At 36.9% G+C, this 463721-nt stretch overlaps 12 protein-coding genes and 1 long non-coding RNA gene across 16 annotated transcripts; 7 read left to right on the top strand and 6 right to left on the bottom strand.

Moving 5' to 3' along the window:
* Positions 1-13253: 13253 nt before the first annotated feature.
* Positions 13254-36116, top strand: LOC129759196 (netrin-A-like). Its single transcript, XM_055756606.1, has 4 exons — positions 13254-13374; positions 14031-14096; positions 34187-34508; positions 34742-36116. The coding sequence occupies exons 1-4, from the start codon at positions 13254-13256 to the stop codon at positions 34884-34886; spliced, it is 654 nt and encodes a 217-aa protein (XP_055612581.1). The 3' UTR covers positions 34887-36116.
* A 4745-nt stretch (positions 36117-40861) lies between these two features.
* LOC129738497 (NCK-interacting protein with SH3 domain) lies at positions 40862-48461 on the top strand. The gene is made up of 8 exons (XM_055729716.1): positions 40862-41489; positions 41623-41807; positions 42240-42389; positions 42639-42759; positions 44627-45790; positions 45858-46079; positions 46139-46311; positions 47005-48461. Exons 1-8 carry the CDS (start codon positions 41462-41464, stop codon positions 47194-47196), a joined length of 2235 nt encoding a protein of 744 aa, XP_055585691.1. The 5' UTR covers positions 40862-41461; the 3' UTR covers positions 47197-48461.
* Positions 48462-49757: 1296 nt separating this feature from the next.
* On the bottom strand, positions 49758-50335 carry LOC129757629 (histone H3.3A-like). The gene has a single exon (XM_055754903.1). It carries the CDS (start codon positions 50292-50294, stop codon positions 49884-49886), a length of 411 nt encoding a protein of 136 aa, XP_055610878.1. The 5' UTR covers positions 50295-50335; the 3' UTR covers positions 49758-49883.
* Positions 50336-51134: 799 nt separating this feature from the next.
* LOC129751906 (nudC domain-containing protein 1) lies at positions 51135-52975 on the top strand. Its single transcript, XM_055747680.1, has one exon. The coding sequence runs from the start codon at positions 51226-51228 to the stop codon at positions 52933-52935; it is 1710 nt and encodes a 569-aa protein (XP_055603655.1). The 5' UTR covers positions 51135-51225; the 3' UTR covers positions 52936-52975.
* On the bottom strand, positions 52960-54256 carry LOC129751915 (epimerase family protein SDR39U1). The gene is made up of 3 exons (XM_055747693.1): positions 54071-54256; positions 53332-54008; positions 52960-53269 (listed from the first exon to the last, which is right to left on the bottom strand). The coding sequence occupies exons 1-3, from the start codon at positions 54093-54095 to the stop codon at positions 53066-53068; spliced, it is 906 nt and encodes a 301-aa protein (XP_055603668.1). The 5' UTR covers positions 54096-54256; the 3' UTR covers positions 52960-53065.
* A 4598-nt stretch (positions 54257-58854) lies between these two features.
* Positions 58855-349125, bottom strand: LOC129740732 (chaoptin). Of its 2 annotated transcripts, none has more exons than XM_055732525.1 (9): positions 348692-349125; positions 74581-75701; positions 73723-74524; positions 61588-61662; positions 60847-61521; positions 60427-60785; positions 60248-60365; positions 59653-60194; positions 58855-59592 (listed from the first exon to the last, which is right to left on the bottom strand). In XM_055732525.1, the coding sequence occupies exons 1-9, from the start codon at positions 348698-348700 to the stop codon at positions 59286-59288; spliced, it is 4008 nt and encodes a 1335-aa protein (XP_055588500.1). In that variant the 5' UTR covers positions 348701-349125; the 3' UTR covers positions 58855-59285. The 2 variants fall into 2 exon arrangements, with proteins under 2 accessions (XP_055588500.1, XP_055588501.1); XM_055732526.1 differs by having other exon boundaries at positions 60251-60365.
* On the top strand, positions 62404-63586 carry LOC129740733 (probable rRNA-processing protein EBP2 homolog). Its single transcript, XM_055732527.1, has 2 exons — positions 62404-62580; positions 62638-63586. The coding sequence occupies exons 1-2, from the start codon at positions 62512-62514 to the stop codon at positions 63541-63543; spliced, it is 975 nt and encodes a 324-aa protein (XP_055588502.1). The 5' UTR covers positions 62404-62511; the 3' UTR covers positions 63544-63586.
* On the top strand, positions 197642-327349 carry LOC129740734 (uncharacterized). Of its 2 annotated transcripts, none has more exons than XR_008736356.1 (4): positions 197642-198834; positions 249991-250028; positions 280097-280625; positions 326345-327349. It is a non-coding gene; the product is annotated as an uncharacterized LOC129740734 (long non-coding RNA). The 2 variants fall into 2 exon arrangements; XR_008736357.1 differs by lacking the exon at positions 326345-327349 and adding an exon at positions 302583-303454.
* Positions 349126-364612: 15487 nt separating the features above from the next.
* Positions 364613-381180, bottom strand: LOC129753207 (TBC domain-containing protein kinase-like protein). The gene is made up of 5 exons (XM_055749009.1): positions 380478-381180; positions 379945-380413; positions 378883-379688; positions 378551-378822; positions 364613-365175 (listed from the first exon to the last, which is right to left on the bottom strand). The coding sequence occupies exons 1-5, from the start codon at positions 381058-381060 to the stop codon at positions 364714-364716; spliced, it is 2592 nt and encodes an 863-aa protein (XP_055604984.1). The 5' UTR covers positions 381061-381180; the 3' UTR covers positions 364613-364713.
* Positions 381181-383737: 2557 nt separating this feature from the next.
* On the top strand, positions 383738-386538 carry LOC129738832 (protein zwilch). Its single transcript, XM_055730136.1, has 4 exons — positions 383738-384487; positions 385004-385413; positions 385474-385547; positions 385611-386538. Exons 1-4 carry the CDS (start codon positions 383853-383855, stop codon positions 386370-386372), a joined length of 1881 nt encoding a protein of 626 aa, XP_055586111.1. The 5' UTR covers positions 383738-383852; the 3' UTR covers positions 386373-386538.
* Positions 386539-388365: 1827 nt separating this feature from the next.
* Positions 388366-392631, top strand: LOC129759185 (uncharacterized protein K02A2.6-like). Its single transcript, XM_055756597.1, has one exon. It carries the CDS (start codon positions 388366-388368, stop codon positions 392629-392631), a length of 4266 nt encoding a protein of 1421 aa, XP_055612572.1.
* Positions 392632-407264: 14633 nt separating this feature from the next.
* On the bottom strand, positions 407265-423262 carry LOC129739674 (probable 2-oxoglutarate dehydrogenase E1 component DHKTD1 homolog, mitochondrial). The gene is made up of 5 exons (XM_055731160.1): positions 422921-423262; positions 421918-422601; positions 408241-409488; positions 407578-408179; positions 407265-407506 (listed from the first exon to the last, which is right to left on the bottom strand). The coding sequence occupies exons 1-5, from the start codon at positions 423000-423002 to the stop codon at positions 407405-407407; spliced, it is 2718 nt and encodes a 905-aa protein (XP_055587135.1). The 5' UTR covers positions 423003-423262; the 3' UTR covers positions 407265-407404.
* An 8898-nt stretch (positions 423263-432160) lies between these two features.
* Positions 432161-447242, bottom strand: LOC129739716 (protein mesh). Of its 2 annotated transcripts, XM_055731221.1 has the most exons (11): positions 446651-447242; positions 436200-436807; positions 436002-436139; positions 435352-435941; positions 435117-435293; positions 434030-435056; positions 433838-433967; positions 433491-433779; positions 433245-433432; positions 432797-433144; positions 432161-432730 (listed from the first exon to the last, which is right to left on the bottom strand). In XM_055731221.1, exons 1-11 carry the CDS (start codon positions 447003-447005, stop codon positions 432402-432404), a joined length of 4179 nt encoding a protein of 1392 aa, XP_055587196.1. In that variant the 5' UTR covers positions 447006-447242; the 3' UTR covers positions 432161-432401. The 2 variants fall into 2 exon arrangements, with proteins under 2 accessions (XP_055587196.1, XP_055587195.1); XM_055731220.1 differs by having other exon boundaries at positions 432161-433144.
* Between the last annotated feature and the right edge of the window lie 16479 nt (positions 447243-463721).

Genomic DNA, 463721 nt, shown 5'->3' with positions numbered 1-463721 from the left:
AAGTCCATGGCAACACCCGAAAATCAACATGGAAATCATCATGTTTCCGGCAAACATTCAGGGGCATTCTTTGATAGTATAAATTCCAGGGGCATTTGGGTAGAGCTATAGCAACCAAGAAATGTTTTGCTTTGCTAGCAAAAAAGTGACCCATGATTGTGTGAAATTTGGTAGATGCTGTAACAATTATGGGTCAATTTTATTTTGCAAATATTATTTAAATTTCGCATTTTATTCGCTCTGTTTCTTTTGTAAAATGTTAACTCGTCCTTTGTGCTTATGTGAGACCTATTTATTTTGTTGGAATTTTTTAAATACCCGCATAAGGGGCTTAACGGTTCAAGATGTCAACCTTATAACATTTGAAATTTGTGCGATAGTTCAACAGGTAATAGTTAACGTATGATAAAAACTATTCAAACAGCGATTTTCTGTTATCAAGCGCACACATAATATTTTTAATGCATTTTGATGATACTATCGGTAAATTAAAAAAATATTATATGAAATAATTTCATTCAGTTCAGCAGCAATCAGCTGTTCAAATGCTCGGTGACTAATGATTGTGTGTGACCCATGATTGTGGGGGGACTGTATTTTTCAATGCTACATTTTTTGATTTTTGTTACCCTTTTAATAAGTTTACATTTATCATAATTTGACTGGGAGATTTCGTCATAAAGAAATGATACCATTTTAAAAATTTTATTATTTAAAAGCCTAACATTCGTTTAATAATAAGCTTTTAGACCTTTTACAAAACTTCATGAATACATGATGGACTTAAATTTGAGATCTTGAAACTTAGTAATACCATATGAAGGCTTCTAAGCCATTCTAAACTTTTTTTTTCCTCTCATTAATTTCACCGTTTGAGGTTACCGGATCAAATTCGTTCAACAATGATGCACAAAAAACGTGACCATTGTTACTCGGCCCATATCGAACCTTGTCATCTGCTAACATAACTTGGTTTTTACCTTCTCCGAGCAAGACAAGATCACTTCCCAGAAATAGTTTACCCAGAAAGTTTAAAACTGGTCCGTTAAACCTTTCCCTACATGAATCACACGTGCCCGACTGGCGGATGGATTCGGATATGGATGGTGCGAAACTAACTTTCCTCCCAAGTAAGTCAGTGTCTAGCGTCTAGCTCCGGCAGCTCAGAATTTATAGGCCACCATCATCAACATATTAGTACTAGATAATCGTGAAGCGATTATAAAAGTCCCCGTTCTTCGTAATTCAACTCACTTCTCCAGTGATTTTCTTCCTGGTTGCCTTCCCTGCCTCCCACAAACCATTTTCACCAGGCGGAAGTTTTATGGGAAAAGTCAGCTCCAAAAAACTTGTTTCATTATCTCAAACTATGCCGGCCCAGGCTAGGAATGTGCACGTACTTATACTGGAACGCTCCCTACGATGGTGGAGAAAGACGATGACTGCAACTCAGTCCCGAAATCTTTGGCCGTGCTCGTAGCAGGAAAAAAAACACCTTCAACTTCTGCAACGTCATCCACGTGGGCCCTGTGGAACCCAGGCTGTTTCTCATCCTATTTCTACTTTTAGCAGGAGCCAACTACTTGCTAGCATAGTAATGTATATCGAAATACAAAAAAAAATACTGTTATTCTGTGTAAAGCTCCGTGAATCAAGAGAGCCATGTTAAATCTTGAACGTTGGATCTTGTAAAACCGAAATGGATTCATTTTCGGGCAGCTATGGCGGTGACATATCAGGACGCGGAACACGCGGAACAACTTGAGCGAGGATTAAAGTCTTGCTTATCGAAAATGCAAGACTTCATGATTTATATTTTTTCATATTAATAAAATTGTTTTGTTTTTTTTTTTTTTTTTTTCATTGTATGAAAACCATGTTTTATCTAGGCACAATATGTAAATTTCTTGATTTCCTAAAAAAAATAATTTTAGAGATTTTTTTCAGACTATTTTCATAATTTTTCTGTAAAATGCATATCTTTCATCTCCCGATTTGCTTATCATAAGGACCGCGAAGAAATCCAAGCCGAGAAATATCTATACCGTCAACTGGGGCATCATGCAACACTTTTCAACATTAATGGCTTCTAAAAACTAAATATCCACAGCTAATCATACCGCATGTATGTACATCAAAAGTTTTGTGGTGATATCAAATTGACGTAGTCAGAAAAATTATTGATTTCACCAGTTGTTTTGAAATTTACAAAAACATGCGATTTTCATCCTACCAAGAAAAGGTGTAAGACGCATTGCAAAAAACTTTGTTTTTAAAGAAAAATCGAATGAAAAGGTTTTTTTTTCTATTACAAACACACACATATAGGATCTCAGTGAAACTTCATGTTTCTTTGAAGAGATCTAATTTACTTAACTCTAAGACGTACATCTTTCAAGGCTAGCATCTTACAAATGCTAAAACCACCACAAGAAGTGTACTAAGTATGCCATGACCGGGATTTGATCTCATGACCGTTGGCTTAGAAGACTTGATGGCTATCCTCTACGCCACGGGCTGCGGCTGCGAAAACTTATAGTTTTTTTTATATATTCGTGATGCCAAAATGCATAAAGAACTAATTGCAGTATTTTTTCTTTTGTTCAAATTAAATTTCACATTTTTTCTTTCAAAAAGTTTTTAAAGAAGAGGATGCTGCATACATTTAGGGGTAAAAATACAACAAACTATTTCACTAGCTGAAGTAATAAAAAAAATTAACCCTTCAATTCATGATTTTTTATTTCTCCTTAAAAACTATTTTTAACAGTTGGAAATGATGAGTACATCGAGAAAAAAAATTTAAATAAAATACGATTTTTCACTTTTTCCATTCATTAATTGTTGCACATTTGTTACTTTATGAAACGAAGAGTTAATGTTAGGGTGAATGAAATTTTAAAATAAACAAACGCGTGATGCAAAACAATCATATTCCAGCATTTGGAAACGAAATTTAAAAGGTGAATCTTCGATTTGCATTTTGATGCATCTAAACCCAGATTGGTAACTGAATTATAAAAACTTTTATTAAAAGAATTTGGTGATTTTCTGGAATATATTTTTACATCAACAGTGTTGATAAAGGACAGGATCGTAGGACGAACTGCCTCATGGAGGGGGTTTCGGTTAAAAAATTTCCCCTATAGCATTCTTTCTTGAAGAATGCATGTATAAAGAATAGTGAAAAATATTTGATACTTAGAGTATCACATTATTCGGTTTAAGGTTCTTTTATATCAATAGCTATTGATTTAAATTAATTATGTACTTTCGAAATAAGTCCTAAAAGTTTCCAGTCTTTTTTAAGCTTTAAAAAATAAATGAGGGATCTTGAATGTTTCATTTGAAAGAAAAACTTTGGTGAAAATGTATCAAATATTATAAAATAAAAGTAAAAGAATAAGTTTGGGGTTCAAATTAGATTTATTATCAACTCTTGTAAACTCGATATATTCAGATTTCAATTTAGATCTTTGGTTTTGAAATATTTACTATATAAAAAATGTTAAACAACAAACCAATAAAATATATTTCCAGCTGAATTACAAGCTCAAGTACAAATTGTTTAATCAGAATAAAACCATCATTAAAAAATTATTTCATTTAAACAATTCTGTGAAAAAAGATTTACTTTAAAATTAGATTTTTTTAAGAACTTGAATTGAAAATGAATTCAGATCTTATTTTCTAATAGTGTTTTTCACAGTTTTTTTTCTGGTCAATTAGAATTTGAATTCCGAATCTGAATTCTGTGCTTTGAATATGAATAAAAATTCTGAATTGCTTATATGAAATCGATTTCTGAATCTAAATTTGAAAAAAAAAATCTCAATAGTTTTGAACAGAAAAAGGCATTTTATTGCAGAGTCCTAAACCAAAAATCTCTCAATTGAATTTTGTATCTTTAATTTTCTATATAAGTTCTTTCTTTAATTATTTATTCGTAATTCAACTAGTGAATCTGAATGAAAATTCCGAATGATGAGACTCTGATATATATATTCCACACCATGGTGATGAAACTTTATAAAGTTTCAATTCTGCAAAAGAATTAAGAGTCAGAATTTCAAAGCCAAATATTAAAAATGGTTTGTAATTTTAAATGTTTTCTGTACAAAATCCGAAATGATGAGTATCGAACATGGAAAAAAATCTTATTTTAGTTTCAAATGCAAAACAAAGATTCTAACCAGGATTTTGTCCTAATAATGAACCGAACTGATAATCAAGAATCATAAACTGGATACAGATCCCACAATGCAATCACAGGAAACAAATTAAAGGGTGATACGGTAAAAATTTGGTCGATATCAACTTGACGTATTTCTTTCAATTTAGCATTTAAAAAAACTGAACACCCCTCATTTTGAAGGTATGTTTGTTTGTGTGTGTGTGTGTGTGTGTGTGTGTGTGTGTGTGTGTGTGTGTGTGTGTGTGTGTGTGTGTGTGTGTGTGTGTGTGTGTGTGTGTGTGTGTGTGTGTGTGTGTGTGTGTGTGTGTGTGTGTGTGTGTGTGTGTGTGTGTGTGTGTGTGTGTGTGTTTTTTTTTATTAGTTGATCACCCAGGTGGTAAATCCTTTTTACGGATTGCATTCCAAGGCACGGCGAGCGACCGAGTCCCCCCAGTATGCTACTCTGGGTCCATGGGTGCAATTGGACGACTCATGATACTATGTACCCCTACGCCATAAAGTCCACCTGGGGCCTCTGGCCATAATTCCCATCCGGACCTGCAACGAAGGCTGTACCCAAGATGGGAGACCAAGTCCGCGCTTAAGCGCTCTTCGGCAAACTCCAGTTCGAGTCAAACTCCAGCATATATACCCTGCCTCTTATTACGATTCAAGACTAAGGACCTCGCCTCTAACGACTTGAGATCCGGCCTTTACTCGCAAATCGAGACTAGCTTGGTTCCCACGAAAAACGTGCGCTCCGCCTCTCTTCGAGACCACTGCAAGAGACCAACGACCTCGCCTCTAACGACTTGAGGTCTTGGCTCCGCCTGGCTTGGCTCGAGGCCCTCTCCTCTTTGCCCGTCCGTGTGCCGAATCGAGAGCAGCTTATCCTGGACTCGCGCCTGTCACAGCACACGTCCGGGGCTTTACGAAAACTACTCGGATGATTCCCGGCGAAGAATTCATCCTACACCGACTCAGGTGACTCACCCGCCGACGACGTGAATCACCCTACCCGAGAGTATTTCGCGGCGTAAATACTCTTCCCCCTACGAGTTCGACTGCGAAGAAGGTATAGTCTTATCCCCGCAGCTTCCCTCGTAGGGAGCGCGTTCTACTCAGATACTCCGCGGCGATGGAGGTATCCTACACAACGATCGCGACGTGCCTAAACAGCTCGGCATACGCAGAAGGTATAGTCTTATCTTTGTATGCTTTACTGCTAGGATCGGACGCACACTACTCGAATGCCCCCCGCCGAAAGGACATTCTACTCCGACCGTGGTCCGGTCTTCCTCCTCCCTTTTTGGCTGGCAACCCTAGGGTTTTTGCCCGCCGTGTGCCGAATCGAGAGCAGCTTATCCTGGACTCGCGCCTGTCACAGCACACGTACGGGTCTTAGACGCTTACGACTCAGATGAATCCCGACGGTGATGTCATCCTACCCGACTCGAGTGGCTCATCCGGCGGCGACGTGAGACCACTCTACCCGAGAGTATTCCGCGACGTGAATACTCTTCCCCCTACGAATTCGACTGCGAAGAAGGTATAGTCTTATCCCCACAGCCTCCGTCGTAGAGGGCGCGTTCGACTCGGATACTCCGCGACGATAACGTTGGAGGTATCCTACACACAGACGCGCGACGTACCTAGCAGCTCGGCATACGCAGAAGGTATAGTCTTATCTTTGTATGCTTTACTGCCAGGGTCGGACGCACACTACTCAGGTGCTCCCCGACGAAGGAGTCACCCTACACCGATCGCGGACTGGTGCTGGTTCCAACTCCTCTGCAGGGCAGTCATGATCCGGGTGAACCCATCGCTGACCACGCGCCAAGTGTTGGCGTCTTCGCACATCCTCTGCACTATGTTGTCGGCTGTCGTGTCTGGTCCGCAGGCGGCAAGCATGTTAGCACGTACCTCCTCGAACCTTGGACAGCTGAACACTACGTGTTCTGGCGTCTCAATTATGTCTCCGCAGGTTAGACAGGATGGCGAATCCACGTGTCCAAACCGATGGTGGTACTGCATGAAACATCCATGGCCAGTCAGGAACTGTGTCATGCAAAAGTCCACCTCACCATGTCTTCGATCCATCCAGGATCCGATATTAGGGATCAAGCGATGGGTCCACCGGCCACGTTCCGAGCTGTCCCACTGGTGCTGCCAGTTGGACAGCGAGTTCTCTCTGGCATGTTTCCGCACGTCGGGCACGTGCCTGTTCTCGTAGCAGAAGGCATCTTCCTCTAGCAAGACCGAGATGGGCATGACCCCCGCCACAACATCAGCAGCTACCAAGGACACCGTTCGGTATGCGCTGATTACACGCAGGTTCATCAGCCGCTGCACCCTGCAGAGCTGTTGCAGATTACACTGCCTACTCAAGGCTGCCTTCCAGGCTGCCACTCCGTAACGCAGAATGGACGAGGTCACGTTCGCCAGGACCCTCCTTCTGCTGCAGCGGATCGCCGAGTTGTTCGACATGGCCCGTGAGAGGGCTGCTGTCGCCATTGCCGCTCTTTTGCAGGCATAGTCGACGTGGGCCGTAAAGCTCAGCCGGTCGTCGATCATCACCCCCAGGTATTTCACCGCACGTTTGGACTCGATTGCACACGGTCCAACTGCGATCGTCCCGGATTGTGCCGAAATCAAGTTAGTGATCAGCACCATCTCGGTCTTGTGGTGTGCTAGGCGTAGGCTCTTAGAGCGCATCCAGTTTTCCACCTTCTCGATAGCTACTGTGGCAAGTAGCTGTACTTCCTCCGTGGACGGGCCCGTTGCCAGGAGAACTACGTCGTCGGCGAATCCCACGAGTCTCACTCCAGTGGGGAGACGCAGTCTCAGCAGTTCGTCGTAGACGATGTTCCACAATACCGGGCCAAGTATCGATCCTTGTGGAACCCCTGCCGAGACTCTCACTGTTTCCAGTCCCTCGCTGGTCATATACTGTAGTTGGCGGTCACGGAAGTAACACTCCACCATCCTACAGATATATGCCGGAATCCTCATGTTGATGAGCGACGACGCAATCGCTGCCCAACTGACGCTGTTAAACGCGTTCTTAACGTCGAGAGTGACCACTGCGCAAAACCGATCTCCTCTCCGTTTCCTCAACCTGGCTTCATCTGCCCTTTCGATGACCAGTCGAATGGCATCCACCGTGCTACGACCTTTCCGGAAACCGAACTGTTCGTCGGATAGGCCGTTCGCTCCTTCGGTGTAGAGCTGGATCCTTCTCTGCAGCACCTTTTCTAGAACCTTGCCAGCGGTGTCCAGCAGACATATCGGTCGATACGCTGAAGGTTCACCAGGTGGCTTGCCCGGTTTTGGCAGGAGCACCAATCGCTGCCGCTTCCACTCATCTGGGAAGACCCTATCATCCACGTACTGTTGCAGTGAAGACCGGAACATTTCGGGATGTTCCATGAGTGCGGCCTTCACTGCAACGTTAGGGATGCCATCCGGACCCGGAGCTTTGTTCAGCTGAAGGGACTTAGCGATGTCGCGCAGTTCCTCCAGTGAAATCCTCTCCTCGTCGCTCGTATCCCAGTCGTATGGGACCCTCGGCCATGTCACTACCGCATGCTGTGGGAACAGCTCGTTGACGATCTCACGCAGTTTTATCGGACACGATTCCTGTGGCGCACCTCCACTCCGCGTTTTGGCCATGACAATCCTGTAAGCGTCGCCCCAGGGGTTGTCGTTGGCGTCCTCGCAGAGTTGCCTGAATCGTGCCTTTTTGCTCGCCTTAATTGCCCTGCAGAGGGCAGACCTCGCCACTGCGTAGGGTACTCTCCGCTCCGCTCTCGCTGACGGGGACCTCGCTCTCTGCATATGTCGCCTAGCCCGAAGGCAGCTAGTACGCAGGTCTGCGATTTCCGCCGTCCACCAGTAGACGGGTTGTCGAGTGTCCTTCCGCTTCGCCCTTCTCGTCATCGCAGCGTCGCATGCACGTGCGAGTACCCTCGCTAGATTTTCCGCGGACAGGTTTTCCAAGGTCCGCTCCCAGTTTAACACCTCGACAAAGACGTTCCGGTCGAATTGTGTTGTCTTCCAGAGACGTGCTCCTGTTGTCGTACCTCTTCTACCTGCCCGCGAACTTGTGCCCACACGATAACGGATCGCGAAGTGATCGCTATCGGTGAACACGTCGCTTACCCTCCAGTCGCTCGTCCAGCCCGGACTGCTGAAGGTGACGTCGATGATGGACTCGCTCCCATTCCTGTGGTAGGTCCTCGTGTTGCCTACATTCCCCAGGTCAACGTCCAGCCTCGCCAGGGCTTCCAGCAGAAGCTGTCCCCTGGGGTTTGTAAGGCGACTACCCCATTCTACGGCCCACGCGTTGAAGTCCCCGCCTATGACAACGGGGCTCCTACCCGTGAGACCTTCGACGATTCTGTCCATCATGACGCCGAATCTCTCCAGAGACCACCGCGGGGGGGCGTAGCAGCTACAGACGAAGATCCCGTTGACCTTGGCTATAACGAAGCCTTCCTCACCAGCGGAAACCACCTCTTGTATGGGGTATCTTCCTGTAACCCATATCGCGGCCAGTTTGGCTCTATCGGTTACCCAATTGCTGCCATCCGTGGTCCTGCGATACGGGTCTGCCACTAACGCCAGGTCCAACTTTTCCTCAAATGCCAACTGCCGCAACAGCTGGTGTGCTGATTGGCAGTGGTTGAGGTTGAGCTGAACCGCTTCTATCCCCGCGAAGGTGCAGCCGACGCCTTTTGAAAGGCGGGGCACCTAGGGTTGCCAGCCCTGTGTCCTCCACCGCAGTGGAGACACTTCGCGTCTTTGGTGCAGCTAGCCGCCTGATGGCCAGCTTCGCCACACCGCCAACATAACCCGCTTCTATCAGCGCCCTTGCACGCAAAAGATTTGTGCCCATATTCCACACATCTGAAGCATCTTTCCGGCTGCTGGGGGATGGCTATCTGGCAGATAGACCAACCCACCTTTAGCCGCCCACACTTGAGTGCGGCGTTTGCTGCTGCAACCGGAAGCTTCACAAAGGCCACCTGTGTCCCGGATTTGGGAGGGCCGTCGCGCATCCTGACCGAGATCTGGTCAGTCCCGATATTACAGAGATCCCTCAGCGCGTTCTGCACCTCAACATCCGTGGCTATCTCGTCAAGGTTTTTCACCCTGACGGTAACCGTGGTGCTGAGGGCACGGATTTCTGCAGCACCCCCCACAATCTCTTGCGTGAGGGCGCTGTATTCCGAGCTCTTGATCTGGGAGCCACGTCGGAGCTCGAGGATCATCTCGCCGGAACGAGTTCGGCGGATTCTCCTCACATCCCCTCCCAGGCCCACCAGCCTATCGCTCGTCCTCATTTGACGGAGGACGTCAGCGTAGGTGCCTTCGGGGGCCTTTACCACCAAGGCCTCCCCCTTGTCCCTGACCCGTTTGGGCTTGGGCTTGGGTTTGGGTTTGGCCTTGGTGGTCCTTTTCCTCTTACGCCCAACTGTCAGCCACCCAGTTGGCGCATCAGGAACTTGGCCGCCCACGTCTCCAACACTCTCGTTATCATCGCCCGGATCCTGCCGGACCGTAGGATCCCGGGCCCGCTTTTTTGGGGCTCCTGGCCTCGTCTCGCCTGGTGACCCCCTTTTCCTCTTGCCGTTTCCGGCTACCTCTGTATTGCCATCCGTTTGTACACAGACGCTGACCTTCTTCGGGCGGGTTGTATCTGCCCGAAGGGGAGTCGCAGCGTCTTCGCGTGCCCTCGTCCGGCATTCCGGAGCTGTGAGCAAACTCACCACCGCCCTGTTTGCTTTCACAAACAGGGCCATCACATTTGCGAGCTTCTCTCGCACCTCTTTGTGGATGTTAGATTTTTTCCTAACGCAGTCCACGAGGTCTTCCATCCCGGCCATCGCTACGGCCAGTTCAGCAGGGGTCTCAGGGTCCTGAAGCTCCGGAGAGCTTAGGAGTTCCTCGACTGCCTGCTGAACCTCTGCAAGGGGGTCACCGCCCTCACCACTTTCGACCGGCGTCCTCACCGGCTCGGCGGGTTGCCTAACCGGCGAGCGCCTTAGCCCGCTTCTACCAAACGGATTTGGACAGGTGTCCCTCTCCGCCTCATTCACATCCATCCGCGTTCTATTGTTTCGATTATTATTATTTGTTGTCATGTTGATCCCACGAGTCGCGAGGTAAGTATACGGTCCACTGCGCCAGTGACCTGCTTAGCGCAGTAAGGACTGGAATACTGTGGGGTGTGTCCCGGTGCCCCACAGGCTACCGTTAGAGACTGGCGTGATTTAGCGACCCGCCAGCCTTCCAGGTACGTCGGCACGGTTCAGCATAACACCTTCACCAAATGGAGTCGGTTTCCGATAGTTTTTCCATTTTCGATTTCCGTGGTCGTTGCGTGGGTCTTCATAAGGGGGGGTGGGGTTGTAGTTCTCTCGGCCGTACATCTGCATAAAGCAGACACGTTTCCACTCTGCACCACGAGGAGGTGGAACTACTTCGCAGAGCAGTGTGTGTGTGTGTGTGTGTGTGTGTGTGTGTGTGTGTGTGTGTGTGTGTGTGTGTGTGTGTGTGTGTGTGTGTGTGTGTGTGTGTGTGTGTGTGTGTGTGTGTGTGTGTGTGTGTGTGTGTGTGTGTGTGTGTGTGTGTGTGTGTGTGTGTGTGTGTGTGTGTGTGTGTGTGTGTGTGTGTGTGTGTGTGTGTGTGTGTGTGTGTGTGTGTGTGTGTGTGTGTGTGTGTGTGTGTGTGTGTGTAGAATGTTGCTGCTATTTTGATTTTGGAATTCACTCTTCAGTTGTCGAAATGCCGTCCAAGGAAGAAGAGCAGCGTATCAAAATTTTGCTCGCGCATCGCAAAAATCCGAGCTACTCGCACGCAAAGCTGGCAAAACCGGTAAAAGTTGCCAAATCAGCCATTACAGACGTAACTAAAGTGTTTGGGGAACGTTTGTCGACAGCCAGGAAGTCTGGATCGGGGGGAAATCGAAAACGGGAAGTCGCTGAGACAACAAAGAGAGTTGCCGGTAGTTTCAAGCGAAACCCTAACCTCTCTCTCCGAGATGCCGCAAATAAGCTGGGTGTATCGTCTACAACCGTGCATCGAGCCAAAAAACGAGCCAGACTATCGACTCACAAGAAGGTAGTGACTCCAAATCGCTATGATAAACAAAATACGACGGCCAAAGCGCGATCCTGGAGGCTTTACACGACGATGCTGACGAAGTTTGACTGCTTGGTAATGGACGACGAAACCTACGTCAAAGCCGACTACAAGCAGCTTCCGGGACAGGAGTTTTATACGGCAAAAGGAAAGGAAAAGGTAGCAGATATTTTCAAGCACATGAAACTGTCAAAGTTCGCGAAGAAATATCTGGTTTGGCAAGCCATCTGTACCTGTGGCTTGAAAAGCAGCATTTTCATAGCTTCCGGGACTGTCAACCAAGAAATTTATGTGAAAGAGTTTTTGAATAAACATCTGCTGCCTTTCCTGAAGAAACACGGTTGTTCCGTATTGTTTTGGCCGGATTTGGCATCTTGCCATTACGGTAAAAAGGCCATGGAGTGGTACGCCGCCAACAACGTGCAGGTGGTTCCCAAATACAAGAACCCTCCCAACACGCCAGAGCTCCGCCCAATTGAGAAATACTTGCTATTTTTAAGCGGAACCTAAAGAAGACCAAAAAACTGCTAAGGACGAGTTCAAGGCAAACTGGCTTTCTGCGGCGAAGAAGGTGGACAAGGTGGCTGTACAAAATCTAATGGCAGGGATTAAGCGTAAGGCCCGGCAATTCGGATTTGGAAAAGCGGAAGCCTAGTTAGCTGAATATTTTTCCTGAATTTTATACTAATTAAACTTGAAAAAGAAATTTAATTTGATTTTTTAAATAAACGATTTAACCGATTTACACGCGTTTTTCCTTGACCAAATTTTGACCGTATCACCCTTTATTTCATATGGGACAGACATGACTTGGTATTTTTTTCATATATGTTGAGAACAAAGTTATGAAAGTTTTTAGTCTAAATTGAAGAACTAACTGTATTTGAACGATTTTTGAGATAAACTGAAAAATGACGAAAATGCATATGGGACAGTCTTGCAAATAGCGGCAGTACACACAAAAAAATAGGGCTACCAGATATTTGGAGTCGAAGCCAATTTCAAAGCCAGGATACCTCATTCTCATTTTAAAAATTTACAAAAAAATTCTCGTGCGTTTGGACCAAATAGAAATACAAGGATGCAAAATAAAATAGAATATCTCTAAAACAACCACTTTTTTGTCCTTTTTTAACTTTAAGTTTTTTTTCCATTTTGTACGATTCAATTGACAGTTATAGACTAAGTAGTTAACACATAAGAGTTATTGCTAAATGGTAGTTTTTCGGTACGAAGTTTGGTTTGTCGAAAAGTGCTATTTTTCGACACTGTTTTGATATGGAAGGAAAAAAAACTACATACTATTTATCAGGTTGAAAAATTTGATTCCAGGGGGTATTTCTGACTTAAGCTGAAAAAATCCACTTTTTGCAACTTGTTGCATAATTAACATAATCAATACTTTTCGATACTGTTTGATTTCGAAGAATAACTTAAACCGTTATCTGCAGGTATGAGAACTTGATTTTCACAAGGGTTTTATTCAGCATTGTTAACTCAAATAAAGTAATAAATTATTTGTTATACATAATTCCTCAGTTGGTTATTCACTAGTTTTAACGAGATAAAATGATTTGGATACATTTCGACCAAATGTCCTTCGATTTAAGTGCATTTATCTCCTGCTGAAAAACCTAATATGCACGGAAGCTATTAGTGCCGTTGTTTTGACTGTCGAAATGCACGTTGTTCTATGGGAACAAAAAAATAATCATTCAGGACCACCATAGGACAAGGGCACGTGTTCGGGCTGGCATTCGGAGAATCAGAAAAAAGAAGGCTCTTACCGTTCCTCAACCATGTTTGGGTGCATGTGAAGACGTGAAGCTAGCAACACCAAAGTGTAATAAAATTCTCAGCATCCATTGCTGCATCGAGTGCAGGAAGTTTATCGTGAGGAAAAGCGCACAGAACTTTTCCTAGACATCCAAACATGAGGGCAGGTGGTGTGGGAGTGTGGAAATTTATTGTTGCACTTTTGAGCAGAAACTTTTCCATGGAAGGTTTTCCAGAACCCGCGAGAATCAACCACGTGATGAAGACAACAGATTCGGGTAATGGACGAAATGTTTAAACCGAAAACTTTCTCCGGGTAGCAGAGAGCTGTTTTTGAACGAGTTTTCTAAGAATTCATGTTAAATGAGCTGTCTTAATCTTTGACTAGATTTTTGTTTACTTCTCCTTGGAGTGAGCTCTAATAAAGTCTTAATATTGTGATTCAATCTCAAATGTTGTTACATCCATCCGCCTTTGGCAGCAGAAATCTACCAAGTCGATGTTTCCTGTTTGTTGAACATCATTCCATTTTTCCCTGAAGATTCTGCCCTGGCATTTCAAAAGTGCGTTCGATCAAAGTCGTAAAAAGATAATTCAAAGTACCAATAAAACAAATCCTAATTACTCCGGTCGATTCTTCAATATCCCAATCTCGGCACTTAATCATCTGATCCGAAACCGATACACAAACTGCCCAGCTTAGCTTTGATCCCACCATAAAACTCCATAAAGCGAAAAGGAAACTGTTGTTATTCTTGTTTTATTCGCATTTTTTTTCTCGTACCTTTTCCTCATTTACCTATACCAATCACTTAGGCTAAAACATGTAAAACCCGCAAAAAATAAACTTAATCGGTCATATTCCGCTGCCTCATCCTTTTCAATAACCGTGTACCAATATTTATGTCTACCTTTTTTTATTATTCCTTTACAGAGTGCGGAAAGTGCAAAATCGGCACCAAGCGGCTAAATCTAAACAAGTTCTGCAAAAGAGATTACGGTGAGTACTTCTACGTAACCCACAGCTTAGGAGGGGAAAATAGGGAAGTTGCATCCATCTTCTTCTGGTGCATTGATCTTGGGTTCGAAACACGCGTCACAAAAAAGGTCTTATCCTTTGATCTAAACTTTGAAGTAACATATGGCAAATCTAGTAACAGTAATTTCACAGTTGGGTTATGTCTTTTTTTTTAATTTATGTCAAACAAACGTATTATCTAAAAAATTGCCACATTATCGTAGAGACTCTCCCATATACGACATACTTCTCACAAAAAAGCATCGGAGAGTTATTTATTTATTTAAAGATCCAAACATAGAATTTGCTTTGGCTATCACTTGCTCTAAATATGTGCTTCGTGAAATTCAGTTCTCTGTCTATCCCCACTTCAAGATCTTTTACCGTCGTCTTCCTAGTAATGATCAAGCTGTCTTCGAGGCGTTAATTTCCAATCCATTGTTTTTGCAACAATCCGATAATCGGTACAATGCATTTTGCAGAATCAAACAATCTTAAAGTGACGAACAGGAAGAAATCTCGCGTGAGCTTTCATTTCGTCGTATGATACAAAATGGAAACAAATAGTTTAATTAAGGAAAAATACCAGAACTGGCATAACATAGTCGCAACTTCTTTCCATTTAGAATATTTGTAGCCTGGACAACATATTCTATATGTCAGATACAAATTTAAAAGTTGTTTTTTTATCAAAACAACTTTTAAATTTGCAGCAGTTTTCTGTGAATTCTTGAGATGTTTTAAACGACTTAATGAAAGCTCACGCGAGAAATATTTTTCGATCATTTGCGTATATCAGTACAAATACGTCGTCCAGAACTCCGGGAACTCGTTCATAAATAACAGTGATGAAACGAAGGGGTTCCAAGTGACTCCCTTGTGGTACACTCCTGTTAATCAAGAAAGCACCAGATCTGACATTTCCCAGCCTCTTCCAATTAAGTATGAATGTAAATGGCTTGTCGAGAAACTCGAGAAAAGACAAATCTAACCGGGATGGCCAGATATTATTAGAAGTTTTTTTGGATTTTACCCGGGTTTTTTCAGATGATTTGCAAAATCAAATAAATACTCAATTTTTTCTCTGAAAATTTTTAAATTCAGAAACCATTTGATAGTGTTACCTAATTTAAATATAAACATAAATTTTTCTTTAACCCTTAGATACGATTTTAACACTGCTGCTGTGATTCGATAAAAACCTTAAATTTTAAGTAATTTACTTTTTTTTTCTTGTATGTTTGAGAATGATGCCTAGATTCTGTTGAGATATGCTCGGGAAATCAGTTTCTTCCTGAGCCAATGTCCTTAAGTGTAAACAAAGATTATGATGAAAGTTAATTTACTAATTCAAACAGAAAAAGTGTGATCCTTCTATTTGCATTTCTTTTTTAATCAAACAATTCATATTTTTTCCTAAGGATTATATAGAGGTTTTTTACAGCCAATCCATATATTATTGAAACTAATGGGTGTTTTTATAAGGACAAACCCTTTTATTTTTTTACAGCCAATTTTTATCTAAATAAAACTAACCAATGTCATTTGATAATTCAGCTTTTAGGAATTGCTTTGTAGAATTCTAGAACACCCGTAAAAAGAATATGATAAAAGGTTTTTGAGCTTTCTTGAAGAGCATTTGTTTAGGATGTTTGTTGAAATGCTCGGAGCTAAATTATTTATTTATTTTCATAGTACACCGACACACCACATAACTTGACAACATTTCTTCCATTTATTTGGTCCATGGCAATCGTTCTCCAATTCATCGGGCGTTCCACATTCGCCAGATCAAGCTCCACTTGTTCTAACCACCTCGCTCGTTGCACCCTTGCTAGTCTCGTTCCTAGAGTTTCAACAATACGTAATGTGACGAATCATCGCCACTGGCGTTCGCATTTTATGCCAATGACGTTGAAATATTGAGAGCTCATAATTGGAGAAAAGGCTGCATTTTGGGTGTACAAATCCAATAAAGAGTTTAAATTGTTGATTGGACCTTTCTATATTATTTACTTACTTAAAGGTCCAGCGTCTATTCTCCAGCACAGAGGGCCGTTGCAAAAGACCTTCACTGTTGACAACCCGTAGCCAGCGACTTCACATGGTCCTTGTTAAGATTCTCGTCGACACTTCGGATTTCGGTGGCTAGCCTTCTTAGCCACGATTTTCTGGGTCTATCTCTTCTTCGATTTCCCTCTGGATTGAATTCAAGCGCCTTTCTGCAAATCTCGTTCTCATATTTTCGCAGCGTGTGCCCAATCCATCTCCACTTACGTTCCCGAATCTCGGTTTCTAGCGCCCTTTGATGACGCGGCGATATAGTTTTTTATTTGAGACCCTTTCTAAATAGGTGTAGCCAACGACGAAGAGGAGCCACTCCCAACGATGAGTGAAGTTAAGGAAGCCATTCGCCAGTTGAATAGAAACAAGTCGGCTGGGAAGGATGGCATCGCAGCTGAACTCATCAAAATGGGCCCGGAGAAGTTGGCCGATTGTCTACACCGGTTGATAGTGCGGATCTGGGACATAGAACAGCTACCGGAGGAGTGGAAGGAGGGGGTAATATGCCCCATCTACAAGAAGGGCGACAAATTGGACTGTGAGAACTACCGAGCGATCACTATCCTCAATGTCGCCTACAAAGTGTTGTGCCGAATCCTACTCCGCCGCCTAACGCCGCAAGCAAACAGATTCGTGGGAAGTCATCAGGCCGGCTTCATGGAGGGACGGTCTACGACGGACCAGATATTCACATTACGGTAAATCCTCCAAAAATGCCGGGAACACCAAGTCCCTACGCACCATCTATTCATCGACTTCAAAGCCGCATACGACACGATCGACCGTAACGAGCTATGGAAAATCATGGACGAGAACGGCTTTTCCGGGAAGCTGATTAGACTGATCAAGGCGACGATGGATGGAACGCAGTGCTGTGTGCGGATTTCGGGTGAATTGTCGAGTTCATTCGAATCGCGCAGGGGGCTTCGACAAGGTGATGGTCTATCCTGCATGATGTTCAACGTGGCGCTAGAAGGTGTTATTCGACGAGCGGTGGGCGAAATGCGGGGCACGATTTTCAACAGATCCAGTCAACTTATCTGCTTTGCCGATGACATTGATATAGTCGGCAGATCATCTGCGGCGGTGGGGGAGATCTACCGCAAACTGAAACGCGAAGCAGGAAGGATTGGGTTGATGATTAATACGTCCATGACGAAGTACATGCTGGCCTGCGGATCCGAGACCAACCGAACCCGCTTGTCCAGTAATAATAAGGTCACGATCGACGGCGACGAGCTGGAGATAGTCGAAGACTTTGTCTATCTCGGCTCACTGGTGACCGCAGACAATGACACCAGCCGTGAGATCCGGAGGCGAATTATCAGCGGAAGTCGTGCCTACTATGGACTCCACAAGCAACTGCGGTCGAGAAGACTTAGCCCTCGTACGAAGTGTAACCTGTATACGACGCTCATTAGACCGGTTGTTCTCTACGGGCACGAGACATGGATATTGCTCGAGGAGGACCTGCGTACACTCGGAGTATTTGAGCGACGAGTGTTAAGAACCATCTTTGGAGGCGTTCAGGAGAACGGAGTGTGGAGGAGAAGGATGAACCACGAGCTCGCGCGACTCTTCGGCGAACCCAGTATCCAGAAGGTGGTGAAGGCTGGTCGGATACGCTGGGCGGGACATGCCGGACGACTGTCCTGCAAAACAGGTGTTCGCAACGAATCCGGTAGGAACAAGACGAGCGGGGGCGCAACGAGCGAGATGGTTAGACCAAGTGGAGCGTGATCTGGCGAACGTGGGATGCCCGAGAAACTGGAGAACGGTTGCCATGGACCGAGTGAATTTTAGGAATTATGTTCGTCAAGTTATGTCGTAAGACGGAATACTATGTAAATACTATGTAAATAAAATAATCTATATAGGTGATACTAATTACCGTTGTAAAAATGTGAAAATCAGTTGACATTTATCAAAATAGCTACCATTCTTAGCTAACTACTTAATGAACTTGTTTTGAGAACCGACATGTCAAAGGATAACTCAATAACGACTTAATTCAAGTTGAAAGCAAATAACAAGCTTAAGTTCATGTCAATACCGTCGAAATAAAGCTCGTTATATCAACAAAAAATGATCCCATTTTGATCTATAACTAAATATGATTTGTCATTCAACAAACCAAAATATCGTCGGATTCAATTTGTTCTACAAATATTTGAAATTACTCAATACTTTCCACTTTTCAACTTCTTCGACCTTTCGCCTTGATCAAAGCTTTAACTTTTCTTGCAAATTTCGATAAAGTTTGTCGTGAATACACAAAGTGCTCGGGAGCCTCTTTATTATACCGAAGCCCCACTTAGCATGAATGAACGATTGGGCAAAACCCCACCGCGAAGAAGTCAGACTCCTGGCCTTCACTCTCGTTCCAAATGAATGATGATGGTGATGGACGATGATGGACTGGGCCATATCGCAACAAATGTTCACAATTTTTTCCTTTATTCATGTTTTCATTCATACAAAGGTACCTAGGCTATTCCCGGGTGAGCTGACGTTGACCGCCAGTCCGCTCAAAGAAGGAACGAAGGGAGGAAGGAGGTCGGTTAAAGTGAAGCGCGAAATTGATGCAAAAATTGCTCCATCTCTTCCCAGTTTCCGCCACAACTGTTGAGCTCCACTCGAGGAAGGTCTCCCAAAGCTCCTACTTCCTTCCGGGTTTTGGACCAATATATGCCGTAGCATTTCTGTTTCGATCCCGACCGAGCCGCTCGCTCCGAGCTTTCATATTCGTAGTTTACAAAAGTGAAATTAATTTTTGATGTAGCCCCGCGGGCTCTCTCTCAGCTCAACGACCCGGCAACGGTAGAAACGCGGACGGAAGAAAGCAAAGGGCAGGAAGTGGCTCTGCCAACGAATCTGGGTCCATCAAAGTGCCGTACTGGCTTGGAACCGGAAAATGTTGATCGATCCCCACGGACGGATGCGATGGGGACAAACAACGATGGCAGTGTAGGCTTTGACAAGTTTGCTTCCCTGGTCCTGGCCTAGCACAGCAAAGGAAAAGAGGAAGAAACCGGAATAAGTGAGTCCTTCTGTAAGGTTGTTAAAATTCCAGACAGGCCAAGAGACGGAAGAACAGGGAAATGCGAGGACTAGCCTCAGGTCGTTTGTTAAAGTTAGGCAACATATGAGAGTGAAATGAAAAATGGAGTTTATGAACAAGTTTTTTTTATGGTTGTGCTGAAACAAGTCCTATTTGATCAGTGGGAAATTTTATGATGGATTTCAAGTTGAAATTTTCAACTGTACACCATTGATTTGATATATTTATTACAAATCCAATTAAGATAATTGAAAAAATATGAAAAATAAGAAAGAAACAGTTCCTGATGGGTTTTTGAAATTCGAAAAATGATTACCTGCCAATTCGCACACTTGAATAATTCAAATTGAGGTTTATCACCACCAAAAAGGCATCATCATTTTTCAGCCCCGAAGCATGTACCTGTCATTAATTCCACAATGTTTGGTACCGTGACAAAAAAAGCTTGACAACGACGACAATGAGATATATTTTCTAGAAAACTGGTAGATTTCTTGATATGAAACTTGAGACGAGCCTTTTCAAGAATTTACAAATTATAATCCTGACCCATTTTTAAAATGGATGGAATAATGCTCAGTAGTATGCGGGCGTCTATGAATAAGATTTTATTTTCCACTTTTTCTAGGATCCGAGACATCTCGCGTTGGAATATCTCAGGGACTGCATTGACCCGAACATCAATCGCTTGAAACAAAACATACCCGTTTACACGTCGTTAAGTCTCTAGAGTTCTCATGAAGCGCCAAATGATAGAAAACATTCGAAATATCCAATTTAGATAAATATCGAGCTCCATGTAGCTTAATTCTCATTACGTCCAAGAGAGGCATGTGATAATACTCTCGCTTGATCGCGCATGTTCACGACCAAGCGAAAATCGTGTCTTCCTTTGGGTATCGCTGACATCCCACTTATCCAATCGGGAGCGGTCGTCACTCGTTCTTTAATACTGTTGTTTTTCATTTCTTGGAGTCTTGATTTAGCACTTTCTCTAAAAGCAGCAGGGGCGTTAAAATAAGCGTTTTTCGTGGGCGGTACAGATTTTTACACGCTAAATCTTATAAGAACACCCTGCACTTTAGGAAACCTTCCGAATTGTTGAGCAGTTTCACAGGAGCTAGGGAACATCCATAAATGACGTAGCATTTAATTTTGAGTTTTTATACCCCCCTCCCCCCTCGTAGCATTTCGTCACAAAGTCATAGAATCCCCCTAGATAATAACGTAGCTTTAATAAACCCCCCCCCCCCCCCCCCATTTTTAAAAATCGGTTTTTAATTTTTACTTTTACCTCTAAAATCAAAAAACAGGATAGCTAGTAAGTATTCAATCAGTTGCGTCGGTTCAAATTATCTCCATTCTGGATTCCAATGAAATCGTTGGGCAGCTTTCCTCCATCGTCTGTTCGGCTGGAATAATTGCATCTGCGATGTCAGCTCCCTCCACTCACTCTCTATCGTCCTCCGGAGTGATGACCAGCGTCCTTCGTGTCCTCTTTTGCCTACAACCCGCTTTGGACGAATCTTTCTATCCGAGGCTGGGGCCTTGTGGATTTTGCAATGTTCCTTTCGGAGAACATTTGAAGCAAAATATAAATTGCATTTCTTGCATGTACTACGCTCCTTGATACGCTTGAAAACAGTCGGGCAGTAGGAGTCAAAAGCTACATGTTCAGACTGGATTGAATAAGGCATAATATAGCTCAAATCCATAGGATTGGGGATTGGGGACCTTCAACCCAAAATCTGTTTGTACAGTGGCAGTTTTGGTGGCAGGAACCGGTTCGGTAAAACAGTTAAAAGGTAAAACAGGCTGCTACGAAAAGATTTGCAGCATTTTTGGTTTGTGCATTTCACGAGTTGCAGCAAATGCTGACGTGAGCTACAAACCAATCAGCAGCTTTTTCGATCAAATCCGCCATCTCCGCGTGATCCGACTCAATATATTCGGCATGAATTTAGTCATCGAACCGAACTTCACTCCACAAGGAAGCGAGCGTTTGTCCTGCATGACCGAAATTCTTCCTTTCAAGTTCAGGATCGATAGTCCTCATCTGGCTGTCCAAATGTGAACCCTAAAACTGATTTTTTTTTTCGATATTTAAATAAAGCTACGTAGCTTTACTTGAACCCCACCCCCCCCCCCTCTCGTCACACATCGTCACACAAAGTCAAACCCCCTCCCCCCCCCCCAAATGCTACGTCATTTATGGATGTTCCCTTAACGGAAATTCCTACTTAATAATTTCAGATCTCCTGCTGTGTCTCGTCCATACAATGAACGGCGCCTTGCATCAGCCACGAGGAAATCAGCTTCTTCGGAAGGTTTGCTGTGCCTTACAACTTCTACCCTAGCTTTGAAGCTACATCGGACAGCAATAGGGCACTAGATGCATACACGGAGAAAAAAATACAGATTTATCAGTTACTTTACGAGTCTACGTGAACATAAATATGGTTGTTTGGTTCTGACCCGAAAAAACGATCAAAACAACAATCAGATGATACTTTGTCACGAAAGGATAAATGGTTGATTAAGCGATCGCATCGATGCTAAGAATCCAACAGGAATTTTCATTCAATCGTTAGTATGGCTGTTTCTACTGTACATGCTGCTCCCCGTGAACGTGGGAAATCGTTGATTCAAAATATTCATAAAATTAATTTGAACAGATAAAATGCATTGTTTTTCTTTTTAAAATGAAACAATTTTATTTTATTTTTCATTTTAATTATACGATCAATGGCATGAATTTTAAATTCATTGTTTTTTTTTGCTTCTGCTGGGGGAGCCGCCGCCATGGCCCTGAAACAAAATGCTGTTATTGTTTTTTTTCGGTGGAAGTTGAACTGCCGGCGCCCTGAAATAAAATAAAAGCTGTTATGAAAATATGGTAGTGATAAATAAAAAAAACTATGTAACTTACGTGATATGATCTTATTCATCGCTGTTTATTATTTCACCTTCCGGATAGGCCCTCGAGGGTCAAAATGCACCCACACATCTCTATCTGAAAACATTTAAAAAAAATTGAAAACAAAATCAACTGAAAAAAAATAAATCATATTTACCTTTCCGCTTCGTGTTGGTTGATTTCTTCCACGAGAAATAACTACTGGCTTTTTTTTCCCTCTAAGTCGGACAATTTACTTTACAAACTCAAGCTCAGTCAAGCATCAGTGATATTTAAAAAAAAATAACTATCTGATATTATAATGTAGACTAGGAAAATATAGCCAAATCTACAAGCTGTTGAATTATTTTAGCGATATGCGGTTAAGAAATCCTCTACAGCCAAATCAACTTTACATAAACGCTAGTTTGTTTGTAGTTATCGATGTTGATTAAGCAATATTATGGGTTCAACAAAAAATATGTGATATAGATGAGCCAACCATACGAATTTTGATAACAACCTATAGAGTTTTTTATCCGTGTACGATCGCAGATCTGTGCATGTGTCCAATTCAATTAGCTTTGCAATTAGAAAAGCCATTTCAGCGTGAAATTCGCTTTTAAGACGTCGCCAATTATCACCACCGATGATGTTGACGTCGACTCCACAGTCTATGAGGGGGAATTGGACTCCTCGAACCAAGGCGACAATCGACGATGGCGTCTGACAAGGTCAAGATATTCAGCTCTTGGGCATGCTGTATCGGTGGGAGTAGCTTCTGGAGGTAAAGCTTCTTCACGGGTGGCCAACTGTACTATCTTGGTGGAACTGTTCTCGAAAATACTTGATTCCTTCGCGAGTGTTCGACTTCGCATCCCTTTTAACAATTTCGTCCGAACGAAGCGGTCCTGGTCACTGCTGCTGTGTTCACAGAGACGAACTTTCTCCATGAGTCAAGCGGGGAAGGTCATCGTTGGTTCATCTCGTTCCTTTCTCATTGTAGAGAATCACTCATATTCCGCCGTGATGTCAATCATCGACCGCAAGTAATCTTCGATATTTCTGATAAATATGCGGTAGCAATTCGGTTTGAGGAGGTTTGGGCGAAGTCTGGCCTTTTTTTGAAGTTTTTCTCCCATTGCGAGGAACAGTACTTTCGTTGAGGCTTTTGAATTATTTGCCGAATATTTTCGCAGCATTTACATCGCAAACGATTTGGTGGCAGAACTAGAATTGCAAGTCCCGGCAGAGGTTATGCCAGAATTGAGCGTATCGACAACGGATGTTCGGCAGAAAATTTCTCAGCTCGATGAATCCAAAGGAAGTGGACCTGATAGTATTCCAAATTCATTTCTTAAAAAGTGCGTGGGCGCTATTGAAAAGCCTCTACATTTGCTCTTCTCAGCTTCCATTCGTGATGGTTTGTTTAGCAAACTATGGAAAAACTCACACATCTTGCCGATTCACAAGAATGGTTCAAAACTGCCCGCTGAAAACTATCGAGGGGTAGCAATTCTTTCTGCTATACCAAAAATGTTCGAGAGCATAATTTACGACCAGATGTACCCATGGCTAGAGAGAAAGATGGCTGATGTTCGGCATGGATTTTTTAAAAGGCGATCTACTGTGACGAATTTAGCAGAATTTGTTTCCCGAACTTCTCAATGGATGACGCAGGGTTCGCAAGTTGATGTCATATATACCGACATGTCTAAAGCCTTTTACGTTATCAATATTAAAGCTCTTCTGTCAGTGCTGCGCAAAAATGGAATCACTGGTGTTAGTCTACAATGGATACGTTCGTACCTGATGGAAAGAGTACAGTTTGTAAAACTTGGGAACGCGAGATCCAGCGTATTCATGGTCAACAGTGGCGTACCTCAAGCGAGTCACTTGGGACCCCTACTTTTTATAACTGTATTGAACGAGTTCCCCGAAGTGCTGCGTGACGTGTTTGTGCTGACCTACGCGGATGATTTGAAAATGTTCCTTCCTGTTCGGTATCCCACGGATTAGGGTAAGTGAGTCTTAACTTGGCATGCTCCTTATCTTGGCATGCCAAAATGCATTTTGGTGATTTTCATGTCAAACATACGCCTAAAAATGAAAAAAAAAATCAAACATAAAAGAAAATTGCATATGGCAACATTCTGCATAGCATTTGTCCACAATTGAATCCAAATGACTGCGTAATAATTTTTTTTCGCATGACAAACTGCAAATAAAATGATGATCTTCGGAAAAAAATTAAAATGAACCTACCTTGCTAGTGCATCTGTCATCTTCAGATTGATTTTCAAAACACACTTCATTATGGAAAAATCACTAAAAATTATCGTTGGTTACAGCAAAACATGGCAAAAAATATAAAATTATAACTTACTTCAAACAACGTACATTTTCTATCTAGAATTGAAGAAAATATAAAAAAATGTTTCGCCTTATCTTGGCATGCAATTCCACAAATAGAAGTATGCATGTATGCGTGAAAACGACATCAAAAGGCAGTCGGCAGCCGGCGGTCGTTCGTCGGCCGTTAGTGCACAGTGGTTTGGAAATTGAAAAGCCGGTCAAAAGTAAAATGAATGATTGAAATAACTTAAAAATATCATGAATGTATTTTGGACTATAATCAATTTATCTATCTCTCAAGGAGACTCAAGCGTATTTGGCATCTTAGTTGGAATTATAATGCTACAATTTGAGCTGCTTTTTTATGGTAAATTTTGAGAACTTCTTCTTCTTCTCAATAAAAATTACCTCTCAATAAATTAATTTACCGGTTCCGGATCTGCACTGATATCTTGGATCTCAATGTTGTTACTATATCCATACCCAAAAATTCAACATTTGGAAATAAGGTTTAACGTATTTTGATTTCATTTGATTTGTACTGAAGATGAACATTTGCTGCATATGTGTCGCTTTGAAAGGAATTGTTATAAAGTTCAAATTATGACACTCTAAATATTATGTTTATTCAAAAAAAATAATTGCACTGCAACCTTGAATTACTATGTTGTAACGAGCTTGAATTTTTATTGTTTTCAATTTCATGTGAAATCAAAAATAATATTTTGACCAAGTTTGGTTTTTATCATACATCACTGTGCATCAGCAGAAGGTGATGACGTTTGTTCTCTGTAGGAATGGAATATGCGAAGGAAGCGCTGCCTAGTTCGGGTAATGATTTTGCATGAGTGCAAGTGGGATGCAGCACTTATTTTACCCAGCTTTTGAATTTGCTGTTCGTTTCCATTGCCTATAGTTCAAAAACGAACGAGTGAGATGCAATCTACAGTGAGCGAAATAAGAATAGCACCACTATGTGTTTTGCTTGTTAAAATATGAATGATTGAAAATTACGAAAATTTTCTTCCACAGTTTGTTCTGAATTGCTTAACGAATAAATCAAGCATAAGTTTACTTTTTTTGGACGTAGCAATTGGCGTTGAGGACCAAAAATGTGAAAAAAGGGTGCGAAATAAGAATAGAACCACTTGAGTTTTCCAACAAAAACACGGTTATTTTTCAAAATTTACTGTGTAAAAGTGAATAATAATGCTTCTACGAGTTATTTGAATAGATAACTGCATTTTAAGGAGTTTTCAAGAATTCCAAAGGTTTTCAAAGGTTTTAAAAGGAGGTTTTAGGAGATGCTCCTTTAGCGTTAAGGAATGTGATATTTGAGCTGTAATTCTTCACCAAACAACTTACTTTCTTCATTAAAATGACGTGAAATGATGAAACAAACATTCGGGATTAATTTTGAATCAGAAAAAATAGGTTGGAAATCAAAAACTTTGATTTTGTTCAGTAAACCACACTTTTTTTCCAGTTTCAAGTCGTAGATGGCAGCACTATCTTGCAGTTAAAACCAAATTTAGTCTCAATATTGATTTTACAGGTTTATTTAGGCCCATATTCATCATTTTGAGGTATTTTCGCATCACATGTTTGTGAAAGTTTACGCTGCAGAAAGCTTTTCTGGATTTGCAAAAGAATCACCAGCACAAAACTGTACAACCGCCAAAATTCCTGCTCATCTCAACTTACGATTCAATTGCAAATCATACCAATAATACTGCTAGCTGTCAGGTTCATCAAGCTCCATCGCAAAGTATAACTTTATTCTGATAATCGGTCCAAAAAAATCACTTTTAGTGACCTTGATGCAATTCTATTTTTTTTTTATTTAGTGACCTTAGAATTTCCAAAGCGTTCACACGGTACATGTATTTATTTCTTAACCAAAATCATCCAGCACTCCCAAATTAATCAAGGATATTTGAAGATGGGCATGAATTTGGTTAAATGGCAAGAAAGTGCTGCCATCTATGACCTAAATCTAGAGAAATAGTGATTGACTATTAAAAAACATTAGTATTTTTGAATTCCAACCTGCTTTTTGGATTCAAACTCAGCCTCAAATCTATGTTTCATCATTTTGCATCATATTTATGTATGTTAATGAAGAAATCAAGCATCTTGATAAAATTTTATAGCTCAAATATCAAATTCCTTAACGCTAGAGGAGCATCTCTCTAACCCCCTTTTTAATACCTTTGAAAACCTTTGGAGTTCTGGAAAACTCCTTAAAATGCAGTTGTTTATTCAAATAATTCGTAGAAGCATTATTATTCACTTTTACTCAGTGTATTTTTAAAAATAATCTTGTTTTTGTTGAAAAACTCAAGTGGTTCTATTCTTATTTCGCACCCTTTTTTCACATTTTTGGTCCTCAACGCCAATTGCTACGTCCGAAAAAAGTAAACTTATGCTTGATTTATTCGTTAAGCAATTCAGAACAAACTGTGGAAGAAAATTTTCGTAATTTTCAATCATTCATATTTTTACAAGCAAAACACATAGTGGTGCTATTCTTATTTCGCTCACTGTATTTCTATCAGGCTGGCTGGAGCAAAAGTTTGTCTTGTTCTGCTATCCGAGTTTACGCATAGGTACGATTGCTAGAAAATTCTTAAGGGCGACATTTTAAACATTTATGATTAAAAGAATCGTTCGCTTACTTTAGTTTGCTTCTTGCCTCGGTCATAACGGTTTTTAAAATGTCGGTCCCCCTTTTCTCCTTTTAAGGAAGTGGAATGAAAAAGAAATATGAACTTTTAATATCTTCTGTTAACTTCAATGGAAACAGATCTATCGTGATTGCATGTTAAGAATTGAGCGAACGATTTGTTTGCTTCATTAATAAACATATTTATGTTAACCAGGGCAATAATTATGAATCTATTTGTTTTAAATTATCATTCTTATAATAGAAATTTTAAAAACACAAAAACTGAAATAAACAAGTCAAACTTTTTTACGTAAGATTATCATTCTACATGCAAATATCACTTCTAAAAGTTGATTGACATTTCGTTCTTCCGACTTTTTGAAAACAATACAGAGCATTGTTGTGTTTCCTTCCGGGATATTTTCGATGAATTCGTGGGGGCTGTTGTTGTATTAGTGAGGCATGTTTCTTCTAGAGACGGCCAATTTAAGGAACTCATAAAGGGCCAAAATTCGCCGCGGGGGCTAAAATAAGGAGCATTTCAATCAATAGTTTGATCAGGTTTATCTCAAATTATCAACCGCTTTCAAGCAAGGACATATTTTTACTACCATTCAGGCTAGTAAGCAATCATATTTGTCGAAGAACTTTTGAAGGTACACATTACAGGAAGACTACAATCATGGGAAATCTAGTCAACCATGCCGTAGGGGCCAAGATTGGGTACATTTACCCTATATGGTTCTACAGAATGCGCTTAACAAATTTTCTGAGTGTTGCAGCCATTTTGGTTTGAAAATCAATGCCTCTAAATGCAGCGTGATCACCTTTTCAAGGAAAATGAGCAACATAGTGCACGATTATTGTCTTGAAAACAACTGTTCCGTAACAAGAAAATCATCAGTGAAAGATCTAGGCGTAGAGTTGGATGCAAAACTTAGTTTTTCGAAACATATCGAACCATGCAGTCGTTGCCAAAGCCAATTCCATGTACAGTATGGTTAGCAGGATTTGTCACGAGTTGGACAATCCTTATACTATCGTCTCGATTTATGTTGGTCTTATCCGAACCACTATCGAATATGCCAGTATTGTGTGGCAGCCATACTACAATGTTCATAAGAATAGAATCGAAAGAGTTCAAAAACGATTTCTAAGGCACGCCTTGAGAAACCTTGGCTGGCAAGAAGATATGCCAGAATATCGAGCTTTGTGTATGCTGGTTGGCTTGGACTCACTAGAAATCGCAGAAAATCAATCGACATGTTGCTTTTAAAGGATTTGACCTGTGAAAACTATTTTTCACCGTATTTGATGTCACAGATTTCTCCTAACGAAGGACGTAGCAGTCTACGCAGCATAGGACCGTTCCAGCTCCCTAACCGAATTCAAAACTACGCTTGCAATGAACCAATATACAGAATGATGGCGCTCTACAATGCACATGCTAACGTAATAAAACTGAATATGTCCAGAGAACAAATCAAAAATAGACTTAAGTTAGTTTTTTCATAAATATATTGTAAACACCATTAAAGGTAAAAGGCTGTAGCCTAGGATCTATCAATAGTAAATAAACAGGAGTTAAGATCGTTGGACCGAATCGTTAGCGTTGTAAAGGGACGCCGCGATTTCAAAACGATCGATGAACCGTATCCACTGTTCCCACATTTTGTTTGTGGGGAGATCGATTGGGAACGGTTGGATACTCTCCCAACGAATGAAGTTGGTGCTTTTAGTTGAACTATTTGCGACATTCCAACTGCGTTCAACATCGCTTGGGGAAATATGAATAGGGTTTTGGTGATTTATCGAGCTGCAAGCTTTTTCCAGCCTACACAACTCTTCTCCAAAACCGATAATCATTTTGTTGAATTCGTGATCGTCGTGGGGCATCGTTTCTCTTTCGTTTGCGGCGTTGGTCTCGCGTGGCGATGAGCCACCCACACTAGTGCAGCTAGGAGAAATGTTGTCAAGGTCAAGATTGGCGAAGTTTTCGCGAGCAGGTCCCTCTGACTTGAAATCGAGAGCCAGCACGTGTTTCCCTCCGGTGTACATTTTCATGAGTTTTAGTTAACCTGTGAGAAAAAAAACTGCTTTACTCAACAGATCAATGAAATTATGGGTACATAAACAAGATGTTTGTATGTTAGCTTTCTGCATCATTTATCGGTATCAAATGCAGGCTAGTGAGGCGAACGGCTTAGATAACCAATTTTCCCAAAATAAGGTTAGATAATTTTGCAATTTCGAATACTTATCGAACCCTATCGTTGTGGTCGCCCTCGACCCGCTGTTTATACAGCGGTATCTTCATTCCGCACATCGTCTTTAGGATCGTGTTTTGCGGGAGCGGTTGTCCACAATCCGCTCTTCGTCGTTACGGTCCGCGATCCGCAAGCCGTCTTTACGGTCGTCCTCGATCCGTATTTCGCTAGAGTGGTTGTCCACAATCCGCGATTCACTATTACTGTTTTCTGCGATCTGCATTTCACTGTTCAAGCCGCCCACAATCCGCTATTCGGCGTTACGGTCGTCCACGATCCGCAATTCTAACTTAAAATAAACCGTTCTCAAACAATTTAGTAGGTATTTAATTTTCAACATTGACTTTGCAAGGCACACTCAGAATCAAAACAACCCAAAAATGACTTTGCCAGGGCACCAAACTTAAGTTCAGCTGTCTTTCTTCATTTTGGGGTGTTCTCAATACACCAAAGTTAAAGTTCGGAGCTCGAACTTATCACCCCAAAAAAATTTCCCTTTTCTCCCGCATTTTGTAACCAAAAAAAAAAAAACAGTTGTACCGAAAACAAAGTATGGTAAAAAGCGTTTAATTTAATATGATTCTATTATTCTAAATTCATTCTATTTTACAGCTTTCCAGAACACGTTAGTTTATCGAGTGTCGATGCAGAAATCGTATTCTAGAACGACTAGAATATCATTTGCATCACCCAGCGAATTTTCAGATGGTAGAAAAACCATTAGGAAACCGGAGGAAGTGGATGGCGATCTGGAACAATCGTAGCATTAGCCATTCACGGCCTACTGAAAACGATAACTCCCGATAGCACCAGGTGGCCTCAAGCTTGTGCTGAAACGCGCTGTTCCTATATGCTGCCCATCGCCGGAGAAGTTTTTGACAAGGCATGATTTCGGTTGTTCCGCAAATTAATTGTATGCACTGGATAGTCATCAATTCCAGTGACGATTTTAGTCTGGTTTTCCTTCTTCCGGTGCTAGTGAATAGTGAAAAAAACATTTTGTAAAATAAAATGTGAATTATGAACAAACACATTGTGTTTATTTAATATGTATAATCCCTTTTGATAATTGGTTCATGAAATGAAAAATCCCATAAAAATCCCTGCCGCATGACATGCCCCAAAATTAAGTTGCAAAAAGGACGTTTATTCTCATGTTTGGGAAAACCTACTCGAACTTAAAATAGTCGGGAGCCAGTTTCATCCGATTTTGCGGCATAACAACTTGGTTTTGGGTTGTCGCGGCTTAGAGTGCAGTTTCAATTGTCATCGCAGTCGGCCATGTTGGGCAGGTATCTTTATTTTTTCATTTTCACTGAAGGTAGCCGAAATCGCCGTCAGGTTCGGCCATTTTGGATAGGTACCTATCTATAATTTGTTCACGATGGCTAAAGGTAACCGTCTTTTATTTTTTAGTTCAATGTTTACGGGAAATTATTAAACTAGCAGGATCGCCATTGAGGAGGCATGCCTAGGCGACCGGCCTCGGGAATTGTCCACTCGAGCTTATGAGAGGAAATGCGTTACCTTGAGTTTGGCGTAGATCCGAGAAAGCTTTCGTAGTTAGCGGTGGTGTTGGCTGGACTGACGAGGCTTGGGCCATGACGTGGCAGCCCGTGTTGCCAAGAATAATTATACCACCACACAAAAAGCAAAAGCAACCTTTTCCTCATTTGATTTACTTGAATCGGAGAAAACCCAACAAAGAAATATAAAAAATACGTTGCTTTTTAATATTCAAATAATTTATTTTCTTTTGAAAACCATCAAAAGATTCGACCGATCTGAAAAGAAATTTTCACATCCTTGACGGAAGTGACTATTTCTTTCCGAAAGGCATAGAAGTCAGGAATCGTGACCGTTATTGATGGAACCTTTTCATTTTTAAGAGTATAAGAAGGAGAAAGTTTAATTACTCTTATCAGAATTAAATATGAATATTTATTATCACCGATGCTATGAAGGACATCACATGAATTGGAAACTTCAACTTTTTATGACGATGGACTTGAATCAGGTGTTCGGCTATTCTTTTTCTTCCGGCTTTTGCACCTGCCAATGACTTCCCCATGCTGTTGAAAGAAAAGTGAAAAATATTAACAAAATTTTCCAGCGGGTTATTAAAAATGTTATTGAGATAAAATCCTGGAGATTCTGGCTTCCATTTTCGCTGGAATTATCGGAGAAACATTGTAGCTTTTAAGATTACTAAACTCTCAGATTTATGTACCACCCTGAAATTTTCCTTCAGCGTGGACGAAACCACTAAAACAACTTTAACTAAAAACTAACTAAAAATCTCGTTAGGTAGAGATAAGTGCCTCAAGTTGGCGATCTCTATAGTTTATTTTAAAATAAGCAGTTTTGATTAGCGATTGCTAACTTTGATAAGAAAGTTAGAGCTTAAATTAGTGCCGCTATCTTCTCAGTTAGCGGTGCCGAATTCTGTAGGTACAGAAACAGAAATCTCACCACACAAAACCCAGGTACAGGAAACCAATCAATCTAAGGCAGGTCTATAAAAATAATTCAAAGATCTGATTGATGAATCAATATCGTCTTAAAGTCTGGAAATGAATTGGCCATAAATTAGTTGGTAAAGCCGCCAACTTTAAGTCATTCGCCGTTTCGGTCAGTTTGGTTGTTGGCGATTTGCCGGATACCGGACAGGGTCGTAAATTGATTAAGATCGAGCGTGTGCAATAAATTTCGCACACACATGGTGCAAAAATCAACTTACTTAGGTCTGGGATAAATATTCGTTTGAACCTTACTGGGAATTGGTCTGTTGCATTTGAATGCTGAGTGGTGCAGCAATAATATTTTTTCCGTTTGCTCTCCTCTTGTTGCTTGCCTACAATATCGAGAAATGAAAAGTTGCTTATTTATTCGATTAAGCCGCTTAGGAAAATGGTCTGTGACTAATTTGAGTAAATGTTTATTTTGCTCAGTCGTAGTTCCAGCCGCAGTGCAGCCTGGACTAGGATTGAGTTTTTTTCCTACGATTCCCATTGAGAAGTTGCGCATTTCTAATGACCGGGGATTACATTGTGGCAATAAGGTGTGAATCGATGCTCAAGATTGATTTTAGTGAGGCTCAGATTACACAGATTGGATGTACTGGAATCATGTGCTCTCAAATAAATCTCGAGTCGAATTGGCCCATGAAGTGAAAAATTGGAACTTATTATTAGTAGGGTAATTTTCTGCAATGCCAAGGACCCAGACAAAGTTCGAAAGTTAAATGACGAGACATCGAGTTAATAGCATTAAACTATTAAACGTTGAAGCAAAAGTCTTGCCACTCGACACTGGTTCGAATCTAAAAATACCGCTGGATTGTGTGATACGATACGGTAGAAGAATTTTCTTCCGGTACCTACTTTCCTGTGCTGTGACACGTCTGGGAAAACTTTCCTTCGACAGTTTTTGGGTGGGCAGAGACCAAAAGTTGATGGCGGCTTCTCGTAATAGGATTACGGAGCTGAAGTCGACTAAATAGCAAACTATAAATACTTGGTAATTAAGTGTTGTTTTAATTTTATCGAAACTCATTGCACGAAACCCGTTTGATTTTTGTCCCAAATGTTTTTATACTTGAAGGTTGAAATCCAAACATTAATTTTTATTATTTTAGCTAGTAGAATTTCTTTGTAGTATTTTTTTACCCCTAAATGTATGCAATATTGTTATGGTTTTTCTTTAAAAACATTTATGGAAGAAAATATGTTAAATTTAATTGGAACAAAACCAAAACTTACTGCAAGTGGTGCTTAATGCGTCATGACATCACAAATATATCAAAAACTATAAATTTTCAAACGTTTTCATATGATTTTTCATCGAAAACGAAGTTTGTTGCAACCTGCCCCTTTTTCTTATAAGGTTGAAAATCGAATCATTATTTGATAAGTTTTTTGATTAGTTCTCGAGTTATGAAAAAAATTGTAAAAGAGCCCCCTTTTCCACTTCCTATCTCTTCTCTGGAGAAAGGAGGGGTACTATCATAGAAACATTCCACGTACCGAAACACACTCCCATGTCAAATTTGGTTCCATTTGCATGATCAATTCTCGAGTCAAGAAGACTTGTTACTTTCAGTTGAGAGTTACAAGCTGTTAGAGTGTGGCGGACCGACTTTTTTTCGACCTTAAGTGAAAATGATATACTCTTTTATTTAAGGAGCACTTCCACGGAGCGAAAATTTTGAAAATCCAAGAGTACAGCAACTAGGAAAAGATCAAAATTTTTATAGCAATCCTAGAGTTTGCGGGTATTTTGTAACGGTTTTTGGCGCTTGTGGGGTGCACCCCAAATTTTTTTTTTAATAAACTATTTATGTAATTGGATCTTGCATGCCTAATTGTGTATCTGCAAAAAGTTAGTCCGTGAACGGATCAGTAAGTCAACAAGTCGAGATAGGGCGTCCAACGCCCTCTAGTGTCAGAACAGTTTGCATCAGGAAACACTCATGGTCATAGTTTTTTTTTTTCAACGAATCCCGCTGTTTTTCCTCCATGTATTATTGGAATTTGAAAGTATTCAGTTCAGGCATCTATTTCAGTGGTCTTATGGACGTGCGAAATGTGTTTCTCCCTTCTGATGTTTCTTCTGGAAGGAAAAATATAATACCTCGAATTTGCTGAGACGGTATACATTTAGGCGCATTTTAACAAGGAACAATAATCAATTAACATCGTTTGAATCATAAATTTTGATCTAAACTTATTTAAATTATTTCAATCCTTGTTTTTGTTCCAGTAATCATGGCGAAAGTAATAGCGAGGGACACGAACACCGCCAGCGAAAGCACAAAAAGCAACACAAACACAAACAACCCGTACGGCAGCAGCAGCAGCAACAACAACAACAACAACAACAGCATCAGAAAAAGCAACAGCAACAGCAACAACAACAACGAGGTGGCAAAGTTCACACTAAGCATCCAAAAGGTGTTCAAAAGGAGCCCCAACCAAAGCAGCCCCCTGGCGGTGGCCCTGAGAAGATCGTCGCAACAGCACGTGGCACTGGTCGTCGGGGTTCGGGATCTCGAATGTCGGTGCCCAAAGGTCAAAGTCAATAGGTAAGGGGCAATTCTTTGTTTACCTACTAATTTTAGGATAATTGAAATTACCTAGCTTTTCCTAAAAAAAATTATCTAAATTTTAAATCGCTAGGGAGACATTTTGGGTGGATTTCCACATTCGATCGTCGAATTAAGTCAGCGAAAGGTCAACTACAAATTGAATTTTTGAACCTTTCCCAGGCCGAGCTGCTGTTGAGAAGCCTAACCCCTTTTGCCAATTTATTTTCCAGGTCATATCTGATCCTCGGTCGCGACACGGAGGGACCACCGGGAGCGCTCGGAATCGGGCCCAGATCGATCGTCATCGAATGGCGTGACGAATGGCATCGACGGTTGAGGAAATTTCAACGACAGGCAGCGGAAACCTGTCAGTAACGACCAGATCATCAACAACAACAACAACAAACATCAACGAGAGTAACGAGAGATTAATTTATTTGGAATGGACCAGTGAGCAACAGCAGAAAAAATCGCCATAGGTTAAGGTTTCGAATCTAAAATGCTCCATGGGATCTTCGCAATCTTCGAGAGAGATCCCAAAACAATAGTCGATTAAGATAGGGCTTCGGTTAAAAAGCGAAATTGGTTAAAAGTCATGTGTGTAGATCACCCAGCTGAATTATGTAAGAAATTTCTACTCCATTGATCTCCAACGAAAGGCTTCTCTGGAAGCTGTTTCAAGATTTGACCGAAAACAAGCAAAACATCACTAATTTGAACTGCTTTCTCGAGCAAGATTTATGACCTAGCCATTATCCCGCTCATCATAGATTCCACAAAAGGTGAACCGATAAAAACAAAAACCATACCCCAATCTCTACTGTAAATTACTTTTGAAACTAGCATCTCCACTTAACCATTTGAAACAGTTATTCGTTACTTTTACCACTACCTAGTTGTAAATCGTAGGGTTCGCTTATTGATTACGTAAAAACCAGCCAAATAATCTATTGATATGACTAAATATTTATGTAATTTGTTGGTCGTTGAAGTTTCTTCCCTAGGAAATCAATAAATTAAAGCTACAACACACAGACAAAAAAATCAAATAACTACTCGTGTATAACCTTAGATGCCAATTCGTAGCTCCCAAAACAAAATTCAAACAGAGAAAAAAAACAATAGAAAAACTCAAATTTGAAAAAGTGTCGCCATATCAAACCGCTTTATCAAACGAAGAACAGAAACAAAAAACAAACAATGAAAAAAGAAACATCCAGTATTTTTAAACATCTAAGCAATTTGTGTGATCTACCTAATGTATAACTTAAAATAAAACTAAAGACTAACTAACAAACAGAAGAAAACAAACGAACGAACAAAATAAAAACCTGTGTTTAAACAAAACGAGCTGAGGAAGCGAGCAATGTTACCTATATAAACAAACTCAAACGAACACAATCTCAATAAAAACTACAACAATAAAAGAAAACTTTCAACTACTCATAAAAAAAATTAATCAGTTTCTCTTCATTGATTAATTTTTTGGGAATTTACTCACAACTCTATATCAGCGGAAGGAATTCTACTAAACATTCATGAGACGTTTAATCAGCTTGTGACATTGAGTTGGTGAATTAAAACAAAAATTAACTTGTCTAATGAGCTTTTGATTTTTTTTTTCAGAATATCACGGTCATACAGATTTCAGATTCAGATTTGAGATTTCAGATTCAGATTTCTGATTTCAGATTCAGATTTCAAATTCAGATTTCAGATTCAGATTTTAGATTTCAGATTCATATTTCAGATTCAGATTTCAGATTCAGATTTCAGATTCAGATTTCAGATTCAGATTTCAGATTCAGATTTCAGATTCAGATTTCAGATTCAGATTTCAGATTCAGATTTCAGATTCAGATTTCAGATTCAGATTTCAGATTCAGATTTCAGATTCAGATTTCAGATTCAGATTTCAGATTCAGATTTCAGATTCAGATTTCAGATTCAGATTTCAGATTCAGATTTCAGATTCAGATTTCAGATTCAGATTTCAGATTCAGATTTCAGATTCAGATTTCAGATTCAGATTTCAGATTCAGATTTCAGATTCAGATTTCAGATTCAGATTTCAGATTCAGATTTCAGATTCAGATTTTAGATTCAGATTTCAGATTCAGATTTCAGATTCAGATTTCAGATTCAGATTTCAGATTCAGATTTCAGATTCAAATTTCAGATTCAGATTTCAGATTCAGATTTCAGATTCAGATTTCAGATTCAGATTTCAGATTCAGATTTCAGAATCAGATTTCAGATTCAGATTTCAGATTGAGATTTCAGATTCAGAATTCAGATTCAGATTTCAGATTCAGATTTCAGATTCAGATTTCAGATTCAGATTTCAGATTCAGATTTCAGATTCAGATTTCAGATTCAGATTTCAGATTCAGATTTCAGATTCAGATTTCAGATTCAGATTTCAGATTCAGATTTCAGATTCAGATTTCAGATTCAGATTTCAGATTCAGATTTCAGATTCAGATTTCAGATTCAGATTTCAGATTCAGATTTCAGATTCAGATTTCAGATTCAGATTTCAGATTCAGATTTCAGATTCAGATTTCAGATTCAGATTTCAGATTCAGATTTCAGATTCAGATTTCAGATTCAGATTTCAGATTCAGATTTCAGATTCAGATTTCAGATTCAGATTTCAGATTCAGATTTCAGATTCAGATTTCAGATTCAGATTTCAGATTCAGATTTCAGATTCAGATTTCAGATTCAGATTTCAGATTCAGATTTCAGATTCAGATTTCAGATTCAGATTTCAGATTCAGATTTCAGATTCAGATTTCAGATTCAGATTTCAGATTCAGATTTCAGATTCAGATTTCAGATTCAGATTTCAGATTCAGATTTCAGATTCAGATTTCAGATTCAGATTTCAGATTCAGATTTCAGATTCAGATTTCAGATTCAGATTTCAGATTCAGATTTCAGATTCAGATTTCAGATTTCAGATTCAGATTTCAGATTCAGATTTCAGATTCAGATTTCAGATTCAGATTTCAGATTCAGATTTCAGATTCAGATTTCAGATTCAGATTTCAGATTCAGATTTCAGATTCAGATTTCAGATTCAGATTTCAGATTCAGATTTCAGATTCAGATTTCAGATTCAGATTTCAGATTCAGATTTCAGATTCAGATTTCAGATTCAGATTTCAGATTCAGATTTCAGATTCAGATTTCAGATTCAGATTTCAGATTCAGATTTCAGATTCAGATTTCAGATTCAGATTTCAGATTCAGATTTCAGATTCAGATTTCAGATTCAGATTTCAGATTCAGATTTCAGATTCAGATTTCAGATTCAGATTTCAGATTCAGATTTCAGATTCAGATTTCAGATTCAGATTTCAGATTCAGATTTCAGATTCAGATTTCAGATTCAGATTTCAGATTCAGATTTCAGATTCAGATTTCAGATTCAGATTTCAGATTCAGATTTCAGATTCAGATTTCAGATTCAGATTTCAGATTCAGATTTCAGATTCAGATTTCAGATTCAGATTTCAGATTCAGATTTCAGATTCAGATTTCAGATTCAGATTTCAGATTCAGATTTCAGATTCAGCTTTCAGATTCAGATTTCAGATTCAGATTTCAGATTTCAGATTCAGATTTCAGATTTCAGATTCAGATTTCAGATTCAGATTTCAGATTCAGATTTCAGATTCAGATTTCAGATTGAGATTTCAGATTCAGATTTCAGATTCAGATTCAGATTCAGATTTCAGATTCAGATTTCAGATTCAGATTTCAGATTCAGATTTCAGATTCAGATTTCAGATTTCAGATTTCAGATTTCAGATTTCAGATTTCAGATTCAGATTTCAGATTCAGATTTCAGATTCAGATTTCAGATTCAGATTTCAGATTCAGATTTCAGATTCAGATTTCAGATTCAGATTTCAGATTCAGATTTCAGATTCAGATTTCAGATTCAGATTTCAGATTCAGATTTCAGATTTCAGATTTCAGATTCAGATTCAGATTTCAGATTCACATTTCAGATTCATATTTCAGATTCAGATTTCAGATTACAGATTTCAGATTTCAGATTTCAGATTTCAGATTTCAGATTCAGATTCAGATTTCAGATTTCAGATTTCAGATTCAGATTTCAGATTCATATTTTAGATTCAGTTTTCAGATTCAGATTTCAGATTCAGAATTCAGATTCAGATTTCAGATTCAGATTTCAGATTCAGATTTCAGATTCAGATTTCAGATTCAGATTTCAGATTCAGATTTCAGATTCAGATTTCAGATTCAGATTTCAGATTCAGATTTCAGATTCAGATTTCAGATTCAGATTTCAGATTCAGATTTCAGATTCAGATTTCAGATTCAGATTTCAGATTCAGATTTCAGATTCAGATTTCAGATTCAGATTTCAGATTCAGATTTCAGATTCAGATTTCAGATTCAGATTTCAGATTCAGATTTCAGATTCAGATTTCAGATTCAGATTTCAGATTCAGATTTCAGATTCAGATTTCAGATTCAGATTTCAGATTCAGATTTCAGATTCAGATTTCAGATTCAGATTTCAGATTCAGATTTCAGATTCAGATTTCAGATTCAGATTCAGATTTCAGATTCAGATTTCAGATTCAGATTTCAGATTCAGATTTCAGATTCAGATTTCAGATTCAGATTTCAGATTCAGATTTCAGATTCAGATTTCAGATTCAGATTTCAGATTCAGATTTCAGATTCAGATTTCAGATTCAGATTTCAGATTCAGATTTCAGATTCAGATTTCAGATTCAGATTTCAGATTCAGATTTCAGATTCAGATTTCAGATTCAGATTTCAGATTCAGATTTCAGATTCAGATTTCAGATTCAGATTTCAGATTCAGATTTCAGATTCAGATTTCAGATTCAGATTTCAGATTCAGATTTCAGATTCAGATTTCAGATTCAGATTTCAGATTCAGATTTCAGATTTAGATTCCTGATTGAGATTTCCGATTCAGATTTCAGATTCAAATTCAGATTTCAGTTTCATATTCCAGATTTAAATTTCTGATGGTTATTCCGCATCATAAAAAGGGCGTTTTTTGAAAATATTTTTTTGCCTGTAGGTTTAATACTTTTTTCCTTGTTCTGTTGTTGCAGATTTTATTTTTTCTGCCTTTTTTAAAATAAAAAATGTATTTGGTGTATGAATTTAGGGGTTAGTTAGAAGTAAGAAGTATCGACAATCATTTCGATAATTGCGTCAAGGTTCTAGACAAATTTCATGGGTTTTATCTTCAGGAAACAAATGGGTTAAACATAACATTACATTTTGTACACGTTTTCCATATTTCTTCGTTTTTTCGCCATTTTACTGTATAAATTGAATGCATTCGATAATTTCAAAAAGGTAACTGTCGTTTTGAAAAATTGTTTGACAGTTGCAACTTCCCAATGCTAGATGATGCTGTCGTCGGCAGAAGGGCGAGAAAATAATTTGCCCGTCACCTTTTTCAAGCCAGCACCGAATGGCTGCGCGCAACGAAATTCGGAAAAATGCGGAGGAGAAATGATTTGTTACGAAACGACGCAATAAAAGCAAATTCGCGTGATGCCATTGACATTTGACTTTGTGCTGGCTGTTCGCTGTTCTCCCGCATCGCAGCGCACTCGCTAACTTTCAGCTACTCAGTTCAGAGTGACGGTTACTCAGTTGTCGCCAAAACCGCACCTACTCAGTTCTGACTAAACGGCCTTTACTCAGAACTGACTAACAGCCCTTTTCGCGACAACTGAGTCATGGTTACTCAGAATGCGCGAATAATTCTGAAGCGGTTTTGGCCGCTTTTTTCATGCTAAAATACTTAAAACCTGTATTATTATTCAGACAAATGATGGATTGGTTGATTTCATGAATAACAAAAGTCAAAATATTGTTCAAACATCTTTATTTTTGAAAAAAAAAATCGAAAAACTTAATGAATTTTATTTTCGTCCGTCGGGTTTCGTCTTCCGCGCCGGGACCTATTATGCCGTACCAGATTTAGCTATGGACCATTATCACTCCGTCATAGAACCCTGTAATATGAAGAAAATCAGATTAATATTTAGAAATTACCTTTAAAATTAATATTCACCATGTAAATTCTGCTGCACGAAAACAAACCAAGTTAGACCGCCTCGCACAAACTGATCAACATTTACTCAGTTGTCGCCTTCATGCGCTCGAGTTCTCTGAGTGCCGAATTTTCTGACGTCTGAGTAATTTTTCCGCTGATATGTGAGTTCATTAAGATCAGCCGTCGGCTGTTTCATACATGTGGCGACGTCTGAGTAAAAGGTAGTCGGGCTCTGAGTATTTCAAATTTAGCGAGAGTTCCGCGACCGGCTGATGGCCTTTTTCGAAAATCAAACGTGAATTCGCGCTCCGATTCGGAGTTTTCTCTCCCGCTTAGCGCGCGTGTTGTTGATATTCTCGTTTTTCAGTAGTGAAAATAAACAGAGATGCTTCCTCTGTCCTCAGCAAGCACAGCATCCAAAAGGGGAGCACGTGGACCACCGTTGGGTGGGAAGAGGTGGCACATCATAATAACAGAGCGCTGAGCTGAGAGCAAGCGAATGCTGACGGAGGATGTTTGTTTCCTCATCGACACAGCAAAGGTCTCTGGCATTTTCTTCACAATGTGGACGGGACATCCGTGGAATACGGACGGACGAAATTTGCTGCGCTTCTGCCTTGTAGAGTCGTCGATTGCTATAATGGAAGAAGAGGGTGTGTGAGAATTTTCCTCGCAGTGCTACTCCCATTCGTTGGATTTTTGCTCCCTTCTTTTGCCACAGATAGTGGGGGAGGGGGGGGAGAAAGAAAATTTTGTGTCGAAAACTTTTTCTGCTACCCTTTCGCGGTCTGATAGATGTGAATTTTTCGGGTGCTTCCAAGGTCGAGTTTGATAAACGGAACGCGTCCCGGACACCATGGGTGACAGTATTTTGAGCGAAGCAGGTAAGTTTTTCCGGATGTGGTCTCGCGGCGGAAGCATTTTGCAGCGGATGTGAATCCCGTTTGGGCGGAAGGAAAAATCAATTATTTCAATGCCCCTTCCTTTTCTTCTGCTGTCTATTCAACGCCACGGCAGAGAGCTTCGAGATGTTGAAGGCTCTTTATGACTTCACGGCGGTATATCCGAAGACGATTAGCTTTGATGAGGGCGAGTACTTCATCCTGCATCAGACCAGCGCCCGTCAGCGAAACTGGTGGCAAGTGGTCAGCATGAAGGGAAACATTGGATTCGTGCCTTCGAATTATGTCATGAAACTAAAGGTAAAGGAAAGAAGCAGAAAAAAAGGCTCCAACATGGTCGGGGTGCAAGGGCCACAAGGATGAGTCTCAAGCATAGTGTGAACACACGAAAGAAAAATCAATAATTCATTGCATTTTAAATCAGCTTCCAGCTGCCGCACGATAAGTGAATGTGCTTCAGTCACGATCAGGCTTTCCTCCCATGGTCAAACTTAGGTGTTTTTTTCTTCCCTGTTTGCTCTCATGTTGTTTTCCACCTACCTACATCTCCCGGGAAACATTCCATAAATATTTATTCATCTCATCTGACAGGCACATTAATCCTTTTTCCCCACGCCCTGGCAACAAACTTACTCCTTGTGACCTTCGTGTACCCCGTCCATGATTATATTGCGTTACACCGCCGAAAAACCTGCCCTAAACATCAACGTCTCTCGATAATTATTCCCACAGGTGGATCCCAACTTTCTGAACGGCTTCCTCGAGTCCAGCATCGAATCCTTACGTCTTTCGACCGACAAGGAAATCAACGGCATAATCCACCGGGATGAGCTCATCGATCGGCTGCTGGAACGGAAACGGAAGCTGGAAAAGATGCTTAAGGTGAGCCACGTCGTCGTTAAAACTATGCCAATAAGTTTCGCCCCAACAACGACGGCATTATGCAGGTGTTGTCCCGAATTTGGGTCAACGACCGACCTGATGGTACAGTTTTTCGGGGGTTTAAATAAACATGGCTAACATTGCAGGGGCATCATGCATCTATACCTATCTATGCGCATGCAAATAGTACCGTTTTGTATTTATGTTATTTGATATTCCTCTCATTTTTTTCACCCCTTCCACTTACAGAGTGACAGCTCCGACAGTGAAACGGATCCACCGCCGCCACCACCCTCCCAGAAGCCGATGGGAAATGGAAGCGTGAAGCACCTGGTGGATGAGCATCCCTCCTGCAACAACAATTGTACAGGTAGGTTAAATTTATTTTTTTTATTTTTTTCAAACAGCAAAATTCAAGATTCTATATTATTTACTAACTATTAATCTGTTACTGGTTACATTTGAATACAAACTTGTTAAAAATTGGTACATTTATGTTACAAAACAACAACAACATGACGACTTTGTTTGCTTTCGTTTACATAACAAAGAATACCAAGGAAGGATTAATGATTATGTTCTTTCTTCTAAGTCCGTTGAAGATAATTTTTTTTTAATTTACTTTATTTGAAACGGCTCATACCTTTGAGTTTTAAGGAGCCAAACTCGTTTTGTGTTTATAACAATTGATTACTTAGGTCTAGCACTTTTTGTTTCAAGAGGAGAAAAAGATAGAAAGGGAAATAGGAAATTGAAAAGAATTATAAACGGAGATCGACAGCTTTTAGAAAAAGATAAATTTCGAACATGTAGTCCAAATCTAGCGCAGCTAACACATCCCTCACTGGAACATAGGGTGGTTTTCCTCGGGCCCTAAGGGAGTCTATAAAATTCGTTCTAGCGACAAGATGGACCTCGCACGACCAAACACATTGAAGATAATAAAAAGTATACTTATCAAATCATTCGTTTACTTCGCGCAAAGCTGCTTGCGCAGTGATTTTGAAGGGAAAACATTGCACCACGGAAGGTTGTTCTACCATCCGCTAGATGTCACTTGTTATTTTTGTGTTAAAATTGCCGTATTTAACGGTGTATAGGACGCAACTGCATTTTTGAACAAAATTGTTTGAAAACAGTAGGAAATGTTCTTTAAATTTGGGGCCGTTGTATAATAGGACGCACCATGATTTCTAGCCAAAAAATTTCAACAAAAAAAAAACTGCGTGTAATACACCATTAAAAACCTTAACCTTCCAAAGCCGTTCGCAAAATATCCGTTTCGGGAAAATTTAAGTTGTAGTTTGATTTCGTTCTCCTGGCTGTAAATGTTAACCGATTTTGATGGTTTTACATTCATTGGGTAGGTAATTTAGTCTTATTACTCAACATTTCAAAACAAAGTCGATAAGTATAACCAGGTTATCAGAAACTGGTTCAGAAAGTAAAAAGTCCGAAATAACAATTTTATTTTTTAAATACTCATAACTTCTAACAGCTTCTCCGTATTTGAGTGTTTTATTGATGTTTGAAATCGTCAAGAATCCATTTATCCGACAATGTAAAGATATGTTGGGGTTCAATGAAAGTTTTGACCGCTATCTCAGATCTTCCGGTAGAAAAAAATCTTACTTTCAAAAAACGACATCCAGTTTTGTCTTTGCTTAGCTGTTTTTCATTCACCAATGAACCGATTTTCAAAACTCAAATTTTAGTTTTTTGTCGTTAATTTGATCATCATTTTCATAGAACATACTTGGTCTGTCAAAATTCCCAGTTCTTCAGTATGTTGGAATGATGATAAAGAGGTTTGAAATGTGCGCTTCGGGTCATATTGACCCGAACAGCTTTGGAGGGTTAAAAACGGCAACAAAGCACGTCAGTGGCAGAATTGATGGATGGCCCCACTCCACAGCATATTTGGAGGCGAACTTCGACAATTTCTTCTTGTTGCTTAACATTGACTTTCATATACGTTTCGTCGTCCATCACACAGCAGCCATCTTTTGTCAGCATCTTCTCGTAGAGCTCCCGTGCTCGAGTTTTAGCCGTCGATTGTTGCCGCTCATCGCGGTTTGGGAAGCTCTGTACCTTGTATGTATGTAGTCCAGCTCTCTTCTTTGCATTCTGGACTTAGCTCTGTGACATGCCGTTCTTTTTTTCCAAATCACGGCTTGAGTTATTGTCCAATACTTCTATAACTACTTATTCTTTGTTAACCTTTAATCTATCCTCAGATTCTAATCCCGGCCGTGGAAAAAATGACTACCATTCGCCGGTATCATCGAAGCACGAAAAGCTTACCAAAAAGTCCCAATCTAGTCCGGCCGTTGGAGCCGCTGCAGCCATTCCTCAGTTCGTTCAGGAAAGCCCCAGTATGAGCGTGCTCTCGTCCAAGCTGAACCCAGACGAACCGTTGACACCCACGGCTCAGGAAAACAGTGCCATGTCCGAGGTATCCGAAACGGAGGCTACCAATACGGCCACCACAACTACTACCACTACAACTAGTGATGAAATCACGGCCATTTCTCGTGGAGACGAAGAGATCCCCAAAACCGAACCGGAATCGGCCGAGCCGGAAGTTCAAACCGATCTGGAGATGGAACTGGAAACGACCAACAACGAAGACATTACTGCCAGTGAGAATGAACCGCAACCTATCGTGGAAGCTCCGAATGGTCCCAAAGAATCGACAAGCGATCCGGATACGATCGCCGAAAGCCAACATTTGAACGATCTTCCTCTTGCGAAAATTGAACCTCAAGATGTTTACCAAGTAGTTGACGCAATACGCACTAATACTAATCTTAGCCACGAGATGGCTTGCGTAGCGCTGCGTGTTGTTCTCAGTGAACTCGAGCCGCTGCTACCGTGTCCGGTGGTTCGACATCTGGAACCCATCGCCATACACCTGACGGCACCCCTGGACGTGCCCGATCCAGTCCTTGCTCAAACCCATGACGCTCGTCGGCTCCGCATTATATTCAGCGGACTATCCGACTGCAAGAACGACTCCGAGCAGCGCACCTGGATGCTTCATGAGGACGAAGCCGACATCAGTCGCTACCTGAGTGAACTGATTGGCATCCTCACCGATGCGGATCCCAAAATTTGCCGCAATGAAATGGCAGTCGATCACTACCAGAGCGTCATCAATCTGGTGCTGTACTACCAGATGGAAACCCGCTGGTCCATCAGAAAGCTGCTACTCAAAGCGTTCAAAGCCATGTGCCATTTGGACTACACTACGGTTGACATTTTACTAGGATCGGTTCTGCCGTTGGAAATCGTTCAGGATATGATATCGAATGCTCGGGATGTCGAGAAATTGTTGGAACTGGCCAATATGTTGATCATTGTATTTTCCATCGGTCGACGAATGCCCATCAATCAGCAAGGTTCGTGTGAAATGAATATTTCTATCGTTGAAATGGTTAATCTAACTTGGTTTTGTTCTTCTTTCAGAACATCTTCGCGCTGACTTCGTCATATTCCTGCTGAATCTGATCGAAAACCCGCCGGAAACGGACATCCACATGGCCCTGTCCGAAACAATGATCAGCTTGATTCTGTCGTTCAATCTGCAGTTCGACAACTTTACCGACAACGTGGTGCTGGAGGCGATGGAACAGATCCAGACGGCCAAAACGTTTACCGAGAAGATACTGGTGATGATCAATCGGGAGGGTGAGAGGATTATTTTTTAACGGAAATGAGATTTTATAAACCTTGATCGCAATTTGCAGAAGACCCGGTGCATACCCTGAAGCACACACCAGCGCACACGAACCCGGTGCTGAAAATGTTGGTCGATCTGTTCAGCCGACCGGAAACGGCCTCCATATTCTATACCAATGATCAGAGCGTATTGATCGATATTCTGGTGCGGCAGCTGTCGGATCTCTCGGCCGGTGAACCGGTAAGTTAGGGCAAAGTGAACACTACGAGAAGATATTCAAGCGTGAATATATTATTCTTGCAAAATGATGTGAGAATTTGCCATTTTTATTTAAGAAATGTTTGGAACTCGTAGTTGAAACATCGAAAAATGAATTGTTCTACTTACCGCTAGATGTCACTCCGGAATATGTGTTAATTTAGCTAGGACACTGAAACTGTAGTGACATCTCGCGGGTACTAGAAGATACTTGATTTTTGCTTTGCTTCAATGAATGCGCATAACAGGAAGCTTCACGATGTTGAATCAAGCCGATAATAGAACAAACTAGAAAATTAATTGTCAATTTGTTATGATTGGAAGTTCAAGTTTTAGGTACATATTAAAAAGTTTACTTCCGGTTGTCCTTGATTTTTTCGTATATAATTTTAAAGAAGGTTCACGTTTTCCAAACTCAAGCAACTTAATGTGCTATGCAATTTTTGGAACTATTCTTAACAATGTGTCTCTGCTGTCGTGTTCCAACCGATGTTAGAAGGGATACAAAAGGAATATTGTAAAAAATCTATAGGTATTTCAAATCGGCAAACATCAACGGTTTAAATTCTGCGAAATTATAATCTCTTCTCTTATTTTCAAACTATATTTCATGGACAAATAAACTGTTCGACAAATCAAAATTCCTGCAAATACTTCATCCAACTTTTCTTCCAGATTCGCAAATGGTACCTGGAGCTGTGCCGCAAGATTGTCCGCAACACCAGCTACGCCGATCACCAACATCGGAAGCAGGATCTGATGAAAATATTTACCCGCATTTTCTGCGAGGAGACCGAATGCAGCGCCGGGGATCAGCAGATCGTCCGGGAGATAGCCAACGAATTTCCGCAAATATTCAAAGCGTGAAGGCACCGTGACGGTATCACCTTTTCAAACGGGAAAGCTTCATTAGCAATAAACTGGAGCCGGGGATGTTAGCCCTAGGCGGATTCCAGGTTCAAGGAACTTTAACACGGTTTTATAAGGCTCGAGCTTAGACTCCGCATTTATGTTCTTATTCCCAAGTATGCATTTCCGCATAATTTATTTTACCAAAGTGAGAGCCTGTTGTTGACTCCCATCCCATGACTCCAGCGTGAAACGAAACAAAACTTTTTAAAAGTGAACTGGAAAAGTTCCGACATTAATCGCCATAGTCAGTAATTTTTAAAATTAATAACCTTAAAGCAGTTTCAGAAAAAAAAACACAAAACAGAAACATTTTTAAACACAGTTTTTCATACCACTTCTAAAGCAGAAATTTTAGATAGTCTCAAAAACATAACAGAAAGCGTTTAATTAACAGCAGCATACAAAATGTCGGTCTTCATTAGAATTAAATTGTTAAACTTTCAAGCAAAATTTCCCTCAAGGTATACGACGCTAGTCGAAAAACTCTTCACAAAGACAAAACTTCCAACTATGTGAAGCTTTTAAAATACAGCGATTTAGGAAAGAAGAAAAATGAAACACAAATTTACAAGAGAACAGTGTAACCGTCAATTTGTCTATCCAGTTGATCAATCGAAAACGTCTGAAGCATAGCTTTTTATCTAATTTTACATGTACAGAAAGATATTTTTAAGTCTAAAAGTATTCATATAACTTACTTGTTGAAATTTAATCGATAAATTATCTTTCAATTTTGGGCGCTAATTTTAGGATCGAGTTTAAAACAACAAGAAACAAACAAAAAAGGTAAAGTTATTGAGTGTTACTAGTTTCAACTGTTAAGTCATAAGGCATACGAAGTTCGCACACGCATGTTGGAAACGATCTTGTCGGCGGATGTTATTCACTTTTTATATTATAGTCCCACAAATGCCAAAATGAAACACAAAACGAGGAAAAAACATAATAATATTACCTACTTTTAGTCATATGTGTCTCATATTCGAAAACCAAAAAAACCAAAATCAATAAATATTAGAAAACACACCCTTCAGAGCATAAAATACATTTCCTTAGAACCAACCAAATACTAATCCAAAACAATTGAGAACTTTATTTCAAATCCAGAAAGTTACAGAAACTTCGTTGAGTGAAACGAAGCCAAGTTCTAAAAAAGCATAATCCGCGTGGTTTTCCTCGAAACCCCAGAGTAGCAATCAAAAAAGTAAGAAATGAGAATTGTTTGTTTGTTTGTTTTATTGAGTTTATAGAGGCATTAAATTTACAATTCATTCGCCTCTTAAATGAGAATTAAAAAAAAAACCGTTACAAATGATGATGGTACCACACAATTCATAGATCGGCGATGTATGTCGCTAAAGTATCAAAATAAACGACAACAAAAAAAAAAGACACAAAACCACAGAAATTAAGAAACGATATTAATCTAGTTATATTTTGAGTAGTTAAAACAGTCATTTGAAAGTTTATAGATCAGATAACCGATGGGCAGCAGATTAAAGGAGGTCACCTACTATAACGGAGAGAAGAAAAATATTTGTAGCCATTAGAGTGTTGAAGCATTTGAAGAGAATGGAGCCGTATTATAGGGGAGTGCTAAGTTTAGGGTAACGAAAATTAGAAGGATATTAATCGCATGGGCGCGGAAAATAGAAATACAAGGTTTTGTCGAAAACACGTGCTCAAATTTTAATTTTCTGGAATTTCATCAGTTGAAGGTTGCTTAAAAATCTGTTTAAAAAACCGTTAGCGACATCTTGCTGATAGTAGAAAAATAAAATTTTCCCATGGGATTTTTATAGCAACAAAAGGCCTTTCCGTAAACCAATAGTGACACCTGGGTTATAATAGAAAAACCTTCAGATTTATAGCAAAACAGCGGGCGAATTCTAAAGTGATTGACAAAAAATATTGAGTTCTCTTTCCTAATTAAGAAATTTAAATTGAGGTTTTAATTTAAATTATTATTGAACTCGTGGTGGATATTTCCTCAAACTTTCACAACTTGTGCGTCTATTTTCTTTGCCCAAACTTTCCTGATCGGTTTGAAGTGAAACCAATAAAAATAAAACAAGTGGTTGAAAAAAAAAATACTTACCAAAATGTTTTTTTACTGTCGTGAAAGAAATAGAAATTGACCGTTAATTAATTGCTTAGTATTTTAAAATTACCTCTGAAACTAGTAGTGACATCTAATGAATACTAGAAAGTTTTTATGGCAAAATTCAAAATTGAATTTATAGCTAACATCGTTATTAAAAATCTTTATTTGTATGTAATACAAATAATAAATAAATCAATAAATTTTATTGATAACATTCTTTTGGAAAAAGTAAAACAAAATTAGGGAATGGGATGAATCATCCAATAGGATGAAAATCCCAGAAAAAAAGTAAAGTAAAACCAATATTTAAAGAATAAATAAACTGATCATAAAATTTGCGACTCTCATGATGGAAACCAACCCAAGCCCAAAACGCCCGCCATTTTGACATAACCTCATTAGCTACGCGTTTCTTTCAAGAAGGCATTCACTAGGAAAAGTTCATGAAATACTCTTTCGAAAAACCAATTTGTGGTCCTGAAAAGGACCGTTTGATTTGGGTGTGATTACAATCAATCACAAAAATAGCGCATTGCGCTTAAGCACGCTCTCCACGGATGCGCCGAGCCAGCTGGATGTCCTTGGGCATAATGGTGACGCGCTTGGCGTGGATGGCGCACAGGTTGGTATCTTCAAACAGCCCCACCAGATAGGCTTCGCTGGCTTCCTGCAGCGCCGCAACGGCAGCACTCTGGAAGCGCAGATCCGTCTTGAAATCCTGCGCAATTTCACGAACCAGCCGTTGGAACGGAAGCTTACGGATCAGCAGCTCTGTCGATTTCTGGTAGCGACGGATCTCCCGCAGGGCAACCGTTCCGGGACGGTAGCGATGCGGCTTCTTTACGCCTCCGGTGGATGGGGCACTCTTCCGGGCGGCCTTGGTAGCCAACTGCTTCCGCGGGGCCTTTCCTCCAGTGGACTTCCGGGCGGTTTGCTTGGTACGAGCCATTTTACTTGAGACGATTTAACGAAGAACGACTTACGCGGGTTAAACGAAGACTGAGAATGCGTAACGCCAGGACCACCCGTAATATTTATAACCAGTTATGTTTCTACCTACTGTTGCACGACGATTTGGCGCGACAATTAAATATTACCTGTGCAACACGTTACTCTTTTCAGGTGCACGAATTTTTCAAATTTTCGGGGCGTTACTGCTCGAATCTATGAAGGACTTTCGCACGATCAGATCTGTTCAACCAATTGAGGCTTTCTTGAATCACTATTTGAGATCTTTAATGATTGTTTATCAACTCAACTCTGATGAATAAAAACCCAAAGCTTGATTCTATCGAAAATTATCAAACTTCTGATAGAATCAAACATTGATTTCAAATTTTTCATAATTGAGATGGTAAACAAACATTCCATTCAAATCAAATCCAATGTTCTGAATTCGGCTTGGTATACATCTTCGTACTTGAAAATTATCCAATTGTCAATAGGTGATGGAAAGAATTAGATAAACATGTTCAACACGTTCACCGTGGTGTAATTGGCTAACGCACCTTGTACTGAAGCGGAAATTATAAGTGACTGTTCCGTCGGTGAGCCGTTCTTTGATATCTCATGTTTCTATAATATACTTTCACCTTTAAAAATTCAAATTCAAGATATCAAAAAAAAAAAGAAAGCTTCCATTGATTGAAAACAATCATTCGTGTACAAATCCAAATCCTACAAAAATTCGAGCAGAGCAGTATAAATGTTCCGCCTTTGGCCGATGAGACAGTACAAAAAAGGAAAACGTAAATAAACATTAAACAAAAAAGTGCTGTTTTCAAACGTTTCGCAAACCAATGCGGCGTTCGCAATTCTTTTTCAAACAATTTTGTAATTTTTTGTAATTTTGCCATTTAAGTCAAATTCCCGTATACAAAATGAAAGTAATCGAACTACGTCCGGATCGCTCGCTGTTGCGGTCCAATTTTGACGGGTACAAACTTTCGCTGGAACCGGTACCGTTGCTGCGGCAGGAACTGTCGGACCAATGCTGTCCGGATCGAGTGAAGCCAACCGGGGACGATAACTACTCTTGTTTGCACGCGCAACTGTTCGGGCTGCAGAACCACCTGGTACGGGATCCCTGGACCTCGGGGAGTTGTTACTACGTGGATCGAAGTTGCACCGTTCGGCGGGTGCAGTACTGTGACGACGAAGGCCGCCTGAAGCCGGTAAGTTCGGTTTTTAAAATTGTTAGAAAGCGGGAACGAGTCGATGGGGATTATAACTGTTCGTTGGTGTTTATTTCGGAGCGACTGGCTTTGGTAGGGGATGGTCAGAGTGGATTGCGGATAGTTGAAACTGGGGACCGGAAGCGAGGGGATGAATGGAAGGGGAAGTTTGGGTACGAGTGTGAGGAGCTGCCTGAAGGTGGTATGATCCTGTTGGATGGTCGCTTTGAGGTTGTGGTCGGTGGTGAGCGACAGATTCATGCGGTTTGTGCTTCTATCAGGCGGGATGAGAGCTGTTTTAGGACGGTTCTGAGGTGGTTCAAGATTGTGCAATCAGATGCTTCCAACGAGTGGAAGTATCATTCCTTAAGGGTTCTGGAAGGCAGAGGATTTCCTTGGTATTGCAGCTTAGAAGTCAAAAGCACCGGTTTGGTGATGATCAGCGATAAACCCTTTAGTTTTGTGTCGGATTCTGAGACCCCTTTCGAGCGTAAGGAAGCAGAACAAAACGGAACTAAACCGCAGGAGAATGAAACTACTGAGACAATCCTATTTACTTGGTCGCAAACCGTAGGAGATTTGACTATCAAAATTCCCAAAGAGGAAGGGTTTAGCTACCGGATAACGAACGACAATATGATTCTAAAAGTCGTAAGAAATGAGACGGTGGTTTTGGATGGAGAATCTTTCTACGCAAAAGTCGATCCAGAATTGACCTCTTGGACGAATGAAACTAACGAGCTCCAGATAACGCTTTTTAAAGCTAACAACTCGTTTTGGCCGTTTCTTTTTCCCGGTAGTCCCGAAGAGTCAGACCCACAACGAACAGAACAGGACGAAGAACAACTTCCGGTATCGAACATTACCTCTCAGTTGGAGGATTGCGATTTTGGGATTGGCGGGGAGGAGAAAGAATACGTTTTGGAACGGCTAGATCTAGCGACTCATGAAGCCACCCACAAAGCACTCCTAGGCAGTAACGCCCCTTTATTCAATGTCACATTGCGTTCCGGATTTCCGGCTGCGGTCGCTCTCAGAAACGACGTCGATGCGTGCGTTTGGCTGCAGCAACCTGGAGCCACCGATTGGTCTTTACGGCACGAAGGAACCCTCCATGCTTTCGGATACGTCCAGGCCTCAAAGCAGCAGCGAAAATTTCTAGCATGTGCACCGGATATGTCCTACGGCATAATTTGTGAACCGGAACGTCACGTTTTTATCTACAAATCGAGCTACGGGATTGGTGCCAGTGGCTTGCGCAATCGATCCGGACCCCAAGTCACCATCGGCCAGCAGAAACTGATCACCCTGCCCGAAGGAACCGGCGAAATTCTCGGAACGTCAATCGAAAACGAATACACAATCCTGCTAACGGAAAGTCACGTGTTGTTGCTCCAGTTGTGCATCGAAGAGTAACATAGCTAATAAAACGAAAAACACTTTATTTCATAAATTAGTCTTGGTCTATATTTTTCTGACGATTGAGAAAAGTGAGATGTACGACATAATCTGGATGCGAGAAGCTTCCGGGGATTTTCTGTTTTGTCTATTTAACAAACAGATGTGCCACGTCTTTACATGCGGACTTAATATCCGGATATTGGTACTGGAATCCTAGCTGAACCGGTTTCTCCGGAACCACTTTAGCACCCTGGGTCAGCAGAACTGCTCGCTCCTTTCCGAATATGAGATTAAGTACAAACTCCGGCAGCGGAAACAGAGCCGGTCGAATCAGCGCCGAGGCGAAGGCCTTAAATTAATAACATTAAATTTATGAATTGAAACATTCAAAATGCCCTTATCCGAACTAACCTTGGTAAAATCCTTGTTTGTAATAAGTTGTGGCGCAACACCATTCAGGATACCCGAAACTTTATCATTCTCAATGGCAAATTTAATCAGCTGGCACAGATCGTGTATGTGAATCCAGGGCAAATCGTGACTTCCGTCACCAATCGGCCCTCCAAGCCCGAACCAAAACGGCAAAATCAGCGACTGAATCATTCCTCCCTCACGGCCGATGACAACTCCGCTGCGAACTTTCACCCCCCGACAGATCGAGTTTTCCGAAAGGTTTGCCGCCTTTTCCCACTCCACACACAGCTTGGACATGAAGTCGAACTCGACCGTTTTAGCTTCCTCGGTATTGGGTTTCGGTCCAGCCGGATAATGACTAACCCCCGAAATACTGACAAACACCCGCGGTTTCACCGTAGCCTTTTCGATGGCCCGGGCGCAAGCCGCCGTCGTATTGATCCGGCTGTTCCAAACGTTTTGCTTGAAACCGGAAGTCCATCGGCGGCTCGGATCCAGCACGTTCTGTCCCGCCAAGTTAACCACCGCCGACGTTCCATCCGGGAGCCCGTCTTTTTCCAAATCGTGCCAGGTCATGTGTTTGATGGCCGGCATCCGGGAAATGGTCGTCACTTCGTACCCATCCGCCTGCAAGATTTTCACCAACCGTTTGCCCACGAATCCGGTTCCACCGCCTACAAAAATTAGAAAATGTTCGTTATATAATTTAAAAAAAATTACTTTTTTGTGAACTTACCGATAACGACATGTTTAAGCGACATGTCTCTTATTTATTCTTTTAAAAATTTTAAATATTTGAATTAGATATTATACAGGAATTGCGCCTGTTGCCAATCACCAATAAACTTGTGTCGGCCCCTAAATCCGCCGGCTGCACAGCTAGAGCAGCAGCAGCAGCAGCAATATCGATTGTTTACAAATAAAACAAAAGTTTTGCTGATCTGTTTTGTTTTCGTTTTGCGATGCCTCATCGGCCGCATTGTTTTGAAAATGTCTTATCCCCGTTGCTTGTTTACAGTGTTGTGCAAAAAAAAACATACAAACAATTTTATTTTTCAAACTCAATTTTGCGAATTTTTGGCCAGCTTTCAACGTTTTGTTTTTCTTTAATTTAACACTCTTCCTTACCCGTTTTTTAACCATTGAAATTCTAGGAGCATCAATTTGATCTTTTCTTAGGTGATGGAAAGAGTTAGAGAAACATGAGGTATCAAAGAACTAAAGAACATAAGCCGTAAATATCATGAATTTTTCGAAAAAGGTCACCTGCGAAAATGTGATTATTTTCAGGTACAAAGATGTACCAAGCGATTTCATAACATCAGTATTTTTATCAATTTGCGCGCAAGACTGCACGCTTCTCTTTAAAACTCGAAATTAAGTAGTTTCGGTTCAAAACAGCACTTCAGTGGCAGCCCTTAACTTTGAGTTCGACTGGGCAATCGCAAAACTAAGTTCTGATAGGCATACTCAATACTAAGTTCGGCAGCCGAACTCAAATTTATCCTCTTTATTCGAGGGTAGCTTATTTTCAGGGAATTAAAGGATGATTAAAATTTGTTGTACCCGGATGTTGCTGTTCCGGTACATTGCATTGCAATTACAGAGCGGTGGAAAGTTTTGACATTCCCGGTCAAAGAAAACTTCCGGATGTTACTTCCCTCGGGAAGTAAACAACATCCGGAAGTTTCCGGACATTCCAAGCCGCTCACCATATGATGAAAATGGCGGACAGAATTTTACGCTGACACGATGAACATGCATTCCATTATGAAGTTCCTTCATATCTTCCGGTAATTGTTCCGGAACGACAAAATTTTGCGACGTGTTCGTTGGTTGCTGCTCTGGTTCGGACTGAACTCGCTAAGTGTTTTCAGTCCAACAAAGGAGGTTCAATTTTTAGTTCATAAGGTCGAACTCAGCTTTGATCCCTCGCCGAAGGAAAAAAAAAGGGATCAATTTTGAGTTCGCAGTTCGAACTCCATTTTGGTCCATCGCAAGGAGGAAAATGGGTACTTAACTTTAAGTTCATAGAATCGAACTATGTTTTGAACCTCGGTCATACTTAATTTTGAGTTAAAAAAAAGAGCGTGCGGTTAATTTTTGCTTTAACTTAAGCTAGCTTACATTAGATCTACTCACGGGCCCGTTTTCCTACCGTAACATCAAAACGCACTACAATCACAGCTTGGACGACACAGGTGTATCAAAGCTTTCTTTCTTAGTACACGCAGCCAAAAGGTTTTTTATTTCAAAGGAAAGTGCCGGAAAAACAAAGGATTTTTTCCTTTGGTTTTGGGATAAATAAAAATTCCTCTGGTTCAAAAGCATTTTCGTTTGTTTCAAAAATTTTTTCTTTTGAAAAATCTTTGAATCAAAATCTTAATAATTTGAAACAAAAAACAGTTTCATTTGATACAAAGTTGTTTTCGTTCGCCACAATGTAATTTAGATTTAGATTTAAAAAGATTGGTTCATTGAACCATTTTCCATTTATTCCAATTGGAAGACATATTTCCTGTTGTTTTGAAATTCCTATCAGGAATTTCAAAACTAAAAAGAAAGAAATTGATATGTTAAATTTATTTTTATTTACAAAAGATGAAACACTTGGCCACAAACTAGTTCACTAAAATCGATCCGGTCCAAATTTTCGTCGACCTGACCGCTGGATTTGGAGCGGTGTCATCGTGCGCAGCTTTCATCTCGGTTGAGGCATCCAGGGAAACCATCCTTCGGCCACTCTTCGGCTCTGGTTCTGTAAAAACGCACTCACTTATAGAAAATCTTTGATATTCACTCTTTAATTAACATACTTACCAAAACTTCATAAAACAAATATAGCTAACTCTGACCTACATTTTCACACGACCGACCAAAGTTGATTCGATTTTTCGGTTTTGTATTCTTCTTGCAATGCAAATCAAAATATCTTTTAAATCAAAGGCTGAAGTTTTTATTTAAAGGAATCATTTCTTCAAGTTTGAAACATTTTCCTTTGGTCCACAAAAAGTTTACTTTGTTTTGAAAGAAATAAGCTCAATAAACATTTATTTAGAATCAAAGTATTTGCTTAAAATCAAAATCCAAAAATATTTAGTTCAAAGAATTAATTCTTTGTTTCAAAAAATATTTTTTTGAATCAAAAACAAAAGTTTTTGGTTCAAATATAACAGGAGTTAGGTTCGAAAAAATGAATGTTTTGAAACAAAATCATTTTTGTTTTGTTTCAAAAGCCTAGTTTTCTCTGCGTGTATCACAGAATCTGCTGGCAGCCCTTCCAGGCTGCACTGCTCCACGGGTGCATGACAATGACCCGGAGCACCGCCGACGTCTGCTTTTGGCTGGATCTTTTCGACCTTGTCATGCGACGGCTGATCGGCTTGCAAAAAAAAAAACGATTCCAAATTCCTAACAACGACACTCGACCAACAACGATTGAGCCCAAAAAATAAACGACCCTGTCGATCATCAAGCGCGGCATAATGATCGGTTCGTGCAGTATTACAAACAATAACTCACCCAATGGGGTCGTTGATTTCGATCCGGTTTTCTTGCCACCGGCTATTTCACGGATCTCGGCGAAGCTGCGTCTCTATGCTGGTTCCTACAAATCCAAAGTCATGACGAAGCCCATTATGAAGGGAAGGTCTGATTGGTTTCACTCACTTTTGATGTTTTCTTTTGTCGTCTTCTTCAATTTATTTCGTCTACCGGTCATTGTCATGAGCCTTCCGCATCAGGGAGATGGCATCCCTATCCTTTGTCATTGAATTTGACAACCATCAAAATTACGGGCCCACGATTTTGTGGGCCCATAACAAACCTGACATTTTGCTGTCAAGGACCCGAACTAAATGTCAAATGCTAGAGAAGTATGGTTGATAGCACACTAACACATCAATCATTCTGATTCCTCATTGGTTGAAATTTTGACTTTTGAGACTTCGTACTGCTTTGAGAGGAAAACACCATAAACGTCTCTCCCGATGGATAGAAAAAAGAAAAAGATTCTAGTTCGAAAGAAGAACTAGATTGCCACCTCCCTGTTCCGCATCCAATAAGCCGGGTTTATATCAGCGTGTTCGTAAATCGATTTTTTTTCTTTCGAAGGGATTTTTTGTATCGATGCGTTTGTAAATTATAAACAAACGTACGAAAACGCATTGGAAAGTGATTTGACATCTACCAAAAAAAAATGATGCACCACCAAAAAAAAATCAATTTACGAACGCGCCGTATGACGCCGTGCATTCTCCTACGTACCAGTGTTCTGCCTTCAGGGAGTACCTAACTTGTTTATTTTGTCCGTGTACATGTTGTATGTTTTATCTCACCTGCCAGAAGCCTCCAAAATCTGCTGCTGCTCCGAATCAGCTGGAGAAGAACGTCTGGTACATCAACGGAATGACGTATTTCGTTTGCCACTCTATATGTTGTTGTCTTGCTGTGTTTTTTTACGTTGTTACGCGTATTTTTGTTTGACATCTTACATACTAAACTATGAATACTCGAGTTTGGCTCGATTTAACCCAATCACTTCACGCGCAAAATTAAACAATCACAAATTCATTCTGGTCCATTCTTGGGTCTAATTTATACAAGAATTGAATCAACGAAATAAGATCCAATCCAGTGAAAAAACGGGCAACCCCACTCGTGTTGCATTAACTGTCAAACGGTTTAGAACTGCGTAAAATTGGATCCAAATTTCATCAATTTTGGAGCAATCCTTATACCAGTTCTAAAAAAATGTGAGATGAAACTGGTATAATGGAACACGGATGCGGTTGCTTGGGTCGGAATTTGGGTCTAAACCGGCTGTTTGGACCACGGATACAGGTGCCCTAACGCTACATTCTTCTCAAAAAATCATTAAGCACTGTTAGAAGCCGCATATAGATTCCACTCTACCCTTCCGAAATTTTGTATGCAATGCTTATCAGCTATTCTCCAGCTTGTCAAACGAACAGCTGATTTCTCATTGTTTACAATTTTTATCTTTGACATACATAGAGTTAGCACTTATCGGCATTGAGATTCTGCAACCTCTTCCTTGGGTGTATAGAACTTAGCTTAGCTTGATTGAATACTCACATCCACCTTGAATCATTGAACCCGAAATACTCCTTAAGATGTCTGAATAAAGAACTTATAAGTATTCTTGTACAACATTCGGATTCCGAGATCGCAGGCGTGGCTCAGTAGAACAAGTTCCACAAGACCAACGGTTGCTACTCCACGATTGACCGAGGCCATCAATTTTGTTCAGAGGTCAAATAAAAGGAATCTGGGATTGGCTACACATTCACAATGCACAAAACTGATGATACTCTTTTTTTAAACATCAATAACGACGCCGTCTTTTTTGGGTGTATGGAACTGTTTAAAAGGTTTTAGTATAAGACCTACAGGGAGCCTAATGATGTACAATCAAAAATTTTATGAAGGGTTAAAAGTTTTTCATATCATCAATTAATAATATGATCACACGGAATAAAAACTCAACAGACAAGTTCATTTTTGTTCGATAAAAATGTATTTCTTAATCAATATTGGCACATTGAGTTCACATAAAATTCGCAAAAGTACTAAACGTTTCCATAAAAAAGCTATGCGCCTAAGGAATATAATCGTGTGTCCCTACATCTTTGTTTTAGTCAACGGAAATAAGCTTCACTTCAGCAGTACTTGTCCCTAACGCGAAATGTAACGAACTAATCAGAGCGTGCGAAAACCGAAAAAAACAAAATCTAACAGTCAGGCAATTCAACTTTCAACATTCGAATTTACAATTCGTCCAGCTCCATATCGAATTCGCTTCCGTAGCCGCAGGTATCGTCTACGTAGGAAACCTTGGCGGCCACACCATTGGACACCCCCCGATCGCTGTACAATTGCTCCAGGTAGTCATAGAATTCGCTATACATCTTAAACAGATACCGGATAAGTCACATCATCAACACCACGAACACCGACACGAAGGCTATCGCCGGTACGACTCCGAGACGGGGTGCCGCACTTCCCCAGCCACATTCCAGATCTTTTTTCAGGACGTCCAGCAGACTTTCGTCCTTTTTATTGCTGCAGGTGGCCTCTCGCAAGTCATCTGCGGATTGTTCGCAGTCTTGATTGTTACCGGACATCATCACCGACGACAGCTGGTGCTTGAAGTAGCTGTTGAAGCTGCTATTCTCGGTCCACGGTTGGGCTGGGCACATGTATTGACGGCGTTTGCGCTGCCAGAATTCGACCCATCTGCGGGAAAAAAGGGAATTTTGTTAGAAAAGTTCCATTTAGTATAGGGTATAGACTTACCCAAGTTCACAATCACATGCTAGCGTATTTCCAGAGATTCGTAGATTTGTTAAGAAAACGTATTCTGGTAGATGTAGAAAATGTGCAGAGTTTGGATTGGGTACCGATTGAAGTAGATCGTTACTATACTCCAGATCCAGGGAAATGTTCCGAACTGCTTTTCCAATGTTTTTGAAGAAATTGCTTGGTAAGCTGGCCAGCGATGTGTTGTAGAAGGTGATCTCAAGATTGGCGGCTTGAACACCCTTCAACACGCTGTCAGCCAGTTTGTTGAAGCCTTGACCTCCGAAAGTGATACTCTTCAGCTTTTTCGGAAGCAGACCTTCCATTTCACGCCGAAGATCACTGGATGAGGCCGAAACCGGTTTCGAAGTTTTTGCGCTGCTCGACGATCCATCCGAAGACGTTTTGAGGGCTTCGATCCACAGTTCCCTGAGGTTGGCAGCGTTTTCCAAAATTCGAGGAATGTTGAAATGTTGAATACTTGGGTACGATGAAATTCGAAGGGTTCTCAGGAAGTTCAACTTGTTGAGAATGCCGTTCTAGGGAAGGAGAAATAAAATGTAAGTTTTGAACGTGTTGTAGTGGCTACTACTACCTCAATGCCGTTAAGGTTGAGATTCGCAATGTCTAGGTATTCGAGGGTATCTGCAGCTCCCAGAAGACTGGTGTTGGTCATAATTGTGATGGGATTTCCAGCCAGAGATAAAGATCTGAAAAATAATTGAACGTTCAGAATTTGTTGGGTATTTCTTAACAATCGTTCGTACTAACTTCAAATTCGGTAAAGAATGAGTGATCAATGGCACGTGGGTGAGGTCATTCTCTGACAGATCCAACTCCCGTAGCGACGACATGTTAGCCGCCAGCTCCGGCGGGATGGTTGGTAGATTGTTGTGAGAAATTTTCAGAATTCGAAGCGTGGGATTGGCCAATTCGGGAACAGAACTCAGCGAAATATTCGATAGACGCAGCTCGATGAGACTGTTTTCGAGACCGACAAAGGCCTTACCCATTACCTCGAGTTCATCGTTGTGGGATAGATCCAGCAACGATAAACGAGGCAGAGTGGCGAATGCTGCATCCTCCAGGCGTACCAAGCGATTGTGAGACAGGTCCAATACGGAGAGGCTCTGAAAAGTAGTGATTATTTGAGGAAATATTTTTCCAATATGTCTGAAAAATTTTACGTACCCTAAACTTATTTGACAGATCAATGCTGTGAATGGCGCCTATGTGGTTGTGACTCAAGTCCAGTTCGCATAATGCCAGAGCCGCAAGATTTGACAACGAACTCACGGGAATCTTTGTAAACTGGTTGTGGGACAGATCCAAGCGTTCCAAACCCTCTTCAAGAATCAAACTATCGGGAAGATATTTCAAATTGTTGAATGCAAGTTCCAAAATCCTCAATCCCTTGACATTGCGGAACAAATCCGTCGGAATTTCCGATATCATGTTATTCGACATCTTCAAAACCTGTAACTTCCTCGTGTATCTAAAAGTGTCAAAATCTACATCGTTGATGGCATTGTTCTCCAAATTCAACCACTGCAAATGGGGCATGTTTCCAAACACCTCCCGACTCGTATTGGTCAGTTTGTTTCCGGCCAGCGATAACCTCATGATGGACAGCTCCAACGGCTTGAAATAGCCTCCGACAATCTTGGAAATATTGTTATTCGACAAATCCAGTGCCTTGATGTTGGTATGCGCCACCACGTGGTCGTTTCGTCCGTTGCTAATCGACGTATGGGTAGCAAACATCGGTGAAGATTCGTTACTGTTTCCGTTCTGATCGAAAGATTCTCCCAGCACCTTGATGCGATTGTGGCTAGCGTCCACTTCCAGTGATGTTAAAGAACCGACCTGAGAAAAGATAGGTAGTTATTTAGACTTTTTCTGCTTAGAAATTAAGTATTAGTTACTGGTTACCTGGTCGAAGAAATCGAAGTCAAACACCGTGAGAAGGTTGTAAGCGAGGTCCAGCTTCTCCAGTTCGGGAAGGTTCTGTAAAACGTAGAAATTGAGTTAGTTCTATTAAATCCTTCCAAATGGTTGCTTAATTTGATTACATTTTTGAATTCGTAAATTATTGATATTAACTTCTAACTTCTCTGCCTAAGCTGCAGATATCAAGACGCAATTTGACATGATTTTTCAATGAAATTACTGAAAAAAGCATTACATAAAAACATCACAGAATTGTTGGGTAAAATCACAGAAAGTCAGATTTTATTTTCGTCAAAACACATATTTTTTTCGGCTTTCTTGCTATTGAGTCCCGTGGTATGGCAAAATATTTCAACAAATACAAAAAATAACTTTAAAATTGACAAAAAACGATGTTTTCGTCCATTTTACCATCGCTGTGATTTTTTTTTAAATTTTTCCACTTTTCCTGATTTTGTCGTTTTGGTTTTTGACATTATTTCAGATTGCCATTTTTGTCTTTCAAATTTATCATATTTGTCTATTTTGTCATTTTTATCATTTTTTTGTAATTTAGGATACTTTTTTCATTTTCTTCGAGAGACACTGAAACCGTCTCAGGTTTCCAACAACAACGTCTTATAACAAAAACTGAACTTTGCAATCATATCGCGCATATACGCGAGAACCACGTGGTCTGCCTCATCGTCCAATCAATATATATATGTGCGCGCTACCCGATGAAAACCTACAAATGCACAACTCCCGACCAATTTCTTCGTCTTCTTCTTTTTTACTGCGCGCCGACCCGAAAAGTGACAGTTCCGATTCAAAACAGCACCGGTCGGCTTTCGGAGCACATGTGTTTTTGTTTGGTACAGTGGCGAATTCATTCCGAGTGCGTTTAATTTAATTATAAAGGAAAAAATGCCTGAATTCGACGTTTCCGGCGATGAATCGGACTCCAGCTACGTGAGCTACGATGAGGATGACGAGGTAGGTTTAAAATTTAATAGTTTGAGTCGATTCATAACTAATTGTGTCGGTTTTTAGCTGCGGGAAGCATTGGCAAAAGGTCTGCTGAAACCAGGTCTAAACGTGATTCCCAAAGACAAACAGGAACCCGTAAATAACGTGCCGAAACTAAAATCTGCCCTGGAAACGCTAATCCTGAAAGCACCCTGGGTAGAACGACTGGATTTGGTTAACGATTTGGCCCCTCTAACTCCGGAGCTAGCCATCCAGATCGAAAAGCACGAGCAAAAACGGGAAAATCAATTCAAGGGTAACAAAAAGATTCCATATGTGGCACCGCAATCGGACCCGGTGCTAAATGACTTCAAGCGGGAAATCCTCTTCCACCGGCAAGCTCAGGCCGCAGTCGTCGAGGGAATTAAGCGATTGCACGAGTTGAACATCGTTACTAAACGGCCAGACGATTATTTTGCCGAAATGGCCAAAACCGACGAGCACATGCAACGCATTCGGAAAGTGTTACTTGCCAAACAGGAAGGTATCGCCAAATCGGAACGTGCCAGGCAGCTGCGAGAACAACGACGCATCGGCAAACTTATCCAGCGACAGGCCACCGAGAAACGGGACGAAGAACGACGAAAGATGTTGAACGATATCAAAAAGTTCCGCAAGGGTAAATTGTCTAATTTGGACTTTTTGGATGACGATGAAGAGGGCGGTGCCGGTGGCGCAGGTAGGAAAAAGAAGAATGCCGGTCGAGGATCGGCCAATAAGAAACAACCGAATGCCAAGCGAAAGGCCAAGAATGCCAAGTTTGGATTCGGTGGCAAGAAGAAGGGTACGAAGCGGAATAATAAAGAATCGTTCCTTAATGATGGACCGAAGAAAAAGGCTGGAATGAAGAAGGGTGGAGGAGGTGGTGGCGCTGGGGGAAAACGACTTGGCAAAAATCGACGGGCACAGATGAAATCTCGAGGAAAGTGAGATATAGAGTTTGTGCGAAGATAATACCTACCTAATGTTAAAATATATCGATATATTCCCCACTAAACAATAGGTTGTTCACTTTTATAATTTGAGATATCACTAACCTTCTAATGTTCTATCAAAATGAAAGCCCTTATAGCTCAAGAGTTGAGATGTTTAAGATAAAATCAACGCTTTAAAGTTAGAACAGTGGGAGAAAAATCATTTGAAAATCACATAAAAGGAATCAACGGATTTAAAGCTTTTAATATTCAAATAACTTTATAAGTAAAATGCCTTAATAAAAGCATTTGTGAATTAAAAAAAAATTAAAAAAAAACATTGAAATCTGGAATATAATTTCACCTACAAGATCTAATTTAAGAAACATAATGTATAAATGCAATTCTGTAGATTTTAGACACATACTTTGAACTTATGAATTTGAAAAAAAAACACCTCTATGGTCTTATATTGAGGCTTTTTGTACTTTAGTCATTCGAAGGTTCTAAGAGATTTAGATTAATGCAAAAAAAAAATAGGTCCAGAATAACTCAGTCGTCCATTTTGATTTAAATTCAAGTTGTAAGTTTCATATCATAATGGTTTTTTTTATTTATCGTACGCGTTTGCGCCGGAGGGTATCAGATTTTCCCCAAAATTTCGTCAAAGCTCAAAATGCGGTTATCTCAAAAAGCCCCACTTATTCTTATGGTGTTTTTTTATGTTCAGCGTAAAATTTTACACACGGAAAACAATAAAAAGGTAAAATTTACCGAGATAGCAAGGTGAACGCTCGTGGAAGCCGAAATGGTAGCTTCTACCTTTTCGAGATGAAACTCACCTCACAGTGAGGTAAAGTTTACTTGAATCGTGCAGACAAAAAAGGTACAATTCATCGAGAAAAAGGTGAATCCAAAAAAATAATACCTCGTAGCGAGGTGAAGTTTACCTGAATTGAGCTGAATAAAAAATTACAATTCACCTAGAAAAAAAGTAACTATTTGCCGAACCCGTGGGACAGCCAATATGTCTATCTATAAAGTTGAGCTGGGACGGCCAACATTTAAGTCTGTAAAGATGAGACGACCAACCTTTTGCAGTAAAGTTGAGCTGGGACGGCCAACATGTCTAGTATTTAAGTTGAGCTGGAACGTTCAACGTGTGATTTTATTCCATTGAGCAGGGAAGGCTAACATTATAAAGTCTGTAAAGGTGAGTTGGGACAGCCAACATGTCTATCTATAAAGTTGAGCTGGCGCGGCCAGCATGCGAATCTGAAAAGTTGAGCTGGGACGGCCAACGTGTGATGTATTGCAGTTTAGCTGGGGCGGACAACATTTAAGTCTGTAAAGATGAGGCGACCAACGTTTGCAGTAAAGTTGAGTTGGGACAGCCAACATGTCTATCTATTAGGTTGAGCTGGTACGGACAACTTGCGAGTCTGAAAAGTTGAGCTGGGACGGCCAACGTGTTAAGTTAGTCAGTGGAGCTGAGACGGCCAACATTTAAGTCTGTAAAATCGAGATGAGACGTCCAACATTTGAAGTAAAGTTGAGCTGGGACAACCAATATGTCTATTATTAAAATTGAGCTGGGACTTCCAACGTGTGATATTATTCAGTTTAGCTGGGGAACATAACATTGAAGTCTTTAAAGTTGAGCTGAGACGACCAACGTTTGAAAATGAAGTTGAGGTTGGGACAGCCACCATGTCTATCTGTCAGGTTTAGCTGGACGGCTAACATGCGAGTCTGAAAAATTGAGCTGGGACAGCCAACATGTGAAGTTAGTCAGTTGAACTGGGACGGCCAACATTTAAGTCTGTAAAATCGAGATGAGACGACCAACATTTGAATTAAAGTGGAGCTGGGATAGCCGACATATCCATTATTATTGTTGAGCTGGGACAACCACAATGTGAGTCTGTTTCGTTGAACCGGGACGTCCGATGTTGAATGTTAAGTTGAGCTGGGACAGCCAACATGTGAGTCTGATAAGTTGAGCTGAAATGAAAGTTTTTCAGATAAGCTGAGATGATTAACATTTAAGTTCATAAAGTTTAGCTGGGACGGTAAATGTTTGAAGTAAAGTTGAGCTGGGACGGCAAACATGTAGGTCTGTTAATAGCGCTACCACGGCCTACAAAACGCAAAACAACACTCTCATAAGAACTCCCTGACCGTATACTATCAGAATGCAGGTGGCATGAGGACTAAAACTAACGAGTTCTTGCTTGGTTTGTCTTCATCTGATTACGACATCGTTATGATAACCGAAACTTGGTTAAAAGATGACATAGCCAACTCTGAAATAGCCATTAACTACAGTGTTTACCGCAACGACAGGAACTCGAACACAAGCCAGTTAAGACGAGGTGGTGTTGTAGTTCCCCAAGTAACAATTTAAGTTTTATTCCAACCTTAACAGTTTGCTTAAGACTATTTCCTAAAGCTTATTTACAAGCCAAAGCGTAATCTACGCTTTAGCACAACCACTTTAAAGCTAACATATGGACTAGTTGGCCCTATTTTGTTAACGTCTTTAAAGCTAACTCTATAAGCAATAATAAAACATCCAACAGAATAGTTTTATTCGACCTTATAGACGTAGATTTAAGAAACCCTCCAGAGCCCTCTTAAGACTATCCACAGCTCTTTTAAAACTACGTCATGGATTCTGATAAGAATTTTACTGTGGGAGCCGTGGAATCTGATAGGAATTTTACTGTGGCAGCTGTAGAATCTGATAGAAATTATACTGTGGAAGCATTCTGTCCGTGTTTTTTTTTCTCGTGTTATGACTTTCTCTCCCAAGCATTTGGTGATTGGTAAAGATTCCATTTAAAATAATTTAAAGATATTCTCATTTTTATTTTTAAGATATCTTAGCATGAAACTTACTGCAACCTCGGATTTCTGGTGAAATATATACGAAATAGCGTCAAAATATAAGCGCGCCTCATAGAAAATCAAGGTTGACCGCATTTTAAGCTTTTTTTTAGTTAAAAAATCATATTTTAAGGAAAATACAAATTTGCTCAAATGATGCAATTTTTACTTTGCATTGAAATTCATTAGCTCTACAACAAATAGTACCGCCAACATTGTCAAATTTGTTGAAAATGTCTAGTTTTTAGTATTATAGTATTATTTCCAGCAAGATGGCGTCAGTAATTTCGATTCAATTTCACAGTCAACATGGCGTTCAGTAAGTTAATATTGAAAATCTTAAGGCAGTTGTAAAACAGTTGTTAAATGGTTTTGTGACGGTTAGGAAAAAGTTGTAATAAAACATTTTTAATAAACAGTTTTGAAATGGTTTTAAGAGACCTTGAATCACAGCTTCGACTGACGTTTCTCTAAATGGAATACACGCTCATGATAGATTTATACATTTTTGAGAAAGAGAAGTTTTTTGCAATAAATGAGAACATTTCGATTTGTTGCTTGGCAAAAGGCATACATGCAACTTTTTGTTTTGTTTCCTTTTGACTCTGATTAGAGGATGGCCAATTATCTTTAAATAATAAGTACACTGTAAATTTTTGCCTCGATTTCCAGCAAAAAAAATTGCTGGAAACGTTCAGCAATCCAAATTTTTGCTGGAAACCAGCAAACGGTTTTCGAATTGCTGGATTTTTCAGCATTCGGTTATGTGCTTGTCATTTTTGCTGAAAAATCAGCAATCGGTTTTCAAATTGCTGGACTTTCCAGCAATTGATCCAGTTTGCTGGAAAATCAGCAATCGAGTTGTCAATTTGGAGTTTGTTTTTGTTTCGTACGCTGAAGTAAAGTGAGATTTTATTTTACGAATTAAGGTTAAATTAATATAATTATTTAATTTTCCTCTATATTCTAGCAACCAGGCATCAAGTCAAGGGTAAGTTTTTATTGTACAGGTGGATATTCCATATAGAAGATACTAATCAAAACTATTTTTACAGGTGGCGGATTATCAACATTTTGGCACAAAGCGGCCACGCCAGAGCCGGTGTAAAAAAGTTGTGAAAAAAAAAAGTTTTTTCTTGGAAAATAAATTAATCCCTTATTGAAAATGGAAGAAAATAATTGTTTTTATTGCTTATTATATGCACAGCCAATGTTGAACTTTAATTTTGAATTGAAATATAAATTTCATACTAAATACTGCCAGTTTTGTTGAAAGAAATAGCTGGTTTCCAGCAATCTGGATTGCTGATTTTCCAGCAATTTGAATTGCTGGAAACCAGCATTAACGTTTGCTGTTTTTCCAGCAATTGAAATTGCTGGAAATTTTGCTGGAAAGTCAGCGGGACAAAAACCAGCAAAATTTTGCTGGTTTCCAGCAAAAAAAAAATTTGCTGTGTAAGTATTGTTATCAAATAATCTCAGACTGTTTTTGAATAGATCATTTCCTGTCATAAAAAAACTGGCCTCAAAGCTAAAAAAAACCCGCATAAATGAGAATTATAACCAAATGACTTCTTAAATCGTCAAACGATGATTTGAGGAAGCGTAATAAAACGTTTAACAAACGATCATATAAATTGTAAAATACATTGCCTTAATCGTGAATTCCGAAATGATTGTACTATGAATATGTAATAAGGTTATGTAACTGTTAAAAACTGTTAAAATAGTTGTATGGGAAAACTTTTCTGCAAACAGTAGGCTAACGATCTAGGAAACGATTTTATTAATAATATGCGACATATCAAACTATGAAGGTTATTGTTGCAATTGGAAGCGATAAAACGATTCTATAAAACGTGCTTCGGATGTTTTGCTTACGATAATCAGATAATCAGTAATTTTCAATGATCGGCCAATGCTAGTGGTTTTCCTTCTGAATATATCATCTGAAACTTGTTGAGACTGATGAAAGCATAGAATGAGTATTTTCGCTTGTGATGAAGCCTTATTTCTCCGCATTTGCTGAGGAGAAGCCGGTGGATGCAGTCTTCTAGACATGTTCAAGGGCGGTTTATCCGGAAATAATTTTGTTAACTCTGGATTGGATGACGTAAATATAGATTGACTTCGCATTGAGAGATAAATAAAACAAGTTATATTTTCGGCGTACTTGTAAATTAATTGTCTATTATATTTATTCTTATCAAATCACAAAAACGTTTATTCACAGTGTGCTTTTATCCGAACCCTAAGAATTAAGCGACTAATGATGTAATTGTATTTAAATTTGAATGCGGATGCAACAAAGTTGATTTTATTTATCACCTGAATTTGGCTGTGTTAATTTATATCATTTTTATAGCCCGTTTTTCTCAATTTTGAGTGATAATCCTTTCAAAACAGGTTATGCTATCTCAAAAAGAGGTAAAAAAGTTTAAGCGTGTAAATGTTCGTCTCGATTGTCAAATCATCTGTCACTTAGTTTTATTATGCCTACATTCACTGTGCCAATAAAACAGTTTTTCAACTTGGCTTGAACGCTAGTTTTAAAAGCGCATTGAGCGCATTTTTAAAACTGATACCAAAGCCCTAATAAAAACAGGAAAGTATGTGTTTTATTGATGCTTTAGCAATACTTTTGCAACTTTTTAACAACACTCTTAAGATAGTGTTTTATTCGGGTTTTAGCAAAACTTTCAGGGCTCTTTTAAAACACACAATAAATGAAGCATTTCCTATGTTACAATAAACCCGTTTTAAAAATTGCATGCCAAAGAAAAGTCTTCATAAAACAATATTAAAACTCAAAAAAGCCAATTGGCTCAATCTGTGTTACTTGGGTCCTGAATGTGATCATCTAGAACAAACGGTAGTGCGAATCAAGGATCAATGTCGCTACGTCTGTTTGTGCTGCGTTTATTCCAGGCCTAATAGCGAAGCTTCGATGTAGGTATTTGTCTCATATGTCCGCAATCGATCATCTTACGAAAATCGCATCCAGTCAGGACATCATCGTCGTAGCCGGGGATTACAACCTACCGAATCTAATCTGGGATTTTGACGAAGATGCAAATGGATTTCTGCCAGTAAACGCTTCAACGGAACAGGAACTGGCTGTTATCGAAGCAACAATAGCATCCGGCTTCTCACAGATGTGCTCTCTCCCGAATGTCAATGGGAGAATTCTCGACTTAGTTTTTGTAAACAGACCTGATATCGCCGAAATTGTACACCCGCCACATGGCATCTTAAAAATCGACCGACATCATTGTCCATCTCTTTGGTTACTAGTTCAGATGACCTAATAGACGCAGCTCACACTCGTGGACAGAACTTAGACTTCGGGCACTGTGATATCGATCGTGTGGCAGAACTGTTGACGAAAAACAACAGCCTTCAGCATTTGAAAATTCGACAATCGACGATGCACTTTCTGCCTTCCATGACCATCTTTAGGGAATATTACATCAGCACACTCCTCCTAGACGATTACACCTTCACAAGTCGTTCAAACTCCGTTGGTGGAATCCTGAGCTACGTAGAAGTCGTAATGCAGTACGAAAAGCCCGAAAACGTTACTTCAAAGAGAAATTAGATGAGAAAAAATCTATTTTATCTAGATCGGAGATCGAGTACGCTGCTTTACGAGACTCTGTATTTATACGATACATTTCGAACATTCAGCGAGAAGTTAAACAAAATTCATCGACGTTTTCGAAATTTATCAACAGCCGACGCCATTCGAATACTATTCCATTGTCTGTATCATTCAAAGGACGCACGTCAAGTTGTATCAAAGAATCAGCCGATTTATTTGCCGAACTCTCCAGCAGCGTATATAGCTCGATAACTCCAGACTGCTCCGATTCCTATTTTCGAACTCTGTCCAACTATGACATTAGGTTTCCGCAACCGCTTTTCACTGAACAGGAAGTTACAAGTGTTTTGGGTACTCTCGATCCATCAAAAGGGCCGGATGGAATTCCTCCGTCATTGATCTCGAGAATTGCAGTTTCTCTCGCCAAGCCGCTTTGTCTGTTATTTAACCGATCAATCTCAGAAGGAGCTTTTCCGAGCCTCTGGAAAACCGCGTCAATTGCACCGATTCATAAGGCTGGAAATACCGCCCGATTTCAATTCTCTGCTGTTTTTCCAAAGTGCTAGAAGTCCTAATGTACGAAAGGTTTTATGCGGCAGCTGCTCCGTTGGTAACTGAGGTACAGCACGGTTTTATTAGGAAAAGATCAACGTTGACCAACTTGATGTGCTATGCCAGTGATTAACATGCCGCAAAAAATGCAAGTAGTTTCTATATACATCGATTTTGCCAAAGCCTTCGACAAAGTTCCTCACATTCTTGTGCAAGAAAAATTGAGGCGCTTTGGATTTCCAGAGTGGGCAACTAAATGGTTATCTATTATCTATTAAATCGTCAAGGCTATATAAATATTCGTGGCACACACTCCACTGTGATCGAAATACCGTCCGGAGTTCCACAAGGCAGTCACTTAGGACCTCTAATCTTCGTGCTCTTCATAAACGACCTGGCTACTTTCCTTCAATCGCCTAAAATAAAGTTTGCAGATGACTTAAAAATCTATCGAACCATCGACTCCAGAATGGATTGCGCAGCGCTTCAAGAAGACATGGATAGAGTAATCGCATGGTGTGAGAAACACGGAATGGAAGTTAACGCTGAAAAAAGCAAATGTATCAGCTTCCTTGCCATGTTAGTTGAAGTTATCAAACTAAGCCGCGTATCGCGAAGCCGAACTGCCACGAGCCTGGCGAAGAAAGAATTTGCCTCAACAATTAAGTCTATTTATCTCAAATAAATATCAATTTTAGAATACATTTTGTTTTTGTTTTATTTTTCTCAAAAAAACCAATCAAACCAACTAGCATTTCCCTTTTAAATCACGGAATGGGAAAACGGCATTATTAACCATTTTTCTAGGTGAATGCAAAAAAGGTAAAATTTACCTTTTTGCTAGGTGAAAAAAAGGTAAAATTAACCGAGCAAGATGAGTAGAAAAAAATTACCTCGCTTCTCGGTTAATTTTGCCTTTTTTTAAATTTCCGTGCATAAGAATCACTCATTCAGTCATACACGCCGTTCCGGAGATATTCAAATTCAACTAAGATGAAAAGTTCGAGAAACTAAACCGTTTTTAGGGGAGAACTGTAAAAAAACGCACCAGCCAATGCCGATCAATAGGATCAATAGAATCTGCGTGAAACTTGTAATTTCAACAGTCTGATAAAATTGCTGCTTTTGTTTGTTTGTTTGTTTATTTATAACAGTAGAGTAAGAATACAATATTCTTTTAATTTACTACTTTCGACGTTCACATGAGTAAATATCATTCACTATGAGTTTCCTTAACTATTTACCTTTATCTACTATTTAAATCTATCCTACATAAACCAGTCGTATCGAAACGAAGAAACTTGAAGAAGTGCTAAATTTGATGCTGTTTCCAGAAATTCAAACATTCTCTTTTGAAAATTGCTTCCGATTGAATACGCTGCAGGTCAGGCGGTAAAGAATTGTAGTTGACAATACCTCTTACAAAGAGAGAGCTTGCATACAAAGCTGTTCTGTTAACAGGTACGACATAATTCTGCAAACGGCTTCCTTGAGCTCTTGTTAGTTTTTCGAACAGAACGGGGGGGTAACGGGTTGAGCTGAGTTTCCTCACGAACAAGCAGGATCTAAAAGCGTACAGGTTTTTCAAAGGACAACCTATCAGGTTGCTCTGCAGATGACTCACTCTTTCGTAACGGTTTAGGTTGTAGATATACCGCACACAGCAATTTAACGCAACATTCAATTTTTGCAACGCTCCTGCACTGGGGCGAACATGAAGTACATCGCCAAACAGAAAATGGGGAAGAATCAATGCTTTGAACAGATTAATTTTAGTCTCGGTTGATGCAAAATATGTACTGCTGTAGAGCGTGCGTAGGCAGCCGTAAATTTTACCACATTGTTGCCTGATCATATCATCCCACATCAAATTTTCTTGAAATACGTATCCAAGGTTGTTCGCAGAAGATTTCCAAAGGATTCGCTCGCAATCCATGAGTACACTGGAAAGAGAGGCTATAGAAGTCTGCCGCCTGGACTTGGTGATGTACAACGCTTTGCTTTTGCTATGATTTACCAACAGTTTATTTTCAAAGCACCATGTAACAACCCTTGAAACATCTTCATTTACCCGTCTGACAAGTTCATATGAATTCCGGGTTCTATCAACAGCGTACAGCTGGACGTCGTCTGCGTATAATTGTATTGAACAATGTTTCAGTACCGAAGGCAAATCGTTGATATAGCAAGTAAACAGCTTTCTGTTTTTTCACTCTAAATATTTTAATATATTTCACTAACTTCCCACAAATTTTAACTTAAAACAATCATTTCAAAATAAGGGCAGAATGCACGCAAAACCACGTGTTTTACGCACTAATTTTTAATGCTGTTAACTTTTGAGAAAAACCGATTACCAAAACTTAATGTTTTGGTCCTTGTTCAAGTTTAAAAAGTGTCCTATTTGCCGCTGGTAGTATTCGTGATATTATGCTGGTTATTTCACCAACACTTTTCAGTTTTGAGAAAATTAACCTAAAAAACGACCATGTTTGTCGACCGACTGTTCGTTTTTTGTACCGAAAGTACAGAGAACAGACGTACAAGCTAACCCACGAAATCGCTGTTGAAGTTTCGTAATACGTTCATCATGTTGCATGAAAAAAATAATCATAAAAGTTATTATCTTTTTTCTTCAAATTTGTTAGAAATTCAAAGAAATACTAAAGTGATATGTGAAAGTAACCCGCTTTGAGATGCCTAGAATCAGTACTGCTGGGTGAGACTGATCGTCAAGAATGTTCTTGTATTTGACTGGACATAGGTGATGCATTTTCTAACATAAATTACTGTTCAAGAAGTGTGAAAACTTATACCAAAGCTAGTTATCTTAACTGTCTTAGTAGTGATGATTTTTTGATGATTTTTTGTTAGAGCTTGTACGTCTGTTCTCTGTGGTATTATATTCCGTACAATCGTTATTCCGTTTCTGATTATCTTTTCGGTATGGTGCTAATGTTAGGCTCTTTAAAACCTGGAAATTTCTTAAATTTGCAAGACTTGACTACATTGCCCCAAAAGGTTTCTGACCCCTGTCAAAAGTATGAACAAATGTTTTTGGGGACTTTATCCAATTTTCCTAGCTTCCGATCGCATTGTTTGAATCCTTATTTTGGATCACGCTTGTTACAAGTACCACATTTCATCGCTCACCTGAAAAGCTTCCTCAGCAATACGGTTCAACCGGTTCCCCCTAAGATTCAGGTGCTTCAAATTGTCCAGATTCATAAACGCGCGCTTGTCGATCGACTCAATTCGATTGTCATCCAGATAGAGCGCACTCAGCTCTTCCAAATCGACAAACGAATGGGACGGAATCTGCTTCAGGTTGTTGTAGCGCAGCGAGATCATGGCCAGTTTGTTGTGGATGTCGCCCTGGAACGTTCCTTTTTGAAGGACGTCAATCTGGTTATCGTGCAGTTCCACACTCACGAGGTTCCGCATGAAGTGGAAGCTGTTTTCGTTGAGCGATTTGAGCTTGTTGTTGCTGAGGTCTAGCGCTTCGACGGCTGTCAGCTGACGGAACGCTTCGTGCGGAACTTGGAGCATTTGTTGGCCTAGTCCGTGAGATATTCTTAGGGATACTAGCGAGTGACCGATTTCGGTGAAGGCGTTCGGTTCGATGCTATCGATTCGGTTTTCACTGAGGTCCAGCCGTTTGAGACCTCGTAGATGGGTGAAGCAGCGATTTTTGAGCGATTTAAGGCCGGCTCGGGTGATGCGAAGCTCTTCCAGCTCCGGGCTGAAGTTGGCGAAGTCTTCCGGACTGAGAGTGAGCGCGGTGAGATGGGATGTGGCGAGTGATCGTAGGTTTTTCATGGCCGAAAGCTCCTTCAGGGTGAAGGGTTGATTGTCGTTACCGGTGCTGTCCAGCTTGAACAAATTGAGCCCAGCGAAGGGAGACATGTTGAGGTGGTCCATCTGTTTGACCAAGTTATCCTTGAGGTTGAGGAATCTGTTGAAAGAAAACATTAGAAACTGTATAAATGGAAGTTTATTTTGTTAACTGACCTAAGATTATCGAACCCCCGGAACAGATCGTCGGCAAGGTGAGTTATGTTGTTTCCGGAAAGGTCCAGTACTTGCAGCGATGTCTCCAGGCCGTCGAAAGCTTCAGGTGAAATGAAATCTAGACCACAGTGTCGGATGTAGAGCTCTCGAATCTTAGCCTGCCGGAAGGCATTATCGAAAATGTGATTGATCGGATTGCCATCAAGGAAGGTCGAGTTGATCGTGTCAAAATAGCTGAAAGACATGGCCGGTATTTCTTCGATGGAGTTGTACTGCAACAGAAGCACGTCCAGGTTGAACTTGAATGTAACCTTGGCGTCGTCATCATCGGGGACGAGTGTACGGAGTAGGTTGTTGGACAGGTCTAGGGTTCGTAGTTGTCGCAAAGGTTGTAGTGCACCATATGGAATATGCGTCAGTAGGTTATCTGCTAGGTAAACCTTGGATAGCTTGGTTAGTCCATCTTTAAAAGCAGCGGGGTCTATCCGGGCCAGGTTATTCCCACTGAGATCAATGCTATCCAGATTCGGCAGACCACTGACACTGGCTGGAAGAATTTGTGTGATGGAGTTGTCGGCAAGGACCAGAGATTGTAAAGACTTCTCCAGCCCTCGGAAGGCACCAGGTTCAACGAGCGATATGTCGTTTCCTCTCAGGTTGAGCATTCGAAGTTTCTTGAGGTCTCGTATAGCTCGCGAAGGAACTTCTATAAGGCGATTGTTTTCCAGGGTCAGCTCCCAGAGTGATCTCTCTAGACCACAGAATGCTTCATCGGGAACTTCGGTAATCGGATTGTTGGAAATATCCAACCGATACAACCCAGTAGTTTGGAAGAAGTAAGGTTCTATTTCTCGCAAACCCGTATTGTCCATGTGCAGCATGAACAATTTGGAGCTGTTGATGACCATCGGAATGGCTGGGAACAGCACATCTCGACAGTCCACGACACCGAGATCAGGTGCCGATTTTGAACAGGTACAAAGTGCGTTGAACGAACAGGGCGGGTGCTGAGAGATGTCGATTTCTCGCGCCCGGGCTAGCGATGCCCAGATCATGATGCCCACGGTTACGAACACCAGTGTGTAGCCCAGCTTCATCACGTACTCGAGACCACCGTTGCCCTGAAAAAGGGTGAAAAATGCGAACAATTTATTACAAAAAAATAGTTTAAAGTTTGCATACGGTTTAAATATGATGTCTTTGAAATGTAAATGTTTCTGTGTCTTGATTCAAGAATTAAATCAATACAAAATCCTCTCTTAGAAATAGTTATTGTTGATTTTTCAGATTCTTGAAATAAGAGGCTGTTACCTCGTTTGCCATTTTGCCAGTTGAAATTTTGTGAAAAATTTCTTTCAGACCTGTCCTCAAACATACATAATCCTTGGATAACATACTTTTTTTTAAAATGAACTTTCATGAAGAAATCCAAAATAATTTGTAATGTAACCTAAAGGCGAACTTTTGGACTATGATGAACTAACTCTCTGGAGCCACCAAAAATTTTAAAAAATAATTCTAAGTGATAGATTTTTAATTTTACTTAAAAGTGGATATATTGTATCAAGCAACCATATGATAGACAGCCAATTACCGGACAAGTCATTTATCAAACGTTTAATGGGAAACCGAACTATCTTTACGGCTGTCCACCCAGAACCATCACCCCGCAGGCCATCACTCTCCTGCGACCCTCCATGTCAAACACGATTTGCTAGGCTAAACTACAGCGCGATAGCAAAAACAAAAAAAAAGAGTAAGACGGAAGAAAACTAAAACCGAGAAGTAAAAACGATCAGTAAATTGGTGCTATCACTAGGTCGCTCCCATTTTTTCCAAACTAAGGCGTGTCCAAACCGTTTCCATCCCCGGACGTTCGTCCTTGTTGTTGGGGCGATTCTGAAACTGACTACCAGTGGTTTTCAACTTTGGAGTTATCTTGCTAAAATTCACATAGGTATATTAAGTTAATTATAAGTCCGGATCTTTACAATATTCTCATTTTAAAACGCTCATTTGAGATTAGTTTTTATACTTTTTTATACCTTTTTTTTTTCAAATTTCTACCTCACATTTTAAGATTTTATTCTGATTTCTTATTTATCATTTGACGTCTGAATCTGAGTAGAGCACATTATATGTTTTGAGTAAATCTCGATTCTTTTTGTTAAATTTAAGCGTAGAAATTTGATGCAGTTGAAATTTTCAACTTACACGTTTAATGTGTTCATTCTTACAAACGAGAATCAAATTTGGAAGCCTTTTGAAAAATAAAAAATATTTCGTTAAGTCAAATGCTGTTTCTAAAGCCCAGCTAAATGAGTGTATGATTATTTTGTGAATAACTTCCTAACTATATTAAAATAGTGAGTTTCGATTCGTCGGGTATGTTGTCTAATATTTGAAACTTTATAAGTAAAAGAAATGTAGAGTTTAGAGTACAGAGCTCACTGTTCAATTCAATCATCGATGCTTCAAGGATGAACCCTCTCTCTGTCTGGGCACCACTGGGGACTTAATTTGATCGCGCGATGACATAAAACTGGAACCCTCCCCGGCGCGGCAAGCACCAAAAAGAAGCCGGGGGGTCGGCAATTCCACAACCGACGACGCCGGACGTTTATCGTCGAATGCAACCCCCGAAGGTGCGGTTATGGGCCCAGCAGCTATTCCTATCCTTCCGGCAAACAAACTTATACAATAACTAATGCCGGCCCAATAGGAAGATAGCACAGTTCATGGTGGGTGTGGCGGAAGACAAACTGAGGAGCGGTAAACGGTTCCATCCGGATAGTGCCGGTTTTCCGTTCGATTATCCACCCATAGTGTCCATAATTGGGTATACCTTATCGTGCTGGGTGCCGCCGTCGTTTGCGCGCCGATATGGGCCGAAAAAAAATTAATTCCAACGACGGCGACGAAGAGGACACTCCGAGCAAGAGAAAATGTGTCCTTCTGCTGGATATCTCTTTGCTTAGCGGTGTGGCGCCCTTCTGTTGCCAACGACGGATGTTTGAACTGTTGTTTCGCCTTTCAAATAATTAAATTAATATCGAACTGTGACGGCAGCATCGCCGATAAGACAAGCAAGGGAACGATTTCTTTTAGGGGAACTTTATGTTGCTCTTCAATATCACAAATTACTGTGAGTTTGGAAGAACATCCAAAGAAGGATAGATAGCGTCTTATAATTTATATGGAAATGCTTCATTGCTTGTTTGTTAACTCTATAAAAATATTTTCATTTTTAAAGTCGGACATGGAAATAGGATTCTTGGAGGAGGAATCTGTAAACATTCTAAAAATTATGTGATCTTTGTCATAGATTATTTGAAGATTTGTTTCTCTAAATTCTGTGATTGTTTGAAATAAAGCATAGTTCATCTTAAATCACAGCGCTCCTAGTGGTCGGATCTGGAATAATTTGACAGTACTTTGTTTTGGAATGCTTCCTCTATCAGTAAAAATTTATTACCGACCACCGCGCTTTTGCATGTTTCTCATCACTATAAAGAATCATCAGGAGGATCGTCCTGATGTTGCTGTTTTGGGTCCGGAACATCATTAGGACGTTGTTGCATTTCGCACGCCGCCTCTGACATGGAAAACAGACGCGTACGAAGCCCCCTATCTCAGTTAGCATGCCACCAAAGCATCCACCAGGGCTGGGTACACGATCTCCGCTAATCATTTTTTCAATATGTTCATGAAAGTTCAAAACAAAATAAGGAACAAGTTATACAAATTGCTGATTTAAGATTCAACGAGTCGGAAAAAAACATATTTTTTCTTTGAAAGGTGTGTACAAAATTTGGAGGCTAAAGGGTGTCCACGATGAAATTGCCACACACAAATCTGATTCGCAAAATTCGAGTTTTCATCCCTTTGCCATCAAATTTTCAGGGATTGAAAAATAACTATTAAAATTTATTTACCATTTTTCTTGTATTTTATTTACAGCCCATACGCAAATGCCCGCATCTTGGTCTTAACAACCTGTGAATCAACCGTTTTTTGCATGTAAACCCATACTTTCTTCAGTATCTCGACTGTCTCCACTACCTTAGGTCGTTTAAGAAGGTGCTGCTTCATAATCGCCCAGTACTTCTCGATGGGGCGGAGCTCCGGAGTGTTGGCAGGGTTGAACATTTTTGGCACGAAATTGACTTTATTGTCCGCATACCACTTCAGCACGCCCTTGGAGTAGTGGCATGAGGAAAAATATTTCCAGAAGATTGTTGGGGCGTTGTGGGCCTTCAGGAGAGGAAGCAGCCGCTTCTGGAGGCACTCTTTCATGTACAAACAACTGCCCGTTCATCGTGTTCTGGGTCACGAAAGGTGCACTCCGCTTCCCGCACGTGCAGATGGCTTGTCAAACCAGGAATTTATTCGCAAATTTGGACATCTTCTGAGTGCGGACATGCTTCGAAATGTTGGACTTATCCTTGGCCGTCAAAAACAGGTTTGCCGGGGATCTGTTTGAAGTCGGCCTTCACATATGTTTCGTCTTCCATGATGCAGCATTCAACATTCATGAGGTACAACTTCCTGGCACGGGTTTTGGCTGACTTTGTTCTGCTTCTCGTCGCGATTAGGGGCCTCTTGTACCTTGAACGTTCGAAACCCAGCCTTAGTTTTGGCCTTATGGACAAAACTTCGGCTTAGGTGCAGTTTAGTACAATTTAGTAATTCATGTTTTTAGATGAGTTTGTGTGATAACTTAAATGAACGAATATTTGGGACTAGGAAACAAATTAGACTTTCTTGTTACATATAAGCCCAAAATTATCCACCTGGATAAAAAATCAAAATACCTTAGTTGAAAATCTTTCATCATTTTTTGATGATTTTTGACTGTTCACAGTTAATCGATTGTTCAATCTTAGACACGGTTATCACAAGGTACCATAAGGTACCAGCACTGACCATACTGACTGGACACTCGATTTCGTTTTCTGGATAATTTTTCCAGAAACAAAACAAAAAAAAATATTTTTTTCCAACAGTTCGCAATGTCGATTCCAGAGTGCGCATCGATCGATTTGAAGAAATGCTATCCCAGTTAGGAAATGCCACCCAACTTTAAAAATAAAACACGCAATTTCTACGATAAAATCGGGCTAAACTCTAGACCATTTTTCCTACAGGGCATTTTTTGTCAAATTTTTCAGGTTCGCCACCTGCCGTCGGTATTGCGAACCTCTAAAATCTGATAACAAAAAATTAGACAGAAAATGGTTGAATTTGTGTTCTAAGTGTCAAGTCAGTGTGGTCAGTGGTACCAGTGTCATCACCCAAAAAAAAAACATTTGGTTCATGTTTGACTGCACAAGTAAGCGTTTTAAGAGGCGTTCGCGTATTTAAAAATTTGGCCAAATTTGAGTTTACATACATTTTAGGTAAAAACTTAAAATGGTTCGTTATTGTCAAAAGTGAACAAACTGAACCAAATGTTTGGCATTAATTTCTTATATCAAAAGGAAAAAGAAGATTACAAAATCTTAACATCAACTTTGTTTTCAACAATTTTTAGTGATTAATACAATTTTCTTAAAATATTTTATCAATTCACTTTTAGTTGGTTAACTGGGCTTTAATTCATCGGATCTTTTTTCGAGTTTGTAATTAGGTTTTCTCTAATATTACAATTGTTCAAATTGACAAAAATATTTGTCTTTAAGATTTCCTAGATGAAATTAAAAAAACGCGGGTTTTTATCTGGTAGTATTCTATATCGAACACTGTAAACATTTGTCTGTGGATTTTTGCATTTTTGGTTATCTTTGGAATGTTCTTCTCTTATTTTCATGCAAACAAAAATTGACAAAAATCTAATGCCAGACACTTGAAAAAATAATGTTTCTGCATTCTTCCTTGACTGATTGCTTTTGGTGGAGTTTGTTTATCAGTTAGTACAAACATTTGGGGAAAAAATAAGTTAAGGTACACCGGGGTAAGTGTGGACGGTTTTTCGTATAGTTCAACTTTAAAAAATCATTAAAAAATCAGTAGTGGAATTTGTTTTTATAAAATTACGTTCAATGTGATGCAGAACATGTTGTTTACAAATGCTGAAGAGATGAGCTCGATAGAAGGGAAGCGAGAAAAGTTATCACGTAAATTGTAATGGACTGCTGGTGTTTTCACTTACCCCGCTTTATGGGGTAAGTGTGGACGGTAGATTTTCCATTTGATTTCTCAGGAAATTTTGAAAAAATTTGTGTTTTCTTGGTTGAATACGCTACTTTATTGCTCGAACCATCCAAAATTTGAAAAAAATTCATGATACTATTAGTGAGGCATCTTTTAATAATTATTGTGTGTAATTTATGTTGCAACACACGAGATCCGATTTCATCAACAAACACACAGAACAAACAAGTACTTTACCCAACTTTTCATAATCCGAATGCTAAATATAGCTAAATAATACAATTCATGAAGGATGAAAGACAGAAAATTGAAAAAAAATGTGTAAACATCAAGTCTTTTTAAAACCGTCCACACTTACCCCAGATATGGGTTGGAATCAAAATTTTAGTATTTTGTAAATAAACTACTTTTTCTTCATTTTTAACCGCCGTTTCTTTTCCCAACTGGTTGTTTGGAATGTAAGGATTGTTTCAATGTAGAGTTTTTCATCGAGACCCAACTAGTTTACGAGAAATTTTGCAATTGAAAAAGATGCACATCAACTCGACATCGTAGCTGAAAATAGAAAATTCCAAAAAAGTTGCTTTAAACATCCGTTACTGTCTGAATCGTAGCTTTTTCACAGTTATTGGATAGATTACAAGTAAATTGAACATTCTGCATTAAAAGTTTGAAAAAATAGTGCACAGTATTGTTTTAATAGCCATCGTCCACACTTACCCCGGTCTACCTTAAAACGAAAATTATTTAACAAAAACGGAGCAGAAAAATTAGCGATTAGCGTTTTAATGGCGAACACTGGAATTTATCATTCCCCGAGTGCAAGCATTGCCCGGTTTTTAGATATCCTTGAAATCATTGGCTGAGTGAAATTGACGCAGATAAAATTGACAACACCTTTTGTGGAGATTTTAATATGAATTTTAATAAGGAGACAGAGTGCAGAGCTTTGAAAAGTGTCATGACTCATGAACGCAAATTGCTTTCAGCAAATCATATCTGGAGACACAAGGATAACAGTTGCCAGCAGTTCCAGAATAGATTTAGGCTTCACAAATGTGGACAATGTAGAAGCGAATATTCTTGAAGATTTCCGCGGGTCACACCATGAGACAATTTGTATTAATGTTGGACTTGGGAATAGCAAAGCCGTACGTGAGGGCTATCACATTGTGAACGACTGGAGTCAGTATAATGCCAATGCATTGCGTCAACTGCTTGAGTCAGGTATGCTAACCTTGAGATGCGCAGACTTTAATGAGTTGATAAGACGTTTAGATCTATTTATATTAAAAGATAGTGTTAATGCTTTTGTGGAGCCGAGAAGTGTTCGTAAAAAACTGGTACTAAATGGTACAGGTACGAGTACTTAATTGTACTCCAGAAATCTTAGATAAATGAAAAGGCGAAGAGACAAACTGTATGAACTATTTTAAAGAACAAAGTTGGAAGAAGTTGGCGTAAATACACGGTAGTGAAAAATGAATACTCCCGTGAAATTAAAGCAGCAAAATATCAATCTTTTCAAGAGGAATTAGAGAAAAACAAATCCAACTATAGGTAGTCAAGAGTTCTATAAAATAGTGAACAATATGAAACTCACGGCGAGTATCGACAATGTTTCTATCAAAGCTTTTAAAGATTTTTTATCTGTACTAGCAATTCCATTGAGAGATGTCATAAACACAAGTCTTCGAACAGGGATAGATACCTGATGTTCAACAACAAATCCTATTGAAAAATAGAAAAACGCTCGAGAGGCTTTATAATATCGACCTATAGGGGAGAATGAGGATACTTGATCCCTGGGGATACTTGATTCCTTAGTTATATCTCGAAACTGGAATGTCTTACAAAGATCAAATGTTCTAGAAAAATGTGCCACAATGAGCAAAATAACAATGCTTGTAGTTTAAATTTTTTTAACAAAATAATTGTTTGAGTGATTGAACTTTGTTGGAAAAATTTCACAAAATGTAACTTGAAGATCTTTTTTCATCACTTTAAAATGTTGCTTACATGGGAAAATTATGAAAAAAATATTTGTTCCAATGTATCAATCGTTCGAGTGTAAAATGAACTTCATAATGTCATATTTTCAAAGCAATGGAAAATTCTCAACTTTTTTCAGAATTTTTTTTTTCTAAAATGTTGATTATGGGTACAATTGATCCCCCAGAGTTGGGTACAATTGATCCCCCTTCCAAACGGCATATTCTTCGTCTAAATTGATCGTTATGATTGCTGATTACGAAATCACTAATATTTATCCAAAAACTAATATTTATCGAACAATTGTCTGAAGAAAAGAGCAAAAATAATTAATTTTCTCTTTATTATAAAAAATAGCGCCTTTAAGTATGCAATGTCATTAGCGTTGAGACAAAGTTATAGAATTTTCTTCTTATGTCTGCTATAAATTGTGAAATGAGAACAAACATGACCAAAATAGTCAATTAACATTCTATCTTGAGTTTTGTATGATTTTCATACAAGGATTAGGGCTTCCTGAATAAAAGATCAAGTCTCCTTCAATAGGGGATCAAGTCTCCCCTAACTTCAGAAAAATCGCAATTTTTTTACTCCCACGAAAATGCTTCTAGGTCATCAAGGGGTTCAAGTATCGTTCTAATTTTTGGAGCATAGAAACTTGAAGTTACAAGCTGTCAGAAAATGTCAAAGACGGCGAGTTGCTAAACTTTTCCAAAAAGGTATGGTGAAAATAAGAAAAGGGGATCAAGTATCCCCACTCTCCCCTACATTTGTTGGAAATCCAAGAAAAGGTCTTGGAAGTAGCAGTGAAAAGCAATTCTTACGCTTTATTGAGCGTGAAGACATTTTGATTACTAAGCAGTCAGGAATTAGGAAGCAGCATTCTACTGAATCTGCTGTAGACCTAATACGTCGTAATTTAAAAAAAATGGGATGAATAAGCCATAAGGACACTTCAAATCCCTCGAGAAAAAAAAGTAATTTGAAAATCAATATTGAAGACGGAAAATACATAGTGGCTGTGTTTCTAGAGGTCAAGAGATCATTCGAGACAATTGATCGATTACAACTCGTAAAAATGTTGGTGAAATATGGTATAAATGGTACGGTTTTAAACTGGTTTAAGAATTACTTGAATAGCAGAATGCAACGAACAAAATATGGTTCATCTTACTGGCAATTCAGAGATAACAGTCTAGGGGTTCCCCAAGGAAGTGTTTTGGGTCCCTTGTTATTTATACTCGACACCAAGGACATGAAAAATTGCTTACACCATGGTAGCCTCAATCTATTCGCGGATAATTCCGTCTTCTACTGGAGTGGTAAAGACTTAGAGTTCGCCATGTTAGAGGCAAATTATGATTTGAATAACATTGCAGAGTTTTTAAAGCATTGAAAACTGTGCCTTAATTTGAATAAAACCAACTGGATGATTATTGGAAATCGAAAGATTGCCATCGAATTGGATTGATTAAATTTGGTGTACCTATTTTTTCGGATAAATAGAGGTTAAATCTATTATTATGCTACACTTTGATTATTGCGCTACAATATTGCTTCATGCATCAGAAACACAAACAAGACGGCTGCAAAGAATACAAAACAAAATAATGCGAGTAGTTATACGATTCAACCGATATACTCCTAGTGCTTTATTTAATGCTGGAATGATTGTCAGTTAAGCAGAGAATTGCGTATAACAGTTTGATTTTTATCTGCAAAATGATTAAAGGATTGCTTCTAGCTTATCTATCGGGTGGTCTGCAGTACGGAGTTTATGTACTATATGTTCTATAACGGACTGAAAATGTATAACAACCTACAGCGAAGCATCAAAGACAGTTCAAACACTGACCATACTTACTGGACACTCGATTTCGTTTTCTGGATAATTTTTCCAACAGTACGCAATATCGATTCCAGAGTGCACATCGATCGATTTGAAGAAATGCTATCCCAGTTAGGAAATACCACCCAACTTTAAAAATAAAACACGCAATTTCTACGATAAAATCGGGCTAAACAAGGCATTTTTTGTCAATTTTTTCTGGTTCGCCACCTGCCGTCGGTATTGCAAACCTGCAAAATCTGACAACATAAAATTAGACAGAAAATGGTTGAATTTTTGTTCTAAGTGTCATGTCAGTGTGGTCAGTGGTTCAAACTTAAAAACTTTAAGAACATGGCAAAAAATTACGTGACACAGACCATTCAAGAAAAGCACTAAATAATCCTAAAAAGTATAATAATGATGTAAGTAATAGTGAGTATAAGTAAAATAGTGATGAAGATCAGACGAAGGATCAGATAGAAATTATATGGTGATAGACATACGCGGGAGAAAGACGAATAAGTCGTACAAATTTTTTTTTTTGTTTCGATTATAGTCGTTTTACCATCTTTATGGCATTCGCGACTTTATCAACGTTGCAGTCGGCGGATCGTTATTGAAAAACTATCCGGTGCAACTGTGTTCGATGTTTACTATTGGGCTCGAACTCGCGGACATCGGCTCAGGAGACAACAGACTTGCCAACTGAGCTATATCACAAGCCCGGTATGGATCAAAAAAAGTTAAAAAAAACACATATTATCCTAGAGATAAACAGTCCCTTCCACTTCTAAAGATGCGTCTGGGGTGGAGAATGCACAGTTATGGGTATAATTTGGTCTTTGAAAAAACCATTAAAAAGGTTTAAAAAAATGTTGTTGGATTATTCAAAATAAGAGCTCAAATGAAAGGAGATAGTCTCAGCTTTCGAATGATGTAAAAATTAATGATGCTAATTTTCGATAAATAAAATTGTTATATCAGAGAAACCGTGAATCAATACAAGCTAACCGCAATAAAGTGCAGAGTCCATGCAACGATTTTGTCAACATGCGGTCCTGGCATTTCTTTAAATTTTCCTTTTGAAACATTCATGATTGTCAATCAATAACAAACATGATCGATGTATCAACAAGTATATCAATCAATTACCTCTGATTGACCAGGTTAGGACTAGCAGAGGGAGCAAATGATGCCGCTCGATTGATTTTTTTTTGTATCTAGGTAGTAGGTAAGTGTTAATTTTTGAAAAACGTACAACCTTAACCTCAACCACGTACGCATCGCAGTAGTCAATAAAGACATTTTCTAACTGTAAACTAATCCTGATTGCTTTTCTTGAACGATTTCCGGAACATTGATTTGAGTTATCAAATTCATTAACGAGTTCAAGGTTTTGTGATTCGCGGACGGTTGTAAATCACTCATGAGCGGTAATATGTGTGGAATGTGTCATAAGTAATTTATGAGTTTAGTTAACCCTCCAAAGCTGTTCGGGTCAATATGACCCGAAGCGCACATTTTAAACATCTTTAGCATCATTCCAATATACTGATGAACTGGTAATTTTAACAGACCAAGTATGTTCTATGAAAATAATGATCAAACTAACGCCAAAAAACTAAAATATGAGAATTGAAAATCGGTTGATTGGGAAATGAAATACAGCTGAGCAAAGCCAAAATTGGATGTCGTTTTTTTTAAGTAAGAATTTTTCTACCGAAAGATTTGTCATGACGGTCAAAACTTCCATTGGACTCCAACATATCATATATTGTCGGATAGATGGATTCTTAACAATTTCAAATATCAATAAAACAGTTAAATACAGAAAAACTGTCAGAAGTTATGAGTATTTTAAAAATAAAATTGATTTTTCGGACTTTTTACTTTCTGAATCAGTTTCTGAAAGCCTGGTAATACATATCGACTTTATTTTGAAAGGTTGAGTAATAAGAATAAATTACCTACACAATGAATATAATAATATAATATCATCAAAATCGGTTAAGATTTACAGCCAGGAGAACGAAATCAAACTAGAACTCAAATTTCCCCGAAATGGATTTTTAGCGAACGGCTTTGGAAGGTTAAGAAATATGAAAATCTGACTCTAGAATTAAATCCAAATGAGGTCAATCTCGAAAGGGAACCCTCTGTCAATCGTAGAAACGCGTCTAATAATACCTCGATTTGTCACAAATCACCCGTGAGCATTCGAGAAAGATGAATGTGATTTGATTCTTTGCCCTAAAAATGACGCCGAACAAAAGGTCTTCATCATCAAAATCACACTCGATACCGCGCGAGCAAACATTAGATTGTGGGCCAGCGAACGGGAAAAACAAATAAACGTCCCAATTTCCATCATCTCCGGTTTGCAATGATGGGCTTATACACTGGGGTTGTTGGGTGGGTGTGTTTTTTTCTTTCGTCCTTTTGCTCGGGTAATTCAATCCGGAAGACATTTCACCACGTGTGGCTTCTGCCCCGGGAAGGAGAACGAGGATGATGATGTTGATGGCACACATGCCTTCCATGGCCACAAATCCTGTGGCAAATGTCCCGCGAATTGATGGCGCCATTCATTAAACCGAATCCTTCCTCGCGCTTTCCGCCCCCAGGATCAATTCCGCGCCGCGCTCCTACATGTCTATTATATTTTATTGGCAGTTTGACATTTCGCCACTTCGACACACAAACTCACACATGCATACATGCTCATCCTGTTTCAATCGGCTCGGGAAAAACTCTCAAATGTCATCCACATCCCTCAGGGATTACCTACTGGCCACATCTCACCCTTGGGGAGGTGTAATAATGATATGCACCGATGCCGATGATGATGCTCGCGTCGAATGGTTCGGAACCAGTTGATTGGGGTGTTCTTTGATGCACCCAAACCATAGCCATATGATGTGTTCTTACATAGGAAAAGAGTTCGTCATATTAGAATGCGCGTTTTTTTCTTTCCTATGCAGCGCGCTACCCCGCTTTTCTTCTCCGTTTTAGGGATTCACGGGACATTTGATTGTTTAACAAGGTGTTGGATGTTTGCCGATATGGTTTTATGTTCTTGGACAAACATAAAACTATGACGTTCTTGTTTGACTTGGGATGGATCATTACCGGGCGCTTAGCTGGTTAGTTTTTATTGGCGCTAAACAAGGTGTGTTTTGTTGTTGAGGGTGGGGAAAGTTCGTTATTTGTGAGTGAATTTTATTTCTATGGTACAATAAATAAGTATTTGAAGATATCAAATGGAAAACATATCAACGATGATTTTATTATTGTATTTTAAAAAAAAGTTCTAGAGAAAATTTGAGCTTCTCAACCAAAACAGGGCCTGAAAAGTCTGCGACACATCGTTAAACCTATCAGTAGGGGAGATGAGGGCATAACGAGCACCCGAGGCATAATGAGAACTACGCTTTTCTACGAAAGTGCGTATTTTCTTAAATAAATTTTCATGAGGATTTGTTTCGTACTTCCTATAGTATTAATTTTTCACAAAAAAAGGAATCTCCTTATCATCTTTACAGAGATATTTAAAAAAAACTAGCTTTGTTCTCAAGTTACGAAAATATTATAATTTTTGAGCACCACGAAATAAGCTCTTATGATCTTAAAATAACCTTGATCTATAAGGTACGCACTGCAACATGATGTACACATTGTTTCTCAATTTTTACCATAAATTTTTTTTTGATTTTTCACTTTTATCAATTTTAAAACACGTTTTTACTTAAATTTGTTGACTAGGGGCATATAGAGCACCATATTATCGATGCATAATGAGCATTTTCTGCCGTAGAATCTAGCAGCGAATTAAAATTGATTTATAGCGCCACACCTTGACTAGTTTTCATCCGACAATTTAGCCTATTGGTAAGGTGTCGGAGAGGTAATCAAAAGACTAGAGTTAGATTTCTGTTCGAGGTGTTTTTTTTCCATTCACAATTCATGATCTATTTTTTTATTGTTACATTATACGGCTAGTAGCATCATCCTCCGAACAAAGCACTTAATGTATGAGCGTGCGTGAATTGTTTGTATTCTACAAAAAGACCTAGATTATTTTGTTATTGCTTTGTTTGATGAATCTACGACTCACCTGACTTCATCGAATTGTATTCGCTGCTAGATTCCCCGGCAAAAACGCACATCTTGCTCTGATTAATGGTGCTCATACTGCCTCAGGGGGGGTTCTCATTATGCCTCCACAGTGGCTGGTTTTCAGCTTTTGGCAATTTTTTTAAAAATGCATTTTTTAACGTTTTCATCTAGTTTTTCACGTTTCAGCCCGTTAGGGAATAGGCTTTTCAAGTGTCTGAACACGAAACAATAATGTAACCTCCATATTATAGCTATTTTCTATGGTTAAATAACCGTTTTCCTTAAGGTGGCCATTATGCCCCCATCTCCCCTATGTTTTACCTTTTCCGCATAGTATTTAGATGTCAAAAAATATTTCAAGACTTTCTGAGAGGAAAGGAATAAAAATTTGAGTGTCTAGGAATTTAGTTTTATTGAAAAATCAAACGAGATCATAAAAGAAAAAAAAATCACAAAAAAGTGAAAGAAACAGATTCTAACGCATATAAGAACGTAAAATAAATCATACAGAGAAATTTTATGAGCTCGGCAGCCACTGAATTACAATAAAGGTACATAAAAGTTAGTCATTTTCAAGTTGATCAGAGTGTCGTTTGGGAATTCGGTTTCAATTTACAATTGTTAACTTATTTTTTAGTAAATATAGTAAATATAGATGAACAATAGAGTCTGATGTAAATTTTCTATAGTGTGTAGTGGAGTGTATTCGGGAAGATAAGGGCATAATGGCTACCTTAAACTATATTTCCTAACGGGTAAAACTTGAAAAGAAGATGAAAACATTTAAAAATGTATTTTAAATTTTTTTTTTGCCAAAAGCCGAAAACCAGTCACTGTAGGGGCATAATGAGAACCCCCAATGGGGCAGTATAAGCACGATGAGTATTTTCTGCCCTAGAACCGAACAGCGAATTTAACTCGTTAAAAAAACTGTGTTATAGAGCTACAGCTAGAATCTGACGATTTGACCTATTGGTTAGGTGTCGAAGAGGTGATCAGTAGATTCGAGTTCGATTCTTGGTCGAGGCGATTTTTTTTTCATTTACGATCATGAGTTGATGCATTTTGCACTAAACGGTAAGTCGTAGGTCCATCAAACAAAGCAATAACAGAAAAATGTATACATATCTGTTTGTAGAATACAAACACTTCACACACACTCATACATTATGTTTCTGGTGCTTTGTTTGGCGGATGATGCTACTATCCGTATAATGCAACAATCAAAATAATCGATCATGAATGGTAAATGAAAAAAAAAACACCTCGGCCAGGAATGGAATTCGAATATTTTGATTGCCTCTCTGACACCTATTTAACCAATAGGCTAAATTGTTAGATGTAAAAAAGTCAAGCTGGGGCTCTATAATTCAGTTGACTTCATTGAGTTGAATTCGCTGCTAGATGCTACGGCAGAAAATGCTCATCGTTCCCCGATCATTTGGGTTCTATACGCCCCGAGTACACAAGTTAAAGAAAATAGACTTTTTAAAATTGATTATAGTGAAAAATCAAAATTCAATTATGGTGAAAATTTAGGAACAATGTTTTGATTGATAAAGATGATTTAACGATATTAAGAGCTTATTTTCCGGTGCTCAGAAATTATAATATTTTAGTCGCTTGAGAACCTTGTTGGTTTTTTTTGTTAGATGTCTGGTAAACATGAAATGTTATCAGTGGTGTCGCCGTCGATGATGATGACGAAAACTCCGGTTTGGGGATTCAGCGACAATATTAAGGTTCATGTTTTTACTGCTTGTGAATTTTTGATGCGTTTACTGCAGCTGGCTCATTACCTATGTATGCTCGTTTAAAGCCTATCAACAAAAAATTAGAAATTTATATCCGGACTATATCAGATCTTTTTTTTATTAGTTGAAGTTAAAGCTAAGTTTATCATCATTCTTATTTTGATTACTGTAAAATGGGGTGAATAGAAACAAAAATGGGAAAACCATTATGATTATGAGACCCGAATGACCCGGGTTATGATTCGAGTATCAAGAAGTATCTGGAAGTATCTAAAGTATTTGAAAATTCAGGAAAAAAATTAAATTTCTTGGACTATTTTTGCCCTTAGATTTAAGGAGTGTATTCGAAAAAAATGTTACACTATGTTTTGTAAATAACTTAAGAATGCATGAATGTAAATTGCTGAAATTTTCAGCGAAGTTTCTCGGTATTGTAATGTTTACATATGGAAATGTTTGTGATGTTCTGTCAAGAGGTTTTAGAGATAGCGTCCAATGAAAAAATTTTTTGCTTTTTATTTTTGGGCAACACGTGCGCCATCTAGAATGCATACTATGAACAACCTTTTTTTCCAAATCAAAGCTATTTTTTATTACGTTTGCTGTTTCCTAAAGCTTTACCTTCAAAATTACTCAAAATTTTGAATTTTGTCGAAGTTTTAACAAATTTAGCCGATTGTCCTCCCTCGGCACAAAAACATCATATTTCACTTTTTATCACTTCACCACCGTTTTTGCGTAATGGCACGATTCCAGATCCAACTTTAACAGAGTATATACCTGATGGGACCTATTGAAGTGCTTTGCAGAGAAAACAGTTACATTTGGAGGCAGTCTTTTTTGTGTTTTTAGCCATTCATCGTGTCAATCGTGAAATACTGAGTAATTTGCAGTTTCCACAGATCGTTGACCTCCTCAAGTACTAGGCACAATTTTTTCATTTTTTCTTCTTGTTTATCTTCGGTAAATACCTACTGGTGAGACTTGTCAACGAAAAGTTTCCGGTTGAAAACCTGCCAAGTGACCGCTAAAGAGTTCGTTTTGCTGTCCATTACGAAATTTTTCAAAATATCTCCCCACAAGCAGTCGAAATGTTTTGCGCACGATTTGACCACCGTATTTTGTATATTTTACCGGCGGTGAACAGATTTTATACCTTGTAGAAATAAAGTCAGGACTATATTTTCGGATTGAGCCTGAAAAAACCTCTCACATTTCTTTCACTTCATGGAATAAATGATTTTCACTGTACTTTAAATTTGAGGTCACTATTGGGCCCTCCAGGACTTCTTAAACGATTTATCTTGTGAACTTTGGTCGAATAGTTGATTTCCAGCTGTTTCTGAGCCTCCCACTGGGACTTTTCCTGATCCTGCCCAAAAATTTTTTTCATGAACTTTAGTATTGAACGCTATCTCAAAAAACACTTACCAGATTGTCACTAAATTTTGTACACGTACACATTACATTACTAGGTAGCTTCGCTGAAAATTTCATTAATTTCCATCCATGCATTCAAAAATTATTCACAAAATAAAGTGTTGCATTTTTTCGAGTACGCTCCTTAGACACCTCCGATAACAATCCTTTGAAAATAAGAGCGAGTGATGAAAAAGGCAACTGAAAAAAACTGTAGGTAAAGTGAAAAATGAAGCACTGATTTACGTTAACACGTACGTCGCCACGCTCATTTTGATAGTTTCACAAGCCGGGCCTGAAGAAATTCTCGGAGCGAGAAAGAAAAGAGGGAGAATCCCAGATCTGCAACGTGTGGCTAAACGACAAACTTGAGTAAGAGAGCGTACACGTTTTTGATGCGACGGGACCTCCCAGGAAATACACCCGTCACACGACTATGGGTCCCATGGCGATGAACGTGTTAAAATGATGGAGTTTTCAATGAACGCATGTTTGTTGTTTTGCGGTTTTTAAATTTCCCAACTAACTAACTCACTATATTTAAATACCCCCCGCCCCCTCCCACTGTTTTAAAATTGATGGTTAAAAATCCTTATCCTTTTTTTACACAATTTTAATGTAAATCGTTGGCTTAAGGAGCTGAAATTGACAGGAATATTATAAAAATAGTGCGAAAATAGATCCGAGTTTTTTTCACCAAAATTTGTTTAAGATACGATTGACGCGAAAGTGTTAAAATGTCTCCAAATAAACCAAAAAAACTCGTTGCACAGAACAGAATCACAAAAGTACCTTAATTCAGATTGGATTGACTTTCAGTAAAATTTTGTTGAAAGTGTTAACGATATATTTAAATTTACCGTAACCTAGAATGTTTTATATAACTTTTAATTGAAGCATCTTAAATAATTAGGTGCCTCCCAAACAAAACTGTCTATCATGTTGAATAAAGTATTTTCATTGATAACTTGAAAAAACTAAAATTAGCATTGAATGGTCATCTCAAAACCATTTTATTTCATTCCTTTAGTTTTTATATTTCCAATATCAGAAAAAGAGTATTCCATTGGATTAATTTCCTAAGAAGGTGAATCAAAACACATACAAAGTAGCTGTCCACCCAAATTTCTTAGATTTGGAGCCACACGGAACTAAAAACACCTTAATGTTCATTTGAAAGCACTTGAGCAAGATGACATATCTCAAATTGACAGCTGTTAGATTTGGCAAAGATGATTAAACTAACCTATTTTTACTTCGAATTCATCTTTCGAAACGAAGGTTAAATTCTAAATTTCAGTGTGAAGAGATTTTGAAAACATGCATCTATGATTCGAATTTGCTTATGCAACTCTATTTCAAGTAAACGAATCCCAGGTGAAATAAGGGGGCATTCATTTATAACGTAACGCTCCTAGGGGGAGGAGGGAGTAAGCTTGAGCTTTACGAATTGTGACATAGAGGACGCAGGGAGATATGCTCATCGCTACGTTACGATATTTTCTTTCGAAAATTTTTATTTTTATATCAGTTATTTTGATGTCATCCCATTTTCCACGGAATGCTAACGATTTTTGTAAGCTTCAATTTGATTCTATTGGGTTTTTATCTTTTCTTTTTCTTCTTCTTTTTCGAAAATCAACATGGCCAAAACTTGTAGGCATCTTGGAAAATGATAAACTTTCGTTCCTCAATTTTTCGTTTCAACGAAGTAGATATCTGATACTTAGAACATGCATTGCAGATACTACTACGGCCAGGCCAACCATGTGATGTAAAACGCAAAAGATACAGGAACAAGAGGGAGTAATGTAGCGTTGAGTTCTTTGCCAAACGCTTCAAATGATTGTATAAAATTCTGGTTTGAAGTAATAATGCTCAATTTGCAAAGTTGAAAACTAAAAAAAATAATACAAATAATGGATCGATCTTACTCGAAACTTTAACAGTTTGAGGCTTGTTCCACAGGTAATTCAATCGCCACCTCTTAGTGCTTCTCTTCTTAGCCACCTTTTAGTGCTTCTCAGTTAATGTTTCACAATTTTCACTGACTCTCAACAAAAGCTCTCGTTCCTTCAAACATGATTTTTTTCTTTATCTTCATGATGATGTAGAACATTTTCGGGAACGACTGTCGAACACATCTTCGAACGATCGATGCTTACTTAGATCCCTCTGGTTTGTATCTTTTCTTATCATAAAGATTCTGAGAGAGACTTTTCAAGATCTGTATTGAATATCCATGAAATAAACGTTGGAAAACCGTAGATGAGACCTCCAAGGTTTTGACATGCAGAGTTTAATAGTTCCTACGAATATTACTAAGTGAAGTATATTTCAAAAAAGTGCATTTTTGCGTTACGTAATTAATGGATGCCGCCTAAAGGAAATTTAAAGGACAATGACGAAATTATTGCGACACCGAAAATGTCACGCCAATTTTTTTCTAATGTTAAGAATCAAACCTAAATTTAAGGGCAGTTTTATACATATATTAACTTCAAATATCAAAAGAAAAGTTAATCGATGGACCTTGAGTGTAAAAAATGAACGCATTTTCGCTTGATGCCCTCCATCAAAATCTTTACAGTGTCATCCAGTACCAGTTTCTCAGTTTTTTCTCCCATTTTCTTAACATGTCCTTCTCGTCTTTGACTGTCTTCTTGTTCTACTCCGGACAGTTTGGCTGGTTTATGTGCTTTGGATCAAAATGGACAAAATTGGCCTCATACCATTCCCGGACACTTTTAGAATAGTGGTATGAGGCCAAATCTGACCTAAATTGCGGAGTTTCGTCGTGCTGCTGCAAGAACGACAAAAGGCGCTTCTCGAGGCTGTAGATCTCGCCATTTACTGTGCCCTATGTCACGAAAGGCTCACTCCTCAGTCCGCAAGAGAAGATGGCCTTCCAAACGAGATATTTAGAGGCGAACTTCGACATTTTCTTCTTCTTAAATTTGTCGTCCACATCGAACCTGCTCTTGCCGGTGAAAAACTCGAACGCCGGAATGAGCTTAAAATCGGCTTTTATCTACGTTTCGTCGTCCATCACACAGCAGCCATATTTTGTCAGCATCTTCTCGTAGAGCTTCCGTGCTTGAGTTTTAGACGTCAATTCTTGTCGCTCATCGTGATTTGGGAAGTTCTGTACCTTGTTCGTATGTAGTCCAGCTCTCTTCTTTGCATTCTGGGCGAAGCTCTGCGACATGTCGATCTTTTTAGCCAAATCAGGGCTTGGGACGTTGGGATTTGCTTTAATAATCCGCTTCACCTTTCCCTCCGTCTTTTTTCTCCGGTCCCGGCTTTCTTAAGCTCCTTTGCCGGGGTCCATCAGACCCGAATGACCTCTCAAGGTTAGAAGGTCTCTAATAATTATTATTATTATTATTTGCCGTGGTCCAACTGGTCCAACGTCAATCGTCAATCAATGTCAGAATCCTTGAGTTTATGATATTTCGGCAGAAGTGCAGATTTGTTGTCATTTTAGGTTCTGGGATAGCACCAATAGACGCAGAAAATTTAGAACCTTTCCCATCTGGAATGTTGTAAGCGCCTTTAGATTGGCTGAATAAGCTTTCAAAAACTTGTTTTACCGATTAATCGACTATTGAACTTTTGATGTTCGTTTAGAAGCCATTAAATTTCTCAACTCTTAGTTTTGTGCCATATTTATAATATTGTTAGATTCAAAATCAAGTAAATAAGCACCTCTTTGTGTACAATTCGATCCTATTGTATCATTTGGGACCGTCTATCTGTGTTCTCATCAGAACTACTAACAACGTTGATGGAAATGCAGCGAATTTCCGCCCCAAACGGATATTGCCTTGCTAGCATCCGATTCCGTTCGAAGGGATTGGACTTTTCGAATAGGCAATAGTTACCACGCGATGATTATAAGCCGGCTAAATGCTTGCTACATTTTATTGTGCGCGTTTTCCAAGAATTCGAATATCGACTCGGTTAGAAATGTTTATTTTTAACGATCGGACACTGCACCGTCCGATACGACTTTGGATGGCTGCGAATCTGGCCGCGGCGAAAAATGACATTTTGAACGGTCATCGGCCCGCCATTTCCAAATAAAACTATTCCAGTTACAGTATTTTAACAGTGAATGGAGCGGGGTGCAGTCGGTAAATTTGATGAGGTGATAAATTAGTTTTGTCAGGGCCCCCCGAAGATGGACTAATAACTGACTGAGTAGAAGACGTCGTTGCTGTTGTTTGGATTGACGTGTTGTTGGGTGACGAACCCGGCCCGGAATGACAGAACTTTTAGCAGTAGATAGTGTAGCAACAAACCGGTAATGGTTAGGAAATGATGAATTTCTTTCGAATAACCATTATTGACTTGGTATTTCCCCATTATGGGTTGGAATGATTTATCAGATTTTTCTGATAAAAACACTTTCATTTCGACTGGTGCGATATTTCTTGGTAGTTTAGAACGTGACGTTAAAACGGAAACGAACATAATAACGGTTGGATGTTTTCTATCACGAATTTATCGTTACAAAGTTTGAAATCATATATTTTATTCGGATCTCGCAGGGCCTTTGGTCACGAGATTTTTGAGTCCCGGGAAACCTGTATTTGGAAACAGAACTCATAGTTTTATTAGTATAATAAAGAAATAATCTCTGAAAGTCTAATAATCTAGAATGAATGGTCAAAATCAATCAATAAATTAATTTTAAAGTTGATAACATTTTACTCTCACACACTTCTCTTTAAATAGAAAAAAAGGGATTTGGGATAAGCAATATTTTCGATAAAAGCTTGTATTCAGGCTCCTATCTCATATCAAACTTAGTTCATTTTTTGTGTAGAAATGTAAAGAGCGGAATATGACCATATGAATTATTGGAAGGGCTATAATTTTGTGAGATTAAACTGGAAACCGCACCAAACATGTCAAAAAAAATATTTTGAAGACTTGTTTATGGGGTTGTCGACCTGCTCTACTCATCGAAATTTGAAACAAGAGCCGGTATCAAGTTTTTATTTCGTTTATTTATACCGCTAGTGAAAGATGATAAGAATCTTCCCAAATTCAAAATTTAAAAAATAAAATATATTTTTTATTATTTTTTTTTGACAATTCCATACATTTTCTCCACTTCTCAATCTCTGAAACATAAAGTTTTGCAACTGGGTGATCAACTTTTTGACGGACCAATTCAAATTTGAAATCAAGTCGGCTGGATGGCCGCACTTAAAGTTACTTTTTTTTTATTTATAATTAGCAGAGTTTTGTGTCAATTTTTATAACTACAAAAGGTGATATCAAATCTGAAATATAAATATACATAAATTCAACACGACTTTCGAAATGCCTGATATTGAAAAGGTACATCACAAAATCATTGTCGTTTTTAAATTCGCTCAAATTTTTAATATTTGATCTTGGCGCACATTCGTTCTTACAACATTCTTATTAAAACCGATGGTACTATTCGTCATCACTTCCTAATCACTAACCACAGTGATAACACTTCCATCTGTACCGTTGAGCCGTCAACACGTACGTCGGAGCATCGTATCGTTGCTGTGTACCTGCAGGAACATTTTACATTATTTATTTTTTCCTTACCTGTATTTCAATCAGCACTTTCCAGTGCTAAAATTATTTTCATTTTCTTTTATTCATATTTTATCTTTTCTTTCCAGCATGGGGAAGTCTTCGGCCGGCTCAAGGGCCGGAAGAAAACGGATTGCTGAACCTAATCCAGGGCCATCTCACTAATCACTAATCACTAATCGTACATCCATAGCCAGAACTTATGTCTGAGTCCCAAAGAATAGTAAAAGTGTTTTATTATTCTTCTTGTCTTTCTTCATGTTTTCAATTATTTTAACATAAAAACATTAAAATAATCGAAAACATAAACTGGTTGGGCCTACCATGGAGCAGAGAACGCAGAGACATCTGAAACACAGGAACAGGAAGAAACGTGGACCACCAGTACCATACGTTTCAAAGGGGCAGTATCGTTGGAAGCATGCTAAGAAAAATGCTACTTGATGAAGAAACCGTACTTAATGTCAATTAAATTCAACAATCACAGGGACCATTCCTTAGCGGCTGGAAATGATTTATTTTGTACACAGAAATCACAAAACCTGAACAGAAGCATTTTGACAAATTGGATGAATTATAGAAAATGATTAAAATATTCTAAGATTTAAGTTTTCTAAGATGAACTGTTTTGGATTTCAGTGCACAATCATTTCTGGTCATCGACCAAGGATAAAGCGCCTTTACTCGCTCTTGAAATTAAAAAGAGAATCGAAAAATATTAGTAGAACAGAAAACCTTTCGAGGTCTGTTAAAAACTCGAAAGGTTTTTTTTAATTACTCTAATGATTTCTATCATTGAATAATGAGATCACGTTTAAAGTTTTCCAACAACTATATTTTAGCTTTTTAACACATGAAAATTATAATCTATAATGTATTGCTTCGCTTATGCATATAAGATTATTTATTCATTTAAAGAGGAAATATAAGTTTCGATATAACAAAATTTGTTTTTCAAGAATAATCTTTTTAAAACTGTAAGTCTTGATTAATTTAGAAAATAACCTTTTAAAAGACTTCACTGCACGAGTTAAAAAAAAAAATCGGATACTTATCTTTGCGCAGCAGGTCAGCGTTGCTTCCACAAGAGTGTTAAAAAACTGTGACACACTTCATATGCATCTCGAGCACATGGAATCATGACCGTCAGCTCTTCGGCGATTTTATAGCCAATTCTTCATTTTCCAGGAACTCAATTAGGCAACAACTCAAGAAATGTCATAGCAAGCCAGAAATCAGCAAAGTTTACAACCAAAAAACATGCATGGGGAAATCACATTACATGCAGCAGGAACGACAAAATTTTACTCTCTTATGGCAACATGAATCAGCTTTGGAATTTGCACTAAATTATGTTCAATTTCATTTTAAAACGTGCCCTCATGATCTATTTAGCAACTGCTTTTTTAAACTTTTACACCGAAAAAGAACGCCAGCCAGCTACACTTCAGTTGTGACCTTTTAGTTTTTTTCGATTCCTGAAAGTTCGACGCGGAATTTCAAATCTGCCCTCATCAAAAACTTTAATTGGACTAGCACAGATCAAAACAAACTTTATATTTTTCAAAATGATTGAAAATATTTGCTCTTCTAAACGCCGAATCGCCATTCTTTATTCCGTCAGAAGATTGAAAAACCATCCATGGAACTGCACAAAACAGCACAGTTACACTACTCAGGGTATGAGAAAGAACTATTCCTAATACAACACATATTCAGGCACTCTGATAAAAGTGTTTTGTCAAGATTCTTCGATAATTTTCACTTTAAAAATTAACAAATTATAAAATTTCCACGGACGAAAAAAAAAAAACGCGTGCGCTGCCATCCAGTCAACGCCTACTCTCCGCTGAACCTAATCCAGGGCCATCTGCCAAAAAAGTGGAAATTTCCAATTCATTCGACGTCCTTCATAACATCGGTGATGAGGAAATATTCATATTTAATTTTGATAAGAGTACTAAGAAACCTTCTTCTTCTTCTTTTCTTTTCAGATCGGTCGAAGGGGAACTGCTCGTATATTGGCGGAATCTTTTAATGATTTTCAAAAAATTTTAAATTATTTGAATAATAAAAAACACCAATTTTTTACGTACGACACTAGAGGTGATCGTCCTTTTAAAGTTGTACTTCGTGGTCTCACCGGCGATCAGACACCGGATGAGATCACAAATGAATTAAATTCTTTGTTAGGTTTTTCTCCAATTCAAGTAATTCAAATGAGGAAAAGAACCAACACGAATAATACCAGTAGTGTTGGTTTTGCTCCTGAACTTTATTTGATCCATTTTAAAAATGATCAGGTTAATAATTTGAAAATTTTGGAAAAGGCTCGTCTTATGTTTCATTGTCGAGTAAAATTTGAACCTTTTCGTAAATCCCATACCAATTTTTTACAAAATATTACGCAATGTCGTCGTTGTCAAGCTTTTTGTCATGTCACTAAAAATTGTAGAATGAATGCCAGATGCATGTTTTGCGGCTCATTCGATCATGAAAAATCTAAATGCCTTTTTGGTGGTGATAAGCCAAAAACAGAATTTTTTAAGTGTGCGAATTGCGCAGGTAATCATTCCTCGAATTCTCTAGATTGTCCCGTTAGGGCAAAATTTGTTGCTTCTAGGGAAAATCCCAAAGTTTCCAGAAAAGTTTCTTCTCCTCCTTCCTCTTTTTCGTCTACACACGTCAGACCGGCAAACAACCTGCCTGTTCGCAGTCAGCCTCGGCCTACATTGGAATCACGGCTGGGTAATACCCGAAGTGATTTTAATGTTACCTGGGCTGATTCTGCGCCACAGACTCGTTGTTTATCGTTCTCAGAGGTGGTTGAAAATGGGTTGCCCTCTTCAGGTTTAACTAATAAAAATGGGAAAAGACCAAGTCTCAACGTTCATGCGAAGGCTTGGGAAAATCCCCGAAATTCAAATACTTTTTCTTCTCCTTCCTCTTCTGATTCTAACAATTTTGTTGATTTGGGTGAGATTACTGAGGAAAAATTAAAATTTTTGCATCAAAATTTAATGGAAATGATGCAATTTATGTTGAAAGCAAATTCAATGTTTGAAGCTTTCCAAACTTCTTTTAATTATGCTAACAAAATTATTATGACTTTACGATTCCCTCATGGATCCAAATAGATGTTTAAATATTATGAATTGGAACGCTAGATCTTTGCTGGCTAACCAAGACGAATTCTTTTTATTTTTGAAAACTCAAAACATACATATTGCTGCCATCACTGAAACTTTTTTAAAGCCAGACAATAACTTGAAAAGCAATGCTTTCTTTAAAATTTTACGAAATGATAGACTTGATCGACAAGGTGGGGGTGTAGCTATTGTCATCAATAGTCGTCTCAAATTTAGACTTCTTCCTTCTTTCAATACAAAAGTCTTAGAAACAATTGGAATTGAATTAGAAACTTCTATGGGGAAAATTATAATTGTTGCCGCATATTTGCCTTTCCAATGCAGCGGTGAACAGAAAAATTTTTTGAAGGGAGATTTACAAAAACTCACCGGAAATAAATCTAAATTTTTTATTATTGGTGACTTGAATGCAAAACACCGATCTTGGAATAATATTTCATCAAATTCAAATGGGAATATTTTGTTTAATGACTGCTCTGCAGGTTATTATATCCTTATGAATATCCTAATGGGCATACTTGTTTTACTTCAATAAGAAATCCCTCCACAATTGATTTGGTTCTAACGGATTTAGGCGAGCATTGTAGTCAATTAGTTACTCATGCGGACCTCGATTCAGACCACCTTCCAGTAACATTTTCTTTATCCCAAAGTCCCATTGAAAACCCTTTAAAATCAACTTTTAATTTTCAAAAGGCTAATTGGGAGCGATATATGAATTTTATTGAACGTAATTTAGATGTAAACGTTCCATTGAATTCAATAGAAGATATTGATTTGGCTGTAGAAAATTTGACAACTTCAATAGTCAATGCTAGAGCCGCTTCAATACCTAAAGTTAAACATAAATTTAATCAACCTTTAATTGATGATGATCTTCAGTTTTTGATACGACTGAAAAACATTCGTCGACGCCAATTTCAACGAACTAGGGACCCTTATTTGAAATTGATTTATTGCGACCTTCAAAAAGAGATCAAACGTCGTTTAAATTTCATTCGTAATGAAAATTTTGCTAAAGCAGTAGAGGACATAAAACCCTACTCAAAGCCATTTTGGAAATTAACTAAAATTCTAAAAAAGCCCCAGAAGCCAATTCCTACTTTGAAAGATGGGGATAAACTTCTTTAAACTAATTCAGAAAAAGCTCAAAAATTAGCCCAACAATTTGAGTCTGCTCATGATTTTAATTTAAACGTTGTAAGTCCAATTGATGCTCAAATTTCCCTAGAATTTGATGATATCCTTTCTAAGCAAATTGTGTTTGAAAGTTGTTGTGAGACAAATATTGATGAACTTAAATTGATTTTCAAAAAATTTAAAAATATGAAAGCCCCGGGGGAAGATGGGATTTTCTATATTCTTATTAAAAAGTTGCCTGAAAGCACTTTAAATTTTTTAGTTAAAATCTTCAATGAATGTTTTCACTTGGCTTATTTTCCCAATAAATGGAAAAATGCCAAAGTAACTCCAATTTTGAAACCTGGAAAAAGTGCTTCAGAGCCTTCAAGTTATCGACCAATTAGTTTGCTTCCTTCTTTAAGTAAACTATTTGAGAGAGTTATTTTGAATAGAATGATGATTCACATTAATCAGAATTCTATTTTCCCTGATGAACAATTTGGTTTTCGTCATGGACATTCTACTACACATCAACTTTTGAGTGTAACTAATATGATTAACGCTAGCAAATCTGAGGGTTATTCAACTGGTGTTGCTCTTCTTGATATTGAAAAAGCTTTTGACAGTGTTTGGCACAAAGGTTTAGTAGCTAAATTAGCTCGATTTGATTTTCCTGTATATCTCACCAAAATTATTCAAAATTATTTGACTAGCCGAACTTTGCAAGTAAGCTATCAAAATTCATGCTCTGAAAGGATACCCATTAGAGCTGGTGTCCCTCAGGGTAGTATACTTGGGCCTATTTTATACAATATTTTTACTTCTGATCTTCCTGATGTCCCAGAAGGAAAAGGTAGAAGATTATTTGCTGACGATACTTTGCTTTCAGCCAAAGGTCGAAATTTACGGGTGGTACGCAGTAGATTGCAACAAAATTTAAATTCCTTTTTGAATTACTTGAAAATGTGGAAAATTTCTCCTAACGCTTCCAAAACTCAACTTATTTTATTTCCCCATAAGCCAAGAGCAAATTTTTTAAAACCTAATGAAAATCATTCCATAACTTTTAATGGGGTTTCTTTAGAATGGTCTGATCACGTGAAGTACTTGGGACTCACACTTGATCGGAATCTTTCTTTTAAAAATCACATTGAAGATATTCAATCTAAATGTAATAAATACACTAAATCTCTTTATTCTCTCATCAACAGGAAATCCCGACTTTGCCTGAAGAATAAGATGCTTATTACAAGCAAGTCTTCCGACCAGCGATAATGTATGCAGTTCCGATTTGGTCTAGCTGCTGCGCGACGAGGAAGAAAGCCATCCAGAGGATTCAGAACAAGGTTCTGAAAATGATTTTGCGGCTTCCACCTTGGCACAGCACCGAAGATCTTCATCGGATTGCAGGCATTGAATCTATCGAAGAGATGGCCAACAAAATCATCTCCAACTTCAGAGGCAAATCGATGCAGTCTTCCATCGCAGAGATTCGCTCTCTCTACAATTAGTTTAATTTTAGGATAGCTTTAGTTTTTAGTTTAAAATATTTTTTTTTTCACTACAGGATGTTCTCCTTTATAAAAATGCTTGATTGTGCTCAGCAAATTTAAGTCGAATAAATAAATTTTAGTGATTATTAAACTATAGGGCTCTGAAAGTTCATTATTGAACTGAACACCTAATTTAATGTATTAATGTAATATAAATGTAATGATGAATTGGTACTAATAAAGATATATTTAATAAAAAAAAAACCCCAGTGATAACTAAGAGTGTGAAATATATATATCAAAGAAATCACCGTCTTCTTAGCATTGGACGTTGAATAACTAATTGACTTTCTGTGACTCTTTTCCACAATTAAAATTTGTCCTCAAAGCCTTGATTTTTTTCCTACAATCGTTTGAAACCCCGTTTTTTAAATTGAAGTTCTGTATTGGATCAATACATCAACATGGTGGTCGAAATCACAGTATAATGTTCAATTCCACATATTTTTAAGAACTCTCTTTAAAACTACATTGTTGATTCTAGAATTTTTATTCAGATTTTTATAATTTTTTTTCTTATAAAGATATTAGTGAGATGTGATTTCAATAGATATATTATGAACTTGGTAATGTGAAATGCGAATAATAAGTGAAATAACTCAATTTATCAATCTTTGTTATCAATTTTTTATCAAATTTCTGAAAAAAGCATCACAGATAATCCTCAAAGACCTTTAAGGTCGAATCACACAACTTCAAATATCTATTGTTTTTATCAAGAACTAATAATCTTTGTCGGTAACTGTGATGCCAGCTGATTCATGTTGATAAAAAGTTTCAAATCGTTCACCCAGGCTTTATTATTAAGCTTTCTTAATTTTCGTCAATATACAGAAATAAAAAATATTTCACAAGGTTTTGGTTTGGATTTTTTGCCAGTATTTGAATGCTTACAGAACAAGCCTTTTTGCCGAATTGTATAGAATAATTAAAAAAAAAAAATCATCTTGCTTTGATCATGTGTCGCTTCTGATTTTTCGAGGCTGGTGATATAGCTCAGTTGGCAAGTCAGATGCTTCCTGAGCCGATGTCCGTGAGTTCGAGCCCAACAGTAAACATCGATCACAGTTGTACCGGATAAGTTTTTCAATGACTGTTCGTCAACTGCATCGTTGATATAAGCCACGAATGATATGAAGACGTTAAAACGACTTTAATCGAAACAAAAAAAAATGGTTAGCATCTTCAAATGAAAAAAAATCATCAACTCACGGAAAGTAATAGAACAACATGATGAGTGTTTTTTTTCATTATGGAAGCTGTTTTCCGCTAACCGAATAAATTCTTTTGAATTAAAGATTCAAAACACAAAATGTAGATTTCAGTTAATAAACATAATCACAAATGTTATGTACCTAATATCAAAACTGCATTTTGAGAATAAATTGGAAATAAAAATTTAAAATTTCTCATAATTTGGAGTTAAGGGGGAAATTTTCGTTTAAAAACACGAATCAAAGTTAAGAAGAAAAGATTTCTAAATTCAAAGAAATATTAAATTAGAAAGCGATATTGCATCTTTTCAGGAGTTGTTTGCCAATTGAGAATATTTTCTAAAATTTAAAATTGGTATTCCTTATTTATTCTCTTCGTGACGCAAAATTATCTTTTTTTGCAAGCCGTCTTGCTTTGTAATGCTATAATTGGTGAATTTTCTGATCCGATGTGTTTTTCAATCGGTCCCAGACCCTCTTTAAATCTTCCCTGATAATCTTTTTTTAGATTTTCAAATCTGATCCTGATTTCTGGCTTGAAAATTTTGTTTTTGATTCTTTTGCTGAGAATGAAATATGATTCTTTATTATGTAAGGTAGCAAAGTTCTCATTTTTTTAAAATATAATCAAAGCCGGATTAAGGAAGGGGGGAAAATCTATGAAAATAAATCAAAACTAGAAAATCGGAATGTAAACTTGGAATATATAACAACTTACTATGCCGTCTGGTGTTCCGCAAGGTAGTCACTTAGGATCACTTATTTTCGTGATTTTCATAAACGACTTAGCAACCGTCCTTCAATCGCCAAAACTACTGTTCGCAGATGATTTGAAAATCTACCGGATCGTTGACTCAAGAGTGGACTGCGCTGCCCTCCAAGAAGACATTAACAGACTTCTCGCATGGTGTGGAAAACATGGAATGGAAGTAAACGCTGATAAGTGCAAGTGCATCAGCTTTTTTAGAACCAGAAATTCTTTGGTCTTCGATTACGCTTTTGGTGACACTCCGCTCGAAAGAGTTGGGGATTTTTTTTTATTATCTGACAATTTGCGCCGGGGGTCTTCAGATTTTTCCCAAAATTGAAAATTTGGTTCATTTTTGCGACTTAAAAACAGATGTATTTTTTCAGATTTCTAACATTTTTATTTTTTGAATTAGCTTTGGTTAGATTTTTTTGTCAATAAAAAATAACCATTTTCCAAAGCTACATAACTCTGTTATTTTTCAACAGAAATTATAAAATAGCACATCAAAATGCATTGAAATTTTATCAGCTTTCCAAATAAAATAGTTTTAAAAAAATAAATAAAGACCTTCAATATGAAAAGTTGTAAATAAACTTCAAATGGCGTCTAAACGTACCGTCTGCACCACCGAATATTTTGCAAAAAATACCATTGAATAGCTCAATTTATGATGCAACTTTCATCTGAAGACACCAAAGTGGGCCATCAACTCCTTGAAGAGTTATGAAAGAAATAATGACAACAAATCCCTTTTTTGCATCGGAAACAAACAATGGTCGAACAGCTGCACTCACATATGGAGGTAGCGCGCACTTCTAACAACATGGAAACAAAAGAACTTACCAAAGCAGGTAAAAAACACTACTTTTTCGTGCTTTGTAGAGTGTTTTCAGCATAACTGACTTTAAATTTTAACAAAAATTCTTAGTATCGTATTGTTTATGTGATATAACAAATAATGGAAATGTTGCTTTTACAACCTGGTCATACGCTATTTAACTTATTAACTTTTCGATCAAAGATCATTGTGAAGCATAATCAATGCCAATAGTAAAAGGTTCAGTCCCTGTGTTTGGGATCACAAAAATGTGATTAAAAAATGAAATATAGACGTGCTTTGCATAGTTTTTATATCGGGAGCTAAGCACTGGACACCAAAATCCTTTCCCATTGATCAAAAACAAAGGGTGTGACACAAATGTAGAAATAATCGAAGAGCTCAGTATGGCCAGCCCAGGCTGTAAAAAGCATCATTCCCATTGTAGCTAATATGACATTGAAAATATGATACTTTTACCGTATTCATTTTCTCCATTCGCCCAGTTTTGAGGTTTTCCATACTAGAACGAACATAATTCGTCGTCAGTGTTTTGCTACCACGATCGCTCACAAACGAGTCTTCAGTGTTCCACCGTCCATTTTAAATCAAATCTGGAGAATTATGGATGCAAAACTGAGCGCATAAACTTCTAAAAATGACAGCAAAATTTGCAAAAATTGTTGTGACCTGGTGCAAAACTGGGTATAAACAAATACGTTATTAGATTTTTGGATATAACATGAAGTCAGTTTAGCTGCAACACTCTACCGCCCCTACTTTAATAACAGTCCCATATGCAAAAACAAGCAAGCGAGAAAATCAGTTTTTCCTGTTTTGGAATACATTCTTAAATTGTGATCACCACTTTCAGCATAAACGAAAATCGTTTCTAGGTTGTCATAATAAATCGTAAGACCTTAAATTTTCGAAATTGGGTTATTGGTAAGGTCGAGAGCACTTTTTTTATTCATTATGGGACTGTTAATCGACCATATTTGAAACCTTTTTCAAATCTACTCGCATAACAGTCCCATACAGAATATTTTTTCTCACCAAGCTACTTTCTAAGACTTAAATTTGATCATTTTTGAACTTCTAAATGCAATTTTCAGATAAAGAAACATACTTTTGGAAAAATATCGAAAATTACACATTGCAAGTTGAATCTTTTTACGATTTTTGATTGCATCCGATAGTTTTTCGCTCAGGAAGTCATTCTTAAGGAAGTCAGACCTGCCTTCGAAAACTCGTGTGCATCATTCAACATGAAGTGAGTTAAATTTTTTTAAATGAATCAAAGCAATAAATCAAAGACTATTTCGCCGAAAGAAGCATTTGAAAGTTACCAAATCCGTGGTATTTCACATATGGAACTGTTATTCGGGTATATTTCATATAGGACAGCAACAAATTGATATTTTTTTTCCGAAATTTGTAGAACAAAACCTCTTTTTTAGTGTTTTATTTTGAATCCCTATGTTGACTTAAAATGACGAAAATTCATATGGGACTGTTACGCGAGTAGGGGCAGTCTACAAAGCACAAAAAAAAAAGTTTTTTACCTGCTTTGGTAAGTTCTATTGATGTTGTTAGAAGTGCTTGCTATCTCCATATGTGAGTGCAGTTGTTCAACCATTGCTTGTTTCCGATGCAAAAAAAGAGATTTGTTGTCATTATTTCTTTCATAACTCTTCAAGGAGTTGATGGCCCACTTTGGTGTCTTCAGATGAAAGTTGCATCATAAATTGAGCTATTCAATGGTATTTTTTGCAAAATATTCGGTGGTGCAGACGGTACGTTTAGACGCCATTTGAAGTGTATTTACAACTTTTCATGTTGAAGGTCTTTATTTATTTTTTTAAGACTATTTTATTTGGAAAGCTGATAAAATTTCAATGCATTTTGATGTGCTATTTTATAATTTCTGTTGAAAAATAACAGAGTTATGTAGCTTTGAAAAATGGTTATTTTTTATTGACGAAAAAATCTAACCGAAGCTAACTCAAAAAATAAAAATGTTAGAAATTTGAAAAAATACATGTGTTTTTAAGTCGCAAAAATGAACCAAATTTTCAATTTTGGGGAAAATCTGAAGACCCCCGGCGCAAACCCGTCAGATAATAAAAAAAAATCCCCAGTTGTCACAATTAAGGATCTTGGAGTAACCTTTGATCAGAAACTCTCGTTTAATCAGCATATCGCAACAACAACAGCTAAAGCCTTCGCTCTGTTTGGATTCCTGCGACGAAATACTTTGAGCTTTGAGGACCCATACGCTCTCAAGACAGTGTTCTGCTCTTTGGTGCGAAGTGTCTTGGAGTATGCGGCACCAGTTTGGGCACCCTACCACTCTGTCCATATCGAACGAATCGAACGAATTCAGAGAAAATTTCTTCGTTATGCGTTGCGTCAACTGCCATGGAGAGACCCTGTAAGGCTACCACCCTACCCACAAAGGTGTGCTCTTTTGTCTATACCGTCCCTAGGCCAAAGAAGAACATATTTGCAGCGAATGTTTGTATACGACATCCTGACAAACGCTATAGACTGTTCACAATTGCTCCAAAGCTTGAGTTTGCACGCCCCAGCCCGCCGTTTGCGTAATCAAACCACCCTTTGGCTACCTAGAAACAGAACAGTTTTTGGACAAAACCACCCGCTGAATCGATGTTGTCAAGTCTTCAACGATGTTTCACACTTGTTTGACTTCAATGTATCCAAATCAACATCTCCTCAATTTCAACAAAATCATTAAAAAAAACTGTAGTTGCTTTAGTTGGACCAATCGACAGTACACAGTTTCTTTATTGAATTTCCATCCCAATTTCTGTGTTAGACTTGAAATTCGTATTGAAACATTTTCAACTAATTTAATCAAAATTTTATTATCTACTGGAGTAAATATCCTGAATTAAGCAAATCATTTTCCAAATGATCATTCTCAAATAATCATAAAAACGATCTCATAGTTGAGTTGCTGAGAGATATTCTTAACATGAATATTTCTATGTTTTTAATCTTATCTTATTCCAGATTCAATTCATTGAGGTTTTCATGTTTTGTGTTGTTTCTTTAGTTTCTGAAGTTCAGATTCATATTTTTTTGTACTTTAAAAACTCAGCATCTTTGTTTAACCCTTTCCTTCCCACGAGGTTTTTCATGTTTTAAAAATAGAAATATTGATTAACAACTTAAGTTCTAGAACAAAAGATGCATTATTTTAGTCTACTTTTATGATCCAGTTGATAAATTTGAGTTTTGAGGTGGATCATATATGCTCCATTGGGAAGATAACAACACAGAGGGTGCAAATGAAGAATAAGAAATAGCGGCCAAAATACAGGGAATTTCATCACCTTTTTGATCACAAACTAAAACGATCCTATTTTGAGAAATATTTCTTGGGTATATCCAGCTCTCAAAAGTCAAACTATTGAAATTTTTGAAATTTTCAGTTTTGCTTTGAACAATGGCCGCCATGACACTTTTTACCAGAGGAACAAAACATGCCGTTTTTCGAAAAAAATCACGAGCTTTTGCAAATATTTTGAGACATGTGGTCATTTCAGTAGATGAAATAGCTATCCTGAAGAGAAAAAACTTTTGACGGAATGATTTTCATGAGTATTGATAAAAAACTTAGCAAGATGAAAAGTACCTTTTGTTCCCAGTGTATCACCTGTGATCCACTTTACTTATTCGAAAATTTATATGTTTTAGTGGAAATCTAAGCAAACCATCATTTGATTTTACTTACACAAGCAATTTTCTGCACGTCAGTATTTTTATTTGAGAATAATTATGAAAACTTGTGAAGTTATGGAACATCAAATGATGACTTGATTTAAATTTCAAAAAAATCCAACTTTTGCGCAGCTTTTGATCTGCCGAGCAAAAACTAGTGAATCGATTTTCTTCAAATTTTGTGCAATGATTCTTCATTCATACTTGCACGTTCGATGAGAAAATGGTGTTGATCCAAAGCGCCCAGATCAAATGCGAACTATGCGAAGTTGTGGGTCACCTGTGCTACCGTGGGAAGGAAAGGGTTAAGGTCCTTAACTCATGTGTTTAAATGTTTAATCTCTATTCTGAATTTTTTTTTAACCAATCATTTCTGCACTTGGCTATAACCTTGGCTTTGAGGGCATAAAGCTTAGTTCTTTTAGAAATGGGACACTTTCTTTTGCTAATAGCTCGTTTACTAGTATTCGGACACTTAAAATTTTGACAGCATTTTGTTGCCTGTGAAAATTATCAACCGACCTATTTTTTTCAAAATTTAAAATTCATGCATTTTTGAGATATTTACGATGCAATAGAAAAAGAAAAAAAAAATATCTCAGTTTCCTTCAAAAACCATCATTATCAAACGGATAGCTGACAAAATCGTTGATTATTCAAAGAATTAGTGTTTGTGAGTAGTGGAAAAGTATGAAAACACTGTCAAAAATGTCCACAAAGTTCAAATCAAGCATTGTAGTGATGCACATGATCGGTAACTACAGTTAAGGGTTATCAGGGAAGACACGTCTCAGACCAGAATTTTTAAATTTGGATAAACGAAAAACTAAGTGTAGATAGGTGAAATGTCTAACAATTTTTCTCTGATAAGCTGACAGTGTTGCCTAGTTATGAGTCATTCAAACCCTACTTCAAACAACAAATTTTTGCTAGTTCCAGAGCTCGTGAGATGTAAAGCTGGTACCGAGGCAATGAGACAGGTGATTTCTGAAGGACGACAAAACTTGTGAAAAACCCTATATCAACAGTTTGAATCCCATAACATGTCTGCTCGTGGTAAGGTCCCGAGCATATTTAAGTATTTATTTGCTGGTTGTTTTGTATAAAATATAATATAATTTGCCAAGATTCTGCTCCTATGGAAAAAAAATAGCAATTTTCAAAACAAAAACATTGATTTTTGCTGTTTTTAAAAGCCTAAAAAGAGTAATCTTGTGTGTACCCTTCGCAACCTACGATCTATACTGACGATTATACTTTAAAATTACTCTTTTGATGATTTTAACTCGTTTTTGTCAGATTTTGTAAGCAGAAATTCCATTGAAAACTCATTTTAGTGGCTCGAAAATGATCAAGTTTTGTTAGTTTTGAAACAGTTTTATCCACTAAATTGCCCTTAGTTTCTTTTAAAAGAGAAGTATTGGACCAAAAAGTAGTAAAATTTGAAGGAGGAGGATGCAGCCACCTAGAATACAGATTGGACGAAGTAAATGTTGAAAAAACTGAACAATATCATGACTGAAAAAAGTGTGCGCCGGCCGATAGGAGGTACAAAGAATAAAGTAGAGATTTTTCTTACAAAAAACAATAAATAATTTTTTTCAAATTTTTTCAAGAATTATCATAAGATTACCTTCATTTCCTCCATAGAAAGTATTTTGATCAAACGAATGGTTTTTGAGATACACGCATTCGTAACTGTCCCATTTCTAAAAGAAGTAAGCTTTAGTATGAAACTTTTGTCACATTCAGAATAACAATTTGATAACAACTTTTTTTTTATCAGATGAGAATTACATTCATAAACATCTCATGAAATGGTTTTTTTTTGTGTTTCAGAGATATAAAATTGAAATTCACATTTGGTGCAATTTCTGCTTTGATTCTGATTGTAACTTTGAATCTCTTTTTTTATATTTAATTCATATTTTGTTTCTCAAAACTTGATTTGAAATTACGATTAAGATTTGAGACACTGAGTTGTGGTTCTGAATATAACCTGATTTAAAGTTTTGAATTCTCAAACTCTTATATCTTTTTTTTAAATTTTCTGTTCTATGTTCAAATCTTGATGATATTCCCCAATTTTCATTAGGTAATTTTTTCCCGATGAAGCACAAGCCTGACGATGAACGATGAAATGAAAATCATTTAAAATATCGATACGGTCATTTTTCTAAATCAGAGAATTTAAGTTGGTGATTAGGGTATTAAAAAAATGAGAATTAAATTCTGCATTTTGCAGCTCATATCAAAGCTTTCATTTTTGAGAAATTTCTCAATTCGGCCGCAATGTTTGCACGTGATTAATTAGCATTTTTTATTTGAAGATACCAGAAACTATTTTCTATGCAGACAACATGACTTTTTGTAGACAGCATACTGAACTCATCTCCAATTATTTTACACGTTTAAAAGGTCTTGTATTCTCTAGGATATGATTTGAAAAAAAAAAATCGATTCATAGAGGCCCCCGAGAAAAATTGGCTTAATTCGGCCCTGGATATAACGCATTGACGAGCTGACTGAACTTATTTGAGGATGCTAAATCTAAATCTATATTCAACTTTTTTTTCTATAGACTCTTATCTTTTAAATTTTGAAAATAGTCTCTTAAGGACTTTCCCCTTTATTCTGCGCCGCCCGTAAGGTGACGATAGTCGAATCACCCTAGTCACCCGATTCCAGTAGTCGCTTTAGGTGAGAAACGTCTTTTAGAATGAACTTTAGAAGTTTTTATCCTAATCTAGTAGTCAGCTAGGCATGAACCTCTGTCACATCGGCTTCGGGAATAAGGTGACAAGACACATGTGACTCCGACTCGACTCGACTATCGTCACCTCACGCGCGGCGCAGAATAAGGGGGTTTTTCTTTGGCAAGTCCATAAAAAAATTCGAAGGTATTGAAAATAGGTTTCATATTAGGCATTCCAGAATTTTTCCAGTACGTATCCGGACTGGGCAATTCAGGGCTTTTAAACCTGGCAAAAAACCGGACCTTTAATTATAAATTTTCCAATACAAAAACCGGCTAATCTAACTAAAATTCATTCATTATTCGAACAAAATCAAAAGAAAGATGCGGGAGAAAATCATTTGAAACTTAAAATTAAAATCAACTACGCTTTATTGAATGGACAAAAATAAACAGATTGAAACTTAGTTTTTGTTTATAAATTTTTTGTTTTCATTTTGTTTTTTTTTGTGTTTTTTTAACATTTTTTTTCAATATTACTGTTCCTGTTTGATATTATTTAAGTTTTTGCCCAGAGTTCTACTAAGCCTCTAAAATGATTCTAAGCCTTGCTAAAATTATCAAAAAATCTGAAACGCCTCTTTGTCTTGTAAAAATAATTCAGGTTAGGAAGGGTTCCAATTATTTTTCGTTAGAGTTTCGGCCATCACCCTTCCAGAGCCGGCGCTATCGGGGCGCCCAGGATGTTCGTTCGTCCAATTTTATGGTTCCCGTGGATGGTAAACTAATTAAATTAATTGCTTTATATTGGTCCCGAATTAGGGACCACATCCGCTGCCCTCGCGGAACTGGTCGAGCTCCTCAGAATTACATTAAGATTAGCCGTTTTTTTTTTCCTGCCGTTGGAACTATGGAACGAACCATGCTTTATGACATCACACGGGCCAGGAATCAGTATGTATGAATCGAACAAACCCTTGATTCATCGTGAGAAAAAAAATGAAACTAAAAGTTACTGATACCTTCTATTTTGTTAATATTTCACTAAAAAAGTGAATTTTTTTTTTGAAAAATGTATAGCAAATTTCAAATATTCATTTTATGTCTGATGAATCAAAAAGGAGTTTTTTTAAACGGAAGGAAGCGAAGGGATAGAAATTTCGCTGTCCGATACCGAGGAAAGCAGTGAAAGTCACGATGGGATCGCGTGTTGTAATCATTTTAACCATATTGACCATCGCGTTCTTTATGGCAAAAGATAGGCACTGTAGCAGGGAGGGAGGAAAAAAAACCACAGGAAATTTATCATGAAAAAGGCACTCCTTCGGACGTTGGCTGTTCGTCTTATGTTTCAACTTTATATGGATAGTATAAAATTTCTTACCCATAAAATGTTTTAGTGATAGAACATACATCCTTCAAAAAAAAATGAAGCAAAATGACTTAAGAAAATTACATTGTCAAATTTGTATGCTAGTGGTGATCAATATTTTAATTGTGGATGTCAATAGAAAAGTCTCCTGCACTACTAGGTAGAAGTTCATTCCAATATTACGTTACTATACGTGTGTACTTTTAACAACCGACAGTTTTGATTAACAAAAACATATTAAAGGGTTCCCATTTCGTGCAAAGGAAAAGATAAATCCAACAGTTCTGTTATGAACTGGTCTGAAGCACGAAGCTGATAAACATTTTTCGTCCACGGATGGATATGATAGCGTTTCGTTTTGGATCATATAAAGTTACATTTCGTTTCTATCTCCTGCAACTGTTAACATTTCACGCCGAGGCCTTTTCCAGAGGTGCCATCTAAGTGGAACAGAGGCTTGGCCCTACCCAGCTTTTGCTGATGGACGGCTCGGGGTGTAACCTATCTGATATACAGAGGAAAAAAGAAGTTCGCCTTCCCCGGAACACTCGCAAAAAGGTAAACACGGAGGGGTTGTTGGTGAAGTTGAAGGAAAGCTAAACCATTAGCAAATTCTAAGGTGTGGTCCGCCATTTTCCGGAGCCGGGAGCTTAGCTACCCGAGTTTACTAGTCAACCTACATAGGCAAGCTAACAAAGACCATTCGCGAACATCATTGTTGGCATAATTCGATTTCGCCCTATCTAAATATCTCCACCCGGTGAGTTTGTGTGTGGGCATTGCAACGATATGTTATCCACACTTCATCATCATCATCATCGTCGCGGGCGCCGATTATGTGGATACGGATGGGTAGCGACGTCTTTTCAAAATGTCATACCAGCCAGCGAGCGTCTAAACGCATTCAATCATCGTCAAAATAATTGCACGCCTGGCTCTATCGAGATCAGGCCGAAATGTCACTACTTCCAACTAGGGATAATTTGATTAAAAATGAGGAATGTAATGGCACGGCACGCTACCCTCCCCCGAAACTTGCAAAGCTATTTTTATCCACGGAATTTTGTTCCGTATAAACAAAGTGACTTAAAATGAGAAACACTGATTAATGTAAAAATAGGCCCAATTTTGTAGTCTCACTATAAACAGGTTATGTCGAAGATTTGTTGACTGACACATGTTTCTTATGTAAAAACGGGTGCTGAATCCGAGATTTAAAAAAATGCCAGTGAAGCTCTCATGTGAAGAAACTAACTATGATAAAAATTTAGTGCAATATATTTAGTGTACGGACTTAAACAAAATTTGTTAAAAATTGATTAATTTACTTGATTTATGGGAGAGCTAGACAAGGTGATCAAAATTAAGTCCGTCACCCTATAAGAAAAAAAGTAGGTAGGACTAGTAAGTATATAAATTGAAATATCTCGGGTTTCATAACATACATTTTAAAAAACATCTCAAATTAAAGAAGAATAAATTTTCTTTCGATTGTCTGAACTACCCCAACATACGAATAACAGTATAGGGTAAGGTTGCCAGATGTCCCGGTTTTATCGGGGTTTGTCCTGATATTGAATATAAAATTTGTTAAAGTCCGGTCCGGCACAGTTGCCCGGATTTCATTGGAAAAGCCCGGATTTTGCCCGGGTTTACTCTCATTCTCATTCTCAAATCAAACTTTAAAAAACAAACTTTGTTTTATTTTTTTTTTAGTTATGCGTCCAAGGAGAAATTTTTTGAGCAAGTTTCATAAAAATAATCATGAAAAGGTTTTTGAAAGCCTAATATACAATGTAAAATCTGCTAATAAATTTTGACGAAATTGTCTTTGTTAAATTTTTTTTCTTATTTTTTTATGAGTAATTTATAGGTCATTCCTAGGTGACCAAATCATGACCCGCGGGCCAGATGAGGCTCGCGACCAACTTTTTGTGGCCCGCGATGCTCTTTTTGGAAAACAATGTTTTAAAAATTGAACGTTTTTCTTGGTATACAAAGATATAACATTTGAATGAATATATCTGAATCTACACTAACTAAATTCAAAACGAATGTCTGAAAATCTCTTTGAATTGATATAAGTTAAAGGGAATAAAACGATTAAAAACTCATTCGATAAAACACGGTTTAAAATAGTTATGTTTGGCCATTTTCCATACATTATTCGAACATTTGCGATTTTCTTTTGAACGTAGAAGTATGCGAATATAATTTAATAAATCTGGAAAAATCATCACATAAATTTGAAATGTGGAGAATCGCTTGGCATTAGATATTTACTCAAAATCGAACATTTTTGAACTTCTACCCCTTTGGGCCTCATATCATTCTACAAAAAAGGTTACCGTCGATAAATAAAAAAAACAATTACAATTACAATTTTTATTTTTCCAAATTATACGGTATTTGATACATTATCTGTAAATTTCATCACACATTTTTCAATGTTTGCCGATTGAGTTTTTGTGACTCATATCATTGGTTTGGTTTGGTTTTAATAATGAGGAGTTTGGATAGCCTAAGAAAAAAAGTAAGATGGAATCAAAATCGTTTAAAAATCGTATAAAAATCACCGAATTATATCAACATTCCAATTGAAATCATTCTTTTACAACAATTTCAACCATTTGGAACTTAAATTCTATTTCTACAACTTTGTTCTTCCATCAACAATTAAAAACTTTAATAAGTTATGTAAGATATCGAAAGTTTGCTCTGTAATTTTTTCCAATTTTTTATTTTTGTTTTACTAAGCTTCAACAGAAAAGGGTATGTTTATGAAAATTAAACCAAATCCAAATTTATTAATTGGCAACGTGCTTTGTATTTGAGTTCGTCAATAATGGAAAGCGCTAGACAGAATTTACAGTTGCGTATGATAATTTAACTAGAACCGGTTTTGTACTGATAAATCTCGCAGAAGAACTACTTTTTTTAGCACAATTTATACTTTATAAAGGTGCAATGATTATAAAACGATCAAACTCGTATTCATCATGTTTATAGAAGGCATTCCCAATACACTTGTCGAATCGAGATACTGGAAAATTTGAATAGAGTTTGATTGAGTTGAGGTTGAGGTCCGTACTTAAAAAAAATCAATGGTATTACTGTTATATCAGTTTGTTAAAAAAAATCTTTTAAATGTGAAAAAAAAAACGTTACTGTTTTCAACAGTTCTTTTCTGCGGTTTTCTTAAATTTGTTTATCATTTTTTTCTAAGGAGAACGGTTCACTTGAAAACTTAAGAAAGTTGGCAGTATTTTTTTTATATTTGGAGACCATAAAATTGTTTTAATTTCCATTGTATTCACGCGATTTAAAATTTATGGGATGAATAAACTGAGGAGGTTTTAAATCCCTTGAAGTTGGGAAGAATAATTCATTTCGTACTGCGTAATATTTCTACTATTTTTTAAATTTGTAAATTGTAAAAATATGCAATAAACAAAAATGATTTATTGAAATAAAACTATACTCGATGTGATCTAGGCAAACGTTTTCAAAAATTTGTTAACATTTTTTTCATTTTTTGGCCCGCCAGCCAATCTCATTTCTGAAATTTGGCCCTCCTGTTGAAAATGTTGGCCACCTATGTCCTAGGTTTTAAAGGTTTAAAATCAAACGCCCGGATTTTGCCGGGTTTTGAGATAAAAAAAAACCTAGATTTGTTCGGCCCGGATACGTACTGAAAAAATTGTGGCAACCGTAGTATAGGTGGCAAGTTCACATTACTCCCATGTGGCGCGCCATTCGCGTTTACAAAAAACTGTAACATTTTAAGTCTGTGAACTGCCGTTCTAAGCAAAATTGTCCCATGTGAAATAAACGTGCAAACGAGAAAAACGCGATTGAAATTTTAGCTATATTTCAACTTTTCTCTTAAACTAAAAATTCCCCAACAATGTTTTCGTAAACAGTTCAAATTAATCATTTTTTTTCTGCAAAAAAAAATTACATTTCCTAAATTAAACGGAAAATAAGTGCCAAAAATGCTTCGTGTGACTTTTTTGCGTAGAATCAGAACGCACACAGGTGCTAAATAGTTCCACGAAAAACTGTCACACTGCTACACTTTTTCTATCATTTTAAAAGCTCGTATTGGTTCTATTTTTCCCAAAGAATAATTTGAACCGTAATTTGAAAAATACGTTTCTCTTTGCTTATGAAAATGTATAGTAATGTATCGATCCTGTAAGTAGTGCCTACCGAAAAGTGTTGATGAAAATTTCTCTAAGTAAACCATTCAAGGCTCCTCGCTCATTTCCCGCTCTTTATTTTGATGTTCTTTTCGGTGAATAACATTATATTTAACGGTTCAATCTCAACTTCAGAGAATTTTTAGATAAAATTTGCATTTTCTAATGTGACATTCTTACTTAGAAATATCAACATATAAAGACAGTTTTTATTCGAATGTTAACACTAAAAGAAGCCGTTTCCAACAAAAAAGTAAAAATGATCCAAAAGTTACATGGGACAGTTTTGCCTGTATAGGCAGTAAAATACTACCAATTTTATTTAGTTCTAGAATTTACCATGGCTTTTTACTTAAAAGGCCCCAGTGTTGTGAAAATTTCACAAATCAGTTTTTTTTTGATAATTTTGATGTATGTACAGACACTTTCAATAAGGTGTTACCAAGCGAAGAAAAAGGAATTAGACAATATTTTGTGATATGGGAGAATTTAAACTATGATTTTACGTTAGAAAAATCAACTAAGCTCGTTAAAATATGCTTTTATGGATATCTTTTATCACTGTCCGTCCATGCGCTCGATACAACGGGCCATCCATAAAATGCTGAAAATAGCAATATTTTTCAAAACGGTCAATTTTTGCCGAAATAAATCAACTTTGATTCTTATTTTTATTTCGTTTAGTCCATTCTGATTATTCTGTCCAGTCATTAAGTCTTTTAGTATCAGAGTGTTTTCGGTCTTCGGTTATTTTAGGGTGTGTTCGGCTCTATGGCGCGTATTGAATACACATCGGCGCAAATTCGCAACAAAGTTCAGTTATTTGGCTTTTGATAAGGTTGTTAAAAATTTAGATTTTGAAATAATAAAATGAATTTAGGTAACGAAAAATTATTGGCATTTGTAGAAAACACTTTTCTTCAACAAATTCACTCGATTTTCACTGGAAATGTTTATGGAACAGGGGAACATGCTCTATTATGCCCAACCAAAGCAAATCGCTAATTTTCTATGTAATCTGCGTACATTTTGTGTGAATTTAGATTTTGCCACAGATCAAGTTCATCTCATACTTTATATCATCACTATATTCCTTCTCACCTCCATTTTCAGTAATACGTGTAAAACTATTAAACGGCGATTTTTTTTCATTATCGGAGTCAAACATCCAAAAAATTGCAGCAAAAATCAAATCCTAGAATATGCGATTTTTCAGCCATTCATCTTACTACCATAAAGGTAATGATTGAAAAACAATCGGAACAGCCTTGACAAATGTCGCTTATTACCCGTAGAAACAAACAAAAAGTAGCAGAAGCCTGAAGAATCTGAGCGTTCTAAGCCAATCCGTCTTTTTCCAGCGGGAGGCCAAATTAAAACACACAATCACCAGAATTAGCCCAGAAAATCTACGCTTCCTAAGCCAGTCCGTCTTTTTCCACCGGAACCCCAAAACAAACAAACAGCAGCAGCAGCCTTGGAAATCTGCGCTTCCTAAACCAATCCGGCTTTTTCCGCCGGGAGGCCAAATCAAAACCAACAAACAGCAGCGAAAGCCTTGAGAATCTGTGCTTTCTAAGTCAATCCGTCTATTTACACCAGAAGGCCAAATCAAAAAAGGAGCAGCAGCAGCAGTTTTGAAAATCTGCGCATCCCAAGCCAACCCGTCTACTCCATTGGAAGGCCAAATCAAAACAAATAAACAGCAACAGCAGCCTTGAAAATTTGCGCTTCCTGAGCTAATTCGTCTTTTTCACTGGAAGTCCAAATCAAAACAAATAAACAGCAGCAACCTTAAAAATTTGCGTCTTTTTTATACCGGAAAACCAAATCAAAACAAACAAACAGCAGTAGCAGCCTTGAAAATTTGCGCTTTCTAAGCCAATCCGTCTTATTCCACCGAAAGGCCAAATCAAAACATCAATCAGCAGCAGCAGACTCTGTAGCAAGCTTCAGTAAAATAAACAGCTAGCTTCCTAATTTTCATGAAATGTGATCTGTAGAATTTATGCAAAGATAGATGACAAATTCAGCCTTTTGAAACACAACTCCTCATTTGCGTAAAATTCGTACAATTGCTTCAAAGGATATGCGTCAGTTCGGCGTATAAACGTTTGTTTTGAGTTGAAGATTTTCCGTCGGAGTGACATTTATCCTTAGTCTTGTTGGGCAATTGGAACAAATTTCGTTCTTCTGTTAAAATGGCCAGTGTGTTGGATCTTCTTATATTGTATTCGAGTGAGAAAGAAAATTTGAGTGATGCCATCGGAGAAACTTCTCAAAGTATGTATTTCTTTGTACATTGAAAACAAAAACCGGTCGTTAACAAAATTCGAGTTTACAGCTTTAAAAATAAATAATACTGTTGATTTCACTACACAAACAAATTTATTTGAAATAAGAAACAACGTAAAATTTATGAAAAAAAAGTTTTATTGTACAAATTTTCAATAATTTCTCAAGTTTTTAAATTAATGTAGATGTTGATATTTGCTTTCAAATTTTATTGGTACACAGCCTCGACAACTTTTTTCATTGAGACTTCTTTTCTGAGAAAGGAAGGAAGGAAAGAAGGAAGAGGGGAGGGGGGGGGGGGCGGGGTGGGGGGGGAAGAGGAATTCTCTTTTTTATTTTAAACAGATTGTCATGTTAAAATACGATTTTATTCCAAATCTGAGGAATGTCGCTTGAAAATTATACGGGTGGATATTTGGATATGCGTCACTTAGACGTATAAACAGCACTTTTGGCGATTCGTTTTTCTCGATTTTCTCAAAAACTGTTTGGTATTATCTAGATTTGTTGAAAACATTTGAAAGCTCATAGAAAAACGCACAAAATAGCGTCAAAAAGTCAAAATAAAAAAAAGATATGGGTCACTTCGTCATATCACGGCAGTAAAGCTCCGATCAGTGATCTTATATTGAAAACTTAAACCTAATGTGTTAGTATGGCTAGAAATAAAGTACTGATTGAAGATGAAGAATTGGTATTATTTATATTTATTTATTTGGATCCTAGGCTTTAGCCTTTTATCTGAGTTAAAACTTAAATTAACACTCACTTCTTATTTTAATTTGTTGTAAAACATCTTCTAACACTTGTTTTAATTCGGTCTCTGGACATGCTCAAGTTGATATCTTCGACATATGCGTTGTAGAGTGCCATCATTCTATACATAGGTTCGTTTCGCGCGTAATTCTGGATCCTATTTGTAAGCTGAAATGGCCTTACGCTGCGCAAACTGCTGCGTCCTTCGTTGGGCGATATCTGGGGAAGCATATACGGCGAATAATACCTTCCACTTGCTAAATCCTTGAGAAACAATACATCGATTGATTTTCTACAATTTTCGAGCGAATCTAATCCAACCAACATGCACAAAGCACGGTAATCCGGCAGTGTCTCTTGCCATCCAAGGTTTCTCAGTGCGTATTTGAGGAATTTCTTTTGTACTCTTTCTAATCTTTTAATGTGGACGTTGTAATACGGTTGCCAAACAATACTTGCGTACTCAATTGTTGTACGAACTAAACCAACATAGATTTTCACGATAGTATATGGGTCATTCAACTCATGACAAATTCTGCTGATCATTCCAAACATAGAGTTTGCTTTGGCTACCACTTGTTCTATATGTTTCGTGAAATTTAGTTCTTTGTCCAATTCGACTCCGAGATCCTCTACCGATGTCTTCCTAGTAATTATCAAGCTGTTTTCCAAGCGATACTCGTACATAATGTTCGTTATTTTGCGAGAAAATGATATAACGTTGCACTTGGATACGTTAATTTTCGTTAATGGCTTTTACAACATTCTGAAAATCGGTATAGCGCATTTTGCAAAATTAAGCAATCCTTCGGAGAACGAACGGGAAGGAATATTTTAAGATCGTCTGCATATATCAGCACAAACACGTCCTGTAGAACCTCGGGAAACTCATTCATAACAGTGATGAAAAGAAGGGGTCCCAAGTGACTCCCTTGTGGTACACCACTGTTAATCAAGAACGTACCGGAGTCAAAGTCATTAGTCTCCGAAAACTTTTTGGATTGTGGATTTTTGAACACGGAAAGAAAAGGTCGTCGCTGTGAAAATTCTGGCAAAACGAAAGTTTAACGGAAATGGAAGTTGGACGGATTTGGACTCGACCAACAGGGCAGCTGGGACCAGGTAAAACAATTCGCGCTTTCCAAGCCAATCCGTTTTTCCCATCGAAAGACCCAATCAAAACAAACAAACATTAGTAGCAGCCTTGAAAGCCTGCGCTTCCTAAGCCAATCCATGTTTTTCCAGCGGAAGGCCACATCAAAACAAACAAACAGCAGCTTCTGCCATAAATCTGCGCTTCCTTATCCAATCTGTCCTTTTTCACCGGAGGGCCGATTAAGAAACAAGCCATCAGCAACATCTTTAACGTTTAGCAATCTGCACTTTTTCAGTCGCTCCATCTTATTTACCGGAGTAACAAGCAATCAACGCAGCAGTCTTAACAATCTGCGCTTTCTAGTCTCTCCGCCATATTTACCGGAGGATCATACAATCATAGCAGCAGCCTTTAAAATCTGCGCTTTCCCGTCTTATTTACCGGAAGACAGAGAATCACAGGAGCAGCTTTAGAAAGCTGTGCTTTCTCGTCTTTCCCGTCGGAACCATTTCCATCTGAGCATCAGCTTTGCAAATCTGTGCTCATCTGACCAACTACGCCATTGTCGTGATTTCACGATACTAATGAATCTCAATTAAGGGATTCACTTAGACACGTCTGTCGCTCACAAGAATAGATCGAAGACTGATTTGTGTTTTTGTTTACGCTTCGTAGCTTCTCGTTCAGTGTTGCCACATATTTGTTTTATTTATTTTCATTGTTCATCTCAGCTCTACACTGCCATTGCTAGACGCCAAAACTAACCACAATAATAACTGACATTGAGTTAGTCTGTATTATTTTACGAATGTGAAAAAGCTCAAACCAAGCCGAATCGGACTTCTTCTAAATTATGTTTTAAGAACAAATCTGATGTGCTTAAGATAACTGTATCTATGTAAAATATCTACCTATTGTTTTTTGTTTGAAAAAGAAATTTCAATTCTGTTTTTATTTGAATAAATTTTTTAATATAATTTTAATTATTTGAACAAATTGCTTTTTCTTTTAAATATCAGTGTGTCACAATTGTACTGTACACAGCAAGAAAAATTCGTGTAATTTTAGACCGAAAACGATGCACGAAAACGGAACATCGATTTTGATGTAAAATTCTATCACGATGTATTTTTTTCAAGAATGTAATTTTTGAGGCGCGTAAATTTAGATCGAAAACAATGCACGAAATCGGACGACGAAAGCCGTCGTGTAAAAATAGACGGGGATGTATATTTTAAGATTTATTCTCGTAAATATTAGAAACCTTTGCTAAATATTCAGGTTTTGCTGTTGTCTATGAATGAATACGCTGCTTTTAAAATTTTAATTTCGCATATATTTCCAAAAAAAACCTAAAAGATATACACCATCACGCACAGCGTCAGCCTGGTATTTTTGTTTCATCCGATAATTCCCAGCACGGCGATGTTGAACAGATGGCCGTCACCAGGATCCTCGATTCGTCCCAGAACACCATTATTTTTCGGTCCGCGTCACCTGCGCCTGACGGAAATTTCTCCGAAAAATCACTGCCACTGCGAAAAATCTGATCTTGCTGCAATGGAGAGAAAATTGATTAATTCCAACAGCATTCTTTTTTCAATATGACATTATTTTGAACCTACCAGCTTTTGAAGGATTATGGAAATGCTAGAGCTACGCCTACGACTCGTTTTCGAATAACTTTCTTACTTGTTTACTTTGTATCCTACGCGCGCCACACAAGTTGCACATTTTCATTTAATTTTAAATCAAACATACAATTTTACACTGTTTGTGATATAAAATTCATTGACCGCTTGATTTTTACATCACGGAATGTAAAATTATAGCAAAACAATGTATTTCTATTCACTTTTTGAAAAAAGACTAAAATTACATCAAAAGGAGTTGAAAATTACATCGTCTTCGATTTACACTTGTAAAAAATTAGACTACTCGTATTTTAGATTCCGTATACTTTTAGAAATTTTTTGCTGTGTACTAACATCTGTTCTGTCAGAATTTTTCACTGCATGTCAAACATGTGGTTCTGAAAGAATACATAAAAAAAGGTGATCCATCTTTGACAAACAGAATTTTCCCTGTTCACATGAGGAAACAGGGTGGAATGGGAGAATTTGTTTTATTCCAATCCCTGTTTCTGTTTTTTCTCTATGTTTCTGTTCTGCCCCTACTTTCATAACAGTCCCATATGCAAAAACAAGCAAGCGAGAAAATCAGATTTTTCTGTTTTGGAATAAATTTTCGAATTGTGACCACAACGTACAGTATAAACGAAAATTGTTTGATGTATGGTGTTCTAGGTTGTCATAATAAATCGTAAGACCTGAAATTTTCGAAATTGGGACATTGATAAGGTCGGGAGCACCATTTTCATTCGTTGTGGGACTGTTATACGAGCATATTTGAGACCTTTTTCAAATCTACTCGCATAACAGTCCCATACAGAATATGTTTTGCTTACCAAGCTACTTTCTAAGACTTAAATTTGATCATTTTTGAACTTCTACACGCAGTTATCAGAAAAACTATCATAATTTTGGAAAAATTTCGTGACTTGTTTAATGCAAGTTCAATCTTTTACGATTTTGATTGTATCTGATAGTTTTTCGCTGAGGAAGACATATCTTCCATCTTACTGGTCTGCCTTAAAAACTAGTGTGCGAAATTTCTAGAACAAAATCTCTTTTTTATAGTTTTATATTGAAGCCCTATGTTCAAAATGACGAACTGTCAGGTTAGATGAAAAATGACGAAAATTCATATGGGACTGTTATGCGAGTAGGGGCAGTGTTTCTTTGGCCCATTGTTATGAGATATATAGAAGCCTTTATATAAGTTTTTATGTATGATGTTTTGTAGGTAATTTCTAAATATTTTAATCGATATGGTTGATTTTTTACTGATGTTAGTATAAGTATAAAATTGATCTTCCTGGTTGATTGTTTTGACTATTAAAAGTTGAAATGATCTTTGTCTAGAACTGAGCTGAAAACTACTTATGACAACACTGACGGACACCTTCGCTCCCATGACAAACAAGTCCATCACCGCCGATTTGATCAACTACCATCCGTTCGCTAGGCTCACATACTCCCCACTATTATTAAAAGTGGAAAAAGGGTGAAAGTCGCTCCTTTCTTTTATAACTATAATAGTTAGGTCCACACTAAGGCTTGTGCTTAGAGTTCCCAAATTTTAGTTTTTTAATTATTTGGTCATTCAAATCAATCCTTCCTATGACGTCTAGAATCTACCATTTGAAGAAAAAGCCAAAAAGTATCGAATGAAAGAAGTCCTATTATGATAGTAACCCTCCAGGGGCACCTATTAGTTTCAGGATGATTATAATAGAAGAACGCAGGGAACAACTTACACAAACACCCGTTTTCGTTTGCACAACAAATTGATTGCCGTCAAATGTTAATGGTGTATGATGATTTGGCACGTTGCTGTCCCGAGTCGAAGACTCACCCCTTCCAGAGCGTGTGCAGCCCTAAGCTTTGGTAAACTGGGGGTTGAAATTTACGCGCCATTTTCCAAGCTCAACTGAATATTAGAAGGCCGGCAGCTGTAAAGTCCGCATTTCCTAATCGTTGTTTATCCACCCTAAGGACGAGTCGATGTGGATGTACTGGCGCTGGCAGGGAGATGTTGGGTGTGGTTCAGCAAAATTTTTAATTCCTTCTTTATTAATTTAGACATTTTATTGATTTGTTCTTAAATATTTTGAAAAGTCATTTCTGGATTTTTTTTTTAAATTTATGAATAAGGTAGTAATTTTCCTAATAAACTCACCTGACGTTTTTTATAAGTTCAAAGTTCATCCAATTTTTTAAATTTTTTTAGATTATTTGCATGATTTGAAAATGCCCTCTTTTCACCGGACCACGGGTATCTCCCGGGCGGAAAGTTGGAGGGTTGTCCCTCTGCGTGACAGCAACAGGAGCGTGCGGCCGACCATCCACCACAGAGAGGAGAACGAGAACCCATCACGGTCAACTCAGACGTAAGAATTTAATTGAAATAATGAACTCGGGGCTTGGCCTTTTCTCTACCACTTTTGCTGCCCGTGGGGACTGTCGATGGGACCCGAAAGGAAGTAAGAATGGAGTTTCCCACTAAACATCGGTACGATGGTGTGTTTGCTTTTTGACCGATAAAATTGTCACATAAAAATGGCAAACATCCCGTGTGGATTATGGAGGGTGAAAAATAGTGTGACGAGATACCGTTCTGGGTGAATTTTCACGGCATTTTTATCCAATGGAACACTCTCAGTCTCTCTCTCCCTTAATATGAGATCATTTCGTTAGTGGTGGAACATTTTTGAGATTTGCCCGATCCGTGGAGGTTTTATGGCTTCATTAAGGATTGCCATCCTGAAATTGGATAACGAGGACAAACTCAGGAAAAGTTTACTTTAAGCTCCGCAATGTGAAACCAACCTTTTATAATCAAGCATAAAACAATCCTGCTTTGACTTTGGATGAGGATGGCTGGGTACATCCTACATTTTTCTAACATCAAATTGGACGATTATGACATACACACAAGTTTGATTGAACAGATGGCATATTGCATTCATGTTGACAAACGCACTGTCATCATTATAATTGACGAATGCATAGTCGTTGTCAATGAAAATGACACTAACGAGCGGTTCTCGTAGGTTTCTAGATCGAATTGATTACATCAATGTGTACAAACATTCTTTCTTATATTCAGTTTCTCTATCTAATTTTCTATAAGCAAAAAAATATCCATTTTGAACTTAAAAGAATTTATTAAAAGCACATAGAAGATTGAATTGTATTTGACGATATTCAATTTTTATTCAAGAGTGCCAGTGATCAAAGTCAGAGATAATGTTTTTTTTATATATGAATAAACAATGCAATAACAAACAATAAAAAAAAATCAGAGTTTATAAATTTTTAAGTGCATTTGATTTTTGATTTTTTTAATACCTTAAATTCAAATTATTTAAAACTTCTTCAAAAATTAGTTCATAATCTATTATTTCACAGAATTGAGAGAATTAAACAAATAGAAAATTTTTATAACTTTTTCGCAGATGTCAAAACTTCTTGGGGTCTCATAAAAAAAAAATGAAAAAATCCTTTATTTTATAATTTTTTGTTTTAAGCTTTTATCAGAAAAGTGCAGTTTTCTTTTTTTTTTACCTATTTTTAAAAGTGTTTGGGCTCTAAAAACTCTTAAATTCTTTGCACCTCAGAAAATTGTGAATTTTGTGACCTTGTGTAATTTATCAAAAACCTTTCGAATGTGGAGTTGATGAACATGAAGCACCAAATAAAATTGAGGCTGAAATTGGTTTCTTGAAGGATATTTCGTATCTGCATAAAATAGTAATAATAATTCACGATTTTTTTTTTAAATATGAAAGTGAAAAGTATTAAAATAATGGATGAACTTGTTTAGATACACTTCTTAATAAAAACCAATTTTAAAGACGAGGTAGGGTTTTTGCGTGTCAGGTTAAGAGTTTCAGTACAAAATGACAATTAAAAATTGGTTTCAACTCGTGAACGTCATATAGTGTCGAAGAATGAAATGTCTTGGGCCTAGCGTGATTTAGAACTAACTGCCGCCAAAGGAGAGCCAATTTTCTAACATGTTTGTCAACACTTGTTCTTAAACACCTTTTGGGATTAAGTTATTTAACTTTCCTGCGGTAAATTCATTGTTGAACTGAAAACTTAACAGGATAAATCTGCAACTTTTTCAGACCTAAGGACCTAAAAAATAAAAAAAAAGACTCAAAATTGACTTCGTCCAACATGGCATGCAAGTTTTGAATGAAATAAGTATTTGATAATAAGAAAACTTTAGTATATTTTCAAAACATTCAAAATTTAAGTTGATTTTAGAATGGAATTGAGAATAATAAATTTAAGAAATTCGAAATACTTTCAAATATTTAAATATAATTTTAATTTTAATGGCATGTGCGGCGGAATGAATATGGAAATATAAGAATTTCAGATTTTTACGAGTATGATAATCGCCACTAGCGGAAAACACTATCTTCAAGAGTGAAATTTATGAAGCGTAAATATATAACTGACTTTAAAAAACCTGTTAAAAAAATGTTTCAACACATTTCGTGTCCTAGAAAAAAAATGTTTTTCTACTCTCTTGTAGAAAACTCCACATTTGAATGCTTTAAGCTCGTAAGCCTTCATTTCAAATCCGAGAAAAAGGTTACCTATTTCAGCATAAAAACTTTAACAAAGCTTGACTTCACTTTTTGATAAATTTAAAAATGGTTATGCTTATGCTTGTGATACATACACAACCTGATCTTGTCAGCCTCCCGGTGAGTTGTTTTCCAAAAAACCAAGAACAGCATTTGATTCTTTAGACTTTTATCTCTCTTCTACAAAATTACGAAGATAATCGATCGACATATTCGATAGCAGTAGTAAAATGCCTAACTTCTATCTGAACGTACTCTTACCCCACCTCTGGGGCAAAAGTTCGAATGATGTGGGTTAAAAGTACGACCTTTCAAAATTCCACAATTCTGCATGAAGTCAACAGGAAAATTATTTTATATTAATCTCTGCTTATAGCAGCAGCTTCTTTGTTCGCTTCTGATACAAATCCTATACATGGGCAAATAACCTGCGCGAATTTGGAGTTCTCCACTAACTGTCCATATTCAGCAGGTTTTCGAAATCCAGTTCTCATCGTATTTGAGCAATTTTTCGTGCGAGCAAGTCTTGTAGAAACAGAAATATGCGCTGATGTTTCCAGAGCATTTAAAAAAGAACTTAAAATTTTCCATTCAGATTTACTTCAGTAGACCCTTCGTACTTTTGCTCCATTTGCAGTTCGTACTTTCGCCCCTTCAAGGTTTCTTATGATTCACAGTTTATTGTGCAGAACAGAGACATAATAATTAAATTCTTTCTTCGGCATTTGATAGTGATTAGGTAAAAACAACTAAAAACACACATTAAAACTTTCATTGATAACCAGACTTTTGATTGCACAAACATGTTTGCCGTTATTTGAAATATTATGTGATATTACATCATTCAAGCAAAAAAGCTACATTACCTCATTATTCGGGGTATTTTCAATTTCTACGAAAAAAAGGCTTATTGTTGGCAGTCCAAATCACAATCAATCCACGTCAGAGTTTTGAATTTTACTGTTCTCGGTTTGTGATAATCTCAAAACGTACCTTTACATTTACCTTTACCTAAACGTACCGACTCGTACTTTTACCCCACCCTACTCTACTGTGCTCCTTGATGGTGGCTCTGGAGAGTTCGTCCTTCTGTGGATGGAAATGAGGTTTTTTTTTTGTACAGAAACCCAAGACATTAGGTGTAAATTGAATGAATTTATAAATTGTAATCCGGTATCGAATTTTAAATACGGCAAATGCTCCAACAACACTGTTTCGAAAAAAACGCGTTCGAAGTTTGGCAGCTCCGTAAACTCCCAGCCAAAATTTTATTTTGTTTTCTTTATTTCTCGAAATCAAATATCCTTCAGTTAACGCTGTACAATCAAAATGTACGTTTCCGAACGTAATTTATTTCCCAGCTGCTAACTCCATTTGTTTACATTTGACGCATTCACTCTATTTAAAATTCACTACCGAATTGTATCATATTTAAAAAAAAAAACGTTTAATCAAACCACATGTTACGGATTTTTGTGCACCATCTTCTCTGGTCATTGACCTTGGATATATCGCTTATACTTGCTCTTGAAAATAAACACTGGAAGACAGAGAAAAAATTAGTTCCATCACAAAATCTTTCGGTAGCAACCCTTCCAAAAGATTTTGCGGAAGAGAGTTTTGAACATTGATATAACCAATCAACAGTTTGTAAAACTTTAACCACATATCCATGACTGACACAGTAACCCGAACAATTCAAATGTGGCATTCGAATCATATCGAAGAAAAAAAATCCATATTTTCCATAAATTCACCTCAGATTTACCTTCAGCAAAGAAACCTTTGGTGATTATCGCAAATTTTAAACCTGGAACATGATTTATAAAACGAGTATATTGAACAAACAAGTAGTTTTCAAGGCACAACATATTTTGAAGAATCCTTTTATTTGTACGATGATTTTATAAAAATTCTCATGCTCATCTCTAATTTTGAGAATTGTCAGGTAGAAACTCTCGGATTGGAACATAAGTTCAGAATATATGAATAAGAAGGATCATGGAACGAACTCACCAATTGTTGAACTAGGAAGTGTGGAATCGGGTCGGGCACATACAATGCAACATGCAATTATTGATCACTATACTTTATCCACCAATCCCAAGAAAAAATCACATTTTTACAATGACACACTATTTAAACTTCAAAAATTTTATTTTCACCGCGATGAGCGATTTTTTTTTCTATTTTATAGGAATTTAACCCATTAAGGTCATTCTTAATCGCGGGACGAGCGATAAAAAACACGTGCAATACTAACTAGCCAGTGCCTACTTCCCCCACTTTATAATAAATTTAAAAATTAAAGAAAACTGAAACTTAAACACTAAATACGACCGTTTTTACGCAGATATTTCGTAGAAAAAAAATGGCAAAAACATGTTTTTGAAGTGAAAATGTAGTCGTTTATTATTTAAAAAAGTAAGATTAGTGACAAAATTTGAAAAAAGTGACTGGTGAGTGATCAGCTAAAAAAAGTGACAAAGTTATTAAAAAGTGACCAACTTCTAGATCTGATTTTGCGGATAGAAACAGTGTTTTGTTGCGGAAATATCCGGATTTTGGAAAGGACGTTCCACTGTCCACCAACTTACCAGAGTCACTGATGTTATCAGACAAAAAAAGCAGTCTATTATGGCATTGGTGGACGTTGAAAAGGCTTTCGATAACTTCTAGCACGAAAGCCTAATAAAGAAGTTGCACAGATTCAATTTTCCAATCGTCCTGGTGAAAATCATTAAAAATTGTATCTCAAACATATCATTCTAAGTGTCTCTTTACAACATCAGCTCTGACACGTTTCACATTTGCGCCGGAGTTCCCCTAGGAAGTATCCTTGGTCCCATCCTGTTCAACATATTTACATCAGGATCCCTCAACTTCCTGGTGAGGGGGAATTGGTACTGTTAGCTACTGATACTGCCATTATTTACAAAGGTCGTATAATCCGATCGATCGTTAACAAACTGCAACATGGACTATACGTTCTGGCGGAATACTTCAAAGATTGGAAAATCTGTATCATCTTCTTATCAGAAAACGCATTTTAAAGTTGTGATCCCAAATTAAGCTCAGAATCGCCGAAAAACGCTTCTAAAAGCCAGAGATCGTATTTTAAAGTTGTGAAAGTTCTGAATCACTTAAAATGTAAATCAAATGTATTGACATAACAACTGGAAATAAATTTAAATTTAACTTGATAAAAAACTATACCTATAGATTACAATTTTTGCTCTACAGTTGAAACCCATTTTGTCCATCTCAAGGATGTTTTCAGGCAAGAATGAACAGACCTCAGACCCCAAGAATGCAAGATAACGAATTCTCATGACACGAGAAAAAATCTGTATTGAATCAATTTTCTCCAATAGTAGGAGAATTTTACTTTACAAAATTATTATGCCTGATTGCTTAACTAATTAAGCTATATTAATTTACTCTTAAAATCCTCAAAAATTCTAAAAATGTAATCGTTGTTTTTAATCTTTTTCATGCATCAAGATGATTTTTTAATTTTTTAATTTAGCAATCTTGGAATTTAAGAAAAAATACTACTAGGTATACAAAAACCTACCATTTCCTTTCCTTTGCGTCAGTTTTTAATATGATGATGAGTGGAAATAAAATTCTTGTTCCATAAAAGATCATCAGTTACTTTAAATGTAACAACATTCAATTAAAATCATAATCATTATTTAATTTTCCATAAAGAAAATGGCGATTCATCCTGAATTCTACATTTGTTTGAGGAAATCAATTACAAAACAAGCTTTTCTAGAAAAATTTCACGCGCTATTTCATGAGCCATGAAAGACCGGAAGAACGAAAAATGAAGTAATTTATTCACAAAACAGTTAGTGGGTAGTCAAAAACTGAAATGTCTTTGACGAGTGCTAAAATTTTTCAATCAATTTTGTTTCTTCATCTCCGAAACCCATTCTTCAATTTGATTATTTGTAGGCTAACCAGCTGGATAAAACCCAACAAACCAAGGGTAATCGGAATAAAATTAGAGAGCCTGCATAATATCCTCCATTTGGCGACAACTTTCCGGAAAATATGCGTAACTGGCTGGGTGCGAAATGTTATATGAACGCGTTTTCCGGAAAAGTCGCGACGCATCGTCCTCTGTAAATATGGAAGCGGGTATGTTTGTGTCTGTCTGAATGTTCGTTCGTTCATGTACCTACATTCAAATTTCGTAGTACACCCCAACCGATTATTGCCTGCCTGCCAGTCTGACTGGCTAGCTAGGATAGTCGACAAGGATCTGGTTTTGAGAATCCACAAGTTGTTGAATGGAGTTTGCGACAGACGGGCCCCTTTTGCTTGTCAGCCTTGTTGCTCAATGATGTGGTAATGGAGGAGATTTCATTAGAGTTATCAAATAATCAGATAGAAAAAGTCGTCTAGACTGACAAATTTAAAATGTTTTTTAGACACAAATTCTGAAAAACTGTGTCAATTGACAAAATATTATGTGAATAAACAAGTTTCCTTGCAAAAAATTCAACTAGATATTATTACAGTAGGAAACGATTTCTGGTAACATTCAAACAGTATCTCCCGAAAGCTGAACCCGACCCGACGCCAGTATTCCTGATGAAGCACTGCTGCGTCGCGACGATGATGACGAGGTTTGCCTACTATGGGATGAGTAATTATGATGAGGAGGATGGGCGGACATTCGAAGATGAGTGTTTTGAAAGTTGACAAACAGAAATACACACAAAAAAGACCGACAAATCCTGCGTTCGTACTTGGAAATTGAGCAAATTGTAATATTTACAGATGGATGAATGACAACTGACAACAGATTCGCTGAATTGGGTCGTTGAATAACTGTGTTGATTCAAAATTACTTACATCATTTGAAAGGGGAATACATATATTTTGAAGTTATGGATGAATCTAAATTATACAGCAAACAGCAATTTTCTGTGCAACAAAGAAAATCACTGAACAATTTGCAAAGGTAATTAGTGACAGTAATTATTACTCAAATCCAACCGTATTTACTGAACAAACTGTTCAAAAGTTATCATTTCGGTGTTTTTTATTATCGAACTTTAGGTAACTTTTTCACCGAAAATTGGGTTATTTTAGTCGAATAACTAAATGTTTTTACTGATAACATCTTATAATTTTTACCGAACAAACTGCAAGGCTCGGTAAATAACTGAAGCAAAAGAAAATCAACGAAATCAGTTGTTTCTAACATAATTTGAAACATGCATTAATGAGCTTGACAAAAATGATGCAAAGTGGATAGGGGAGAATGAGGATACTTGATCCCTGGGGATACTTGATTCCTTAGCTATATCTCGAAACTGGAATGTCTTACAAAGATCAAATGTTCTAGAAAAATGTGCCAAAATGAGCAAAATAACATTGTTTATAGTTTAAATTTTTTAATAAAATAATTGTTTGAGTAATTGAACTTTGTTTGAAAAATTTCACAAAATGTAACTTGAAGATCTTTTTTCATCACTTTAAAATGTGTTTTACTTGGAAAAATTATTAAAAAAATATTTGTTTCAATGTATCACTCGCTCGAGCGTAAAATGATCTTCATAATGTCATATTTTCAAAGTAATGGAAAACTCCCAACTTTTTTCAGAAAAAGTTTTCTAAAATGTTGATTATGGGTACAATTGATCCCCTAGAGTTGGGTACAATTGATCCCCCTTCCAAACGGCATATTCTTCTTCTGAATTGATCGTTATGATGGCTGATTACGAAATTACTAATATTTATCCAAAAACTAATATTTATCGAACAATTGTCTGAAGGAAAAAGCAAAAATAATTAATTTTCTCTTAATTATATAAAATAGCGCCTTTAAGTATGCAATGTTATTAGCGTTGAGACAAAGTTATAGAATTTTCTTCATATGTCTGCTATTTATTGTGAAATGAAAACAAACATGGCCAAAATAGTCAATTAACATTCTATCTTGGGGTTTTGTTTGATTTTCATACAAGGATTAGGGCTTCCTGAATGAAAGGTCAAGTCTACTTCAATAGGGGATCGAGTCTCCCCTAACTTCAGAAAAATCGCAATTTTTTCACTCCCTCGAAAATGCTTCTAGTTCATCAACGGGTTCAAGTATCGTTCTAATTTTTGGAGCATAGAAACTTGAAGTTACAAGCTGTCAGAAAATGTCAAAGACCGAGTTGCTAAATTTTTCCAAAAAGATATGGTAAAAATAAGAAAAAAGGATCAAGTATCCCCACTCTTCCCTATTATTTTTGCGACAAAAAAGGTTCACTAAACAATCTGTGAAACACCCTAATATTAACTGAACAAACTATACAAAAGTTATCACTTCGGCGTTTTTATTACCGAGGGTTCTGTATTTTTTACAGAATGTTCGGTAATTTTACGGCCCGGTTCGGTAAAGGTTATTAGTTTTAGTTTTTAGACTTTAAAGTAAGCTTGACTTGTTCTCATTTCTCGTGAAAACATTTTCAAGAATAATATACTTTCCCTGTGAAAATACCGTTTTATTTTTAGAACTGTATTTTGACGTTTAAAAAGTCACTATTTCAAAAAATGAATAACATCAATTGATAGACTTTAACAAAACCTTCACAACACATTTTTTTTATTCAAATAGTTTATTGAAGGCCATTTACTTTTACAAGTTTGATAGGACCGGGGGTCACTTATACAAAATAAAAGTGGGGGGAGGATCGACGGATTTTGGTTTGATTTTCCAGTCCGAAGATATTGTATTTGAAAATGATGATTTTTTCGAAATTTTGAAAATTAGAAGGGAGGGTCCTGAAACGAAGGATGGGCGGATCATTCTCAAAAATTGAGGATATGTTTTGTAGGCCTCAGAAGGTCTTTGGGCAAAGTTTGGCGAATTTTTGATAAGATCCAATAATGGATGCGGCACTACTTCATGGAGTGCCTAGTGTTATAACTAACTGGATTAGCGCAATGCTAAGTAACAGGAATCTTCATTCGTCTTTAAGACAGGCTTCAATAACAAAAGTTAGCACACATGGTTGCCCACAGGGAGGTGTACTATCACCTCTTTTGTGGAACCTAGTTGCAGACGGTTTGTTGAGAAAACTCAATGACCGTGGAATACCAACCTATGGATTCGCAGATGATTATCTTCTGCTGGTAAGAGGTTTGTGCATAAGCACATTATTTGATATAATGCAACAAGCTCTGCGCTCTATTGAACGATGGTGTTCTCATGTAGAACTTTCAGTTAATCCTCTAAAAACTTACATTGTTTTATTTACTAAAAAACGTATCACCCGCGGGGTGCGCCCTCTGCTGTTTTATGGTTCCGAAATCACCGTGTCTAATCAAGTTAAATATTTGGGTGTCATTCTTGACTCCAAATTAAACTGGTCTGATCACATCGAATTCAGAATCAAAAAAGCATGCATGGCCTTCGGACAATGCCGACGTGCAATCGGAAAAAACTGGGGACTCAAACCTAAACATATTCACTGGATTTATTCCACAATAGTAAGACCAATTCTGGCCTATGGGTGTCTAGTGTGGTGGCAGAAAGGAGAAGTTGCAACAGTTCGGACTAAACTAAATCACCTTCAAAGAATGTGTCTTTTGGGGATGTCCGGATCGTTCACTACAACTCCTACTGCAGCACTAGAGGCTCTGTTTTCTATCAAACCTCTACACTTGTTCCTAAAACAGGAAGCCTTCTCATGTGCTTTTCGTCTACAGGCAGTTGGTTTCTGGCTGTCAGTAAATATCGAAAGATCATCGAGTCATACAAATGTGTGGCCTGAATTAGTTAGATTAAACAAGTTTAATCTAGCGCCAAACGATTTAACACTCTCGAGTAGTTTTCCCTACATGGGGTTTAAAGTCAAATTTCCTTCTCCTCAAGAATGGTTATCAGGTTTCGTAGAGGACCAAATGTCCTCTCATATTGTATTCTATACTGACGGTTCATTATCAAACGGCCGTGCAGGTGCAGGAATTTACTGTCACGAGTTGAACATAGAATATGCTCAACCTCTAGGAAAATATTGTACAGTCTTTCAGGCTGAGCTATATGCTATTATGTATGGAGTGCAAATTGCACTTCAAAAGAAGATTATGTTCAGAACAATTTATTTCTGTTCAGATAGCCAAGCAGCTATCAAATCACTCAGTGCTTCCAGTTCTAGATCAAAACTGGTAATCGCATGCCGGAAAGCAATCGAAGAACTTGCTGAAGGCAATGGATTAAACCTTCTATGGGTACCCGGACATAAGGGAATTTTTGGAAACGAATGCGCCGACGAACTCGCTAGAGCTGGGTCGGAAAAGGAATTTTACGGACCAGAGCCGGCTGTCCCAATATCACCATGCTGGTTCAGAAACCAAATTCAAACTTGGTCCTCTAACCAGCATGAACGATACTGGGAAGAGTTGGACACTTGTCGTCAAACTAAATTATTTTTAGAAAAACCATCTCCAATCATATCGAGTTACTTATTAACTTTAAATAAATCTCATTGCAGCATCTTGATCAGAGCACTCTCCGGTCATTGTAAACTCAACTATCACATGCACAACATTCAGCGTGCTGAATCTCCAGTATGTGGTAGTTGTGAATCAGATGTGGAAAATCCCTTCCATCTTATATGTAACTCCCCCATTTGCCAGACTACGTTTTCGTACTCTGGGATCTTACGCTTTAAGCGAATCTGAGTTTAAGAAATTAAACTTAAAAAACATTCTATCATTCCTTACCGAATGTAGAAAAGAGCTTTAATGCTAATAATCCCTAGTGGAAAGGCTTTATGCCATCTTAAATAGATTGAATTTATTTCTTCCTTTTATAGGTTTTTCAGGTTTCTCAGGTAAATGATGAAATCTTGGATAAAAAAAAGGCTAGGCACAATTTTCCCGTATGTTTGGATAACGTGCCGCTATTAAGCCTACCCCCATTCTGATACCTGATACCCGATACTTGACATGGAATGATCCAATAGATTCAATTATAATAGTATAATTGATTTAACTGTAAATATGATAGATTGAACTTCAATTGTATGATTGATTCAACGCATTCAACTTTAAATATAATAGATTTAACTACAAACTGCTGATTGACCTTCTGCAATCAATCAAAAATATGGTAGATTCAACTATAATGGTATAATTGATTCAACTATATATTTTATAGATTCAACTACAATTGTATGATTGATTTGAGGCATTCAACTATAAATATAATAGACATATGATTGAATGTAAGTAGATTGAATGTAAGTAGACAGTTATTCGGAAAAGTTAGATCTGATATTGAAATGGAGAATTTCTGCAGTATGCTCAGTATGTTCCAACTAAAATTAATAAAATTTAACTTCTATCAATATTGAAAAGTTCTCCCTCTTACTTACACAACAAAAGTGGAATGAATACACGGCCCACAAAAAAAATTGAGTTGAAGGACTTACTAAATCATTTTGAATAAATAAAACTGCAAATCTAACAGCGAATAAGAAGTAGGAATCACATGAAAGTTAAATTCGGGTACCAATTTCATATTATTATATTTAATTCTGATTCAACAATTAGTTTTTTGACAAACATGACAGTGACGTTGTATTACAAACCCAGATATTTTATCGAAAATCCTGTTTCTCACATTTTCGACAATAAAGTTTCCAATTATTCAATAAATGTGATTTATGCTGCAGAAACGCTCGAATGTGAAACAGCACTTCGGAACCCCTCATTCTGGCAGATACGGACTTCTCTCAGATAAGCAGCTGCAACAGTCGTGTTCTCTGACGGATGGTCGAAATCGATGCCGCCGCCATCATCCATCGAGGCACAAAATCGTTAGGCGTCGCGCCAGCCAAATCCGTAACGGTCGCTGGCCAAGAAGAATGGAGCTTGCTGATTTCTCCAGTTTCGCGCCAGTCGATGCGTTCCTAGTTATGTGGAAAAGGCCTTTGGCATTCATTCTCGATTCATTCCGAAGAGACCCAGATTTGAATTTAGTACTTTTTTTTTGCTTTCGAAGTTGTTTTTCAGCTCAACTTGCACTACTGCCTTTACTGCTGGAACGACCAACCTCAATCGGTCTTGGGTTTGGGATCGAGTTGTTGATTTGAGAGTGCCGTGGCGTGGCATACCGGCCTTTGAACGGGCAATACCCCAGTTAGTTTGGCGAACCAGAACACAGTCAACCGGATTGATGCAATCGTAAATCATTGCCACCCCGCCTTGTGGGACCTCCGCTCGGTGGAAATTATCGGAAGAATTCGCTTGACGACGCGACGGGTTCACAACTGCGGTTTATGGCTGCAGTTGAATGATTGTGTTGGTAGGAACGGTTTGAAGACAAAGGTTATCAAGTTTTTAACATCTCAGTGTACATTTTTATTTAAACCCTACTATCAAATCAACACTAAATAAAAATTCAACACAAATTAGATGTTAAAGCACTAATCACTAATAACTAATCGTACTTTCACAGCCAGAACTTAAATATGTCCTGAAGAATATTAAAATCATGTTGTAGTCCTTCTTGTTTTTAATAAAACATTTCAAAAACACTAAATTGTGGAGCAAACAATGCAGAGACGACAGGAACAAAGAAAGAGAGAAAGCATGGACCACCAGCCTACCATACGCTTAGAGAGGCGATGCGTTGGAAGCACGCAAAAATTGATCCTTTTCGATAAATGAAATATGACTCGGACCATCCTTCAGCGGCTGAAAATGAGTTATTTTGTATACAGAAATCACAAAACATAAAGATCAAATTGTCAACATAAAGAAAAGCAGCACATCAATTATTTACAGCAAATCATAATATTATTTTGTTATTACTTCATTTTATCGGCATTTTCGGTAAAAAGTGATGTCATTTTTAGTAAGGACATCTTAAGAATATGAAATTTTAATAGAAGGACGGGAAGTTAGAAGAAATGAAAGATGGTGAAAATGAGCGGGTAGAATTTTATTTAGAAGCATTATCATCACATACCAAACTTTTGTTCAACACGGGCCTACTACTAAGAAGTAGTAGATACAGAAAGAGTTGCATCTACCACCACATATTAGTAGGCCAAGCGTGGTTTGCCCCACAATCGGAAACTTGCAATGCGAACGAAACACTTTCGCACTGTAAAGTGGGAGAACTTTGATTTCTTTGGTCATTCTTTATTGAATATTTTTGAAAGGCTTGCTTTTTTGTCACACCTTAAATTTTCAAAACACTGACTGAGGAAAGGAGTATAAAGTATGATTATTGCTTGCAGAATATTTAAACGACATTATTAACTAAATACAAACTAGAACATATCAGCAGCAACATGAGAAAAGGGTCTATGTTGATTTATGACGTTTCGAGAAAAACGCGTTTGAAAATTTTGCAATCTTTTTTAATTCGCTAATTGAAATTCACGAGGAATCTCCCAAGTCTTTATGGTCAAAACGGTGCGAAGGATCATTTTAAATATGTTTTTATCGATACGACGGTGTTATCATGAAAAAATAGCCCGCAATTGTTTATAGACCCTAGCTGGAGTATGAAATTCGTCTAAATGTTTTATACACCCTTCGCTTTGTACTGTATGTCTCATATGTGTGAGTGAGATGGAGATAAAATTTCCCCTATTTTTTGACAAAGGCTTATGGTTCCCGCTATAGGAGTGAGTGAATAGCTTCCGCATTCTTCCCCTTTTAATGTTTTGCATCTAGACCGTTTGCTTTGTTGTGGAGTAAAGGGTGTATAAAACAATCTGTGTGAGGATAATGTCATTTTATGGCGCTAAATTTTTTAGATCCTTTACTCAAACTGCATTATAAATCTTACGAAAACTGAAAAACTAAAAACGGGTTTTGTGTTAAGTAGAGCTTATATTGGGCTATTAGAATCCACTGAAAACCGGTTTTGTTTACTTTGTCTTTTAGACCCTTTTCACATGTTTCTGCTGATATATTTCGGGGTAACTTTGATCAGCATGGTTTTTTATATCTAAACATCTTCAAAACAAAGAAGGTATAAAAACATCAATTACCATAACTTTTTGTTAAGACCAAACTGCTTTTTTACGTTTTCTTTCGAAAACATTTATGTTCGAAAGATGGACAATAATTCTGCATTCATTTAAGAGCAAAAATTATAAAATATGTATTAGCTACAAAATAAATGAAATTTTACTTACATACAATTTGTCAAGCTTTTGAATAAATGGGTAGAAACAAATGGACTCCTTTCAGATACTCAATTTGATGCAGTCTCAATAGAGGTTTTGATAGACAAGACTCCCGTGGACTGCCACCTCTATTGAACAACATCTGTTACAGCTTGCTTTGTGAGAAATATATGAGCTTTGCTCACGGAGATACTACTGATAAATTGATGTAACTCCCTAAGCAACCGAAAGAAATTCTAGCGTCATCTAGCTCATCCTTCCCGAACCGTAGGCTCCTGTGTGCGCATTTTCTATTCCACTAGCGCCGTCACTATCAACGGTATAATCACTAACTATTAAGATGATGGTTGATGAAAAGGGAGCCCAGTGTTACATCAGTTTATCAGTGGAGATACTGCGATTACAAGAAATTCTTACATGTGCCTCCCGTAAGGGTCATGTTTGAGACCACTTTTGTAAAACTTTTACGTAAGTGACATTGACAACTTGCAGATGACAGCGTAGTGTCACAGGATCTACTGAATCTCATCTGCACAGACCTTTACAAGATATTTTAGACAGATTGTCATCCTGGGCTTTTGGTCTTGGGGTTAAGTTCTCTCCATAGTAAACGAAGATTGTTGTTTTCTCTAACAAAACATAGACCTGCTCAACCCAAGCTTCAACTTCTAGGCAGAACAATTGCTCAATCAAGGTGTCTGGTTTTGTTTGGGTTTGGCTTGATTCTAAGTGTACCTGGAGATCCCATATTGAGTATGTGAAAGGAAAATGCCAACAAAGAATGAATTTTCTCCTATCAATTAATACGGCACATGGTGGGGAGCCCATCCAAAAGATCTTATAAAACTGTACCGAACAACTAATCTTCCAGAAAAGGAATATGGTAGCTTCTGTTTCCAATCATCTGCCAAAATTCGCCTCCACATCGCTTTGGGTTGTATGCTCTCAACGGGACTGAACATAAACGCTTCCAAATCTACTGTGAGAGCATTTACTTATAGACGAAAATTTACACTGAAACCTTCAACATTAGATGGGGAAGTGCTAAACTTCTATTCACAGGTGCAATATTAAGGCACCTTGGTCGTCCAGATCGTGCCTTATCTTCGGTGTCTCCGGTCTCTAGGTATCGATTTATGATCTGGTACACGAATTTCCGGTTGATTACGAGCGGTTTTAGGTGTTTGAATATGTTGAATATGTGTCCGGGTTTGTACCCTCTCACATATTCAGCGATAACAGCTGCTCTCAACTCAGCCACTCACAACTTAATGTACACAAACTGCACAGAAACGAAACTCTACCACTGTGGGCAGCAAAGTTAGCCCTTTCATTTGACATATAGATGGCACCAGAGAGATGCAACGTATAGGCTACAGGCGACCCCAAAAAAAAGTGTGACAGGACTTTTTTGTCACCCTGTAGTAAGAACCAAAATCTCTTATGCCTCCTTATGCCTCTAAACGCACTACTAGATATTCTACCACTACACCAGTTCATTGAATTAGAAGCAGAACGTAGTGCCTTGAGATTATCCAACAACAAAAATCTCTATGAGGGGGATCTTACAGGACATCTGAAAATCTTGAAGAAATTCAAAATAAACTTACTCACTCAAATAAACATACTCATCGCATCTTTTCATTTACTGCAGCGCCCCTAGTGGTTACATCGCGAATCTATTGACAGCGTTTTGATCCGGATGGTTTGTTTACTTAGTGGTTAAAATTTCATCAAGATTGAAGCAGTCAGTCAAAAGTTATCGACGATGGAACGCGAAAGGCGAGAGAAAATTCTGCACAATCACGTAGAGAAACCGACGTGGTCAGGGGTAAAGATCGCGAAATTCCTGAAATATCCAAAATCGACTGTATATTCGGTGCTGCAACGTTACCGGGAGACCCTTACGGTGGATCGAGCAAAACAAACCAGGCGTAAAAGTGGAATATATGACCGGAAGCTGCGAGCAAACGTAATTCGATCAGTTCACAATAATCCTGGAATCTCCTTGCGTGATTTGGCGAAAAAGTTCAAGACGAACCACAGTACCTACAGCTAGACGAATTTGTTTGCGAGAAGGCTTGCGGTAGTATCATGCAAGCAAACACCCCAACAGGACGCTGAAACAAAACCTGGTTGCCAAAACCAGGGCAAGGAAGTTGTACGAGAAAGTGTTGACCAAGTACAACGGATGCATTTTGATGGACGACGAAACTTACGTCAAAATGGATTTAGAACAAATACCCGGTAACAAATCTTACCTTGCGAAGCGTAAAGGGAATGTTGCGGGTAGATTCAAGTTTATTTTCGCAGATAAATTTGCTCGTAAGTTGATGATTTGGAAAGGGATCTGTAGTTGTGGGAAGAAGACTAATATTTTCATCACTGAGGACACAATGAATGGAAATGTTTACAAAGAAGAATGTCTCCAGAAGAGGGTTTTGCCATTCATTCGGTCCCACAAAGGTCCGGTAAAGTTCTGGCCGGACCTGGCAAGCTGCCACTACAGCCGGGATGTCGTTAAGTGGTATAAGGAGAACAAGATCGATTTTGTTGAAAAAAGTATCAATCCACCAAACTGTCCGGATTTTCGTCCCATCGAGAAATATTGGGCAATAGTTAAGGGCAAACTCAAGAAATGTGGCAGAACCATGAAAAACCCGCTCAAATGGAGAGTGGTTAGAACAAGATGGCGAATGAGGTTACCAGCAGTACTGTGCAGAAAATGATGGGTGGTATCATAAAAAAAAGTTCGAAAATTCATCCGAAAAGCTGACGAATGATTTTTATGTATTCTTTCCTTAAAGTGCAATAAAAACCCTACAAAATGACATTTTGACTTTTGTTGTACGTTATTTCTTTGCAGAAAAATGATCAATTTTACCCGACCAGATTCTATGTGAAACAGACTTTAAACATACCATACAATGTAACTATCAACGATAGGGACGTGTGGGAGTCAGGTGGGCCTGCTGTTCCTCCTGGATCGATCCTATTCTTTACTGATGCGTCTAAAATGGGTAATAGAACTAGGGCAGAGGTGTCCGGACCTAGACTCGGGATCTCAATTCCTATGGGAAACTGGCCAAACGTACTCCAAGCAGAAGTTCAAGCAATTCTAGAATGCACTTTAGCCTGTTTGAAAAGAGGATACATGTACGCTAGTATCTACATACATGTTCTCTGACAGCAAAGCCGCTCTTCGAGCAATTAGAACATTCATATGTTACTCCAAACTAGTATAGGCGTGTATTGTTGTACTAAGAAACCTGGTCATAAGGAATATAGTATTTTTATTCTGGGTAGTAGGCCACTGCGGTATCCTAAAGAACGAAGAAGCAGACCAACTAGCAAGGGAAGTGTCTCAGGGCCTGTTAATTGGACCTGAACCATTCTGCACAGTATGGAGGAGTGCCTTGAATATGGAACTCAAGAACTATTGTCTCCAATTGGAGAACAGCAGAGGGAGCAGCTCAGGCGAAAAGATTCATTGAACCAAGCGCACGACATAGTGCAGGTGAGCCTGATAGCATATATTAATGCAGGGTAATTACCACAACAGATCAATTTCTGGTCGCAGTGGGCTCTCCCCTACAAGGAAAAAACAGAGTTCAGATACACCAACTTGAGACTTAGTTATGGATGATTATGTGGAAAAAATCCTTGTTTATTACAGTTACCCCGGTGGACAAAGTAAAGCATGGATCATCATAAATCTGGACGCACTGTTTATTATACCATAGCGCTCCTGGTTGACGGATCTGGAATGTTTTGACAGTACTTTGTTCGGAAATGTTTCCTCTATCAGTGCTGAAAATTTCATTACGATTCGTTTAGTTCCAAAAAAGTTACACGTGATGGAAGCCGCGAGACGAAAATTTATTTTGGACACCCACGTCAAAAACCCGACGTGATCGGGTTCGAAAATCGCAAAATCTGTAAAGATGGTCAAATCGACCGTGTGCAGCGTTCTTAAACGTTTCCGTGAGATGCATACTATCGATCGGCAGGTTCATATCAAGCGTTATAGTGGATCTAAGGATCGGAAACTACATTTGAAGGTGTTGAGAACGATCAAGGCAAACCCAGGGCAGTCGGACTATGACATCGCCAAGAAATTCAATGCCGACCAGTGCACCGCCAGAAGGATTCATCTTCGCGAAGGAATACGATCTTATCGGGCCAGTAAGCAACCGAACCGGACATTGAAAAAGAATGTAGAAGCCAAAGGACGGGCCCGGAAGTTATATAACAAGGTTCTAACGAAGTACGACGGATGCATCCTCATGGATGACGAAACGTACGTGAAGATGGATTTTGGGCGGCTTCCTGGCAAAAAAAAAATTACAAAGCCACATAATGACCGCTGAGGTCAGCGAATAGGGTGTCCAAACTATGATGAGTGGTACTCGACGAAAAGTTAGAAATTTCATTAAAACAACAATATTGTTTTAAATTTCTCCTTCAAAGTGCAATACAAACCCTACATTTTGAGTACAAAACATTTTTATTTCGTTTTTAAGGCTCCGAGATAGACCCTTTTTAATGCGCCCAGATTTAACGTGATCCATGCTTTAACCCTAGTTTACGGTACCAAAATTTTAAAGAATTATACCCAATAATCTGAATGGCATAGTGATTTTTTTTGCTCAGAAATAATTCTATTTTCCTTCAATTTATTATATGAACTTTGGCAGAATGTTTATTCTTCATTGTCATTGAAAAAAATGAATATTTTCCTCAAAACGCATTGTCCTTGTCAAAAGATGTCATAATGCAATGCTGACAAACCCTCTCGTTTGCTTACAATTATTTTTCTGTTATGCACCAAATGGATCAACACCATTCAATCAATAAAACAGCCGTAGAGAATCGCATTAATCTATAGCCCTCCATCGTCATTCTAAATATGACTCATTATGCATTAGAATGGAATCCATATTTCAACAAGCAACACCCATTCATGTGCTGCTCATGGATCGACCCCCGCCCGCGAACGAATGAATGGGTGCGGAAAATGTGTTTGTAATTTTCGATTTTTATGATGCTTAATTAATGGCACTCTTTATAATTGACTCTGGCTGGCTTCTAGCGGACTGGGTGTTCACTAAATGGGCGCACAATATCAGGAGCTCCCCATTATAAATATTTTCTAAGCGCTAGTAGCTTGAACCAACAACCAACACACAACAACAACAGTGAAAAAGATGAATTGCAATTCTGAAAGCCGCGACTGATGGTGATCGTATACTGGAGATGGCTGGTTTTTAGCATGGGTATAGGGAATTCTAGGAGCAAGGGGCTATACTAGAATCAATAAGACCTCACTAATGACTGAATCGACTTCATTTGAGATCAATTTTGCTAGCTGAATAAGCTTTTGTTTTTAAATTCAAGTTTTTGTAACAATAGATAAAAGTTGTTTAAAAATTTCGAGGTAGAAGTGTTAAAAAAATTGTCTTCGCTTGAAATTAGACATAAATTGCGTAGAAGAGATGTTTGAAAAAAAAAAAAATAGAAAAAATCGTTTACGTTTGCAGTGCAAAAAACGGCAACATTGACCTACGATACCGTGAATTAGAGGCTATTAATTTCAATCAATGGACTGTAGCCATTAGTGAGTTTCGCAATTCACCAAGGTAGAAGAAAGAGTTTTTGTAATCGTAGATTGACTTGAGAAAAATGAAACTATGTATCCAGTTACAAAAAATAACATATTTTTATAACTTAGCCATAATATTCAATTAATAATAACTCTTCTACAATTTGTTTCAAAATTTTTAATGGTTTAATAAAGCATATGTACATTTTTTCAAATGATCTAACTAGAATTGAAGATCAATATTATGCAAAAAAGAAGCGAATAAAAAGCACCACTTTTACATTTCTACAAAATCAAATTTTTTCTTAAAATTTACTTTGAGTAGGTATATAATTGAATAATAATACTTCTACTAACTACAAATCAAAATTGAAAGGTGTTTTTACAAGTCTTCCTTTAGAACTCACAAATTTCATATTCAAGCTTTAATGCTTTATCAAATTAAATTTTTTCAACGTTAACATGATGTAAAATGATGAAATAAAGGTTCTGGTTTGGATTTGAATCCGAAATACAAGGTTGATTTCCCAAATTTTCAAAAATTTGTCAATGAAAAGGATCGTAATTATACGGTGGAAAAACGTTTCTATTGAGGGAGTGAATGAAGGGAGGGATTTACAATATTTGCTGCACACTGCTCGTCCATCCCTTTCAATTGACCATAATCACAGGTTTTTTTTTTGGAAAATATGAAATTAGAAAAGAATAGTGAAAAATTTTAACATATTTTCTCAATATACTGTATTAGATACATCTTTTATCCAACAATCTGTGAATCTTTAAGATTCACTGCGAGAAAATGCAGATAAGATGTTAGTTTTCGTAATTTGTTTATCTGGTAGTTAAAAGTTTTCTCTATATGATCTCTCGTTACAAATGTCATTTCACAAATGAAAACAATAGACACAGTTTTGGAGATAAAATGTTAAAATAAATCTTCAACTTATCTATTTACTTTATATTTCCTGAGCTTCTTCGTATCAGCGCTAGCTTCACAACAAAATTTTAACGTTTCACATTTAGCAACTAAATATACGTTAAAAAAACATTTGAGAAAAGTGTTTAAAAGCTCATAACATTAATTTACAACATTTATAAACTCAGTAAATTGAAGATCGATCATCTGAACTTTTGCGTATGATCAAAAGTATTGTTGATATTAGTGACTCTTTGATAGAAAAAATTATAAAAAAAATTCAGAAAAAACTTTGTTTCAGCGAAAGTTTCAGTCTAGATGGCAACATTAAATAAATCTGATTTTCTATTGCTCCGAAATGTCAATTCAAAACAAAGATTTTCAATGGTCATTTATTGAAATCGGTTGAAAATTGAGGAAGTTATGTTTACTTTACCATAATAGGTAGTAATTTTTGAATTTTCGAATAAATTAACGAACCGCAGTGTACTAATCATAGTGTACTAATATTTACAACACTCTTGACCATACGCAAAAATGAAGTTCAGATGGTCGATGGAAAATTTATTCACCGTCAATGTGCAAAAAAGAAATTTCCAATTAATTTCATATTTGGAGCATAACTCAAGAATTATTCTACTGAGATTTTTTGAATCTCATTTTCGGATTCAGCGCCCGATTGTGCATTAAAAAATAGGTCGGTCAATAAAGCTCCCGATTTTTTTAAAATTTGGTTAACAAGTGTTATTTCTAGGAACTAGGATATTTTATTATTTCCTGAACATATATATCTAAATATTACTGAATTGTGGTTCGAAAATATAACTATTTTTGAACTGGAATTAATGAAATTGTACAAATTTGAAAGAAGTGTATTATATTATCTTTATAAACATATTATTTCCATTTTTTATTTAATATTTAAATATAATAAAAATAAGAAACAAAAAATTATTTACTGATAGTGAGTACTTTTCTCTAATGGAGAGTCTTAATCAATTGTAATTGAAATAACCAAATTTTCAGATTCAGAGTAGATTGTCTACTTAAAATCTGAAACTTGATTTTTTTTTGTGTGGATGGAAAAATTAAAACATCGGCACATTTTTAGAGCCTATGTTCTAAAATCTGATTTAGGAATGTTTTGCGTCTTAATCTCAATTTCTTGACAGTTTTTTGTTTTTCATCTCTAGTTTTGGAGATATGGCGTTTATTTAGAAGTTTTAAAATTAATCAGTTGAGAGTCAAATCAATCATTGACAACTGAGGAAGTGAATAACCTTAATGGAAAAAAAATAATTTGAATCTATTTTATATCCTCCATTCGTTCAACGATACAAATTGTAGGGAAAAATGCACAAAGCGATAAATTCCCGAAAAATAAACAATACATATTTAGCCCAGTTTTTCTTGTTTCAGATATACAACGTTTTTAAAAGTTAAATTTTAGATTTTTAGAAAAATGAAATGATATGATGTTTTGTTCAGTTAAGTTTTTTACACTGAAGATTTAAATCTACTAAACAACTTAACTTTATTAATAATCTATATACATAAAAATGAATTTCTGTCTGTCTGTCTGTTCCCTATAGACTCGAAAACTACTGCACCGATTTGCGTGAAACTTGGCAGGTGGGGGTATTGGAGGCAGGGGAAGGTTTCTATTATGGTTTGAGACCCCTCCCTCTCTCATGAAGGGGGGGAGGGGCCTCCCAAACAAAAGACAAATGTTTGCATAACTCGAGTACCGATCAAGCAAATTGTACCAAACTTGGCATGGGAGGGCATTTGGATACGAGAAATGTTTTTATGATTATTTGAAACCCCTTCCTCCCTCCAGTGGAGAGATAGCATAACTCGAGAACTAATGAAGCTAATGAAACCAAATTTTGCATGGGAAGGAATTGGAATACGAGCAATGATTTTAAGACTATGTCAGACCCCTCCTTTTTTCCAGTGGTGTGTAGGAAGGGAGGAGGGGGGCTTCTATACCGTTTTTATTTCATAACTTGAAAACTATTCGAGCAAACGGGCCCTAATTTGGCTTGGTGAAGTATTTGGGTACGAGAAATGGTTCTGTGAATTTTTGGGGTCCCTCTCTCCTTCCATTGAAGAGAGATAGAAAGGAAGAAGGGGGCTCCTTAACAATTTTAGGCATTACTGGAAAACTAATCAAGCAAATGAAACTAAATTTGGTATGGGGAGGTGTTTTACTACGAGAAATGTTACTATAATATTTTGAGAATCCTCTAATCTTCCAGTTGGATAATTTTAATGGGAGAGGATGCTCCCACACAATTTTTTACATTACTAGAGAACTTATCCAGCAAGTGGAACCAAAAAAAACAATAACAATATAGTTTAACAGTGGGACCAAATTTGGCTTGAGAAGGTATTTGAGTGCGAGGAATATTTCTTTAAATATTTAGTACTACTGCTTCCTTCCAGTGGGATGATAGGATGTAGAGGGTAGTCCTTCACAATTTTTCTCATAACTTTTCAGCTTATCGAGGAAATGGATCAAAATTTGGCATGAGAGAGCATTTGAATACGAAAAAAGGTTGTATGCTTATTTGAGACTCCTTTCTCCTTTATAATAAAGTTAGGTAAAGTTAGGGAAGAGGGGAGTTCCCATACAATTGTTTTTCATAAACAAAGAACTTATCAAACAAATGGAACCAAATATGACATGGGAAATCATTTGGGTACGAGAAATGGTTCTATAATTATTTGAAACACCACTCCAGGGAGTACACAAGCAGAGGGCTCCAATACAATTTTGTTGGTATAACTGAAGAAGTTTTTGAATCAAATTTGACATGGTATTTTAATACGAGACATGGGGTTGTGTTGCTTAAGATCTTATCAACCAAATGGAACCAAATTTGATATGCTATGGATTACGAAAAAAATGGGATCTCTACCTCTTTTCAGCAGTTGTAGATAGGCTTTCATACAACTTTTTGGCATAATAGAATACTTATCAAACAGTAGAAACCATAATATGAGAGAGTTTGTTTGCGTAAGGATAATTTGAGATCCTCACTATAATCTCGAAAACTTATCAGAGAAATGGAACGTTATGTTAGGTTATTTAGAAACTAAAAATGTGTCTACAGTAGATCGTGAACCCTTTCTGCATTGGAAAAGGGAAAGGGTGAGGAATCCATACCAGCAAAAAATACATTTTGGCACAATTTAAAAATTAACTTAAAGCTTATAAAAAACAGAACAAACATTGCAGAACATTGAAAACTAATTTAGAGATCAAGTTTCAGAAAATAAGATTTAATCTTTTTTGTAGTGCATTTCGATACTCCTCAAAAATCTTCGAAATTGGAAAAGTTGATATTTTAAAACGGTTGCCTCTGAATTATGTTGAAATCTCATTGAAAATGATTTCAACGAAAAAAAAACCAATTTTCAACAGTTTCCTAAAAAAATCATTTATTTGTGGAAGGTGTAGCAAAGCACACCGGGTCAGATAGTCGTATATAAAAACGGTGATAAAGTTTCGTTCATACTTAACCCTCCAAAGCCGTTCGGGTCAATATGACCCGAAGCGCACATTTCAAACATCTTTATCATCATTCCAATATACTGATGAACTGGGAAATTTGACAGACCAAGTATGTTCTATGAAAATAATGATCAAATTAACGCCAAAAAACTAAAATTTGAGTTTTTAAAATCGGTTCATTGAGAAATGAAATACAGCCAAGCAAAGCCAAAACTGGATGTCGTTTTTTTAAAGTAAGACTTTTTTCTACCGGAAGATCTGCCATAGCGGTACAAACTTTCATTGGACCCCAACATATCTATTCATTGTTGGATAGATGGATTCTTGACAATTTCAAACATCAATGAAATAATTAAATACATAAAAGCTGTCAGAAGTTATGAGTATTTTAAAAATAAAATTGATTTTTCGGACTTTTAACTTTCTGAACCAGTTTCTGAAAACCTGGTTATACATATCGACTTTAATTTGAAATGTTGAGTAATTAGAATAAATTACCTACACAATGAATATAATATCATCAAAATCGGTTAACATTTACAGCCAGGAGAACGAAATCAAATTACAACTCATATTTCCCCGAAACGGATATTTAGCGAACGGCTTTGGAAGGTTAACCGCAAAGACTGCAAAGCATTTTGACTTAAGCTTTTCAAAATATCCAAGATTCATTTTGGTTTAAAATTATTCAAAAATTCTTGTTATGGGAATAAATAACATAATAAATACTTCTATAACCTTTACACAGAAGTGAAAATTACTCTCGGTTTTCGGGAAAATTGATCATTGATTTTATTTTTAATCAACTTTTGCCAAAAAAGTGAACATATTTATTTTATGAATTTTTACCTATTTTCAAAAGATATTCACAAAATTTTCTTTGAAGACAATCTTCATTAGAACTTTAGCTAAAGTTTGATTATTTTCTGTTAATCCCAAGTCCAAAATTCTGCTACACTTTTTCAAAATTTTCTCACTTGTTCATCGACATTGAGGTCTGAATGGTCTAAACTCAGATTAAGCCTGAACTACAGAATTTAATAAATAGATTCATGAATGAGGGCTAAGATTCGAAAATCATATCTTTTCGGATACAGATTGAAAGCGCAATTTTTGAATTCTGGTTCAGAATTCAGAATGAGAATGTAAATTCAAAATTCAGAAAAAGGTTTAACTTGTAAGTAAATTTAACAATCAATATAAATTGTTGAGTATTTCAAGAGATCATGACATTGCGGGTCAAATTCGAGATATCTCGTAAATTAAAAATGCTTTATTTTAATAATTTAGTCCAGGGGGTTCTGTGATATAAAATGCCGAATTTCGGTGTTTCCCTTCATAGATTTCTTCGCGGTCCTTAATGTGTAAAGATTGCTTGTCAATTCAATTTCCAGATTTTAATTTTTCAATACAATTCAATTCAAAATCACAAATAAAAAGTAGAATTTGGGTTCTTTGTTCCATCGGAAAAACCCAAATATGATATTTAAAAATCATCCACAGGATTTTTATTATGGAATTGATTCTTTATGAAAAAATCTTGCTGTTAAAAAAACATCTTCACCTAAAAAATCTGCACAAAACTTTATTTTTTCCCCAGTTTATTGTTTATCATTACTTACACATTAAGGACACTAAAATTCTCCATTTTATGTTTCAGAATTCAACAAACAAAATTCAGCCAATTTAATATAGATATTTGATTAACAAGAGGTGTTGTGTAAACTTTTGTAGATTGGGGTTTCATTATTAGATTCATAAGGTTTGAATAATGCTTTTTCATGGAGCATACTAGCGGCAAGCGAAAAAACGAGATATCTCGTATTTGGTCCGCAGTGTGTTTATATTGAAGTTTTTTAAAGCCAAATTTTACACTTAAATCACTTATTTGGTTCAAGTTGGCAAGATTGGGCTTGTTTAATTTGAGTAGAGAATAACATTTTTTTTACGAAAAGGAAGACTCTCCTAACAAAAGCTTATTTTATGCCCAAATAAACTAAGTTTGATCTACCAGACTCTTGAACAAATTCAAAGATTTTAATCATCGATAAAAGCGAATTTAGTACACCTTTAGTTAGGTTTAGGTCCAATATTCCAAAGTTACGATTTAGTACGAAAACTTTTAATGTCAAAGTACTTAAAAATTAATAATTATACAGTTACAGACATAATTTGTTTTAATTTTTTTTTAATTTGGCGGATTTAAGTGAATAACAAACACTCCCACAGAGTGGAAAATATTGAAAATACTAGGAAAGTTCTATTTATTCATAGAAATTACAGCATATGCGAATATTTTGTAGCAGGGTTTTGACGCTTTGTGGGGGCAGATGCAATTTTCGATTTTTTTTTAAATGAAATGAATGAATGAAATAAAATGAATCATTGAAAAAAATCGAAAATTGAATTTCATTAATACTTGAAAAATGAACTCCGCCTTTGAAAGGGGTTGATCAAAATCAGCATGAAACCTAAGCCAATCATTATTTTATCTAACTTAATGCGCAAATTGTTTCAAATGTGGTAATCTAACAGTTTATACTAAAAAAAACATGTTGACCTGCAGTCGTCAAAAGATACACCTGAGAAAAGCTTTAAGCATGAGAAAACTTGAAATGGACCAATTTTTCGAAAATTTATCATTTTGTAGCGTCATAAATCCTTGATTCATATGTTTTTTGATCTAAAATACCATTGACAGTTAGGTCAGTAGAAAGCATCTGCCCCCACCAAGCGTCAAAAACCCGTTACAAAATATTCGCATATGCTGAAATTTCTATGAATAAATAGAACTTTCCTAGTATTTTCAATATTTTCCACTCTGTGGGAGTGTTTGTTAAATAAAATAGTTTGTTATTCACTTAAATCCGTCAAATTCAATCAGCTGAAACTGAGTAAAAGCTGATGACCTAAAATCGAACGGTTTTTTGGAACGACATTGTCTTAAAGTTTATGTTTTTACAGGATCAATATAATTTAGACTAAAACCTTTAATACGTTTTAACTTTCTTAAATAGTGATAGAAAAACAAAATTACAAAATTACAAAATAAAAAAACAAAAAAAAATTTAAAAATATTTTGTACTCAAAAACTTTAAAAATTTCATATAATCAAAAATAAAGTTCAAACAAAACACTTAAAATAACAAAAAATGACTTAAAAACGATAAAAAATGAAAAACATAGCGAATATGACAAAAAAAGAAATAAATATTATAAACAAAACATGATGTAATGCATCAAAATCATGATATAAAAAATACAAAACGATTAAAAATGGTCTAACCTTGACTAAAAATTACGTTTATGGTGATAAAGACAGCTTTTTTGTAGTGAAAAATTGAAAAAAACAAGTTGAGAAAAAAACCGTTCGATTTTGGCAACACAAAATGTACGGACGTGTTGCCAAAAACGAACGGGGTCTGTAATATATTTCAATTATAATTTTTTTATATACTTCCCAAGTAACAATTTTAGCTTTATTATGGTTAGCAAAATACCAATTGGTCTTGGAAATTTTAATAGGGACTCCCGATTTTGACAGAAACCATCTCAAAAGCCCATTATTTTTCTAAGTAAAAGATAATTGATCTTACTAATAAATTTCAATTAAGAACGTGCATTTTAATTTTAGAATCACACGAGTAAGAAGTTTAAAAATTTCCACAACTCAACACACGTCTTAGCTCACGTTCGATTTCTTCTACCCAAAGAGCGCTAGCTTTCAACTTTTCTCCAATTAATACCGTCAAACGGGACATCATGCAACTGCGGGGTTAGATGCAACATTTATATAACACCACACTGAATCAATTTTTAATTGCAATTTTTAATTGATTGTATTGTAATAAAGATATCTTTTAATGATTACAAAATTATGATGATGATGATGACATAATTTCTCGCATCTTAAGGTAGTTTTATTTTTTTGTTTTTTATTCTGATATAAAATTTGAAAAATCGAGCAATACATGTACAAATTTTACCATTTTTCGATGCCGTAAAAAACTTTACCCAGTATGACGGATTGGCTTGATAATATTACCTACAAATTTTTTTCTGGTTTCCTCATGTTAAACCAACATTGTTGGTGTGAAAATATTGTTCGAACTATCACTCAATTTTTTTAAATAAATATTTTTATAATTCAGTTAAGTGTCTGGGGTAAAATGCAACAAAATACAAATCATAGAAACACCTTTTAAATCTCGTTTCCATGTGCTGAAATATGAATGTTTTGTATCAAGCGTTTGTAAACATTGAAATTTCTTTCATCCAAACATGTATTTTTATGATTTCAGCTTGTAGAATTTTTCGTTGTATTATTTAACCCCTAAATGTATGCAGCATTCTTATCTTCAGAAAAAAAAATGTGAAAAATAAGTTTTTACAGATCAAAAAATTTCTACAATTGGTGTTTTCTTGCGTAATGGTCTTTAAGGCATCGCAAATATACTAAAAACTATAAATTTTCATACATGTTCATAAGATTTTTCATTAAAAACAAAGTTTGTTGCAAAGGGTGAAAATCGCAAGTTTTTAGAAAATTAAAAATAACTAAAGAAACCATTAATTTTTCTAACTACGCCAATTTGATGTCCCATCATCCTTAAAAATTTTGATGCATAAGGGGTATGATAAACTGTGAACATAAGTTTTTTAGAAGCCATTGAAGTTGAAAATTGTTGCATGTTGCCCCAGTTGACAGTATCCATTAGTAGACTTAGACTTTGGCATATGAACAAATAAGTTTTTAAACTTGCCTTTACATTTCGTTATGAAGCTCGATTGAATAAAAGATAAATGATCAGAAAATTCAAACTCAAGGGGAGGGGGGGGGGGGGGGGGTTCATAGGATAGGATAGCGCATGCATCTACGACTTGAAACGTAGATGGAAAAAATAGGCAGTTTAAAAAAGTGTTAAAGCTGAAATACCAAATTCTCAAGTACTAGAAGAAAATCTAGTAAAACCTATAAAATCCTGATGTAATTCTAGAAGTCGATTAAAAATTAAGCTATCTATACAAATAGCTCATAGAAACATAATCATATATTTATGTTTAGTAACTTTCGAAGAAATTATCATAATTTCGCACCATGTTTTTTTTTCATTTTTTTTAGGCCTGAATGCTTGTCAGTTCATCGCAAAAAGTAAACTCATACTTGATTAGCCGTTCAAAAATTAAAAACAAATTGTAGAAAAAAAATTGACAATCATAGCCAATCATTATTTCTCAAATAATAAAAAAAACTGATGCTAATTTTTTTTCGCTTAGACTATCTGAAATTTAAACATCAATAAATACATCATTGAATCTTTAATTTAGGAAAGCCAATAACCATTTTTTCATGTATTAGTCATGGGCCTATTTTATATTTCAAAATAATACTTGTTAATAAATCTACAGTTATTTTTCAAATTGTTTAAAAAAAATCTAAGTACACACAATTTACGGCTTGCAATAGCCAACAGGACCAGTTTGGCAGATGGAACAACCGGGAGAAAAAAAAATCATTGCACTTTTTATGTACACATATATTTGTTGCTCGGAGCCCGGGTGCAGACAGGAAAATCGTGCCTCGAAACTTGTTTTCCTTTGGCATTACGACGACGACGACTTGCTGCTCAAATGCATTGTTACTTTTAGGGAGAGCAAGAATGATGATGGAGTAAAAAGCTGCTGCTGCTGCTAAAAAAATCCCTTCCGCGCGAGATGTGGGTGAACTTGCAAAGGGTTTCCTCTTTTTTTTCGTTGAACGAACTGGAAAGAACATGAACAGAGCAAGGGAGCAGAAATAAAGCAGAAAACTACAAAAATCACCAGTAAAAGCAATCCGAGCACGAAGTACGATTTATTTTCTGTGTATCTAGCCTTTCGGATGCAGTTCAGTTTTCATGCTTTCTTCATGTTTTATTTCGGATTTTATTTGCTCCGATACGAGAGACATAACCCAACCAACAACAGCTGATTTTGTGAGAGGTTTCCAATGCAATCAAATGTGGGAGGGGTCAAGACGGCGCGGGGTGGTCCAACGTTAACCCCATCGCCCTCACTCGAGGGAGATGGGCTTGAAGAACCGGTTTTTCGAAATCCCTTCCCTACCGCGAACCTGAATTGGGATTTAGGATGGATATGAATTAATCCGATTGTATTAAGCGAATTGAATTGGGAACAAAAGTAATTAGATCAAACATCAATTCATCGTCTTGATGGCAAACAAGAGCCTGAGCTCCAACTGAATTGCACTACTTTTGCCGTTTTCAAGTTGAGTACCCGATGTTAACCTTTACTTCTGACTGCAGAATCGTGGCTTGTCTATTTAGACCCTCTCGAAAGACCTACCTACAACAACAAACCTCACAGAATGGATCCAGCAAAAAAAAAAAAACCAACAAGAAGAAAGGTCTTGCTCGAAGCATCAGTGAATGGTAAAGTTCAATCACGGCATGAATTTGATACCCGTACTTGGTTGAGCGCAAATTCTCGCTGGTTGTTGGAAGATTTTCGTGACCCGCTCACTGCCGACATTGATATTGAAGAAGGAATGCTTCAGTTAAGCATTAAGCTAGGGTGATTAAGTCCTCTGGATTAAGATGACGCCCTAGGCTCGAAAACTTTAACAGTCAGTTGTCATAACTTTCAAATCATTCCTCGAAACTAAATTTATAAGTTTCTTCGGAAGCAGTTTTGAGTGCCGAGTTCCTTAAGATTTATTTACATTTACCTTAAGGTCTTATTTCCAAGAGGAAAAAATGAATTTACAATCTCAGAAAATGTGATGTTTTTTCAACCGAGGATGGTGTTTTAATTTCCTTCACTTTATTTTCAAGGCTCTTATCCTTTTCCTTATAATTTCTCAGCAACTTCCAGACACACCCACATCAGCCGGAGCAGCTGAACTGAAATTAAAGTTTAATTTATGACCCGAACTTTATGTTACCAGCTAACACCCGTAAAGATCGCATTTTTAGCACAGCTTGGGACTAAATCCAGCTCCTGTTTGGTGTTACTCTCTAACTGCTGTTGAGTGTTCCAGTTTTAGGATGGACTCAGTTTGGACATGCTCGACCAGAGCTCGATAGATGCAATTCAAACCCTCTCAATCGTACACGTGAAAAGTTCGGTAACATTTTTCGACAAAAAAAAAACACATAAAACGGTCAAATTCAATTCAACAATCTTCAGAATTGGCTGGCATAAAAGTGAAAATTACCCCAAATGGAGAGGTCAGTTTTTAACCGAATCACATCGTTTTGAAGTAAGTGTTCTGTTTGGTGGATTAAAACCCGCGGATACGAACTTCTTTCACCACGTACGAATTTCATGGTCCAAATGTCTACAGTTAAAGTGTATTCAGTTGTTAAAAAATGTTGAAGGCTGTGAGTTAAGAGTATCGATGATATTTCGATTCGAAACCAAATTTTTTAAGCTTTACGCACATCCCGGCAATGTTATTCAAACCGTATGGAGCACATCTCTCAGATTTCCCCTTTTTTTGACAGATTTAAGCTTTTTTCCTCAGATTTAAGCTTTCATCTCCCATGCTCTCAAGGAAAAAAAAGCTTAAATCTGAGGAAGAAAAGCTTAAAAACGAGATTCAAGAGCACATATTTAAAAGATGTTGGTCACACCATACATAGACAAATCGTGTAACGTTGCAGGGATCTGGCTTTACGTGACATCTCTATACAAACAAATCAGACTCTACTCCTACAATGAACTTCCTTGGAGGTGGAATTATCGGTATAAGATTCCATGCCAGACCGGAATTTTTTCTGGGACCTCTAACGAATTCAAAAACAAAAATTGTGTTATATCTTTGGTTTTTCTTATAAAAACACGTCAACTCTTGAGAGCAGTGATGTCAATGTGTATGATTTTTCGAGATTCGCCTGAATTTTCGAGACTAAGCCTGACAACTTGATAAGCCATTAAATTTCCCCGATTTTTGAAAAAAATAAACCTTATTTTTGTGATGAAACATGGATAGCACGGAGCTGCATTTGATAGAAAGAAATTTGAAAGAATATCCTCAAATTTTTAAAAGTTTGTTCTTAAAAAAATTACAAGTTCCAAAAATTACACAATACATTTATATTGTATCATACTCATATTTATATTTTACATTTTTGTAACTTCTTTATACTTAAATCACCAACCTTCAAAAATAGTCGTTACTAAAATTTTGAACAGCTGTAACTTGCCAACCACTGACCTGAATTTCACAAACACGTTCTTGTTGAATTACTTGAAGCATCTAGTAAAGTGCCCAAAACGACCCGACTTTTGAAAAAGTTGTGTGCTGCAGGCTAATATTGATCCCGTGCCAAATTTGGCCAGATCGGACCACGGGAAGGGGTCGCTTAGTGAGGCTGAAGTTTGTACGGGATTTTGCGACATTTCGTTCGGGAGGAACATGAAAAACCAGTTGTTCTTCAAAAAAAAATTAATGCCCTTCGGCCGATTTCATATAAATAAAGCTTTTTGAAAGCTTAAAATATGACCAATTTATTCATCCGAACATCGCATATCGATTTGAGCTAAGATAAAAAAAAGTAGTAAAGTTTCAAAAAGGGTCTTACCTTTTTTTTTCAAATTGCATGACCGCAGGGGCTAAGGGACATGCATGATCTTCAGTACTTTTTCGGTTGTAGTTTTAACACACTTTAACCATTTTTTTTTTTCACAAGAACGATGTAGAAATGTAGCTTTGAGTGAGCTCTTAAGTGTTTTAAAATTAAGGAAAAATTCAGTGCTAAAAACTACAACCGTCCAAGTAATAAAAGTTAAGTTTCATAGCACCCGTGGTTATGAAATAAAAAAAAAAACTTGCCAAAGTATTCTATTCAAAGAAAGCGTTTTTCGTCGAACAAAAGTTGTTTATAATCATAAAATTAAACTTTTGTGAAACCATCCCCATCAATCCAAAACGAAATATTTGAAAAATCTAAAAATGTTGCAATCCAACGCAACAAAAATTGATGAAATCGGTCATTATTTGACAAAATGGCACGCATTTCAAATTGAGTGTTCCGGTCGGGGCGGTCGAACATTTTGACGCCTCATTGACAGTGATGAATATCGTCCTTAAAAATGTTGGCTCATTTTTGAAGCTTAATAACTTTTTTATCTTAACTCTAGCCGAAATGCGGTCTTCGAATGAAACATTGTTCATTATTTAACTTTTAAGAAAAACCGTATTCAAATAAAATCGGCAGAATGGGATCAAAGTTATTGATGAAAATCTGGTTTTTCATGTTCCTTCCGAACAAATTGCCTAAAACTTACTTACAAACTTTAGGCTCGGTGAGCGACCACTTCCCGTGATCCGATTTGTCTCGAATTTTGTATGGGACCTTGTACTAAGCCAGTATTCGGCAACCTTTTGAGTCAGAAGAGATAAAAACTTGAATTGTTTCCAAAATCCAAAAGTATAAGGTTAAATTCAATTGAAATTGATGTAGCCGATAATTTTAATCTCCAAAAATTATGTTCCTGATAACTGGTTACAATATGTCATTTCAAATTTAGAATTTTCAAACAAAATTCATGCCATCAACATGGCTTCAGATTTTTATGCATCTGGCAAATTCAAAAATCTCATTTTATATCACATGTGATTCTTCAGTATTGTGAGTTCGATTGGATGATGGATGAAATTCAATACATTGTAGATCATTCATTAATGCTTGCAAAAGCTTAGATTATTGGGAAAAAATCTGTAGTTTAACTAGAATAAATCTGTAATAATGTAATTTTGTAGCGTTCATTGAAAATGCGTGACAATTAATAAAGAAACAGTAGGGGAGGATGGGGAGACTTTATCACCTTTTCTGATTTTCATCACATGTTTTTGGGAAAATTTAGCAACTCGCCATCTTTTGCATTTTCTGACAGCGTGCAATTTCAAGTCAATATGCTCTAAAAATTAGAACGCAATATGAACTCGTAGATGAAGCATTTTCGTGAGATTAAAAGAAATTGTGATGTTTTTAAGTAACAGGAGACTTGATCCTTTACTAAAGGAGACTTGATCCATAATTCAGGTTGCTCTAACCCTAGGCGAAAATCTAGTAAAATCTGAAGATAAAAGGTCCGTTGACTATTTCTTGCCATACTAGTTCTCATTTCACATTTTGTAAGTATCAGGAAAAGAGAATTATAAAAGTTTGTCTTCTTCCCCTAAACTCATTGCATACTTTAAGGCGCAATTTTGCTAGCTTTTATATAAATTCAGTACTTTAGCCCTTTCTAACACATAGTTACTCGATAAACATTAGTTATGGCTCAGATATCAGTTATTTCATGATAACCAGTGATCACGATCCATTCAGATGAAAAATACATCCTTTTGGACTCTAGGGATCAATTATACCCGTAGCACTGCAAGTTTTGCGGTGGGAACCACGCAAGACCAACTATTGTTTTGTTGGACTCAACCCTATCCGATTCTAACATTTCAAAATAGTTGATCCGTGCTTGAACAAAAGTTAAGAATGTGGTGAAAATGCTTCTTAAACATTTCTATCCGCTTATTTTCAATTTCAACACCTTTAATTTTCTTCTTATCTTCTCTATACATCTATAATCTTCAAATCTTGAAATGTTCTCACTTTGGGAACATAACATTCTCCGATAAGGCTGTAAAAATTTATTTCAAACAAAATTCACGGTGATTAATCTTAATTAACAAAAGTTAGTAAAAATATATCAACGGTAATTAATATTTATTCAAAATTAAAAAAAAAGCATGTCCGTTACTGAAACTTAGTTCTAAATGTGTGTGCTTTTGGTAAATTTTTTTCCGCAGGTATCACTCTTGAAATTTTAAACGTATAGTAAGACTCAAAGGTTAACTTTTTTTGAAAAATACATAGGGGAGAATTCGAATACTTGATTTCTGGGGATACTTGATTCCTCAGCTTTATCTCGAAACTGAAATGTCTCACATAGGGGTTTCACAATTGCTTACGATTTCTTACTAGGGGGGTAGGGGGGGTTTCCAAAAATCTTACGTAAGAAATGTTAAATTAAAAATTCATCACAGCCACAGCCATACGAACCATATTACTCGGGTTTTTTTACTCACTATCTATTTGTTGGTTAATTTTGATGTTATGTTATTTATCTTTGAATTAATAAAAAAATTGCAGGTTCTATAAAACTTATAGAGAACCAATTTTAACCATCATGCCATCAAAAACACTAAACCACATTATTAAAAAAGATCGTTGCTTTTCGCTTTCCATTATAACGATCTTTTCAATTGAAAAATTTATAGAAACTAAAAAGAAAAATGGCGCGTTGTGACGCCACGATTTGAATTCATCATATTCCGAAAATGACAATCCAGAAAAAAATCTATAAAAATCAATATAAGGCGCTTTAAATAATGAATTTCTGGACAGTTTTTTCAGTGATACACACTACCAACTCTAAATTTTACAAACGATTTACCAAAAATAATCCCAAAACTTTATCGCTTACCGCTGAATGAGTCTGAGCTTTTAGATTAGTTGACAACGTGATTGTTGTTCAACATTTTTGCCCCAATTCTAGTAGTATCGAATGATATTTTTTTAAAGAATTTTATGATTTTCAGGTAAAAAACATAACAATTTTTTATGGTACCTTGTGCTAACCTGATCTCTCTTTTTTTAATCGGAATTTAGATTTTATATTGTTTATTCGATTGTGGAAATGTATTGAAAATTATTGTTATCCCAAACATGCTACGTCTTGAATAATGTTTTCTTTGATTGTTTATGACATTTCATCTGTTGTTTTGTATAGATTGTGCTTTTCAAATACAGTTTTTTAATTTTACTTAAAAGTGATTTGCTTTGAAGCATGTATGTCACATTTCTAATATTTTCAAGCTTTTCTTGAAAAAAAACGTGTCATTTTCTCAAAGAATAAAAAATGTAAGATCTTACTAGGGGGGAGGGAGGGTTTTGGAAAATATTACTTTGTCTTACCAGGGGGGAGGGAGGGTTGAAAATTTCCAAAATCGTGCTTACGTAATTAGTGAACGGCCCCTTGGGACTAGCAACTCATTCACACTGGACAAAACCGATGCTCTCTCTTTGAACATCAATAACGGCGCCGGCCACGTCTTAGTAGTCAATGGATAGATTGGAAGAAAGAGAAAGGGATGAAAGAAATCCTTACCGCCTATGAAAAAACTTTGCTGCGCTTCATTCAAAGCTAAATGTACTGCGCTTGCAAAAAAAAAACCTAATAAATATGTGAATTATTGCGTGCTGTGATTCTGCGTTTATATGCAACCTTTTGGCGAATTGAATGTGCTGCACCAAAATAAGACTGTAAGCTACGTCTAGATGCGCGTTGATTGTGCTGTACCGTAATGGGAGCTGAAAGTACTGTACTTACGAGCAAACGCTCATCAATACGAGCTTAACATGTTGGTTTTATCTAAAGAGACTACATACAAAGAGGCGCAGTCTGATCCCTTTTGAAATAATAAGCTTGCAGCCCTGCTGTAGGGTGGCCTTTAAGATTGCTTGGTTTTACTCGATTGGAATGACACTGACAGAAAATCGAAAATTCCAATCGAGACATTTCGTCTCTTTGTTTACTATAGGCTCGTTAGTTTTAGCAAAAAATAAACTATACTGCGTTACAATGGCGGATAGCTGTTGAATTCCAGAACGAGCCATAGTTGGAAATGAAAATCATGTGTTTTCATTGGCTTAATAAGAGAGTTCCATAAGTTCAAGGAAAATCAACCTGCTCACGTTAATGAGAGCACGAGAGAGATCTGCAGTGCAGGGCAGATTAATCGAATGAAGGATCATGATGCAGTGTTTCAATTTAATAGTCTATGGATGAGATTTTACTTTGAGCAAGAAAAACAGTTCATTCATAGTAGGATGAAGTTGAGAAAGACAACAGCTGATAACATTTTTTTTCTATTTTTTTTCTTCTGAAAAAAGGGTGAATGTGTGGGCCAGGCCCAACAAGAGGAACGTCATGCGTAAGGTTGCCAGAATTTTTTCCACTCCCATCCGGGCCTAGCAATTCCGGGCATTTTTTCAAAAAAACCTGGCAAAATCCGGGCATGGATTTCAACTTTTCAAATCCAAAAACCGGGCAAAAACCGGGCAAAATTTAGATGTTATTATATATAAAAGCAAAGAAAAAATGCAAAAAAGTCGAAATTAATATTTTATTAATGTAATTACAGACTTCCAACAATTTTTTGGAACACTTATATATTTAAAGGTTTATAAAAGTAAATCAGCGAAATTATTTGAAACAACCGTTGAAAATTTCCATACCGATAATCGATTTTGCTAAAACTTACTCAAAAACTTTGGTTTTTTTTTGGTTTCTTTGTGAAATTTGTGGAAAAATCCGGGCAATATCCGGACTTTTTCACGATATCCGGGCAACCGGGCCGGACCGGACTTTCTTGAAATTTTGCATCAAATATCCGGGCAAACCCGGATAAAACCGGGCAATCTGGCAAGCTTAGTCATGCGAATATAGCATGGTATATCAATGCACTGTAGCTCATATTGATGCTGTCTATCACCTACGCTCACTGTCGATGTTGTGCATCGCTGATGCAACAGAACTTTCCTGTACCTACCTATCGATGTAGTAATGGCTGGACCACTTTGGCATTTATGTGGTTTCCACAGCTACCACATTTGTTCGGTAATCCAATGATTTCCGATACATTTTTCTCAAAAATTTAACGTGAAAACTTCTAATGTATGATATTTTAATGACTGAACTTTAAAAATAATTATTATTGCGATTGCAATTTATTTTTAATCAACCTTACGTCATAAAACATATTTTGTTTCTTGATTGTCAGAGTACCGTAAAACGAGGTAACATTGATCACCGGGGTAAATTTGACCAACAATAAACTTTTACACATTATCATCAGTAACTCAGTCTATTGATTGAATTTTTGAAAATTCTTTTCTACGTTTGAAAGCCTATCAATTGAGTATCAAATAGACATAATTTGGTTTGTATTGGGTTTTTTTTCTGTTAGTAAAAATTCAAATTTCAAAATCATAAAATATATATTTTTCCAAGGCTCGCAAACAAACAGATGATACCAAAAAGCATTTAGAAGCAAAAGGGTTGTTCAATGTGAAAGAACAACTTATTTTCTTTGTATATGAACAGTTATAGTGCTATTTTTATAGTCATGCAATGATAAATTTTTGATTTAAAAAAAATAAGGACATTTTTCAAGAGTAAGCCCGTATTGGACAAATGGATAGGAATCCTATCAAACCGTAAAACTTTGAAGAAAAAATGAAAATGGAAATAGTGGGAGGGCCAAGGAGAATGTGTGAAGGTAAAATTTCATTTGTATTTTGAAGCTCAAACTTTTTAGAAATTATAATTATTTTTGCCCCTAAATGTAGGCAACATCATAGTTCTTTTTTCGATTATAAATATTTTTAAAATAAAACGATAAAAATCAAGATTAAATTGATAAACTAGCATTTGTAAATATTAAAAAGGTGTTTTGTATCCTTTATGATCAAGAAAACTCGTTAAAACCGTCAGAATAGAGACAGATCAATGTCACCCCAAAGCATCAAATTCTGAACAGAGACGAAAACGATTTTTAAATCAAATTTAAAGAGGTCTTATAAATTTCTGCATCCATGTTTTACGTTCATAGGAGTCAAGTACTAGTTTTAAAAATATAAAACAAGCCACATTCTTTTTAACAGAAAAAATAATCGAAATATATTGAAAAAAGTGATCAATTTTACCCCGGATTACGGTACTAAGTTATTCGCATTCTGAACACTGTCATACTACCAAAAATTCAAATTCTTGCTAAGCTTTTAAAAATATAAAGTCAAGAAAACCCCTTCATGTGTTAAACTAGTGCAATACATTCTCCGATCGTTACCCTGTCAATGAGCTGTTTAAATTTGCATTTCTGATTTTGAATTTAAAGGCTATGTTCTAAGGACAGTGTGTTTATCGTGACCTGATAACTAATTGAATTAAACCAAAAACAAGTCTTTGCGATCCTTTATGAAATCAGTAGCTTAATGTTGCCATACTCTCGAATCAAATTGTATGTTTTGTTAAAAAAATATGAAAGTTCATGAGGTAAACTAATCTGACTATTGACTATTTATTCTTTTATCAAGCTAGCTTTTTCAATTATTAAAATAAAGCTTTAATGACTTCTATTGGGAATTGATAGCTTTTCGCTCTCCTGACTGAAAATGGCGTTATTTTCATAAAACGATAAAGAAATAAAAATATAAATTTATTTTAAGATAGGACTCATTGAAAAAAAACCGTTCAAAACCAGTTATTATCCCGACAATAAGGTGTAACAGCTCAAAAGTTAACTGAAATATTCCTATATAATTGGGAGAAGAAATTCAAGATCTAGTTTAAATAAAAAAGTTCTTTAAGGCAAAGCATGTAAATAAGCTAAGTTTTGTTGAATCATTTAACATGAAAGTTCCTTAATCTTGTTATAATGCCCATCAAATGGGAACAACATTGTCTAAACTGATCACATGTTTATTAATTTTTCTCAGTTATACTTTGTTTGAAAAACCCAACAAAATGTGACTTAAAGATTTATTTAATTACTTTAAAATGTTTTACACAATATATAAAAATAGGACTCAAAAACGTGCTTTTATCTAAAAATTAGAGAATTGTGCCTTTAAGTATGCAATGAAAATAAGGTAGTAAACAATTTTAGAATTCTTTTTGTCTGACACTTATAAACTGTGAAATTAAAAATAATTTGGCTAAAAAGGTCAATTGAACCTTTATCTTTAGATTTTGCATGATTTTTGCCATGAGTGAATGCCTCGATCTAACTTTTGCAGCATATAAACATAAAATTTATCGCTGTCAGAAAATGAAAAAGACGACGATCTGCCAAATTTTTCCAAAAAGGTATGATGAAAATAAATGAGATGAAGTACATTCTTGAAGAATCAATGTTGCATGCAAAACTCAATCTAGTGGGATTTAGTGATATGTGAAGACGAATCATATTCTTTAACCAAACTTTTAATGTGACTCGTATTGCAAAATAAAAAAAAACGTAGAAATTATAAATAAAAGAGAAAGCAGGCATCTTATTTGTGTAATGTTAAGTTTGGATACAGCAAATTAAATCAGGACGTGTCCCGCTTTTGCGGGATGGATAGTGTGTGGATGGATTAAACACGCACTTGGTCTTACGCTACGAGCGTGCACATCAGTCAGCGAGTCCGTCGGTCGACGAGCAGCGGGCAGTCAAGCAGTGTGTGATTCTTCCGGCAGCTTGTGATCTGGTGGCTCACCGGTACTACTCCAAGCTTAGGAGCTCCGGACCGGTCTGCACATTTGGCGACCGTGGCAGGTATTTGTATCATCATGATCTTTAAAGATCGAAAATGCAAAAAAATAAGGAACCAAAAGGAGGAAAAACACAACCTACGGCAACTTACACGATGAGAAAAAAAGTACCCAACAAGTGTTAAAATTTAAATAGATTTACCCATTGGGTGCTAGTAAATGAGTAATTTTCAAATTGTGAGTAAAGTTCATTGGTGCGAGAAGCAAGGCTGGTCGAGAAATCTTTCCCAGCAAACATTTTTGTAGGTACATTTCTCAACAAACTTTGCTATACGCTTCATATACATTATAAAATCATCCTATATAACTCGAAAAAACAGCATTTACGTACTAAAGTGGAGGCAATATACATACATATTTTTAACTTCTGGCTTATGCGATAAGGGTTGTAAAAATTGGACGATATACAACACCTTTTACCGTACATCCTGACAGTATGCAAGAGAGCGCAAGTTTTGCTCTCAATGCATGCAAACCGTTGCCAGCGACAATATTTGCTGCTTCTCTCATTGGACAGTTTAACCAAATGGACCCTCTGATTTTTAGAAATCTAGTTGCGCTGCTAATCGCAGAGAGAACAACAAGGTTGTTTTCTCACTTGAATCCCGCACGCGGGAGACAAATTTGCAAACATGGCGCAATTTTGTTATATACGAGTCGGTAGACTTTAACTAACCATTTTTACGATCATTTACTTGGTTTGGTAGGAATTACGATTCGCATTAACATTGTTAACGAGTTGAGCTGACAATTCTAATGCGATGTGCATGCTTGTCCAACACCTCGCAAACAGAACAGAGCAGAGAACGAATTACACTTTTATCATTTCGGTTCCCGAGTGCACTGCTCAGCCGATCAACGTTCACTTATCTTTTTGCCGAGTGCGCCCGATTGCGGTTGCTCTGACGGTCGGGTGGACGTCGCTCGCTCTAAAGAAAAGAGAAGGAGCTGGCAAGAAAATTGTGCTCTAGCGACGCTGCTGTGCCGCTCAGTGTATCAAGCCAGAAAGATTTCAATGCAGGAATGTTTTCTTCAAAAAAGCCGTTATGCAGTGCGGAACAGTGCATCAGTTGAAGAGGTCCAATGTAGGTTTATGTATGAACTATTTTTGTACGTAGCCGGGCCGGGCACTTCCTGGCAAATTATTTGAAAAACATGGTGAAAACCGGGCAAATTATCTGAAATTCTCCATTCCATAAACCGAGCAATATCCGGCCAAATCTGAGGAAATTCCAGACATTCATCTAGTGAAGAAAAACGACTTACATTTTTTTTGTCGCAACACATCAGCAGTGTCAAATTTATGTTTAAAGCATACGAAGTAAAGTTTTGGTTTGATGTTTGATGAAAAAAACTTTCACAAATCCAATTTTTGACAAATAATTTTAAACTGAATTCGATTTTCTTGTTTCATTTTCCAAATAATGTGGATGAAACTGGGCAAAATCCAAGTAGTTTTTTCACAATATCCGGGCATCCGCAAATTGCTGTTTACTTAGGTTTATGTGCTCTTGATATCGTACGTGGGAAGCATTAATTTACAAAAGCAGCAATTCGAAAAGTAACATTTACTCAAATTACCCAAAATTTTTGCCTTTTAAACAAACCGTGAACATTACGCAAGAATCTGGGACAAATTTAAGTAATAAAACTTCAAAACTTTCACAAATAGTAAAATTTAGGATTTATCTTCCTTAACCGCTACGCTTTTGATATTTTTCGACCGAAGAAAGCTATCGTAGCTAATCATTTGTCCTGGTGCAGAACATCAATCTAGAGGAACTCGCTTAGGAATGAAAAGATAGGTGTTTTGGACAAAGTTGTTAATTTGCATATTTTGATATAAAATTTAAAGGCAAGAGATTTAAAAATAGCGCGATAATAACAATAACTTTTTGTAGTGCATTTTTCAAGTATTTTTTTTATTCAACCGTATCTTCTTGGGTTAAGATTGTAGAACATTGATATGTTAAGCAAAGTTGTGTATTTTGTTGAGATAAATAACTTTGTAGAAGAAACTTAAGCTCTAATATGCTAAACAAGAAAGTTATGATTTATATCTCGCTATTGGTGGACTTCTAAACTTTATATTTCATATAAAAATATGCGCTTTATTATACAGAACAATGTTGTCGAAAACACCAGCATTCTATCTTAACTACCTTTGGCGTTATTAATTTAGTTCCGTTAGATTTATGTTCTGCATTGTAAATTCTGACGCACTTCCAAACATCGATCCAGACGCAACCGATGAAGACAAACCGAGTTTTCTGTAAAGCTTCTCTATCGCCCGAGTGCGAACGAATTTATCTGCACCGGGACGCACTTCATCAGTTTGCTTGCTTCTCTTGCCCACACTTGAGTGGACGCTTGGTCGCTCTGGAGGTAACGGAGCATTTTTTTAAAGATTCTCCGTTTGGGAGAGCACAGCGAAAAAAATACACGCTCTTACTCTGAACGGGCAAATCTGAGGAGCGATGCCAAGCATGATGTTATGTTTGCTGGGTTGGTTTAAGTTTTAATACAAAATCGAAGGAAAGCGTAAAAAGGTTGTGGTATTAGGTAATTATATCAAAACAGAGAATTGTTATGTTGCGTTGGCACTATTTTTAATTATCTTATCAAATTGAAAAATCAAGCGAGTTGAGAGGACAGCTTGGATAAGATTCTACTATGAAGCGAGTCGAGAGGACAGCTTCAAATTTGAAAAAGCGGGCCGAGAGGACAGCTAAGATATCTTATCAATTGAAATTCAAGCGGGTTGAGAGGACAGCTTGAGATAAGATTAAACTTTAAAGCGCGTGAGAGAACGGCTTAATTATCTTATCAATTGAAAATCAAGCGGGTTGAGAGGACAGCTTGGATAAGATTCTACTATGAAGCGAGTCGAGAGGACAGCTTCAAATATGGAAAAAGCGGGCCGAGAGGACAGCTTAAATATCTTATCAATTGAGAATCAAGCGAGTTGAGAGGACAGCTTGAGATAAGATTTAACTATGAGGCGAGTCGAGAGGACAGCTTGAAATGTGGAAAAAAGCGTGTCGAGAGGACGGCTTAAATATCTTATCAATTGAGAATCAAGCGAGTTGAGAGGACAGCTTGAGATAAGATTTAACTATGAAGCGAGTCGAGAGGACAGCTTGAAATATGGAAAAAAGCGGGTCGAGAGGACAGCTTAAATATTTTATTAGTTGAGAATCAAGCGAGTTGAGAGGACAGCTTGAGATAAGATTTAATTATGAGGCGAGTCGAGAGGACAGCTTGGAATTCGAAAAAGCGAGTCAAGAGGACAGCTTTAAATATGGAAAAAAGCGGGTCGAGAGAACAGCTTAGTTATCCTATCAATTGAAAATCAAGCGGGTTGAAAGGACAGCTTGAGATAAGGTTTAAATATGAAGCGTGTCGAGAGGACAGCTTGGAATTCGGAAAAGCGAGTCAAGAGGACAGCTTTAATAAGGAAAAAACGGGTCGGGAGGACAAGTAAAATATCTTATCAGTTGAAATTCAAGCGCGTTAAAAGGACAGGGTGAAATTAAACTGAACTTTGAAGCGTGTCGAAAGAACGGCTCAAAAGATGGTTCAGACCTAATGCGAGTATAAAAAAACTTAGGATTATGGGAAAAAAATCGAAAATTGGAAAGGACTGTTTTCCTATTGAGGAAGAGTGAAGAATAGGATAAGGAATCATGTAGATTGAAAGATCTGTTTATGTTAATAACGAAACATGAAGTGGGCAACTCGAATGAATTGTTTAAATTGCAAGTGAGTGGACTACTTGACAATGTGTTTAAAAGACAGCCTTGGTATCTGATCAAATTTATGACAAAACGATTTGAAGAGGCATCTTTTGAAAGAATAGAGCAATGACGCATGAGAAGGACAGCTTTAACAAATTGTTTCAATTTCAATTGCTTTGAGAATTTGACAAATTGAGAAAATAAAGTGAACAGTGACGCAAGACGAGGAACTGCTTGGATGAATTGTTTCAAATTCAAAATTTAAAGGACAGCTAAAAAAAAAATGAAAAACTTAAACGCGAAAAGCTCACCATAGCATCAACCAAGCCAAAAGTCATCATTTACACCAAGTGAGCAGCTTAAGTTAGTACGGCAAGTTTGATAAATAAAAACCTTGAAGTTGAAGAGGATTAAATAGTAATAATCATAAAGATTCAAGAAAACACCTTTGAAATTCAAATAGAAACGAGATGATGGCTAGCAGTTTAAAATATAAGTGAGATTGACCATGAAATAGAATGAGAAAAAGCGGGAACATTTTTGTTGAAATTTTTGATCTATTGAAAAGCCAGCTTAAAAATGAATGATCAAGGGAAGTATGATAGAAAAAATGCGTGAAAACATAATTATTTGGTTAGTTGACAATCAATGAGATTAAAAAAAAAAACAAATGACTGAGTGTGGATGAGATCGTCTCTGTAGCGAGTCAATTTTTTTTTTTTTTTGTTTCGATTATAGTCGTTTTACCATCTTTATGGCATTCGCGACTTTATCAACGTTACAGTTGGCGGATCGTTATTGAAAAACTTATCCGGTACAACTGTGTTCGATGTTTACTCTTGGGCTCGAACTCGTGGACATCGGCTCAGGAGACAATAGACTTGCCAACTGAGCTATATCACAAGCCCAGCGAGTCAATGAATGTGGGTGATTCAATCTAAAAGTTCGATTCCGTGGTGGTTTGCAACTTTCTGAACTTATTCTTTTGCAACCAATTCGATCACTAGTGATAATGATAACTTGTCTATCTTTTGCATGAATAATAACGATAGAAATGTGAAAGTGATAACTGATTTGACAATTCCAGTAACGATCATTTTTTTTGTGCCGGGTATTTATTCCACTTTTGTTGTGTTAGTAAGAGGGGGAGCCGTAATCGTCGCAACGACTAAACTGTTAGAGTTTATTATATTTTTGAGGAAATGAAGAGGATTGTGTAATGGTTCAATCTCGATGGTATCTTTCCGCTAGGGATCAGGGATCGCTTCCTGTAGCGTGGTGTTGTTAGCTACTGCAGGTATTGTCTTCCTGGCTAGCCTTCTTTCCGGTGTTATCGAACAGATCGAACGAAAGGTTGTTCTAATTAAAAACGGTCCAGATAACTAACTAAATATTGTTTCCTGTCCACGAGTTCGAATTCCTCCAAAAATGGAACAAACGAGAGATCCTTAACATTGGGATCAAAATGAACCTTATGCGGATGATAAAACATTGTATTATTGTTTTTATCGTTTCAAATATTGGTTTTCTCAAAGCGAATAAGTAATGGTTGAATTACAACACCGTTTCATAGATTATGTTAGCAGTGTATTAAATTTGTGGTGAGTAAACAAAACACAAACAAACGATGGACGACTAGGCATAAAACCACTGCAATCCATCCTGTCTACATAGTGTAACTTTTTTATCTGATCATGTTAATTTATCTTTTGCTTGGGGATAATATTTATAAATGAGTAATATCAAGGATATTTTATTCCAAATAGCTATATAAAAATCGTTTATTTGAAATTGTAGGGGAGAGTGGGGTATCGTGGGCCATGGGGAAACGTGGGCCACTTTTAATATCTCAGATGTGTGTTGAGATAAAAATCTCAAACCAACTGCAATCGGCGTCGCTTTGCGTGAGCATATATTTCTATATGTTGTTAACTGAAATACACATCATAGGCTTCTTTTATTTAACAAGCTAAAAAAAGTTAGAAAAATTTACTTACATAATTAAAAAAACGCCCGCTAATTTCATCGATGGGGAACCTAAAGTGCACAACAAAAATATGCTCATACGCTTATGATCTTAGTTTTGTCATGATCTTTCACGTGAAAAAGGAATTTTTGATGAAACATCAATAAGTCACTCAAACGCAACCAATTTGCAAATCATAGCTTGTGGGGAATCGTGGGCCACACATTTTGAATCACCTATATATTCATGTTTTTATACACATTCAGAACTTAAAATACGTTTTTCCTATCTGTAAAGTTTTCTTATGCCAAATGAAGAGTTATGAAAAATATTTTGTCCATCCTATATAAGAAATTTTGCCAAAACGTTCGCGAGCCAGGTTTTGGAATCTATGCGATCATACACAGCTCTCTTTTTTATTTCATCATCTGAAATTGCTTTAAAATAACGAAATGAATTATGAAATCACAGTTTTGGGTCAACTCATAAACTTTGCATGTTATTTGGTCAATTTGGATTTGGTGGCCCACGATTCCCCACCATTTTTCAAAATCCAAAAAATATTGCTTTTTTTCAAACAGTCAGAATTTGGGGGAAAAACTTACTAAAAATTATAAAAAAAATACCTTATGATACATTGAAAATGTAGAAAACCATACCATTTTTTATTTTCATTTTATCTTTAATAATAAAGAAGTTATGGAACAACGAAAAAAAGTGGCCCATGATTCCCCACTCTCCCATACTATTGTTTTTTTTTTCGGGATAGGAAGGGGATGTGTGAATGGATTAAACACACACTTGGTCTTACGCTACGAGCGTGCACATCAGTCAGCGAGTCCGTCGGTCGACGAGCAGCGGGCAGTCAAGCAGTGTGTGATTCTTCCGGCAGCTTGTGATCTGGTGGCTCACCGGTACTACTCCAACCTTAGGAGCTCCGGACCGGTCTGCACAGATAGCAACCCTAGGATAAACGATAGTCGAAGTAAAAAGCGATACTTATCAGCACTCCAACAGGATCTTCAGTGAAAGATACACGGATACACCAAAGATGTTTTGCAGAAACCTTAAGTTTTTGGTGGTTTTGTAGCTTTCCCAACTTTATTTTTGGGTTTTTTTTAATATAAACTTTCAAACATCATTTGAAATCGGAAATAAGAAATATTCGGCCTATTTGACCGAATACTTAGTTCACCTATTCGGCGATCCGAATAGTCGGCTTAACGGTTTTTGGGTGGTATTTGGCGCCGAATATTCGGTACATCTTTAATTACCCAAACTTTTAACTATCTTAATGTTACTTTACTGACATTTACGGCTGAAATTTCTATAAAAATGGAAAAATTAAACTTAGATAATCATCACAGTCTATTATATCAGACCAGCTGATCGGACGCCAAACAAGTTCTGATACTATAATTTATCAAATGAGTGTCATGACTCTAGTGTTGAAAGAGCAATTCACTTCAAAGCAAAATGCAGTTTAAGATTATTAAATCCATTGATAGTAAGCAGATTTTCTTCGATAAAAAATCCATCAAACTGACATTTATTAACCCCGAGGGTAAATGAGCAGTAATCTGAATCAATGATGATCAATATTTGGAAAATTTAAGCGTCGATGTCTTGTTGTGATACAAATTACTCTAGGCTTACCAGCCATACCTTTCGACCTGGGGGCCCTTCCTTAAGCAGCAAAACTTTGAAGGATTGGTGAAACCCATGAAATCTCAATGTTCACCTATTAAATTAAATCACGCCAAACAACATCACCAATAAAAATGACTCACGGCCCTCCCCCATTACTGGATAGCGGGGATAGCGATGCAGTCAGGTCGGGTACTTGGCTGGCAAGGGTCAATTCCAAACCGGTTGACCCACATTGGCTTGGCTTGGCTTGGCGGAACGTATCGCTGATTCCAACTCTTCCGGATCGTTGCAACTTTGCATGCCGACTTTGCCTCCGACACCCACCCACTTCTTGCCCTTGCGTGCAGTGAATGGATCAGATGAACCCCTCACTCCAACCTTCTGCAAAATCCATACTTCCACCTTCTTTCAAAAAAAAAAGGAAAAATACTGGCATGCAAATCGAAATTTAAACAAACACACACCATCCATAGAGTAGAAACACTCAGCATCGAGGCCGGTCTTGGGTGAACTGAATTTTCACGTGCAGATTATCTTCGAGCTGGCGTTCGTTGCTGTTTGATCGACGTTCGTTGGCAGACCCTCAGACCTTCCTCCCCCCTTTGGATTCAAGTGAACCAAATCCATGACCCCAACCCGGCTCCTTCAGGCCATTGAAGAAATTGAACTTGCCGCCATTCCACGCTTGACGAATAGGTGGCGGCATCACGCACATGTCCGGACTTATTCCAGCACTTTAAGACAAACCTTCGGGGACATGCATCGAAATCCTAGAATCAGCTTAAATCGCTTTCGGAGAAAATCTTACCCGCTCGATTTGCCACGAGTCAGCAGTTTTCTTTCCGTGTTTACAGAACAAACGCTGCGGGCAAATCTTGGGTCTCCCATTTCAAGAGGCTCGCTGTTTTGGCACACTCCAGGAACCATGTACAACAGCACCACGCCAGACATCTTAGGTGGGGATCGCTCGGGAATGGGTAAACGCCTGTAATTATTTGTTTATTTTACCCCCACATGCCCCGCCGTCCAAGGAACTCCCACACTGATTGGTCCAAGTTCCTGTGAACGTCGGCTTTCACCCGATCCAATCCAAACCGAACAGCTAGCGCTCCATCATTTGTTTGAATGTGGAGCAATTGCTGAGTAATTTGTTGCTAGATAAGTTCCAAGGATCCGGAGCGATGTTTGCTATTAAATGGAATAAATTTACATATCACTTCCAATGCATTGGGCGGCCGACTGACTGCTATGTTGGTCGGCAATCGAGCAGCTATCGGATATGGAAATTTTTATTTTGAATTTTATGGTTAAATAGAAGAAAAATGCAAACATTACAAATTAGTGTTGCACACTACTAAAAGTCTTCGAAGAAAAAAATATTTTCATTCATGTTTATCTTGTGTCACTACTGTAAAACTCATTATTCAACCGACACGGATACAACTAATTAAAAATCCAATGCTGAATATCGATCCATGACTAGATTGAAGTTTTGGTATAAAAAAAATACAAAATGTGGTATTGACATTTTTTTTTAATTTTAAAATCTACGTACAATTAGATCTGGTTTTACGCGTGGAATACGTGCCGCGCAAAAAAAAACCGCGTAAATAAACCGCGTTTGATCCGAAAAAAAAACTTTTAATTTTTACATATCGCGTAAAAACCCGCATTTATTCCAAAAAACCGCTTAAAAAGAACCTTAGTGTACTTTTACAACTAATTATTCCATGATATCCCAAAACACGTGATTGAGCAGCAAATAAGAAATTCAAAACTTTGCTTCGTGTAAAGTTGACATTCTGGAAACCTAAACCACCATTATCTTAAAATTCTTTAAAATCTTGAAATCTGCTTTTCAGTTACTCAAATGAATGATTTTTATAGGTAGGTAACCCGATTACAAAAGAATAACAAAATTTTATCAAGATAAGATACATTGATATTCAAATTTTCCGGTCAAAATGGGATATAATTTAGCACACGTAGGGTGTTAAAATAACTCAAATTATATCAAAAAGTCCATGTAAGAATTACTTGCTTATATCTCCCTTTGGTAGCATTAAAAAAAGATTTTTACTCAAACAGTTAGGATGTTGACCATCAAAAAATGCAAAAAAAAAAATCTCTACGCTAAACCTGAAAATGATAGTAATATATCGTTCAAATGAGTTTGAGTTTTATATTTGATATACCGTCAACTGGGGCAACATGCAACAATTTTCAACTTCAATGGCTTCTAAAAAACTTATGTTCACAATTAATCCTACCCCTTATGCATTATAAGTTTTAAGGATGCTGGGGTATCAAATTGGCGTAGTTAGAAAAATTATAGGTTTCTTCAGTTTTTTTTTAATTTTCTAAAAACATGCGATTTTCACCCTCCTTAGAAAATGGGGTAACTTGCAACAAACTTTGTTTTCAATGAAAAATCTTATGAACACGTACGAAAATTTATAGTTTTTAATATATTAGCGATTCCTAAAAGATCATTACGCATGACAACACCAATTGCAGTAGTTTTTGGGTCTGTAATAACTAATTTTCACATTTTTCTGAAAATGAAGATGCTGCATACATTTGGGGGTTCAATAATACTACGAAAAATTCTAAAAGCTGAAATCATTAAAATAAATGTTTGGATGAATGAAATTCCAATGTTTACAAACGCGTGATGCAAAACATTCATATCCCAACACATGGAAACGAGATTTACAAGGTATTTCTTTGATTTGCATTTTGTTGCATTTAACCCCAGACACCAATCGGAATTTTAAAAATATTTATTTAAAAAAATTGGGTGATTGTTCGAAAAATATTTTTACACCAACAATGTTGGTATAACATGAGGAAACCAGTAAAAAGTTTGTAGGTAATATTATCAAGCCGATCCGTCATACTGGGTAAAGTTTTTCCGGCATAAAAAAATGTTCAAATTTGTACATTTATTGCTCGATTTTTCAAATTTCACATAAAAATAAAAAACTTAAGAAAACTAGCTTAAGATGTGAGAAATTATGTCATCATCATTTTGTGATCATTCAAAGATAACTTTATTACAGTACATAAAATAAAAAATTGATTTAATGTAGTGTTATATAAATGTTGCATCGAACCCCGCTGTTGCATGATGCCCCGTTTGACGGTACTCTTCTGATCGGGACAGGCTATCTATTTTTCATCAAATTCAATTTTTAAACAAATTGGAAAAAAACATGACGCTATTCAATGACGTTTACAAACATACATACCTGCAAAAGACCAAAAGAGTTATCGTTACCAGGTTATGGCACACATACCTGTAAAAAAAATCAAACATTAAAAATCACGAATTATTCAGATATGTAAAATTGGCTATGAATTCAATAAATAAAACAAATGACAAAAATGACAAAAATGACAAAAATTACAAAAATGACAAAAATGACAAAAATGACAAAAATGACAAAAATGACAAAAATGACAAAAATGACAAAAATGACAAAAATGACAAAAATGACAAAAATGACAAAAATGACAAAAATGACAAAAATGACAAAAATGACAAAAATGACAAAAATGACAAAAATGACAAAAATGACAAAAATGACAAAAATGACAAAAATGACAAAAATGACAAAAATGACAAAAATGACAAAAATGACAAAAATGACAAAAATGACAAAAATGACAAAAATGACAAAAATGACAAAAATGACAAAAAATGACAAAAAATGACAAAAATGACAAAAATGACAAAAATGACAAAAATGACAAAAATGACAAAAATGACAAAAATGACAAAAATGACAAAAATGACAAAAATGACAAAAATGACAATAATGACAAAAATGACAAAAATGACAAAAATGACAAAAATGACAAAAATGACAAAAATGACAAAAATGACAAAAATGACAAAAATGACAAAAATGACAAAATGACAAAAAATGAAAACACAAAACTTACGAGGATTACAAAATATGCTGGGTTGTTTTTATGATTTTTTTTTTTGTCATTTATATAATGCTATTTTCTTGTTATGCTTTTCTCTATATTTTAAAGACAAGGCTTGTTAAAATAAATGAACTAACATCACTTGTCAAAAATGTAGTAAAAGATAACTTCTGCACATTCATTTAAATGAGTGATAACTGTGTGGAGTGAGTCCCGAGTTATAGATAGAGATAAGGTTGAAAATTATTTTCCAGAAAAATACGGTTTTCAAAAGTGTTAAGGTTTCACAAAAACTAGCAAAAGTTACATAGATTCTGTAACGAAGAATAATCTGTGAAATTATCAAGTTTTTTGTGTTAACAAAACCCCACAACCGAAGGTGCCTCCTACAGATTGATTTTTTATGTCGAACAATAAGTGACGAAATGATCATATACTCTTAAGAACAAAGTAAGAAGTGTTTGTGTTGGAGTGTTGGAGATTTTGCAAAGATGGTCATTTTCATGAGCTGTGATTGAATCAATTTAGACCTTTTTCTATTTCTTATTTCTTAACCTATGCCATTTCCAAAATAAGTAGTAACTCTGTGCTCAGCTCGTCAGCAAATGTTCGAAATCAAGGGTCATAGAAAATGTATATAAAATGTATATAAGAGTGTATATAAAATTATTTCGAGAAAACACACTAAACAACCATTTAGTGTTTGGCCATTTCTCATACATTTCTCGAACATTTAAGATTTTCTTTCGAACGTAAAAGTATGTGAATATAATTTAAAAAATCTGAAAAAATCCACAAATGTAATTTGAAACACGTAGAATCGTTCGCCATTATTTACTCAAAAGCGATCATTTTTGCACTTATTACCCTTTGGCTCTGAGGGCCTCATATAATTTTACAAAAAAATGTTACCGTCACTGAATAAAAAAAAAACAATTACATTAAGAATTTTTTAGATTATCAAAATTGTACGGTTTTTTACACATTATCTGTAAACTCCATCACACATTTTTCAGTGTTTTCTAATTGGAGCATTCAAGAGGACTCTAGTTTAAATATTGAAGAGTTTGGATAGCCTCAGATCTTTCTGATCGATCTTTAAGATCGTATCAAAATCGTTTAAAAATCGTCAAAAAGTCACCGAATCATATCACCATCTCAATCAAAATTATACTTTTACAACAACTTCAACCAAAATTTAGGAACAACATTAACTCATAGCAATTGACGAAATAGCAATTTAGTGACGACGATATACACTGGATTTTGGGACAGTGTATCTTTGCTTGAACAAATTAATGACTTCATGAAAATTGAAAAAAAAGCTGTCCTATCCAGGGTACAATTGTTGTGGATAATCCCCCTTCATCAGTTGAATTATTGCTTCTGGGCTAGGGTGAGGTACATATACTGTCACATTTTCACCTCCCAGTAAGTAAGTTCGGATAGTTAGTTTAGTTTAGTTAGAACCGAGTGTAGTTAAAAATGTACTGTATTTGTCGTTCGTTTTCCCTCCCTCCGATTAGCGGGGAGGCAAAAACATTTCCACCTCACAATGTTATCTGGTTCCAGCGATCGCGTTCAGTCTGCTCTAGTCAGCGTTGTTCCGTATGGTCAATTTCTCGTCCTCTAACTTCCCCAGGGGGTTGTGGTTCCTCGAACATTTCAACAAACTCATTGGATAGGAGACTGAGTACGGCCAGCCGCCCCGGATGAGTGCCAAGCAGACAGCAATCCGATAGAAAAAGAAACTTTGTCCGCCGATGCCCTACCCGGTTTTTTGCTCTGCTCGATTTATGTGGCCCACCATCATCGGCGACCTTTTCCCGAAGTAGGTATACGCAAGACGTTCAATCACATTCGGTACCTCCGCCGAGTTGCATCAAGTCGGGGGAAAAGTCAATGGGACGAGTTTCTTGGATTAAGAAAAAGAATTTGAACAATCACTTTTAGTTGAAAATATAGTAGTTCTATCTAAATCCGTAATTTTCATACAAAACTTTGAAATTTAAATTCAAGTCTTTGTCCTAGTCCTTGTCCTAGTTTTTGTCCTAGTCCTTGTCCTAGTTTTTGTCCTAGTCCTTGTCCTAGTCCCTGTCCTAGTCTTTGTCCTAGTCTTTGTCCTAGTCCTTGTCCTAGTCCTTGTCCTAGTCCTTGTCCTAGTCCTTGTCCTAGTCCTTGTCCTAGTCCTTGTCCTAGTCCTTGTCCTAGTCCTTGTCCTAGTCCTTGTCCTAGTCCTAGTCCTAGTCCTAGTCCTTGTCCAAGTCTTTGTCATAGTCCTTATCCTTGTCCTTGTCCTTGTCCTTGTCCTTGTCCTTGTCCTTGTCCTTGTCCTTGTCATTGTCCTTGTCCTAGTCCTAGTCCTTGTCCTTGTCCTAGTTCTAGTCCTTGTCCTAGTCCTAGTCCTTGTCCTTGTCCTTGTCCTAGTCTTTGTCCTAGTCCTTGTTCTAGTCTTTGTCCTAATCTTGGTCGTATATGTTATCGTTATTAATTTCAGATTTTCCCATCCTTTAAAAATTTGTCATAAAAATGAACTTTGGACACGTCCCATTCATCAGAAAAAGGCTTTGTTAGTATTCAAAGTTTCTTTCCTAGATATGCAAGTCTCTTTTTAAGCAGCAGCATAGGTTGTTGGTGGATATTTTCAGCTAGACTACTGCTGCCGGCTGAGAACCAACCGATTAGGTTAAGCCCTTGCTTGCTGTGCCCATTTTCTCTTGTCTCGAATGTAGCTGGGTTCCGACTTATATGTAGCAGTTTACCCCACCATTAACCTACGGTGTTGTTGGGGCTGAAGTTTAGTCTAAACAATTGCAAAAGGGAGAAAAAACTGCGGCTGATTGATGAAGGATGAGTACTTGGGAGTGTACAATAGGTTTTGGCTGTTGATTGAAAATAATTATGTCGCTTGGTAATAAAATGATCGACTGTAACAGCTTAAATTTAATAAGGTTTGCACTAGCATTTTATTGTTTTTTGGAAATTTAAACCTACTTCCAAAATGAATTATGGAAATGATCATTTACGACTGTACTCTTTAATAAACACTTTAATAAACACTATTTAGTTATTTTTAGATAACTGAGTTCAAATACATAATTGCAATACTACTCATAATTCCATTGAAATTCGAGCTAATGATACAGCAGATTGTACTTCAAATTGCTATTGCGTTTTGACGATTATGACAATTTTGAAAATTTCGACAATTTTGATAATTTTGACAATTTTGACATTTTTGACAATGTTGACAATTTGGACAATTTTGACAATTTTGACAATTTTGACAATTTTGACAATTTTGACAATTTTGACAATTTTGACAATTTTGACAATTTTGACAATTTTGACAATTTTGACAATTTTGACAATTTTGACAATTTTGACAATTTTGACAATTTTGACAATTTTGACAATTTGGACAATTTTGACAATTTTGACAATTTTGACAATTTTGACAATTTTGACAATTTTGACAATTTTGACAATTTTGACAATTTTGACAATTTTGACAGTTTTGACAATTTTGACAATTTTGACAACTTTGTTAATTTTGACAATTTTGACAATTTTGACAATTTTGACAATTTTGACAGTTTTGACAATTTTGACAATTTTGACAATTTTGACAATTTTGACAATTTTGAAAATTTTGACAATTTTGACAATTTTGACAATTTTGACAATTTTGACAATTTTGACAATTTTGACAATTTTGACAATTTTGACAATTTTGATTATTTTGACAATTTTGATAATTTTGACAATTTTGACAATTTTGGCAATTTTGACAATTTTGACAATTTTGACAATTTTGACAATTTTGACAATTTTGACAATTTTGACAATTTTGACAATTTTGAAAATTTTGACAATTTTGACAATTTTGACAATTTTGACAATTTTGACAATTTTGACAATTTTGACAATTTTGACAATTTTGACAATTTTGACAATTTTAACAATTTTGACAATTTTGACAATTTTGACAATTTCGACAATTTTGACAATTTTGACAATTTTGACAATTTTGACAATTTTGACAATTTTGACAATTTTGACAATTTTGACAATTTTGACAATTTTGACAATTTTGACAATTTTGACAATTTTGACAATTTTGACAATTTTGACAATTTTGACAATTTTGACAATTTTGACAATTTTGACAATTTTGACAATTTTGACAATTTTGACAATTTTGACAATTTTGACAATTTTGACAATTTTGACAATTTTGACAATTTTGACAATTTTGACAATTTTGACAATTTTGACAATTTTGACAATTTTGACAATTTTGACAATTTTGACAATTTTGACAATTTTGACAATTTTGACAATTTTGACAATTTTGACAATTTTGACAATTTTGACAATTTTGACAATTTTGACAATTTTGACAATTTTGACAATTTTGACAATTTTGACAATTTTGACAATTTTGACAATTTTGACAATTTTGGTAATTTTGATAATTTTGACAATTTTGACAATTTTGACAATTTTGACAATTTTGACAATTTTGACAATTTTGACAATTTTGACAATTTTGACAATTTTGAAAGTTTTGACAATTTTGACAATTTTGACACTTTTGACGATTTTGACAATTTGACAATTTTGACGATTTTGACAATTTTGACAATTTTGACGATTTTGAAAGTTTTGACAATTTTGACAATATTCGCAATTTTGACAATTTTGACAATTTTGACAATTTTGACAATATTCGCAATTTTGACAATTTTGACAATTTTGACAATTTTGACAATTTTGACAATTTTGACAATTTTGACAATTTTGACAATTTTGACAATTTTGACAATTTTGACAATTTTGACAATTTTGACAATTTTGACAATTTTGACAATTTTGACAATTTTGACAATTTTGACAATTTTGACAATTTTGACAATTTTGACAATTTTGACAATTTTGACAATTTTGACAATTTTGACCATTTTGACAAATCTCTCAATTTTGACAATTTTGACAATTTTGAAAATTTTGACAATTTTGACAATTTCGACAATTCTGACAATTTCGTCAATTTTGACAATTTTGACAATTTTGACAATTTTGACAATTTGGCAATTTTCACAATTTTCACAATTTTGACAATTTTGACAATTTTGACAATTTTGACAATTTTGACAATTTGGACAATTGTGACAATTTTGACAATTTTGACAATTTTGACGATTTTGGCAATTTTGACAATTTTGACAATTTTGACAATTTTGACAATTTTGACAATTTTGACAATTTTGACAATTTTGACAATTTTGACAATTTTGACAATTTTGACAATTTTGACAATTTTGACAATTTTGACAATTTTGACAATTTTGACAATTTTGACAATTTTGACAATTTTGACAATTTTGACAATTTTGACAATTTTGACAATTTTGACAATTTTGACAATTTTGACAATTTTGACAATTTTGACAATTTCTACAATTTTGACAATTTTGACAATTTTGACAATTTTGACAATTTTGACAATTTTGACAATTTTGACAATTTTGACAATTTTGACAATTTTGACAATTTTGACAATTTTGACAATTTTGACAATTATGACTTTTTTCATTATTTGAACATTGTGTCAATTTTGTCAATTTTGACAATTTTGTCAATTTTGTCAATTTTGTCAATTCTGTCAATTTTGTCAATTTTGGCAATTTTGTCAATTTTGTCAATTTTGTCAATTTCGTCAATTTTGTCAATTTTGTCAATTTTGTCAATTTTGTCAATTTTGTTAATTTTGTAAATTTTGTTAATTTTGTCAATTTTGTCAATTTTGTCAATTTTGTCAATTTTGTCAATTTTGTCAATTTTGTCAATTTTGTCAATTTTGTCAATTTTGTCAATTTTGTCAATTTTGTCAATTTTGTCAATTTTGTCAATTTTGTCAATTTTGTTAATCTTGTCAATTTTGTCAATTTATTCAATTTTGTCAATTTTGTCAATTTTGTCAATTTGGTCAATTTGGTCAATTTTGTCAATTTTGTCAATTTTGTCAATTTTGTCAATTTTGTCAATTTTGTCAATTTTGTCAATTTTGTCAATTTTGTCAATTTTGTCAATTTTGTCAATTTTGTCAATTTTGTCAATTTTGTCAATTTTATCAATTTTGTCAATTTTGTCAATTTTGTCAATTTTGTCAATTTTGTCAATTTTGTCAATTTTGTCAATTTTGTCAATTTTGTCAATTTTGTCAATTTTGTCAATTTTGTCAATTTTGTCAATTTTGTCGATTTTGTCAATTTTGTCAATTTTGTCAATTTTGTCAATTTTGTCAATTTTGTCAATTTTGTCAATTTTGTCAATTTTGTCAATTTTGTCAATTTTGTCAATTTTGTCAATTTTGTCAATTTTGTCAATTTTGTCAATTTTGTCAATTTTGTCAATTTTGTCAATTTTGTCAATTTTGTCAATTTTGTCAATTTTGTCAATTTTGTCAATTTTGTCAATTTTGTCAATTTTGTCAATTTTGTCAATTTTGTCAATTTTGTCAATTTTGTATTTTTTGTCAATTTTGTCAATTTTGTCAATTTTGTCAATTTTGTCAATTTTGTCAATTTTGTCAATTTTGTCAATTTTGTCAATTTTGTCAATTTTGTCAATTTTGTCAATTTTGTCAATTTTGTCAATTTTGTCAATTTTGTCAATTTTGTCAATTTTGTCAATTTTGTAAATTTTGTCAATTTTGTCAATTTTGTCAATTTCGTCAATTTTGTCAATTTTGTCAATTTTGTCAATTTCGTCAATTTTGTCAATTTTGTCAATTTTGTCAATTTTGTCAATTTTGTCAATTTTTTCAATTTTGTCAATTTTGTCAATTTTGTCAATTTTGTCAATTTTGTCAATTTTGTCAATTTTGTCAATTTTGTCAATTTTGTCAATTTTGTCAATTTTGTCAATTTTGTCAATTTTGTCAATTTTGTCAATTTTGTCAATTTTGTCAATTTTGTCAATTTTGTCAATTTTGTGAATTTTGTCAATTTTGTCAATTTTGTCAATTTTGTCAATTTTGTCAATTTTGTCAATTTTGTCAATTTTGTCAATTTTATCAATTTTGTCTTTTTTCAATTTTGTCAATTTTGTCAATTTTGTGAATTTTGTCAATTTAGTCAATTTTGACAATTTCGAGAATTTTGACAATTTTGAAAATTCTAACAATTTCAACAATTGTAACAATTTTGAAAATCTGAAAATGTAGACCATTTCAAATATTTTCACAATTTTGACAAATTTCATAATTGACAGCAAATATTTGCTCTTTACTGATGCTGAAATATAACTGATTTCTTGATTTTTTTTCGGAGCTAACTTGTGTTGTGATATTTTCTGATTATTATTCTCTAGACAGAAATTATTAACAATTTTTAGAGACAAAATTCTGATTGGAAATCCAAAAATTCAAGATAATTATACGGATCAGGATGAAGAACCGGGAAACGGAATTCAGACTCGGAAGTCCAGAACAAAATTAAGAGCTCATGCGATTTAATAAATGAATGAATGAATCTCATAGTAAAAAGATTCCATTTTTTTGTTTTAAACTTCGAATACAATGTTTTTTCAATTGAAATTGAGATTGAGCATACAGGCAAATGCAAACCAAACTTCACAATATGAATCTGATCCAAATTCAGACTTTAAAGTAACTGAACAAAATAAATAAACAATTCTAGATAAAAGTTCGCAATTTTTACCAAAAAAATAAAATTATATGTAGGTATTAACAATTCGAAATCATTTTAAATTTCTACCGCTAACAATCTTGCATTTGCAAAGTAAAAATGGCTAAACCAACATAAAAACTTAAAAAACTTCATTCATTTAGAGTGTTGAAATACAAAGTAGAATTTGAAAACTTAATTTTTCTACAAATTTCAAACAATTAAAGCTTCTGAATTGCAGATTCAGCATTTGAAATTCATATTTCAATTCAGATTTGGATTTCAATACAAATAAAAAATAAATGACTTGAATATTTAGTGAATTTAGATTAAACCTGAACTACAGAATATTCATTCATGATTGAGGGCTCTAAAACTTGGCTCATGGAATTCTGATCTAAAATTAAAATTCGAAAATCTTATTTTTTATACATTCAAACCTAAATTTTTCAATTCAAGTTCAGAATTCCGACTCAGTATGCAAATTCAAAATTCAGAAAAAGATTAAGCTTGAAATAAATTTTACTATCAACATGAATTGTTGAGGAATTCAAAAGATCATGAAGAATGAAGATTGCTTGTCAATTAAATTTCCAGATTTCAAATTTTTTATCAATATTAGTTTGTACAAACAATTCAGCTGAAAATCACAAATAAAATCTAGAATTTCAGTTAATTCTCTAAGTTTTGTAAGTTATGCAAAAAACCCTAATTTAATTTTTTTAAATCATCCACAGGATTATCATTATAGAATTGATTGTTTATGAAAAATATTTGCTGTCAAAGTTTCTGATCTTTACCTAAAAATTCTGCACAAAAATTTTTATTTTCCGATTTATTGTTTAACATTATTAACACATTAAGGGCCGCGAGAAAATCTAAGCCGTCAGACACCATAATTCGGCATTTTATATTTTAAAAATCCAATAGACAAAATTCTGCTAGTTTAATATGTTTGAGTTGGTAATTTGTGCTAAGTTTTTTAGAATTAGGTTTCATTGTTAAATTCATAAAATTTGAATTATGCTTTTTAATAAAGCATACTAGCGGCTAGCGAAAAGTGAGATATTTTGCATTTGATCCGCATTTTGTTAATATTCCTTTTTTGAATCCCAAATTTCTAACTAAAATCTTTAATTTGATTCAAGTTTGCATCAAGCAAATTAGATCCGAAAAATTTGTATCGCTTTTTTTTGTTGAAAATTTAATTTATTTTCATCTTAGTTTAAAACCTTTGAATTTGCAAAAGAGTTTTGATGATTAGATTTGTTGGATTTAAATAAAGAATTATCAAATCAACTCAGTTTGATCTACCAAACTCTGAAACAAATTCAAAGATTTTAACCGTCGAAGAAAGCCAAAACTTTTGATGTGAAAGTACATAAAAATGAACTTTTTTTTGTATTCGTGCATTGTTGGGCAAAAAATCATAGGTGGAAATCAGTCACCAACCCCCCCCCCCCCCCCTCCCCTCATGAGTCGGGTCTTCCTACGGCCCTGATTTGGACTGTCAATCTTGTCAAAAATTCCTTCTTAAAGTTTATGACATTTCTCATGATTACAAACTCCAGAGTTAACTTATGAACGACAGCTCATTTGAGCTTCTCTGGAAGATTTTTTGCACACTCTCTGAGGAAAAATCTATTATCAAGGAGGTTTAAAAGCTTATTAAAATTTATGTATCTGTATCGCTGAGGTCTTACAAAAATTCTTTCAAAAACTCATAGATTCTCAAAGTGATTCAGTTTGTTATGTTACGGATCATTGAAAAGCCAACAAACAATTTGTTTTTCACTCTCTTGCTGTCTCTACCATACGCAATTCCCCAACTTGTTCGTTTATTATGCAGCGGCAATAAATGTGTTGCCTCAAACTTGGTTACAGCTGCCTTCTACAGTGTATTCCGCAAAGTCCGACAAAATTCTTCCTCTTCCAGTGCCTCCCTCCTCTTTTCGTATGCGAAAACGGAAAGTATTCGCAAAGCTATGAGTCATGCTGCGTTTATGCTCCAAATTTTCATAAAACCATTCCTATTAAGTTTCGAACGCAATGTTCTCATCTCGATTCGGTCGGATCCACTTGTAGATTTACTCCATTCAGTGAGGGCAGATTCACCATATGTCTCATTAACAGGATTGAAGATTTTAATCAAACTTCTGAATTGTTGAGAAATATAGTAAAGAAGTTCAACTGAAAACTGTTTGGTTTTATTTAAAAAATAAAATAATTCCTGAAATAATTTTTGATATTCCAGATTTGATTTTAAAATTGGTTACACTAGTTGAAGCTCATCGAACAATTTTCTCTGCATTTCAGGAGTGGATTCGACACGAGAAAATAAAGCTCAAATCATTTTCTCGGAGCAATTGCTCCAACTCTCCTGCGCTGGGAGCTGCTCCCTGTTGCATCATCGAAACACCCCATACCACACACTGTTTGAAATTTGGATCAGGCAGGAAAGCGTTCGACTTGGTTGTTGTTTGGATAAGTCACACTGGAGTAAATTTCGTCTCATGAAATCTCATGAAGAGTGGGAATGGAAAGAAGGCAGCAAGCAACACCAAAACATTCAATCCAATGACCCAAAGAGTGCGCACGATTTACACTCAAAGAAGGAACCCCGAAGGGTCGCCGCAGCTGAACCAATATATGCCTTCTCTTTATTTTAAAAATAGGCCCCTTGACTTTTCTTATTCGATTCCATAACTGGTGTTACTTTTTGATGGTGGTTTACAGCTGGGAAGGATTCATTGAATTTGGATTTTTGTGTATGTACAAATTAGAAGCTAAGAAGTCTTATTTTTTCAGGGTACAGTGAAACTTTTATGGATGATTGCCGGAATAATAAAAAAAAATAGTTTGTAATTCTGTCTGAGTTCAGGCATAATTCTGAACTATGATTGAATTCAACGTACTGAATTAATTTAAGTATCAATTGATTTGCTCAATTTATGTCCAATCACCACAAATTTGGTACTCATTTAGATAAAATCAATCTACGGATCATCGCTAATATAAACTCAGATTAGTATCACATTTCGGGACGTCCCTGTTTAAAATTGGACGGATCAGACTGGGGACGCCATACATCACGCGCTGACTAACCGTTGAAAATGTTGAACTATAAAATGGCATTGTATTCGGCACGAATGATTGAGGCTGTTTGTAGGTACCTACATTGTAAATATTGAACCGCACATACAGCCGAATGACAGCCACATGTGTCGGTTTGCTAATTTCCATTCAGTTTAGGCCATCATCCGATACCCATTTTTCTTCTTTATTGCATTACGATCGGGACTGACGTTGCCTGGTCCCATCAGTGGATTTTATTCATATACCTCTAAATATATGAATACAATTTTTTTTTCGCAGCGCGCGATCTTGCTCTTTTTCATACACTTTTGGAGATCGCACCCGCGTCACCATCATCAGCTTCCTCAGTGTGGAACAGAAAGATCATTCCGCGCGGTGTGTAAAACGAGAAGTTGCAGTTTGCCGCCACCGACCGGCCACCGTCCTCGATTGACGACGGCGACGGCGACGCCGGCCCTGAGTGGGTGGATCTGGGCGGCACGCGCGGCTTTATGCGGGTGGATGTGCTCTGCATTGGAAACACTGTGAACGAATCTGCCAGTTGGTTTGAATTACCTACCAACACGTGAGCGACGCTCAGAGATATAGATTTCTTTCATGCTCTCTGGAGCTGCAAATTTAAATGTGCAGAGATGCCAGGATTTTAAAAATTCCTAGATATTCTTAATATCATGATATGAATAAAAGTCTGAGAACAAATTTATATGCAGCATATGCTCTCTTATAAGTTACAATAAACCTAGCAGAATTGAGGTTAGAATATTAATAGTCATTTGAAACGTTCAGAGTAGAGGGCGTGTAGGTATTCGGTTTTAATATTTTTTTATTAAAAAAAATATTGCTCATGTAGGGGAAAAATGTACAAGACACACCAACGGGATAAGATGGCCCATGCCATTATTTAAAAGAAAAAAATACGCCATCTTATGCCTACGAATGATGTTTTTCTTCATTTTTGTTGCGGCAAACAAGCTTCTCTATCATTTCGTTGGTGAAAATTTCATTAAAACTACTTAAATTCTTAGGAACAGATGGATAAATTGACTCTGCGTAAAACTTGTAATTTCTGGATGACTATTAATTTGTTTTTATATTTCATTTAATTTTCCCAAATTATAACGCCAGACGCCAGACCACGTGTTTTAACCGTGAAAAACCGAATATCAATGCGAAATGTCATTCTTCTTATTTTTTTATCCTTCAAACGTTTATTAAAGACTATAACAAACAGGCTCTATCATTCTTTTTATTTGCTGACTTCCAAATTATGATAAGAATGCATATTTATATCAAATTTCGTCCTTCTTCAGGTGAAGAAGGTGCACCAATATTTTATTCGAAAAAATCATCTGCCGCCATATTTGCCGCGATATCAGCCAAAAAATTGAATTTTGTTGCCTACTTGAAGGGGTTTTACCTATAAGGATATCAAAAAAAGGATTCAAAAAGCGAAATTTCCGAGACGTTTAGCAAAAACAAATGAGTTTTTGCCAAATAATACTTGGTTTACAAAAAAGGGATGAACATGTTACTAGACATTTGATGTAACAATCATTAGATATATTCATTTGATGTAACAATCATTATATTCCATATAATGATTATTCTATTTCTGACCACCCTTCCTTTCTACTGGTTTCGGCGTTCTACCCCACGTTGTGTTCTCTAGCTGGTTGAAGTTTTATCAAAAATATCATCAAAATTGAGTTTATATTGTTATTTCCTTTCTAGTAAGACTTAAAATAAATCCTTGAATCGTCTAAAACGTTAAATTCGGATCTCACATGATTTTTAGCGTTGTAAATAGTTTTCGCGAATCGTTCAGCAGCTAAAAAGAAAAACTCATTTGAAAACATGATCTACGTGGAAATGCAGCTATCCGCCTAGCATAGGCTGTTTTAGATCTAATTATTTGGTTTCCAGGTAATCTATGCTGGCTACTTTATAGACAACCGGATATGCAGAGCAAACTCATCTATCTCACCGAAAGCTCCAAGGCAGCAGGTCTTGTCGAAGAGGCTTAGTTGATGCAAATCCCTCCAATTTGATGGTAGCTGGCCAACAGGTTGATAAAGGGGAGTGCTTTCACTATCTTGGCAGCCAGATAAAGCCCGAAGGAGGTACCAAGAAACACTTTGAAACCCGGATCAGATAAGCCTGATTTGCATTTGCGAGTCTCCGAAACATCTGGCGCTAACGTCAGATATATCTTCAAACGAAAATCCAAATCTTCAACTCGAACGTCAAATTAGATCACAATTAGACAATTAGATTTCAAACGTGGAACTACATAGCCGGTGTCATCAAAAGGCCCCAAAAATCGAGATTCGGGAAGGTAAGTGGAGATGGATTTGGGCACACGCTGCGGAGGGATGAAAACTATTATTGCAATTTTGGGTCTTTTGTAATCTTTTTTTAACAAAAAGGGGAAAGAGTTCCTAAATGCGCCTAGCGAGTGAAATGCACCTACTCCATACACCCAGAGTTCAGGATTCACTTAAAACATGACATGTTGGTTCTTGTACGTAATTGGCATAGGATCGCTAATATTGCTTATGTCTGGAAGAAGACAAGTCGGCAACCTCGGGCCTTGATATTTGTAACCTCTTCGCTGATACATTCCGTGGTATTTTTGATTCTGGTTCAATATCCACGGACCAGTTGACTATTGCGGCTTGTAACGTCCCACGTCAGAGTTCTTCAGAGTCATCATAATCGATGACGATACCTTCTTGAAGGTAACTGCTATGCTGAAATCCAGTGTTTCTGCAGGTTCGGATAGCATTCCAGAGCCTTTCCTAAGACGATATATACCACATATGCTGACTTCTATCAAAATGAATGTTCCAAGCATCGCTCACGGAATCCACGTTCCTTTCCATTTGGAAAGAGGCTTACATGTTTCCGGTCTACAAAAAAGGTGACAGGAAGAATGTTATCAATTATTCGGTATTTCTGCCTTATGTGCAATTACCAAACTGTTTGAGCTGGTTGTATTAGATCCATTGATCTCGTATTGCAAATTTTATTTCTCTAACGAACAACGTGGATTCATGCCTAAGCGCTCTACGACAATAAACTTGTTGACGTTCACATCTTCCGTGCAAGACAACTTTGCCAGAGGATCTCAAACCGACGTAATCTACACCGACCTGACCGCAGCTTTTGACAACGTAAACCACAAAATAGCCATAGCCAAACTAGATCGTATCGGTATTGGCGGCTCTTTACTGGAATGGTTCTATTGCTACCTGGTAGGAGGAAAACTTATTGTACGATCAGGTGAATCATTTTCCAATCAATTCCCTGCCTCTTCTGGAGTACCTCAAGGGAGCCACCTAGGACCCATAATATTCCTGATCTACTTCAACGACGTGCTGCTGCTCCTCGATGGACCAAAACTGACGTATGCCGACCCCTGTTGATGGGTTGTCAATTAAGATGTCAACGTCTTGCAGAGCCAGTTTAACATCTTTGTCACCTAGTGTGATGTCAATTGCCTTCCCTTGAATCGCAACAAATGCACGGTAATTTTGTTTTCACGCAAGCGGCTCCCAGTTGCAAGAGTTGAGCATGTGAAAGACCTTGGGAAAACCGGCTGGATTTCAAGATCCACACAAACTACATCGTCGATAAAGCTTCCAGATGCCTGGGTCTTTTATTCCGCATGACAAAAGACTTTGAGGATATTTATTGTCTCAAGAGACTCTGCTGCAGCTTGGTTCGATCGTCTCTCGAATATATTTACCTCGGCTCGGAGAGTATTGAGGCCATCCAGAGGCATTTTTTGGGTTTCGCTCTCCGGGATCGGAACTGGCAAGACCCGTTCCGACTTCCTTGCTATGAAAACCGCTGCCGAATCAAATGTATGTAAGCCGGAAAAAACTTCGGAGCAACACAAAAAAACATTTCCTTATTTCAAACAACCGGCAAACAACCCCCTACCAAGCTACCATGCTGTAAGCAAGAATAAGTTCGAATGAATAGACCGAAGCGTTGCGTGTGTGGTTGTAAGCCAGCAAGATTCCATCTTAGACAGGCCTTAGGAACCTTTTAAAAGCCGTGTGAAGAACATCTCTCAGAATTAAGCTTTTTTTTTCTCAGATTTGAGCTTTCATCTCCAATGCTTTCAAGGCTGAAAATCCTTAATCTGAGAAAAAAAAGCTTAAAAACGAGATTCACTAACACTTAGCCAATAGATGTAAGCCATACGTTTTATAGAGTAAACATGTAACGTGTAATGTTTCAGACTCCTGATTTAAGATTGTCAGTTTGTTTGCGTTTATATTTGTTTATTTATTTATTTATTTATTTATTATTATTAATTCATCGAACAATTGTGTTTAAATGAATAACTTCACGATCACAAAGAATGAAACGATCTTGATTGGTGTAACCGACGAACAAAACGACTTGATGGCTCTCCGAACTGATGTAAGTGCTCAACATCCTGGAATATGCGCATCATTGCGCTGATTGCTTCATTGTAACCGTAGGATGTCCTATGAGTTCGACTCGACAGCAGCGAATGAGATCGTGACATTCTCGACGGAGCCCTAAAGCTGATCATCCTAAGCAGGTTTGGTGATTGTACTTCTCCGTTCAAAATTTTAGCGACAAACGTGGCCCGTTGAGTTTTTCGACGACATTCGAGAGAATCTAGTCCTAAAAGCTGGCACCGATGAGGATAAGGGGGAAAAAAAAATTGAGCAGCAAAAACACATTTATATCATTTCCAAGATAGGTCAAAGGAGGATGAAAAAACACAATCTGCCAAGCGCCGGGCAGCAAGTGTCAAAAATCGAAAGAATCGATTTCGGGTGCTGTATTTTTTTTTGGTAGGATTGAATCTTTAGTTGGTCGTGACCGAAAGACTATGACAATTTACCTTCGTCCTCCAACTGGCCCAGGTAAAGTGGTGCAACTACACTCACAGAAGAGGTTGCAAAACTTCAATGCCGCTCGGCGCTAACACTATGCCAGAAATGCTCTGAAACAGGCATCGTACCAGAAACGATAGGTTAGAAAAGCACTTCTTCCCCCCAAACTTTTTATGGGATTTTTATCCTATTAAATGACTCATCCCAGAAACAAGAAAATATAAAAAAAGTACCGATTGGAGGTGAGAATTGAACACAGAATTCTATTTTTATATCGTCTTGCCAATCTCATTTTAACTAGTGTACACGCAGAGAAAGTGTAGATTTTGAAACAAAACAAAACTGACTTTGATTCAAAACATTAATTTCTTGGAATCAAACTTCTATTTTCTTTGAATCAATGTATCATGGTTTTGATTCAAATGAATATTTAAAAAAAAAGAATTAATTATTTAGACTGAATAATTTTGGACTTTTAATTGAATTCTTTGATTCAAAGGAAATGTTTTTAGTATAATATTTCTATTAAAACAAAGTTTTTTTTTAACCAAAAAAGAATTCCAAACGGAAAGGAATGATTACTTTAATTGAAAACTTCCAACTCCAAAGATATCTTGGATTTCACAATAAGAATTTGTGGGCATCATTTTAAATCAAATTACAACATATTTCAAAAGCAACTGCTGAGAACTGCAGCTTGACTTTCGAATTGCAATACAATGATACCCATTTTTTCGTACATAAAAACTCTCTGATATCAAATTTAGTTGAATAAGTTTTTTAACTTTACAAGAAAATGTATATGGAACATCTCCCTCTCCTCCCCTTTTCAAGCTGCATGGCGGAAGGTTCTAAAAAAATCGTAGAAATATATCTTGTACCCAAATATGTAACTTTAACCTTTCCAAGCCATACTTGCTTCCATTTGTTTGCTTTGTTAGCATAAATTGAGAGCTTATGCTAACAATATTGTATTGGGCCCTCTTTTCTCTTTCCTATGTACCTACTCACTGAAAGGCGGGTGATTTCTCAAATACTCATAGAACCATGCCCAAATTATTTCACTTGTGAAGTATTGTCCATTTGATAGATAAATTCTCGGGTTTAGAAAAAAGTATGGAAGTCCTATTCCTCCCTTCCTATATTCCCAATCCCAGCCTCCCACTCAAGAAAGGAATTGTTTCAAATAATCATACAAATATTTTTCGTATTAAAATACCGTCCCATGCAAACAATTGGTTCCATTTGTTTGATAAGAGCACGAGTTGAGAGAAAATTTGTAAGGAAGTCCCATACCAGCAAACATGAAATCGCATCTGAAATGATAACTCAAATCGATTTAAATGGTGTTGCGAATCGCAAATCCAACTGCATAATGAAAAGATCGTTTAAAATGTCGTCTGATGTCAGTTAAAATCGTATATGAAAATAAGTCTGCCATGGGAAAGTAATGTAGAAGTAGAAAGAAATGATTTTATTGCATGTATGTTGCCCCCACTTTGGTAGGTAAATGCTGTTTTTTCAACTTTTATACGATCATTCTTTAATGTGTATGGAAGGTATATCTAAACAGTATGAGAATAAAACTTCAAAAACGTTTGTTTGGGAGATTTCCTATCTTCCCATTGGAAGGAGGGAGAAGTACCTAATTTTCAAAAAAAAAAAACTCTCGTACTCAAATACCTTTCCTTGCCAAATTTGGTTTCATTTTTCAATTAGTTCTCTAGATATGTGGAAAATTTTAAACCCCCTTCCCCCTTTATATCAACCCGCTGGAAGAAAGGTGGACCTCAAATAATCATTGATTCATTTCTCGTATTTAAAAAGCCTTCCATGACAACTTTTGTTCCATTTTCTTGATCAGTTCTTGAATTATGTTAAAAATCTTAAGAGAGCCCCCCTCCTACTCCTATCTCCCAACTGAAAGAATATCCATAGAATCATTTCTAGTATTGGAATCAGGGGAGTGGGCACAAGAGAGATGCCTGTGTATTCTCGCGTGTCATGATGGTTAGCCGTCCCGACGGATTGTAAGGCGTTCCGACGGATTGTAAGGCGTCCCGACGTATTGTAAGGCGTCCCGATGGATTGTGAGGCTGAACAATAACTGTTGTGTGGGGCTACAGTCTGAACTTTGGGAGCATTTCTCAAACCCTGGGTTCGTAAAAGCTTTGTATTGGTTCAAAACTCATCCATGGTTTTTTGCAGAATTTTAAAGTTACGTTTACATGAGTAAATTTGAGCTTTTACTGAACCCTGAACAATTTGAACAATATTGTAAGTTCGACGGTGCACGAAATGTGCGAAATGTTCGATACCGTCGCGACGACATCATTGCCACGGGCGTCTCTCTTGTCCTCACCCCCCTGATTGGAATATTCTCCCATGCCTCATTTGGTTTCATTTGTTTCATTATTTCTCGAGATGTTCAATCATGTTTTGGGAATATTTCGGAGAGGTCTTGGACTATTACAGGGTTTTGTGTCAAAAGTGAACAGAACAGGGTTGGGAAAACTCCAGACTTCTTTCATAATAGAATTTAGAAGCTATCCGCAAAAAGTTCTGAAGTGGAAAACGCCCTCACAAAATATTTAAGAAATGTCTATTGAATCGGTATTCAGCTAACCAAAGCTGCACTATTTATTAATACAGAATACAAAGTATTTGGACGATAACTTTATAACCCTTAAGAATTAATTTGAAATTCTATATGTACTCGAAAAAGTAATTGCAAATAATTCACAACAGAAACTCAAATTTTACAGTTACTTTAGTACAAGAACGAAATGCATTAAAAAATCATAATCGTATGAATTCTTAAATTATATTGTTAAAAAAAAATCAAATCAATTTTGCATTAGTATTACGGAAAGAAGTCGCTATCTTTGTTACCCATTTTTTCCTGTATAATGTTATTTCTAGGCAGAAAATGAAGTTTGAAATCTTCGATGGAACTCAATATAAATTTTGAAGAACATTATATGAATAATGAAGCTTCAATATCTTAAAAATTCTCTAAAGTATGGATTTATTTCTGTAAAAATGTGTAAGATAATTAATTGACGAGGTTAAGATTGATTGGCTTCTCCATAATTTTCATTTATTGACACTGGAAAATTAATTCCTGGCAATTCTGCAGCTCTTCTGTTGGAGCAAGAGCAACGAAACACAGAAGAAAATGAGAGGGAGCCAAAAAGAGCGCACATGACATTCTCCCCCTGACTGACTGGAGCACGAGTTGATGGAGCAGTAGAGAGCCAATCTCTCGTGCTCCCCATGAACCAGTTGTTACATGCTGTACTGTATGTAGCTGGAAGATAGAGACACCGCCACTCTGTTGAGAAGAATATAACCGCGCTGCAGACGGATGGCGGCAAACGGGCCGTGCATGGCCGTCCCCGAGTCGGTAACGTTTTCGTGAATGTGCGCGGGGGAGTCCCAAAACGTGAACTCATTGCGCGGGATGGCTGTTTGCATGTCTGTGTTGTCGTTGTAGTTGCTGTTCGGTTGGGCTGATGGGTGGGTGGAATGGGTTTGGGTTTGAGATTGGATTGGAACGGCGGCGGCTTGTACACAAGTATAGTATAGTGTAGAACACAAGCAAGACGCAGAAGATGGAGAACAAGAAGTAGCAGTCTTGTCGACTGTCACCGCCAACTGGTCGCAGTCGGTTACGATCCGTGTTCCGTTCCGGTCGTGTTTTTTGGTGGATCCACTGGCCCCGACAGGCCAAGTTTGGGTCATCACCGTCAGCCAGCCGCTTTGTCTTGGGACAGTTCTTACGCTCAGCTTGAGACTTCTGAACTTTGGAGTGTTAGAGTGTTGGGTCCTTCGAACCGGATCATGACACCTTAGTCTGAGGCGTCGTTCCGTGCTGGCTCGTAAATAGTTTAGGGACTTCGGTTCGTTTTTCCTCATATTTTATTTTCCGAGAGCTGCTTCCTTTCGATTTCCTTGGTGCGGCGAGTGTTCCAAAATACATTCGTGAACAAAGCGTGGAAAAAGTAAACGCACCGAAAGTAACTAGAAGAAACGGTTTTTTTTCTCTCTCCTTGGTTGGTCGTCGACGGTCTAACTTTGTGGCCGCTGAGTTGGCGCGAAGGGAAGTCGGACGCAAAGGAAGAAACCGAACCGCACAAGTCAGTCAGTGTTTTTGGAGCATCCAGTGTGAGTGGGGGCGGGAAATTGGAGAGTTCTCGCGTGGTTCTTCGAGTTTGCCGCAGCAGAATGTGTGTTGGCGTACCAAACAACAACCAAACGACGAAGCTGGCCAAAACTTTACAAGACGGTCTCGCGCGATCTGAAAACGGATCCGGTGTGAGGCGGGGATTTTTATTTTCCTTTGTTTGGGAACCGAAAGCCAAACGCAAAAAAAAAAGAAAGACTCCTCCTGCCCGCTGCGGAAGAACGGCGGAACGTAGTCGAAGACGTAGAAGGCCCTCAGGTCAGAGGGAAGCGCAACAGTAGTGACACAGAATTTCTGGACACGGACGAAATCGAGTGTGACCTCGCAACTGTGTCCTGCCTCGATCCGAAAGCGCGTTCGGTCGAAAAGCCTTTCTAACAAAGACTCCAACTGCGGAGAGTTTCGTGGAGAAAAAGAGAAGAACTTCGCAACAGCAAACAGAAAAAAAAAAAAATCGAACCAAGTGAAAGTTTTTGTGCATCTTTGCTTACACAACACCCCCTTCTCCAGAAAACGAAGGCGAAAACAACGACGTAGGTGTAGAGTAGAACTTCCACGTGTTGTTCCCCCATCCAGAGATTTCGTTTTGCGGTTTTTCGTCGTCGTCGTCAGGCGAGAGGCGCGTAATCGCGTTTCCATCCAGCCAGTACAACCCTCCAAACTACTGGGAAATCGGCCATGTGAAAGGTAATGATCATCATCGTATTCATAATAATGCAAATAACGCCAGAAGTAAAAAAAACTAGGTTCAGCTCATGTTAGTCACCAATTAGGACATTTTTGTGAAAATTGACTAGTTCACACTTAATGGTTAGCGAACTCTGACGATGATATCGGTGATCGTTTTGTTGATTGGGGAAAACCAATTGAAATGTCAATCGGTCGATTCAGGGAAATTTGTACTGCAATTTTTAGTGAATTACTATTGCATACAATTTTTGTTTAGTTCAATCGCAATAGGTTTTTGCCGAATTAATCTATTTTTTAAGTTGAAGTCTCTCTAAGTGATCGTTTTTCCGTAACAGATTCAGCTAAATTTTGAGTTGAGAGTACCCGGGCCGGACAAATCCGGGCTATTTTATTTGACCAAAAGTCCTGCAATATTCGTCAAGTTTGGTCAAAATCGAGGAATTACTCAACACAAATCAAGAAAAAAAAAACTAGAAAACATATTTTTTCATCAGTTGTTTTACAATCGTATGTTAGATTTTCATGAATCCTTGCATAATTATTTTTATAAAACTTGCTCGAAAAATTTCGTTTTGGGTGCATAAATATTTTTTTTTGTTTGATCTGGTAAACAAATTCTGGCAATCTGATTTCGGCAATCTGGCAACCTTATTTCATACTCATTGAATATTTTTGACATTTTCGGTCTTTTGAGTATATCAAACAACTTTGTTTTAAAATACCCGACGTTGCGACCAGTTTTGGTCGTCTTTTTCAAGGAAATTAGAAGTATGTCGTTCTTGTCAATGTCGTTTTCATCCAACGATAAGGAGTCCAGAATTCGCTGCTCGTATTTTTGAACGGATAAAAAAGAATAATTATCATCAATTTTCCTACGTTTCACTGTACCTGAACGTTACAATTTTGATATTAATGAAATGATTATAATTATTCCTTTTAACCCATTCAAAAATACGAGCAAAGAATTCGGGACTCCTTATCGTTGGATTAAAACGGCGTTGACAAGAACAATATACTGCTTATTTCCATGAAAAAGACCACCAGAACTTGTCGAAACGTCGGATATTTCGAAACAAAGTTGTTTGATATACTTAATAGACCGAAAAAGCCTAAAATTTTAAAGAACAACATCCGGTTGTATCCTAAAACCTTAAGTTATTTCATACTTCTGTGAATAACACAAGGCAATAAAATCCACATTTTTCCGAAGAACAGAGAATATAAGAGCTAATTCGGACAAATTTCAGGGAACTCATTTCAAATATTCATTTAGTTTATTTTGAAAGCAAAGGCTTCAACTCATTGCTCAACCGTGAGAAATTTTGAATTTTAAGAGAAAGTCATTGAAGATTTCTCTTCGTGAATTTTTCTCAATTCAGCAAATGAGGATTTTCAATTACATTGAATCTTTGACATTTTTCAAATCATTAGTCAAATCGTCTTGCGTCTTGTCGTCATTTCAAATACGCAAACACTGATTTTAAATACTCAAAAAATAATGTCAGAAAGAGGTGTAATCTCATCTAGCAAAATTACTAAAAATTGTAGAATTTTTTTATAGTATTGTATATCGGGAAAAAGAATATCTAGACAAAATCTGAATCCTTGATTGGATGGAGGATAATATATTGATTTAAAATTAGCTTTTAGCTTTCATGTTGGTTTATCAGTTTATCAGTAATCAAAGATTGGTTTTACCCCAGGTCTGGAATACAGAAAAAAGATAAAACAGCACTCAAATGTCAAATTGGTCTGATTCAATCACCGTCCAGTTAGCAGGTATCAAATTTTGTTTCATTAAAATGATCATTATTAAAACTTTTTTTTAAGTTTTTGAGAGAGTTTTGCATTGAACAGGTTAACAATTTTCACTAAACTGAGCATGCTTCATCTATAAAACAATAGTTTTGTTGATTTTGTTTGGATACGGCACGAGTTTTTATCATAAATGATAACAGCTCTTTTCAAAAAGTGCTCAGTTTTATGTTGAAAAGTCTCGCGTGATCTTTCATTACGTCTTATGAAACATCTCAAGAAATCACAGAAAACTGCTGCAAAAGTTATCAAAATATGTTTAAAATTTGTATCTCTCATATAGAATATGTTGTCCAAGCTACAAATAAACTAAATTGAATGAAGTTGCGACTAGTTTATGTAAATTTTTGTATATTTTCGTAATAAAACTCTTTGTGCACATTTTGTTTCATACGACGTAATGAAAGCTCACGCGAGACGTAAAAAAAATGGTGCAGCGTATTTCTGTTTGCCTGACCTAGGTTTTACACTAAACGGGTCAGTTTTAAAATTTCCACACGTAATATCACCAATACTAGTAGTCTTAAAAATAAACTCTGATAAATGTTTTGAATTAAGAAAAACTAAATCTTCCTTAATCAGTTATTGAAACATAGGCACCAAAAATGCTGTTTTTTTTCTTTTGAACGATTTTATTGTTATATTTATTCGGATTTAAGAACCGATAGTAAAAAATGTTAAATTGTAGTGAAATTTTTTACACTTTTATTTAGTTTGATTTTCTTAGGATACGCACAAATCTCGAGTGTATGTGAAAAGGTTTTAGAAAATGAGATTTCAAGTACACTTTTCATGAAAATCGTATTTATTATGTTAAAATAACATGGAATTTTTTATTTTAAAGCAATATTACTCAAATGTTTTCAAAGTTGAATATAACTTTTTATTAAGGTTTTTTATAATAAGAGAATTCTTTTAGAGGATTTGTTAGATGTTGGAACTAATCAAAGTACAGAACTTATAATTTCATACTCTGAATGCGGGGCCCAAATATTCAGAGGTGTTTAAATTTAAGTTTACACTTGAGAATGAATTCGATATTATTTTAAACTTTTTGAATTCTTGTTTGGATATTTTTTCCTTTTTTTCTGAGAATTTCATTTTCCTTAGATAACTCATCGTTGCCACTGTGGTCCAAAAGGGCAAAAAGTGGAACTTTTTTCGTAGCGCCTCTGTCTTTCATTTTATCTCTTAAGTGTCTTCAGAACATTTGCTTCTTCAAACATGCTTCATAATATGAAAGTATTAAAAGTTAGTCAAAGTACACTATAAAAAAATTGAAAATTCTAACTTTTTTATTTCAATAGATAGAGCTTTACTTGATAGTACGTAAAAATATAAAACTTTGTTGAATACATCAAAACTCTATATCTTTTCAGAGCAGAGTTATAAAAGTTTTGCTTTGGAAGTTATTTAAAAGTTAGTTTTTAAACTTAACTATAGTTAGATGAGGATTTAAATAAATAAGATTTTCTGAACATTTGTTGAGGCACTCAAATCACACGTTTTGCACAAGATTTCAACTTTCTACGACGTTTCCTAGCCAACTTATTGCAACTTTAAGTTTTATTTTTACTCAACTTCACGAGCGTTTATTGCAAAAACGTGCAAGTGCATTTTTAAAACTAATAAACCACATTAAAGGTTGAGTTAAGTGCAACAAATAGGTGTTGTTGTCATTTGTCTCCACGCTCATATATTTGACCACAACAAGCATATATTTGATGTGTTTTACGTGTTTCTATACAAAAAATGGAAAAATTGATTTCCAGGCTACGCAGATGCTACGCAAAACGAAGGCAGAAGGCAGTTGAAAATAATTTTTGTATAGAAACACGCAAAACACATCAAACGTATGCTTGTCGTGTTCAAATATAAGCGCGAGGAGACAAATGGCGTCAACACCTATTTGTTGCACTTAACTCAAGCTTCAATGTGGTTTATTAGTTTTAAAAATCCACTTACACGTTTTTGCAATAAACGCTCGTGAAGTTGAGTAAAAATAAAACTTAAAGTTGCAATAAGTTGGCTAGGAAACGTCGTAGAAAGTTGAAATCTTGTGCAAAACGTGTGATTTGAGTGCCTCAACAAATGTTCAGAACATCTTATTCATGTAAATCTTCATCTAACTATAGTTAAGTTTAAAAAACTAACTTTTAAATAACTTTCAAAATAAAAATTTTATAACTCTGCTCTGAAAAGATATAGAGTTTTGATGTATTCAACGAAGTTTTATATTTTCACGTATTCTACAACTTTGTAATATCAAGTAAAGCTCTATCTATTGAAATAAAAAAGTCTATCTATTGAAATAAAAATTTTTTTTTATAGTGTACTTTGACTAACTTTTGATACTTTCATATTATGAAGCATGTTTGAAGAAGCAAATGTTCTGAAGACACTTAAGAGATAAGATGAAAGACAGAGGCGCTACGAAAAAAGTTCCACTTTTAGCCTTTTCGGACCACTGTGTGGTCTCAAATTTGACCCCATTTTTTACCGAAGTTTTATTTTGACGTAAAAACATTTATAAATAAACGAAATATTTTTAAGCCGATTTTTAGATTTTGAGTGTCATATCCACAAAAGCGAAAGCTAAAAAATACGCAAAAAAGTGTTCGTTCACGTTTAAAACGTTTAAACTCATTGGAAAAATTTTGGAACAATTTAAAAACTACGCTAATTATATGATAGTTTTAAAAATTTTCAAGAAAAATTTGATGAAAAATTCCTAGATTTTGCCAGGGTTTTCAAAATCAAGCAGAATTACCCAAATCTCACTATGAGACAGTTCCATGAGGAGGCAAAAAGTATTTTTTGAACTCTTGTAAATTTTGAAAATTTTGTATAGAAATTACTATTTCAACTAACTCTATTCAAGGGGATTTGTGGGGGGTTGGACAGGGCATTGAACGATCGGAAAACTGATATACAATGGATTGTGGGTTCAAGCCAGCCGGAGTATTTCGGCAAATTTGGAATTCTGATAAGCACCTTTTTAGAAATCTTTATTTGTTCGAACAGTTGGAAGGGAGTAAGATGAGCTAAACCTGTCCCAAACCAGTGGTAACGGACCCCTTGGTAGTGCTGCAATTATTGTTAATGAGTTAAGCATAAACAATATTTGAATGTGCGATCGAGACTTCCCGTACCGCCTCGGGTCGAAAGACCTATCAGCCACTGGTGGGTTCAACTACATACATACATACATATATACAAATTACTATTTCAACTTATTTAGGATGAATTCATACACAAATTACTTAAGAACAACATAAAAAGTAAAATTATTGGTGTCATTTTCAACCCTTCTTTTTATTTCTTTTGAAGCCGATTATTGGATTAATTGATAATTTATTGATAAATATTATCAAAACATTTCATGCAACTGAAAAGCAAAATGTGTGAATAATCAGCAACAACTTTGTTGAATTTATACTCATTAATGGGTGAAAATTACCCATTTGCGTGACATTTTCAGTTTATCTGACTATAACTATAAAAACGGTGCTTCAGTGTGCCTGGATACATTTTTATTTTAATTAAGGACCTTAAACTAAGTCTTGAAAGTGAAAAGAGTATGGGGCAATGTGGGGCTTTTTTTGACAAAGCTTTAAATTTTTTGACTTTTGAAAAAATTGTTTACTTACTCATTTTTGTCAAAGATCAATTTGGTGTGTGAAAATTTTGAACGGTTCAAATGAAGGCTTTTAATATAAGCTTTCATAGGGTGTACTTTAAAGTTAAGAAAAATTGTTTTCCAAAGAAATATGTTTAATTCAATTTTTTTCTTCTTCATATAAATTTTTAAATTTTTCAACTGATGTGATGGCGAATACTGGAAGAAAAAGTCCACTGTGGAATATACATATGTTTAAGTAAAAAAGCGATCCGATAAACTTCAGTTTTCGACTTTTTGTTGCCTCAAACCCCAAGTGGATTGGGATTGTTCGATCATGACGAAAAGATCGATTTCAAAGATCGATTCGGATGGATGGTCGTAGGATCGATCACAGAAGAACCTATAATTCCCCAGAATTTTGAGCAAATTTCAAAACATCAAATTTTCGAAATATGTAGTCACTTTTTTCAAAGATTTTTAAAGTTTTGAAGGTTTTATCAAAATTATAGTTTTTTTCTGTTTATAAAAATTTTAGATTTCCAACTTTAAACAGGAAAAATATAATAAGATTATTAATATGAATTGATTTTTCTGAAGCAAAATGTAAAAAAAACACCCAATATTTCATGGCTTTTCAATGAAATTAATGGAAATTGTGTCTTAGAAAACCATCATTTTTTGGGTAAAATCACAGAAAACAGCTTTAACTCAGGTACTCAATTTACTAAACTCTGATGAAAAAATCGAAAAAAGCTAATTTAATTTTTATTTATTTATTTATTTTGAGTAGGCTATCGTGAACTGATCAAAAGTCTGAACCATAATTCAGAATCACGCTATAACACGTCCGACTTTCATAAGATAAGAGCAAAAACTGATTTTTGTTTTTGCTTACATTTTGCAGCTTCTATTTCTATGTTGCACATATTTGTTTTATTGATTTTTAATATTTTTATTTTTATTCTGTACTTTCTACTCTCCACATTCCTTCTCACCTCTAATCTCCAATTAAAATTGTTATTTCGATAAACAATTTTCAAAACGGATTCATTTTCAATTTGGGTTTTCTTTATTTTTCTAAACTTTATTTTATTTTTCTATTAAAAATTCAAACCACATTCGTTTTAAAAGTTTTCTATTAGCTTAACTTCTATTTCGGAACCAAATCACTCCCACACAAACAAAGCAGCAGCCTTTCTGATCTGCGCTTCTTCAGTCTGTCTTGATCACCGAAACTGGCATCATTTAAAAAAACAGCAGCCTTTCTAATCTGCGCTTCTTTAGTCCGTCTTATTTTCTGGAACTGGCATCTTTTCAAAATAAACAAATCAGCAGCCTTCCCAATCTGCGCTTTATCTGTCCTATCATAATTAAAAAAAAGCATTAGTCTTTCAAATCTGCGCTTCTAGAGTCCGTCGTGTTTACTGGAACTGACATAAGTTTCAAACAAACAAAGCCGCAGCTTTTGAAATCTGCGCTTCTTGAGTCCGTCTTATTTTCTGGAACTGGCATCCTTTCAAAACAAACAAAATAGCAGTCTTCCAAATCTGCGCTTCTTCAGTTTGTAATTTTTACCGGAACTGGCATCATCTCAAGGCATCTAAGGCAGCAGCCTTTAAAATCTGAGCATCTTCAGTCCGTCTTATTAACTGGATCTGGCATCTTTTCAAAATAAACATTCTGCTGGTGCCATTCCAATCTGCGCTTTTTCAGTCCTCATGCAGTCATCTAATTTACCGGAACTCTCATGATTTTAAAACAAACAAAGCAACAGCCTTTCCAATCCGCGCTTCTTGAGTCCGTCTTATTTACTGGAACTGGCATAGTTTTCAAACAAACAAAGCAGCAACCTTTCAAATCTGCGCTTCTTGAGTTCGTCTTATTTACCGGAACTGGTATAAATTACAAACAAACAAAGCAGCAGCCTTTCCAATCTGCGCTCAACTTTCCAATCTGAACCAATTCAGAATCCCGTTCGTCTTTCACAAGAAAAGTCCAATAACTGATTTGTGTTTTTGTTTACATTTTGAAGTTTATGTTCCAGTGTTGCCACATATTTGTTTTATTTATTTTAAAAACTTTTATTTTTATTCTGTACTTTCTCCATCTCATCTCCAAAGTATCGATATTCAATAAATGTCCTACAGATGGAACTTATTAACATTAAATCGGTAATTTAAATTTGGATCTCAATATTTCGGCTAAGTGCAAAAGGGTTACGAAAGATGGAACTGACAATAGACCGATCAAATTGGATTTTTTTTAGCATGCCATCAGGAGCGATCTAAGAAAAACTTAGTTGAAAAGGTTGATCTTTCATAACCAAGATTTACCAATCCTAGTCCAGATAAGTGTAGCAAATGGATTTCTTACTAGAACTACATTATGATTGTAATTGACAATTCATATAATGGAAATCTGAATTTCTAAGACGACGTCTCTAATTCCAAAACTTGAATTGAATTTTTTATAAGTCATTTCGCTTACCTCAAAAGCAGAAAGAAACTGTAACTTTAGTTATATTTCCAGTAAAAATTATGTTTCATTAAGTTTTTCAAAGAATAATAATCATGAAACCCAATTTTAAGTAAATGTTTACTAAGTCTGGAAGTTAAATTTACAATTACTCAATAAGTTTCACATTCTCAGCATTTGCCAATTGTTCTTCGTTATTAAAAAAAATGTTGTGGTTTTTTATATTAGAAATTAATACTTCTGAGTTTTGATAATTAAATTTGAAGTATATTGCCATAATGAATTATGAAATATCTGTAAGCTCTAAGAGCAAGTCCACTGGTGTTGAGAAAAAGTGGTAGAAATTTTGACATTTTGAAAATTTTACCATGAAAAACTTTCAAGATCTTTGGGCGTTGTATTTTTTCACAGCACTGTTTCTATTTCAGCCGTATGTGATAGAAATCGAGCTATTTTTGCATCATAGCATGCGAAAATAGAACACGTGTTGTAAAAAAAAACTAGAAGGCCGCAGATCTAGAAAATGTTTTTGCTTCGCAAAATTTTCAAAATGTGCAAAATGTGACAAAATTTCTACCACTTTTTCCCAAAACCAGTTAACTTGCTCTAAGCTGTGGGATAAATTTTCTGAAATCGTGATTCAAATTCAAAATTCAATATACACCTACAATTTCTCATAGTTCAAAAATTGATAAATAATGGCTTGCATTATTGTTCATCTCAGTATTATTTCCTAATCAATAACGTTTTGAATGCCATTACATCACAGAACCAGAAAATTCCAATCCCATCAAAAAAAAAAATCCTGCCCAGATAGGAACTGTCCCAAATCGCGAGTCCAACTCCAACTCCGAATAGGTATAACTTTTCTGCCAACGTTCGCAATTCGATTTGACTTTACGCTAAACCCTTTTGGGAATCTTGGTACCATCATCCATCCGTCAGGCTCATCTCTCCAATCGCTTTTTCTCGACCGACATCTCCCCATCCCCACAAGGCCTTCCTCTTCCTGTTCTTGCTACTTCTGATCCTCCAACTTCCAAATCAGCATCCTTTCAAAATTATTTCCTGCACCAATTCGGGCAGGCAAGCCTCCAGAAGAAAGCAACCGAGAAAAAAAATACACAGATGAAACTTAAATTCCGGAAAAAAGAAACACAAGCGAAATCGCTTCGCGGAAAGACACATCTGTCAGATTTTATTTGGAGCGATTGTTTCCTACAGCCACCCTCTGCTCTTTCTTCTTCCCCTCAATCCGCCTCAATTGTTGGTTGCCCAATTTTCTTCGTCTGCTCCCCCTAAAATTGGACGTGTCTTTCTCACTTGTTGGTTGGTTTGGAACAACTTGGTTGGTGTTATTTTTTCGGTTCTCGCGTTTTGCTTCAGTTTTTTTTGCCTGCTAGATCCCTCCTTCTTCTCCATTCATGCCACCCACTGCCAGGGCTGTGGATTTGTCAATTCGATTGGCTTTTGGGTCCTGGTGCCTGAACCTTTTTTGTTGTTTTTTTTTTATATTTTCTTTTCGAGGCTCCACTCGAGGGACTCTTTTTGATTGTTTGGGACTTTACTTTTTGGCGGCGGCCGGTTGGGAACAATTGGAAGTGTTACGTTCGCTGTTTTAAGGTGTTGTGACGTTTGGTTCGAGGATGTTGGAATCTCTCAATACTTCTTTAACTGGCATAGTAAAATACAGAAATTTCTACTCATGATATTCCAGTTTTTTTGCAATAACTGGATCTTACCTTTTTTCAAATCATGTTCATATCTTCAATTCAAAATGTGGATAAATTATATTTTTTTAAATAATTTCATTGGAAAAGTATCAATGATTCAAACATAAGTTCCACAATCGTTGTAAAGTTATTTTTAGACGATTTTGGAATTAAAATTTTATTTCGCGCAGATTAGACTGTTTAGACATCAGAACTCATTGTATCGCTTAAAAAGCTCCATACATAAGGTTGCCAGATTGCCCGGTTACTTAATACAAAATTTGGGAAAAGTCCGATCCGGCCCGGTTGCCCGTTGTTATACCTTAGTTTTGAACAAATTAGCCCGGATATTGCCCGAATTTTTTACCGATAATTTCGAAACAAATGCCCGGATTTTGCCAGGTTTTTAGATAAAATTGCCAGAATTTATCCGGCCCGTGTAGGTGCTGAAAAAATTCTGGCAACTTTATCCATACACTTCAACAGTAAGACCAACCTAAAAAAAACATCAAAAGTATAAAATCTTGTCTGGACCGGAAAAATTCGGTTATTTTGTCTTAAAACTAACATACAAAGGGCATTTGAGTTCAAAAATTTTGTCCAAAAATCCGGGATATATCCGGGCAAATTTGTTCTAAACCTAGGACAAAAACAATGATTTTTTTTTATCAAAAACTATCAGCAGGTTTCTAATTGTGGTTTAGTTTTTCAAAAAAACATTCATGATTAGGTATTTTTATAAACTTACTCGAAAACTTCCGCTGTGGACACATAGAAAAAAACAATTAATAACACAATTTGTTATTTTTTCGTTTTATGTTTCAAATAAAGTAAAAAAAAATCCTGGCTTTTACAATGAAATCTGGGCCACCGTACCGGCAATGAATTTTTTCAAATTTTGGGTTAAATATCCGGGTACATCCAGATAAAACCGGGCAATCTGGCAGATAGTGTATGGTGACTGAGGAGAACGTCTAATAAAATTGATTGTCTGCAACCTTCAGCAATAAAAAAACACAACTAATCTGCTACAGATTCGAATTAAAAATAACGAAAGATTCATTTACTAATCTATATATATAAAAAGCAATTTCTGTTTGTTTGTTTGTTTGTTTGTTTGTCCTCTATAGACTCAGCCGTCTTAAGAGCTAGAGGTCTGAAATTTGGCATGGATGCTCATTGGGACTAGGAAAGATGAAAAATGTTTTTAGATTTTCGGATGACCCCTTCTGAAGGGGGTCGTCTATAGAAGACAAATATTGTTTTCGCGATATTGACGTTACTTTTTGTCGGATCGTGTTGAAAATTTGCACATGAGTGTTTTGAAAGACGAGAAATCGATTTCAGGTGTTGAATTTTGTGTAAGGGGTCAGCCAAAGGGGTCGTCCATATTATCTGTTCGCTATTTTTGCGATATTGACGTTATTATACATCGTATTCATATGAAAATTGGTACATGATAGTTTTGCGTGACGTGCAATCGATTTGAGGCATCAAATTCAGTGTAAGGGGCCGGCAAAAGGGGTCGTCCATATTAAGTTTACAGTATCTTAGTGATATTGACGTTTTTATACATAAGATTGGGATGAAAATTTGCACATAAGAGTTATTAGCGACAAACAACTGATTTCACTTATCCAAACTAAAATCAGGGGTCGGCCAAAGGGGTCGTCCATATTAACTATTCACTGTTGATGCGATATTGTCGTTATTATACATCGGATTCAGACGAAAATTGGTACACGAGAGTTTTGAGAGATGAGCAATGGATTTCAGGTATTAAATTCAGTGTAAGGGGCCGGCAAAAGGGGTCGTCCATATAAACCTTTCAATATTTTTGCAATATCGTCGTTATTATACATCGGATTGGGATGAAAATTTGCACACGGTAGTTTTCTGGAACGGGATATCGATTTCAGATGTCAAATGTTTGGCCAGGGGCATTGACATTATTATACAATGGATTGCTTTGAAAATTTGCACACGGGAGTTTTGAGGGAAGGGCAATCGATTTCAGATATCAAAGATTATATAAGAGCGACCTTAAGGGTTTTAGCTTTTTGGCAATAATTAAGTTGTTATGCAATGATTCAGTCGAAATTTATACACGTGGTTTTTTGGCACGGTCAATTGATTACTGATTTCAAATTTAGTAGCAGATGACAGACAAAGTGACTATCCAATATGTTTGTAATTATTACTTAACAATGTATTCAGAAGTGCATCTGGAAAATGCTTGGCAATTGACTTTCATACAAACTGTTCATGACATATTCCAAGTTGGAAGCGAAACGGAGTTCGCATGGGATCAGCTAGTTAGAAATAAATATACGTCATTGGCATATGCATTTTTTCGCTTCTTAACAATAAAATGAGTATAATTTCAAGAAATTTTTCGAAATTGCAAAAATTTTTGTGTGCCACTTGTTGCAAGGGTCGATTTTTTCATCACTTGTTGTAATTATCCAACTCGGCATATCGAGTAGGGAAGTAGCACTTTTCGACACTGTTTTGTAAATTGCATCGGAAAGTACTATACTACTTTTCGACGCTGCTTTCGGTACAAAAAGCAGGCTTTTTCAATACCAAATTTCGTAAAGAAAAGCAAACATTTACACTGCCGGTCAAAGGTTTGGGATTACTCCCTCCAAAACACGAAAATTTTGATCGGCTTTATCTCAGCCATCTTATCACTTATTGGAATCCTTTTTTTTTTACACGAGAGACACGTTATGCAATTTTTGAAGAAATTTTTTTCCTTAGCGACTTCAGTGAATTTTTCAGAAAAAATGGGTTTGAGAGAGTTCAAAACAAGAATTTTTAATTAGAATTCAGAACTCAGATTTAAAATTCAGATTCTGAATTCAAAACAATTTGGGATACATATTCGGAATTCAAATTCATAGATCAAATTTACAATTCATCATTTTTTTCAGAATTCATATTATTAAATTAAGTCCGTCATGAGCACGGTGGAAGCAAAGCTTAACTAGGCGTCGATAAAGAATACAAATTAAGAATTTTTTTATAACCTCTTAGTTTTAAGTACCGAAATTGAGGTATAAATTTCAGATTCAGATTTTTTCCCAGATCTTTTTTTGTTAAATGACTTCATAACCTGAGCTTCTATTTGAATTGAGGATTCGAAACTAAAAAAAAAACAGTTTTATAAAATTTCAAAGTTGATGGAAGCTTTCGGATTCAGAGCCCAGTTTAGATTTTGTTTGAATTTAAAAAAAAAATGAAAATTCAAAATTCAGAATTTGGATTCAAATTCAGAATTTAAATCGTAATCCAGAATTTGGTTTTGCATTCACCTTAAGAATTCAGATAAGAATAAAGATTCGGAGTTCAAGTTCGGACATCAAATAATAAATTCACATTTGATGTGAAATTCAGGTTCAGTTTAGCTAAAACTCTCAGTTAAGATTTTGAATATCTGTTCGGAATTCAGATCAGGATTCCAAAATCAGATTCACATCCAGAACATTGCTTACAGGTTGAACAAATGCAGTTTGCGGAAATTCCCAAGAAGAAGTATGTTAAACTATGAACTTTTTATAGCTTTTAAATGCTGCACATTATCTTGAAGGTTTGAGTTTGAAAATAATTTTGCGACTGCTTCATACTCCCCCTTATTCTGCGCCGCGCGTGAGGTGACGATAGACGAGTCGAGTCGAAGTCACGTGAGTCTTGTCATCTTATTTCCGAAGCCGAAGTGACAGAGCATACGATTTGTCACTCACGGTGACTACTAGATTAGGATAAGAACTCAAAAAGTTCATTGTAAAAGACGTTTCTCACCTTTAGCGACTACTGGAATCGGGTGACTCGACTATCGTCACCTCACGCGCGGCGCAGAATAAGGGGGACTGTTTATTTTTACATTCAGTTTAATGAGAATAATAATTTTTGAAGAAGAAAAAAGACATTTTCAAACATGGGAAGTAAGAAATCTAGTTTGAGCTTTTCAATTTCCTAAAAGTATAACTTAGCAGTAAAACATTCATATTTTTTTTTTAAATTTAGGCCGGAACAAACTTGAAATTATTTTTTGTCACTTTGATTTGTAACGTCACGAAGGGAGGATTGTAAAAAATAATCCAAATTTTCAATAAGTTGGAACAAATTGGATAAAAGCTTGCATGCAACAAACTTGCGTCCAATATACATTGCACAAAATCGATAAATCCTAAAGTACTCGATTTGAACTCGAACACATGATTAAATCTCGATCTATTTCAAATGTTTGAATTTTTCGAAGAGTTTTTTTTTTAATTTTTCGATAAAATACCTTAAACTTTATCAATTCCCCCTTCGGAACTATTGAAAAAATCGAAGGAGTGGAGGGGTTGACATGAGAATAAATTTATATTTGTTCTGGCCTTATAATTTAACTGTGATTAAAAAATCACAATATAAAAGTTTTTGCACACGATCCGTTAATAAAAATAAGGGTATTATATTGTACCTAATAACCTTAGAAAGGTTATTTTACAAGTCAATGCTTTGTATTGTTCAAATTTTTCAAGTGCTCAAATTTTGAACAGCAATTTTCCATTTGAAAACTTTGAATCAGCCATAGGCAACTTGAAAGCATGCATTTTAATGGGTGTGGATTGCTTTAGTATAAGTGTTATAATGTTCGATGATTGGTTTTGAAAAAAACTTAATAGAAAATTGTTAATTATTTTAGCCCATTCAGATGTCAATAGGAAAATTTGTCTAAATTGATAACAAAAACAAGGGAATGTGTCAGTTTGGGTTTTCATCAGTTTTTGAATTTGAACACCGATTTAATTAGATTTTCACACCTAAATTGGGGCTTAGTTTTGCACTTATTCGTAACTCGACTTTTTATTAGAAAAAGTGCTACCGCGGTTGCATATATTCTGGGGTAAAAATCAAGTATTTTTTGTTAAATTTCTTTAGGATTCCCACAATCATTGGAAGTCATAATCTTCTGGATTCAACCAAAACTTCATTTTCTTCCATTTGATTTCATTTGCTTTGGTTGTAGAAGCCTTTCAACATGTTATTGAATATGATTTAATTCACCATATAATGAGTGTAAAAAAATACATTCTGTTAAAATTCACCATCGTTTGAAGCAGTTTGAATTAAATCACAGAGAAGAGATGCACAAACTTGAACAAAAAAATCTTCAGAAAAGTGTGTTAAATTTCAAATGCTATTATCAAAAAAATACGTTAAAAGATATTTTTTTCAAAACCGTAAATGACTGTGTTACGAATGCTTCTCCGAATGCAGCTTAAAGATAAATAATTGTATAAGTATGTTTTTTGTGTTGTTTTGTGTTTTTTTGAAACAGTTTTTCAAGCTGTTCCTGAAGCTGTACGCTAGAATTTTGATTCCATTTGAACAATTCGATCATTTTGATAAGTTGATTTTAAAACATCCAAAAATCAACTCAACCCTGCCAAGTGACCACCAACTCTGTTCGGCAGCAGTGGCAAACTTTCAACCATGAATTTTATTTTATTTGGGTCCGGGACGGGAGGCCATATGCAACATTTAGCGGCCACCCGGAGGAGTAAACGGTTTTGCATTTTGGGGTTTATTTTTTGTTCAACGCCGTGTGGCCATATCTGTATCTGTTTTTGTAGTATATGTGGGGTTAAAAAGGAGCATCATCAATATTTTGGCGCGCGGCAGCTCAGCCGGCCACAAAACCTTGCCGCGAGTTAAGTTAGTTAGCGGGATCTAAAAAGGGGGATGGAGTTTTGAGGGAAGATCGTAACGGAGAAGATTTGGGGCTCCCTTTTTCGATTCTTTTTACAGTGTGGTTTTTTTTGTGCTGTTGTTTTCTTGATTGGTTACGACACGGCATTTGGTCCTAAAACGATCGCGAAAGTTTATTTTTGACCCCCTTGCGAGTGTCAAACTTTGCCTGGGATTGGATTGTTTATGCAGAAGGGTTAAGTGTTTGAAAGTTTTGGATTACGGACTTTTTTCTACCGTTTTGCTATCCTTTTCTGCGGTTCACTGGATAGGGTGAAGGTTGAATAAATAATATAAAATACATGCCAAAGGATGTTTGATTCATCGTTTAGAATGATGAAAAGTTTTTGAGTCAATGTGACATGCTTATAAAATAAATTCTAGTTTTATCAAGGTACCAGAAATTTGAATAAAATTTAAAAATCTAAAATATCTTTGACAATCCTGAGTAAAAAAGGCATTTTCTGGAATTAAAGCTTAAAATTGAATTTTGTGACGGCGAGTAGAAAACGTGATGAATGACGAATGTTGCAGTTGCGCAATCATTTTCGTTTAGCTAAAAAAATCCACAACGAGCACACCTACGCAGAGAATGCAAATTCGTGCTGCATCTTAAGTACTCTACAACTACGTGTCTATACGATCAAGTGTTGTTTATTGCTTCTGAAGGTGCATCGAAAAAAAAAACAAAAATATTTACAGGATGGTAAAATATAAAAATATATTTAAGTACCTATAATTACCAATTCAAATTTAAAAAAATATGATATAGAATTGTGTCAACTGGACTGACGTTATCTCAAATTTGATATAAACCTTATTTCCCAATCCTATTGATTCCTGTAATCAATAGTCTTAATTTATCAGTAGTTTATTGAATGAAAAGATCAACTACGAATATCTACCTAGTTACATTTGATGCAATGAGAAATCTTCAAGTGAAACGTGCTGAAACATCCAAAACGTGATAATTCCCATGCTAAGCGAGGCAAAAGATTCGAATTCAATAGTACTCCGAAACCCACTCATACGGATTGTTTTCAATTCACGCGGTCACGAGACATTTTTCCGAGTAAAAATTCTGAGGGGCATGGAACAGAAAAAAATGGGTTACAAACTGAAACATTCTTTCGTTCTCGTCAACATTGATAACAATCAGCATACACACACAAATTTCGAGGAAAGGCAACGGGTTGAATGAATTTTATCCAATGCTGATGGTGAAAGGGGATAGGCAATGTGGGTGAATTGCATCATCCATCGTCTTCTGGCGGAGTGGTTCCAGAATTCACCATACACTCAATCACCCCAGACGGGAGACAGATTGCAAAACCAACTTCGATGGTGGTGCGGTTCGAAAGCACGGAAAGTTGGAAATTGGTAAAAATAATTGAAACACATTACAATCACATTTCAATATGTTCAAACAAACAAGTTTTTCTTCAAAAGTTTACTAGTTGTTCTATGCGGTTATCTTCTTTTGATAGACTGGTGACTCTTTACTTCTGGAAATCCAAAAACCAATTTTTGCAATTGAACATTTTATTTAATTATCAATTCAATCTTTAGACCCTGAAACCAATAACTTTAACTATAGTTCAATATTTCTGAACATTGAATTACTAGCTTCTGGAAATCTGACAGTGTTGCTAGATTCTTTCATAGAAAATCGCTATGTTTGCGTCGTCATAGCTTTTTTCCTTTACTTCTACCGCTTTGTAGCCAGAGAATTTTCCAGTATGCTCTATAGATTAGAACATATTTATTTGAGAAAAACCAAAAAAAAAGTTACAACTTCCGAACAATTTTTTGCGTTTCTGGGTCCGATTTTTTTCTAAAAAGCTTCCCCCGAGGAAACACGCTATGAAGATTTCGCGTTACGCGATTTTCCATTCATTTTTTTTTAATTTGTAATTTAAGATCGAACATAAAATAGTAAATATAATAATAAATAATGTAAATAAATAAATTTGTAAATAAAATTAGGAAAAGCTGAAAATTTATATTATTTATTTACCCCTTTGACTCTGAAAGCTTCTTTTTTTTCTCAATCCATTCGTAAACACATTGAAAAGTTTTTTTTTGCAAAACTACACTAAAAAATTAACATTCTACTGTGGTCCAAAATCTGTTTTGATTACAATAATAGATTAAAACTTTCTTCTACAAAGTTACAGTCAATGCATTTGAAAAAAAACTTTATCGAAAACATTAAATTGTTTTGACGTTTGCGAAATGCGCTAAGATATTTTCAATGTTTAAATGTTTTTCAGCTCTAACTTTATTGTAAGTGATGTCTTCAAAGCAATTTTATCTGATTGAAATGCGCACCCCTTTGTCTTATATAAGGCTTTTTTTTATCAAAAAGACGTATTTTTCAAACTGCTTTATCTCAGATTGGGGCAAACAAAAAAGCTAAAAAAGAAAGCGTTGTGTAGTTCGAATATCAATCTATTATTTCTGAAATTATCTCACATACGTTATTTCTTAAACTCGAGAAAAAAAAATCCAAAGTTTGTTAATTTTGAATAAAAGAAATAACACATAAGACAGACCCTTCAAAGAAGAGTCCTCTCATTTTTCGTGGAAAAGTTGCATTTTCATTCTACAATTAATAGCTAAATGCATTAAAAAGTAAAATAAGCCCCTATTGTTACAATTTTGGTCAAATATATACAAATATTGTTAAATTTAATTTCATAAAAGGTTATTTGCCTTGGAAATACATTTCAACCATGTTTATAACAGTGTACACTGAAAGTGTTGCCTCAAATTAGACTTCAACTGCCTGTGACTATACAATAGTTGATAGAGCTCAAGTCTGCTATGCTAAAAAAATCTCAAAACGCTTTGGTGAACTCTTAACACAAAGTTCCTGAATACAAGCTGAAAATCTTGAATTATTTATGTTTCTTCTTGTTTTTTTTTTATTTACAAGTATATGTAGCGGGTGTGTGTAATAAAGTACGCTGATCTCGTTAGCAGTTTTGCACAGCTTCAAGCTGCAATTGTATTTAGATTTTGGTTGGATGTTTTAGGTTTTTAAATTATAACTTTAACTTTCATATTCAGAGTGCAGCTTTTTTTTAAACACTCGAACTTGTTTCGGGAAAATTTAGGTTAAGTTCAACGTGTGTGCTGTAATTTCAGATTTAGTTTAGGGAGTATTTCTATTTATAACTCTAGAGTAAACAATACCACTTTGATAATGGCTTATTTCTTCTGAATCTACGAAATTACCATGGTTTTCTTTATTCCACCACCAAACTATAGTATCTTTTGCACAGTATTTGAATTCGACTCCTTTTGCAAAATACGGCTACTGACCAGATTCAAGCTTTCTTGATTTTTAATAACGGAATTATAATTTTGGATGATGTCCTGAAAATAGTCATCAACTCGCGTGCTGCCAAAAAGGTGTTACCGAATATCGAATTCCCGATTCAGCCATTTTGGCTATTTAGGCTATGCAACTGCGGAACTCATGGAGTTTGTTTACATAAAAAATCACAGAAAATCTGAGCAAATAATCTTATGTTTGTAAACAAACTAATTGAGAGCCCCGATCACTTCTCGCCTACTAACAGTAAAAGTCGGAGAACCTCGTGTTTCAAAAAACCTTACTGCCAAAGAAGTGAAGCAATGACGTATAATCTAAAACGGTTTTCATCAGCCACTGAACTGAAATTGTCAGCGGCCTGTCAGAAAGCGATTAGGCAGAGATGCCAGTTTCCAACAGTATTATTGGAAAACTTGCACTTTGTTTTGTTAACTTTTCCATTTCTCAAACTGATCAAAAATTTCAATTTTGGAGAATAACATCATATATTGAAATTCAATCTTCAATATATGATATGCTTCCAGATTTGAATTGTCAATCCTAATTCAAAATATTTAAGGGATCTGACACTGGTCGCTGAACACATTTTTAACTCTACGCAATTCATACATTTTTTTTTACTTAAATCGCATGATAGAGTCCAAAAGGTCTTGGGTGGCGAGCGTCAAAAATTTCTTTTATGTCCGATGGTTTATAATGAACTAAAGATAATGTGCATGATCAACTATTAGAGTGTTCAATGTACCGATTACCGACATTTTTCAAAACTCCGGAATCCGCCACAGCCCGTGGCGTAGAGAATAGCCTTCAAGTCTTCTAAGTCAACGGTCATGAGATCGAATCCCGATCTTGGCATACATAGTATACTTCCTGTGGGTTTGTGGTTTTAGCATTTGTAAGATGCTGGCCATGATATCCTTTCTAAAGTTGTACGCTTAGAGATAAGTGAAAATGGAATCTCAAGATTGAGATTGAGATTGAGATCCTGCGTGAGTTTCTGTTCGTAAAAAAATGAAGTATTTGAGAACTCAGAAACAATTATGGAATACAGGTAGGACTCGATTCGGCTAATAATCGAGTCTGAAAATTTAACCCACGAAAACTTTTTTTTTATTTTTCCTGAATGTGAAAATAGGTATAACATGCTTGTTAAAAGAACACCTACAGTACCGTGCATAAATCTATAGGAATTAAATACATGCGCACTTTAACTTCAACTATTTTTCGTAAAATTTTACTCTTATAATATTTTTCGTTCACATTTTCTTCAAATGATGGATTGCCCAACAAAAAATTATCTCACTAAATTTGACATTTCTAAACTATTAGAGATCTGTATGAGATACAGAGGTTTCTCAAACATTAAACTATCATGAGTAAAATTTTTGAAGTGCTCGATCAGTTGGGTCCAAAATTACACCCGGTACAATATTTCAGGATGGAATGAAAAAAAAAATCCCCTAGAATTGTTTCTACGGCGATCAGAGGGTGACAAATATCAATTTTACAAAAGTTGATGGAGCATAGAAAGTTCAAGGCGAGGACATTCAGATTGATGAGTTGAATAGTAAAAAAATTGTGAAAAGTGTTTCAAACTCATTATAATTCCTTATTCTATGATGGCGATGATACATTTTCGAAAAAAGCGATTGCTACGTGCATTGTGTACAATCACTCTGACAGAACAAAATAGTTTGCCAATATAGAAACAATTCAGGTAGTGGAATTTGCGTGGAAATATTATATAGAAAATCTTGAACTTTTGGAATAATAATGCTAAAATTTATTATTATGTTGGAAAACTTTTATCCTTTAGATGCAATAACATTCATTTTAAAAATTATTAATTTTCAAAATAGAAAGATTGATAACAAAATATTAGAACGTATTAGGCTGGAACAAATATCAATTTCTTTTTTTTGTAACCTCCCCCCCAACCCCCTTCGAAATTTCTGAAACACCCGAAGGGGAGAATAAATAAAGTTAAAAGTATTTTTTGTAATTTTCGAGAAAAACCAAAATTCCCATTAAACAAGTACAAAAAAGCTTACTAAGCCCTGTGGGAATCCACTATGAGATTGCTTAATATAATAAGACTGTCTGCTGATAGGCCTCTTCGGCGAATGGGTATCTGATCGGCCCGTTACATTAGCGATTGATACCGCTCTGGTGAGCTAGGGGATGGGAACTCATTATGAGCGCTCGCGTCTAGAGGTGTCATATTAAATCTACACCGCAATGCTGAGCATGACCCACACAAGCCCCATCATTGATATGAAGTACGTTCTATGAAGCTCAAATTTTTAGTTCTCAATGATACTTTCAAGTTTCAAAACAAGTTCTCTTGACCTTCTATTCAGCCTCCAGCGACCTTTTTATTCAGCTTCAAAAAATCGTAAAATGAGCAAAAAAAATTCTCTCTATCTCAATTGCATCGGTTCATATCACCTTCTCTTGATTATTTACTATGTTCAATGCATGGTTCCGCCATGATGCCACGCACCGGATTTCGAAGTTTGCCGAGATTTGTTCAATTTGCTGCTCAATTGCTTCTTTTCTACATTTCCTTCATATATCGCATCAGAATGGTCACTCAAGTATCAAATTACTTATTGAGAAAAATCTTGCCCGGCTTGGGGATCGAACCCCAACCTTCGTGGTGAAAATCAAACACGCTACCACAAGACCACGCCTATATATTGTTCTAACTGAAACTAAAACTCAAAGTGGTGATATGATTTTGTAGCATACCTGCATGCGCACTACCTGAAAGTCAGCCAGCCAGGAAGAAAGCACCTCAATGCTCTTTTTGTGACTTAGTAAATCCCGTTTTGTGCACTTTTGTGCCCTTTATGTGACTTAAGTCGCATATAACGTGTTAATCACTTTTGCAGCTTTCAAGTTCATTAATGAGTACATATAGTTCACTCATGGGAATTGAGCAAAAGAAGTCACATACAACGTACATATTAATCTCTTTTGCAACGTTCAAGTTCATTGATGAGTACATGAAGGAAGGGAGTACTTAAGGGAATTGGGCAATTGATTCTTTTTTTAAACCAATATGTAACTTTCAAAGCCTTTATTCAAGTAAATTTGTGACTTGTGGTTGCTTTGGCATATTCGGGTGACGGGTGTAATTCCTGGAAGGCCCCGTTCCATAAAAATGGGTAACTCTCTCATACTCAAGTTAACCGCTCAGTTTAGGCACACGTTGCAAAGCTTTGAGTTCTCCCGCTTTTCTTTCTTGCTCTGAGTATTTATTTGGGCCTGGCTAGTAAAACTACCAAAATGAGCGTGGCGATGAACGGGTTAAAAAAAGTCCAATAAGAGAAGCAGTAAATATTGCCGGTGGCATGGAAACGGTTCGCATGCGTACACCCAAAATTCAGCCTCTGTGCCAATGGCGTGTAGTCAATTTCATAGCATCATTGGTACAAGAAGATAACGCGACCGGCACTGATTCGATTTGCGCCCACTGGCATTAACCTCCCAGTGCAACCGAATTGCGTATGTCTGAATGAAACAAAATAAAAACGTTTTCGCGTCCCTCCCCATCGCATCACAAGCCGAAGAAGGATGGAAATAAATACCGGCCAACACCAGGCAGCCAGCGAACCGAGCACTGTGCGTGTGAATGTAGCAAAAGCAACAACAAAAACATCCTTCTAATTCAATCGACCGGCAAACACGGCTAAGCTGTGCGTGTGTATGTAGCAAAAGCAACAAGAAAAACATTCCTTCAATTCACCGGCAAACAACACCGGCCAAGCTGCCCGGCTTCAGCAGCTGTGTATATGAAGCGTGTGTATGTAATAGCAGGCAGTAAGCAAAGCACAGTTCTCATTCAATGGGTTTCCCGTTCCTTCACTCCCGTTCCCTTTCCCGTTTCCATCTTAAGACAAAGGAATGCATTGAAAGGAGGCCAAACGCCGGGAAGCCGCCGTTGTACGTTTTTTTTGTGATTGATCGGTAACAGAAAGCCTATGACAAATATACCTCGTCCTGCATGAAGCTCGAATAGTATACTGGTTAGGATGTCGGACTGGCAAGACGATACAATTGGTGATTGGAGTTCGATTCTCTCCACAGTGCTGTGGTTTTAATTTTTATTTTCTTGTTTCTGGGATGAATTATCCAATAGGAAGGAAATCCCATAAAATGTTTTTCTTGTTTCGCTTGAATGTAGTGGTCATCATTTTGGTTGGGAGCCGAGTCCTTATGCCAGTTACGGTTTTTCAAACATACCGTCTTCGGCACAGTGCACATTTCAGCGCATTATCGGCACAGAGATTTGCTAAATAGGCATAGGATTTTTGCAACCTCTTCTATGGGTGTATAGAGCAAAAACATGAAGAGAATTCTTTCATTTTGTACAATTAAAGTGTCGAATATCGTCAAATCCGTATAAATCAAAATAATCATTTACGGTTTTCTGGAAATCTATAATACGATTGAAATCTGCTGATGTGTTTCGATGAAAAAAATTGTTTCAAACTTTTTTTCTTGATTTTCGGAAATAAAAATCTTTAGTTTAAGTTTAAAATTTTTAAATCAAATGGCTGGATTTGGCCAGGTTTTAAAATAAAATAGCGTGGCTTTGCTCGACCCGCCTACAGGCGGGAAAAATTCTGGCATCCATTATTTACACTCAGAAAAATACTATTATGTATGCCATAAGATTTTCTTATGAACTGGCGTCAGAAGAAAAATTAATGAAATTCATAAGATCATCTTCTGGATGAACAACTTTTTGAAAGAGAAAGTGTTGTTTTCAATAGATAATCTTATGAATTTGTCAAAACAATTGAAGTTTCAAAAAATTTGTTCAAACAAAACAGGAAGTGTCACAAAAATATAGATTTTTCCCGAGACATTGATAATTTGAGTCCCATGTCTTGAAGTTTATCACTATTAATAGATATTCTATTGACAGTCGTAACCATCAGCAGCAATTTCGTTCCGGTTGAACCGGAAAAAAATAAAGGTTGTCAAAAAAAACAAAGTTTAAAAAGATTCCGGCCTTTCGCTTTCGGTCAGCCAGCGTGGACAAAAATTTCGAAAATTCAAAGTCTATGAATATTTCCAACATATTTTTGACATTCACAAAAATTATAGAATTTGCTAAATAAATCTAGCATTGAGAAGATCAATGTCACGATTACTTTAAATGTATAATTTTTTTCTGTATTGCTTCTGACGATAAACATTCTTGTGCGTTTTTTCTTGCCGTGTAGAATGAATGTGTTCATTCACACAGCAGTTTCTTCCGTTTTTCAAAAGAATTTCTTATGAAAAACCTCTTATGAAAGAAATTCATAAGACTCTCATGAACATTTTATTTAGACTCAAAAGAGTGGTTTATAAGACGTATCTTTAGAAATTCAGAATTGAATTTCGTCTGAGTGTAGAATATCAAATAATGAAGAGATTCGAGTTTGATGGAAGAAAAATTAATGTTGTTATTGAGATTGATTTTCTAATTTTAATCCATTACCGCTTTCTGGCTCTTCTCAGGTTTGAGGATGGACTTAGAATGCCCCAAATAATGACTTTTGAAAAAGTCATGCACTGCAGGCTAAAATTGATTCTAGGCCTAGTACAAGATCTCGTGCCAAATTTGGGCCAGATCGGATCACAGGAAGTGGTCGCTCAACGAGCCTGAAGTTTGTATGGGATTTTGAGACATTTTGTTCGGGAGGAACATGAAAATCCAGTTTTTCATCAATAACTTTGGTCCCCGATTTTGGCCGAATATAGTTTTTCAATAAAGTCTAAATTTTTAAATATTTCATCCGACGACTGCATTCACATTTGAGTTAAGGTGAAAATATTATGAAAAAGTCAAAATCCCATACAAACTTTAGGCTAGTTGAGCAACCCCTACCCGTTATCCGATCTGGCCCAAATTTGGCACGAGATCTTGTACTAGGCCTAGAATCAATTTTAACCTGCAGCGCATAACATTTCACAATTTTTAAATTCTCCATCCAAATTTGGGGCATTCTAAGGACATAGTATTGTTTATTTGATTGATGTTGAGAAAATCCATTGCGGTAAATAATTGATATATTTGAGATGTCATACAAGCACTCCGCCAATCGAACGTTCCTATGACAGAAAGATATTAGGTATGCATTTCTAATGCCTGTTCGAATCTCGTTCTGGATAAAATTATCGGCATAATAAAGCCAATTGCCTCGTTTGCCCATATCGATCAACGAATAAATGCGTGAGACCACTTAAAAATAACGATTCGAATTTTTAATTTTTTCGGAATATTAGTAACAATGTTGAATTTTGAAAATTCTGCTAAGCCTATTATAAAAATTGAAAATGTCTTAGTTTCCTCGAAAATTGATTTCAACACTTTTCGTCCTTAAATTCAAAGTTTAAGATTCGAAAGCGTTTTGCGCTTTTTTTTGCAATTGTATCCAATACATTACCACTTTTTTTTTGCTCCGCGCTGGATACGTAACATATCAATCGCTTATGATGGAGCATAACGTTGAACCTCCCTTTTTCATAAATGTTTCACCATCGCCTCTTTGTTTATTCGTTTCGGCTTTTCCCCCTTTTTTGGATCCACATGTTTTACCGAACATATGTGCTCCCATAAAGCTAAGCAAATAGAACAAGCCAGTGCAATGGTCAGTTCTAGCTCGCTGACATATGGTTTAGTTTTGTACGCTGCTTTTTATCGCCTTACAGTGACTAATTCTAGTTTCTGGAATATTTACGTGTTTATGTTATTCACATGTTCAGTTTTGAAATAAGAGGTTTGACTTTTTTGAAAATTATTGTTCAGCTATGTTTTTAATGAATTTTTTGGATGATGCTGACTCTATAATTCTGAAATTGGATCTTGGAACATAAACAAACTTTTCTCTAGCAACGTTTTACAAAGTTTGCTGTGAAATCCAAAACCCAGCTCAACGTCTCGCTGAGCGTCGAGAGAAGTCGAAAAATATCTGCAGTCGGTCGGTTAGTTACCAAGTAGTAATTTGCTTCCACATCGTAACTCTCATTTCTCACAGCAGCAGCGTCAAACCGAATGATTCCGGAACAACCGCAAAATGACTTTAATTGTATCATATGTCACGCTGATGCTGCTGTTGGGACGCCAAGAGTAAGAACCAACCGGAGAGATCGACGGCCCTGTCATTGCATGGAGTCGACCTAGAATGGAGGCCGCCAGAGCCAGACAGAACCACCAGCCGAGTTTGTTTGAATTCTCATCAGCTGCATCAGAAATCAACTCATCAGCAATAAACTGTTCCAAGTATTGCTCACTCATTCTCGTTGCCCTTACTCTGCCCATATTCGAAGTATGGGGGGATGTTTGTTGGCTTTAGTTCAGTCTATCTGGAGCATCACAACGAAAACATTTGCAGCCGGTGCCGATCCGATCATGAGCACATGGGCACACGGAAAGCTGGGAAGTCGCAAAAAATCTGGAATATTTCTTTAACACTTGCGATAAAAATCATCCCCCCATTATCTATGCAGTTTGCAGGAAATTTTTCCGTGTTGATCTTATTATTAAGGTACATATTCATATCTAGAAAATATTTAAACTTATAATCTTTAAATTTTAACCATTTATTTGAATTTAGACATTTCAGTATTAAACTAAAAATAAATCATGGTTGATTTTACTATTTACATATATTGGAAACCATTCTTTTGCTTGAATCGGATTAATTTCTAATACCATTTACAAACCTCTAATCAATTTCCACATTGTTGTTGTTCATATCTCCCCATCAATTTTATCGAAGCGTTCCACAAAATCCTAATTCAATCGACAGAATTGTTGTCAAATAGATAGACATCGATTCATACCTGAGGACATTCGATTCTAGCATAATACATCATAAAACCAGCATACGTTTCACAAATTCGGTCATCTTTTCGACACAGTGTTATTTTCAAACGAATGATTTTGAATTGTACTATGGAATATTGTCCAAAATTGTCCAGTATAATAAGAGAATTTGACTTTCAATAGATTTTTTTCTCCATTTGGATGTATTGAACATTTTTGCTTTAAGTCTAACAGCACCAAGACAGATTTCGTTCTCGTTTAAGGCGCGTTCGAATGGAAAAAGAAAATAAACTGCTGAGCGTCAAAATGTGAAAAAAAAACGCTTCAGAGCTTCAGAAAAGATGGAAAAACCCGAAGAAAAACAACATCAAAACCAAAAGCCAAGAACGGTTCCTTCTCTTTAAATCGAACCTAAATATGAAAGAAGAAAAAAAAACGCCAAAACACATATTTCCTCATTTGGTTCAATCTCCGCTTTGGCGTCGCTATTGCCGCTATTCTCCGGGCCGGCTGGAGGAAGTTTACGGCTTCAATCATCCGGTACGGCCCAGAGACTGCGGCAGAATCAACCAACCCTGTCGTTTTCCCGCCTTCCCTCTTCCTGCTGTTCGACATACAAACACACTTCCAGCCCCCAATACCTAGCTAGCTAGCTAGCAGCTTCAAAGCGTGGACCGATCAAAACCAATCAATCCCCAATTTCCCGGTCGCATCCGTTCTCAGCGCCTACATCATTACGCCGTACACCCTCCCCAATACATACACAGCGATGGGTTGCGTGAATTTCACGAAAGCAATGCGAGGTTGAAGCGTAATTTAATTTATTGTTTTAGAATTTGAGGTTATGTTTGAAAATCTCTAAAATTTAAATCTTCTTGAATCTTTGAATGTAGCTTCGCGGTTTTTTTTTTAATTTTATTATTTTTAAATTCTAAGCAAAACTATTTTAAACCATTTTAAAAAATCAATGCGATTTTCAAGTATTTCATCCGTTACGCACAGTAAGGACCGCATGGGGCACAATATAAACATCCTTAAATCGTGTGTTTTTTATGTTAAGGTTTGGTTTTGAACTTGGGATTAATTATCTCTTCTAGAAATAGGGTGAGTCGTTTAGCAAATCGATTCGAATTTCAAAAATCTTGTAGCCTAAAAAGCGGTTGGCGTAGCGAGAAAATACTTATAACGCCCCAAACAGAGCAATCTTTTTTTCATAAAAAAAACTAGCAACACTGACAGATTTTCCGTCCAATTTTCAGAAATATTATTTTAACAAAAAAGTTATCAATTTCAGAGCGTTGAAATGTTCTGATGGAATGATATCCAATGCTCTAAGATGAAAAACTTTCTTGTTATAAAAATATTTTTGAAAATTTGACGGAACATCTGTAATTGTTGCTAGTTTTTTTTTTCAGTTTAGCTCTAAGATCAAAAACTTTCTTGTTTTATTGCTATTTTTGAAAATTAGACAGAGAATCTGTAATTGTTGCTTGTTTTTATTCATTAAAAACAGAATGCTAAGTTTGAGGCGTTATGACTATTTGCTTGATACTGCTACCACTTTGCCGTCTTCGGAAAAGTTGTAGCTGAAAAATTTCTCTATAAGGAATTTCATTTGCATTATGTGGGAACAAAATATTAAAGCAAAACCGAAAAAAGTGACATTTCCCGAACAAATTTTCGCGTTTTTTTTTATACAGAATTTAAAATCAAAAGCAGGGTAGCTAAATCTTCTCTGAAAAATCTGCAAAAATGTCGTTCATTTTGACCAAAATGTAATCTTTTTTGACTACAGGGGTTTTGAAATTCGAAGAAGTTGCAAAACGACGCATCCTATTCTATTTCTGTATCAAAAAATAACCAGCAACTGATTTTTTTTTGTAAAGCCTGAGAATGTTAAATAAATTACAAAGCGATTGATGGAAAACATAAATTTTTGAAATTTTAAAAACATAGGGAAAATTTGAACTTTCCATAGAAAATCTTGGAATTTATGCAAGCTAAAAATGCTGTAGTTTCTTAACCCTCATTCGTCCATGAAATTTTTACCCGTTACAGTAGACTGAGTCGATTTGGGGTCATGTTTGAATTTCTCAAACCCGGGGTCTAAGAAGCTTTGTCTTGGTCCAAAACTCATCCATGATTTTTTGCAGTATTTTTAGTCAAAAAAGTTATTAGCTATTTAACAGGGGTATGTCTTTTCGCCTTGATGAACGAGAAATTCAATTGAAATCACTGCTGAAGCCTTGTGAAGTACTGCATGAGAAGTAGTCATGCAATACCTTGCGAGGCATCCAGCAGTGATGTCAATTGAATTTATTGGTCATCGTTGCGAAAAGACATACCCCTGTTAAACAGCTATTAACTTTATTGCCTAGTAAGATACGAAGATACGTTCTTCAACAAAGTTGGTCAGCGGAAAATTCCCTTTAGAAAATTTATAAATTGACACAGAAATCATCAACTGGCTCGGTTCCACAGAAGAAGCAAAAATTATGTTGATTTTTCAGTACAAAACTTTTAATCTTCCCATACAAACCAAAATGTTCAAATTTACTCATGTAAACGTTACTAATAATTTCTGAAAAAAATCGTAAATGAGTTTTGAACCAAGACGAAGCTTTTTAGACCCCAGGATTTGAGAATTTCAAAAATTACCCCAAATCGACTTAGTCTACCTTTACAGTCCTTGGAGTGCCAATTTCACTCTCCTGACTAGAACCAATACATCTCTTTTGTTACTAGTATTTGGGTCTTTCAAATACTGTAGCTGAATTCAAAGGAATCTTCGACTACTTTGAAATCACCGAATAACATGCTTCGGAAAAAAGACTGTAGATCAACTATAGAGTGCTAAAAAAATGTCTCTTAGTGTTTAAGAAAGCTGAAGTTAAAAGCTATACGTTGCTCATAAAGATATATATTTTTTTAATTAAAAAAAGAATGCTAATAAAGGGGTGTGAAAACCGTACTTTTAAATCAATAAATCCTCAATATTGCTTAAGTCACACCAGGTAAATTTTGAAAAAGGGATTAGAAAGTTGACGTAATTTTGCACATTTTTAAAATTTTTAGTTTTTCAAAATACGAAACACCGGATTTTTTGACGAATTTTCAAAGGTAGCTGTTTTCGAACGTTTTATCAATTTGCCACTTTTCAGATTTTCTGAGATTGGAATTCAACTTTGCACTGGATTTTGAGTATATCAACGCGAAATTTTTGCAATAAATTTATATTCACTCAAAAAGCAAATTTATACCAATTCTAGTGGTCCCAGTGAACATTTTGGTCTGTATATTTCAGTTGTTTCTGAGATATACACACTTTTGTACAATCTAAAAAAGTTGTATAGAATATTCTATATGAGCCTGTAAGGACCAAAGTGGAGGAAATATACGGACCAAATTTTGCTCACCTTGAAAATATAAAACTTTGTATTGCGTTTTGAACAATTGGATAGCAACTTTGCTTTGCACAAAATCTTAGGATTGTACAACTTACTACTTTCTATTGCCTGTCTTACAATTTGATTACAATTCCCTTTTGCAGGTATCCTGAGGTTTGTACAACTTTCTTCACCATTTAATACAATTTATTGTTACTGTATCCCAAAGAAATTATATTTTTTCCATTTTACTATTTTATTATGAATCGTCGTGAACATAAATACAATAGAATTTAATGTTTACTGCGGGTAAAATTTAACCATATACAACTTTATGTGTCTTTGATTAAATTGATGAACCTTGTTATAAAAATACTGAATGCCAATTTCCAAATACTGCGTATGCATATTGTCATCTTATGAACGTCCTTAACTCTAACTGTTGGTTTAATAATGAAAATGTTGTTGATCAATCTTCCCTCAGTCTCGAACTCACAACGTTCCGATCCTTGTCCTTCGGTACTTCCTCGGCGCCATTTCATGTTGATACAAACAAGCAAATTTGTTCATGAACAGTTGAGAGTTCCGTTTAAAAATCAGTTGATCGTATAACTGACTCCATCATTTCGGACTCCAAATCTATTTATAGATGCTGTTTTCTGATATACAACTTTAACCGATTTCATAGACGATTCTATTACAATCAATAATAGTATTCAGCGCTGCGCGATTTTAGCTAGCTATTTACTGTACTGTTAAACGATTAGACAATCTGAAATACATAAGATGTTGTCAGTGTTGTCAGTTTATTTGCAAGACGTGTCGTCTTTTGCAATGCATTGTTGACATAAGATGATTACGATATTCCTTAGCATAGGATTTGCATTATTAACAAGTAATTACCGATTAAATTTATCTCAATAAGTGACTTTGAATGACAAGTACGAATAGATTGTTTAAATTCCATTTTACGATGTTCTCACAATTAATGTACTACCTTTCATGGAAATAATATGTCATCATAGATCGCAAGCATGAAAGATTGTACAGTGTAATTGTACAGTGGGATTAAATATTGAGCTTTACACAATCCTACTGCGATTCAAAACAACTTTATTGATCTTTCTATACGATTAACAAAATGTTATCGTATATAATGAACTATATAAACCATAAACGATAAAATATAACTTGGTTTAACTTAGGGCTACCAGATCTCACAACACCAAAAAGAGTACATTGAGATCATTTACCCAAAAAGTCAGGAGAAATGATATAACTTCGGTTTTCTGAGCTCCCAGCCATCAAGATCCATTTGATTATCGAGCTTTGCTTCCGGATGGTATGTAACACATAATGAAAAGGATGTACATTTACGAGATATTTCCATTCAATCAAACTTTGTCAATTTGTCAATTAAGTTATCTAAAAGTTGGATTATTCGGAAAGATAGCAGTATTTAGATGTATGCTGACAAACCACAAAAAACATTATAAAACAATCCATTTCAAAAGAGCTTTTTTTATTGACGAGTATGTTACTTTACAGTAGTTATTTGAGATTAAACACAAATTTCATAACGCTGTTAAGTGTCAAAAATAAAACCAAAAAAAAAAAATGAAATATTGATTTCTGATTGCGTACTCAAAGGCGCTTATCGCGCTGACTTTTTTGCGACTAAAATGCATGTTAATGAAAACAAGATGTTAAAGTTTCGTAGTATTAGCATAAGGTGTGAAACAATCTCATAAAATGGAAGAAGTACGTAAGTTTTTCAGATCAAATATCTTTCAACAAAAAAAGAGTACATTTGGCAAAATTTCACAAACAGAAGAGTACGCCCATTTCTCGACTGAAAAAGAGTACATGTACTCTTAAAAGAGAACGTATGGTAACCCTAGTTTAGCTACAACATGATGTTTATACAATTCCAATCTAAACTACTTTAAATTTTTTTCATGCTTTATATTAGCATTCATATTGACTCAATAGCCAATCAAATACATAAATGCTAGTATTATGTTTTACATTATTCTTGATTCATTAAAAATAATAAAAAAAAAATCAAAAAGTGACACAGACACATAAAGTGATTTACGTAAATTTGTTGGTGATTTAAGAAAATCTAACGATTTCTCCCAGAGTGACGTTTTTAGGTTATTTTGACGTTTCTTTTTATTTCAGTGTGCAATTTTAAGTTGGGGTTGAAAAAAATTCTTTTAATTTTTTTTCAGTTCCTAGTTTTATTCGTAGTGAAAATAGGTGAATTTTAAGGTTATTTTGACGTTCCTTTTCTTCAGTGTGCAATTAAACTTGGGATTGGAAAAAATTCTTTATAATTCTTATCAGTTCCTAGTTTAATTTGAATTATCTTTTCCACTTGTTTCAATTAGAAATTTTATCATTGGGTATTGTTTTATTTTTTTTTGTCAAGAAGTAAGATTATATGCAGATTATAAGAAAATATGGTCATAAACAATTGCTCATTGATCTTTTCAACACGTCATTTATTTTTCTGTTCGTCTATTATTCTTAAAAACTTAAGCAAGTTTGCTACTCGATTTCATCTCTCAGCGATAGAAGACGTAATATAAAAAGATTTATTATATAATATTTTCAATAATTTGAGGATAAAAACATTTACTTATGATAATATTTTTTTTTCTTTTCCAGGTAATACAATCATCTGTTCCAAGTTAGTAACCTCACTTTTGGAATGAATTTGGAATGATTGACACTCGGATGATCTCGATGGTTTGAGTAAGTCGTAAACATCAATTGGCTGTAACTTCATCGATAAGATTGTTTCGTAATAAAATAAACAAATAAACTTTTCGATAGCGAAACCAACAACTGAGGTCATCACCCGGATTGAGGCCATCAGTGTTTTTTTTTTGTTTTTATATGACATCTCCAGCCTTGTTTGAAAAGCTTTCAAGCTTATCAAAAAAAAATAAATTAAGTGAAAAAAAATCCTTCAACTTTCAAATTTCCTCTAATTTTTATTAAATTTTATCGTAGAAAACTTTGAAATTGTATGAAAGCTTTGTAACTGCTAGTATTTAAATTTTGTAACAGCTTGCAAGTAAATGTCACAAAGATTTAAAGGTAAAATCGACTTAAAATTCACGCATTGACATAAACTTCAGCTGTGATGCTTAGCTTTTTTATTTTGAATTTTCCACGAAATGTAAATGTAAATAACATTATCGTAAAAATTGACATGTAATTTGAAATTAAGGTTCTAAGGCGTGGTGTTCCAAAATATTCATTTATTCTTTTCAATTTTTGGTTAAAATTTAAAAAAAAGAAGATATTTCATGCAGTATTTTTCTTTACTTTGTTTTCTATAATTTAATGGTTACATTGATGAGAAAAGTATTTGTGAGATTATTCGAAAAATACTGAAAATATCAATAAATACCAATCAATCGAACTGGATTTTTTTTTTGTTTGAGAGCTAAATTTGAAGATGATAACTAAAGCCAGCCCAATTTGTAATATGTGATGTAATCTAGAAATTTGGGAATAACTCCAACCAAAATTAGAGTTGAGTTATGCGGGCTTTTTTAAACCTGTTGTTGTAGTGTTAAATCAGTTAAATGCTTATAACAAGTAGAAAACCGTCGATGAAATTGATTTTTTTTTTCTTAAAAAAAGCGTTTGTATAGTTTTTTCGATCAGTATCCTGAACAGGGATATTTTTGTACATGCAATTTTTTTTCTCTTAGCGAAATTTCGAAATTTGAGCAAAACTCAAAAACTTTTTTGATGAGATATTTTTCAATTTAATTTTTGGATTTTGAGTCCGATTTAGTATATAAGAAATATGGATCAATGAATAAAGTTGATTTTTTTTCTTGTAAACAAGTGTTACTTATTAATTTAATGCAACATAATTGCAATGAATTTGTGATTCTCAAAATTGTAAAAATCAGGTTTCAGATGCAGATTCAGAATTAAGATGTTGTTTATCTATTACTATTAGAGGAAGGCTTTGAAGTCAACTTAAAATTAAAATCGCATTTTAGTTTTGACTCTCCCACCTCTAATTATCTTTAAACGTTTAGTTTAACGAAAAGGCCATTCGTCTTAATCCGACAATGACGGACGCCAAGATTCCGTCATCGGGCGTTTCCGATGAATTGACTTCGGGCCAAAACAAAGGCTTCTGCTTTATGACCGAATAATCGCGCGAGTTTCGACTGCCGTTGACTGCCAGGGAGGAGAAAAAAAAACATCACAACCTTTGTTAACAGCTTAAACCGTTTACTTTCCCATTTTTTATTTTCGAAGGGCACGTAACAAACAATCGTCCCTCACATAGGCACAAACTTTGTTCCAGTCGGTACGTGTAGGTACTTGTCGTGTACGGTGTAGGTACACAATGGAGCAAACCTAAATGAAGAGAGAGCCAGAAAAAAAAAATCCAAAATCATAATATGGAAGGCGTGGGTGTCGTGGGTGGATGGGTGACTGGATGCAGCCCATTCAAAAGATCGTGTCAAACGAGCAATCCAAAACTGTAACCTACTTGAATGAAATGAAGAGAAAGAGCCAGATAAAAAAAATTGTAAACGCCGTGCTGCCCAAATCGAAAATAAAAACCCTTTGCTCGTTTTGATGAAAAGCTTTTGTGTGTGCTACCAGTTGAAAAAGGTTAGCATAAAGAAAGGAAAAAAAAAATATGCCAACATTTCCCAATTCAAATAAGACATAAACGTGCAGTGCTGATGGCAAAAAGAAAAAGCCCAACTATTTTCGATTCAAACGCCTGCACACAAACAAAGGGCCATCTCGCCGTAGATACCTAAATACGTTCCTAAAACGATGATGATGATGTTGTATCAGATCAGCTCCAGCAGTGTTGTGCAGTGGGTGAGTTTTGAATGAAGAAGTTATAACACAATCGTTAGGGAAATTATCGTTAGGAGAGAGAAACAGAAAATAACCAGGCGAGGAAACGTAGTTCGACCTAGTTTTGGCTCAATCAATCTATCTCTTTTGAACTACAGTTGAAACATTCAAAACATCAGATAGATGCAATACACTATTTGTGACAAAAAGTGCAGTCCTATTTGCGATGCCTATTTTAGTCAAAAAAGTAAAAAAGAAAAAAAAAATTAGTCAAAAATGCAGTTAGATGCAAGAATTTGGTTTGAGATTGAAAAACTGAAAAGGAGGTTGATTAAATCTAAATGTTGTTTTCTTCTTGAATTATGTTTATTTCGTCAATACGGTTCGACAAAGGCAACAGGTAAACGTTGTAACCATGACAATTCGTGACGTCAGCTGCATTTTCAAATAACCTACTATCATCGCTGTACCAGCGTAAACTAGAGAAAAAAATCATTGCCAACAGCTGTTTAGGATTCTCGCCTAGGATACATAAATATCCTGGAAAGTGACGTAGGCGTTGATTACTTTTTTACTTTTTAAATAACGAGTTCTGGAATAGTGTGCGTGTTTGTTCGTCACCTTTCTTTGTACCTCATTGGTAAAGGAAGATTTACCAAATCTCTTATATGAGAAACGAAACATTGATGCGTACATAAACAACGAAACCTCAGTCAGGCGAAATACACTCAGTTTTTACTATTATTCTGGCTACCTATCTGTTGTTTGTGAAATTTGAACTTAGCTGTCAGTATCTTAATCTTAGAAAAAATGGGAAAATGATTGACTAATTCCAAATTCTGATTCTCAGAAGAATAAATTCCACATCTCTTTGTGATTAACCGAAACTATCAATTCTATGCAGAGGTCAAAAGAATGATGCTTGGAACTAACAGCAATCTCAATGCACAAAACTGATTCTCTCTCTTTATACATCAATAACAACGCCGGCCACGTCCTAGTAGTCAATCGAAAGATAAGTAAAATATACAAAGGGTTTTAAAATACATTAATTTTTTGTTTGTTTGGAAGAGTGGGTTCAGGGATATCATCTGAAAACACTTTTGACAAGTGTATTGATCTGACTGTTCGACCTATACATATAATTTCTTACACTGCTGCCTTGTAAAATTCCTAGGAATCAATAGTCATAATATTTATTTTTAATCACATTAAATGAAGCAGAAATGGATTTTAAATGTATAGATGAACCTTCATAGCTTTTTTTTTATTTATTTTGTAAGCAACTTAAGTTGTTCTTAATGAACAAGTTTTGAATTTTTGTTTATAAACTCTCATATGTGCAAAAACGTTTAGGAATTATCTTCGTCAAGTTATGTCGTGAGACGGAATACTACGAAAATAAAAATAATGTGCAAAAACGAATGCATTATATATTCAATTATTATCAAACCGAATTTTTTTTTTATCAACCTGTATTTTTCCTAAGTTGAGAAAAAAAAATTAGTCCAATTTAACTTTTGATTTTTATTTCATACAGTGCAAACCAATTATAAATAGACTGAAGATTGAAATGTCTAGTGAAGAAAATTGACTGAACCTTGTTTTAAGTCAAGCTCATCATAAGAATGAGCCATTTGTCAAAAAAAAAGTAAATGAAACTTTAATAATTGTAGTGAATCATTGGCACTATACAATTTCCTGTACACAAAGCTTACTCGGCTATAAAATTTGGGGCAAAAACTTTCAAACAAGATGAAAAAAAAAATATTAAAAGGTGTATGATACCGTTTTTCTTCAATGTTGGCATTGAATCGATTTGCTTAGAACGAAACTTTGTGGAAACTTTCATTATATTGACATTTGAGCTTTTATGTTAGGAATTATTTCACAATAATGATAACTCATTCACAAAAGAGAAACTTTTGATAAACATTTGAAAAAAAAAATATTAAAGAATGTATACGTATCTCGAACAATTTATTTATTTTATTTATATAGTATTCCGTCTCACGACATAACTTGACGAACATAATTCCTAAAATTCACTCGGTCCATGGCAACCGTTCTCAAATTTCTCGGGCACCCCACGTTCGCCAGATCACGCTCCACTTGATCTAACCACCTCGCGCCCCCGCTCGTCTTGTTCCTACCGGATTCGTAGCGAACACCTGTTTTGCAGGACAGTCGTCCGGCATTCTCGCAACATGTCCCGCCCAGCGTATCCGGCCAGCTTTCACCACCTTCTGGATACTGGGTTCGCCGTAGAGTCGCGCGAGCTCGTGGTTCATCCTTCGCCTCCACACTCCGTTCTCCTGTACGCCGCCAAAGATGGTTCTTAACACTCGTCGCTCGAATACTCCGAGTGTACGCAGGTCCTCCTCGAGCTATATCCATGTCTCGTGCCCGTAGAGAACAACCGGTCTAATGAGCGTCATATACAGGTTACACTTCGTGCGAGGGCTAAGTCTTCTCGACCGCAGCTGCTTGTGGAGTCCATAGAAAGCACGACTTCCGCTGATAATTCGCCTCCGGATCTCACGGCTGCAGCCGGCTGGTGTCACCAGTGAGCCGAGATAGACAATGTCTTCGACTATCTCCAGCTCGTCGCCGTCGATCGTGACCTTGTTATTACTGGACAAGCGGGTTCGGTCGGTCTCGGATCCGCTGGCCAGCATGTACTTCGTCTTGGACGTATTAATCATCAACCGAATCCTTCCTGCTTCGCGTTTCAGTTTGCGGTAGATGTCTTCCACCGCCCCAGATGATCTGCCGACTATATCAATGCCATCGGCAAAGCAGATAAGTTGACTGGATCTGTTGAAAATCGTGCCCCGCATTTCGCCCACCGCTCGTCGAATAACACCTTCTAGCGCCACGTTGATCATCATGCAGGATAGACCATCACCTTGTCGAAGCCCCCTGCGCGATTCGAATGAACTCGACAATTCACCCGAGATCCGCACACAGCACTGCGTTCCATCCATCGTCGCCTTGATCAGTCTGATCAGCTTCCCGGAAAAGCCGTTCTCGTCCATGATTTTCCATAGCTCGTTACGGTCGATCGTGTCGTATGCGGCTTTGAAGTCGATGAACAGATGGTGCGTAGGGACTTGGTGTTCCCGGCATTTTTGGAGGATTTGCCGTAATGTGAATATCTGGTCCGGCGTTTGCCGTCCCTCCATGAAGCTGGCCTGATGATTTCCCACTAATCTGTTTGCTTGTGGCGTTAGGCGGCGGAGTAGGATTCGGGACAGCACTTTGTAGGCGGCATTGAGGACAGTGATCGCTAGGTAGTTCTCACAGTCCAATTTGTCGCCCTTCTTGTAGATGGGGCATATTACCCCCTCCTTCCACTCCTCCGGTAGCTGTTCTATGTCCCAGATCCGGACTATCAACCGGTGTAGGCGATCGGCCAACTTGTCCGGGCCCATTTTAATGAGTTCAGCTGCGATGCCATCCTTCCCAGCCGACTTGTTTCTATTCAGCTGGCGAATGGCTTCCTTAACTTCACTCATCGTTGGGAGTGGCTCCTCTACGTCGTTGGCTACGCCGGCGATGTACCTTCCCCCACCGTCTTGATCTCCTGCATGTGCGCCGTTCGAAGTGCTGCTTCCACCTTTTGATCACCTCACGATTGTCCATCATGATGCCTCCGTCCTTATCCCGGCACATTTCGGCTTGCGGCACGAAGCCTTTGCGGGATGCGTTGAGTTTCTGATAGAACTTTCGTGTTTCTTGGGAACGATGCAGCTGCTCCAGCTCCTCGAGCTTCTCCTCCTCCTCCAGGCGGCGCTTTTTCTCGTGGAAAATTCGGACTCGCTGCCTCTTCCGCTGTTGGTGATTTTTCACATTTCGACGGGAGCCTCTTTGCACTACTGCCCCCCGCGCGGCATTCTCTTCGTCCATCACCCTCCTACACTCCTCGTCGAACCAGTCGTTCCGTTGAGTTCGCTCCACATAACCGATGACGTTCTCCGCAGCACTGTTGATGGCTGTCTTGATGGTATCCCAACAGTCCTCGAGAGGGGCTTCGTCAAGCTCGCCCTCTGCCGGCAGCGCTGCTTCGACCAATTGCGCGTAGTCTGCCGCGACCTCAAGTATCTCGAACAAGAAAACCCTAAAAAAAGCTTACTAACACCAGATAAAAATATAGCACGTTCCAAATCTTTAATAATAAGAAAAGCTAGCATATTTTCTTAACTTGGATTTATTCATAAAGTTAAATAACATGGAATGATCTCACACCCAGCATAGGTCCTTTAGCAACCTGCTCTAGGTTAGCAGACAGGATTATCTTTTTTTGACTGAATATCCTCCTATTTCTTTCCAATGACCGTTTGATGTCCATACTACGTGTTTGAATATCACCGATTATCGAAAAAAATGTACTGTTTGAGCTTGCATTTCAGAGCTCTTAAAAATTTTCCTCACAAAAAAAAAAAAACACTTCCGTCATTGACGGTCACAGCTAACCGATTCTCGAGTCCTAGATATTCTAAAAACTACTTCTTAAAAATAAGTTAATAAATTTTTTTTTGCTATTTTTCTTAATAAAATTTACAAGTATATAAGTGCATAAAAGCTTTCGAAAGAAAAAAAACCCTTAAACTTCGGTGTGTTCCAATTAATTCGTTAACAAATCATTTGGTACAATTTTTGTTACAAAAACAACGTTTATTGAGGTGACACATGCTTTTTATTTTTGCACATATAGATACCCCTTGGCTCCAAAAACATGCACTTATACCACTTTACCTCCAAATAAATTCACTTATACCCCTTTGCCACCAACAAAGTTTCATATTCAGGTGATTCGGCCTTGTTGATATGATAAAGATTTAAATAGGTAAAAGTCAAATAATGTGTGAACATTTTAATTTATTGCTGTTTTGATGAGAATGTATTCTGGTATAGTTGGTCAAGAATTGCATGTCTAAAGGTCGACCTGTTCTTGTCAGGTTGAAGTCAATCTCTTCGTACAACAATTTTCATCAGAACAGTTATTTAAATAATTTGTGGAAGGCATTTTCATAATAGTTTTCAATCATTGCATGTTTCGTTTGCCTTTTTCTGATTATTTGGACATTGGAAATGAACTTCTACTTATTATGAGTAGATGTTTTTTGTAAATTAACGAATACCGCGTCAACTTGAACCAAATCATCTCATACTGTTGATACTTACGATTTCGTTGGAGCACATTGCTGCCGATTGCAGCAGAACCAAAACATTGTTTGCTTTGGTTCCTCTTGCTGTTTCCAATTCGCAATCGAGAACAATAGATCGATGATTGCTGATGACAGGTGATGATGGTAAACACGGTACAAATGTTTACATTATCACATGGTTAGGCGAGAATACTCAAATTGGGTTTGTGGTAACACAACAGTGTTGGCAGATATTCTGGGGGAGAATATCAAAGTACTCATATCCCGGTTAGGGGATATAAGAAGTGGAAAGTGACAATTAGCTATCGCTAATTAATATAGTTGTATTCTACTGACTTCACAGACGAAACATGAATAAAGATAACTCTATTCCACCACTGAAACCTGCGTTTTCAACACATACAAATAAATATCGAACTTAACCCCAATATAGTGGAAAATAGTGAAAAAAAAACTATAAATAAATTAGCGTATGATGTTTGGCAGTCAAGGATTCTTTTAGGTGGTTATCTCGTTTTTTTTTATTTTGTCAATTTTTGGCCTTTGGCTCCGATGGTATCATATTTTACACGATGAATTTAGTAATATAAGAAAAGTAAACTTTGATTTATTTTATTTACAAAGCAAAAACGAGGAAACGTTGCATGTTGTGACTTCAAAATTTCAATCAGCCATGTTTAGAAAATTAGGGGAGTTAATGATATGTTGGCCACACGAGCCAAGATTGACACTTTCAGTTTTAGTAGAACTGTGCATTACTTTTTGAAATTTCTGAATTTTATTCCTTAGCCTCGGGTAAGTTTAAGGTGCTCGCCATGCCTTTACTTACTCTAAAACTTCGCTGGCTCTCTATTATCTTGAGAAAAACGATTATACTTTTATCGAAGCTATGTCTAATATCTCACTTGAATAATGTTTAGTTTTATCAAACTAATCTTCATTTGACAACACAAAAAATTTCAGTTCAATCTGCTAGGATAAATCAAAGATAATAATTTGTTTGATTTTTGCTTAATTTTGCAATAAATTGGGGTTATTTGCAAAACTTTCACGTAAAACTGGATAACAATTTTGCAGTTAAAAGCATATCAAATAAAGTTTGGTACTAATTTTTTGTTAACATGCGCTCTAGGAGATTTAGTATAAAGTGATTTGATAGTTTTAAAGAATGTCCCAAAGCGGAAAAAAATAAAATTACTTATTCTATACATAAATTTTGTGTCAGAGACCAACATTTTGTTAGATATAACTGCTTTAGATTTTTTCATGAAATGTAACTTTTAATATCTTTGGGAAGTGTGCTTAATAAATATGTTTACAAAATAAATAGTTAAAAAAGTAATAATAGTAAAAACGTCACGCTTATTTAAATAAGAATTTTTTGTGTTCTTGAATTATTGTAAGCTACCTTATTCAATCTTTATAAACATTCAAAAATCATTCAATAGTTTGATTAGCTATTTGACGTACTTATTGTAAGAAGTGTATATGGAGCTTTTGAAAAACCAATATTTCACTGCTCCCACTCCCTAACATTGGTTCTTTTACAAAAATTACAAACTGTGTCAAATTCACTTTAATTGGACAACTCTAAGGCAACTATTAAATGCCATGAAGTTGAAAAATTTATGAATAAAAGTTAAAAATTTTCAATATAAAGGTCATGATTAACTCTGGCAACACTTTTAAAACATGATTTTTTGAAAAATTCTGTTGTAATTCTGAGTAATATTTTGTACCTTGCAGCACTATGGGACTGTAATTTTAATGAAAAATGGTAAACCAATATTACAAAATTAAAAAAAAAAACATTTAAGATACCAAACAATTGAGAAAAGTGGCTTATGTTATTTCGATGATATTATCAAATACTTTTTAAAGAAAATATTATTCAATGCTTACGATTCCATTTTAAAAACTATTTTATTAAAATTGCGAATAGTAAAAAATATCATAAGTTAAAAACTTTTAATTTTTCACAAACAACATCCAAAATTACTTATTTTCTAAAAAGTAAAGTAAAGAAGTAAAATGTGTATCAAAAATACACAATTGGAAAAAGTCAGAAACCAATTCGCAGTTCATTTCAATTTGTTCAGCTTTGAATTATTCAAATTTACCTTCTCAGTTCATACATCTAACTCGAAAATAAACAGTTTTATTGGCAGTGCTCAAAGTTACGAAAGATTTTTAACCTCAAATTGATCGCATTAAGCTTTGTTTAACTTTAACCTAGTAACGAGAATCCTCGTGCCGAAAAAAAAGACCCTGCGCTTCTCTGAGGGTTGGAGGATAGAATTCAACAATCGTATTAGAAAGTTAGTAGAATGAGGAGAGCTGAAAAAACAGCTTGGGCGCGATGATGATAGAAAGAGGCGCGCTTAGTGCGTTCCAGCACCCAGAAAGTTAACCACCCATGACGCGCCGAACGCAGCCGTGCCTCTTTTTCACATATTTAGCACTCAACTTTCCGGAGAAGACGAGAAAAAAACGCACTTCACCATCATTATTTGGGCCCGAAAATTCGAAAACCATGCCCTCGTTGCTGTTCCGAATTTTCTTTGTGTCTATACGCCCGAAAGTATCCAAAAGCGTTGGCGAAATATTTTCATTCATTATCCAAAACGACGCGTTGGCTTTCCACGCGTTTGAGACGCAAAAAGCTAGCCCTCGCATTTCGCTAGTCATACGTATGGATCCGGATGGAAGTGTCTAAGGCACAGCAGAATGATGAAGCTTCAGGGTAATGTGGATATTTTTCTTCTCTTCAAGAAAGAAGAAAGAACAGCTGACGGGGGGACAGATGAGATGAGCTAACCCCCAGTCAGCAGCTGCGAGGGCAAGTAGGATGTGCTGCATGTCAAAACACCCGAACAAAGAGATGATAATCGTATCATAAAATAATCTGATTCTAAGAGGGTGTTTTTGATGGGTTTTCGTCTTGGATCAGGATGAAGAGGGGAAGGGAAATTTTTCCGGGGACTGCTGATGTGATGATGAAGGAAAGGAAAAGTTTGGCCACCACCCGGAGCCGAAGTCGACGAAAGTTTCCGGGCCAAAATTTTATTACTGACAAGCTTTCATAAATCTTGCCAGGGATGTTCGGGGAGTAAATTAGCACCTAAAAGACGACTTGACGAACTCGGTGCTGCTCTTAGTTGGTCGAAGAGGAACAAAGTGAAGAATGGGGGGATGATCTCCGCTTAGTGGGGCATCATTAATCGTAATGGACATAATTTGGGACCAGGAAAGTGAGAGTTTCTTGTGAATCTTAGAAAATGATGGATCGACTATTGATTAAGACATGGGGCTTCTGGTTTGTAAAGCAATTAAAATTAACAATTCCTGCGGGGGGTCATTCACGTATCTTTTAGTTGGTGATCTTCTTCAAACTTTTCTAAGCTGAACCCAATCATTTTTGTGAGTCCCTGAAGGTAGGTATCTGTTTAATACTTTCGGTGTAAATTTTAATCTTCGATAACAACACATAAAATTAAGGGTGTACTCTGGAGCCAACTTCATCAATTTGATAAAATCTTTAAATATTTAGAAATAAGAAAATCTGTGATTATTTTTATCAAAATCTGCAAAACTTTTTAATAATCATCTAGGTTGATGCAAACCTTAAATAACTTTGGTCAAATATAAAAAACTTTTTTAAGTTCTAAAAACAATGTTGTAAAGTCTTTTTAATCTCAGAAATCGTTTTGAGTTTTTATATTTATTCCTGAGGTTCAGAGCTTCAGGTCTTTTTTCAGATTTTTTAGTCTTCTAACGGTTTGTGTCTGTTGAATCTTGTGAGTTTTTTAAGTCCTGCGAGCCTTCGAAGACATTTATAGTTTCTTCTAAGTCTTCAAACTAATGTATGTCTAACTGAAAAAAAGAGGAGAGTGAGGATACTTGGTCCCTGGGGATACTTGATTCCTTCTCTTTATCTTGAAACAGGAATGACTTACAAATATCAATTGTTCTTGAAAAATGTGCCAATTAGAACAAAACAAGAATACTTTTATTTCAACAAATGTTAATAATTGTATTTTTCGAGTTATTGAACTTTGTCTGAAAAATTTAACAAAATGTGATTTGAAGATCTTTTTTATCACGTTCAAATGTTTCTGACACGAGAAAATTATAATAACAATATTTATTCCAAAATGTCAATCGTTAGAGTATAATTTGAACTTCATTATGCCATATTTTCAAAGCAATAAGAAACTCTCAATTTTTTTAAAAAGAAGTTTTCCAAAATATATGTTATAGGTTTAATTAATCCCTAGAGTCCAAAAGGTAAATTTTTCTTAGGAATGGATCGTGATCATTGGTAATCATAAAATTACTATTATTTGTCCAATAACAAATGTTATCCAGTAATTCTCTGGTAAAAAAGGACTAAAAATACTGCAATGACTCTAGGGTAGTAGACAAACATTTAGAATTATCTTTGTCTGAAACTTACAAGCTGTGAAATGAGATCTAATATGGAAAAAATAGTTGACGGACCTTTTATTTTCGAATTTTACTGAATTATTGCCCAGGGTCAGGGCACCCTGCATTAAGGATCAAGTTTCCTTAAGTAAAGGATCAAGTCTCCTGTAACTTAAAAAATATAATTTTTTTTAGTCTCACCAAAATGCTTCTAGTTTATCTACGTGTTCATATATCGTTCAAACTTTTGGAGCAAATAAATTTGAAACTAAACGCTGTCAGTGAATGCAAAAGACGGCAAGTTGCAAAATTTTCCTAAAAAGATATGATTAAAATAAGAAAGGGGGATACTATTCTTCCCTATCGTTGCGCGATGAAAACTTTACCTTTTTTGAGTTTTCAAAGACCTCGATAATTAAATTTTTTTAAGTCTTGAAAATTTCTTCAGATCTTTTGAGGCTCTTCGCCCATTCTATTGAATGAACTATGAATTCATTGAAAAAAAATTCTGTCAATGGAGATAAATTTATTTACCTCTAACTAAGCAATTTATGCCAAAAAACAAAATTGATTTTCCAATAGCTTTAATTGTTTAAAATGTGTGAACAATAAGATAATTATTGTAAAAATATTTTTAAGGTCCTACTCAATGAATTTTGATGCATTGAAATTGTTTGAAATCTTTATCAGTATTAAATTAAGCTGAAAAATGTAAAAAAAATCTGTGAATATGGGCTTGTTTGTAAAAGAGGGGTAATATTTTTCTTTCAGTCTTAAATTATTTAAGGCTTTGATTAATTTCGACATTTAGATTAAATGAATTAGTTTTTTTTTAATTACAAAGTCTTTTAGAATTTTGAATCTGTTTTGAATATCTTTCAAGTATTTGAATCTATCGTTGTTGAGGTCTTTTGAGTCATCTGGAACTCTTAAGTCTCTTTCAGCAATTTTAATGTCCATTTTTCAATTACTTTCATATTTTTTAAAGTGTCTTTTCAGTATCTTTTTTAGTTGAGTGTTTTCAAAGTCTCTTTCCTGTTTCTTTTTATTTCTTCTGATACTCTGGTTAGTTTCTTTTCGGTTTTTTTTCAGGTCTAAAAGAGTTTTCTTCAAATCTCTCCTGAGTCCCTTTCGAGTCGAGTTAATTCGGTGTTTTTTTCTGACTTATTTTTTAAATATAAACAGAAAAAATTCGCGAATAAATAGGTACAAATTATTAAAATCCCTGGATGTCGATGAGAATTCGATATTTGCGACAAGAGATTTTGTTGAATATATTGAAAGAGACTCTCGAGGAACTTAAAATCAATCCACAGCTGGCTAACAATTCGGGAAAACCGATAAAACTAGGAATTAGAAGTGGAACCGGAAAAAAACAGGGAAAACCCTAGAATCTCGAATCAAAACTGGGGAAATTCTTTAGAAATCTTTTTTCTCATTTATGAACCTATCGAATTCTAAACTTCATTAATTTCACCTAGACTAAATTTTTTCTCACAAGCATCACATTTCTTAGTACTTTATTTAAGGTAAGCCAACGATTCAGAAAAAAACTAGAAAGTATCGGAAAAAACGTGTTCAAAAAAAAAATTGAAGTTTTGTGCTCAACGTATACATGTTCAGTGTTCTAGTTTCCAAAATATTTTAAACGTTTTTTAAAATAACGAAACGTAGCAAAAACATGTCCTATGAGCAAACTATTTCCTAACTCACGGATATTGTAAAGTGAATATTTGAAAAAAGTGTTATAAATGAATAAAATAACCATCACATAAGGTGAAGCATAGATTAGGGTTGCCAGAGGTTTTTCAGGTTTGCACCTGACAAAATCCAGGCATTTGATTTCAAAAGTGACGACTATAAATCCGGGCAATATTCTGGCGAATTTTCTGAAATCCCAGAAATTAAATAACAAAAATCAAGAAAAAAAATTTAAAAAAAATATTTTTCTACAAAACTCATCGACTGATTTTGAATTTTATTTTCGGCTTCCAAAAAACCTATCATGAATACTTTTATACAACTTGCTCAAAACATTTCGTTTTGGAGGCGTTCGTTGTTTATTTTTATTTATTTGCCAAATTAAGTGAAGAAATCCGGACATTTTTTAAATAAATTCCGGGCAACGGGGCAGGGCCAGACTGTTGCTAAATTTTGAACTAAATATCCGGGAAAACCCGGATTAAACCGGGCAATCTGGCAACCTTAGCTTAGATGTTTTTGTTAAGTAACTAACTCAGGAAAAATTAGATACAAGTTAAAAGAGTTTTAAATTTTGATAACATTGTGACTTTTTAGTAGCGATGTGATTTCTTTTTTTTTAATAAATTGAACACATGGATGTTGATATGATTTTTTGGTTTGAAATGACTTTACGAAAGTACACGTTTGTATAATAACCATACTCCCAGTTTCATTTGATTAATAAAATTGGAAAAAATTAAATAATAATAAAATTCTTGTTTATGTTCCTTGTAAATTTTGCACGTTTATTTACTCCATTTGATAAGAAACGTAAATAATTACATATCTTATGTGTTAGAGCTTCGTAATCATATTCATTAACTTTTTATTACATAAAAAATATGAATTTCAAAATCGAATTTCATCGTAAACATGGGTTCGAAAATTTGGATTTAGATAACAATTTAGAATTTGCATTAATATATATTTTTTAACGCTTGACTGACAATTCTCAGAATTTAGATTTTTTTTTTATTTGAGCAGGGAAAAGCTTAAAGTTTAAAGATCAATATATCAAAATCAGAATCCAGCATACGTAGGTAATTCAGGCTCTAAAAACGCATTTTAAAAAACACTTTAAAAGACACCCAAAAAAAAACCATATTCGGTATTCAAGACGAGAATCGAAATAAAACTTCAGAATGCTTTAAAAAAAGATTCCGCGTAATCTTTTCTCAAAACTGCGTAGGAAAATTTCAATTAAAATATCAATCAGTAGCAATGAATATCTATCTTTAGCTATGCAAAAAAATTATTCAAATTTCAGTTTGAAATCGAATTATGAAACGAAATTCAAAATTAAGTTTTAATTTATGGATCAGTAATTCAATCTGAAATTTACTGTTCATGATCATATTTCTAATTTCAGCAGCCATAGTACGAAGTTGTAATCAAAGACTAAGGAGAAGGCGACAATTTTTGAAGAAGTTTAGCAGGATACAGTTAAAATTAAACAATTTTTTTTTTGCAACCTGCTAGTATTTTATTTTCTGTAAAAATTCCAACAAAATTTCATATAAATTTCTTCTTTTTTAGCAAAAAATACTGTTAAAATTTTTATTCAAGTAACTTTACACCGGGAAAATCAAAATTATCAATCGGGATAATCGAAAAAAAAAACGAGAATGGGAAAATGAAAACTCGCTGGCCACCCTGGTCTAGTAAACTGTCTAAAGTAACTTTTGATTCCACTTTGAGCCCTCTGAACCTCTTTCAAATCTCTTAGAGTTTATTCAGAGTCTTCTTAGAGCTTATTCCAAGTATCTTCGGAGTTACTTATGATTTTATTTTAGACCCTTTGGAGTTACTCTGGAATTTTTAAATTCTCTTTTGTATCTCTTTTGAGTTTTTCATCTCTTAAGGTAAAGTTGCCAGATTGCCCGGATATTTAAAACAAAATTTGACTAAATTCCAATCCGGCCCGGATTTCATTGAAAAAAGCCCGGATTTATTCACTTTTTCAGCCAAAATAAACCAAAAGTAACAAGTTGTATTGTAATTTTTTTTTTATTTATGCGTCGATTTTCGATCAACATTTTGAAATCAAATGCCTGAATTTTGCTAGGTTTCTAGATAAAATAGCCTGGATTTGTCCGGCCCGAGTACGTACTGAAAAAACCGAGAAACTTTATCTTAAGGTTATTTTAGGCTATTTTGAAGTTACTTCAAAGAATGTTTTGAATATTTCAAGTCTTGTTTCTTAGGCTCTTTTCATTATGCAAAGCTTGTGATTTATTTTATATGTATATATCTTTAAATTTCTTTTTCAGTTTCTTTGAGAATCTAATGAGTTTCTTTTGAAGTTATTTTGAGCCTCTATTAAGCAGATTTTGTGTCTTTTTTTTTGGTTTTTCTGAAGTTTGATTTAAGTTTTTTCGAGATATTCTAAAGGCACTCCTATGAATCTTTTTAGTCACTAACAAGTCTCTTTCGAGTATCTTTTGAGTTTCGTTCGAGTAATTTTGGAATCTTTTTTTATTTTTTTGTAAAACTGTTTCATATGAGATTTTTGTAGATCTTTTTTGAGTATTTTTTTTTAAATTTCTTTCCATTCTATATTCTATTTTTAAAGACTCTTGAGCTCTTGACAAATTACTTTCAACTCTCCCTCGAGTTTCTTTTATGTATATTTTGAGTTTTTATTTCGAGTCTCATTTGAGACCATTTAGTTAGGGTATCTTTCGATTCGAAGAAGAATCTTTATTTAGTCTCTTGTAAAACTCTATTGAGCCTCTATTTTTTTGTCTCATTCGAGTTTCTTTTAGATCTCTTTTGAATCTCTTTAAAAATTTTATCTGTTCTATTTTCAAAGTCTCTTTGAATTCTTATTTAAGTCAATTGGGAGCCTTCGTCAGGTTACTTTCAGTCCTCCCTCAAGGTTTTTTGATTGCATCTTTTAAGTATCTTTCGAGTCTTTTTTAAGACCCTTTTGAATCTATTTCGAGTATCTTTCAAGTCACTTTGAATTTTTTCAAAATCTGTTATGAAACTCCTTTGAGCCACTTTATGTTCTCATATGAGCTTCTTCAAGATCCAATTTTTAGTGTCTTTTAACTGTTTATTCCATTTCTAAAGCCTCTTCGAAATCTTGTTTTAGTCTCTTTTGGGTCATTTGAAGTTACTCTTTGAAATCAACTGGGTCTGTTTTGATCGCTTTAAAACCTCTTTTGAGTCTTTTTTTTCAATCTCTGTAAGGTCTCTTTTGAATTATTTGAGCTGTACTAAAATTACTTTTATATGAAATAAGAGTCTGTTTTCGGTGTTTTTAGACTCTTTTAAGCTGTCGATTTGTTTTAGTCGATTTGTTTTAGTCTCTTTGAAAATCGTTTCTTTTTTCGTTTTCTTAAAATCATTTTTGATTTTAATTATAATTATTTGCGCTATTTTTAAGTCACCTTCAATTTTTTCTTTTTTTTCAATTTTTTTTCTTCCAAATTTGTTAAGCCTTTTTTAGGGTCTATGTTGTTTCTGTTATATATTCTTATAGAGTTTCTTTGGAGATAAAATTGAGTGTTACCGTCAACTGGGGTAACATGCAACACTTTTCAACTTCAATGGCTTCTAAAATCTTAATGCTTACAGATAATCATACCACTTGTACATCAAAAGTTTTAAGGTTGATGGGACACCAAACTGACGTAGTCAGAAAATTTATTGGTTTTACCAGTTGTTTTTAAATTTACAATAACATGCGATTTTCTCCCTACTAAGAAAAAGGGGTAAGTTGCAACAAACTCTGTAATTAATGGAAAATCAAATGAAAACGTTTGAAATTGCAGTAATTTTTGGTTTTGTTCGAATTAAATTATACATTTTTTCCGTCAAAAATGTTTTTAAGAAAAAGGTGTTAATCTGCTGCATACATTTAGGGGTAAAAAATACTACAAAATATTCTATTATCTTAAATCATGTAAATAATTCTTAGGATGGTTGAAATTTTAATGTTAACAAACGCATAAAGCAAAACAATCATATCCCAGCATGTGGAAACGCGATTTATGAGATTAAGTTCTGATTTGCATTTTGTTGCATTTTGCCCCAGTCAGCTAACTGAATTATAAAAATATTTATTTAAAAAAAATTTGGTGATTGTTCGATAAATATTTGTACACCAACTGTGTTGGTATTGGATAATGAAAGCAATATAAAGTTTGTAGGTGATATCATAAAGCCAATCCGTCATACGAGGTAAAGTTTTTTAAGGCATCGAAAAATGTAAAAATTTGTACATCTATTGCTTGATTTTTTAAATTTTTTATAAGAATCAAAAACTTTAAAAAAAACTCTTTCACGATGTTAAAAACTATGTCATCATCAATTTGTTATCATTCAATGATAACTTTATTACAGTATATTGAAATAAAAATTGAATGAGTGTTGTGGTATACAAATGTTGCATCTAACCCTGCTTTCGCATGATGCCCCGTTTGACGGTATAGAGATTTTCAAGTCCCTTTCAAACTTTTTCAAGACTTTCTCGAATTTATTGAAAAAAAAATTGAGTCACTTATGAGTGCCTTTGGAATTTTTCTAATTTGGAGACAAACTCCATGAATCTATTTGAGCATCTTTTGGGTCTCTTTATATTTTCGTTTAAGTCTCTTTTGGAACATTTTCTAAACATTCTTTTTCAAAGCTTTATATACTCTATCGTGTCTCTTTCAGGCCTTTGAGTCATATTTCATTTTATTGTTATCCCTTTTATGTAACTTTGGTGTCGTTTCTGAGGCTTCGGAGTTGATTAAATGGCTCTTTTGAGTTAATTTTAAATCTTTATGAAATGTCGTGTATTTTATTTTGTTTTATTTTTATGAATCTTATTTAGCCACTCTTTAGTCATCGTAAATCTATCTCAAAACCGTTTTGAGTTTTTGTTTTTGTTTTTTTTTAATTTTTGAGTATTGTAATAATTTTGATTTTCTCTTAAGTCTTGTGATCCCGAGTTCTTTAGAGCCTTTAGCAGTCTTTTAGTAGAGTCTTTAGTAGTTTATTTAGTAGACAAAGTCTAACTAATATTTTTTCTATTTGACTTTTCAGAAAAGACTATTCCTGAACCGAAGGAAAATCTTGCCACGGTAAGTAAAAACTCAAATCCAACCAAACAAACCCTTACGGTGTTTCAACAAAACATTGATTCAAATGAATCCAACTCTCCCGCTAGGCCGGCTGTTCGGTTTCAAAAGTTCTCCAGCATTATAAATTTGCATCTATTTTTAGTTTCCAGTCCAGTCCAGTTCAGTTGTGTCCAAAACCACACATATTTACCCGGATGGTTTCGCTTCAAGCGAATAGAAAAGTTAACCTTCGGATAGGGGAAGTGGGTATCATTTCGACCAAGCCGAAATGGTGGGGAAGATTCAAGTTCTGCTGAAATTCTGTTTCAGCATTCACAACTTTTAGATTACCTTCAAACTAGTTTCACGACGTTGAAACTGAATGGAAAAAAGAAGGTTTAAAATAGGGAACAAAGTATATGTACGAATGCAAAGCTACAACTCCCCGTTGGCTCCCCGGAAGAATTATGGCTTACAATTTACGTTCCACGGTAGCCTTGTTGAGTGCCATTACCTTACTTTACACGTTTTACGTTCACGTTCGGAATAGTTTCAACCCAAGCCAAGTACGTGCGGATTAATTTTAGAATGTGATAGATATGTTCAAGGGCCGGAACACCCCCAAAGCGATTTAAAGTAGATTATGACTGAAGCAAACTGCGGTCTCCTTGTACGATTCAGAGAATCAGAATTGGACCTTGAATGAAACGTTCCGCTCAAGGACTTAGTAGCGGTTTCGCGTCTCTAATCAAAGCTTAAGAACGGACTGTCTCGAAGATTACCTTCTTCTAATTCGACCGAAAGTCAACAAATTCCAAGGGTGGAGAAAATCATCCTCAGTTTTGCCTCCAAGTCCGACCGACAAACTCGACTCGAAGTTGAAAAGTAATTTAACCCGCTCATTGGAGGGAAACATTCATCCCCCCTTTCCTCTTGGAAACCGAGCGCGAGAGAGAATGAGACGGAAGTGGGGAGCAAATTTTCTCATCCTTTACCTTTTTCGTCTCTCACTTCCTCGAGCCGAGAAAGTTGCCGGTATTCTGGCACCATTCTCAACGGTGTATCTGTCAGTGTGTTTGTGACTGTATCTTGCAATATACCCACCAAGAAGCAGAAGCAGTCCCAAGTAGAGTCACTGCTGCTGCTGCTAATCCAATTATTCACCATTTTATGAGTTTGCTTCCAGCTGATGCGGATTTACACCGGGAGTTTTTTTTTTATTTTGTTTCTGTGTTTAAATACTTTACCCGGTAGCAAGGTTTTTCCGACAACAGGCCAAAGGTGACCTTTTTGCCTGCCGGCAGCTGCTGCAGGGATTGAGGACTACTTTTGATTGCTTAAAGAAGGGAAAGCGTTTTTTTTTTTCAATAAGAAAGTAGAAGTAGTCGTAAAAAGGCAGTCAAAATCAAATTTTGATGAATTAGTTGTTACAAATTTTTCTTTCTTCCATTAGCAAAAATTAAAAATTAATTTTTTGGGTTGAGGAATTTTTTTTAAAGGTTAAGATATCTCTGGTGTTAATTAAAAAAATGTTCATGGACTTTAACAAAAATATATTGATTTGTAATTTTTTTAATATTTCATACAAACGTGCAAACTTGTAGTTCTAGAATTTAAAAATTTAACGTTGTAGTGTTTATTGGTCCATATATGGCGTATGGAAGTTTTTATTACATTCAATAGCTTCAAAATGCTCAAACTTTTTTTTAAATCATCAAAAATACTGAGGGTCATATAGCTTTTATTTATCCCAAAATTTATTGCTCCAAAAAAATTTACACTTAAATGGCGCAATATTAAAATCAGTTCACCAAAAAAAAAATATTTTTTTTAGTCTTCATAAATGAAAAAGGGAAACTCGGGTAAAACGGACACCCTAAGGTAGAACCACAATTGAAAATCAATAAGGCTAGAACAAATATCAATTTCTTCTTTTGTCAACCCCCCCCCCCCCCCCCTCCCCTTCGGAACTTCCAAAATCCCGATGGGGGGAATAAATAAAGTTTGAAGTATTTTAAGTGAATTTTAAATGAACATTTAAATATCTGAAAGATTACAAGACCAAGAACCAAACTTTGGTAGATGGAATTTATTTCACATTTTGTATTCTTGATTTTATTGAATTTTCCGATAAAAAAAAACTTGATTTATACGTTTTATGCTATAATATAGTATGCAATTTGATTGCATACAAGCTTTCGTGCAATTTATTTGTTTTTTTTTTGCATTATTTTTTTATTGCCCCCCCCCCCCCCCCCTCACGATGTTCAGACTCCGAGTGACAAAAGAAGGATTGGAAATTTGTTCCGGCCTAATATTGCTTTTTTCGTCTAAGTCTTCATGCGGATGAGAGTTTAGGATGTTTACTATCGCATTTATCATTGGCGTTCGTAAATTTCCTTCAGCAAAACTGTTTTTATAGCCATCTAGGACATGCTTGCAAATTACACTTTTTGAAAATAGTCGGGTGAAACGGACACGGCGTAGAAAAGATAGATATTGCTAGAAAAATTACTGGACGAGTATATATTTTTGTGAATGAAGCTTTTGATAAGGTTTTTAACCAAAATGAATCGATTGGTCCAAATCCATTAGCGAAACAACGAGGATTTCGGAATTCCGTATTTTATAGACGCTTTTTTCACCTATACAGTTAACAGATAAAATTTTAACAATTTCTATGACTTGTTTGAGATTTTGAATGCTTTTCGACGGACAATTGTTCTTGCCAAGGTCTTTTGAAGGCCTGCAATGCCTGGAGAAACTTATGTGTTCGTTTTACCCGACCTTGAAGAAAGCGTCTTACTCGACCTAGCAACTTCTTTTTTTTTCAAACGTTTGTTGTTAAAGCTCATAGACCAAAATTCGCTGGTTTTCCTCCAGGTTGTCAATGAGAAGCCTAATCAATATTCCACCGATGAAAATGGTTGAAGTTTCCGAAAATGTTGCGAATTGTGGACTATTTTCAAAGAAGACAATCACATCGATTTACATCAAATTCTGCATTCTTGCTTGCTGTAAATCAACTAAGGTTCTCTAAAGTGTTTATACACATAGACAAACATACATATTCCCATCATTAGATTTGTGGCAAACATTGTTTTTTCCGAAATATTGGAAGTGTCCGTTTTACCCCACTTTCCCTAGTAGACGATAAAGGATCTGAATCCAAGCAACCGAAAGTTCGGATAACATTCCTCTATCAGGTTTAATCAGCTCAATCAATCATGTAATACGACTTCTTTTCAGTTCAATTTTTAAATAGGATGAGTGCCCCTACTATCGACCTAGAACCTAATAGCAAAAAATGTAAATAATTCATTTCACTGGCATGTATTTGAGATATTTTTATGCAAACAATGAAATGTCAAACTTCCTACATGCTATCATAATGCTATTTGCCATAAAAATAATAAAATCCTCGACGATTTTAAAATGTATTGTTTCTTCAGTAGTAAAACAGACACTTTGTCCAACTTTCTAACCCAAAATTTCAAGGGAAGCCACTATCGCTGTGATGAATATGAGCTTTTCTACATATTTTTCCAAAAATGAAGGCAAATCTTTGAAAAATTCGGAAAATTTGAATAGGGTCCAAAAATAGGAAACTTTTGACCGTCCTGTTCCACTTTTAGAACCAACGTTGTCAAATCATCTGTTTCAATACCAACCAATTAATTAGGGTACGAATATTCATAAGAGCATCGTTAACCTATGGTGAGCATTTTAAAAAAAAATTTCAACCTTTAGTAAATAAAGTACAAGTGAGCACGGAAAATTTCTCATTGATGTGCTGCTGATAATACTGACTGGGGGTGAAAATATTAGAAATATTCATAACGAACATTTAAGTATTTAATTTAATCGTTATCAAGCTGAAAACTTTTTTCTTATAACATTTTATGAGAAAGGAATATTTAAACTATTTTTCAACATTTTTTTTTCAAAAATCGAAATTTTTTTCATCTGGGTCCAATAACGGATATCAGTCCATTACTGAAGCTGGTACAGTGGGTTCAAATTTTGAAATTTTAGTCATCTATATCCTTGTATATATATCAAAAACGGCGAAACCAAAGTTTCAAATTATCATTTAAACTTGCAGATGAGATTTATTGCTATAAATAGATTTGCTGAAAAAACACAAAACTCCCTTCCATTTGTGAGAAAAAATGAATAATAAAAATCCCTGCTTAAAGGGTAAAAAGTAACCCTAGATAAACGAACTTTCATGTTGACAAGAAGTTCACATAAACTACTAAACAACTTCAAACCAGCTTCGAAAACCACTTTTATAATGAATTAAAGCAATCGAAAAATTCCCTTTATTTTAACCACGGTATAAGAAAAGTTCAGATACCGTTATATCGATAGCATCTTACTATCTTCTTCAGTGAGTGAGTTTCTAACGAAATACCGGTATCTGAACTTTTCCATTACCGTGGTTGAATTGAAGGGAATCTTTTAATTGCTTTGATTCAGTAGAACTATTCAACCAAGTAGGCACACAACACTTATTAGAGCACTTTTATTAGAATCACCTAGAATCACAAAATTTTGAAAAAATACTGTTTTGCTTCTTCATAATATACTATGAATTTCTCAAGCATATTGGTTACTAACTCACATTGAAATAACATGTCCTTACCAAGCCTCGAACCCGAGTTCACCGCTTGAAAATCGAACTACGTACTTGCTGTTCATCATGAGTAGGCAACGATTTTACTTTACTATAATACACGATTGAGAAGAATTAACCTAATAGAAAATAGAAGAATGTTATCCTAACTTTTGGTTGCTGGGGTAGCTTACCACAGTCGTTTTCTTCATACAACAAAAAGGAGACAGCATCAGCATCCTTTAGAGGACAAAATGGAAGCACTAATTCGAGAAAATTCTTGTAACTTGTGATAGCCTGTGAGAGCGTATATTTCAGACACGACATAGTCAGGTATGCCACTTATAATAAATATATTTTTTTTTTCATTTTTATTCCATGAAAGTTTGATAAACTCGAATTAAACTTAATCAAAACAGCCTGTTTGTTCCCTAATATATTTAAATTTGAAAGGTTTATGTGTTGGTAAGAAATATATACAAAAAACACTGTTCTAATTGAGAAGAAAAAAATCTGAAAAAATATGTATGTACTGATGCATTTTAAGGTAACAAATATTGTTTGGCTTTTCATTAAGCCATTTATGGGGATTTCGATGATTTTAATCAAAATATGATGTTGTTTATTTCTTGAGCTCTGTTTTTTTTATTTAACTCTGGAAATTTCAAAACAAATAGGCTTATCATAATCAAAATGTGAGGGTTGTTAGACCATTTATGAACGCTCTACATGTCATACATAAAAGAAGATTATACACAGCTTGTATCAAACATGGAGGGAGAACGGCAAAAATCTCATTTTAATTTTCAGTTTGAAAAACCTGTTTCGGGTTTCAAAAATCTATGCTTTCAAATGGTTCTCGAAAATAACAACAGAAGGCTAACAATTCTACATTAATGAGGCAAATCTACACCACATTTTATTAAGGGCATAAGCAAGTTTTCAAGTGAGATCAATCACAATAAACTTGGGAAATATAACTTGAATGTGGATTTGAGAAACTTCAAACATTAATTTTTTCGAATAACTTGAAAGGCTGATGCGAATTTTTGATTGGATGGAGATTAAGATAAATAAAATATTTTTTTTTTTTTGCAAAAAGGTTCTATGAATTAAAAAAAAGACTAATACATCTCAATCGAGCATAACTCAACATAAACCCTTCCTCTATTATCGTATCATAAAATAGAATAAAAGCGATTCTGACTTATGCCAATTTTACTAAAACATAAATCCATCGATTACCATTGTTTGTGTCTTATTTTAAATAAACTGTGCTGAATGAATATGTGCCATTATAGATTTTCGTTTGATCAACTATTTTTATTATTGTACGCAAACTAAAGAAAAAAAGTGATGAAAATTCATCCGAACGGCATCTCTGATCAAAACTGTTTGCGATTGTCCAACAGAGGTGCCAGGTGGTATTTTTTAACATCAAAATTTGATTTATTTTTAAGGACATCACTAGACTGCATAAATAAACCATAAACAGATGATTTGAACGCCTTGATATTATTACTTTGATTTATTTTTACTTCTACTCGACTTCGATCTCAGGAACAAGAGACCCCTCGAGCTGGGTCTGAGGGTCTGCCTGCTACTGGGTAACTGTGAGGACGTCGCGGACTTTCAAAGGTTCACCTTACTGAGTTGGGCTATTGTAATTAATCAAAACTTTGAATTGAGGAAATTAAGTAAATTTATTGAAGGAAATGAAAAAACCAAAACTATTTCAAATTAAAGGTGTTTATTGTAAAGTGTATGTGTGTGGGGTGTGTTTGCGCAAACTTTTCTTGGTACGTACCGCTGCTCCTGACGACAACGATGACTCTGCTTCGTCCAAAATGGCGAGCTCGTCAGCTCCTATGCCACTCTGATGTGCACCGACGGAAATCAATGCACCGGAACGATGGGTGGGAATGACTAGTCCGGTTTAACTTTAGGATCTGATCGCGTGGAGTTCTGGCTTCGCTAGGCGCTTCTCTCATGGACTTTATCGACTGACCCAGGCTGGCCCGATTGGTCAAGCCGAGAGAGGCCCTCCTTGGAAATTAGGATCCTTTTCGGTCCGAGGGAATCCTCCTTAGTTGTTATGGCCCGCAGACCAGAGGATATCAACGATCCTTTACGGGTTAGACGTAACGAACGGGAAGTTCGTTAGGCTGTAGGAGCGTGACGGGTGAGTTTGGATTTTAAATAAGAACAAAAAGGTCCTGGATAGCTTCGACAGCCTGCTACTTCCAAAAGATTTCCACCTTCAAACAACTTTTTACAATAAACTCACAACTCCACTCTAACGTATAGTCACGCTCGCCGCCTAGATTTCAATGGCCGAATCTGGCCAGGGAAAACCGCCAATTTTTAAATTCAAAATGGGGTGTTGATGAAGCAGGGTTGAATAGTTCCCACACCCATGTTCCACACCTATTTCCTTACTCCGTCATTTTTCCTAAGTCCCACTTATGTTTTGTGTACAGTGTGTTGACAATTTTACAGTGCGTGACGATTATTTAAAATTACAATTCCCAAACTAAACTAATAACAATATTGACATTCTAACTAACAAATTTTAGCAATATGAACGTTCACTCAATTATTTAAACGGCACCAACAAAAAAAAACATAAAGATTTTGTAACGAATGGTTACAATATTTATATGCAACAATAGTGGGCATTTTCTTGGCTGAACTGCAGTTTATATCGAAAAACACCATTAAAATATCATCTGAACTAAGGATTACCAGATTTTTATTGAAAATTAGGACAATTGAAGACATTTTTAAGACCATTTTTCAAAAACTTAATAATGTTTCTGAAAAATCAGGACACCTGTATCTCTGACCACAACTCCGAAAAAAAATCACAGTGTAATACTTACATTTCTGTCGCCAGATAGCGCTATTGGAGTTTCCTGTTTTCTCGTTGAGTGGTAGATATCGGTTAAAGTATATCTGTATTGGGGTTGCATTTCATTCGACTTGAATAGATTAGGTATGTATGTATAGAATCAATGATTTTGCGATCTCTTCTGTGCAGCATACATTTTTCATTCTCAAAATGCTTCAAATTCATGCGAATTTCGATTTTACAATGTTCTAACACTGACCATACTGACTGGACACTCGATTTCGTTTGTTGGATAAATTTTCCAACAGTACGCAATATCGATTCCAGAGTGCGCATCGATCGATTTGAAGAAATGCTATCCCAGTTAGAAGGTGCCTCCCAACTTTAAAAAATATAGGCATTTTCTACGAATCGGGCTGAACAGGTACATTTTTCTACAAGGCATTTGTAACAGAAAAATGTCAGGTTCGCCATCTACCGTCGGTATTGCGAACCAGCAAAATTTGACAAAAAAAATTAGCCAGAAAATGGTCAAATGTTTGCTATGAGTGTCATGTTAGTGTGATCAGTGGTTCTAAGATGATATTGATAATAAAATCGATCTTTTTAAAGTTTGGCCAGGTACTAGAATGTACTTACTACTTTTTTACATTATCTCTCCATATTTTTAGATATACACGTGAAATTTGACAAAGTTACAGCTAACTTCGTTAGGAAATCTAAATTTTCCCTACTTTTACTCAAATAGCTGTATCTCTCTTCTAATTGAATTAAAAGTTTTTAAGTTAATCTTGATTGTGTGAAACTTTCATGAACAAATATCAACTGTGAGAGAAATGGCTGTCTATCAAATTCGGAAGTTTGTGAGCTGCTCTGCGCGATTTCATTCTTTTTTGAGCGCAACTGTAAAAAATCGAGGCAAAAATATGTGCGAACACGAACTACTCTTGCGGGGATCATCCGTAATTATTATTGTCGATTCTTTAAATTTTTTACGTCGATTTTTTTTTCAACCACCTTAAAACCTTTTCTACTCAGATGCTAAAATTAACCGGAGCTTAGAATTTGAAAGGGTTAGTTATATAGAATTTTTACTTATAATTAAATCCAACTCTCTGTTTTATATGTCAGAAACAAGGATTGTATTAAAAAACTTCAAAAATTCAAAGATTAAAATAATCAGAAATCCTAAAACTAAGAAACATCTAACACTAGATACAAAAACCAAGAAGAAAATTTCGTACCCGATACACCATATCTTTGAAACAATTTATTGAGCACTTGAAATTTCAATAATACAAACTCTCGAATGTAAACATTCAGATCCAAGGATCAAGATAAACATAGAAAATTTTAGAAACATACTCAAAATCAAATTCAAGATCACATTTAAAATCAAAATTTTAAATCATCCTTCTAATAAAGCAACAATTTCTGATTCATGATGAACTGACTTTGTATAACAATATAATTCAGAATAAAAATTTTCAATCTAAGCTAAAATTTCTCCTTATGTACGATAATCAAATCAGAATTTTTTGTTTGCCTAATATTCCTTCTCGAAGTATTCAAATAGATTTGCTTGCATTCCGGCCTTTATGAGCTAAGAGAAAAATATTTGAAAAAAATAAAACATAGAAACAATGAATTAAAACTAAGCATTAAATTTAAAATTGCATGGATCGAATTCAAAACGGATTTCAAAGATCAAATTAAAAATTATTGAAATCTGCAAGAAATAGAGCTTTGAAAATGAAATTTTGGCTTTAAATCTACTTACTGAATAGAAAAAAAACAGTTTAAGAATACAAATTTAAAATTTAATTTTTCTATTCGTTTATTTCCGCGGTTTATTGAACCATGACATAAATCATCAATAACAAACAACAATCCTGATATTATTACTGATGCAGAAGTATCCAATAACGATTGCTTTCATCTATCAATACTTAGAAATAGTTCTTGATTATCAAATGAAGGCAAAAAAAATTGCCGGGCCAGCTAGATCAATGTAACAAATCCGCTTATACCAAAGTTGATTTAAAAATGGTAGCTGGCTAGCGTGTTCAATAATTTTATGGATTTTTTTTTTCAGAGGTTTATGTCCAAACAAACTTTTTAAAAATTCAATGAAGCTATTTGTGATTGATTCTACGACTAACCAGCTTTCAAATCAACTGTCAAAGACGCTTAAAAACTAAAAATATCTATAAAAGTATATTGTCTCACATTGATTATCATTTTAACGGTACAAATTACGTTTTTGGTTAGTATTCTTGAAAGTTATTTTAAGAACAAACGAATATTTAGCATACACAACTATATGGAACTTTCAGTAAATCTTTTGAATGACATACCCAACCCTACTCAATCTTTCAATATAATGTCCAATGTTTGAACGACCAAAAATTTACTTTGGTTAAAAATTTCAGAATTTTCAATTTCCTAATTTGTTTTATTTTTTAGTTTTCGGTGACTTTTTAAACTCTTCTCACGTTCTCAAATCTGAAATTTATGATGACATCATTTACCTAAATCTTCAACTACCTAGTTCTAATTTAAAAATGCCCCCTTCAGTTGGAAGATTAATGACTCTAAGCTGCTGAGTGTAGGAGTAGCTATATTTCTCACGGTAGGAGGATCAATCGATCAGAACCGATCGTTATCTTTCCGTAACGGCTTCCAAACCATTTCAACAACTTCAACAAAGTGCAGTTCATTAAGTCGATGATCGAGAGCTCCACCAGCTGACTAACCAGCCATAGATTGCTCTTAGCTTGGCCCCATTCATATTGTACCTAAACAACTACCTACAACCCACGTGGTTATTTAGTGGAGGAGGGTGCATGAATTACAGTTTTTTTTTATTTAAAAAAAAATAAAAGCTGCTTATTTGCATCTTGCATTTGGTTGCCTTAAAAGGGTGTGAAAACCGTATCGCAGAACTGCAGCGGCTGTAAAAACAAATAAATAAACAAAACAACATCATCATGATTATCACCATGATCAGCAACATGAGCTCGTCATCGTCATCATCATCATCATCACCACGGTCATCTCCTGCTGATTGCAATCCCATGCACCACCCACATCTGGTTTTAAAATCTCGAGATGTGTTTTTCTCCTTTATTTTGCTATATGAATTATTCATTGCCGATGCAACTCTCGGATGACTCAGCCAGTAGTTGCAGTATTCTTGGGTGTTGTAACCTCATTAAGTTCCATCTATGGATGCACAAGAATATTTCATGTAGATTGAGCTACGTAATGTATCCAGAATAATCACTTTTTGCTAGTCCAACTGAAAACTATCAGGGACATATTACCTAATATTGTAGAAGATTCGATTACTGTTAGAAATCATATATATTTTTTTTTGCCTGAAGGATTTTGTGTAGATATCATATACTAAATACCAAACTTACTTTTGCTCAGAGCTTTATTTTGTTCATAGCTTGTTTTTTTAACGAACTTACCTGAAAAAAAGAAAAAAAAAATATTAAAAAATTATTGACAAAAAAAAAATCAAAAACTACTTTAAGAAAAAAACAGATTTGAAATTTTCTAAAAACTAAATTAAGTGAGAGAAATAAAATCAAATTAAATAAAGCATTTGAAACAACTGAATGTTAATTCCAAAACAAATCCTATCAAAACACCATACATGTGTAATTCGATACCCCTTTTAATTATACGTCTGTGATAGTTTTGTTTGTGCTAAGCTACAAATTACTGGGTAGAGTCTAAACAAAGCTTCAGCTAAGCTCAAACTCAAGAAGAGGACTACCATCAGAACACTAAAATTACTATCCCAAAATAACTGTTCGTATTCCGAAATTCCAATTCCGCTCTCATTCCGGATGGAAAGTTTTGCTCGCCAGCAAACGTTTTTCTCATTTCCTCTTTTTCTGCTGCAACAGGAGGAGCGAAAACGGGAAAACTTTGCTGACGCCTCGGCGGAAAATTTGCTATGTAGATACTCATTTGCACGCAAACTTATCACAACATCGACTAGGGAAAAAAAACTATTGCAACCTGCCACTAGGTTCCCAGAAAAGCGAGTTTCTTATTCGTCTTCTTGAAGTGAAGGTTCAGGAAGAAGCTATCGGGTAATCCGGTGCCGAAGTTTTCACGTAAGTTCACCTTCTTTTTGGGTAGCTGGCATGGATGGGTAAGTCTGGTTCCTTCTGATGAAATCCGTCGAAGTGATCGCAATTATTTGCTCATCCTACTTAAAGGTGGAAATAGGAAAAAAAACCCAAATGAATGGAAGTCTCCAGAATGTCGTTGCACATCAAGAAGCACACTTTATATTGAATGTTTCTAGAAGGAACTAGAAAATCTGAATTTAAATTGGAAATATCTGACCTTCAGAAAACTTTCTGTTCATCTGTTTGTGTATTTTGCTTTGAGAGCACAATTGAGGCGCTCAGGCTTAAAGGAGTGTGAACACCAAAATCATCAATTTTGAGTTAAATCTACCTGACGATTTTGCATGTTTCAATATATACATCTGATGCAAAACATTTTTTTTATAATTTTTTGAACACTTTTCTATTGAATTAAAACTGCTCGAATTAAAAAAATATATATTTGAAAAATTGAGCACCTTCACAACGTTGAAGCTCGCTTTTTTGCGTTCTTCTTTTAGAGACTTGCACCTCGCTGATCACAAGCGTCTCTAAATTGATTTCAACTTGAAAGTATTTCTATGAAATAGTGTCTGAATTGTGTAATTTTTATTTCTGTAAAAAAAATCGGTTCACCATAATTTATTAATGTAGGAATATTTTTCTTGAAAGTAAACAATATATAGGTTTATTCATAATCCAAAAAAAAATGTTACCTAGACTTTATCGCTATACTATGTACCTATATTTTATTTATACAATTTTTGAATAAAAGTTACATATGTAAGAACATCGGTAACATATATAAAAAGAATCTGATCAATAGGTAATTGTGAATGAACACTCAGCGTTTAAAAGGTCATTAATAAAATAAAAAAAAAAATAAAAATAGGTAATTGTGATTTTCATACCGTAAAATGTGGTGGATTGGGACACAAATAGGAAAAATTGTTGTGATCCAAACATCAAGCAATCTATACACTGATTTTGGTTCTTTGGGTACCTTCCTTTATTTATTGCGTTAAAGGAAATAGAAATTGAATTAACTTTATGTTGCTTAAATAAGTTTAAAAAATTACTATTTGAAGCTTTAAAAATCGCAAAATTCCATACAATGACAACTGTTATTTGGCATCACTTAACATATTGATGTTATATGTCTACAAGTTTGATATATGGTGGAAAATTATTTCAACATGGTTCCCAGAGGAAAAACAAATGATTCAGACAGCTTCGAACAGTAACACATTTTAACAAAACATTCTTTGGCCCACTTATCATGGGGTTATTGGGGACATGTCGATAAATGTGTTTGAAATCGCATTTTGCGGAATGAGAATATCTAAATTTTGGTATTTAATTTCAAAATTTTCAACCCATAATCTGGACAAAAACAATGTGAATCAAAGATATCATTATTCGAATAAAAAATAAGGAAGGAAATGAGGAAAATCACCTCAAATTTAAATTTTTGTTTATCGAAACATGCCAGTCATTAAATTCAGTACAGAACACGTAGAATAAAGAAAAACATCTCCTCGTTTTCATTACATACAAACGTTTAGCACAATAATAATCTTTATCAATACGATAACAACAGAGAAGCTCTAAATCTATTGTTCAGGACCATTCTGACAATTCGTTAGTCCTTATGATTTCTTGGGTTAAACTTTTATATTTTTTGCCAGAAATTTTATAAATAAGCAATTTATGAATGTATTCTCGTTTATTCAATTAAACTGATTAAATTAAAGTCTTTATGATAAGTATTTCAGAATTTCACCCGGGCAATATCCAGGTTAATACTGGGTATTATTATAACTTTTTTGTTTTCAATCATTATTATTGAAATTTCCGTTGCTTTATACTTTCTAAACGTTTTTCTCTCAGTCTTAGATTTGAAATTCGAATTGAAACATTTTCATCTGATTTAACCAAAATTTTATCCTCTATTAAAGTTAATATCCTGAATTCAGCATATCATTTTCCAAATGGTCATTCTCAAATTATTTTTATCCATAAAACGAATTCGTAGTTTAGTTGCCAATATCATAGAGTAATTCTCCTAACATTAAACTTTCTATATTTTCAAACTTATCTTTTTCCAGATTCAATTCATTGAAATTTTCAAGTCTTGTGTTGGTTCTTCAGTTACTGAAGTTCAGTTTCATGGTTTTTCTGAATATTGAGAACTCAGGATCTTTGTTTAAGATACTGAACTCATTTGGATTCCTTGCCTGACTTTTTTAAATGATAACTGATGCTGTGTTTTAAACATTTAATCTCTATTCTGATTTTTTTTTCAATCGATCATTTTTGCACTTATACCAATTTGACTTTGAGGGCATTTTATGAAACTTTTGTCATATTTAGAATAACAATTTGATAACAATACTTTTTATCTGATAAGAATTATATTCATGAACATATCATAAATACGTTGCTTGTGTTTCAAAGATATTAAATTGAAATACACATTTGATGCAATACCTGCTTTGGCTCTGATTGTAACTTTGAATCTCATATTTTTTTTATTTAATTTGAATGTTGTTTCTCAAAACTAGATTTGAAATTATGATTTGGATTTGACACACTGAATTGTGGTTCTGAATGTAACCTGATTTCAAGTTTTGAATTCTTAAACTCCTATATCTGTATCTCCATGTAGTTTAAATTTAATTGAATATTTTGACTAATTTTTTGAATCAAATCTACATGGTACTTTATAAATGTCATTAGGTAAATATTTCTCGATGAAGCACAAACCAGACGATCAATGATGAAATGAAAAACATATAAAATATCTATCCGGTCATGTTTCAAAATCAGAGAATATTAGTTGATAATAAGGGAATTAAAAAAACTGAGAGTTTAATTTTGCATTTTGAAGCCCAAATCACAGCTTTCATATTTGAGAAATTTCTGAAGTCTTCCGCAATTTTTGCACATGATAAATTACCAATTTTTATCTGAAGATACCAGAAACCATCTTCTACGCAGACAACATGGCTATTTGAAGACAATATACTGAACTCATTTCCAGTTCTTTTACACATTTAAAATGTTTTGTACTCTCTGGGATAGCATTTGAAAAAAAAAATCGAATCATAGGGGCACTCCGAGAAAAAATTGCCCCGAGCTTAATCCGGACCTAGTATATTGGGAATTGGGAAAATCCAAAAAAATATCTGCAAAGCGAAAAACTTTACACTGATTTGCGTTTTAAGTTATGGAAGGTAAAATTGTCGCATTTTTTTTTAAGTTTCTAGGTACACGAGTTTCTCACAAAAATGAAGTTTTAAAATTAATGGTAAAAAACATTTCAATCTAATTTATTCTGTTTAATTATTTTTGGTTTAAGTATATGAAACAAATCTGGAGTTACATGAGCAGCATTTGACAGAAATTTTTGCCCATGTAATTTATCGAAAATTCTTTCTATACGCTCAGTACTGCCCCTTCTGAGAGAAGTAATCATAACAGGCGGCTAAAATAGCTGGACCAGGTTATTCAGGTTGTCTATTAAAAGGGACAGCAACGCATAAATGTTTAAAATTGATCCAAAAAAGGAAATGAAATCGAACCAAATCTTCATAAACTGTGTATTTGGTGGAAAAAATGAACCTAAACATAGCAAAAATGTATCGATTCGAGTTCTACCATATAAGTTTTTATATTAAACTATAAAGATTTATCAGAGCTCACTTTTGATAATTATTATTTAGTTTTCTTTGTAACTTGACACCATCACTTTAATTCGAAAACATGAATTTCTTCAATTTTCTTAGTCCCACCAGGAAAATAACTCTTACTTATTGTGGAAACCACATAAATGCCAAATTGGTCCAGCCATTACTACATCGATGGGTAGGTACAGGGAAGGTCTGTTGCATCAGCGATGCACAATAACGACGGTGAGCGTAGGTGATAGACAGCATTAATATGAGCTACAGTGCATTGATATATCATGCTATATTCGCATGACGTTCCTCTTGTTGGGCCTTGCCCACACATTCACCCTTCTTTCAGAAGAAAAAAATTAGAAAAAAAATGTCATCAGCTGTTGTCTTTCTCAACTTCATCCTACTATGAATGAATTGTTTTTCTTGCTCAAAGTAAAATCTCATCCATAGACTACTAAATTGAAACACTGCATCATGATCCTTCATTCTTTTAATCTGCACTGCACTGCAGATCTCTCTCGTGCTCTCATTTACGTGAGCAGGTTGATTTTCCTTTAACTTATGGAACTCTTTTATTAAGCCAATGGTAACACATGATTTCCATTTCCAACTATGGCTCTTTCTGGAATTCAACAGCTATCCGCCACCGGTCCCAGACTCAGATTTGTTTTGCGCTGCGTACGGCCATTCCGCCTTTCAGAATTCTGGATTCACTCGTTTAATATACATTTCGACTTTAAAATAAATCCATTTAGCATCGAATTTATTTTCAGTATGCAGACTCTCAGGTAGAGAAATGGAATTTCCTATGGAGCAGGCAGCAAATCTGCTTCGCACGTTACGGTGCCCAGTTAGCTCGCATTCGGTTGCAACATTGTAACGCAGTATAGTTTAATTTTTTTCATAGATAAAACTCACGAGCCCTACAGCAGGGTTCTCTTTAGATAACACCAACAAGTTTAGCTCGTATTAATGTGCAATTTGACTCGCTACTAGTCGCAGAACATTTATCTCAAATTGAAACGCAGTACCGTTTGCTCGTAAATGCAGCACTTTCAGCTCCCATTACGGTACAGCACAATCAGCGCGTATCTAGACGTAGCTTCCAGTTCGCAATTTGGTGCAGCACATTCAGTTCGCATAAGGTTGCATATAAACGCAGACTCACAGCACACAATCATTCACATATTTACTAAGTTTGTTCGTAGGCGCAGCACATCCAGCTCGCATTTCAGAGCAGCCCCTCACATCACGTCTACCTTAGCGCAAGTTTTCAGCTCGCAATCCAGCACAGCACAGATGGCTCGCGGGCGCAGCACACTCGGCTCGCAGTTCAGCGCAGCACACTCGGATCGCAATTCGGCGCAGCTTTCCAGCTCGCAGTTCAGCGCAGCTCACTTAGCTCACAATTCGGCGCAGCTTTTCAACTCACAATTCAGCGCAGCACAGATGGCTCGCAGGCGCAGCACACTCGGCTCGCAGTTTAGCGCAGCACGCTTGGCTCGCAGTTCAGCGCAGCACTGAAGGCTCGCAGGCGCAGCACAGATGGCTCGAAGTCCAGTGCATCACACTTGGCTCGCAATTCGGCGCAGCATTTAGCTCGCAATTCAGCGCAGCACACTTGGCTCGCAATTCGGCGCAGCATTCAGCTCGCAATTTAGCGCAGCACAGATGGCTCGCAGGCGCAGCACGCTCGGCTTGCAATTCGGCGCAGCATTCAGCTCGCGATTCAGCGCAGCACACTTGGCTCGCAATTCGGCGCAGCTTTCCAGCTCGCAATTCGGCGGCAATGCCAACCTCCGATTCCACGTAGCATTGCTAGATCGCAATTCGATGCTCGCGAAATTCTCTTTTCAATATTTTCCAACATTTCAATTATATTGATTCCCGATTTCAATTTTCTTTTTTCAAATCTCTGTTTGGCCAAAAATTGGATCCTGGAAGGATCGCCAATGTGGAAACCACATAAATGCCAAATTGGTCCAGCCATTACTACATCGACGGGTAGGTACAGGGAAGGTCTGTTGCATCAGCGATGCACAATAACGACGGTGAGCGTAGGTGATAGACAGCATTAATATGAGCTACAGTGCATTGATATATCATGCTATATTCGCATGACGTTCCTCTTGTTGGGCCTTGCCCACACACTTATGAAGGCTTTAGACTCCACCTGAAAGAGGTTTTGTGCTATAAAAAGCATGAAACCTGACAGTTTCTCTTACTTTTAGAGATTTGTTTTACCCAACCAGTTCTCGCTCATTTTTTAAATTGTGTAAAGATTCCCAAAATATATCACTTTCGATTTTTTTTCCTGACTCTGATTCATGAAAATATGAAAACAAGGTAATGTAAATTGATTTTTTCGTATTAAAACTTGAAGTAGTTTTCAATTTGTTGATGTTTACATGATTTCCCAATGAACTTCATAGGAATAGCGTCACCGAAAACCGTCACAGAATGTTAGGTTCAAATCACAGAAATCGAGAATTCTTTTTGTCAAAAAATTAAAAAAAAATTTCGACTACCTTGGTTTGGGTGCGTGAAAATTGGACTTTTTTAAATTATAAAATTATATTAATTTATTTAAACTAGAAAATTCATTTTTATCAAAACTAATGTATGAGTTTTTGCTAACTTTTAAACTGACATGCGATGCAAACGAAATTCAGATTAATGAAGTTTATTAGAAAATTCTCAGACTACAACTTTGCTCAAGATAAAAGACAGAGTAGTTTCTTCCCCCATTTCATTTTACATTTAATTGCAAGACAGTCTTTACTCGTAACCAAAATTCAAAGAGATGAGTCTGTTTGTCCATTAAAGCCAAAAATACAATTCAAATTGGCTGGTCATGAGATATACCTACTTCAGTTGGCAAACCAGTGTCATCCTCAGCCGATGTCCATGACTTCGAGCCCAAGAGTAGACATCGAACACAGTTGTACAGGATAAGATCTTTCTATCGAGCTTGTTTGAAAATCAATATTTCAGGAATATCTTAATTAAACACAAAAAAAAATTCAAAACATCATAGCTCAGAATACCAGTCCACACTGTCGTATTGTTAATTTATAATAAGTAGTAGGTACATTTTAATTAAATTTCATTCTCTTTATTATCGAATGAAGGGTTGTTTAACTTCAGAAAAGCTGATCAGAAATAAAGAATTACAAGTTTCGTCGTGAACATTTCAAGCAAAATTATAAGAGTACGATAGTTTTTTCGAAAAATTGACCTCAGCCATAACGTCAAATTTTGATTTCCTGGCGGCTTCACCAGTGATGCTTGGTGCGTTACAAAAATCAGTAATCGTTTGCTTTAAACTAATTATAATATTTCTGAATTGATTAAATTTTTTAACTTTGAACCACTAAACGTTTGAATTCATTACGGGGCATCCCTAAAAGGGTGAAGATAAGTCATTCGTTTGCTAATGAATTTGCAAGGTTAATTTAAAAAGTTTGAAATATTTTTAATGTACTGCTTGGAAGATTAAAAAAGAGTTGTTTCTAACTTAAAAACGGATGCAAAATCATTCACTGTTACAAACAAGTAAATTATGTGGACTTTGCAAAAAATCACCTACATGCTCTGATTGTTTTAAACATATCCACATAATTCGCTACATCGTTTAGGGTAAAACTGTACAAAACGCACCAGCGGGGTAAGATGGCCGATGCCATTATTTCTCAAATATACACTAAACAACGGCTTCAAATGATGTTTTTCTTCATTTATATTGTAGCAAACAAGCTTTTTCATCATTCAAGAGATGAAAAGTTCACAGAAACTACTTCAGTTTTTAGAAACAGAAGAATTAATGGAATCAGCGTGAAACTTGTTATTTTTCATAAGTAACATATAAGGTTTTATGGTAAAACAGCCTGCACAATCTTATAAAACTACAGCTTATCGTTTATCCACTCATGCGCACTTTCGGAAGACCATAAAATTTTTGTTGTATTTTATTAACTTCCTACAAAATTTTATCAAAAATCGTTCAGATGAAAATTGGGGCAGAATGCTCACAAGACCACGTATTTTACGCTCAAATTTTGAATGCTGTTAACTTTTGAGAAAACACGAATATCAAAACAAAATGACATTCTTTTTATTTGCTGACTTCCAAATTACGATAACAATGCATAATTATAACACATTTCGTCCTTGTTCGAGTTAAAACGGTGCACCAATATTCGACTCGAAAAAAATTATTGGCCGCCATGTTTGCTACGATATCACCATATCAGTCAAAAAAATTGAATTTCGTTGCCTACTTGAAGGCGTTTTATATATAAGGATATTAAAAAGTGTATTTTGAAAAGCGAAATTTTCGTAGAGTTTAGCAACACTAAATGATTTTTAGCCAAAGGATGGTTAGTTTACAAAAATACGATGAACATGTAATCAAACATTTGATGTTTCAATAATTACATTCCGTATAATCGTTGTTCCATTTCTTACCACCCTTCATGTTTGATGCGTTCTGTCCACTAGCTTTGGCGTTTTACCCCACGGTTTGTTTTCTGGCTGTTTTAGTTTTTTACAAAAATATAGTTTAAAACGTGTTTTTATCATATTTTTTCTTTCCGATAATACGTAAATCTGATCCCTGAATCGTCGTCAACTTTCAATTTGGTTCTTAAATGATTGGTATCGCTGTAAATAGCAATTATGCTTAGCTGGTGCGTCTTGTACAGTTTTCCCCTAAGTGTGCGATACAGACAGTTGTTATTTCGTTTAGATAAATGATGCTCCTAATTTCACATTCGAATAGAAATCTATGGGAAAGTTGCAAGTGCTCAGTACTCATGAAAAGGTGTTTTAATAACAATGCAATTAAAAATATTTAATCATTTTCCAAATATCAATTCACTTGGCACCCCTGAACACCCAAACAAAAATCAAAACACGAACATCTGTGTATCGCTTTTCCACAGGGCGAATCTGTAGATATTAGCACTGGAAAATCGCGATTATCGTGCGCCCTTCTCAAAAATCGATTCTGTTCTCCATTGGTTTAAGGTTAGGGCTGAGGCCTCCTGCTAAGGTACATATATACGTATATTATACGTATATAACATAATACGTATAGAACTGTCAATATATCCTAATAGGGGAGAATGACGATACTTGATTCCTTGATGAAATGCTGCATCTCGGAACTGGAATGTCTTACATAGGTCAAATGTTCTAGAAAAATTTTCCAAATAGAACAAAACAACAAAATTGATAACTCAAAAAATTAAAAAAATTTTTTTTTGAGTTATTGCACTGTTTGAAAAATCCAACAAAATGTGACGATCTTTTTTATCATTTTAAAATGTTTAGCACACAAAAAATTTACAGTCCATGTACAGTAGTACAGGGCCGTAGGAAGAACCGACTCATGGAGGGGAGGGGGGGGGGGGTTTGGTGACTAATTTTTACTAATGATTTTTTGCTCAACAACACACGAATAGAAAAAAATTAATACAAATTATGTTTGTAGCTATACGATTATTCATTTTTAAGAACTCATTAAGAGTTTTCGTATGATATGTAGCGCTGATGTGGTCTAGTGGATAGGCTGGCGCGAGTCTGGTAACCCAGGCGTACTGGGTTCGATTCCCGGTATCGGCAAGAAAAACTTTTGGGTTCGAATCCCATAAGGTGCCGACAGGTAAGATGTGTTTCATTGTATAAATAATTATATATTTCAGAGGGAATGCATCTGGGGTTAATCTGAAGAGACTATTGCAAGCGGCACGGGTAGCCGGCCATTGTAGGTTTCTGAGGGTTGGATGCCTTCCTTCGACGAACCATCGGACCGTGGAAGCCCTAGAAGAAATTCGCCACACAGCCATAGACAGGACCTTGCTACCGATGGGGGAACCATACATACATACATACATACATTAAGAGTTTTCGTATGAAATCGAAGTCACGAATGCCACAAGTATGGTAAAGTGTCATTAATAAAACCTTTAAAAAAAAGTAACTTTAGAACAATGGTCCTTAGCTCAAAGGGTGAGCTAAATTTTTAAATGAAACCTCATATGAAATTTACTTTCATCGATGGTTAAAACTTTTTAATTTGTTTGAAAGTCTGGTAGATTAAAGTTATTAGATTTGATCATATAATAAGTTCTTTTAAGGTAGCCTTCAATTTAAAAAAAAACTTATTCTATACTCAAATCAAACAAGCCCAATCTTCTCAACTCTTTTTCAAATTCCAACATTCTAACATTTGATGAAAATAAATAAAATTTTCCAAAAAAACAGTAAGACATAAAAAAAATTTCAGATCAAACTTGCTTGATGCAAACTTAAACTAAATTTATGATTTTAGTTTGAAATTTGGCTTTGAAAAATCTGCAATATTACTTATGTTAAACAGTACACCGATAAAATAAAAAACTTTGTGCAGATTTTTTAGGTGAAGATCAGGTACACCTTTCTTTAACACGAAATAATTTTCATAAAGATTCATTTCCATAATAAAAATCCTGTGGATGATTTTTTTTAATATAATTTGGGATATTTTGTATGAATCAAAACTTTGAATATTAACTCAAGTTCTAATTTATATTTGTGATTTTCAGCTGAATTGTGTGTACATACTAATTCTGGTTAATAAATTTGAAATCTGGAAATTGAATATACAAACAAATTTTTAAGTTCATGTTCTCTTGAATTTCTCATAATATAATGTTGATTGAAAAACTCATTCATAAACCATATTTTTTTCTGATTTTTAAATCTGAATTCAAAATCAATGTTCAAAAATTGAACAGAATACTATTTCTGAAATATACAAAAAAATACAATTTCCGAATCTTAATTCCAGATTAGAATTTTATGAGCCAAGTCTTAGAGCCCTCATTCATAAATCTATTATTTGTATTCTGTAGTGCTGGTTTAATTTTAATTCATTATTTTAATTATTTCTTTTAAATATGTTTGGTGAATCTGATTTAAAATGTGAATTTCAATTGATTAAGAACTTCAAATTTTGAATATAAAACAAAACTCTTCCTTTTTCATATTCGGAAATTTTTTATCAAAATATTGAAAACGCATGTGATTTTCAACAAACATGATTTAAATGTGATGTGAATTGAAAAACCGAATTTCAACCAGGATTTCAAAGCAGCTTTTCATGCCTAATTTCTTATGATTATTCGAACTGAAAATCAAGAATTCTAAACTTTATACAGAATCAGAAATTCGAAAATATGTCGGAATACAATTTTGGTTATGGGAATATGGATCCTCCAGAATGGGTTTAATTAAAAATTTAATATTCAGACCTGAATTTCAATGATTATGTTGCCAGAGAGCCCGGTTTTGATCGGATCGGCCAGGATACTTAATATAAAATTTAGTAAAAGTCCGGTCCGACCCGTTCGTCCCGATTTCGTTGGAGAAGCCCGTATCAAAAACAAAAATTATCATGAAGGACTTTTTTTAAGTTTTTTTTTTCTAGATTTTTGATGAGCAATTCCTAGGTTTTGACCAAAATAGTCCGGTATCCGGCCTTTATTTTGCTTGACAATTTTGAAATCAAATACCTACCTAGATTTTGCCAGGTTTTTATATTAAACAGCCCGGATTTGTCCGGCCCCGATACGTGCTGAAAAAAATCTGACAACCTTATTCTATGAACAAGTAAGAAAATTTTGAAAAACTTTAGCAGAATTTTGAGCTTGGGATAGGTTTTTGCATTGTTTTTATTCCAGATAATTACTTTGCTCTATTATCATAATTTGAATATGAATTTAAAATTTAAAAAATGAACACTCATGGGGGGGGTTTAAACCTTCAAAATCTAGGTGAGGTCCTGTAAAGGACGAAAAATGCAAACAATTCTTGCTTGTTACGAATAAATATTCAAAGAGTTTCAAAGAGTGATAAAATATTGAATTCCGATGCGAGTCAATTTTCTGACATGTTTGTTGATTCTTATTATGAAGTACCTTTCTGGTTTCAGAAACTTTCTACTTTTAAACTGAAAATTTGCAGTGATGCAATCCGCATTTTAAAATTGTTTATGCATGGGATGAAATAAGCGTTTTCCTCGAGGTGCCCATCATTCCTTTATCTACTCTTTTTAAAATATATTTAATAAATCTGATTCCGAGTTATTTTTCTGAACCAGTTGGATGAATACGAAAAGAAAATTCATGGCTTCCATTTCTATCGATCACAGCTCATAAATATCAAACTTATGAGTTTCTTCTCACTCTTACATTTGAACTGTTAAAGTTATGTGGGTAGGTAAATATTCCGAGAGCAGGTCAAAGAAATTGAAAATCATGCCATGTTCTAGGCATTGATGTACCGCCGTACCCCTTTCGATGTTCCCTCCCTTTTCCATTGCAGTCCTGCATCTAATAACCACCATCTCGTGAAAACCTTCCTACGGGTTTCTTCCTGTAAAGCAACGAACCCTGCACTAGATGCACCCGGGCAGATAAGTAAACACAAACTAGGTTATCTGTTCCGGGCAGTTCCGGTTTTTCCCCCAATGCATGGTTGCAGAACCCTTCTCTTCCTGTAGGGGAGAGCCCACTGCGACCAGTAGTTGATCTATTGTGGTGTTTACCCCGCGTTACTATATGCTGTCAGGTTCACCTGCACTATTGATTGGAGTGACAGTTGATTGCTGACTAAGCATTTTATCCCAATCGGGTATGATATCAAAGATGTATGATATAACCTTCTTAGGGCTGATATGCAACCATATGTCTTGTGCGCTAATTAACTTTGCCCCAAGTACACGCTCTCTCCTATTTAGGAGGGCGCAGCAGTTGCATAGAAGATGCTCTGCAGTTTCTTTTTCGAACCCGCAGAACCGACAGTCATCGTTCAGAATTATGTTTATCCTTTTGAGATGCTGTTTTGTTGGACAATGTCCGGTCAAGAGACCTGTGTAAGTACTTAATTCGTGCTTACTTAAGTTCAACATGTTTTTTGAGAGTCGTGCGCTTGGTTCAATGAATCTTTTTGCCTGGGTTGCTCCCTCCGCTGTTTTCCAGTTGGAAACAATAGTGGTGCTTTCCCAGTTCTTGAGCTCCATAGTCAAGGCACTTCTCGATACTCCGCAGAAAGGTTCAGGTCCAATCAACAGTCCCTGAGATCCTTCCCTAGCTAGTTGGTCTGCTTCTTCGTTCCCTAGGATACCGCAGTGGCCTGGTACCCAGAATAAAGATACTCTGTTCCTTATGGCCAGGTTTCTTAGTGCAACTATACACTCCCAAACTAGTTTGGAGTAACATGTGAACGTACTTAGTGCTCGGAGAGCAGCCTGGCTGTCAGAGAACATGCAGATACTTGTGTACCTGTATCCCCTTTTCAAACAGGCTAAAGTGCATTCTAGAATGGCTTGAATTTCAGCTTGGAATACTGTTGGCCAGTTTCCCATAGGAATTGAGATCCTGAGTCTAGGTCCGAAAACCCCTGCCCCAGTTCTTTTATCCATTTTTGACCCATCAGTGAAGAATAGGATCGATCTGGGAGGAACCGCAGGTCCACCTGACTCCCACACGTCCCTATCATTGATAGTTACATTGTATGGTATGTCTAGGTTGAAAATGGGCTCCATCCAGTCATCATTTTTCACAATAAGTGAGTTTAATTTAAATTTCTTTAGGATTTTGAGGTGTCCTGTAAGATCTCCTTCATAGAGAGTTTTGTATTTGGAGAGTCTCAAGGCACTACGTTCCGCCTCTAACTCAATGAATTGATGTAGAGGCAGAATATTTAGTAGTGCATTTAGAGCCTCATTCGGTGTGCTTCGCTTTGCGCCAGTTATAGCTAGCGTTGCAAGTCTTTGGAGCTTCGCTAGTTTTTTCTGGGCCGTAATTTGCATAGTTTTGGTCCACCATACTAAGGAGGCATAAGAGATTTTGGGTCTTATAATAGCTGCAAATATCCAGTAGATAATTTTCGGCTGTAGTCCCCATTTTTTCCCTACTCCTTTGAGGCAGACCCATAGAGCTGTTGTAGCCTTAGCGATTACATGCTCTATCTGTGGGTTCCATGATAGCTTTGAGTCTAGTACTATGCCTAAATATTTCACTTGTGATTCGAGGTTTAACACTTCCCCATCTAATGTTAGAGGTTTTAGTGTAATTTTTCGTCTCCTAGTGAAGGCTATCACAGTAGTTTTGGAAGGGTTTATATTTAGTCCCTCTTCCCTGCACCAAAATAGTGCGTAGTTGAGTGCAGTTTGCATTCTATTAGACAGCACATTCTCATGTTTTCCCCGAACTATAATAACTACGTCGTCTGCAAAGCCAATAACTTCGAATCCCATGGATACAAGTTTGTTTAGGAGGTCGTCCACTATCAAGGACCACAACAACGGTGATAGAACCCCGCCTTGGGGACATCCCTTCGTTGGTGTGGCTTTGATTGTAAGTCCTCCCAAGCTTGCATAAATGGTTCTGTTTATTAGCATCGCACTAGTCCAGTTAACAATTGCCGAGTGGCACCCTCGTCTTTTCATAGCTGTTTCGATTGAAGTGTGAGATGCGTTGTCGAATGCCCCTTCAATGTCTAAAAAAGAAGCGAGTGCTATTTCTTTTGCCTCTACAGTCTTTTCTAGTTTTTGTGTAAGGGTATGTAAGGCCGTAACCGTGGACATACCTTTTTTGTAAGCGAACTGGAAGTTGTTTAGCTTACTTAAGCTAAGATACTGCGATTTAATGTACTCGTCAAGTATCTTCTCCATTATTTTCAAAATAATGGACGTTAGACTAATAGGTCTGAATGCCTTAGGTTGTGTTTTATCTTTTTTCCCTGGTTTCGGGATAAAGATCACGCGCACCTTCTTCCACTGAGTTGGAATATGACAGAGGGTCATACTGGCGACGAACATCTCTACCAAGGCAGGTGTTACCATTTGTTTAGCTTGCTGTATTTGAATTGGTAAAATTCCATCTTCACCAGCTGCTTTGAATGGTTCGAATGTACTTATTGCCCAGTCAACCATTGAAGGTGTAAAGATTGTGCGTGATTTGCGAAGTGCTTCATCACGTCTGACATTTCGAGTGAGTCTTTCAATCGGAGTGTCATTAATCTCTATTCCTTCAATGGATTCTGGGAAATGCGTACTTAGTAGTAATTGAAGCGTTTCATTTGGGTTTGTAGTGAACTCCCCGTTCTTTTTCTTCAATTGACCCAGTCCATTTGAATGTTCTTTTGATAGAACTTTCTGGAGTCTGGCAGCTTCGGGTGTAGTTTGCACGGTTTCACACATGTGCTTCCAACTACTCCTCTTAGCTTTTCGAATGTTTTTATTGTACTCTGTTAGGGATTTACGATAATTATCCCAGCTTGAGTCAGCTTTTGCTTTGTTGAAAAGTTTTCTTGTTTTTTTCCTCAACTTTTCTAGTTGTCTGTTCCACCAAGGAACTTTCCTGTTTGAAACACGTTCCTTGAGTGGGCAGCTGGCTTCGAAAGCGTATATAATTTTATTTGTGAACCTGTTTGAAGCTTCCTCTAATTGTTTTGTTGTTCGTATTTTCGTTTCCAACAAAGGATTGCAAGCTTCAAGTGTGTGTTTATAAAGACTCCAGTTGGTTTTCCTGGGATCTCTATAAACGTCCTTGATTATAACCCCTCCCACTATGTCGAATGAGATATGTCTGTGATCAGACAGTGATTCTTCATCCGATACCTCCCAGTTTTTAATTTTATCTAGAAGTAGTGGTGTGCATAGAGTTAAGTCGAGGACTTCTTGTCTATTTCTCGTTATAAACGTTGGTTTGTTTCCCTCATTGCAAATTTCGATATTATTTTGTGAAAGAAACTCTAGTAAGGACTCACCTCTAGCGTTGATGTCGGTACTTCCCCACAGCGTGTGATGTGCGTTGGCGTCGCAGCATACGAGGAATTGCTGGTTCTGAGCCCGGCACTTTCTCATATATTCTACAACCATCGGTGGGGGTATATCGGTGCTATCTCCGGGGAAATACGCTGACGCTACACTTACCGTGTGCTTACCTTTCGGTGTTGGTATTTCGACCCTTATAGCTGCAATGTCTCCGCTGATGAATTCTGTAAAGGGAGTAAATTTAATTCTATTGTTTACTAGTAAAGCAGCCCTTGGGTGAGAACTGCTTTCATCGTATAGAATCTTACCATTCGGCGTGTATAGCCCTTTAACTTTACCCTTGTTAATCCAAGGTTCCTGGATAAAGGCAAGGTCCAGGTCTTCGGCGGCGAATCTTCTGAGTAGTGTGCACGAGGCTCCTACGGCATGGTGAAGATTCACCTGGACACATTTTAAGGTGTTTATTTTGGTAGTGCTTTGCCCGTGGATGTGGGGCAATGCACCGGCTTTTTGCCATTTGCACATGTTTGCTTATCCTTTTTCGGTTTGCTCCATGTGCTCGGTTTTTTCGGAGCCGTTTTATCGGTCTTCGGTTTTGTGTTAACAGGTTTATTGGAGGTTAAAATGCCCCCAACGCTGCTCATCCCGCTCGGTCCTGGTTTCTGTTGATTAAGTTCCAAAATACGGCCCTTATACAACTTACCAGTTCCTTCTGGTGAGCAATCGGCATTGGATCCACTGTGGCTTTCCTCGTTGTTCTTGTTAGTCCCGGGGTCTTGTCCCTGGTCCATAGGTTGGCCCTGGTTCATAGACTCCAGTTCATTGAGATCTGATGAGGCCTCAGTGGTACCTTTGCCAATCGTCTCTCCTTCTGCGGATCGGACTTGGTCTATCGCCGACTGGTCCTTTACAAGGCCCGGTTTAGGCAGCCCAGGTCCTTGAGCAGCTTTGACGGTGTTTTCCCCTCGGTCAACGCTGTCTGTTGGATTCTTTCGGTTTATCTTCCAGATCTTACTGGAACCAAATCCGTAGTAGATAACGAATTTCCTTTTCTCTAACTCCCTCAAAGAATTTTCGTCCACGGTAAAGACTACTTCGAGAGCCTCGTTCCTTTTTTGGATATTATAGAACCTCCAGCTTTCGGTGCTCAGCTCTTCATTCTGGCTTTCTATAGTAGCCTGAACAGTTTCGATGTCGTCTTCAGCAGCTCCAGGTAGGTGAGCCTTTAAAATCTCCGATCTGGGAATTTGGTTTTCCCCAACGGCGATGAGCTCTGCATCTACCCATGGTTTGAGCACTGGTGTGACTTGTTGTAGCCAGTCCGCTGTGGCCTGATCAAGACATGTCACTACCATGAACCCAGATTTATAACAACACTGCGCAAATTTCGGTTTTAGTTTCTCCAACCGTTGGCCGAGAACTGCCCGTTTTATCGCTTGTTGAATCAGTTTAAGTTGCTCTGTCGTCAGCTGTGTGCTTGGGTAGTTTTTGGCGAGTATGCCTACCCTAACAGAGCTAGCAACCTCTTTGTAAGAGGGCTTTTGGTTGCCATTTTTTCGGCCTTTTGTTTTCTCGAACGGTCTTCCTGGGCGATTGGCACCATTTGACCTCCCACTCGTTGTTTTTTGTTGTGGTCGAGACTTTGTTGGTTCTTTGGGATCCGGTTTTGTCGTAAGGGCTGAAGGTCCCTTTGCCTTCTTGGCATTTGACTTTTCCGCGCTGCTCGAACCACTGTTATCTCCACTGCGAGCCCGTTTTGCATTTTTAGCAGGGGGTGTACATTTTGCAGTGGAAATTAGGCGCATGGCCTCTTCGTACGGTACATTTTGAGCGAGATACTTCTTCAGTCGCTTCCGTCCCGCACCACTTAGTTGCCGAGTATCTAAGTTTTTCTCTTTGATTGGCGTGTCGATCTTTTTGATGGTGACATTAACCCCATCATCGATGCTCTCGTCTTCCGCGGGGGAGTCCAAGGCGGAAAAGGAAATGGATGGCACTCCCGTGAACGACTCGATAGAGAGCTGTCTCTCGAGCTCACCTTCTGTGGCTTCCATAGGTTCCGGCTGAGACAAGCAGTCGGCACTCGCTATATTTTTATTTTGATTTGGTGTGTTCATTATTTGAATCCCACGAGTAGCTAGGGAAGAAATGGTCCGCTGTGTCAGTGCCCTGCTTTAACACAGTAAGGGATATATACTGTGGGGTGCACCCTGGTTCCCCACAGGCTCCGTTAGAGGGCAGGATTAAACCCCCCTGCCCATTCATCCTTCGGCACGGTTGCTCGCGTAACACCTTGGAATTAGGGGTTTGCCCCCGTCTCGGTTTGCATGCGACCATAGCATCCACCGGGGTTGGGTACCCGATCTCCGCTAAAGTTGCTCGCACCCCAGCTAGCACCACGGGGAGGTTGAGAATCGGAGTTGTAAGACAAGAGGTGATATGACCACTACCCGAAGGTTGGGTGTATGGGGTCTCGAGTTGCACATTGTCTACCATTAGCTAACTTTGCAGAACCCTTCCAATGACTTGGGGGGATGTGCAGGAACTTGCAGCAATAACTAGAAGGGTGTGAATCCGCACCGGGCTTAGTCAGTCAGTCTGCGGCAGGATTGAGATTTATTATCCCTCCTGTTCAAAGTTACGGTGCACCAACTAGCCAAACGACTGGATTCTTCAGAATTGGAACAACTCTACCTTCCTCGAAACAGAATGGAGAGTCATATGGGTGTTGGGAACTTCATGTTTGCTGTAACTATGTAATACATATGCATAGTAATAATGAGCAGCTTTCCTATGGTTGCATTTTGACTAGCTCGACGTTTTCTGAAGTAGGACGAGAGCAATTTTCACAATTCAAGCAACATCTATTTATACTTACAATGAAAGTATTTTTCTGAAATTTTGACGTTTATAAATCAACTTAAAAAATATCAAAACTGAAAATGCTTATAATAATCCCAATTCCATATCTGTTTCTTTCCAGGAATCCATCAAAAGGTGGCCATCAGTCAGCAAAAGTTACCAGCTCCAGCAATCATATTTATCCCAGATGTGTTCCTGGGGGATGACTCCATCGCATCACCCCACGCGTGGCCACGTGTTAGGAAAACCCTCAGAGGGGGTGATCCCTCCACAAAACGAATCCATATGTTTGTGTACTCCCCGAAAAAGGCGACGCCAAGGCGCGTCGCTCCACGTCACTTTTGCGGATGCTGCTGGCTGGCCGTCTTGTGTGTTCGCGCGCTGAACGCCCACGTCTCAATTGGACGGGGCGAAGCAAGCACGTGTTGACAGATGCTTGGTTGGTTAGAGAGCTAAAATCCGGCAAAACTGCGGCAGCTGGCTTGGCCACCACCCTGAGGGAATTCAAGATCAGCCGGTCGGCTGCTGCCCCTTTTTTTAATTTTACTGCCAAATGGTCGGTCATGGTCCGGCCGGTCCTCCATGGATGAAGGAACAGTAACGTTTTCAACAAATTTTGCACGGACCATCGAGCTGCCAAATGGTCAATGGTGAGAGATTTTAAATTATCCATTAAACGTTTAGTGAACAGTAGGTTGGAACCTAAGCACATCTGGTTTCGTTGGGATTGAGAATTGGGTTTACAAATTTGTTAACTGAAAATAGTGCTCGATTTGAGTTTCAAATTTTCTGGGAAAAACATTCAATTTTATAAAGGTTCTTACAATTTTTCAATGAAAGTTGAAGCAAAAAATAAAAACTGTAAATGAAAATCTTATCTGAAAAATTCTTATAAGGTGCCATCAAAAATCAATTCGGACATCTTCCAAATATAGGTACAACAATGCTAGAGATGCACAAGTGTAGTCAAAATTAACTTTTTACTTTGCATCTGCTCAAAACGACTATTTTGTTATGTGTTCATTTTAACTTAATCATCCCAGAAAAGGTATCAAATTTCAGCTAAATTCAGTGCTTCCAGCCTACATTATGTTTAGAGTAAGGTTGCCAGAATTTATCCCACACGTATCCGGGCCATGAAAATCTGAGCTGTTTATTTTATCTACAAATCTGGTATAATCCGGACATATAATTTCAAAACCATCCACCTAAAATCCGGGCAAATCTGACCAAAACACAAAAATTTTCATTTTATTTCATTTAACTAAAATCAAGAAAAAACTAACATGCAAATTTTTTTTCATCGAACATATCATCCGATTTTAAATCGAATTTTAGTTTTCCAAGAAACCGTTAAGACATAAACTTCGGATTTAGTCCCAAAAATCATAAATTATAATAAATTCGGGTAAAATCAGTGAATATATCAACGAACACCGGGCAACCGGTCTAGACTTTTCCCTAATTTTGAATCAAATATCTGAGTTTAAAGCAGGGGTGAGCAACCTTTTGAACCAACGGGCCAATTTGAATTACAAAATTTTTTCGGTGGGTCGCACTCGAAATCGCTGTTAAGCACTTCTTTGCCAAGTGGGTCATTGATTAATTATTTGTGGAAGTTTATGGATTGTTATCATAACAACAGAGATGTTTCAATGAAATATCAACCTTTTATTACTACACATTTACTGCAAACAAAAAACTCAAAAAGGAAATAAAATACAAATTCCTGTATTATTTGTTTGAAATCTTTAAAGAGAAATTGAATTACGTTTTAAATTCAAGTCGGACAATACCAGTCAAAATCAATTAATAAAAAAAAACATGTTTCCACAAATAATAATTTAGTTTTTTATTGACATCGCTGTTTTATCAAAAGCTCAAATTTTTTGAAAGCTTTTTACTACTCATAAAAGTCGGGTTTACCATTTGAAAGTGTAGTGATAACTTTTAGCAGTTAGCGAAACTTTTTTTTGGAATAGCTGTTCTCTCAGCATTCGATGATGAATTTTTATCAAAAATGGTTGATTTCATTTTCTCTGTTCAGTGCATTTTTTTTGGGAAGATTTTTAATAATTTAAATTGGTACTAGAAACTTTGATTATTTTTCCTACAACCGGTGCATAAACTCCATAGTTTTAGATTATTGCATTGGAATGTTGTGTAAAGTATGAAATTTCAATAATTATAAGGATTTTCAAGGAAAAGAGAATGGGCCATTTGGTTTTCGGATGTACACGGATGTGCACATCATGCCTTGACGAGACTGGAAAAAGTTTGTATGGGGTTAAAAAAATCTACCCGTGGAAGAAAAAAGTAATGAATTGAAGAAGTTGTATTTTATTAAGGAAAAAGATGGCAAAGATTTACAGCTAACGTGCAAGTTTCCAAATCCCGATGATTTTATTCCGAAAACAACTTCTTTGCTTCATAACTTTTTTTCTCTCACTGTAGATTTTTTTTGGTCACAAAGTGACTATTTCTTGTCTCGTCAAGATCTTTTGAATATTTTATTTTTATTTATGTTATTGTCTTTGATAATCACCATACAGACATATCTTAAATTAAAAACAACTTATGTTCTAAGATTACAAATAATATTTTTAACGACATCTTTGGACTGGTTAAAATTAAAAACGTTTGACACTTCATTAAAAACACGACATCAATTATAAAAGGGATTGTTTTGTGCAAAAACGGTGCGGCTAAGTGGTATCCACAAAAAAATCTGTTGTCGAAGTCGTCTCGTTGGTGCGTGAATGTTGATGTTTTGTAGCAGTTGTGGGCAGTCTATGTTATTCATTAACAGGTCAAAGACAAACATTCTTTGAATGTATGTCCGCCTGCAACGAAGGGTTTCGAGGGATAATAAAGTGCATCGCTCTACGTACGGTGGTAGTCTAACGGCATCATTCCATGGCAGTCGTCGGAGTGCATATCTTAAAAACTTCTTTTGAACCCTTTCAATCCTTTCGATTTGTACTTCCTGATAAGATGTCCAGACTATCACGGCGTATTCCAATACACTACGAACCAAGGCACAGAAAATCGCTTTTAGGCCGTAAATATCTTCAAAATCAGCGGTGCATTCTCCGGATGAAACCAAAGATGGCAAAAGCTTTTGCGGTGGTGGCGGCTATTTGTTCCGTAAAAGTCAGTTTGTGATCAAACACTACGCCCAAATCTTTGATGGAAGTCACTCTCTCCATTTCTTCTGTGTCCATGGTATAAGCAAAGGGGATGTGCTCTCTTGATCTATGGAAAGTTATACATTTACACTTATTCGAGTTAGCTATCATCCCATGTGACCTGCACCAGTCCAAGAGTATCAAGATGTCTGCTTGAGGTGCTGCACAATCCACAAGTGATCCAATAATTCGGTATATTTTAAGGTCGTCGGCGTACATCAACTTCGAAGATTCGAGTATCCAAGCAAGGTCATTCACGAAGAGTATAAAAATTAGTGGGCCTAAGTGACTTCCCTGAGGGACGCCGGACGGAACGTCGAATAGTTGAGATCTGATTCCTCGTAAGTTCACAAATGCTTGGCGTTTCGTCAGGTAAGATAACCGCCACAATGTGGACCACGACGGGAAGCCAAAGCGTGCGATTTTTTTAATTGCGCGCTCGTGCGGTACTTTGTCGAATGCTTTCGAAAAGTCCACGTAAATAGCGTCAACTTGTTGTTTTTGGTGATAGCCGAAAGCAGTGTATTAGAATAGCACAACAAGGTGGAAACAGTTGATCTTTTCTGCACAAACCCGTGTTGATATTCTGATATTATCGGTTTAGCGGCGTTGTACAGTCTTTCATACATAATTGTTCCAAAAACCTTTGATAAACAGCAGAGTATTGAGATCAGTCTATAATTTGTCACATCATTGTAAATCATTGTAAGGTGATACCTATATGAAAATCTCGTGATATGTTCCATTATCCATTCCTAAAATGAGTCAATCTATCTATGTTTGGCATGACTTTTCGGAACAAAAAACCGGTTTTGATTTTTTAATTTATTTAAAGCTGAATTTTAATTTATTTGGTAACAAATCAACGGATCACATGTTGATCCCAATGATTAAATGGATACAAAACAAAATAATTAAAATTATGAAAAAAAGTTTACACAAACTACCTTGACCTAAACGCCATTAAAATTTTTCTTCTGAAGGAATCCCTTGATGTACCGAAATCAAAATGTTCAGAGTAACGGTTGAACGTCTTGATCACGCCGATCAATGCACTATTTGCCCCGTAGTTGTTTTGACGAAGGGGAGTGTAGAGCTGTAAATTCCGGTTCCGTAGTCCTTGAGGTCTGACACTAAGGTTGATTGATTCCAATAGCGAAGGGCAGTCAATTTTCGATGTCAGGATATCGGAGACAAACAAGGCCCGTGTGACAGCTCGACGGGCTTGTAGCGTGTCTAGGCTAATGAGGTTGCAGCGGTTCTCGTAGCTTGGGAGATGGAACGGGTCAGACCAGTTCAAATGGCGTAGAGCATATCGTATAAACCGTCGTTGTAGAGCTTCGATCCGATCAGCGCCATTCTGATAGAAAGGGCTCCAAACTGCCGATGCATATTCCAGGATGGAGCGAACGAGGCTGCAGTAGAGGCTTTTCAAGCAGTATACGTCTCTGAAGTCCTTCGTCACGCGGAAAATAAAGCCTAAACATCGAGAAGCTTTATCCACTATATAGTTTGTATGTGTCTTGAAGTCAAGTTTTTGATCAAGAATCACACCTAAATCTTTGATATGGTTCACACGGGCAATTAAGTGGTCCGAAAGGAAATAATCGGCGAAAATGGGATGCCTTTTGCGCGAAAATGTTATGACGGAACATTTATTGCGGTTCAACGCCAGGCAATTGTTGTTGCACCAGGTAGCGAAAAGGTCGAATTGCCTTTGTAGTGAAGCAGTGTCTTCGGGGCCTTTGATTACGTTGAACAATTTCAGATCATCAGCATAGGCGAGTTTGGGTCCGTCGAGCAGCAGAAGAGCGTCATTAAAATAAATAAGGAACACAATCGGTCCTAGATGGCTCCCTTGTGGAACCCCGGAAGTAGCAGGAAATTGTCGGGAATACGAATCCTTAGTTCGAACGGTCAGTTTTCTTCCGATCAGGTAGCTACGAAACCAATTCAATAGACAACCGCAGATTCCAAGACGTTCGAGTTTTGCAATAGCAAGTTCATGAGTAACCTTGTCAATATTTTTGCGCAAACGAATCTAAAAATGAAGTAAGTCTTAAAAAAAAACTAAAAACTGAACTAAATTTACAAAAATCAATTAACGGTTGTTAACTTATCTAAAAAAAAAACTAATCTTTTGAAAATATTTACCACACGTGATACGACATTATTTTGGCTTGGGGCTTAAATATAATCACTTTGCCTGCTTCTGGACATAGTGATGCTTGTGTTCATCTGTAGCTTGAAAGCTGGCATTCTAGTTTGTCCAGTTTATTACCGGATACTCAGGAAAGGTCCAATCAGCCCTAAACCTCCGAATTTTGTGGAAACCGGTCTGAATTTTTTCCGCATTTAGTCACATTAGTCACAAAATTTAGCAAAATGCTTATTAAGGTATGATAAATTTAGATGCAAAAATCAATTTTTAGGATTTTTTTCTCCAAAATGAGCTTTGGATTTTTTTTTGACGCTTTGTAAAACGATTCGATGAGTTTCGATGAAAATTTTAAATTTGAATGATTTTTTTATCTTTCTCTGAATTTTTTTCGAATACATTATACTTAAATTTTACTCTGATTTGCTCAGTTTTTAGTTAGGAAAGTTGTAAATTCAACGTCCGATTTTTGCCAGGATTTTCAAAACAAAATCGACCGGATGTGCCTGGGCCAGGTACGTACCTTGAAAAAATCTGAATGCTTATTTTATTTGAAATTAAAAAAACACAATAAATGTTTAAAATACCTACTAGAAATAAGGTCGTCTATTTGAATGACTTGTATATCATGAAAAAAAAAAAACAATCTATCGTAGGAAAAGTCGAGAAATCGAATTCAATTTGAAAAACGCTTCGTCTGCTGCCCATGAGTGTGCCGAGGGCTACGCGTTGATTATCCTTGGTTTAGAGCATGGGTGCCGTTCCTGAAATTTGTACCCTTTACAGTCGCTGGAGTGTGAATTTGATACTCCTGATTTCCAGACTAAAACATGTGTTAAGTATTGCAGCGTTTATATAATTACACCACTAAAATCGGTATGAAATTTCCTTTCTGGTGAATAAAAATTTATAGCGAAAATCATGCGTATTATACTCTTCGACAAATCGACAAAAAGATCAAAATACAGCTACCTTTACAAATTCATCAAAAATTCCGTGTTTCGTATTTTGAAAATTTAAAGATGCAAAAATGTGCCAAATTACGTCAGTTTTTCAAACCTTTTATAAAAATTTATCTTGAATGACTCAAACCATTTTGACGGCTCAATAAACTTTTGTCGGAGTAATAAAACTAGCATTAAATTCACAGTTGAATTTATCTAAACTCTAGATGATTTCATATTACTCTAACCTGATACTGATTCAGTACCGTCATATGTAAGAAATCAATAGGTTTTATATAAAAGCGACAGATGGCAGATTTGTACCTCTCTAGCAGAAAACTGCGCAGGAGGTGGTTAAATTGATCAATTGGAAACATCAACTTTGTATCAGAAAAAAAAATTGAAAGCTTTCTTCTCATTCTAAAATTATTAAACTGAAAATTACTTTTATGAAGAACTGCTTTCAATGTTTGAGTAAACTTGATTTTTTTTTAAATTTAATGCTATAAAAAGCTTGAAACGAAATCTAAGAAATACGTAGCTTAATGCATTAGTTTTAAATCCCTTGAAAAAAAACTTAGCTTAAAAGTTGTTCACTTACTTAAGTACATCTTGGTTGAAACCTAGAGTTTTTTTTACGGTCGCCATGCAAGCGGGAATTTCGGAGTCAAGTCCCGTAGGTGAGCCGTTGTTTTTTTCTCAAAATATTCATGATATTTTCGGCGCATGTTCTTTTTTCTTTGATATCTCATGCTTCTCTTATACGTTCCATCACATTTGACAAATGCCCAATTTTTGCTGTGCTAAAAATTGTTGAATATTCCTCAGATTTTCAGGAAAAAATAATCAACTTTCACAAAGTATTAGTATGTATGCGAACCACAAAATCAAAATTTTCAAGAAAACATGTCGTTCAATTCAGGTACGAAAAATTCGGAAAACATGCGTTTTCTAATGAAAAGCTTGTTTTCGAGCACAATATCATAAATGACCGAAAAAAATTGAATACCTACTTACTTGGCATCAACATGTATTGATAAAATTATGTTTTGTTATCTATTGAGTTTAGATTTTTTCCAGTTTTATAAATTGATTATTCGAAGATGAGTTCATAGGATGGAATAAATTTGGAAGATATTGCAAATATTAGAAGCATTTCAAATTTCGGAATCGTATTTTTTAAATGACTTTTGTAAATTTTCTTTGATGAATGTATTTTAGTCGATGTTTACAACATCATAGAAAGAAATTTCAATTTCTGCTTAAAAAAAACAACTTCTAGGAAAAATATACCTTTTTCGGCATTAATTGCTCTTAGCTTGGAAGAAAAAAATCTGTGAAATATTGTCACATAATATTGCCTTGCTGATTTACTTTTTTCCATCAGCCTTCCTCATTAAACCTCCCGCTACTATTAGCAACTAGGGAAAAATTTAAATAATACATAATGATGAAAAGACGAAGTACTGCGACAAGTCACCAGTAAAAGATAGGAAAAGAGAAAAAATCGCTCAAAAAGCACGACCCAAACCCCTCTTGAAAGGTTCCACGAAAATGCGGGAGCAGTAGGATACGAACCAAAAAAAAAAATCTGTAAAATAAAGAACCATCGGTTAATTATAATACCAACCGGTAGCAGCAAAGAAGTCGCCCTCTGACTGACTAGCTAGCCCATCATCCTCGCCGTGATCCGGTGTGGGCTGAGAGTTTTGGAGCAGGGGAAGTTTGCTTCCCCATTTTTTCCTTTAGCTTTCTTTCTGCTGAATCTGCATACTGGAGAGGTTTTTCGAGTGAACCGGGCGCCAATGGTGGCTCTATTTAGAAAAGGTTTGCCTGATGGAGAAATACCTACCCCACAAAAGAGAGAGGACACGATTCCGGCGGAGGCTGGCTGGTTGTGGGTGGGTCGGTGATCTCTCTAGCTCTATAGAGAGCCATCCATCCAGCTGATATCTTCATCATCAGCTTTCGTCGAGATGGCGCGGCACTTGGCTGCTGCATAGCAGCAACATTTTGCTGCACACTGACGGTGAATATTGTGATGCTGGTCCTCAGAATGCAACTCATAGAACATTCATTAACATATTTTGACGATCCCAGGACTATTAATAGGGTTGCTCAAACAGATGTAGAACAATTTTTGTTTTAATTGAATTTTATTACAAAAAATAGATACAGGTACATGCATCAATAAAAAAAAGCTACGAATTTCTATCTTTTATTTGATCATGAAATTGTATATACTTTATTACAAATATTTCAGAAAATCCTTTCAAAACATTTCTCCCAGCCATCAAATAGTGTCAGGCATTTCCCTCCCCTTCTGAAGAATTATCAACCTGCATCGATTCAATGCAATGTTATCGAAGCTTGCAAACTTTACAAATAAGCCTTGTATGTTTTTTTCCTTAAAAGTCTACTTTAGAAGAGCACTTAATTCGGGTCTCCTTAATATCAATAAGAGGCACCAAAAGTTGTGTAAGGGGTCGACAAAAGGGATCGTCCATATTAACTTTTCACTGTTTTTACGATTATGACCTTATTATGTATTGAATTGAAATGAAAATGGGCACACAGTGGTTTTCAGGAAAGGGAAATTGATTTAAGTGTGTATGGATTATACCGACCCTTGGTTATCCGACACGAGCGTGTACTCGAGCAAGTCAGTCAGTCAGTGAGTGCGAGCGAGTCAAGTGGTAGGGCACGTAATTGATCCGGCTGGATGCATTCAAGTGGCTCGATAGCGCCAGTGCGACTAACCGGAACAGTCTGCACATTTGGCAACCGTGACAGGTGTTTGGTAACCCTATTGTGGTTTGTTACCAACCAAATTTGAAGAAAAAAATCGAACCAACTAGAAAAAACAACAATCGTCAAAGTTTTACACGCTCAGAAATATTTACCAATTGTTGGAAAAATATTAAGGAGTTTGAAAATTACTAAATTGTGATAAAAAAGAAATGAAAAGTGAACTATGCTTTATTTTAAATGTGGTGAAATGCTATTCTGGATGAAAAATACTAAGAACATAAAATAAAACATAAAAACAGGTAAATTTATTTAAAAAAGAATCACCAGAGAGAGTTAGGAAGACTGCTTGATGCGAGAAAAATATTCAAGCGGGTTGTGAGGACAGCTTGTTATAAATGAAAGAAAAAAGCACCGATAAGCGAGTTGAGAGGACAGCTTGGTGATCAAACGTGTTGAGAAGACAGCTTGTTATAAATGAAAAAAGCACCGATAAACGAGTTGAGAGGACAGCTTGGTGATTAACCGGATTGAGAGGAAAGCTTGATTTAAATGAAAATTTTTTTTTTTTTCCTTTATTTATTTCGGTTTGCAGCTAAGAAGTTTTTACAACTGTTTAAGCCACCACACTGGTGAGTTATTTTAGTGCAAGTATCTAAATTTTTTTTATATAATTCAAAATAATACTTCAATTTAATCTATCTATTTTGTGCTACAACTAGGAATATTTACTGTTTCAGAATGTATCTAAATTTGTTTCAAACAAACCAGAGAATATTTCAAGTAATTAATTGTGTTCCGGTAAATCATGCACGTCACTAATTTTCAATGCTCTTGAATTTTCATCTCTTTTTATAAAAACGTTACCGTTTGCAAACCAAACAAACTTGTAATTATTGTCATTCCTGAATTTCCTTGCAATACTTAGTAGACGTTGATTTAAGTTTGTTAATCGATGATTGAAATAGATTTGTTGATTGACGTTCAGACCAATATTGTTACAGTTCAGCGGTTTTTGCCGACCCATTCTCATAATCTTATCCTTCAGCGCAACGTTCATAAATCGGACCAAAATCGGTGGAACACCCTTGGCGTTCGATGACGTGAGGCGTACGATACCAAGAACTTCATGTGAACCGCAAGATATCCCCAGCACACTCATGATGTTGTCGAACAAGCTGTCCAGATTCTCGTTCTCTAGCTGCACCACATTACAAATTAACAAGTGACTCTCGATGGAAGATTGCTTAAGTTGATTCACTTCATAATTCAATTCTTCAATATTTTGTTGAGCTTGCGCTTGATTATTTTTCAGCTCAGTAATTTCCAAGTTCATTGAAGAAATAGTCGATTTTTGGACATCAAGTGAAATTTTGACATCCTCGAATTCATTTGAAATGAATTGCTGAGAAGCTTTTACTTCTTCAACTTCATGGTGTAGTTTTTCGATAGACTTGTTGATATTCTCCGCGATGCTATCAATTCGTACGTTAGTCGATTCACTGGCTTTCATAATGTCCTCTTTTATCATTCTATGTAGTTCTAAAAGAGTTATCTCAGCACCACCTTGATCGCTACCCAAGTCATGACGATCATCATTGTTTGTCTCGCCAGCTGTTACCTCGATCCGTTGTTTTTTTAGACGAGTTTCTTCTTGTTTGTCCGGCGATAGAACATCGTCAGTGGAATTGTTTATTTGTAGCTTATTTTTGTTGCGTCGCGCCATACCGTCACAACAAAATTGATTCCAGCGGACACCAAAAAGAAGACCAAGAACAACAAGAGTATTGTCCGATATTCCGTTCCAGAAAAGCCTTGGCAGTAAGCTGTTCACAGGTTCCACTGAGTGTTCTTCAGATTCTCGGGATGAAACAAAGAGTGATCTGGATCCTTGCACAATTTCGTGCCCCGTTGGTGAAGTGAAACACTTCGATTTGTGAAGACGAAAGCAGCACGTTAAAACCGGTATTGATACTTGCACCACAGACTTTATCGTCATGATTACCGATAAGCGAGTTGAGAGGACAGCTTGGTGATCAAGCGGGTTGAGAGGACAGCTGGATATAAATGAAAAAATCACCGATATGCGAGTTGAAAGGACAGCTTAGTGATCAAGCGGGTTGAGGGGACAGCTTGACATAAATGGAAAAAAAATCACCGATGAGCATGTTAAGAGGACAGCTTAGTGATCAAGCAGGTTGAGAGAATAGCTTGGTGATCAAACGGGTTAAGAGTACAGCTTGACATAAATGAAAAAAAAATCACCGGTAAGTGAGTTGAGAGGACAGCTTGATGATCAAGCGGGTTGAGAGGACAGCTTGATATAAATAAAGAATTCACCGATAAGTGAGATAAGAGGACAGTCTTGTGATCAAACGTATTGAGAGGACAGCTTGATTTAAATAAAAAAAAATCACCAAAAAGCGAGTTGAGAAAACAGCTTTGTGATTAAGCGAGTTGTGAGAACATTTTATAAATGAAAAAAAAAAATCACCGATAAGCAAGTTGAGAGGACAGCTCAAGCGCGATCAAGCGGGTTGAGAGGACAGCTTAGTGATCAATCGTGTTGAGAGGACAGCTTGTTATAAATAAAAAAAAAAGTCACAGACAAGCAAGTTTAAAGGACAGCTCGATGATCAAGCGGGTTGAGAGAACAACTTAATATGAATAAAAAATAACCGATAAGCAAGTTGAGAGGACAGCTTGGTGATTAAGCGGGTTAAGAGGACAGCTTGAAAGCTTATAGGTGAGATAAGAATGTAGCCAAAAGGAATTGATAAAAATATTAAGCGAGTTTGAAGAACAGCTTGGAAATTCGTAGGTGAGTCGGGTCGGCAGCTTTAACGTGTTGTAATGACAGGAGATGAGAAAAAAATATGAAGCATATTGAAAGAAAAATTTCAACAAATCGAAAGATGAACTGTGAGAACAAATTCAAGTTGTATTATGATTTTTTCGAGAAAACACCTTAAACATATTTAAATTTTAATACAAGATGAGTTGTTATCTTGATGTCAGATATTGGTTCATATTTAATCTAATTGAATGCGAATCCTTTAAATGTTTGAAAAGTTTATCTAAACCATGGGCCCTATGGCTGTAAGTGGCTCACGATCTACTTTTTGTGGCCCGCGAAGCCCTTTTTCGGAAAGAAGAATTGGACGTTTTTCTTGGTCTGCACATACCTATCATTTGGACAAATACATAAATCTAGATTTAACACTAACTAATTTCAAAACAAAGATCTGAAAATCTCTTTGAATCGATTTAAGGGATTTTTTTATTATCTGACGGGTTTGTGGCGAAGGCTTCAGATCTTCACCAAAATTGAAAATTGGGTTCATTTTAACGACTTGAAAACACATGTTTTTTATCAGATTTTTAGCATTTTTATTTTTCAAGTTAGATTTGGTTATATATTTTGTAAATAAAATAAAACCATATTTCAAAGCTTCATAACTCTGTTGTTTTTCAACGAAAATCATAAAATAACACATCAAAACGCATCGAAATTATACCATCTTCTCAAATAGAATATTTCAAAAAATAAAAGTAAATTCCTTTAATATTAAAAATAGTAAATTAGGTTCAAATGATGTCTAAAAGTACCGTTTTCATCACCGAATATTCTGCAAATTATACCATTGTATACCCCAGTTTATGATGCAACTTTCATATGAAGACACTAAAGTGAGCCAATGTCTCTTTCAAGAGTTATGAAAGAAATAATGACAATAAATATCTTTTTTTTGCATCGAAAACAAAAAATTGTCGATCAACTGCACTCACATAAAAAGCAAACACACGGTAACAACATGGGAAAAAAATACTTTTCAAAGCAAGTAAAAAACACTGTGCTATCATATCAACATCATAGTTAAAATTTAACTTTCTCATCAACTTCAACCTTTTGTAACTTGAATTGAGTTGAGTTCATACATCAAATTTTAATAACTGATGCAAATTATGAAAATATCGAAAGTTTGAAAAATTGAAAAAAGTTAGATTGAGTTTAGGTTGATGTCCGCACTTTGAAAAATCAATGTTATATATGATGTAAGTAAAGTTCGTTTAAAAAATTATTCTTTAAAAAGCTTGTGAACGTCAAAGAATGGTGTAAATTGATAGAAACTTCATTCCCGCTTTGTTCAGAAGTAGAAATCATTCCAACAGAACTGGTATTCAAACACAAGACCGAATATAATTCTCGCTTTAATTGTGAATTAAATTTTTTTTATCAGAATATTTAGCAGGTCATTTCTGGAACTACGTTCTTCTAATTTAGATTTCTGTTGAAACATTTTCTATTCCGAAACAAAGCATGAATGAAGTTTCTATTAATTTACAACATTGTTTTTAAAAAACGAACACAAACACATACAGGATCTCAATAAAACTTGATGTTTCCTCGAAGAGATTCCTTTTTCTTAACTCTAAGCGTACATCTTACGAGGATATGATGGCTAGCATCTTATTAATGCTAAAACCACCAACCCACGGAATTTGTACAATGATTGCCGTAACCGAGATTCGATCTCATGCTCGCTGGCTTAGAAATCTTGAAAGCTATCCTCTACGTCACGGGCTGCGGCGTGATACATTTGTGATACATTTTGATGTTGTGGAAGAAAAACCAAGAAAACATTGATCACGATGTTTTCCATACATATATCCGTCAAAAAAAGAATGAAATTGTATGTTGGGTGATAATGAACATCCTTTTCTATCCGGCACCATTTTTATATCGCGTTAATCGATTTTGACGAAACTTGGCCAGGTACTAGATCAAACATTTTTACATTTTTGGACCGAATTTCAAGTTTTTTCAAATGACAATTGTCAAAAATACAGCGAATTTAGTAAAGCAATTCCAAATTTAGCATTTTCATGGTAACAGCTGTATCTTTGTTTCTAATCATTGTAAAAACTTCAAATTTTATAGAGCGACAGTTACACTAAGTTGTGTGAAAATGTCTTGAAAAAATATCAACCGAGAAAGAAATGGCAGCTTCTCAAAATTGGAAGAGAATGCGCAGCTTCACGCGATTACATTCTTTTTGTAACGCAATTGTAACCTTCCAAACTGTTCGCCAAATTTCCGTACAATTCTATTTTAGATAAATTTGACCTGTAGTTTACGTACGTTCTCTTGGCCGCAAATATTGACCGATTTCTACAAATTTTAATTCATTGTATATATAATTTATTCTAGTTTCTCAATATCGAAAAAATAAGTCAAAATATTTTACGAAATCACCAGTAGCTAATTCCGAATGAAAAAAGTCCCGAAAAAGAGCTCTTTTTAGAATGCTTATAACTTGTGACAAGTTCCAAATATTGCGGTGATTTTATAATATTTGGAATTGTCACGAATAAATCTATCCAATGATGTATAAGTTTTTGGTGGTCCAAAGGAAGTTTTGGCCGCTATCCCGGAACATCCGGTAGAAAAAATTCTTTCTTCAAAAAAGTCACCCAATTTTGGCTTTGCATTGCTGTATCTCGCTTACCAATGGACCGATTCTCTAAATTCAAATTTTAGTTTTTTTCGTTAACTTTATTATTATTTTCGTTGAACATAGTTGATTCCTCAGAAATCTCAGTTGTTCAGTATATTGTTATGAATCCCACATCTTTTATGTCATTTTTCAAACTCCCCCTCGTATCGGTGGGTTTACGGGATTTTAATATCGTGATTTCTCTCAAATTTGAACTCAAATTGGTCACTTTTTTATACCTAGGAATTCATTAGAATCTCCTCTTTCGATGGACATACTTCTTGTGTGGTTTTTTTTTAAATTTGTAGCAACGTTTTTCGAATTTACTGAAAGCTGTCAGAATTTAACCAGTTTGGCCCACATTTTCAGCAGGTTGGTGTACAAATCTCGCACCCCTCACGTAGCCGCGGGAGAAAAAAATCCTTTAGCTCTCTTTTTGTCGCTAATCAAATCTACCACCCAACTCAGCAGCAGGAGGAACTGCCGTCTCGCCGCGTGGTTTGTTGATTGATTGTGCTCAAAGACGTGAGATTCATAACAATATACTGAACAACTGAGATTTCTGAGGAATCAATTATGTTCAACAAAAATAATAATAAAGTTAACGAAAAAAAACTAAAATTTTAATTTAGAGAATCGGTCCATTGGTAAGCGAGATACAGCAATGCAAAGCCAAAATTGGGTGACTTTTTTGAAGTAAGAATTTTTTCTACCGGATGTTCCGGGATAGCGGCCAAAACTTCCTTTGGACCACCAAAAACTTATACATCATTGGATAGATTTATTCTTGACAATTCCAAATATTATAAAATCAGCACAATATTTGGAACTTGTCACAAGTTATAAGCATTCTAAAAAGAGCTCTTTTTCGGGACTTTTTTAATTCGGAGTCAGCTACTGGTGATCTCGTAAAATATTTCGACTTATTTTTTCGATATTGAGAAACTTGAAATCGATCAATATTTGCGGCCAGGGGAACTTACGCAAACTCTCGGGTCATATAGACCCGAACAGCCTATTTACGGATTTTTTGAGGGAGCACTTCCGGTGGTATACAAGAAACAAAAATGTGTTATTGGTATGAATGTATAGTATACTCGATGCGACTTAGGTAAATGTTTTTTATAGCGTTTTAAAAAATCTGTTATTATTTGTTAACTTTGAGTACTCCAGATCAATTGGTGTTTTTGGGCCAAAATCCTATCTCATTTCTGAAATTTGGCCCGGCTGTTGAAAATGTTGGCCACCCATGGTCTAAACTAAACAAATTGCGGGAATAATGCGGTAAGATGACCATTACATTGCCTCATGTCACAGTTTTCTAGATTACGTTAACCGTGTTCTAAGTTCATAAAACGTTAACTAAAACAAATCAAGCATATTGTAAACAATCGTTGGGCGACAAGGCTTAAGACCATTGTGGTCTTACTTGCCTATAAAGTGTGGTTTCTATTAGATTGCACAAGCTAATTTTACTTGTGCTTGGAGATATTTCCATGGTTATGATAATTGTAATAAATAAACAACATTTTTTCTCTATCATTCTTTTACATTTCGTTTGGGAAAGGAGGGGATGTGACCGAAACAGTCTGCACAATTTCGTGTATCAAATCTAAAGCTGAGGAGACAAAAGGCAAGTTTTACTGTATTATCAGTAGATATTGATGTGAAAATATGTATATGGAGAACTAAGGGAAAACCAATTAATAATTACCAATTAAACTTATAATGTGGAATTATAAGTTGAAAGTCCAGAAGAAGGGCTCATACATATTAACTGTCCAATGCTAACCTTAAATATGACAACAAACATTAATATACTTATCCAATACCTCCGATAGACGGTAAAGAAGTACAACTGCAACATTACAACTCCAACGTGGACAAGAATCTGCAAATCGCACCAGTAAACTCTGAGAGCTTCCATGGCAGCTACTCCGGAAGAAAACGTGTCGAAAAGCTTCATCTCCTCGTCTGTCGTCGTTGCGACTTTTACTATCTCCACAGCATCGGGAAACTTCAGACGGATCAACTTCTTCTGTCTGTTCTCTTTTCTAGTGAAGTGTAGCTAGCCGGCATCGGTTTTTGAAGTCATTGTTGATGTTAGTTGGTCGGGTTGTGGTGTTTTGTTCTTCGGTTGCATCAAAAGTGAGATAACACATGTTTTTTGTTTGCACGTGTTGCCCACTCGAGGTCGCCACTCGGAAGTTTCCCCGGCTATCATCATCATCATCATCCCCCCTTACTTCGAATGGAAGACTGAATGAAGGCGGGGGAGGAGGATGAGAAAATTAAAAAAAAGGGAAAAATCTCCGAGGCGTACGCAAGAAGTCAAACGGTTGGACCGAAGAGAAGCATGTCGATTCGAAAAATGTTCTGCCGAAACGCAGATGAAACTATGCAGCTGGCAAAGTTCTTCTCGATTCGTTACAATGCTACTTTTCACATTTAAAAAAAAAAATCCACCGATTGCACCTCGCACGTCGCAAACAAATGAACCATTGCAGCAAACTCTCTTCGGATAAAGATGCACCTGGCAGTTCCCGTGTAAGAAATTTTAATAAAAACAAAAAGTGTGTTTGTACCAAGGAAAAAAGTGGAAAATGCAGCTGAGAATATCAACGAAAACGGATCGTCTCTGGCCAGCCTGAAATTTGCTAAACCTATGTGCGTGTGTGCGTGACGATTGCGTTACCGCTCCACGATTTTGTGGATAGCAAGGTGAGCAAATTTTCAGGTGTGTCGGAGAATGATCACAGTCATCATTTGTTAAAAGAACGAATCCCTCCCTGGTAGCGGATCGAAGAAATGGACGAAGCAGGCTTGGCTTTCTGTGGAAAACGCTTGAAGTTTTACAGTGGAAAGATTTACGAACGGTTGACAATGAATGCATTGTGATGAAAATAAGTGGAAAAGTGATTCAGTGAAGCGTGGTCTGTGAAAAAATTGGGTGCAATAAAAGACTTATGGCCGTGAATTCAGTAGGGGGAAAAGTTGTTCAACAAATCTTAAATATGTTGACTTAATATTTTGATGGAGGAATTCAACATTTTACGGACTTAAAAAAGTGAATTAATGATTTTTTTAAATAGCAATCAGAGATTTTTTTATCTTTTTAAGATTTTCTCCAAAATTGAAATTTTGATTCATTTTCACTACTTGAAAACACAGCTTCTAACTTCAGCTTCTAACTCCAGCTTTCTTGGACACTAAGTGATTTTTTTTCAAAAATTTCGAAGCTGATCTACAATTTTTTCCGAAGCATATTTTTTCGGATTTTTTTCTTAGACGAATAACGGAAAACTGATGTGTTGTAGGTTGTAGGTGAATAATGTTTGAGAAACATTTGAGTTACGTTATGAGGCTTCCAAATCTATAAATTTTGTAAAAATTGGTTGGGACACAGGAACGATGTATTGGTTTTAATCATAAGTGTCAACTTGACACTTCATGGACTGTTACGGGTAAAAATTTCTGGGACTGATGGGGGTTAAAGGAGCTTTGGGGTTATCAAATGAAATTTGATTCGGCTATATAATGAACAGTTGTCCAGAAATGAAATTTAGCGGTAAATATTATAAGCGTCCTGCTCTTTAAGTTTTTTGTATTTGATGTCATAGACATACTTTTTCTCGGATTTATTCACTTAATTTGCCAAAACAACCGAAAAAAACAAATTTTGTTGTATTTTTTTTATTAATGCGCTAAAACTAAGTTTTATGAGTAAGCTTTATAAAAATTGTCTTGAAAAGTTTTTTTGAAAGCCGAAAATACGATTTAGAAACTGGTGATGAAAAAAAATCTATTTTTTTATTTGTGTTGAGAAATTCCTGGGTTTTGATCAAATTTGCCCGGATATTGCCGGATTTTTGGTCGACATTTCGGATTCAAATGTCCGGATTTTGCTAGGTTTTTAAATGAAATAACCGGGATTTGTACGGCCTGGGTACGTGCTGAAAAAATTCTGGCAAAAAAAATTAACTAAAAATCGTCAAAATCTCTATAAAAAAAAAAGAATTTGTACATTTCTTCTTCAAAAACTCAGAATCTACCGGATCGATCGATGTGAAGTTCGGCATGGAGAAGTTTTTGAGTAAACAATGGTATCTGTGGAGTCCGTTGCACTCAAGGAAGGGAGGGGTCCCATACAAAATAATCGTAAAATACTATAAATGCGGTAAAATTCAATCTAATTAAGTATTGTGAAAATGCATAGTTTTACATGTTCAGATGATTTTTATTAAAGAAAGGCTCCCCACGTCAAAGAGCGACGGACTCAAAATTCCACAGATACCATTTTTTAATCAAAAAACTACTCCATGCCGAATTTCACATCAACCGGTCCAGCAGTTTCTGAGTTCTTGAAGACAAATGTACAGATTCTCCCTATTTTTATAGAGATTTTGACGATTTTTGGTAAATTTCATACATCGATTAAGCTAAGGTTGCCAGAATTTTTTCAGCACGTATCCGGGCCGGACATATTCGGAAATTTTAGATAAGAACCTGGAAAAATCCGAGCATTTGATTTCAAAATCAAAAATTTCATCAAAACCGATCCAAAGATTTCAAATCGTATTTTAAGCTTCCAATAAACCTTTAAAGACTAGAACCTGCTTTAAAAATCCATTTTGGAGGCATAAATAAAAAAAAATTACCACACAACTTGTTTTTTTTTTCATTTGCCAAATAAAGTGTAGAAATCCGGGCAAAATCCGGGATTTTTTAATGATATCTGAGCAACTGGGTCTGGCCGAACTGTTCCTAAATTTTGTATTAAATATCCGGACAAACACGGATAAAACCGGGCAATCTGGCAACCTTAGATTAAAGGCATTAATAAAAAAAAACATATCTCCAGTTTTTTTATATTGTAAAGATTGAAACATGAATTTTCAAATGCAGTGAACGATATAATTTTCAACTCACTCCATTTGGAGTTATTAAAGGTCTAAATAAGTTATTTTCCAACACATATTGCCTCATAACTTCAAACAAATCAAAATGTTTGGTAATCCGTTTTCAACAAAAAAAAATGCGTATTAGAATTATCTCAAAAGTTTCTAAATATCACTATAAAAAGATATTTATTTAAAAAAATACTATTTTTATAGGACCTCCACTTTATGAAAATAAGTTGTCTTAAAACCTCCAATTAAAGAGATAGATGATTGGTGTTTTCAACAAAGTTTTATATATTATTATGTTCTACAATATTGTAGAATAATGTAGGTCTCTATTTTATCACAGTTAGGAAATGATTTTCAAATCTCAGAAATCTTATGAACCACCCTAAAAATTTTCCAGTCAAAATGACCTCCTTTAGTTGTTGTAAAAGTTTGTCGAAGATATCATATGCCTAAAAATTAAAGGAAAGACGCTAATAATTATTTCCCGCTAAATTTCATTTATGGACCTCTGTGCAATGGTATTTTTTACAGATTCTTCGGTGATTCGATACAATTTTTCATATAAAAGGTCATCTCTTAAAAAATTTAAAATACTTTATTTCGAAATTTTATGATTTTCGTTGAAAAGTAACAGAGTTCTGTCGCTTTGAAATATGATTTAATTTTATTCACAAAAAAAAATCTACCGAATCTAAGTCGAAAAACAAAAATTTTAGAAATCTGAAAAATGCATCTGTTCTTAGGAAGTAGAAATGAACTAAATTTTCAATTTTGGGGAAGATCTGGAAACCTCCGGCGCAAAACCGTCAGATAATAAAAAAAATCCTTAATAGTAATAAATAGAAAATACATTCAAGACTCCTTTTTAAAATCCATTAGAAAACTAGTAAGTTCGTTTTCTTTATAGAAATTATAGAAGAGGTATTTCTAAATGTTTTGGTAATTGATTCTAAATAGAAGAAAATTGATCTCAACATTGACTTGATCGTAGGAACGAGTGTAGAATATTTCACCCCTGGATTTATGCACCACCTTGAGGTAGTTTTCGAGCATAAATGTCGGAAAATACAATTAAATGGACTGTTCATCATGGATTAATTTCCAAAATCCACTGTCGCATCTTCAAACAAACAGATGGCAGTACAGTAATGAGAAAGATTTTTGAGTTGATCGTAATGGAGTAAACCCAGTATTAGAAATTAAAAAAAAAATATATTGTCATAAATGTCTAGTTAATTTGATTGTACTCAGGTACTTATTTAGTTCTAATTCGATATATTTATTATACAAACACAAAAAAAAATTATTTTTTCACTCTAAATGATCTCCCGAAAAAACGGCATAATTTGCTTTTCGAGTAGGACCAATCGGAGCATTTGCTAATATAAAACGTAACGACTCAATCAATTGAGCAAAACTTCCGGACGTAGCTGGAATCGAAAACGAAATAGGGCAAAACTAATATCATAAACTTTTTGAAAAATGCAGTATTATTGATAAATAACGAACAAAAACTCAATAATATTATTTTTTGTTAAAATATTGTTTGATTTTGAATAGGTTTTGATTCAATATTCCGAAATCTCAAACAATTTTTTTTCTATTCGAGCCAATTGCTGCTTTCGCCCTTTTGAAATGTTACGCGAGTCATTTTTCTGAAGATGAGGTTTGATAGCTCTACACGCTAGTAGTGCCATCTCCATGTAAAATAGGTTCTTCCATCGATCCATTGCATTGAATAAAAATGAAAATCACACTCACTGACTCTTCGAAATTTGAACTTCCATAGCTTTTTGAGCTGATAATATTCCCATTTTGCGTAAGATAGATCAACAATCACACTATTATTTCACAAAACTTGAGCTTAATAGAGTTTGTGTGGCCTGAAATTCAGTAACTCTACCAAAAAAAAAGTTCTGAATATCATTTTTAATTCTCATTTTATGAATGCTGGTCCAATTTGTCTACAATCTCGCAAGTCAACGTAAAATTGGACGCAGAACATGATTATGTATTCAGAGTTAGGTTCCTATTAATGGAGATGTACTTACAATTTAACGCATTTGGCGCAAACGTCCTTATGGTCAATCTATGAGTTTGATTTCAAAAACTGATTTGATTAACTCAAACCTTCAGTAATTCTTTCGGAGTTGATTGTAGAAAAGCTTCAGACATTAATCCTGTCCACCCTATCCGCGGGAATCAGCTTCCAAGTAGGTCCTCGAAACATTACTTTTTGGGAGTGACCATTTTCAATCCATCTGGACTGGCCGTTCGAGGTGTGCGAAAATTCATCTATCGCTTTCAACTATTTTGGCTACCTCTGTTATGACAAAATTAATACTAGCTATTCACATATGGAAAATTTAGATTTATTATATTCACCTGACACCAATTCGCAGAGTCTTACCATGCTAGGATCGCTAAAGTTCACTTCTTCAGACATCCTGCAAACATTTTTGTAGCTAGATTCTTATGTTGTTTCGATATACATATACAGAAAGATCGATTAAAAGTTGAAAAAACAGCATTTACCTACCAAAGTGGAGGCAATATACATACCTACATAATTTTTTTTTTAAGCGACTAAAACTACACCAATTGAGTGCTATCCGACTCCTAATTCGTACCTATCGGAAGAATGCAAGATAGCGCGAGATTTTGCTCTCATAGTCTCCAAATCGTTGCCAGCGACAATATTTATTTTGCAAAACCCACATTGCACTCATTGCACTCAAATACGTCCTAAATTCATATCATTTTGGTAAGTTATTCGTTGATCAAATGAAGCCATGTTTCTACCAAACAAAGAATACAACTTTATCAATAATTTTCAGTTAATAATTCAAGTTTGTTAATATTGGTTCATTTGGGGGTTCAGCGACAATATTTCTTTTTTGTTATTGCTTCTGTAAGACATTTTTTGACTGAATTGTAGTAGAAAAGATATTGTTGTTTCGATTCTACCTTAAAATACTGTACTTCGCATAACTTTGTATCCCATCTTTAAAACTTTTCATAAACTTTAGAGATTTTTTTTATTTCTTTTTAATCTTTCCTCAAGTTATTTTGTTAATCCATCGAATCAAAAATCAAAACCGTGTGGGAAAAATTCTTCGCAAGAAAAATACAAATTCCATTCAATAGTCACAATTTCACAGTTCACTGTTCCATTGATGCGGCGCGGGCGATTTGAATTGCACACAAAAAGGGATGGATCCCATCATCATCATCATCATCATGAGCGTTGTTGGACTTCCTACGAGGAAGGGCGCTCCTCCATCTAAAAATGGCGAACAATGACGTTCCACCCGGTGGTCACATGTTGCACAATCCCCAAACGAACCGAACCGATCGCTTCAGAGAATCCGGATAGAATTGAAATTCTATTTTCCCGTACCGTCCCGTCACACACGCCGTACAAATGGCGAACGGGTTCAGGGCAACGATGACTGCATTGCACCAGCCGGATGGCCAGCCGGTCGATTCAGTACAAAATCACACAGGCAGGAAGTAGGTAGCCAGGTGAACAAAATGGAAGAAAGAAAAAATCGTTTTTCAGTGTTTGCAGTAGCATCATGCCGGCCGGATTGAATCAGAAACCACAACGACCACAAAATGAAAGTGCATAACACCGTATGGACCGATTTTATTGTGTTTTATAATGGATTGTCGGAAAACTGTTTTGCGGCCCTACCTAATAATGAAGCGATTGACGAAATTCGTTTGTAATTGTGGTAGTCAGAGTAAGATTTTAGTTTTTCAGTTGGTTTTTGTTAGGCCTCTGGTTTTGCTATTGTGTTGTGTTTTTTTACGTTTGATAGTTTGAGTCTTTTGAAAAGCGCCTTTCAAAATTGTTATTGTTGATTCAAAATTAAAACAAGCAAAGCACTTTTTGTTTACAGATAATGGATCAATTATATGCCTAATGATATTTTTGATTGAATAAAAGAAAAAAATTTATTCATTCTAGAATAAGGTTGTCAGAATTTTTCCTGCACGTAACCGTGTAGGGAGAATCTGCACGTTTGTCAAAATCCGGCGAAGTTTGAGGAAAATCAAGGATTTTTCAACAAAAATCGAAGAAAATACGCTTGAAAAATTTTATTCTTCATCGAAACATCAGCAGATTTAAACCGCATTTCAATCTTCCGAAAAAAAAAGTTTATGATAATTTTGATAAAACCTGTTAACATGTGTTTAGACAAATAAATAAAATACAATAATGAATCGATTTCTTTTTGTTCGATTCTGTGAATAAAGTTAATAAATTCAGGCTATTTCCAATTAAATCCTAACCCTTCACGAATTTTGTATCAAATATCCGGACATATATTTGTAGAATGATGATTAATCTTTTAACTTATTTAAGAGGCTGAGAAGTATTCCTAGGATTATTTGGGAACTTTAACTTAAAAAAAACTTGTTTAAAAAAAAACCAAACTTATGTTTGTTGAACATTTCACTTTTTAATTGAAATATTATGATGCTTAGCTACGTGTGTTTAACATCCGATATCTGATCCCTTTTGCAGACCCTTTACACCGAATTTGATACCTGAAATCGATTATCCGCCCCTACGAGCTTCTTTTCGCTTTTCACTGCACAGCTGAAATTTGTATTTGGTTGGTAATCGGGATGCATCACCAAAAAGTTGCTTAAAATGCTAAACAGAATTTGCAAGCGACTTATTTGCTTGTCCACCAAACGGAAATTTAAAATAAGAAATTGATTGACCGTCGAAAAGAACACCCGTGTAAGAAATTATGTCTAAGATATTTTAAAAGTAATATTAATGACCCCTTTTCTGACGTCTGATTAAAAATTTTAATTCATAAATCAATTGTCCGTTTTGTAAAACACCCGTGTTTGTATCTCATGCATAATAAAACAATTATTGCAAAAACATTAAATAGTGAATGTGGACGACCCCTTTTTCTGTCGTCTATTAGAAAGTTTTTTTGATCAGGAATCGATTCCTCGTCCTGCAAAACTCTCGTGTTTAAATTCTTGCCTCGATATGATGCCAAACAACGTAATAACTGCAAAAACAAAGTCGAAAATATTAAGACGAACCCTCCTACTGATTTCTTGTCAAAATTTGACACGTAAAATCAACTGCATGTGCTGTAAAACTCCCATGTGTAAATTTTCATCATAATCCGATATATAATCAAGACAATGGGGCTTATTCTGAGACTTACGTGACGTGATGTGCAAAATTCCACATCGTTTTGCCGACTCCAGAAACCACTCTAGGCTAGAACTTTCAGCTCAAATGTAATGTGGTCGATTTTGGAGCTCATTCATACTAACGTTTCTTCTCTGAAACATTTCCTGAAGTCAGGATAGAGAAGTGAAATTTTGTGAGTCACGTCACTCGACTCGCAAAACACGTCCCTCAAAACTTCTCTGTGGAAATCTTCATCTCAATCCAATGCATAATAACATAAATACCGTAAAAACATTGAACAGTTTATATGGACGACCCCTTTCGCAGACCTCTGAATTAAAATTCGACTCCTGAAATCAATTACTCGATCCTTGAAACTCCCACGTACCAAGTTTCCAAATAAATCCAATGTAGCATTAATATCGCAAAAAAACAGTGTGAATAGGGACGACCCCTTTGGCCGACCTTTGATTCCGAATTTGAAACCTGGAATCGATTGATTGTTCCTCAAAATACTCTTATACAAATTTTCATCAAAAACAAATCTAGAATAACGCCAATATTGCATAAACATTGAACAGTTGATATGGACGACCCCCTTTGCTGACCTCTTCTACAAAATTTGATAACTGGAATTGATTGTCCGTTCTTTAAAATCCCCGTCTGCAAATTTTCATCTCAATACAATGCATAATAACGCCAATATCGTAGAAACATTGAAAAGTTGGTATGGACGACCCCTTTGGCCGACTCCTGATCATGAATTTAATACCTGGAATCGATTGTTTGTCCCTCAAAACACTCATATACAAATTTTCATATCAATTCAATGCATCATAACGTCTATAGTAAGCACAATAAACGGTTCATACGGACGACCCCTTTTACCGACCGCTGACACGAAATTCAATGCCTGGAATCAATTTCTTTTCGTTCAAAACCCCTATGTGCAAATTTTTGTCACAATGCGACGAAAAATAACGTCAATATCGTGAATAAAATATTTGTCGTGTATGGACAACCCCCTTTAAAAGGGGCCATCTGAAAATCTGAAAACATTTTTCATCATTCCTGGTCCTTTTGAGTACCGTAAACTGGGGGAACTTTGATCAGCGGGGTAAATTTGATCAACATGAAATTTTGGCAGATAATCATCATTAACTAAGTTTAAAGCTAAAATATCTGAAAACTGTTTACTACGTTTGAAAGCCTATAAATTAAGTTACAAATAAGCTAAATTTGGTTTTTATTAGAAGATTTTTTATATTACTTCAAATGTAATTTTAAAATCTTAAAATATCTTGGTTTTTGAAGGCTCACAAACAAACATCTCTCCTGATCATATATAAGCATTTAGGAGCAAATGGGTTGTTTAATGTGAAAGTTCCACTTTTTTTTTGGTTTGGGTTTAGTTTAAGTGTTATTTTTATGGTCATTTGATGATAATTTTTGGATATTGAAAAAAATCGGTCATTTTCCACGAAAAAGCTCGTATAGAAAAAATGGCTAAAAACCCTATCAAATGATTAAGTTTGAAGAAAAAAAGAACATGGGAACAGTGCGAAGACTCAGGGAATTGCATGAAGATAAAATTTCATTTGTTTTTGAGGCCAAAAAATATAAAGAAATGTTTAAAATGTTTGCCCCTAAATGTATGCAGCAACATTGTCCATCTTTTGAGTATATTTGTTTTTGAAAGAAAACGTTGAAAAATTCAATCGAATCCAAACAAAAAATACTGTTATCCATATTTTGAGCCTTCTGTGCTTAATGGCATCAAAACAATAAATTTGAAGATGTTGAGATACGTTTAAACCAATGTGATCAAAGATACCCCGAAACTCGAAATCTGGTTTTGTAACAAACATTTAATTATGACCACAAATGTCGTATGAATTTACTGCAACCAATGAGCATGTTTGATACTCCTCACCTCAGTAAGGGTTTTAAAGCTTTTAGGTATTACGAAAAAGCATCCCTTTCCAAAATATTCAAAAATGAATGAAAAAAGTGTTCAAAGTTCCCCCAGTTTACGGTATCTATGCGAAATTTCAGCTCTCTAGCTCTTAAGATGGCTGAGCCTATAGAACAAACAAACAAACAAACCCCCATAAATTGCTTTTTATACATAGGTAAAGATTAACTATTATGCTAATTCCTAAATCGTAGATTTGTTAAAATGTTTTGATTTGGATTCTGAATTCATTATTTTCTTTCGGTTTTGAAAATATCTTAAAGTATAAAAAATCCTAATGGGACACTTTCCGTTCCGCAAAATTTTAATGCAACATCAATATTTTTTGAAAATTATGAAAGACTTTTTTGACAAATATAGCAAATAGAGTTTTTTCATACTTCTATTCGCAATTTGGTCTCAGAAAAATTTTAGCGTTAGAGTTGTGTGATAAGTTTTTCTGAGATGCAAAAAATTCAAGAGCTTATTTTGATCAGTATGAAAGCATTGTATCCAAATATTCAATTAGGTTGTTGCGGTTATAAAGCATTTTTATCTGAATTTACTTTTGAAAATAGTATAAAAATCATTTCAGAATGTTTTTAATCATTGATGAACTTTCTCCTAGCTTGGAAATAGTTTTGATTTTTGTCAAAAGCTTTTAAAGCTTTTAACATTTTTCCCCATCCTGTAAAATTTGGGAGTCAAAAAAAAAATAACCTTATTTTACCGTTTTTATAGCATTTTCAGAATAACTATTAAATGTTGATCTTTTCAAATTTCCATAAATTGTAGAATTCAATTTTATTTTTTATTTTTTTAAGATATCACCGAAGCTAGAGGTGATAGACAAAATCTGATAAATGATTCGATCTCAGAACGCTAAAATCTTCCAAAACATAAGCGCCAAAAATGTTGTACTTTCGAGATATTCATTGAATTTTATAAATAACTTTTTCAAATGGTAAAACGGTGAAATTTTTGTCTGGAATGCTTAAAACAAATCTTGTGCATTTTCATATTTTGTTTTAATTTTTATACAATTGTATAAACTGTTTTCTTCTTTTTTTTTCAAATTAAATTCAATAATCAACTATGTGTTTGAATAAATTCTCTTAAGTTCAAAATGGATTTTAAATACTTTTTTACTAATAAAGATAAATTAAGATTAACTGTTATTATTATTTTGCTAAAAAAAATCATTCATGATTTACATCCGATCGAATCAGGAATTCATTTAATAATTCGGATAAGTTTCTTTTGAAAACTGGATTGAATATGTAGGGGAGAATGAGGATACTTGATCTCTGGGGATACTTGATTCCTTAGCTATATCTCGAAACTGGAATGTCTTACAAAGATCATATGTTCTAGAAAAATGTGCCAAAATGAGCAAAATAACAATGCTTGTAGTTTAAAAATTTTTAACAAAATAATTGTTTGAGTAATTGAACTTTGTTTGAAAAATTTCACAAAATGTAACTTGAAGATCTTTTTTCATCATTTTAAAATGTTCCTTACATGGGAAAATTATGAAAAAAATATTTGTTCCAATGTATCAATCGTTCGAGCGTAAAATGAACTTCATAATGCCATATTTTCAAAGCAATGGAAAACTCCCAACTTTTTTCAGAAAAAGTTTTCTAAAATGTTGATTATGGGTACAATTGATCCCCTAGAGTTGGGTACAATTGATCCCCCTTCCAAACGGCATATTTTTCTTCTAAATTGATCGTTATGATTGATGATTACGAAATAACTAGTATTTATCCAAAAACTAATATTTATCAAACATTTGTCTGAAGAAAAGAGCAAAAATAAATAATTTTCTCTTAATTATAAAAAATAGCGCCTTTAAGTATGCAATGTTATTAGCGTTGAGACAAAGTTATAGAATTTTCTTCTTATGTCTGCTATAAATTGTGAAATGAGAACAAACATGACCAAAATAGTCAATTAACACTCTATCTTGGAGTTTTGTTTGATTTTTATACAAAGATTAGGGCTTCCTGAATAAAAGATCAAGCTCCTTCAATAGGGGATCAAATCACCCCTAACTTCAGAAAAATCGCAATTTTTTGACTCCCACGAAAATGCTTCTTGTTCATCAACGGGTTCAAGTATCGTTCTAATTTTTGGGGCATAGAAACTTGAAGTTACAAGCTGTCAGAAAATGTCAAAGACGACGAGTTGCTAAATTTTTCCACAAGGATATGGTGAAAATAAGAAAAGGGGATCAAGTATCCCCACTCTCCCCTAATGTATTTTATTTCTGTGCTCTGATTGTTATTGTAGTTCGTATCTATTCGATTATTGGTGCTTCGATTTTTTTTTTAATTTTTAAATTCAACTGTTTTCAAGTTATTTTCAAGTTGTTTAATTTCTAAGTCAGAATAATATTTTGAAAAGATTATTATTTGCTTACTAGAAAAAGTATTGATTTGAAACTTTTTTTCTCTGAAACTTCGAGTTTGTGTCACGGTAATTAGTTTCAGAATGGTTATAAAAAATAATTTCCTTATTGAATGTGCCTTTTGGATTCCTATTTTTATTGTTTCTAGCTAAATTTTAATTTTGAAACCCCCCCCCCCCCCTCCCTACCGCCCATGGACAGTCCCTTAACACGGGCCTGCTTCCAATTGAATTTAAAGATAGTTTAACACTCAAAGAACCAACGCCTTTTTAACTTACTAGAACCAAAATATATTGATCCGTCACATAATTTAAATTATTAGAAATTGAAAAAAAAATTGCAAATTATTTGATTCCATACGTACCTACATATTAACACATATCTAAATTTTGGAAATCTTGTTTTCTTCTATTTAACTGATAAAAACTATACCTACTGTGCATGATGGCAAAACATGTAGGCCGTCATCAGATAAAAAGGATTTTATGTATTTCAGTCTGATAACCATACTCAATTCCATATTTAACTTTTTCGAATTTGTCATTCCATTGAAATTCAAAAGGATATGAAATTTTTTTAAGGTCAGAAGTTGAAGAAAATGCAAAATTCATAACCATTTTCTCGTGCAAATTTTCGCATATAGAAGTAGTGACATTTATTTTAAGTTCCCTTTTACATTTCATTATGTATCTAAAATGTATAGTAGACAAATGGTCAGCAAATTCAAACTCAAAACTCTCAATAACTCAACAAATGTTATTTGGTGAAATTCGGTAATTGCATGTACAGCCGTTTGAGTATGGTTGACCGACTTTTTTCAACCTCAAGCCTTTAATTGATTAATAAACTCTTTTATTTAACGGACACTCCCACGGAGTGGAAAATTTTAAAAATTCCAAAGTACATACATCAGCTACAAAAATTTCAAAATTTTTATATAAATTTCAAGGTAAGCGGGTTTTTTGTAACGGTTTTTACCACTTGGCTGACACACAAGTGATCACGAAAAATCGAAAACATCAAGCGTGATTTCTCACACTTCTAATTCGAATAATGTGTGAATTTAGAACCTTTATGATGGGTGAAATCACACTTCAGTTTGACAGCTTCATACATTTGCTGATCAGGTGTGGAACAGTTTTGCAAAATGTGAGAAATGATTTGTCAGTAAGCTGTATTTCCTGCTGTCGAGAATTCACACTCATAGAAAAGGTTGCAAAAAAATTTTTTTTTAAACGATCACATACACATTAGGGTGTCCCAAAATTGCATAACTTCTGGGAATCTGGGGGCTCACCCTCCAAATGGTAGATAAGGATGTGCAGAACAAACTTTTGTATGGAGCCAACTAAAAAAAATCATGTTTAGAGGTTCCGCAAGCGCGATCTTCAAAAAAAGTCCACTTTCAAAAGATTTGATTTTAAATAAATTCTGGGTCCAAAACTTTTCATAAAATTTAAATATATTTATATTTTTTTAATTTTGTTCGAGTTAAAAACTACACGTAAAAAATACAAAATGAACCAAATTTGTATCGAAATGTAAAACTAACAAGCTATTTTCAAGAAAAAAAAATTTTTTTGGTTCAAAACTTTTGAATTCAACTGACCAAAATGTGTACCAAGCGTAGAATATTTTTGATACCAATGCCATCAAAAGATGCGGATTTTTGTGCACTTAAACTTTGCTGAACAAAACATGTGGTTTGTATCAACGTGTGAACAGCTATTCACGATTTAATGCATAACAAAAATCACAATTTAGGATATTTTTTATTTAATTTTTCAAATTTGTCCTAATAAATACCTACTTTAAAATCAAAATACTTGCAAAAAAAGACTTTGATGGTTTAAAGGAGTCATCAGAAGGCCATATGCCGAATTTGAGCAGAATCGGACAACAGGAAGGGGTTGCACAGAATCTCAAGTGTGAAAGGGATTCTGAGACATAGTGTTCTAAAGAAGCATAAAAAACTGGTTTTTCATCATACAATTTTGTCTTTACCAATCGATTGCTTACACATTTTGGTCAGTTGAATTCAAAATTTTTGAACCAAAAAATTTTTTTTTCTTGAAAATAGCTTGCTAGTTTTACATTTCGATACAAATTTGGTTCATTTTGTATTTTTTACGTGTAGTTTTTAACTCGAACAAAATAAAAAAAATATCTATTATATAAAATTCTCTTGTAACGGTGTTTGTAGTACTACTCCTCCGAAATGACCCAACAGTTTCAAATGAAATTATTTTTAGAATATTCTGTGGGCATGCGAATCGGTTTATATCGAATAAAAACAACAAAAAGTCGCATTAATTGTCCGTAATTATTAAATTTGTAATAAATTGAATCAGATTAAAGTCATGGCCTTCAATTTTTTCGAGATTTTTTTCACTTTGGGCGCCGGGCGGGCGGTTTGTTTTTCGTTTCTATGGTCAAGGCGTCGCAAGCAAACGTCGTAGGAGGTTAGTAACTATGGCATAGCATACTGTTTAGTGGGAATATTTGGGCGCGCATTTCTCAACCAAGCATAATATCGATGCATGTGGTGACCACATGAAGCCTAGATGTGTTTTTTCTTCTTGATTCTAGATCATTTGTACAGCACATAGTAATGAATGATGTCTAGATGTGACCCAGATTAATATTTTGCTGATCAAATCAAAACCATTCAAACGATTTGAAAAAAATTAAACTTCAATTCGTGTTATTTCAAGAAGAATATGAATTTAGTACTGATGCGTATGAAATAATGGTATGACTCTTTCAGGACATTTGAAAAAAGAAAAGTGGAAAGATTTGGTTTATAATCCAAAACGCTAGAAATATTTTTCAAACATGTACAAATGTGCTTCACAGAAGTTGTATCATGCGCCATTGAATTTATAGAACAACCACAAAATCCGTTGCAAATGAACAAACACATGAACTGAACAAGAGCCTGTCCTTTAAAATGGATTATAAAGGATTGATGTTCATTTGAAGGCCGAATGCAAAGAAGTGCAAACGTTCAACATTTACAAAAAATGTATACATGATTTCTAAATTTATAAATGGTTGGGCCAAATAAACAATCTGACTAAATAAACTTAACTTTTTTTTAAATCGTTCACCAAAAAACTGTTTACAGATTCCCTGTTTGTTTACACAGTATTCAAGTACGTACTTAACATAAATGTGTGTTTTTGTTTAACATATTTTGGCTACATAGATGAGACTTTAGATCCGATTTTTTGTTGACATATTTTTGTGATTGATATTCCAGAAGCATAATTTTTTTGATAGCAGAAGCTGAATTTTTTTTTGATCAGTTTTTGTTATGATCTAAAATTGTTGAAAATAATATTAACTCCTGTCATTTCACACGGTTAAACAAGTGGCAATGCGCCTTTAAGTCATGAAACATATTCCAATTTTTCTCTAAAATAGTCAGATAGGGTATCCCGAGTGTTAAATCTGAAGCGGATATTTAAAATTTTTAAAAGTCGAGGTAAATTTACATGAAAATTTCCAGAAAAAAAAATGAACTCATGAAATCATCGCAGCCTTGAAAGATTAGTTCTTTTATATGTATTTAATTTTTTAAAACCTGCGTTTGAATTAAATCTTACTGAATCTTGAAAATATCACATTATCTTAAACAGAATCGCAAATCACCTTCAACACTGTTTAGGAAAATTTTAAATCAGACAACAATGGTTTAAATTGGCAGGTTTGTATTTAAGGATAAAAAAGAAGATAAAAATGCTTTAATTCGGTTAAATAACAAAAAATTTAAACATATCTTTTCTCCTTTCAAAACCAAATTAAAATTCTTTGAACATTAACCCAATAAATCAAGACTTCTTGATTCAATTTGCATTGTTTGCTAAAAAAAGGGCGAACTTTTTTTTGGACATGATTTTGATGAAAATATGGATATAAATAACCACTGCTTCCAAATGTGAGGAAAGTGAAGCTGCTTCAAAATGGTTTGTAAAAAATCATCTCTAATGTTTTTATTTCTTCAGTTCTAAAAAATATGCCTCCAAAAGCTACTTGGGAGCTAAAAGTGCTGCGCTAGGCAGAATATTGAGCAAACACTCTAAAAATTGTCCCGGTATTCAAAATTCTTCTTTCATAAAGTTTCATATGCAATAAATTCCAATAAATGAAAATTTTTTGATTTCGATTTAAACCTGAAAGTGAACTCGAGCAAAGCGGAGTCAATCAACTAAATGGTATACAATAAATGAAACATAGATATAATCAACATATGTTATTTATGGAACAAGTTATAAAGAGTGGTTTTTTTTTAGCATGAGGTTTGCCAAGTTAGATGGTAACGTTGAGTGCTGAAAAAATCGAATTTGCAACGGGAAGCTGATACCTGATATCATTCGGCAATATTCAAAGCATCCGAATCAAAGAAATGTAAATGAAAAGGATTCATGTAAGATGTATGTAAAATTTATTGGAGATAATTTTTGAATAATCAGTTAAAAGACCCGTAGAATTGAGTTAAAATTCCTAGATTTGGTTCCGATATAATTGAGCGGGCCAATTCGAGCAAACGGAAAAGATGGATATGTTTAAATACTAGGACATGTTCAAGAAAGCGAGACGATTAACAACTCAAGATTTGATGCTTTTTTAAAGTCAAACAGCAAAAAAAAAATTGAAATAGACGCCAAGTTTAAAATGGTAAGACGAAGTTTACCGGGTCTGCTAGTAAAATATATATATTTTATGAAAATTTTTGGACCCAGAATTTATTTAAAATCAAATCTTTTGAAAGTGGACTTTTTTTAAAGATCGCGCTTGCGGAACCTCTAAACATGATTTTTTTTAGTCGGCTCCATACAAAAGTTTGTTCTGCACATCCTAATCTACCATTTGGAGGGTGAGCCTCCAGATTCCCAGAAGTTATGCAATTTCGGGACACCCTAATACACATACAGGATGATCTCAATGAAACTTGATGTTTCCTCGAAGAGATTTCTTTTTTTTTCTTAACGCTAAGCGTTCATATTTCGAGGATATGATGGCTAAGATCTTACAAATGCTAAAAAACCACTAACCCTCAGAAAGTGTACTATGTATGCCGTGACCGGGATTCGATCTCATGCCTGCTGGCTTAGAAGACTTGAAGGCTATCCTCTAAACCACGGGCAGCGGCTCCAATGACACATTCCACGCGCTTGTACCGCTCAAAAGTGATTTTTATCCGTTCGCGTATCAAAAAATCTTAAAATTGTCTATTATTTTGATAATTCAAATCACACAGAACCAACGGAAAAAAGAGAAAAAAGTTTTTTTACACATGTTTTAGATGATTTTGAAAATCAGTTTTTTTGTTGAAAAAAGTGGTATGTTTGACAACTTTTACAAAATCATTAATTTTAATACATGGATGATTTTTTTTGGAAATATTTTTAGTATGTTCAGAAGCTAAAAAACACGGCTTCATTTTGTAAAAAAAAGAATTTGTTTATATTCAATGTAGTTGGTTTGAAAAGCGAACAAAAACAGTCGCAAATGAGTGAATTCACGTCACAAAAAAAGGGAAGTTTTTAATTTTACGAGAAAACTCTGATTTTTTTTAAATAAAAAAATGAGATTTTCTTTGAAAATGATAAGACAATTCTAAAACTCTAAAATTCATAGAAATTGGTTGGAATCTAGCTGAGTTACAACAGCCTGAATGAGTGAATTCACATCACAAAATTTGATTTTGTGTTAAATTTTATAAAAAAAATTGTGCTCTGAAAGCTGTTTTGACCCTCCAGATGGTCGGATTTTAACAAATCGAGCATAATTTAGTTGATTTTTTTAATAAGTTCATTATTTTCAAATAAAAATACAAAAAGATTGAAAAATAAAAATAAAAAATTGAATCTTTAAATGAAGACAGAAGTTATTTCAACATATGATCCCTCAATATGTTGCTATTCAAGTGCCAATCAAAATAAGGAAAAAGTTAGGTGCAAATACTGAAAATTAATGATTGTAAAAGTCGGAACAACAAAATATCGTTTTTGAAAGTGTTGGTACATAAAATTTGAAGACTCCAAAGAATTGTTCAGTATAACCACAATATAACTTATTTCGTGACGTGAATTCAGTCAACTACCCTGTTCTGTTTGAAATGAGTGAATTCACGTCACAACTTCAAATAAGCATAACTTCGTTCGTTGTTGTTCAATCGAAAAGCTTTGTACATCAAATTGTGGGTAATTGTTTTCATTACAACTCATTTCAAGACACCGATATTCTATTTCCACAGAGAGAACAGGAAATCAAAGATGTATGTACTAAAGTCCGAAATGGTTAATTCTAGCGTGAATTCTCGTCACAAATGTAATTAATCACAACAAAAACAACTTAAATTTTAAAATGACCAAATTATATTCATTTTCAAGGAAATTCAATTTGCGACCGTTTGCTACTTTTTTTTTCATTTCAAGTAAATTTTTTGATTTCTAGATTGAAAACAGTGCAGAAAAGTCCGGAAAAGCGATTTTACGTCACGGTGGAATGTGTCCAATGCCTATTTAGAAAATTTCTGTAAACTGTACTGTACCAAAGATGATAGGATTTTGTAAAAGCACTACTGGCATAAAGACTCGAGCGTCTTTGAAAAATGATGCTTCACTACATTCAAATGAAACAAGATAAACATTTTATGAGATTTTCACTCTATTGGATAATTCTTCCCAAAAACAAGAAAAAAGCACAGTGCCGTAGGGATGTGAGAATCGAACTCACAACACCAATCGCCTTGCCAATCCGACATCTTTACCAGTGCACTACCTGGGCCGTATGGAGGACGAAGGATAATTTTCATAGGCTATCTGCAACCGATCAATCACCAAAAAACGGAATTGGAAACGAGAAACTGTTTTGCTTTTCTACTACCCGAAAATTACCAGGCAAGTGTGTGAGAAATTCTGGATACGAGATTTAGCTGAGGGATCAAGTCACTTCAGGGATCAAGTCTCCTCACTCTACCGTACTTGTTTGTACAAATAGGGAAAGTGGATAGAGACTGTTCACCTTTTCAAGGTAGTGAAATTTTCAAATATCTAGATAAGTAGTAGAGATTTTTAATTCTAGTGTTTTCAACAGGATATGACCCATTGCAATTGTATGTATGTGCGTGTGAGAAAGGATATTTTAAGAAAAGAAAGCCAGACAATTAAGTCGCCTTCAAAAATATCCAAATTCTAGCCTTTGTCCGTCAATCCTTCCGTCTGATGGCCGACCCATAAACTATAATGGTGTCGATTCTAGAGGAAGTTTGGCCCCAACAATCCGACACCGTTGGCCCAAATTGTGCTTCTCAGTCACACATATAGGCACACAGATAGACAGACAGCATAAATTCAACGAGGAGCACGCGTCCGGCGGCGGCGTCGTCCTTGTGCTGTCTGTGAATGCTATGCTATATGACATTCCAATTTTCCAATGTGTGCCAAGCAAGAATTGCGACGAGTCGAGACGAGGGGCCATATCATCAGTTCGGATTTATCTTTTTCGGCTGACCTCTTCAGGCTCTCTATTCTTCCTATTCGACGCACCACTTGTTCACATACAGTTTGCTCAGGTCCCCTCCCACCTTCTGCCTTCTTTTCCATGGGATCTTTTCCCATGGGATTGTTGAGTTTGAAGCAACGAAAAAAATGAGGTTGGCCAGAGGGAGTGGGCTTATGATTCAAGGCCCCCACAAGGGGATGACACAACCGATGGCAGCAAATATTATTATTATTATTATTAGTATTTGTGTGTGAATGGTCGTAACTAGACGGACGCCGCGCCGCCACACTAAGAGGCGTCATTTCTTTTGCCAATTCTGCTTTTTTCCTGTCTGAGCTATCTTCATCCTAGGAGCTAGGCCTCGTCGTCGTCGCCGTGATGGAGAGGTTGGAATCTATGATTTTTTTTTCTCTCCTGTTATTTAGCTTGTAGATGGAGCCGGCCGACTGACGACAACTCTGAGCTGAGTACCCCTATCGAGGGATGCTGCCCCTTCTTCCGTTACTGGGAGGGACTTTGTTTCCTTTGTCCTGGGGCCGCACATTTATTGGACTATCTTGCTAGAAAGCCATCGCAATTTATTTCGTCTTTCGGCTTCGCTCTCTGCCCGAATCACCACCCACCGTACCTACTCGGAGAGCAAACAAACACGTTTTGCTGGACGGCTGCTTGTAGTTCTAGAAATTCAGGAATGATTTTACGTTTATAATTTTCATATTTTTGTGAAATCTCACAGCGTGAATTGTTGCACCTCACTAGAATGAAGATTAAATGTGCTTTCCAATGAATATACTCTTGGTTGGTCCAAACAAAGTAAAAGCACTGATAATCCGGGTACAACCTGACGGTGGACCACAAAAAGAGATGAAATTTCAATTTGTAAAAAAATCGCGCAAAGTAGTGAACTTTGATAAATTCCAGTAAATTCAATTTTCGTTGCATCAAAAATCTAAAGACAGCAAAATGTTAGAATTTTTATACATTTTGTAGTCATATTTTTTTCAAAACTCTACCATCGCTCAAACAGTATTTACTAGCAATCGAATGAAAAGTAGGGTTTTTAGACCACTTTTTTGAACTTTTTGTGACCATTTCATTAAAAAAAATTTAAAAAAATATTTCTTGTCTTCATGATGTAGGCATTAACTTCAGCTTTTATATGCATAAGGCAAATATTTTTTTGAACATGTAATATATGAACTACAGCAGATTTCGTGAGGCACGTTTTTTCGGATTTTTTTTCTTTCATGCTGAATAACGAGAAAACTTGTAACTTTAGCTGTATATAATGTTCTAAACATATTTTACTGACATTACAAGGTTTCTATTGATATAAGTTTTATATGAAGTTCATAATAATTCAAACGACTTAAATAGATTTTACTGTTGTGGTGTCAAAATGACACCAAAAGTCGGAAAAGGGAGTTTTTTTGTCCAGGCTTCCAGGGTTCGTCCATAAAAAAAGTAAAGATGCAATATTGAAGAGCTTTTGAATTCATTTAGGGTCCCCGAAGAAATTTTTGTATTTTGACGCTTCTGAAAAAAGTTACAAGCCTTTAAACTTGCAATGGTGTCAAAATGACACCCTAATGCGGATGAGGGTTAAGACATGCGATGGCTTCAAACGATATTTATTGAAGTAGACATTATAGCATTGAATTCATATTTTTGTGAACATCTTGGGTTTTTTATCGAATGGGGCACTAAGTTTGGGGATCACAAGTTTAACTTTAAATCTGGCCCAGAACAAAAATGAGCCGAAAACGTGTGTAAGAATTCGAATTCAAATACGTTAGTACTTCGTTCCAATATTACTCAGCAAATAGTTACTAGATGGTGCTGGATTGCTAAATGAACGAAAAATAAACGAACTGCCCTGTTACTCAACAGAGGTGCCAAGTGTTTTTTGAAAAACTGCATTCAGTCTTACGCCAACTAATCCCCATCTTTATTTTCGATTGGAATGGAAATTCGATTGGATGTGAAAACAATGAGGTTTTTTGGATATATTTGAGACAGTAACAAAATCTAAAATGTCACATGAATAACCTTTCCAGAACGTATCGAGGCTGAACAAACCCGGTAATTTTTACCAGAAATCTTTGCAAAATCCACACATTGGAATTCAAAATTTTCAAATTAATAACCGAGCTAATCAATCCAAATCCCGGTATTTTACAACACAAGGGGCCGTCCATAAATGATGTCATACAAAATTTTGAAAAAATAGACCCCTTCTCCTCCACTTGTCACATATTTTCACAATTTCCATCACCCCCCCCCCCTTTTTGTATTACGTCATGTTCTCATAAACCCCTCCCCCCTTCGGGATTAAAATTTATACTCAAGAAATTCGATTAAAAATGTATCTTTATTTTAAAATCATCAGTTTTATTCAAAGAATTGGAAAAAAAGGTTATTTTTTTCCTGGGAAATTCCGGCTTGCAGTCTATTTTAGAGCAAAAACGATTTTTGTTTTATGTATCCAACGTTTCAATCCGTTTTGGATCTTCTTCAGGGACAATCAATTAACGAAAACCCAAAACACAAAAATAAACACACAAATAAAAAACACCACCCTACACACAACACAGAACAAGCTGACATCTAGAAACAACAAAAACAAAAGGTGAAAAGTGAAAACTGTGCCAAAGTTTCGATGCTGAGGAAAGTTTATCCCAAAATCCCCGGACAACCGGATTTTATCCGAGAAACATCTAACACAGTAAGTCAATCACTACACCTTATTGTCAAAAAACACGAATTAATTCGGAAAATTTAAAAAACAGATAAATAGACAGCTTTACAAGACCAGCCGAGTCGACAAAAACAAGAAAACGACACTTTTTAAGTAAACATCTCACAACAAATAATTTGTAATCGGCTAAAAATTAATTGAAAAATACAATTTTTTAGTCCCTGAAGAAGATCCAAAACGGATTGAAACGTTGGATACATAAAACAAAAATCGTTTTTGCTCTAAAATAGACTGCAAGCCGGAATTTCCCAGAAAAAAAAACACAAAAATCAGTCGATCCCCAAACATATAAAAAAAAAGGTTACCAACTTTAAACAAACCTTCAATCATTGCTTAAAACACATTTCAATCATTAGTCCAAAGGTTATGTTGATGACTTTCCATAACAATGACCGGGAATGTCGAGGCAGTAGCTACAGCATCAGCGACGATGTCTGAGAAACAATTCAAATCTAGTTCCTCTTCATCAATCAATTCGCAATCCAAATCTTCTCCACAGCTTAAAACAGCAAAGCATTTCTGTTCACGTTTTGCCACAATTTAAGTGGGGCGGATTTTCGTGAGTGTTACAGTGGAAGTGTTCTTGTGCACTTTCTTATGCTCATAAAGTTTACGTAGTATAATTTTATTGAATTTAGGATAAAATTATTTGTTATTGTTTTGCCTCTTTTTGTAACAATATGTGATGACACGTTCAAGCTGTTTTAAAGAATCTGAAACATTTTAAGTTTGCAAAATATTACCATAGTATTCCGTCTTACGACATAACTTGACGAATATAATTCCTAAAATTCACTCGGTTCATAGCAACCGTTCTCCCAACCGCAAAATATTACCAATTTGTTTTAAATTCTGTAATTGGTCATGGCAAGTATGATTTTTTCCTTAAAATGCTCCTGTGTCGTGATAATCTCACAATTTAGGTTTTTCTACATATCCATCTAAATTTGAAAACACTTTCAATAAGGTGTCACCAAGCAGAGAAAAACGAGTAACTATATTCGGAATAAGACAATATTTTCTGACACATCGATACAGGAGAATCACAACTATGATTTTCTGCTAAAAAATCATACTGAACTCACTAAGGTATGCTTTTTATGGGTATGTTCTATCATAGCCCATGCACTCGTTATAACGCGCCAATCGTGGTAGGCTGAAAATAGCATTAATTTTTCAAAAACAAAAATGTAAACCACGTGTAAATTAAAAAACGTCACAGATATATGTTAAAACCCATTTGGCAGGTCCAAGAGGGCCTTTTTTGAGTTTCTATCCCATTTGCTTAACAGCACGGCGCAGCAGAAAACCTAAACGGGCAGAAAGGAGCGGTCGGAACGCCAAAATCCGACTGATATACCGATCAGCACGTCCCCTCGTGGTGAATAACCACCAACCTACGGTGGTGACATCCTGCAGAGGATCGTGGGCTCTTCCGGGACGCCGGTAAAGAGCCTGTGATACCCTGGGCGGTGCTGGAACTATCAGCCGTCCAACCCATATAAATTCGACCAACATCAGCCGTACGCAAAAGGGTTCATCGGAAGACGAAACTTCAATCGACCGGCCAAATGTGCGAAAAAACCGCAAGTATACCCATGTGACGTTAGGTAGAAGAAACACATTTAGGGAAACCGAAATTATAAATAAATCCCCACAAATTATGTAAAACCCAACATTTGAGGATTTCTGTTCTATGGGATAATTTTTGATTCCTTTACACCATTTGCTCGGTAACATTATTGGCTGAAAGCCCCTCAGAAACTTCACTCGTAAACGGTCCAGGTTGGGATTGGCTAGCTCCGCTTTATCTTGGTTCCATTAAAGATTTTGACCCGGTTGATAGCATGCGAAGTACCACCCGGTACGTCCCTGTCTAGCTTGGTTCTTTCTGGATATCCCTACTGTGAGTTCCCCGGAGGAAAGTGTCTTGGGTTGAAAAGCATACGATCCTGAGTTCCATCATAATTTCTTTTCCCATGTTCCCCACCCACTGAGTGTAGCAGCTGTCAAGTTACACATCTCATTACTGAGTTTGCCTATTTTATGTAAGTGATAGTTGCATGGACAGTGCCCTGTAAAAAGGTCTGTAATTGTTTTAAGATCCCTTTTCGATAGACTTAGAAGTTCCCAAGTTTTCTTAGAGTCGGGCTTTATGAATTTTCTGGATTGTCTAGCACCGATGGCTACAAGCCATTTGAATTTGATCTTTGAGTTCTCCCATGTTTTTAATTCACTTGTAAGAGCACAAGTAGATACTCCACAAAAAGGTTCAGGGCCAAACATGCGCCTTTCAGATCCTTTCCTAGCGAGTTCATCTGCTTTTTAATTGCCTTCTATACCACAGTGGCCTGGAACCCAGTATCTATAGGTTCACTTGATTTTGGATTGATAATTGATTCAAAGCATTAATACAATCCCACACCAGCTTTGAATTGCACATTGGGGCTTTCAGAGCCTGTATTGCTGCTTGACTGTCTGAAAATATGCAGATATTAGCGTGTCTATACATTCTCTTTAAACATATTTCCATGCAACAATATATCGCATAGGCTTCTGTTTGAAAAACTGTGGGCCAACCTCCCATTGGAATCGAGATCTTTACCCCTGGACCATATATTCCGGCACCAGTATTATTATTCCTTTTTGAACCATCAGTGAAGAAATTTATCGATCCTATCCTAGTTGTAGGGCCACCCTCTGCCCATATGGATCGATCCGTAGCAATAACTTTGAAACTTGTATAAAAATTTGGTTTAGTAATCATCCACTCTTGAACGGATGTAACCAATGCATTCATGTTGAACCTGTTTAGAATTTTTAGGTGCCCTTTAAGCTCCCAGTTATTAGAAAGCTTATCAATGCCGGTCCGGCATAGAACTTTATACCGATAATTCCACCTCTAAAGAAGTTCATTATTCGAGTAGAGTCTGATTTGTGGGTGTAGTATAAATTTGACCGCATATTTCAGTGGTTTCCTGTGAGGCATTTACTTTTGAGTATCAAGTATACATCTGCGTTTGTGCTGTTGAAATTATGGATGTTCAGACTGAACGGAGCTTGAGCCAGATATTTTACCCAGCAAACATTTATGAAGGTATAACGCAGGAACAACAGAATTATTCAAACAAATACATCAGATGATAAAATTGTATTAAACTTACCAAAATAGCATATAGCTACAAAAGTGGAGGCGATATATCTACAATGACAAGATTCGAACGATTCGATTTTCCCACAAAAAGCAAAATAATCGAAAAAAAATTTTCCCCAACCGAGCTTTGAACTCCAGTCTTCCGAGTTCGCTGTCCGATATCCTACCACGATGCCAAATCATCAGTTGATATGATCCACGCTATTGCTCTATAGATGAGATTTTCTTTTTACAAACCGGTCAAAGGGAGAGACCGGATAGAGTGTCAATTGAAGGACCGCCCATTTATCGTAAATCACTTCACTTAAATCGTAAATGTCGAACTAGCATATTCTCAACTTTTTGGAAACATATTTACGAACTGAATAAACTGCTATCCGACTCAACTATTTTTGGGCAAAGCTTGTCGTAAATGAATGATAGAAAATCACTCAATACCAACTTGTTTACGATGGTTAATGAAAATGTCTTAATATGCGATTTGGATTATCATTTCTATTACGATTTCATGTTAGCTGAGTTAACGATAAACTTGAAAGATATGCCTAAAATTAACGTAACTTGAATGCAACTTTTTCGTACTGAAAGTACGTTTCATCAGAAATAATGAAAAAAGCTAGTATTTGACTCTTATAACAGTATAATTTCTACCCAAACAAAGCATTCACTTGATCTTGGAGCAGTTAAAACTATAATTTCCACCGACAAAGGGTCAGACCGGACCGAGTACTTCGATAATTATCAGTGAGTGGTGGTTTATGAAAAAAGAAAATGGAAGCACTGATTTCATTGTGGTGATAAAAATTGAATAATGATAGAGGTAGGAGCCGTCGTGCGACCACACCACTTCGCTTTAAAGTATTCTAGGTTTCGACGACGCGTGGCAGCTCCAATTGGGGCTCCAAACTATAAGTGTCAACACGCAAATACATACTCTCTCTCTCATACATTGAAACGTCCGAACGACGACATTCGCCAAACTGGACTGGGGAAGCGATTTCAGAACAATAAAAATGAACGACTATTTGTTTTCCAGATTATCGTCATTCGGCATCATCATTGTTATATGTGTGTCCCCCACCTTTTTTTTCGCTAGATTATTTTCTTGTTGATGGAGGGTGGCTTAAAGAGGAGCAAAAGAAGCAGGGGGAGGGAGGGGGTTCCAGCTCCGAATCGTAACACTAATGCATTTCGGCCAAGAAAACCGAGAAAAAATATAGCACATCTATGGCTTGGAAGGGTCACTTGGCGGTGGGAAATTGGATAGTGGTCGAGTATGATTCTATATGGAGAATGACGTTGCCATCATTATTGTTGGGGGTTCGAGTGCCCCAAGTTTGCGATGCTATGGCCGCGTCTGGCCGTCGTCGTCGACGTCGTTGATCATAAGCGGGAAAATTGTGTGTATGAGTCTATATTTTCATGCGAGTGGCGAAGAAGCATCATTAGATTTGGAGACAAAGGTTTTGTGACGGTGCCAAGCGCGATGGAAGGGGATAATGGGGAAGGCAAATTATTTATACCCTATTTTGACTCAATTAGACAGTCGGGCACCCAATTTATTCATTTAACACTTTATTTTCAAGTTGTCAATTAAAAAATGACTTAAATGCAGACTCTTAGTAGTATGTAGTTACAAATAGCTGTAGAGAATAGTTAAAGATTTTTTTTTAAATTTGCTCAAACCAGTTATCTTTAACAAGAAATCAGAATAGTATTCATTTAATTAAAAATCAATAAGAAGGGGCTCTACTTATGATTCAGAGATTATTAAACATATTAAAAGTCATATTTCAAGACATTCAATCAAGTGTTATACAATAAATTATAAATGATAGTCCTATTCAAACTGATACATAAACCTACTTCCATTTGCAAGATGGCATCCATTTAAATGCTCGCTGTCTGAGCATAGCTATAATTGCATCGAAATTTGCCAGATTATTCCGGATGACAAAAACCCGAAGCAGCGGCCAATGCCAATGAACTTTTTTGACAGCCCACTGTTTCCTTTTTGCCCTCGTTTGATGTGTGTGTGTGTCACTATGAATGTTCGCTAAACATTGTTAAGATAACGAATGTGCCTCTGGAAAATAGCCAGAATGACCCACCAAAGAACAACAACAACAGCAGCGTAACCCATTCATCCCGGCTCAAATCATATTGTTCCCAAATTGACGAAATTTTGGCACACATCGCTGCTGATGCGCTTCCCGAAAACTGATGTCGCTTCTGCTCCGTCCGCTACCCACTTCGAAATGGACCTTGGCCAATGTTTTCAAGAGATGACACATGTGTAAGCAAACAGCAAAAGCTAATTGACAAACCCATTTACTGCGCGACCCCGCCTCTCCCTGCCAAATGGTCATATTGTGCACTTTGGGGTTAACTAGTCAGCAGCTCGTAGCAGGGACCAAGCGGGTTTGATGAGTTGAGACAATTTGGCTTCCGTTTTGGTTGATCCGGGTGAAAAATTTCAAGCTCCGGTTTCGGGTGATGTTATAAAGAAGATCTTCAAGAAGAAACTTTAAATGTGAATTTCGTTGTTATCAGAAGTAAATCGTATTAATAAAGTGGTAAACGATTATAAAATTTAACTTTAACAACTCCGTAGTAAAATGTTTGTTTTTTTGCTACGAAGTTTGGTTTTGAAAAGACCTGATTTTTGTACCGAAAAAACCAGTGTCGAAATGAAGTACAGTATGCAAAAAAAGTGTATCCACCCACCTCACAAATTTACAATTGTAATGTTTTTCTGGTGAAAATCAAGTTGATTCCATGAATGTTCCTCCACAATTTATCATTTTATATTTATTTATTATATTGCTATTGAAAATATGGCGTTTATATCTTTTCTCGGGGTTTTGTGTGATAAATTATAAAAAGGGTAAAAAATACGCAAAAAAAGTTTATCCACCCTCAAATGGATACTACGATTTAAGTGTGTTTTACAAAGTTTTAGTGTGTAGCCTGCAGCTTTCTTGAATGTAAACCTTGTGTCTAGCTGTCATTTAGCGCTCTTGGAATTTTCGTTTCGTGTTTCGTGTTCAAAATTGGAAGTAATTGGTTGCAAAATGCCCAAAAAAGCACAAATTCCGATCAGCATCCGAAATTTGATTGTTGAACATCACAAAACCGGGTCAGCGAACGTGACATCACATACTGTTACAAAAAAAAAGGCAAAACAAAAACAAATAATTATATCCTAAATTCAATAAAATTATACTACGTAAACTTTATGAGCATAAGAAAGTTCCCAAGAAACCTTCACTGCAACAATCAGGAAAGTCCGCCACACTTTGACTGTGGCAAAACTTGAACAGGAATGCTTGGCAATTCTAACATGTGGAGAAGATTTGGATTGCGAATTAATTGAAGAAGAGGAACTAGATTTGAATGGTTTCTCAGACATTGTCGCTAATGCTGCAGCTACTGCCTCGACTTTCCCGGTCTTTGATATGGAAAGTCATCAAAATAATCTTTTGATTAATGATTGAAATGTGTTTTAAGCAATTATTGAAGGCTTGTTAAAAGTTGGTAACCTTTTTTTCAATTATTTGAATAAAACTGATGAATATAAAAATAATGATTCATTTTCAATTAAATTTCTTAACAGTTCAAAATTAAACCCCGAGGGGAGGGGGGGGGGGGGGTTTATAAAAACGTGACGTAATACAAAAAGGGGGGTGACGGAAGTTGCGACAATATGTGACAAGGGGGGGGGTCTATTTTTTCCAAATTTTGCGTGACATCATTTATGGACTAGGGGCCGTCCATTAGGTGATTAGGTCAGATGAGTCGAAAGTAATGCTATTTGGGTCTAATCGTATCACAAGAAAATGGCTGCGAATCGGTGAAAGTTTGAAAAAGGAGTGTTTGCGGCCTACAGTCAAGCATGGCGGTGGTGCGATTGATTGATTTTTCAGCCAACTGAGCATAACTTTGATTTTCATTTGCAGGTAGAGTCATGGTGTGGGATCCGGCGTTGGAGAACTTGAATTCATCGATGGAATCCTGACCAAGAAGGTTTATTTGGACATTTTGAAGCGGAAACTACCAGCGTCTGCACATAAGATAAAGTTGGGGCGCAGATATACGTTCCAACAAGACGGAGATCCGAAACACACTGGTTCAAAGAAAAGCGAATCAAGGTTATGGAGTGGCCAGCACAGTCTCTCGACCTTAATCCGATCGAGCATCTCTGATCAATTTTGAAAATTAAGGTTCAGGAGCAAAAACCAACAAGCATCCAGCAATTGCGGCAGGTAATCTCAACTGAATGGGACAAAATCACCCCGGAAATAACTGCTAAGCTTGTTGAATCGATGCCACGACGATGTCAAGCAGTTATTGAACCAAAGGAGGTTACACGAAGTACTAAAGTTATGTGAGCCAGAGGGGCGGATAAACTTTTTTTGCGTTATTTTTTTTAATCTTTTTTTAGCTATATATCTCAAATGCAACAGAATATGTTTTTTATTTGGAACTTGAATGAATTGACTTTTTTTTAACATAAACAATAATAAACTGAACAACAATTAACTGTGTTTTACTTTTCCGTCTGGTTTTTTTGGAATAAATTTAGTTTTTTGCTGGGGGTGGATAAACTTTTTTTTTGCATACTGTAATTTCCTATACAGTTTTCAAAACAGTGTCGAAAACTACAAATTTGCCTGTGCTACAAACGATCTTCAGAAGAAAAACTACAAACTTTGTCTGCAGGTATCGTAACTTGATTTTCACAAGGTTATAAAATAACATTTTTATATGCAACTCGTCGTTAAATTCGATTTGTATAGCACTCGACTTAATTATCCAACTCGGCTAGTCTCGATTTAGAAAAAAATTAAACTTTATAGGTTGCTTTACCGTCGCTTTTCTGAAGTTAGTCAATATGATGACAGGAAATAATGACAAGTCTACGAGTGAACATCGAATAATAAGCTAAACCCAACGTATGTTTCATGCGGCTCCATTAAAATAACAACTAATTTCTTTGTTATCTAATTAAAAATATCAAGAAAGTTATTATTAGTATAAAATGATTTTGAACAAACTCAAAGTTTTTATCAATAATCCGAAAGCCTTTTACCACAAATAGAACAGAACAAGAGTTCAGCGACAAAAATATGCACAATGATAAAATTCGAACCCTAAATTTCAAAATATACGAATCCGCAACAATACTTTGTCAAATTTTTTTCAGTAGGGAGAAGTGTTACTAAATGTGGGTAATATGCGTCTTAGACCGCTACAAAAATTGACTTTTTGATATCGTATGTTTTTTCGATGCCCTTTGGGTCACCAAGCATCAGTGTAAAATTTGAGATGATTTAGTTGATTCCTGAATTGGCGCATCGCGTGGGAGCAGGAATGTGTGTGTATTAAATCATCCAGGAAATTGAAATAAGCTTGAAATGGAGTTTGTCTTTAAATATTGGTTTTGCTTATATTAAAGGGGGAGTAGGGTCTAACGGGTAAAAAAAAACACCATTTTCAAGAATTTTTTTTAGAGCTATCGTTCAAACAAATGTATTCAAATTTCTTGCATTATACAAAGCATTGTTAAAAGAACATTAAATAATTTTTTCGTAGAAAAATATTGAAAAATGAGCCGGTGACGGAGCACTTTCGAGGATGACTTTTAGGCCGATGACATAGTGAGTGCGATGTGATGCGAACCGGCAAATGCGATTCAATGCGGCGAACCACATTTGAAGAAAATGTATGCGAATCGCTTAAACCTGACATACTCAACGCGGCGAAGCAGATATCAATTTGTTCCACCGCTCGAGTTCGCATTGGCCGCGTTCGCCTATTCGCATCGCATCGCTCTCACTATGTCAACGGCCTTAGAAAACAGGATTTGCGGGGGACGCTGTATCTCAGCACAGAATCATCTGAAGTCAAGAAATCAGAGCAAAATATTTTGAGTAGATGTTTTTCTGGACCCCAACGATATTATTTAACTTAAAAAAAATTATGAAATTTTTGTGGCTGTTTAAAGTAAAAACTACGATTTTTCACGAAAAAATCCGCCATTTTTATCTGTAAAATCTCCCCAAAGTAAAAAAAAAAGAAAATTGTTGGGGTTTGGTATTTTGTATGTAGAAAATATGTTCCAAATTTGAAAAGAATCGGTGAAGTAGTTTTCAAATGACGATGTCCACTGATTTTAAAAATGTGCTTTCGAGAAAAACGCGTTTGAAATTCTGCTCTTGCATTCTTGCAGTATCAGATAAGAGGAGATAAAAGCCTATAATTTCTAAAATTTTGCTTCGATTGACTTGAAAATTTGACACAACATTCTTGAAATGTTTTACAATAAGAAAATAAAGAAAAAAAATCGATTTTTTGAAAGTGTTAGACCCTACTCCCCCCTTAAACTTCAGTTTTTTGCTGTTATAGGGAGAATTTGTGAAAAAAGTAATAATTCATGAAAAAAGTTATAATTCATTAAAAAAGTTATAGTAAAAAATAATTTCATAATAAGAAAAATTCTGAATTCATTAAAAAGTATTCAAAAAATGGCATGCTTTGCTTGCTAGAGCTTTCATTTATTTTAAGAACCAAGGAATATTTCAAAAATCCAAAGTTTGTTTTGGGCATTCACTACATCTATTCTTTTAACGAATAGTCACCGTTGATTATACCGTCCGATTGGGAAGCACGTGCTTTACCAATCCATCGGGTTGGATGTATGGGTGAACGTAATTGCGCCTCTCGCTATTACTTCTCTCAGCCATTCAACTGATGTGGGACAAAGGATCTAGAACGCACCTTTGAAGCTTTCCATAAAATATGCTCTTGGCTCATTTTCAACATCTGTAAATTTTCTCCTACTAAGCATCTGCTTTATCTATCCGTCATTTAATTTTCAGTCTGTAATTCTTCTATAAAAGAATTTTCGTCGTAACGTTCACCGCAATGCCATTAAAACTAGCATAAAAATTCACTACATCTCTAGTATATTACAAAAAATGAAAATGTAAAAATTTATAAATATATTTTTCTTTCTATGTTCTAATAATTGAACGTTTTTCTGGTCCGCATATAACATATGGATAAATATATCTGATTCTACACTAATTAAATTTAGAACAAAGATAACAGAAAATTCTTTGAATTGATATAAGCCGAAAGCGTGTTAGTGTATAATAATAATTTAAAAATAACAAGCTTTTAAATTGCTGTGTTCTATTTTGTTTTAATTTTATAATGATATCGTGCACCATTTCATTTTTTTTTTAAGTTGCTCTTAATAGAGCAAAGCTTCGTAAGAAATGCTGAGCCCTTCAAGAGTGAAAAACATTTTTCGTACTTCACTCATGTTAACATAAATTATTTTTTATTATCGAATGCAGGAATATTCGATATTAACACAATGTTGAAAAATAATAAACTAGAATGTAGTCTTGTGTGAAACACGTTAAGAGTTTATAATCGTCCTCCAGAATCCTTGGTACGAACATAATTCAGGTAAACAATAAAAATGTTCTAATTACAACAAAAAGTCAAAATAATAATAAAATTTTTTTAAAGGAATTTAGTTTTGAACGCAAGTTTCTATTTTATAAAACTTTCTATTTTGCAATCCTCATTTCATAAATTGTGGATGTCTCTTCTGTCTGAATGTTCAAATAATCATTGCAAAACTATGTCTTCTGGAGACACAAAGTTACTGGTAACCCCGAATAAATTTCGGCAAAGGACAGACATTTGATTGAAGGTCATTTCATTGGAATATTTCAAGACTTGCTAATCTATAACTTACATGCAAAAATAATTTTATGATAGTAGTACGATTTGCTTCAGCTGTGCTGTTCGACTGTTTTCATACATTTTTCGAACATTGGCAATTTTCTTTCGAATGTTAAAATATGCCAATATAATTTAAGAAATCTTTAAGGATAAATTTGAAACATGGAGAATTGTTCGGTATTATTTACTGAAAATCGATCATTTTTGCACTTATACCCCTTTGGCTCTGAGGGCCTCATATAATTTTCAAAAATGTTACCGTCACTGAATAAAAAAAAAAACAAATGTAATTTTTAAATTATCAAAATTGTACGGAATTTGACAGATTAGCTGTTAACACCATCACACATTTTTCAATGTTTTCCGATTGGTTTTCAGTGGCTACATTGCATTGCAATACATTGATACACTGCCGCCAAAAGTTTGGTATCACTCGCTTGAAAACATGCAAATTTTGATCGTTTATATCTCAGCCGTCTTAGGACATAATGCAAATCTTCTGATCTTATTTGAAAGATAACGAGCAATAGCTATTTCGGAGGTATTTTGCTTAAAAATAATGTTTTAATTTTGTACTTTAGACTGAACCCAAAGTTAGAACATTTTCAAAATATCGCACTCAATATTCAAAGCCGATCATCTCGCGATAGGGTGAACCAAGTATCAAAATTTGAGTTGCATTAGAATCCTTATTCTATACTTCTCAAAACACAATCAAAAAATTTTGTGCAAAAATTTAAGAATGTACTTTTAATTTATAAAATAGACACTTAAGTTATCGTCCAAAAAGTTTGGGATCACCCCTCAGTATGGTGTATCGGCCAAAAGTTTGGGATCATTCTTTTAAAAACATGCAAATTTATCTCGTTCATATCTTTCTCATCTAACATCGTATTGCAGATCTGAAGGGTTCATTTGGAAGCTTAGGAATTGTTGTTTTTTCATAAATTCATACAAAAAATTATATTTTAAAGTGATAACCATGTTTTTTAGCGGGTGATCCCAAAATTTTGACCGGCAGTGTATGAAGAGCATTCAAGTGCACTTTAATTTTAATATTGAAGGGTTTAGAAAGCTTCAGAAACATAGAAAGATCGTTTCAAAATCGTATGAAAATCGTTTAAAAATCGTTAAAAAAAATTACCGAATCATATCAACATTATAACATCAAAACTTTTTTTTTACAAAATTTTTACTCTAAAAAGGTTATTATGCTTTGAAAATTTAATATTAAGGCTTTGTTCTTTTAGAAATGGGACTTTTTGTTTTGCTAATAGCTCGTTTACTAGTACCCGGACATTCAAAATATTATTGTCAGATTTTGCAAGAAGAAATTTAATTAAAAACGCTTTAAAGTGACTCAAAAATAATCAGGTTTTGTTAATTTTGAAACAGCTGTATCCACTAAATTGTCCTCAGTTTCTTTTAAAAGAGAAGTATTGGACCGAGAAGTATCAGAAATTAAAGAAGGAGGATATAGCCCACTAAAATACAGATTAGAAAAAGTATCAGTTTGAAAAACTGATAAAAAAAGTGTGCGCAGGCCGATCGGAGGTACCAAGAATAAATTAGTTATTTTTTCTAACAAAAAACGATAAATTTTTTTTCAAGAATTATCATAAGATTACCTGCATTTCCTTCATAGAAAGTATTTAGATCAAACGAATTGTTTTTGAGATACACGCCTTCGTAACTGTCCAATTTCTAAAAGAACTATGATTAATTTATGATATGACTAAAGTTCGTTGAAAAATTATTCTTTAAAATGTCAAAATCTTGTGAACGTTACTTTTAACAACAATTCCATTCTGCGGTTTTTTTGTCGATCAATTTTTTTTAAGAAGAAAATTTTGATGAGTGGCCGGTATTTTTTTATATTTGGAGACCATAAAAATGACATAATGTTTGACACTGTAGTCACACGGTTTGATGTTTCTGGGATGAATAAATCGAAGAGGTTTCTAAATCTCTTGAACAGATTGACGTACATACATAATTTGGGACGGATAACTCATTTTGTATAGCGTAATAACTCCACTATTTTTCAAATGGAGCAAAATTTGTAAAAATATGCATATAACAAAAATGAATATTATCAAGATAAATCTATACTCGATGTAACCTAGGCAAAAAAAAAATTAATAGCATTTTTTGATATTTGTTTTCTTTGAATATTTCACAACAATTTGTTTTTTGTCCCGCGGGTAAATCTCATTTCTGAAATTTGGCCCGCTTGTGTAAAATGTTGGGCACCCATGTTGTAAATAATTAATTTAGCTAGCTTAAATAGAGTGGTTCCCAAAACCTCAGTTTTCTTCTAAATTAAGAAAATTGAACTATCTAGATCAGGGAAGAGCAACACGTGGCCTTTTTTCTCGACTTTTTCCTATGCTAGGTTATTAATTATCATAAAATACGGGTCCATACTAAACTCAAAAAATTTATATACCGACCCTGTTCGTTTTTGGCACATGTTCTTATATGTTTAACTTATTTCAAAACTCCTTTTGGGATCAAATAACTTCCCATTACTATGGTAAATTCCTTTTTTGAACTAAAAATTTTACTTGGAAAAAATCTCCAAGGCGGGGGAGGGGAGGGATGGTTAATCCCCTAAACCAACGCCACACCCCCGTTCGAATGGCCTTAGCCTAAGATACTCCACATTGTTTGTAGATGCATTTATTATAGCTTGTTGGCTGAGTTAGCTAAATGCATCTGGAAAACTGAAAGTGCTTAGGTTCCCGTTTTTTTTTTTTTTTCAAAATTCGATTCTTGAGTAAAAAACAGATATACTTTCAATTATATTTGAAAAAAAAAACTAAAATGATTCATGTGTTTCGAATTTGAAACTGCATGTTTGTCGAATAACTTCTCATTTAGCCAGTTACTTTAACACAGTAGGTACTCCCGAACGATCGCATCGCAATCGATAAGACAAGCTTGAATCCAATGGAAAGTAACTAAGCCATATCGGCACTTACCGTTTCTTTCCAGCAGAGCTGCTGCCCTCAAAAACCCATTTCCGGTTCTGGTACCTACATAGTTGGTTTCGTTCCCTTGCTTTATCATTGCAAAGTGCCGAAACGTTATCTACTGTCAATCTTAGCTGGAGGCAAAGCACAAAAAAACAGTTCCTTTTTCCAATTGGAGACAAGGGATACCTCAACCTAAATACAAACGCCTTCACCACACCGATCGAACGCGTTTGGTTGGATAACAATCGGAAAAGGGGTGTGCTTAGCGTAGGAGAAGGACCCGCACCGGAAGAAGTTTAGGAGGAAAGGAAGGAAATCGAAGGAAGTGGTCCTTGTTACATATCTCCTACCCGTTATGCATGCAAGTTTTTAGGACACTTTTTTCTCTTCCGGCTTAGCGGAAAAGTCTCGTGGACGTCCTCGTCGTCGTCGCCGTTTCTTCTTAGAGCACATGGGATGGGTGAAGCGCTAAGGAAAAACCCCATTACGATAATCACTCCAAGGCGATCTTCTTCACCATCGAATCGGAAGCTTCCCCAAAAGACGTTCCAAATATGAAATTTACTTCTACTTATAAACATGAGTAAGTTATTTCAAATTTTTTATCTCTAAATTCATGCTCAAAATCGAAATCTTTTCCCTTATTTCAAAATTAATCTAGGAAAGGCAGCATTTATGGAAAATCCTCCCCCAAGTAAGGGTGGAAACCGGGCAGCAGGATATAGCTGTTTGATAGCAAAACCACTTGAATTAAAGGGAAAATTGCTGAACAAGCGACAATCATTCATTGCGTGTATGCATGCTTAGGTACATTGTTCCGTGGAGGGTTTTTTGCTTGCTTGCTTGCTTGATACCACCCTTTTGAAGGAAGGTCTCGTCTGTGGGAGGATGAACGAGCCCTTTTTCAACAGCTCTGCCACTTATGAAACATATTTACAAAAAGGAAAAAAGGAACACCACCAAGCGCCGACACAATAATCAGGTCAAATTATGATGTACGGGATTCAAATTATTATAAAGAAAATAAGAACCGTCCAGATTTCTGCAGTCGAGTTTAAAAAAAAAATCCACGAAGACCACAGCTCTATTGTAATGTTACCCCTTTAAAATAATCATGCTTTTCTCATAAACAAACGGGAGGTTTATATCTTTCAAGAAATTTTTTTATAGTTCATGATCTTATCTGTAAGTTTCAATAAGAATTGCAGATTTGCATAGATATTGATGATAAAAATTTCCATCTTTGAACCTACTGTTCCTATTTCGGTACTGTACTGGTACCTTTCATTGGACCTTTAACTAAACTCTTATAAAAAGTGAGATTTTTCGAAAATAAATAAGCAACTCATTAAAAATGTAATCTTCAATGAAATATTATCATAAAAATGTGTTACAGCTTCTCAACGATTAAAAATAATTAAATTTCTGTTATGAAAATTTTGAACACTTTCACTGCACGCCAGCTCTATCAGCAGAACAATAGCTGATACTTTTTTACGTTTACTTACTTGTAGTTTTTACCGTAATCAGGGGTAATATTGATCATTTTTTTTCAATATTTTTCGATTATTTTTCCTGTTAAGAAGAATTCGGCATGTTTCATATTTTTAAAACCAGTACTGGACTCCTATGAACGTATAACATGGTTGCAGAAATTTATTGGACTACTTTAAATTTGATTTAAAAATTGAAGTCGCCGCTGTTCAGGAATTGATGCTTGGGGTTACATTGATCTGTTTTCATTTTTAAGGTTTTAACGAGTTTTCTTGATCATGAAGTATATAAAACACCTTTATATTATTTACAAATGCTAGTTTATCAATTATACCTTGCTTTTTAACATTTTCTTTTTAAAACATTTATAATCGAAAAAAACTATTATGGTGTATATAGTTAGGGGCAAAAATTAAAATAATTGCTAAATAGTTTAAGCTACAAATTACAAATGAAATTTTACCTTCACACATTACTCTAGTCCCTCTCGCTATTTCCAATCTTATTTTTTCTTCAAAGTTAACCATTTGATAGGGTTTTTATACATTGTTCAATACGGGCTTACTCTTGGAAAATGTCCTTGATTTTTAACAATCAAAAATTAATCACAAAATGAATATTAAAAAAGCACTACAACTATACATACACAAAGAAAAAAAGTTGTAATTTCCCATTTAAAAACCCGTTTGCTTCTAAATGCTATTTGGTTTCAACAGGTGAGCTGTTTGTTCGCGAGCCTTGGAAATATTAGATATTTTAAGATTTTGTAATAACATTTTTACTCACAGAAAAAAAAAATATACAAACAAAATTTTGCCTACTTGTTACTTAATTCATAGGCTTTCAAACGTAGAAAACAGTTTTCAAATATGCAAATATTACGGTACATCTATTAATCTATGCTTGTAATTAAAAAAAGACAAACTTTGCATATCCTTTTAACTCCAAGGCTTTCATGCGTATGTTGCCAGTTTCAAATGTCGGTACAATTATGTCATGAACACAAGATAAACCGATTTTATTGTTTTTGATTTTGATTAAATAAAAAATCATATTTATGTTTTAAATTAAGTCTTTGAATTATATTGAATATGGTGGACCAAAACTCTTTTTTGTGAAGTTAATTTATAAATACGGAGGTCATCTTATTTTGAAATTCACTTACAACCATAGTCCATCGAAAGAAGGAAACAATATAATTATCTTTGGATAAAATCAATCTTTTTAGAATTTTTACCAGGTTTGGAGCGAGTTTTGATTTATTTTACATGCCTATCACTAAAAATTCTAGAAAAATAAAAAAAATCTTAAAAAATCGATTTTTGGTCAGATTATTTCATGTTAGTAAATTACACCAGATCTCGACGTTTTGAACATTTTTAAATCATCTGGTTTTAAACTTTTTTTTTGTTTCCCTGATTTACTTTGATTTGCCCTTAGATTATGATTGTAGGATGATGGAACATAACTTTGAGAGCTGTGAGGCATCCCAAAATCAATTTCGGTCGAGCTGAATTGTTGCAAAGCTCAGTCCTTCAATGAAATTTCTATGATTTTTCTCATACATGCATTGCCACCATTCCCTACAAATATTTATAAGAACTTGCATTTTTAGTATACTGAAATGCTTAAGAAAGCTATAAACAAGTAAGGAAGCTTTGAAAACCCATTTCTACGGATCTTTTGATGGAGTTTTCGGAAATTTTAAACTTTAAAGCCGTAACCGTTCATTGGCCAACACGAAGACTTTATTTTTAAACCTGAAGCAATTATTTTCTGTTCCAGACTTTTTAAGTGTGGAAAAAGGGTATCTTAAAATGGGGCATCTGCATAGGGTCATGAAGGTAAATTGAAAAATAAATGTAATAACCGGGCAAATTTGATCAAAACCCAAGAACTACTCAACAAAAATCAAGAACAAGACTTGAAAACATATTTATTTCATCCAAATTTATCAGCAGATTTTAAATCGTTTATTAAGCTTCCAAAAAAAACCTTCTATGATTATTTTTATGAAACTTGCATGAAAATTTCGTGTTGGACGCATAAATAAAAAGGAGGAGCGAATCCCATAGTAGCTCGAAACGTATGGACAACTGGTAAAAAAGTTTTAATCATTCGGAAACTCGTCGAAAAAAGTCGATTAATAAGTTCACAATCTATCGCGGCAATAAACAAAAAATCCATAAATAAAAAAAAATGTACAACCCAGTTTTTTTTGTACAGTTTGGCAAACAAAGTGAATACGTTCGGGAAAAATCCAGGCTTTCCAATGAAATCCGGGCAATCGGGCCGGACCGAACTTTTCCCAAATTTGGTATTAAATATCTGGGCAAACCCGGATGAACTGTGCAATCTGGTAACTTTATATAAAAATATATCAGAAATGTCTCTCTCTTCCAAACATAAAAAAAAATACTTTAAGTCATTGCGTCCATTGAGTGTAAAAACTACAAAATAACTTTTGTGCAATATCATATCAAGAAGAAGGACAATGAAGATTTTTTTGAGTGTTGAGTAAATTTGTTAAGTGTGGGATAACGCAAAGAATGTTTTCAACTCGATAATTTATTCAATCGGCATTAAATGATGATAAAATATAAATGAAATGTTCTTCAGCATTCACCATAGGGTGAATCGAGGCCCACTCAAAATCTGGACCAGTAACAGGAGCATTGATGCCAATATGGTTGTACGGAATAATATGGATAAAGAAATTTACTGGTCGAGTGTATTAGTTGATGTCATACCGTCAAACGGGGCATCATGCAAAAGCAGGGTTAGATGCAACATTTGTATACCACAACACTCATTCAATTTTTATTTCAATATACTTTAATAAAGTTATCATTGAATGATAACAAATTGATGATGACATATTATAGTTTTTAACATCTTGAAAGAGTTTTCAAAAGTTTCTGATTCTCATAAAAAATTTAAAAAATCGAGCAATAAATGTACAAATTTTTACATTTTTCCATGCCGTAAAAAACATCATCCAGAATGACGGATTGGCTTAATGATTTCACCTACAAACTTTATATTGCTTTCATTATACTATACCAACATTTTTGAAGTAAAAATATTTTTCGGACAATCACCAATTTTTTTAAATAAATATTTTTATAATTCACTTGCCAGTCTGGGGCAAAAGGCAACAAAATGAAAATCAGAACTTAACCTAATAAATCTCGTTTCCATATGTTGGGATATGATTATTTTGCATTATGTGTTTATTAACATTCAAAGTTCATCCATCCTAAGATTTATTTTCATGATTTAAGCTAATAGAATATTTGTAGTATTTTTTTTACCCCTAAATGTATGCAGTAAATTTACACTTTTTCCTTAAAAATATTTTTGATAGATAAATGTAAAATTGAATTCTAACATATCAATAAAAAAAATACTGCAATTGATGCTTTATGCGTTATGACATCACAAATGTATCAGAAACTTTAAATTTTCAAACGTTTTCAATAGATTTTTCATCAATAACAGAGTTTGTTGCAACTTACCACTTTTTCTTAGTAGGGTGAAAATCGCTTGTGTTTGAAAATTTAAAAATAACTGGTAAAACCAATAATTTTTCTGACTACGACAATTTGGTGTCCCATCAACCTTAAAACTTTTGATGTACAAGAGGAATGATTACCTATCTGTAGGCATAAGGATTATAGAAGCCATTGAAGTTGAAAAATGTTACATGTAGCCCCAGTTGACGGTACGGCAGATTGTCTTCTGTCTTTGAATTTTTATACACGAACTACGTCCACACTGAGATTGATTAAATCCGTTCCTTCTTGATTCTCCGAATCACAGGGAAATTACGCTCATGATGGATATTTTCTAGGTATGGAAAGATATCCCCTTAAAAAAATCGTACACCACCCTTGATCCTGAAATTTTGAAAATGTGTTTTCCAGTTCTTGAGAAATTGAACAAATTTAGGAGAAAAAATAACCTCCATTACGTGTCGGTAATAACAAAAATTGTCATGTGCATTCACATTTGTGTTTTGTTTTGTACTAATCAGTCTTTGTTATTTGAAGCGTCCTGTGGGAAAGTAATTAACTTTCATACATTTTCTACCGTTTCATTGATTCCAATTCCTCCAAAATCATAGATATCAGAAAAACAATGGAAAGTAGCCAGAACAGGTAAAAATAGTATTTTCGAAATAAAAAAATGCAACACCTTTTTTTTGTGAATAAATTTTAAATGCATGGATAGTAGAAATTAATTAAATATTCAGTGAAATTACCTAGCAATATAATGTCTACATGTGCAAAATTTTATGACGATTTGTCTTTGTGGTTTTTGAAATAGCGTTCGTTGAATAAATTCATTGATTAAAAATTTTGAGGGGAATCATGAATAACGTCTCGGTGGTTGAGTGGTTAGCGTGGAAAGACGGTAATCGGTGGTCCACTGATGACATGGGTTCGATTCCAATCTCGGTACTGGATGTTAAATGTTAATCTTAAGTTATCCACGTCATTTATTCAGTCTGTAAAGCCTAAATTGGCTGAGACGGTGTTTGTTTTTTTTTTTTTAATTTAGGAAAGTGACTTTAATAGATATACCAAACCATCTGTTTGACTGAGGTTTATGTTATAAATCGTTCTTAGAGCCCTAGGAAATCTAACGGTGAGCTAAAACTTGAATTAAAGAGTGAGGATGTGTGATTATTGAAAGCAAAGAATTTGAAACGTTTAATCATGCCCAATCTGATCATTTCGATTGTTGAAGTGGTAAAAAAGGTTAATCCTTCTGTCGGATTTTTCGTTGACAAGTCACGATTGAATGTTCCGGAAAAACAACAAGAGCAAGTTGAAATATAAATCAAAGAGTTTTGAGATGTTTTGCTTAATAAAATCATAACTTCACCGTAACGTGCTGAAGCTTTTAGAACAAGTTTGGATTCAATTCTTAATCCCCCATCCCAATCTCAATTTCTTAATCTGACCTATACAGTTGAATTTGTCGAAGTTCTGGATTTTTTGTGATTATTCTCATCATTTTACGTTATTTTTTTTGCTACCACGTGTTAATATCCCAGGAAATATTGTAAAACGCAGCACATGTGTTCGAAAACATTTAAAAGTCATCCCTAACACTGCTGTTCCGGTTCGGGAAGTTTCTTTTTCCAGGATTTTATGCAGTTTAGTCATTGCCCCGAAGTACCTATAGCAGGCACCCGAATGCGGTTTTTTCGCTGCTGCGGTTTTGCTAGATGATGATTGATGAAACGAGCTAAATGTTTCCTGAAAGAAGGCTTCTGAATGGAAGATTCCCAGTCCCAGGATGCAGATGGAGGAGAGAAAGCTTCCAAACTGTTTTTTAATTGATTTTTTGCCTCGTTTGGAATTATCAAGCGTTCTACCTAAATGAAGTATACTCATTCCCGATATTCTGATGAATGATGTCCGATAAACAAAAAAAACATATTGATTTGAAAGTCAAGGCTTCATAGTAGATTTCTTCCTCAGAATTTACATTAGTACGGGTCCACTGAAAAAAAAAGGAAAAAAAATAGCTGAAATTCCATCACACCGCACAGTAGCCAAGACTCGTCAGGTGTGGAAGATCTGAACGAACCGATATTGTTCCCGCGGCTTTTTTTTGCCAACCGCTATTTCTATACTACAAGATAACAAAAACCTATATTCAATACCAACATCACTGACGGACGGTAGGAAAAAAGGTAGCCATGTACATATTTACGTGCATGCTGCATATATTAGCAGACAATCGTAATTACATCTTTGTTACCGTTGCAGTCACCTGGTTTATTTTTTCGTCGTCGACGTCGCCGGGCGCGCGCGTTCGGCCGGAAGTTGTGGGTGTTTGGGCTGGCGCAGGCAGTAGGGTATAGGGAGAATCGGATTATGCAACAGTCACCTCAACAAAGTGGGGAGACGAAAGAGGCAAAGGTCTTTTTATTACCCAGTATGATTATGCCCCGCGAACCATCCGAGCTCCGTGTTTTGCTCTGTGACTGACGTCCCAGCGAATTACGACCTCCCATTAACAAGTTACCGAACGTTTGCTACACTAAATATAAAATTGTAGGTATAGGCAAAAGCTCAAACTCAACCGAACTATCGCGCAGTGGGTGCAACAACAATGCAATGAGAGTAGGTGGGGAACTGGAACGAGACTTTGAATTTGGGTGGAATGGGGGGATGAAACGTGAACTGCGGACAGGTACCTCGGAGCCCGAATCAGGAAATTAAATATTTACCCATCGGAATGTTCTATTCTTCAATCTTAATTTTTCGACGCTGCTACGTCATGTCTGTCAACTATTGCACGTGTTTGCTTGTGTGGCTGTCATGTGGTTCGGACATTCGTTGAAATTTGACGAAATCAATCCCCCTTTCCATACCTTTCGTGTTCTTGATCTGATACCCAAATCTTTTCATGGTTAGATCGAAATTGTTGCTCTGATGGATTTGATGAAGAAAACGGGAACAATACGATCCATGTTCAGAATCCGATGAACGAAATAAATTTAAATAAAAAAAACTAAATTTCGACTATAACTTTAGATCTAAAATGGTTTAGATATGATCTTAAGCAACATTTGTTGGGATATCTCCAATTCAAAAACCGCTTTCACGAATACAACAAGAATATTTAAAATTTTAAGTTAACATTCTTCCCAGAGTGTATTGTTTTTGCTGGCAGAAATAGTAATAGGATTAGCGCAACGAGTTTTAATTTTGTATGGAAACTTGTATGGGAAAACCAAATTTTTCAATCAAAAGTCGCTATATATTCGATTTTTTATTTTTTTTTTCAAAATCAACTTTTTTTTTTAAATTTTAGCGTTTTTGACTGCTCATTTGAAAGCTGTGTAACCGTAGGATAAGAATAAAAAAACTGCTTAGCATATTGGAAATTTATTGATTCATACATCCTTTGTTAAAACATTTCATGAAATAATTAAAAACTCTAGCATGCAAAGTCTGCTATTTTTTAATACTTTTCAATGTTTTCAGTTTTTTTTTCATTATTTTGGAACAGTAATAACTTTTTTCATGAAATGATTGGCTGCTTGTCATGTCGGCAAAAATGAAACTTAAGAATAGTCAAAACCAAAAATCAAAGACCAACTTCATTTCCAGCTTATTTGAATTTTCTGGATTATTTAATGAGCAAAAATTTCTTCTTCCATACAAATTTGGATACAAAATTGAAACGCGCTGCGCTAATTCAGGAATCAACCAAACCTTCTTCAATTATACACTGATGCTAGGTAACCCAAAAGGCATCTAAAAAACATATGGGAATAAAAAGTCATTTTTGGCAGCAATTTAATGTACATACGTGTTTATGTGTGTATTTTCATATGATTTAGCCAAATTGAATGTTATTAAACATTTGCTTTATTTTTAAACCAACCAAACAATGAGGTATTTCTGCTGATTAACAAATTTTAACTACTTACATAATTCATGCTGTAAACGATTAGAACAAAAATAGTTTAATTACAAGCTCTTTATTCGAAAATAAAGTGCAGTACCGTTAATCAGTGTACTTAGTAAAAAAAATTAAAAAAAAGTGTATGAATAAATCAACAAACAAAATTAACTGCAAAAAGTGCACAAAATTGAGAAAGAGTTTTCACTAGCGATACAAATTGGTTGGCTAGACTTTAGGTTATCCATGAAATCTCTTGATTTCTCAAGAAATTTTTTCCCATTTGTTGCAAATATTATCTTTTTTGCCGATGATTTTGCTACTGCCCACAACTGGCGAATCGGGAATTTTAAAGGATGAGTATTACAAAACGAACCATTCTAATATTTCCCGTAAAGTTTTTTTTATTGAATTTATTTGGTTTAAAAGATTCATTGTCGTACTGTACAAACAAGTTTCAACATATTCCATAATTCATGCTGTAAACGGTTAAAACAAAAATGTTTTAATTACAAGCTCTTTATTCAAACGAAGTGCAGCAAGCTAATCATTGTACATAGAATTAAAAAAAATGAATAAAAATTTTATTAGAAAATCAACCGACAAAATTGACTGCAAAAAGTGCACAAAATTGAGAAAGAGTTTTCACTAGCGAATCTCTTAATTTCTCAAAAAATTTTTGCCCATTTGTTGCAAATATTATCTTTTTTGCCGATGATTTTGCTACTGCCCACAGTTTGCGAATCGGGAATTTTAAAGGATGAGTATTGCGAAACGAACCATTGTAATTTTTTTCGTAGAGTTTTTTATATTGGATTTATTTGATTTTACAGACTCGTTCGTTGTTGTATTTCACTTTTAATACCAGATTTCCGGACGAATTAAACATTTTTTTTATAAATCAGTGATTTGAAAAAAAAAAAAAAAATCTTAGACAAAAACATAGGTAACGTAGGTATCATGCTAGGACAATAAATTTTCTTGTCGAATCTGACCCATTTTTTCTAATTAAGGTCGTGTTGGGATTTTTGGAAAAAAGACTGGATAAATATGCATGAAAATTTGGTTTTCTATAGTATCAGCAGCAAATTCAGATCTATTTTTCGGGATAAAAAATTCCGGGAATTTTCCATCGTTTCCCGGGATTCGGGAATACCCAAAAATATTCGACTTGCATTATCTGAAAAATATTGAAAACCAAATCCGACGCATCAAACTTTTGAGTTATTGTATCTGGAGTTTTCAGTTTTGTACAATTGAATTTCATTGGTAAATTTATAACTTTCAGTTATTGTAGTTCATCAATGTGTTTAGTTTTACCATCACATTAGACCGGGACAAATTTGAAATCCTTTTTTTGTCACTTGGAGTAGAAACATCAGAAAGAGGGATAATATAAAATAATCAAAATTTTCAATAAATTGAAACAAATTGAACAAAAGCTTGCATGCAAAAATCTTGTATACAATCTACCATGCCCAAAATTGAAAAACCGAGCTCGTTTTTAGATCGAAAATTAGAAAAATTTCGAATACGAAAGATGATACAATTCCCATGTCTACAGTTTGACTTTCACTCTTGAAAATTTTTTAATATTAGAAAAAATGATGAATTTTTTTAATAGAATACCTTAAACTTTATTTATTTCCCCTTATGCAAAAACTGAAACCGTTCAGTAATGCGAATTCAAACAGCTGATTTTTAAGGATTTTTAAATTGATCACTCTTCTACATTAATAACACTTGTTTACAGCATTTCTTAACTAAGTAAAATTATGATCAATTTTAATGTAGAATGGGGCGCTGAATCCAAAAATGATAATTAAAAAAATCTCAGCACAAAAGTGACGATGAAATACGAAATAAATTTGGGAGTTTTTTTGTTTCATCGGTGGTTTAAGACAAAGAAACATTTTAAAAATCTTTTTTATGGACCTTAAATAGCAATTTAAAACAAAAATTTCAAGTGATTATTTATCAAAATCCGATGAAAGTTTTAGCAGTTATTGTTAATATGCTACAACAGAAATGTTTGAAATTTCAAATAATTTAACGAACCACACTGTACAGTAGACCATCATAACTCTGATGTATACTGTGTTTCGTTATTTTTTTTTAAGTTAAAATTAGTGTTGTTACAAAGTAAACATAAATTCTACAATTTCAAACCGATTTTGATAAATAAACATTTCAAATCTATGTTTTAAATTGAAATTTCAGGTCCACAGAAAAAAACATTAAATGTGAACCGTCGATGAAAAAAAATTCCTGATAAAATGCGTTTTAGGCGGTTCTTTCGATCATAAATTCACAAATACCCTCAATACAGAACTTTAAAAATCTAAGAAAATCTAGTTATAAAACAGTGTGAAACTAAACAGAGTAAAACACACATACAAATAATTGTAAACCTACAAAGTAAATCTTCAGTAAAGTGTCAGCGGAAATGTCAGTTTTCATAAAAATGATGGGTTGAAAATGATTTTTGGAATAGGGTAATAATCGCAATAAAAACTTAAAAAAAACTAACAAAACTTACAAAGTTTACAACTAAATTTGTTATATTTAATGATCGATTCAAAGCTTCACAAATTTCGAAAAGTCAAACGACTCATTTTGATCCATATTTCATGTGAACCCGAGCAAGGCCGGGTAAAATATTATCACTTAAATTAAAGTCTTTAATAAAATAGAGATAATTTTCATAAAATTAAGAGCAAAACGTAGGTTTAAAACTGTTAAAACTATTTATATAGCCATCTGTGGTAAATGAAAACCCATATTTTTTAATTGTTGCACACGATCTTCAAAAGAAGCATTCATATAAATCAAAAGTATCTCATTAAATCTTCAAGAAAATGAGATATTTTTGTTCAGAAACTCCAACACTTAGATTTAATCGTCAGTTTCTGAAGTCCACAAACATCATATCGAAAACTTTTTGGAAGCATCTGATAGCAGAGATTTGACATTACTTATGATAATCTGTTGAGTGATTTTGAATTTATTAACAAAACAGTAAACGGAGTCATTAGGGCCCTAACCCTGACCGACTAATTGCCTTTTTTTGTTGATATTACTATAGGGGAGAATGAGAATACTTGATCCTAGGGGATCCTCGATTTCTCAGCTATATCTCGAAACAGGAATGTCTTACAAATATCAAATGTTCAAGAAAAATGTACCAAACAGAACAAAACAACAATAATGCTATTATTTCAACAAATATTTCTGAGTTCTTTAACATTGTTTGAAAATTTAACAAAATATGGCTTTAAAATATTTCCCACATGAAAAAATTATAACAAAAATATAGATTCCAAATTGTCAATCGTTAGAGTATAATATGAACTTGATAATGCCATATTTTTAAAGCAGAAGTAAACTCAATTTTTTTTCAAGAAGAAGTTTTCCAAAATGTATGTTATATACCCATAACATACCCATGATCCCTAGAGTCCTAAAAAATATTTTTTTCTTCGGAATGGATAGTGATCATTAATTATTATGAATTTACTAATATCTGTTCATCCTGTATTTGTCTGTTTAAAAGGACTAAAAATACTCACACTCATACTAGAAAACTGCATCATAAAGTATGCAATGACTATAGGGTAGTAGACAAACTTATAGAATTCTCTTTGTCTGATACTTACAAATTGTGAAACAAAAAACCAAAATGGTGGAAAATAGCTAACGGACTTTTTATCTTCGGATTTTACTCGATTTTTGCCTAGGGTCAGGGCACCCTGCATTAAGGATCAAGTCTCCTGTAACTTGGAAAATACCACAATTTTTTAAGTCTCACTAAAATGCTTCTAGTTTATCTATGTGTTCATGTATCGTTCTAAATTTTGGAGCATATATGTATTTAAACTTGAAATTACACGCTGTCAGAAAATGCAAAAGACGGTGAGTGAAAAAAATAGAGGATCAAGTATCCTCTTGGGAAAAATGAAAGAGAAAAATACATATGAGGCGCTTGGAGCCAAAGGGCTTGTTTCAAGAAAACACGCCATTTTCTTTTTTTCGAAAATTTGTCATTATCTTACTAACCTGAAAGTGTGTAAAAAAATCTGATAAAATCACCACTATTAACTCAAATTCGACCCTTATACTCCTTTGACTCTGAGGGCTTCATAGATTAAGCTTTCTAGATTTTTTTTTCTGAATGTACCCGGGCCAGGCAGATTCGGGAGATTTTACCGAAAAACCATGCAAATTCCGGACATCGGATTAAAAAAAAATTCAACTAAAAAACAGGGCATTATCCGTGCAATTTCTAATAATATACATACATTTGAAAAATAATTGTTCATCGAGGTGCATCAGCGGCGTTAAATTCTACTTTTACAGTTCCCAAAAAATATTTGCAAGTTCATTCCGATGAAACAAGCTCAAAAACAAGCTTTTCTATTTGCCGCACAAATCATAAATTATGTTAACTGCTTATGTAGTGGATAAATCACGGCAAAATCTGGGCTATTTTAAGGTTTTTTTTTTCAAACGTCACATTCGATATTAGAGATGTACCGAATAGTGGTATTCGGCGAACGGCCGAATACCGAATATTGACCTTTTCAACTATTCGGCCAAACGAATATTCGGCCGAATATTCGGTCGAATATTCTATTGAGTTTTTAATAAAAAAAAAACTTAAGCGATTATTTCAATGCTTCCTATTTCTTCCTTATTAATACCCCTCATGTTTTTAGTCGATTATTTTCAACCAGATGATATTATCGGATTATGTATTACAAGATATTTTTTAAGTAGTGATCTTTCAGATTTTGAAAATGTCACCAATAACTGAAAAGATATCAGATGACTCGTCGCTTCTAGGGCGTTTGTCACCAAAGAAATTGCGTTCCTGTGAAATCTGGGATAAAACGTGTCGAAACAGATGCCAAGCTTTTTGAAATTGCTTCTTTGATAATGAATTTAATGAAGGTCGAATTTGAGCAAAATATCTTCAAAATAGTTGTTGAAAAATTGATGATCTTTAGCTTTAAGCATACAATACTTTCAACCACACGTATCTACACGGTCAGACATTCAGGACGTTTTTTTTTAATAACGGAAGGGCAAACTTTAAGTATATTTTGAAATTTAAAAAAAATTGTTATTGAACACAAAATTTTTAAAATTTTTAAGAGGAATTTGAGTTTTTTATTTGATTATTTAAATCTAAATAAACCCTAGAAAAACTCGGGAAGTTATCAACAATATCTGGACATCCCGGCCAGATTCGACTTATCTGAATTCTTTTCTGGATTTATGGGCAAGCCGAAATATATCCAGAAAATCTCGAATAATCTATAATCAAAGTTTAAAACGATACGGTTCAGCATTCTCCTGCAAGATCTTCAGTAAAGGTTCGAGGATACACCTTGGATGTTTTACTGAAACCATGTTTTTCCTTTTTTATAGGAATTTAACCCATTAAGGTCATTCTTCCTCGTAAATAACTGCAGAAACCATAAGTTTTCAATGATTGTGTGGCTTTTACAACATAACTTTTGGGTATTTTATAAATTATCTAAAAAATTTGTAAAATTTACAAGTCTGTAGTAGATATTCGGCCTATTCGGCCTATTCGGCCGAATACTTAGCTCAACTATTCGGTGAGCCGAATATTCGGCTTAACGGTTTTTCGGCGGTATTCGGCGCCGAATATTCGGCCGACCGAATATTCGGTACATCTCTATTCGATATCCATAATAAAAATCGGGGTCGCGTATAAAAATTCCCCTTCCCCCTTCTCAGGATTTTACTCAGCTTTAAAGAATAATGTTGAGTCATCTTATTGTAAAAAAGTAAAATTTTTATGATTTTATGATTTATGATTATTTCTGCCATATGTCCAGACTAAAGGAAAATTTGTTCAAAGCTACAAGGTTGAAAGAATTTTAAAATTTATTTCTCAGAACGTCATGATAGAGCTCCAAAAATTGAGACTTTAGACGAATAGTTAAGCAATAAAACCAAAAATTATAAACCATCAATCATCATTAAATTTCATGAAGAATTAACGAAATCAATGTTCGTGTTTCGTGACCTTTTTGTTAGGAGTTCATCATTGTCATTCTGTGTTCTTGGAATGGTCCTGACCACAGAATTCCAAGATATACGTTGAATAACATTTCACTGAGAAGTCAATTGAAGGGAAATAAAAGATAAAATATTTTTTTAAATTTTAAATTATAGGTACTAAGCTTGAGCGAACTAATACAAAACTAACAAGAACATCGTTTTATTTTTATTATTTTTTTTAATAACAATTAAACCAGAACCAAATTTACGCACTTCGCCCCATAGAAAAACTGAACACCAAAAGAAATATGATAGACGGCTGAGTGAAAAAAAAAACCAAAAACGTACTCATCAGAAATTGAATTAGCACGCAACATAATTTAATTAGCACAGCATGTATTTTTTCTCCTTCTTCCCCCCTGTTCACGCGGTGGGGAGTTCCGTTTGTTTTCTACTCCTACTGGCGTGAGTTTCCATGAGAATTATGCAAGGAGTTGGTAATATTTGTTAAAGCGTTTGGGTACATTGACTTCCCCTCGTCTTTGAAAAATGAAGACATTTTCATGGTGTAATTAATTTTACTTAAATGATAAGTACTGAAAAATTACAAACCCGAGGCATTGTGGTGACTTTTGATGATTCAGGCTACGGTCACAAATCAGGACACTCTGCTACAATCCGGAAGCCCTTGAAGTTGAAGACTTGGAGATACAGGAAAAGAATCACAGGAAAAAACACTTCCACAAACACTTATCCTTTGGTTGGGAATGAAATTCACAAGCTTAGTTTCAGGTTGGTTGAAATCACTCAAAGAAGTATTGCACAATAACTGCCTACGGCTGGGCGCGTCCTTCGGCTTAAAGTTGCAAATTCGCAACACCACTCACACCGCACAGGCTCTCGACGATCCCGTCTGGAGACACAGAAAATAAACGAAAAATCCGAAACCCGGGTTGGACCGGATAGTTCTTTTCCACCGAGGAACCGAAAAATGACCGTTTGGACCGAGACTTGCACGACTAATAAGTTGGATTTCGAGCAGCTTGCTGTCAAATAACCCCCCAGTTAGGTTAGTTAGTCACTTTCCGGGGACACACCAAAATCGAAGACAGGGAGACCGACAAGGGCCTTAATCTAATTAGCTTTCAGCAGCCGGGCCGATTCCCTGCTCGGAACGACGACGGGCCCTGGAACCTATAGCAAGCAGAAAGCGAGTACAGGCATGCGGCGACATGCATGTGTAGAGACGAACGCACTACTTCATATGCGTCCAGAACCCGGACAATTGTCTATCATTCTTCTTTAAGTTAATAACAACGACATCGAAAATGTTAGAATAAATAAGATCCTAACGGTCCAGGCTCGTCATGCAAATTATTGCATCGTGCGCAATACCGATGTCAGTGATGTTACTTGGTCTTATTCCAGGACGCCCGTATACGATCTCTATTTTTCTCAATACTAATTCAGGTTTAGGTTTTTAAATAATTTGCAAGTAAATAGCCAAAAAGCTTCACAGGTTTCAATACCCCCTGCCAATTCACAAGCTTTCGAAGAAGCCAAACAGATCTGTAAACTGTTGTAACACCATAAAGATATCAGTAAGTACCGAACCGTGAAAAGAGTCTTTGTTCGTTCGTATGACGTTTCGAGAAAAATGCGTTTGAAGATTTTGCAATCTTATTCAAATCGAAAATTAAAATTCATGTGGAATCTTTGCAGTTTATATGACCCAAACGATGTGTAGGGGCATTCTTCATATAGTCGAACGTAGATAAGCGATAGCGATAGCGTTCAAAGAGGTTCCTCACTTATCCTGGTTCCCTTTTATAGAGGTTCTGAAATCAAATCAAAATAAATATAAACGAATTCGTTAACCGTTTCTGTTTTTGATAATAAATCGACTAGAATTAAAAAAAAAAACATTTTAACCATTTTTTTCAAAAAAATGTTTTAGTCCAAACTGTACATCACAGTTAAACTATCATTTTTTTTTTTTGCTGAATCTAAGCCGTTTTCACGTAGTCGAAGAGTCCTTAAAAAATGGATGTTTTGCAGCAAAGATAACTCCTTTTGCTAAAGTGATGTCGAAAATTTTTGATTGATATGAACTCAGATAGATTACTATCTCATATATAATCAATTAAATTTCTTGGTTTTATAGATCACAGATGATAGTTTGGATAGTTCCTAACAAGTTTTTAACTATGATTCTTCAACTATTATTTCATGAGAATCAACGAATTTATTTAAAAACGCAATAATTTTAAATAATTGCCTTTTCAGTTAATTTACAACTTTACAGCTTTTCGCCATTCCCATCTAAATTTAATAAAATGATTATGAAGAGTTTTTAAATCTTGGGACTGTGTGGGGCGCGTACTCATGTATGGGAATATCGAGACATTCTCTAGGAGCACGCTAAAGGACCCCTCTCAGTCACGCCGCAACAGCCTGCCAGATCAGCCGTGGTGTCCGTCTCGTGCATGGTGGGTGATCTCTGTGAGATGCCATGTTGCACAGGGACCAATTTAAATACTAAATATTGGAATTACAACATATTGAGGATCAAATGTGAGGTAGGTATATTGATTTTTGCGTTATTCGTTTCGTTATAATGAGCAGAACTACTTTAAAAAAAAACTATAAATTAAATTATCTGTAAAATGTAATTCAAATCAAATCACTACATGCGGCAGTAATTGCAGCCAGATTATTTGCGTTTATCATGCAGGGACTATCGATCTAGGTTTCCGTCGAGGTTTTTGGTCAGGTTTTAGGTTATATAACAGTTCCAGTTCCAGAATATCACAGATAAATTATATTTTTAATTATTTAATGGAATCATGCATACAAAATTAATTGTTTACTTTGTTAAAAGTAAAACACTTCTAAACCAACCTTGATACACAAACTTTTTTTTCCTGGTGTCCTTGTTCATTGCCAACCGGAGAAAATGTTTTATTCAGACAGAAAATGATTTCTTGAAATGAACAGATTTCATGGTCAATTTGCCCACTTTACTTCATAACCATTTTTCCAATACTATTGTTCAGTATACATATATACGGTTCCATTGCCGGAAATCTTCTAAGAAAAATTTACTTTAAAATAATAGGAAACAGTTTGGTTAGCTCAGATGTTCATATACGTGGTAAAGACAGTCATATAAAGGGTGATACGGTCAAAATTTGGTCAAAGGAAAACGCGTGTAAATCAGTGAAATCGTTTATTTAAAAAATCTAATCAAATTTATTTTTCAAGCTTAATTAGTATATAATTCAGGAAAAATATTCAGTTAGGCTTCCGCTTTTCCAAATCCGAATTTCCGGGCCTTACGCTCAACCCCTGCCATCAGATTTTGTACAGCCACCTTGTCCACCTTCTTTGCCGCAGAAAGCCAGTTTGCCTTGAACTGCTGCTTGTCCTTACACGCAGAAAAAGAAAGGGGGTTGGTTTCAACAAAACGTTTTGTTATTTTTTTTTACAATATCGATGCAAATTTTCGTGTAGGTTCCACTAAAAAATCTATCGGAAATAACAATAAAATTTTGTAATTCTTGCACACTCATTTTTTATTACTTACATATAAATTTTGGTTTAATTCGAAATCATAAATCGGTTTATTTCAATAATCGTGTTGTAGACCAACAAATAAAAAACAAAAGAAAAAAAGAAAAATTAGCGGGAAAAAATGATCAAATTTTCTCATCCGAACAGCTCATTCGTCGGTGCGGCCGGACCTCCGGATTTGTTCCAGAGCTCATCTAACAGGTTTGTATCATAAACTCAAGTTTGGGTGAGGTACTTATTTTTATATTTTTATGTTTAAGGAACAGATCGAAGTCGGACTAACAAACGAAGCTGGTTCATGAAGAAAATGGGTCCCTGTATTGATCCAGTACAGCTGGTTGGTAATTATCCCCCAAGGCAAGTGATTGGCGGGAGTTAACCATAATGGGCCAAGCGAAACATGAAACTTCCCAAGAAAAGAAAGGGATTTTGTATCGAATAAATGATGCAAAAAACAAAAATTGTAACCGAATTCAATAAATCCGAAAATCCATAAAAACTTTGCTTTCATTTGAATTGAAACAAAAATGAATTCAAATCATAAGTTATTTTTAATTTTTAACTCCCCCTATTTTTTAATTTTAGGCTAAAAAATTTTAGTGTGTTTTACCCAAAATTTTATTATTTTGAAAAGTATGATGAATCATTTATAAAAAGGGTGTATTTCGTTTTCAATCAAACGATAACTTTAAATCAAAACGATACTTTTATTCAGTGTGGCCAAAAATATATTTGTGCTTTTTCCCAACCAAAATTTTTATTATTTTCGACCGGAATCTTATTATTTCTAAAATATATTTTTCTGCGTGTAGCAGTTTTTTTGGTCTTCTTTAGGTTCCGCTTGACAATAGCCCAGAATTTCTTAAGTGGGCAGAGCTCTGGCTTGTTGGGAGGGTTCTTGTCCTTGGGAACCACCTGCACGTTGCTGGCAGCGTACCACTCCATGGCCTTTTTACCGTAATAGCAAGATGCCAAATCCGGCCAAAACAGTACGGAACAACCGTGTTTCTTCAGGAAAGGAAGGCAGACGTTTATTCAAACACTCTTTCACGTTAATTTCTTGGTTGTCAGTCCTATGCTACACAGAAAAAAAATCTGAATCCTTAACAACACTGAAATTGGAAATCTTTAATGTTACATGACATAGAACGCGATTTATTAATGTAAATTTACAGGCTAAAATAAGATTGAATCCTTAACAGCACTGAATTCTAGTGGCATAAATATTACTTGACACGGAACGCGATTATTTGATGGAAATTTACATCACATATGATGTAAATAAAAAGAAGCATCACATATGATGGAATTTTCAGTGCGAATTGAATATTACACGTCTTTGATGTTTTACATGTCTTTCAAATTCCACACGCCTGTAGATGTTTACAGGCGTGTAATATTTAACTCGCACTGAAAATTCCGTCATATGTGATGTTTTTTTTTATTTACATCATATGTGATGTAATTTTACAACTTTTTTCTGGTCACACAGAATTCTTAACAGCACTGAGATAGAAATTTCTTAAAATTACACGACATGGAATGTTATAGGACATTGAATTAATATTCAATGAATATTTTAAAACACTGAACGCGTTAATGTCATGTAAAAATACAGACTGTCAAAAACAGGCACACACAAATGTCAACAAAGTGTCAAGTCAAGTCGTGCACCATATATAATATTTTATAATATTTTATTGAAGCAGTTTTCCCGCGAGTGAGTTTATCGATCTTGCTGGTTGCTGGAGATCTTTGATGCGGATCTGGAAGTGGCTCCACGTTATTATATTTAGAATCCGGTACTTCGGGGAAGAATAGAAAAGTATGGATGTAACTCCTAAAGGCAAACAAAATTTGTGAGATAAAAAATTTTGCCGTTTAATAAAATGAATTATATTAATTGTAGAAAGATTTTATTTTTTTTAGGAAATGAGAAAATTCCATTATTGAATCATATTAACGATAAATTAAATAAAACAAATTCCAATTGGAAAGTTTTCATTCCAGTATTCAGTGATTTTATAATTTACATCATTTTGATTTTACACGTTGCAAAATTTTACATCACTTTTATTTTACACGTTGCAAAATTTTACTGGCGTGTAATTTCCAACTAGCACTGAAAATTCCGTCATATATGATGCTTCTTTTTATTTACATCACATGTGATGTGATTTTACAGATTTTTTTTCGTTGTGTGTATGCTATGAAAATGCTGCTTTTCAAACCACAGGTACAGATGGCTTGCCAAACCAGATATTTCTTCGCAAACTTTGACAGTTTATTGTGCTTAAAAAAATCTGCTACCTTTCCCCTTCCTTTTGCCGTATAAAACTCCTGTCCCGGAAGCTGCTTGTAGTCGGCTTTGGCATAGGTTTCGTTGTCCATTACCACGCAGTCAAACTTCGTCAGCATCGTCGTGTACAGCCTCCGGGATCGCGCTTTGGCCATCGTATTTTGTTTATTATCGCGATTTGGAGTCACTACCTTCTTGTAAGTCGATAGTCCGGCTCGTTTTTTGGCTCGATGCACGGTTGTAGACGATACACCCAGCTTATTTGCGGCATCTCGGAGAGAGAGGTTAGGGTTTCGCTTGAAACTACCGGCAACTCTCTTTGTCTCAGCGGCTTCCGGTTTTCGATTTCCACCCGATCTAGACTTCCTGGCTGTCGACAAACGTTCCCCAAACACTTTAATTACATTTCTAATGGTTGATTTGGCAACTTTTAGCGATTTTACCAGCTTTGCGTGCGAGTAGCTCGGATTTTCGCGATGCGCGAGTAAAATTTTGATACGCTGCTCTAATTCCTTGGACGGCATTTTGACAACTGAAGAGTGAATTTCAAAATCAAAATAGGAGCAACATTTTACACATACACACCTTCAAAATGAGGGGTCTTCAGGTTTTTTAAATGCAAAATTGAAAGAAGTACGTCAAGTTGATATTGACCAAATTTTGACCGTATCACCCTTTATGTAGGTATGTAAGTAATTGTTTTACAGAGGTCATGGTTTATTCATATTCATCATTGGAGATTCTATTGATGTTAACGGTTCCTGGAAATAGAAAACTTCGTTTCCTGACCTAGAAGTGTCGTCAGATCGATTGCAGCACCACATCGGGAGCAAATCGGTAAGCAACTAATACGCAATTTGTCAGTACAGTGCAGTGGGTACTGATCACTAAAAAACTTACTCAGTTTAGCCTTTCCTTTCAGCCGGACTGTTGCAGGAGCCGCCAAGCCAAGTTCGTCGTCATTAATTAATTGTCCCGGTTCACGTGGGGTCAAAAAATGCTAATTTATTTATGCTCTCTTGTTTTGTTTCTGTACATATTTCTTCGCAACTTACTTCGCCGCTTGTTGCATCGTATGGCATTTGGACTTGGAAGCCCCAGCGTGGGTGGGTGAGGTGACCAAGATTGGTTTTCTCGGTGTGTCTCACATTTGTGAGGTCAGTTCTGAAGTGTTATCTGGAGGACACACCAACCAGGAAGGTTATGGAATTTTCGACTTGCCAATTAGCAACCCTATCGCAAGCCTCTCAATACAGGCTAAACCAACTACGGTGTAGAGATTAGTTTTGCATGAACAGCTGTCATCCTCTGCCTAGCAGTACAACTGATAGATATCAGATTACGAACTATTGAACTAATGCATGTAGGTATGCTTTTTAAAAGTCTATTGGAAATTCGAATGAAAATTGAAATAGAGATAAGAATTGTATAAGTAGGTACATACAAACTGCACTCCGAAGTAGATGAAAAAACTTAAAATGAACCTAAAATATTCCGATTTTGAAATACAACCATGAGTTTGAGCTAAAGTGTCGAGTGATTTAAAAAAAAATTATTTTAAACTTATTGACTATACGTATCATAATTTCTAAATATACTCTAGTAGTCTGGATCTTGATGTTTAAACGTCAATCGCTTATAGCTTACTTAAAATCATAAATAAGGATAAGAAAAACAGGATTTTTTAAGACATTTCTAAAAATTTTATTATTTCGATTTCGGACTCTGGAAGATATGTTTGACAAAATCTTTCATAATTCTTCAACACATTCTATTCGATTCAATTTTTTCATAGTATTCAAATTTTTTTCAATTTATCAGGAGAGGACAGCATCAGTTCTTAATAAGAACTTCCTTATGAAACAAAGTGCCAAGAGTGAAACTTTTTTATAACATTTTTAATGTTTTTTGGCCCCCAGAGACGATATTTGGATTGCTCGAAGCCGGCAGAGGGCGAGTTTGACGAAACCCCTCTGGATGACTGTTGGGATAGCCATCAACAGCGTTACGGAAAACGTTATTGGGCATGTGGAACGAACTCGACTGGTTCGACGAGGTGTGTAGGATCGTGGAAAATCACCGACAGCCGACCGAGTGAATTTTAGGAATTATGTTCGTCAAGTTATGTCGTGAGACGGAATACTATGTAAATAAAATAAATAAATGGAGAAGGAGGAGCTCGAGGAGCTGGATTCGCTGCATACGCCGTAATCGCCGTTGGGGTCATAGTAGGGCCTCAAAACTGATCAATCGTGATAGTCTGTCATTCTATTGATAAGTTATAGTTACAACTTGCAAACCTAACTGTATAAATTTTGTAGTTCAGGTATCAGAATGGGGGTAGGCTTAATAGCGGCACGTTATCCATACGGAAAAATAGTGCCTAGCCTTTTTTATCCAAGATTTTATCATTTACCTACCTGAGAAACCTGAAAAACCTATAAAAGGAAAAAAATAAATTCAATCTATTTAACTGTATAAATTTTGTAGTTACAGTGATTAACAAAATGTACGTCTCTGAGAAACGAAAATCGTTTCAGACGTGTCTTATCAATTGACTCCCTCGTAAATGTGAATGGAGATAAAATGTTGTTTTTGAAAGTTTTACATTTGGTAATTGATGATCCATGGAGTGTGATATGATTTGATGTTGAAAAAAAATTCCACCCATGCACAGAGAAGTGTTCATATTTACCCCATACTTTTCAAGATGCGGGGTGTTTTCTCAGCAATGTTTTATGATTAAAAATTACTTTTTACCATCACGATAACCATCCAAATCTTGAAAATAAGCCTAAAACATTACATTTTATTGAATTGTGGATCTGTGATTATATGAAAACATGCCTCCCAGCCCCAGCTATGTAAAACTGAAAATAATCTTCAACTTCTCAACACTGAATTAAAAAAAATCAACAAATCTCACTACAGTGCACTGTTTAGATGTGGTTTCAATCTAAGAATAAAGTCATCACATATCAAGAATCGTTACAGTGTTCATAATTACCCCATAGACAAGGGGGTAATTATGAATAAACGGGGTAATTATGAACAAGCGTTTTACGCCAACAAACTGCAAATCAAAAATTAGAAGAAAAAAAATCTTAAAATGAAGAAAGGAACGAGTCATTCATTTATTTTTTTTTTTATTTACATAGTATTCCGTCTCACGACATAACTTGACGAACATAATTCACTCGGTCCATGGCAACCGTTCTCCAATTCCTCGGGCACCCCACGTTCGCCAGATCACGCTCCACTTGGTCTAACCACCTCGCTCGTTGCGCCCCCGCTCGTCTTGTTCCTACCGGATTCGTAGCGAACACCTGTTTTGCAGGACAGTCGTCCGGCATTCTCGCAACATGTACCGCCCAGCGTATCCGGCCAGCCTTCATCACCTTCTGGATACTGGGTTCGCCGTAGAGTCGCGCGAGCTCGTGGTTCATCCTTCGCTTCCACACTCCGTCCTCTTCTACGCCGCCAAAGATGGTTCTTAACACTCGTCGCTCGAATACCCCGAGTGTACGCAGGTCCTCCTCGAGCAGTCATTCATGTTGGTTACTTTTCACAATTTCAATATTAAAGAGCGACTTGTTTGAGCTATGTAGTATTAGTGGAGTGGAGTATGAAAACTAAGTAAGTTTGTTCATAATTACCCCACCTAGCCCTACATGCAGGAGACCAAGACGGTGGAAAAAATACATCGCCGGCGTAGCCAACGACGAGATGGAGCTACTCCCAACGATGGGCGAAAGTAAGGAAGCCGCCAGGAATTCGCCAGCTGAATAGCAACAGGTCGCCTGGCAAGGATGGCATCGCAGCTAAACTTATCGTAATGGGCCCGGACAAGTTGGTCGATTGCCTTCACCGGTTAAGGGTTTGGATCTGGGACTAAGAACAGCTACCGGAAGTGTGGAAGGAGAGAGTAATATGTCCTATTTACAAGAAGGGCGACTCATGCCGACTTCATGGAGGGTGTAACGATGCGGACATTGGGTGAACTTGGGGAGAAAATAGGTGGTCTGGAAGAAGCGTGAAACGACATTCTTCGTTACGACGCGGATAAGTGCACATTTATAATGGCGACGAGGCTGAAAATCGGTAAGGAGAATGAAATAACTAATAAAACTTTAATATTTTAGGAAACACGATGAAAGAATGATGAATAGAAATTTGTCATTACGAGTTCAATCGGTTTACTTTGAAAAGGAAATGATAAAATGAGAAAAAAAAACATCATCCGGCAGTGAAAATTCAAAAAAAAATGGCGTCTTAGGAATTTCATGCGTAGCGGAAGAGAAAAAAAATCGGTGCTATGGATGTGAAGGGAGATGATTTGTTGGAGTAAAAGATTGCCTAATTCCGAAAAAGATAATCCGTATTCGCCCAGGATGTGATTGTATGTGACAATAGATGGAAAAAGGGGCAGATGGCACAAAATCGGAATTCAATAGCACAGTCCAGGAGCAAGTGGACACCATAATTTTTCAATTATATCGGCCATTGATTGTCCGAAAAGGGACGCGGAACGTAGTACTAGACTAGCATAACTTTTCGAGTACGAAATGAGAGTTAGTGTAAAACGGTTGTAGGGATCTGCTCCGTGCTATTGATATCCGGCACAAGGAAATGTTGACACCTGCTAAAGGTGATGATAAGGTTCCGTACCGGCTGCTCCGTGCTAGACGTGATTCGTTCCGTGAATCAGATGATGACGCTTTACATGGATAAAATTTTTATGCTAGAAACATTGAGCTACGTGCTAAAACTAATTTTCTTCGTGATATGATTCAGGAAAAAGTTTGATTCTGTGGGAGATGCATGTTGAGGCTAGAGATTTCGTATTAATCTGATAGTGAGAGCTAGAAATGATTAGCTGAAAAAAGTACTGATGCTTCGAGCATACAGTCGTGAGAGATGTAGTCTCGCTGCACGCTAGATAACTGATATTAAAGATACCTATGAATGGAACTTCTCTAAATGCTCACATGGTTATTATTTTAAGAAGAGTGTTAACTGATCTCAAACAAAAAAAAAATAATCCGCTATAGACAAACCAACTTGCTTGTTATTACAATAATCTTTCCCGAATTGAAAAAAAAAGTCTTAAAAAAGAAAATGGAGTAATTGAGTAAAGATTTTTTTTTGAAATTCTTTGTTCTAGATGCATCTGTGATGCCGGCTTTTAAGGTCATGTCGGACGCTCGTAACGATTGGCTAAAGTGGAAGAAAGGCTTCGAAAGGTTCCTTTCAGCAAATGAAATCAATGAGGACCAAGTAAAATACGACATTCTCTTGGTAGTCGGAGGATTAGAATTGCAAGAATAGGTGGTCTGGAAGAAGCGTGTAAACACGAACGGGGGAATGAAAGAACGACAGAAAGGGAAACGACATTCTTCGTTACGACGCGGATAAGTGCACATTTATAGAGGGACGGTCTAAAGGGTGATACAATCAAAATTTGGTCAATATCAACTTGACGTATTTCTTTCAATTTTGCATTAAAAAAACCCTGAAAACCCCTCATTTTGAAGGTGTGTGTGTAGAATGTTGCTACTATTTTGGTTTTGGAATTCACTCTTCAGTTGTCAAATTGCCGTCCAAGGAAAAAGAGCAGCGTATCATAATTTTGCTCGTGCATCGCGAATATCCGAGCTACTCGCACGCAAAGCTGGCAAAATCGCTATAAGTTGCCACATCAACCGTTACAAATGTTATTCAAGTATTTGGGGAACGTTTGTCGACAGCCAGGAAGTCTTGATCGGGGGGAAATCGAAAACCGGAAGCCGCTGAGACGACAAAGAGAGTTGCCGGTAGTTTCAAGCGAAACCCTAACCTCTCTCCTCGAGATGCCGCAAATAAGCTGGGTGCATCGTCTACAACCGTGCATCAAGCCAAAAAACGAGCCGGACTATCGACTTACAAGAAGGTAGTGACTCCAAATCGCGATCCCGGAGGCTGTACACGACGATGCTGACGAAGTTTGACTGCGTGGTGATGGACAACGAAACCTACGTCAAAGTCGACTACAAGCAGCTTCCGGGACAGGAGTTTTATACGGCAAAAGGAAGGGGAAAGGCAGCAGATATTTTCAAGCACGTGAAACTGTCAAAGTTCGCGAAGAAATATCTGATTTGGCAAGCCATCTGTACCTGTGGCTTGAAAAGCAGTATTTTCATTGCTTCCGGGACTGTCGACCAAGAAATTTACGTGAAAGAGTGTTTGAAAAAACGTCTGCTGCCTTTCTTGAAGAAACACGGTTGTTTCCTACTGTTTTGGCCGGATTTTGGCATCTTGCCATTACGGTAAAAATGCCATGGAGTGGTACGCCTCCAACAACGTGCAGGTGATTCCCAAGGACAAGAACCCTCCCAACACGCCAGAGCTCCGCCCAATTGAGAAATACTGGGCTATTGTCAAGCGGAACCTAAGGAAGACCAAAAAAACTGCTAAGGACGAGCAGCAGTTGAAGGCAAATTGGCTTTCTGCTGCGAAGAAGGTGATAAAGGTGGCTGTACAAAATCTGATGGCAGGGGTTGAGCGTAAGGCCCGGCAATTCGGATTTGGAAGAGCGGAAGCCTAACTGAATATTTTTCCTGAATTTTATACTAATTTAACTTGAAAAAGAAATTTAATTTGATTTTTTAAATAAACGATTTCACCGATTTACACGCGTTTTCCCTTGACCAAATTTTGACCGTATCACCCTTTACCACAGTAGATCAACTACTGGTCACAGTGGGCTCTCCCCCACAAGGAAAAAAATCCATAATATCTAGGCAAAACCTGAATCCTTGATTGAATGGATGAAAAAAAAAAAATAGATCCAAAATCTGCAATAAACAGTGATTCAAACATAGGCTTCAAAAATGCTGTTCCCTAGTGTTATTTTTGATATTCCTCAGAGTTGTCATATTCACAGTTTTCAAATGAATTTTTCTTTTGCTTCATGAGAAATCTTTATGTCAATAACGTAATCTTATAGGAAAATTCCCTGGCGTATACTTTGCTGAAGACGTTAAAGCGATACAATTTGAGAGAAAAGAGTTGTAATGTTAGACTGAGTCGATTTGGGGTCATTTTTTAATTTTTCAAGCCCTGGGGTCTTAAAAGCTTCGTTTTGGTTCAAAGTTCATTCATGTTTTTTGCAGAATTTTCAAGTAATGTTTACATGAGTAAACTTGAACTTTTAGGTTTGTATTGGAAAATTTAATATATTTTGTACTTTAAAATCAACATAATTTTTGTTTCTTCTGTGGAACTGAGCCTGCTCATGATTTTTGTCCCAATTTATAAATTCTTTAAAGGAAATTTTCCGCTGAGCAACTTTGTCGAAGACCGTAACTTCATATCCAATAAGGCTAAAAAGTTAATAGCAATTTAACAGGGAAAAAATCACTGCTGGGTGCCTAGCGAGTTATTGCATGAAAAGTTGTCATTAAAACTTTGTGTTTGATCTCGTTATAAGTTATAGTTCTATATAACTAACATTTTGAAATCCTTTATTCCGTTTAGTTTTTAGCATCTAAGAATGAAAGGTTGTAAGGTGGATTTTCGAATGTTTTTTTTTTTTGTTCTTATGGCAGAAATGCAATTCTCTTGTTATCCAAAACTGTCCAATCATTCTATTTTTATACTTTGTAAGCGTCAGATAACACTTCCATCGAGGTGGTAGAGATTGATCGCGGTTTAACGTAGATTTTTCAAAAAGTAGTATATCGCAGTGGGTGACTAGTGTGTGTGAAATTTTTCCCCAAAAATCCGCCTTCGAAGCAACGAACGTCAACAGCATGCAACCAGAATGGTTTATCAACTCACAACCAGAGGGCCAACTTGGATAGTCGATGCTTCCGGGTATACACACGATCGACAGCGACGCCCCGACGATACGACGAGCGAAAAGCGATCGCGAAGCTAGAGCAACGACCGAAACTCACGGTTCAAGGCCGGTCAAATGCGGCTTCCTGGTGCTGGCTCACTTTGCTGAAAACCACCGCAGTGTACACAGAAGAAAGTTTGTTAGTGCAAATAACAGCCAGACACCAGGACCCCTTTATTTTGGGATAAAATTCCGTGGTTGGAATAATCTTTTCCCTCCCACTACGACGGGAATAACCGCCACCGAACATCGGTTAACCCACGATCGGAAGTACCGGTCACTCTTACATCCTCGAACGTTACGGATCGACCCAAGACGGTGGACCGCCCGTTACCTGAAGGCCACTGTCTTAACCAACCGAGATCGACGCTGTACTCGAGGAAAAGAGGAACCGCCATCGTCATTGGACAGGTTAGTCCACTCGCTGACACGTCTACAACGTCAGCCTTACCGACACCCGTACCAGTATCGGCAGCATCCACAAGGGCTTGGCCCTCCAGGTACTGTGCCATTATTGTGACCATTTTTAATGTGCAACTAAGCGTGAATAAAACCATTAGTCGAGAAGTGCAATTTTGGGGTTTTTTTCTGAGTGCATTCTGGAAGCTCCCTGCGATTTTGTTTGATAAGCGTGCCGCCCAGAGGTCTAGAAAGGGACTCTCTTACACGCCGGTGGGAGTTGTAGGTTTCATACTTACAACTTTCTGAACAAATTCTTAATATTTTTTAAAAATTTACAAAAATTATTTAAGGTTGTCTTATAACTATTAAACTATCTTGTATGTTATTTACTATAAAAAGATACGGTAAGGAATATTTCAAAGTTATTGTTGTTTTTTTATAAATCTGATTAAAAATAACTTAGCCATATTGTTGACCATTATTTTCCTTGAGTTTCTTAAAGAATTTTACCGTTTAAAAAATCACAAAACATGTTAACGATAACCTTTTAAAATATCTTAAGAAATGTTAGTCTTGTAATGAATCTGTAGCAAAAAGTAACTATCTTCGTCAATATGTTCGTTACCGGCTAGCTGCGTTTTCCCCCATAGGGAAAATCACATTTAATTATCCATCTCAACAATACCACGTGAACATTGGCTTAGAAAATGGGTGCAAAAAAACTTCTTACATAAACATGAATGAGCATTAGTAAGCCTTTATTGACGCCTTCCTACTCTAGATGATTTGAATGAAAAAAAAACATTCATAGAAAATGGGGTTGCCATGACTTTTAATTAAAACAATTAAAAATAATTTATAAATTGCTCAAAAACATTTTAGAAATTATATCTCCTGTTCTGATCTGCACAAAGACGAACATAATAACAAAAAAATGCACGCCAATCGAATGAACTATTGCGTTTTCTGACAGCATGTAATTACAAATTTAAATGCTACAGATAAATTATGAATATTTTCGTGAAGCTAAAAATAGTGATATTTTTAATGTTGAGGAAGACTTGATTCTTTAACGAAGGGCACTTGGTTCTTTATTCAGAGGGCCGACCCCTTTGGCAAAAATTAGACAACATCGAAAGATAAAAGGTAAATTATAGCGAAAATTTTTAATTCTTAGACGAAACCCATATTTTGAGTCCCCTTTACAAGGCAATTATTTTATAAATACACATTTTGGATACACATTAGTAATATCATGCTTATCGATGATCACGTGCTTTAAAGAAGAAAATAAATGTTACTATAGGGATCAATTGAACCCATTATGAACGCTTTAGAAAAATAGTTATAGTTTTAAAGAACTCTACCAGGTTCTTGAACTAATGGTATAATGCTATAATGGATCGATTATAACTAGAGGTTCTGTTCGATGAACCATGTTGTGATAGAGGTAATCTGAAAGTTTGACTGGAAATAGCAGCAGCATAGAAGTGTGTAATGAAAAAGCATATCAACCGATCCGTTACAAGCTTGTCGCAAGCAGCCATGAAGGTTGGTGGAATTCGAAAATAAAACCCCGCGAATAATCTCGATCGCATGCTCGTGTAGTTCCAGCAAAGCCTATGTTAAAGCGACCTCCCGGCGCGCTGATGACAAAGTGATGGTCGCATTTCAGAGGATTCCCTAAAATGGATTTACTTCGCCAGCTGTCGGTACATTCGCAAAGCTGAGTCATCTAACGTAGCTAGCTATACCTACATAAAAATGCCTGATGATGAACTATTGACGATGGCTCCAAATTATTCGAGAAGCAAACAAGCGGCAGTGTCAAACCATATATCTGTGTATCATGTAATGTTTTATCGCGACTTACTTTACAGGCATTCGCGTCATTGCCATATGTGAGAATAATCCTAACGACCGAAAGCGCCATACTCTTACACCACGTGTTTTGGAGTGTCCCTAGAACGGTCCACTGATGGTATGTGGTAATAGAAGCCGAGAGGAGAAGGTCAATCCCGGGGAAGTGTCAAGGCTGGCTGGAAAGAGGAAAAAAACACTTACCTTCTGTCGGATGGCCGCTAGAAGTAGATATAGTGGAACAAAAACAAAACCGACACAATCCTCCCAAAAAAAAGGACAACCGAAAAAATGTAGTCCTACTATTTAGGTAGTTAGTACGGAGACAAGTCGACGCGCGGATTATGCTTTGTGATCCACTTAATGAAAATTGGATTCGCTGGGGCACTTATTCGGAACGCGCGATGTTAAATGGGATTTCGGACGTGCTCTCTGGTTTCGGATGGATTAATTGGGAAACTGATTTCAATCCCCAAATTTCCTTCTACAAAAAAAAATCAAATAACAACTAGAACAAATATTCTTCAAATAAACACATATAAGTCATATATTACGAAACATAATAAGATCTCAAACTGGTACACTTACAAAACAGTCAATAGTAACAAACGATTGCACGGGTTAGGATTCAACGAATTTCGAGATGTTCGGTACATTTCTAGCCAGAGTATTAATGTAATCGAAAGTCTGCAGCAACAGCTTATCCTCCGGTCGATAGACGGCATCGAAGCCCCGATTCAGCACGCTAACGTACGAAACGTGACAATCGACTAGAAATTTGGCAAACAGCAGTGCACTTTCGTGGGACGTGCTCACTACCACGACGATCTTCTTGCGCAGATACGGCTCCAACTTGCTGACGTTCAGCATATCTAGGCGGCAGTCCTTGAGCGAGACGGAACTGAACGGAATGTTGACGCTGTTTTCGATCGAGACCTTTTTGTGCTCCAGGTTGCTGCGTAGATCCAGAATGGCGATACTAGAGGGTCGATCCCGGAGCAGCCGGATCAGGTCATAGACGCTCAACCGAGGGTACAGTTCCTGCTGAACATCCTTGTGGTCTTCCTCGGTGTATTTGAGGTCCTGTCAAAAAAAAAAAATGGTAGTAAAAAAAATAGAAGTTCGAAATTCTTCCTATCAGTTTGAAAATCCGAAATAAAATATCTTTCTAGAGATTCAGAAAATATGCTAATCAGATAATCAGCCCTGTCAAAAAAAAAAATGATAGTAAAATAAAATAGAAGTTCGAAATTCTTCCTATCTGTTTGAAAATCCGAAATAAAATATCTTTCTAGAGATTCAGAAAATATGCTAATCAGATAACTTCAAAGTTTAGAATTGACTTAAATGCTATCAAATCATAGAATTAGGATAAAAAATATTAGTAACGGAATTAAATTAACTAGAACCCCAAAAGCTGAACTCAGCCGTGGAAAATGACCTTTAAATCAGTGTCTTATTCGCCTAGGATTAAAAAAATTAGATATTTAAAAAAACGAGAGAACTATTCACGATCATCTACACTCACAGATCAGGTTCTACAAAAATAGCATCTTTGAGTTTCAAAGATTTAGCATAGGTTGATGGCATAACAGACATTGAACAGCTCTACAGCAATTGTAAACATTGTCACTGATTATTGGCATGGAAGCCTGCCAGTCTGCGCGAAAGGAACGAAAAAAACGGTTTTTTCCACCCCATCAAAAAAAAAATGTGAAAACAACACAGAAATTGCTCTGCCCTGTGATCAAACTCGCGGAAATGAAGTCGAAAGAACAGCTCGTGCGTGATAAAATCTCGCGCATTCATCAAGAGAACAAGGATCTCTCGCATCGTTCCATCGCTAAAATGTTGGGAATCACCACAAACCAACACCAAAAATCACAACCGCGTAGTTGGGGCCTTCAACCGAAAACCGAATGCCTCCGTTCGGGATGTAGCTAAGAAGCTGCACCTAAACCGAAGTTTTGTCCAGAAGGCCAAAACTAAGGCTGGGCTTCGATCGTTCGAGGTACAAAATGTCCCTAATCGCGACGAGAAGCAGAACAAGTCCGCCAAAACCCATGCCAGGAAGTTATACCTCAACATGCTGACGAAAGTTGAATGCTGCATCATGGACGACGAAACATATGTGAAGGTCGACTTCAAACAGATCCCCGGCAACCTGTTTTTCACGGCCAAGGATAAGTTCAGCGTTCCGGAGCATGTCCGCACTCAGGAAACGTTCAATTTTTTTTTTTTTAAACGAACGCAAACACATACAGGATCTCAATGAAACTTGATGTTTCCTCGAAGAGATTCTTTTTTCTTAACTCTAAGCGTACATATTTCGAGGATATGATGGCTAGCATCTTGCAAATGCTAAAACCACCAACCCACAGAAAGTGTACTATGTATGCCGTGACCGGGATTCGATCTCATACCCGCTGGCTTAGAAGACTTGAAGGCTATCCTCTACGCCACGGGCTGCGGCGTTATTTGCGATGGCAGATGGCAGATGGCTTGCCAAACCAAGAATTTAGGTTTGGCAAGCCATCTGAACGTGCGGGAAGCGGATTGCACCTTTTGTGACCCAGGGCACGATGAGCGGACAGATGAACATGAAAGAAAAAACTGTTCAACCCTCCCAACACTCCGGAGCTCAGCCCCATCGAGAAGTACTGGGCGATTATGAAGCAGAACCTTCTTAAACGACTTAAGGTAGTGAAGACAGACGAGGAATTGAAGAAAGTATGGCTTCATATGCCACAAACGATTGATTCACAGGTTGTGCAGAATCTTATGGGCGGGGTTAAGGCCAAGGTGCGGGCATTTGCGTATGGACTGTAAATAAAACTCGAGTAAAATAGAAAAATGAAGTTTAATAGTTATTTTTCAATCCCTGAAAATTTGATGGCAATCGGATAAAAACTCGAATTTTGCGAATCAATTTTGTGTGTGGCAATTTCATCGTGGCGCCTTTTAATCGCTGGTTCACTAGTGGCTTGGGTTCGATTCCCATTTCAGTATTGATCTCGGTTTTAATCTTAAGTAGTCCACCACGCTGATTCAGTCTGTAAAGCTTCAACCGACCAAGGCGATGTATCTCTTTCAATCGCACAGCATTTGAGAAAAAAGTTTTATAATAATAGGGGTCAAAATAGACGATTTTCTAAACTGAGCCGGCTAAGTGCCTATTAATGATTAAGCTCCATTTCAGTTCTACTGGCAATATTTTCATAAAATTTCAATGAAAATGGAAGAAACTAATAATAATCAGATGCCACGCTAAAATTTTGGAGAAATTTCAGATAACATAGTTTTTTTTATGAAACCCAATAAGGGATATAATTTAATGATGAAATTTCATCCATATGATAGGTATTTTTTAACAAACCTGTATTTAACTCTTCTAACGGGAGCAACTAAAATTTTGGATTTTTTTCAAGGCCCCAATACTCAAACATTAATGAGCTCAGAGAAAAATGAGAGTTTGTACCTATGTGTTCAGCGTTGCCACATTTGAATCTGTATTTTCGAGGCAAAAAATCTTTTTAATCTGTATAAAATATCAAAAATCTGTATTTAAATCTGTATCCAAAATTTTGATTCCGGACACTAACATTGCACTACGGCGATCTTTTTTATAATGCGTTGCGCACTAATCTAGTTGTCCTCTTCATTATTGCGAACTGCGACATTTGTGAGATCTTTCAAATCAGTGTTAATCTTGTGATTTTGCTACATGCAATCCGCTTTTTGGTTTGTTTGTACAAATAATTGCGACTTTGAAACATTGCACGAAATCCAATTTCCAGTACAACGAACAAAATACATATCCGCTTCCGCTACATGTAAAAAATGAGGTCACGCCAACATTAAAGTGGATATGTTTCGTAAAATGCAACGATCTTTGTCCAACCGGGGTTTAACAATCAGATTGGATTTGAAAATTGTGTCAATTGTCTTTGGTCATCTGCAAGAAAATATTCACAGCAGCTGGAGTTAGTCAATGATATTTAACTAGGTATTATTAAAAGTTACATTTCGTGTAATGCAATGTCTGATCTTGATATATGATTTTCGAACATAGGATTGAAAACTGTTTTCAAACCCTTGCATTGATGCAGTTCCGAACTATAATCTGGAAGATTTTTCTCATTTGTGAGCATGACAATTGATGGCTTGAACGTTGGATCATCAAAGGAGATTATTTTCGATTAACTCAAAGCATAATCAAAATATCATAGATTTTTTTTCATTTGCTGAAAATCTGTATAAAATCTGTATAAATTTCCAATTATCTGTTATCTGTATATACAGATTCTTGGTTTGAAAATTCCAAAAACTCTGTATGTTCACTGAAAAATCTGTATATGTGGTAATGCTGTATGTGTTGGCTTTTCTTCTCCTCTTTTCGCCAGGGTTGCCAACTGAAAAAGTCTGGAAGATTTTGAAAAAAATTCTGAAAATGTCTGGATAGCTTACTTTTGAGAAGGTGGTGACCTTTTTTTTTTTTGGTCGCCAGATCCCAATGTTGCAGATATCCACTAATCGTTTCGTTTCTGACCCTATCAGTTACGTGTTCTGTTTGACTCTCAATTTAACATACATTTTCGAAGCATTTGCGCCATTATACACATAACACACGACGTATTACAGGACACGACACATAACGTACTTACTTTACGGAAAAAGGATATAAAGTTACCTTTTTGTCGACCGGTTTCGGGCTCGATGTTGCCCATCTACAGGACAATGCCCGACTGATTACACAAAGGATAATTACAGCTCCAGTTTCATACTTGATGTAGTATTCGTCGAACGCAATTGGCATTATGCGGATTTTTGGTTGATCAGGTTGAAGAGAGGTGAAATGATCGGCGGATCATCTTCGTTCATCAACGGTTTTTCGGCGGTGCTGATGAACATCGACTCCCAAGCATTGACGTTTTTCGTACAAACTCCCTAAATTTGACCTTTTTCCAATCAATGGAATGGTCAAACTCTGTTGTGTAGGCGGCAACACTCGATTCAAGTATCCTCCCATTCCCATTTGTGTTCTTCGAGACGGACTTTGAATTTACGGCGAGTTTGACCAATATAAATAGCCGGGCAACTGCTGCATGGAATTTCGTAAATTCCGGATCTATCCTCCTCAGGAATCTTATCTTTGAGCGAGACTAGACGATCCATGAGGTGTTTCCACTCTTGTATGCAGTTTTTAGACCATGCTGCAGAAGAATCTGACTGATTCCGTTAGTCAATTTGGATAAAAACGGTAGACAAACTCTTTGCGATTCTTCTTTATTCGGTGTTAGTGTAGTTGCATCACTTCGGTGCTTTTTTTCGGGCGTGCTTGTGAAGAATTTTACGAATGGATTTGTGAATGGATACGACAATGACTTCGCTCGTAAAATTTTTCACAAGCACGCCCGAAAAAAGCACCGAAGTGATGCAACAACACTGTTATGTGTATAGTTAAAGTTCTTACGTAATCACAAATCATATAAAAATGAGTGAAATTTGCCATTATCCATAGCTTTCAACCACTTCTGCATTCATAATTCATAAATACTAATCATTTTCTGCCATTTTATACCATGACCATTTTGAATTCTCATAGTTTCTTGTAACAATTTATGTCCTAAGCCAAAAGTCTGGAATTGTCTGGAAGAAATGTCAAAAGTCTGGAAGTCTGGAATCCTGAAAAATGTCTGGCAAAAGTCCAAAAAGTTTGGAAGGTTGACATCACTGCCAGCATTTTTTGTTTTATTTATGTATATTTAGTTTTGCTCAAAATGCCGTCAAAACTTATTCCGGAAAAGCTTTGTTTTGGACAACGAAAGTTACTTCCGTCTTTCGAAGACGCACATCCCCGGAAACAATCGATACTATTCCAAGCATAGTTCTACTACATCCTTAGCTTAGCTTAGTTTGGTTGACTACTCATATCCACCTTAAATCATTGAACTTGAAATGCTGTGTAGATACGATCTGATCATTCATTATAAATTTTAAAATAAAACTTCAGCATAACATATTAAATTTGGCTTTATTCAACTTACGCATTTCAAATTCCATGATCGCTGGCGTGGCTAAGCAGAACAAGTTCTACCTCGCCAATGGTTGCTACTCCGTGATTGATCGAGGCCATCAGCTTTATGCAAGGGCCAACAGAATGGTGCTTAGGACTAGCAGTTCATTCACAATGCACAAAACTCATGCTCTCCCTTTGAAAATGATCAATAACGGCGCCGGCCACGTCCTAGTAGTCAATGAGGAATGAAGGAGGGATTGTTAGTAGGATACCTCATAGGATTAATTAACAACCTTTTGTCCCTTTGTTTTCCAAAGGTTAGTTTTGAAAAATTCCGAAACAAAGGTAAGTCAATATCACCAACTATAGAAACCGTCTATACGTCTGCGAATCTATACATATTAAATATCCAAGGAAAGGTTGTGTTAGTAGGGAAAAGGTTATAGATCAGGACCCATTTTGGTCAATGGTGCGATCGAGTTTTCCTACACCTTCTATGCTCCTAGATTTTTCCTAAGGAAACTCCTAATTCTATCTATGAGGCAGTGATAAGAGGCTTTTTAAGCTGTCTTGAAGATAACAGTATTACGGTAATTGAATTATTTAGAGCATTTTTAATTAGAGCATTTTTATTCAAATCGTAAAAAACTAACTTGACTAACTTGTTTCCCTATCTTTTATTCCTGTTACACTGATGTATTTCCAAAAACGACTTTTCATAGTAAAGTAATCAATTCAAACTTTAAAGTTATTTATGATGAAATATTAAAAAAATGGATGTTTTGTAAATGGGTGAACCTCGTTACATTTGTTTACATTTTTAAATGAGTTGTCAGTTGTGATGATTGAATGAGATCGTTTCTGGAAATTCATCAATTCAATTCTACTCTTTGCCTCATAATCTTTTCGTGATTACGCAGAACATACACAAATGAACCAGCTAGTATAAAAAATAGTTATTCATAAAATACAAGTGAAATTTTCATGCTCGAATAGTGGATTGAAGCCGACGTTTAACATCAGTATCGATTTTTGTAAAAAAAAATTCTAATTTCAACTTGGCTTCAAGAAAAAAAAATTCATTCATCAAATCATTTTCTTAAAAATATCAAATATGCTGAAAATATCCAGTCTTTGTGAGTTTAAAATACCTAGGACTGCTCAGCGCTCCAGTTGTTCCGAATCCTTTTCTTACTTTTAATCGATGCTGTTTTTATTAAAAAATGATAGCTTTTTGTAATATTTCTTATGAATGTCATGCTATTTTCTATTAATTTTTTACCAATTATTTGGAAACGTAGAATTGAAAACGCTTTGTTTAGAAAAAAATAGAAACAACTTACTAAAGTTACTAAAAGTAACAGACGCCCCAATGTTTGTAAAATTATTATGCAAACGAAATAATTATTTCATTCTGAGAATGTAATAAAACGTCAATTATGAAATACCTTATCTCATTTTCTATGAAAAATTAATTATAAATTAACTCACACTTTTACAGATAATACTAACACTAGGGTTAAATTTTGTGTTTTACAAAAAAACCTGATATGATATGAAATAACTTCAATATTATGTAAACTTTTAATTAAATAAATTCTATGTAACAAAATTTTAGCGAGATAATATTTATTTCAGTTGTAAGATGTGTTTACCAAAATCTTAATAAATCATGTATTTCAAATTTCAATTTCGAATATCTCTAACTCAATAATTTAATGGAATCGTTTCTTCTCTGCGTTTCAAGCTGACTCTGGCCTCGACAAATTGAATGCTTTACTTTATCTTTTTCCAATTTAGAACAAATTAGTGTTGCTTTGGAAAGCGTAACTTCTTTTAACTATTAAATTTTATGTTCGTTTGAATGTAGGTTGCTTTACTGTATAACAAAATGCCTTAATTTTTCCCTTTTTTTCTAAAGCATCGATGGAATATTATTAACTTGCAGTCATTGATAGCCTAGAAATCTTTTTAAATAAGTAGTTAGCTTGAAAGTTTTACAATAATTTCGTTATTAGCAACCCCAATTACATCTTTCTCATTTCTTCGATTGCTTCGCCGTTAAAGATTTGGTATGCTTTTAAATTGTGATTATAGAGTTTATGTTCCAAATGACTTTCATTCGTATTGAGATTTACCATTCCACTATCCTGATATTTTGGTTCGAAAAAAAGTCGTGATAAAACGATTAGTTTAAACGATCGATTTTTTGCGAAACTAGCTGATACCTGTCACCAGATGGCGTTAAACAATCAATTTACTCACTAGATGACACTATAAGCGATGAACATTTTTTTGAGTACTGACTTGTACGCAAACTTGTATCGAATTGAGTTTATTCGTGAAATATTCTTTTGAAATATTTCATCCCTTTCTCTCAGCTGTCAGATCAAATTTCAGTAAAATTTTCTTTACAAAAAATAACAATTAATGAAATATGATAATAAAAATTCAAAGTAATAAAACAACTCCACTTAGCTTGTGATCCGGATTATTCGGGGCGATTACGTAGCTCGCTCAAACTATCGGGATGGTCTCGAGGGCGCAGTACTAGCTCTCATCCTTCAATCCGATAATCACAGTATTCGTAGATTTTTTCGATGAAACTCCACTTATCAATCACAGAAGACTATCAAACGCTTCACCTTAACCTCAAACTTGTTAATTTAAACCGACTTTTCAGCCAAAATTTAAAATTTTCGTTTTCACAATGCTACGAATGAACTTCACATTTGGCAGTGCTGCCAGCTCCTCCCAAGCATAGTTCTACTACATCCACAGATGAACTACATCTCCGAACATTAAATACAAGTTAAAACATAACTTTGAACAGAAAGTGACGCTGTACATCGCTATTTCCGAGAGAGGTATTTCTAAGCCTTTTTAAGTCGTCTGGTTTGGCTATCAATCAAGTCAGGGATTGAAATACTCTTGCTCAAGCGATTGATTCAAGACATATACCAGAATGAATGTTTGAAGAAAATTCCGATGCCGTTTCTAAACAAACATCATGCAGATGGACAATTTGTGTTTTAGTCTGATAAAGCGTCATCGCATTATGCCAAATAAAAACACAATCCTTCCTGAATACTTATTCGCTCCAATTTGTACCCAAGAACCACAACCTGACAAACCTGCCTCAGGGTCGCTGAATCGAAAATTTTTTCGGAAGTTTTGGCTCATTGGTGTACAAAAATAATTGGAGTTGACATAAAGGTCGTACAACGCTCCTGTTCCGACATCAAACGAAAGCTTCTGCGAACAGTTGATTATGGACCGTTCTCAAGTGTTCATGAATTTTTTTCAACAATGGACAAAATGTACCTTTAATTCCAATAAATCAATTCTTCTTCAAGTACACTTGACTTTTTTTCACAACTTTGAAGAGAAATTCCAAAATTTCAGTTGCCAACCGTTACTCACCCAGTATGATTATGATTAAATGTTTCAATGATAAAAATAAAAAGCATAAATTGAATGTTGTTAACCTTACTGATTATAGGCATTTTCAAACGGTCTTTATTCCAATACAATAACCTTTGCTTAAAGCTTCAGTTAATTGAGTTTTTTTTTAATTTTCAACGCAATGAGTACATTGTCGTCCCATATCAATGTTGAATATCAGCACGATTTTCGAAAAAAAAAGATATAAACTTTCTCAAACCTGATGGTGTTCATTATCAGTTCTCTGACAAATAGGACGCAAGTGGCAAACTACGTGAACCTCGAGGCGTTCGATCGGCTACTTCACAAGCTCCTGAGTTCCTCAAGGAAGCCATCTGGGTCCATATTTTTTCAATTTATTTATGAACGACCTTTGTTAACTAATCACTTTTAATTACCAAGCATTCGGAAAAATATTGCAAAATTTGCTAAAAAAAATTTACCGAAGCTCAGTAATACGAATGCCAAATCTATGAACTATTTACAGTTATTTCAGTAAAGATTATCGGATTTCGATCATTTTTACCGAGTCATTTCCGTCATAATCAATATTACCGAACTGATAAGTGAACTCTGCAAGGAGAGTATTTGAAAAAAAAACTATCGAGTTCGTTGCTTATAGCTTACGCTTAATGTGAACCATAAGCCTAGCGTAAAGAAGCAAACGAAAATAAATTCCAGTGAATTTTAAAACGATTGGTCGAGTTTCAATAATTTTTTAGAAGTAAAATACATGTTGTTTTAGAAATTCAGCACAGGAATTCTGAATCCTCAGAACGATTAAGGGATTTTTTTTTGAAAAAAATTAAAAAATGAGTACAACATCAAATCTAATTGAACGATGATAACAACATTTTACAATGGATTTACTTACTGTGATGAGTTATACCAACGGTTTTCAATTTCAACTTGAGTTTTCTGCCAATTGCAACGATTATAGTTACATATGCAGTTGATTTAAAATTGAAAAATTCTTATTTTCGAGAAACCAAAAAAAAAAGAGGGTACTTTCAGATAATTTTATGCTTAACCCACGTGCCCTACAACGAATTGAAGACCCACAAATTCGACATCGCAGCGTTTCAGGAGGTATGCTGAAAGGGCTCTATAGTACGAACATTCCGAGATGGCCATACCATCTACCAGAGCTGCGGCAACACACACGAGCTTGGAACAGCTTTTATAGTGGCGAGGAAAATGCAGAAGCGCTAGATCAGGTTGTGGTCGATCGACCCACGAATGTGCCGGTTGAGGATCGAACGCCGGTTCTTTAAAATCAACATCATCAACGTGCACAGCCCTCACCTCGGAAGAATCGGTGACGACAAAGACGAATTCTACGTGCAGCTGAAACGTGAATTCGACCGTTGCCCAAAGCATGATATCAAGCTTGTCATTGAGGATTTTAACGCTCATGTTGGCCAGGAGGAAAAATTCAAACCGACAATTGGAAGGTTCAGTGCGCACCAGCTGGCCAACGAAAATGGCCTCAGACTTATAGATTTCGCCGCCTTCAAACGAATGGCCGTATGTAGTACCTTTCCCAGCACCGTCTTCCACACAAGTACACCTGGGGTTCACGGTACCAAACGCAATCACAAATCGACCACGTTTTGATAGACAGTCGGCACTACTCGGACATCATCGACGTCAGATCCTGTCGAGGCGCCAACATCGAGTCAAACCATTATCTGGTGAAGGTGAAACCAGGGATGGCGACTACTACAGAATTGGCTGACCTGATCCACGGCGAAACTAATATCTGACCTCGTTGCTTGAGTCAAATACGTCAGACAACCTACAGCTTTCTTGTACGGGATCTCCTTCACCTCCAGAATTTCGTCCCTCTTGGTCGGACACATCGTCTTGTCTAGCTTCGTGCTTGGATCCATCGGAATGTTGAACCGCTGCAAGATGGTCTCCACGTACTGAGCTGCAGTTTACCATTAGCTCGGTCACGGGAAATTCGCAATCCGAAACAAAGTTGGGCCTCTTTAAGATATTTCATATTGAACCGCTGACAAAGAATTCCTTCAGCTTCTTCTTCAGGCTCGTGTCGGTGGAAAAATTAAGAAAAACGTAAACGGTGACGAAAAGCATTTTTCCATTCGCCAGTCAGTGGTAGGTACAGGCAAATGTCCACCTTTGATTGTGATAAGCCAAACTTCTTCAGTGCTCCATCCAGTTGTGCGTTCCACAATCGCCGAACCCTTCCGGCTGATCGATAAAGATGACCTCGTCTCCGAGACTTCTTTGTAGATACGCACTCACAGCATCTATTCGCTCGCTGTCCATGTCGTGCTCCTCTGCAAGTGCCAGCAGATATCGAATCGTCGAATATCGGACCACCGGTGAATAGACCTCGTCGTATTCGATTAATGGACATTGCGAACACCCCTTCACGACGAGACGCGCCTTGTACTCGTCGATTCGTCCTTAAGCATCCCGTTTGGTCCTGAACACCCACTTGTTGCGTATCCTCCAAAGATCGAATCTCCTCACGCATAGCGGCCAACCATCGGCCTCGCCAGGGCTTCAGCGTTACTCACGGGATCGTCAGTAGCAACCTAGGATGTCTGGTGGGAATTTTCCAGGACAGTAGAAGGCGAATATGTAACGGAATCGGAATAATTGCCTGGAGGTCGACGTTCCCGACCGCTGCGCATAAACTCTAGCTGCTGATCAGCCTGTCTACTTAACTAAGTTGCGGTGGGAGCGCAGAGTCAGCATCCTTGGATTGCGTAACAGGTTCTTCTATTTGCACCGTTGTCAATTCCATGGAATGTACAGGATCTGGGCTTGAAGAATTGGCCAAAGCTGTCGGCTTTCCTTTTTCGACCACACGGCTGATGAACGTACTCGGCCCCGTTGACGGTTCTCAACACCTTCAATTTACGTCCAGTTTGCCCCTCGACCCTGGCTTTGAACCGTTCGTGGGCATCCTTCACCTCACGTTTTTCTTTCCCAGGAAATACTGAAAAACTTTCCTACTGAAGTCGTCAATGAAAGTGATGACATAACGACTTCCACCCAGCGACGGAACCTCGTTCGGGCCTCACAAGTCTGAGTGCACCAGATCCAGCAAACCTTTCGCCTTGGAACCACTTGAAGGAAACTGATTTCGGGCGTACTTCCCTTCGATGCATGCCACTTATTTGGGTTTCGTTGCGGATCATTTCAAACCGTCGACCATCGATTGCCGTTTTGTCATGTTCCTGTCTGGCATGTTTTGCTCACCGACAGTAAAATTTGCTGCCAGTTCAGGAATCTGCAACATCTCTTGAATCTCGATAGGACCTTCGTTGACTTCCAGCTTGACGAAACCTATGGATGCAGACATCATTGAATCGTTGTTCGCTGTTCCGGCCGGAGAAAAACTGCTTCACGAAACCGTCAGTCGACCGCGACATATGTGCTGTCGCTCCAGGATCAAAGTACCATTCGGACTCAAGGACGTTGCCAATCGAAAACACGATGCACATTGCCATGTTATTCGCCGTCTTTTGGGCACATTTCGCCACATAGTGACCAGGTTTTCCACAGATAAAACAGCCGCCGTCCTTCTTGCCCTTGTTATTCATGCTGCCACGCTACTTTTTGTGCACTGTAAAGTGCGCTATCAGCACCACTCCACTTCGATACTGTTTGAATTTGAACATCTTGCCGTTCTGCACATGTGTATCCACATGGCAATCAAACCATCAATAATCAACTGATACTTCTTCTTCGATACAGTTGATTGATGAGGGGCAAAAATTTCAGTATGTGGCCAAGCTTTTATTCACAAATACTCTTCGCTCTTTTCAACACCTTAGTCACTATCTTATATGGTCTATCCGTCTATCATTTCAAATCTATAACATTCACCGATAAAGCCGCTCAAAAATTTCCAAAACAAGTCTTGCAGTATCTTAGTCTTCACCGCATCCGTCGTCAGTGCTGCTCCCGAAGCCTACAATCCTGATCATCGGCTAGTAATTCGTAGGGAGTCCCATCAACAACAACGCCGCCAGCCACGAATCGTCTACTCGGAATCCAATACCGGCGAGCTTATGGACAGTGGACATCACACTATTGACATATGATTCCACGCTTCCGCATTCTTTCAGCCGTATCGATGTAAGTTTTCGCAGCAGACTGATTTTCCTCGTCAGACCATCGTCTTGAAAAGCTCTTCGTAGTTTCCCCCAAGCTTCTTGTGCCGTTCGTGCGTCCTGAACTAGACTTTAGTTCACCGACTCCAAAGTCAAGCAAATTGTAGTGAGTGCCCTCAAACTTACCTCCTCGTCCACATGGGTGTACCACGCGTACTACGGGCCTTCTCGAATCAGTACCATTTTCATGCCGTACGCCCACGTTGAGTAATTCTCGCGACTTTTAAGTACCTCCCGCGCCGGGAGACTGACTTTTGCGAGAACTCGAACGTCGCCAAATCCGCTATTGATTTGCGAAGAATTTCGACCACTCACTCAGCTAGAACCGCCTTGTGCAGCTGGACTGCTGGGGGATCCAGTCAACTTATCTGCTTTGCCGACAACATTGATATAGTCTACAGATCATCTGCGCCGGTGGAAGAGATCTACCGCAAACTGAGACGCGAAGCCGGGACGATCAGGGGCGCAACGAGCGAGGTGGTTAGACCAAGAGGAGCGTGATCTGGCGAATATGTGAGGTTGCGTCAATGGGTCTTAGGTGCCACGGCTTACATGCAAAAAATAACTGACAAACGAGTCATTCCTTGAAAAAGGCCCAGCTCATCTCTGTTTAGGATAAATTATCGATGTCGTTGAAGAAAATATCCGGCAAAATAACGTTGATTTGTTAATTACTCCAAAGATAATCGACAAAAATTGCATATCTATTAGTATTATTGAAAAGTGTTTTATGTACTTAGTTATGTTTGGAAAGCTCTGCTTAGGAGTTTTTGTTTTTGTGGGTGAATACATTGGAAGAATAAATGTATGCAAGAAAATACAAACTTCTTTTCCAACTTACAAACTCTCCCGGTTCGTCTTCGTGCAGCGCGTACTTCCGGTAGGTAACGCTCTTCGGCGTAAACTGGTACATCGTTTCCGAATCATTAACACACGTTTCCATCACTATATCCGGCAAATCACTGAACAGCAAAATACACTCATTGAATCCGGACTTCAACAGCGTGTTCTTAAGCTGCTTCAGGATAGCGATCCCGATGAACAGAGGATAGGAATTATCGCCTAGGATAAGTTTATCCCACAGGTGGAATATTTTATGTAACGGGAACACATCTGCAAATGAGAGGTTTGGGTTAATTATTGGAACTTGAGTTAATTTGCAGGTTAACTTACGGCTGAACATCGTTAAAAACCACGGGATGGCGTACAGCTCAGGAATGAAGCTAATTCCATGCAAATGTTTAGCAAGAACAGGTTCGTGGAAGAAAATAAGTTGAAAGAATTTCACCAAATACTCCTTGATGATTGACGAGTTATCCTTCAGAAAGAAGAGGTGCAAATACTTCGGAATGAACTTGTACAGACTGAGAAAGGCGCGTTCTTCGTTGTTGAAGTTCAGATACAGGAATGGAGCAGTCAGAGAGTCGAGGCCTTGCCAGTAGACGTACTGGGGATGGGCTGTGACCCAGGCTTTCAACAGCCGCTTGAGTTTGGAGTGTCCTTCGGGTGAGGACAGGAGTTCGTTGTACTGGTGACATCGTGGAATGTCCACCTCGATTTGACGATCCGTTAGAGTTGGGCTACACTTGTCGAGCTGTTCGTAGAGGCCATTGCCTTCTACTACTCCCAGGAGACAAGCCCACACGTGTCCTCGGAAAGGAGGTGGAATGTCCTTGCTGGCGAATGATTTGAGTAGATCTTGGGTATAGGGATAGCCTTGGAGGAGCGTTTTCAGCAACATAATTCGGTGAAATTGGTAAACTGTGTCCTTTTCTCGAATGACCAGCGGCAGTTCCGTTTTGAAAACGGGAGATTCGAGATACGCATTGGTAGTGTAGATGAGGGGAAGATAGTCTTCCTCCGGTATTTTGGACAAACGCTCTAGTAGGATGTTAAAGTTTAGGAATATTGTTCGACCATCGTGTAGGAAGCTTTGGCTTTTTGGTGGTGAAATCGATTTGCCATTTAAGAGTACCAAACTGCAATAAAAAAACAATTAGGTATACAAATTCCAATAATCTCAGACTTTAATTTCAAATTAAGATTCCAGATTCAGATACACAATTCGGATTTCCTGAGATTCTATTTTTAAATTCAGATTTCGATGATTTCGATTCAAATTCAGATTTCATATTCAAATTCCATATTCAAATTCAGATTCAGATTGGGATTTTAGATTAAAATTCCAAATCTCAGATTAGGATTACGAATTAGGAAGAAATGGCTTTTACTTACTTTGGTAGGGACAGAATCGGTGCCTCGCTTTTGATCAGTCCTTCCTTCTTGAGCTCCTGATGGACATCTCCTCCGGCCAGCTGCCAGAGGTAGTAAATCTCTGCCAAATTGCCACAGTGCTTCTCCAGTAAGGTCATTCCAGCTGGATCAGCCACGCCAAACTGTTCTTCCCGAAGAAAATCAAACGCCGCATCTTCCAACAATTCCTTCGGCTGAGGTCGTTGGCTCGTCTTTACTTTTAAACATTCTTCGATGATGCGTCGAAGAGCCGGTTCCAGAACCTGGTACGCTTCCATCTGTTGGTGTTCTCTGGCAAGTTTCTCAAAAACATCACCAGCCGTTGAGAGAGCAAGAATTTTTCGGGTGATTTGTGCCAGTTTTGGGCCGTTCCAAAATTTACAACCTAACGCTAGCTCGGCCAGAATAATCCCGAGGGACCAAACGTCGCTTTTGACGTTTTCGCGGGAGCCTAGTGCATGTAAAAAGAAAATTAACAGTTATTGATCATAATCCCGAACCAGAAAATGACTCACCCAAAACAACTTCCGGTCCGAGATATTTCAAATTCCCAATCGGAAATGATACGTATTTGCCACCTTGTGTCATGTAATACAACCCATAGTTGTACAACTTTACGCAAAAATCTCTACTTATAAGAATGTTAACCGGTTCCAAATTCCGGCAAATCAACCCTAGCTCGTTTAAATGAGTCAGGGCTCTCAAAACCTGAAACGCAATCCGGAGCAGCGTTTCATGTTTATTATTTTCCCCAATGAAAGTCTCAGTCAACGGATTCCCAGCATACTCCTGCACCACAATGGTCCTTTCATGTTTTCCTCGGACCACATCCAGATACTCACATAAATTCTCATGTCGCATCCCATCCGACTTTAAAAGCTGCGCCCTCCCATAAATCCCAATCGAATTCGGTGTCAACGGAAGCCCATTGCTTCCGCAACACTCATCACTGGGATGCGACTTGGCAAAGAATGTCCCTACCGAAATCCGGTAGTTTAACTTCGCCGGAGCCATCCCTAGCGAATTGCCCCGACAGAAAACGCTGCTGCTTCGGTTTTGCTCACGCTGCTGCTCACCCGGAGAGGTTGTAATGCGCATCGGAAGGCAGACGGACACCGGAAACGGTCTCGGCGAACGATAATCACACAAAAATCGCGAATACGAGGAAATCCGCCCCGATTTCGGGAAAATTTTCACCTGTTTGTCAACAAACTGATAACAAACGTCACTTTTCTTTTGATGACCTTTTCAAGGGGATTGGCATTTGGGTCAACAAACTAGGTCAACTACACTGAAAAAATAATAATTATTTAAAGTAAATAAAAATTTGAGGATCTAATAAAAATGACAACATAACTAAAAGAACTAACAAATTTTAATTAAACAAAAGGGAAAATCAACGATAAATAAATTGAAATAAAAGCGATTGTTTTACGCGTGTTCAATTTCATCAAACATCCAATTCAAAATAACAAAAATGAAAAAAATGACGAAAATGGAAAAAAAATTACAACAACGACAAAACTTACAAAAAATACATAAATTACAAAATGACAAAAATGACAAAAATGACAAAAATGACAAAAATGACAAAAATGACAAAAATGACAAAAATGACAAAAATGACAAAAATGACAAAAATGACAAAAATGACAAAAATGACAAAAATGACAAAAATGACAAAAATGACAAAAATGACAAAAATGACCAAAATGACAAAAATGACAAAAATGACAAAAATGACAAAAATGACAAAAATGACAAAAATGACAAAAATGACAAAAATGACAAAAATGACAAAAATGACAAAAATGACAAAAATGACAAAAATGACAAAAATGACAAAAATGACAAAAATGACAAAAATGACAAAAATGACAAAAATGACAAAAATGACAAAAATGACAAAAATGACAAAAATGACAAAAATGACAAAAATGACAAAAATGACAAAAATGACAAAAATGACAAAAATGACAAAAATGACAAATATGACAAATATGACAAAAATGACCAAAATGACAAAAATGACAAAAATGACAAAAATGACAAAAATGACAAAAATGACAAAAATGACAAAAATGACAAAAATGACAAAAATGACAAAAATGACAAAAATGACAAAAATGACAAAAATGACAAAAATGACAAAAATGACAAAAATGACAAAAATGACTAAAATGACTAAAATGACAAAAATGACAAAAATGACAAAAATGACAAAAATGACAAAAATGACAAAAATGAAAAAAATGACAAAAATGACAAAAATGACAAAAATGACAAAAAATGACAAAAATGACAAAAAATGACAAAAATGACAAAAATGACAAAAATGACAAAAATGACAAAAATGACAAAAATGACAAAAGTGACAAAAGTGACAAAAATGACAAAAATGACAAAAATGACAAAAATGACAAAAATGACAAAAATGACAAAAATGACAAAAATGACAAAAATGACAAAAATGACAGAAATGACAAAAATGACAAAAATGACAAAAATGTCAAAAATTACAAAAATTACAAAAATTACAAAAATGACAAAAATGACAAAAATGACAAAAATGACAAAAATGACAAAAATGACAAAAATGACAAAAATGACAAAAATGACAAAAATGACAAAAATGACAAAAATGACAAAAATGACAAAAATGACAAAAATGACAAAAATGACAAAAATGACAAAAATGACAAAAATGACAAAAATGACAAAAATGACAAAAAAGACAAAAATGACAAAAAATACAAAAATGACTAAAGTTACAAAAATTACAAAAGTTACAAAAATTACAAAAATTACAAAAATTCCAAAAATTACAAAAATTACAAAAATTACAAAAATTACAAAAACTACAAAAATTACAAAAATTACAAAAATTACAAAAATTACAAAAATTACAAAAATTTCAAAAATTACAAAAAAATACAAAATTTACAAGATTTTCAAAGATTTTCAAAAATAACCAAAATGACATTAGTGACAAAAATGACAAAAATGACAAAATTACAAACATTCAAAAAATTACAAAAATTACAAAAAAAATACAAAATTTATTAGATTTACAAAGATTTTCAAAAATGACAAAAATGACATTAGTGACAAAAATGATAAAAACGTTAGGAATTACATAAATTACCCAAATTTAAAAAATGACAAGAAATTGAAAAAAATGGCAAGACTAGCAAAACTTACAATAATGACAAGATTCACAAAATTGATAAAATTTACAAATTCTACAAAACTTACAAAATTTCTAATATTTATTAATTTACAAAGTAAAAAAATTTTCATCAAAGATTTTAAAATACAAAAACATAAGCAAACAATACAAAATTGCAATATAATTTCAAAAATATTTATTGCAATGAGAATAATAACAAGAATAACAAATTTTTCACAAGAATGTTATGCTTAATAATGACATTTATATTATCGTAGCGGAACTGAATTTCTTCCAATAATATTCTTTGATTTAGGTTTTTCGACATTCACAGATTCTATCCCATTTTTACACACCAAATAAAAGCTTTATCAAAAATGGATATTTAATACAATTTATGTAGTAAAATACGAAATATTTTGTACAACATAAATTTTATGTTTTTACAAATAAAAGTAGATTTAATCTGCTGTATTTTTTTGGTTTTCTTCCTCAATATGTGAGGAAGATTTAGCTCAGTGCTTTTATATTGCTTCACCTGAAAAACGCCAAAACATCCACACACCTTGCGCCCGATTCAAACGGCGGGTTGCTAGAATGGTTCAACTCGAAATTCAAATCCAAACGTTCGGTTGTTGTCCGCCCAAGTCGTGTTCGGTTTTTTGTTGAAAATTCTTCCGTTTTATTTATTGTGTGATTGTTAAATAAGTGATCCATTGCAATGCCCGGAGAGGTTTCCAACTTGGCCAACGTGTACGCATTTCTGCGGGACACATACGATAGCGTAGACTTCCAGCTGGCACCTCCCCCAACGTATGTGGAATCGCTGGCAGAAATCGGAACAACGAAAATAATTTTCGTCTACAAATACGATGAAATTCGAAGCAAGGCGATGCTGACGGATGGCGGAAACTATTACAGTCCCAAGACGAGTGATTCCTCTCAGCAGAATCTGGATTTGACTGGGTCCCCCTTGAAGGATGAAGTCAAGCTGGAAGATTTGGATTTGTCGGATGATCAGGGACTGTTGGTTTGTTTGGAGAATCCCTGGCTAGCGAAGGAAGAATTTTTCTCGCCGGTTCCGGTGGAAAAGGCTCGCAGCATTCTGCAGGAAGTGCTGGGAAATGGTTCCGTCATCGGAACCGGACAGTTGTGGGCTCTCTGCGATGGGAAAGATGCCGACCAAACTCTGCTTCTGCAGCTGGAACTGAACGGAACGAATCGGTTTGTTCGGGGAGCTGTTAAGCTGCTGGGATATTTTCCAGAGAACCAGCTTCCGATGAGCAAAATGCAACGGCTGCACGAAACGAAGATGCCCGGATGTACCCAACAGCTGGAAACGACCATAGAGTTGTGGTAATTTTTCTCTTGAACCTCAAATTTTCGATTTTTTTAATCTAAGGAAACTTCCAAAATTTCAATTTGTTTAATATGAAATTTAAAAATGTAATCTGAAACCAATTATGGAATCTTAAATCTGAATTTAAACCTGCTTATCCAGATTATTCTAAGTATGATACAGATCTGAATCTGAATCTGAAGTCTTAATCTTAAAACAGAATATGAATTCGGGAATCTGAATCTGAAATCTAAATTCAAAATCTGATTTCTGAAAATCTGAAAATCTTATTTCAAAGTCTGAATGTAAAATCTGACATCTGAATCTTAAATTTCAATCTGAATCAGAAATTTGAATCTGAATCTGAAACCGTAATGTTAATCTGAAATGTAAATTTGAAATCGGAATCGGAATCTCAAATCTGCAGTCTGAGTGTGAGACTTTAAAGTTGTTTTTGGAATTCAGAAATCTTCTTAAATGACAAATGTCATAATGTTAGATTTATAAAATCATAGCTTTTTTTCTCCTCAAAGGTACAAAATCCAGTCGCACATCAGCGTCAAGTTGCGGTGGATTTCCCGCTCGGATCAGCCCTCGTTTTGCATCAACAAAAAGGCGGACATTCTGCTGCGGCAGGGCATCCACGTGGACGAAACCAAATCGGTAGCCGAGTACTTCTGGAGCCATCTGCATTTGCTGGTTAACATCAAGGATTACATTTTGCAAATACGGTCTTCGGGATTGCAGAATTTTCACGATGAGAGATATGGAGGTCCGGCCTTGGATGTTGAGGCCGTCAAAGCCAAGGTGCTGAGGATTTTGACCGAGTTTTGTGTTGTGGAATCAACGGAGTATAAGTTGACGCATATCGGAACGATTGTGGAACGGGTTAAGAATCGATCGGCGACCGATGTAACGGATCGATTGTGGAGTGTTCTGAAGGGTGAGTTTCCCTTTTTACATATTCTTAGATTTACAAAAATGATTTTTATTTCTATTATAGCATGTTCTGACTACGAGGATTTGAAGGAAATTTTGACCTTTATTTTGGAAGCTGCCTCCAGGAGTAATCTTGCGGTAATTTTTAAATTTTGCTTCATTCGATAGTTAAAAAAATTCTGAAAATAATTTAACTTACAGAACATTCCCACCAACAACAATCGGTTAGCCCAACTGATCAAGCTGATAGCCCAAAATCGCCTCGCGATTCCCATTCTAACCGGAGCTGAACCATTCGAACTTCTTCTGGAAATCGGTCTAGAAAAAATCCTCAAAGACTACCAGATCATCTTCCACGAGAGCAAAATTTGCAACCTGAATCTGGAAAACGTTGGTCGCGTTCCAGAGAATGCAGATTCCAAAAACAACAGTCGAGCTTCCAGTATGCGGAAATCGATGTACGAAGCAGGGCTTTCGGGATCCAGTGACCTGACCCGACATGCGGGATCTGGGGAACAACGCAGCAATGCCATTCGAAACAGCTACTTCGATGCGGCCGAAGCAAACCTCAAAATTGGAAAGCTAGCCCAGGTTCACATGCTCCTGGAGCATCTCCTCTCAATCGAAGCGCATCTCAAACTGACCAGCATCTATCCTCAAGTAGCCGAAGAATATTTCAGCCGACCAACGGTCAGCTTCGAAGAGATTCGGTCCCGCAAAACCGATCAGCTGGAAATTCCAATCCTGAACAATAAAATTATCGAACTGGTTGAGAATTCGGTACCTTATATTCGCCGAGTTGGGATGACCAGCAAAAATAAGTTCAGAACCGTTCAAAGCATATTCTACCAGAGTGCGGAACCGATTTTGCCGACCAACCTGTTTGGGCAGCTCAAGACCGAGGGCGGCGAGGTGAAAAATGCCTACTGGTGCCTGGATTATACTAAGATAAGTAATCATTAAGCTCTTCTAATAATTTGTTCTTTACAAATTTTTGCAAGCGTGCCATTTGAGGGGGAACGCACCTTTGCGATGTAGGTATTATATTTATACGTTAGATTTAGGCCTACAACTAACGCCGGTTCGTCGGGATACTAAACCCATTAATATAGATAATATTGTAAAGTTATCTGGAACTGTTCATTTGTGCCGAAATAATAATGGTCTTAAAAATGTGATTAACTTTTCGAAGAGAGGGTTTTTTTGGTTCACTTGATTTCCTATTCGTCTCTAATATGCTGCCGCTACCGGCAAGACTGTCCCATATGTAAAAACAAAGAATCGAAATATTTTTTTCATATATGTATCTTTATAACAAAGTTATGAAAGTTTTTAGTGTACATTGAAGTATTAACTGCAATAAAGCGATTTTTGAGATAAACTGATAAATGATGAAAATGCATATGGGGCAGCCTTGCGAATAGCGGCAGTATAGAGACCAGACAATCTGCTGTTTCATCTCCTGGAAAACCTGAGTGACCAGGTATCCAAAAAATTGTGATGTTCTCGCGGGGGGCTTTTCGGAAGATGGAGTATATCTATGGGTGTTTCAAGTTGCCTGCAAATAAGGCGGTCGAATCAATTGCCGAGACCGGAAAGATGACTTTTGGGTTCGAATATCCAACGGCATTGAACAAAGCAAAAACTTCGGAACTAAAGAGTGTGCGTTTTTAGGAGAAAACTCATATTGAAATATGTAACGAAGGAAACAAACCTTCGTTCCCAACGGCGAACAGACAAGAAGTCCTCGATTTAACTCTATGCCACCACCACCACTGCTTATAGGAAAAATATACAACTGGATGAAGATCGAATCACACACATATTTCATTCGACATAGTGAGAGAAGAAACCTCAGGAACATCAACTGGGATCTCTTCAAACACACGCTTGAAGCTTGTAAACCTTTGTGTCATGTGAAAATACGAACAACAAAGCAATTATAGGAAGCTTCAAACAGTTTTACAAATAAGATCATGTACGCTTTCGAAGCCAGCTGTCCACTGATGGAACGTGTTTCAAACAGAAGAGTTTCTTGGTGGAACAGACCACTAGAAAAGTTAAGGAAAAAATCAGAAGACTTTTCAACTAAGCAAAAGCTGACTCAAACTGGGATGACTTTCGTAAGTTCCTAACTGAGTACAGTTGGAGGCACATTTGTGAATCCGTTCAAACTACGCCAGAAGCCTATGTCATGCTCCAGAAAGCTATGCTATCTAAAGAACACTCAAATGGACTGGGTGAATTGAAGAAAAACAATGGGGAGTTCACTACAGACACAGGATAAACACGGAACCCAGTCAAAATGTCAGACGCGAGGAAGCTCTCCGCAAATCGCGCACAATCTTTACAACATGAATGGTTAAATACGCAATAAGTACATTCTTGCCATTTCAAGCTGCTGGCGAAGATGATACTCTGTCATATTCACACCCAGTGGAAAAAGGTGCACGTAATCTTCATCCCGAAACTAGGGAAAAAAGATAAAACTCAACCAAAGGCGTTCAAACCTATCAGTCTGACATCCTTTATTTTGAAATTAATGGAGAAGATACTTGACGAGCACATAAAATCTCAGTATCTCAAGGATTATATCGAAATTAAGTGTTGGGAGGACACCCCTACACAACCTTATCACCATCATCATTATCAGTGGGCTCATCGTCTGACACATTCTGTCAGAGCGACTGACGTCTACCACCCAAGAACACCAATTGTGCAAGTCATTCTATTTCACCACTTTAATCAAGAACCACACCGTTTATTCTTTTTAGTTGTAACAATCGTGTAATAAAGTTTTTAATATGTTAGTTGTATAAATCATCGGCTTATTTATTACAACAAAGTGGCGACGAGTTGGTTCAGTACCGATTTCGCGAATAACAGTTGTCCGTCGCGTTTAAATCGGCTTTTTGATCGACACAATCACCGCGTGTGAGAAGTTGAGGTTACCATCATGCCGGATCCAGCTGTAAATCAAGCAGTAGGGGGACTCGCACAGCAACCATCATCCAACCAGATGCTGATGCAGATCCTTCAACAGCAACAACAGCTTATGGCACAGCTTACTCAGCAGGTCTCAGCTACCCAGCAGGCCATTCACAAGCTGTCGAGGGACGAAACAGTTTTGGACTCCCTTTCCAACAACCTTACCGAATTCGTCTATGATCCGGAGCAAGGCAGTACTTTCGACTCCTGGTATGCACGTTATGCAGATTTGTTCGACAAGGATGCCGAAAAACTGGACGACGCTGCGAAAGTCCGGTTACTGATGAGGAAGCTGAATCCACAAGCACATGAGCGGTTCACCAGTTTTATACTTCCGAAGCTGTCCAAGGAGTTATCGTTTAGTGAAACAATTGGGAAGTTAAAAACGATCTTCGGATCCCCAGTGTCCGCGTTTCATCGCCGTTATCTGTGCTTGCAGACGACAAAAGACGATTCCGATGATCTAGTGTCCTATTCGTGCAAAGTCAATAAAGCGTGTGTGGACTTCAAGTTAAAAGATATGTCAGAGGAACAGTTCAAGTGCCTCATTTTTGTGAGTGGTCTCAAGTCAGCACGAGACTCGGACATCCGTATGAGGTTGATAACGAAGTTAAACGAAACTAAGGACGTTTCTCTGGAACAAGTGGTGGAAGATTGCAAGAATTTACTGAACTTGAAACAAGACAACAGTCTTGTTGAGAAACAGCAATCATTCAGTGCAGTGAATGCCATTCATAAAGAGCGGCATCCCAAACCAAATCATAAACATTGGGCGGGAAAGTCAGTAAATTCTACCAATCTACCAAAAACTCCGTGTTGGGCGTGCGGTGCTATGCACTTTTCTGTGGACTGTACATACCGTGAACATCAGTGTCGTGAGTGTAAAAAGAAAGGCCATAAGGAAGGATATTGCGCCTGTTTTACGTCGGGCGGTAGCAGCAGCAGTAACAAGAAGAAAAAGAAGAAGAGTAGCAGAGAAGTGAAGATAGTGTCCGTGAATAATATTACCCAGAGCAGGAAGTACTCCGAAATCGAAATCAACCAGGTTCCGGTACGATTGCAGATCGATTCAGCGTCGGATATCACTATCATTTCTGACCAGTGTTGGCGAAAAATCGGCGAACAACAAGGAACAATTCCTTCCTGCAACGCCAAATCTGCTTCTGGAGGATCACTTCATTTGGCCCGAGAGTTTTGGTGTGATGTGAAGATCGGTAGCAAAACAAAACGTGGATTGTGTCGTGTTGCTCCACCAGACCTGAAGCTTAACATCTTAGGCTCTGACTGGATCGAACTCTTCGGATTATGGGACATTCCCATCAGCTCATTCTGCAACAAAATCAACAACCAATCGCCTCATCCGGATTCATCCCTGCAAGCTAAGTTCCCGAAAGTATTTTCGTCGGAAATGGGTCTCTGTTCAAAGACCAAGGTTCGCCTAACACTCAAGGGTGAACCGAAACCAGTTTACCGGCCCAAGCGTCCGGTGGCCTACAGCGTGCAAGGTGCAGTAGAAGATGAGCTTCAGCGGTTGCAAAATTTGGGCATTCTCGAACCAGTGGACCATTCAGATTGGGCAGCACCCATCGTCGTGGTTCGGAAACCGAACGGGAGAGTCCGCATTTGCGCTGACTTTTCGACCGGCCTCAATGAGGCGTTGGAGTCAAACCAGTGTCCACTTCCCCTACCAGAAGACATCTTTACAAAGATGGCAGGATGTAAGGTCTTCAGTCATATTGACCTATCCGATGCCTATCTCCAAGTGGAAGTGGACCCCCGAGATCAACATCTGCTGACAGTCAACACCCACAAGGGCTTATTTCGCTACACTCGCCTCACACCCGGCATCAAATCAGCTCCGGGTGCATTCCAGCAGATCATGGATGCAGTTCTGAGTGGCATCGGTAGAGCCTGTGGTTATTTGGATGACGTGCTGGTGGGTGGTCACACGAAGGAGGAGCATGACCGCAATTTGCATCAAGTGCTTCAGCGTCTGGAGGAGTATGGTTTTACGATTCGGATGGAGAAGTGCAAATTCCACATGCAGCAAGTGGAATACTTGGGCCAGGTTTTAGATGGTGAAGGAATAAGACCCGATCCGGAAAAGACTTCAGCCATTTCCACCATGCCACCACCTCGGGACGTCTCATCATTACGGTCGTATTTAGGAGCTGTAAACTACTACGCAAAGTACATTCCCGAAATGCGTAAGCTCCGGTACCCGATGGACCAGCTTTTGAAAACTGGTGCCAAATGGAACTGGTCAGAAGCGTGTCAGCGATCGTTCCATCGGTTCCGTGAAATCCTGCAGTCACCATTGGCGCTTACTCATTACAATCCAAAAATGGAAATCATAGTATCAGCAGACGCGTCAAACTACGGAATCGGCGCGCGAATTGCCCACAAGTTGCCTGATGGGTCAGTGAAACCGGTATCCTATGCGTCACGAAGCTTGACGCCAGCCGAGGCGAACTACAGCCAGATTGAGAAGGAGGGTCTGGCGCTAATATTTGCAGTAACTCGGTTCCATAGGATGATTTTTGGTCGGAATTTCGTTTTGGAGACGGATCATAAGCCGTTGCTGTCGATTTTCGGGTCTAAGACTGGCATCCCGGTTTATACAGCAAACAGGCTTCAGCGGTGGGCGTTAACTCTACTACTGTATGACTTCAGCATCAAATATGTCAACACAAATAGTTTTGGTTACGCTGACATTTTGTCGAGACTGATTAACACCCACGTCCGCCCCAACGAGGAGTACGTCATCGCATCGATTGAGCTAGAAGACACCATGCAGGACATCGTCAAGCAGTCTGTCGAGGGTCTTCCGGTCACTTTCACGATGATCCAAACCGGAACACAGTCGGATGCGATTTTGAAGCAGGTTAAGCAGTTCGTCGAAACAGTTTGGCCAACCGATCGGTCGAAATTCAACGACTCCCAGCTACAGCAGTTCCATCAACGCCGGGACAGTCTATCAATAGTATCCGATTGTCTCGTCTACGGAGAACGATTGGTCATTCCTGCAAAATTTCGAGATCGGATTCTGCGTGTTCTACACAAGGGCCACCCAGGAGTGGAGAGAATGCGGTCCATAGCACGTAGCTACGTCTATTGGCCCGGAATCGACGAGCAGATCAGCCAGCGTGTCCGAGCGTGTGTGGAATGTTCGAGAGCCGCCAAGACCAACACAAAAACTAATTTGGAATCTTGGCCTGTACCAGAAAAACCATGGCAACGAATACACGCCGATTATGCTGGGCCAGTCGCCGGCAATTACTACCTGATTGTTGTTGACGCTTTCAGCAAATGGCCAGAAGTCATCTCCACTAAGCGCATCACAGCATCTGCAACGGTGGCCATGTTTCGCGAGATCTTCGCCAGAAACGGGATGCCAGAAACTTTGGTTACCGACAATGGCACACAATTCGCGAGCGAGGAATTTGAAACGTTCTGCAGCAACCAAGGAATCCTTCACCTTAGAACACCGCCGTACCATCCGCAGTCGAACGGTCTCGCAGAGAGATTTGTCGACACATTCAAGCGAGGACTTCGGAAAATAACGACGGGGGGAGAGCCTCTCCGCGAAGCAATCGACACTTTCCTTTTGTGCTACCGCTCCACTCCTTGTCGTAGCGCACCTGATGGGAAGTCTCCAGCAGAGCTGTTATTGGGCAGACGATTACGAACAGCATTGGACCTACTGAAACCACCAACCTCGTTCTATAAGCAACCCGAATCGAAGCAGGAAATCCAGTTCAATCGAAAGCATGGCACGAAAGCGTTGAACTACGATGTCAAGGATCTGGTTTGGACTAAAGTACACCGAAACAACACCTGGTCCTGGGAGCCTGGTCAAATCCTTGAACGTATTGGCCGGGTTATCTACAATGTTTGGTTACCAGAAAAGCGAAATCTTGTGAGGTCCCATACGAACCAACTGAGAAAGCGGTACGAGTCCGAACAACCAACATCACCAGTACAACAGCAGTCGACGCAAATTCCGCTAAGCATCCTATTAGATTCGTGTGATCTTAGTCAGCCGTCAGCCGAACAAGCAACAGGTGGGCCATCGCAGTTACCGTTACTCAACCAGCTACTACCTACCGAGGTCCCTCGCCGAGCGCCTTCCAAGCCCCCAAGAGCTACTACTCAGCAACAACCGAGCCAGCTTCGCCAATCTTCTAGAGTAAGAAGAACACCCGTGAGGTATGAGCCGTATCATCTCTTCTAAGAGGGGGAGGTGTTGGGAGGACACCCCTACACAACCTTATCACCATCATCATTATCAGTGGGCTCATCGTCTGACACATTCTGTCAGAGCGACTGACGTCTACCACCCAAGAACACCAATTGTGCAAGTCATTCTATTTCACCACTTTAATCAAGAACCACACCGTTTATTCTTTTTAGTTGTAACAATCGTGTAATAAAGTTTTTAATATGTTAGTTGTATAAATCATCGGCTTATTTATTACAACATTAAGTTTAAACAAATTTTTTTTATTGTATTGATTTTATTGATGATTCAAACAAAGAAACAGTTCGGATGTGTTTTAAAAAGCTAGTTTTTACAATTTATAAAGAAATTCAAGTAAAAAAGTAATTATTGGTAATATTCTCGGAATATCGACTTGACGCGTTTCATTAGGTTTTGTACAGCTGATTGATCACACTTCTTGGCCGCAGCATTCCAATTTTTCTTGAAAACCGCCATGGGCCTGTTGGTGTTATCATCCTTTTTAAAAACTCTCTTGGCGATAGCCCAATATCGTTCTATGAGGCAAAGCTGGGGGCAGTTTGGTGTGTTTATTTATTTATTTATTTATTTATTCGATCCTAGGCTTTAGCCTTTAATCTTTACTAGTTTTAACTAAAAAGAATACGCTAACTTAAATCTATTTTTGATTTGTTCTCTGGACATTTCTAGCTTTATCACATTAGCATGAGCGTTGTAGAGCGCCATCATTCTATAAATAGGTTCATTCCGAGCGTAGTTCTGGATACGGTTTGTTAACTGAAACGGCCTTATGCTGCGCAAACTGCTACGTCCTTCGTTAGGTGAGATTTGTGACAACAAATACGGTGAAAAATATTTTCCAGTGTTTAGATCCTTAAAAAACAACACGTCGATTGATTTCCTACGATTTTCCAGTGCATCCAATCCTACCGGCATACATAAGGCTCGATATTCCGGCATTTCGTCCTGCCAACAGAAATCGTTTTTGGACTCGTTCTATTCTGTTTTTATGTAAATTGTAGTATGGCTGCCACACAATAGAGTATTTCCTGAGACACATTGTGGTAGGGTAGCTTTTTGTTTTTGTTTTGAAAAATGTAAACACCAACTGGTCGCCATTTTGATCTTTGATGATAAGCACTGTTCAATGCTTTCTTTTTTTTTAAAACTTCATTAATTAAAAGCATCAACAAACCTTCATGTCTTAACTTGTTATGAATTTACAAATCTTTAAATAAGGAATTTATATGCTCCTCACCAAGGTGCGCTTGCAAAACCACTACAATTGCATTGCCAATTTCATATCGTTACTATCTGGTCATTGAACATACGTAATGTTGTTGTTATGCTTACCCTACACACAACAAAATAGCATAGTAAAATTACTAGATCCGTGGTTTAAATGAACAACACGCAACCATATTTTTGAGTCAATAATGTTTTGTTCTTGATATTACCATGCACATAGTAATTTTACTTCGTGTTAATTCTGGCTGCGCATAGTAATTTCGACTACGTTCACAGTAAAATTGTCAATGAAAGCATGGGTTTGTTTTTCATTGTGCATAGTAAAATTGATATGTTGCATGATAAAAACTATGATATGTTATGATATAAATAAGTACATGTTGCTTGATTTGACAACAAAGTTACCATGTACCATGGTATAACTATATTGAAGTACTTTAGAATTAACGCTCTTTGTGATTTTTTGAGATCTAGAAATAATTTATTTTGAAACGAATTTTTATTTTTCCATAACAACTATCACAACACTTAACTCTATATTTAAAGCACGATACAATAGTCTGCTTGAACTTTGATGATTCAATTAATGAGCAGATCAAATTAGGTAATTGTTCTACTTACGCTGGAATAGATTTGGATGTATTGGCATAGTCATCTTGAGGCCAACGATCCAGAAAGTGGGCGCAAGGATAACGCAGGGAGATCCCCTCAACCGGGGGATTTCAGGACGCATCGGATGGACCAGCTTAAATTAAATCCAAAGAAAGGTCGGAAAAACGGATCGAAGTGAATATGTTTAAAAGTAACAAAAAAAAAATACAATTTTACTTACCTGAAAGACTGCGTTTTCCGACTCGACAAAAGAGCTGATTTATTTTTCACTCCCAGTGAGCCGGCACCTGGTTAGTTGAAACAGCATTCACCTCGTCGACGTACCCGCGCAACATGTTTGTCCGTGTTCCGAAATCGCGACCGGCTGACCAGAAAAAAACAAACACTCAAACTAAGCACATTGGTAAAATTACTATGAATTTATAATGAGCATAGTATTTTCGACAACACAAATGACGATGTTTCAATGTTACCATGGGCATAGTAATTTTAGGAACACGAATTGTGTAATGTCAAAACATCATGCGCTTGGTAATTTAGACACGAGGTAATTACTATGAGCTGTCAAAGTTCGCATAGTAAAAATACTATGTCGTAGTATTATCGCCCAGATTTTTGGTGAAAATTACTAAATCATGGTCGAAAATACTAAATGATGGATATAGTAAAATTATCATGACTCTGTATTTGAAAAACCCATGCAATTTTTTTCCGTGTACCACGATATGCCGAGAAAATGTAAACATGAGAAATCAGCTGTTCGTCTGACAAGTGGGGAAATGCCTTATACTGGCGTATTCGATTGCAGTTCTGATAAGGCCAACATAAATCGAAACAATGGTGTAAGGTGACAAATCCTGCTTACCATACCGTACATGGAGTTTGCTTTGGCAACGACTTGTTCAATATGTTTTGAAAAGTTGAGTTCCGCATCCAACTCAACGCCTAGGTCCTTCACCGACGATTTTCTAGCAATGATACTGCTGTTTTCAAAACAATATTCGTGCAAGATGTTATTCATCTTCCGAGAAAAGGTTATCGTGCTACATTTTGAGGCATTAATTTTCAATACAAACGCGCTGCAGCACTCAGAGAACCTATATACCGCGTTTTGTAGAGTCAAGCAATCCTTAGGGTTTCGAACTGGAAGGAACATTTTCAGATCATCTGCGTATATCAAAACATACACGTCACGCAACACTCCGGGGAACTCGTTCATAACAGTGATGAAAAGAAGGGGTCCCAAGTGACTCCCTTGTGGTACACCACTGTTCACCGAGAATACGCTGGATCTCGCATTCCCAAGCTTCACGAATTGTACTCTTTCTGTTAGGTATGAACCAATCCCCCACAGGCAAGTACCGGTAATTCCGTTTTTACATAGAACTGTTAATATCTTTCCCAACGAAATCTACATCGTTATCCTCAAACCATCTAAGAGTGGATTTAGCGTAGTGGGCTAACGCCAAATCCGGCCAGAACAATGGTGGAGTCGTATGTTTCTTATAAAGTGGCAGCAACCTTTTCTTCAAACACTCCTTTTGGTAGATATCGGCATTTAATGTTCCATTTGTAAAGAAACTCGCCAACTTCAATCCGCAGGAGCAGATTGCCTGCCACACAAGCATTTTCTGGGCAAATTTTTCCACCTCAATTGACTTCTCGATGTCACACATCCTCCCCAACTAGCTGCAGTGTAGAATTGTGGTCCCGGAAGAGTACTCGAATCCTCTTTTACATAAGTTTCATCGTCCATGAGAATGCACGCATCTGGCTTCTGCAAAATTCGATGATACAACTTCCGGGCTCTGGTTTTGGCTCATGATTTTTGTTCAGCCGTTTGTTTGGACACTTTCTGCTTCTTATATGTCTTCAGGCTGTTCCGCTTCTTGATCCGCTGTACCATTCCGATCGATGTCCCAGCTTTTTTCGTCAAATCCCGTATGGACATCGATCGATTCCGGTTGATGAGGTTGATTACCTTACGTTCCAGATTTGGGTCAGATGGTCCTGGTTTACTGCCTCTTCCTGGCAAATCATCGAACGTATAGTGTTCCCCGAACTTTTTTTTTTTTTTAACAATTCTTTATTTGAAACGGCTCATACCTTTAGGCTTTAAGGAGCCAAAATCGATTTTGTTGTTTACAATTGTTTTCTTAACTTAACACTTTGTGAGAGGAGAAAGGAAGATAGAAAGGGAAATATGAAAATAAAAAAGAAATTATAGACGAAGATCGATAGCTTTTAGAAAAAGGTAGATTTCGAACATGTAGTCCAAATCTAGCACAGCTAGTACATCTCTAACTGGAACATTAGGTGGTTTTCCTCGGGCCCTAAGGGAGTCTATTAAATTCGTTCTGGCGACAAGATGGACCTCACACGACCAAACAATATGCTCGATGTCATGGTAACCTTGGCCGCAACTACACAAATTGCTGCCAGCAATGTCAAAACGATAGAGTACCGCGTCTAAGGAACAATGATTGGACATGAGACGGGAAAATATACGAATAAAATCCCGACTCAAGTTCAATCTATTGAACCATGGTTTAAGGCTTACCTTTGGGATAATCGAGTGGAGCCACCGACCATCCTCATCCTCGTCCCATTTGCGCTGCCAGTTGACAAGAGAGTTCCCTCGTACCAAGAAGTAGAATTCGTTGAAGACGATTTCACGTGGATACGTGTCGCCTTCCGTCGCCCCCACCTTTGCCAGAGAGTCTGCCTTCTCATTGCCCACTATCGAGCAATGAGAGGGAACCCAAACAAAGGTAATGGGAAAGCGACGTCTTGTTAAAGCACTCAAAGTATCCCGTATCTTCTCTAGGAAGAACGGCGAGTGCTTTCCCGGTCGTATTGATCGTATTGCGTCAACTGAGCTTAGACTATCCGTTACAATGTAGTAGTGCCCAACAGGCCGTGAGGCGATGCTGTCCAAGGCCCAGTGAATAGCAGCTAACTCTGCTATATACACAGAGCATGGAGACTGGAGGTTATAAGAGGCGCTAGTTGTTTCGTTGAACACTCCGAATCCCGTTGATTCCTCAATTAGAGACCCATCGGTAAAGTACATTTTGTCAGCATCGACGTGTCTATATTTAGCTTCGAAAATTCTTGGAATCAGAAGTGGGCGATGCGAATCCGGGATTCCACGAATTTCCTGCTGCATAGACAAATCAAACTGGACAGAAGAATTATCGTAGTGTGGGCTGAAAACACGAGTTGGAGAGTACGAAGAAGGGTTTACCTGCATTGACATGAGGACATAGTATACAGACATAAATCTTGTTCGAAAATTTTGCTCAAGTAACCTTTCAAAATTAACGATCACCAATGGGTTCATGACCTCACACCTGATGAGGAACCGAAGTGATAGTAGATTGTATCGATCTTTCAAAGGGAGTATTCCTGCCAAAACTTCAAGACTCATGTTGTGCGTTGAGGGCATAGAGCCCATTGCGATGCGGAGACAACGGTATTGGATACGCTCGAGTTTGATGAGGTGAGATTTGGCAGCTGACTGGAAACAGAAGCTACCATATTCCATCACTGAAAGAATGGTTGTTCGATACAATTTTAAAAGATCTTCTGGGTGGGCTCCCCACCAGGTGCCTGTGATTGATCGGAGAAAATTTATTCTTTGTTGGCATTTTCCTTTCAGATACTCAATGTGGGCTCTCCAGGTACACTTGGAGTCAAACCAAACCCCAAGATACTTAAAACACCTCGATTGAGTGATCGTTCTGCCTAGGAGTTGAAGCTTCGGTTGAGCAGGTCTATGTTTCTTAGAGAAAACAACCATCTCCGTTTTCTGAGGGGAAAACTCAATCCCAAGCCCCAACGCCCAGGAAGACAATCTGTCTAAAGTATCTTGTAAAGGTCTGTGCAGATGAGACTCGGAAGATCCTGTGACAGACACCACGCCGTCATCTGCAAGTTGTCTTAGAGTGCAGCCTTCAGAGAGACAAGTATCGATGTCACTTACGTAAAAGTTGTACAAAAGTGGACTTAAACATGAACCCTGTGGGAGGCCCATGTAGGAGGTTCTTCTAATTGCAATATCTCCGTGAGCAAAGTTCAGATGTTTCTCACAAAGCAAGCTGTATAAGATGTTGTTCAATAGTGGAGGCAGACCCCGGGAGTGCAACTTGTCTGACAACACCTCTATTGAGACTGCATCAAAAGCTCCCTTTATGTCTAGAAACACTGAAGCCATTTGCTCACGTTTTGCGTACGCCATTTGTATCTCTGAAGACAGCAAAGCAAGACAATCGTTTGTTCCTTTGCCCCTTCGAAACCCAAATTGAGTATCTGAAAGGAGGCCATTTGTTTCTACCCATTTATCCAAACGAAACAAAATCATTTTCTCCATCAATTTACGTATACAAGACAACATCGCTATTGGACGGTACGAATTCGCATCGGACGCTGGTTTTCCGGGCTTTTGGATAGCGATAACTCTCACTTGTCTCCACTCTTGGGGAACAATGTTATGCTCCAAGAATTGATTAAATAAATTTAACAAGCGAAATTTGGCGGCGTCCGGAAGGTTTTTCAACAAGTTAAATCTAATTTTATCAATACCCGGAGCTGAATTGTTGCAAGAGAGGAGGGCAAGTGAGAATTCGACCATCGAAAAACTGGAATCCAGACCACACCTTTCAGGAAGCACATCCCGGATTATTTTTTGTACAGGCGTAGAATCTGGACAGACTTTCCGTGCGAAGTTAAATATCCATCTATGTGAATATTCCTCACTTTCATTCGTAGATGATCTATTACGCATGCTTCGTGCCACTCTCCACAAGGTACTCAAGGATGTTTCTCTTGATAAGCCACCCACAAAATTCCTCCAATACGCCTTTTTCTTCCCCTTGACCAATTTTTTAAACTGATTTTCAAGGGAAACATATACTTCAAAAAGGGCGAGAGTTCCATATTTCCGAAAATCTTTGAATGCTTTTGATTTGTCCTTATAAAGCTTGGAACACTGCTGGTCCCACCATGGGTTTGGAGGCCTTCGGGGAACTGATGAATCTGGGATGGGTTTTGTTTGAGCGCAAAGTGCACTTTCATGTATTAAACGTGAAAGAAAGTGGTACTCCTCTGCAGGAGGTAAAACATTCGTAGAACCGATTGCTGATGTTATTTCGTCCGAGTATTTTTTCCAGTCGATGTGTCTTGTAAGGTCATATGTCATATTTATTGTGTTTGAAGAGCTAACCCCATTGGTGATTGTAATTTTGATTGGCAAGTGATCACTACCATTGAGATCAGGGATTACCTTCCACTGGCAATCCAATGATAGTGAGTTTGAGCAGAGTGAGAGGTCAATTGCACTTTGTCTTGCAGGAGGTTTAGGTACTCGTGTTTTTTCACCCGTGTTCAAAATTGTTAAATTGAAACTGTCGCAAATGTCATAGATAAGAGTAGAACGACTATCGTCAATTTGTTCTCCCCAGACAGTTCCATGCGAATTAAAGTCACCCAGGATCAACCTTGGCTCAGGGAGCACTGAGCACAGGTCCTCTAGGTGACGTCGATCCACTGCAACTCTATGAGGCCAGTACAAACTGACAACGCATAAGTCCTTACCTCTTATAGTTGTATGACATGCAACAGCTTCAATTCCTCCTGATAAAGGGAGGTGGATTCTATAGAAGGAGTGGTGCTTATTGATCCCCAAAAGCACCCCTCCATAAGAATCGTCGCGGTCTAGACGTATGACATTAAAATCGTGGAATGAGATGTTAGATTGTGAAGAAAGCCAAGTTTCGGACAACGCAAAAATATCGCAACTAGTTTCATGAAGTAAAAATTTGAACGGGTCCAGTTTAGGGACGAGACTACGACAATTCCACTGTAAAACAGTGATATCTCCAACCTCTCGGCGTAAATTAGCCATCGAGAGAGATAAACACTGAAAGAAGGGGCCAAGTTTGCATCAATTGCTTCAAAAATGTCTTAACCATAGGAAGCATTGCACTAACAATACTTCTTATGGATTCAGAAACGTTAAAAAACGTGAAAATTCCATTAAGTATGTCAGAAAACTTGAAAAGTCCCGGTTGATGAGTTGATTCTGACAAATCCGCATTAGTAACGGGAGCTTTTGAAGTCCCAGCTGCTGTTGAATTATTCTGTGGAGAAAAGGTCGCGCGGAATCCAGGAGGAACTTGTTTTTTCTTGTCTGTAGCAATCACTTTTTTGGTGATGTTGATTGGAGGGCTGATTGTCGGGATTTTATTCGGAATCTTAGGGGTCTTAGTAGTTGGTTTTGAACGTTTTCGCGAGTTCGCTACAAAAATAAACGGGTTCTCCTCATCTGTTGTGTCCTCGTTGTCAACTGGCAGCACTGTGAAAATGTTACTGGACTGCGGTTGGATCGGAGGCGCCGCGCCCTTTAGTATGGCGGCATAGGAACGTTTTGACCGTTCCTTCAAAGAGCGCCTTTGACTATCCCAGCGGCTCTTAAACGCCTCGCACAAGGAGATGTCATGAGGTGAGCCCCCGCAATAGATACATTTCTGTTCTATTGCTGAGCATGCTCCATCCCCATGAACCTCCCCGCATTTGGGGCAACGCTTCTTGCTACAACAATGGGAAGCTGTATGCCCCAATTTAATGCAATTTTTGCATTCCATCGGGCGAGGCACGAAGAGCCGCACAGGAAGCCTCAAAACTCCGTCAATCAAGACGTAGTGAGGGAGGGCGGTACCCGCAAAGGTCACTCGAAATGAAGCTGAAGGCGAGTACTTTTTAACTCCTTCTACGACGGTGGTAGTATTGAGTTGGCGGCAATCCAAGATTTCGACCGAAGTCGAATCAAGGCTCTTAAATTTACCAACGCCGTGGGATTTAACGTACCCAGCCTCCAGACTCATTTCTGAGATCACGCCCTCTATCTCTACGTTTCGAGACGGAATGTAGACGTGGTACTCTAAATTAATGAATTTGCTGGCAACAATTTCATTAGCGGATTTATGATTGTCCACGACAACGCGCAACTTGTTTGGTCGCACCTTAGTAACGCAGGTTACGGAGGGCCACCTCGCCAGATCTTTAGTGATCTGCACTACGTTTAGCTGTTTGCCGTTAGCTTTGGGCCGGATGAAAACCACCCATGGCCCAGAAAAAGACGAACCATCTGTGTAGGTTCGGAGTCGAGGAGCTACACTGTCATCTGTGGGTGATGAAGAATTATTGGACGTACGAGAATGATTAGCACTTGAGGGACCAGCATCGTCTGAATCCTCCAAATGCTCTTCATTCTCGTACATGGCTTCCTTTTCGTCCACCGATGACGAGTTTAACCCCCCGCCTTCGTTCATATTTTTGCACGGGAACACGAATGTCGCCCGTGTTTAAAATATGACCGAAGCAACCAAAATTCAAAATATGTACAGGGAAATAAATAGACGAGAGAATAGTGAAAAAATGAAAAAAGAGACTTACAAAGGTTCTTGCACTTTTCAATTGCATGTATCTTCTTTTGTTCAGCAACCACGTGGTCCTTGGAAGAAGATGGCGACCAAGTTGAGTCTTTGCTGCTGATGACGCTCTTGAACGCAAACGACCGATCCACCGAGACGTCCTGTATCCTGCTACCCACGGCAAACAGCACCGGAACCAACGGTAACAGCTCCCACGTTATCCACACTCGGGTTTGTCGGGGGAACAATCAACACTTCCCCGATGGCGACAACACTCGCACCGATGATGATGGCCAGATAAAACTCACGCCAATTTCAATTTCGTGTCTCTGGAATTCGGCAAACGATTTGGTCGGTAGAAAAACAAACCACCACGTTCGGACTAACTGCACTGTCCGATTTCACAAAAGCAGCGAGTTATAATAAAACACACTCCGATCGAAACGTTGGGAGAACACAACCGTTCAGCTTGAGCGATTGAGTTGGAATCGTTCCCCGAACTTGTGGATGATAAATTTTACGCTCGCCGGATGAATGCCGAAACGTTTCGCCACTTTATTCATCGAAATGCCCTTCTCTCGCATCCAAGTGTTCAACACACAAATTTTAACTTCTTTTTTAATTCGCGACATTTTGGGAGAAACAAATGTTTCAAACGTAAACAAAGCGCTGGTTCACTCTTGACAGATCAAGATGCTACATACAGGTGTGCGCACAGTTGTGCGCGTTCACGCGTTGGTAAGTAGAAGGCCCAAATATGTTTATAGTTAATTTTCGATACACTCCTTAGCTCAAGTATGCTGAACAATTTTCTGTTCGCTTAGTATGTCAACGGTTACGGCCTTACATAAAGGGTTTCCACGATGAAATTGCCACACTATGAAATTGCTCTAACCTTTTATCCGTTGGTTAGAATTTAATGAAAATTGGGGTGGATTTAGTTCATAGTGCATTGTTTACATCCTGCAAGTTTTAAAATCCTGTAATGAAAACTCGCGGAAATGGAGTCGAAAGAACGGCTCGTGCGTGATAAAATCTTGCGCATTCTTCTCTCGCATCGTTCCATCGCTAAAACGTTGGGAATTGCGAATTCCACGGTGTCGTGAGTGATTAAGCGGTTCGAGGAACGATTGACCACTTCAAACAGATCCTCGGCAACCTGTTTTTCACGGCCAAGGATAAGTTCAGCGTTCCTTAGCATGTCCGCACTAATACGATGTCCAAATTTGCGAATAAATTCCTGGTTTGGCAAGCCATCTGCACGTGCGGGAAGCAGAGGACGTCTTTCGTGACCCAGGACACGATGAACGGAGACGTGTACATTAGACTGAGTCGATTTGGGGTCATTTTTGAATTTCTCAAACCCTGGGGTCTAAAAAGCTTCGTCGTGGTCTAAAACTCATGCATGATTTTTTGCAGAATTTTAAAGTAACGTCTACATGAGTAAATTTCAACTTTTAGGTTTGTATGAGAAAATTGAATATTTTGTACTGAAAAATCAACATCGTTTTTGTTTCTTCAGTGGAAACGAGCCAGCTAAAGGTTTTTGTGCCAATTTATAAAATTCCGATGGGAAATTCTCCGCTTAACAACTTTGTCGAAGACCGTAACTTCGTATCTTATTAGGCAAAAAAGTTATTAGCAGTTTAATAGGGGTATGTCTTTTCGCATTGATAAACATCAAATTCAATTGACATCACTGCAGGGTGCCTAGCGAGGTACTGCATGAAAAGAATTCATGCAGTACCTCGCTAGGCACCCTGCAGTGATGTCAATTGAATTTGATGTTTATCAATGCGAAAAGACATACCCCTATTAAACTGCTAATAACTTTTTTGCCTAATAAGATACGAAGTTACGGTCTTCGACAAAGTTGTTAAGCGGAGAATTTCCCATCGGAATTTTATAAATTGGCACAAAAACCTTTAGCTGGCTCGTTTCCACTGAAGAAACAAAAACGATGTTGATTTTTCAGTACAAAATATTCAATTTTCCCATACAAACCTAAAAGTTGAAATTTACTCATGTAAACGTTACTTAAAAATTCTGCAAAAAACCATGGATGAGTTTTAGACCACGACGAAGCTTTTAAGACCCCAGGGTTTGGGAAATTCAAAAATGACCCCAATTCGACTCAGTCTAGTGTACATGAAAGAATGCTTCCAGAAGCGGCTGCTTCCTTTTCTGAAGGCCCACAATTTCCCAACCGGGGAACTGAAATGAACGGAGGAAATTTGTCAATGATCACACAAATTGTGCAGCCAATGATTGAATTTGTGGTAATTTGTGGCAATTTGTTAGAGAAAATTAGAAGGTTTGAGTTCAAATGAGAGAAACCAGTGCTCAGAGAGAGTGAAAATGTGCTAATTGTTGCAATTTGTGAAGCAGTTGTGGAATTTTTATCATTACCACTCCAAATGCAAAGAGTTCTCTCTTGATTTCAATCCCTTGGTGCCAACAATCTTCTGGCCGGATTTGGCCTCATGCCACTACTATAAAGACGTGCTGAAGTGGTGTGCTAACAATAAGCTCAATTTTGTGCCGAAAATGTTCAACCATCCCAACACTCCGGAGCTCTGTCATCGAGAAATACTGGGCAATTACGAAGCACCACATTCTTAAACGACCTAAGGTATTGAAGACAGTCAGATTTCGATGTCATCTTCCATATCCTGGCCACCATCGACTGGGAATCTGAACTCGATCTATTGAATCCCTCTGCTGCGGCCGAAACCTTTTCGCATATCTTAAATTACGTTATCAACCGCCAGGTGCCAAAGCGCTCGACTTCCGAGAAATTGCGGACTCCCTGGCTTACGAAAAAGCTGCGTCAACTGAAAATATCATAAGCGCATATCCTTCCTATCTAAGGATGTATATCGAAGACTGAACTCCGCTTTTAGAAAAGCCAGTAAACGTTGTTACCAAACTTTGTTACTTTAATTTATCGGCCTTATCGGTGAAAAGTGATGTCCTTTTTAGTAGGGACATCTAAAGATTATATAATTTTTATATAGATGGATAGAAGATTATATGAAATGAAAGATGGTGAAAATGAGCGGGTAGAAGCATTTTCATCACATATCAAATTTTTGTTGCTCACGGGCCAAATAGAGTTACAAATAGAGTTGCATCTACCACCACACATCTATACATCTATAAAAAATTCCATAATCTTTAGATGTCCCTACTAAAATGGACATCACTTTTTACCGATAAGGCCGATAAATTAAAGAAACAAACATAAAATTACGGTGATTAATCCTTCATTAAAACGTTGTTACCAAAAAGTATCTTTTCCGAGTTCAACGTTACCTCAACTCCAACTCAAAATCGTTCTGAAAGCACGTCAAAAGTCAGCAAAATGAACCTGGTATTCCAACTCAAATGTTGCTGGATGACAACCGAATTCTGATTGCGGAATCAGTGATCTCTTTGCTCGAAAATTCTCGAGTACCTTTGCTACTGCTTCACCATCCACAGAACATGTGAAGAGTGCTGTTAGGAATGTTTCCCCACTTAGCTTCTGCATAAGCATGATTGTATGCGGCTATATATAAAGCAACGGCAAATCTCAAAACCTCCCTCTCTACAGTCCCGGACGGTAGGTAGATTACCTCTCTAATACGATTAATGCCTGTTTTACTGACTCCTGTAAGACTCATCTTTCATGCTTCCCTTGACAGAGCCAGCCAGTTCTCTGCTTCTCCGTTGTGCCCCAAGGTAGTCACCTAGGACCGATTATATTCTTAATCTATTTTTACGATGTGCTCTCACTCCCCGACGGCCCGAAACTTTGTTATGCTGATGATTTTCAATTGTTCTACACCAGGAACGGTCAGGACGACACAGATTACCTACAAAACCAGATCAATCTATTCGCACAGTGGTGCGACATTAACTGCCTGCATCTCAATCTCAGTAAATGTGCAGTCATCAGTTCTCACGAAGACGGCAGCCTTTTTGAGCGGAGTAATTCTTAGGAGATGAGTCCATTACGCGGGTGGACCACATCAATGATCTGGGTGTAATACTCGACCGTAAGCTGGAGTTTATAACACATACGAACTACGTCGTCTAAAAAGCTTCTAGAAGCCTCGTATTTTTACTTCGAGTGGCCAAGGACTACCAGAACGGTACCGAGCGGCTCGAGGCTATCCAGCGGCGCTTTTTCAGTTATGCCCTCAGACACCTAAATTGGCAAGACACGTTTCACCTGCCAAGCTACGAACATCGATGCCGTCTTATAGAAATGGATACTCTTCAAGCCCGAAGAAATGCAACACGGGCCTCTTTCGTCGCCAAGCTACTGACATCGCGAATCGATTGTCCTACGCTACTGGAAGCTATTCCTCTTATTGTGAGACCCCATAGACTGAGGAACCAGGGCCTTCAACTGTATATTCCCATTTGATTGAACAACTTTTCCTCGCTTTTCGATTTTGACGTATCGAGGGATGTTTTCCGAAGAAAAGTTATAAGTATATTGAGAAATCGTTAGTTAGATGTAAATTTTCTCTAATTTTTATTTTAACTTTAAGTCATCATTTGTCGGGATGAATAAGCCATAACGACGCTTAAAATCCCTCGAAAAAAAAACTTTAAGTCATCATTTGGAACTATACTTTGTCTGTTGATTGAATAAATAAAGAAATATTCCCTTCCACAGTCCTTCTTTTTTTTTTTAAATTTTAAGTTGAGCGTGGGATTAGATCTACAGCTTGAGAGATGAGACCTGAAACCATAGACATAAGGCATAAACTTCGATCCCTGAGACTTGAAATATAAGAATTGAGACCTGTGGCTTGAACATATGAGACCTTAACTTGGAACATGACATCTGAGACCTAAGTTTTGAAACCTGTGACCCGAGACATAACACCTGAGACCTGAAGCTTGAGTCCCGAGAATAGATAAATGAAATTGAAGACCTGAGATTTCAGATTTGAGACCAAAGATCTGAGACTTGAGTTAAAATGACACCCGAGACTCGACACTTTACACCTGAGACCTAAGTTATGGGCCTCATCTAGGGCCTGAGACTTGATACGAAGACCTAAGACCTGAGACTTAAGATTTAAGACTTCAGATCTGAGACTTGAGATTAGCAATTTTACTCTCGAGACAGGAGACCAGAGACATGGGACATGGCACGTAAGATCTGAAAATTAAGACCTGGACCTGAACCTTGAGATTTAAGACATGACACCTGAGACCTAAGATATGAAACATGGAACCTGAGATCTGAGACTTGAGACTTTAGCATTTCACACATTCAATGACATATACTGCTAAAAGATTTGATGTGACCATGAGAAGAATAAAACCTTTCAATCAGTTTATCATAATCTTGTAATATGTTTTTCTCTGTTTGAAACGAAGCAAATTTTAGTATTTACAAATGCATCCAACCGGTAACCTTTCTCTTATCAAGTTAACAACAACAATAAAAATTCATCGTTTTCACCAGGGATTCACTCAAAGGCAGTTTTGATGACCTGTTCCGCTTCCTTGGCATGCCAGGAACTGACACCGACGGCAACGGTTGCCCCCTCGTATCGACCACGGTATTTGATCTGAAACAGAAAGAACAATAATCAATAAATTTACTCGTTAACAACCATTTTTTTTTTCAAAGAAAACTTACTCTTCTACCGCACATATTTTCGAACCGAGGCTGTACGAAACTCCACGCTCCCATGTTGCGATGCTCCTCCTGACTCCACACGAACTCCTTCGCATTGGAATACTTGTCCAGCTGCTCCCGGATCTCGTGCACCGGGAAGGGACACAGCGACTCTACCCGTACGATCGCAACATCTCCGATATTCCGAGTCGTCCGCTCGTTGTTCAAGTTGTAGTAATGCTTGCCACTGCACAGAATCACCCGTTTAACCTTCTTAGCATCTTGGACAAAGCTATCGCCAATCACCGGTTGGAAGAACGTGCCCGGAGCTAGTTCGCCGTGGGTACTGACACATTCGGACAGCCGGAGCAACGTTTTGGGGGCTACTACGACCAGAGGTTTCCGGAAGTTGCGTATCATCTGCCTACGGAGTGCGTGGAAATACTGTGCCGGCGTTGAGGGATTGATGATCTGGAAGTTCACGTCATCACCATCAGGGCTAGCTTCCTTGGAATCGGTCATCTGTAGGAAACGCTCCATTCGGCAAGAACTGTGCTCGGAGGCGGCTCCGTCGAAACCGTGAGGCAATAGCATTACCAAACCGTTGCAGACCATCCATTTAGCTGAAAAATTGGAACAAGGTTATGAAGGTACTGTTTTGTTTTGTAAATAATCTTAACTTACTCTCTCCGCTGACCAGGAACGTATCGATGATGATCTGGGCTCCGTTGAAGAAATCTCCAAACTGGGCTTCCCATATTATCAAATTGTTCGGGTTGTCGATTGCCATGCCGTATTCGAACCCTAAGACGGCTTCCTCCGATAGAATACTGTTAGCCAGTTCCAGCTTTCCACCGGCACCTCCTTTCAGTTCGTTCAGCGGAACGAAAATTTCGTTGGTCTTCTGATCGACAAACATTGCGTGACGCTGAGAGAACGTTCCTCGGCCAACGTCTTCGCCGCTAATACGTACGTTGAATCCCTGATACATCAAACTTCCGAGTGCCATCGTCTCAGCAGTAGCCCAATCGATGCGTGTCGCATCGGCTACTTTCTTCAACCTGGATTCCACGTGATGTTTCTTCAGATGAGGGTGCAGCGCGAAGTCCGAAGGATATTGGACACTGGTTCTTGCGATGTGTCCCAACAAACCGTAATCTACGCCCGTATCCCAAATGGTTACCTCATTGCCTGCCTGTTGCAAACCGCTCCACTGCTGTTCGAAGTAACTCTTCTCCGGCTGGTAGTGATTCACATTCTGTAGTTCCGAATTCAGGAAATCCATGTGCTTCTGAACTACTCCACTTACTTCATCCTGAGTCATTACTCCGGCTTCGACCAACTTCTTCGCATACAAATCCGGTACCGATCCTCGGCCATGGATAACCTCGTACAAAAGAGGATTGGTAAACGTCGGATCATCCAGCTCGTTGTGACCCCATCGCCGGAAACAGTTCAAATCGATAAAAATATCTTTGCCAAACTTCTGCTGATAGTCAAACGCTAACCGGGTGACCTTGCTAAGCGCTTCCGGATCATCCCCATTAACGTGAATCACCGGAGCCATGATGCTTTTAGCAAGATCCGAAGAATACCGAGAACCTCGACCCCGCTCACCAGGTGTCGTAAAACCAACCTGGTTATTAACAATCATATGAATCGACCCACCCACGTCGAAGTGCGGTACATCGGCCATCATCAGGCACTCCTGGTTGATACCTTGGCCGGCGAAGGCTGCGTCTCCGTGGAGTTGGATGTTTAGGGCCTTTGAGACTTGGGGTTGCTCGTTGTCATAAGGGCCATCTTTTAGGGTTAGCTGTTTGGATCTGGTTTTGCCCATCGAAACCGGATTGACTGCTTCCAAGTGGGAAGGGTTGTGCAACATGTTCAGGTGGATGGTTTTTCCGCGGACGGTGATGTCGGTTGAGGTGTCTGTGGAGGTATTGAAGAGAAATTAGTAATATGGTCAACAATTCTGCAGGGACATTCGCTCTAGCTTTCTCAAGCAGATTTATTTTCAGTTGTCCCAAAAATTCGTGTCTCTTTGCTAGCATTTACTATCACCATCAACCAAATCGAGGAAGACCGAAATTTGCCCGCTTCGACCGTTTTGAATTACCAACATTAAAGCTAAAGAGATCTCTACTTCAACGTTTATATTATTACTGTTTATATTCGACAATAGAGCAAACAACTTGGATTTTAGTGATCTTTAGAACGCGTCAACACTTTTAACGCCGAATGCTCAAATGCGGAATTGTATACTTACTCGCTTTTTATCTATAAGACAAGTAATAATCGTACAAATCCGATCTTGTAGAATATCCTTGCAAAGGATAGCTTGAAGACTCTTTAACGACTACGTTAGCGGGTGGGATTAGTTCTATAGGTGTGTTAAAGTTACGTTCAATAATAGCGAGATTCCAAAAATGTCTTTAAGTGAATTCAAATTCTAAGATTCCAAATGTTCAAGACTATAGGGACTTGTGCGGGAAAAAACAATCTTCAAGACAGGTGTTAAAAAGAGGATGCGAGGGAGTGATCACAAAATGGCAATTTTCTGAACAAAAACCTTAAAAAAAGTTTAACATGCTTTAAACGAGTATAAACTGTCGACTGTATAAAATTTTTGTGCTGGCCTCAATATTCAATGGAATTTAGTCCTTAAGCCTTGTTAGATGAAACATTGGAACAAAGATTTTAACTTATGGAAACTTGGACAATATTGTCTCAAATTTTTGAACGTTTCTTTAGATACGGTTTAAAGTTATTGATAGTTCTCACATATTATTCAAAGTTCAGGCTAAAATAAGGTTGCCAGATTTCCCGGTTTTATACGGGTTTTCCAGGATACTTGAAACAAAATTTAGGAACAGTCCGGCCCAGTCCGGTTGCCCGGATTTCATTGAAAATAGCCCGGATTTTTTCACTTTATTTGGCAAATAAAAAAAAAACAAATTGTGTTATAAGATTTTTTATGCCTCCAAAACGAATTTTTTTATGCAAAAGCTGCAAAAATAATCATGAAATGTTTTTTATAATCCTAAAATACTATTTAAAATCTGTCTATGAATTTTGATGAAAATCTATTTTATTCAAATTTTTTAATTTGGTTTTTTGTTGAGTAATTTCTGAGCTGTGACAAAATTTTCCCGGTCGTGAATTTAAAAATGAAATTCCCGAATTTTGCCAGGTTTTTATATAACATTTCCTGGTTTGTCCGGCCCAGATACGTACTGGAAAAATTCTGGCATCCTTTGGCTAAAAGCTTGGCTAAACCTATTGGAAGAGCAAAAGACAGGAGTGGCACGGTTTATCAATACAAAAAAGCTTAAATTCGGCCTAACACATTAAAAGTTTTGAAAATCTAATTTATTAGAATGAAAAAAATCTAGCAATATCGCAGAGAAGTTTGAAAATAAATATGTTGCATATTTTAACTAAAAACGCGAAAAAAGAACTTATAATATTGAGAAAAATAAATTAGGAAATTAATATAATACATACATTGATGAAATTTTTTCCAAATAGTTTGTTTAAAAACCTCTCATTATACATTCATCAAAGTAAGTAAAATACAAATTAACAGAAAAAAAACTTGAAATTGACTCAAAATTTGAGAAAAAAAACAAACATTACTTGAAGAATGACGTAAAATTTCAAAAAAAAAATCCGCCAATGAGAAAACAGATGTTGGAATGTTATGAAATACAAAAAAAAACGAAAACTAAATGAAAATAAAAAACAATAGCATGGTTGAAAGTTAAGACATTTTAAAAGACGAGAACTAATCATTGTTTTTTTCTTATTTGGTTAAGGGATTTTTAATCCAAGAAACGCTTAAAAGGTAATCTTGATAAAGCAATGAAATCGTCCAAGCCAAAGAACCCAACACGATATGCCAAAAAAATACCACAAACTATATTTTAATAATGCTTTTCAAATTACAAAAAAATTGTAAAATTGAAATAAAAACAATTTTAAAAGTTAAAACTTACAAAACTTGTCTAAAATACAAAAAATGTCTCTGCAATCGAAAAAATGGAAAGACAAAAAATGAAACAAAATCAATTTAACAAAAAAAAAAACAAATCAAATGATCTTAAATAGTTTTGGAATTCAAACGGAATCTAGAATTATGTCGAAAAGTGGTATAAAAATAGAAAATGATAACAGAGTTAATATGAATTACGTGAATTTCCCTTAAAATAAGCTTGAAAAAATAAATAATGCCTAAATAGATAGAGAATGTTACCGAAATTAAATTTTGAAAAAAAAAATGTCAAGGCATTTTAAGGAAAATTGCATTTGTTTTTAGATTTTCGAAATAGTATAAGGATCAGGTCTAAACAATATTTAAAGAAGACATTTTTGAAAACAAAACTTTGAATTCAGCATTACAATTGCACCTCATTGTTTCCGATATATATCGAAGAAAACAAATTCAAATAACATCTTAAAATTCAAATTTAACTTCAGAATTTCGAATTATAATTCTGATTTCAGAACTCAAAAAATAAATTTGCGGATCAGAAATCAGAATCAAATTTAAAACTCAGAATAAAAATTCATACATACATAGTAAGAATTTCGATTAAGAATCATAATTTTAAATGAGAATAAGAATTCGAAATCAATATTAGAACTTAAGTTTCAAAATTAGAATTCAGATTCTGAATGCAGAATCCGAATTCAGTATCAACTCAGAATTAGAATTCAGTATCAGAATTAAGATCTCAAGATAAAAATTGAGCATTCAAACTTTTTTGTAAATTTATTTTCGGCATATCGGTGAAAATGTATATTCTTGAAGATAGAAGATAGAGATAGATGGATAGAAAAGTTAGAAGAAAATTTACAGAGCGAAAGAGCATTTTTGCGAGGAACCATACTTTACCCCGCAACATTTCAACACTTTTTTTTAATATAAATTTTACTAGCTGATCCCGTACGAACTCCGTTTCGCTTTTATCTTTTAACATGTAAGGAGGAGTTTGTGGTTGAATGGAAATTGGGATGCATTTCATCCCAATACCCTTTTGCTTGTCTATTAAACTGAAATTCCAGTTAAGAAATAGATTAACGGTCAATAAGAACATCCGTGTGCGTATTTTTGTCTTGTTCGGATGCATAATAAGAAAATAATTGCAAAAGTAATCAACGGTTAATATGAATCAGGAACGGATTATCCGTCTTGTAAAATGCTCATGACTTGTAACGAAGTTATTGCAAAAACATCGAACATTTATTATAGACGACCCCTTTTTATGTCATATGCTACGAAGTTCGTAATCAGACATCGATTTGTCGTCCTGCAAAACTCTCGTGTATGAATTTTCGTTTCAATCCGATGCATAATAGCGTAATTATAGAAAAAATATTGAACAATTATTATGGACGACCCATTTTGCCTATCTTTTCCCATAATTTGACGACCGAAATAAATTGGTCCTGCTGTAAAACTTCGATGTTCAAATTTTCATTGAAGTCCAGTGCATGATCTTCTAATCTCAAATACAGTGTAAAATTATTATGGACGATCCTTTTTCCGCCCCCTATACTGATCTGGACACCTGTTATCGATTGACCGTCCCTGAAAACGTCATTTTGCCAATTTTTATTTTAATTCGATGTAAAACAACCGTTAATATCGTGAATACAGTAAAACAGTAAATATAGATGACCCGTTTGCCAACCCCTGACTCAAAATTTCAAACCTGAAAGCAATAGAGCTTCCCTCAAAACTCCTATGTGGAAATTTTCATCTCAAGCCAACTTAGAATAACATCAATATTGCAAAAACATTGAAAGGTTGATATGGACGACCCCTTCGGCTGAGGACAACCAAACAAACATACCGAAATTGCTTTTCATACCTACATGTAGATTGATAAATGAATAAAACAATCATTAACGTCCACCTAAAAAGATCGCATAATTATTTTCACAATGAAAGTAAATGCAATTCCATTTGTTTTACGGACAAAAAATGACGTTGATTCAAACTTGAAAAAACAAAATATTTTGTTTGCTTAACCTTGCTTTATTTCACTTTTTTATTTATTTATTTTTTCTCAAAAATCAGTTTAAATGGTTGGAAAAAATGTGTACATTAAACCAAAAAAAAATGATCTTTTTGTCTCGAAATTTCCATCTTAACCCTCATCCGCAAAGAGTGTCATTTTCGCACTATTGCAAGTTTGAATGCTTGTAACTTTTTTCAGAAGCTTCAAAATACAAAAATTTCTTCGGGAACCCTAAATGAATTCAAAAGTTCTTTAATATTGCATCTTTACTTTATTTATGGACGAACCCTGGAAGCCTGGACAAAAAAACTCCCATTTCCGACTTAGAGTGTCATTTTGACACTCCAAAAGTAAAATCTATTTAATTCGTTTGAATTATTATGAACTTCATATAAAACTTATATCAATAGAAACCTTGTAATGTCAGTAAAATATGTTCTGAACATTATATACAGCTAAAGTTACAAGTTTTCTCGTTATTCAGCATGAAAGAAAAAAAATCCGAAAAAACATGCCTTACGAAAACTGCTGTAGTTCATATGTTACACGTCCAAAAAAATACTTGCCTTATGCATATGAAAGCTGAAGTTAATGCCTATATCATGAAGACAGGAAATATTTTTTAAAATTTTTTTTAATGAAATGGTCACAAAAAGTTCAAAAAAGTGGTCTAAAAAACCTACTTTTCATTCGATTGCTAGTAAATACTGTTTGAGCGAAGGTAGAGTTTTGAAAAAAATATGACTACAAAATCTATTAAAATTCCAACATTTTGCTGTCTTTAGATTTTTTATGCAACAAAAATTGAATTTACTGGAATTTTTCAAAGTTCACTACTTTGCGCGATTTTTTTACAAATTGAAATTTCATCTGTTTTTGTGGTCCACCGTCAGGTTGTACCCGGATTATCAGTGCTTTTACTTTGTTTGGACCAATCAAGAGTATATTCATTGGAAAGCACATTTAATCTATATTCTAGTGAGGTGCTGACCAAGGTGAGACCAAGAAATGCACGACATGCATCGTTATTTCGTCTGTCGGCTTCGCTCTCTGCCCAAATCACCACCCACCGTACCTACTCGGAGAGCAAACAAACACGTTTTGCTGGACGAGGTGCTTGTAGTTCTAGAAATTCAGGAATGATTTTATGTTTATTTATTTATTTATTTACATAGTATTCCGTCTCACGACATAACTTGACGAACATAATTCCTAAAATTCACTCGGTTCATAGCAACCGTTCTCCAATTTCTCGGGCACCCCACGTTCGCCAGATCACGCTCCACTTGGTCTAACCACCTCGCTCGTTGCGCCCCCGCTCGTCTTGTTCCTACCGGATTCGTAGCGAACACCTGTTTTGCAGGACAGTCGTCCGGCATTCTCGCAACATGTCCAGCCCAGCGTATCCGGCCAGCCTTCACCACCTTCTGGATACTGGGTTCGCCGTAGAGTCGCGCGAGCTCGTGGTTCATCCTTCGCCTCCACACTCCGTTCTCCTGTACGCCGCCAAAGATGGTTCTTAACACTCGTCGCTCGAATACTCCGAGTGTACGCAGGTCCTCCTCGAGCAATATCCATGTCTCGTGCCCGTAGAGAACAACCGGTCTAATAAGCGTCATATACAGGTTACACTTCGTACGAGGGCAAAGTCTTCTCGACCGCAGTTGCTTGTGGAGTCCATAGTAGGCACGACTTCCGCTGATAATTCGCCTCCGGATCTCACGGCTGGTGTCATTGTCTGCGGTCACCAGTGAGCCGAGATAGACAAAGTCTTCGACTATCTCCAGCTCGTCGCCGTCGATCATGACCTTGTTATTACTGGACAAGCGGGTTCGGTCGGTCTCGGATCCGCAGGCCAGCATGTACTTCGTCTTGGACGTATTAATCATCAACCCAATCCTTCCTGCTTCGCGTTTCAGTTTGCGGTAGATCTCCTCCACCGCCGCAGATGATCTGCCGACTATATCAATGTCATCGGCAAAGCAGATAAGTTGACTGGATCTGTTGAAAATCGTGCCCCGCATTTCGCCCACCGCTCGTCGAATAACACCTTCTAGTGCCACGTTGAACATCATGCAGGATAGACCATCACCTTGTCGAAGCCCCCTGCGCGATTCGAATGAACTCGACAATTCACCCGAAATCCGCACACAGCACTGCGTTCCATCCATCGTCGCCTTGATCAGTCTGATTAGCTTCCCGGAAAAGCCGTTCTCGTCCATGATTTTCCATAGCTCGTTACGGTCGATCGTGTCGTATGCGGCTTTGAAGTCGATGAATAGATGATGCGTAGGGACTTGGTGTTCACGGCATTTTTGGAGGGTTTGCCGTAATGTGAATATCTGGTCCGTCGTAGACCGTCCCTCCATGAAGCCGGCCTGATGACTTCCCACGAATCTGTTTGCTTGTGGCGTGAGGCGGCGGAGTAGGATTCGGGACAACACTTTGTAGGCGGCATTGAGGACAGTGATCGCTCGGTAGTTCTCACAGTCCAATTTGTCGCCCTTCTTGTAGATGGGGCATATTACACCCTCCTTCCACTCCTCCGGTAGCTGTTCTATGTCCCAGATCCGGACTATCAACCGGTGTAGGCAATCGGCCAACCTGTCCGGGCCCATTTTGATGAGTTCAGCTGCGATGCCATCCTTCCCAGCCGACTTGTTTCTATTCAGCTGGCGAATGGCTTCCTTAACTTCACTCATCGTTGGGAGTGGCTCCTCTTCGTCGTTGGCTACGCCGGCGATGTACCTTCCCCCACCGTCTTGATCTCCTGCTTGATCTCCTGCATGTGCGCCGTTCAGGTGTTCATCGAAGTGCTGCTTCCACCTTTTGATCACCTCACGATTGTCCGTCAGGATACCCCCGTCCTTATCCCGGCACATTTCGGCTTGCGGCACGAAGCCTTTGCGGGATGCGTTGAGTTTCTGATAGAACTTTCGTGTTTCTTGGGAACGATGCAGCTGCTCCAGCTCCTCGAGCTCCTCCTCCTCCAGGCGGCGCTTTTTCTCCTGGAAAAGTCGGACTCGCTGCCTCTTCCGCTGTCGGTGATTTTCCACATTTCGACGGGTGCCTCTTTGCACTACTGCCGCCCGCGCGGCATTCTCTTCGTCCATCACCCTCCTACACTCCTCGTCGAACCAGTCGTTCCGTCGAGATCGCTCCACATAACCGATGACGTTCTCCGCAGCACTGTTGATGGCTGTTTTGATGGTATCCCAACAGTCCTCGAGAGGGGCTTCGTCAAGCTCGCCCTCTGCCGGCAGCGCTGCTTCAACCGATTGCGCGTAGTCTGCCGCGACCTCAGGTTGCTTCAGTCGCGCGATGTTTAGCCGAGGCGGGCGCCGGTTTCGCGTGTTGTTCACTACAGAGAGTTTTGGGCGCATCTTCACCATCACCAGATAATGGTCCGACTCGATGTTGGCGCCCCGACAGGATCTGACGTCGATGATGTCCGAGAAGTGCCGGCTGTCGATCAAAACGTGGTCGATCTGTGATTGAGTTTGGTACGGTGATCTCCAGGTGTACTTGTGTGGGAGGCGGTGCTGAAAAAAGGTACTACGTACGGCCATTCGTTTGGAGGCGGCGAAATCAATGAGTCTGAGGCCGTTTTCGTTGGTCAGCTGGTGCGCGCTGAACCTTCCAATTGTCGGTTTAAATTCCTCCTCCTGGCCGACCTGAGCATTGAAATCCCCGATGACGATCTTGATATCATGTTTTGGGCAACGGTCGTATTCACGCTCCAGCTGCGCGTAGAATTCGTCTTTGTCGTCACCGGTACTTCCGAGGTGAGGGCTGTGCGCGTTGATGATGCTGATGTTGAAGAACCGGCCCTTGATTCTCAACCGGCACATTCGTGAGTTGATCGGCCACCACCCGATCACGCGCTTTTGCATCTTTCCCATCACTATAAAAGCTGTTCCAAGCTCGTGTGTGTTGCCGCAGCTCTGGTAGATGGCACGACCATCTGGATACGTTCGTACCGTGGAGCCCTTCCAGCATACCTCCTGCAGCGCTACGATGTCGAATTTGCGGCTCTTCAATTCGTTGGAGGGCACGTGGGTACTGCCCACAAAATTTAGAGATCGGCAGTTCCATGTTCCAAGTTTCCAATCGCTAGTCCCTTTTCGTCGCGTGGGTCTTTGCCGATTTCCATCCGAAATTTGTTGTTCGTTATTCGTTGCTTATGTTTTTTAGTAGTCACAGGCTCGCAAGGCCCGCAGCTAACCCCACTATCTCGCAGGAGGACCGTCGTGATGTTGCTGTTTTGGGTCCCGAACACCACCAGGACGTTGTTGCACTCCGCACGCCGCCCCTAACATGGAGAACAGACGCGTACGAAGCCCCCTAACTCATTCTGCATGCGACCAAAGCATCCACCGGGGTTGGGTACCCGATCTCCGCTAAGGTTGCTCGCACCCCAGCTAGTACCACGGGGAGGTAGAGAATCGGAGTTGCAGACAAGAGGTGATATGACCACTACCCGAAGGTTGGGTGTATGGGGTCCCGAGTTGCACATTGTCTACTTCACTGTTTATAATTTTCATATTTTTGTGAAATCTCACAGCGTGAATTGCAGCACCTCACTAGAATGTAGATTAAATGTGCTTTCCAATGAATATACTCTTGGTTGGTCCAAACAAAGTAAAAGCACTGATAATCCGGGTACAACCTGACGGTGGACCACAAAAACAGATGAAATTTCAATTTGTGAAAAAATCGCGCAAAGTAGTGAACTTTGAAAAATTCCAGTAAATTCAATTTTTGTTGCATCAAAAATCTAAAGACAGCAAAATGTTGGAATTTTAATACATTTTGTAGTCATATTTTTTTCAAAACTCTACCATCGCTCAAACAGTATTTACTAGCAATCGAATGAAAAGTAGGTTTTTAGACCACTTTTTTGAACTTTTTGTGACCATTTCATAAAAAAAAATTTAAAAAAAAATTTCTTGTCTTCATGATGTAGGCATTAACTTCAGCTTTCATATGCAATATTTTTTTGGACGTGTAACATATGAACTACAACAGTTTTCGTGAGGCATGTTTTTTCAGATTTTTTTTCTTTCATGCTGAATAACGAGAAAACTTGTAACTTTTGCTGTATATAATGTTCTAAACATTTTTTACTGACATTACAAGGTTTCTATTGATATAAGTTTTATATGAAGCTCATAATAATTCAAACGACTTAAATAGATTTTACTTTTGTGGTGTCAAAATGACACCAAAAGTCGGAAAAGGGAGTTTTTTTGTCTAGGCTTCCAGGGTTCGTCCATAAAAAAAGTAAAGATGCAATATTGAAGAACTTTTGAATTCATTTAGGGTCCCCGAAAAAATTTTTGTATTTTGAAGCTTCTGAAAAAAGTTACAAGCCTTCAAACTTGCAATGGTGTCAAAATGACACCCTAATACGGATGAGGGTTAAGGAATGTTTTTCGACATTGCTGAAGTCTGGAAACGTTTTAACTTATAGTTTAGAAAATATGTATGATACTTTTAACTATAAAATTTCTTTTAAGATTTCTCTGAGTTCACGGTTTTTTGAAATACGGAAAAATTGGAATGGAAAACTTCATTTTTCTCAGAAGTTGAGATAACTCGCGGTCATTGATAAAGTAGTTAATTATTTTAAAGCATGCCTATATTGAAAAAAAAATCGTATTCTACAATTTTGTATTTATTTTTAAATTCTATATTTAAATTTTTTTTTTCGGACTTTTTTCATTATAATTTGAAAACATATGCACATTAATGTGTTCTAAAATAAATGTGTTTTTCATTTCAATTTTTCTAAAGTTAAGCCTTGATTCTCAATAACTGGAAGAAAAAAAACTGATTGAATATTTGGAAACATCACCCCAAAATTGGTTGAAATAAGCTCTTAAATTCTTTGCACCACGGGAAAATGTGAATTTGGTTGCCTTGTGTGTTATCAATGCCTTAATTGATTACTCCAAAATTTTCAAGCTTTTAGATCTTCGAAATACTCTAAGGATCAGGTTTAAACAAGATTTAAAGAAGACATTTCTGAAAAAAAAAAATGAATTCAGCATCAGAATTGAACATCATTGTTTCCGATAATGATCAAGGAAAAAAAAATTCAAATAAATCTTGAAATTCAAATTCAAGAAAATTTAACTTCAGAATTGCGAATCATAACTCTGATTCAAAAACTCAAAACATAAATTTCCGAATGAGAAATCAGAATCAAAACTATAAACTCAGAATAAAAATTCATAGTTAGAATTTCAATTTAAGGAGTGTATTCGAAAAAATACAACACATTTTTTTTATGAACAACTTTTGAACGTATGGATGAAAAATGATTAAATTTTCAGCGGAGCTGCCTAGTATAGTAATGTTTACAAGTGCAAATTTTTGAGACGTTCTGCCATGTGATTTTTAAAGAAATTTTCGACTTTTATTTTTGGGCTCCCCGTGCGCCATCTCTAATTTATACTATGAACAATCTTTTTACCAAGTCAAGCCTATATTTCATAACGTTTTCTAGTTCCTGAAGCTTGCCCTTCTAAATTATTTTAAATTTTTAATTTTGTCGAAATTATGACAAATTTAGCTGATTGTACTCTTTCGGCACAAAATAGCATATTTAACTTTTTATCACTCCATTCCACCTCAGTTTTTGCGTGAAGTGCTTAATCCGGATCCAACCAAAACTGAGTATAAACTTTGTAAAGTGCTATGCAGGGAAAACAGCCGCATTTGGAGGCAACCTTTTTTTCGGGATTTTAAACCACTTGGTTTATTCATTGGAGGCAACCTTCTTTGTACACAGTAAACGAAAATTACCGAGTTCGGTAATTTTTTTACCGAAATCCTAACATGTGTAAATCGTTAAACTGTTCGGTAATTTTTTTGGTAAAAAATAAACGAACATCGGTAAATCGATTCTTCATTTACCGATGTTCGTTTATTTTTTACCGAAAAAATTACCGAACAGTTTAACGATTTACACATGTTAGGATTTCGGTAAAAAAAAATTACCGAACTCTATCTAGCCATTAATCGTGCCAATCGTTATGAAACTCTGACTTATGACAGTTTCTACAGATTCACAGCCTCTTTAGCGCTAGGCATTAAATTATTAAATTTTTTCTCCTTGTTTATCTCCGGAAAATACAGGCGAGACTTGTCAACGAAAAGTTTCCGGCTGAAAAGCTGCCAGGTGCCCGCTAAAAAGTTCGATTTGCTGGCCACTACAAAAATTTTCAAATTTTTTCCCACTAGCGATCCAAATATTTTGCGCACGATTTGACCACCGTATTTTTTATTTAACCGGTTGGTAACTTGCCTACTTACTCTGTAGAAATGAATTCAGGCCTGTTTATTAGCTAGACGAACCATTAATAAAATTTTTTTATCGCTTTCCCTATTAAAATTTCCAGCTTGTGCTTGATAAAATCTTTCACCTTCTTCGACTTAATAAAATTAATCATCTTCACTTTTAATTTAAAATTTTAGCTCACTGTTAGATCCACTAACACTCCTTAAACGATTTACCACATGAACTTTGGTCGAATAGTTGATTTCTAGCTATTTTTTGGGTACCCCACTGGGGGTTTCCTGGATTTTTCTCGATCCTGCCCAAAAATTTTTGTTAATTAGATTCTGCTTTGGACGATATCTCAAAACCACTTGTCAGATTGTCTCCAAAAGTTCCGCACGTTCACATTACACCGCTAAGATAGTTTCGCTGAAAATTTCATCAATTTTCATTTATGCATTCTAAAGTTATTCACAAAACAAAGTGTTGCATTTTTCACGAATACACGCCTTGGAATCATTATCTGAAATAAGAATTTAAATTCAGAATCAGAATAAGAACTAAAATTTCAAAATTTGAATTCAGATTCTGAATGCAGAATTCGAATTCAGTATCAAAATACGGAAGCAGAACTCAAAACTAGAATTAAGAATCAGAATTTTGAACTCAGGATTAAAATTTAGAGTTCAGAATTCAGAATCAGAATTATTTGTAAATGAGTCCATCAGGAAAGGTGAGATTGCCAGAGAGCTAGAGAAAGATTTGCTTGGGTACGATTGAGGCTTTGCCCCAAATTTACTGGGTACACTACAGATTCACTACACTCAAAGTATCACTGAACCGATTTCTACCAACTTTGCACATAATAAATAATCTTGAAATTTCATGCAATTCAGATGTAACCTTTTATTGTTGAATGATATTTTTTATTTTAATGTGACTTTTAACGTTTCTACATGGCATGGAAAAAATCGTTAAAAGTGCTTTGCAATTGTTCGCCGACTGTTTCTGGACGTTGGTATTTAAAATCCTTACAAAGTATCTACTTACGGAAATGACTAGCGATGTCACACATGGCCTTCGCATCGGCGGGAAACTCCGGCAGGCCCTTGAACTTGCGGAAAATTTTCGCCGGCCTCGTTTGGAACATCGTCGTCAGCACATTCAACTTCCCACGATGCGGCATCCCCACGACAATATTCCGCAAATCCCTTTCACTGGCACAGATAAACAGCTGCCGGTAGAACGCCATAATGCTTTCGGCACCCTCACCACCGTAGCGTTTCACCGTGGGGAACTTGGTAGCCAGAAAGTTGTCGAAGGCCTGCGATTTGAGCAGGAGCTCGGCAATTTTCTTCTGGTCGTGAGTTTCTAGGGGGGTGTGGAACAGTTTTTCGTAATTTTCCGAAAGCCACTCCCGTTCGTGTTCGTTCTCGATGAAGGCCAGCTCGATGCCGGTGGTTCCGCAGTACACCTGCTCGAGAAGCTCTTGCAGCTGTTCGATCGATAGCGTAGTATGTTCCTTGGAGTTGAAGATCCCGTAGGAGTTAACGGTATCGTTGGCCGTGAGTCCATATCGAGAGTATTGGAGCTCAGCTGCGTTTGTATCGTTGGATGATTTCTTAAAGCTGACAGGATTTATGGCCGCACTGCGATGAGCATGGTTCCGATAGGCTTCGACCCAGCGATAAGCGTTGCTCTGCTGCGCTCGTGCCTCCAACAGGCGCTTGTCCACTGAAAAACAAAGAAATGCATCAATATTGATTACCTAGTGCATCGCAACTGCCTGTGCGTTATCGAGAGCCTCTTCTTGATCTCGTAAGCTCTCTCTCGATGAGTCAATTTCAAAAACTCGATGGCAATGAATGAATGTCAGTCCAGCCCCTTGCAATTGGGAAGAATTCGCCATCGTTATCTCTGTGCTAATGGGCGATAAGAGATCAACAGCCTATTCAAACAAGATTTGGCTACACGGTCTGATTAGAGGAGTTGTTGCGTATAAAACCTTTTTGGTACGAGTTTTGAAAGCAAATTTCTTACTCTTTATACTCACATTGAAACTCCTCCCTCGGCTTCGGTTTGAACCCGAAAACTCCTTTCGTGCTGTGATACTGCCTACGTAGCACCCGATACATCCTGTCTGGAGTACGAATTGATTAAATTTCACAGGACAACTCAGCAACAGTTCTCACGATCGCGTGACTTAATTACTCGATCAACAACGGCGACGACGACTTCCAATGGTCAAGTTGTCTCCTCGTAGCAAGGATGATGGACAGGTAGATTACCGGAAGGAGATAAAATTACTAAATATTACTGGTTGAGCTTGTCGCTGCACCACAGAACCGGCCTTTAACTACCCGAGAGCAGCTAAGTCTTATCGTCGGTCGCGCACGAGTGTTGAATCGAAACTGAGAGTGAATTCCCATGCGCAACCAGCTTACTCTTAAATTAATGGTTGTTTGTGTCTCTAGCTGGCTGACCGAGACCGCACCGGCTGTTTGGGGTAGCTCACCACATGTGTTGTTTTTTTTCTCTCCTTTATTTGTTATTTTACTTTTCGAGTCTCATTTTGTCATTCTCTGTTTAGCTCGGTAATGTGCTGTTTTGTTCAAGAAGAGAATGGAGACAGAGAGACGGTTTTAGCCGATATTTCGTATCCTTATTTTCTATTTTCATTGATGTTTTCACTCGTGTTTTGGTGCCATTCGACCCCTCCTAAAGAGATTCTCTTGCTACGCTCATGAATGGTTATATGTTTATTGTGTGTTGTTTGGTCCTACCAAACTGATAACAGAATATGATCTCTCAGCCGGAGACAAATTCCACGGTGAACCGCCATAGGGGGCTCGGTTTTTGGTGCTCTGAGCCGATACCAACGTGAATTTTTGTGTTGAATCTGAAAATGAATTCGCACAGTTCGACGTAGAATTTATTAGGTGTGCTTTAAAAACTTCATTTAATACAGGGCTTCGAATAGCTCCGCCAATTTTCAATCCAATCAATTTCCAAAATTTACAAAATTCTTCCAGGGCACTTTACGCAATTCATAATAAACCAGATTTAGAATACAAAATTGATTAAATGACCACCTCCATCTGATACGCAAAATGGAATGCTTTTGAGGACATTCCGTACAACAACGGCCAGTCAAGCAAGAGGAACTACAAATAATAATTTTGTTCACGCGTCATTAAAATCCAAACTACACGCACGCAGAAATAGCGTTGAAATCGTTGAATCTTGCCAAATCGACCGTCACCAAAGTAATAAAAGCGCTCGGAGAACATTTATTGAAAAGATCTGGGGGAAATCTAAAGACGGGAGCCGCAGTGACGAAAAGAAGAGTGGCTCAAGCTCTCCGTTCGAGGTGTCGCAAATAAGTTGGAAATATTGTCTACAACCGTGCATGAAGATAAAAAACGATCTAAACTATCGACTTATAAGGAAGTAGTGGCTCCAAAACGCAACGATGAGAAAAAGCTTACGGCAAAAACAAGACCCCGGAAGCTGTATACGACATAGTTGACAAAGTTCGATTGCGTGGTAATGGACGACGAAACCTACGCCAAGGCAGACTTCAGACAGTTTTCTGGATAAGAGTATTATACCTACAGCAACCGGAAGGGGAAAGGTGGCAAACATTTTCAAGCATACTAAATTGCCAAAATTTGCCAAGACATCTGTACCGTTTGACAAGCTATATGTACCTTTGGCTTGAAAAGCGATATTTTCGTCGCAAACGGGACCATTAACCAGGGAATGTACGTTGAAATGTGTCTTCAAAAACGTTAGCTGCCTTTCCGAAGAAACAAGACTTGTCTGTACTGTTTTGGCCGGATTTGACATCTTCCATTATGGATGGTCATGGAGTGGTATACCGCTAACAACATTCAGGTTGTGCCTGACTGCTCTGCTCTGCGACGTAGTTCCACCTCCCCGTGGTGCAGAGTGGAAACGTGTCTGCAAGTCCGGCGTATTGCAGATGTACGGCCAAGAGAACTACACCAAATCCACTAGAGGCTGTCGACGGGTCCGCCAAACCCGCGCGGAAGAAGTGGTGCACCCGGGTACTTAGGTACCAGTACTTGGGTTTGTGCGTGATGGTCCAACACGCTTTCGGGGGGTCATGGCCCTGATATGCGGACGTGACCTGAGGGAGAGCGATCGCCAACTCGTTTTGCGCTTCGGTGGGTATAGACCCGATTCGCAAAATGAGTAGATGCGCAAAGTGGTGGCCAATGGTGGGCCGATCACTTAGGGACGTGTTTACACCTCAGTGTCCGAGAGGCTCATTCTGCCGGAGGTGTCAGGGTTCGACACGCGCTTCGGGAATTGTTGCGCCCGAACCGCGAGTGTGACCTGATGAGGGCGTTCTATAGCTTGATCTGAGCTTCGGGTGGTCAAGCGCCCGACTTGAAGATCGGGTAGTTGCGCTGAGTGGTGACTTAAGTCAACACTATTTGAGAGTTCGGAGGAACTGGGGGGACGCGGTGGCTCGCCGCGCCTTGGAATGCAATCCGTAAATTGGATTTACCACCTGGGTTAACAACTAATAAAAAAAAGGTTGTGCCTGACTTTAGACACTTGCTGAGCTAGCGATGGCAATGGCGGGCATGCAGGATCTTGTAGATTTTGCTGGAAAGAAGTCTAACATCCACATGAAAGTGCGGGAGAAACTCTCCAACGTGATGGCGATGTTCAGCAAGGCGAACAGTGCGGTGGTGAGCCTGATTACCCCTCTGCGGGCGGATACATTTCGGCCGAAAAGATCAGCAGACGGACGGCGAAGAGGAGTTTGCCGGAAACGGCAAGCGAAAAAGAGGATCTCCAGGAGAGTCGAGATCAGGAGCCCTAAAAAAACGTACCCGTGACCTTAAGGTCCGGCAGGATCCGGACGAAAAAGATTTCGAAGGGAAAGGCCAAGTTCCCGAAGCGCCAACTAGGTGTCAGAGCTGTTGAGCGCATAGGGAAAAAGGCCACGAAGGCCAAAGCCAAACCCAAGTCCAAGCCCAAACCCAACCGGGTCAGGAACAAGGGTGAGGCGTTGGTGGTGAAGGCACCGGAAGGTACCTACGCGGATGTCCTTCGTCAGTTGAGGATGAGCGATAGGCTGATGGGCCTAGGAGGGGATGTCAGGAGAATCCGTCGAACACGTTCCGGCGAGATGATCCTCGATCTCCGACGTGGCTCAACGGTGAAAAGCGCGGAGTACAGTGCGCTTACTCAGGAGATAGTCGGCGAGGCTGCGGAAATCCGAGTCCTTAGCACCACGGTTACCGTCAGGGATAAAAACCTTGACGAGATGGCCACGAATGTTGAGGTTAAGGATGCGCTGAAGGATCTGGGCAAGATCGAAACGGACCAGATTTCGATCAGGATGCGGGAAAACGCCTCCCAAATCCGGAACACAGGTGACGTTTGTGAAGCTCCGGTTGCGGCAGCAAACGCAGCACTAAAGTGTGGGCGGCTAAAGGTGGGGTGGTCTGCCAGATAGCCATTCCCCAACAACTGGAACAGACACAAATCATTCGCCTGCAAGGGCACTGATAGGAGTGGCATCAGACGGCTAGTTGTACCAAAGACGCAAAGTATCTCCACTGCGGTGGAGGACACAGGGCTGGCAACCCTCGGTGCCCCACCTTTCAAAAGGCGATGGCTGCACCTTCGCGGGGATAGAAGCGGTTCAGCTCAACCTCAACCACTGCCACTCAGCATAGCAACTGTTGCGGCAGATGGCAATTGAGGAAAAGTTGGACGTGACGTTAGCGGCAGACCCGTATTGCAGGACCTAGGATGGCAGTAATTGGGTAACCGATAAAGCCAAACTGGCCGCGATATGGGTTACAGGAAGATACCGCATTTTTTTTCCTTATAGGGGAGAGCCCACTGCGACCAGTAGTTGATCTATTGTGGTATTTACCCCGCGTTACTATATGCTTTCAGGTTCACCTGCACTATTGATTCGAGTGACAGTTGAATGTTGATTGAGTATTGTGTCTAATTTTTTTTTCATTTATTTATTTATTTATTTATTTATTTTTTATTCGAGTATAATATCGAAGATGTACGATATAACCTTTTTAGGACTTATGTGCAACCATATGTCTTGTGCGCTTTTCAATTTTGCCCCAAGTATTCGCTCTCTTCGATTAAGAAGGGCACAGCAGCTGCATGCTCTGAAGTTTCTTTTTCGGACCTACAGTCGTCGTTTTGAATTATGTTTATCCTTTTGAGATGCTGTTTTGTTGGACAATGTTCGGTCAAGAGACCTGTGTAATTACTTAACTCGTGCTTACTTAAATTCAACATGTTTTTCGAGAATCGTGCGCTTGATTCAATGAATCTTTTTGCCTGAGTTGCTCCCTCCGCTGTTTTCCAGTTGGGAACAATAGTGGTGCTTTCCCAGATACTTGTGTACCTGTATCCCCTTTTCAAACATTCTAAAGTGTATTCTAAAATTGCTTGAATTTCAACTTGGAATACTGTTGGCCAGTTTGCCATAGGAATTGAGATCCTGAGTCTAGGTCCGAACACCCCTGTCCCAGTTCTATTATCAAATTTTGACCCATCAGTGAAGAATAGGATCGATCTGGGAAGAACCGCAGGTCCACCTGACTCCCACACGTTCCTATCATTGATAGTTACACTGTATGGTACAAGAGGTGGTTTCTGTTGGAGAGGAAGGCTTCGTGATAGCCATATTCAAAGGGATATTCGTCTGTAGCTGCTACGCTTCCCCAAGGTGGTCCCTGGAGAAGTTCGGCGTCATGACGGACAAAATTGTTGAAGGTCTCACGGGTAGAAGCTCCATTGTCATTGGCGGGGACTTCAACGCGTGGGCCGTAGAATGGGGTAGTCGCCTTACAAACCCCAGGGGACAACTTCTACTGGAAGCCTTGACTAGGCTAAACGTATGCCTGGAGAATGTAGGCGATACAAGGACCTACCACAGGAATGGGAGCGAGTCCATGATCTACGTCACTGTCTGTAGTCTGGGCTGAACGAGTGACTGGAGGGTGCGTTAGCGATCACTTTGCAATCCGTTATCGTGTGGGCGCAAGTACGCAAGTACAGGAAAAAGAGATATGCCAACAGGAGCACACCTCTGGAAGACAACACAATTCGACCGGAACCATCTGTGTCGAAGTATTAAATTGGGAGCGGACCTTGGAAAATCTGACGAGGGTACTCGCACACGCATGTGACGCTGCGATGACGAGGAGGGCCAAGCGGAAAGACACTCGGCAACCCGTCTTCTGGTGGACAACGGAAATCGCGAACTTGCGTACTAGCTGCCTACGGGCTAGGCGACATACGCAGAGAGCGAGATCCCTGTCAGCGAGAGCGAAGCGAAGAGTGTTCACGCAATTGCGAGGTCTGCCCTCTGCAGGGCAATCAAGGCTAGCAAAAATGCACGTTTCAGGCAACTCTGCGAGGACGCCAACAACAACCCCTGGGGCAACGCTTACAGGATTGTCATGGCCAAGACGCGGAGCGGGAGTGTGCCGCAGGAAACGTGCTCGAACAAACTGCGCGAAATCGTCAACGAGCTCCCACAGCGTGAGGAAGTCACATGGATGAAGGTCCCATACGACTGGGATACGCGTGAGGAGGAGTTGATTTTGCTGGAGACACAGCGTACATTGCTAAGACCCTCCAGTTGAACAAAGCTCCGGGTCCGGATGGAATCCCTAACGTCGGCCTCGCTCATGGAGTTCCAGTAATCACTGTAACAGTATGTGGATGGGAGGATCTTCCCAGACGTGTGAAAGCGGCAGCGTTTGGGGCTCCTGCCAAGACCGGGTAAGCCACCAGGTGACCCATCAGGCTATCGCCCGATACGTCTCCTGGATACTGCTGGAAAGGTGCTAGAGAAGATGGTCCAGAGCAGGATATAGCTCAACACAGAAGGAGCGAACGGCCCATCCGATAAACAGTTTGGTTTTAGGAAAGACCTCAGCACGGTGGATACCATTCGACTAGTCATCGAAGGGGCAGACGAAGCCAGACTGAAGAAGAGAAGAGGAGACTCATTGGTCACCCTTGATGTGAAGAGCGCCTTCAACAGCATCAGTTGGGAAGCGATTGCGTCGTCGCTCATTCATATGAGGATTCCGGCATATACATATCTGTAGTATGGTGAAGTGTTATTTCCGTAATCACTAACTACAGTATATGACCAGTGAGTGACTGGAAACAGTGAGTGTCTTGGCAGGGGTTCTACAAGGATCGATACTTGGCCCGGTATTGTGGAACATGTTTAACGACGAACTGCTGAGACTGCGTCTCCCCACGAGAGTGGGACTTGTGGGATTCGCCGACGACGTGGTTCTCCTGGCATCGAGCCCATCAACTGAAGAGGTCCATCTACTCGCCACAGTAGCGATAGAGAAGGTGTAAAGTTAGATGCGCTCCAAGAGTCTGTGCTTGGCTCACCACAAGACCGAGATGGTGCTGATCACAAACCTGATTTCAGCACAATCAAGAACGATTGCAGCTGAACCGTGCGCAATGAAATCCAAGCATGCGATCAAGTACTAGGGGGTGATGATCGACGATCGGCTGAGTTTTACGGCCCACGTCGACTACGCATGCAAAAGAGAGGCCATGGCGACAGCAGCCTGCTCGCGGGCCATGTCGAACAACTTAGCAATCCGCTGCAGCAGAAGGAGGGTCCAACGCATACCGAACAGCGTCCTCGGTACCTGCTGATGTTGTGGCGGGGATCATGCCCATCTTGGTCTTGTCAGAGGAATATATCTTCTGCTACGAGCACAGGCACATGCCCGATGTGCCGAAACATGTCAGAGATGCCTCGATGTCCAACTGGCAGCACTTGTGAAACAGCTCGGAACGCTGCCGATGGATCCATCGCTTGATCCCTAACGTCGGATTTTGGATGGATCAAAGAAATTGAGGAGTGGATTTCTCATGACGCAGTTCTTGATTGGTCACGGATGCTTGATGCAGTACCACCAGTGGTACCACCATCGGCGTCAGCGATGGGTTCACCCGGATCATGACAGCCTTGCAGAGGAGTTGGAACCGGTGTGGGGTGACTCCTCCGCCGGGAAGCATCTGAATAGCGTGAGTCCGAACCTAGCAGTAAAGCATACAAAGATAAGACTTAACCGCCTGTGTATGTCGAGCTGCCTGATAAGTCGCGTACGTGTGTAGGAAATCTCCAGCGTTACCGCCGCGGAGTATCCGAGTAGAACGCACTTCCTACAACGGAAGCTGCGGGTATAAGACTTGATCATCTTCACAGTCGATCTCGTAGGGAGAAGAGTATTCACGCCGCGGAATACCGTCGGATAGAGTGACTTCATGTCTTCGGCAGGTGAGTCACTCGAGTCTGTTTAGGATGATGTCTTCTCGGGGTATCATTCGAGTATTTTCGTAAAGCCCTAGACTAGTGTTGTGACAGGCGCGTGTCCAGGATAAGCTGCTCTCGATCGGCACACGGACGGGCAAATAGGAGAGGGACTCTGGTCAAACCAAGCGGAGCCAAGTCATCAAGTCGTTGGAGGAGAGGTTATTGGAATCTATAGTCGTGATAACCAAGCGGATGCATTAGTTGCTCATTAGAGCCCCTGCAAGAGATGCAGTCCTTAATTTCTTAACTCCAGCTGATTCTAATCTTTGATACGAGAACGCAATAACCAAACAAAAACTACAAGAAGGAAGCTATCATGATTAGGATAAGGGTTGAACCGTTCTAAAGAAACGCTCTTCAAAGGAAGGTTTAGGAGCTCGCGAATCCCAAGTCCTAAGTAGCTTATTCACATGAGCTGGTTTACATTTTGATTTCGGTCTTACCTTGGATGCTACCTAGCCCTTTTAAATATTGGTTGGAATTGTCCTGTTAGGTACTTCTTTTAGGCGGCTTCGTTTCGTTTCGCGGTTTTTTGAAGAATAACCATGTTCTAAATATAAAGCATTATGAGTATGTAATTGTTATGAACTTAATAAAAGCTTCCTGGAGCTTAGTTCCTGAAGTTGAATTTATCGGGAAATGTTTCTGAAAGCCTTGACACTCCCAAGTAACCAAAAGTTCCATAAAACAGGCTCTTAGAAGCTTACTCAGCTTTGCTTAACGAATGAATAGCATTCTACTCAGCCTTAAATTTAAGTTCGTATCGATACTTTCAAAGTCCATAGTTGAAGCTGAGTAGAAGGCTATTCAGCCTCCACACGAGACCTCGAAAAATAAAAATTAATGAAAAAAGAATCATACTTTTCCTTGCTTTGGATTGTTATACCTATTTATTCTAACTAAATATTGCTTCAACTGTGAATGAGTTTTATACTTACTTGAAAAATTTGCATGCTTGAAGATTTGAACCTGAACCAACGAGGTGAGAACTGAACACGCTACCTCTGTACCATGGCTAATTCTTAGATTGCTGTTATTTTAAACATCAATATAAATGAAACTTAGAATTATCGCTTTTTCAAAGCAGGCGATATTGAAAAATGTAAACATTCGTATCTATTCACCAAAGGATGTAAAATTTTTTTCCAAAACAAACTAGGAGGAATCCAAATTAATCGTGAGTACTTGCAACGCACAAAAATGTTCTATGCTACTTGTTTAGACTTTTTATGTTCGTTCAGAATCCCAAAACCAGCACTTATTTTCATTTCTCTCGAGTACCTTTTATCTAGCCAAATGTGAACTTTTGATGCACAAAATTAAGTATCTATGCGACTTTTGGTTACTTGGGACTGTTTTGTCATAAGTGAAGCATTTTTTTTTTTTGCAAAAATTCGGCAGGTGATTCTGTAATTTCAAAATTCCTGGCCTGTGATTTAAAAAATCCAACAACAAACTCAAAGCAAAGTTCGGATCAATCTCTGAACATAGAATTTTTTGATTCATAAATATTTATTGTTTTGAATATGTTTATTTAAATGACTATCACATATTTAAATTCGATGCAACGAATGCAATCCTACAACAAATTTTAAAAATTGTGTAACATTCTAAAAGTCGTTCTGCTTGTTTTGCTCATCCATTTTGCGTCGCAAAATTCCCCGACATATCAGCAAACCCAACAGTGCCATCGGTACCAGCAGGATCAGCACGATACTTACCGTATAGCCAGCCTTCCTGGCTGTGTACTCCTGCTCGCCTGTTTAGTGGAAAGAATACATAAACGAAATTGAAGATTGAATTTGAAATCGAAACATGATTGATGGTCGACCAAAACGGGCATTGCCTGTGTTGCTGAAACTTGGAAGAATGTTAGTGTGTGTGAGTGTTTGTGTTAGTCAAAGCAGTAGGAGTGTTAGTGTGTCTCTAAAACATCAATTCTACGCTTTATTGGTTTCATCTTATCTTAAGTACATGGTTTGGCCTTATCGCTAGGAGGAAAAAAACCTGGATTGTTATCTTTGTTTGAACTAAGTTGAAATAGCAATGAGTTTCTTTTGTCAGAAACTGGCGAATGAAGATAGAGAAGAGAAAAAATATTAAATGAATGTTTCACGGTGGTACTAAAATATTTTGTCAAGGAAACGGGGATGATTTAGACTTCGGTCGAACGACTGTCTATTCTGGCCGGAAGTCCGACGTTTTGGTTAATCGGTGTGGTAGGGCTGGCAGCTCCAGTGCTACCGTAGAATGATCCCGCGGGTTGGACAGGGAATGCTCCGGGGCGCCTCTGGTGGACCGGAGAGGCATCTTCGGTTGCGAAACTGCTGTTCCGATCGATGCCGCTGAAGGTTGGGCTATAGGCTCCGTAACCCTGGGTGGGTGAATCGTTAGGTGGCGGTGGATAGGTGTTGTCTTCGTCCTCGCTGAACATCGATGGTCCTGCTGCGTCTCCGTTCTGCTCGGCCATCATCCTCCGGCGACCTAGTTGTTTATGATCAGCCATATTTTTATATTGGAAATCGTTCACAACTACATCTCTATATTCACCTCCTTCCGAGGACGTGATGTCTTCTTCATCCAGGTCCATTTTCTTCGGCTCGAACTGAATGTCTGGCTTTCCGGCCAAGGGTTCGTGCGTCTTGTAGGTGGCATCGTAGCGTCGAACTTTCTTGATGGTGTTGTCATCGTACTCGCTTCCGTCACTGTTCAGATTACGGAGCGTAGTTCGGGAAGCCGATCGAGATGGGAGCGGCATTCGCCAGTCCGGGTCATCCTTGAGCTTCCGCTTACGGAAGCAATAGACACCGCACACAATGCACATGATAAGTGGTAACATGACAGCTAGGACAATGCCCGTAGTGATCCAAGCCATGCGACGGGTATAGAATACAGCGCCTAGACGGGGGCGAAGAAACCTCCAGTTAGACCACTCCGGTTAGAGCCAATAGGGTGAGCAGACTACAAGCAATAGAACGGACAGATGAGCAATACTTACGGAGACACTCAGTGAAACCATACTCCGGTACGTCCCATTGACCGTTCTCGCGACAAACTCGACGGGTATCACCAATCAGGAAGAAGCCTTCGTTACACTCGAACGACACTCGTGCTCCAGGAGTGAACTGGAAACTAGATTTCCTTCCGAAGCGAGGCGTCTCCAAAATACCACAGGAAATGACTCGTCTAAAAAGAGAAAAAGAATCAACAAAAGCTACTTAACCAAACAGCCAAAACCTCTTACTTATTGTTTATGGTCTGTATGTTGATCGCACTGGCGTGGTAGTTTTTGGTGAAGTGGGCCATTTCTCGATTCGCCGACATGCCGAAGTCAAATCGACACTGATAGCTCTCGCCGCACAGTTCGCTCGCCCTGATCACATCGTTGGTCCGGTTAGGTGGCAAGAACTGGCTCGGTTCCGGTCGGAACTCGGGCGTGAAGTTTGAATTCGCGTAGTAGCTGGATGTTCTGCCAAATTCTCTGGTAAACAGTGCCCTTCCTACTCCTTCCTGTTCTCGGTCCGATAACATCCCTGGAATGGTTTAAAATTTTGGTAAAACCTGGTTGATAGAATTTATCAAAAAACGTACATCGCATTCCAAACTGTCTATGTATGGTTTCGAAGTTGTTCAGATTAGGTGTTATAATGACACTCTCCGGGGTGACAAGATCGTCCTGCATATCCCAGCTCCAATTTCCGAAAAGACCTCTTGTTTTGTTCTGCGGATAGAAAGTGAGAAGTTGGTCTACAAAGTATCCACAAATAAAAATAGAATACTCACAATGAAGCTCCAAGGGGTGTAAACGCGAGCCGTCATGAAGCCATTGTTCTCGACAACCTCGACACCGACACCAGAAGAGAACATAATGACGACTTCCGATTGGTTCAGAATGTAGGTCGGTGTGTACACGGTGACTCCGTCAAAGTGCTGGAACTTCAAACTCTGCCGATCGAAGTAGATTCTTCGTTCGTCGGCAAACACATCCAGCCGGTAGCGCCATTGGGCTTCCCTTGGTCTCAAGCGGACCTCGATAATCGTAGATGTGTTACCTCGTGCCACCACCGAAGTAAGCTGGGTGGCTCGCACATCTCCGTGCATGTTACGTGGAACCTGCTCGAAGCGTCCCTGAACGTCGATTCTTTCACGGCCGTTGTTACCCCGAAGCAACACGAACTCACCCATGCCGTTGAAGGTGTACTGTAGTCCGTCAAAGGTGACTATATGCGGATCGCCGAAGACGGCACCAACTCCTGGAGCCTGGTAAGCGATACAGTCCTGAGAGGGTCTTCGCTCGAACCGGAAGGTTTCACAACCAACGGCCTGTTCATCTTGCCACATACAGCAGGAATAGTAAGGTCGCACGTCGTGGAACCAAGTAGAGAGAGTTGGCACCTTGTTAGCTTCGTTCCATGGAATCTGACCGATGTTGTGATTACGGCGTGGCCTTGAACCCCACATTTGATCATACGAAAGCATCAGGAAGCCGTTACGATCGTAGCAACATTGCTGCTCAGATCCCTGCGGAGAAGGTTGACCCGATCGGACACAATGTATTCCTCCCCTATGGTGAAGACAGGTAGGATTGGAATCACGATCACACTCCAGATCCGGCAAGAATCGACCCTTGTCGTAGAGGGCTTGCTCCAGAGTACAGGGACACAGGCTGAGTTCGTGGGCAAAGTTACGCAAGAATCGGTCAGTCATTAGCCAGTTTTCGCAAAGCGCTCGGGGCCAGTTTCTGCCGTGGATTCGCTCCCATTGTGGTCCGAAGTACCACCCAAGTGGAATGGGCTTCGACCAGAGGGTACTGAAAAGTAAGGATACATTTAAACCTAAATCTACAAAAAATATTCTAAGAGTAACTCACGGAGTGATTCCTTGCGTGTTTGACTGGTCCGGGCTCGTAAGATTGATCTGAAGAAAACCGAACTGCATGTCAACATTGCGAACATTGTCTCGGAGTCGGTAGTTGGCCGGGGAAATTGTGTACGCTCCACTGTTCGGTATCTGAGTTTCGATCATGTCGATGTATTCAAGCTCAGGGCTAGAAAAAATTTCTATTAGTAAAGAAGGCTTTTGGCAACCAAAACCTAAAAATTTACCGAATGGTTGCCTCTCTATAACCCCACAGCGAGATCTGAATGTTGGCGTTCAAATTGGTGGTCAAGTTGTATCGATTCCAGGTGATACGGATTTCGGAAGGGTTTCGCCGATGAACATCGTCCGTGTCGAAGAAGATGCGATCAGTAGCCGTAGCCGGTGTCTCGACAAAGTATCGGCCTCTCCACTTGTAACGCTCAACGCCGATCGAAATTTCGAACCGAATGTAACCTTGGGCCTTCAAGAACGGCTGCACACAGATGGCCCGGTTCGTATCGATGACGGTACCGATAACTTCCTCCGTATCAAATCGGCAAGAGATCCGATCGCCCGGCGAGAAGCATGGCCCGGTAATGTTGACCACAGTTCCGCCCAACATGTTTCCGGACTCCGGTGCAAACACCAGCGGAAGATGCGATGCGTCAATATCTTTGTTGCACGTTCCAAGCATTATCCGTTCGTCCAAGCGGAAAATGTGTCGACCCGGGAAATTGTTGGCCCACCCACGATTGGTAAGATCACGAAGGACCGACGCCTGACTGTAGGGTTTGTACTCGTACGCTTGGGTTCCGTTTCCGGCGTTGAAGCCAATCTGTTGAAAGAAGCAACTTAGCTATTCTATATGATCTTCAAACCAAGAATACAATCTTACGAAAGCTGGGACACCTCCTTCTCCTCCAGTAGTATCACCACCGGCTTCAGTGTGCGAAGACCAATTTATGGTCACGTAGTTGAAGATAGCATAGGTGTAGACTTCATCGGTAGCCAAAACCATTTGGAAGGTGTTAGTCTATAAAAGACAATACAAATTTATTACAAGAACTTCTTCAACCCAAAACAACCAACTGACCTTAAACAGCGAGTTATCGATACCACCGGCAAAGCTCATGTTTTTCCAGGTGGTGATGATGACGTGCTTCGGAATGAAGGTATCAGAGCCCACCACACCCTCTCGGATGTCCCACATAACACGCTCTCGCATTTCCACTCCCGGTCGATCAGTACGGCCCTGCAAATCTCGCTCCATCCGGAAGTACACTCCCGGCTCGCGCTGATCGATATCCGTATCGTGAATACGCCCGATACGACACTTGGAGAAGAAGATCCCGATGAACGAGGGATCATTGCGCCGGGGCCAATCCTTGATGGGGAAGGTCAACGGGTAGGTGTAATGTTCCGGTGGATCACTGAACTCCAGGAAACCGTTCATCGAGACTCGGGTGTAGTTGAATCGGAACCCGTAGAACGGCAACTGGAAGTTGAAGTTCTTGTGGATCTGTGGCATCGAGGCGTGGATATCTCGCTGACGATCTCCGATATTTTCCGGACCGCCTCGGTCGTAGAACGGGTACAGGAATTGACTTCGCAGTTGGGCCAACCGTGTTGGGGTAATGGTGTAGGCCGTTTCATCGGTTTGGAAGTTGGGTGGATCCTTGGGCTGGGTTCGTTGTATGGGGTCTGTGAGAAAGTTTAGCAGTGTGTTTATACAGGTTTGATTTTCTTAAATTATATTTGATCGTAATTCTACGCTAAAATTTTAATTAAAAATCGAGATTCATTGACCTACGGCATGATGATTTACTTCTTGAGGTCTTATATTCTCGAGGTCCTTCGGCCTCAAAGTTCTACGGCCTCAAGGTACTACTGTCTTAAGGTCCTACTGTCTTAAAGTCCTACGGCCGCTAGGTTCATGGTCCTACGGCCACTAGGTCCTATGACCTCAAGGTCTTACGACCTCAAGATCCTGCGACCTTAATGGTCCTACGGCCTTAATGGTCCTACGGCCTGGATGGTCCTACGGCCTTCATGACCTACGGCCTTATGGTTCTATGGCCCCAAGGTCCTATGGCCCGAGGTTCTACGACCCCAAGGTTCTACGTCCTCAAGGTCATATGGCCTCAAGATCCTGTGGCTTTAAAGTCATATAGCCGTAAGGTCCTACGGCTTCAAGGTACTATGGCCTCAAGATTCTAAGACGTCAAGGTCCTACGGCTTTTATGACCTATGGCCTTAAGGTCCTACGGTCTCAAAGTCCTACAGCCTCAAGTCCTACGGTCTCAAAGCTCTATGACCTCAAGTTGCTATGACCATATGGTTCTAAAGCTTCATGGTCCTACTGCTTAAAAGTCCTAAGGCCCCAAGGTCCAATGGCCTCAAGGTCCTACGGCCACAGGGTCCAATGGTCTCAAGATCCTACAGCTTCAAAATCCTATTGCCTCAAGGTCCTAGGGCCTCTAGCTCCTACGGCCTTGATGTCCTACGGCTGCAAGGTCCTACGGCCTCAAGGTCCTACGGTCTATAGAACCTACGACCTTAAGGTTCTACGGCCCCAAGGTCCAATGCTTTCAAGGTCCTACGGCCTTGAGATCAGACGGTCTGAAAACTTGAATCTTGTGGCGTAATGTTTAATTTCAGACAAATTTCCTTGTTATAAATTGTTTTTCAAGCATAAAAGCAAATTTCAGTAATTCAGTTTAGCAAGAGAAACAGTCATGGATAACGGTCCTAAAAATAACTCCACCTGTCGTAATAATCGAGGTGCTCGATCGTTGTGTTGCCCAGCGAAGTTTATTTTCCCTACTCTTCATTGATTAGATTACGACTAGCAACATGGTTGCATTGCCCTACTTGGCCGCGATTCAGCCTTACCCCAGGTCCAACCCGAGGAAGGTACCTGCTCCGGGTTTGTTTGTTTGCGCGCGCCATAGAGATAACGAACTTTTCCGCACCCTGAAAACGCACTTTGTAGAGCATTTCTTGGGGCAGAACTCAGGTGCCTACTAATGCATCAACACTGCCGCTTCGTTGTGTTGCTGTTTTGCAATATTTGAGTAGCCAGCCAATCGGTAGGTTGTAGCCCGAGAGGGAAAGATAAGCGTCCAGAGATAAGACACGATGCGATGGCCAGGTAGGGTCTCGTCGATTACTACACGGTACATATTTGGTTTTGCCTTACCGGGAACCGTTGAATGAGACATCATTCGTCATTGATTCACTTAACTTGGAATCGATGACAAGTGAATTTCAATTATTTGAAATCAAATTGTTTTGCAGTTTTGCACATTGCACAACACGTGGTGAAATTGAAAATCCAGGATAGCTTCGCCTATAACAAGTCTCAAAATGATTCAACCCCAAAGAATTCCATTCAACTTAAGTAACCAAATAATGTTAACAACGACTATTAACAAAAGTCAACTTCAAATTTCATCAATTTACAAGGATTAAGTTCAACAGTCAAATTTAAATCTCGGAAAATAACCCTAGAACAAACTACAATTGAAAACTCAAATAAAAAATGACGAGGGAATATGCCTAATTCTAAAATTATGAAATATTGGATCAGGCCAAAAAAAAAAAACGAAAAAGAGACAATAATTTTGTTCTCAAATTTCAAAGAAAATAAAATGCGAAATTTTTTAAAAGGAAATATTACCAAATTGAATAATAATAATCCCACGGAAACTGCATAAGAGCACTTGGAACCGTCACAAAATGCATTGAATAAAGTGATAACGAAATGTAAAATTTCGAAAGCACGATTATTTCGCTTGCAAAAAGGAACATAGAAATATAACTACAACCCTAGATCAGAAAACAGGACTCTTTTAAAAAATTTGCAAAAATATCAAAAAAAAAGTTTAAACTACACTTAAAAAGTAAACTAAAACTAAAAATTAGACCCAGAATATGAACCTACCAATTCACTTCTCACGTCTAAAATTTCACCTTACTTTTTACGTCTCGTGGTCTTATATCTTACGTCTCACCTTTCAAGTCTTTCATCTTACTTCTTCATTTTCACATCTCACTTTCTCACGTTTTACATCTCATCTCTTACGTTTCATGCCTTACGACTCATCTCACTTTCTCCAGCTTTTCGTAACATGTCTCACATGTCAAATCTCCCTTCTCACATTTAACTGTAACATCATTTTCTCACTGCATAAGACTTGTAAACCTCACTTTATTGAACCTTGAGTTACGTTTCTTCTCATATATTACTTCTCACGTCTCATGTCTCACTTTTTTACATCTTACATTTTCATATGTCCACGTTTTCTCACTTTATCACGTCGTACAGTCTCACGTATTGGGGCTCTCATCTCACCTCTCACATCACATCCCTCAGTCTCATCTCTCGCTTCTTACGTTGCATGTCTAACCTTTTCAAGTTTAACGCCTCATATCTAACATGTCACAACTGATGTTTTATCTTTATAAGCTTTTCTTCTTACGTTTCACGTCTGATGTCAAAAAACATCTACTTACGCGGAGATGCCAGGTGATTTTGTCAAAAATTCGGGAACTCGCTAAGAAAACAGGTGTAAAACCACCAATGAGATATTTTCTGTACCGAAGATTATCATCGGTTAATGGGGTTAAACTATTTTATTGCAGATTAACTATGAATTCAAATACAATCTTCTTTTTTTTGAAAATCAGAACAATTTAGTACATATTTAAGACCATTTTTTAAAACAACAGGACTATTTAAGCGTTTTCGAACAAGCATGACAGAAAATCAGGACAAATCCTGAAAAATCAGGCCATCTGACACCCCTGCAGGGCCCTGTTTAGACGTCTCATATTTTGTGCCACACATGTCATTATTTATTGTTACGTTTGAATTTATTCGATGATGTTCAAAGTTAATTTGATATGATATAAGCAGTATGGCAACACTTCTTCCCAAAAAAATACTCACCCTGGCATTAAAAATGTTTGAACGTGCAACTGAAACAGAAAAAACCCCGGTCTGGAAAATTTGAAAAGAAAATCGACAAATTAGAAGGAAATTGGTCCGAATTCAGACGAAATTCGCTTGCAAATTCCCCACTGGGAACTCCGATGTTTTTTTTTCTCAAAAGTTGGCGACGTTGGAAAGTCGTCTGTCAAATTCCCGTCAAAAAAAAAAATCATTCTTTCGGGAGTTCCGGTGCTGAGGCGGTGGGAGCGCGACGGCGAACTGCGGAAAGAGCCACCGGATTGCAGTCTAATTCCCGGATGGGAAAAAATCCCTCGCCGCACCAGTGGCGAAGGAGCCCAGGGACGATCGCCGAATCCGCCGGCCATCTATCGCCGATCCGGTGGGAGAATCCCGGCGAATCGGTGCGAAAAGGATTGCGCTCTATCGCCGCACTGGCGGCGAGCCGAGGCGAACAGGTTCGCTTTTCATCGCCGCACCAGTGGCGAACAACGTCTGGTGGCATAGCCGCCAAAAGGGTTCGCTTTCGTCGCCGCACCAGTGACGAAAGGATTCCAGGGTACCGCTGCCGTTCTGGACCGAAGTTCTTCGTCGCGGCGGGGCCAACCTCCGCCGATTCAGAGGGCGCTCAATCGCCGCACCCGTGGCGAAATCCAGGTGGTGCAGCTGCTGAATTCGTTCACCTCTGGTCGCCGCATCGGTGGCGAATATTTGAAGGAGCAGCCGCCAACAAATTTCAATCGCCGCACCGGTGGCGAATGTCCAGTGGGTCCGCCGCCAACTCCGAGGAGGGAGGAAGCATGTTGCAATTTTGTGAAAACGAGTGAGTACACGCCATTTCGGGGATAATGGGGGGTTGAGTTTTCTAATTTTGCCCAATACACGCAAAATTAATCCCAGCTTGATTCCTTTTTAATTGTGGCGTCGACCACGAATAGCCTCTATAACATTATTTATTTTCGTAGTATTCTGTCTCACGACTTAACTTGACGAACATTATTCCTAAAATTCACTCGGTCAATGGCAACCGTTCTCCAATTTCTCGGACATTTCACAGATGTTTCATGGCTCATTTTTCTGCGTCTCACGAATCACGTTTCACGTCTCAAGTCTCAAGTCTCACATCTCTTATCTCTTCTTTCACCTATTTCGTCTTACATCTATGTTTTACGTTCATCTACTCAAAAAATGTGAACATGTTTAGGAAATAATCCGGAATTCCGCATTAATATCCGGCAATTGAATCGCACCATTTTTTCCCAAATTTTAAATTGATTAACAATGACGATCCTTAGAAAACTTCTTTCACATCGAGCCATTCAAATTATTTCGAATTGATACTTTAATTTTCTCCAAATCTTTAAATTTCTTTTTAATTTCACTGATAAACCTGATTTTTTATGCTGAAAAATGTCTACAGGCCGAAAAGCCTCGCAATCATATAGTTTTTCTGTTATTTTTATGATCATATTTCAATAACATTACCTAGGAATAGTTTGGAAAGAAAGAAAAAACACTTTTTCGTTAGTTCTTCCAAAAGCAAACGTAAAGAGTTGATGCTAGATTAAGGTTTCCAGAATTTTTTCAGCATTTTTTGCCGGGTCGGCAAATCCGGGCAATTTTATATAAAAATCTGGCAAAATATTAAAATCTGGCAACTGATTCAAAATTGATGATCAAAAATCCGGGCAATATCCGGGCAAATTTTGACAAAACCCAGAAATTACTCAACAAAAATAAAGTAAAAAAAATTGTAAAAAAAATGTTTTTCATCAAAACTCATCGACAGATTTTGAATCGTATTTTAGGCTTCCAAAAAAACCTTCCATGATTATTTTTATAAAACTTGCTCGTTTCGTTTTGGAGGGAAAAATGAAAAAATACAGCACAATTTGCTTTTTTTTTGTTTGCGAAATAAAGTGAATAAATCCGAGCATTTTGCGAGGAAATCCGGGCAACCGGGCCGAGCCAGACTGTTCCCAAATTTTGTAGTAAATATCCGGGCAACCCCGGATTAAACCGGGAAATCTGGCAACCTTATGCTAGATCCCATCAAAAAAAAAAAGGTTTAAAAAACTATCAAGATCTTTTGAAAATTTTTCGAAATGTTGGCACTATAAATGCTGTAAAATCAACAGTCAATCATAAAACAAAATTTCTGATCATTTTTTTTCCTAAATGATGCTGTGATGTATTTCCATTCTATTGAACTGGTTTGAAACCAAGGAACATTAAAGCTTTAGGTGTATGTTAATTAATATTAAGCAGAAGAACACTACTTAAACTTCAATTTTATTGAAATATCTTAAGTAACAATCGCATTGTGTTCGATTACAAGTTGTCGTCAACTTTTATGAAACTCAAACATACATGCATGGCTGATTCAGTGTTGCATAATCAGTCGTTTCAACCTTATCTTGAGGTTGATTCAACCAGGAATTCTTCTGACCACGTTAAAGAGTTGATTAAGGATCCGAATAGAGGCAAATTTAACGTTGAATATTTTGTACAAAAATTTCAATATTTATTTTCGATTGCAATATTTTTATTGCGAAGTTTATTTTCTGGGCAATGAAAAGCTGTAGTTTTCCGTTTCATGAAAAGACAATTTCGCAGGTATATAGAACAATTTATTTGTGTACTCTTAACACTCTCACATTTATTTGTAGAAGTTATTTTTTTCTGAAGATCTGATAGAAACATGAAATAAAGTTGTTTCAAACAACTTTCTGATCGCTAAACCTTTCTAATAACTCTCTGTTTATTTACATAATCAACAGTAGAATATCGCTGTTTTGCTGAGTCAACTTCACGAGATTGCTGATTTTTTTATCTTAAAATAATATTAAAATCATATAAATTTTAGATTCTGATCTTAATCCTAATCTTAATGCAGATCCAAACCCCGAACCTGAGCTTCATTCTGGATGAGATCACAGATGTAGACTCTTATCCTGTTCTGATTCTGATCCTGATCCAGTTCTGTTTCAGTTTTCCAGCTATTTTTTTTTTGTCATTTGTCATTCTTGCTCCTAGTCCAGACGCTGAACATTATACAAATTCTGAATGTGGATTTTACAATGATTCAGATTCTGATTCTAATTCGGACCTAGAATTTGATTTTAATCCTGACCCTGATCATGATCGTGAACCAAATCTACCCTGTTTCTTATTCTAATCCTGATCAAGAAGTTGACGCTGATCCTAATTCTTTTCCTGATCCAAATCCTGATTCTGATTCTGATTTATAACTTGACCCTGACCCTGGATCAGACGCAGATCCAGTTCCTCTTCCTTATTCCGATCCGTGGTCCTTAATGATAGTGATCTTGAACCACACCCTGATCTTGATCCGAGTCTCGATTCTGATTCTGATTCTACTCCAAATCTTCATCATTACCATTATCGTGATTTAGATTCTGACCATGATCATTTTTAGGTGAAACTGAAAGGAAAAAATACTTGAAAAAAGAATAATGTTTTATCGTAAAAATACGCTGATGATTCCAGATCTAATTTTGTTGAATTTAATGATTTCCGTAAAGTTAATCTTAAGCTGGTAATTAGTTCCAAATTTCTTTTACAAATACCTTATGTACCTTGTAAAAAAAATTGCTAATTCGAAGAAATTTAATGATGCCATGGATGATGTTAAATAAAGTTACACGAGAAACATGTAATCGTTAATTTTTTAGTTATTTTTGGACGATTTTATAAAATTTACTTTCACGTACAGAATCTCAATGAAACTTGATGTTTCCTCGAAGAGATTCTGTTTTCTTAACTCTAGGCGTACATCTTTCGAAGGTATGGTGACTAGCATCTTACAAATGCTGAAACCAACAACCGACAGAAAGTCTACTATGTAAATATGCCGTGACCGGGATTCGATATCATGCCCGCTGGCTTAGAAGAGTTGAAGACTATTCTCTACGCCACGGGCTGCGGCTCAAATTGGGCTGGAAGTTGATAAAATATTCATGAAAGCTACCTAGTAATGCCATGTTCACATGTGCAAATTTTTGTGACGTTCTGCCAAGTGCTTTTTGAGATAGTGTCCAAAGAAGAAGTTCATCGACTTTAATTTTTGAGCGCCAAGTGCGCCATCTATAATGCATACTATGAATCACCCTTTTTCCACATAAAAGCCTTTTTTTTGTTTACTTTTTCTGTTTCCTAAAGCTTGACTTTCAAAACGACTCAAACTTTTTATTTGATCGAAGATATTGCAATTTTAGCAGATTGTACTCCTTCGTTACAAATACAACATATTTGACTTTTAATCACTTCACCTCTGTTTTCGAGTAGTTACGCCATTCCAGGGAAAAAGGTCACATTTGGAGGCAACCTTCTTTGTTTCTTGAGTCATTCATAGCTATGAGTGTCAATAGCTATGTATCACTGACTGACCTGCAGCTTTCAAAGATCACCAGCCACCAGAATTGCTAAAAACAAATTTTTCTCTTGGTTCATCTCCGGCGCATCCAGGCGAGACTTGTCAACGATTTCTGGCTGGAAATCTTCCAGGTGCCCGCTAAATCGTTTTTTTTGCTGTCCTTTAAGTAACTTTTCAAAATATCTCCCCGCCAGCGAATCCAATATTTTGCGCACGGCTTGACCACCGTATTTCGTATATTTTCACGGTGGGCAGTTTTTTTCGTGTCAGAAATGAAGTCAGACGTGTTTATTAGTCACCTAGATGAACTAGTGACAAATAAATAATTTTTTCACTTCTCCAATCGAATTTTTTGATTGTCGTGATCCTGCCCAAAAAAATTATTAAATGACCTTCTGTATTGGACGATATCTAAAAACCACTTGACAGAACGTCAAAAAAAATTTGCACATGTATACATATTACACTAGTAGGTAGCTCCACTGAAAATTTCATAAATTTCATATTTATAACAGCTACGGCAAAGAAGGTGCATATGCGTGTTTCACACGAAGAAAACTAAAAAAAAAACAAATGAATGGTGCACAAACAGATTCTGATCTTCGATTTGATTCAAATCTGGTTCTGGTTTTCGAAAATTTATTAGTTTTTTGAGAAAATATATTTAAACACTTTATTCCAGATGCGCCCAAAGAAGAAGTTGCAAAATTTCAATACCGATCAGAGCTAGCTGTGTGCCGAAAATGTTCTGAAATGTGCATTGCGCCACAGAAGAAATATTTGCTTTCTCATCACTGGCATAAAGACTCGAGCTCTCGGGCAAAATGATGCAGGACCACTTAATACAAACGTTTAAGCGAAACAAGAAAAACATTTTATGAGATTTTCATCCTTTTGGATAATTCATCTTATCAAACAAGAAAAAAAAATAAAAATACCATCGATGAGAATCGAACTTCACAACATTTTCCACTTCATCTTGCCCATCAGACAATTTAACCAGTGTACCACCTGAGGCAGATGGAGAACGAGCGTTAATTTTCATAGTGCCTTAAAATGGAAAAGAGAACTGAAAAGGTGAAACTGTTTTGCTTTACTGCCTGCTGACATACACGCGCACAGCCAGGCAGCTTGGTTAGAAGCAAGGTTGCCAAAATCACAGAAAAAGCTATAATTTCACAGAATTTTGTGCTAATTTTCATCACAAAATCTGTGTTACAGAACACAGAGTTTTAGAAATATTCACAGATTTCACAGAATTTGAAAATACTGGATGTTTAACAATATTCAGTTTTTTATGTCAATATAAATTTTGGATAATTATCTTTTAATTTGAAAAATATGATAAAATTGGTATTGGTTATTGATTTTTCTTAAGGGGGGGGGGTTAGGGTCTAACGGGTAAAAAAAAACACCAATTTCACGATTTTTTTTCTAGAGCTATCGTTCGAACAATTGTATTCAAATTTTTTGCATTATACAAAGCATTGTTAAAAGAACATTTGGTATTTTTTTCGTAGAAAAATATTGAAAAATGAGCCGGTGACGGAGCACTTTCGAGGATGCCTTTTAGAAAACAGGATTTGCGGTGGACACTGTATCTCAGCACAGAATCATCTGAAGTCAAAAAATCAAAGCAAAATATTTTTAATAGATGTTTTTCTGGACCCCAACGTTTTTATTTAACTTTTAACAAAATTTTTATGAAATTTTTGTGGCTGTTTGAAATAAAAACTACGATTTTTCACGAAAATATCCGCCATTTTTTATCTGTAAAATCTCCCCAAAGTAAAAAAAATAAAAAAAGAATTGGAATCTGATATCATAAGCTACCCTCGGAGTAAAAATTTAATTGCCTACACTGATAAAATTAATTTCCATGAACTGAGTTAGTCATCCATATGGCATAAAGTACCCCGATCAAGGCCAGAAACTTATCTCCGAAAAGGGCGTATTCCTTGGAAGCACCCCTCCTAATGACTTATCGCTGAAGAACGTTCGCTCACTCATCGAGTGGCCCCGACGATAAGATAACAACTCGAGGAAACCTATAACTATTTCACCAGGTTGGGCGCAAATTTTTTCCTGATACGGCGCGGTTATGTTCCACAGAAAAAAAAATCTATGTTCCCTATGTTTGGTTGACATAATTTTCTCTTTCTGACATTTCAACAAACTTAAAACTATGTCACCTTACCTGCCCAATTGTAGTTGGGATCGTAATCGTCCAGGTTGGAACTGAAATCGTCGTAGTTCATGTATCGTCCGGTTTTGTTCCCACTGACGGCGATCGCGGCCTTGGAACTGATCACTGCACTTTTATCCACAGCTGCCGTTTCAGGGGTTTCACTTTCTTCCACCACTATCGCATCCTCATCTTGATGATCACTTTCCGGAATTACTACCGAGTCGATTTTTTCACTTTCATCCGACGAAAGCTGGGTACTATCATCGATGACGTCATCGTAGTTATCTTCATAATCTTCCCCATTCACTGTCCTTCCGGCTAAAACCACTGCTCCCAAAAGGAGCAGGCACAGCTTCCAACGCATTTTCCTGTTTTTTTTCCCCAAATGGAAATCACTAGTTTTTCTCCCGAAAGGAAAATTTCAAAATCACTATTCACACCTTAAAATTAGTCACTCATGTCACACTCTTATCTACCCCTCAGCTTATCAGAAGTTGAACATATCTTTTAATTATTATGGGTTACAAGTGGTTTCGCGATTTTTTCGTTTTTCGATCCGATCCGGGCGTTGTCTGGCAGTAGACTGAACGAGAACGCCGAAGGCCCAGCGAACTTCGTCTAGGTGGATGAACGACGGTTTCGATATGATCGGTAGATAAGATAACAGCAGGGGTACTTCGCCCCAAAAAGGGGTTTTTAGTACAACACCCCCTTTTTCCCTCCACTAAGACAGGTGTCTCAGAAGAGAATAGGGGAAAATTGTAACGGTTTTCCGTGGATTCATGGAACAGTGGCACTTGTGAAGTCCAATGAACAGACGAAGTAAGTTTTTAGAACTTGAGTGAATCATGTAGCAATTCTTGGAAGAGATTGATATGTGCGATGACTTGTTTATATCGATTATGTATGTTATGAAATATAGCTTGGCTTTGTTGATCCTGATTGCATTTCTAGCAATTAAGCTCAGAATGCCGAAAAAACGCTTCTGAGACGAGAAAATTCATTTTATGTTGTGATCCCAAATTAACTCAGAATCGCCGAAAGACGCTTCTAAAGGGCAGAAAACGCATTTTAAAGTTCTGATCCCAAATTAAGCTCAGAATCGCCGAAAAAACGCGTCTTAAGGCCAGAAAACGCATTTTAAAGTTGTGAACCCAAATTAAGCTCAGAATCGCCGAAAAAACGCGTCTTAAGGAAGGCCAGAAAACGCATTTTAAAGTTGTGATCCCAAATTAAGCTCAGAATCTCGAAAAAACGCTTCTAAAGGCCAGAAAACGCATTTTAAAGTTGTGATCCCAAATTAAGCTCAGAATCTCGAAAAAACGCTTCTAAAGGCCAGAAATCGCATTTTAAAGTTGTGATCCCAAATTAAGCTCAGAATCTCGAAAAAACGCTTCTAAAGGCCAGAAAACGCATTTTAAAGTTGTGATCCCAAATTAAGCTCAGAATCTCGAAAAAACGCTTCTAAAGGCCAGAAATCGCATTTTAAAGTTGTGATCCCAAATTAAGCTCAGAATCTCGAAAAAACGCTTCTAAAGGCCAGAAAACGCATTTTAAAGTTGTGATCCCAAATTAAGCTCAGAATCTCGAAAAAACGCTTCTAAAGGCCAGAAAACGCATTTTAAAGTTGTGATCCCAAATTAAGCTCAGAATCTCGAAAAAACGCTTCTAAAGGCCAGAAATCGCATTTTAAAGTTGTGATCCCAAATTAAGCTTAGAATGGCCGAAAAACGCTTCTAAAGGCCAGAAATCGCATTTTAAAGTTGTGATCCCAAATTAAGCTTAGAATGGCCGAAAAACGCTTCTAAAGGCCAGAAATCGCATTTTAAAGTTGTGATCCCAAATTAAGCTCAGAATCTCGAAAAAACGCTTCTAAAGGCCAGAAAACGCATTTTAAAGTTGTGATCCCAAATTAAGCTCAGAATGGCCGAAAAACGCTTCTAAAGGCCAGAAAACGCAGTTGTGATCCCAAATTAAGCTCAGAATCTCGAAAAAACGCTTCTAAAGGCCAGAAATCGCATTTTAAAGTTGTGATCCCAAATTAAGCTCAGAATCTCGAAAAAACGCTTCTAAAGGCCAGAAAACGCATTTTAAAGTTGTGATCCCAAATTAAGCTCAGAATCGAAAAAAAAACGCTTCTAAAGGCCAGAAAACGCATTTTAAAGTTGTGATCCCAAATTAAGCTCAGAATCTCGAAAAAACGCTTCTAAAGGCCAGAAATCGCATTTTAAAGTTGTGATCCCAAATTAAGCTCAGAATCTCGAAAAAACGCTTCTAAAGGCCAGAAAACGCATTTTAAAGTTGTGATCCCAAATTAAGCTCAGAATCTCGAAAAAACGCTTCTAAAGGCCAGAAAACGCATTTTAAAGTTGTGATCCCAAATTAAGCTCAGAATCTCGAAAAAACGCTTCTAAAGGCCAGAAATCGCATTTTAAAGTTGTGATCCCAAATTAAGCTCAGAATCTCGAAAAAACGCTTCTAAAGGCCAGAAATCGCATTTTAAAGTTGTGATCCCAAATTAAGCTCAAAATCGAAAAAAAAACGCTTCTAAAGGCCAGAAAACGCATTTTAAAGTTGTGATCCCAAATTAAGCTCAGAATCTCGAAAAAACGCTTCTAAAAGCCAGAAAACGCATTTTAAAGTTGTGATCCCAAATTAAGCTCAAAATCGAAAAAAAAAAACGCTTCTAAAGGCCAGAAAACGCATTTTAAAGTTGTGATCCCAAATTAAGCTCAGAATCTCAGAATCAGAAAACGCATTTTAAAGTTGTGATCCCAAATTAAGCTCAGAATCTCGAAAAAACGCTTCTAAAGGCCAGAAATCGCATTTTAAAGTTGTGATCCCAAATTAAGCTCAGAATCTCGAAAAAACGCTTCTAAAGGCCAGAAATCGCATTTTAAAGTTGTGATCCCAAATTAAGCTCAAAATCGAAAAAAAAACGCTTCTAAAGGCCAGAAAACGCATTTTAAAGTTGTGATCCCAAATTAAGCTCAGAATCTCGAAAAAACGCTTCTAAAGGCCAGAAATCGCATTTTAAAGTTGTGATCCCAAATTAAGCTCAGAATCTCAGAATCAGAAAACGCATTTTAAAGTTGTGATCCCAAATTAAGCTCAGAATCTCGAAAAAACGCTTCTAAAGGCCAGAAAACGCATTTTAAAGTTGTGATCCCAAATTAAGCTCAGAATCTCAGAATCAGAAAACGCATTTTAAAGTTGTGATCCCAAATTAAGCTCAGAATCTCGAAAAACGCTTCTAAAGGCCAGAAATCGCATTTTAAAGTTGTTATCCCAAATTAAGCTCAGAATCTCAAAAAAACGCTTCTAAAGGCCAGAAATCGCATTTTAAAGTTGTGATCCCAAATTAAGCTCAAAATCGAAAAAAAAACGCTTCTAAAGGCCAGAAAACGCATTTTAAAGTTGTGATCCCAAATTAAGCTCAGAATCTCGAAAAAACGCTTCTAAAGGCCAGAAATCGCATTTTAAAGTTGTTATCCCAAATTAAGCTCAGAATCTCGAAAAAACGCTTCTAAAGGCCAGAAATCGCATTTTAAAGTTGTGATCCCAAATTAAGCTCAGAATCTCGAAAAAACGCTTCTAAAGGCCAGAAAACGCATTTTAAAGTTGTGATCCCAAATTAAGCTCAGAATCTCGAAAAAACGCTTCTAAAGGCCAGAAAACGCATTTTAAAGTTGTGATCCCAAATTAAGCTCAGAATCTCGAAAAAACGCTTCTAAAGGCCAGAAATCGCATTTTAAAGTTGTGATCCCAAATTAAGCTCAGAATCTCGAAAAAACGCTTCTAAAGGCCAGAAAACGCATTTTAAAGTTGTGATCCCAAATTAAGCTCAGAATCTCGAAAAAACGCTTCTAAAGGCCAGAAATCGCATTTTAAAGTTGTGATCCCAAATTAAGCTCAGAATCTCGAAAAAACGCTTCTAAAGGCCAGAAATCGCATTTTAAAGTTGTGATCCCAAATTAAGCTCAAATCTCGAAAAAACGCTTCTAAAGGCCAGAAATCGCATTTTAAAGTTGTGATCCCAAATTAAGCTTAGAATGGCCGAAAAACGCTTCTAAAGGCCAGAAATCGCATTTTAAAGTTGTGATCCCAAATTAAGCTCAGAATCTCGAAAAAACGCTTCTAAAGGCCAGAAAACGCATTTTAAAGTTGTGATCCCAAATTAAGCTCAGAATGGCCGAAAAACGCTTCTAAAGGCCAGAAAACGCATTTTAAAGTTGTGATCCCAAATTAAGCTCAGAATCTCGAAAAAACGCTTCTAAAGGCCAGAAAACGCATTTTAAAGTTGTAATCCCAAATTAAGCTCAGAATCTCGAAAAAACGCTTCTAAAGGCCAGAAATCGCATTTTAAAGTTGTGATCCCAAATTAAGCTCAGAATCTCGAAAAAACGCTTCTAAAGGCCAGAAAACGCATTTTAAAGTTGTGATCCCAAATTAAGCTCAGAATGGCCGAAAAACGCTTCTAAAGGCCAGAAAACGCATTTTAAAGTTGTGATCCCAAATTAAGCTCAGAATCTCGAAAAAACGCTTCTAAAGGCCAGAAAACGCATTTTAAAGTTGTGATCCCAAATTAAGCTCAGAATCTCGAAAAAACGCTTCTAAAGGCCAGAAATCGCATTTTAAAGTTGTGATCCCAAATTAAGCTCAAAATCGAAAAAAAAACGCTTCTAAAGGCCAGAAATCGCATTTTAAAGTTGTGATCCCAAATTAAGCTTAGAATGGCCGAAAAACGCTTCTAAAGGCCAGAAATCGCATTTTAAAGTTGTGATCCCAAATTAAGCTCAGAATCTCGAAAAAACGCTTCTAAAGGCCAGAAAACGCATTTTAAAGTTGTGATCCCAAATTAAGCTCAGAATCTCGAAAAAACGCTTCTAAAGGCCAGAAAACGCATTTTAAAGTTGTGATCCCAAATTAAGCTCAGAATCTCGAAAAAACGCTTCTAAAGGCCAGAAAACGCATTTTAAAGTTGTGATCCCAAATTAAGCTCAGAATCTCGAAAAAACGCTTCTAAAGGCCAGAAATCGCATTTTAAAGTTGTGATCCCAAATTAAGCTCAGAATCTCGAAAAAACGCTTCTAAAGGCCAGAAAACGCATTTTAAAGTTGTGATCACAAATTAAGCTCAGAATCTCGAAAATACGCTTCTAAAGGCCAGAAAACGCATTTTAAAGTTGTGATCCCAAATTAGGCTCAGAATCTCGAAAAAACGCTTCTAAAGGCCAAAAAACGCATTTTAAAGTTGTGATCCCAAATTAAGCTCAGAATCTCGAAAAAACGCTTCTAAAGGCCAGAAAACGCATTTTAAAGTTGTGATCCCAAATTAAGCTCAGAATCGCTGAAAAACGCTTCTAAAGGCCAGAAAACGCATTTTAAAGTTGTGATCCCAAATTAAGCTCAGAATTGCTGAAAAACGCTTCTAAAGGCCAGAAAACGCATTTTAAAGTTGTGATCCCAAATTAAGCTCAGAATCTCGAAAAAACGCTTCTAAAGGCCAGAAATCGCATTTTAAAGTTGTGATCCCAAATTAAGCTCAGAATCTCGAAAAAACGCTTCTAAAGGCCAGAAAACGCATTTTAAAGTTGTGATCCCAAATTAAGCTCAGAATCTCGAAAAAACGCTTCTAAAGGCCAGAAAACGCATTTTAAAGTTGTGATCCCAAAATAAGCTCAGAATCTCGAAAAAACGCTTCTAAAGGCCAGAAAACGCATTTTAAAGTTGTGATCCCAATTAAGGCTCAGAATCTCGAAAAAACGCTTCTAAAGGTCAAAAAACGCATTTTAAAGTTGTGATCCCAAATTAAGCTCAGAATCTCGAAAAAACGCTTCTAAAGGCCAGAAAACGCATTTTAAAGTTGTGATCCCAAATTAAGCTCAGAATCGCTGAAAAACGCTTCTAAAGGCCAGAAAACGCATTTTAAAGTTGTGATCCCAAATTAAGCTCAGAATCTCGAAAAAACGCTTCTAAAGGCCAGAAAACGCATTTTAAAGTTGTGATCCCAAATTAAGCTCAGAATCTCGAAAAAACGCTTCTAAAGGCCAGAAAACGCATTTTAAAGTTGTGATCCCAAATTAGGCTCAGAATCTCGAAAAAACGCTTCTAAAGGCCAAAAAACGCATTTTAAAGTTGTGATCCCAAATTAAGCTCAGAATCTCGAAAAAACGCTTCTAAAGGCCAGAAAACGCATTTTAAAGTTGTGATCCCAAATTAGGCTCAGAATCTCGAAAAAACGCTTCTAAAGGCCAAAAAACGCATTTTAAAGTTGTGATCCCAAATTAAGCTCAGAATGGCCGAAAAACGCTTCTAAAGGCCAAAAAACGCATTTTAAAGTTGTGATCCCAAATTAAGCTCAGAATCGCTGAAAAACGCTTCTAAAGGCCAGAAAACGCATTTTAAAGTTGTGATCCCAAATTAAGCTCAGAATCTCGAAAAAACGCTTCTAAAGGCCAGAAAACGCATTTTAAAGTTGTGATCCCAAAATAAGCTCAGAATCTCGAAAAAACGCTTCTAAAGGCCAGAAACGCATTTTAAAGTTGTGATCCCAAATTAGGCTCAGAATCTCGAAAAAAAGCTTCTAAAGGCCAAAAATCGCATTTTAAAGTTGTGATCCCAAATTAAGCTCAGAATCTCGAAAAAACGCTTCTAAAGGCCAGAAAACGCATTTTAAAGTTGTGATCCCAAATTAAGCTCAGAATCGCTGAAAAACGCTTCTAAAGGCCAGAAAACGCATTTTAAAGTTGTGATCCCAAATTAAGCTCAGAATCGCCCAAAAACGCTTCTAAAGGCCAGAAAACGCATTTTAAAGTTGTGATCCCAAATTAAGCTCAGAATCGCCCAAAAACGCTTCTAAAGGCCAAAAAACGCATTTTAAAGTTGTGATCCCAAATTAAGCTCAGAATCGCCCAAAAACGCTTCTAAAGGCCAGAAAACGCATTTTAAAGTTGTGATCCCAAATTAAGCTCAGAATCTCGAAAAAACGCTTCTAAAGGCCAGAAAACGCATTTTAAAGTTGTGATCCCAAATTAAGCTCAGAATCTCGAAAAAACGCTTCTAAAGGCCAGAAAACGCATTTTAAAGTTGTGATCCCAAATTAGGCTCAGAATCTCGAAAAAAAGCTTCTAAAGGCCAAAAAACGCATTTTAAAGTTACAACTCATAAAGGGGTACAACACGCATTTTAAAGTTGTGATCCCAAATTAAGCTCAGAATCTCGAAAAAACGCTTCTAAAGGCCAGAAAACGCATTTTAAAGTTGTGATCCCAAATTAAGCTCAGAATCGCTGAAAAACGCTTCTAAAGGCCAGAAAACGCATTTTAAAGTTGTGATCCCAAATTAAGCTCAGAATCGCCCAAAAACGCTTCTAAAGGCCAGGAAACGCATTTTAAAGTTGTGATCCCAAATTAAGCTCAGAATCGCCCAAAAACGCTTCTAAAGGCCAAAAAACGCATTTTAAAGTTGTGATCCCAAATTAAGCTCAGAATCGCTGAAAAACGCTTCTAAAGGCCAGAAAACGCATTTTAAAGTTGTGATCCCAAATTAAGCTCAGAATCGCCCAAAAACGCTTCTAAAGGCCAGGAAACGCATTTTAAAGTTGTGATCCCAAATTAAGCTCAGAATCGCCCAAAAACGCTTCTAAAGGCCAAAAAACGCATTTTAAAGTTGTGATCCCAAATTAAGCTCAGAGTCGCCCAAAAACGCTTCTAAAGGCCAGAAAACGCATTTTAAAGTTGTGATCCCAAATTAAGCTCAGAATCTCGAAAAAACGCTTCTAAAGGCCAGAAAACGCATTTTAAAGTTGTGATCCCAAATTAAGCTCAGAATCGCCCAAAAACGTTTCTAAAGGCCAGAAAACGCATTTTAAAGTTGTGATCCCAAATTAAGCTCAGAATCTCGAAAAAACGCTTCTAAAGGCCAGAAAACGCATTTTAAAGTTGTGATCCCAAATTAAGCTCAGAATCTCGAAAAAACGCTTCTAAAGGCCAGAAAACGCATTTTAAAGTTGTGATCCCAAATTAGGCTCAGAATCTCGAAAAAACGCTTCTAAAGGCCAAAAAACGCATTTTAAAGTTGTGATCCCAAATTAAGCTCAGAATCTCGAAAAAACGCTTCTAAAGGCCAGAAAACGCATTTTAAAGTTGTGATCCCAAATTAAGCTCAGAATTGCTGAAAAACGCTTCTAAAGGCCAGAAAACGCATTTTAAAGTTGTGATCCCAAATTAAGCTCAGAATCGCCCAAAAACGCTTCTAAAGGCCAAAAAACGCATTTTAAAGTTGTGATCCCAAATTAAGCTCAGAATCGCTGAAAAACGCTTCTAAAGGCCAGAAAACGCATTTTAAAGTTGTGATCCCAAATTAAGCTCAGAATCTCGAAAAAACGCTTCTAAAGGCCAGAAAACGCATTTTAAAGTTGTGATCCCAAAATAAGCTCAGAATCTCGAAAAAACGCTTCTAAAGGCCAGAAAACGCATTTTAAAGTTGTGATCCCAAATTAGGCTCAGAATCTCTAAAAAAAGCTTCTAAAGGCCAAAAAACGCATTTTAAAGTTGTGATCCCAAATTAAGCTCAGAATCTCGAAAAAACGCTTCTAAAGGCCAGAAAACGCATTTTAAAGTTGTGATCCCAAATTAAGCTCAGAATCGCTGAAAAACGCTTCTAAAGGCCAGAAAACGCATTTTAAAGTTGTGATCCCAAATTAAGCTCAGAATCGCCCAAAAACGCTTCTAAAGGCCAGAAAACGCATTTTAAAGTTGTGATCCCAAATTAAGCTCAGAATCGCCCAAAAACGCTTCTAAAGGCCAAAAAACGCATTTTAAAGTTGTGATCCCAAATTAAGCTCAGAATCGCCCAAAAACGCTTCTAAAGGCCAGAAAACGCATTTTAAAGTTGTGATCCCAAATTAAGCTCAGAATCTCGAAAAAACGCTTCTAAAGGCCAGAAAACGCATTTTAAAGTTGTGATCCCAAATTAAGCTCAGAATCTCGAAAAAACGCTTCTAAAGGCCAGAAAACGCATTTTAAAGTTGTGATCCCAAATTAGGCTCAGAATCTCGAAAAAAAGCTTCTAAAGGCCAAAAAACGCATTTTAAAGTTACAACTCATAAAGGGGTACAACACGCATTTTAAAGTTGTGATCCCAAATTAAGCTCAGAATCTCGAAAAAACGCTTCTAAAGGCCAGAAAACGCATTTTAAAGTTGTGATCCCAAATTAAGCTCAGAATCGCTGAAAAACGCTTCTAAAGGCCAGAAAACGCATTTTAAAGTTGTGATCCCAAATTAAGCTCAGAATCTCGAAAAAACGCTTCTAAAGGCCAGAAAACGCATTTTAAAGTTGTGATCCCAAATTAAGCTCAGAATCTCGAAAAAACGCTTCTAAAGGCCAGAAAACGCATTTTAAAGTTGTGATCCCAAATTAAGCTCAGAATCTCGAAAAAACGCTTCTAAAGGCCAGAAAACGCATTTTAAAGTTGTGATCCCAAATTAGGCTCAGAATCTCGAAAAAAAGCTTCTAAAGGCCAAAAAACGCATTTTAAAGTTGTGATCCCAAATTAAGCTCAGAATCTCGAAAAAACGCTTCTAAAGGCCAGAAATCGCATTTTAAAGTTGTGATCCCAAATTAAGCTCAGAATCTCGAAAAAACGCTTCTAAAGGCCAGAAATCGCATTTTAAAGTTGTGATCCCAAATTAAGCTCAGAATCGCCCAAAAACGCTTCTAAAGGCCAGAAAACGCATTTTAAAGTTGTGATCCCAAATTAAGCTCAGAATCGCCCAAAAACGCTTCTAAAGGCCAAAAAACGCATTTTAAAGTTGTGATCCCAAATTAAGCTCAGAATCGCCCAAAAACGCTTCTAAAGGCCAGAAAACGCATTTTAAAGTTGTGATCCCAAATTAAGCTCAGAATCGCCCAAAAACGCTTCCAAAGGCCAAAAAACGCATTTTAAAGTTGTGATCCCAAATTAAGCTCAGAATCGCCCAAAAACGCTTCTAAAGGCCAAAAAACGCATTTTAAAGTTGTGATCCCAAATTAAGCTCAGAATCGCTGAAAAACGCTTCTAAAGGCCAGAAAACGCATTTTAAAGTTGTGATCCCAAATTAAGCTCAGAATCTCGAAAAAACGCTTCTAAAGGCCAGAAAACGCATTTTAAAGTTGTGATCCCAAAATAAGCTCAGAATCTCGAAAAAACGCTTCTAAAGGCCAGAAAACGCATTTTAAAGTTGTGATCCCAAATTAGGCTCAGAATCTCTAAAAAAAGCTTCTAAAGGCCAAAAAACGCATTTTAAAGTTGTGATCCCAAATTAAGCTCAGAATCTCGAAAAAACGCTTCTAAAGGCCAGAAAACGCATTTTAAAGTTGTGATCCCAAATTAAGCTCAGAATCGCTGAAAAACGCTTCTAAAGGCCAGAAAACGCATTTTAAAGTTGTGATCCCAAATTAAGCTCAGAATCGCCCAAAAACGCTTCTAAAGGCCAGAAAACGCATTTTAAAGTTGTGATCCCAAATTAAGCTCAGAATCGCCCAAAAACGCTTCTAAAGGCCAAAAAACGCATTTTAAAGTTGTGATCCCAAATTAAGCTCAGAATCGCCCAAAAACGCTTCTAAAGGCCAGAAAACGCATTTTAAAGTTGTGATCCCAAATTAAGCTCAGAATCTCGAAAAAACGCTTCTAAAGGCCAGAAAACGCATTTTAAAGTTGTGATCCCAAATTAAGCTCAGAATCTCGAAAAAACGCTTCTAAAGGCCAGAAAACGCATTTTAAAGTTGTGATCCCAAATTAGGCTCAGAATCTCGAAAAAAAGCTTCTAAAGGCCAAAAAACGCATTTTAAAGTTACAACTCATAAAGGGGTACAACACGCATTTTAAAGTTGTGATCCCAAATTAAGCTCAGAATCTCGAAAAAACGCTTCTAAAGGCCAGAAAACGCATTTTAAAGTTGTGATCCCAAATTAAGCTCAGAATCGCTGAAAAACGCTTCTAAAGGCCAGAAAACGCATTTTAAAGTTGTGATCCCAAATTAAGCTCAGAATCTCGAAAAAACGCTTCTAAAGGCCAGAAAACGCATTTTAAAGTTGTGATCCCAAATTAAGCTCAGAATCTCGAAAAAACGCTTCTAAAGGCCAGAAAACGCATTTTAAAGTTGTGATCCCAAATTAAGCTCAGAATCTCGAAAAAACGCTTCTAAAGGCCAGAAAACGCATTTTAAAGTTGTGATCCCAAAATAAGCTCAGAATCTCGAAAAAACGCTTCTAAAGGCCAGAAAACGCATTTTAAAGTTGTGATCCCAAATTAAGCTCAGAATCTCGAAAAAACGCTTCTAAAGGCCAGAAAACGCATTTTAAAGTTGTGATCCCAAATTAAGCTCAGAATCTCGAAAAAACGCTTCTAAAGGCCAGAAAACGCATTTTAAAGTTGTGATCCCAAATTAGGCTCAGAATCTCGAAAAAAAGCTTCTAAAGGCCAAAAAACGCATTTTAAAGTTGTGATCCCAAATTAAGCTCAGAATCTCGAAAAAACGCTTCTAAAGGCCAGAAATCGCATTTTAAAGTTGTGATCCCAAATTAAGCTCAGAATCTCGAAAAAACGCTTCTAAAGGCCAGAAATCGCATTTTAAAGTTGTGATCCCAAATTAAGCTCAGAATCGCCCAAAAACGCTTCTAAAGGCCAGAAAACGCATTTTAAAGTTGTGATCCCAAATTAAGCTCAGAATCGCCCAAAAACGCTTCTAAAGGCCAAAAAACGCATTTTAAAGTTGTGATCCCAAATTAAGCTCAGAATCGCCCAAAAACGCTTCTAAAGGCCAGAAAACGCATTTTAAAGTTGTGATCCCAAATTAAGCTCAGAATCGCCCAAAAACGCTTCCAAAGGCCAAAAAACGCATTTTAAAGTTGTGATCCCAAATTAAGCTCAGAATCGCCCAAAAACGCTTCTAAAGGCCAAAAAACGCATTTTAAAGTTGTGATCCCAAATTAAGCTCAGAATCGCCCAAAAACGCTTCTAAAGGCCAGAAAACGCATTTTAAAGTTGTGATCCCAAATTAAGCTCAGAATCTCGAAAAAACGCTTCTAAAGGCCAGAAAACGCATTTTAAAGTTGTGATCCCAAATTAGGCTCAGAATCTCGAAAAAAAGCTTCTAAAGGCCAAAAAACGCATTTTAAAGTTGTGATCCCAAATTAAGCTCAGAATCTCGAAAAAACGCTTCTAAAGGCCAGAAATCGCATTTTAAAGTTGTGATCCCAAATTAAGCTCAGAATCTCGAAAAAACGCTTCTAAAGGCCAGAAAACGCATTTTAAAGTTGTGATCCCAAATTAAGCTCAGAATCGCTGAAAAACGCTTCTAAAGGCCAGAAAACGCATTTTAAAGTTGTGATCCCAAATTAAGCTCAGAATCGCCCAAAAACGCTTCTAAAGGCCAGAAAACGCATTTTAAAGTTGTGATCCCAAATTAGGCTCAGAATCTCGAAAAAACGCTTCTAAAGGCCAGAAAACGCATTTTAAAGTTGTGATCCCAAATTAAGCTCAGAATCGCCCAAAAACGCTTCTAAAGGCCAGAAAACGCATTTTAAAGTTGTGATCCCAAATTAAGCTCAGAATCGCCCAAAAACGCTTCCAAAGGCCAAAAAACGCATTTTAAAGTTGTGATCCCAAATTAAGCTCAGAATCGCTGAAAAACGCTTCTAAAGGCCAGAAAACGCATTTTAAAGTTGTGATCCCAAATTAAGCTCAGAATCGCCCAAAAACGCTTCTAAAGGCCAGAAAACGCATTTTAAAGTTGTGATCCCAAATTAGGCTCAGAATCTCGAAAAAACGCTTCTAAAGGCCAAAAAACGCATTTTAAAGTTGTGATCCCAAATTAAGCTCAGAATCGCCCAAAAACGCTTCTAAAGGCCAGAAAACGCATTTTAAAGTTGTGATCCCAAATTAAGCTCAGAATCTCGAAAAAACGCTTCTAAAGGCCAGAAAACGCATTTTAAAGTTGTGATCCCAAATTAAGCTCAGAATCGCCCAAAAACGTTTCTAAAGGCCAGAAAACGCATTTTAAAGTTGTGATCCCAAATTAAGCTCAGAATCTCGAAAAAACGCTTCTAAAGGCCAGAAAACGCATTTTAAAGTTGTGATCCCAAATTAAGCTCAGAATCGCCCAAAAACGCTTCTAAAGGCCAGAAAACGCATTTTAAAGTTGTGATCCCAAATTAAGCTCAGAATCGCCCAAAAACGTTTCTAAAGGCCAAAAAACGCATTTTAAAGTTGTGATCCCAAATTAAGCTCAGAATCGCCCAAAAACGCTTCTAAAGGCCAGAAAACGCATTTTAAAGTTGTGATCCCAAATTAAGCTCAGAATCTCGAAAAAACGCTTCTAAAGGCCAGAACACGCATTTTAAAGTTGTGATCCCAAATTAAGCTCAGAATCTCGAAAAAACGCTTCTAAAGGCCAGAAAACGCATTTTAAAGTTGTGATCCCAAATTAAGCTCAGAATCGCTGAAAATCGCTTATAAAGGCCAGAAAACGCATTTTAAAGTTGTGATCCCAAATTAAGCTCAGAATCGCCCAAAAACGCTTCTAAAGGCCAGAAAACGCATTTTAAAGTTGTGATCCCAAATTAAGCTCAGAATCGCCCAAAAACGCTTCTAAAGGCCAGAAAACGCATTTTAAAGTTGTGATCCCAAATTAAGCTCAGAATCTCGAAAAAACGCTTCTAAAGGCCAGAAAACGCATTTTAAAGTTGTGATCCCAAATTAGGCTCAGAATCTCGAAAAAACGCTTCTAAAGGCCAAAAAACGCATTTTTAAGTTGTGATCCCAAATTAAGCTCAGAATCTCGAAAAAACGCTTCTAAAGGCCAGAAAACGCATTTTAAAGTTGTGATCCCAAATTAAGCTCAGAATTGCTGAAAAACGCTTCTAAAGGCCAGAAAACGCATTTTAAAGTTGTGATCCCAAATTAAGCTCAGAATCTCGAAAAAACGCTTCTAAAGGCCAGAAAACGCATTTTAAAGTTGTGATCCCAAATTAAGCTCAGAATCTCGAAAAAACGCTTCTTAAGGCCAGAAAACGCATTTTAAAGTTGTGATCCCAAATTAAGCTCAGAATCTCGAAAAAACGTTTCTAAAGGCCAAAAAACGCATTTTAAAGTTGTGATCCCAAATTAAGCTCAGAATCTCGAAAAAACGCTTCTAAAGGCCAGAAAACGCATTTTAAAGTTGTGATCCCAAATTAGGCTCAGAATCTCGAAAAAACGCTTCTAAAGGCCAAAAAACGCATTTTAAAGTTGTGATCCCAAATTAAGCTCAGAATCTCGAAAAAACGCTTCTAAAGGCCAGAAAACGCATTTTAAAGTTGTGATCCCAAATTAAGCTCAGAATCGCCCAAAAACGCTTCTAAAGGCCAAAAAACGCATTTTAAAGTTGTGATCCCAAATTAAGCTCAGAATCGCTGAAAAACGCTTCTAAAGGCCAGAAAACGCATTTTAAAGTTGTGATCCCAAATTAAGCTCAGAATCTCGAAAAAACGCTTCTAAAGGCCAGAAAACGCATTTTAAAGTTGTGATCCCAAATTAAGCTCAGAATCTCGAAAAAACGCTTCTAAAGGCCAGAAAACGCATTTTAAAGTTGTGATCCCAAATTAAGCTCAGAATCGCCCAAAAACGCTTCTAAAGGCCAAAAAACGCATTTTAAAGTTGTGATCCCAAATTAAGCTCAGAATCGCTGAAAAACGCTTCTAAAGGCCAGAAAACGCATTTTAAAGTTGTGATCCCAAATTAAGCTCAGAATCTCGAAAAAACGCTTCTAAAGGCCAGAAAACGCATTTTAAAGTTGTGATCCCAAATTAAGCTCAGAATCTCGAAAAAACGCTTCTAAAGGCCAGAAAACGCATTTTAAAGTTGTGATCCCAAAATAAGCTCAGAATCTCGAAAAAACGCTTCTAAAGGCCAGAAAACGCATTTTAAAGTTGTGATCCCAAATTAAGCTCAGAATCTCGAAAAAACGCTTCTAAAGGCCAGAAAACGCATTTTAAAGTTGTGATCCCAAATTAAGCTCCGAATCTCGAAAAAACGCTTCTAAAGGCCAGAAAACGCATTTTAAAGTTGTGATCCCAAATTAAGATCAGAATCGCTGAAAAACGCTTCTAAAGGCCAGAAAACGCATTTTAAAGTTGTGATCCCAAATTAAGCTCAGAATCTCGAAAAAACGCTTCTAAAGGCCAGAAAACGCATTTTAAAGTTGTGATCCCAAATTAAGCTCAGAATCTCGAAAAAACGCTTCTAAAGGCCAGAAAACGCATTTTAAAGTTGTGATCCCAAATTAGGCTCAGAATCTCGAAGAAACGCTTCTATTGGCCAAAAAAACGCATTTTAAAGTTGTGATCCCAGCTCAGAATCGCCCAAAAACGCTTCTAAAGGCCAAAAAACGCATTTTAAAGTTGTGATCCCAAATTAAGCTCAGAATCTCGAAAAAACGCTTCTAAAGGCCAGAAAACGCATTTTAAAGTTGTGATCCCAAAATAAGCTCAGAATCTCGAAAAAACGCTTCTAAAGGCCAGAAAACGCATTTTAAAGTTGTGATCCCAAATTAAGCTCAGAATCTCGAAAAAACGCTTCTAAAGGCCAGAAAACGCATTTTAAAGTTGTGATTCCAAATTAAGCTCAGAATCGCCCAAAAACGTTTCTAAAGGCCAGAAAACGCATTTTAAAGTTGTGATCCCAAATTAGGCTCAGAATCTCGAAAAAACGCTTCTAAAGGCCAAAAAACGCATTTTAAAGTTGTGATCCCAAATTAAGCTCAGAATCTCGAAAAAACGCTTCTAAAGGCCAGAAAACGCATTTTAAAGTTGTGATCCCAAATTAAGCTCAGAATTGCTGAAAAACGCTTCTAAAGGCCAGAAAACGCATTTTAAAGTTGTGATCCCAAATTAAGCTCAGAATCGCCCAAAAACGCTTCTAAAGGCCAAAAAACGCATTTTAAAGTTGTGATCCCAAATTAAGCTCAGAATCTCGAAAAAACGCTTCTAAAGGCCAGAAAACGCATTTTAAAGTTGTGATCCCAAATTAAGCTCAGAATTGCTGAAAAACGCTTCTAAAGGCCAGAAAACGCATTTTAAAGTTGTGATCCCAAATTAAGCTCAGAATCGCCCAAAAACGCTTCTAAAGGCCAAAAAACGCATTTTAAAGTTGTGATCCCAAATTAAGCTCAGAATCGCTGAAAAACGCTTCTAAAGGCCAGAAAACGCATTTTAAAGTTGTGATCCCAAATTAAGCTCAGAATCTCGAAAAAACGCTTCTAAAGGCCAGAAAACGCATTTTAAAGTTGTGATCCCAAATTAAGCTCAGAATTGCTGAAAAACGCTTCTAAAGGCCAGAAAACGCATTTTAAAGTTGTGATCCCAAATTAAGCTCAGAATCGCCCAAAAACGCTTCTAAAGGCCAAAAAACGCATTTTAAAGTTGTGATCCCAAATTAAGCTCAGAATCGCTGAAAAACGCTTCTAAAGGCCAGAAAACGCATTTTAAAGTTGTGATCCCAAATTAAGCTCAGAATCTCGAAAAAACGCTTCTAAAGGCCAGAAAACGCATTTTAAAGTTGTGATCCCAAATTAAGCTCAGAATCTCGAAAAAACGCTTCTAAAGGCCAGAAAACGCATTTTAAAGTTGTGATCCCAAAATAAGCTCAGAATCTCGAAAAAACGCTTCTAAAGGCCAGAAAACGCATTTTAAAGTTGTGATCCCAAATTAAGCTCAGAATTGCTGAAAAACGCTTCTAAAGGCCAGAAAACGCATTTTAAAGTTGTGATCCCAAATTAAGCTCAGAATCGCCCAAAAACGCTTCTAAAGGCCAAAAAACGCATTTTAAAGTTGTGATCCCAAATTAAGCTCAGAATCGCTGAAAAACGCTTCTAAAGGCCAGAAAACGCATTTTAAAGTTGTGATCCCAAATTAAGCTCAGAATCGCCCAAAAACGCTTCTAAAGGCCAGAAAACGCATTTTAAAGTTGTGATCCCAAATTAAGCTCAGAATCTCGAAAAAACGCTTCTAAAGGCCAAAAAACGCATTTTAAAGTTGTGATCCCAAATTAAGCTCAGAAT

The sequence above is a fragment of the Uranotaenia lowii genome, chromosome 1 (genome assembly GCF_029784155.1).
Source record: "Uranotaenia lowii strain MFRU-FL chromosome 1, ASM2978415v1, whole genome shotgun sequence".
NCBI classification, from domain to species: domain Eukaryota; kingdom Metazoa; phylum Arthropoda; class Insecta; order Diptera; family Culicidae; genus Uranotaenia; species Uranotaenia lowii.
This window is presented reverse-complemented; position numbering and strand designations above follow the sequence as displayed.

Coding starts and splice junctions, on each gene's coding strand:
- LOC129759196 (XM_055756606.1), top strand. CDS start 13,254: ATGAGGGCAGGTGGTGTGGGAGTGTGGAAATTTATTGTTGCACTTTTG. Junction 13,375..14,030: donor GATGAAGACAACAGATTCGG/GTAATGGACGAA, acceptor ATTCCTTTACAG/AGTGCGGAAAGTGCAAAATC. Junction 34,509..34,741: donor CCAAAGGTCAAAGTCAATAG/GTAAGGGGCAAT, acceptor TTTATTTTCCAG/GTCATATCTGATCCTCGGTC.
- LOC129738497 (XM_055729716.1), top strand. CDS start 41,462: ATGGGTGACAGTATTTTGAGCGAAGCAG. Junction 41,490..41,622: donor CAGTATTTTGAGCGAAGCAG/GTAAGTTTTTCC, acceptor ACGCCACGGCAG/AGAGCTTCGAGATGTTGAAG. Junction 46,080..46,138: donor GGTGATGATCAATCGGGAGG/GTGAGAGGATTA, acceptor CGCAATTTGCAG/AAGACCCGGTGCATACCCTG.
- LOC129757629 (XM_055754903.1), bottom strand. CDS start 50,294: ATGGCTCGTACCAAGCAAACCGCCCGGAAGTCCACTGGAGGAAAGGCC.
- LOC129751906 (XM_055747680.1), top strand. CDS start 51,226: ATGAAAGTAATCGAACTACGTCCGGATCGCTCGCTGTTGCGGTCCAAT.
- LOC129751915 (XM_055747693.1), bottom strand. CDS start 54,095: ATGTCGCTTAAACATGTCGTTATCG. Junction 54,009..54,070: donor GCTTAAACATGTCGTTATCG/GTAAGTTCACAA, acceptor TAATTTTTGTAG/GCGGTGGAACCGGATTCGTG. Junction 53,270..53,331: donor CAAACAAGGATTTTACCAAG/GTTAGTTCGGAT, acceptor TATTAATTTAAG/GCCTTCGCCTCGGCGCTGAT.
- LOC129740733 (XM_055732527.1), top strand. CDS start 62,512: ATGCCTGAATTCGACGTTTCCGGCGATGAATCGGACTCCAGCTACGTG. Junction 62,581..62,637: donor GCTACGATGAGGATGACGAG/GTAGGTTTAAAA, acceptor GTCGGTTTTTAG/CTGCGGGAAGCATTGGCAAA.
- LOC129740732 (XM_055732525.1), bottom strand. Junction 60,366..60,426: donor CATTCTTTACCGAATTTGAA/GTTAGTACGAAC, acceptor ATTATTTTTCAG/ATCTTTATCTCTGGCTGGAA. Junction 59,593..59,652: donor GCATGTGATTGTGAACTTGG/GTAAGTCTATAC, acceptor TTTTTCCCGCAG/ATGGGTCGAATTCTGGCAGC.
- LOC129753207 (XM_055749009.1), bottom strand. CDS start 381,060: ATGCGCATTACAACCTCTCCGGGTGAGCAGCAGCGTGAGCAAAACCGA. Junction 380,414..380,477: donor CGGACCGGAAGTTGTTTTGG/GTGAGTCATTTT, acceptor TACATGCACTAG/GCTCCCGCGAAAACGTCAAA. Junction 378,823..378,882: donor GTTTTTAACGATGTTCAGCC/GTAAGTTAACCT, acceptor TCTCATTTGCAG/ATGTGTTCCCGTTACATAAA.
- LOC129738832 (XM_055730136.1), top strand. CDS start 383,853: ATGCCCGGAGAGGTTTCCAACTTGGCCAACGTGTACGCATTTCTGCGG. Junction 385,414..385,473: donor ATTGTGGAGTGTTCTGAAGG/GTGAGTTTCCCT, acceptor TTTCTATTATAG/CATGTTCTGACTACGAGGAT. Junction 385,548..385,610: donor CCTCCAGGAGTAATCTTGCG/GTAATTTTTAAA, acceptor TTTAACTTACAG/AACATTCCCACCAACAACAA.
- LOC129759185 (XM_055756597.1), top strand. CDS start 388,366: ATGCCGGATCCAGCTGTAAATCAAGCAGTAGGGGGACTCGCACAGCAA.
- LOC129739674 (XM_055731160.1), bottom strand. CDS start 423,002: ATGTATCGGGTGCTACGTAGGCAGTATCACAGCACGAAAGGAGTTTTC. Junction 422,602..422,920: donor GCCGAGGGAGGAGTTTCAAT/GTGAGTATAAAG, acceptor TTTGTTTTTCAG/TGGACAAGCGCCTGTTGGAG. Junction 409,489..421,917: donor TGACATCGCTAGTCATTTCC/GTAAGTAGATAC, acceptor ATACCTCCACAG/ACACCTCAACCGACATCACC.
- LOC129739716 (XM_055731220.1), bottom strand. CDS start 447,005: ATGCGTTGGAAGCTGTGCCTGCTCCTTTTGGGAGCAGTGGTTTTAGCC. Junction 436,140..436,199: donor TCGATAACTCGCTGTTTAAG/GTCAGTTGGTTG, acceptor TGTCTTTTATAG/ACTAACACCTTCCAAATGGT. Junction 433,145..433,244: donor TGGTTTCACTGAGTGTCTCC/GTAAGTATTGCT, acceptor GCCCCCGTCTAG/GCGCTGTATTCTATACCCGT.